This window comes from Stegostoma tigrinum, chromosome 25, assembly GCF_030684315.1.
Source record: "Stegostoma tigrinum isolate sSteTig4 chromosome 25, sSteTig4.hap1, whole genome shotgun sequence".
Taxonomy (NCBI): Eukaryota; Metazoa; Chordata; class Chondrichthyes; order Orectolobiformes; family Stegostomatidae; genus Stegostoma; species Stegostoma tigrinum.
In genome coordinates, this window is record NC_081378.1 from 53,063,888 (window position 1) to 53,531,038 (window position 467,151).

Consider the following 467,151-nt stretch of genomic DNA (forward strand, 5'->3'; position numbering starts at 1 on the left):
TGGAAAAGCTCAGCAGGTCTGGCAGCATCAGTGGAGGAGAAAACAGAGTTAATGTTTCGGGTCCGGGTGACCTTTCCTCAGAACTGCTTCTGTAGTTCTTCCTGATCCCAGGTTCAATGATCATCATATGTGCCAATCTCAATGCCAGCTTAACTGTGGGATTTAAGAATGTTTGTCCATGGCTGGCATTTCAAACCAGAAACAGCATTATGTGCTATAAGACTGACATCCACTGGCTTGAAATCTGTATGGTGAAACAGACCAAACCAGCACAAGTAACAATTTATGTACATCAAGGTTCCAAAACATATAACAGCATATGACAGAAAACATCAATGCACTGACAGCTCACTACTACTGCACTCCCTTCCTGCCCAGCTGTGAGAACCACTGCACCCCAAAAACTGAATTCATTGCTGTCACAAATCTCTAATCATTGCATCTATATGTGATCCTTCAAAGAGGCTCTCTAAGGAATTCCACTGGCAGCCTAAAGGCATTCAAAGACATTTTAAAAGCCTTTTATATTCCAAAAAAGACATAATTTACTACAAATAACAAGGAAAGCGCTTGTTTATTCCAAGGGGAATTGAACATACAAAGTAATGAGTTTATACTTCAGTTATTCAGGGTACTGGTAAGACCATATATGGAGTATTGTGTAAGTATTGGTCACTTTATCTAAGGAAAGGTGTTAATGCAATGGAAAAAACTAAGACAGACAAACAGGGTGCTGAAAGAACGCAGCAAGACAGGCAGCATCTGGAGAAAAGGAGAAATACCCTTCGGGTATTATCCTTCTTCAGAAGTGGATGTGGGGTTAGGGGGAGCTGCAGATAAAGGGAGAAGTGTAGGAGGGGAGGTAGCGGAATGTTGCAGATAAGTGGACACATAGTAGGTACAGGTGAATCCAGTTGGTGGCTAGAAGGGAGGGTCAGTAGCTGGGATGAAAGGGAGGATGTGCGCTGGGTGGGAAGGTTATTTGAAATTGGAGAACTCAATTTTGAGTCTTCCACGGTACCCAGCAGAAGATAAAATGTTGTTGCTCAAATTTGTGTTCTGAGTTACTTGTGACACTGGAGGAGGCTGAGGATGGAGAGTGGGAGGGGAATGAAATGAGCGGTGACCGGGAGGTTAGGTTGGCTGTTACAGGCCAGGCGTAGATGCTTGGTGAGACAGTCTACGTGTGGTCGCTAATCAAGTTTATACCACTGTGAAACCTCTTCAAAGGATGCCCACTTTGAAGGAGTTTTCTCCTTGCCTCAGACATGAACTCAGTGAGTCCCATTTCTCGCTGCCACACCACCACACCGTTAACCCCTCTCTTTATCTGCAGCTCCTCCTACCCCCACATCCAGTCCTGAAGAAGGGTAATACCCGAAAGGTTGCCTGCTCCTTTCCTTCATATGCTGCCTGTCTTGCTGTGCTCTTCCAGCCTCCTGTTTGTCCAGCTTAGATTCCATCATTTGCAGTTTTTTGTGTGTCTCTGATGGAAGAAGCTGAGAGAAGGTTTAGCGCAGACTGCTTTGAGGAAATGAGAAGCTGTCCTGCATCCTGTGGAGCTGTGAGGAAGACAATGTGGACCATGGCCAGGATCACCCTCCTTCTTCCCGCCTGACCCGTTACCCTGGGTTACAGCCCCACCCAGTTACTCCCTCTATCCAATTGGGGAACGTGTTAGTGCGGCCCCAGGGCCAATGACGGCCCGCGTTGTTGGTGGGTGGCAGAGCGGGAGTTGTGAGGCCTAGAGGGAGCTCGAGCCGCGATGCCCGAGTATCTGCAGGACCCGTCGGTGCTGACCAAAGAGCGGTTGAAGAGTGAGCTGATCGCCCACAGCGTGCAGCTGCCGCTCGGGGACCAGCGCAAAGATGTCTACGTCCAGCTTTACCTTCAGCACCTGACGGCGCGGAACAGCGGCCGCGGCACGGACTTCTCCAGCGATGAGGAGGCGGACAGCGGACTGGGGGCAACCCGAGGCCGGGGCCGAGCAGGCAAGGTGAGAAAGCCAGGGAGTGGGTGGCCTGGGACATTAGTAAGCCCTCCATCCCTTTCTCCCCAAGTCCCCGCTCAATGTTTATGAACGCTCCATCAGAATCAGAAAGTGGCGCCAATTTACTCAACTTCCGTTCATGTGTGAAAACCAAAAACCAACTCCACAGGCGAAACTCTTCAAACATAAACGGAAAGTGATGGTGAAACTCTGCGTAGAATTTTTGTTAGAATCCCTGCAGTGTGGAAGCAGGCTATTTGGCCCCTCAAGTCCACACCGACCCTCTGAAGAGCATCCCAGTCTATACCCTGTCCCTGTATTTCCCATCCTAGATACTGTGGGCAGTTTAACATAGCAAATCCACCGAACCTGCACATCTCCACATCGCGGAGAGAAATAATGTTAGCATTTGCTGTCCACTTCAGAACTGAATCTTTTGAAGGAATACATTGACTTCTTCAGAACTTGTGACAATGTTAACTCAGTTCCTCTGTCCATAGATACCACCAGACCTGCAACATTCTCCAACATTCTTTTTGCTCCACAATTCCAGTATCTTCGCTATTTTGCTTTTATTCACACAGGTTCAGTTAATCTTTTGTTTAACTTGCCTTTCCCATTTCACAGTTAGGAAGCATACATACCCACAGCATTCAGTCCCGCTTCTCATTGCGGCACATTGACTGCAAATATCACCAACCGTGACCCAATAACTGACCCAAGTGGTGAAATCCCAGATTTCACCCATCCATGGAAAACATGGACAATGGTTGTCAGCTTCAGGACAGCTAGGCGGAAATGTCGCCATTAGTTCCAGAAGTGGAATATGAGGAACTATCTGTCATTCAGCCTGACACCCGAACATTATTGAATGTCACTCGACTATTATTCAACTAGTTAGGACTCTCCTGGTTCCATTCATATTTTTTGCCATACCCAGAGCATATTTTTCAGTTGTTTCATTTCGTGTTCCCACGTGACTCTCATTTCCTGCTCATCCATCATTTTTGTGCTCATCTCTTGTAGGCTTCTGGCTTTCATATAACCATTATGATGTCAAAATTCTCATCCTGCATTCAAGTCCTCTATGGCCTCACTGTCACATTTTAGTTATGATTTCCTTGGAGACTGACAACTTTTTCAAAGAAGGATACCTACAGAAGGAAAACTGCTGGGCAACTTTCACTGGAGTACACTGACTAAAATTGACAGAATTTAAACATTAGCAAATGAAGACTATTTCAAGTTAAAGGATGAATTACACTTCTAATAGTTGATGCTTCAAAGATGTCACATTTAGTGTAAGCATTCATGACTTCTCACATTTGACAACTATGTCATCTTCATAAGATTTTTAGAGGTAAGAATAAAAGAAGACCATTCAACCAGCTGAGTTCGCTTCTCCATTTAGGGCAATCATGGCTGATCTCATAATTCTCAACTTCACTCTCCTGCCATTTTCCCCATTACACTTGATTCCCTTACTGAATAAAAATCCAATAATGTGAGCTTTTGAATATTAATAACACAGCCTCTGCAGCTTTCTGCGGTAAGGAATTCATGGCTAGAGTTCCCTTTGAGGAAACACCCTCCCTGTATTTGTCTTAAATGGCTGACATCTGACTCCGAGATTAAGCCCTCTGACTATAGACTGTCCTACATTGGGAAACAACTTCTCTGTACCTGCCCTGTCAAGCCCACTCGCTGCCCAGTCAATGGATTTGGCTATCAAGTCACTTTTATTGGCAGTTAGATTTTGTCTACGTACATGAGATATGGTTGACCCTGTCAGGTGCATGTCTAGAGAGCCTGTCTTTTTTTCTTGTGTTATGGCAATCCCAATCTTCTTTTTCTTTTAGACTGTTTATGACTATTTCAGTGCGTGTGATACACAATTACTGTGTTGTGTCTGTTTGTAAGGCGTCCACTCAAATCAATGCCCATCTCTAAAACTGTCTCCTTATCTATGCCTCCTATGTATATTTCTATTGACTAACACTAAGTTAAAGCCGGTTCTTAATAGGTGTTGTTATTCAGCTGCAATCCTAGTTTCACTATTTATCTCATTTCTTAATGGTAAACTTCAACTGAATTTGAATCTAACAGCTGTAACCAACTGGTAGAGCTGATGAATAGTATGCTGGAGTTTTGAGAATTTTAGTAGATAAGAAATAGGAGCAGGGATAAGCCATATAACCCTTTTCCATCATTCCATGAGATCAAAGCACAACATAAAGCTCAATTCTACTTTCCCACTTTTGTTTTTTAGCTGGATCACATTTAGAAATATGGTCACTTCAGATGCAGATTGTAACTCTTTCCAGGGGAATGGCTGGACTGTTGTTCGATGTACTCCACTGTGTCTCTGACAGAAGTTTCTGGTAAAAAGCTGCATGTGATGAACTGTTGCCCAAGACCAGATGTTGTCATAATGCAGCTGGTTTTGAAATGTTACTTCCTAGTTTGAAGTTTTGCTGTGACTTGCTAAAGTTTTTACAGTTGTTGATTCCGCTAAATTACCTTCAAACTGCATTGATAAATGTTACTAACAAATTCAGTGCAAGGATATTTTGCCTTGAAGCTGCTTTGAATAAAAATTATAACTTGCCAGTAGAAGCCAACACTCACTATCTTCCTGTTTGTAGATTGAAAATTGAATTTTTTTTTGCCAGTTATCTTTCAGTAATTTCCTATTCTTTGCAACAAATGTGTAACTCCTAATCTGGGGGCAGGGCAGTACTCAAAGGCTTCCAATTATTAAATTATTGTCCTCAGCCATAAACAGCTACATTTATCCCTTCGACCATCACCTGAGCAATAAACAATTATTCAGCTACCTCGTTTGTTTCTCTTGACTCAAATTATAAGTCTGACAGCAAAATCTGGGTTTTTGACTCTATTTTTCAAAGAAGTAGACCGTCAGATTTTCTAGAAATAAAGAATTGCAGTCATTTTAACACCTGTTTTATCTTTATTGCCTGCTGAAGGTGAAAAAAGGAAACACATTTGAGGGAGTTTTAAAATTCCGAGCTAAATGACTATTTTTCATTCACAAGACATAGGTTTTGCTGGCTTGCAAGCATTTCTTGCCCATCCCTAGTTGCCCTTGTGAAGGAGGTGATGTGCTGCCTTCTTAAACTGTTGTAGTTCACGAGCTGTAAGTAACCCCACAGTGCCCTGAGAGTGAGGGAATTCAGGATTTGACCAGCGACAGTGAAGGAACGACAATATATTTCCAAGTAAGGGTGGTGAATGGCTTGGAGAGGGACCTGCAGGTGGTGGTGTTCTCATGTATCTGCTGCCCTCGTGCTTCTAGATGGAAATACTGTCTATGGATCTTTTGGTGAATTTCTAGGAGCATCTTGTAGATAGTAACACTGCTGCTACTGAGTTTCGATGGTTGAGTGAATGGATGGTTGTGGATGTGGTGCCAATGAAGTGGGCTGTTTTTGTCCTAGATGGTGTCAAGCTTCTTAAGTGTTGATGGAACTGCACCCATCCATGCAAGTGCGGAGTATTAAAACGCACACTGACTTGTGCCTTGTAGATAATGGAGAGTCAGAAAGTAAGCTACTCGCTGCATTATCCCTAGCCTCTGACCTGCTTATGGACCCTCTCTGTTCATATAATGATCCCAAATTAGTTTCTGGTCACTGGTAACTCCCAGGATATCGATAGAGGGGATTGATGATGGTAACACCAATGAATATCAAGAGTCAGTGATTAGGTTGTCTCTTATTGCAGATGGGCATTGCCTAGCATTTATGTGGTGCAAATGTTACTTGCCATTTGTCAGCTCAAGCCTGAGTATTGTCCAGATCTTGTTACATTTGAAAATTGACTGAAGGGTCTGAAGAGTCAACGAATGGTTCTAAATAATGTGCAATCAACATGCATAACGCTACTCCCCACCTTTTGATGGAGGGAAGGTCGTTGGAACACTTGAAGGTGGCTGGGCCTAGGACACTACTCTGAAGAACTCCTGCAGAGATGACCTGGAGCTGAGACGACTTACCCCAACCGTCTTCCTGTCTACAAGGTATGACTCCAACGAGCAGATGTTTTGTCCACTGCCTATTGATTCCAGTTTTGCTAGGGTTCCTTGGTTAAATACAGCCTTGATGTCAAGAGATGTCATTCCTGCCTCATCTTTGGAATTCAGCATTTTTGTCCATGTTTGAACCAAGCTGAATCGAGGTCCGAAGCTTAGTGGCCCTGGTGTTACTCAAACTGGGTGTCAGTGAGCAGGTGCTGCTGGATAGCTGTGTTGGTGGCATCTTCCATAACTTTAGTTATGATCAAGAGTAGGCTGACGGGGGATGATTGACTGGGTTGGATTTGTCCTGTTTTCGTGCACAGGCCATACCTTGGTAATTTTCCATGTTGGGTAGGTGCCAGTGTTGTAACTATACTGGAACAGCTTGGCTAGGAGTGCAGCAAGTTATGGAACACAAATCTTCAGTACTATTGTCGGAATGTTATCAGGGCCCATTTGTAGTATCTAGTGCCTCTAATCTTTTCTTGACGTCACATGGAGTGAATCAAATTGGCTGAAGACTGGTATCTATGGTGTTGGGAACCGCTGGAGGGAGTAAAGATGAATCATCCACTTGGCACTTGTGGTTAAAGATTGTTGTGAGTGCTGCAGCCTTACCTTTTGCATCAATGTATTGGGCTCTTCCAGCAGTGAAGATGGGGATATTTATGGAGCTGCTGCTCTTCCAGTGATTTGATTAATAAAACACCACCATTCACGACTGGATGTGAATGGACTGCAGAGCTTAGACCTGATCTGTTGGTTAAGACCATAAGACATAGGAGTGGAAGTAGGGCCATTCGACCCATCAAGTCCACTCTGCCATTTAAATCATGGCTGATGGGCATTTCAACTCCGCTTCCCTGCACTCTCCCCATAGCCCTTGATTCCTTCTGAGATCAAGAATTTGTCGAACTCTGCCTTGAAGACATCCAACGTCCCAGCCTCCACTGCACTCCGTGGCAATGAATCCCACAAGCCCACCACTCTCTGGCTGAAGAAATGTCGTCTCATTTCAGATTTATGTTTACCCCCTCTAATTTTAAGGCTGTGCCCACGGGTCCTAGTCTCCCTGCCTAACGGAAACAACTTCCTAGCGTCCACCCCTTCTAACCCATACTGGTTGCGTATCATTTTGCTTTTTCTCTCACTTTCTGCTTATGCTGTTACACCTCATTTTGAGGTATGTCGGTACTGCTCTTGGCATGCCCTCCTGCATTCTCCATTGAACCACAGTTGTTCCTCTGGCTTAACACTAATGGTTGACTGGAGGAAATGCCAGGCCATGAGGTTACAGCTTCTGTTGGGATACAATTCTGCTGCAGTTGATAGCCCAAAGCACTTCATGGATGCCCATTCTTGAGTTGCTAGAACAGTTTGAAGGTTGTCCCATTTAGCAAGGTAATAGTGCTAAACAGCACCTTTGTAGATTATTCTCAATGTGAGGGTGGAACATCGTCTCTACAAGGACTGTGCAGTGATCGCTTTTACTGATACTGTCTTGGACGGATATCTCTGCAGCTGACAGATTGATAGTTTTCTTTCCCCTCTCGTTGGTTCCCTAGCCACCTGCCACAGACTCTGTCTACCAGCTGTGTCCTTTAGAACCCGATCAGCTTGATCACACGTGCTGCTGACAAATTGCTCTTGGTGTCGACGTTGAAACCCCCCACTCAGAGTACGTTTTGCACACATACCACCCTCAGTGCTTCTTCCAAGTAGTGTTCGACCTGGAAGTGAACTGATTCATCAACAGAGTGAATACAATACTGGTGATCAACATAAGGTTTCTTTTCCCATGTTTAACCTGAAGCTATGAGCCCTAATGGGTCTGGAGTCTTTGTTGAGGACTCTCAGGGCCTCCTTTCTGACGAAATACTTCTGTACCACCACCTCTGCCAGGTCTGTCCTGCTTGTGGGACAGGACATATCCAGGGATGGTAATTGTCTGTTATGTCTCCATGAGTATGACTGTCAGGCCGTTGCTTCAGAGATAATGGGAACTGCAGATGCTGGAGAATCCGAGACAACAAAGTGTGGAGCTGGATGAACACAGCAGGCCAAGCAGCACCTTAGGAGCACAATGCCAACGTTTCAGGCCTAGACCCTTCAGCAGAAAAAGGGTCTAGTCCCGAAACGTCAGCTTTTGTGCTCCGAAGATGCTGCTTGGCCTGCTGTGTTCATCCAGCTCCAAACTTTGTTACCTCAGGCTGTTGCTTGATTATTCTGTGATGGAAGTAAGGAGGACTTTGCAGGGTTCACAGGGCCATCGTTTAGGTCAATGTCAGGTCGTTCATATCTTTGTTGAGACTTCGTAACAATTGCTATGACTTGGTCGACTTGCTCGACAATTTCAGCGGGCACATAAGAGTCAACCACATTGCTGTGGGCTTGGAGTTACAGGTAGGCATGACCAAGTGAGGATGGTAGATTTCTTTCTCTGAAGGACTTTAATGAACTCGATGGGTTTTACTGACGTTCAACAATAGTTTCATGATTGTCAGTAGATTCTTAATTGCAGACTTTTTTATTGAATTCAAATTCCACTAAATTCAAGCCCAGGTCCCCAGACCATTAGCCAAGTTTCAGGATTAATAGTCTAGCAATAATCTTACTAGACCTTTGTCTCCCCATGCATAGAGTAAGGATCAAGTATTTCTCCCGGTGCTTGTTATTTGCACTTATGTTATTCTGTTATGCTCTTTGTTGAATTAATGCTGCTTATCCTCTCAGCCACTAATAATTTAACTACGCATTCATAACCATTACATGCACAGGTGTAGTGTCAGGGTTCTGTACTTCATGCTTCTGGAGTTGCATGCTTTGAAGGTATTTTGCTTTTATTAATTACCCATGAACAGCTCTAGCAATATTTCCTTTCAGAGTAGAACTATCCTTTAGAGGGATTGTCATGGAGAATGAGGAAATGACTTTGAACGATTGTTTTGTTTGTCTTCGCAATTCACACAGGTTAGATATCAGGAATCAAGTTTTGCCTTAACACTAACAAGTACAAATTTTGAGGTAATATGAGCAGATTTTAAAAAATCTCAAAGGCCTAAAATTAGACAAATCCCTAGAATCTGATGGTCCACAACCTGAAATTTTGAAAGTGATAGCTGAAGCAAAAATGCATACTCCTAGGTATTAAATTAGAAAATTCCCGTATTCTAGAAAAATCTGAGCAGATTGGAAGTTAACAAATGTAACACTGCTATTCAAGAAAGGAGGGAGAGAATAAATTGAACCACAGGCCAGTTATCTTGACTCACATGGGCAAAGTGCTGGAATCAATTATTAATGAATTCTTAGTTTACTTGATCTAATTATACTCTGAATTTCTAAGTCAACATGTTTTTGCAAAGTGTAATCCTGTTTGACAAATTTGAATTTTATTTTCGAGAGTGTAAATAGTAGGGTAGATAACAGGGAACTAGTAAATGTAGTATACTTGGATTTCCAAAAGGCACATCATAAGATGCTATAACAAAAGATTAATTTACAAGATGAAGATTCCTGGAGTTGAGAAATGATATAGTTAGAGAATTGGTTAAGTGACAGAAAGCGGAGGCAAGAGATAAATAGGACATTTTCAGCTTGTCGGGCTGTGGAATTTTGCAGGGATCTTTGCTGCGGCTTCATGTATTTACAAACTATTTTAATGACTTTGAGAAAACAGGGTAATGTAAACTTCTTGATGCAAAGCTAGGTGGGAATGTGAGCTGTTAGGAGTACTGAGGCTGCAGACAGAAATTGATAGGTAATCAATCATGTGACCCCCCGACCCTGCCCAGCTCCAGTCTCCTCTACTCCAAGGAAAACAGCCCCAGTCAATCCAATTTCTCTTCATAACTAAAACTGTCCAGCCCAGGCAACATCCTGGTAAATTTCCTCTGCACCCTCTCCAATGCAATCACATCCTTCCTATTAGGTGGATTCCAGAACTGTAAGCAATACTCTAGCTGTGGCCTGACTAGTGTTTTAGATCTTTTTTAATCAGTCTGTTCAGGAGTATTTTAACACATCTCTGAAGCAGGTGAAACTTTAACCCATGCAGTCTGACTCAGAGGTAGGGACACCACCACTGTGCCATTTTATACTGTTCCAGCATCATCATCCTGCTGTTAAATTCTACCTTCAGCTACTAAAGGCAAGTATCCCATCTGCCTTCTGAGCCGCTTTATCTCCCTGACCTGATACGTTTAGGGAACCGATGGGCAGGTAACACGCATTCCCAAGGTCTCAGTGTTCATCTTGAATTCCATTTGCCACTGATCAGCCCATCTATGGGACAGTGTAGGGGGGTGGGCTTAGATTAGTTCACAAGCCGGCGCAACATCGAGGGCCGAAGGGCCTGTTCTGCGCTGTATTGTTCTATGTTCTATATCCTGCAATTTACAACCTTGTCAAAAACTTTTCTGAAGCCCGAGTTGGATATGTCAAATGCATTACCCTCATCTACACCTGGTTTCCTCATCGAAAAATGCAATCAAGTTGGTTTAATATGAACTAAATGGTCCAATTTTAAAAGGAATGTAGAAACAGGCTTGTACGTGTATATCAAATTTCTGGAAATGACTGAGGGAAAATGGTGTTGCAAAAAATATAAAGCTGAAAGGAAAGACAGGAACTACGGGGGTACAATTTTATTGGGGGTCCAACAGCAGAGAGGTTTGGTTATATACAGATAGATCATTGAAAGTGGCAGAACAGGTAGAAAGCACAGTTTATGAAACATACAATGTCTTAAGCATTAATAGTTGTGACAGAGAGTACGGGAGCAGGGAAGTGATGTTGAACTTGTTAGACATCAGCTGGAATATTGTGTATGGTTTTGGGTGCCACATTACAGGAAAGATACAAATACATTGGAGGGAGTGCAGAAGAGCTTTACAAAATGGTTCTAGTGATGAGGAATTTCATTATGAGGATAGTTTGAAGAAGTTGGGACTGTTCACCTTGGAGAAGATCTGATAGATGCTTTCAAAACCATGAGTGGGCTGGATAGTGTAGGTGGGGAGAAATTTCCAACTTGTAAGAGGAACAAGAGGGTATAATTATATTTTAATGATTCTTTAAAACACCACAGAAATAGCATCATAGTCATACAGCCTACCATCTCACCAGCATCCACATCCAGGAGATCGTCAGGTGCCATTTCCGTCACCTCCAGCGGGATGCTGCCACCAGACACACATTCCCCTCTCCTCCCTTGCCTGCTGGGATCACTCCCTTCAGGACACCCTGGTCCGCATGTCTTTCACCGCCAACACCCACCCCAAGGCTGTAAGGCACCTTTCCTTATAACTGTTGAAGTTGTAACACCTGCCCATTTACTTCCTCCCTTCTCAGTATCCAAAGGCCCAAACATACCTTCCGGGTGAAGCAACACTTCACTTGCACTTCCCAGAATCTAGCTTACTGCATTTGCTGCTCACAATGTGGTCTCCACTGTGTTGGGGAAACGAAGCACAGACTGGGTGACCATTTTGCAGAACATCTAGGGTCTGCTTGCAAAAAAGGACCCTGAGCTACTTTTTGCCTGCCACTTGCAACACACCACCCTGCTCCCTAGGCAACATCTCTGTCTCTGGCTTGCTGAAGTGTTCCACTGAAGCTCAGTGCAAGCTGTAAGGACATAGAACAATACAGCGCAGAACAGGCCCTTCAGCCCTGGATGTTGCGCCAAGCTGTAAACTAATCTAAGACCATTCCCCTACACTATCCCATCATCATCCATATGCGTACCCAAGGACTGTTTAAATGTCCCTAATGTGGCTGAGTTAACTACATTGCCAGGCAGGGCGTTCCACGCCCTTACCACTCTGAGTAAGGAACCTGCCTCTGACATCTGTCTTAAATCTATCACCCCTCAATTTGCAGCTATGCCCCCTTGTACAAGCTGACGTCATCATCCTAGGAAAAAGGCTGTCACTGTCCACCCGATCTATTCCTCTGATCATCTTGTATGTCTCTATTAAATCCCCTCTTAGTCGCCTTCTCTCCAATGAGAACAGACCCAAGCCCCTCAGCCTTTCCTCATAAGACCTTCGCTCCAGACCAGGCAACATCCTGGTATATCTCCTCTGCACCTTTTCCAATGCTTCCACATCCTTCCTGTAATGGGGCGACCAGAACTGTACGCAATAAACAGCTCATTTTCCATTAGGGGACCCTGCAGCTCTCTGGACTCAATATGGTGTGCAATAATTTTAGGGCCTAAACTCTCCCATGTCCTAGCTCCCTACCCCACATACCTTGTTATCACATAGCCTGCCATTACATACCACCTGTTGTTAATCATTCCCAGTCCCCATTAAGAACTGTTTACCTTCCCAGCAGATCATTATCAACTCCTTTGTCTGTCCAACAGTTCTTCTCTGTCTTTAGGCTCTATCGTATAATTTACTCCCCCACCCCGCCCCCTCCCTATTTTCTGCATGTAAACTGGCATTTTCCCAGCTACCATCGGTTCTGAGGAAGGGTCACCAGACCAAAATCGTTAACTCTGATTTTTTTTTTCTTCACAGATGCTGCCAGACCTGCTGAGCGTTTCCAGCAACTTCTATTTTTTGGTCGAAATTGACTATTGCCTGAGAGCAGAAATTCCTCCTCATGTCTGTCTTAAATGAGCAGCCCCTTATACTGAGGTTTTTGTTAGAAATCTGCAGGTTGTGTGAGAAAGATTAGGCTGTCAGCTTTGTGAAGAAGTTCATATTGGCAGATTTGGAAAGGACTCATCAAACTCTCTCCATGGCACCACAGGAAAGAACCTGAAAGGAGGCAGTAAAGGAGAACCCTAAAGGGCTGAGACAGGGGGATAATTTCTCTAGACTTGAGTCTCTATGATAAATAATGTTGGGAATCTTGAGTAAAAGATGAAAGATGTATATGGTGTGAAGAGAAACAGAGTACACTATTAAAGTGATCTACAAAAGAAGCAAAGATGAAGTGATGAAAAAAAGCTTTCGCTCAGCAAGTATTTAGGATATGGAATGCACTGCCTAGAACTGTGATTTTATTATTTAGATAAAGGGTATGGGAAAAATCAGACTGACTGCAATGAGTCAGTGCAGAAACAATGGGCCACATGGCCTCCTTTTGTGCCATAACACTTCTGAGATATACAGCGGGTTGGTCAGGATCTGTGGCAAGAACAATTAAGCCTAGGTTTTGGAGTTTCAACAATGAACTTTTCCTGAAACGTTAATGTTTAAAGAGCACATCTTGTAATTTTATTCTCAAAGAAATAGTGTTAAATGGATGGGTGTTATATTAAACTTTGCCTTAGCAGGACTTCTGTGTTTAGTTCTGGTCGCCATGCTTTAGGAAGAATATAATGTGTTGGTGAGAATGCAGAAGAGGGATACAAAATTAACAGAATCGATGAAAGACTTCAGTTACGTGAAGTGTTGTTGCTGTCCAGTCCAAGGATGTATTTGAAGGATTCTGATAGAATGCATGTGAAGATGTTTCCGTGGACAGGAGGCTCATTACCACAGGGCAGAGATTTAAGTTAATTGACAAAATGGAGAGAAGAGAAATATTTTTAAAACATTGTGTTCCAAATCACAACAACTCATTGTCTCAGAGGCATGTGGAAGTAGGTTAATTTGTTTTCATCAGAAACACCATAAATACCTTTTTCCCATGGGGAAAAAGCAATATAGGATGTTGAATCTCTTAGAGACAGCATAGAAATGGTCAGGCCAAATGGCAGCCTTCTGGGTTGTGGTTCTGTGACTGTTCTTCACAACGAAGTTAACTGACAACAAAATTTTATATTGTGCCATCAGACCCAGTGTCACGGTGAGAGCAATGCAGTTTTTCTGTGATCTTCAGGTGCTGAGGTTTAATTCTCTACCACTCTGATCAAAATGGTTGAGGAGGACCGGGGTTGAAAAGAGACTAACAACTGTCGACATTTTAAAAAAAGATGCATGACCTGAATGCTTCCACGTATATCAGTGCTTTCTTTAATCATGTCTATCTTATGCAGAAAGCCACAAAAAAGACAGATAAAACCACTGTGGAAGAGAAAGAGTTCATCGAGGTGTCTGATTTGTCAGATGAAGATTTAAAAGAGCAACTTATAAAATATGGATTTTCTGCAGGTCCTATTGTGGGTGAGTATTAATGTCAAATTACACTGCTATTACACGATGAAAGGCCCATCTTTCCTATACTTATGAAGGGGTTAAAGATGAGAAAGCCGTCAATTAAACATTGTTCTTCAATCAGACAGTTGTTGGTAGCATCATCTAGGTTTTTAAAATTCTTCCAGAGCTTTCACTTCAGATACAATTAGAAGCCATTTCTCTATATAAAACGGAGATGGTGATTTTTGGTATTTATGTGGCATGAATGGTACTTGGCCATTAGGTTGATGCCAGGTATGGACTCTGTTACGAGGTTGGAGAGTTTGGAATTTAAAAGAATCAGAGGTGACTTTACAGAGCCATACAGAATTCTTGGGGGACCTGACAGGTTAGCTGCAAAAAGGTGCTTACTCTTCGTTCAAATGGCATAATTTCAGAACAATGGAAGCCCTTTTAAACCAGAGATGTATATTTCTTCTGTGTAGTGAGCTTGTGGAATTATTTCCTTTTAGAGGCTGGCTTGTTAAATATATTCAAGGCTGAGATACAGATTTTTAAACAGTAAGGGAATTAAGGATTATAGCAAAGAGACAGGAAAGTGAGGTTGAGGATTATCAGATCAGCCTCGATCTAATTGAATGGCAGGACAGATTTGATGGGCTGTTGGCTCTTCCTAGATGTTATGGATCTACCTCATCTCCAGTCACTGTCACCTTGTGGTGAGATTGGGAACACTTCCATCATGCAGTCCAAAACATTCTGCTGCTACCCAAGAATAGTGAATATGGAGGTAGTGCACACAACAAGTGATTGTAGTGTTTAATGGACATATTAGGAGTTACAGGTGTTCATTGGGTGAAATATGCCTAATGTGGAGATGCTAAAGTCTAATAATCTGAGCTGTCTAAAGGGGTAAAGAGCTCTAATTGGCATTCAGTTACACTGAATGTGTATTTTCATTCAAGCCTGTTTCCGAGCTGAAATGTAAACATACTTCTAGGTACTCTCTCTTCCAAATATGCTGATGGCTCGTACAAAACAGTACTCTTTTGTGAGTTTTGAGAAGATTTGTAGCTCAGGTTGAATTTCTGGCTGTGAGTTTGCTCGCTGAGCTGGAAGGTTAGTTTTCAGACGCTTCGTCACCATTTTAGGTAACATCATCAGTGAGCCTCCAATGAAGCGCTGGTGTTATGTCCCATTTTCTATTTTGTATTGGACACTTTACCTCTGTTGCTATCATGTTATTTTCGTATTTGAGGTATTGAATAGAAAAGCTGCATATAATATGAGTAATGTCTTAATTCTTTTCCTTACTGTTGTGCAGCCACCACAAGGAAGATTTACGAGAAAAAGCTGGAACAGCTGATGGACCAGGGCTCAGTAACTCAGGAAAACCAACCAAATGGGAGCACAGATTCTGATCAGTACAGTGACACAGAAGAAGGTGAATAAACCCAGCCTATTCAAAATTGCCTTCTGTGACTGCCAGTTTAAATGAAACAAGTTGCTATATGAATGTGCTCCAACTACTTCTGATTGATATCCACCACAAAAGAACAATTGTCTTTAAATCCTGAAACAAAGACAAATTTTTGGAGAAACTCGGCAGTTCTAGCAACATCTGTGGAGAGGAAACAAAGTCAATGTTTCGAGGCCAGTGACCCTTCTTCAGAACTCGCTGACCTCTGAACCTTAACTTTGCTTTCTGTCCATGGATCTTCAGCATCCACTGTTTTATTCTTAAAACCCATTTCTCCAGTTCTGTGTCCTACTGTTACTCCTGAGTTTGTAATTATCAAACTGAAACTAAATGGAGCTAAATCTTCATATTGGAGAATAAGTACGGACCACACTCAGTTGAGGTGTATTGACACTCTCCTGTTGGAATATACACTGGGATAGCTTATCCCGATGTAATAGGAAGGAGTCTTTCCATTAAAATCTGTTCTTTATGTGAATGTAAATTGTTAGAATATTTGAGATTTAGTTTTATTGAGACATCATTTCTAATGGAACTGATGAACAGTCAAACAGTAGCTAGTGTTTAGTTCAGGAGCTGTTTCAACAGTAACTGACACATTTACTTCAACTGCTTAGAATTTTGAATCCTTTGACATGCTGGTCAGAGTTAACACATTACAAACTTTCCATCCTGTCCCATTTTCCTACACTTGCCTTGCCATCCATTTTAATATTTTGCTCTCAAATATTTTCTCAATTTCCGTTTTTTCTTCAAAAAAGGTTTCTTTGTTCTACTTCCAATGAAGTTTCTTGACAATTTTTTTTGCAGAGAAACAGTCTGAGCCATTGTACTAGGACCTGAAGAAGCAGATTTGCAGGGAAATTACTGAATTGTTTGAGTCATGGGAGTTATGATAATGAGAGACTTTACTTCACTAGTGAACAATACAGTCATTAAGGGCTAAATGGGTATATGCATATCTCTCATTATTGTAAAGAATGCAAGTTTCTTTAATCTCTCCTCAGCAGAAGAGTTTGACTCCTTATTGTCTCCAGCACCCTCCTTTCCGAAAACAAAGTGCCAATAATCAAACACAGTATCCTAACTACAACCTAACTAATGTGATTAAATGCCATAACAAATAAAGACACAAATGTTGGAAATACTGTAGTCTCGGTGAGGTCTCATCTCTGTGGAGAAAGAGAAGCAGTGTTAACATTTCAACTTTATGCAATTAACTAAATGTTAATTGTATAGATGTTGGTGTAGTAACCTATTTGCAAATATTCCCATTGGCTGAGCTTGCATATGCACTGTTGTGTTCAACATCATTTTTTAAATTCTTCCTGTTTAATTACCCAATTTAGTTCTGTTCTTTGTAACTGCTATCTAAGGCTTAGCTTGTATTATTTCTGAGATAGTGAGCCCCAGCAAATTGTACGTTGCATTGGCTCTGTGATCAAAGAGCAAGACTTGATGAATAACACATACTTGTCTTTTGATTATTCAGAGATTGTAATGGAAAAGAAGGAGCTGTTTACAAGCAAGACCAAAACTCCTGTAGTAACCAGGCAGAGAAAAACTGAATATAGTTGGGTAAGTGATATAGGTGGATTATTTCATAACTTTTCACAGTCAGAAATTCAAACTGTATATTTTAAACGTTTGACAATGTAAAAAAAAGTACAGCAAACTTTGTTTTAACCAGTGCTATATGAACTAGCACTCCCAATAAACCAGCAAAATTATACACTTGAAGTACCAGAGGTTTACTGTATCATCCCAATATTTACAATGTCTGAATAGTCAGTAGAGGGTGTGAGTGAGAAAGCTGTCTGCCAGTAAGATTTATTTATGGCAAAATTGCATTATTAAGTAGTTTATGCTGTAAATAAAGTATAACAATGATGTGTATACCTTGTGCATTATATTTCTATTACTTAGTGTATGTTTTTACATTATTATGTTGATCAACTGATACACTACTGGTCCCATTGGTGCTGGTTAATAAAACATTTGCAGTATTTTGAATTGAGCATCATAAACAACAGGAATTTGAGCTGAAAAACATTGCAAATTCGTTAGTGTTTTCTAATCAAACAGTTCAGGTGTGTTGTGACACAACTGTAGAGAAATGTATGGTGACATACCTCTGGAGCAGGTGAGACCTGAACCCAGGCCTCCTAGCTAAGAGGTATGAATATTACCACTCTGCCAAAAGATCCATCTGCATTCAGGTTTGTATGGTGAGTTTGTAAAATGTTGTGCACGTCCATTGTTATTTGAGAGCATAAAGAAGCTTGCAGCAGTTTGTTGATGTTTTAATGAAGTACTGTGTTATTTGAACCAGTAATTGAACTGTTTGTTGTAACAACTCGCGTGTTCTTTAAAGTATAGTTCACTAATATTATAGGGGAGCTTTTGCAGAATTTAATACACTTAGGATTTGACTGCCACAGTGTACAAATATAAATATTCCTGATATTATGTCATCAGGATCTAGATATAAATTACTGTAGGTGATCTAAATGAAAGTACTCGGGTGCACATTCAATTTTTTTAAAATTCATTGATGGGACGTGGACGTTGCCAGCTGGCCTGCATTTATTGCACATCCTTATTTGCCTTGAGAAGACACTGGTGCACTACCTTCTCAACGGTGCAGTCCACATGCTGTAAGTAAACTCAATACCATTAGGAAGGGAATTTGCAGGTGGTATTTGCTGAAATAGCATCTATAAGTCAAGAATAATATTAAAGTACCAAAGAACATTCATTTAGTAATCTGAGCCATTTAACAGAATATTCATGCTCAACATGCTTGCACCAATCCTCCTTAACACTCTGTACGCTCTTCTCCTTGGTTCCTTTTGCACTAACCTAACTACGCTTGAAACACATACAGCACATTACTCAGTGACAAGTAGACTAATTATTTGTGAATATGTTAAAATGTGGAGCATAATTTTGTTGGTGTATGCAGCAAAAAGATCAGATTTCGACGAGTAATATATCTAAAATGTTACCTTTCTGACTTCCTGATGCCCCAAAGTGCTTTACAACTACTTTTGAAAAATTGCCACGACTGTAACTATAAGCAATGTGGCAGTCAGTTTGAATGCAACACATTTGCACAAACAGGAATGTAATGTATGATCAGATGTTATTTTCAGTTTTGGGTTTTGACTGACTGGTAGCTATGGATCTGCGCCAGTATTTGGTTTGCAAGTAGTTTAAAGGGGCTACTTATATTTTCTAAAATAAATGTGGAAAATGAAAGCAGAAATGCTTAGAAAGTCAAACATTGCAAAGTAAAAACACAGGTTATGCTTTATATGTACACCATTTCAAAATATAGGCACCTTACCCATTAACCTATCAGAACAACTTCAGCATTTACAGGTTTTTCTCTTTATTATAATCAAAGAGGATGCGATGGCCTAGTGGTGATGTTACTGAACTACTAATCCAAAATCTCAGGCTAATGCAATTTGGTTGACTCTTTAATTGTCCTTCGAGCAGTTAGGGATAGGAATAAGTGGCAGCCTTGCCAACAACATCCACGTCGCATGAACAAATTTTAAAAACAGGATATTTAAATGAATAACTCATAAAAGGATGAAACATTGAAGAGATTAAAAAAAATCCAAATTGCAGAAGCCACGATTTAGTGTGTTAGTGAAATATTGGCTTGCTTAAGCCAATCAATGTTCTTATCTTTAAAAATATAACTGGGTATGAAAATCACCCACTAACCAGTTTAGGGATGTTTGAATTGTTGTCATCTTGTAGCTGACAGAGCCTAAACACTTTGGAATTTATGTGATAGTTACTTTTATCTAGGTAAGAGCATAGCTACCAGCAAAAATTTCTTGTGTTTCTAATTTGTCCATATTACAGTACAGTGCCAGCTTTGATAATTAAAAATCAAAACATTAATTAAAAAGTTGGCTAAAGCATTTATAATTCTGGTTTCTATTGTTATACTTTAAGATTCCTTCTTTATTGTGTTATATCTGATATGGAGAAGTAACCACTGCTAATCAGCTAGAGGACTTCTGGCTTCTAATCATTGTCAATGTTGAAATCTGTTACCCCATGTAACTGTGAAAGAACTTTGAACACATTAATTTTAAGAATGTACCTATACCATGCTTGTGATGTGTGAATCTGATGAAGGATGAATTGAGTCTCATCCTCCAAGTAAACTGAACTAGATAACTGCACCTTTAAAATATCATTCAGTGTTTTTCTCTAGAACTCCAAATTCTACATCTGTTAATTAGTCCTGACATAAATTGGTATATCAAAAAATCTTGCACATAAGTTTTTGAAAATGAGATCATAAAGACAGAGTAAGTTGTCATTTTTAAAATTTGCTTTATCTCTTCCTGTCTCCTTATTTTGCCTACTATAAAATATTGATGATATCTATTTTGTTCGCACTGTATGTTATTTGTTGCTGGTTTTGGCATTGCAAAACTTCGCAATTTATCTTTGTATTTGATAGGCTGTGAAATCTGAAGGTTATCCATGAACACACACTCAAATGTAGGAACTTAAATATTTGACTATGATTGACAGGTATAACAAGTAGGGAGGCAGACAGGAGGCTGGAAGAACATTGCAAGCTAGGCAGTATTCAGAGGAAAGGAGCAGTCAACCCGAAATGTTGTCTGCTTCTTCCCTTTATATGCTGCCTGGCTTGCTATGTTCTTCCAGCCTCCTGATTGTCTACCTTGGATTTCAGCACCTGCAGTTTTTTTTTGCTTCATAACATGTAGAGAAACTTGACAATGATTCCAGTTTCAGGATCACTTAGTAACCTTGAAATCATTTTCTTTGTATGCACACTTTTTAATTCTTTGTCAGCTCAAAATTAGGTGTTGAAAAATTAACTGCATGCAATCATTGTATTCATTATCCATTCTTTTAACTGTGGATTGGTTTATTTTAATTTCTCTAACCTCATTTGGTTACATTTTTGTTATTTAACTTTTTGTTGTGAATACAGTACTGTATAAAATTGTCTCATCTTTCATTGTGATTAGAGATAAAATATGTGTAACATCTGGAACTGAAATAAAAAGAAACACCCTCTGTGTGTGGTTTGGTGCATTGGTGCTCAAGGAAAGTAGTCCTTGACAACGCATTGGTCATGACTTAACTAAGACTTCTGTGAAGTTTATTTCTTTCAGAAATGTTGATAACAAGTTTGTTCAGGGCTTAAAAAGCATATCAGATTTCTTTAAAAAATAGATTTTGCAGAAAAATAGAAGAGCTCCAATCTCTGTCTTAGCTGCAGTTGTTATGATAAATACTAAACCTGTATAAACACACTTGTTGAAAACTGCCTTGTTAGAGGGAAAACTAATTTAATTTTGGATTCCTTGGAGTAACTTCTGTAAATCTTAACAATTATTTTCTTCAGGAGAAACAGAGAGCAGGGGAGCTGCTGAACTAAATATCAGATAATCAACTATCCTAACAAAGCAAAAACCAGGGAAGTTAGCAACTCCTGTACCACAACTGGGCGGCACGGTTGCTCAGTGGTTAGCACTGCAGCCTCACAGCGCCAGGGACCCACGTTCGATTCCAGCCTCTGGCAACTGTTTGTGCGAAGTTTGCACATTCTCCCCGTGTCTGCGTGGGTTTCCTCCGACTGCTCCGGTTTCCTCCCACAGTCCAAAGATATGTGGGCTAGGTGGATTGGCCATGCTAAATTGCCTGTAGTGTTCAGGGGTGTGTGGGGTATAAGGGAACGGGTCTGGGTGGGATGCTCCAAAGGGTGGTGTGGACTTGTTGGGCCGAAGGGCCTGTTTCCACACTGTGGGGAATCTAGTCTAAGTCTCCCCCCCCCCCCCCCCCCCCCTCCCTCTCCGTGCTCGGTCTCTCTCTCTGTCTGTCTCTGTCTCTCTCTCTCTCTCTCTCTCTCTCTCTCTCCCCCCCTCTTTTCTGCACCCCCCCCCCCCCCCAAAAAAACGAGCCCCTGCAGTGTGGAAACATGCCATTTGATCCAACGGGTCCACACCAACCAAGCCTCCAAAGAACATCCCACTCAGACCAACCCCCCTACCCTATAACTCTGCATTTCCCATGGCTAAACCACCTATCCTGCACATCCATGAACAATATGGGCAATTTACATGGCCAATTCATCTAATTTGTGCATGTTTGGACAGTGGAAGGAAACTGGAGCACCCAGCAGAAACCCACTCAGACATGGGGAAAAGGTGCCAACTCCACACAGACAGTTGCCCAAGGTTGGAATTTTACCCGGGTCCCTGGCACTGAGAGGCAGCAGTGCTAACCACTGAGCCACTATGCCACCCAAAATTGAATTCATATTCCATCCCTTACCATGCTCGTATTTGAACCCAAGTGTCTGTAAGACCGTAAGACAAAGGAGTGGAAGTAAGGCCATTTGGCCCATTGAGTCCACTCGCCATTTAATCATGGCTGATGGGCATTTCAACTCCACTTCCCTGCGCTCTCCCCGTAGCCTTTGATTCCTTGTGAGATTAAGTATTTATCAATCTCTGCCTTGAAGGCATTTAATGTCCCGGCCTCCACTGCGCTCCATGGCAGTGAATTCCACAGGCCCATCACTCACTCGCTGGCTGAAGAAATGTCTCCTCATTTCTGTTTTAAATTTACCCCCTCTAATTCTAAGGCTGTGCCCACGGGGCCTAGTCACCCCACCTAACGGAAACAACTTCCCAGCGTCCATCCTTTCTAAGCCATACATTATCTTGTAAGCTTCTATTAGATCTCCCCTCAACCTTCTAAACTCTCATGAATAAAGCCCCAGGATCCTAGCCGCTCATCGTATGTTAAACCTACCCTTCCAGGGATCATCCATGTGAATCTCCGCTGGACACGCTCCAGTGCCAGTATGCCCCTCCTGAGGTGTGGGGCCCAAAATTGGACACAGAACATTACCTGCATCTCTGGATTAATAATCTAGCAGTAACACCACAAGGCTATCGCTTGTCATCCAGTCGAGTTCTCGGGTCTTTTAGTTTTTATCATTCTCAAGCCAATTACTACAACTGGACCTTGAAAGATTTATACTTTTTTTTAATACTTTATAGGTGGAACAGAAGGAAGTAGTGAAAGACAATTTGCGAGAAGAAATACTCCCCGATGAGGCACCAACACCTACAGGGATCAGGTATGATGGGGGCTGCTGTTCTTTTTATATCCTTCAGTAACATTTTGGAAGTTGGTGGCTGTGATACCTACTCAGCCACATCACAAAAATCCCAAAGCCTACTGTACCTAAAATAGTATGTCTTTACAGGCATTTCATTTCACAGAATCTTAGAGAATCTGAAGCTTGCTAAAGCACCCCTCCACCCAAGAAGGATTTGAAATTTTTGACCAGCTCTACACTTTTCACACTTACTTCATGCAGCATTCTTGGTTACATTCAATTTGGTCTGGATCAATCTTGAACATAGAATTCATGATGCATCTTTAACACTTTGGGAGAAGTAATAAGACAAGGGAAAACTCTCAGGTGAATGGTGGGACACTAGGAAGCTCAGTGGAACAGGAGGATCCTGGAGTGCATGTCCACAGATCTCTTGAAAAGTCACTGGACTTAAAATGTTAACTCCTTTTTCTCTCCACAGGTGCTGCCAGACCTGACTTTCTCCAGCAATTTCTGTTTTTGGATGTTTCAGATTTCAAGCATCTGTGTAGTTTTGTTTTATTTTACCCGATTGAGGTGCATGAACAGGGTTGAAGGAAACAGCTGTTCCTCTTAGTTGAAGTATTAATTGTGAGCAAGAATAATTTTAAGGTGACTAGCAAAAGGTTTAAAGGGTATTTGAGGAAAAAAGCATTTTTACCCAAAGAATCTGGAATGCACTGCCAGCGGGAATAGCAGAGCCAGGAAACCACACACCTTTTAAAATGTATTTGGGTGAGCACTTGAAATGTCATATCATTCAAGGCTATGGACCAAGAGCTGGAAAATGGAATTAGTATAAGTAGGTTGATGCAGATGCGTTGGGCTGAAGGGCATCTAATATACTTGAAATTTTTGAGAAGATTTGTAGCTCGGGTTGTGGATGAGATTGTAAACTTGCTCACTGAGCTGATGTGTTTTGATTGCAGATGTTTCATCATCCTGCTAGGTAACACTGTCCTTGGTGTTCTGTCCGCTTGTTATTTATATGCCTCAGTTTGCTGGGATGATTGGCATCACTTCCAGTTCTGTTTTTCAGTGGTTTGTACATCAGTTCCAGTTCAATGTGTTTGTTGATGAAGTTCTGTTTGTTATGCCAGGCCTCCAGGAATTCCCTGGCATGTCTGTGTTTGGCTTGTGCTATTATGGATGAGTTGTCCCAGTCAAATTCATGTCCTTTATCCGTGTGTATTGAGACCAGTGAGAATTGGTTGTGTTCATGTATCCTTACTGTCAATTTTCTTCCAGTTTGGCCTTTGTGATATTTTTCACACTCCTTGCATGGTATTTTGTATATTATATTAGGTTTATTGGGTGTGGAAATGGGATTCTTTACATTCGTCAGTACTCAATACGCAGGAACAAAAAAGGACATAAATTCGACTGGGAACGACACATCCAGAACAGCACAAGCCAAATAGAGTCATGCCAGGGAATTCCTGGTGGCCCACAATTCCAAATGGAATTCTATCAATAAACACATTGAACTGGACCCAATATACAAACCACTGAAAAACAGAACCGGAAGTGATGCCAACCACCCCAGCAAACTGAGGCATATAAATAATAAGCAGGACAGAACACCAGTGCTTCGCCGGAGGCGCACTGACAATGTTACCTAGCAGGGTGATGAAACGTCTGCAATCGAACACACATCAGAGAACATAGTCTGAGTTAAAAGTAACCCATTTAAGACATACAAGAAGTATTTTCTTCTCCAAAGGTGGTCAATCTGTGGACTTCTTTACAGTTGTGAGTTGTCATAGTTAGGCTTCTAAATATATTCATGGGAATAATAGATTTTTAGTCAAAAAGAGTATCAAGGATTAAGGGGAAAATGCAGGAAAGTGGAGTTGAGAATGATCGGATCAGCAGTCTTCTCAGATGGATTGAATGGCCGACTTCTAGTGTAACATCTGATGCTTGTAATTCATGGGGTACTGACAGGAGGAAAAGGGAGAAGCCTTCAGTTAGGTTGGATGCTACATATTTTTGGTAGAGACCAGGATCCTGGCAAATTGAGTAACTAGACTCAGATAAAACTTTAAACTACTGAGGAGTGAGGAGGGTTCAGATAAGGTTCAGATTTATGAATCTAAAGAAGGGATTTCAATCAATGAATAAAGAGGGATTTGGAGAAAATCAGATCGTGTCAGAAGGGGCGCACAGAAATAGGGCACTTGCATTTAAGGCTACAGTGGAAAACGTAAAAAGTTAAAATTCAAGTTTGTTTTTTTAATTGATTTTTGTAACATAAATTCGGTACCTCAAATAGAGAGGAATGGGTTTGATCTCTTAGCCATTGCTGAGACCTGGTCATATGGTAAGTTGGGAATCGAGTATTCCAAAGTGCTCCACATCTCAAACAAAAGGCGAGATGAGAAAGGAGATGGCGTGCCCATGGCAATAAAAGATTGAGTAAAGGTAGTAGAGAGGAACAGTCAGTTCTGATAAAACATGATAGTGCCATTCTCATGTGATCTCACATTATAAGAAAATTGCACAACAGCCACACTGTTTAATGGGGTTAGAATCACATTATAGCCAATGCAGGTAAGGAAAGTTCACATTCTACAAATAGCAGTCTAAATTCTTCAAAGTCAATACACATTGAAGAAACATATGTTCCAGCAGAACCAACTGTATCTGGAAAATCAGAATGTCAATTCAGTGTAGAATCATGGAATCCCTACAGTGTGGAAACAGACCCTTTGGCCCAACAAGTCCACACCAAACCACAAAGCATCCCACGCAGACCCATCCCCCGTAACCCACCTAATCTACACATCCCTGAACACTGACGGCAATTTACCATGGCCAATCCGCCTAACTTGCACATCTTTGGAATGTGGGAGGAAACCCACGTAGACACTGGGAGAATGTGAAAACTCCACACAGTCGCCCGAGGGTGGAATTGAACCCGGGTCCTTGGTGGTGTGAGGCAGCAGTGCTAACCACCAAGCCACTGTGCCACCTGAAATGGCTGAAGCTATGAAATAAAAGGCTAGAAGATCTACTGATGAGAGAATGCTATAACTCCACTGCACACCTTTCATGCAGTAATAGGTGAGTATCAGTCAGAAAGTTGGAGGATAACAATGAGAATGTAATACTCATGGGGGATTTGACCTTTCCCAGAGTGAGTAAACCAAATTGACCAAAGGAGCTTATGGGACGAGGTAATGGAATGCTTTGTGGGCAGTTTTCTTGAACATGATTTTGAGGTATCATCTAGGGAGAATGGGTACAGAGGTTCAGTTGTGCATGAGAGAGGAGAGTGTGCGCACATGGGTGGGGGTTGTACAGTTTGCTTTAGTCCAGAAGGTGTCAGGTTTTTCCTCCTTCATTCATTTGAAAAGGGTGACATCACAAACACCCAAAGCCATTCTGCCAATCCATTACATAATCACCGATCTGTATCTTGACTCCATCCACTCACTGTGTTTCTGTAACCCTATACCCTTGCCTAACCACAACCTTTATCCTGAGTCTGAAATGTCTGGTGACCTGAGGACTGAACCACTTTCTGAGGAGAGTACCAGATTATAAAGGGTGACCTTATGGAGGTATTTAGAGTTTAGGATCGGGTGAATAGCCAAGGTCTTTTCCCCAGGTTGTGGGAGACCGAACTAGAGGCGACAGATTTAAAAGGGACCTAAGGGGTAACTTTTTCACACAGGGTGGTGCATGTATGGAATGAGTTGCCGTAGGAAGTGGTGGAGGTGGGTACAATTACAACATTTGAAAGGCGTCTGGATGGGTATCTGAAGAGGAAGGGTTTGGAGGGATATGAGCCAAATTCTGGCAAATGGGACTAGATTAATTTAGGATATCTGGTTGGCATGGACAAGTTAGACTAAAGGGTCTCTTTCCATGCTGTGACTCAAAATCATGCTTCACATGAAAAAGTGCTTCCTGGAATTACCATTGAATGGCCTGGCTCAAATTTTAAGTTCAATCCCCTTATTCCAAACTTTCTTGCTGTACCTCTACACAGGAAAAAGTCATCCTGCAGTAGCTGTTAGGATAGATTATCATCTAGTCACCTAAAATGAATCCCCCTTGAATCCTCTGTATTCAAGCAAAGGAATGTAGGAATAAGGAGCTGGAGCAGGCAATTCAGCCTTCGAGCCCGCTCTGACATATAATATGATCCTTGCTGATATTACCCTAGTCTCAACTCCACTTCCCTGCGTGCTCCCCATGACCTGTTTTGCCACTTTCCATCTGAAACATATCTATGTCTTTTTTGAATCTGTTGATTGATTCTGCCTGCACTGCACTGCAGGGCTTATCTGCTGTCACTCTATATCTGTGACCTCTTGTTCAAGACTGTCCTATATACAAGCATAGTCAAAGCAAAATGTATTCCTAACCTCCTTAGCCTGACTTTATTCTGATGAATTTGTTCTGTGCCCTTTCCAAGGCCTGTATGTTTATCCAGAGGTGTGTTGCTCTTCAAAACGCAAAGTGCAGCTGCAATAAGCTTTATAATGTATTAATGTTTTTATTCATTTCATTCTTCCTGACTCTTCATTAGTGCCACATGTCGTAAACCAATCAGAGGAGCAGCTGGGAGACCAATTGAGTTCACGTACAAGGACGCACTTCCAAGGAGGCCTTTACCCAAAATCCAGCCAGTGACACAGGGCCAATCGGAAAAGAATAAAAGTCAGCATTCTGTCTCCATCTGGATACAGATTGTGGTGCTTCTCATCGTGGCATTATTCTTGCTGTTGGTTTATCAAGCCATGGAAACAAACAAAGGGAATCCATTCCCTGTCATTCCTGAAGCTTCCTCAAAATCAGCAGCTGGCAGTCACCAATGAGCAAGGTGGTACAGGAACTTTAACTGTTGGTACATCCTGGAGTTCAAGCGTGAATGAACAGTTCTGTTTTATTAATATTGGAACGGAGATTGAGGGTTCAAGGGTCAGCAGGTGGAACTGGACATCTGACTTTTAAAGGTGGACTATATCAGGTTTCTGTGCCATATAAGGGAAAGGAAAATTCATTTAAAAATTACAGCTTCAAATTTTTTTTGTAAAATATTTTTCTAAATTCAAAATTTCTTCACCCTTTTTAAAAACTACCACAATACAATTGGCACAGTGAGGATAATGAAGATCTGATGAGCACTGCGATGTGTTTTAAGTCATCCTCCATAAGGATTGTATATAAAGTCAGTAGTAATGTTCAATCTTTTGTACCTGTGGACGCTTGGTTAAGACTGTTTTTGAGGCATGAGGTCAAAAGTCTGAGTTCTAAAAATAATGCTGTGATCCAAGTAATGTTAGTTGAATTGTGGTGGTCAAGTAAAATGAGGATTAAAATAGAATGAAAGTTTTCTGCATTAATGCTTAAAGCAGAAAATACATTTACTTGTAGCAGAATATGTTTGAAAATAATGGCATCTTTCAGTAAGTAATTTAATTAAATAGAATTACAAATCCCATCATGAGCCTAGGCACATACATATCAGGTTTTCTTCACTGTTCATTGCTTTTTTCAGTGTGGCATTTTCAAATAGTCATTTAGGGACATGCATGTACAGTCATAACATAGACTTGTGTGTTTTAATTGTTGGAACTGTCTTTTTAGAGGACGTATTTATTAGCAATACTAATGTTCATATTAAAATAAAATGACTAAAATAATGACTGAGGATCGTATATATCTTGCGAACAACGTTTTATTTCTTGCCAGTGAGCCAGTCATCAGATTTTGTACAGTCAACTTGTTTCAGTTCTCCTGGGGGTTCTACTCATTGGCTGCCATATCTTTGCAAACGGATGGTCTCATATCCTTGTGTTTAAGTCAGGCTTACAGTGGCTCATCAGGAGAACTTTAGTGAGATTGTTTTGAGCTGTGTGCTTTGTTTCATTGGGCAGTATCTGATGTTACAAACATGACTTTAACGTACTTGTTGGTTCCTAAACACAAGGCAGTCAGATCTTGGAACCTAACTGGTTTCATTCTATGTAAAATAAGCAACTTATTTGATAGTGTAAAGAAAGAACAACTGCAAAGAAGTTTCCAGTGCAGGTGGAATGGGGTGATTCCTCCTACTGCAAGGCATGAAGTGTTAATACAGCAGAAAGATCTATTGAAAGGAGACATAAATAGAAATCACAGAATCTTTACCGACTGCTGTTGTCCAGCAAAAAGGCAACATTAATTATGATGGGGAATTGTTGATCTCAGCGTTGAACAGCCTTGATTCTGAAAGCTGTTAAGTGGTCAATTGAACAACAAATGTTGAATTTCATTAGAACAGTGTAGGTAACAAGGAAGCCCAAGTAGGAAAGTAGTGAGGACTTCAAATGACAGGCAAGAGAAAACTCCAGACTGAACAGAGATGTTCCAAAATCATAGAATCCCTACAGTATGGAAGCAGGCCATTTGACCCATTGAGACTCCACTGCCCTCCAAAGAGCATCCCACTCAGATCCACCCCCACCCTATCCCTATAACCCAGCATTTCCCATGGTTAATCCACCTAGCCTGCATGTCCCTGGATACAATGGGCGATTTGGCATGACCAAACCTTACACATCTTTTACCTGCATTTAGTTACCTCCTTTCAGGGGAACACATAGTGATCACAAACAACTGTATGCTGCATCGACAAGTAAAGTGAGTGGCCAGATGATAGTGAAATGTGGATAAAGATGAGGTTATCCACTTTGGCAAAAACAAGAAGGTAGGTTATTATTTGAATGATGCTGGATTGGGAATGGGGAGATGTATTGAGATCTGATGGTCCTTGTACTCCAGTAACTGAAAGTTTAGATGCAGGTGCAGCAAGTGGTGAAGAAGACAAGTGGTACATTAGCCTTCGCAGCAAAAGGATTTGAGTCCAGGAGTAGGGATATCTTGCTGCAATTGTACAGTGTCTTGGCGAGACCACACTTGGAGTATTGTGTGCAGTTTTGGTTTCCTTATCTGACGAAGGATGTCCTGGCTACGTAGTGAGTGTAACAAGGGTTTACCAAACTGATATCTGGGGTGACGGGACTGATGCATAAAGAGACAATGGATTAGTTAGGACTATGTTCCCTGGAATTTAGAAGAATGGGGTGTTGGATTTCGTAGAAACCTGTAAAGCTCTACAGAATGAGAGAGGAGAGAAAATTAGGCAGATAGAAAGAAGTCAACTCTGGAGTAAGAATCAATTAAATAATGCATCTGTCAGGCAGTCCTCTGACCATTGATCCATTTACTATAGACATTGAGATAGTAGCTGTTCAGGTCAGGTAGTGACTATAGTTCAGTAGCTAAAAATAAGCTATCCTTTGATTCCAATTTGCTGTCAGCAGAAAGTAGTAAATTGATGTAGCAGAGAGGGAGAGCTGGAATTTAGATGGAAGAAATAAATTTACATAGCCATGGGAATAGAGTGAGGTAATGATTTGTATCTCTCAACAGAGACTTTAAAACAGTTCTGAAGAAGGGTTTCTGTTTTTGTGTGTTTCATATATCTGGCATCCACAGTTCTTTGATTCCATACCAGCGTAATATAAAATAAAGGGCAACTGGCTTAAAATATTTTATGTAGTCGTTAATCAATAGATTTGGACTTTGCTGTCATCCTTTTGCAAACAGTATTTGGTTTCATTATTCTGCCAGAACCCTCAGCATCACTCTTTATTAGTTTAAAGTCCTTTCTACAACTCAGTTTATCTTTTCAGATATGAACCTTGGTCCCAATTCATTCAGATGCATGAATAGCACAAAAGCAAAATATTACAGATTCTGGAACGTCTGTTCCAAGAATATCCAATGGTTAAGTAGTTCTGCTCTTTCCTCCAGTAAGAGTTCAGTTTTTGTCTCTCACTTTGTTCATCTTCATTGCAATTTCCCATCTCGTGTTTGATGTGCTATCTAGGAAAGCTCAGTTTGGCAGTGTGCCTCTTTCAGTTGGACTGCCTGAGATCAATGCTCAGTGCCATGTCCTGCTGCATGCACACTCTCAACCTTTCTTCAGCACAGGAAGACAAGAAATGTTATTGCAGCTCATTGAGCGCATCCACCAATCAACATAATCATATCTGATCTTGAGCTTCAGGTTCATTTTCCTGCCTACCCTCCCATATCCCTCAACTCATTGATCAAAAATCTGTCCATCATCTCTAATCCCCAGTGTGGAGGGATTATCTTATGATCAAAGGCTAAAGAGGTTGGGACTGAATTTACTGGAATTTAGAAAAAGAGGTAATCTCATTAGGACATGTAGGATTCGTAAGGGGCTTAATAAGGTAAAGACTCAAAGAATGTTGCTCTGTTTTGAAAGTCTGGGACCAGAGGGCATAGTCTCAGAATAAAGGGATGCAGATTTAAGACGGCAATGAGGAGAATTTCTTCTTAAGTTTGAGTGTCTTTGGAATACCTTGCCACAGAGAGGTGTGGAGACAAAGTTCTTGTGTATGTTCAGGCTGAAATAAGACATATTCATGAGTCAAGAGTTATGGGGAATTGGATATTGGGCCAGCCATGATCCTATTGAATGGTGGAGCAGGCTCAAGAGGCTGAATGGCAATGACCTGTTCTTATTTCTTGTGTTCTGTGCCTCTATGTTCTATTTTCCCCAGCTGGGAAAGCAAACACTGTCTTCTCTGCCTCGCCTCCATAAAGGTGTGTCCAAAAAACAAGCTGGAAGAGTGGGAAAAATCCCATGCTTGAAGGTAATCCTCACTCTTGTAAGGATTCTGCTGTTGTCAGCTCAGATTGTATGTAATCAGAGGCAGAAACAAGATTTGTTTTAATTAAACTCAAGTTCCTAGTTTGGCCTTGATCTTTTCTACCAAAAAGGCCTATCTACCAACCTCTTCCCGCCCCCTTGACCTGTCCGTCCTCCCTGGACTGACCTATCCCCTCCCTACCTTCCCACCTGTACTCTCCACCTATCTTCTCCTCTATCCATCTTCAGTCCGCCTCCCCTTGTCTCCCTATTTATTTCAGAATCCTCTCCCCATCCCTCTTTTCTGATGAAGGGTCTAGGCCCGAAACATCAGCTTTTGTACTCCTAAGATGCTGCTTGGCCTGCTGTGTTCATCCAGCTCCACACTTTGCTATCTCGGATTCTCCAGCATCTGCAGTTCCCATTATCTCTGATCACAATTTTAATCTCACTGCAAAGCCACTTCCAGGATGCCTAACCTGAAGAAGTTAACCCTCCCCCCTCCGGACCAACCTCAGGGGATCTCTCTCCCACTGCAACTCTCTTGTCGTCTCTTTGGCCTTGAAACCTATCCCCTCCCCATCCATACTCTCCTCTCCACCTGTCTTCTCTATCCATCTTCGGTCTGCCTCCCTCTCTCTCCCTATTTATTTCAGAATCCTGTCCCCATCCCCCTTTCCTGATGAAGAGTCTAGGCCTGAAATGTCAGCTATTGTAGTCCTAAGATGCTGCTTGGCCTGCTGTGTTCATCCAGCTCCACACTTTGTATTAGTTGACACTTTATACTTTGACACTGTTACTTACTGACTTATTCCTTTGCAATTTTCTGCTGCTAAATTTGTTTACTGGTGTGCCAACCTCATCTTGAAATTTGTTCACCATTCTTGAGTGAGAAAAGAGATTAAATGAACTCCCTCCATGTGAAAAGGTGAGGTGACAATGAGCTAGAAGTGCAGTGGCAGCAGATACAAGGAAACACCACTCTAACTGCAAATTCCCCTCCCAAGTCAGTTGCCATTTTGATCTAAAAATCAACCACCATTCTGGGAATTGGGTTCATCCTGGAACTCCCTCTCTATTGACATTGTCGGTCTATCTGTAGAACATTGACTGTAGTTTAAGGACGCAGCTTCACTGCTGCCAACACCTTGAGGGAAATAGGGACCAGGCAGTCCCTAAGCCTGTCCCTAATATAGGAACGATGTTGCTGAAGTTAAAAGGGTTCATAAAAGATTTACGAGCATGTTGTCTGTTTTAGAGGGTTTGAGCTACAGGGAGAGGCTGTATAGGCTGTAGCTTTTCTTTCCCCTGGTACGTCAGAGACTGAGGGGTGACCTTATATAAGTTTGTAAAATCACGAGGGGCATAGATTAGGTCAACAGCCAAGGTCTTTTTCCCCAGAGTAGGGAAGACCAAAACTAGAGGGGAAAGATTTAAAAGGACCTAAGGGGCAACTTTTTCATGCAGAGAGTGGGGGGGTGCGTGTATGGAGGGAACTGCCAGAGGAGGTGACGGCTGGTAGAACATTTAAAAGGCATCTGGATCGTACATGAATAAGAAGGGTTTAGAGGGATATTGGTAAATTTGACTAGATCAGACTAAGATACGTGGCTGACTCGGACAGAAGGGTCTATTTCCACGCCGTGTAACTCTGGCAGTAAACACCGGCCAACCGGGCAGGGAAGTCCGTCAGCCGCCCACGAACAACAAGCGGAGTGCGGCTGCGCCAAGGGTCAAGACGGCCTCTGATCACATGCTCCGTCCATGAGCCAATGAAGAGTTGAGCTGCGCCTAGCGTCACGGTGACGTGTGAAGGACGCCTTAAGCGGGAGGTCGGGGTCTCGAGCTGCCGCCACCGCCATTTTATAGAGAATCAGCTCGTAACGGCCATGTACCCGAGCTCGCTGCTCGCCCTATCCGGGGGAAACCCCTTCAATGCTCCCCGCTTCCAGCTCCTCACAGAACCCGCCTCCCCACATCCACACGCCGCTAGCAAAACCTCGCTGCCCAGTGAACGCGTCGCCCCTCGCCGGCGCCTGGCTGCCGCCGCTGTCAAAGGTAATGCCGGCGGTTGGGGGCAGAGTTGGGGTCAGACTGAGACCCCAGGCTGAAGGGAGAGGCCGGGGAATGGTGGGGAGGAAGAAGAGAGCGGGGCAGAGTGAGGAGCCCGGTGCTGTGGTTGCTTCCTCTAGGACCTGAGGCCTAGTGTGCCCTTGGCCGGGTGTACCGCTGACCTCGGCGGGTCAATGCCAGTTACCCTTCCCACCCCCCGCCCGCCGGGGCCTGGTTTCGCTCTCACCTCTCTCTCTCTCTCTCTCTGTCCCTCTCTCTCTCCTTTTCCCCCTCCTACACAGAGCAGGAGCAGTATAGCTGCGAGTACGGCTCGGCTCGCTTCTACGCCCTGTGCGGCCTGGGCGGTATCCTGAGCTGCGGGACGACCCACACTGCCGTGGTGCCCTTGGACCTGGTGAAGTGTCGGATTCAGGTTGGAGCATGACTTCTCCCCCTCACCTCCTGGGAGGGCTGGGCGCACAGCCCAGCTCCGAGAGTGAGGGCGAGGGGATGGTAGGGGCAGCTGGTGGACCCGGGAACCCACCTCGCCCTTTCGGCGCTGCATGAACTAACCGCATGGTGTGTCTTTGTGTCTCACTGACTGCAGAGGAGTACAGCTGCGAGTATGGTTCCGCCAAGTTTTATGCTTTATGTGGATTTGGAGGTGTCTTGAGCTGTGGGCTAACACACACTGCTGTAGTGCCCTTGGATCTGGTGAAGTGTCGCATTCAGGTGTGTATCCGCCTCTTTAACACGAGCTGTACCTGAGTTTTACTGCAGTTCGCAATCAGTTCAAACCGAGCAGCCTATCTGTCCAGTGAGTAGTGTGAGAGGCTGTTGCTGGATTAAACCTACCCCAAAAAAACTTGTGCCGGTAGTGGTAATATTTTTAGTTAAATAGGATTTAATGGCGGTATGCCAGTTTGTGGGGAATTGTAGTGAGGTTGTCACCTTCACTTTTTGGGTACTCATAAAATGTAGCATTTTTTCAAAAAAACGAAAGCAGGAAATTGAAATGGAATCTTCAGTGTCATAGGCTGTATATGAGAGTCTGGTACTAACGGCACAGAAGTCTGACTTGCATTGGTTTGATGGTTATGATGCATGACCACTCTTAATTTGCTTATCAAACTTCCTAGTTCTATAGGATCAAGTGGTGATTGTGATATCTTGTGTAAAATTAGTTTAACTGCAAATGTGCTCAAAAATGAGTTGTTCCTAGTTCTTGTGCCTGCTACCCAGTTCTGTTTGCCCTGTGCAACTTTTATTAGCTACAGTATTAAAAAGAGAGGTAATGCAGTTGATTCATAGCTGACATTTGATTAGTAGACAAGTTTTGCTGGATTGCGTTTGTTGTGATGTACAGGGAATCTGAATCCCCTTCAGCATGAGAGCTTTCTTTTGCCATTTAAATGTTGATTCTCCATTCTTGGGTGAAAAGTTTTGTAACTTAGCCTGTATCTAAATGATCTTTTTTGCATTCTTGTGATTAGGTGGATCCTGGAAAATACCAGAGCATCTTCAAAGGATTTTCTGTCACTCTGAAAGAAGATGGTGTTCGTGGTCTGGGAAAAGGATGGGCTCCAACATTTATTGGCTATTCAATGCAAGGGCTATGTAAATTTGGTTTCTATGAAGTTTTCAAGAACATATATGGTGAAATACTGGGTGAAGTAAGTATTTTCTTAGTGTTCTGTTTCACTGCTAGTGTCGCTTTTTTGTCCGAGATTTCTTTCCTCCAGTGAGTTGTAGTTTGTGCTCCATGGGTGAAAATATGTTTTTTGTTCACAAGGTTCAGCAATCAGATAAAAATATTTTTGTGGAGGTGGTGCTTTTGGGCCTCTTTAATAGTAGAGAGATTCATGTGTTCTTTTGCATTGGTGCTGTTAGTAATCACAGTAAGTAATGCTGAATAGCAAAGGAACAATCCTATAGAGAGTTTGTCAGCACAGATGAACTCTTGGTGGGGATCTTTGAGACTGAAGATGTTGTTAAAGGGCTGTGAATTTAAGCAGTAGAGTTGAGCTGAACTGTCATGAAGGAGACTTGGAATTCTAGCAGTTCATGTGAATTTATTGCTGTTTTGAGTTCCTCCTGAAGTTAGATTCTAACTGGCATATTTTGTCTTCTGTAATCTATTGTTGAATTTACTGGTTACATAGAGCATCGATGTCCCCTCCTTTTTGATTGACATTGGAGCAGTTTAGTTTGTAAATGTTGTTGTTCTAGCCCATCCCTTGCAATCTTTAACCAAGTGATATTGAAGGTGTTGTTCTGAATTTATGATCCTTGTATTGGGCTTATTATAAGACATCAAATTTTTAATTCTGCATTTCAGTACCTGAGGTATTTTGATTTGAAGTTTTAGTTGGGTGTAGAACATGATATATCCAAATAATGCAGTTTAAACAGGGTAAACTGGCCAGTTAAGGTGATTTTTGAAGGTCAGATTCCTTGACCAAGATTTCTGCATTGATTTTGCATGAAAACCTAGATCAGTCTGGAGCTGCAGTAAGAGGTGGAGCTATTCCAACTTGTCAAATGCTGCCCCCATCTGTATGGTGAAGCAGGTGTTGAAAGTTCTGGTGATCTGTACAGAATTGTTACAATGAGAGTAAAGACATCATCACATTGCAGGTCAACAGACTTTTGGATTTGTAGTTAGGAGTAGTACAGTGACTATCGAATAGAGAAGGGCAGGTTAGTTACAGTACTCAACATATTGCACCATCTGAGGATGAGAGGAATTTCCTTTTGACTGCTATGAACCAATGATTGTATATTCAGTCAGACAGATTTAATCTTCCTGTTTCACTCCAGGAAAATGCTTATCTCTGGCGTACATCTTTATATCTTGCTGCATCTGCCAGTGCTGAGTTCTTTGCTGATATCGCACTTGCTCCAATGGAGGCTTGTAAGGTCCGTATTCAGACCCAGCCTGGTTATGCCAACACTCTGAGAGAAGCTCTTCCTAAAATGTATGCTGAAGAAGGCCTGTGGGCGTAAGTATGGATTGCATTTATTTAATAAAAGTAGAACAACACATTTCCTTAGATCCATCTTTGGGGCATATCTGTTTTGCTCTACTGGCAGAACTCACTGCATGCAGTGAGTTTTTCAGTTTAGTTATCAGATAGTCCACAACTTGTATGGTTGTACAGTCAAAGGTGCTTGAGTCATTGGTGTGTGAGAATAATATACCTGCACATTAGCCACATCTGTTCCAATGTGAACAGCCTGTGTTTGGCAAGCTGTTTTCTGCCATTGGAACTTGGCTGGTTTGCGGACATCAAAACAAATTGATTTGTGTTTCCAAGTATTTTGTCTTGTGATCAATGTCTACCAATATAGAAGTCAGAATTTTCATCATTACAGTAGATGTCACAAAATTGAAATGAGTCTAGTGTATGCAGGAGTATTGGTGTTCCAACGGTCAATTACCAGATGCCTCTTTGCTAGAGGCATCATGTTTCCAATGATGGCTTTCAGAATTCAGCTGCTTTTGCTTTGAATATTGAAGGACTGCTTCCAATCTCTCAAAACACGTGACCCTCTGAAAGAAAAATTTCCCTCCCCTGTCTTAAACGGGTAATCCTTTTTTCTTGTAGTGACCCCTTAGTTCTATCTTCAAAGTCGAGATCTCTCATCTGACAAACTGGAGATGGAAGACAAAACTGACAGTTCAAATGGATATGTTGTATCTCTGTGTACTGTAGACAAGGATGGCATCAATGAACTTGGGTGCTGTGATATATTTGCTTAAAAAGCATGTAGCAAGGAGGTATTAGTGGTTTTACAGTGCTAGAGAGTGGATAAATTGGGCGATGTATCCCAGGCTGCTGTGGGAAGCTTGGAAACATTTGTAGGGTCAAATGTTCTATCCACTTGGGGTGTGGGAGGATAGCTAATGTGGTGCCACTCATAAATAATGTTGAGGAATAAATCAGGAAATCGCTGACCAATGTGTCTAAATTTAAGGTAGGAAAACCATTGGAAGAAGTTCTGAGGAACAGAATTAACCCTATTTGGAAAGGCAAAGGATAATCAAAGATAGTCAGCATGTCTTTGTGTTAGCGAGTTTTGAGAAGATTTGTAGCTCAGGTTGAGGTTCTGGATGTGAGTTTGCTCGCTGAGCTGGAAGGTTAGTTTTCAGACATTTCGTCACCATTCTAGGTAACATCATCAGTGAGCCTCCGACGAAGCGCTGGTGTTGTGTCCGGCTTTCGATTTATCTGGTTAGGTTTCCTTGGGTTGGTGATGTCATTTCCTGCGTTTGGTGATGTCATTTCCTGTTCTTTTTCTCAGGGGATGGTAGATTGGCCCCAAATCAATGTGTTTGTTGATGGAGTTCCTGTTGGAATGCCATGCTTCTAGGAATTCTCTTGCGTGTCTCTGTTTGGCTTGTCCTAGGATGGATGTGTTGTCTCAATCAAAGTGGCGTCCTTCCACATCTGTATGTAAGGATACGAGTGATAGTGGGTCCTAACCCTAACCGTAACCCCACTATCGCTCGTATCCTTACATACAGATGAGGAAGGACGCCACTTTGATTGAGACAACACATCCATCCTAGGACAAGCCAAACAGAGACACGCACGAGAATTCCTAGAAGCATGGCATTCCAACCGGAACTCCATCAACAAACACATTGATTTGGAGCCAATCTACCATCCCCTGAGAAAAAGAACAGGAAATGACATCACCAACCCAAGGAAACCTAACCAGATAAATCGAAAGCGGGACATAACAACACCAGCGCTTCGGAGGTTCACTGATGTTACCTAGAATGATGAAACGTCTGAAAACTAACCTTCCAGCTCAGCGACCAAACTCACATCATGTCTTTGTGTTAAACAAATTGAATATTTCCAGGAGTTAACTTCTGTGAGGTTAGTGTGTTTACATGGACTTAACAAGGCTTTTGACAAGGTTCCATGGCAGACTGGTTAAGAACTTAATAGCCCATGGGATCCAAGACATTTTGACAGATTCCTTCCAAAAATTGGTTTAGTGGAGGAAAGCATAGGGTGATGGTTGAAGGGTTTGGTTTTTTGTGATTGGAAGCCGGAGTCCTTTGGCTTACTTAAGGGTTCAGTACTGGCTCCTTTTTACTGTTGCGTATATTAATAGTCTAGATGCGAATGAGAAGGTATGACTAAAGTCTGGTGACCTGAGATTTTGGAGGTGTAGTAAATGTTAAGGGGGGACAACCTTAGGCTACAGGATGATAGGTTGGTTAGATGGGCTCTGGCAAAAGGAATTTAATCCTGAAAAGTGAGAGGTTTTGCATTTTAGGAGGGCTAAAAAGTCAAGAATACATGTGTACTGTTAGGACCCTCAAATGCAGCAGATCAGAACAGCCTTGGTGTCAGTGGGATCCTTGAAAGCAACAGGAATGCTTTTTTAAATAAAAAGCATGTTTTTCAACTAATAAAGGCAAGCATCCAACAAGAGCAAGGAGCTCCTTGTGATGGAGCTAGATCTATCTCTACTTTAGCCATGTCTGGGTGTTGTGTGCAGTTCTTGACATCACAGGAGAGGAAGGATGTGGTTTCACAGAAGAGATTCACATGTTTCTAGCATCATCGATTTTTGGATGTAGAAGTAAAGTTAGGATTTAAATTGCAGTGTCTTAGTGAATTTTGTAATAAAACACATTTTATGTGCATTTGATTTCATTGTGGTGACATCTACTCCTTTTGGAGAAAGTATACTGAATATGCAGGATAATTGGAAAACCAATAATTGTCAAATTCAAGTTCTGTTTAGCTGCATTATATATAGATGTTAACCAAGCATCCATAAGATGCACCGAAAAGATGGGGTTTTTTATTTAGTAGAATGTGGAATTCATTTATTCCAATTGCATTATTCTGTGTTGGATGGCATGAGACCTTCTGAGTTTCAACAGTCTTATCACTCTCAACAGATTTTACAAAGGTGTTTCCCCTCTGTGGATGAGACAGATTCCCTACACAATGATGAAGTTTGCTTGCTTTGAGCGCACAGTTGAAGCACTATATAAATATGTGGTGCCTAAACCTCGTGACAGTTGTACAAAAGCTGAGCAGCTGGTGGTGACATTTATTGCTGGCTATATTGGTAAGAAAATTATTGTCTGGTATAAATATTCTGGCTGTCCTGTTGGTACATCAGCTAATAGAATGCAACCTTGTTTCTAAATACCTTCAGACATTTAGAGTCTCCTCCACATTTATCGTTGTAACAATAACAGTTCACCAGCACCACTTCATGTTGGAGGCTAGATAACAACTTTCAGTCTTAGCTTTGAAATGTCTGTGTTTTAACTCCATTCATCTGTTTTGAATCTGTATTTCTTAAAAAAAACTTTTGCAAATTTCAATTAAACTTCATCCTTGGCAGTCTTTTGTGGATAGAGTATGGGAAGGTCATTCTTCTATGGTGTCAAATTAACTACTATCTGTTTCTTTCAGCTGGTGTTTTCTGTGCTATTGTGTCTCACCCTGCTGACTCTGTGGTGTCAGTTTTGAACAAGGAAAAAGGTAGCAGTGCATTCCAGGTTCTGAAAAGGCTTGGACCCGTAGGTAAGCCATTGCTCTACATATCAGAAAGTGTGGCATTTCCAAGTTGAACGTGTGTAGTCCATTGATTCCATTCAATGTCTTTGTTTTACAGGAGTGTGGAAAGGACTCATTGCTCGTATTATCATGATTGGCACGCTGACGGCTCTGCAGTGGTTTATCTATGACTCTGTTAAGGTCTACTTCAGACTTCCTCGTCCACCTCCCCCTGAGATGCCAGCATCACTGAAAAAGAAACTTGGGTTGCAGTAAAAATGGGTGGACTTAATTTGTTGTCCTGGCTAAGCCAGATATGTCGCATCATAAGACATGTAAAAGAGCTATTTAATACTGAAAATATCATGTCTGTAATGTCATGTTGATGAAGCACAGCAGTGAGTGCAGCGTATACATCAACTCCAATTCTGAATAAAGAACAGTGACCCATGTTTTTAGATGTGTAACTTATAATTGGTTTATTTAAGCATGGTTGTGATTTAAAACAAATCATTTCATTCTGGAAATTCAGTATTGATAAGCAGCTAAACCCACCTGTTTTTTGCATTGCACCTCTTCAATCAAGTACAAAATGTTTCAAGCCTGTAGATATTTTAGTGTTGCCTAATTTATCTGAATTTGTAAATTTCAGTGCCACTTGTTATAGGTTTTGTTGGGACAGTTATTTAAACACTCCTTAGATGCACCTCCTTTGGGATTATCTGTGTTCTGTTTTGCTGGTGGTTCTCTTCACCCTGGTGTTGGATTCTGCAATGTGCTGACAGCTTACACTCATCAACTTTGAGGTTGCTCAGTTGAAGGTGCTTGAGTCATTGGTGTGTGGGAGTAATACCCCTGCATTGCAGCCCATCTGTTCTGATGTCAATGAGCAGGCTGTTATGTACCACTTTGCTGCTGTGTGAACATGTTCATCAAAATTTGATCTTGTTTAAATGTTGCAATAAAATGAGAAGTTCGCAAGTTATTCTAGCTGCTTAATGACCCCATGACACTATTGCTGGTTGTGCAGAATCACCTTTTTGATACAGCAGTGGCTACATCAAGAAGTGACTGAGATTTTGACAGTAAAATAGCTGTGACATTTGGGGAATTGCAATATTTTTACATTTTGCCATTTCAAAGTGTTAAATGTTTAATAATCTGTCTTCCACTAAAATGGAACCAAGACTCATTTTGTACATGTTATTTACTGTAGGTTCCACTCTGGTCTTTTGGTTATTTGGGTCAATAAGCATTAAAGAATATTTGCAACAGTCAGGTTTTTTCTCTCATTTTACTCTTGAATGTGTTCACTTTTGGTTCTGCTTGAGGATTGGTTAACAGTAAGTCTGTCTTAAAGGGTTTTCCCCCAGGCTGGGAATCTGTTAACTGTTGGGAGTTGTGCAAAGTAAGACTTACTGTATATTAACTTCAACAGTGGTCATGTACCAAAATTTACTGACCTTGGATGTGATTTAGGGGTTTAAGGAATCTGAGTGGATATAGCTTGAATGGGTGGCCAAAAGGTTGACATAACTTCAAAACTTTCCTACATTTTAAAATTTTTGTGCTTTACAACAACTGTGTTGGTGCTAGCAGATCTTGTATCAAGAGCACAGGGACCTAGGCAGTTGAAGTAGGATTTTTTTTGTTTGAAGACTGTAATCTCAGGATTACCCCTTAGTGTCATATGCAAATGAGATACAAAAAAAGGCAGATGAAGGTGTGGCTCTAGAGTTGGTGCTGGAGAGGGGATTTTAGATGCCTGAATTGTCAAAAGTGGTTCCTGTCCAGCAGGACAGTTTAAGTAGTGTTTAAACTGGTTTGACAGGGTCACAGCATGGTAGTTAGTGACAAAGCGTAACTTTAGAGAAGAATCCGAGACGGTAGGTTCAGCCATGTGATAAGTAAATAAAAGGTGAAACTGAATAGTCTCTGCTGGCTTGTAGTATTGCTATCACAGACATGGTTTGAGAGGGATGAGACTAGTAACAACATTCTAGAGGCATATTTTCAGGCAGGAGAGGGGAGAGTGCAATGGTGAAAGTGTTGAATTGAGTTTAGGGAGTCCATTGCTGCAGTAAAGAGGGATGATAGCTTGGGATAGTTGCAGTGGCAGGGAACCTAACAGCAGGCAATTGAGGAACAGGTATATAGTAACTTCACTAAAGTTTGTAAATATGGAATAAGTATATTAGGGGACTTCCACTACTATGATGTTAACTGGGATAATCAGTATAAAGGATTTAGGGGGAAGATTCTGTGACGTGTACATATGAAAGCTTAATATATCAACATATAGATGGTCTTACAAGGGTTGGTGAGCTGTTGGACCAAGTTCTGAATGCTAGAGTCAAATACCTCAGGTGATAGAGAAACATTTTAGTAATAGATTATCCAAAATAGATTGGGAGCAGTTATTTGAGGTGTCAATCATGGTCAAGTCCATAAAGATACAGTGGGGGAATATTGCTTAGGTGAAATGTGGGAGCAACAAGCCCAGAAAACCTGGATACGTAGGAATTATTCCAAACTGGAATAAAAGGAAGAGAGACTTCATAGAATTCCCTACAGGTCTGGGGAATAGGCCATTCAGCCCAACACCAACCCTCTGAAGACCATCATACAGAGACCAGTTCCCCCTAACCATTACATTTCCCATGACTAACCCACATAGCCTGCTCATCCCTAAACGCTATGCATAAGTTAGCAATCCATCTAACTTGCACATCTTTGGACTGCAGGAGGAAACCACAGCACCCAGCAAAAACAGGGACAATGTGCAAATTCAAAGACAGTTGCTCCCAAGGGTGAAATCGAAACCAGATCCCTGGCACCATGGGGTTGCAGTGCTAACCACTATGCCACTACAGACATGCTACAGGTACAAAGGGAGCAAATCAACAGACAAGATTAGGGAGAACACCAAAATTATCAACAAATATATCAAGAGGAAGAGAATAAAAAGAAAAGGAGGTGGGCCTACTGGGGTCTAAGGGAGCAAAACAATGTCTAGGCCCGAAACGTCAGCTTTTGTGCTCCTGAGATGCTGCTTGGCCTGCTGTGTTCATCCAGCTCCACACTTTGTTATCTTGGATTCTCCAGCATCTGCAGTTCCCATTATCACTGAAGCCTGAAGACATCGGTAGAGTGTTAAATGAATACATCACATCTGTCTCTACTTGGAAGGAGGAGGATTGAGGTACAGAAGATAGATGAAATTCTTGAGCAGACTGATGTAAGGAGTGTGGGGGATTCATAGGATTAAAAAGGGGACAAATCGCCAATACAAATGGGTTGTATCCCAGACTGCTATGGGAGATGAGGGGGGATATGACATGGACCCTGACACAAATTTCCAAGTCTCACATCAGTGGCAAGGAAGCTATTGAAGAAAAAAGTGGATGTAATGGACAGCAAAGGTCACCTCAGAGTTAGAATGAACAAATGAAAAAGTACTGCACAGGAATAGGCCATTCAGCCCTCCAACCAGTGCCGACCATCATGCCCTAATTAATCTAAAAACAAAACCTGTGATTTTTCAATCCGTATCCTTGTATTCCTTCCCTTTTCATGTACCCATCTAGGTGCCTCTTAAATGTCTTCAATGTGCCCGTTTCCACCACCTCTTCTGGTAGTGCATTCCAGGCTGCTACCACTCTGTGAAAAACTTACCTCACACATCTCCCTTAAACTTCCCCCCTCTGACCTTGAACCTGTGCCCCCTTGTAATTGAAACTTCAACCCTAGGAAAAAGCCTCTTACTATCCACCCTATCTATGCCTCTCAGTTTTTGTCGATCTCTATCAGGTCTCCTCTCAGCCGTTGTCTCTCCAGTGAAAACAATCGTAGTCTTTTTAACCTTTCCTCATAGTCAATGCTCTCGAGACCAGGCAACATCCTGGTGAACCTTCTCTATACTCTCTCCAAAGCTTCCACGTCCTTCTGATAAAGTAGTGACCAAAATTGCACACAATACTCCAAACGTGGCCTAACAAGGGGTTTATATAGAGATAGTAGGACTGCCGATGCTGGAGTCTGAGTAAACAAGGTGTGGAGCTAGATGAATACAGCAGACAGGCCAGGCAGCATCGGAGGAGCAGGAAAGCTGACATTTTGGGTCTGGACCCTTCTTCAGAAATGGGGGAGGGGAAGGGAGCTCAAATTAGTAGAGATGGGGGAGGCAGTGATAGAAGGTGGATAGTGGAGCAGATAGATGGAGAGAAAACAGACAGGTCAAGGAGGCAGGGATGAAGCTAGTGAACATGAGTGTAGGTAGAGAGTTGGGATGGGGGTTGGTCAGGGAGGAGGGAGGGGCAGACAGGTGGGAGGGAAGATGGATAGATCAAGGAGGTGGGGATGAAGCTAGTAGAGGTGAGTGCAGATAGGAAATGGGGGTGGGGATGGGGCAGTCAGGTGGGAAGAGTGGACAGGTGGGAGAGAAGATGGACAAGTCAGGGAGGTGGGGATGAGAGGGCTGGTCTTGGGATGAGGTTGGGAGTGGTCCACATTGAGATCATTGGGTTGTAGGGTTCCAAGGTGAAATATGAGGTGCTGTTCCTCCAGTTTTCGCATGGCATCATTGTTACACTGGAGGAGGCCCAGGACAGACATGTCATCCAGAGAGTGGGAGAGGGAGTTGAAGTGGTTTGCGACTGGGAGGTGTCATTTGTCATGAACCAAACGTAGGTGTTCCACAAAGCGGTCTCCGAGCCTCTGCTTGGTCTCCCCAATGTAGAGGAGGCCACATCGTGAACAGCAGACACAATAGACCACATTAGCAGATGTGCAGGTATTGCAGATGGCATTTGATCTAGATAAACACGAAATGCTGCATTTCTGGAAAGACAAATCAGAACAGGACTTATACACTTAATGGTAAGGTCCTGGAGAATGTTGCTGAATAAAGAGACCTTGGGGTGCAAGTTCATAGTTCCTTGAAAGCAGAATCACAGGTCGGCAGGATAGAGAAGGCAGTGTATGGTATACTTGCCTTTATTAGTCAGTGCATTGAGTATAGGAGTTGTGAGGTCATGTTGTAGATGTATAGGACATTGGTTAAGCCACTTTTGAAATACTGCTTGCAATTCTGGTCTCCCTCCATAGGAAGGATGTTGTGAAACTTGCAAGGGTTCAGAAAATATTTACAAGGATATTGCCAGGGTTGGAGGGTTTGAGCTTTGAGGAGAGGCTGAATAGGCTGGGGCTATTTTCCCTGGAGCGTCAGAAGGTGAGAGGTGACCTTATTGAGATTTATGAAAATCATGACGAGCATGGATACTGTGAATAGACAAGGTTTTTTTCCCTCATGTGGGCGAGTCCAAAACTGGAGAGCATAGGCTTAAATTGAGAGGGGAAAGATTTAAAAGGGACCTAATGAACAACTTTTTCACACAGAGGGTGGCAAATCCTTAGAAATCTTTTCTGAACCCTTTCAAGTTTCATAACATCCTTCCTATGGAAGGGAGACCAAAATTGCACACAGTGCTTCAAAAGTGGTCGAACCAATATACCTATACATCCATAACATGACCTCCCAACTCCTATATTCAATGCACTGGCCAATAAAGGTGAGCACACCCAAATACCATCTTCACTATCCTATTTACTTGAGACTCCAATATACCCTCATGATATTATAAATGTCTTTAAGGCTACCTCTCAAACTCCTACACTCCAGTGAAAAGTCCCAGCCTAGCCAGCCATTATGACTCAAATTTTCCATATCTGACAAAATCCTGGTAAATTCCTTCCAAACCCCTTTTAGCCTAATAATATGCTTCCCAAAACTGGGCAACCAGAGCTGGATGTCGTACTCCAGAAATGACCTCACCAATATCCTTCAACCACAGCATGACTTCCCAAATCCTATACTCGAAGGACTGAGTAATGAAGATAAGCATGCTAAATGCCTCTTTAACCACCCTGTCTATATATGATGCAAACTTCGAAGAATTATGTACCTGAACCACTAGGTCCTACAACATTATCCAAGGCCCTACCATTAATTGAATCAGTCCTGCCCTTGTTTGTTCTACCAAAATGCAATACCTCACATTTATTCAGATTGAACTCCATCTGCCATTTTTCAGCCCATTAACCCATTTGATCAAGATCTATTTACTAAAGTCCAAGGAAACAACACTTACCAATCTGCCCTCCTATCTTTTTGGTAACTTCCTCAAAAAAAACTCAACAAAGTTTGTGAGACAATTCCCCTCACACAAAACCATGCTGACTATCCCATCATCAATTTCTGCCTCTCTAAATGTCTGAATCCTCTCTTTCAGAATCACCTCCAACAAATTTTTCCACAACTAAAGTCAGACTCATAGATAGACAGTTTCCCAGTGTCTCCTTACAACCCTTCTTAAACAAAGGCACAACATTACTCACCTATAGTTATCAGGCTTACAGATGATGCAAGTATTTCTGCATCACCTTATAATTTCCTCCCTTACTTGCCACAGCATTTTGGGGTACATTAGATCAGGTCCTGGAGATTTATCACAGCTTTATGTTCTCTAAGACTTCTAGAATTTCCTCTTCTGTAATATTTATTTCCCTGAGTTCCCAAGCCTCCATTTCTTTCTCCGCAGTAAGATCTAACATGAAATAGTCATTTAGTATCTCTCCCATGTCCTGGGGTTCAACACAAAGATGACCTCCTTGATCTTTAAGGGGACCTACGGTCTCTTTAGTTAACCCCTTACTCTTAGTGTACTTGTAGAGCCTCTTTGAATTATCCTTAATCTTATCTGCCAATGCTTTCTCATATTCTCTCTTTGCCTTCCTGATTTCTCTCTTAAGAAAGCCCGTAAGAACGCATTTGAACCCAGTTGTCTACATCTAAAATAAGATTCTCTTTTATTCTTGACTAGAATCTCAATATGATCCATGGTTCCTTAATCTTACCCTTCACTCTAACTGGAAAAAAATGCCTCTGAATTCTCGTCATCACACTCTTGAAAGCCTCTCACTTGTCAGATGTCCTTTTAGCTGCAAACAGTCTATTCCAATCAACTTTTGAAAGTTCTTGTCTCATACCATTTAAAATTGCGTTACTCCAATTAAAAATCTTTAATGGAAGGCTTATTCATTTCCATAACCATTTTGAAACTGAAAAAATTATGATCACTAGACCCAAAGTGTTTCCCCCACTTTTACTTCAGCCACCTGCCCTGCCTTGTTACTCAAAAGAAGATCTACTTTTGCTCCACGTCTAGTATGGGCATCCACATATTGATAAATAAAATTTTCTTGAGCACATTTGACAAATTCTTCACCATACAAACCTTTAATACCATGGTAGCTCAAGTCAATGTTTGGAATATTAAAATCCCCCATTATTACAATCTTATTGATCTTACATATATCTGAGATCTCCCTACACACTTGTTTCTCAATTTCTGACTATTGGGCTCCTATAGTACAATCCCATCAAAGCGATCGTTCCTTTCTTATTTCTAATCTCTAAATGTAAGTTTAGATCAGAGGTAGTCAGCATACTTTGTCAAAGGGAGGTCACGTATCACAAATATGGTTGAATTTTTCAAGGAAGTGACAGAGTGTTTGTAGATTATGTAGATTACATGGATTTCAGCAAGGCTCTTGACAAGGTTCCACATGGGAATGAGCATAGAATAGTATAGCACAGAAACAGGGCCTTCTTCCCGCCATGTCAGTGCCGAACATGATGCTGTTGTAAATTAATCCCATCTGTCTAAAGAAGATCCACATCCCCCATGCCCTACATGTTCACATGTCTGTCTAAATGTCTCTTAATCATTGCTATTTTCTTTGCTTCTCCAACATCCCTTCGCAGCGTGTTCCAGGCACCTACAGCCTCTGTGTAAAAACTTTAACCCATACATTTCATTTAAGCTTTTTCTTTCTCACATTAAATCTATGCTTCCTAGTATTTGACATTTCCACCCTGGGAAGAAGACTCCCAATTGTTCGCCCCATCTATGCCTAATTTTATATACTTCTGTAAGGTCACCCCTCAGGTTCTGATCATGTAGCAAAAACAATCCAAGTTTGTCAAACCTCGTCTTTTAACTAATACACTCCAATCCAGGCAATATCCTGGTAAACCAGAATCTCAGGAGCACAAAAGCTGACGTTTCGGGCCTAGGCCCGAAACGTCAGCTTTTGTGCTCCTGAGATGCTGCTTGGCCTGCTGTGTTCATCCAGCTCCACACTTTGTTATCTTGGATTCTCCAGCAACTGCAGTTCCCATTATCACTGATACAATATCCTGGTAAACTTCTTTTGCAGCCTCTCCAAAACCTCCACATCCTCCTAACAGTATGGTGACCAGAACAGCACACAATACTCCAAATGTGATTTCACTAAATTCTTATACAGCTACAACATGACTTGCCAATTTTTATAGTCAATGCCTTGATTGATGAAGGCAAGCATGCCACTGTTTTTTAAGACCTTATCCACTTGTGTTGCCACTTTCAGGGAGCTGTAGACTTGCACCCCAAGATCTCTTTGTACATCAATGATCCTAAGGATTCTGCTATTTACTATATACCATCCTCATGCATTTGTCCTCCTAAAATACATTACTTCACACTTGTCCGGATTAACCTCCATCTGCCATTTCTCCATCCAACTTTCCAACAGGTCTAATCCTGCTGTATCCTTTTTCAACTTTACTTGCTATCCACAACTCCACCAATTTACATGTTGTTTGCAAGCTTACTAATCAGACCACCTATGGTTTTAGTCAATGATTTATATAACAGTCAACAGAGGATCCAGCACTGATCCTTGCAGAACACCACTCATCACAAACCTCCAATCAGAAAACACCCTTCCACAAACTGCCCTGTGTCTCCTATGAACAAGACAAATTCATATGCAATTTGCCAACTAACCATGCCACGTAACTTGGGGAGACAATGACCTCGTGGTATAATTGCTAGACTATTAATCAAAAGACCCAGGTAATGTTCTGGGTATCTGGCAGATGTTGGAATTTTAATTCAATAAAAATCTGGAATAAAGAGTTTAGTGATGACCACGAAACTGTTGCTGAATGACAGAAAAACTGATCTGGTTCATTAATGTCCCTGAGGTAAAGAATCTGCAGTCCTTTTTCTGAACTGGCCTATATTTTACTACATACCCACAGTTATGTGATTGATCTTAACTGCCCTCTGGGCAATTGGAGATGGGCTGCAAATGTTGGCCTAGCCAACATCCAGTGAATGAATTTAAAAAAGCAACCTTCTGGGCCAGTCTACATGAGGAACCTCAAATGCTTCAGTAAAGTCCATGTAAAAATATCCTCTACCCCACCTTCATCAATCATCATCATTGATTCCTTAGAAAACTCAATCAAACTTGTGTGCCAAGGGCTTCCCCTACATAAAGTCATGCTGACTATTCCTGATAAGTTCATTCTTCTCCAAATACAAGTAAATTCTGTACCTATGACTCTTCTCCAATAATTTCCCTACCATGGATATAAATGGTAGGGCTGATGATTTCCTGGATCATCCTTGTTGCTATTCTAGAACAAAGGAACAACAATGGTTATTCACCAGTCTTCTGGGACTTCACCTGTGGCTAAAGAGGTACGCAAGATCTCTGTCATGGTCTCAGCAATTTCTTCCCTTACCTCAGTACAGAGTGGAGCTGAGGAACGCAGCAGGTCAGGCAGCATCAGAGGAGTAGAAGAGTCAACGTTTGAGGCGTAGACCCTTCATCATGACTGGGGAAGGGGAATGGAGCTGGGAAGGCTGGGATCGGTGGGGAAGGAGATGGACAGGTAGTGTCAGGTCAAGGAGGTAGGGATGAGAGGGAGGGAAGGACATGGGATGAGGCCAGAAGTGGGGAGATTTTGAAACTGGTGAATTCTATGTTCAGGAATTGGGAGTAAGGGATCGCATTCTTGCAGGAAGCTGGGTGAGACGAGTTGTAGTCTAAGTACCTGAGGGAGTTGGTGGGCTTGAAATAGAAATCAGTGCTGAGACGATTACTGGAGATGGAGACAGTGAGGTCCAGGATGGGGACAGAGGTATCGGAGATGGTCCATGTGAATTTGAGGTTGGGGTGAAAGGTGGAAATCCTGTCCGTATACGCATGTATCCCCCATGCAGATGGCCTAAAAGGCCTCCATTTCTTCCTCTCCCATAGGACCAACCAGTCCCCCTCCATTAATCCATTTACCCTCACAACTTTTCCTTTAACTCTTCCCACTTCCTACAATCCAAAGAGGCGGCTATGGGCATCCATATGTGTCCGAGCTATGGCTGCCACTTTGTAGGATACGTGGAACAGTTCTTCTTCCACTGTTACACCGGCGCAATCCCTCACCTCTTCCTCCACTACAATGACGACTGTATCGACGCTGCCTCATGCTACTGTGAGGGAGTTCATCAACTTTACCAGACCCCTCACCCCAACCTCAAATTCACATGGCCCATCTCCGATCCTCCCTCCCTGGACCTCTTTGTCTCCATCTTTGGTAACCATCTCAGCACTGACATCTATTTCAAACCCAACAATTCCCACAGTTACCTTGATCACACCTCCTTTCATCCACCCTCCCGCAAGAATGCGATCCCCTACTCCCAATTCCTCTACCTTTGCCGCATCTGCTTCCAAGATGAAGCATTCCACTCCCGGTCATCCCAGATGTCCTCCTACTTCAAGGACGACAATTTCCTCCCTCTGTTGATTGAAAATGCCCTCAACCACATCTTTTGCATTTTCTGCACTTCTGCCCTCAAATCTCCTCTCCCAAATAAAAATAAAGACAGAATCCCCCTGGTCCTCACATACTGCCCCATCAACTTCCACATCCAGCATATCATCGTCCACCATTTCCACCACCTACAATCGACCCCAAAGCCAAAGAGATATTTCTGTCTCCACCACATCTGCCTTTTGTGGGGACCACTCATTCTGTGACTCCCTCGTACACTCCACTCCCCACTAACCCCACCACACCCAGCACCTTTCCCCACAACCACAGGAGGTGCTACATCTGCTCCTACACCTCCCCTCTCACCTCCCTCCAACGCCCTAGACAATCTTTTCATATCCAACAGGGGTTCACCTGTACATCCTCCAACCTGGTCCCTATGTGGCTTCCTCTACAGTGAGACCAAATGTAAACTCGGAGACAGATTTACGGAGCATCTGTGCTCTGTCCATGATAATCGAAAACACATTCTGGTTGCTCACCATTTTAACTCCCCCTCCCATTCCCTGGGTGACGTGTCCATCCTGGGCCTCCTCCAGGGTCACACTGATGCCATGCGCAAACTGGAGGAACAACACCTCATATCCTGTCTTGGGAACCCACAGCCCGATGGCCTAAACATAGAATGCACCAGTTTCAAAATCCAACAATCCCTCTCACCTCTGTCTCCTTGACCTGACACTACCTGTCCCTCTCCTTCCCCACCTATCAGTGCCACCCTACCACTGACCAATCTCCACTACCCCTACCTGCATCCACGTACCACTATCCCACATACCATTCCCCAGCCCCACACCTCTTCCCTCTATTTATTTCCCATCTCCCTTCCCATTCCCAGTCCTAATGAAGGGTCTAGGTCCAAAACATTGACTTTCCAGTTCGTCTGATGCTGTCTGATCTGCTGTGTTCCTCTAGCTCTACACTGTATCGAATCTGACTCCAGCATCTGGAATGCTTGCTATCTCTTCCCTTGCCTCCTTCAGTATCCTGGAACAGATTCCATCAGGCTTCCGTCTGGGGACATAGCTACCTTCAGGTTTTTTAAGACACCCAAAACTTCCTCCTTCTTAATACTGACTGCCTTACTGTATTGACATACCGCTCCATAATATGACCATTATCCATGTCCTTCTAAGTGAATTCCCTCCTTTATCCTTGAGTGGACCTACTCTTTCCCTAGCTACCCCTTTGCTCCTAATACACATATAAAATGCCTTGAGAATCTCCTTAATCCAACTTGTCAATGAAATCTTATGGCTCTTCTATCCTTCCAAGTTTGTTGTTTAAGTCCTTTTCTGCTTCCCTTATATTTCTCAAGTGCTTTGTTTGATTTCAATTTCTTACGCTTCCTTTCTCTTTTCACTAACCTTTCAATATCTCATGTCATCCAGGTTTCCCAAATATTGCCATCTTCATTTCTCATCCTCACAGAAACATGTGGGAAACTGATAAAGAAAGTAAAAGCTCATGGGATAATGGGAAACTATAGGGTAGTGATAAGGTTGATTTTGTGACTGAAAGCCTGTGTCCATTGGTGTACCCAAGGGGTTAGTGCAGGGAGCCTAACTACTTGTGATACATATAAACAATGTAGGTGAGGATGTTGTGGAGAGAGGTGGGGGTGATTGATAAATAAGTTTTGCAGATGGCGCAAAGGATTGGTCAGGAAGTTGACAGTGAGAAGGATTCTGGGGATCACCAGGCTGAGTCAGGGGATGGCAGCAGGAGAGATCGATTCGGTTGGGATTGTTTTTGCTAGAATTCAGACGAATGAGGGGCGATCTCAAAAAGACTTTAAAAATTCTAACAAGACTGGACTGGGTAGATGCAGGGAAGATGTTGCCGATGCTGGGTGTGTTCAGAAGCTGGGATCACAGGATGAGGATTCAGGGTAGACTATTTAGGATGGAGATGAGGAGACATTTCTTCACCGAAACAGCCTGTGGGATTCACTACCACTGGAAGTAGTTGATGCCAGAACATTGAATGTATTCAAGAAGGAATGTGATTTAGCACTTGGGGTGAATAAGATCAAAGGCTACGGGGAGAAAGTAGGATTAGGTTGTTGTGTTGGATGATCAGCTGTGATCGTGATGAATGGCAGAGCAGACTTGAAGGGCCGAATGGCCTCTTGCTGCTCCTATGTGTCTATGTGTTAGCTTACAGTAGAATAAAAGTAGATTGATCAAATGGCATTTAACTTTGATAAATGTGAGGTGATACGAAGGAATTTCTTCTCTGAGGACAGTGAATGTCTGGAATGCTCTCTGTTGGAGAGTTGTGGATGCCAGATCACTGAAAGGAGGTAGGTTTTTGAAATATTGAAGAATTGTGGTCTACAATGAACTGGCACAGTAGCAGTTGATGTCTCGGGCAGATCAGCTGTGATCTCATTGAATGGCAGGGCAGGCTTGATGGCGATGTGCTATCTTTATTAAGTAACTGAATTTTAGTATGTGCCAAGGCAGCTGAATGGATACTGGGAGTGGAGACAGCAATTCAGCTTGTGATTTGTTTTGTTTTGTTTCCCTGGTCCATCCTTATCCTAAGACAGTAAGAGTATCTGAATCTCCCTAGGCACCCTGCTTGTCAGGATTTTGACAAACTGCAGGACAGAGCACCAGCTGTGTAAAATCATGGTATGAACTGTGAACTGAATTACATTAAACAGCTGTCAGTCTCACCAGGCCCATACTAAAGACTTCTAACTTAATACCCATTAGCCTTCTGAACCAACATAACACCCAGTCATGGTTTCTAATACTTCTAGCCTCCAGACTGACAATGCTTTACAATTTGTTTTTAAAATGGGAGCCAGCACTCTACACTCTGACAAAATATGTCCATTACTAGTTTTATTATTTTTCTATTCATTTGTGGGACATGGGTCTGACTGGCTGGCTCCCATTTCTTGTCCATCCCTAGTTGCCCCTTGAGAAGGTGGTGGTGAGACGCCTTCTTCAACCGCTGCAGGCCACCAATACCATTAGGGAGAGAATTCCAATTTTGACCCAGTGGCAGTGAAGGAACGGCAATATATTTCCAAGTCAAGATGGTGAGTGTCTTGGAGAGGATTTTGCAGCTGGTGGAGTTCCCATGTACCTACTGCCCCTGTCCTTCCAGATGGAAGTCATTGTGGGTTTGGAAGGTGCCAACTAAGGATCTTTGGTGAACTTCTGCTGTGCATCTTGCAGGTAGCGCACACTGCTGCTACTGAGCGTTGATGGTGGAGGGACTGATGTTTGTAGATGTGGTGCCAATCAATAACATAGGAACTGAGCCTATGCCACCACTCAATTATATTATGGCTGATCTGGTTGTGATCTCATCTCCACTTTTCTGCCCTGGTGGTAGGTAATGTAATTAAAATTCAAGAGGGCAAGTTAACAGAATTAAGTCAAAATATTGGGATAATGACGCACCCCAGCTACTTTCCTGTATGCCAGTCTCTCTGCTCCACCCCCACTCCTCCCACCCATCCCTCATTCACTTATTCATCAAAAAAACTAACTCAGTCTTAAATAAGAAAGTTCTAACCTACTCCACCTCGTGGGGAAGACTATTTCACATCGAATGACCCTTCAATAAAACATTTTCTCCTCATTGTTCTTAAAATAGAGACCTTTAAGTTTTAATCTGTCCTGTAGTTTTAATCTGCCCCCACGAGAGGAAGCATTCTCCTGGCAACCAGCCTGTCCAGTCCCCTCAAGATCTCGTTTCAATAAGATTACCCCTCACTCCACTCCTGTCTATGTTGGGAAGGCAATGGCTTAGTAGCATTATCACTGGGCTGTTAAATCCAGAGACTCAGCTAAAGTTCTGGAGATCTGGGTTCAAATCCCACCATGGTTGAATTTAAAGGAGAAAAGAATCTGGAATTATGGGTCTAATGATAATCATGAACCCATTTTAGATTGTCAGAAAAACCCATTTGGTTCACTAATGTCTTTTAGAGAACAATGCAAGTACATGGCAAGCTATTCGTCGAGATATGAGACATTTATTGAGATATGGGATTTCCATTAAGATATGTCACGAAGGACAGGAAATTTACAGGGATCACTGGGGAAGTTTAGCCATGTTAAGGCCCTACATAAATGTAAAGTGTTGATTGCATAATAAAGCCTGCTTCTTTTTAATTTCCTGATGTTTAATGGTTTGCTGAATCAGCATACAAATTGTAGCTACAACAGCAAAGGGCAAAGTGTGAGAAATTCATCCAGAGCACTCAAATCAAAAACATACAGGAATGATTACTCACCTGGCTGATTAAATAATTCAAGGAGGTCAGTCTCCACAATCTTTTTAGGGAATTGAGGACTGGTACTTAAAGGTTAGCCTTGCCAATAATATTGACATCACAAGAATGAATGTAATGGTGGAACAGCAGCATATTACATAGCTCTGACTGCAATGGTAAATGAAGAAGTTAAAATCAAGTAAAAAGTCTTAAATTAAAAGCAAGCCTAACAGTGATGATGGAACTGTTGTCTATCATCAGAAATAACCATCTAGGTCACTAATGTCCTTTAGGGAAGGAAATCCACCATCCTTACCCAGTCTGGCCTATATGTGACTCCAGGCCCACAGCAATGTGGTTGACTCTGAACTACCCTCTGAAGTGGCCTACAGCTGATCACTTCCAAGGACAACCAGGAAAGACCAACAAATGGTGGTCTTCTCAGCAGCACCCAGGTCCCACATGCCTGGGGGCAGGCATGCAGCCTTTGTCATCAATAAGGGCAAGTGACTGAAGTGTTAGTAAAACGTGGGGTGCAGAGATTATAATTCTATTAGTTTTAAAATAGTTATGGAAAAGGATAAGCCTTTGATTAAAGTTAATGTGCTTGATTGGAGTAGGGCAAATTTTAATGATTTGAGGCAGGAATTTTCAAAAGTTGATTGGAGTGGGCTGTTCGCAGGTAATGGGACGATCAGCAAGTGGAAGGCTTTCAAAAGTGTAATAATGAGCATTATGTTCTTGTTAGAGTGAAGAGCAAGGTGGGTAAGAATAGGGAACAGCTGATGAATAAAGATATGAGGGTCTAGTCAAGAATAAGCGTCATAAATTAGATGTAGACAACTGGGATCAAGTGAATCTTTTGAAGAGTGTAGGGGTGTTCTTAGGAGGGAAATCAGGAAGGCTAAAAGGGGGATATGAGATAGTCTTGGTAGGTTAAGGTTAAGGACAATCAAAAGAGATTCTGTAAGTACATTAAGAGTAAAAACAGCAACCAAGGAGAGAATAAGGCTCCTTAAAGATCAATGACATTGTTTAAGAACATCACGGGATGGGAGGCATGCTAGTTGAATGTTTCTGCTCAGTTTTTACTGTGAGAAAGAAATAGAGGCTGGAGAACTTGAAGAAATAAATATTGATGTTTTGAAAGCAGTTCACATTACAGAACAGGAAGTGCCGGAGGTCTTAGAAAATATAAAAGTGGATAGCTCTCTGGGACCTGATCAAGTGTATCCCAGGACATTGTGGGAACTTAGAACATAGAACTGTACAGCACAGTACAGGCCCTTCAGCCCACGATGTTGGGTCGAACTTTTACCCTAAACCTAAGGTCTATCTAACCTCCACCCCTACCTTATACTATCATCCACATGCCTGTCTAATAGCTGCTTAAATGCCCCTAATGAGGCTGACTTTACTACCCTCTCCGGCCCTTGTGGAAGAAATTGTGGGGCCCTTAGCAAAGATATTTGTATCATCTGCAGCCACGGGTGAGATGCCTGAGGACTGGAGCGTGACTAATGTTGTGGCTTTATATAAGAAAGGCTGTAAGGAGAAGTCTGGGAACTACAGACCTGTGAGTCTGACATCGGTGGTGGGTAAGTTGTTGGAGGTGACTCTGAAAGATAGTATTTACATGCATTTGGAGAGAAAAGGACTGATTAAGAACAATCAGCATGGCTTTGTATGAGGAAAATTGTGTCTCACAAATTTGGTTGAGTTTTTTTGAGGAAGTAACCAAAAAGATTGATGAGGGCAGATAAGTAGATGTTGTTTACATAGACTTTAGTAAAGCTGTTGACAAGGTTCCATCCTACACAATAGGCTAATTAGTAAGGTTATATCACCGGGGATTCAGAGAGATCTTGCCAGTTGGATACTAAATTGGCTTGACGGTAGGAGAGAGAGGGTGGTGGTGGAGGGTTGTTTTTAGGACTGGAGGCCTGTGATCCACAGCATTCCACAGGGATTGATACAGGATCCACTTTTGTTTGTCACTTATATAGACAATTTGGATGAGAATTTAGCAGGCATGGTTTCTAATTTGCAGATGACACCAAAAGTGATGTCACGGCAGACAGTGAAGAAGTTTATCTAAAATTACAAAGAGATCTTTATCAATTGTGTCAACAGGCTGAGGAGTTATAGATAGAGTTTAATTTGGATATGTGAGATTTTGCATTTTGATAAAACAGACAAGAGCAGGATTTGTACAATTAATGGTAGGGCCTTGGGTAGTGCTGTAGAACAGAGAGACCTAGGGGTTCAGGTATATAATTCTTTGAAATTTGCATCACAGGTAGACAGAGCAGTTAAGAAGGCATTTAGCACACTTACCTTCATTGCTCAGGTCTTTGAGTTTAGGAGTTGGGACGTTGTGTTGAAGTTGTACAGGACATTGGTAGGGTCTCTTCAAGATTATTGTGTACAATTCTCGTCGTCCTGCTTTAGGAAGGATGTTATTAAATTGGAGAGGGCTTAGAATAGATTTACCAGAATATTGCTGGAAGTCAAAGGTTTGAGTTACAAAATAGACAGGGACTTTTTTTGCTGGAGCGTAGCAATTGAGGGGTGACCTTATAGCGGTTTATAAAATCATGAGAGGCAGAGATAAGGTGAACAGCAAGTGTCTTTTCCCAAGGGTGGGGGAGCTTAAAACACGGGTCATATTTTTAACAACATCAACAAAAACAAAGTTGCTGGAAAAGCTCAGCAGGTCCGGCAGCAGTTCTGAGGAAGGGTCACCGGACCTGAAACGTTAACTCTGTTTTCTCCTTCACAGATGCTGCCAGATCTGCTGAGCTTTTCTAGCACTTTGTTTTTGTTCCTGATTTACAGCATCTGCAGTTCTTTTGGTTTTTATTGGGCATATTTTTAAGGTGAGAGGAGAAATATTTAAAAAGGACATGAGGGGCAACTTCTCTAACAGAGAGTGGTTCATGTGTGGAATGAATTGCCAGAAGAGGTGGTAGATGCAGGTACAGTTACACCATTTAAAAGACATTTTGATAAGTACATGAATAGGAAAGGCTTGGAAGGATATGGGTCAAATGCAGGCAAGTGAGACTAGTTTTGTTTGGGAACACCACCAGCATGGACTAGTTGGACTGAAGGGTCTGTTTCCATGCTTATGACTCTGTGACTCTACCACTACCCTCTGTCTTCTACAACTGAGGCAATTTTGTATCCAATAGGGCAGCGCTCCTTGGATTCCATGTGATCTAACCTTACTGACCAGTCTACCATGGAGAAACTTGTCAAAGACCTTGTCCATGTAGACAACATCTACCACTCTGCCTTCATCAATCTTCTTCAAAAAACTTAAGCAAGTTTGTGAAACACGATTTCCCACACACAAAGCAATGCTAACTATCCCTAATCAGTCCTCGCCTTCCCAAATGCACGTAGATCCTGTCTCTCAGAATCCAATACAACAATCCACCTACCACGGTCATTAGGGCATGTTAAGGCCTCCAGCATCTCCTCTTCTGTAATGTGGACCCTTTTCAAAATATCATTATTTATTCCCCAAGTTCCCTCGCTTCCATGACTTTCTCCACAGTAAATACTGACGCAAAATATTTGTTTAGGATCTCACCCATTTCTTGTGGCTTCACATGTAGAGGGCCTTGTGAATTTTAAGAGGCCTGTTCTCCCTTGTTACTCTTTTGCACTTAATATATGTTGTAGAATCTCTGGATATCATAGAGTCATCGAGATCCACTGCACGGAAACAGGGTCTTCAGCCTAACTTGTCCATGCTGCCCAGTTTTCATTATCCAGCTCTACACCTTGTTATCCTATTTGCAATATGATTTGGTACATGTCCCTCTATTCCCATCCCATCCAATGTACCTGTCTAAATGTTTCTAAAGTGATAAATCTGTGCTTGTATCCATCACTAACTACTGCTGGCAGCCTGTTCCACACACTCAGCAAAAAAAAATGCACGCTTTTGTATCTCTCCCCTCTCACTTTAAACCCATGCCATCCAGTTTTAGTTTCCCCTACCATGTGGGAAAAACTGTTGGAATAAAATCCATCTATGCATGGGAGGTTTACTCCACATTATACCTCAGTTCAAGTTCTCCTCATAACTCCTTTAACTCACTTTTCTCACCCCCAACTGTTATTCCCCCGCCTTCTTCTCACTCTTCATTGTCCCTCCACATTTCATTTTTTTTACGTCTCCTCACTCCTTTCTCCACTCCATCCTCACCCCTTCCACATTTATTCCTCTCCTCCTCCTGCTGTCCCTCCCTCGCTCGCTCGGGGGATGAGCCGGAGTCTCCGCCCCGCTTTGCCGTCAGGGCTGGGGCTGGGGCTGGGGCTGGGGCTGGTCGAGTGCCGAGCGCCGAGCTCGAGCTGAGGTAAGCTTGGCGCCGGTCTGAGGGTCCCCTCTCACCGATATGGAGCCTCCGCCGCAGGCAGTGCGGAGACATCAGCATCAACACAACCTGAAACACCGGTACGTGCTGGGGCGGACCCTGGGCAGGGGCACGTACGGCCGGGTCAAGGCGGCTACCGAGCGGCTTACCGGCAGGACGGTAAGGAAATACCGAAAGCTGGGAATAACACAGGGAATGGAGAGACCGGGAATAATGCAGGGAGTGGGAGACTGAGAATAATACACTAAATGGAGAGGCTGGGAATAATAGTGTGTGGGAGCCTGGGAATAATACAGGAAATGGAGAGACTGAGAATAATAGTGTGAGAGCCTGGGAATAATACAGGGAATGGAGATACCGGGAATAATACAGGGAGTGGGAGACTGGGAATAATACACTGAATGGAGAGGCCGGGAACAACGTAGGGAGTAGAGAGACTGGGAATAATAGTGTGTAGGAGACTGGGAATAATACAGGGAGTAGAGAGACTGGGAATAGTAGTGTGTGGGAGACTAGGAATAATACAGGGAATGGAGAGACTGGGGATAATACAGGGAGTAGAGGGACAAGGGATAATACAGAGAGTGGGAAACTGGGAATAATACAGGGAATAGAGAGACTGGGAATAGTAGTGTGTGGGAGACTAGGAATAATACAGGGAATGGAGAGACTGGGGATAATACAGGGAATGGAGAGACTGGGGATAATACAGAGCATAGGAGACTGGGATTAATACAGGGAATGGAGAGACTAGAGATAATACAGAGTGGGAGACTGGGAATAATATAAGGAATACAGAGACTGGGAATAATATAGAGAAACTGGGAATAATAGTGTTTGGGAGATTGGGAATAGTACAGGGAATGGAGAGACCGGGAATAATACAGGGAATGGAGAGACTAGGGATAATACAGAGTGTGGGAGACTGGGAATAATAAAGGAATAGAGAGACTGGGGATAATGCAGAGAAAAAAGAGATCAGGAATAACACAAGGAATGGAGAGACTAGGAATAATACAGGGAATGGAAAGATCAGGAATAACACAGGGTGTGTGAAACTGGGAATTAGACGGGGAATACAGAAACTGGGAATAATTTCAAAGAATAGAGAGATTGTGGATAACTCAGGGAGTGAGAGACTGGGAATAATAAGGGAACGGAATACTGAATAATACAAGCAATGTAGAGATTGGGAATAACACAGGGTATGGGAGACTGGGATTAATCATGGGGAGCGGAGACCAGGAATAACACAAGTAATGGGAGACAGGGAATAACAAGGAATGGAAGAGACTGGGAATAGCACAGAAAATGGGAGATACTGGGAATTGCATGGGGAATGTGGAGACTGGGATTAGTTTAGGGAATGAAGAGATAATAGCAATCAGACTGGGTCTCACTCACAGGGAGACTGGAAGAAACAAGGAGAATGAGAATGATACAGGAAATGGAGAGTCTGTGAGTATCACAAGGACCTAGAAACTGGGAACATCACAGAGAATGAGACACTGAAAATTATACACAGGATTTGTAAACTGGGTATATTACAGGGAATGAGAGTGGTTGAGAACAACCCTAGGAATGGAAGATCTAAATTATAGAGCATGGGATAGATTGGGAATATCAAAGGGACTGGGAAGCTAGGAATATTAATCGTACAGGGAATATTACGAACACTATGACTAGGAATAGCACAGGGGATGGGAGAGATTGAAAATATTTCAGGAAATGGGAGAAACTGGGAATGTTGCAGTATCCAGGACCCTTAGAATGATGTATGGAATAGGAGAGACTGGGAATATCACATGTAAAAGCTGAGACTGAGAATAATATAGGGGCAGGGAGAAGCCAAGAATTTTGGAGAGTTTGAGAAACTGGGAATATTATAGGGACTGAGAATATCACAGAGAATGTGAGAGATTTCGGCAAACCAGTAAACTGGAATTAAACAGGGAACCAGAAATTGAGAAAGTCAATGAACAAAAGACAAAGATTTCCGAAGCCCTCTGAGGAAGTAAAGGCAATGGTGTGCCTTCTAGACTTTTTGGATGGACCAGGACGGATTGTTGGTGATATTTACACCTAGGAGCTTGAAACTCTTGACCACCTCCACCTCAGCGCCATTGATGGAGATAGGGGTATGCCCTCCACTCCACTCCCTGAAGTCAATGACTAGCTCCTTCATTTTTCTGACACTGAGGAAGAGATTGTTGTCTGTAGTCCATGCCATTAAGCTGTCGGTCTCTTTCCTGTACTCTGTCTGGTTGTTGTTTGAGATCTGACCCTCTACATGGTGTCATGAGCAAATTTGTTAATGGGAGTTGGAGCTGAATTTGGCCACACAGTCATGAGTGTATAAGGAGTACAGTAAGGGGCTGGGTACATAGCCTTGCTATGTTGAGGATTATTGTGTAGACAGTGTTATCACCTATTCTTATTGATTGCGGTCTGAGGGTCAGGAGGTTAATGATCTAGTGCAGAGCGGGGAACATAGAGGTTTCGGAGTTTGGAGATAGGTTTTGTTGGAATTGTGGTGTTGAAGGCAGAACTAACGTCAATAAATAGGAGATTGATGTAGGCGTCCTTGTTATCCAGATGTTCATAGAATCCCTAGAGCGTGGAAGCATGCCATTTGGCCCATCGAGTCAACAACAATCCTATCAAAAGCATCCCACCCAGATGCAACCCCCTACCATATAGCCCTGCATTTCCCGTGGGTAATCCACCACATTAAGGGCAATTTAGCATGGCCAATCCACCTAACCTGCACATCTTTGGACTGTGGGAGCAAATCAGAGCAGCTGGAGGAGAGCCACACAGCATGGGGAGAATGTGCAAACTCTACACAGACAGTCACCTGAGGATGGAATTTAACCCAGGTACCTAGCACTGTGAGGCAACAGTGCTAACCACTGAACCACTGTGCTGCCCTGTTCCAGGGAAGAGTGCAGGGTGAGGGAAATGGCATCTGCTGTGGACATATTGTGACAATAGGTGAGTTGTAGCAAGTCAAGGCAATCTGGGAGGCTGCAGTCAATCTGTGCCATTACTAACCTTTTGAAGTTCTTCGTTATGATGGATGTCAGAGCTACCAGGTTACCAGCTGAGCCTTCTGAGGAAGTAGAGACATTGTTGTGCTTTCTTCACTGGAGCATCAAGGTAGATAGACCAGGGCAAATTGTTGGTGATATTTACTCCACAGAACTTGAAGCTTTCAATCATCTTCACCTCAGCACCATTGGTACAGACAGGGGCGTGCCCTTCACTCTGCTTCCTGAAGTTAATGACCAACTCCCTTGTTTTTCTGATGTTGAGGAAGAGATGCTTCCCCATTGTCTTTATACTATACCATTGAGGAAGAGATTGTTGTTTTTACGTCATACATTGAGGAAGAGAGTGTTGTCTTTACACTGTACCATTAAGCTCTCAGTCTCTTTCCAATACTGGTGTCATTAGCAAATTTATAACTGGAGTTAGAGCTGAATTTGACCGCATGGTTGTTAGTGTATAAGGAGTATAGTAAGGGGATGAGTATGCAGCTTCACAGGGCACAATGTTGAGGATTATTGTTGAAGAAGGTGTTGTTGCCTGTCCTTGCTGATTGTGGTCTAAAGATCAGGAAGTCAGGAATTCAGTTACAGAGCAGGGAGCAGCGTCCTAGGTCTTGGAGTTTGGAGATGAGTTTTGCAGGAGTTATGGTGTTGAAGGCAGAGCTAGTCAATAAATAGGAGTCTGACGCTGGTGTCCTTGTCCAGATGTCCCCGGGTTGGGTGTAGGGCCAGGGAGATGGCATCTGCCGTGGACATATTGTGATGGTAGGCAAATTGTAATGGTTCAAGGCAGTCTGGGAGGCTGGAATTGTTGTGTTCCATTACTGGCCTCTCAAAGCACTTCATTATGATGGATGTCAGAGCTACCGGGCAGTAGCCATTAAGGCACACTGCCTGATTTTTCTTTGACACTAGGATGATAGTGGTTTTCTTGAAGCAGGTGGGTACCTCACATCATAGTAAGGTGAGGTTAAGGATGTGTGCAAACTCTCCCACTAGCTGGTCAATGCAGGATCTGAGTGCACAGCCTGGGACTCCATCTGGGCCAGTCGCATTCTGTGGGCACACCCTCAAGTAGGATCTGATGGCTGGGTTGGTGACTGTAGGTGTAGGTGCACCCGAGTCTGTCGGAGAAGGTGACATCATTTCACTGACCTACAGTTCAAAATGAGCATAAAATGCATCGAGCTCATTGAGGTGGGATGCTGATGAGTGAGTGCGTATAACTGAATTAAAACAGCAAGTTTTGAGAAGATTTGTAGCTCAGGTTGAGGTTCTGGATGTGAGTTTGCTCGCTGAGCTGGAAGGTTAGTTTTCAGACGTTTCGTCACCATTCTAGGTAACATCATCAGTGAGCCTCCGATGAAGCGCTGGTGTTACGTCCCGCTTTCTATTTATCTGGTTAGGTTTCCTTTCCTTTCCATCACCAACCCAAGGAAACCTAACCAGATAAATAGAAAGCGGGACATAACACCAGTGCTTCGTCGGGGGCTCACTGATGATGCTACCTAGAATGGTGACGAAACGTCTGAAAACTAACCTTCCAGCTCAGCGAGCAAACTCACATCCTGAATTAAAACAATTTGAAATGGCTACACAAATGACATTTGAAAGTGTCATCAAATGAGGAATGTGCATAGGAGGAGGTGGAGAATCTCCTCCCCCTTAAACATTTTACATTAATGCATTCTCATGCCCTCCACCTCCTGCTGATAACTGCCCTTCCCATTTCCTACAGTTATTCTGTACTCCTAATAATTACAGTTACTTCACCATCCTGCTTCCCCTATACGTTTTTTCTAAGTGTATTATGTTTTGCAACTTGTAATTATCAGTCCTCTTCCCCTGTAACCATGCCAGTTGTCAAGCCAACTATGATTGATTCCTCCCATCACAACTTCCTTTAGACTCTCCTGTTTAATTACAGATATTGTTGTACAGATACTTTTCATTTACTTTTCCCAGCATTTCATCGCAGTTTCTGTTCAAGCATCTTTTTAGCCTTGTTCTATAACTATTTATTTGCTTGCCAGAAATGCCCTCTTTTACTTTTGTCATCGATAACTTATGAATTTTAAAACACATCTCTCCCTTCATTTACCAGCTGTCCAGAAGCAGATTGCTACTTAAAAGTTTGTTATTGTGTAAACAGTTTGCCCTGTTCCCTATAGTGAATGGGCTGCACCACATTGTGGGTAAGTTAAACCAGGAGGAGCATTTATTTCTCTCGCACTGAGATCGGGGTGTACTGAATAACTCAGGCACACTTGCAAACATATTATAGAAGAGGTCAAATTGAAATGGCAAAGAGATTATTCAATCAGAAAAAATCTTAAGTGCAAATAACTGAAACTCTGTTTATCAATGTCCTTGCTTTTAAAATAAGCCAAAAGTTGGAGTTATTCTGGAATTTCTTTGAGCTGATGCCGTTTCTTCTGTTTAAAAATCTCTTCGAAGGTTTTCCAAAGAAGCTTTTTGAAAAATTAAATTCTGCTTCAGTGTTTTGGCAAACAAAAATTGATGACTTATGCAGAGCATAAACACAGGTTGGTGACTGCTTTTTATAAGTCAGAGGCTTTTGTTTTGTCACCCAGAGTTTTGATTTCATCAGTAGAGGTTGTATGGATTTAACTGCCTGCTATTTCAGAGTGGTACAAGCATTTAGCACTGTGGAGTCATGTGACTACATCATGTGACTAATGTCCTTTAGAGAAAGGATCTGCCACCCTTACCTGGTCTGGCCCATATGTGACACCACACCCATAGCAATGTTTTTGACTCTTAACTGCCCTCTGGGTAATTAGGGATGGGAAATAAATGCTGCCTAGCCAATGATGCCCTCATCCTGTGAATGAATTTTTTACAAAATGTCTCCCTGGAGGAATGGGTTGAGGAAAACAGTTACTGTCAAGACCACAGTATTGTATTGCAGATAACCAGCTGCATATAGCTCACCTCAGAGGAGCAGTGGAAAGTTATTCACACATCTCCAGTTATGACTTACAATTCTGTTGGGTAGTTTTTTTTTTAAATTTCTGGGTTTTGTGGCAGTTTCTAACATGACAGTTTGCATTTCAGACCCATCAGGTGGTGCTTAAAGTGTTGGTCATTTGACTGATTTTGGCTTTTGGAAGGCTGCTGCTCAGCCCAGTCACATGATTACAACAGCCATCTTTATAGATTAGTTTTTAAAGCAGTGACTGTATATATGGACATGTATTAAAGTTGATTTTTAAAATTAGTTCATAACACTTTCTCCTTCCTATGTCCCACTTAGACTGGTTTTGTTTCTTGATAATTCATCTGTTCCATCTTCGTATTTTAAAGTCTTTCTGTTACCTGCTACCTTCCTATTTACCCTTTCCATGAGGACACAGATCCCACCTCTGATGGGTTACCTTGAGTTATATTAACTTTGGTAACCTGATCACTGAAACTGGGATCTTGCTGAGAACAAGTATCAGAAGACTGATTGATAGAGCAGCTGGATGAATCTCAGACATTGGGATGGTCTGGCCTCGAGTGGCTTGACTAACTGACTTTCTAAATGGATTATAAAGTACAGCAGCTGCCTTTCAAGGAGAAGCTGCCACATTGCATGTGGTGCAGATTCACACTAATGTCATCAACAACCCCAGTTCAGGAAAGCCTATCCTATTAGTACTCTCTGATTTCAGAACTGGTGCTAGTCTCCCATGGATAGGAACTTCTCTCCTATGATTCGATCCTCCCGATCTCTCTGCTCCGCTGCTAATTCACGTGGAGCCCAGAAATTGTTACCCTCCAGGTACTGCTCTTCAATTGAGGGCCCCACTGCTGCTACTCTCTCAGCAGGACCTACTCCCTGTCTCTGCCGTTTTGTTCCAACATGACCACAATAGCTGGATTTACCCTCAACCTTTCCTAACTCCTCTCCCTTACAGTCCAACACTCCTGTTCCTGAATCAGTATTGGGTTTGAGTACATTCCGGATAAAAACGCCCAGAAACCTTCTCCCTCCCCATGTCAGTGTCATTATCCGCTATTCCCAACCTTAGAATAGATTAATTGATAGATGTAAAGATTTTATTAAATTACCATTTATAGTTATAGCATGTAGTTTCACTGGAGGGAAGGTGATGGTCAAGTGCTATTCTCACTGGGCTAGCAATCCAGAGACTCGGGTAATGTGGCCCAGTGGCCTAAGGTGTTGGATTTAAAGGCACATGGTTGCTCAGTGGTTAGCACTGCTGCCTCGCTGCGCCAGGGACCTGGATTCAAATCCAGCCTCGGGCAGCTGTCTGTGTGGAGTTTGCGCATTCTCCCTGTGTCTGCCTGGGTTTCCTCCCACAGTCCAAAGATGTGCAGGTTAGGTGGATTGGCCATGCTAAATTGCCCATAGTATTCAGGGATGTGCAGGCTAGGTGGGTTAGACATGGTAAATGCAGGGCTACAGGGATAGAGTTGGGCAGGGGGGGCGTTGCGTCTGGACGTGATGCTCTTGGGAGGGTTGGTGCAGACTTGATGGGCCAAATGGCCTCTATTTGCACTGTAGAGATTTGATAATTCTATGTAATGATCTGGGGACCTGGGTTTGAATCCCACCGTGGCTGATGGTAGATTTTAAATTCAATAAATATTTGGAATCGAAACATTAAACACTTGTTGTTTTTCTTAAGAGCCCTTAAGGTTTACTGTCATTCTTACCTGCTCTGGCCTGCCATGTGACTCCTGAACCACTTCCATGTGGTTGACAGCTAACTGCATTTGGAAATGGCTCAGCCAGCCACTTAGCTGTAGCAATCACTAAAAAGCCTCAAAAACAAAGGAATGAAACCAGACAGAGGAGTTGGCATCAACAAAGATGCCAGAAAATACAACTGCAAATACTTTAACTAGAGAGGAGGTCAACGTCTAATGGTAATGTCACTGGCCTGTGGGTTTCCATAAGGGATTAAATGAAGGAATTTTGATGTATTTGACTGTTTTGTTCCTGTTATCAATTAGTGGTCTTTCTGATAGTGATAACATCAATAGACACTGTGAGCATGGCTTCTGAGGGTTAGCAATGGTGAACACCAGGTGAGTTGGCATCGAGAAGGTAGGGCAGAGGGTGATGGGTACAGGATATAAGTTTGAATGGGGATTACAGAGATATATGGGGATATAGGATGGCACAGACTGTCTAAGGGATATGTGGATATAGATTGGCAAGCGTCTGTGAGGGGTCCAGTGGCAGGGCAATGGCTCAGGGAGGCTCAGATGGGACAGAGAAGGTGCCTGGAAGTGAGGGAGTGGGATCACGATGGTTGTTTCCTGTTTTAACCTTTATTTTTAAGCTTTGAATTGGCACTGGAGTCTCTAGCAGACATTTTGTCAAGCCAAGCTCAGGGACTAGGCAGCTTCCGTTGGGTTGCCTACTCAATCTCCCAGATCCTTCTGCTGAGCAGTCTACTGCAGCAGAGAGCAGTGTTAAAGACATCGACCACCCCTACCGCCACTACCACCACCAACTGCTATGATCGGTTAGCTCAGGGGGCTGCACAGATTTTGTGCGTGGCCCTTTTCGATCCAAGTGGGAAAATTATTAACTACAGGCCCCATGGCCAAAAATGGAACAAACTAATTCCTCATCCACTGTTTTTGGAGGCCACACAGCCTTCTCTTAGTTGGGGAAATGTAAGTGTCTTGGAGAAAATGGCGTAAATATGTCACAAATATTGACAGAAAGGTAACACTTGCGGAGGGAGGGAGAGGGAAGGATACAGACAAGGTGTAGGAAGCAGACAGGGAGGTAGGCAAACTGGAACAGCAATAGACAGACAGAGGGAGGAAGACAAGTTCCTTTGGCAGCTCATTCTATGCAGAGAAAGACATAGACTCGCCTTATTAGGAGCCATTCCATGCTCCTCAGCCAACAGGATGATGGGCTGAATGTCCCCAGTATTTTGCGATTTTATTTTTGGATGGGAGAGAGTGGATCCCCTGTCTGAGATCCATCGAAACTCCACGGCTCTTCTCTTCAGCTCATTAGTAATGATTGCAGGATCTCATTGTCTGTCCTGGTGGGACGGGCTGCAAATATTCAACGCTGCTAGGACTTTGCGATGTAGATGCCACTGATGCTATACTTAAACTCTCACTCAGCAACAACTCAAATGCTGCAGGACTCTAACCTTAACAGTAACCCTAACCCAGGATGTGGCCCTGACAATGTGCCCCTGCACCACTAGGACCCAGTAAACCACACCAAAAGGGGAATGCATCTGCATCGTGCTATTAGTAATGGTACTCCTGATTGATCACAATGAAACAACATGTTGTGGCCTCACATAGTGTGGCAGGGAAGCTTCACCTTGCTGAGGAGTTCTGAACTCCAACTTTATAGCAGTATTTTACAGAATCAAAATACAAATGCTACCCTGGAGTATTACATGCAGGTATCCTCCACTGCAGTGTGACATTATGTCAACTGAAATACAGTGTCCCAATGTCTAGTGTGAAAAGTGATGGTGAAATGGCATACCTAAGTGTGTGTTTGCATAACTCTGTGAATCAGATGCGACATGGGGTGAATTATATACAAAGTGTACAGTGGTCATGATAACATTGATCCAAAATTTGTAGGGTTCACTGTTGCCAAAAGAATGACCTCTTGATAGAATCTAACTTAATAACCAATAGGTGACATGACATAATTAATGGTTACACTAGCTGGGCCTCACCTGCGAATCATACCTCTAAAGAGAAAAGCAGAAACCTACCTGACCCACTCTGTGTGTGGTGGCAACCAGTTTGTCCTGATATTGTCCAGTGTAGTTTAGTGCCAAGATGACGAGGTTTCAGCTCCGAGTCCTCACGACTGACCTGGAGCAAACAATGTTGCTGCCCAATCCTACATGTTTCCAATCTGTGTCCCTGATTGCCTTACAGCCTCCCCACTTACTGCTCAGCTCTCTAGTCTTAGGATTAATGTTCCCCACTTACAAGGATAGGATGGTACAGCATGGAAACAGACCTTTTGGTCCAACCTGTCCATGCTGACCAGATATCCTAAATAAATCTCATTCCATTTACCAGCATTTGGCTCATATCCCTCTAAATCCTTCCTATTCGTATAGCCATCCTTTTAAATGTTGTAATTATACTGATCTCTACCACTTTCTCTGGCAGCTCACATACCACCATCTGTCTGAAAAGGTTGCCACTTAGGTTCCTTTTAAATCTTTCCCCACTCACCTTAAACCTACGACCTCTGGTCTTGGACTCCCCTACCAAGAGGAAAAGACGTTGACCATTCATCCTATCCATGCCCCTCATGATTTTATCAACCCCTGTAAGGTCACCCTTCAGCCTCTGATGCTCCAGTGAAAATAGTCTCAGCCTATTCCCTGTAGCTCGAACCCTCCAACCGTGGCAACATTCTTGTAAATCTTTTTCTGAACCCTTTCAAGTTTCACAACATCTTTCCTATAGCAGGGAGACCTGAACTGAATGCAGTATTCCAACAGTGGCCTAACCAATGTACTGTACAGCCACATCATGACCTCCAAACTCCTGTACTCGATGCACTGACCAATAAAGGCAAGCCTACCAAATGCTGTCTTCACTATCCTGTCTACCTGCCACTCCACTCTGGTGTTGGACTCAGGTGAACAAGGTCAGAAATCACACAACACCAGATTATTGCCCAACATGTTTATTTGAAAACACAATCTTTTGGAGCGCTCCACACCCCCCCCCCCCCCCCCCCCCACACACACACACACACACACACACACACACTCTCCTACAGGGTGAATCTGTATTTGCAGATACATTGTATTTTGCTCAAAAGGCACACAATTTATAGACAGTAAGTCAATGTGGCGTTTTATACATTCCTACTTTACAAATAAAACCCGTATGACTCCAAAACACAAACAGATTCTAAACAAGGCCTCGCACCTGACATACATTGTCAGACCCAGAATGTCACCTCTTCTTTACAATGATAAAACCTTTAGTTCTCTCAGGACAGTGACTTGAAACAAATTCGGGGATTTACATATACATATTAATCAATTAAAATTGAGCCTTACTTCGGTTGTGGGTATATTGTTTGAGTGGATTATAAGAGATAGGATTTATAATCATCTAGAAAGGAACAATTTGATTAGGGATAGTCAACACAGTTTTGTGAGGGGTAGGTCGTGCCTCACAAACCTTATTGAGTTCTTTCAGAAGGTGATGAAACAGGTGGATGAGGGTAAAGTGGTTGATGTGGTGTATATGGATTTCAGTAAAGCGTTTGATAAGGTCCCCCATGGTAGGCTATTGCAGAAAATACGGAGGCATGAGATTGAGATGGTTTAGTGGTTTGGATCAGAAATTGGCTAGCTGTCAGAAAACAGAGGGTGGTGGTTGATGGGAAATGTTCATCCTCGAGTTCAGTTACTAGTGGTGTACCGCAAGGATCTATTTTGGGGCCACTGCTGTTTGTCATTTTTATAGATGACCTGGATGAGAGCGTAGAAGGATGGGTTAGTAAATTTGCAGATGACACTAAAGTTATATATAGTGTGGAAGAATGGAGTCTAATGTGGAAATGTGTGAGGTGATTCACTTTGGAAGGAGTAACAGGAATAAAGAGTACTGTGCTAACGGTAAGATTCTTGGTAGTGTGGATGAGCAGAGAGATCTTGGTGTCCATGTGCATAGATCCCTGAAAATTGCCACTCAGGTTGATAGAGTTGTTAAGAAGGCGTAGGGTATGTTAGGTTTAATGGTAGAGGGATTGAGTTTCGGAGCCATGAGGTCATGTTGCAGCTGTACAAAACTCTGGTGCGGCCACACTTGGAGTATTGCGTACAGTTCCGGTTGCCGCATCATAGGAAGGATGTGGAAGCATTGGAAAGGGTGCAGAGGAGAGTAGTAAGGGTGTGGAATGTCCCTGCTCGACAACTTTAAGGGCATTTAAATGGTCATTGGATAAACACATGGATGATAATGGAATAGTGTAGGTTAGATGGGCTTCAGACAGGTCGGCGCAACATTGAGGGCCGAAGGGCCTGTACTGCGCTGTAATGTTCCATGTTCTGTGTTCTAAAACCTTCTAACTGATTAAAGATTTAGCAGATCTTAGGTTTGTTTAATACACCCTCATCGGTGGTATGGCCCTTCGACCTTTTACTTATAAAGTCTGTGTCTTATACTACCTCTCTCGTGAACAATGGAAGAAGGAGCGAGGCTCTGCAAGCTTGTGTTTACAAATGAACCTTTTAGACTATAACCTGGCATTATGTGATTTATGACTTTCAAGGAAATGTAAACAAGCACTCCAAGGTCTCTTTGTTTGGCAACACTCCCCAGGACCTTACCATTAAGCGTATAGATCCTGCTGTGATTTGGCCGACCAAAATGTGGCACCTCACATTTTTCTAGATTAAACTCCATCAGCCAAACCTCAGCCTATTGGTCTGTCTGATGAAGGTCCTGTTGTATTCTAAGATAACCCAGGCCTCCAGCCTGAAAAGCAGCCCTCCACCACCACCCTCTGACCCCTACCTTCTAGCCAATTTAATATTCAAATGGCTAGTTCTTCCTGTGTTCCACATGATCTAATCTTGGTGATGAGTCGACTATGCCCTCACTCCTTGAACCCATGGCTTTGCAAATTGCCTTGTCCTTGTTGACCATTAACTCCCCTCACAATGTGGCTAAGCTGATTGTAAATTGTGAAGAGCCGTGCATCTTATTTAGGGGCATGAGATGTGTCCTTGTGTGCAAAGCAGCCTGGGAGCACATGCAAGACATTGTGTTCCTCAGCTCCAGTGTGAAGTTGTGAACAGGTGAACTGGTATATGAGATCTTCTGAAAGTAGCCCCTGGGATGTGGTGAGGCTGGTCATCTGGTGATGCTATTTGTTTGGACATCCAGTGATGTCAGTTGGTCAGTGTCCATGGAGCACACAAAGAGATGGTGGTATCATGGAGCTGGATGAAAGCTCAGAGAAGCAAGGAGTGAGTTGTGTTGAGAGATCAACGTTTCATGACTAGGTTTGGCATCTTCTAGTTTGTCAGGGATGTGGGGAAGCTGCAGTGAAATAAAGCAAGTTTAACTGTTAGGGAGATTCCAAGCTCGCTGTGTAACCAAAAAGAGAAAACCAGGAATCTTTCTCTCGACGTTGGGAATCCGATTTTGTTTTATTCTCACAGTATTTTCCCAACGTCCTCCCTGTTGTCCATGTTGCTCTGGGCATCAGAAAATTCCACCCAGCATTACACCTAATGTCCACTGAAGAGCAGTTGCACCTGCCCAGCACCTTAGGCTTTCCTGAATGTGTGCCTTTTAAAATCTTCTCATGTTGCCACAAACACTGTGACATTGTCAGGGACTGACTTGAAATTTGAGACACTGACGAAGTTTGGAGACAACCCTCATTGGTCCTAATCAACAACAATATGATGTTGTTTCCTGGGCTGTGTTGACATAGAAACATAGAGGATAGGAACAGGAGGAGGCCATTTGGCTCTTTGAGCCTGCTCCACCATTCATCATGATCGTGGCTGATTGTCCACTCAGTTCCCTAATCCTGCTTTCTTCCCATAACCTTTTGATCCCATTCACCCCAAGTGCTATATCTAGCCTCCCTTGAATGCATTCAATGTTTTAGCATCAGCTGCTTCCTGTGGTAATGAATTCCTCAGGCTGACCGCTCTTTTGAGTGCAGAAATGTCTCCTCCTCTTCATCCTGAATGTTCAACCCCGAATCTTCAGACTGTGACCCATGGTTCTGGACATACAAACCATCAGGAACATCCTCCCGGCATCTACCTTGTCTAATCCAGTTAGAATTTTGAGTCTTTATGAGATTCCTCCTTCATTCATTTGAATTCCAGGGAAGACAATCCTAACCTAGTCAATCCTTCCTCATATATCAGTTCCGCCATTCCCGGAATCAGCTTGGTAAATCTTTGCTGCACTCCCTCAAGAGCAGGCTGTCTTAGTGGAAGAATTCTTGAGCAAGTTGACCTTAGTTCAGGAAACCATTAATGTGGGAGCAAGCAAGAAGTAATGCGACAGTAGTGGGAGGGAAGTCTAGAGCAATGTAAATTAATACCATTCCGTGTAGCAAGGAATGTCTGTCCAGAGGGTTGTGTTGCCTGCCTGGTGCCATGTTTTGAAACATCGACTCTGAGCTAGAGAGGAACCTTCAGTGAACGGGGTAGGATCCATTGTCACGGACCACGTAGGTACCAACAATATAGGCCAAACTAGCCAAGAGGTTCTGTGGAGTAAGAATGAGGAGCAAGGCACTAAATTAAAGCGTGGGTCATCAATGACTATGATCTCTAGATTACGACCTGAGCTGCATGCAAATTGGCATAAAGTATATAAATTAGAGAGATATATGCGTGGCTGACAGATTGGTGTCAGAGAAATTGGTTCATGAGCCACTGCCACCAATTTTGTGGAAAGTGGGTGCTGCACCATTGGCCCACAGCTGGCCTTTGCTGGCTGCATAGCCAAGGAAAGTACACAGGGTTTTAGACTAAATAATTGGGGTCTGTGTTCAAATGTGGAAAGGTATGGTACATCAAAGATAAGAGGAAAATAATAATATAGGAAATGAGGCTCAGAAAATGGCAGGAAGGCACAGCGGGGAAAAAAGATTTAGGAGTACAGCAACAGTCAAAATTAGACACTGTAAAGATTAGAAAAAGACAAAACTAAAGGCTTGGTATTTCCATGTACATAGCATTCAGGACAAAGTCAACAAATTGATATTGTCTTGTGAGGAAAGGTTGAGGGACCTAGGGCTTTCTTCATTGGAGCGAAGAAGAGTGAGAGGTGGCTCGACAGAGGTGTACAAGATGATGAGAGGCATAGATAGAGGGGATAGCCAGAGACTTTTTCCCAGGGTGGAAGTGACTAATTCAAGGGGGCATAATTTTAAGGTGATTGGAGGAAAGTAGAGAGGAAATGTCAGAGGTCGGTTCTTTGCGCAGAGAGTGGTGGGAATGTGGAATGTGCTGCAAGCAGTGGTAGTGGAGTGAGATACTTTATAGACTTTTAAGCGACTCTTGGATAGGCAGATGGTTGATAGTAAAATGTAGGGTGTGCAGGGTAGTTTGATCTTAGTAGGATAATAGGTCGGCACAACATCGTGGGTCAAAGTGTGTGTACTGTTCTATGTTCTCTATCATACCTTTGAAGTAAATCGATAGCCATTACAGAGACAAGACTGCAACAAGACAAGAATTATACCCTGAATACTGAGGGGTATGTGACATTCAAGAAGATTAGGAGGTTCAGTAAAGGTGGAGGGGTAGCATTCTCAATAAAGGATGACACTTTGACAACAGTTAGAGATGACCTTGGTTGACTGGAGCAGGATGAAGAATTGGTTTGGATGGAGGTGGGAAATAATAGGAGAAAGAAGTCACTCAGTGAAAGGAGTCTACAGGCTCCTGAACAGTAGTCATGATGTAAAACGAAGTATTCAATAAGAAATATTGGATGCATGTGATAAAAGGATGGCAATATTCAGGGGTGACTTTAAACTACATGGAAACTAGTAACATCAGATTGGCAATAGTAGCCTGAAAGAAGAGTTCAAGGGGTACTTTAAGGTAGATTTTCAGAGCAGTGCATTCTGGAACTGACCAGAGAGCAGATTGGACACTACCAAGTCTAATACAATGTGCCAGAGCTAATTAATGATATCGCAGTTAAGGTATTCTTAGGAGCAGTGCCCATAATCATTGAAGCATATAATCCCTACATTGTAAAAAGAGGCCATTTGGCCCATTGAATTCATACTGACCCTCAGTCTCACCTCCCAATCTTAAATCCTTCACCCTGCATTTACCATGGCTAACCCACCAAGCCTACATATCCCAGGATACTGTGGGACAATTTAGCACAGCCAGTCCACCTAAACTGCATATTTTTGGACTGAGGGAGGAAACCAGAGCACCACCAGAAACCAATGCAGACGTGTGGAGAACTTGTAGACTCCACACAGTCACCCAAGGCTGGAATCGAACCCAGGTCACTGGCACAGTGAGACAGCATTGCTGACAACTGTGCCACCCCACCATAATATGCTTGAATTTCACAGCCAGCTTGAAAGGAAGAAGATTGGGTATAAGACTAGAATTGTAAACCTAAATAAGGGAAACCATGAGGACATGAAAGCTGCTCTAGCTAGGAAGCTGGTGTTCTAAGCCAGGAGATAGATCAACAGAGTGGAAGTGGCAGACATTTATGGAGATATTTCAGAATACACAGGATAAGTGAGTTCCAAAGAACCCACCACCAGTCATTAACTGAAGAAGTTAGGGAAAGCATTACATGTGAAGGTAAAAGTGGCAAATCAGATCTTAAAAAATAGCAAAGAATGATTCAAAGATTAATCTGCAGGAAAACATTAGTATATGTGAGGCTAGCTAGGAATGTGAAAAATGCTAGCAGTTTATTCAGGTATTCAAAGGGAAAAAGGGTGTGGTCTTCCGGAAAGTGAGAGTGGGATGTTAATAGCAGGCAATAAGGAAATGGTGGATAAAATAATGAAATGTTTTCTTTTGTTCCCACTATAGAGGATGCAAAAAAATTATTGCAGTAATTGCTATAAGTTGGGAGGAGGAAGGGAGGGAGGGAGGAACTTAGTGACATTATACCCATGAGGGATGTGATACTGAACAAACTGAAGGAGCTGGAGAATGATGCATCTGGATGTGAGTTTGCTCGCTAAGCTGGAAGGTTAGTTTTCAGATGTTTTGTCACCATTCTAGGTAACATCAAGAGTGAGCATCCGGTGAAGCTCTGGTGTTATGTCCCGGAGCGCTTCACCGGAGGCTCACTGATGATGTTACCTAGAATGGTGACGAAACGTCTGAAAACTAAACTTCCAGCTCAGTGAACAAACTCACATCCAGAACCTCAACCTGAGCTACAAATCTTCTCAAAACCCGCTAGAATGATACATCTCTGGTGCGGATGGACTTCAACTTTGGATCTTTAGAAGAGGTGGCTGATGAGGTAGTAGATGTATCGTATTTATTTTCCAAAATTCTCTCAATCCAGGAAAGGTTCCATCAGAATAGAATGTAGCCTATAGGTAGTAAGAATGGAGGGAGGCAGAAAATAGGACAATATAGACCAGTTAGCTTGATGGGTCTTGGAGGGAAGGCATTAAAATTAATAATTAAAGAGATTATAATGACACACATAGAAATGTTAAATGAGAAACTGCACACAAGGTGAATCAGGAAAAGTCAGCAAGATTTTATCAAAGGAAAATCATATTTAACCAAGTTACTGGTTTCTTTGAAAGGGAAACATGCACTGTGGATAAAGGGCAGTTAATAAAGTATCATATTAAAGGTTATTGCGGAAAATAGAAGCTCATAATGCAGGGGGCTGGCCTATCAGCATGGTAGAAGATTGGCTGGCAGAAAACAATGTGCATAAATGGGTCTTTGCCTGATTGGTAGGATGTGATGAGTGGAGTTCTGTGACTTCTGACTCTGTTCACCTCAGTCCAGTGCTGGCACTTCCATATCAAATATTTATTAGATTTATACCTGGAATGAGTGTGTTTTCTTATGAGGATAGGTTAGGCTTATTTTCACTGGAGTTTAGAAGAGAGAGAGACAAGGTGTTTGATTTGTATAAGATTCTGGATGGGGTTGGCACAGTGGAAGTGGAAAATGTTGCCTCTTACGGGTCAGTGCAGAACTAGTGGGCACTGTTTTGAAATTGGGAGTCACCCAATTAGGATACAGATGAGGAAGGGTCACCAGACCCAAAACATTAAACCTGATTTTTTCTTCACAGATGCTGCTGAGCTTTTCCAACAATTTCTGTTTTTGTTCAGGATACAGATGAGAATTGTTTTTCTGACACTATGAGCCAAGTGCTGGAAAATCGGCTTAGAATAGTTAGTTGATAGTTTTCTTTTTTTGTAGTACAGCACAGTACAGGCCCTTCAGCCCACAATGTTGTGCTGTGGAATAATCCTAATCCAAAAATAAAATAACCTAACCTACATTCCCCTCAATTCACTGCTGTCCATGTGCATGTCCAGCAGTTGCTTAAATGTCACTAATGACTCTGCTTCCACGACTTCCACTGGCAAAGCATTCCATGCGCTCACAACTCTCTGGGTGAAGAACCTCCCTCCTGATGTCTGTTTTCGACTGGTGTGAATGTATTGTGCTGAAGGGGCCCTTTCTGTGCTGTGCATCTATATTACTCTATGAAAGTATTTCTCTCCGAATTTGGTACTGTCTGTCTCAGAAGGTGGTTGGATGTTTTTAAGGTGACAGTAGATAACATCTTGTTAAGCAGGAAATCTAAGGTTATTGGGTATAAATGGGAATTTGGAATTCAAAACAGAAACAGATCAGCCTTGAGGGAGCAGAAGGGTAGATTAGACACAAGGAGCCAAATTTTCTGTATTTGGCCCTATTGTATATAGTCTTATGTTTGTATCTGTATTTCAGTAATGGGGGAGCTGGATATTTCAGTGAGATTGTGTTGTAGTTTCTTTTCTCTCTTTTCATTTTTGTCACCTAACCAGTAGCAGATGGGGATGACTTCCTCTGATGTTAGATTTTGCGGGTTGCTATTTGTAATCTTGCTTTCCCCATTCAAATCAACAATGCACAAAAGCTGTGAATTCACCTTGTGTGAATGATTTCAGTGGAGGCTGCTGCATTTCCCCTGTTACCTTCTGCTCAATGGATAACTCAGTGTACAGCAGTAGCAATGGTATAGACAACCTGCTTTTCTTATTCCACGCTGCCTCATCAAGGAATGTTGCACAGAAAAATTACGACAACGTAAAATGTTGGAAACTGCACGGAATAGACACTATTGTGAGCGAAGCAATGTTGGAAGTGTTAGTGGTGTAGTTGAGCAGAAGGTGAGATACCAGCGTCCCCCAGAGTCACCCTCTGATGGAGCAGCTGACCAGGGTGATAAACCTGAGGACCATGAGGCAGTTCTAGGAGGAAGGGTGATAACCTCTCCCAAGTGGTGAAGGTCAATGAATGCAGCTGCCACCCACCATTCCACCAGCCACACTCTCATCCTCATGTGAGTGAGAACAAGGTAAGGCAAAGCCATAACTCAAGATGTCAAGGGAGGGAATTCCAGATTTTAGGACTGAAGCCAATAGGGAATGTGAACTGCATCCTGATAGGGCTGAAAGTGATCAAAGTCACCTGGAAATGGTCATTGAATGAACTCCAAATTTCCTCCTTTCTGACTGATCTTTGTGAGGATAAAGTACAATGACCCTGACGGATTTTCTGTGGAAGTTGAAAAGGAGCATGTAATGGTCCCAGATTGTGACCAGTGAGTGACAGTATGTTTGGTTTCAGTACTTGCTGATAAAGTGTTATATTTGCATATGGTGTATTGTTCAACAGGTTGCGATAAAATCAATCCGGAAAGATCGAATCAAAGATGAACAGGATATGGCACACATCCGACGAGAGATTGAAATCATGTCATCCCTAAACCACCCCCACATTATAAGCATCTATGAAGGTTTGTGCCTTTGTCCTACTTACAGCTTCCTCTGTGACAGATGATGCAGGTCCCACAGTGTGAGTTACAGAAACAAGGCTCCTGATAGTTAACATGAAACATTTGGGAGGTTTGATGATTGTGGAACCTTGGGGAAAAAAACCTTGTGGTGATCCCCAGCAGAAGACACCAAATGGAGGTGGGAGTAGGGGGTCAGACTGGACCATTAAGATGTAGAGGAGATTGGGAAAAAATAAGATGCATTGAGGGAATAGGGACAGTTCAGTGATGCTAAATGGGGCATGGGGAGAGGTTAGGTACAATGGAGGGGGCATTGGGAGTGATAGGGTGTGCATGAATTGGCATCAACACAGATAAGATTATCCTCAACTTCTGCCTTTTCCTTGTGGCTCTTAACTCCCTTACTAATTAAAATCTATGTCAGCCTAAATGACCCAGCCTCAACAGTCCTCAATGAAGAATTCCACAGATTCAGTGCCCTCCAAGGGAAGAAACTCCTCTTCATCTCTGTATTCTCAATAGGCAACCCCTTATTCTGAGATTATGCCTAGACTCTCCAACAAGGGGGACCAACTTTTTCATGTCTACCCTTTCAAGCCTCTCCCCCCCCACCATGAATCTTTTATGTTTCATTAAGAGCGTCTTTCCTGTAAATTCTAATGAGTACAGCCCCAACCTACTCAACCTTTCCTCTTAAAACAGTCTCTCCGTAACCAGGATCAGCCCAGTGAACCTTCCCAGCTCTGCCTCCAATGCCAGTATATCTTTCCTTAGATAAAAGCCCTTAAACAGTTCATAGTATTCCAGCTGGGTGTGGTAGAGGTGGCATGGTAGATGTTGACAGGTCGAAGGTTTGGCAGATCTTACAATCAAACAAGTTAGAAACAGATGTGGGCTACTCAGCCCCTCGAGTCTGTTCTGCCATTCGATCATCACTGATCTGACTGCAGCCCTTTTCCCACATTCCACTGCAGAGCAGTTATATGTACGGAGAGGAGGAAGCTCTGGTGTTTCTTTCTCTGCAGGCAGTGTTGGAAACTCAACCAACTCACCAGTTTGCTCCACCTCCTGCATTTCAATGACAGGATTCTCCACCCAGTGAATCCTATCGATTCTCAAGCCAACTACACAGTAAGATTGGAATTGAACTATTATAATAAGGGCTCCCCATTTGAGAGTGGCACTCAGGCACAGCTTACAATTTGCCATTGTTCAACCATCAGCAGGTAGGTCTGCAACAAATTGAGTTCACCATATACAATATTTCGTTCTTAATATCTTATCCCCGGTCATGCTAGTCATAATAAAATTAAAATTTGGTCTAAGAAGCTGCTGCTTCATTGGCCACATTCTCAACATTCCCTAACCTGCAATGTCATGCATTTCCTGCAGTGACAATCCTGCAATAACCCTGAGATATCCCTGTGATTTTTAAACCTAAGATTCCCATTCATTAGCTGGTCCAGCATTTACTGCTTGCCCCAGTTGCCCTAGAGAAAGTAGTGATGAACTGCTTTCTTAAACTGCTGCAGTCTGTATTGTGTAGGTAGACCCACAATACCCTTTGGGAGGAATTTCCAGGATTTTGAGCCAGCCACAGTGAAGGAATGGTGATATATTTCCACGCCAGGATAGTGAGTAGCTTGGAGAGAAACTTGCAAGTTGGTGGTGTTCCAATGTATCTACTGCCGTTGTCTTTTAGGATGTTAGAGGTCAAGTGTTGTCTATAGACCTCCAAGCAGTAGTGCTGAGGTAGGAGAAGACATTAAACAGAAAATTAGAGATGCATGTAACAAAGATTATGAAGTGACTTTAATCTACATACAGACTGTGCAAACCACATCAGCAATAATACTATGGTGGTTGAATTCTTGGAGCGTGTATATTTTTTTATAGCAGTATATTGAGAAACCAACTCAGTGACACACTGTCCTAGATTTGGTTTGGAACAAGGAGAAGGGGTTAGTTAATAATCTTTCTGTGCGAGGTCCTTTGGGAAAGAGTGATCATAACATGATGGACTTCTTCATTGGGATAGAAAGTGAAAAGGTCCAATCCAAGACTTGGATTCTAAGTTAATCAAATGGAACTATAAAATTATTAGAGATGAATTGGCTGTGATAGACTGGGTAACTTCACTAAATGGTATGATAGTGGGCAGGTAAGGGTTAATATTGAAGGGACAAAAGCAGACTTTTCAACAGTTAGATGCTGCTTTCGGACCAAAGAAATTAACAGAAACAGTGGCCCAATCATGGTTTAAAAAGTACTGAGGAAAGTCAACCCAAAGAGGAATTATATAAAAGTTAGAAAAAGTAATAATACTGAGCATATGAAGCAGTTTAAAATTCAACAATGGAGGGCCAGAAGATTGATTGAGGGAAAATCTACAGTATGAGTAAACTTGCAAGGAACATAAAGGTAGACTGCAAAAGCTTCTATAAGTAGTAACAAGAAAACAATTAGTGAAGGCAAACACAGGCCACCAATGATCTAAAACAGGAGAATCGATAATGGAGAACAAGGAAATGGCAGAGCAATTAACCAACTACTTTTTCTCTATCTTCATAGACTTCTGGAAGCAAGGGTATTTTGGGAAGGTGGAACTGAATAGCGTCATGGAGCTGTACTGCATGGAAACAGACCCTTCAGTCCAACTCGTCCATGCTGACCAGATAGCCTAAATTAATCTAGTCCCATCCACAGCATTTGGCCCATATCCCTCTAAACCTTTCCTATTCATATACCCGTCCAGATGCCTTTTAAATGTTGTAACTGTACCAGCCTCCACCATTTCCTCTGGCAGTTCATTCCATACACACACACCCTCTGCAGTACTTGGGTCTTATGCCCCTTTTATATCTTTCCTCTCTCACCTTAAACCCATGCCCTCTAGTTTTGGAGTCTGTTACCTTGGGGAAAAAGGCCTTGCCTATTAACCCTATCTGTGCCCATTATGATTTTATAAACTTCTACAGGGGTTCCCCTCAGCCTCCAGTACTCCAGGGAAAATATTCAGCTTCTTCCTACAGCTTATACCATCTAACTCTGGTAACATGAAATTAGTATTTGTTAAAGAAGAGAGCGTGGATTGGATCATAAGGTGGCACACAGCAGAGGTTGTGTTGGCAGGGTGGAGAGTGGCACAGGCTGGCTTGAGGAGAACAAGTCAATGTATAGATCAGTGTGGATGGGACCGCAGAGCGAAGGCCAGCACAGATTTTGTTGAGAGTGGGTCAGGATATATTTTAGGACGGATTGGAAAAGGATGGGTAGGGACAAGTTTGGAGTTGGGGGAGAGGGAGGAGGTTTAGTGGAAATTTGAGAGGAAGTGAGAGGAATGTTTTCACTCAGAGGGTGGTGGGGACTGATGGTGAGTGGGTTTCTGTGCCTGACAGGATGGTACAGGCAAAAACTGTTGTTGTTATTTAAAAGTGCTTGGATACGTGCTTGAAGTATCGTCACCTGCACCAACAAGACAGAAGACTGGACAGTGAGATTGGACTGCATTACATCAGTTAGCTGGCCTCAGTAGAATGGTTCGAATGACCTCCTTCTGTATTGTAAATTGTTATGATTCTATAACCCTATACTTAATCCTAATCTTAACTGCAACCCTAGTATAACCTACCACTTTCATGGCACAAATATGTTCTAACTCCTTGTGTCAGACCTTTTGCAGATGTTGCCATCAGCCTTTGACTCAATGTTGCATGTTTTTAAAGAACAGTCTGTATTTGTCTAAAATTGACCGGGACCAACAAAACTGGTTCAACCTTGTTCTGATTATTCCAACAGTTTTCGAGAACAAGGATAAAATGGTGATAGTGATGGAGTGTGCAAGCAAAGGCGAATTATATGATTACATCAGTGAGAGGCACAAGTTAAGTGAGAGGGAGACCAGAACGTTCTTCAGACAGATCGTAGCTGCAGTTCACTACTGTCATAAGGTAAGAACACCAGCAGATTATAGCTGTTTCTATGACGGAAATAGCAACAAGAGAAATCTGTTCCAATACTGCATTTACCCAACTTTTGCCCTTCAACCATTTCATTAATCTCTGCTTTTAGGTTAACAATTGAATCAGGACCAATTACTATTTGTGGAATGAGTTTTTAAACTCTCATTACCCACTGTGTAGAGAAAGTTTTGTTAATTTCACTTCTGTAAATGCTGACCAGCATTTATTGCCTGTCCCTAGTTGCCCCTTGAGAAGGTGGTGGTGAGCTGCCTTCTTGAATTACCCGCTGTCCACATGCTATAAGTTGACCCACAATGCCCTTAAAGAGAGAATTCCAGGATTTTGACCTAGTAACAGTGAAGGAACGGTGGTATATTTCTAAGTCAGGATGGCAAGTGGCTTGGAGGGTGACTTGCTGGTGATTTTGTTCCCATTTATTCCTTCTTGATGGCAGGAGCCATGGCTTTGGAAAATGCTGCCTAGAGATCTTTAGTGAATTTTTACAGTGCATCTTTAGATGGTACACACTACTGCTATTGAGCTTTGGCAGTGGAGAGAGTGGATGTTTTTGAATGTGGTGCCAATCAAGCGGGTTGCTTTGTCCTGGATGGTGTCAAGTTTCTTGAGTGTTGTTGGAGCTGCACTCATCCTGGCAAGTGGGGAGTGTTCCATCACACTCCTGACTTGCATCTTGTAGTTGGTGGACAGACTTTGAGGAGTTAGGAGCTGAGTTACTCACTACAGTATTCCCAGCTTCTGACCTGCTCTTGTGGCCAGCTTCACAGCAATGCTGGTCTCCTTCAGTGATGCCAGTCTCCCTCAGTGATGCTAATCTCCTTCACCGTGATTGTAGCCTGCTTCACAGTAATCCCAGTTGCTTCACTGCGATCTCAGTCATCTTCACAGAGATCCCAGTCTGCTTTTTTGTGATCCCGGTCTGTTTCACAATATTTCTGATCTGTTTCACAAATGCTGGCAGTCTACATTTCAATCTTTTCTCAGAATAAACTCTCTTTGGAATTATAAGAATTGTAGATCTCTTGTTTAAGGACTGTTGAGATCATTCTTATCTGTGGATCATTTCTACACTGGAGGATTCTTTCTTTCTTAGACATCTACTGTAGATTTTGTTGGTCCGTTACCTCAACTGGAGGACCTTAAATTCCTGAATTTCCTTTCTGAAAACAGCAGCTCTGTTGCAATATATACTCTATGCCTTACAGCAGCCTGGATCTCTAGATCAAGCGCTTATACTCTAATTCGAGATTTCTGGGGCTGGAAGGACAGTGACGATTAGGTCGCCTCCTGACTCCCCAAAAACCTGTCCACCACCTACAAGGCACAAGTCTGGAGTGTGATGGTGTACTCTCCACTTGATTAGTTGGGCACAGTTCCAACATCACGCAAGAAAATTGACACCATCCAGTTCAAAGCAGCCCACTTGAGTGGTGCCATTTCCACAAGCATTCAACATTCTATCACCAATGCTCAGTAATAACAGTGTGCACCATTTGCAAGATGCACTCCTCCATCACTGTGAACACTTCCTGCTTCCTCAGCAGCCCACTTCTCCAAGGCAGCTTTCCGTGCAATCGTAGAAGTTGTAACACTTGCCCATTCCTTCTCTTCATTGGCCAAGACTCCAAACACTCCTTCTAGGTGAAGCTTCTTTCGGTGTCATCTACTACACTTGCTGCTCACCATGCAGCCTCCACTACTTTGGCAAAACCAAACGCAGACTGGATGCTACCTTTGCAGAATATCTTGTGCTGTCCAAAGGAATGACATGTGATAGGCCATCTTGCACTCATGTTTACATGGCTGTTATGGGCCTGCTGCAATGTTCTGATAAAACACAGCACAAGCTCAAGGAGCAACACCTCATTTTCCAATTAGACACCTTACAGCCTAGTGGTCCGACCATTGAGTTCATCAACTTTTGAGGATTTCCTCTGCCTCTGTGTTGATTACAAACTCCCAATCTCCAACGCTGTCTTGTGGCCTTTCTCTTAACAAAGCAGACCTATTCTCTCCTTTTCTCATCTATCATTTACACTCATTTCAGATCTCTACCACTCTTTTATCAATGTTAGCATTCTTTGCTCTGGGCTCCACAATGTCTGTTCTACTTATGTCTCCCCCTCTGTCAAAAAGTATCAAGCACACCATTTTCTCCTCCTAACGTTTCTGAAAAAGTTGTATCAGACTTGAAATAGAAACTCTGTTTCTCTACAGATGCTGCCAGACCTGCTGAGTTTTTCCAGCACTTTCTGTTCTTATTTCAGATTTTCAGCATCCACAGCATTTTCCTGTTATTTACAGATATTCAAACCTCAATGAAATGTCAGCCTGACTCCACTTTAATATTTCTTGTCAAGGGGATTGGCCGTACACTGCTCCTTTATATGTTCAATTGATTATGTACTTTTACTGAATGTGTCTTCATGCAATCATTAAACAAAGTGCTAACATCCTCTGATACATGAAAGCCTTTTATTTCTGGAGCCTCTCCCTTACTGACTTCTACTGCCACCCAATACTTTTTTTTGTTCTTTCTGGCTGTTCTGGAGACTGCTAAACTGGACTTTAAAACTGCAGGCCTTTTCTCTCTGAATTACTTGCTTCTCATTGTAAGAAATCCGTCCACTCATTGACCACCTGCAAAGTTATGTATTCTGCCCTGATGTGTTCTCTGTCTCCCTGTGTCATAAGATTGTTAGGCAATAAACCGATATTTTCTCTCTCTGATCTATTTTCTACATTACTGAACTATTCAGTTATTTAAGCATATGTAAACTAATATTCAGCCATACCTTACTACCAGACTCAGAAGCCAAAGATTGTTGGTGAAGGACAGTCATCATTTTACATTCAATGTAGAAATCCTACTCAAACTTAAAAGCTATACATGGTTTTACCCACTTTAGAACCCAAATTTCCAAATAATAATTACATAGCCTTCATTACAGTCAGCTGTGTTACTGAAGATACCTGCTAACTCAGCACTATCTCTGCCCCGGTACTGATGTTTCTAATTTAGAAGACAGAGAATTAAAGCTTTCTTTTGCAACCCCGATCAAAATTTATTTTCTGTCCCTTTTACTGTTCATTGCAGCTGCACCTCATGGAGCTCAATCTCACTGGTGGTGATACTCGTTGTGAGAGGTGAGTACTCACTTTACACTTTATTGCTTAGGTCTCAGGTCTCTGCATCAATTTTCACAGGTTAGTCTCCTACCTTCTAAGGCTGTCTAGCATCACATCCTGGAGCTTTTGGTTGCTCCTACTAGAACGTTCTTCTTGAAGACTTATGTAATTTCTAAGTATAGCTAACTCTTCTTTTTATCTGGTGCACAGTATTGCCCCACCATTTCTTACTAACATCCAAATAAAGTTTTGCTTTCAAAGTGGTGTTTCATGGCTCCTGTGGTTTCTCTCTGTCAATAATCATGTTTCACTAACTGTATACTCTTGAAGCGGCAATACTCTTAAAGTGGAAATCTCCCTTGGAACATAAGAACATTGAGATTAGGAGTGGGGAGTAGGCAATTCTGTCCTTTCTGCCCGTTTAACATGATCATGACTGATCTTATCTTCCTCTCAACTCCACTGTCCTGTCTGCTCCCTGTAGCCCTTTTTCTCATCAGAAACATATCTATTTCTTTCATGCATCTGTTGATTGATTCTACCTTCACCGCACTCTGGAAAGTGTCTTCCACAGATTCATAACCCTCTGAATAAAGCAGTTTCCCCTCATCTCAGTTTTGAACCTACCTCCTCACTGTATATAAATGACCTCTTATTCGAGGCTGTCCCACAAGGGGGATCAGGTATTCCATGTCCATCTTATCAATCCTTTTTAGTATTTTATTTACCTCAATCAGAACCCCTCCCCATTTTCTGAGCTCCAGCAAGCACAAGCCCAAGCTATTTAACTGTTCCTCATACAGCAGCTCTCTAATTGCTCAAATCAACCTGGTGAACCTTCTCTGAACTGACTCCGGTGCCACCGCATCCTTCCTCAAGTAAGGAGGTGAAAACTGGACACAATACCCCAGTTGCTCAGTACTTATTTGAATGTCTTTCTCTGGTCTTCGAGGTTTCCCTGCCTCATGGTGAGGGTCAAATCTGCACTGCTGCAACAAAGTGATATTTTCCCAGATGACCACTGCTGGCCCCTTGTGGTGTTTGCCACCCCTACCTGTCTGTGGAGCTAGGGAAGGGTTGTTTGAGGTGGTTCTGCATCCCCAAATTCTCCTTTATTGTTTCTTTGTCTGTGGCCTGTCTAGTGACTTATAGCTGATACACCATTGTAGATTATCTACAGAAAACGTACTGTCTTTGGGAAACAAGAAGATAAATTGGATTATAGCAATTAATGCAACTACATTTGGTTGGGCATAATTACTAGAACTTAATGAAGCTGGTACAGACCCGTCTGCTGTGTCCGAAAGCTAAAGTAGAACTCCTTGTCTCCACCGACAGACTGTGTGACATCAGTAGAATGAGTGGAGCTGCTACTTGAAAATTAACCCCTTCAGAACCATTACCCTATGCAACATCTCATATGAAACCTTTTGGAGAGAGGAGGATTCTGAGACAATCACCAGCATTTAATAGTACATGGGAGAGGGGAGGAAACCAGATAAAACAGTGAAGGAGAGGAGAAAAAGCTCAAAAAGTGATACTCAGGGAAATCGTCAATTGATTGGTGGTTGTGTAGCTGCTGTTGGGGATTGTGTTTCAACTTGAGTAATTCTGAAAACTTAAATGTCTAAACTAGCACAGGGAAAGAAAGATTTTGTACAAACAGGAGAGGGAACTGGTTTGTGAATAAGGGCAAATGATTTCTATTTCTTTGCTAATCTCCAGTTTTGTTGATATTTAAGGTTAAAGTAATTAGTGTTACAGTGACTTCAAAGAATAAACTGAGGTATGGTAGGGCACCTCAGTCAGGTGGACTGCATGCCCTGTGGTACGTGGGGATTCTGAAACATTTCTTGTGACCTGGACGAGTTACACAAGCTTAACGGCCAGGTTTCAGAGCTCAAGCAGCAGCTGGAGACACACGGTGAGATGCCTCCATGACTCATAGATCTGAGCACAAAGTAAGTACATAGGGAGGTGCTCACGCCATAAGTTAGGCCAACGGGGAATGAGTGATCACCAGGCATTCTGATAGAAACAGTCAGGCATTGTGGGAGTCTCCGGAGATCCTGCTCACTAACTAGTTTTCCGTTCTGAATGTCAATGTGGGTGATGGATCTTTGGAGGAGTGCAGTAATATGTGACCCATAGCACTGTGGATGTTCCAGCTGTAGAGCAGGGGAGGACAAAGAGAGGAAGGCAGTGCGAATAGGGGATTCTTCTTTTCCTGAACAGACAGGCTTTTCTACATACTTCAGTGAAACACCAGCAGGGCACCAAATGGCTTGTGAGGGAGATCAAACAGTCCAAAGCCATAGTCCACTGTGGTATGTACAGCACATGTAGCAAGTGGGTTGTGGTCCTGCAATTGATAGGAAAATGGTCGTGTCACTGGGCTAGTAATCCAAAACCCCAGGTTAATGGTGTAGTGGCAGAGACGAAATTTGAATTCAGCAAAAAACTAGCATAATGAGCTGGGCAAAGGAGAATCACCAGTATTCGCAATATATTTTAATAATTTAGTTGAGGGAACTAAACATAAGATCTCCAAATTTGCAGTTGACACAAAGCTGGGTAGGAGCATGAGCTGTGAGAGGATATAGAGAAAGTAAATTGTATGTTGACTTTCATAGTGAGAGGATTTGAGTACAGGAACAAGGATATTTTGCTGCAATTATGTAGGGAAATGCTGAGGCTAAACGTAGAACATAGAACAGTACAGGCTCTTCGGCCCACAATGTTGTGCCAACCTATTGTCCTACTAAGATCAATCTACCCTGCATACCCTACATTTTACTATCCTCCATCTACTATCCAAGAGTCGCTTAAAAGTCTCTAAAGTATCTCACTCCACACGCCCACCACTCTCTGTCTAAAGAATCGACCTCTGACATCTCCCCTATACCTTCCTCCAATGACCTTAAAATTATACCCCCTCATAATAGTCATTTCCACCCTAGGAAAAAGTCTCTGACTATCCACTCAATCTATGCCTCTCATCACCTTGTACACCTCTATCAAGCCACCTCTCATCCGTCTTCGCTCCAATGAGAAAAATCCGAGCTCTCTTAACCTTTCCTCATAAGACCTGCCCTCTAGTCCAGGTAGCATCCTGGTAACTCTCCTCTGTACCCTCTCTAAAGCTTCCACATCTTTCCTATTATGAGGTGACCAGAACTGAACACAATATTCCAAGTGTGGTCTAACCAGAGTTTTATAGAGCTGCAGCATAACTTTGCCGCTCTTAAACTCAATTCCACTGCCAATGAATGTCAACACACCATATAGCTTCTTTACAACCCTGTCAACTTGGGTGGCAACTTCGAGGGATCTATGGACATGGACCCCAAGATCCCTCTATTCCTCTGCACTGCCAAGAATCCTGCCATTAACCCCTTTAATCTGCATTCAAATTTGACCTTCCAAAATGAATCACTTCACACTTTTAACCTGGGATAGTGTGTGTCTTCTGGTTTCCTTATCTGATGAAAGAAGTTCTTGCTATCGAGGGAGTGCAGCAAATGTTTACCAAATTAATTCCTGGGATGACAGCACTGATGTATGAGGAGGGGTTGATTCACTTAGGATTATATTCACTGGGAGTTCAGAGGAATAAGGGGTGAAAAGAAACCTGTAAAATTTGAACAGGAGTAGACAAGATGCAAGTAAGATAGATGCAAGACGGATTTTCCTGGTGATGGGGTAGTTTAGAACCAGGGACCACAGTTTAAGGATATAGGTAGACCATTTAAGACTGATATGAAAAGAAATGTCTACACTCAAAGAATGATGAGCCATTGGAATTCACTCCCACAGAATGCTGACAAGACCAAAACATGTATGATTTCAAGAAGGAGTTGGATACAGCACTTGGAGCCAAAGGAATCAGAAGATATATGGGAAAAAAAGAGCAGGAACAGGCTATTGAGTTGGACGATAATAAATAGTGGAGCAGATTTGAAGGATGAAATGGCTTAGCCCTGCTTCTATTTTCTATGTTACACAAGGAAGGATAATGAGAAAAGACTGGCAGCTAACATAGAACGAGATCTTAAAATCTTATATAAACACATCAGCAGTAAAAAGGTGGTAAAAGAGAAGTTAGGTTGAGTAAGCACCAAAAAGGGAGGCGGAGGCGTGGCTGTTGTGTTAAATCAATACTTTGTATTTGTCTTTACCAAAGAGAAATTCACTACTCATGATGATCGACGAGGAAACTCTGACTCTAGAAGGGTTCAGAGTTGGTAAGGCAGAAGTAGTGGGTAGATTGTTGGTGTTTAAAGTCAACAACACTGGAACTGGATGAGATACGTCCAAGGAATTTGAAGGAAGCGAGGGTTCAGATTGTGGGAGTTCTGGCCACAGTCAACTTTGGACTTGGGAGAGTTGCCAGCAGTTTGGAGAGTTGCAGACATTGTATTTCCCCCTTCAAAAAAACGTTGTGAAGACTGGCTCGGCACACCAGTGAGTTTTGGAGGAAACGGCCAGAAGCATTTATTCAGGATAGAATTAGTGGTCACATGGAAAAATGTGGATTGATTCACAGATATGGATTGTTTTTATTTATTCATTTGTGGGATGTGTGCATCACTGGCTGAGCCAGCATTTATTGCCCATCCCTAATTGCCCTTGACAAGGTGGTGGTGAGCTGCCTTCTTGAACTGCTGTGGGTTGACCCACAATGCCCTTAGGGAGGGAATTCAAGGATTTTGACCCAGCAATAGTGAAGGAGCAGCGATATATTTCCAAGTCAGGATGGTGAATGGTTTGGAAGGGAACTTGAAGGTGGTGATATTTCCATTTATCTATTGCCCTTATACTTCTAGATGGAAGTGGTCACAAGTTTGGAAGGTGCTATCTCAGGATCTTTGGTGAACTTCTGCAATGCCAATCAAGCGAGGGCTGCTTTGAGCTGGATGGTGTCAAGCTTCTTGAGTGTTGTTAGAGCTGCACTCATCCAGGCAAGTAGGGAGTATTCCATCACATTTCTGACTTGTGCCTTGTAGATGATGGATAGTCTTTGGGGAGTCAGGAGGTGAATTACTTGCTGCGGTATTCCTAGCCTCTGATCTGTTCTTGAGGCCACTGTGTTTATGTGATGAGTCTAGTGAGTTTCTGGTCAATGACAATTCCTGGGATGTTGCTAGTAGGGGGTTCAGTGACAATAACACTATTGAATGTCAAGGAGCTGTGGTTAGATTTTTTTCCTACCTGGCATTTGTGTGGAATGACTGATATTTGCCACTTGTCAGCCCAAGCCTGGATATTGTCCAGATCTTGTTGCATGTGAACATGGACTGCTTCAGTATCTGAGGAGTCACAACTGGTGCTGAATGTTGTGCCATTATCAGTGGACACCCCCACTTCTGACCTTATGATGGAGGGAAGGTCATTGATGAAGCAGCTAAAGATATTTGGGCCGAGGACACTACCCCGAGGAACTCCTGCAGAGATGTCCAGGAGCTGAGATGACTGACCTCCAACAACCACAACTACCTTCCTATGTGTCAGGTATGACTCCAACCATCAGACAGTTTGCCCCACATACCCATTGATTCCAGTTTTGTGAGGGATCCTTGATGCCACACTCGGTTGAATGCAGCTTTGATGTCAAGGGCTTGTTAAGAAAATACTGTGAGCAACTTGCTCGAGTTATGTGAAGCAGGAACAGAAAGGCTCAATGGGGTAACAGTGTTGATGTGGTCTACATGGATTTCCAGAAGGCAGATACAGTGGCACACACAGACTCGAGGAAAGTTATAGGTCATGGAATAAAAGGAGAGTAGCAATGTCAAAACAAAATTGGCTGAGGATAGGAACCAGAGATTAATGATCAAAGATAATGGGAACTGCAGATGCTGGAGATTCCAAGATAATAAAATGTGAGGCTGGATGAACACAGCAGGCCAAGCAGCATCTCAGGAGCACAAAAGCTGACGTTTCGGGCCTAGACCCTTCATCAGAGAGGGGGATGGGGGGAGGGAACTGGAATAAATAGGGAGAGAGGGGGAGGCGGACCGAAGATGGAGAGTAAAGAAGATAGGTGGAGAGGGTGTAGGTGGGGAGGTAGGGAGGGGATAGGTCAGTCCAGGGAAGACGGACAGGTCAAGGAGGTGGGATGAGGTTAGTAGGTAGCTGGGGGTGCGGCTTGGGGTGGGAGGAAGGGATGGGTGAGAGGAAGAACCGGTTAGGGAGGCAGAGACAGGTTGGACTGGTTTTGGGATGCAGTGGGTGGGGGGGAAGAGCTGGGCTGGTTGTGTGGTGCAGTGCGGGGAGGGGATGAACTGGGCTGGTTTAGGGATGCAGTGGGGGAAGGGGAGATTTTGAAACTGGTGAAGTCCACATTGATACCATATGGCTTCTCCCCTTCCCCCACTGCATCCCTAAACCAGCCCAGTTCATCCCCTCCCCGCACTGCACCACACAACCAGCCCAGCTCTTCCCCCCCACCCACTGCATCCCAAAACCAGTCCAACCTGTCTCTGCCTCCCTAACCGGTTCTTCCTCTCACCCATCCCTTCCTCCCACCCCAAGCCGCACCCCCAGCTACCTACTAACCTCATCCCACCTCCTTGACCTGTCCGTCTTCCCTGGACTGACCTATCCCCTCCCTACCTCCCCACCTACACCCTCTCCACCTATCTTCTTTACTCTCCATCTTCGGTCCGCCTCCCCCTCTCTCCCTATTTATTCCAGTTCCCTCCCCCCATCCCCCTCTCTGATGAAGGGTCTAGGCCCGAAACGTCAGCTTTTGTGCTCCTGAGATGCTGCTTGGCCTGCTGTGTTCATCCAGCCTCACATTTTATTATCTTATTAATGATCAAAGGATGTTTTTTGGCTGGAAGAACAATTGTAGTGAGTTCCCCAAGGATCAGATTTAAGACCCTCATTTTTTTCTGATGCGTGTAAATGCTTCAGTTCTTGATGTGAAAGGTACAACTTTGATGCAGATGACACAAAAATTTGTAAGAACAGGAAACTCTGAGGAGTACAGTGTGAAATTCCAAAAGGATGTTGAGTAAGTTGGTGGAGCGGGTAGGGACGGTTTTGGGTGAGTGGCAGATGAAGTTCAATGCAGCCAACAGAGTTAATAAACCTTGGTATAAAAGGTATATGACACAATATAAAAGAAAATATATTATTTTCAAGCATGTGCAGGAGCAGAGAGACCTGGGTGAATATGTACATGAATCAATAGGTGGCAGGACAACCTAGCCTTAACCTTAACCTTAACCTTAACCCAATCCCAGGTAACTTTCCACATTCAGCTTTTGTGCTCCTGAGCTGCTGCTTGGCCTGCTGTGTTCATCCAGCCTCACATTTTATTAACTTTCCACATTGTCGGGTGGATGCCAGCATTGTAATTGTACTGAACCAGTTTGATAGGGGTGCAGCCAGGCTCTGGAGCAAAGTCTTCAATACCATTGCCGGAATGTTGTCATAGCCTTCAAGGTATCCAGTGCTTCCAAATATTTTGTGACATCATGTGGAGTAAATCGAATTGGCAGAAGATTGTTGATGCTGGGGACTATTGGAGGAGGTTGAGATAGATCATCCACTCGGCATTTCTGGCTGAAGATTGAAGCGAATGCTTCAGCTTTATCTTTTGCACTGATGTGCTGAACTTTTCCATAACTGAAGATGGTGATATTTCTGGAGCCTTCTCCTCCAGTGTTTAATTGTCGACCACCATTCACAACTAGATGTAGCAAAACTACAAATCTTAGATCTGATCCGTTGGTTTTAGGATTACTTAGCTCAGCCTGCTTGTGTTGGTTGGTGCACAAGTAGTTCTGTTTGGTGGTTTCACCAGGTTGATACCTCATCTTCAGGTAAGCTTGATGCTGCTCCTGGCATGCCCTCTTACACTCTCCATTGAACCAGGGTTGATCCTCTGCCTTGATGGTAATGGTTGAGCGGAGGATATGCCGGGCCATGAGTATAATTCTGCTGCTGTTGATGGCTCATAGCTCCTCATCGATGCCCAGTTTTGAGTTGCTAGATCTGTTTGAAGTCTGTTCCATTTGGCACTATGATAGCACCACGCAACATGATGGAGGTTGTTCTTGGTGTGAAGTCGGGACTTAGTCTCCAGAGGCACTGTGCGGTGGTCACTCTTACCATTACAGCAGATTGGTAAGGATGAGATTAAATATGTTTTTCCCTCTTATCGGTTCCCTCACCACCTGATGCAGACCCAGTCTAGCAGCTATATCCTTTAGGACCCGACCAGCTCAATCAGTAGTACTGCTGCCGAGCCACTGTTGGTGCTGGACATTGAAATTCCCCAGCCAGAGTACACTTGGTGCCCTTTCCACCCTCTGCGCTTTCTCCAAATGTTGTTCAGCATTGAGGAGTACTGACTAATCAGCCAGTGGAGGATTGTACGTAAGTAATCAGGAGGCTTCCTTGCCCATGTTTAACCCAAAACCATGAGATTGAATGGCATTAAAGTTAATGTTGAGGACACCCAGGCAACTCCCTTCCAACTGAAACCACTGTGCTACCATTCTGATGATCCTGTTGATTATTTGGTCAAGAACTATTAGTTACAGTTGAACCTTGACTTTGCCAAGTGAGAAATCACATGAAAACAAGAGATCATCATGTTTATACAAAGACCACAGAGAATATCAACTTGGTAGAGTGTTGTCAATATTTATTAAAATTCTAATCCAGCTCCTAGACCAATAGAAGTGGGGGGGATCAAAGCCATGTTTGGTTATTAGGGGTTAGAGGGTAAACACTAGGGTAATATCATTATTTGTAATTAAATAGCAGTCGAGGATCAGAACAATAACACTAGTTACAGTCAGAGTTTATCTGTACAGAAACCACAAGTTGCAAAATGTAATCACCACTGCCCCACCATAAGTGTGACAAAACTTGTTTTTGCAATTTACGTTATATGTAATGACATATTGATTAGGAAGCAAAATTGACTCTGGAAATAAAGCTTTGTTGACAGGAAACACACGCTAACATAGATTCTAAATAAATGGGGTGTCATTGCTGTTGGTTTCCCTGTGCTATTGAAGATGATTTTGTTTTGTGTGTGCACCTGCCTGGCTTTTCACAGTGTGGGTTAACTGAGGATGACCTGTCTGAATTTATTGCCACTGCTAAGTCTTTCCAGCTTCCCGTTTACAAAGAACAAAAACAAAGAAAATTACAGCACACGAACAGGCCCTTCGGCCCTCCAAGCCTGCCCCGATCCAGGTCCTCTGTCTAAACCTGTTACCTATTTTCCAAAGATCTATATCCCTCTGCTCCCTGCCCATTCATGTATCTGTCTAGATACATCTTAAATGACGCTATCGTGCCCGCTTCTACCACCTCCACTGGCAACGTGTTCCAGGTACCCACCACCTTCTGCGTAAAGAACTTTCCAAGGATAGATCCCGTCAATTTTTCCCCTCTCACCGTGAAATCATAACCCTTCCCCCCTCCGAGTAACCGAGTCCCCCACTCTGGGAAAAATCATCTTGCTATCCACCGTGACTATACCTCTCATGATTTTGTAGACCTCAATCAGGTCCCCCCCTCAAACTCTGTCTTTCTAATGTAAATAACCCTAATCTACTCAACCTGTCTTCAAAGCTAGTGCCCTCCATACCAGGCAGCATCCTGGTGAACCTCCTCTGCAACCTCTCCAAAGCATCCGCATCCTTTTGGTAATGTAGTCATACCAAAGTCTTATACAACTGTGACATGACCTGCCAACTCTTGTACTCAATACTCTTGTCCGATGAAGGAAAGCATGCCATATGCCTTCTTGACCACTCTATCGACCTGCATTGCCACCTTCAGGGCACAATGGACCTGAACACCCACATCTCTCTGTGCATCAATTTCTCCCAGGGCTTTTCCATTTATCGTATAGTTTGCTCTTGAATTGGATCTTCCAAAATGCATCATCTCGCATTTGCCTGGATTGAGCTCCACCTGCCATTTCTCCGCCAAACTCTCCAATCTATCTATATTCTGCTGCATTCTCCGACGGTCTCCTTCACTATCTGCTACTCCACCAGTTTTAGTGCAAACTTGCTAATCAGACTATCTATACTTTCCTCCAGATCGTTTATGTATATCACAAACAACAGTGGTCCCAACACGGATTCCTCTGGAATACCACTGGTCACAGTTCTCCACTTGGAGAAACTCCCTTCCGTGGCTACTGTCTGTCTCCTGTTGCCTAGCCAGTTCTCTATCCATCTGGCTCGTACACCCTGGACCCCATGCGACTTCACTTTCTCCATTAGCCTACCATGGGGAACCTTATCCATCAGTATCTTCTCCAGCAGCTTCCCTACCACTGACGGTCTATAATTACCTGGATTATCCTTGCTATCCTTCTTAAACAAGGGAACAACATTAGCAATTCTCCAGTCCTCGGGACCTCACCCCTGCTCAAGGATAGTGCAAAAATATCTATTAAGGCCCCAGCTATTTCCTCGCTTGCTTCCCTCGTAACCTGGGATAGATTCCATCCGGACCTGGGGACTTGTCCACCCTAATGCCTTTTAGGATACCCAACACCACCTCCCTCCTGATGCCAACTTGACCTAGAGTAATTAAACATCTATCCCTAACCTCAACATCTGTCATGTCCCTCTCGGTGAATACCGACGCAAAGTATTGATTAAGAATCTCATTCATTTTCTCTGACTCCTCGCATAACTTCCCTCCTTTGTCCTTGAGTTGGCCAACCCTTTCTCTAGTTACCCTCTTGCTCCTTATGTATGAATAAAAAGCTTTGGGATTTTCCTTAACTCTAAGTACTAAAGATATTTCATGACCCTTTTTAGCCCTCTTAATTATTCATTTCAGATTGGTCCTATTTTCCCGATTATTCTTCCAAAGCTACATCTGTTTTCAGTCGCCTAGACCTTATGTATACTTCCTTTTTCCTCTTTGCGAGTCCCACAATTTCACCTATCATCCATGGTTCCCTATCTTGCGCTTTTCACAGGGACACGTCTGTCCTGAACTCTAATCAACCTCTCTTTAAAAGCCTCCCACATATCAAATATGAATTTACCCTCCAACAGCTGCTCCCAGTCCACATTCCCCAGCTGCTGAATTTTGCTATAGTTGGCCTTCCCCCAGTTCAGCACTCTTCCTTTAGGACTACTCTCATCTTTGTCCATCAATGTGAAATTATGAAACTTACGGAATTGTGATCACTATTTCCAAAGTAATCCCCTACTGAAACTTCAACCACCCAGCCGGGCTCATTCCCCAACACTAGATTCGGTAAGGGCCGCTTCCCAAGTTGGACTATTTGCAAACTGCACTCCAAAAGCCTCCTGGATGCTCCTTACAAATTCTGCTCCATCTTGACCCCTAACACTAAGTGAATCCCAGTCAATGTTGGGAAAATTAAATCTCCCATCACCACCACCCTGTTGCTCCTACACCTTTCCATAATCTGTCTACATATTTGTACCTCCATCTCATGCCTGCTGTTGGGAGGCCTGTAGTACAGCCCCAGCATTGTTACTGCATCCTTCTTATTTCTGAGTTCTACCCATACTGCCTCACTGCTCGAGTCCTCCATGAGGCCCTCCTTCAGTGCGGCTGTGATATCGTCTTTGACCATTACTACAACTCCTCCACCCCTTTTACCTCCCTCTCTATCCCACCTGAAGCATCTATATCCTGGGATATTTAGTTGCCAATCTTACCCTTCCCTCAACCAAGTCTCAGTAATAGCAATAACATCATACTCCCAGGTACTAATCCAAGCCCTAAGTTCATCTGCCTTACCAACTACATTTCTTGCATTAAAACAAATGCACCTCAAACCATCTGTCCCTTTGCGTTCATCATCTGCTCTCTGCCTACTCTTCCCCTTAGTCACACTGACTTCATTATCTAGTTCCTTATAGCTTTCGTTACTACCTCCTTACTATCCACTAACCTCCTCATTTGGTTCCCATCCCCCTTCCACATTAGTTTAAACCCTCTCCAACAGCATTAGCAAAAGCAGCCCCTAGCACATTGGTTCTTGTCCTTCCCAGGTGTAGACCATCAGATTTGCAATAGTCCCACCTCCCCAGAACCTGTCCAATGTCCCAAAAATCTGAACCCCTCCCTCCTGCACCATCTCTCAAGGCATTTATCCTGCCTATTCTTTCATTTCTACTCTGACTGACTAGTACGTGGTACTGATAGCAATCCTGAGATTACTACCTCTGAGGTCCTACTTTTTGACTTGGCTCTAACTCCCTAAATTCTGCTTGTAAGACCTCATCCCATTTTTTACCCATATCATTGGTGCCTATATGCACCACGTCAGCTGGCTGTTCACAATCCACCTTCAGAATGTCCTGCAGCCAGTCTGAGACATCCCTGACCCATGCACCTGGGAGGCAACATACCATTCGGGAGTCTTGTTTTGACCACAGACCAGCCTATCTACTCTCCTTACAATTGAATCCCCTGTGACTATAGCCCTTCCAATCTTTTTCCCGCCCTTCTGTACAGCAGAGCCAGCCACGGTGCCATGTACCTGGCTCCTGCTGCCTTCCCCTGGTGAGCCATCTCCCCCAACAGTATCCAAAACGGTATGCCTGCTTTGGAGGGAGAAGACCGCAGGCGACACCTGCACTGCCTTCCTGCTTTTTTCTGCCTTTTGGTCACCCATTCCCTTTCTCCCTGAGCAATCCTAATCTGCGGATGCTCCAAAATGAGTCCATCCACAGCTCCAGAGCCGTCATGTGGTCTAATGAGGGCTGCAGCTGGACACACTTCCTGCATGTGTAGGAGTCAGGGACATCGGCCGCGCCCCTGAGCTCCCACATTGAGCAAAAGAAGCATAACACGCGTCTGGGATCTCCTGCCGTTTTTACTCCTAAGCTTAACTTACTATAATATCAAATACTAGATAAATGAAATGGAAACCAAAATGTACCAAGTCACTCTACTTACCAAAACACGATTTAAAAAAAAGAAAAAGAAAAACACTTACCTTGTCAAGACACCAGAATGTATTTTTTTGGGTCAGAGGAGGAGGGTGGGTGGGAGACACTTCACATGTAGTGTCTTGGGTTTAGCCACTGCCCAAATATATCAGTCCAGTCACCTTCTGAGAGTGCAATATGACCCTCCCAGTCAGCCCTGCTGTCGAAATGAAGAACTTACCTTCCCAGCAGGCCCCTGGTCCTCGCTTTCACTGCTCCCGAGTTTGTCCTTAGCTGTCTGCGTTCTTTGCTGTTTGAGATCCATTCCTCGATGGTACTTTTTTATGCACTTCCTCCTAGTCAATGCTGTAGATGCCATTTTTCCTGAGGTTGGCCTACAAGGAGTTCTGAAGCTGTGAAGTATGTGGGCAGTTTCTCAGAAGTCAGCATTTCAGACCAATCCTTGGATCTTATTGAATTGTTATTGGGTGCTGATATTAAACACCAAAGTGTTCACACAAATGACATGCAATCATTAAGGACCAACAACTGTTTTCACTACACATGTGCAAACCACATCAACTCAAAGTTTTGAAGTTATGACCAGAAATACATATAAATTATGTTAATATTCCAAAGACATATTGTAACACTACACTGTGATCTCACAATACTGTCATAATTCCACACCCAAGGTTTGATAGATAGTAGAATCTCTATAGTGTGGAGGCATGCCACTTGGCCCATCAAGTCCATAGTGACCGTCCAAAGAGCACCCCACACAGACCTACGCCCTCACCTACCCTGTCCCTATAACCCTGCACTTTCCATGGCTAATCCAACTAACCTACACTTCCCTGGACACAATGCCCAATTTAGCACAGCCAATCCATCTAACAACACATCTTTGGACTGTGGGAGGAAACCGGAGCACCCAGAGGTAACCCACACAGAGTCTCGGAGAATGTGCAAACTCCACACAGGCAGTTGCCTAAGGGTGGAATTGAACTTAGGTCTCTAACCAATGAGCCACCGTGCCACCCCAAGTGTTTGGAATTCTCTTCCGCTAATAGTGGTGGATAATGGATTTGCTAATTTTAAATCTGAGATCGATAAATTGTTGTCGAGCAAAGTTATAAATGGATATCGGTAAAATACAGGCATATGGAGATCACATTATCAGCCATGATCTTATTGAATGGCAGAACAGGCACAAGGGGCCTGCTCCTGTTCCTATGTTTCAGGGAGTTCAGTGTTTTTGAAAAGAGTTGAGACTTCCCCTTTCTATATAGAGCAATGTAGACCTGCACAGTGGCTCAGTGGTTAGCACTGCAGCTTCACAGCGCCAGGGACCTGGATTCGATTCCACCCTCGGGTGACTGTCTCTGTGGAGTTTGCACTTTCTCCCTGTGTCTGCGTGGGTTTCCTACAGTTTCTCCAGTTTCCTCCCACAGTCCAAAGATGTACAGGTTAGGTGGATTGGCCATGGAAAATTGTCTGTGGTGTTCAGGGATGTGTAGACTAAGTGTTTTACAGAGGGATGGGTCTAGGTGGGATGCTCTGAGGGTCAGTGTGGACTTGTTGGGCCAAAGGGCCTGTTTCTACACTGTAGGGATTCTATGAGCTATGAGTCACTGCCTGCGATCTAATCTGCTTTCAGATTCTTTAGACTGAATAAGATTGTCCTGACGCAATGCTGTAAATTCAGAATATAGTTTGTTCTGGTTCATCTAGTCTGCTCTCTCACTGACCTGCTGTAAACAGAGCCTTACAGCCTGAGCAGCAGGTCTGACTGACTGCAGACACATTGAGTGGAAACTCACAGGGACCTGAGTGACATGGACTGTGCCAAGATTTGTGCCAGAATCAGGCAATTGGGGTAAGACCCAGCTCAACGTGGAAGTGACTTGCTGCATCTTTTATACATCTGTTGAGTGGCTTGAGGAGTTTCTCACCATACAGCGGTGAGTTGCCGGTTATGGGGAAATTATAACTGGTTAATCGTCTCAGGGGCTCAGTGGTTAGCACGGCAGCCTCGCAGCACCAGGGACTTAGGTTCGATTCCACCCTCGGGCAACGGTCTGTGTGGAGTTTGCACATTCTCCCCGTGTCTGCGTGGGTTTCCTCCGGGTGCTCCGGTTTCCTCGCCCAGCCCAAAGATGTGCAGGCTAGGTGGATCGGCCATGCTAAATTGCCCATAGTGTTCAGGGATGAGTGGGTTACAGGGGGATGGGTCTGGGTAGGATGCTTCAAGGGTCGGTGTGGACTTGTTGGACCGAAGGCCCTGTTCCCCCACTGTAGGGAATCCATTCCAATCTAATCTAATATTCAACTTCCTACCTTACCAAATATGTCACTCAAGCTGACTGAAGGCATCTGGATGGGTATATGAATAGGAAGGGTTGAGAGCGAAGTGGGCCAAATGCTGATAAATGGGACTAGATTTATCTAGGATATCTGGTCAGCATGGACGAGTTTGATTAAAGGGTCTGTTTCCTCGCTGTACATCTCTGTATCTATGATTCTTAATCTTGACATGGAAATCAGAATAGGTGCCTGGGCACTTCAACTGAAAGTTTGTTCCAAATGACCTCCATGTTGTAATCCAGGCAACAACATCTCAGGACATGCTCCATGGGCACTAGTCACACATACCCCACATCCAGACATTGGCATCTGACAGCCTCTTAAAAACCCTCATGACACATCTCCAGTTCACTTACAGGGCAGTTCTGCCCTTCCAAACAGCATCTCAGGCTGCACCAGCAATTACCATGGTAACTCTACAGAAAGGACTCTGTGCTCAAGGGGACACATCCAGCTCGTGGACTCATTCTTCAGTCACTCTCAGCGCTCGCTCACTCTGAACCTGACTGGTACTCACCGTGTCCCTGCCTTGCCTCACCATTTTGTACTTGCCCCCCACAGCCAGAGATACACATTCCCACTGGTTATACCAGCTGGTTAGTGCAGGCATGAAGCCAAGGAACTTGTCACAGTTGGAAGCAAGCCTCAGAATGTCAAGGCCATTGGCAATGACTGAGTGGGCCCTGGCACAGTAATTCAGGACCAGTCAGGGACATGCCCAAGGAGGTCAGAGTCAGGATCCTTTCCTCATGAGGAATAAGGAGGAGAATGACCAGCAGCACATCTCCCATCTTGACTCCATCTGCCTCATGGTGGTCTGTTTCCTTCCTTGAAGGAGCGAGAGAGGCAGGGATTATGGGAAATGAAAGTTGGTGGCACAGATATTACTGACAGTGCGGGTGCGGGGATGTCCTCATTGAGTAAGTAAGCAGCACACAGGGCGTCAGGGTTTGTGGTGTCAGGGGATGGGCTAGGTGACAGCGAGTGAAGGAAGATATTGCAGGTAGTCATGAGATTTAGAGCATGAGCATTGGTGAGTGATGGGTGCAATCACAGACTGAGGGTAAGTTATTGGTGAGAAGGTGGTGGCACTCAGACTGGTGGGGTGGACTATGTCATTGACCTTCTTCCATGGAATGCTGGGCATTCCTCCAGATGGCTGAGATTGCACTGACTAGGGTGGTAACCTCAGACCAATAGACAATAGGTGCAGGAGTAGGCTATTCGGCCCTTCGAGCCAGCACCACCATTCATTATGATCATGGCTGATCATCCACAATCAGTGTCCTGTTCCTGCCTTATCCCCAAAACCCTTGATTCCACTATCTTTAAGAGCTCTATCCATCTCTTTCTTGAAAGTATCCAGAGAGTTGGCCTCCACTGCCTTCTGGGGAAGAGCATTCCATATATCCGCCATTCTCTGGATGAAGAAGTTTTTCCTCAACTCTGTTCTAAATGGCCTACCCCTTATTTTTAAACTGTGTTCTCTGGTTCTGGACTCACCCATCAGCGGAAACATGCTTCCTGCCTCCAGAGTGTCCAATCCCTTAATAATCTTATACGTCTCAATTAGATCCCCTCTCATCCTTCTAAACTCAAGTGTATACAAGCCCAGTCGCTCCAATCTTTCAACATATGATAGTCCCGCCATTCCGGGAATTGACCTTGTGAACCTACGCTGCACTTCCTCAATAGCAAGAATGTCCTTCCTCAAATCTGGAGACCAAAACTGCACCGAATACTCCAGGTGTGGTCTCACCAGGGCACTGTACAGCTGCAGAAGGACCTCTTTGCTCCTATACCCAATTCCTGGTCATTCCCAGCCAATGACCAGGCTGGGCATTGGTCTCAAAAACTGAAGTTGCTGGAAAAGCTCAGTAGGTCTGGCTGCACCTGTGAAGAGAAAATCAGAGTTAATGTTTCAAGTCCAGTGACCCTTCCTCAGAACTGGTCTAATGATCAGTCTAGCATTGAACTAGAGGTTGTGGGCTGTGTTGCTGGTCCTGACCAAAGGGGAAAGCCTTTTTAATGGCACCATCCAGTCCAGCAGAAGCTCTGAGACCCTGTCCACGAAGCAGGGCACCAAATTATGCCATGACTGGGGCAAATGGCAGGAAATATGTCTGGCAGTGCATGTCTGGGTAGACCACAGAGTTTAAAGATGAAGCAGGTGCAAGGGATGCCAATATTTTGGCAGAAATCTGGTGAGTGTCGAGTTGTTCTGGGATTGGCACATGGCAAGGTGGGGCTGGAACCAGACCTGAGGGACATCATGTGGGTGGGGGTAGGTAGTTAATGAGGCAACAACGCACTTCTGAGGAAAGGTCACTGGACCCAGAACTGATTTCTCTCCACAGATACTGCCAGACCTGCTGAGCTGTTCCAGCAATTTCTGTTTTTGATTCTGATTTACAGTTCTTTCATTTGCTTTCAGTTAATGAAGTGAGTTTGGTAAAATACAATGAAAACTCTTGCTAGGCCTCACTGTGAGTACACTTAGCTAAAAAGATTCAGCCCTTTGCCTAAATTTAACACATTAATATTCTTCTTAAGTATTGCAAAATGTAGCAGTTCTGTGCTATCGTCATTATTTAATAGTACTGGATTTAAGCCACTGTACCGTTTCATTTTCACACAATCATGTTTAATATTTAATATAATATCAAGGTGCGGAAGTTTAAAGGAAACTCATCAAGTCACAGGCAGATAGTTCAGGACATCTCATTCTGAACAGAATGCAACATTTTTGACCAATTTGGGATGGGAGTATCCTGAGTGGTCGGGCTGAATTCAAAACATTGTATATTTTTAATCAAGCAGATCTTAATATATGGTTATGATTTCCTGATATGATTTCCTGTGGTGGAACATGAATCCAGACCTCCTGGCCCAGAGGGAGAGGCACTGCCATTTCACAACGAGATCCAAAGTTGGACAAGCTTTTTATAACAATTTTGAGAAAACAATTTTGTTAAATCAAGAACAACACAGATTGTACAGGAATTTTAATAAAACATAGAGTTGGAATGAGTCCATTTAGTAAAACGGTCCAATTTACCCCACTTCCCTTACTCATTCTGCTTAATCCTGCAATTTCCCTTTGCTAAATGGAAATATAGAAAACAGGAGCAGGAGTCGGCTATTCAACCCTTTAAGACTCTTCTACCATCCAATATGGTTATCCAACTCAGTCCCCCAATCCCACTTTCTCCCCATACACATTAATCCCTTTAGCCCTAAGAACTATATCTAACCCCTTCACAAGAGCATTCACTGTTTTGGCCTCTACCACTTTCTGCGGCAGAAAGAGAGGCTCCCACAGGCTCCCCAGCCTCTGGGTGAAGACATCTTTCCTCATCTCAACCTGAAGTGGCCTACTCCATATCGTTAAGTTAGATTTACCTAATTCCCTACAGAAAGTTGTGGCTGAGTCTGCTTCCACAGCCTATTCAGGCAGCGTGTTCCACTTCATTAGAACTCACTGCTTTTACCTTAACAACAAAAAGAATTGCACCTGCCCTGTGAATAAATGTGTGTTTATATGGCACACTGACAGTGGGGTGTTGTGTATGTCACAAAGGCAGTGAGGGGCAGCAGATGGCACATGGCCACTGATGGCTGGTCTGTATATCTCTCTCTTACAGAATGGAGTTGTTCACCGAGATCTGAAGTTAGAAAACATCTTGCTGGATGAAAATTATAACATTAAGGTATGATTCATTCTGTAGACAAGTAGAAAAGACAATGCCTTTTTCCTGGTACTGTAATTCTACAGAAGAAATTTTGAAATCACAGATATGTTCTCAGTGTGAAGCTGGGAGTTATATTAACTGAACTATTGAACATAATGTGTGGAACAAAAACAAAACTGCTGGAGAGGCTCAGCAGGTCTGGCAGTATCTGTGAAGGGAAAAACAGAGTTAACGTTTTGGGTCTGGTGACCCTTCTTCTGAGGAAGGGTCAGACCTGCTGAGCCTCTCCAGCAATTTTGTTTTTGTTTCTGATTTACAGCATCCACAGTTCTTTTGGTTTTTATAAGGTGTGCAATGTTGATTTGTGTTTCCTTTCTAACATCCAGACACCACGGGCTGGAACAGTACTTCACAAACCATTTCCCACAGTGGCTCCAGTTCAAGGTTTGAAAATTGACACAACCGGTCATTGTGAATGGAGATTGTGGGAGATTGGTGGTATAGTTGCTGAAACTCAGTCCGACTTCCATTCACAACTTTCAGCTCAAGACCCCACTTTTTCAAAATCTGCCTGGGGGATGTCATCACTGGCTAGGCCAGCATTTGTTGCGCATTCGTATTTGCTGCTTGAAGGGAGTGGCTTTCTACGCCTATTCCAAAATGCAGTTAAGAATCAATCACATTGTGGACTGGACTCCCATGTAGATCTTCCCTAAAGGACATTAGTGAGCCTGATGGGTTTTAGAATTTTGAGATGCCCTGGTCTGAAGTGTAGGAAATGCATATGTTTATATCAAGAAGCATTCATTGATGCCGGTTCTTAGAAATAATATAGTATTGAAGTCTGCGGGATGATCTAAGCCCGCTTTGTTTCCTGCTCAGAGTTGGATTTCAGCCAGTTCTACACAGATAGTCCCGTCACACTCAGCTGGTCGCTGTGTGCTTGCTCCAGTGAGTCCTGCTGACTGTGAGCTTGTGGACTGACCTCTGACATCATAAAATGGTCTGGCGGTGGTCAGTCTCCAGGCTCCCAAGAATTTATGTGGGACAAGACCTGTATCCAAGCAAGTTCGTAACCCAAGGAGGGGAAACAGGAAAGGAGGAAAATTAACAGCTACAAAAAAAATGTTGATTTATTGTCACAAAAGAGAAATACTTGTTATTTTGGGGCTATTGCTTTACAAAGTTTTCATCAAATGGCCCACTATCTCTTAGAGATATGTCGCTGCAGTGCCCAGTATCATTCATTTATTAATGTGATATTCAATTTGTGCAGAGAAAGCTCCCAAAAGGAACAATGAGGTAAGGTCCAGTTTATCTGCTTCAGTGCCGTTGGTTGAGAGATATGGTGAAATCAGCAAAGATAAGACCCTACTTTTCTCTAAAAAATGCTCAGGGATCTTCCTATCTGATAGGATAAGTGGGACTGTGGTTAACATCTCACATGATGGATGATGCCTGTGGCATTGCAATGCTGCTCTGCACTGTACTAGAATATCAGCCTGCTTCTTGGTGAAAAATGAAATGTTGCAAAAAGGACCCCTGAGAAGTGTTTAATTCCACTGGAGCTTGTGTTGAAATGCCTAGAATTGAATTCATGTGATTTGCCATGAATTAATCTGATGAGTTTGATGGTTTTTGTGATAAGCACCATGCTCTGGGGACTGAAGGGAAAGTCAATGAGAACATTCAATTCCTCTGCATTGATGAAAGAATTCTGTTGCTTTATGTAAAGGACATTGTGATGGTTATTAACATTCGGCGTGCCTGACACCTCATTTACTGAACTTTATCTCAATGTGCAGTGTCGTCCTGTGACAATGACTTCAGGTAGCAGTGCAGGATTGGACACAAGTGGTGCCAAGTTCCTCCATCAACTCACAGCCCAGGTCTTCAGCTATTACCACCTTATTTGTTAACCCCTGTGAGCAGGATTGTGCATCCTTTAATATTGTTCAAATGCGAACATAAGAAATAGGAGCATGATTAGGCCATTTGGCCCCTCAAACTTGTTCCGCCATGCACTGAGATCATGGCTGACCTGACATGGTCAGAATCCCTCTCTCCAGTGTGCCCCCCGCTTCCCCCGCCCCCTCAATCCCTGACTCCCTTGTAGATTCAAAAGCCGTTGTCTGTTGTGCATTGGACTAAGATTAGCACTTGCTCAAATGAAGGCATCCTTTATATTGAAAACTTTATTTGAACCTTCCCAACAGAGAGGGCTGTACACTACATACCCTCTCTATCAATGAAATCAACATATTCATCTAAATGTAAACTGCCGCATGCACCTCACTTATCAGAATACAATATCAAAAATACTGAAACATTCCAATGAGATGATTGTATTTTATTTTCTAATAATCACAACCAAAGCATATATAACCAATGCTGCCAGAGTGATTTACATATTAAAAACAAGTTTTTTTTTAATGCCAACGTGTGGAGCTGGAAGGGTCTTCAGAAGAGTCCCAACCTGAAATGTCAGCTTTCCTGCTCCTCTGAAGCTACCTGGCCTGCTGTGTTCCTCCAGCTCCACACCTTGTTGTCTCAGACTCCAGCATTGACAGTTCTTGCTATCTCTTTCTTTAATGCCAGTATGTCTTTGATAAAAAAATATCATTACACGAATAATTAAATTTATTTCATCTTTATACTTTATATTAAGTCTCTTTCTATCAGTTTATCTCCTGTTACGGTGACTCCGCTCCCTGAAATGAGTGTCTGATTTTATCAGCCCTGGACTTTGACCAACCAACTTGACGCAATGTTTGGGATCTGAGATGGCCAGGAGTTCAGGCAGCATCAGAGGCATAGGAGAGTCAATATTTCGGGCCTGGATTCTTCATGAGGACCGCAGAAGAGGAAGGGAGCTGGGAAATAAATATTAGAAAGAGGGATGGAACTGGGAGAAGGTGGGTGGGATGGTGCAGGTCGGTATATTGGGAATGGTCAGTGGGAAGGGTGGGACTGATATGTGGGGAAGAAGATAGACAGGTGGTGTCAGATCAAGGAGATGGGGATGAGAGGGAGGGTTGGACATGGGATGAGGCCAGGGCTGGGGAGATTTTAAAACTAGTGAATTCTGTGTTCAGGCTATTGAACTGTAGGCTTGGGGGAGCAGAATATGAGGTATTGTTCCTCCAGTTTGCGCGTGGCATCATTGTGGTACTGGAGAAAGGCCCAGGATGGATATGTCACCCAGGGAGTTGGGGGGGGGGGAGTTAAAATGGTCAGCAACTGGAAGGTGTGGTTGATTATATCGAACAGAGTGCAGGAGCTCTGTGAATCGGTCACAGAGTCTCCCCGATATAATGGAGCCCATATTGGGAGCAATGGAAACAGTAGACCAGGTTGGAGGGTGTACAATTGAACCCCTGTCGGATATGGAAAGTTTGTCTTGGGTCTTGGATGGGGGTGAGAGGGGAGATGTAGGGGCAGGCGTAGCACCTCCTGTGGTTGCAGGGAAAGGTGCCAGGTGTCTTGGGGCTGGAGGGGAGTGTGGAGCGAGAAGTTAGTATTATGGTTACCTTGATTTTAATGACACCAACCCTCTCTGTTAGTGTTGAATTCCCACTGTCCTTGAGATTAGTGAAATGCTATTTTTAATAGTGTACTGTACTGGCTTACTGTAGGCCTGAACATGACGTGCAGATGGAACAGCCTTTCAAACCAATTCAAAATCAACTTTACAAGTTTCAACAAGTTGGCAGGGAGTGGGGAACAGACATTGAGGGATGAGGGCTGATGAGGCAGCCCTGATCCTCTCTCAGCTTCCCCACCACCCCTCTGCCCACCCAACCCAGTGCAGCCTCTTGGCTTTGGACAGGGCCTATCCCCACTTGGCGGGTGTGGTGAAGGAGCCGTGGCCAAAGAAACCAACATCAGGTCCACCGCCACAGGAGAAAATCTACTTTGTCAAGTGCAGCCCCAAACCTCGCCTACAACCCCTAGCCCCAAACTCACCTCCAGTCTCCCACCTCAGCCTCCGCTCCCCCGTCACCCCCACTTCTCCCACCTCAGCCTCCGCTCCCCCCTCGCCCCCACTTCTCCCACCTCAGCCCCCACTTCTCCCACCTCAGCCTCCACTCCCCCCTTGCCCCCACTTCTCCCACCTCAGCCTCCACTCCCCCGTCGCTCCCACCTCAGCCTCCACTCCCCCCTCGCCCCCATTTCTTCCTCACCCCCAGTCTCCCCTATCAGCTGCCATTTCCCCCTCACTCCCAGCCTTCCCTTTTCTCTTACTCCCAGCCTTCCCCTCCCCCTTGCCTCCTGTGTCCCCTGCTTCAGCCGCCTCACCCCCCAGCCCCTCACACCCTGTTTCCTGCCTCCCCACCTCCCCGATGGTTGAGAGCCCATGGCCTGTTACAGTCAGCTGATATCATGGGCTTGGGTCTGTGTGGTTGGTCATCTGGTCATTATAGATAATCACTCTACATGTAAAAAAAAGTCATCCAATCCTCATTGCCACCTCTCTGATTTGTATTTCATTGAGTTAAGACCAGCTGAAGGTAGCCATTGTCGAGAATTCTGTTTCCATCTCCACCACAGAGAGGGCTACACAGAGACACTGTGCTGTTGAACCCAGTGTTGAATATATCCAATGATCCAGCCTGCAGTGTTCTCTGACATAGTGAATGGTCCTCTGGAAAATAAATTTCTCCCCAAAAACATGCCCCCGAGTTCTCCATTTCCACAAAGGAGCAGAATTCACTCTGTCAAGGGCCCCCATAATCTTGTATATTTCTATCAGATCAACCCTCATTCTTCTAAACTCCAGCCAGAATAAACCAACCCATATAAACCTTCCTTGTAATCATTTTATCCAGGAATCAATCTGGTGAGCCATCCCGGAGCTGCCTCAATATTCTTCTCTAAGGAGACCCAAACCAGGACTCCATCTGTGGTCTCACCAGTGCAAGCCTCTCCTATCTTTGCACTTCACCTCTCCACCAATGAAAGCTAATATTCCAGATGCCTTCCTAATTGCTTGCAGTGACTGCAATGCTGTCTTTTATTCACACTCAAGCACACCCAGATAACATTACTTCCGAGCTTCGCGCACAACACGCGTATTGCAGCATTGATGCCCTGTTTTGGAATCTCTGCCACCCATGGAGATTCATGCAGAAGAGAAAAGTTGAAGAAATACTGTACCCAGGTTCCTCTGTACTACAGCATTCTGCAGTCTCTCTCATGTTAAAATAATATCCTGCCTTTATATTATTGCTGCCAAAGAGAAATGTCTCTCATTTTCCCACATTGTGCTTCACCTGTGACATTTTTGCCCACCTAAGTTAACCACACAGGCTTTATGCTCTCTCCACAGCTTGCTTTCGTACTTGGAATTTTCAGCAACTTTGGCTACAATACACTTTGTTTTTTCATCCAAGTTATCAACTTGGATTGTAAATAATTGAGGCCCTAACACAGATCTCCATGGTGTTCACCTAGCTACAGTTTGTCAACCTGAAAATGACCTATTTATCTTGACTTTGTTTTCTTTGAGTTAGCCAACTTGCTGTTCATGTTACTATAATACTCCCAACACTATGTCTAATGTTGAAACCTTTTATCGTCAAATCATACAGTACAGAAAGGTCACCAAGCCCACCGAGTCTGTACCACCAAAGTTACACTAAATCTACACTAGTTCAACCTTCCAGCACTAAGACTCGAATTTTATGACACTTAAAGTGCTTGTTCAAGTATTTTTGTAAATTTTGTGAGGATTGAGCCTCTGGGTAAAAGTCTTTTCCCTCAACTCACCTCTAAACCTCCTGCCTTTCACTTCAAAATTATACCCCCTTGTTATTGACCCTTTGACCAAAGGTAACAGCTGCCTTCTATCCATCCTGTCCATGCCCCTCATAATCTTTGAACCTTTATAATATTACCCCCTCAAACTTTTATTCTCTAAAGAAAACAACCTGAGCTCATCCAGCATCTCTTGATAGCTGAATACTCCATCTCAGGCAACATCCTAGTGAAGCTCTTTCACATCCTTTCCTGTGCAATCACATCTGTCCGACAGTGTAATGACCATAGTTACACATAGTTTTCCAATTGTGGTTTCACCAAAGTCCTGTACAGCTTCAATGAAGCCTCCCAGGTCTCAACTGATAAAGGCCAGTGTCCCATATGCTGCCTTAACCATCCTATTAACTTACCCTGCCATTTGACAAGCACTCCAAGATTGCTCGCTTTCTTTCTCTCACAACACCATACTGACTGTCCCTGATGAAACTTTGCTTCTCTGAATGGAGATTAATTTTTCCTTCAACATTTTCTCCTTGACACTGATGAGAGACACTCTGGGCTGTAGTTCCCTGGTTAATCTTTACCACCCTTGAAAAGTGGAATCACATTTGCTGTTCTCCAGTCCTCTAGCAGCCTCTCTGTGGAATTAAAAACTAGGGTCAGGGCCCCTGCAATCTCCTCCCCTATACCTCACAGGAGCCTGGGACACAATTCATCCAGAGCTTTGGATTTGTCCACTTTTAAACCCACCAATACCTCTTCACGCTCTCTATCAACCTGATGAAGAATTTCATGGTCCCTCTTCCCAAATTTTGCATCCACGTTCTCCTCCTCCTGAGTGAAAACAGTTGTGAAGTATTCATTTAACCTCTACCAATGTCCTCTGGCTCCACACATGCATTTCCACTTGGTCCCTAATGGGCCCTACTGTTTACCTGGTTATTCTCTTCCCCTTGATATACTTATAGAACATCATGGGATTCTCCTTAATACTACCCACCAGTGTTTGTTCAAGTCTTTCTTTGCTATCCTTTATGCTTTCTTAAGTTGCTGTCTGCACTTCCCTAACTCTAAGAGGTCCTCTGTGGATTTGTTCCCTTTGTACCTGTTACACATCTTTCCTTCTTATGCAGTCTTGAATATTCCTAGATATCCAGGGTTCACTGGGCTTATTGTACCTACATTTCACCCTAAAGGTCTTTGAATCAAACTTGTGGCATTGGGTCAATATTCCCATTTTCTAACTTTTCCACTTGTCACTTCTCTGTATTAAATTCAAGTTGTCAAAAGTCTGCCGTTTCTGCTAGTCCATGCCATGTCCTGTTCTATTTGATTGGCGTTATCTTCATTGTTTATTTGAAAGGAGGGTCTAGGTCAAGTCGGCATATGGAGGGAGGAAGTTTTGAAGTTTTGCCCAGATTGAACTCCATCTGCCATTTATCTGCCCAACTCTCCAATCTATCTATATTCTGCTGTAATCTCTGACAGTCCCCTTCACTATCTGCTCCTCCACCGATCTTTGTGTCATTGGCAAATTTGCTAATCAGAAAATTTGAAAATAATCCTAATCTACTCAACCTTTCTTCATAGCGAGCACCCTCCATACCAGGCAACATCCTGGTGAACATCCTCTGTCATCCTTTATGAGGGAAATGGGAGTGGAGATAATGGAGGGGTTTCTCCTAATCTTTCAAACCTTCCCAGATAGAGGGGTGAGAGCTTAGATAAGTCCCTCGGTCCAGATGGGATCCATCCCAGGTTACTGAGAGAAGCGAGAGAGGAAATAGCCAGGGCCTTAACAGGTCTCCTTGCAGCATCCTTAAACACGGGTGAGGTCCCGGAGGACTGGAGATTTGCTAATGTTGTACCCTTGTTTAAGAACGGTAGCAAGGATAATCAAGGTAATTATTGACTGACGAATCTGGCATCAGTGGTAGGGAAGCTGCTGGAGAAGATACTGAGGGATAGGATCTATTCCCATTTGGAAGAAAATGGTCTTATCAGTGATAGACAGCATGGTTTTGTGCAGGGAAGGTCATGTCTTACCAACTTAATAGAATTCTTTGAGGACATGACAAAGCTGATTGATGAGGGAAAGGCTGTAGATGTCATATAAATGGACTTCAGTAAGGCATTTGATAAGGTTCCCCATGGCAGACTTCGGTAAGGCGTTTGATAAGGTTCCCCATGGCAGGCTGATGGAGAAAGTGAAGTCACATGGGGTCCAGAATGTGCTAGCTGGATGGATTGAAAAACTGGCTGGACAACAGGAGACAGAGGGTAGTAGTGGAAGGGGGTTTCTGAAATTGGAGATCTGTGACCAGTGGTATTCCGCAGGGATCTGTGCTGGGACCACTGTTGTTTGTGATATACGTAAATGATTTGGTGGAAGGTATAGGTAGTCTGATTAGCAAATTTGCCAATGACACGAAGATCGGTGGAGGAGCAGATAGTGAAGGGGACTGTCAGAGATTACAGCAGAATATAGATAGATTGGAGAGTTGGGCAGATAAATGGCAGATGGAGTTCAATCTGGGCAAATGCAAGGTGATGCATTTTGGAAGATCTAATTCAAGAGCAGACTATTACAGTAAATGGAAAAGTCCTGGGGAAAATTGATGTTCAGTGAGATGTGGGTGTTCAGGTCCATTGTTCCCTGAAGGTGGCAATGCAGGTCAATAGAGTGGTCAAGCAGGCATACGGCATGCTTTCCTTCATCGGATGAGATATTGAGTACAAGAGTTGGCAGATCACGTTACAGTTCTATAGGACTTTGGTTCGGCCACATTAGAGTACTGCGTACAGTTCTGGTCGCCACATTACCAAAAGGATGTGGATGCTTTGGAAAGGGTGCAGAGGATGTTCACCAGGATGTTGCCTGGTATGGAGGGTGCTCGCTATGAAGAAAGGTTGAGTAGATTAGGATTATTTTCATTAGAAAGATGGAGATTGAGGAAGTCCTATGTGAGGTCTACAAAATCCATGAGGGGTATAGACAAAGTGGATAGCAAGAAGCTTTTTCCCAGAGTGGGGGACTCGATTACTAGGGGTCATGAGTTCAAAGTGAGAGGAGGAACGTTTATGGGAGACATGTGTAGAAAGTATTTTACGCAGAGGGTGGTGGGTGCCTGGAATGCATTGCCAGCAGAGGTGGTAGATGCAGACATGATAGTGTCTTTTAAGATGTATCTGGACAGGTACATGGATGTGCAGGGAGCAAAGGGATACAGACCGTTAGAAAATAGGTAACAGGCTTTGACTGAGAATCTGGATCGGTGGAGGCTTGGAGGGCTGACGGGCCTGTTCCTGTACTGTAGTTTTCTTTGTTCTTTGTTCTTTGATTACTGGTCCCACCACTGCCCTTTGCTGTCTCCCATCCAGCAGTATGAAACTCATTTTCTCTGCCACCTTGTGTACTGGCCTCAAGCCAATGTTTTATCCAATTAGACACTAACCTCCTATTACATCAGTGGTACTTTGTCAAATCCTTTCCTCAAATCTATATTGACAACATCCATTGAAATCCCTTCATCAGTCTTCTCTGTAACCTCATCAAAATATTTCACCAAGTTAGCCAAGGACAATCTACCCTTTACAAATCCACGCTGACCCTCCTTCATTAACTCCAACCTTTCTAACTGCCTGTCCATATTTATTTCTAAAGCCTTATACATTACTAATGCTAAACTAGCTGACCTGTACTTAGACAAGGAATGTTCTTTTCCCTTTCTTGCATAAGGGTGTCACATTTGTCATTCTCCAAATCTTTATCAGCTCTCACCCCTCTATCTGGGAAGGTTTGAAAGATTAGGAGAAACCCCTCCATTATCTCCACTCCCATTTCCCATAGTAATCTGGGAAGGAAGCCTTCTGGACCAGGTGACTTAACAGATTTTAAATAATCGGCAAAAGAAGCAAAAGCAACATGAGAGAGAGTCTTTTTCTCACATTGTGAGTGGGTAGGATGTGGAATGCACTACCCAAGAGTGTGGTGGAGGCAGATTCAACTGAGGCTTTCAAAAGGGAATTAGACTGTTATCCAAAAAGAATGTACAGAAATATGGGGGAAAGCCGTTAGGTGAGATGCTTGGTGAAGAGCCACGCAGACACAATGGGTCAAATAACCACTCTTTGCACTCTAATATTTCTGCAATTCTGTGATTTGTCCAGTGTATGTGCAGACACCCTTTCCAGTGCATCATGTCTGTCCATTTACATCCCATTGATCACCTCAGTTATTTCCTCTTCTGTTGATATTGTATCAGCATCCGCTTTGTCAGTAAACCCTGATACAGAGTGCTTAAGTTTTCGAGCGTACCCTATTGCCTCTATCACGTTACCCTCTTTACCCCAAATAAAGTCCACCCAGTGTTACTAGTTGCTTGTTATTTACATATTGGGAGAAGATTTGTACATTCCTTTATATTTGTCAAACACATTCCATTCTCATCTTCTGTCCTCCTCAGGTTGTGGATTCCTTATTTTTTTCAATCCTCAATTGGTCTCATTTATAGAGTCATTCAGCACAGAAACCAACCCTTCAGCCTACCATAATCCCAAACTAAACTAGTCCCACCTGTGTTTTTATTTGGCCAATATCGCTCTAAATATTTCTTATTCACATACTTATTGAAATATCTTTTAAATGTTGTAACTGTACCTGTATCCACCACTTCCTCAGAAAGTTCATTCCACGCATGAACCACTACCCATGTAAGAAAAAAAATTGCCTCTCATATCTTTTTTAAATCCCTCTCTCACCTTAAAAATGTGCCCCTAGTCTTGGAAACCCCACCCTAGGGAAAAGACACCTACTATTCACCTCGTCTATACCCCTCTTGATTTTATAAACCTCTAAAAGGTTACGTCTCAACCTCCTAGGCTCCAGTTGGAAAACAGATCCCAGCCTGTCTTTATAACTCAAAAATCTTCTCTGAACTCATTCTAGCTTAATAATATCCTTCCTATAACAGGGTGACTAGAACTGGGCACGGTACTCCAGAAGAGGCTTCTTCAACGTCCTGTACATCCTTGACATAACATCCCAACTCCCACATAGAACAATACAGCGCAGAACAGGCCCTTTGGCCCTCGATGTTGCGCTGACCTGTGAACTAATCTAAGCCCAGCCCCCGACACTATCCTATCATCATCCATCAGCTTATCCAAGGACTGTTTAAATGTCCCTAATGTGGCTGAGTTAACTACATTGGCAGGCAGGGCGTTCCACGCCTTTACCACTCTCTGAGTAAAGAACCTGCCTCTGACATCTGTCTTATATCCATCACCCCTCAATTTGTAGCTATGCCCCCTTGTACAAACTGACATCATCATCCTCGTAAAAAGACTCTCATTGTCCACCATATCTAATCCTCTAATCATGTTGTATGTCTCTATTAAATCCCCTCTTTGCCGCCTTCTCTCCAACGAGAACAAACCCAAGTCCATCAGCCTTTCTTCATAAGACCTTTGCTCCAGACCAGGCAACATCCTCGTAAACTTCATCTGCATCTTTTCCAATGCTTCCACTTCCTTCCTGTAATGGAGCGACCAGAACTGCACACAATATTCCAAATGAGGCCGCACACGCGTTTTTTACAGTTACAGCATGACATCACGGCTCCGGAACTCAATCCCTCTACCAATAAAAACCTAACACACCGTAAGCCTCCTTAACAGCACTATCAACCTAGGTGGCAACTTTCAGGGATCTATGTACATGGACACCAAGATCCCTCTGCACATCCACACTACCAAGAATCTTTCCATTGACCCAGTATTCTGCCCTCCTATTATTCTTCCCAAAGTGAATCACCTCACATTTATCCACATTGAACTCCATTTGATACCTTACAGTCCAATTCTGCAGTTTATCCAAGTCTCCCTGTAATCTGCAACATTCTTCCACACTGTCCACCATTCCACCGACTTTAGTGTCATCTGCAAACTTACTAACCCATCCACCAATGCCTGCGTCCAAGTCATTTATATAAAATGACAAACAGCAGTGGTCCCAAAACGGATCCTTGAAGCACACCACTGGTAACTGGATTCCAGGCTGAATATTTTCCATCAACCACCACTGGTTGCCTTCTTACAGAAAGCCAGTTTCTAATCCAAAGTGCTAAATCTCCCTCAATCCCATGCCTCCATATTTTCTCCAATAGCCTACCATGTGGAACCTTATCAAAGGCTTTACTGAAGTCCATGTACACCACGTCAACTGCCCTACCTTCATCCATATGCTTAGTCACCTTCTCAAAAAACTCCATGAGGTTTGTGAGACGCCACCTGCCCTACATTCAAATGTCTGAAAAATGAAGGCAAGCATGCTAAATGCCTTCTTAACCACCTTATCTATATGTGACGCAAACTTCAAAGAGTTATGTACCAGAACCACTAGGTCTCCCTATTCTACAACACTGTGCAATGCTCTACTTTTAATTGTCTTTGTTTTTCCAAATCTATCCAAATTAAACTCCATCTGCCACTCTTCAGCCCATTGACCCATTTGATCAAGATCTCTTTGTAATCTTAGATAACCTTCTCATAGCATTCTCACTTGAAAAACTGACTTGACATTATTTAATAGTTCCTTGCTCTTCTCCATCACCAGTCTAAACTTTGTTACACAATGACCACTCTTAACTAAATGCTCTCAAAAGACACTTAGCCCACTCAGCACAGTCATTCCCCAGCACCAGATCCAAAAATACCTCCTTTCTGGTAGGCTGAGGATATCCTAGTCAATGAAGCTCTTGTGAACACATTTCTAGACAGTATTTCCCTCTTCCCCTTTACGTAGAGCATTATCCCAACAGAAATTGCTGGAGAAGTTCAGCAGGTCTGGCAGCATCGGTGGAGAGAGAAACAGAGTTAATGTCTTGAGTCTGATAACTATACTTTGGTTCTGAGGAGCATGGAAAATGTTAGTTTTTATGCTATTTAAAAGGGAAATTGAAACAGATGGTGAATGCTAAGCGTGATAGGGGAGACATTAAGATGTAAAATAGGTGTCAACGGTGAGTTTGAATAGGAGAAAATAAGTCAGGTTTTACTAAGAACAAAGCCAGCAAGATACACACAAGATAGAGTTAGGAACAGAGAATCAAAATGAAGGTCTGAATTTAGTTCTTTGAGGAGGTCACGAGACAGGTTGACAAGGGCTGAGCAGTGGATGTGGTATACATGACTTCAGCAAGGCATTTGATAAGGTTCCCCACGGCAGGCTCATTCATAAAGTCAGGAGGTATGGGATACAGGGTGATTTGGCTGTCTGGATTCAGAATTGGTTGGCTGACAGGAGGCAGAGAGTGGTTGTAGATGGTAAGTATTCTGCCTGGAGTTCAGTACTGCGTGGTGTCCCGCAGGTCTGTGTTCTTGGGCCTCTGCTCTTTGTAGTTTTTATAAATGACTTGGATGAGGAGGTTGAGGGGTGGGTTAGTATGTTTGCTGATGACACAAAGGTTGGAGGTGCCGTTGATAGTATCGAGGGCTATTGCAGGCTTCAGCAAGACAATGACAGTATGCAGGGCTGGGCTGAGAAATGGCAGATGGAGTTCAACCTGGATAAATGCGAAGTGATGCATTTTGGAAGGTCGAACTTAAAATGCTGAGTGTAGGATTAAAGGCAGGGTTCTCGGCAGTGTGGAGGAACAACGGGATCTTGGTGTTCAAGTGCATAGCTCCCTCAAAGTTCCCACCCAAGTGGATAAAGGTTATTAAGAAAGCATATGGTGTTTTGGCTTTCATTAACAGGGGGATCGAGTTTAAGAGCCGTGAGGTTATGCTGCAGCTCTACAAAACCCGAGCTGCAGCACTTGGAATATTGTGTCCAGTTCTGGTCGCCCTATTATAGGAAAGATGTGGAGGCTTTGGAGAGGGTGCAAAGGAGGTTTACCAGGATGCTGCCTGGACTGGAGCGCTTGTCTTACGAGGAGAGGTTGACTGAGCTCAGACTCTTCTCTCTGGAGAGAAGGAGGAAGAGAGGTGACCTGATGGAGGTGTACAAGGTAATGAGAGGCATGGATAGAGTCGATAGCCTGAGACTTTCCCCCAGGGCAGGATTGACTGCCACGAGGGATCATAGTTTTAAGGTGTTAGGAGGAAGGTATAGAGGAGACGTCAGAGGGAAGTTCTTCACCCAGAGAGTTGTGAGCGCATGGAATAGTTAGCCAGTGGTAGCCGTGGAAGCAGAGTCATTCGTGACATTTAAGCGACTGCTGGACATGCACATGGACAGCAGTGAATTGAGGGGAATGTAGGTTAGGTTATTTTATTTTTGGATTAGGATTATTCCACAGCACAACATCATGGGCCAAAGGGCCTGTGCTGTGCTGTACTTTTCTATGTTCTGTGTTCTATGTTCTAAGTTGTTGAAATCAATGTTGAGTTCTAATGGCTGTGAAGTATTGAAGTGGAAAATGAGGTGTTGTTGGCTAGAACCCTTTCTGACACCCTCACTACCTGTTCTGCTTGCTCCTCACTTCATAAAATATTCCCCAGAACAAGGCCCATCATTTTCCAGTCCCAATCGGTTCTGAAAAAAGGTCACTGGACTCAAAACATTACTCTGTTTCTTTCTCCGAAGATACTACCAGGCCTGATTTCCAGCATTAAAGATTTTTAATTTAATTCTGTTCTAAATAATTCTTTTACAGATTGCAGACTTTGGACTGTCAAATCTGTACCAGAAGGACAAATTTTTGCAAACCTTCTGCGGGAGCCCACTTTATGCTTCACCGGAAATTGTCAATGGCCACCCATATCATGGACCAGAGGTTAGTGTTCCAGGCTGGTCAATAAACCAGCGCTAAACCAGGTTGGTGTTCCAGGCTGGCTGGGTTAGTTTGCCAAGCAGATGATTGTACCATCGCTTAACTAAAATGGTGTTCCAAGCTGATGAATAAACCAGACCTTAACCCAAGTTAGTGTTCCAGGCTGGTGATGGACTAGCGCTTAACCATGTTAGTATTCCAGGCCAGGGCAATTCACCTGCAAATAACTGGATTATTTTACCAATCTGGAGAATTAGCAAGGGTATTGTTAGAAGTTGGTGAATAAACCCCATTTTACCCCATTATGCTGGTTTCTCCTGATGGGGGATTTACTGAGGAAGCATATGACATTTTTAATTTATTGGGAGCTGCTTGTCAGATCATTGAAGAGTCAATTAATGATGAAGTTGGAATTAAGAGGGCTAAAAGGAGTCATGAAATAAATTTAGCAAACAGGGCTAAGGAAAATCCCAAAGCCTTTTATTCAAACGTAAAGAGCAAGGTAACTAGACAAAGGGTTGGCCAACTCAAGGACAAAGGAGGGAAGTTATGCGAGGAATCAGAGAAAATGAGTGAGATTCTTAATGAGTACTTTGCGTCGGTATTCACTGAGGAGAGGGACATGACAGATGTTGAGGTTAGGTATAGATGTTTGATTACTCTAGGTCAAGTCGGCATCAGGAGGGGCCAAGTATTGGTTATTCTAAAAGGCAGTAGGATGGACAAGTCCCCACGTCTGGATGGGATCTATCCCAGGTTACTGAGGGAAGCAAGAGAGGAAATAGTTGGGGACTTAACAGATATCTTTGCAGCATCCTTGAGCATTGGTGAGGTCCTAGAGGACTGGAGAATTGCTTATGTTGTCCCTTGTTTAAGAAGGGTAGCAAGCATAATCCAGGTAATTATAGACTGAGCCTGACATCAGTGGTGGGGAAGCTGCTGGAGAAGATACTGAGGGATAGGATCTATTTACATTTGGAACAAAATGGGCTTATTAGTGATAGACAGCATGGTTTTGTGCAGGGAAGGTCATGTCTTACCAACCTGACAGAATTCTTTGAGGAAGTGACAAAGTTGATAGATGAGGGAAGCACTGTAGATGTCATATACATGGGCTTCAGTAAGATGTTTGATAAGGTTCCCCATTGTAGGCTGATGGAGAAAGTGAAGTTGCATGGGGTCCAGGGTGTACTAGCTAGATGGATAGAGATAATGGGAACTGCATATGCTGGAGAATCTGAGATAACAAAGTGTGGAGCTAGATGAACGCAGCAGGCCAAGCAGCATCTTAGGAGCACAAAAGCTGACGTTTCGGGCCTAGACCCTTCATCAGAGAGGGGGATGGGGAGAGGGTTCTGAAATAAATAGGGGGAGGGGGAAGGCAGATTGAAGGTGGATAGAGGAGAAGATAGGTGGAGAGGAGGCGAAGGCAGCGGAAAAACTGCTCGATGTCCAAACGCGACTGGCCTGGTTTGCTTCAGGACATGGTTGAGCAGTTTCAAGGCCGAAGAGATTACAAGAAAGTTGCAGTGGGAGAGAGATCCCTGAGGTTTGTCAGGAGGGAGGAAACCCTCTTCCCAACCCCCTTTTCTGATGAAGGGCCTCGGCCTGAAACTTCAGTTTTTGTGCTCTTAAGATGCTGCTTGGCCTGCTGTGTTCATCCAGCTCCAAACTTTGTTATCTTAGATGGATAGAGAACTAGCAAGGCAACCAGAGATAGAGACTCGTAGTGGAAGTGAGTTTCTCAAAATGGAGAACTATGACCAGTAGTGTTCCACAGGGATCTGTGTTGCGACCACTGCTGTTTGTGATATACAGAAATTATCTGGAGGAAGTACAAATAGTCTGATAAGCAAGTTTGCAGTAAGATTGGTGGAGTAGCAGATAGTGAAGGGGACTGTCGGAGAACGCAGCAGAAGATAGATTGGAGAGTTGGGCGGAGAAATGGCAGATGGCGTTCAATCCAGACAAATGCCTGAATGGCACGGTGGCTCAGTGGTTAGCACTGCAGCCTCACAGTGCCAGGGACTCGGGTTCGATTCCACCCTCGGGTGACTGTCTGTGCGGAGGTTGCACATTCTCCATGTGTCTGCATGGGTTTCCTCCGGTGCTCCAGTTTCCTCCCACAGTCCGAAGATGTGCAGGCTAGGTGGATTGGCTATGCTAAATTGCCTGTAGCATTCAGGGGTGTGTGGGTTATAGGGGGATGGGTCTGGGTGGGATGCTCCAAGGGGCGGTGTGGACCTGTTGGACCGAAGGGCCTGTTTCCACGCTCTAGGGAATCTAATCTAATCTAATGCGAGGTGATGCATTTTGGAAGATTCAGTTCACGGGTAAACTATACGATAAATGGAAAAGCCCTGGCGAAAATTGATGCACAGAGAGATCTGGGTGTTCAGGTCCATTGTACCCTGAAGGTGGCGACACAGGTCGATAGGGTGGTCAAGAAGGCTTACGGCATGCTTTCCTTCATCGGACGGGGTATTGAGTACAAGTTGGCAGGTCATGTTACAGTTGTATAAGACTTTGGTTTCGACCACATTTAAAGTACTGCGCACAGTTCTGGCCGCCACATTACCAAATGGATGTGGATGCTTTGGAGAGGGTGCAGAGGAGGTTCACCAGGATGTTGCCTGGTATGGAGGGTGCTAGCTATGAAGAGAGGTTGAGTAGATTAGGGTTATTTTCATTAGAAAGACGGAGGTTGAGGGGAGACCTAATTGGGGTCTACAAAATCATGAAAGCTATAGACAAGGTGGATAGAAAGAAGCTTTTTCCCAGAGTGTGGGACTCAGTTACCAGGGGTCACAATTTCAAAGTGAGAGGGGAAAAGTTTAAGGGAGATATGTGTGGAAAGTTCTTTACACAGAGGGTGGTGGGTGCCTGGAACACATTGCCAGCTGAGGTGGTAGAGGTGGGCATGATAGCATCCTTTAAGATATGTCTAGACATGTACATGAATGGGCAGGGAGCAAAGGGATACAGTTCCTTGGAAATAGGTGACAGGTTTAGATAGAGGATCTGGATTGGTGCAGACTTGGAGGACTGAAGGACCTGTTCATGTGCTGTAATTTTCTTTGTTCTTTTGTTCTTTGTTCTTTGCAATTACATTATAATAACTGTTAACCAACCTATTTTAATCAAGAAGTATTGTCCATTTGAATGGGGAATTAACCAATTGCCCAGGCTCAGTCAGTCCAAGTAATTTGAGGGAGAAATGGTCAGAAAGTCAGTAAGAGAGTGAGTAAGGGATAGTAGGAACTGCTGAAGAATCTGAGATAACAAGGTGTGGAGCTGGATGAACACAGCAGGCCAAGCCGCATCAGAGGAACAGAAGAGCTGATGTTTCGGGCCTAGACCCTTATTCAGGAATGGGGGAGGCGAATGGGAATCTGGTCAAACAGGCGGGGATGGAGCCGGCAAAGGTGAGTGTAGGTAGGGAGGAGATAGATCAGTCCAGGGAGGACGGACAGGTCAAGGGAGCAGGATGAGTTTAGTAAGTAGGAGATGGGGGTGGGACTTGAGGTTGGAGGAGGGGATAGGTGGGGGCAAGGACAGGTCAGGGAGGCGGGGACGAGCTGGGCTGGTTTTGGGATGCAGTGGGGGAAAGGGGAGATTTTGAAGCTTGTGAAATCCACATTGATACCATTGGACTGCAGGCCATTCCTTAGACAACATATCCATCCTGGGCCTCCTGCAGGATGCTACTCGAGGGTTGCAGGAACAGCAACTCATATTTCGCTTGGAAACCCTGCAGCCTAAGGGTAACAATGTGGATTTCACAAGCTTCTAAATCTCCCTTCCCTCTACCGCATCCCAAAACCAGCCCAGCTTGTCCCCACCTCCTTAACCTGTTCTTCCTCCCACCTATTCCCTCCTCCCACCTCAAGCCCCACCCCCATCTCCTATCTACTAACCTCATCCCGCCCCCATGACCTGTCCGTCCACCCTGGACTGACCTATCTCCTCCCTAACTCCCCACCTACAACTCACCTTTACTGGCTCCATCCCCGCCTCTTTGACCGGTCTGTCTCCTCTCCACCTATCTTATTCTCTATCCACCTCCTATCCACATCCCCCTCTCTCCCTACTTATTTCAGAACCCCCTTCATCTCCCATTTCTGAAGAAGGCTCTAGGCCTGAAACGTCAGCCTTCCTGCTCCTCTGATGCTGCTTGGCCTGCTGTGTTCATCCAGCTCTACACCTCGTTATCTCAGAGTAAGTAAGGCAGTTCCTGTCTCCTTCCCTGTTACAAACCCAGCAAGAAATTGAGCAACCAGGGTGAAACGGATGGAAATCTCGAATTTTCAGCAGGAAACGCATTGTTTGAAGTTGTCACAATCACTGTAACACCACCAAATTATCCTGAAACTGCTTTTCAGAATCCTTTTGCAATCACTTCAGTATGGGAGATTAATGGAAGAATTTTTCTTTGTGTTTAAATAAATGTGTATAAGCCCTGCTCAGAAAGTCCTAGATTGTGAGGTTGTTTGTTAAGGGCATTAATGCTTGTCATCAAACTCAGATGGATAGATGCCAGGAGAGCTGCAGTTTTGTGGGATATCTTTGCTGTCAGTACTGTTTGTACGCAAAGGCAACACTAAGCCGGTCTCAAAGCATTAATACTATGACCCAGACAAACAAACTCTAGTCATTGTGTGCTCACATAACCGATCACAAGCTCCCATACAGCGAAGTGAGTTTGTGTATCTGTTGAACCTATCACTATCTGCTATCTGCAACTGATTGGGTATTCTCATTTGGCACTGACAGGTAGACAGCTGGGCTCTGGGTGTGCTACTGTATGCTCTGGTTTACGGGACTATGCCATTTGATGGTTGCGACCACAGAAACCTCGTCAGGCAGATAAGCAGTGGGGATTATCAGGAACCCACCCCACCATCAGGTAGGTGATAGTTGGTCAGAAGATACTGATGAACTGAAAATGCTGGGCCTAATGCCAATAATAGGTAAGCATTTAGAATCTAAAAGTTGAGCATACCTTAATCCAAAGCAGCGAAAATAATGGATTGAGTTTGGCAGATTTACGCAGCCACACGCCAATGTGATTTAAAAGGGGCTAAATCTGATGATAACGTTAGAATGTTCTTTGAGATTACATTTGAATAATTGTTAACCGATCTATTTTAGTCAATGTGTATTATCAATGAGAAATTAACTGAGTGCAAATATTTGATTTAATTTACCTTTGAGGGTGCTGAGTGGCCCTCGCAGAACTCAAACTGTGATTTTTTTTAGCTGTCCTAGTGCTGCTTGGTAGCGCAGCCAATGACACATGTACTGATGATCACGAGTGGACTGATGCGGCATTAACAGTTGTCTGGCTTGGATTTTTTTTTTGCTTTTTGTCGACATGACAAATTATCCACATTGTCCAATAGATGACAGTACTGTGGCTGTTGTGGAAAAACTTGACTAGTTCTGGAGCATAAATCTTCAGTATTCTGACCAACTCTTGCCATGCTGTTTAGGATGGCTTTAAAGAGGGCACGGAAGAAATTTGATTGGATATTTCGGGGTGATGAATAACAATTATGTGGAGAGTCACCCGCTGTTACAGAACCAGCTCAAAGTTGATGGGCCTTAAGACTTCCTGCTATTCTGTAGCAAACTTTGATTCAATGCAACCTTGAAAAGTCTAATGAAAACCCTTTATTAAATTAAGCAATAAGACAACAAAATATAATCTCATGGTGTGTATCAGATGCAAGTACAGATGATAACTTGTGAACTCACATTTAGCAAAGCCTTCTGGAGGAGTTTGAAAGTGTTGTTTAAACCAGTCCCCGGTGCTCCATTTTCTTTCATAATTCTTTCATGGATTATAGTTGTTGTTGGCAAGGCCAGCATATGTTGAATGAGAACTTGTATTTTAAAAGTTTCCTGAGCTATTTACTCTTGTGCATCTCTACTCCGAGATAGGAGAGGTGTTTTTGAAAAATTAAGGGGAGAAGGTGACCAAAGTTGATCTGATTTGCTTCGAAACCCAAGACTGGGTCATACACAGTGAATGATAAACAGACAGGGGTTGGTGGTGTACTAATATTGTCACTTCCCTAATAATTCAGAACCCAAGGCTAATCAGAGCAGATGGTGAAACTTGAATTCATTTCATAAATTTGCAACTGTCATTAAAAGCAAACTAGTTCACTAATGTCCTTCAGGGAAGGAAATCTGTGGTCCTCATCTAGTCTGGTCTACATGTGACTCCAGGTCCATAGTGAAGTGGTTGACTCTTAACTGCCCTCAGAAATGGCCTAGCAAGCCACTCTGTTCAAAGGCAGCTAGGGATGGGCAATAAATTTTGGCATTGTCAGAGCTGCCCTTGTGTTGTGAAAGAATAAAACAGAACACTAAGGTTAGTCAAGTAAAGAGCGAACCTCTTGAACCGGGAATTGCAATGTGACTGTCTGTTGCTGCTCCCTGACAGATGCCCGTGGCCTTATCAGGTGGATGTTGATGGTGAATCCTGAGCGGCGAGCCACAATTGAGGACATCGCTAACCACTGGTGGGTGAACTGGGGTTACCAAGTGAGTGTGTGTGACTGTGATCCAGCTGGAAGCTCAGATGCTCACTTTATTGGTTGGCAACATCACTCACGCTGTTTACTCTCAGAGGGGGAGCTGAAGTTAAAATGCCCAATCAAGCAGTTCCAATCCCAGGGGGTGCTAGCAGCCCAGACATCTGTGAAGAAATCCAAGAAAGAGACTGACATTACTCACAGTCTGCATGAAGGAACACCCAGTACCAAGTATAATCTGAAAAGACCCAAAGGAATTTTAAAACAGAGGTTGGCCGATGACTGTCACACTCAAAGCACAGAGGTTGTTAAAGGAATATCAGAGCATGAACTTGGCATTAATGGTCCCTCTGTTGGAGCCGTTGGGGGAGTAGAAGCAGCTCCTGTGTGCACACAAGCTGCTGAACACTCCATTACAATGCCAAAGAAGGGAATCCTGAAAAAAACACAGCAGAGAGAATCTGGTTATTATTCCTCCCCAGAACACAGTCAATCATCGGAGCTCCTGGATCGGGACTGCACAACTAGTACCAACTCTATCTGCTTTCCTAAGCATGGCACAGGCTTGAACCACGCTGGCATAATTGCCCAGGGAAGGAAAGGAATACTGAAGCACACTGGCAAGTTGTCAGATTCTGCCATGAACTGTGAATCACCATCAGGGATTACAGAATTGGCTCAACAGCTGATGGAGGCTAAAGGCTGCAGCCTCCCACCCACAATTAATGACAGGGGCAGCCTCCTCGCCGAAGAGTCATTCAAGCTGCACCATTTACCAGAAGACAGGCCAATTCGCAGCTGTGTCTCTGCGGGAAACCTGTTGCATCTCGAAGACTTTGAAGAGCTGAGGATCCATCCACCCATTCGCCACATGAAAGCTTTCTGCCAACAGCTGGGTGACAGCAGCTCCTCTCTGCTCACGGACATGGACAATTTCACTCAGATCTACAAGAAAGCTCTGGAGATAAGCAGCAATTTGAACTGAGGGGTTTGTGTGTGTGACAGCTGAATGCATGGGTAACTATCAGATCCATTGCATGGACTGGTTTGTCAGTGTTCAATGGGAATATCTGAGGCAGGGCAAAAATCCTTTGCAATAGCACAGAATCAGTCTATATGAATGACAAGGGACAAGGGTTGGAAGGTCAATAGTAATGACGAGGTGAAGTGATTATAAGGAAGTGTTCTGAATGTCCTGGGGTTATTGAGGCACCTGAGGAGCAAGGGGAATCGCATTGAGGTTTGGATATCTACTGAATTGACAGAGTTACGCTTTTGAGACTGGCTCCCAGCATTGTTATGAGGTGTGTTCTCTCCTGTTTTGAAAGGAACTCCACTATTAGAATTGAAAGAGCTGAAAGCTCAATCTATTGGACAGTCATTTATAAGTTTCAGCTGTAATAAGGTTTGCAAAGGGTGAAACCCCTAAGTTGAGATGTCTTAATTTATGAATAATTGTGGTGTCTTTATTCATAAACAGAAGCCAATGACTGCATCAAGCAGCAACTAGCATGTGTAACATTACTTAGATAACTTATTATTCCTGTGAAACTTGACTGGATAATATTTCCGTAATGTATATTGTATTTAGTTTGAACATTGTTATTTATGTCAGTGTGCTCTTATTGGTGACCCAGCCATTTGTAAATTCTAATATATTTGCATGAAATGATAAAATTGTGCTAACGTTTTAATTTAAAAGCAGAGCTGATAGCGGATAATCTGTTTGGCAAGATGCCATGAGGAAAAAAGCCACTCTCTACAGTAGTCATTGATTCAAGATAAATCAGCAACATCAGGACAGTTGTTGCTGATGTCAGTGCATTAAACTGGTTATGCATGAATGTCAATGCTTATTTCCTTTGCAAAAGACATGGTGTGGAGCCTTGTAAGGGTCAAAGTGACATGGGCTATGGTGAAACATGTGGATGAAGTGCAGCAATACCCATCTTGAAATCTCACTCCATCTTTTATGCTTTTCACAAGCAGCATGGCAAAATTCTCTCTGGGTAGTGGCGAGATGCCAATCAACTCATTATTGTTTGTCAAATGCCTAGTTAACACCACAGTTTATCTCATCCTCCAAATAAGTTAGATATCAGAAAACTCAACAATAAAACCAGAGTGAGCCCCTGGTAGATTTAGCTCATCACTTGCTTTAAGCGACCTCTACGTTGGACGTCGGGCTTCAGTGTCTCAGGGCACATTCCATGTCCACCGACACAGACACCCTGCAGCCACAGACCTTAGCATCTGACATGTGCAAACCTCTAAGAACCACCAAGGGAAATCTCCAATCCACATAAAGATTAATTGTGACCTTCAGAGCTGCACCTTGGGTTACAGCAGCAATTACACAGAATATAGAACATAGAACAATATAGCGCAGAACAGGCCATTTGGCCCCCGATGTTGCGCCGACCCGTGAACTAATCTAAGCCCATCCCCCACACTAGCCCATTATCATCCATCTGCTTATCCAAAGACTGTTTAAATGCCCCTAATGTGGTCGAGTTAACTACATTGGCAGGCAGGGCGTTCCATGCCGTTACCACTCCCTGAGTAAAGAACCTGCCTTTGAAATCTGTCTTAAATCTATCACCCCTCAATTTGTAGCTATGCCCCCTTGTACTAGCTGACGTCATCATCCTCAGAAAAAGACTCTCACTGTCCACCTGATCTATTCCTCTGATCATCTTGTATGTCTCTATTAAATCCCGTCTTAGCCTTCTCTCCACTGAGAACAGACCCAAGTCCCTCAGCCTTTCTTCATAAGACCTTTGCTCCAGGCCAGGCAACATCCTGGTAAATCTCCTCTGCACCTTTTCCAATGCTTCCACATCCTTCCTGTAATGGAGCGACCAGAAGTGCACGCAATGTTCCAAGTGAGGCCACACTAGCGTTTTGTACGGTTACAGCATGACATCACGGCTCCAGAACTCAATTCCTCTACCAATGAAACCTAACACACCGTAAGCCTTCTTAACAGCACTATCAACCTGGGTGGCAACTTTCAGGGATTTATGTACATGGACACCAAGGTCCCTCTGCACATCCACACTACCAAGAATCTTTCCATTGACCCAGTATTCTGTCTTCCTATTATTCTTCCCAAAGTGAATCACCTCACATTTATCCGCATTGAAGTCCATTTGCCACCTTTCAGTCCAATTCTGCAGTTTATCCAAGTCTCCCTGTAACCTGCAACATTCTTCCACACTGTCCACCACTCCACCGACTTTAGTGTCATCTGCAAACTTACTAACCCATCCACCTATGCCTGCGTGCAAGTCATTTATGAAAATTCTCACTGTCATGCTGCAGCAAGTATAGTGTGTGTTCAGGAACATGTACCCAGCTCATAGACTAGACCAGGATGTATCTCCAGGCTCTTTGCTCACTGTCATACTGCTCACTCACTCTGAGCTTGTCTGAATGCAGTTGTACCTTGCCTCACCTTTTTCAACTTTGCACCTAGCAAATAATACGAGGTTTATATTACTGCCTTCAGGTTGAATGATTCCGATGAGCTAGAAGCAAATGTGCATTTTGAATGTGGGAAAATAGCTCTTTGATGTAAACCTGATTAAACATTCACATTTGCTCAGCAGATCCAAATCTGAACAAAGGTATTTGACTTGCTTTTAGTGGATGCCTTACTGACCGCTGATTGCAGGTGTCCTTGACACACTCTGAGCACCAGCTTTCTCACAGGACATCAATGGCAGTGGGAGTAAGAGTTTGGGTCTTTCGCTCTGATGGCCTGCAGCTTATTCAAATTCACCATCTTAGCTGTTATTCAAAGCCGAAACATCCAATCACTGGTTCGTATTTTTGCTGGGACATTCACAACTCAGAAATGTCTTTGATTAACCCTCGCAATTCATTAGCGCACAGTCTGGTTCAGTATCGTGATCACTGCTCATCTTGATCTAGATGAACGATTTAGACTTGGGTAAGCATGGTACAATTTGAAAATTTGCAGGTTACTCAAAACCTGGAAGCGTTATGAAGTTGTTTCAGAGATAGTAGGAACTGCAGATACTGGAGAATCTGAGGTAACAATGTGTAGAGCTGGATGAACACAGCGGGCCAAGCAGCATCAAAGGAGCAGGAAGGCTGACATTTCGGGTTGATACCCTTCTTCAGAAAAAATCTATAAGATTCGCAACGCTGCCTATGTAGGGAGCCACAGGAGACAGGCGAGATACTAAACAAGTTTACCGTGGAGACGGATATGGAGGATGGACACCTGCGGGAAATAGTGATATTTGAAAAATGTCCATATTACAAGAGGTGGTGGTGCTGTGTGTGTTAAAATGCATAAAGTTGCATAAATCCTCAGGACCTGATCAGGTGTACATCTGTGGGAAGCTAATGAAGTGATTGCTTGGCCCTTTGCTGAGATATTTGTATCGTCGATAACCATGGGTGAGGTGCTGGAAGACTGGAGGTTCACTAATAAGGTGTTATTGTCTAAGAAAAGTGGTAAGGAAAAACCGGGGAACTATAGACCGGCAAGCCTGATGTCAGCATGGGCAAGTCATTGGAGATGGCTCTGGGGGAGAGATTTAAATGCATTTGGAAAGGCAAGGACTAATTAGAGATAGTCAGCATGGCTTTGTGCATGGGAAATCACATCTCATGAACTTGATTGAGGTTTTTGAAGCAGTGACAAGGAAGATTGATGAAGGCAGAGCAGTGGACCTTGTTTATATGGACTTCAGTAAGGCATTCAACAAGGTTGACTTTAGATTGGTAGACTTTAGCAAGGTTAGATTGCATGGAATACAGGGAGAGCTAGCCATTTAGATACAAAATTGGCTCGAAGGTAGGAGACAGGGTAGTGGTGGAGGGTTGCTTTTCGGATCGGAGGCCTGTGGTCAGTGATGTGCCAAAGGACCGGTGCTGGGCCCACTGCTGTTTGTCATTTATATAAAATAATTTGGATGTAAATATAGGAGGTATGGTTCGTAAGTTTGCAGACACCAAAATGGCAGGTGTGGTGGACAGCAAAGAAGATTCACTCAGAGTACATTCAGATCTTGACCAGATGGGCCAGTGGGCCAAGGAGTTATAGATGGAGTTTAATCTAGATAAATGTGAGATGCTACATTTTGAAAGGCAAATCAGAGCAGGACATATACACATAAGGTCCGGGGGAGTGCTGCTGAACAGAGAGGCCTTGAAGTGCAGGCTTATATTTCCTTAAAAGTGGAGTTACAGGTAGATAGGATAGTGAAGGCAGCAGTGGTGTGCTTGCCTTTACTGGTCAGTGCATTTAATATAGGAGTTGGGATGTCATGTTGCGGCTGTACAGGATATTGGTTAGACCACTTTTGGAATACTGCATTCGATTCTCGTCTCTGTGCCATAGGAATGATGTTGTGAAGCTTGAAAGGGTTCAGAAATGATTTACAAGGATGTTGCGAGGGTTGGAGGGTTTGAGCTACAGAAAGAGGCTGAAGATGCTGGGGCGAATTTCCCTGAAGCATCAGAGGCTGAGGGGTATCTTAGAGAGGTTTATAAAATCATGAGGGGCATGGGTAGGGTGAATAGCCAAGATCTTTTCCCCAGGATAGGGGAGACCAAAACTGGAGTGCATAGGTTTTAGATGAAAAGGGAAAGATTTAAAATGGTCCTAAGGGGCAACTTCTTTATGCAGAGGGTGTTGCATGTATAGAATGAGCTGCCAATGGAGATTAGTACAATTACAACATTTAAAAGACATCTGGGTGGGCATACGAATAGGAGGGGTTTAGAGGGATATGGGCCACATGCTGGTAAATGGGACTAAATAAATTTAAGCTATCTGGTCAGCCTGTACAGGTTAGATTGAAGTTAACGAAGTGTGGAGCTGGATGAACACAGCAGGCCAAGCAGCATCTGAGAAGCACAAAAGCTGACGTTTCAGGCCTAGACCCTTCATCAGAAAAGGGGGATGGGGAGAGGATTCAGAAATAAATAGGGAGAGAGGGGGAGGCGGACTGAAGATGGATAGAGGAGAAGATAGGTGGAGAGGAGACTATGGGTGGGGAGGTAGGGAGGGGATAGGTCATGGATGTGAGTTTGCTCGTTGAGCTGGAAGATTAGTTTTCAGACGTTTCGTCACCATTCTAGGTAACATCATCAGTGAGCCTCGGGTGAAGCGCTGGTGTTATGTCCCGCTTTCTATTTATCTGTTTAGGTTTCCTTGGGTTGGTGGTGTCATTTCCTGCATTGGTGATGTCATTTCCTGTTCTTTTTCTCAGGGGATGGTAGATGGGCTCCAAATCAATGTGTTTGTTGATGGAGTTCCGGTTGGAATGCCATGCTTCTAGGAATTCTCGTGCGTGTCTCTGTTTGGCTTGTCCTAGGATGGATGTGTTGTCCCAATCAAAGTGGTGTCCTTCCTCATCTGTATGTAAGGATACGAGTGATAGTGGGTCATGTCTTTTTGTGCCTAGTTGATGTTCATGTATCCTGGTGGCTAGCTTTCTGCCTGTTTGTCCAATGTAGTGTTTGTCACAGTTCTTGCAAGGTATTTTGTAGATGATGTTCGTTTTGCTTGTTGTCTGTATAGGGTCTTTTAAGTTCATTAGTTGCTGTTTTAGTGTGTTGGTGGGTTTGTGGGCTACCCTGATGCCAAGAGGTCCGAGTAGTCTGGCAGTCATTTCGGAAATGTCTTTGTAGGGGAGAGTGGTTGTGGTTTCTGGGCCCGTTTTGTCTGTTTGGGTTTGTTGCTGAGAATTCGGCGGACTGTGTTCATAGGGTACCCATTCTTTTTCAATACGCTGTATAGGTGATTTTCTTCTGCTCTTCGTAGTTCCGCTGTGCTGCAGTGTGTGGTGGCTCGTTGAAATACTGTTCTAATGCTGCTTCGTTTTGGTTGTTGGGATGGTTGCTTCTGTAGTTCAGTATTTGGCACCAACCCAAGGAAACCTACAGATAAATAGAAAGCGGGACATAACACCAGCGCTTCACCGGAGGCTCACTGATGATGTTACCTAGAATGGTGATGAAACGTCTGAAAACTAACTTTCCAGCTCAGCGAGCAAACTCACATCCAGAACCTCAACCTGAGCTACAAATCTTCTCAAAACTTGCTAGGGGATAGGTCAGTCTGGGAAGGACGGACAGATCAAGGGGGTGGGATGAGGTTACTGGGTAGGAAATGGAGGTGTAGCTTGAGGTGGGAGGAGGGGATAGGTGAGAGGGAGAACAGGTTAGGCAGGCGGGGACAAGCTGGGCTGGTTTTGGGATGCAGTGGCGGGAGGGGAGATTTTGAGGCTGGTGAAATCCACATTGATACCATGGGCTGCAGGTTTCCCAAGCGGAATATGAGTTGCTGTTCCTGCAACCTATGGGTGGCATCATTGTGGCACTGCAGGAGGCCCAGGATGGACATGTCGTCTAAGGAATGGGAGGGGGTGTTGAAATGGCTCGCGACTGGGAGGTGCAGTTGTTTACTGCGAACCGAGCATAGGTGTTCTGCAAAATGGTCCCCAAGCCTCCGCTTGGTTCCCTAATGTATAGGGAGCCACACCATGTACAGTGGATGCAGTATACCACATTGGCAGATGTGCACGTGAACATCTGCTTGATGTGGAAAGTTATCTTGGGGCCTGGGATGGGGGTGAGGGAGGAGGTGTGGGGGCAGGTGTAGCATTTCCTGCGGTTGCAGGGGAAACTGCTGGGTGTGGTGAGGTTGGAGGGGAGTGTGGAACGGACAAGGGAGTCGCAGAGAGAGTGGTCTCTCCGGAAGGCAGACAAGGGTGGGGAGGGAAAAATGTCTTTGGTGGTGGGGTCGGATTGTAGCTGGCGGAAGTGTCGGAAGAGTCGGAAGATGAGGCATTGTATCTGGAGGTTGGTGGGGTTGTATGTGAGGACTAGGGGGATTCTGTTGTGGTGGTTATTGCGGGGGCAGGGTGTGAGGGATGTGGCACGGGAAATGCGGGAGACACAGCCGAGGGCATTCTTGACCACTGCGGGGGGGAAGTTGCTGCTCTTGAAGAACAAGGACATCTGGGATGTGCGGGAGTGGAATGCCTCATCCTGGGAGCAGATGCGGCAGAGGCGAAGGAATTGGGAATAGGGGATGGAATTTTTGCAGGAAGGTGGGTCACATCTGGACATCAAGCAGTTTTTCTGCCGCCTCCGCCTCCATGCTTACTTCTTTAACCGTGAGCCTAACCCTCCCTCCACTGACCCCTTCTCCCGCCTTCAACACAAGTCCTCCTCCTGGACACCACCACCTGGCCTTCTACCCTCCCTCAACCTCTTCATCTCCAACTGCCATTGAGACATTAATCGCATCAACCTCTCCACCCCTCTCACCCACTCCAACCTCTCCTGTGCAGAATGGGCTGCCCTCCGCTCCCTCTACTTCAATCCCAACCTCACCATCAAACCCACAGACAAGGGACGTGCAGTTGTAGTATGGCACACTGACCTCTACATCGCTGAGGCCAGACGCTAACTCTCCGACACCACCTCCTACCACCCCCTTGATCATGACCCCACCCCCGAGCACCAAACCATCCATGACCTCATCACCTCAGGTGACCTCCCACCCACAGCCTCTAACTTCATTGTTCCCCAACCCCGCACCACCTGCTTCTATCTCCTTCCCAAAATCCACAATCCCACCTGCCCTGGTTGACCCATTGTCTACACCTGCTCCTGCCCCACCGAACTCATCCCCACCTATCTGGACTCCATTATCTCCCCCCGGTCCAGGAACTCCCTGCCTATGTCCCTGACACCAGGCATGCCCTCTGCCTCCTCCAGAACTTCCAATTCCCTGGTTCCCAACACCTCATTTTCACCATGGATGTTCAGTCCCTTTACACCTGCATTCCCCACGCAGAAGGCCTTAAGGCACTCCGCTTCTTCCTGTCCCGCAGACCCGACCAGTCCCCCTCCACCGACACCCTCTTCCACCTAGCCGAACTCTTCCTTACCCTCAACAACTTCTCTTTCGATTTCCCCACTTCCTACAGACTAAGGGGGTGGCCATGGGTACCCGCATGGGCCCAAGCTATGCCTGCCTATTTGTAGGTTATGTGGAAAAGTCCCTGTTTCATACCTACGCTGGCCCAAAACCCCACCTCTTCCTCCGTTACATTGATGACTGTATCGGCGCCGCCTCATGCTCCTAAGAGGAGCTCGGACACTTCATCCATTTCACCAACACCTTCCAACCCAACCTCAAGTTCACCTGGACAATCTCCAACATATCCCTCACCTTCCTGGACCTCCCTGTCTCCATCTCAGGCAACCAGCTAGAAACTGATATCCATTTCAAGCCCACTGACTCCCACAGCTACCTGGAATACGCCTCCTCCCACCCACTTCCCTGCAAAAATTCCATCCCCTATTGGCAATTCCTTTGCCTCTGCTGCATCTGCTCCCAGGATGAGGCATTCGACTCCTGCACATCCCAGATGTCCTTGTTCTTCAAGGGCCACAACATCCCCCCCGCAGTGGTTGAGAACGCCCTCGATCGTGTCTTCCGCGCCACATCCCACACACCCCGCCCCCGCAATAACCACCACAACAGAATCCCCCTAGTCCTCACATACCACCCCACCAACCTCTGGATACAATGCATCATTCTCCGACACTTCCGCCATCTACAATCCGACCCCACCACTAAAGAAATTTTTCCCACCTCACCCTTGTCTGCCTTCTGGAGAGACCACTCTCTCCACGACTCCCTTGTCCACTCCACACTCCCTCCAACCCCACCACACCCGGCACCTTCCCCTGCAACCGCAGGAAATGCTACACCTGCGCCCACACCTCCTCCCTCACCCCCATCCCAGGCCCCAAGATGACTTACCACATCATGCAGCTGTTCACCTGCACATCTGCCAATGTGGTATACTGCATCCACTGTACACGGTGTGGCTTCCTCTACATTGGGGAAACCAAGCGGCGGCTTGGGGACCGCTTTGTGGAACACCTATGCTCGGTTTGCAGTAAACAACTGCACCTCCCAGTCGCGAGCCATTTCAACTCTCCCTCCCATTCCTTAGATGACATGTCCATCATGGGCCTCCTGCAGTGCCGTAATGATGCCACCCATAGGTTGCAGGAACAGCAACTCATATTCCGCTTGGGAAACCTGCAGCCCATTGATACCAATGTGGATTTCACCAGCTTCAAAATCTCCCCTCCCCCCACTGCATCCCAAACCATCCCAGCTCGTCCCCGCCTGCCTAACCTGTTCTTCCTCTCACCTATCCCCTCCTCCCACCTCAAGCTACACCTCCATTTCCTACCTACTAACCTCATCCCGCCCCCTTGACCTGACCGTCCTCCCCAGACTGACCTATCCCCTCCTTATCTCCCCACCCATATTCTCCTCTCCACCTATTTTCTCCTCTATCCATCTTCAGTCCACCTCCCCCTCTCTCCCTATTTATTTCTGAATCCTCTCCCCATCCCCCTTTTCTCATGAAGGGACTAGGCCCGAAACGTCAGCTTTTGTGCTCCTAAGATGCTGCTTGGCCTGCTGTGTTCATCCAGCCCCACACTTTGTTATCTTGGATTCTCCAGCATCTGCAGTTCCCTTTATGTCTGATGACAGGTTAGATTGAAGTGTCTGTTTTTGTGCAGTACATCTCTATAACTCCGAGGAACTTGTTCACTGAGAGTTTTGAAGCTTTGGAATTCTGTATCCTATAGGGTCATGGATTCCCCATTTTTCAGGGCTGGAATAGAAACATTTTGGCATTTGGAAATTCAAGGGATATGGGAAGGTGGAGTTAGGGCCCAAGATCAAACATCACCATATTGAATAGGCAAGCAGGCTCCAGGGGGCGAATGGTCTATTCTTGTTCCAATCTCTTGTGTGATTATGATAGTGATATACTTCAGGAGGACACAAATGGGCTACTGGATTAGGTGGAAACAACAAATGGTATTGAATGCAGAAATGTAACAACGTGTTTCATCTTCATACAAAGAACAAGGAAAGACAATGGGTCAGATGGCCTAATTTCTGCTCCAATGTCTTATGATCTACAATATCAACTAAAAGGTATAATTCTACAGTATCCAAGGAAGCAGAAATTGCACAAATCACAATGTGGGAAGAGCAGGTTGAGGAAATGGTCGGAAAGGCATTTGAAAACCTTGGTATTTATAAAGAGGCAGAGGGAACAAAAACACGGCAGTCGTGAGAAACCTGTACGACGGACTTGTGAAGTATAGTGTCCAGTTCAGGGCACTGGATTTAGTGAATGATCCAAAAGCTTTATAGATGGGGCCAAAAAGATTAATGAGAATGGTTCCAGGGAATGAAGGATTTCAGTGAAGTGAATAACTGTTGTAGGTCTAGATTTTCTCCTTAGAAAATGTCAAGGAGACTCCATAGAATCCCTACAGTATGGAAACAGACCCTTCAGCCCAACAAGTCTACACTGGCCCTCAGAGCATCCCACCCAGACCCATCCCCCTATAACCCACCTAATCTACACATCCCTGAACTCTGCAAGCATATTAGCATGGCCAAGCCTCCTAGCCTGCACATCTTTGGACTGTAGGAGGAAACTGGAACAAACCCACACAGACACAGGGAGAAAGTGCAAACAGTTGCCCGAGGATAGAATCGAATCGAACCTGGGTCCCCGGCACTGTGAAGCAGCAGTGCTAACCACTGAGCCGCCCTGCCACCCTAAAGTCAAAACACCTCAGGTGAGATTTTAATTCCTAGTCACAAATGACATGATGCCCTCAGAAGTCAAGGTCAAAAATACTGAAGTTCAAAGCAATGCGTGTACTATATTGCAGTGTGTTCAAAATAGCAAGATACCACCAAATGTTTGGATAGCAAAAACCTACTCTTTATATTCACATTCTACAGGATTGTTCATGTTCAACAGATTGCGAGGGCAACTAACATGCTTAATGCATCATCTAAATAATGGCCAGATTTTTATGGCTGAGTAGGTTGCGCTTGAGCTTATTGAGGTTTAGAAGAATGCGAGGCAACCTTATGGAAACAAAGTCTCTTAGGAACTTCATGGTGTAGATATTGAGAGGTTGTTTGCTCTTGTGACAAATTCTAGAACCAGAAGACAAAGTCACAAATTAGGGGTCACCCATTTAAGAAATAAATGAGGAATCTTCTCCCTCAAGGTAGTCAAACTGTGGCATTCTTTACAACAGAGGGCAGTCAAGGCTGGGTCACAAATGCTGGGATAATCAGATACTTGATCAGCAAGGAATTCAAGGGTATGGGGATAAGGCAGGAAAAAGTGGAGTTCAGAATCAGCCATAATCTCAAGGAATGGCAAAGCAGATTTGATGTGCCAAATAGCCTACATCTTATGGTCTTAAATCCAAGCCAGCATATTTAAATTTCTAAGATTTCTTAGAAATTTAAATATGCTCATAGATGTGTTCAAAATCATGACAAGTCTAGATAGATTCAATTGAAATTGATCTAGTGGAGACATACTGAAGGTGACTGGCAAAAGAACCCTAAGAAAAACTTTTTTAAGCAGTAATGGGTTAGGATTTAGAATAAATAATGAGTGTGTGGAAGACTATTCAAACTGAAGAAGCAGCTGAAAAGTGTAATTTCGGGAGTCAAGTCTGACTGTGTGATTTGCTAATAAAACTGTATGACAGGAAGTGATACAATGTCACTGCTTGCTTTCTCTTGCATCCTTTTAGCAAGTTACACAGTAAGATGTTTTTGAATAACAGTCTATTGAGAACGTTACCACCAGCAATGAGCACACAACACCATGATCCTGCAAGAAAGCTACATGTTGGTATTTATGTTTTATGCTTATCTGTCAAGCAGCAGTTTATGGTTTCAGCGCATGTCTTTTGTTCTAATTAGGCAGTCATGCTCATCCTTTTGGAGTATAACAATCCAAAATAATCAATTGACTCAGCATTTTAGCCCCTCACTGGCCCAATATGTGCATGTACCGTATTCTATTCTAGCTTTCAGAGGACTCATTTTTAAAAATAATTTTAAATATTTTCCTTACTGCAACACATTCTATACATGGAATAAAAACAAAGTTGCTGGAAAAGCTCAGCAGGTTTGGCAGCATCCATGAAAGGAAAAACAGAGTTAACGTTTTGGGTCTGAGGAAGGGTCACTGGACCCGAAATGTTAACTCTTTTTTTCACCTCCACAGATACTGCCAGACTTGCTGAGCTTTTCCAGCAACTTTGTTTTTGTTTCTGATTTACAGCATCCACACTTCTTTTGGTTTTTATTACACTCTGGCTTACATTTGTACCTCTTTACTAGTCATGAGAAAGATGCAAATTATTCATTTTACAGTCTTCCACTGCCGTATTGTTGATGACAGTATCATATGTATATATTCTTCAGTGAATTGCATTCTTGTTTAGACTCTCAAGAAAGAGAGAGTTCTGTTAACTTAGAAATCATATGAGAGAGAGAGAGAAAAGAGTTTGAACAGGATATAAAGTCAGTTAGAAGTAAACTGAGAAAGGAGAAGCAGAATTAGAATTGGAAAAATAGGAAGGGGTGCTTAGTAACAGCCGTGTGCTCCATCTTGAAGATGCACTGCAGAAATACCCCAAGGCGCCTAACACAGTACCTTCCAAACCCATGTCCACCATAATCTTGAAAGACAATGGCAGCAGATGCATTGGCACACCACCACCTGCAAGTTTGTTTCCAATCCTATGCACCGTCCTGACTTGGAAATAAATAGCCATTCCTTTTGTGTCGCTGGGTCAAAATCCCCGAAGTCCCTATTGTATCCCTACACTAATGGTTGCAAAGATTCAATGAGGAACTCACTAACCCCACTATTTCAAAGGCAACTAGGGGTGGGCTAAAATTAGCCCAGCCAATGACACCTATATCCCCAAACTCGGCATGTTCCCATGCATCTGATGCCCTTAACCTTCTAGCTGGTAGAGTTGGAAGCTGCTGCCTGAGATGGCTTTGAGTTTCCTGCAGGCAAGATGACAGATATTTACACTGACAAGTTGGAGACAGTCCCCAATGACCATGACTTCTGGAGGCTGACTACCTGGAGGGAAATTGAAAGAGATGAGAAGACTTTTCCCCAGGGCAGGATTGACTGCCACGAGGGATCATAGTTTTAAGGTGTTAGGAGGAAGCTATAGAGGAGACGTCAGAGGGAGGTTCTTCACCCAGAGAGTTGTGAGCGCGTGGAATAGTTTACCAGTGGTAGTCATGGAAGCAGAGTCATTAGTGACATTTAAGCGACTGCTGGACATGCACATGGACAGCAGTGAATTGAGGGGAATGTAGGTTGGGTTATTTTATTTTTGGATTAGGATTATTCCACAGCACAACATCGTGGGCCGAAGGGCCTGTACTGTGCTGTACTTTTCTATGTTCTATGAATCTGAAAGTTCAGCTGGATGAGAGACAGCAGTGAATCATGACCTGTCAGCCCACTGTCGTCTTGGGGAGCAACTGCGGCAGCCATTACCATGCTAGATGACCACAGGAGACTCCTACACTACCTGCTCATTCTCACTGGGTTTTTCCGCTTATCTAGCCCTTACTTGTGATGTGACCAGCTTGTTAAACATGCTATCCAAAATTTCTCAGCTTCACAGATGCTCCACAGCGAGTCCATCCACAGCTCCAGGTTTTCAATCAGGAGTTGTGGCTGAACTCATTTCCTGTGTAGGCAATCCGGTAGAGGCTGGAAGTATCCCTGATTTCCCACATATTGTAGGAGGAGCATTCCACAAGGCTGAGTTCTCCTGCCATTGTGATTCTTACCAACTACAAACAATACATTGGAAACAAATTACTCAACCTTACCCATTACTCACCAAATCCGATTTCTCTTTCACTCATTCTCTATTCCTAACAAACTACAAACCACAAAAATAAGAACTTTACACACTGTCTCCCTCTGGTATTGCTCAGTCTCTCAAGCTGGTTCCTAAGCAGCCAGTCCTCTTGCCTATCACCATTCCACCTCCCTTTCCCAGCCCCACCCCTCCTCTCTCTATTTATCTCAGAGCCTCCTTCTCCCTCCCCCGAAGAAGAGTCCTGACCCAAAACTTCAGCCTTCCTGCTCCTCTGACGCTGCTTGGCCTGTTGTGTTACCTCTTGCTCTATGTCATTTTTGAACCGTGATGTCACTGCCAGGGTTTCTCTTCCAGTTTCAGCTCTGCTCTGCTCCCATTGTGGCTCTAACTGAGCTTGATTCTTATTAAATACTTGCCTTGACTTCCTTAGTAAGTCATGAATGAATCTTCCTTGCTGAGTGTTTGTTTTTCAATGAAATTTGAACATTTTGGTTTCTTTAGTATTAGTATATTTTATTGTCATACCTTTCAGTATTTTTACTTGAGCCAGCTGTCCTGCATTCAGTTAGCTTTACTTCAGTTCAAGATTCTTCCAAGTGACTGGAGTATGTTGCTTTCATGGTATGATCACTTTTTTCACCAGGTCTTCGACTTTTATATTACTAATTAACTCTGCCTGACTGCAAAATACTAGATCTGAAATAGTTTTATTTCCTAGTCAGTTCCACAATGTACTATTCCAAAAAACTGTCATAAAATATTCTTCTAAACAGTTTGGTTCCTTATACAGAAGATGTTGGAGTACCGGCAATGTCATTAGACTATAGGTCACTAGACTATAATTTAGAAACCCAGGCTAATGATCTGGAGACAGATTCGATCCAGATGGTAGATGGTGAAATCTAAACTCAATAGAAAGTGTGGAATAAAAGCGCTGTCCTAAAGGCAACCACTACTGATTGTTGAAATAGCCTGTCTGGTTCACTACTGTCCTTTAGGGTAGAAAATCAGCAGCCCTAACCCAGTCTGGCCTGCATGCGACTTCAGACCTACAGCAATATGACTGACTCTTAACTGTCCTCTGGGCAACTATGGATTGACAAGAAATGTTGGCCCAGTTAGTGATGCCCATATCTCATGAACAAAAATTTTAATAATTATTTAGTAAACATTATCAATACAGACACATCACATTTACATTTAAAACCTTGAAAAACACGCAACATTTTGCAAGTAAAACAAATTTCAGAATTAATAATTCAACATAAGTGGGTTTAAGGATGATGAATTTAATTTTATGAATGGAGCAATAACTCCATATCCCTTTAAAAAAGTTATTTTGTAGTTATTGATAGAGTTTTTTTTGGTTCTGTACACAACTGCTATTATATCTAATAACAGTCAATGTTACACACATATAGAATCAGTTTACATACAGACAAATGAAAGAAAATAAGAGCAAATTTTAAAGAAAAAAATCGTGTTTCTAACACGCAAAGATCTGTCATTCAAACATCTCCTGGCAAAAAAATTTTATAACAATTTTTCATTATACAAAGCATTGCATGTGAATTTTTATTTCAGCTCATTAGTGTGTTGGCTTAACTTCTCAAACAACAATCTGTCAGAGTCAAGCAGTACATAGTAAGAACAAAACATTATCGGATCAACTTCAGCTTAGTTAAAACCATTATTACCTCCTAAAATAATTCACATTGCATCTTTCTTCAATACATCAGAAGGGAATATTTATAACAGAACATTAATATGGAGTATTAAAGCACCATTATCTTCACTCTAAAATTGATAGGGCCAAATCATCTGAACGCTATGCACTCCCCACCCTTTGGTACCTGGCCCCAGGAGCTCTGTGAATCTTCCATCGCAGTGCAGGATCATTGTCAGAAGCCAACACACACTTCCTTTTTACAGCACTAACTGCCAGTATTACAGGTTCCAAGGTCCTGAAGACACTTTGACAAGACTTGGAGAGAAAGCGAGTGTGTAACATTGATGGGTGGGTGGTTGAAGAGTGAAGAGTGGCAGGTGGGTGAGGGGGTAGGGTAGCAGGTGGGTCGTTGAGGGACTAGGCTATCGGGTGGATGAGGGGATAGAGTGGTGGGGGTGGGGGGGAGTGTGTAGGGAGTATGGGTCAAGAGAAAAGTCAGGTTAGATCAGCAGTCGGGTGATGTGGATATTGAATGGGGTCAAGCTGAATGTCATGAGGGGTCAGGTCAGAGGTGAGTCGGGTGTAGGCTCACAGCAGGTTTAAATCCCTTTAATATTTTCTGGGTAACATCCTGGTATAAGAATCAGAACCCTCTGTCATACCTGACACTAACAGAACTTAAACTTCCTAGGTAAATCTCTCATAGTCAATGCATTCAGACTTCTGAGGGGCCCTGTACAGAATCTGTCAAGATACTAAACTGCAATGATCATCTTCCAATTGGAAGATCTAGGCCACAGTTTTAGCTTCAAAACTGACAGAAAAATTGACAAAATGACTGATACTAAACCCTTGCTCCAATCAACCCTCTCCAGTCTTGGAAGTAGTAGAGTTTCAATCCTGGGGCTTAAAGCTTATTTGTACCTGACATAAACTATGTTTCTGAATTTCTGAAAGAGAGAGATTGTGGATGTACAGATATTAATAATACAGATTTAGGTAACCAACTATTGATCCAGAAAGGATCAAATATGACAGGCACAAGGTTGGTTGACAAATCTATTATATACTGCCTGATGTTTCTAGCGAGCCTCTGTGCCACATTTTTTTCTACAAACATATAAAAGAAATCTGGTATAAAACTAAAGCCAATTTTCTGTTCACATCAATTTTAAGATTGCACCGTCATTATCATGCATATCTATTACCTACTATACTGTACTGTTTTAAAATTTGTTTCGACTTTACATATAACAGGACGGAGCAACTTTACAGAACCTTACAACTCGTACACAAGTAATGATGTTTGACCCTTGCAGTGACATCTGTCATTATGTATACAATAGTTGGTAACATTTCCTTTCCCCGATGGAACCCCTCCTTGAATATATTTGTAAACCGATTACCTTGTTTTCAATGCATTTTTACATCTTTATTGTTTTATATATAGCCCTTTTAGTGAAAGGGTTATGATTTAAAAACTTTTTCTAAAACAAAGTATCAAAATCTACCAAGGGTTTTTCTAGTTTTATGTTCTGTACAGTAACAAAGTAACTCTAATCTAGAAAGCTCACAAATCACATCCCAAGTGCATGCCAAATGACCTTGCTGAAAGCGGCTATATCAGCATTGTCTCTCATTAGTCCTAGGTTATGGAAGAATAAGTAACTAGTAATAAGTAATCCTGTCTTGGGCATATATCACTTCTTTTTTCAGCAGAGTCAATGCCTTGGCATTCTGTCCCTGTCAAGTCTATGAACTGTAGTGCTTCAAGAAGACAACCCACTTCTCTGGGCTAGGCATAAAGCATGCTAGCCTTGCTGGTGAAACCCAAAATGCTGATAACAGAATAAAGTCTCATTGTTGCTGCCTGTTGGTGCAGAAATTTCTTCACCCATAGAGTGGTGAACCTGTAGAATTCTCTGCCACAGAAATTGGTTAGAGTGAATTTTCACGAAAGGATTAGATTAGTTCTTAGGGCTAAAGGGATCAAAGAGTAAGGAGAAAAAGTGGGAACAAGGTACTGAATTTGATAATCAACCATGACCATATTGAACTACGGAGCAGGCCCAAAGGCCAAATTACCTACTCCTGTTCCTGTTTTCTATGAGTTAGAAGCTTTTGGAGTTGCATCACATCTCAGAGACTGGAGTACAAAATCCTAGCCTGGCACATCAAGTGACTGTGGTGCTGGGGAAAGCTTTTTGAAACAATAATTAATAATGAAACTGATAGTCACTTGGGCAAATGTAGGTTAACAACAGAAAGGCAGCTAAGATTGATTAAGTGTAAAGTGATAATGGTAAATACGGACTTCTAGAAGGCATTTGGAAAGGTGCCACATTAGAGGCCAGTTAGCTAAGTTGCAGCCCATGGATTGAGGGGCACCGTCACCACATGGATATAAAATAGGATGAGGCAGAAAAGAAAGCAGTGTTGAAAAGTTGATTTTCATGCTGGAGATAGGTATACACTGGAGTTCCTATGGAGTTAGGGCCTCTGCTTGTCCTAATAATAAATTCATGATTTAGACTTGGGTGGATGGGGCACAATGCTAAAATTTGTGAATGACACAAAAATTGCTAATGTGAACCGTGTGAAAGATAGTGATATGCCTGTAGGACAGCCAGGTGAAATGTGAAGAGGTACATTTTGATATGACAAGCAAGGAGGGGCAATGTAAAATAAAGTGTACATTCTTAAAGAGGGCATAGGTGCACAAGAATCTTAGAGGCACAAATCATTCAAGGTAGCAACGAAGATCGAGAAAGCAGTTGATATTGCACTTGGGATGCAGGCCATCATAAATACAGGCATCGAGTACAAAAACAAGGAAGTTATGATAAACCTGTAAAGATCGGTGCATCTCAATGCTGAAACATTGTGTCTAGTTCTGAGTACTACACTTTAGGAAGAATATGAAGGTGCCGAATAGATTCACGAGAATAGTTCCAGGGATGAGGAAATTCAGTTCCATGGATTGGATGAGTTGGGGATCTTTTCGTAGAGTCATAGAATTATACAACAGGGAAACGGATCTTTCAGTCCAACTTGAACTCGCTGACCGGATATCCTAAACTGATCTAGTCAGGAACTGATTTGCTAGTACTTGGCCAATATTCGCCCACACCCTTCTTGTTCGTGTACCCATCCAGATGTCTTTTAAATATTGTAATTGTACTTACCTCCGCTATGTCTTCTGGCAGCACATTCCATACACTCACCACCATCTGCATGAAAAGGTTGTCCTGTTGGTCCCCTTTAAATCTGTCCCCTCTCGCCTTAACCCTATGCCAGAGAGTAGGGGAATCCAAAACTAGAGAGTTTAGGATTCCCCTACCCTGGGAAAAAGACTTTGGCCATTCATCCTGTCCATGCCACTTGTAATTTCATAAACCTCTATAAGTTCACCCTTCACACTCCAATGCTGCAGGAAAATAGCCCCAGCCTATTCAGCCTCTCCCTAAAGCTCAAATTCTCCAATCCTGACAATTTCATTATAAATCTTTTCTGAATCCTTTCGAGTTTAACATCTTTCCTATCCTTGGAGAAGATTAGGAGAGATCTAATAGAGGTATTCAAAACCCAGAAGAACATGGACAGGACAGATAGGGAAAATTGTTGCCACTGGTGGAAAGATCAAGAATTATGGGATGCTGATTTAAGCTTAGTGGTAAAAGAAGCAGCAGTTATATGAGGAATTGCAGTACTGAATGTTACTGAAAATAACAGTGTGGAGCTGGAGGAACACAGCACGCCAGGCAGCATCAGAGGAGCAGGAAAGTTGACTTTTCGGTTCAGGAAGGGTCCCGACCCAAAACGTTAACTTTCCTGCTCCTCTGATGCTGCATTCCTCCAGCTCCACACTGTATTATCTCTGACTCCAGCATTGACAGTTCTTGTTATCTCTGAGATGTTACTGGAAATGCTATCTTTCACAACCTCAGGTGGGTGCAAAAGATCCCATGTCACTATTTCAAAGAAAAGCAGGGAGTTAAACCTGACATCCTGTCAAACTTCTATCTCTCATTCAACATGATTGTCATCTCACTGCTGCTTGTGGGAGCTTGCTGTGTGAAAATTGGCTGCTGCATTTCCTACATTTTAATAGTGTACACTACAAAAGTACTTCATTAGCTCTATAACAAGGGTGGAGTTCATAGGTTATGAAAGGCACCATCAAAAGTCTTTTATTCCTGCCCTCGATATAAAATCATAAACAATGGTTTCTTGAATGATGGCAGCATGGAACCCCAGTGAAAATCTAACATGTTTAAGAAAGGAGAAATAAAGAAATCATTGGAGAAATGAAAGGGGAAAGGAGAGGGAGCTGCTGACTTTGTAATCTCCTCCTTTGAAAGCGCATTGTACAGCGTACATTCCCATTCAGAGATATGGCAACATGTTCTATAAGTTCCATAAACCTGACCTGTTCCATAATATATTCAGTTTCTGAGGTCTCAGAGATATAGCTGAACTGGAGACCACTGCTCAGTTTCATTTGAAGGACACTTTACCAAACTTGAATGTAGAAAGAAAACCTGATTGAGGTCTTTTATTAAATGAAGACAGGGTCAATATGGAAAGAGTATTGTGGGGAGAGCAAAACTGAGGTCCACACATATAAGAGAGTCACTAATAAACCAAACAGAGACTTAGGGAAAAGTTACTTAGTGATGAGAATTCTGAGCTCATTACCACAGTGAGTAGATGAGGTGAAGGAATAAATGCACTTAAGAGGTAGGAGGGAGAGGATGATAATGCTCCTGTTGTGAAAAGGATTTCGTGCCATTAAACACTGTATTCTGTAAGGCCAGGTAAAACACACCCACTGTAAGGTGCTGAGTTAGGGGTTTTATTGAGGTCTGAGCTGTGGGGTTGAGAGGTATTTATAGCCAGGAGGCTGCTGGGCTCCCAGGTCGATGAGTTCACCAACTAAATGGCATTATGGAATCTGAGCAAAAATGGTTCAAGACTTATCAAATAAACTCTCCACAAACTCCAGACGCTCTGCAAATGCAATCAGGCCACAACAGCAAGGTGCGAATAAGAACCTCCAAGCCTGGGAGAGTGCTAATCCGCAGAACTGTTACCTAGTATCAGAGGAAACCAAGGGGATATTTACATTTGAAACCTTCCCTGCGACAGAGCAGCACCTGGATTGTTACCCCGGAAAGGAACATCAAAACTATCTCCAAGGGTTAAAGTTCCAGTTTGCCTGTTTGTTGGCTGTGATGCTACAAGGTACCTTGTCAACAGGAAATAAATAAACTCAAAAATGTACATAGGTCAAAGTGTTTGTACATGTGTGTTTTGCCAATGTCTACATTTGGCATCCCTGTGTGGTCTTCGATTAGAAGTGTTTGTATAACCCCCAAAGTTGAACCCCACCTACCTAGAACTGTCAGACATCTAGCCTGAGCCTGGATTAAGAGGGCAGCTGCCCGACTTGAGTTCCAGGATTCAAGTGGAAGAAACAGGCGGAAGGTTTCCAACCAGTGTTTGGGCCATGGACTAGGTGTCTTGAGATCGCGATGAACAAAAGCACAGGCCATAGCTAGGATAATGGGGATAAAGGGGAACTCTGAGTCAGTCTAGAGGACTGTTTACTTCTTGCATGGAGACCTCAAAGGATTGGAAAAGGATTGTTGCCCAGACCATTCTCCATATCTACATATGAGCACTCGAAAAAGAGGAATAAAGACACAGGGTATGATTTTGGAAGAGAACCTAAATAACAGTTTTGTAGCAAGCCAGTATCCAATCTAGAATCTAAGGCACAGGAGTGCTGGTTAGAAGCACATCAGGAGCTAGGGAAACAAGGTCCGAGATTAAGCACGGCTATAGTGGTAGCCAGTAGCCTTGATCACTCACATTGCAAAGACACCAAAATTAGACTGCTCAGAGAACGTTGAGAGGAGACAACAGAGAAGTTGGAAAAGATGAAGCTAAAGGCAAAGAAACAGGAAGAAAGGATCCAGGAAAATTTAATTCATTTGGGGCAATTCCACTCACAATGCAAGAGAGCACATTCTGGAGAGCAAAAGACAATTTGGGACTGAGATGCAGTCCAATCTGGTGCAGAGAAATTACAGCAGAGTGTAAGGACCTATTGGCAGCAATAAGCATTTAAGGGTTTTACTCCAGGTAGCCCATGAGAAAGGAACTAGCTAGCAGTCCATTCCCCTTGTCAACAGGAAATAAATAAATTCGGCTGTCTGTACAAAAAGGAGTAATACTAGCCCAAGAAATTTTAGGTAGGAAAGAGACTGATATCAGCTCTGATTGGGAAAAGGAAACTCTATTTACACACACTGACAGAACGTACTAATAGCGACACCCACCTCCAAACCCAGAGAAAGCTACTGTACAATCCCGAACAACCTCTCTCAAAACAACTCCAGCTCCAATGCACCCCATGATTACCAGCCTCTGATCCCAAAATCATTCATGTCAAGCCATTCTCAGCAACTCAATTGGCTGGCATTGCAAAGAAAATTCCAGTCTTTGAACCCACATTTGGCCCCTGTGCTTTCTTTGACAACACAAGAGTGTTGCACGGGTTGGATGATGGTGAGGAAACCAAATTAATCATCACGAACCTAAATCCTCCAGTACATTCAGCCTTGCCCGAACCCCCAGAACACAGGTAATGGAATGTTAGAACGGATGGAAACAGTCATCCCGACTGCTTTTGCAATGGTGAGGGAGGGAAACTCAGTGGAAGGCCTGAATAAATGCAGACAAAAGGAAGGGAGGTTTTGTGTTCTCGTTTGGCCGATGGCTCTGGATCCAATTCGCCCAGGTGTAGGGGAGTTAGACCTGTCTAGGTTAGAACAAAAACAAGGTGAAATCGGTGACAATCATAAATATCACATGCCATGAGCAATGGGGCTGCGGTATGCAAGAACTTTAACTCCACCAATGACAGTCATAGCAGTGCCTGGAAAAAAGTTCAATGCAATCTGTCCTGCTCAAAGCCTGGTCTCAGTCTGGACAAATGATGGTGCAGAATAGAAATAAATCCAACAGAAACTGGGTTGCCCCAAACACCCTATGAATTCCATTTACCCTTGAATGAGGGAACAATCTTTGGGAGCCCGTAGGTAGGATCAATGTTACAACTATGACCAAACTGGACATTTATCATGGAAATAACAAACTCCTTAACAATCTAGGTGGCCCTGCGGGCTAGATAAAGAGGGATCGGGATACAGACAATGATATGCTGCTCGAAGGACCTGCCTGAAGAGCTGTGGTAACTCGAATGGGGGAGGTTGGACAGTCAGCCTTCTCGCTGTATCTCCAGATGCCTGGGGTTTAATAAAACTGCATGATGGTATACAGCTGTGCCAGTTTAGATGGGCAATACCTAGCGAGATCATGTTGGGAGATGCCTGGTGACTGCCAAAACAGAAACCCATTCCCTAGAATTTCTTTGGGAATACCAGGAGGTTGAAAACAACTTTAAACACAGTGGTGCGCATGGCCAACAAGGGACAAAATTGTCCAAAGTGGTTTCATGGGGATATGTCATAGGGACATGAAATCCACACCTTATAATTCAAAGTAAGAAACTCGACACCCTGTTACCCTTCTGACACTTTGTTATTTTAATGAATCTAAAATCAGATTTTGAGCATATCATGGGTTCTGACTTTGTGTGCGAATGCCACATCCCCTTTGATCTGGCCAACCAGTGCATTTGGCAAATGAATCCCAAGGCTGTTTCCCCAGCAGAAATTCCTGCAGGGGAATATCAACAGAGAATCTGTACCAATGGGAGAACTAAGTCAAGCCATAGAAATGACAGGTAAATCAAATGCTCAAGATGTATTTGCCAAGTGTGAATGCTTTCACTCAACACAAACATGATTGTGGCCACATGGAAGGAGCTGTGGTAACACATTGGCCCCAATCCAAAACCTCAGAAACAATGTGGGTTCCCTAAATAGGCAGAAAGTGAGGTAACTAAGATTGTTAGCTTATTAGAACAGGGAGTCCTTCACCCAATTGCATCCACTATTAACTCAGATTTGGCCAATTCAGAAGCCTTGGAGGCTAATAATTGATTCTCAGGAGTTAAACAAACAATCCCAATTACTGCACCATCTGTGGCCACCAGTCCTGAGACCATGATGAAACAAACCCCAAAGGCACAGTATTTGACATCTGCAATGGATTTTGGTCCATTTCCCTAGGAACATCAGCAGAATTTCACATTCACTTTTCAAGGGCAATAGTTCACATGGACCTCCATATCCCATGGCTACCACAATTTCCCATCTGTCTTTCATCATAGACTAGCAAAGGGTTATAAACTTACTGGAAGACCAGACTGACTAGTCCAATACATAGATGACATCCTGCTGCAAGCAAACACCAAGGAGAAACTCTCAAGGGTTGGGATGGAACAGCCACTAAAAGGTTTTTGTTGATGGATCATTGATGATAGAAAATGGAATATAAATAAAACTGAGTGTGGCATAAACATGGACAAGCTCCAAGGAAACTAGCCACACACAGACATACACTCTGGATAGTATGCATGTCTGAAACAGCTTCACTTGGGAAATGAGTGATAATGGGAACTGCAGATGCTGGAGAATCCAAGATAACAAATTGTGAAGCTGGATGAAGGGTCTAGGCCCGAAACGTCAGCTTTTGTGCTCCTGAGATGCTGCTTGGCCTGCTGTGTTCGTCCAGCTTCACACTTTGTTCACTTAGGAAATGAGACTTTGTTTTTGCTGACAGGAAACCATTATCATCAGCATCTCTGCTAAAACATACATTCCAACAAGTCCAAGGGCAAGAATATGGGGTGGTAAAGGTTAAAGCACATCACAAAACCTCCCCAGCTGGAAACATCAGGTGGATGAGCCGGCCAAGCAAGGACCCCAGGAAGGTGAGCCATGGCAACCACCAGTCCCAGAACAGAAAGCAGCAGTAGCAGTCACGCAAACCAACATAATGGATCTTGAAGGCGGCCAGGGCACTGATAATGAAGTAAAACAATTATCACAGGGAAAACATACGCTGACTGTTACAAGAAATGGAGGGACCAAATTGCTACAGAGGATAGATTAGTCCTGAAGGAAGCCAATCGAAGATCATAACCAAATAATTTACCAATGCCACGACATTCAAGGATACCAGGGAATAGAAGATACAGGAGAGAGAATCAAAGTTCTATGCGAAGGCCAGCCTTGACAAAGTTAAACAGTAGATCAACAACTGCCCAATCTGTGCACTAAGTAACTCATCTAAATATGCCCATAGGGGAGAACTCAGGCATCCCCATAGATCCCTGAAAGCTGCCACCCAAGTTGACAGGGTTGTTAAGAAAGCGTACGGTGTGTTAGGTTTTATTGGTAGAGGGATTGCGTTTCAGAGCCATGAGGTCATGTTGCAGCTGTACAAAACACTGGTGTGGCCGCAACTGGAGTATTGCGTACAGTTCTGGTCGCCGCATTAGAGGAAGGATGTAGAAGCATTGGAAAGGGTGCAGAGGAGATTTACCAGGATGTTGCCTGGTCTGGAGGGTAGGTCTTATGAGGAAAGGCTGAGGGACTTGAGACTGTTTTTGTTAGAGAGATGAAGGTTAAGAGGCGACTTAATAGAGACATACAAGATGATCAGAGGATTAGACAGGGTGGACAGTGACAGCCTTTTTCCTCGATGGTGATGGCTAGCAGGAGGGGACATAGCTTTAAATTGAGGGGTGATAGATATAGGACAGATGTCAGAGATAGGTTCTTTCCTCAGAGAGTAGTAAGGGCGCGGAATGCCCTGCCTGCAACAATAGTAGACTCGCCAACTTTAAGGGCATTTAAGTGGTCATTGGATAAACATACGGATGATAATGGAATAGTGTAGGTTAGATGGGCTTCAGATTGGCTTCACAGGTCGGCGCAACATCAAGCTCCGAAGGGCCTGTACTGCGCTGTAGTGTTCTATGTTCTAATGGAAGGCCTGGGGATGAAGCTCCAAACCGATGACATTGGGCCTTGCCCACCTGCCTAGGGATTCAGATACAGATTAGACATCACAGATATTTACAATAAACATGTGAAAGCTCCGCTCACCCAAACAAACATTGCCAAAATCACTGTAAAAGGTTTTAGTACAGAAGATCTTCAGTAGATGGCGTCCTCCCCGTAGTATTGTGTCAGATCAAAACAACCACTTCATGGGTCTAGTAGTTTAGGAAGATACGAAACTATTCAGCATACCAAGCTCAATCCAGCAGCATTGTTGAGCGGATTAACTGTATTCTGAAGGGAATGCTCAGGAAAATGGTGCAGCAACACAGCTCAACCTGGGACCTGGTATTGCCCTCCATTTAAATCCTGGTACTAACTTCTGTTTCAAGTCTACAGGCTTTACCCACGCATCTCCTAATGACTGGGTACCCCATGAAAGGCACAGAACCTTCCTTAGGCTTGGATTTATCACATCAGAAGTTGAGGTCCTCAATCATGCATGTTACTGGTTTCAACAGCAAGGCCAACTTCACTGAATATAGAATAAGAAAATAAGTCATGCTGCACATCTTCAGCCTGACTCTTTCCTAGCTCTGAGATTCTGAGGTCCCCATTCCACAGTTGATAAAATCAGCCCCTAAGTATACAAGCTCTCACTACACAGGGAAAGGTGGATGGTACCATGTCAACCAAATAAATAGAAACGCTTCAGAATACCTCCCACCAATTTCCCTTCTTTTCCAGGGATTTCAAATCCAATAGGGATCTCAAACCTGAATCCGTTCCCTTTCTGCCTTGCCCAGACATAGACCAGGACTGTGTCCTGCACACACATCTACATGGTCCTGGTCCCACACCCCAACTCGTAAATAGCCCACACAGAGAGAGACAGTCAACACAAAATAGATGGCCACATTTTAGCTGGGCCTGATGCTGACAAATGTACAATTTACAGAGGTGCCTTATCTCCAAAATGATGCTGTCAAAATGGAGGAGGACTTACCTTCAGACAGTCAAGACTCCCAACTCCTCCAACGGTAACCTCCATATTCAACTAACACCTGGAATACTTGGATATTCCCATACCTGGTCCCATTTTAGGGTAGCCTTCTACCCTTGATTGTTTTTAGGTGGCATGCCTGAGGGAAAAAACTCTATGAAGCCAGTATGGACTCTATTCATTGCTTCTCATTGTATTTGTGCATTAGCACTTTCGTTTTGTGTTGATGTGGTGTATGTATAACTTGCAGTTTAACCCATCCAATCCAGCAATTTGAGAGGATTTTTGGCTGCAGTAACTAACTTACAGCATTGCAAAAGCCTAATGGAAGTTTGGGATCAGGGTTGATTAATGGGGATTCTCTACAAACTGGTGCACCATGTTTGGATGCCTAACCTAGCCAGAGAAAGGGTTAGAAATAGGCTGATTGGACAGCTGAGCCAGGGAGAATTCTTAGAATACAAACTTAAAAATGGACCAAAACTGGCAGCGAAATACCCACTCCAGCTAATCCTAAAGTTACACCTGATCCACAAAATCTGGTGTTAAAACCTACAGGCAAAATTCTGTTTGACAACATCCATCATGAATTGGTAACTGTGACGGCAGATACAAAAGTGATCTAATTACCAGAGTGGGCCCTCCCCAACTGAGAAAATTATATATGAATCTTACTTGTCGAGTAATGGCTCGGGAACAGAAAAGTATAAAGCCTGGACCAGCTTGGAAAGGTCACAGGAAGAGAGACCTGCTGTATGACCTAGCCACAGCTTACAGGGTAACAATATGTCCTATTAATATCCTTGATTTGGCCAGTCTGGATAGCAAGCTTAAAGTCTTAATGCAGCCAGTTAAGGGAGCTTTGTAAGAAATGGATGAGGAAAACAGGCAGGATGCCACAAGATAAGTAACCAGGAACCAAGCAAGCGTGTTCAAATGGTCATACCAAGGGAAAATCATATATGACAGTAGGCAGCAAAAATGCATCTTGTGTGGTATCTGTCAGAACTGGATGATTCAGCAGCTGAGGCAAAACCTCAGACAGGTCAGCCAGGTGAAAACCTTGTCCTGGATCAGTGACAAACAGCTGGAACATCTGTTACTAGAAAAGAAACACACTAACACGTCCAGCTACCAACTGAGGCAGTTAACCAGGGTTCCGCTTAATGAAAGCCTCAAGGGCTCCCTAGGTGAGGCCCTAGGCTTGGTGCTAGAGACTCCAGTAATCCCCAGTAATGTAGAGAACTTTTGAGATCGAGAACATGGGCATCAGACAGAAAGGAATTTGGATGGAGTATCACGGCACTCTCCTGTATGCAGTTGAGAAGAAGGGGAAGCTGTTAGGGACCACTCTGAACAAATGTGTTCAAACAGATCAAGTCAGTGCTGTGTCCATACACTGTGAGGAATAATGGAAACACAACATTATGCTCCAGTTCATAACAACGCTAGGGCAGATATCTTGATCCTTAATGCACGTATCAACTGCATTATTTCCACAGCATTAAAACAGAGCAATAATGAAAGAGAAATTGAAACAGAGACTCACTGTAAAACAATAGCAATTCCAAAGCAGAAAATTGCAAATGCAACATACTGTAGATGCTGGAAAATCTGTAACAAAAACAAAAGGTGGTAGAAATACTGAGCAGATCAAACAGCATCTGTGGACAGAATTGATGTTTATGCTGCGAAACATTAACTATGTTTCTCTCTCTCTCTCTACAAAAGGTGCTGTCAGAGTTCTTCCAGAATTTTTGGTTTTTAATAGATTTTAATCTATTAATTTTAATCTATTTTAATGGATTTCTAGCATGCAATAAACATTTAATTCTGTCTTTTTACCATTTTTGCTCAATTTGATCTCATTTGCTGATATTTCGCTTCCTGTTACATTGTGTTTGTGGTATCCAGATCCTTACCTTGTACTGTTTTCTTTTCCTTTCTCTTTAACTGTACAAACTTCCCCATGTGAAGCTTTCCCCTGCATTGTTTAGGAAAGCTGTCTGCATTCCCACTTATAACATTGGCTAGGACACTAGTTCTTGTGCAGTTCAGGTGAAGTACAGTACAATTCGCCCGCTGCCTTATGAGACTAATGATTCAGAAACATGAGTTCAAACCCCAACATGGCAAATGGAGAATTCAAATTTAGTTATTTAAATAAATCTAATTTTCAAAAAGCTGGAATTAGTCAGGGTGCTCGAAAGTAAAATCTAACTTTCTGTATATGATCTGGACTGCAGATCCTCCACAAGGCTGACTTTTAATGGTTCTCAGAAATGGCGTGGCAAGCCACCCAATTATATAGGAATGCTCGAGAATCTTCGCCACCAGTGATGGTGACATTGTGCATAGAAATAAAATGGCTTGATTTTTCAAGACAGAGATTAAAGGAAATGTGAAAAAACATTTGTTTTAGTGTACTAGCCATTTAATGCTATCACATACAAACAATATATTGGTATGTACACACACTTATTCTGTTTACTCCAAAAAACAAGCAATAATCATTGGGGCCCCCTTTAATTCTTATATAGTTTGGATAAATCAAACTGTTGAAAGCTATGTCGATATAGTGAGCCACCGCTTTGAACCACTGGGAGCAGTGCTGCAGCTTACTGAATTATAATCTTCACAGGAGAAAGGTTCTCTTACAGCTGTGATGCTGTTTTAAAATTATTAAATGCCCACTCTAAAGTGTACCCTACAATATAATTTAACAGAGCAGTTCACCCAACACCTCAGAGTACAGATTTTGACATGGATAAAAGTAAAATTCACAAAAAAAACATATTCATTCATTTCTGAAATGTTCAACATTGAAAATTAATGTAAAATTGCTGTTATTAGTTTAGAAAGGTATTCAACACTACGTAAATATATTGAAAATCTAAAAAGCAGAACCTTAGGAATACTTAGCAGATCTGTTGCATCCATGGAGAGACAGAGAGTTGATGTTTCAGGTTAAAAGCTCATTATAAAACTGGTCTCACCTACAATGTGCTCTAAATCTCAAGTGAAGAAGCACAGGTAGATGGCAGCAGTAACTATGAATCTTTTTGCGGTGGGGTACCTCTAGTGAGTCATGCCTGCATAGTTACCATTGTGGGATTTTTACTGCTCTTTTGTCTGTCACAACAAAAGGTCAAACCTAAACAACACGTTTCAGCCATTGGCTAGCCAAGAGACCTCAGAAAAATTGCGAGATGGCTGTTTGATCCATATGGATCACGACATTGCATTCTTGCAGCACTGCCCCCCAAAAATCAGCGATACGATGGAAGGTTCAGTGGATCTACTTAAGTCCAGCTGGGCCACGTCCCAAGAAAAGCCACCACGTAGGTTCATTTGTGGTGGTGACCTATGAAAACTGCTGTAGCCACTTAGATTCAACTCGTCCAGCGACCCTGGAAAGGTTTCTATCTCAACACATACCGACGAGATAGGTTTGAGACCAGTGAGACAGATATTCAGGGCCTATCTTAACCTGCTACCTAGATGTGGGCTAGAGGGTACAGTAATTTCGATAGATAATGATAAATCCCTTAGAGAAGACCCCAATAGGGCTGCAATAACAAGGTGTAGAGCTGGATGAACACATCAGGCCAAGCAGCATCAGAGGAGCAGGAAGGCTGATGTTTCAGGTCTTGACACTTCAGAAAATAGGGCTGCCCTTCTTTTGGACACTTAAACTATTATTAGAACTCAAATCTTCTATTAAAGTAGTTAGAAAGTTTCAACTAATATTATCCACAAACAATACGCCACACAACCAGCCCAGCTCTTCCCCTCCCCCCACTGCATCCCAAAACCAGCCCAGCCTGTCTCTGCCTCCCTAAACTGTTCTTCCTCTCACCCATCCCTTCCGCCCACCCCAAGCCGCATTTCCATTTCCTACCTACTAACCTCATCCCATCTCCTTGACCTGTCTGTCTTCCCTGGACTGACCTATCCCCTCCCTACCTCCCCAACTATACTCTCCTCTCCACCTATCTTCTTTACTCTCCATCTTCGGTCTGCCTCCCCCTCTCTCCCTATTTATTCCAGAACCCTCACCCCATCCCCCTCTCTGATGAAGGGTCTAGGCCCGAAACGTCAGCTTTTGTGTTCCTGAGATACTGCTTGGCCTGCTGTGTTCATCCAGCTTCACACTTTATTATCTTGGATTCTCCAGCATCTGCAGTTCCCATTATCACAGGAAACCCCAGATAAGGTATCCATTTCAGAATCCAGAATTATCTCCACAATATTCAATAAAAATTCTGTTAATGAGGTAATAATACAATATCCTGTAGATGGGTTTTTATGTACCAGATTTAACTCTCTTCTTCCCACAATGGGTACTTCTTGTACTCATTTAGCTGAACAACATGGCATTAAAAATATTTGCACTAGATGGCCCAATTGTGGCTAGAGTGGTATGTACCAAGGAAGAACAAAGAACAATGAAAATTACAGCACAGGAACAAGCCCTTTGGCCCTCCAACCCTGCACTGACGTGCTGCCCATCACAACTAAAATCCCCTCCCCTTCTGGCAACCATATCCATCTATTTCCATCCTATTCATATATTTATCAAGATCCCCTTTAAAAATCACTATCGTATCTACCATGCTATCTATTGTCATGATGCCAATGTAATAAAGATCTGAATGACATATAATTAGAAGCTTTCGCCAATTTCAACTTGGACTTAACTGTCACATCCTAAGTACGTCCTGGCCAGCACAAAAGGCATAAACATAGAACGTAGAACATTACAGCACAGTACAGACCCTTCGGCCCTCGATGTTGTGCTGACCTGTCATACCGATCTCAAGCCCATCTAACCTGCACTATTCCATGTACGTCCATATGCTTATCCAATCCAACGACTTAAATGTACCCAAAGGTGGCGAATCTACTACCGTTGCAGGCAAAGCGTTCCATTCCCTTACTACTCTCTGAGGAAAGAAACGACCTCTGACATCTGTCCTATATCTTTCATCCCTCAATTTAAAGCTATGCCCCCTCGTGCTCGCCGTCACCATCCTAGGAAAAAGGCTCTCCCTATCCACCCTATCTAACCCTCTGATTATTTTATATGTTTCAATTAAGTCACCTCTCAACCTTCTTCTCTCTAATGAAAACAGCCTCAAGTCCCTCAGCCTTTCCTCGTAAGACCTTCCCTCCATACCAGGCAACATCCTAGTAAATTTCCTCTGCACCCTTTCCAAAGCTTCCACATCCTTCTTATAATGCGGTGAGCAGAACTGTACGCAATACTCCAAGTGCGGCCGCACCAGAGTCTTGTACAGCTTCACCATAACCTCTTGGTTCCGTAACTTGATCCCTCTATTAATAAAAGCTAAAGCACTGTATGTCTTCTTAACAGCCCTGTCAACCTGGGTGGCAACTTTCAAGGATCTGTGTACATGGACACTGAGATCTCTCTGCTCATCTACACTACTAAGAATTTTACCATTAGCCCTGTACTTTGCCTTCTGGTTACTCCTACCAAAGTGCATCACCTCACACTTGTCTGCATTAAACTCCACTTGCCACCTCTCAGCCCAGCTCTGCAGCTTATCTATGTCTCTCTGCAACCTATAGCATCCTTTATCAGTATCCACAACTCCACTGACCTTAGTGTGGTCTGCAAATTTACTAACCCATCCTTCTATGCCCTCATCCAGGTCATTTATAAAAATGACAAATAGCAGTGGACCCAACACCGACCCTTGCGGTACACCACTAGTAAGTGGTCTCCAGGATGAACATTTCCCATCAACTACCACCCTCTGTCTTCTTTCAGGAAGCCAATTTCTGATCCAAACTGCTATGTCTCCCACAATCCCATTCCTCCGCATTTTGTACAATAGCCTATTGTGGGGAACCTTATTGAACACCTTGCTGAAATCCATATACACCACATCAACCAGTTTACTCTCATCTACCTGTTTGGTCACCTTCTCAAAGAACTCAATAAGGTTTGTGAGGCACGACCTTCCCTTCACAAAACCATGCTGACTATCCCTAATCAATTTATTCTTTTCTAGTTGATTATAAATCTGATCCCTTATAACCTTTTCCAACACTTTACCAACAACTGAAGTAAGGCTCACTGGTCTATAATTAACAGGGTTGTCTCTACTCCCCTTCTTGAACAGGATAACCACATTTGCTATCCTCCAGTCATCTGGCACTATTCCTGTAGACGAGTTAAAGATCAATGCCAAAGGCTCGGCAATCTCCTCCCTGGCTTCCCAGAGGATCCGAGGATAAATCCCATCCGGCCCAGGGGACTTACCTATCTTCACACACTGTAGAATTTCTAATACCTCTTCCTTGTGAACCTCAATCCCACCTAGTCTAGTAGCCTGTATCTCAGTATTCTCCTTGACAACACTGTCGTTTTCTAGAGTGAATACTGTTGAAAAATATTCATTTAGCGCTTCCCCTATCTCATCTGACTCCACACACAACTTACCACTACTATCCTTGATTGGCCCTAATCTTACTTTCGTCATTCTTTCATTCCTTAAATACCTATAGAAAGCCTTAGGGTTTACCCTGATCCTATCTGCCAACAACTTTTTATGTCTCCTCCTGGCTCTTCTGAGCTCTCTCTTTAGGTCTTTCCTGGCTACCTCGTAGCCCTCAAGTGCCCTAAACATGCTGACTTTAGAAATCAAAAATGTTTAGATGCACTAGACACCTATTCAAAACCAGGCAGAAAAGATTACAAATGATCAGAGGAAGAAACCAGGCTCCTTCGTAAACTTGAGCAACAAGTTTAAAGGGAGCTCTAGTATTAATAATAAAATTGCTAGTAGAATGCCCAAGCAATTTTCACATAAGAGGAGAACTTTACAAAAGATGGATACTAAGACTCTAAACCCAGCTCCCAATATGCCTTTAGAGAAGATTGGTAAAGAAGAAACTGATGGGGAAGTACAACATCAGATTGAGATCCCTCTAATTACGAGTAATTCAAGCATCTGCCTATACCCGCAAACATTCGGACAGAGATGATCAGCTCCTACAGGCAGAACAGCTAATTGAGAGAGAGAGAGATCAGGAGGTGCGAAGGCTAGGATTAGTGCTTATTCAATGTATTCAGATCTGTACAGCTAATTAATTAATGGGAAAGTGACATCAAGAAATGATTGTAATAGCAAAAAAATGACAAAACAGGCGAATATATTGGAAGGAGAAGAAGTGTGATCAGAATAATGGAGCTAGAAGATGATGAGCAGTTAGGAAGGCTTGATTTATGGAAACCCAAAAATTATATAAAACCAACAAAAGACAGCTTCCCCATCAAATTATGGGGGTTCCTGTAATTACCCTCTGTCCTCAATCAAAAGAAGAGTTTGAAAGGTAATTTCAGACAAAGTTATCAACAAGTATTAGCAAATTCAAATCACAAACCGGCTGGAGGGACATGAACCACCTGATGCAACTCGTAGAGAGACGGAGGAGGTCAACACATCAAGAGAAGGGACTGACCCAACAACAGCTTCTGGTCCCGATGACATGAAGCAAAGAGATATCCTAACAATTCCTGGAAGGGATGTCATGCATCTCCTGAGCATTATTCTCTATGGCTAAAATCAGCTGTGATTTTGGACCCTTAAAAACGGTCTTAATCCTAAAAACTGAGACAAAGACAGCTTAAGAGATATTGACAGCTGCGGTCCAATCACAATTGGACCAATTTTACTTCACCTTTTTACCTAAATCATGGCCAAGAGGCTTAGTGAGGCAGTAGAAACAAATTTTAGACAAAAGGGATGCCTAGCAACAACATATAGGTGCAATGTGAATATTACTATTTTCGACAGTATCATTAAAGGAGCAAAGATGATCAGGAAGGATCTTTCCTTTTTTTTAATCAATTTGGCTAAAGTCTTTGATTCAGTGGGATACAAGCTACTTTTTAAAATGCTTTAAAGTATTGTTGTGCTGAAGTATTTTATACAATTAGTCACAAGTTTATAAGCAAACAGTTATTGAGGGAAATCACTGCAAAACAGACTTAATTAAAATCAAGACAGGAGTCAAGCAAGGTGACTCCTTATCTCGTACCTTATTTAATATAGCATTAGACGCATTTTTATGTGCTCTTGGGGATGCAAAATTGGCCGTTTTCATGCATTTTACCGAAGATCAATTGTTCCACTCTTGCCTTTGCTGAGGATATTGCACTTGTTAGTGATTCACATCAGGGATGGCTAGGAATTTAAAAATTGTCCAGTGATTCTATGACTGTACTGTACTCAATATTAACATCAAGAAGACCAAGTGTTTCCACTTTTCTCATAAGGGTAGAATCTGGATGCTGGGTGGTTGTGAAAGTCAGTACATTCCCCCTGCCCGGAAATACAGGAAGAGACTTGGGAGTCCAAGTTGATCTATGGGTGGGTGTGGAGAAATCTAAATGGGAAACCAAATTAAGACTTGGGCAAAGAACCTCGATTCAGCCGCCCTTCGCCTGATGCAGAAAATTGATATTTTTAAAACTTTTATCATACCCAGATTGTTTTATCATTTGGTTTTAACAGAAACATCATAAATATTTTGCAAAAACTGGACCAAATCATCTTGGGTTTCACAAAGGAGACCGTTCATCTCCCACGACTGATGGTGTTCTTCATGCTAAGAACAGGGATGGAGTCCTTGGAATGCTCAAGCTAGAAGTACAAATTCCAGCAGCTATCATTAGGAAATTCAAGGCCTTCAAATCCATGACAGATTGGGTGATTTGGGCTTCTTTACAGTTTTGTAGGGAAGAAAATCTGGAGACAACAGAATCACCGTCTTGACTGAAGATCTTGTGAGAGATAGAGATGTTTGTGGAGAAGTACCAGTATAGGTCTGTAATGGAAGTTGAGAAGATGCAGGATCCCTGGAGTTTAGCATGTGGTAAAACAGAAATATCGAGGATCAACCACAGTGCTTGGACAGAATAGGAGCTACCTAAATGGATTAAGCTCCAGCATCAGGATCTTGGTGTAAGATGTTATAGAAATGACAAAAATCAAACTGAAGGATAAGATCAGCTTATACTATCAAATCATCTGAATTGATAAATAGCTTGTTACTTCAATGCAACTTGCACCCTACTAAAACAGCTTTAACCTGAGGCAGACCTCTTCCGAACAAGGGATGCTGTTGGTGTAAGACAGCATTAAAGACCCTGCCACATATTTCTGAGAAGTGTTCTTTTGTTAATAACATAAGGATCAAGCAACATAACCAAATAGTAGCAAAGTTGAAGGAGTACACTGGGAAGTATGGATAGACTATCCTTTTGGAATCACATTTAAGGGATAAGGATGGAACTCTGATTTAATTTTTAAGGAAGATCGAAAAACCATTGTCATTGATGTCATAATTTGCTTTGAAATGGTTGATAAATCATTGAAAGAAGCCGGAGCCAAAAAAGCAGAAAAATACAAACACCTTTGTCAAGAGATTATTGCATTGACAGGTGGCTCAGGCCTTGACTTTTTTGGCTTCGTGATGGATGCCAGGATAAATGGACTGAACTGAATAAGAGTCTTATGAAACATATGGGCATTTAAAGGTATCAATCATTTGCCCAAGACACCTTGAGATTAATAATTTCCTTAATGCTGGAACTGTTGCAGGTTTTTAGTGACAACTAAATTACTTTATCTGCCAGGCGAAGACATGAATTTTATAACTGTTCGTGGATATTAATATCATTATTTTGGAGATCGTGGGAACTGCCAATGCTGGAGAATCTGTGATAATAAGGTGTAGAGCTGGATGAACACAGCAGGCCAAGCAGCATCAGAAGAGCAGGAAAGCTGACGTTTCAGGTCTAGACCCTTTTGCAGAAATGGGGGAGGGGAAGGGGATTCTGAATTAAACAGGGAGAGAGGGGGAGACAGATAGAAGATGGATAAAGGAGAAGATAGGTGGAGAGGAGACAGATAGGTCAAAGAGACAGGGATGGAGCCAGTAAAGGTGAGTGTAGGTGGGGAGCTGGGAGGACAGACAGGTTAAGGAGGCGGGATGAGGCTGGTAGGTAGGAGATGGGGGTGGAGCAAGTTGATTTATACAAATAATACAATAAGTGGCAGAACCCTTAGGAGAACTGACATACAGAGGGATCTGGGCGTATAGGTCCTCAGATCCCTGAAGTGACATGGATGAATAAGGATATCAAGAAGGCATATAACATGCTTGCCTTCATTGGTCAGGCCATCGAATATAGAAGTTGGCAAGTTATGTTACAGTTGTATAAAACTTTAGTTAGGTCATATTTAGAATATTGTATGCAGTCACCACACTACCAGAAGGATGTGGATGTTTTGGAAAGGATACAGAGAAGGTTTTCCAGGACGTTGCCTGGCCTAGACGGTTTAAGGTATGAGGAGAAGTTGGATAAACTCAGATTGTTTTCATTGGAAAGACGGAGGCTGAGGGGTGACCTGATAGAGGTCTAGGACATTATAAAAGGTATAGATAGGGTAGATAGTTAGAAGCTTTTTACCAGGGTGGAAAGGTCAATTACAAGAGGGTATAAGTTCAAGGCGAGAGGGGGAAGAAGTTTAGGCAAGAAGTGTTGAGAAACGTTTTCACACAGAGGCTGGTAGATGCCTGGAACACACTGCCAGTGGAGGTGGTGGAAGGAGTATCCATGTTAGCAACATTTAAAGCATATCTTGACAGACTCACGTACAGAAGGCAAACAGAGGGATAAAAATTGGATATGGGCAATAAGCAGCAGGCCTAAATAAGGATTGGAATTGACACAGGCTTGGTGGGCAGAAGGGCCTGTTCCTGTGCTGAGGTTCTTTGAAATCCTAACTGTCCCTATCATCGTTCACGAACATTACCTGATCTGTTATGTGATTCAGCATCTTCTATTTTGATGTTGTAAAATCTGTCAGCCAATTAATTTACTGTAAAACACATTATTCTTCCCATAAGAATTATATTGAGATCACATTTAAATGGAAGACACAATACTGCATTATCATCATTTCAATAAACGGAAGATAATTCCTCAGTTTTAACAACTGAACTGCTAAGTATACCAGTTAGAGATGAAAAATAATTATGAATTTAAAAATGGGCCTCCGTTGGCATTTGGTTCAAAAATGGACTGGAATATTTGCCAGGTTAAACCTAGCCACTCTCCTTCTAAAACATAAAATAGAAAAAATTAAAAAATTTCTCCACCAAAACCTAAAACAAGAGCCAAAGAAATTCTCAATGTTCAAAACAACACAAGAGATCAGGTTTAGCTATAATTACAGCTAGTGATATGGAATGAGAAATTAAGCCAAATTCCAGGTAGAATCAGGAAAAGTTATGAATGCTGTTACAGAAATATACCCCAGCAATAAAACGCTGCACTAAAATTTCAGGATTTAAGAAAATGATCTTATTAAATAAAATACTCTGGCATTTGTGTCTTAACCTTAATACCAGAATCAGATTGAGTGTTACAGACACATTCGATAAATACATCAGATGTTCTAAACTATTGCACCTCACATCAGACTCAGATTAAGTTTTTGACACAACAGTTTGTTTCTGGTGGCAATAATCTAACTCTGAGGCAGACATTTAGGCTTTCAGCTCATGCCACAAACTGCAATACTGCACGTTTGCTGCATTTTTCATTGTTTTTCAGAAATACTTTAAATTGAGGCCTGATTCTGCTTGTAGAAGTGCATGTAAAAGTTCCAACAGGAATAAATTCAGGATGTTCTCTGCTTCTTCGTTTTTAAAAACTATGGGATCTTGCTGAGCAAAACATGACTTCTGTAATTTGCTCACCCAACTATGGGGACTGCATTTCAAACCTAACGTGTTAGCTCACATGTTTCCAATGGTTCTAATAATCAGATGCTTTATGATTTTGTTTTTGCTTTCTAAGAGGCAAGTAAAGAAATTTAACTTTCTGGAAAACAATTTAAAAATGTGGTTAAAATCATGTCCCGTTCATCCCCAACCACGAGCCTTACATTTAGACACTAAACAGGCTTATTTCTTCTTCCAATCACATCACGAGGTGATTTCCCGATGATAACAGGCATTGTTGAGATATACACAGTGAGAACACAGCATCATTGGAGTGTTGCTGGAGCTGTAGTCAAATCTCAAGGATACACAATACGACAATTCTTACAGTTTATGTCTCCACACACCAGGTATCTTCACTTGCTTGCATTCAAAAGCTGCCAATTTGTTAATCTAATAGGAAACATTTGGCAACCATTAACTACAAAGGCAGTACCATTCTTTAAGGTTACCTGATTTCATCTAATTTTTTTTCTAAAAAATGCATTCAAAATGAATGCCATTCAGCCAAAACTATTGTAGAGAGTAAAGACAGGCACTGCCCTGGACGAGGCTTCAACTTGTATACACTGTAAAGGAAATACATCAATGTTACTGGATTGTGAGTTAAAATCTGAGATGAGTTACATCTCATGCTGACTGCATTACAAACACGGGTGACAACATGCTATGCAACATCATTTTAAAATATTTAAAGAATATGAACTCAATTTTATGGTAGTCAAATAGCCTTGCACTTATGTGGCATTTTTCACAACTAATACATATCTCAAAGCACTCTAGAGCCAATTAAGTAATTTTGGAAGGAAAGGGGACACTTAGGTTTTGTGCTCGATCTGTAGCTCGGGTTGTAGGTGTTGAGGTTGGTTGGCTTGCCGAGCTGGTTTGTTGTTCCGCAATTCCTCAAAGGAGACAACTGTAAGAAACAATTCAGCTAACTTGCATTCAGCAAACTCCTGCACACTTCAATGTGATAATCTAGGCAATCTAGTTAAACAAAGAACAACGAACAATACAGCACAGGAACAGGCCCTTCAGCCCTCCAAACCTGCTCTGACACATTTTCTGGTTCTCACAGTATTGGATTGAGAGATGAATATTGGCCAGGCCACTGGGAATAACTTCTCTACTCTTCCATGGGATCTTTTATATCCATGAAAAATTAATGGAACCATTAATTAATGTCTCATCCAAAGAACAGAACCCCTAACTGTCTGATGTTCCCTTGGTACTGCATTGTCGCATCAGTTTTGATTCTTATCTTCAAGTTCTGGAGTGTGAAACTTGAACCCAGAATCTTGTGATTCAGTAGCTACTAACTGTTGAAGCAATGTTAATTTTACAAAATCAAGGCCAATTGCCATGCTGTAAATATCTTATTGAACCAATGAGGTAGACTTAGAGCAATGAAACAGTGATCAAAGTGATCCAAAAAGTTTCATTGTCCATTTTAAAATTCACAAATTGAGGCCAAACAGCATACATATTTTTGAAGTAATGGTGAGCATCCTGTACGGAGGAAACTACTAAGTACGGCAATTAGGGTGCAATGTGGCAAACCACAATTGGGAGAAACTGTGATTAGGCGACATATGTTGACCACCAAATGTATCGGCATACCATGAACTTGAGTTATGAGAGTAGTTGTATTTAAACAAATTCTTATTTTATTCACAATAAACTCTTCCAGGAGCTGGTCGTCTTACATTAAGACCTAATTTTAAAAATCAAGGATTATTATCAATGGCTTTGCTCTGTGAAGCACTGAGATATGCTTCTCCAGGTAAATCACATAGCTGGTATTACAATTCATTAACATTTTCCACGCAAACTAGAAGGTGAGAGGTAATCTTAACATTGGGCGAAAAAACAGCAAGTACAATTAAATCAGCCACCATTCTACATCTCCTCCAACCTACTCTACATCGATTTCAATTCTTTTTCTTTCTTCATTCATGGGATGAGGGCATCGCTGGAATAACTGCCCATCCCTAATTGCCCTATGGGCAGTTAAGAGTCAACCACAATACTTGGGTCTGGAGTCACACGTAGGCCAGACAAGATAAGGATGGCAGTTTCCTTCCCTAAGGGAGATTTGTGAACCAGATGGGTTTTTCCAACAATCAACAATGGATTCATGGTCGTTATTAGATTCGATGGAAGTTAAAGAGCAAGTGGCCAGTTTGTAAAAGTTAGTTTACAGGTACAGCAGGTAATTAGGAAGGCAAATATAACATTGGCCTTAAGTGCAAGTGAAAATCCGCGATCGGTCAATGAGCACTCGCAATTGGTCAGGCTGTTTAAGACTTTATTTCTTCGTACGGTCAATTACAGATCATCCAGAATCTCAGAAGTTGAGCACTTCCGTATTCCTCAGAGGAGCTGCACACCACAGGTTAATACAAAGACATTTTTATACTTTTCTTAAAGCAGGGTACATGGCGCGATCGCATAGTGTATTCAAACAATTACCAATTAATACATGATATTGCTTCATTGACAGTTACATAATCCAATAGTATTAACTGGTAAACAACTTATGTCACAATGCTTAGGTTACTTTTTGTCTCGCCATATAGCGCCACAACATTTGCAATCGAAGGTCAGCTAGAATGGTTAGTACTGTATTATCTTATCATTACTGAGTTATTTATGCAGCTCTAGCAGAATTCAGAATTCCCAGGCTAAAAGAGCAGCTCTAGCAGAATTTACAGTCCCCAGACTGGAAGCCATTTTGTGCTAACTTGCATCAGCAGCCATCTTGTGCCTGTATCCAAATCTCAGATTCTCACAAAGGGACAGCGCATAAAAGGATTGATATGCTTGCCTTTATGGGTCAGTGCATTGAAATCATGTTGCAGCTGTACAGGACACTGGTTAGGCCGCTTTTTGAATACTGCATGCAATTCTGGTCTGCCTGCTATAGGAAGGCTGTTGTGAAACTTGAAAGGTTTCAGAAAAGATTTATAAGGATGTTGCCAGAGTTGGAGGGTATGACCTATAGGTTAGAGGCTGAATATACAGGGGCTATTTTCCCAGGAGCATCAGAGACTGACAGGTGAGCTTAGAGAGGTTTTTAAAATCATGAAGGGCATGGACAAGGTAAATAGACAAGGTCTTTTCCTCAGGGTGGGGAAGTCCAAACCTGGAGGATGTAGGTTTAAGATGAGAGGAGAAAGATTTAAAAGGGACCTTAAGGGGCAGCTTTTTCACACAGAGGGTGGTGCATGTATGGAATGAGCTGCCAGAGGAAGTGGTGGAGGCTGATGCAATTACAATATTTAAACCGCATCTGGATGGATATATGAATAGAAAAGGTTTAGTGGGATATGGGTCAAATGCTGGCAAATGGGACTAGATTTATTTAGGCTGTCTTGTGTCATGGACAAGTTATTCCAAAGGGTCTGTTTCCAGGCTGTACATCTCTGTGACTCGATGATTAAAAAATGCTGGAGAACCTTAACAGGTCTGGCAGCATCTATGAAGACTGGAATAAACTTAATGATTCGAATTCAATTTGATTATTCCAAAGAAGAATCTGCAAGGTTGTGGGGAGTAGGCAGGGAAGTGGAGCTTAGGCCAAAATAAGATTAGCCATAATGTTACTAAACAGTAGAGCAATTTGGAGAGACGGATTAGAAGGGTTAAATGACGAACTCCTGCTCCTATTTCTTGTTATTTTCTTAGCATTCAAAATTAAACATACACTACCAGTGGCAATTCTACACAGTCCATGTGGAGTCCAGGTTTGAATGCAGCAGTACTGATTCTCTCTCACATCATGTGTTCACACCCTGCACTTCAGAAATGAAACGTATATCCTAGAAAGTCACAGAATATTCCTCCTGATCACATTAATGTTTGTATAAATTATGCAAATTTCAATCTTACTTTTCATCTCATTGGTGTTTCCACAATCCATACATATTTTTCAGATCCACAGATTAAGAAAAACACCTTCTAATTAAGATCCCTTGGTCTGCATGTCAGCTTCTAGACTTTTTAAGAAAAGAAAAAAAACAGAATGATGAAGCATGCTTAGTTATTGTACATTAGGTTCAATGAGTAATTGGTTATTGTGTAATCTATGACTGTCCAAAGAAACGCAAATTGATTTCATAGAATAGAATCATAGAATCCCCTACAATATGGGAACAGACCCTTCGGCCCAACAAGTCCACAGTGACCTTCGGAGCAGCCACCCAGACCCATCCACCTATAATCCACCTAATCTACACATCCCCGAACACGATAGGCAATTTAGCATGGTCAATCCACCTAACCTGCACATCTTTGGACTCTGGGAGGAAACTGGAGCAACCAGAGGAAACTCATGCAGACACGGGGCAAATGTGCAAACTCCACACAGACAGTCGCCTGAGGCTGGAATCAAACCCGGGTCCCTGGCAGCAGTGCTAACTACCGAGCCACCCTTTAAATTATTTAAATTATCTGGCTCAAGAAAGACCACAAAATCTTGAAACACAACAAATCACTGCTTGTACAGGTCTTGAGTATTGCTGACAAAACAGGCAACAAAAATCTTCATCTTGCATTGATCAGGGTAGATGCAAGAATGATATAAAAGTCCAAATGATATAACTCAAACCACACGTGAAATGAGGTGGTGATTGATTGGTATGCCAACTTCTGTTGATCAAAGGGTAGCCAAGGAGAATGCACCAGGGAACAGTATCCTGCAAGCTTTTCTTTAAAAATACTAATGCCTGGACAGATTCCTTTCCTGCAGAGGAATGTATGTAGTTTCTAGCAAGCCTTATAGTGAGAAACATTGTGCTATTGATTCATTGCTCATGTTAATACTCTGGAGATGCAGTTTCAAATCTCCTCATGACAATTATGGAATTTATATTTAATTAACATAATCAGGAATTGAAAACTACTCTTAGAAATGATGACCATGAAACTATCATTGTGTGTTGTAAAAACATTCAGTTTAGGGAAGCAAATTAGCTACCCTTACTTGGTCTGGTTTGCATGTGGTTCCATACCCATAAACGATGTAGCTGACTTTTAATTGCACTTGAAATTGGCTGCAGCGATTCAAGAAGGTAGTTCACCACCATCTTCTCAAGGGTAATTAGGATGAGCAATACATTCTAGCCCATCCAGGAATGTTCACATCCCGTGAAAATACACAAAAATAAAATGGGGAAAGATACGATGTGGACTCCTGACTCACCCATTTAACGACATAGCACAAAGTGAAAAATGAGTCTGAGGATGCTACGAGGTTAAATGAGAAACAAAAACAGAAAAGCTCAGCAGGTCTGGCAACATCTGTGGAGAAAAATCAGAGTTAACATTTCAGCTCCTCAGAACTCGACCCGAAATGTTAACTCTCCACAGATGCTGCCAGACCTGCTGAGCTATTCCAGCAATTTCTGTTTTTGTTTCTGATTTACAGCATCTACATTCTTTTGGTTTATATTTAGAGGTTGAAAGAGTATTGACTTGGTTCTTAATGCACAGAACTGGCTTAATACATACTGTGTTGATAATTTGTTTCTGAAATAATACTAAAATTCTTGTAATTACTTTTTAATTTGGGAGAGAAGAATGCCACACCATATTCTACTTGCTACCACGTGGTCTCTGTTACAAAGTACAAGTGTACGTTACTGGTGAGAACTTTGATCCCCACACTCAATACATCGGAGTGTTGGTGATAACCTAATCACACATTAGGCTGTTTGGACAACACTGATAAATTTTACAGCAAACTGAAGTGATTTACATCATGTGTAACATGAAGGACACTGGCAGATGTGACCTGTTCTGGTGGACGATCACACCTGAAATGTTAACTTTGCTTTTTCTGCAAAGATACTGAGTATTTCCAACATTTTCTGTTCTTATGGCTTGTTACTGTATATATTGATTGTTAAATAGTTAGAAGATGTAAGGAGAGAGTGTGACAGGGGAGTGGAGAGCGTGAGAGGGGTTTAAGGGGACAGGGAGAAAGCAGAGTGAAGAAAGTGTTAGAGGGCAGTGTGGGGGAATGGGAGAGAGTAGGTGCAGGAAGAGGGGAAGGATTGGGAGATGGGAGAGCGCAGATGGCAGGGAGTGGGAGATCAAAGGGAGTTGCAGAGTGGAAACAACACAAGCAGGGAGAGCACCGAGAAGGGAGAAAGTAGGAGACTCAGAGAGGGTGAGGGGAAAGGTGGAAGGTTTCTTATTATTCAGTCGTGGGACGTGGACATCACTGACAGGCCAGCATTTATGGCCTGTTTCTAGTTGCTCATCAGTTGGTGGTGGTGAGCTGCCTTCTTAAATTGCTGCAGTCCATGTGCTGTAAGTTGACCCCAATGCTCTTATGGAGGGAATTCCAGGATTCTAACCCAAAATACTGAAGAAACAGAAATACATTTCGAAGTCAGGATGATGAATGACTTGGAGGGGAACTTGCAGGCAGTTATGTCCCTAGGTGTTTATTGACCATAGACGGAACTAGTCGCGGGTTTGGAAGGTGCTGGCTAATGACTTTTTGGTGAATTTCTGCAGTGCATCTTGTCGATAATATACACAGCTGCTACTGAGTGTCAGTGGAGGGGGGATTGGATGCTTGTGGATGTCTGGCATTTGTTGTGCAAACAATTCCTTTCTATTTGTCAGCCCAAGCTTGAATTTTGTCCAGATTTTGTTGCATTTGAACACGGACTGCTTCAGTATTAAGAAGTCACAAATGGCCTGCACGTTGTGTAATCATCAGCAAATCACCTCACTTCTGACCTTATGATGGAGGGAAAGTCATTAATGAAGCAGCTGAAGATCTTTGGGCCTCAGACACTACACTGAGGAACTGCTGCAGAAATGTCCTGGAGCTGAGATGACTGACCTCAATCAATCTCAATCAACCTCCTATGCACCAGACATGACTTTAACCAGCAGAGAATTTGTCCCCGATACCCATTGCTTCCAGATTTGCTGGGGTTCCTTGATGGCACACTGTTAAAAGCAGCATTTATATCATGGATTGTAACTCTCACCTCACCTCTGGAATTCCGCTCTTTTGTCCATGCTTGTAACATGGTTGTATTGAAGGAACTGAGTGGTTCTGGCAGAACGCAAACTGGATGTGAATGATCGGGTTATTGTTGAGCGTGTGCTGCTTGATAGCACCGTTGATGGTACCTTCCATCACTTTACCGATGGTCAACAGTAGACTGAGGGGACGGTAATTGGCCAAGTTGGGTTTGTCCTGCTTTTTATGTACAAGACAAGCCTGGGCAATTTTTCACATTATTGGCACAGCTTGGCTAGAAGAGCAGCAAATTCTGGAGCACAAGGCTTTAGTACTGTAGCGAGAATCTCATAGGGGCCAAAAGACTTTGCAGTATCCAGTACCTCCAACCATTTCTTGTTATCACATGGAGTAAATTGAATTGGCTGAAAACTGACACCTGCGATGCTGGGTACCACTGGAGGAGGCCAAGATGATACTCTGGTTAAAAATTGCAGTGAATGCTCCAGCCTTGCCTTTTTCACTTACGTGCTGGGCATCACTGAGGATGTTTATGAAACCCCTTCCTCCAGTCAGCTGTGTAATTGTCCACCACCATTCATGTCTTGATGTGGAGGCTGGGAGAGTGAGAGAGGAGAGGGCGCGACAGAGCAGAGGGCACAGGATAGTGTGAACAATGGAGAGGTGGGGAAGAGTGGAGTTTGGAGGGAATGGGTAATGAGAGATTGCGAGGAGTGGAGTACAGGGTGCAGAGAGTGAGAGAGGGGAAAGGGGGCATGAAGTGGAGTGTGGGGAGCAGGGAGTGAAAGAGGGTAAGTGTGCTTGGGACGCAGGAAGCAGAGGCTGTGCAAGGGAACAGCAGGTGGGTGGGGAAGGGAAGTTGAAAGAGTGGGGAAGGAGAAGGTTGAGACAGCAGGGATGGGGGAGGCGGAGGGAGGGGGAGTGAGTGCAGCGAGAGGGACCGCATGCGCGCGGCGGGAGAGGGACGAGAGCGCAGTCAGAGGGGGAGGGCGCAGCAAGCAGGGGTTGAGACTGTGTGAGGGGTTCAAGAGCACAGGGAAGGGCAGACGTTGAGAGAGCACGAATTGTAAGAGGTGGAACGGAGAGAGCTGGAGGGAGGAGAGTATGGGTAAGGGTATGAGAGAATGGGAGTGGGATATGAGAGAGAGCAGCGGGGAAAGATTGTTGCGGGGTTGGGGTGTGGGAGGGAAGAAGCTGGAGGGTGGTGAGAGAGTGGGAGGGGTAAGAGAACCAGGCGGATGAGGGAACGCACAGCATGAGGAAGCAGGAGGGGGAAGGGATGGGAGGGAGAGCATCTTGGGTCCTGTGCCCTCAGCCTCTCCGCTCCTGCTCCCCTGAATTCCCATCTTCATTCTCTACTGTTGACTCCTGCATCAAAAGTGTGGGTGCTTCTCTGTGCACGTGCTGTGTACTCTTCCTGCATAGGTCTTACATTTATTCCACATGGTGTCATTTTGTGTCAGCAATCATGCACATGATTAGCGGCACGCTGGTGGCCCACAGGTGTGGGTGTCAGCAAACACTGCCAATCATATTTCTAAATATTTTATCTAATTGGAAGTACACATTAAAGAGCCTTCAGTACCTTTGCCAGTTGTAGCTGTGAGACTGGGAACCTTGGTGGCAGTATCTGCAGGCAAACCAACGTAGACACCTCCGTAATTCCTTAATTATTGAAAGAAAATAATTATTATCCTTTGTAAAAACCCCAGAATATATACAGTCAGTTCTGCCACAACACGTGTTCCATCAACAGAGATTGGCTGTAACGCTACTGATGAATAGGGGAACGCTATTTCTAAAACGTGAACGTGTGTTGGCTATAATGTGATTCCATCAGTGCACAGAGAGTGCGAGTCGACATCACATGATCATTTCATGGGTTTTGTTGTGAATACGTACAATGTTAGCACTGAACGAGTCTCATGTGATCATTTCAAAGGGTTTGTTGTGAAGTGCTTTCCGTGAGAGGTACAGTACAACCTCCTCCCCCATCAAGTCATCTTGTCATTTTTAAAATAAAATGTTACTTTTATATCATTATTAGATATGAATTAAACATTTATTCAAATTGTGCTACCACTTGAATTAAGCTTTTGAGTGATTTTTTTGGTAGTCAGCCCCTAACCCTACTTTTCCCATAAACCGTGCTATTTCTATCGTGCACCGCAGGAATGCAACTATTGTGTTATAGCAGAACCGACTGTACCTTACTAAAACACTAGTAAGTTTACGCTCACTACTTCAGTACAACTTCCGTCCTTAGTTTTAGACGCACGCCAGGTGATATAACCGAAATGTATACCTCACAAATACACACTCCCAGCAGCAAGCCTACCAGCTGATACAGCATATTGAGAAAAGCCACAGACAAGAAAACTACCATTTTGGTTACAAAGGCAGCAAACATTCAAGCTGCACACTTTAACGGAACTGTATGTTCCTTTCACCTACCTTCCCCAGGATACCACACCCTCTTCCATTAACAATACTCCCTATCTCTGTGTAATGTTTCTGAGAGGTGGAGGGGATTTTCAGACAGAAAGCTGTTCCATAGGTGACTGACAATTATAATTAACTCTGAGGCCTCTATGCAGAAAAAGAAAGCTCACCATTACAAGTCACACTACAAAGGCAACCATTTAATACAACAGTTTAACTATTTCTGATAAATCAGCAATCAATCAAGTTAACAAAACTAGCTTTCATTTATATAGCCCCGTTAACACCGTAAAACATCTCAAGGTACTTCAGGAGAGCTTTAATAAACAATCCTTGATACAGGCCATAAACATACTGGGGCACAAACTGAGTTTTAAGGAATGACCCATGAGAAGAACGAAGTGTAAAGAGAAGTTTAGGAAGGAAAATTTTAGACCCACCTTTCAGCCAATGCTTAACAAGAATTTATCCACATCTGCCTTCAAAAATATTCAAGGACTTGGTATTATCCACCGTTTCAGGAAGAGCATTTCAAAGACCTATGACTCTCTGGAAGAATAAATTTCACCCCTTATCTGTTTTGAAAAATGGACGACTCCTGATTATTAACAGCCGCCTCTTGTTATAATTGTCTTTCAAGAGGAAATATCCACTCCATATCTACCCTGTCAAGATCCATCAGGATCCTGTATATTTCAATCAGGTCGTCTCTCGCTCTTAGAAACTCCAGAGGATACAAGTCTACACTTTTTGATAACCCACTCATTCTGGGTCAATAGGTGTGAAGTTGGAGAAGCACAGCAGTCCTGATGAAGGGTTTCAGCCCAAAATGTTGACTTTCCTGCACCTCAGACACTGTCTGACCTAGTGTGCTTTTCCAGCTTCACACTCTGGCTTCCAGCATCTGCAGTCCTTACTGTCTCCAAGTCACTCATTCTGGGGTTTCTGAAGAAGGATCACTGGACTTGAAGTGTTAGCTCTGCTTCTCTCTCCACAGATGCTCCCAGACCTAAGTTTTTGTTTCAGATTTCCAGTCTTTTGTTTTATTACATTCGGTATTAGTCTAGTAACACTTTTCTGAACTGTTTCCAAAGTCATCTTTCCTTAAGTGACGAGACCCAACAATGCATGCAGTACTCTAGATGTGTTCTCAACATTGTCCTTATATGTAAAGCATAACCTCTGTACTTTTGTGTCAAATTCCCCTTGTAGAAAATTACAACATTTTATTAATTTTCTGAACTACTTGCTGTGCATATTAACCTTTTATGATTCGTACACTTAGACTCTCAGACCTCTGCGCATTTCTTGGAACTCTGCAACCTCTTACCATTTAAATAATCTGCTTTTTTATTCTTCTTGCTGAAATAGGCAAGGTCACATTTGTCAGATTTTTATACACTCATTGAGCCTATCTATCTTTCCGTAGATTCCTTTTGTTCCCTTCAAAATTTACTATCCTTCCTATTGTGTCGTCAGCAAATTTAGGTCACCATACCTTCTCTGCCATGCCTACTCTCCGTCCTGTTGACCAGCCAACATCTACCCATACCAATGCACTACATGATGCCAAAAATCTTTTATTTTTACTTTCCACAATACAACAGAAATCAGTAACATTTCATTGGTTAGTATTTTGTCAAGCTAAGCAGCAGTATATGAAAAACAACACATTGTAATTTATAAAAACCAAAAGAACTGCAGATGCTGCAAATCAGGAAAAAGAACAAAGTTGCTGGAAAAGCTCAGCAGGTCTGGCAGCATCTGTGGAGGAGAAAGCAGAGATAATGTTTCGGGACTGGTGGTCATTTCTCAGTCCTGACATTACACCAGACCTGAAACCTTAGCTCGGTTTTTTTCCTTCATAGATCTGCCAGATCTGCTGAGCTTTTCCAGCAACTTTGTTTTACATTGTAAATTATGTTTACATTGAAGATTCACCATTTTCTAGGAAGAGTTATACTCACTTTAGGTTCAGTGTCCCTTAAGAAGATTATTCTAGTGAGTAGGATGAGAGATAAAGTGAGAACACGCAGCCACAGTCCACAGAGAACACTTTGTCTCTTCACATTAATGTTACTGCCAATATCCTGATTTCAAGTGTGCTGATAAATTGAGCATAACAAAGTGGGGAGCTGGATGGATGCAGCAGGCTGAGCAGCATCTTAGGAGCACAAAAGCTGACGTTTCGGGCCTAGACCATTCATCAGAAAGCTTTCTAATGAAGGGTCTAGTCCCAAAACGTCAGCTTTTGTGCTCCTAAGATGCTACTCGGCCTGCTGCGTTCAGATCTCAGATTCTCCAGCATCTGCAGTTCCCATTATCTCAGTTGACTGAGCATGCTGCTTTGGAGCAGAGTGACTACGTGTGCAGATCAGAACAGGGATTTACATCCAGCTAAATAAGCTGTGGGTTGAGAAAGGGAGGGAGCAGAGAGAGATGCTCTTGAAGATAGCAATGCAATAATATAAATTGATGAATGGTTGCAAATATTTTGCAAGAGGCCCATGGTAAGTTTATATTGATATACGAGAATTGAACGTACAAAGAATCACAGCCCTATTAAATCTCATAACCATTACCTTGAAAATTACACCAAAGTTTGCAATTTTAATCATGCTGCAATTATTCCTGTTAGATAACCTTATGCTGTATTAGGTTGAAAGAGAAGAAAAGTGTAATACATACCTCCTTTTCTCATCTTCTGACGTTGACTCCTCTGACCTTTCCATCACAATAGCAAACAACATGAACAGAAAATAACAAATTACTGAGTTTACAATTTCTTTTCTAAACATTGAAATGTATATTTTAAATGGGCAGTGATACAGACATGGCGATTACCACAATAATGAGACAATGGCTATGGAGGAGCCACACAAAAGGAATAGAAAACACCAGTTGTAATGTCTAAAGTTTTCAGTTCCAAACGTATTGATAAATTCTTGATCTTGCAAGGAATTAAGGGCTACGGGGAGAGTGTGGGTAAGTGGAGTTGAAATGCCCATCTGCCATGATTAAATGTCAGTCGACTTGTTGGGCTGAATGGCCTTCTTTCCACTCCGATGTCTTATGGTATTCAGAACAAAAGCATGATGTAGCAAACAGATCCACGGTATTTTCTGGGATTTGCCTAACATTAATTTTATGATGCGCTGCTGGCATTTAGAGTTCCTGATTGAAGGTTAGTTTTTTGTGAAGCAGCCCTTGGAAATAAATGTCCTACAGAACATCAGTGAGGCATGGAAAAACCTGTAGGAGGGCAGAGAACTTCAAAATATAAGCTGTAGAAGGATTTCTGCACAAGGTTTTGTGCTCAAGTGTCTGAAATAGAACTGAGGCCTGCTACAATCTCTGAGGCCTTCCGTCCACTGATGAATTATGGCTGAAAATTGTTCAGATTTTTGCATTATCCAATGTTGGCACCCACCTTTACACAACAGTGAGCAATAAGAGTCAAATTCCAAAAGTAAAGGCGGTCAAATAACTTACAGGAGCTGAATCAGAGGAGTTATCTTTATAAGTTTAAAGTTTAGAAAAGCATCTTGTCTTTTGACCCTACAATTCTGAACTCAACACTGAGTTTAACAATTTAGATCTCCCTTTTCTTTCACAGAGAGTAAGAACTGCTGATGCTTAAGTTAGAGATAACACAGTGTGGAGCTGGAGGAACACAGCAGGCCAGGCAGCAGCAGAGGAGCAGGAAAGTTGACATTGGTACCGACCCGAAATGTCAACTTTCCTGCTCCTGTGATGTTGCCTGGCCTGCTGTGTTCCTCCAGCTCCACACTGTGTTATCCCTTTTATTTCATATTTTTTCACTGATTTGGTTTTGGCTTGTATCTTTTCTTTCCTTCACACTGCATTCAGCCAGCTGCTAAGCAGCCGATCATACCTCAAATGGACACATGTCTTTGTTTCTTTCCCACTTCCTTCAATATTTGTTCCTTGAAACCTTTTGTCATTCAATCTCTCCTGCCCTCCTCTATTACAGACCTTCCCACAGACTTCAGAGGGTCCGTCTCTACCCTATACTACAGAAATCACTCTTACAATTCCAACATTCCTCGGATGTTCTATGATTGATGAAGGGTCATCTGAACATGCAATATCAGCTTTGTTCTTCTTTACAGATGCTGTCTAAACTGGAATTTTCTTTCCCATGTTTTGTTATTTATTGAAATTTGATAGTTTATACAAATGATTTAGACTTGAATAAAGGAGGATTGATCAGTAAGTTCATAGATGATACAAAACATTGGTGGGCTGATAAATAGTGAGGAGAATGGCCTCACATTATAGGAAGACAAAGACAAGCTGGTCACATGGGCTGATCAATGGAAAATGGAATTCAATCAAAATAGGTGTGAAGTGATGCACTTGGGAAGACAAGGGAATACATGATGAGAAGTAGGGACCTACAAATTACCGGGGATCAGAGGGACCTTGGTGTGTGCACACACACAGGTCCCTTAAGGTATCAAGGCAGATGGATAAAGTAGTTAAAAAGGCATGAGGGATATTTGCTTTTATTAGCTGAGGCATAAAGTTTAACAGTAGGGAAATTGCGCTGGAACTGTATAAAATTCTGATTAGACAATAGCTAGAGTATTGTATGCAGTTCTGGAGACCACAATATAGGAGGCATGTGACAGGACTGGAGAGGGTGCAGAGTTTCGGTAGTGCAGAGGGATTGGATAGATTGGGTTATTGTCCTCAGAGCAAAGGAGATTGACAGGAGTTGGACTGAAATGTATAACATCATGAGGAGCTAGATTGGGTAGACAAGAAAATACTTATCCTCTTACTGGAGAGATCAATGACCAGAGGGCATAGATGTAAGGTGAGAGGCAGAAAGTTTAAAGGAGCTGTGAGGAAGACTTTATCACCCAGAGAATAGTGGGAATCAGGAACTCACTGCCTGGTACAGTGATGGAGGCAGAAACCCTCATGACATTTAAGAAGTATGGGTCAAGTGCTGGAAAATGGGTTAGAATTGTTAGGTGGTTGTTTTTGACCAGCATGGACACAATGGGCTGAAGGGCCTTTTTCTGTGCTGCAGGTCTCTGACTCTATGGTTCTGGTGCATTGCCTTCTAAGATGGGAGTACATTTGGAGGCAATTGGGTGCAAAGCTCTGATTTCCTAGCTATGTTACAGTCACCAAAATAAAAGCAAAATACTGCAGATGCTTGAAATCTAAAGCAAAAGTATTGAAGACAACTTATACTGGACCTGAAATGGTAATTCTGTTTTTCCCTCCATTGAAGCTGCCAGACCTGCTACATTTCTCCATTACTTGCTGTTTCTATTAGAGTTCTAGCCCACTGATGCATGTAGATGAACTGTAGGCATATGCAACTATCACAAGATATTTCGCAATGGAAAATCTACTTCAGAAAATGTACTGTAATTTTGGGACTGTATTCTCAAAATTTTGCTGCAAGATGCAGTACAGCTTAAACACACACAAATGAACTTCATCATCCAAACACCACAATTCAGCATCAGACAGTTGAAATGAACTTTGTAAAATCTGTACTGCTATATGAAGGAAACAACACTAATCTGTAAACAAAGTAAATAGCATTAAGATAATTTCCCATTATTTTATAAAATATGTTTTAATCTACCTGCTTCAGCCAATTTTCCTGAAGCACAAACTGAAAGTCCCATCCAGACAAAGATGAAGAGAACTACAAAACAGATACTTAAAGCAAAATGCAATGCAAATTTATTTCCAACAAAGCTAATTTTGCACTGAAGCCCTTATTCTGAAGAGTCAAAATAAATCAGTTTACCTCATGAAAATGCATAATCCCATTATTCCTTGAATTCATGCCAATCTATACCACTTCTGGTACAGGTAAAGTGCCTCAATTAAGAGACTGAATGAATAAGGCCTTGCATCAGCCATGAATACTTCTAGAGGTGTAGGACAGGTTACCCAGCAACATGCTGGTTGAGCAGATGCTGAGAAAATTATTTGGGGAAATAATCATTTACTGCACATTTGTACATTATAAACAGCTTCCTAAAATGTTTATCAAATAATACCCAAAATAAAGGAGATTCCATAACAAAATGCATGTATAATTCATTAGCTACTCATCACTGTGTCCTGGATGAGATGCAATAAAATAGTCAGCTGTCATGTGCGAGATGGACATTGTCAATAGCAATTTTTAAAGTTTTTCTAAACTAAATGTTCCTGTTTGAATCTTCAAGTTCAATACTTTTTTTAAAAAAATCATTTTTTCACTAGAGAGGTATGTTACTGACATCACCCATCCCTACTTGCCTGAGGTGGTGCTGGCAAGCTGCCTGCCGGAACTGTTGCAGGTCTATTTGGTACAGTGCTGTACAGAAATAAATGATCTTGCTTCTTTGGTTGATCACAATCCATGATGAACAGACAGGTAGGAAGCAGGGGCATAACCAGCAGCTGGCTTTTGAGACAACTGGCCTTCTTCAGTGTGATAAGTCACCACAGCAGCGAGAATACCATGTTTATCGGCACATCTACAGTGCAAATCAATTACTGGTTCTCTAGCTTAGGGTTTCCTAAACTGTTGGACCCACAACAAGATTTTGGGTCATCATCTCCAAGACAGCAAGGGCTGGCGTGGAGCTCAAAGTGAATGCTAATAGCAAGACCTCTTTAAATCTACCCTCTTTTCAATTAGCGGGCATGGCCTAACAAACACCTCAGGCCTGATTGCTGCTGCAAAAAAACCCTGGGAAAAGGTGATTTTCTTTTCAAAAAACTCTCCCATTTAAACAATTCCCAACTGCCTGAATCTCTTACTGTAAGACCATAAGACGTAGGATCAGAAGTAGAGAATTCAGCCCATTGGGTTTGCTTCGCCATTCAGTGAGATCATGGGTGATCTGATAATGCCCAACTTCACTTCCCTGTCTTTTCTCTAAACTCTTTAAAATCTATCTTGACTTGAATATACTAAATAAACTGACCTTGGCAGCCCTCTGTGGTAAAGAATTCCATTGACACGCCAACTTATGAAAGAGGAAATTTCACCTGATGTCTGCCTTAAAAGGGTGACCCCTTATTCTCAGATTATGCCCTCTGTCCCTAAACTTTTCCATAATGGGGAAAAACCTTTCTACATTAACTCTGTGAAGACTCCAAATAATCTTGTACATTTCAACAAGGTCAATATTTCTTCTAAATTCCAATAAGTACAGGCCCAAACTATTCAACATATGCTCATAAGAAAATAATTCTACGACTAGGACCAACCTAGTGACCAGTATCTCGACTGCCTCAATGCCAGTATATCTTTCCGTAGATGAAAGAACCCAAAACTTCACGTTATATTCCATCTGTCATGTTTTTGCCCACTCATTTAACCTGTCTATATTCCTGTGTAGTGTCTTTGTGACATTCTCACCACTTGCCTTTCAACCTATTTTTGTGAAATTCGCAAAATTTGGTTATAGTACGTGGTTTTCTCATCCAATATTCCACTAATACCTACTGGAAATTATTACCGACCTTATGGAACTCCATTTGTTACAAGTTGCCATCCTGAAAATGCTGGTCATCTGTCCATGCTAACATACCAACCCTACAATATGGACTATTTTCTTATTAAGTAGCCGAATTTTTAGCATCTTATCAAACATCTCATTGCTTCTCCTTGCTGTTTGTTACCTCCCCAGAAGTTCTATTTGTCAATATTTATCAGGCATGATTACCCCTTTGTGAAACCATGCTGACTTTGCTTAATCATTGTATGCATTTCTAAATGTTCTGCCATTACATTGTTTATACCGGACTCTGATGTTTCACCAATAACAGATGTTAAGCTAACTAGCCGATAGTTACTTGTTTTTGTCTCCTCCCCTTTCTAAATAAAGGTGTTACATGCCCCCTACCCTCCCCCCCCCCCCCCCCACCCCCCAACTCCTGGGTTACACAAAGACTAAGGTATTAAAACAAGGTCGCACTGGGAAAATTAAGAAACACTCCTCTGACTTCTCCAAGGGGTACTAAACTAACTACCTGGGGAGAATAAAACAAATGTCTTTTGTATTCAAAGCCTGTTCTGTTTTAAGCAGTTAATAATTAACAGCAGTATTTACAGCAGGGAGTTGCGTGAATCATCCATGTGGCAGGTAATGCTTAGGAGCCTCTAATTATTTGCCCTTTGTTCCAGCTGACAGCACTGTCCACAAATCAAGTATATCTGTTCCATCTGAAAATGACACTCACTTGACAGCGTGCAATAATGTGTTGTTTCTAATTGTAACTGATGTATTTTGCTCAATGTCACACTTATAGCACTACAAACATAGAAAATAGAAGTAGGAATAGGCCATTTGGCCCTTTAAACCTGCTCTGCCATTCAATATGATCATGGCCGATCATTCAACTCAGTCCTCTGTTCCCACTTTCTCCCAATACCCTTTAATCCCTTTAGCCCTAAGAACAATCTCAAACTCCTTGAAAATGTTAAATATTTTTGCCTCAACTGCCTTCTGTGGAAGAAGGTTCTATAGGCTCACCACTCTTGTTGGATGAAGTAATTTCTCATGTCAGCCCTAAATGGGCAGCATGTTGGCTCAGTAGTTAGCACTGCTTCCTCACAGCACCAGGTACTCGGGTTAGATTCCAGCCTCAGGTGACTACGTAGAGTTTGCACATTGGACTGTGGGAGGAAACCAGAGGACCTGGATTAAATCCACGCAAAGATGTGCAGGTTAGGTGGACTGGCCGTGTAAAATGCAGCGTTAAAGGGATCTTCCATGCTGCAGGGCCTCTAAGGTTCCATAAATGGCCTAAACTGTAACCCTGTCCTTAATCTCCAGTCATCAAGAACATCCTTCCAGCATTTACCCTATGTAGTTCTTTTAGAGTTTAGTATGTTTCTATGAGATTCTCTCCTCATTCTTCTCAACTCCAGTGAACACAGTCCTAACAGATCCAGTCTCTCTTTGTACATCAGTCCTGCCATCCCAGGAATCGATCTGGTAAGTCTTTGTTGCACTCTTTCTGCACAACCAGAAAAAATATTCCTCGGATAAGGAGACCAAATTTTTCACAATACTCCAGGTGTGTTCTCACCAAGTCCCTGTGCAATTGCTGCATGACATCCCTGCTCCTGTACTCAAATCCTCTTGCTATGAAGGTCAACCTGTCATTTCTTTCCTACACCACTTGCTACACTTGCGCATTTGCCTTCAATTGCTGATGTACTAGGACACTCAGGTCTCGTTGCACTAAACACAGCCATCAATCTTTCTTTTACAGAAATTTCCTAGAATTCTCACATTCCCAAATCTATTGCCATTCAGGTAATAATCTAATTTCCTATCTATGCTACCAAAGTATATAACTTCACATTTATCTGCATAATACTTCATCTCCCATGCATGTGTCCATTCACTCAACTTGTCAAATCATATTGAAACATCTCTGCATCCTCCTCACAGCTCAACTTCCCACCTTGGTTTGTGTTGTCTTCAAATTTGGAGATATTACAGTTAATTCCCTCATCTAAATCATTTATATATATTGTGAATAGCTGGGATCCAAGCACTGATAAGTGCAGTAAACCACTAGTCACTGCCGACCACTTGGGAAAAAGATTCTTTTATTCATACTATAAGAGATAACACGGTATGAAGCTGGATGAACACAGCAGGCCAAGCAGCATCAGAGGACCAGAAAAGCTTGACGACCGACCTGAAACGTCAAGTTTTCCTGCTCCTCTTATGCTGCTTGGCTTGCTGTGTTCAACCTGCTTCACACTGTGTTATCTCAGATTCTCCAGCATCGGCAGTTCCTACTATCTCTGTAACATTTATTCCTATTCTTTGTTTCCTGCATACAAGCCAATTCTCTATTCACGTCAGTACACTAATCCCAACCCTATTAACTTCATATACTAATCTCATATGTGGGACCTTATTGAAAGCCTTCCGAAAGTCCAAGGAAACCACACAGACTTGGCTCCCCTCATCAACTCTACTAGTTACATCCTTGAAAAACTCCAGTAGATATGTCAAGCATGATTTCTCTTTCATAAATCCATGTTGACCATGTCCAATCCTGCCATTGTTTCCCAAGTGCTCTGCTATTAAGTTCTCTAGCATTTTGCCTAATTCCGATGTCAGGCTAATTAGTCTATAACTCCGTTTTCTCTTTACCTCCTTTTTTAAATAGAGGGGTTACATTAAGATACATTACTTCAATCCATAAGAACCGTTCCAGAGTGTAGTGAACCTGCAAAGATGACTATCAATGCATCCGCAATTTCTATGGTCGCTTCCTTTATTTCTCTGGGATGTAGATTATTGAGCTTTGGTGATTTATTGGCTTTTAATCACTTTAATTTCTCCAACACCATTTTCTAACTATTTATGATTTCCTTCAGTTCCTCCTTCACACTAGGTCTTGTGTTCCCCAACATTTCTGCGAAGTTATCTGTGTTCTCCTTTGTGAAGACAACCAAAGTCTATTTCTAAAACAAAACAAAAAGCTTTGGATTTGAGAAATCTGAAACAAAAACAGAAATGGCTGGAAAAACTCAGCAGTGCTATGCACAGAAAGCAGAATTTCTGAGTTCTGAAAAAGGGCCATTGGACCTGAAATGTTAGCTCTGCTTTCTCTCCAATATGCTGCTAGATCTGCTGAGTTTCTCCAGCAATTTCTGTTTTTGTTTCAAAGTATATATCTAATTGGTCTGCCATTCCTTTGTTCTCGATGATAACTTCCCATTTCCAAATGTACTCTTATTTTCACTTATCTTTTTCTCTTTACGTAGCTATGGAAGCTTTCATAATCAGTTTGTTCACTGTAAGTTTAGTCTTGTACTCTATATTGCCCCTCTTAATTAAATCTCTTTGTTCTCCTTTGCTGACTTCTAACCTGTTCTCAATTTTCAGGTCTGCTGCTTTTTTTTTGGCCATAGGGTATGGCTGTTCCTTGGAGTTAATACTACCCCTAATTTCCCCTGTTAGCTGTGGTCAGGCCACATTTCCTATTTTATTTTTGCATCAGACAGGAATGATTAGTTGCTGTAGTTCATCCATGTACCCTTTAAGTGTTTTCCATTGCCTATCCACTGTTATCTTTAAGTAATGCTCCCCAATTTGTTCTGCAATTACCAAAGCACAGCATATATCCAGCGGTAACATTATGGCACAGTTTAGCACGTCAAAAATCAAAACAAATTGCTCACTTGAGAATGAAATCTGCAGGTATTACTGAGTAGTTGCTCATTTCTGAAGTGATCTTCATTGCTAGATGAATTTTCAAAAAAATCTCAAAATAATTGTATAATAAGAATAAATACATTCTATGGTGTGGACCTCTGAATGTCACAGTTGTTAGGAATTTTAAGAAAAATAAAATTGCTCTCACATGAAAGGTAACATATTTATCAACAATTTGTAGGACAACAGATGGGAACTGAGATTGAATGAACTCTTCAACAGAGAGCCAGCATGGACTTGATGGGCCAAACAGCCTTTTCTGATGCTGTAATAATGCCTCCAGTGATGCTGGGCAAATGGTAAAGTCTGTCATTTTAGTTAATAGTCACAAGTTCTAAAAGGATTTATAGTACTGTGTACAATTCTGGTCGCCCTGCTGATAGGAAGGATATTATTAAGGGTGTTGATTTGTCTGCAGAAGTGGTAGGTTGGTTTGCAGACATTTTGTCACTATATTGGGTAACATCATCAATGTGCCTCCAATGAGGCGTTGTTGGTCTATCCTGCTTATTATTTGTGTGGTCTGGTCTGATGTAGTGGTTGTCTTCATTTTTGGTTCTGCTTCGTAGTGGTTGGTTTATGGGGTTTATTTCCACATTCGTCGATGGAGTTCTGGGTTGAGTACCATGCCTCTAGGAAATCCCATGCGTGTCTTTGGTCAGCTTGTCCTAGAATGGTTACGTTGTCCCAGTCAAATTAGTGGCCTTCTTTTTCCAAATGTATGGAAACGAGTGATGGTCGGTCGTGTCTCTTGGTAGCTAATTGGCATTCATATACCTTTATAGTTAGTTTTCTCCCTGCCTGTCTGATATAGTATATGTGGCAATCCTTACATTGAATTTTATACATAACATTGGTTCTGTTATTTGTTGGTACGGAATCTTTTGTTCTTCGAGTCATAGAGTCCTACAGCATGGAGACAGGTCCTTTGGCCCAAACTGGTCCGTGCTGGCCAAAATGTCCATCCACACTAAGTCCATTTCCCTGCACTTGGCCTATATCCTTCTATAGCTTTCCTATTCATGTACTTGTCCAAATGCCTTTTAAATGTTATTTATGTATCTGCCTCAGCCACTTCCGCTGGCCGCTCATTCCACATGCGTACCACCCTCTTTTTAAAAAAAAGTTGCCCCTCAGGGCCCCATGTATTATTTCCCCTCTTACCTTAAACTGATGTCCTCTAGTCCTCGATTCTGCAACTCTGGGAAAAAGACTGAGTACATTCACCCTATCCATGCCTCTCATGATCTTATAGAAGTATATACTTCTATAAGATCCACCCCTCAGTCACCTACGTTCTAAAGAAAAAAGTCCCAGTTTGCCCAACCTCTCTCTTATAACTAAGTCACTTGAGTCCTGGCATCTACTTGTAAATTTCTTTTTCACTCTTTCCAGTTCAATAACATCCTTCCTATAGCAATGTGGCCAAACTGAACACAATACTCCAACTGCAGCCTCACCAACGTCATGTACAACTGCATCATAATTTCCCAACTTCTATACTCAATACCCTGACTGATTAAGGACAATGTGCCAAAAGCCTTCTTCACTGCCCTGTCTACCTGTGAACCGTGCACCTGAACTCCAAGGTCCCTTTCTTGCACTGCATTTCTTAAGGCCCTACCATTCACCATGAAACTCTTACCTGGATTTGACTTTCCAAAATGCAACACCTCACAAATGCTATTTGCCATTTCTCGGCCCACTTCCCCAGCTGATCAAGATCCAGCTGCAATTTCTGATTACATTCCTCACTGTCCACAATACAGCCTATTTTAGTGTCATCTGCAAAACTTACCAATCATGCTTTGTACATTCTTATCCAAATCATAGATATAGGTAACAACAATCGGCCCAGCACTGACCCGAGGCACACGAGTCACAGGCCTCCAGGCAGACAAGCATCCTTCCAGTATCACCCTCTGCTTCCTACCACCAAGCCAAATTGTGTATCCAATTTGCCAGCTCTCCCTGGATTCCATGTGATCTAACCTTCCAGAGCAGCCTACCATGTGAAACCTTATGAAAGGCCTTACTGAAATCCATATAGACTACTTCTACTGCCCTCATCAACCTTCCTGGTCACTTCAAAGAACTCCAATAAATTCGTGAGGTATGATCTCCCATGCACAAAGCCATGCTGACTACTCCTAATCAAACCCTGTCTTTCCAAATGCAGGTATATCTTATCCCTCTGAATCTTCTCAAGTAATTTACCTACCACAGCTGTTAAGCTTACTGGTCTATAATCCCCAGGTTTTTTTTGCAGCCGTTCTTGAATAAGGGCACAACATTTGCTACCCTCCAGTCTTCAGGGACTTCACCCGTGGCCAATGATGATGCAAATATATCAGCCAAGGCCCCCGTAATTTCTTCCCTAGCCTCTTGCAGGGCTCTTGGATATATCTGGTCAGAACCACCTTCATACATTCTAATACTTCCAACACCACCTGTACTGTGATATGGATTGTTCCCAAGATATCCCACTAACTTCCCCAACTTCCCAAGTCTTCATGTCTTTTTCCATGGTAAACACAGTGGAGAAATATTCATTGAGGACCTTGCCTGTGTCTTGCAGTTCCACACATACATGTCCACTTTGGTCCTTGAGGGGTCCTATACTCTCTCTAGTTATTATTTCTCCTTTAACATACTTAAAAGAATCTCTTTGGATTCACCCTGATCTTCTCAACCAAAGCTATTTCATGCCCCATTTTCACTCTCTTGATTTCCTTCTTCAATAAACTCCTGCATCCCCTGTAAATCTTGATCCTAGCTGCTTGCTCCTGAGCCATGCCTCCTCCTCTTTTCTGGTCAAGGCTTCAATGTCTCTTGTTATCCAGGATTCCCTATGTCTGCCAACCTTGCCCTTTACCCTCACAGGAACATAAAGATCTTGAACTCTTGCTATCGTATTATTGAAGGCCTCCCACTTGCCAGAGGTCCCTTTGCCTGCAAACAAACTACTCCAAGCAACCCCTCCAAGTTCCTGTCTACTTCCATCAAAATTCATGTTGCTCCAATTTAAAACTTGAACCCGTGGACCAGTTTCATCTTTTTCCATAACTATTTTAAAATTAATAGAACTACAAATCACTGGTCCCAAAGTGCTCCCCTGCTGTCACCTCAGTCACCTGTCCTACCCTATTTCTCAAGAGTAGGTCAAGTTTTGCTCCTTCTTGAGTTGGACCCTCTATATGCTGCTCAAGGAAACTTTCCTGAACACATTTTAAAAAATTCACCCCCTGAACAGTACTGTGGTCCCAGTCTATGTTAGGAAAATTAAAATCCCCTACCATGACAACCCTATTGCTCCTGCGAGTCTCCCCAGTCTCCCTGCATATGTGTTCCTCTAGTTCATGTTGACTGTTCAGAGGCCCAAAGTACAACCCCAATAACGTCACCATCCCCTGATTTCTTAGCTCCACCTACAAAGCCTCGCTGGATGGTTCCTCAGGTATTTCATCTCTGACTATTGCTGTAATACTCCCCTTAATCAAAAAGGCCCCTTCCCCCCTTTCCTCCACCTCTGTCTTGCCTAAAGCACTTGTACCCTGGCACATTAAGCTGCCAGTCCTGTCCATTCCTTAGCTATGTTTCTGTAATGGCTATCATATCCCAGTCCCATGTACCTATCCACACCCTGAGTTCTTCGGCCTTACCTGTCAGCCCTCTTGCATTGAAATAGATGCAACTTAATCTAACAGGCATTCCTTGCTGCTTGTCCTGTTCCATCCTGACCTCTCTCTTCAACTTGCTATTTCTGATTACTGTACCTCCTCCAGCCTCGCACTTGCCTCCCTTCTGTTGAGGATCCCACCCCCTGCCAACCTAGTTTAAACCCTCCCTTGCAGCACTAGCAAATTTGCACACCAGGATATTGTTTCCCCTTCAGTTCAGTAATTGGTGCAGTGTAGCTATGGGTTTGTGTGCTACCACGATTCCGAGTGATCGTAGTAGTCTGGTGGTTATCTCTGATAAGTTCTTGATGTATGGCAGGTGACTAGCGTACCCGGGTGTGCTGTGTCTTCCTGTTGTTGTCTGTGGAGTATGTACCAGTGGATTATGCTTTTTGTATACAGGATCACCCATATCAGGACTTGCAGCTGAAGTAGTAATGCAAAGACTAAATGGCAGCCTTTTCCACTACCCAGCCAAAACTATGAGTGCACTATTATGCATACAAAACTGGAGGAAACACACCACCTCATCCTCACCTGCATAAAATTTACCAGGGAAGAGGAGAACAACAACCGACTCCCATTTCTGGCCGTGATGGTCAAACGAAGGACCAAGGCTGAGCTCAAGACCAGCGTATAGAGGAAGGCTACCCATACAGACCAATACTTAACTTCAACAGCAACCACCCAACACCTACAGACAGAGCTGCTTCAGAACTCTGTTCAAAAAGAGCCATAACACACTGCAGCACCCTGGACCACGCAAAGCCAAAGAAGAACACCTCTACAGCATCTTTAGAAACAACAGCTACCCAAAAAGCGTGGTCCGCTGGTACTTACTCAACAGATAACAACAGGAAGACACAGCACACCCGAACACACTAGTTACCCTGCCGTACATCAAGAACGTATCAGAAATGACCACCAGTCTACTTTGACCACGAGGAATCATGGTACCACACAAACCCACAGCTACACTAAGACAGCTACCGATGAGGACAAAGGACCCCATACCACAACTAACAGGACCAACGTTTATTATAAAATCCTATGTAAGGACTGTCACAAACACTACATTGGACAGACTGGGAGAAAATTAGCTCTCAGGGTACATGAACACCAACTAGCTACCAAGGGATATGACCAACTATCACTCGTTTCCATACACTCGGTCGAAGAAGGCCACCAATTCAAATGGGACAAAGTAACCATTCTAAGACAAACTAACCAAAGACACACACGGGATTTCCTCAAGGCGTTGTACTCAATCCAGAATGCCATCAACAAACAACATAGGCCCCATAAACCAAACACTACGAAGCAGAACTGGAAATGAGGCCAACTATTCATCAGACTGGACCACATAAATAACAAGCGGGACAGACCAACAATGCTTCATCGGAGGCGCACTGACGATGTTACCCAGTATAGTGATGAAACGTCTGCAAACCAATGTTCCAGTTCAAAGAACTAATCAACAAACTCAAACCGAGCTACAAGTCTCCTCAAGAAGGATCTTATTAAGTTGGGGAGGGTGCATTAAAGATTTACATAAACCATCCAGTCCCAATAAAAATTAAGTTGTACGTAGAGGCTGGATAGGCTGGGACCCTTTTTTCACTGGAGCAACAAAGGTCTTTTCCCTAGGATACGGGAGTTCAAAACTAGAGGGCATAATTTTAAGGTGAGAGGAGAAAGATTTAAAAGGGACTTGAGGGGCGATTTTTTTCATGTTTTGTATGTGGGTGAATTACCAGAGGAAGTGGCAGATGCAGGTACAGTTACAACCTTTAAAAGACATTTGGACAGATACATGAATAAGTAAGGCTTAGAGCGATGGGGGCCCAATGCAGACAACTGGGACTAGTTTAGTTTGGGAAATTTGGTGGCATGGACAAGTTGGACCAAAGGGTCTGTTTCAATGTTATATGACTATACAATGCTATAAAAGACTACTGTTACGTTGAGAGTTTTTTGTGGTTGGGATTCAGAGAGAAACTTCAGTTTAAATCTGTTTTCCATTGTATAGTGGCATTGACATGAAATGAGGAAGGAAGTGGTTTTGGTGGTGATTGTCACAGACTGTTTTGAAATAGAATCATATTAAGGTGACGATATTTCCTGTAATTAAACCACAACCACTTCCCTCCATCCTGGGCATACAATGAGGAAGCAGGAATCCTGTTCAAATCCAGCTTGCAGCACTCCATATACCTTTGTGATACAACCTCGATCTTACTGCACAAAGTTGGTACATCTACATGCCATACTAGAGCAAAGGTTTATAAATTACTCAAGGAGAATTGTGCATTTGAGGTTCTGGCTTCATCTTGAATAAGTTGATTGACAACCTGGGCCCAAGCAGGTTTGCTGAATCTATCTGCTGCTGAAGGCATTCTACACTAGAGTAACCATTTTATAAGTATGATGGGAGGAATGCACTGGTAATCAAGCCTCCTAATTCCATCAGTTGTGCAATTAGTGATCATGTGCTATTAGAACTTAGAACATAGAACATAGAAAAGTACAGCACAGTACAGGCCCTTCAGCCCACGATGTTGTACCATGGAATAATCCTAATCCAAAAATAAAATAACCTAACCTACATTCCCCTCAATTCACTGCTGCCCATGTGCATGTCCAGCAGTCGCTTAAATGTCACTAATGACTCCGCTTCCACGACTTCCACTGACAAACTATTCCATGCACTCAACTCTCTGGGTGAAGAACCTCCCTCTGACGTCTCCTCTATACCTTCCTCCTAACACCTTAAAACTATGACTCCTCGTGGCAGTCAATCCTGCCCTGGGGAAAAGTCTCAGGCTATCGACTCTATCCATGCCTCTCATTACCTTGTACACCTCCATCAGGTCACCTCTCTTCCTCCTTCTCTCCAGAGAGAAAAGTCCGAGCTCAGTCAACCTCTCCTTGTAAGTCCAGACAGCATCCTGGTAAACCTCCCTTGCACCCTCTCCAAAGCCTCCACATCTTTCCTATAATGGGGCAACCAGAACTGGGCACAATATTCCAAATGTGGTCTCACCAGGGTTTTGTAGAGCTGCAGCACAACCTCGCAGCTCTTAAACTTGATCCCCGAAATAATGAAAGCCAAAACACCATATGCTTTCTTAACAACCTTATCCACCTAGGTGGCAACTTTGAGGGAGCTATGCACTTGAACACCAAGATCCCGCTGTTCCTCCACACTGCTGGGAATCCTGCCTTTAATCCTATATTCAGCATTTTAAGTTTGATCTTCCAAAATGCATCACTTCGCATTTATCCAGGTTGAACTCCATCTGCCATTTCTCAGCGCAGCCCTGCATACTGTTAATGTCTTGCTGAAGCCTGCAATAGCTCTCGATAGTATCAACGGCACCTCCAACCTTTGTGTCATTAGCAAACATACTAACCCATCCCTCAACCTCCTCATCCAAGTCATTTATAAAAACTACAAAGAGCAGAGGCCCAAGAACAGAGCCCTGCGGGTCACCACTCAGCACTGACCTCCAGGCAGAATACTTACCATCTACAACCACTCTCTGCCTCCTGTCAGCCAACCAATTCTGAATCCAGACAGCCAAATCACCCTGTATCCCATACCTCCTGACTTTATGAATCAGCCTGCCATGGGGAACCTTATCAAATGCCTTGCTGAAGTCACTAAACTGGCCAACTGATTCCCTTGTATATTAACTACTATGCAGGTTAGACAACATTTTCACCAGGTTTCATTAAGAGCCATAGACCAAAGGAGAATCTTTTATACCAAGCTTCAGTTCGAGCTGAAATCAAGTTTACACCTACATCTTGGAAAAGAGGCCACAGTGTTGGCAAAGGTAGTCCAAGTATTGAATTGAGGAGCTTTATAAAAATCAATCCCACAGACAAGGGAAGAAAGAAAGAGATAAGACAGAGAGATTTGGAATTCTCTACATCTACAGTTCAGACTCTCAGTTTTGAACACTTTTATGAAACCTCTGCTCAAGCTTCACTTCTCAATCTATTTGTAATTATTTCTATTTCTAATCTATTCATTTTACAAATTATATTCAAATCCCCAGAACATTCTTGTAAAACTTGTCTGCACCTTCTCCAAAGCCATCACATCCTTCCTAAAGCCCTGGTGTCGAGAATTGGACAAAATACACTTGCTGGGACCAAATTAGGTTAATTATAACTAACTCTCATACTCTATGCTGATAATTATAAAGCCAACAATTCAGTGTGTCATTCTAACCACTTCCTCAATCTACCTTGTTACTTCCAATAATTTAGGCACATATGTCCAAAGATTTATCTACTCCTCTATCCTTTTTAGAAGTCATGCCCTTTTTTTTATACTTCGTCCACATGTTCTTCCTACCAAATGAATTATTTTATACTCCAGTGAAGGAGAAAATTAATCTCCATTTAGAGAGGCAAGGTTTGATCAGGAATACTAGGCATGGCTTAGAGATAGCATGTCAAACAAATCTGGTGGAACTTCTCGATGAGATGACCAAGTGTTTTGATGAGGGTAGGCAGTTGATACATTGTATGTAGATTTCAGTCTTTGACATGGTTCCACATTGATAAAGGACGTGGCCAGGGTAACGTGGCAAGTTGGATCCAAAATTGGCTTACTGACAGGAGACAGAGGGTGATGGTAGAAGACTGTGTGACCTGAGTCCAGTGTGCAGTGGTGTACCATGGGAATCAGTGCTGGGTCACTTATTGTTGGCGATATTCACAAATTATCTAAATATCTGTGCCAGGAGGGGGTGATGATAAGCAAGTTTACGGATGCCACAAAGATTGGTTGGGGTTGTTGAGTGAGGAGGAAGATGTTAAGTTACAAGAGAATATAGACAAATTAGTCAGATGGGCAAATGGTATTTAACCCTGAACAAATGCGAGATGATACTCTTTGGAAGGAAGAGCAAGACAACGAAGTACCTGACAACTGACAAGACTCTAAGGAGCTCAGAGGAGCAAAGGGATCTTGAGGTACTTGTACAGGTCGGCATGGTGGCTCAGTGATTAGCACCGCTGCCTCTCAGTGCCAGGTACCTGAATGCGATTCCACCCTCGGGCAACTGACTGTGTGGAGTTTGCACATTCTCCCTGTGTCCGCGTGAGTTTCTGCTGGGTCCTCTGGTTTCCTCCTACAGTCCAAAGATGTGAAAATTAGGTGGATCGGCCATGCTAAATTTCCCATAGTGTTCAGGGATGTGTAGGTTCGGTCTATAGCCATGGGAAGTGCAGGATTACAGGGACTGGGTAAGATGATGGGTCTGGGTGGGATGCTCTTCAAAGGGTTGGTGCTGGCTTGTTAGGCCAAATGGCCTGCTTCCACACTGTAAGGATTCTTATTCTAACTGTCCTTGATGGTGGCAGGACCAATTAATGAGAGTATAGAATCTTGCAAAAAGCACGTAAACAGACCCTTCGGTTCAACCAGTTCATGCTGAATATAAATCCCAAACTAAACTAGTCCTACTTGCCTGCTTCTGGCCCATATCCCTCCAACCTTTCCTATTCATATACTTACCAAAGGTCATTTAAACAATGTAATTGTACCCAGATGTACTTGGAGCCAGATGTAATTGTACCACTTCCTCAGCAAGTTCATTCAGCACGCAAACCACCTTCTGTGCAAAAAGTCATGTCTTTTTCAAATCTCTCACCTTAAAAGTGTGCCCCCTAGTCTTGAAATCCCTCATCCTAGGGAAAAGACAGCTCCCATTAATTCTATCTATACCTGTCGTTATTTTATAAACTTCTATGAGGTCGCCTCTCAACCTCCTGCACTCCAGTGAAAAAAGTCACAGCCTATCCATCCTCTCTTTATAACACAAACCTTCCACGCATGGCAATATCCTGGTAAATTACTTCTGAACCCTTTCCAGCTTAATAATATCCTTCCTATAACTGGGAGATCAGGACTGGACATACTATTCCAAAAGAAGACTCACTAATGTCTTGGTCAACCTCAACATGGTTTCCCAACTCCTAAACTCAAAGGACTGAGCAATCAAGGCAAGTGTGTGATGTCAAGAGCAGCGAGGTCATGCTGCAGCTGCACAAAACCTTGGTTAGACCACGGCTGGAGTACTTGCACAATTCCGGTCACCACGCTATAGGAAGGATGTGATCGCACGAGAGAGTGCAAAGGAGATTCATCAGGATATTGCCTGTGATAGAGATTTCAGCTTTGAAAAGAAGCTGGTTAAGCTCAGGTTGTTTCATTTGGAGTACAGAAGGTTGAGGGAAGACCTGATAGACATGTACAAGGTTATGAGGAGCATAGGCAAGTTAGATAGATGGCAGCTGTTCTCCTTAGTCTAAGGGTCAATAACAAGAGGTGTAATTTTAAAAGTGAAAGGCAGGAGTTAAAGAGGGGACTTGAGGAAAAACATTTTCACCCAGACCCCCTCCAGTGCATTCACATCCTTCCTGTAGTGTGGTGCCCAGAACTGCACACAGTACTCCAGCTGTGGCCCAATCAAAGTGCTATACAGCTCCAAATGACTCACTGCTTTTATAACCTATGCCACAATTGAGAAAGGCAAGTGTCCTTTATGCCTTTTGTACCCTATTAACCTGCCTGCCATAGTGCATTTACTCAAATTTTCCCACATTATATTCTGTTAAGATTTTGTCCACTTACTTAATCTGTCAATATCCTTCTGTGGGAACAAAAATAGAAGTTTCTGGAAAAGTTCAGCGGGTCTGACAGCATGTGAAGAAAAAAAGTTAACGGTTCCAGTCCGGTGACCTTTCCTCAGAACAGAGAAAGTTCTGTTCTGAGGAAGGGTAACCACACCTGAAACTTTAACTCTGATTTTTTTCTTCACAGATGCTTCCAGACCAGCTGAGCTTTTCCAGAAACTTCTAAGCTTTTCCACCAAATTCTGTTTTTGTTCCTGATTTACAGCATCTGCAGTTCTTTTATTCATATCCCTCCACAGATGCGTCATCCTCACCACTTGCTTTTCAATCTATTTTTTGTGACATCCGCAAAATTGGCTATGATATATTAACTTTCTTCATCCAATGTCATTCATGTTGATTGTAAATAACTGTGGCCCCAGCACTGTTTCTGTGGCACTCCATTAGTCACAGGTTACCATCCCGAAAATGCCCCCTTATCCCAACTCTCGGTCTTCTATTAGTTAGCCAATCCCCTATCCATAAGCATTCATTACCTCCAAAACCACAGGCTATTATCTTATTAAGTAGTCTAATAACTGGTACCTTATCAAATGCCTTCTGAAAGCCCAAATATGTTACACCCACTGCTTTCTCATTATTTGTCAGGCTCAATTTCCCCTTCATTAAACCATGCTGGCTCTGCTTGAACATCTTGCGTATTTCTAAATGTTCTATTATTACATTCTTTACAATATATTCTAACATTTCCAATAAAAGACATTAAGGCAACTAGTGTATATGCACTTGATTTTTGTCTCCTTCTCTTCTAATAAAGATATTACAGTTTCTCTTTTTCAATTCTCTAGGATTTTTCCAGAATCTAATGATTCCAGAAAGATTATTACCAGTACATCCACTAACGCTGTAGTTACTTCCTTTATATCCTAGGATGCATCCCATCAGTCCACAGGTCTTATCGGCCTACTAGTTTCCCTCGCATATTTTTCTCAACTGATTGTTATTCTACTTATTTCCTCTCCTCCTTTTGCCCCTATTTATTTGGGAATGTTATCTGTGTCTTCTACTGTGAAGACTGATGCAACGGATTTATTCAATCCCTCCCCATTTCCCAGTTTCCCATTTTTATTTCCACAGCATCACTCTCTTGGGGGCTATGTTCACTCTGGCTTCTCTCTTCCTTTTTATATATTTAAAGAAGCTCATTATCCTTCTTGCTATTACTTGCAAGCTCACTCTTAAGGTTATTTACTCTTTTTTTGGAGAGTTGCTGGTTTTTAAAACTTTCCCAAAATCTTAAAAATATGCCCCCTAGTCTTGAAATCCCCACCCTAGGAAAAAGGCACTTGCCATTCACCTTATCACTCTTCATCATTTTATAAACTCTTATAAAGGTCACCACTTAGGCTCAGACCTTTCTCACTGGAGCATATCATTAAGTTGAATTCAGGAATTCCTACATATATTCGTTGATTCACTTCCTCTCCACACTCCTCTATTCATATATAGTTCCCACAATTGCAGTGGCTTGGAGACCGTAATTACCATCAGCTCCCCTTACTTAAAATGAGATTGTTACCTCCATTGACCTTCTCAACAAATTTATTGCTTTGCTTTCTACACCTCTATTGGGTCCCTAGTAAAATTCTCACCAAGTACTTGGCTTTTTTTGTAGAACATCTACATTCATAAATGTATGATTGAGTGAATACAGCTTAAATCCACCTATGTCAAAATCTGTTCATGAGGTTGAAGCTTAAACAAAAGATGTCTCTCCTTCTCCACTGTCAAAACACCATATTATTATAAGATGTTTATGAAGCAAAAACGAAATCATGAGCCACTCCTCAGTACAAACTACTTCTTGTGAGCTTCATCTCCAACACCACAACTGAGGTCTCTTACAGACAACACATCAATTCCTGTTCACAAAACTGTGGCTTTGAGCTCATTTTCCTCTACGTGCACTTCCACAAATCTCCACAATGTGATCCAGCTCCTAGATCCCAGGACTCCTGCTTTACTCTATTTTTTAAAATCAACTCCATTCATCATTAGCATTACTCATTAACATCAACTGTCCCTTCTTTGGCATTGCTCCATTTCCTCCTTTCAAACATGATTGGTCAGCCTGGAGTGATTGTAAAATGAATGATGACAAATAGAACACAGAAGTTAGGAATCTAGTGCATGTAGGAATTTGGTGCAGAGGGAGCTGAAAAAGTTGCATTTTGGTTCCAATTCCAGTACCTTCCTCACTCTCCTTCATTCTTGTAGATCTAGCCTTGAAGCTCCCTCAAAAGCAACTGTGTCACAATTGCTTCAACTACCCATTCCTGGTAAGTCAATCTCTTTCCCAGAGATTGCAATCTCTTGAATTATCATGAGTGCAGTCTAGCAGCTGTAAGTGAACAGGAATCCAGGTCTTTACTAAGCTGACTCTCATCCCTAGAGCTTTTCCAAACTCCAAGAACTCTCAGCTGCACTGAGTAAATACTGCTTATTGGGTTTGTTCATCCCTAATCTTAGCTGCACCGAGCAATCAATAGCTTCCAGGATCTTCTCCTGCCCTAACTCCCTTATCTGCAAAAAGTAGCATTTTCCGCCTTAAGCACTTTGCTTCAGCACTGTCCCAGCTTCACTAGGAAGGGTTTTAGAGGGATATGGGCCAAATGCTGGCATAAGGGACTAGATTTATCTAGGAGATCTGGTTGGCACAGATGAGCTGGACTGAAGGGTCTGTTTCTGTGCTGTGCATTTCTATGGTGCTATGGTTATGGAATATGAATAGGGGAGTAGCTCATTCAAAGCGCCAGAACAAGCTTTATGCCTAATGGACTTTAATTCTATACTGCATCTTTTTGAAATCAACTTAAAAATAACATCAATGTTCACTGTCTTACATTCAGCTTGTTTTACTATTTTTATCTCACTATTTTGTGTAATTGTGATTTTTGTCTTTGGTATGTCTGTAATTCATCTAACTAATGGCAGGTATACTCGGGCACAGTGTCCCTCAGGGGTACAGGCTGGTAGGTGGGAAGAGGGGCCCACATGGGTAGGGGGTGAATAGTCGGGCAGAGTGAATCTGACAGGTTAGGGAGGTAGTTGGAGAGAAAAATTCCCCATTGTTGGGATTGGAGGAATATTGAGAATATAAAATCTGGGACACAATTCATCAAATTTACTAACCTTTTCTATGTGGATCAATCAATCAATGAAACTGACGCAAACCAGCATTTCAGTTATAGGATTTCAGAAACTGCAATTGTTTTCCTTCCAATGGAGAAGATTAGGAGGAGACTTAATAGAAATGCTTAAATGTATGAAAAGTTTTGGTAGAGTAAGCAGTGAGAAACTGTTGTCAATGATAGGAAGATCATTAACGAGAGAAGCAATTTAAGGCAGTTGGCAAAATATCCAGATATATATAAAAGGACACAAAAGTACAGAGTGAGGTGTTGTGATCTTGAATGGAAGTCTGAAAGAATAGTAGAAGACAACTTTTTGAAGAAAACTGAAAAGCAAAATATTAAGCTACAGAAAGAGAGCAGGCACGTGGGACCAATTAGTCTTTTAAAGAATCAATACAGGCTCAATGAGCCAAACAGTCATGCTCCAGGGTTGCACAATTTTTAATTCCACCCAGTAACTGCTGTGACAGTAAAACTGATTATGATGTAGTGGCACTGAAATAAGAAGACCTGGCTTAGCAGGATAAGGTTACGACACAGAAAGATGCTGTCAATTTACAATTATTTGGTTTCATTGCAAGCAGTGAAACAGATCAACAAACAATGCAATTATTTCCCAAATCAAGGTAAACAGAGCAAAAATTATGGTTTATTTGAAGTAATCATGAAGGAGAACAAACTCCAGAAATCATGAGAAAAAAACTTACACCACAGAATAGGATCATTCCTGACGTTTTCAAATAACAGTCATTCTTAGTCCCACATTTCTCCTGTTTGTCCATAACCCTCTATCTAAGTTAAGGAAAGATGGTAGAGGTGTCAACTCTCACTATCTATGCTGTCCTGCCAGCACAACACATTGATCTGTTGATACTCATACTTGAGAAAACACTAAATAAATGGCAATTTGCCCACTATATTTGCATTAACTAACTTACTGGAATGATCCATGCTTCACAGCTATGAACATCCACAGAATTTATTCACTGCTTCTTTGAAAAGAAGTCATGTCCTTTGATGCCATGCCATTTTCATATCTTTGCTCACTGACAATTTTTCAACTCCTTCAAAACTTCTAAACTTCTAGTTTATTTTGGGAACATGGTCGGCATAGACTAGTTGGACTGAAGAGTCTGTTTACGTGCTGTGTGGCTGTATAATTGACTACTAGTCCATAGACCATTCAGCTACTTGTTGCTTGCTGAAGCTCCACCATAAAGGGTTCATTGGCCCAGCTCATCTGCAACCAAACCTTCCTCCACTACTTGCACAAACAACTCTGTAAACAGTTTACAATAAGGTAAGACTTGTATTTCTTTAAGTTTATATTTTATTTCATATTTGAATACCTGTTTGTCAGACTCAATCTTCTTCAATGAAGAAATAAATATCCCTTCTAATAAAACCCAAATGCACATCAAAAATGACAATGACTGACCAGATACCAAGCAATATCTTAACAACCCACTGTCCTTCAAGACTAAAACTTTGTACTTTTTAAAAATACTTTGTACCCATTGCTTATTTTCTATTCCCAACATTTGTGCCAGTTTTGCTTCACGAAGTTTCGTAAAAACTTGAGCTGGAAATTTATTTTAAATTTAGTAAATACAGACATTACAAATGATTGACTGTATTTTAGAAGTCAAAATCTTCCCCTGCATCCTCAACACAGAAGACAATAACACTGTAGTGAGTTATCACCAAACAAGAATTTGTTAGCTTCGCCGTGTAAAATAATTAATTGGTCCTTGTAATGAACATCATCTAATAAATTTGTTCATATCTGATCCATGAAGATCTAGGACCAATTCCAGTAATTCTAAAAATCAGTCGAAGGAACTATGAAGTCTGTATCTTTTCATTTTCCTATACTTTTGATTGTTGACTGAAAAGGGAAAAGGGAATAGGACTGGCTTAAAAGCCAAATATTGCTGTACTTTTTAAAAGCACGTTTCATGAACCTTATTGTAAACTGTTTACAGAGTTGTTTGTGCAAGTAGTGGAGGAAGGTTTGGTTGCAGATGAGCTGGGCCAATGAACCCTTTATGGTGGAGCTTCAGCAAGCAACAAGTAGCTGAATGGTCTATGGACTAGTAGTCAATTATACAGCCATACAGCACGTAAACAGACTCTTCAGTCCAACTAGTCTACGCCGACCATGTTCCCAAAATAAACTAGTTCCACTTGCCTGCTTTGGGCCCACTCAGATTCATTACACGTTTCTAAAATCTGTTCATGAAATGTGAATATCGCTGGCTGAGCTGGCATTTACCGCCCATCCCCAGTTGTCCTGGAGAAAGTGGTGGTGAGCTATCTCCTTGAACTGCTGGAGCCCTTGGGGTGTAGAGAAAACCAGTGCTGTTAGGAAGGCAGTTCCAGCGTTTCCAGAAATGCAGCAGTGCAATAAGAGTGAGTCAAGGAGTTAATGACTGCTGTCAGTCCCTCTCCAACCTGCTATACACTGATTGCTAGTCTTCCCCAACTTGTTGTCATTCTCTGTCTTTCCATTACTGACCTTCCTATCAGCCCCTTCCCCCATACACCCAGCCTGCTGGTCACACTGACCTTATATACCAGGACATGCTCTGTAAATAAAAAATTGGAGGTGATGGTTGCTGGAGCAGATACTTAGGGGCTCCAGTAAGGAAAGTTGATTGGGAAGGTGATCGGGAAGGTGAGAGAGCAGATCGGAGTTTGTATTGATCTGTGAAAAGCAAATAAGTAGTTATGGAGGACAGACAAATTTCTTCATTGATAAATGGATGAGTAGCAACAATGCATTTCTCCTTTACTTGACAAAGTTTTTTTTAGAAAAAGCAAAGGCTGTTTTAGCATCAAAAGATCACGAGCATCACACCTTTTTCTCAAGAGCAGCGAGAATGAGATTTTAGCACCTAAAAACACAGCAAAAAAACTGAAACTTTGCAAATGATTGAAAACATTATATGAACATTAAAATGTAAATAATTCCATTGCTGTGTGGTATCTACAATTTGTTTACACAAGATGTTCTTCAACTTTACACTGAGGTGTCATTAACAACATCTCAGCTCTGCCATTTCTTGCTGTAATTCCCTTTTAGACCAGGGTGTTCTCAGTATAATTCTTCATCTTTCAAACAGAATTTTCAAGATGGCAGCTCAAATGCTGGAGAGAAAAGGGTAGATGGAATACTTGTCGAGAGAACATCAATATGGATGAGTGATTGGGTGGGGCTGTGGGTGAGAATCTTTAATGTTATTCAACACAATCATTAACTATACGATGGTGATATTGCTGAAATAAAAATGATACTGCTTCAAATCACGTATTATCCTGTTGATATAATTCTGAAATTTATAAATAATGGTATATCGTTTGATTTATCAGAATGTTACAGACTACTATTAGACATTTAAATTTAGGAAACTGAAAGGGGTCATCCAACATGCCTTACAACAAAGCTGATTTGCTGAGGTCAGACTTCAGGCTTCGCATATAGGAATATCACAGACATAAGGGGTTGTATTTGGTCTTGTGGAGTCTGCAGCCAGCTGGGAGGAGAAGAAAAGAGTGTCTGTCGAACTACCATTTGCAAGGAGACAATTCTGACCACAATATTTACCAAACAGAATACGGGTAGGAGTTTGTACTCAGTTTGAAGAGCAAGTTTGCAAGGAGTAAAACAAGGCTGGAGGGTTCATCTACTTGGAACAAGAGGGAGAAATGTCCAAGAAAATGCATAATGTGGAAAACCATACTGGGGAAAGTCCTTAGGAATGTTAAATCACTTTGAATTTGCTGCAGGATAACTAAAATTTTAAGAAATTGGTATCCTATTTAGAAGTCTTGTCTGGTATGGCTGTCTTAGGAAAGCAGACTTTTTATGGGTACAGAGAACATTAGGAATGGCCTAGTGGTATCATAGTTGGATTGTTAATCCAGGAATAAAGGAAATATTCTGGGGAGAGATAATGAGAACTGCAGATGCTATTGAATCCAAGATAACAAAGTGTGGAACTGGATGAACACAGCAGGCCAAGCAGCATCTTAGGAGCACAAAAGCTGATATCTTGGGCCTAGACCCTTCATCAGAAAAGGGGGATGGGGACAGGATTCTGAAATAAATAGGGAGAGAAGGGGAGGCGGACTGAAGATGGACAGAGAAGCAGATAGGTGGAGAGAAGTGTATGGCTGGGGAGGTAAGGAGAGGATAGGTCAGTCCGGGGAGGACGGACAGGTCAAAGGGGCGGGATGAGGTTAGTAGGTAGGAAATGCAGGTGCAGCTTGGAGGTGGGGGGGGATAGGTGAGAGGAAGAACAGGTTAGGGAGACGGGGACGAACTGGGCTGGTTTTGGGATGCAGTGGGGGGAGGGGAGATAATGATGCCACCCTAGGTTGCAGGAACAGCAATTCATATTCCGCTTGGGAACCCTACAGCCCAATGGTATCAATGTGGATTTCACAAGCTTCAAAAATCTCCCCAGTGGTCTGGCCTACATGTGACTCCAGATCCACAGCAACGTGTCTGACTGCTAATTGCCCACTGGGCTATTAGAAATGGGCAATAAATGCTGGCTAATGACACTGTCATCCCATGAATGAATGGAAAAGAAAATTAAATCAGACAGAAAACCGATTTTCCCAGAGCATCATCACAAATGAACAAGCTTGTGTCAAGTTTACTGTTGGAAAAGGCTACAATTCTTCAGCTGCTGGCTATGTCAGATCTTGAACTTATTTGTGTCCTTTTCAGTAAGAACATTTAACAGAAGCTGATGCATGGATGAGTGTACGTATGCAGGTTGGACTCACTGATTAGTCTAAGTACACTGGGATTGTTTTAGTAACTATTTTAATTAAAAATTAGATTTTGAGATACAATAACATTTTTGTATTTCTTGCACATAACCTTATATAAATGACTTTTTTCAAACAAACAAACAACGCCTATGAAATAAATGTTTGTATGGAATTTTCAGAATGGGCAAGAAAGTGAAAGTATTGCAACAAAACTGAAGTTTTTAATTCTCTTTGCTAGTTTAAAGCATGAGCTACCTCCGAAAAGTGTTTAGTTAATCCATTTTTTTTGTATTTGTCACAGTAAAAGTTCTAAAACATAAAATCACATTGTATGTTTTTTCAGCAAACAACTGTCAGCTTAAATTTCCCTTGAGAAGTTATCAGGCTCAGTGGAGATCCTCATAACAGTTACAGTAAAAATTCTCTCTTGTATCAAATAGATCAGCTGAGGGTTGAGTGTGAATTTCATATCATTACCTGTATGTAAAGTGTGTGTTTCAAAACTGAATTGGGCATCTCCTGTGGAGAATTAAAACTCTGTTTATCAACTGTTGCTTATTTTGTGTGTTACTTTAGAAAGGAAAAACGTTAATTTGCAATATCACCCATTTATGGTCAAATAATATCTGTACACCAGGGGTCCTACGATAATTCAAGATTAATAGTAAAATTAGTACTTACGTATCTTTTGCTGTTCCAGCAGGGCCTGCAATATATTAAAAAATGTAGTCAGAATTGCAGAAAGAAATATAATTCAAAACCATCCTTGGCCCTAGAGTTTTATCCCCAATGCCGACTATAGGAATAGAGAGACCATTCAGCCCTCAAATCTGTTCCACCAACAAATGCAAATATCGCTGACGCTTACTAAGCTTTACCATGTTAAATGAACTGAAGAAATGCAGGTTTTGCATACTTAATTTACAAAAATCAAATCACTTGTTGTTGCAGTTTTGAACTCATCTCCAGCTTTCAGAGTGACAGATCAGAACATAAGAAATAGCAGGACGAAGCCAAATGGCCACTCAAATATCTTCAATCATTCAATAATGTCATGGTTAATGTACAACCACAGTTACATCTGTCTGCATGACTGCCAACTAGCTACCAAGAGACATGGCCAACTAACACTCATTCCCATACACTCGGAAAAAGAAGGCTACAAATTCAACTGGGACAACACAACCATCCTAGGCCAAGCCGACCAAAGACACATATGGGAGTTCCTCATGGCCTGGTACTAAACCCAGAACTTCATCAACAAACATGTGGAAATGGACCCCATATACCAAACACTACAAAGCAGAACCGGAAATGAGGCCAACCACTACATCAAACTGGACTACCTAAACAACAAGCAGGACAGACCAACAACGCTTCGGCAAAGTGCACTGATGATGTTACCCGGTATGGTGAAAAACGTCTGCAAACCAACCTACCAGCTCGGAAAACAAATCAACAACCTCATCCACAACCTGACTACAAGTCTTCTCAAAAACTTTAAACTTTACTCTTCTATTCCAAACCCTGTTTAAAGTTAACATGCCATTTATTTCCTATTTGTTTGCCATATTTGCATCTTAACTTTGTGATTCTTACACAAGGTACATACAATCCCACCCCAACCCCTGAACGTGAACACCTCTCAGTCTCTTAACATTTAAAAATATGCTCTGCTTTTAATTTTTCCTACCAAAGTGGTTAACTTCACATTTCTCTACAGTGTACTCTATCTGCCACTTTACGCATTTGTTTAACCTGTCTAAATCCTTCTGCAGCCTCTTTGCATCCTCCGGTTGTTTTTTCTAATCAACTTTGTATGATCAGAAAATTGGATACAGTCTGCCCATCTCAGTCACTGATGTAGACTATAAATAGCTGAGGCCCCAGGAGTTACTGCCTGCCAACCTAAAATGTTCCATTTAGTAACAAACTCTTGTGCAGCTCCTTATCCATAGAGCTGTACAGCATGGAAACAGACCCTTTGGTCCAACTCGTCCATGCTAACCAGATACCCTAAGCTGATCTAGTCCCATTTGCCAGCATTTGGCCTATATCCTTCCAAATCCTTCCTATTCAGGTACCCATCCAGATCCATTTTAATTATAATTGTACCAGCCTTCACCACTTCCACTGGCAGCTCATTCCATACGTACACCACCCTCTGTGTGAACAAGTTGCCCTTCAGGTCGTTTTTATATCTTTCCCCTCTCACCTTAAACCTATGCGCTCTAGTGTTGGGCACCCCCATCCCAGGGAAAGGACATTGCCAATTTAATGTATTCACAGCCCTCATGATTTTATAAACCTCTACAGGGTAATCCCTTAGCTCTGATACACCAGGGAAAATAGCCCCAACTTATTCAGCCTCTCCCCATACCTCAAACTCTTCAACCCTGGTAACATCCTTGTAAATCTTTTGTGAACCCTTTCAAGTTTCACAACATCCTTCCTATTGCAGGGAAACCAGAATCGCACGCAGAGTTCCAAAAATGGCCTAACCAATGTCCTGTACAGCCGCAACATGACCTCCCAACTCCTATACTCGATGCACTGACCAATAGAGGCAAGCACATCAAACGCCTTCTTCACTATCCTATCTACCTGCCACTCCACTTTCAAGCAACTATGAACCTACTATCCGAGGTTCCTCCAGTCAGCAACACTCCCCAGGATCTTACCATCAAGTGTATGAGTCCTGCCCTTGTTTGTTTTACCAAAATGCGATATCTCACATTTATCCAAATTTAACTCCATCTGCCACTCTTCAACCCATTGACCTAATTGATCAAGACCTCTTTTGTAATCTTAGATGACTTTCTTCGCTGTCTGCTACATTTCCAATATTGATGTCATCTGCAAGCTTACTAACCATATGTCCTACATTTGCATCCAATATAAAATGACAAAAAGCAACGGACCCAGCACCGATCTGTGTGGCTGGTCACAAGCCTCAAATCTGAAAAGCAACTCTCCACCACCACCATCTGTCTTCTACCTTCAAGCCACTTCAGTATCTAAATGGCTAGATCTCCCTGTATTCCACGTGATGTAACTGTGCTAACCAGTCTATCATGAGGAACCTTGTCGAATGCCACCCTGAAGTCTTTATAGATCACATCCACTGCTCTGCCCTCATCAATCCTCTTTTGTTACTTCTTCAAAAAAACTCAATTAGTGAGACACAATTTCCCATGCACTAAGCCATGTTGACTATCCCTAATCAGTCCTTGCCTTTCCAAATACATTTAAATCCTGTTCCTTAAGATTCCCTCCGGCAATTTGCCCACCACTAATGCCATCCTTGATCCTGGTACGAGAAGGTAACACATTATCCTGGAATCACATCGTATTGCAGAAATGCCTGTCTGATTCCCTGATTATGTAATTCACTGTCACTATTGCCTTTCAATTCTTCTTTTTCCTTCCCTACACAACTGAGTTGCCCTTGGTGCCACAGACATGTCTCGAAGTACACTCCCCTGAAGAACCACCTCCTTTTCCAGTTTTCAAAGTAAATTACTGATGTACAAGTACTACTTGCTTGGTTTCATAGAATGCCTGGTAGTCACCAATTCCTTCTGCTTGTACACTTCTAACCTTCCATATGTGCTTTCTACATAATCCTCTTTTTTGTGGATGCAAAGCAGTGATTCTACTTGCTGCTCAACTTCCACAGGCGAGAGCTCAAGCTTGTGTAGCTGGTGACACTTACTGCAGATGTGTTTCTCTGGGATGCATGAAATGTCCATGACTTCATACATATCTCAGAATGTACACTGCCTTGTCCAACTGACTTGTGATCCAGTAACTCAGAAAGCTATTTGTTATCCTTAGAATAAAAATAAACTTACTACAAAATCTTACTAGTAACTTATTTTCCTCTGGGTATACTTGATTTTACTTTGACTTGAATTAATTTTACTTCACTTTTGTTTGTGTTCCTTCCTTACAGCTGCAATTAGCTGTTGCTTTGTCATAAATGATACCACCTTCAGTTTTAAACCAATTACACATACTTCCTAACACCAGCTTTTCACCTGTTAATTACCTTTGATTTTCTGTGACATTAATCTTGAATTTCACACTCAGTGTGTCTTGGCACAGTGTTCAGAATGAAGCCACTTTCTGTGTTCTTTTTTAAATTGTTGCCACTCAATTCTCTGTTGAGAACGTTAATCTGTTATGTACAAACCTTAATGATATTGTTCCTTTCCTGCTGTATTGTTTTTGCTTGGGCATGTTGTTAGTGTGGACTTCATCTTGTATTATACTTCCTAACTTGATTGACTGTTGAAACACTGAGGTTATGTTGGTGATTTTATGCAAAACATTGATTCATAGTCTGGGCAATAAGAGAAGGTAAACAAAGGAAATACCGGTGTTACTACCTAGTCAAAGTTCAATCATTCCACCCATTTTAAATGGTGAAAGAAGTATTTGCATTTCACCGCAAATCATAAGAATAACACAATTTCTTATTTAAAAAAGAAATGTAAGACCCATTTGCTTTTGGTCAGTCTCATCCCATGCTTTCTAGGGTTTTATATTGTGCTTCTTAACTCCAGTACATCAAAACCAACATCTGGGCGCATGTTGTTGCCCAACTAGCTCAATCTCCACAATAAGTCTGTCTCATCTTTAGATATAACATTATCTTTCTGTAAGGACCTAATCTGATTAAACAGAATGGAAATAGCACTGTCGTTATTGGATTGTCAATAAAGTTATGCCAGAACTTACTGCTTAATAAACAATGTACTCAAAAGCCTGACTCCCAATTTCAAATTCTACTCTGATCTTTTCCATAACACAGTTCTCAAATTCCACAACAGTCAGTCGGCATCATGAAGGAGCTTGAGGGTCTTCTCTTCTGATACAAATAAAATATTGTGGGATCTATGGCATGTGAATTCGGGATATCGTTCCATCAGATTGGGATCACCAAGATGTTGTGGCTCAATATTGGGACCAATGACATGTGAGAAGACATGACTTCCTGAAAGCACAATTCAGGCACTTAGGAAGGAAATTAAAAAGCAGTAATCTCAGGATTACTCCTGGTGCCACATGCTAGTGAGTATAAGAATACATGGCTGGAGGAATAGTTTTAGGCAGGAAGGTATCTAATTTCTGAAGACCAGTTTTAGGGCAAATGAGACCTGCACCAGCTGAAGAGGTTACATCTTAACAGGATTGGGACTGATAACCTCACAGGGAAATTTACTAGTGCTGTTGAGTTTGTATTAAATAAGTTTGTGAATCTTAGTGGTAGTCCAAATTGAGAGGGAGTTAAGTGGAAAAGCTGCAAGGGAGACAAAAGGAGGAAAAGAATTTGAGTATTGAATATGCCTCAAATATAAAACCATGTCAAATAGACAAAATTAAGGGTACTCTACCTGAATGCACACTGCATTCACAACAAGATAGATGATCTAAAGGTACAAATGGAGATATATGATTATGGTATATTTGCCAACATTGAGAAAGGCTGCATGGTGACCAAGGTTGGGAACAGAATATTCAATGATATTTCACATTTAGCAATGATTCATTCATTGATTTATTATCACGTGTACTTAAATACAGTAAAAAGCTTTGTTTATGAGCGGTACAGGCAGATTTCAGCTAGCAAAGGGTGTATAGATCAAAGAAAAACAGGCATACAGGTAACATTATTTGGGGCTCGAGTCCATTCACAACAGTCTGATAACACTGGAAAGAAGCTGCTCCATAGCATACTATGCCCTCGCGTTTTATGTGCTCATCCAGATGCTTCTTAAACATTGTGAGAGAACCCATCTCCACATCACTCTCAGGCAGCATGTTCCATATTTTTACCACCCTCCAGGTTAAAGACATCCTTCTTCAGGTCTCCTCTGAACCTCTGACTCCTCACCCTAAAATTATATCCCCGGTCTTATAAGTTCTGTCATAATTTATAAAGGTCACAATTTAAATAGACAACTTGAATAGAGAGACGCAGGTTATAAACTATTCATGTTTAACAATACTGTACTTCTCATTTTGCAGACTTCAATTGGCAACCTGTTCAAAGAAAACACAATAAACCCATCTTGTACATAGGTTAAAAATGACACTCATGTTGACCTTCCATATCTCTCACTATTTTGTGGTAAATGTCTGACAGACATCACATGCTGATTTCTCTGTTTGTGTTCCAAAACTGACTGCCACAAGGTACATGTGAGGTAAGCTCTCAAGATGATTTTCACTTTAACCTCAATAACAGAATTGGCATCTCTTCCTCATAACCAGGCTAAGATCAACAATCAGCTATAAAGAAAAGCTACACATTCTGCAGCCAGTTAAATGGCTCTAGGGATTATTTCTCTCCTGACTGCCCAACGAGTGCTTCAAATTGCATGGCAATACGGCAGAAAGTTGAGTCCAATTCATGAGATTATTGTTGGTTATTACAGCAAACTTTTGTAGATAATTCTTTCCCTTCTCTCCAAATATTTCAAAGTGAATTTCCAGATAAGGAAATAATTTGATTTATCATCACGTGTATTTTGTTACAAAATAAAGTGCAAAGTATTGTGTAGTGTCACCACTCTCCAGTGCCATCTTAAAACACAGAAAAATAAACCAAAACATAAAATATAAAGGCAAAAGAATAAAGAATTTTTTTAAAAAGTGGTCAACTTTTATAGTCCTTCTTGTTAAGTGCTTTGCCTTGGGCCTAGTGGCCAGGCTCAAGTCCCTTAACCAAGCTGCCGCTGCTGGAACGAAAGTCGCACTCCTCGACCCCATTTCACCTCCACCGATGCCCTCAGCAGACATCACCAATGCAAATAGAAATGCTGCCTGGTCCCACACCAGTCCAACCTCAACTCCGCAAACACCATAAGTCCATTACAAGAATACCTCGCTGATGAAGCTGCTGCTGCAGGATCTCGTACTGTGCCCAAATTCGCCTCCACGAATCTGCGCTGGATGCAGACGCTGCTAGGAGCCCAAGCTTGCTTCTGCCACAGCAGCCATGAGTCAGCGCTAGGACAGTCTCATTGATGCAGAAGCTGCCAGGAATCCAAGCTCTCTCCTGCCACAGGTCCACACTGGGCCCACTCGTCAACTATCACGAGTCCAGACTGGGCCCGCATGGCAACTACCATGAGTCCGCACTCACCAAGAGGCAAATAAAGTATGACAGCCAAAAAATGAAAAAAAAGAGAGAAAACCAAAGTAAGAACAAACGAAAAAAAAACAGACAGAATGGATATGCCCCAAGCTCAGAAGCTCTTCTCTAATGCCATCTTAGCATAAATTTGGATATTTGACAGATTCATTGACCTGCATTCAGACTAAGCTAAGAAGAAGCTTTATCCACTGGTTTACCAACTGGTAGATTCACTACTTCCTCGTCATCTCCCCGTGCTTGATATCATTTGTGTACAGTTATCTCTTCGTGTTGATCACTGCCTCTTGAAATTCAATGCATTGAAGTCGTGCTAAATGATGCTAACTGCATATTTGGATCTAATTTCCTTGTCCAGTATTTCAATATTAAATATTTATTACTCTCTTTCGGGCACAGAATGTCTTCAAATTCTATTACCAACTTGTTCTTATACCTCTAAGAACTAGAGGGTGTGCAGACATTTCACCCTCCTTACCTCATTCCATCCCACTATTTGTCAAACTGGTGGCAGATTCAACAGACGGAAGCTGAGAGACAGTTTTCAAGACCAGGGAAAGGTGAAAATTGAAAAGAATCGTGAGCAGTATCATCTTACTAATCCCCCAGGTCTCACACTTTGGCTTAAAGGTAAAAATTATTGGCCCTAGCCAGATTACAACAAAGGTGCCAGTCTGTTCCAGGATCATGAAAACAACTTGCATTCTGAGCTAAGATACTCCCTATATCATCTTTACCCACTCTATTTGTCCAGATGACCTTCATTCTTCTTCATTTTAAATCACTGTCAGGTCAAGTGTCCCAGAATAATCAATTCCCAATCTTGGTTGACCTGCAGCAAAATTTCTATCTTATGTCAAGTTCATCAATTTCTAACTAAGCTATTAACTTATCTATTTTGTTCCAGTACTTCATGAATTTAAATATAGCGCCTTTAGATTTTATGTTTTTCTTTGAGATTACTTTTGTCGCTATACATTGTGCAGATCTTTGATCCTTCCTGACTTTTGACTTTTCCTAAATTACTGCTCCACAGCCTTGACAGTTTTCTTACAGCCTTTGAATTTACCCTTTCCAAAACCTTCCCTTGCCTTCATTAAAGCGTAATCAACTACCCGGATATTCAATTCACCAAGACCCCAGCTCTGTTTTTGCCCAATAAGACAAAGAACTGAAGATGCTGGAGGTCTGAAAAATTGAAAACAGAAATTGCTGGAGAAATTCAGTCGATCTGGCAGCATCTGTGGAGAGAAAACAGTTAACAGTTCAAGTCGAGTTTAACTCTGTTCTGAACAAGGGTCACTGGTCTCAAAATGCTGTTTTCTGTTCGCATTTGCCACTAGAACCTGCTAAGTTTCTCTAGCAATTTCAATTTTTACCTGTTTCAACAGTGCCCACTTCAAGAAGCAACTCCCTCTTTCCCTAGTACTGGTGGCAATGTCCTGTAAACCAAATACCCCATAACTCTCATCGCTCATTCAACCACAACTTTAAGATTGTGATTTGGTTATCCCAAAACCAATTGACATATGCCACAATAACAATCTCGAGATGAACTTTGAGATTCTGCATTTTAATTTGGTCCCCTAACTCCTCAAACTGTCTTATCAGGGTTCGACCTACGTCATTGGTTTTTACATGAACCACAGCTGGATCCCCCCCATCTTACTCTTAAATTGTCTGGCTGTGAAACATTCTTAACTCTTGCACAAGTCAAGCAACAACTTTCAGAACTCCTTGTACAGAGAAAAGTATTTACCCTCTTGAAATACTGCTTCCCATGACAACCATGTTTCACGTCCCTGTTCACTTTCTCCACCATCTGTTCCCACAGCGCCTGTTGACTTACCTTATTCACACAGGTAGCAAGAACTTGGATCTGCTGGATAAGGACAATCGTCTTACCGTTCTTTCTGAAATAAAATCCTAATCAATATTATCTCCATTGAATTTGATAAAAGTAAAAATAAAGTTCATTTCTTCCCTTAATTTATAACATTTCCCCCCTTATTTCTTGTACTTTAGTATTTCTTAACAATTTCTTTTGCTATTTTTGAAAACTTCTGGTATTGTCTTCAATATCCTTAAAAGGCCTTTTCCTTGCAACTCATCGCTTTCCTTATAGCTCAGATTTTTATAACACAGGCATCAGCCATTCAGCCCATCATGCTTACGGACCAGTCAAAGATCTATCTGACCACACTGATCCCATTTGCCAGCTCATGGCCTGCAACAGAAGTAAAATACTGTTCAAATATTATAAGAACTTCTGACACAAATACCCTTTTAGGCAGTCAATTCCTTCTGGGTGAAAAAAAATCTCAACTTTCCTCTTAGATAAAATCCATTCCCCTTGTTCTTGACCCATCTATTAATGGAAAAGGTGCCTTTCTATCCACCCTATGTATGCTTCTCAATCTTATACATCCATATGAGGTCCACTCTCATCTTTTGCAATTCCAAGGAAACTAACCCCAACTAATGGTCACTGAACCCAAAACGTTAACTTTGCTTTCTGTCCACAAATGCTGCCAGACCTGCTGAGCTTTTTCAGCACTTTCTGTTTTTGTCCCAGCCCATCCAATCCTTCCTCATAGTTCAGTGCATACAACCCAGGCAGCATCCTGATAAATCTCTAATGCAATCACAGCCTTCCTCTTGTGTGGCAACCAGAACTGCATATGGTACTTCAGTTATGGCTTAACCAGTATTTTAAACTGTTCCACTATAGCTGACCTGCTCATATGCTGGATGCCTTGGTCAATAAAGGCAAGTATCCTGGATGTCTTAACAACATTATCCACATGCCCTACTACCTACACAAATGTGCAGAGTGCTATCTGATCTTCAGTACTTTCCAGGGTTCTACCATTCATAGTGTAATGCCTTGCCTTGTTAGCCTTGCCCAAGTGTATTATTCACACTTTTCAAGGTTGAATTTCACTTGCCACTGCTCTGTCCACATAACCAGTTCATCTGCAAACTGTGTCATGTGCAAACTCCTTGATCACACTCCCAACATTCAGATCAAAATCATCAATGTACATCATAAATAGCACAAGTCCCAGTACCAAATCCTGCAAAACCCTACCAGAATCTATTGTTATTCTTCATATCTTCTGAGTCTGTGATCTCAATTTTTTATAAGCTTGTCTCTCATTTTATATCATGTCATTTTCCTTGTTGATTAGTGCTGTTAAATTACACATCTACATACTAACTTGTTGTGCATTTCTAACATTTTGTAAAATCTTTATGGCAGATTTCTTGCATTCTTCAGTATTTTTGCTTTAGTAGCAGTGGATGTAACATCATTTCATTGCAAGGTCTTGTATTCGAACAGATACTTTTTTTGTTTCAAAAATTTACTTTATTTATAAAAGTTAACTGTACGCACATAAAGGTTCTAAATCATATCTGTACAGTCTTCACAGAGAGAAAAAGATATTGGAATTTTGATATTTTTCAGAGCTTCTCGACAGTTGCAAAAATAAAAAGGCATTTTCTACTTAGGTAGGAAATTATTTCTGTTCACTTTGAGGCACTGAGACGGTCTGACAACTGATCAGATCTTTGTTACCATTTGGTAGGAGTAGCTTAGATGGTGGTCTTTCCCTATTGTGCCTCGTCAGCAGATGCTGCAAACTTTAGCATTTACCTCAGCATGTAAGCCTGGACCTTGGAAAATGCCAGTCTGCAACACTGTCAATATCGACTCTTTACACTTGATTACTTTCCACTGTTCATTGACTGTTTTATTCATTATGTTGCTATCTGTTATGCCTAATCTATCATTCCAAAGTCAGTATGATGTAAAGTTAAAATTCTGGTTTATGACTTGACTTTCTTCCTCTCAAACCTATTTCAATCACACTATTTTCCCTGTTACAAAAGCAAAATTACTGCAGATGAGTGAAATCTGAAAATAACTCAAGTCAGACAGCATCTGTGGAAGTAGCGTTCATGTTTTATGTCAACAATGACACATCATCAGAACTGAAGATATCATGGCCGGGACAACGGTTGTTTCTCTACACAAACACCATCTGACCTGATTATTCTAACATTTATTGGTTTTACTTAACAGTAGCTGTTGTTATCTTGCTGCAAATGTTTTCGCTAAGTGTCACCACTCACCACTAGATGACAAACGACTTAATTTATTTTTAGTTGAACCATAAAACTGTTCTTAGAACATTCAAAATTTGATGCTTCAGGGAGTCTTTCAGGTTCCGCAAAAATTAAGACTCAATTTTATCCAAGCGATCACATAAACTTAGCTTATAAAGATAACACAGTGTGGAGCTGGAGGAGCATAGCAGGCCAGGCAGCATCAGAGGAGCAGGAAAGTCGACCATTTCTGAAGGATCCCGACCTGAAAAGTCAACTTTCCTGCTCCTCCGATACTGCTTGGCCTGTTGTGCTGCTCCAGGTCTACACTGTGTTATCCCTGACTCCAGCATCGACAGTTCTCATTATCTGAGTGAGACACAAACTTGGCTTACTGTCCGACAGCATGGCAACGAGGGCCAAGTTGAACCTCACAGATAACCAGCTCCATGGAGTCACCACATTGGATTTCTACTCCACTGAACTCCCATGATCCTCCAAAGAAACATCCTCCCGAAGATGGGAATCCGGCCAGTGGGCATGTCGGATCGCACGCTTGATTCCCCAGCCCTAAACCTGTGGCTGGCAGCTCGCTTCTCTCACAATTCCCGCACCTAAACCCATGCATCTCTGCCTGCCCCATTCCGATTCCAGTCCGCCTGTCAGGCCCCCTCTCTTTGACATACACACACAACTGAGTCCCTACTCCACCGCTGCAAGGCCATCCTCACATACTCTTCCCCCATCACCTCGGGAGCCCCTCACTCCCTAACCCTTCCAAGCTCTTTTCAGGTTCCGCACTCTCTTGCCTTCTCGACCCGGTCACCTCTCACTCTCCCGCCACCACTCCCTCCCCATTCTCTGCCATCCCCTCCCTCACCCCTACCGCGAATCCTTCTGCTTCTCTCTCCCCCACCCCATTCACTCGCACATTAACCCCTTCCTCTTGAGCCCTGAGCTCACACTCTCTCCCATTCGCCCGCCGCTAATAGAGACCTATTTGAGTAAAAACAGCGCGCAAGTGTGTTGAATAGAAGCAGGAGATTGTTTAGTGCCAATGATGCTCATCGCATGACTGAATCGAATGGCCTCCACCACACCTGTGATTCCCTCACTTCTTTCAAGCCTGAGTCCTCAGCCTCACCTCCGACAATACTCTCACCATCCCCCCCCACCCCCCGCCGCTGGTCATACCTCCGCTTTCGGTGGCAGTCGCTGTTGAGTTGCTGCAGCCCATACTAACTCCACCGCACTCCAAGCCCTGCCCTCGTCACCACGGCAACGGAGTAGGCCAATCACCAGCGCGCAGGATCTTCGGCGAGAAGGCCCGGCCATGATCTGTCAATCAACGGCGAGGGGACAGAGCCAGATTCGGCTGACCGCCAGAGACGATCACATGGACAAGCGGAGGGTGGCCGTCAATCACGGTAGTGGGCGGTGCTGGTCCCTGACGATCGCATGGGACTTGTCGGGGTTGGGGGAGCAGCTGTCAATCACGAGGATGGGGCGAATGATGATGCCGAAGAGGCTACTATCAGAGTGGATTCGTGTGCCATTTTCAGGCTGCTACAACATTCTGGAGTCTGCTGTAGGTTTAGGCTACAAAGCTTTATGAAAGCAGACATGTTGTCTTTGTATCTGCCGAAGCAGGTTATTCTCCCATCGAGTCCAACCCGACCCTCTGAAAAACATCTCACCCAGAGGCGCGCCATCCCAGTAATCCTGTATTTTTCACGGCTTATCCACCTAGTCTGCACATCTCTGGACACTATGGACAATTTAGCATTGGCACTCCACCTAACCTGCAAGTTTTTGGACTGTGGGAGGAAATTAGAGCACACGCAGACACTGGGAGAATATTCAAAGCCCACACAATAGTCAATAGTCACCCAAGGCTGGAATTGTAGCTAGGTTACTGGTGCTGTGAGGTAGCAATGCTGGCCACCATGCTGCTTCTTGCAGATGCAAGCCTGCAGTTCCTCAACTAAAATATTTTCAGTCATTCCTACACATTGTTCCGAAGGTTCACAACTTTTGTATCACATATACTCTGAAGTAATGCTGTCACCTACAGAAGGACTGTTTACTTTTTATTTCAAAATTAAAGCTTCATTCACAAAATATCATATATATATATGTGTAATCCCTGTAGTAATTTGGTTCCAAACAGTAGCATATAAAGAAACAAACAAATATTGGAAACAAAAATAAAAATTGCTGGTAAAGCTCAGCTGGTCTGGCAGCATCTGTGTGGAGACAAATTAGAGTTAATGTTTCAGGCCGATTGACCTTTCCTGAGAACAAACGTTGAAGTTTGACTCCATCCAGCAAACCAATGGCATCTCTTACTTGTACAAGAGTATATTTACATACATTTGAGGCACTGGGAGGGTCTGACAACTGAATAGACCCCCATTTAACTTCACCAGAAAGTGCTTAGACAACGGTCTTCCTCCAAAGTGCCTTGACAGCAGCTTCCCCAAGCTTCAGTGTGTCCCTCAGCCATGGACCTTGGAATGTACCAGTTAGAGTCAACTCCTTCTGGAAGATCAACAAGTTTGGGCAGACTAAAGGTTCACCAGGTTGATGGTCCTGCAGGCAAATTCATTATTTGTTTAATGTATTTCCCAAGGAACAGACCTTAGGGCACAGATACATTCCAGTCTGCAACACTCAGTCCTTGCTGTGGAAGACCAGCAAGTTTTGGGCAGACTAGAGTGTCTTTCACCAGGTTGATGATCCTCCAGGCACATTCGATGTTTGCCTTGGTGTGTGTCTCGGGGAACAGACTGCAGAGCACAGAGTTCTGCGTCACGGAACTCCTCAGGATGAACCTCAACAAAGTCCACTGCATCTTTCGCTAGACGTCCCTTGTAAAGGCGCACTCCAGCAGGAGATTTCTGACAGTATCTACACTTCGCAGTTGTTTCAAGCGCAGCATACGATGGTGCAGACAGACCAGGCATACAAGAAGAATCTCATAGGAAGTGCTCTTCCCGCCACCAGCTAAATAATGTCTTAGTGATTGTTGGAAAGTTCTGGGCATGAGGCATTCTGCCAAATGACTATGACAGTATGTTCAGGCTTCACCCCCTCCTTCTCCTGCAGGGTTTTGAGGACTCTATGTGCTGAATGCTTCCTGATGAACTTCTGGTCAAAGGTGTTTTTCTTTGCAAATTTCCTCATGAAGGACCAGTGATAAAGAACAGTCCAACTACTTGGTGGATTCCACAATAACGAGGCCAGATCCATCCTTCACAAAACCAGGATCAGATAGAACCTCAGAACCTAGTGACACTTGGTGATTTTGTACCGAGGGTCTACTCACAGCTAGTTGTAGCCAAAAGTGGCCATCAGGATGAGGTCAGCATTGGGTACATTCTTACTCCCTTAGAACATAGAACACAGAACAGTACAGCATAGTACAGGCCCTCGGCCCACGATGTTGTGGCAAACTTTTATCCTAAACCTAAGGTCAATCTAACCTCCACCCCCACCTTATCCTATCATCCACATGGCTATCTAATCGCCGCTTAAATGCCCCTAATGAGGCTGACTCCACTACCCTCCCCAGCAATGCATTCCAAGCCCTTACCACTCCCTCAGTAAAGAACCTACGTCTGACATCTCCCCTCTATCGACCTGCACTCACTTTAAAAATATGCCCTCTATTAATAGCTACCTCCACCCTAGGAAAAAGTCACTGGCTGTCCACTGTATCTATACCGCTGATCATTTTGTACACCTCTATCAAGTCACCTCTCATCCTTCATCGCTCAAAAAAGAAAAGCCCTTGCTGTCTCAACTTTCCATGTAAGATCTTCCCTCCGTTCCAGGCAACATCCTGGTAAATCTCCTCTGTACCGTTTCCAACGCTTCCACATCTTTCCTGTAATGAGGCAACCAGAACTAGACACAATACTCCAGGTATGGCCGAACAGGAGTGTTGTATAACTGGAGCACAACTTCACGCCTCTTGAACTCAATCTTTCTACTCATGAAAGCTAACATACCGTACACCTTCTTAACAACTCTATCCATCTGGGTGGCAGCTTTTATGGAACTGTGGACATGAATCCCAAGATCCCTCTGCTCCTTCACAATGCCAAGAATCTTTCAATTTACCCTGTATTCTGCTTTCAAATTTATCTTTCCAAACTGAATCACCTCACACTTTTCAGGGTTAAACTCCACCTGCCACATCTCAGCCCAGCTCTGCATCCTTTCAATGTCCCCAGTAACCTAGAACAACCCTCCACTCTATCCACAACTCAACCCACTTTTGTATCATCTGCAAACTTACTAATCTAGCCTTCCACTCCTATATCCAAATCATTTACAAAAATCACAAATAGAAGAGGACCCAGAACAGATCCTTCCGGTACGCCACTCGTAACTGTTGAATGTTGAATATTTTCCGTCCTCTACCACCCTTTCTCTTCTAAGGGTCAGACAATTCTGAATCCCAATCTGCCACTTTTCCCCCTATTCCATGCCTCCTTACTTTCTGCATGAGCCTACCATGGAGAACCTTATCAAACGCCTTGCTTAAGTCCATATATACTACATCCACTGCCCTACCTTCATTCACACCTTTGGTCACCTCTTCAAAGAATTGAAGTCCAGAATTTTGTATGTGGTGTCCCTACGGACATGGTCCATCTTAGACCTCCAGACGAAATGGACTGCAACCATTTACACGACAGAACTAGCAAAAAGCTGTTCAACGTTGTTTACCTGAGATTAAGATAAAAGTGCACCAAACCCTTATCAGGGAATTATTTTACATTGGTGGTGAGACCCAGAGAAAATAATTGGAGGGAGAAAAGTCTGAACAGTTTCTACCATTAATATATCTTCAGCATCTTCTGTTGGGACAAGATTGGCAAGACAGAGGTCTTGGAATATGTTAAGTCCATCAGCATTCTTTGCTAAACCAATGAGGTCTGCAAATGGCTCAGCAATATCATTGGATGGATTGACATTTGTTCATCCAAAGACCATTTGTACAGTGAACTGGCTACTGGGCCACAATCTCCTCACCATCGATACTTGCACTAATGGGGGCCAACAGTAAGTGAAAGCAATCCATGTCATGATAGGATCTGGGGTGTGAGGAGTGAGTAAACAACATGGAAGATGGTAGTCAAGTTCTAAAATTATTAAACTTGACATTAGGTCCTGAAGTCTGCAGGGTTCCCAGGTGGAAAATGATATGCTGGTGGTACAGCTTGTGCTGAGCCTTGCTGGAGTACTACAGCAGGCCCAAGAATAGAAGTGGCAGGCAACTAGAACCCTGGGGTCATATTTGCAGACAGGACCTAGGTGTTGTGCAAAGCAGTCTTCCAATTTGCATTTCGTTTCTCCAGTGCAAAGGAGACCACATTGTGAACAGTGAATAGAGTAAAACTAGATTGAGTGAAATACAGGCAAATCACTGTTTCATCTGGAAGGTGTGACTGGCACCTTGGATAGTGTGCAGGGATGACAAAAATCGGCAGGTTTTGTGCCTTCTGCAATTGCATGGGAAGATGCTGGGAGTGGAAGACAGATGGTTCAGGGTTTCAGAGGAAGCAGTCCCTGTGAAATGCTTACAAAGGAGGGGAATATGTGTTTGGTGGCGGCATTTCAAGGGAGGTGATGGAAATGGTAGTTTATGATCCTTTGGATGCAAATGCTAGTGGGGAGGACGAGGGGGACCCAATCTTAGTTGTGGGAGGGACAAGAAGGGGTGACATGAAAGTGCAGGAAATGGGTTGGACACAGTTAAGAGCTCTGTCATCCATAGTGGTAGGGAATGCTTAGTTGAGCAAAAAGGTGGACATTTCTGAGGTCTCACTGTGGAAGGTGGCATTATCAGAACAGATGCAACAGAGATAGAGAAATTGGTAGAATGGAATAGAGTTTTTACAGGGTGCCGGCTGCAAGGATATATTGTCCAGGTACTCTGGAGGTCAATGGGTTTTGTAGTGGATATCAGTTGCCAGTTTATCCCCAGAAATGGAAACATAGATATTGAGGAAGGGAAGGGAACAGTTAGAGGTGCACTAGGTGAAGATGAGAGCAGAGTGCAAACTGGAAGCAAAATTGAAAAATGTTTCCAATTCCAAAGCAGCGAGGGAAGCAACAGCAGTGATGTCATCAATGTACCAGAGACATCTTGATGAATTTTTTTACCCCCTCCAATGTAATCACATTCTTCCTAAGGTGTGGTAACCAGAACTGCAACAGTACTCCAGCTGTAGCCTAACCAAAGTTCTGTACTGCTCCAACATGACTTCCCTGTTCTTATAATCTATGCCATAACTGATAAGGGCAAGCTTACCCTCTTAACTGTCCTGCCACCCTCAGAGAACTGTGGACAAACATCCCAAGATCGCTCTAAGTTTCGTAGTGTCTTGCCATTCATTGAGTACTCTCTTGTCTGTTCTTTCTACCAAAGTTTAAATGCCATCTGCCTCAGAGCTGGCCATCTGATCAATCTTTTTACACTCTCCTGTAACCTAAGACCTTATTCCTCACTGTCATCCGCAAACTTATTTATCAACCCCCTCACGCTCCCACCTACATCATTTATGAATATGACAATAAGGAGCCCAACACTGATATTGACATGAACAACTGGAGGCAGTCACTAAAAGCTGTTATCTCAGGATGCTAAAATTGTACCAGAGATAACGGGAACTGGAAGCTGGAGAATCCGAGATAACAAAGTGTAGAGCTGGATGAACACAGCAGGCCAATCTTCGGAGCACAAAAGCTGACGTTTCGGGCCTAGAAAAGGGGGAGGGGGAGAGCGTTCTGAAATAAATAGGGATAGAGGGGGAGGCGGATCAAAGGTGGATAAAGGAGAAGATAGGCAGAGAGGAGAGTATAGATGGGGAAGTAGGGAGGGGATAGGTCAGTCCGGGGAGGACGGACAGGTCAAGGGGGCGGGATGAGGTTAGTAGGAAGGAAATGGGGATGCAGCTTGAGGTGGGAGGAGGGGATAGGTGAGAGAAAAAACAGGTTAGGGAGGTGGGGACAAGCTGGGCTGGTTTTGGGATGCAGTAGCGGGAGGGGGAGATTTTGAAGCTTGTGAAATCCACATTGATACCATTGGCCTGCAGGGTTCTCAAGCGGAATGTGAGTTGCTGTTCCTGCAACCTTCAGGTGGCATTGTTGTGGCACTGCAGGAGGCTCAGGATGAACATGTTGTCTAAGGAATTGGAGGGGGAGTTGAAATGGTTCGCGACTGGGAGGTGCAGATGTTTGTTGTGAACCGAGCGGAGGTGTTCTGCAAAGCAGTCCCCAAGCTTCCACTTAGTTTCTCCCATGTACAGGAGGCCACAACGGGTACAGTGGATGCAGTATACCACATTGGCAGATGTGCAGGTGAACATCTGCTTGATGTGGGAAGTCTTCATGGAGCCTGGGATGGGGGTGAGGGAGGAGGTATGGCGGCAGGTGTAGCACTTCCTGCAGTTGCAGGGGAAAGTTCCGGGTGTGGTGGGGTTGGAGGGGAGTGTGGAGCGGACAAAGGAGTCCCGGAGAGAGTGGTCCCTCCGGAAAGCAGACAAGGGTGGGGAGGGAAAAATGCCTTTGGTGGTGGGGTTGGATTGCAGATGGCGGAAGTGTCAGAGGATGATGCGTTGGATCCAGAGGTTGGTGGGGTGGTACGTGAGGATGAGGGGGGTTCTCTTTTGGTAGTTATTGCGGGGACGGGGTGTGAGGGATGAGTTGCAAGAAATCTGGAGACATGGTCGAGGGCGTTTTCGACCACTGTGGGAGGGAGGTTGACGTTCTTGAAAAACGAGGACATCTGAGATGTACGGGAGTGGAATGCCTCATCCTGGGAGCAGATACGAAGGAGGCAAAGGAATTGGGAACAGGGGCTGGCATTTTTGCAGGAAGGTGGGTGGGAGAAGGTGTTTTCTAGGTAGCTGTGGCAGTCGGTGGGCTTGAAATGGATATCGGTTTCTAGGTGGCTGCTGGAGATGAAGACATATCCATTGGGGAAATCAAGCGGAGGCTTGGGGACCACTTTGCAGAACACCTATGCTCGGTTCGGAATAAACAATTGCACCTCCCAGTCACGAATCATTTCAACTCCCCCTCCTGTTCCTTAGACGACATGTCCATCCTGGGCCTCCTGTAGTGCCACAATAATGCCACCTGAAGGTTGCAGGAACAGCAACTCATATTCTGCTTGGGAGCCCTGTAGCCCAATGGTATCAATGTGGATTTCACAAGCTTCAAAATCTCCCCTCCCCTTACTGCTTCCCAAAACCAGGACAGCTCGTCTCCGCTTCCCTAACCTGTTCTTTCTCTCACCCATCCCCTCCTCCCACCTCAACCCGCACCCCCATTTCCTTCCTACTAACTTCATCCCACCCCCTTGACCTGTCCGTCCTCCCCGGACTGACTCTCTCTACTTCCCCACCTACACTCACCTCTACTGGTTCGATCCCCGCCTCTTTAACTTGTCTGTCTCCTCTCCCCCTAATTTCTCCTCTATCCATCTTCAATCCGCCTCCCCCTCTCTCCCCATTTATTTCGGAACCTTCTCCCCCTTCCCCTTTTCTGATGAAAGGTCTAGGCCTGAAATGTCAGCTTTTGTACTCTTAAGATGTTGCTTGACCTGCTGTGTTCATCCAGCTCTACACTTTGTTATCTCAGGAGGCCGAGGTGTTTGGAAGATTACTGGAAAAATGAGAGCAGAAATGGGAAACCAGCTGACTGAGAAAAATACTAAGACAAAACAGAGATCATGCACTTTATTTCCTCACTGTCTTCCTCTGCAGCAAATGCAATAGTGACTGCCATATCAGAATAAGACTCCTCACGCAGATTGATACTGTAACATCAAACCATCATCTAGTAAAATGGTCAAGTGCAATTTGATGACAAAATGAAGGAAGGTATGTTAAACCTGCATGAAATACTGGTTCTATTTAACTGGTGAATAATCCTCAATTGAAACATTCTCTTCTTAAGTTAGCTGAAACAGATTCTCTTCCTGACTCATCTGGGACATCCTTTCAGTTCAACACTAATATTCTACTCAATCTATACTGAAATTCCTCCTCCTTTTTGACTTTCTCTATCTTTACTAAATACCATGCATCCAGGAATGTTTATTATTTCAAAGATGTGATGGCAATAGAAAGAGTGCAGAAAAAAATCACACAGATGCTTCCATGGATGAGAATGTTGTTATCTTGATGTACTGTAGAAGCTGTGGATCTCCTTACAGGTGAAGGTTGAGTGATTTGTCAGAGATATTAAAAATGATGAGGGGCCTAGACTAAGTGGATAAGCTGAAAATGCCATTTGCGGTAGGAACTACAGGGTACGTTTGTGCAGCACTGCTGTTTCTTCATTCCCATGATAATTTTTCCTGTCTATGGTCCCTCTCTTAAGCCGATATTTAACAATAAAATATTGGATAAGGTAAGTGGAAAATTGGAGAACCAGAAATTCCTTTTGCAGGGGCAGGTATTCTAGCATCACTGAATCTAACAAGACAAATAAAACATTGCAGCCTTCTTTGAAAACAAATGCATATTACTGGTTGAGACAAAAGTTCAAGGTTAGGAAATCCTAAGTCAGTAACTCATCCAAAACTCAATTGCCTCTGGTAAGGAATTCTACTGATTCACTCCCCTCTGAGAGAAGGAATTCCTCCTTAGCTCTGTCTTAAATGTGCATCCACTTATTCTGAGACACTGGCCTGTGGTCCTGGACTGTCGTACATTTTTACATTTACGCTTTCAAGTCCCCTTCAAAAGCAAAACCAGAAACTTGATTTCAGATTTCCAGCTTCCACATTTGTTTGATTTTTCTCCCCCTACAAATCTTGTAATTTCAATAAGGTCACCTTTCATTCTTCTATATTCTAATGAGTACAGGTCCAATCTACTCTAAAGAGTAGAAAGGCCCAAAAGACATTCTCCTGTAAGCTTTGTATCAGTCTAGTGAGCCTTTTCTGGACAGCTTCCAATGTCAGTTTGTCTTTCTTTTGATAAAAGGCCCAAAACTATTCACAGTATTCCAACTGTGGTCTGAACAGTGCCTTATATAGTTTTGTTAAAACCTCTCAAAACCATTCCTTTGGAAATAAAGACCAACATTCTACTTGCCTGTTCTGAAGAACAGTCACTTGACCCAGAAAGTTGACGGCTTTCTCTCCACAGATGCTGCCAGACATGCTGAGTTCTCCCAGCAATTTGTTTTTGATTAACATGGGAATTTCTAGAGACCTGGTTCTCCATCAATAAGGTCATCAATAAACACGTAGAATTAGACCCGATATATACACTACTGTGAAGAAAAGCCGTTTATGAGGTAATCAACTCCAATGGACCCCAGAGTTTAAATAGCAGGCATGAAAACACAATAGCGCTTTATCAGAGGCAGCACTGATGCAGCAGGGTAATGAAACATTTGTGAATGAACAAACCAGCTTGGTGAGTGAACCAACCACTATATCCACAACCTGAGCTACAAAGCTACACAAGAACCTGCTGCAGCATATCTCACATCATAAGGTTGTTACTGGGATTGCAGGGTGTAAACTATAGGGAAGAGGCTGAATAGGCTGGGGCTTTTTTTCTGGGGTGTCAGAGGCTGACTGATGACCTTAGAGAAGTTTATAAAATCATGAGGTGCATGGATAGGGTGGATAGTCAAGGTCTTTTAAGGTTTTTGCAAAGATTTGTAGCTTGGGTTGTGGGTGAGGTTGTTGACTTGCTCACCAAGCTGGCTCGTTTTCATTCAGATGTTTCGTCACCATCACTGACATTATCAGTGAGGCTTCCGATGAAGGGATGTTGTTCTAGTCTACGCTTGGAATTTATACTGTCCAGTCTGTTATGGCGAGTTGTGTCATTTCTGATTCAGTTCTGTATGACTTTGTATATGGGGTCCAATTCTATGTTTGTTGATTGAGAACCATACCTCTAGGAAGTCCCATGCGTGTCAATGTTTGGCTTGGGCTATTCCGCTTATGTTGTTCCCAGTTAAACTGTTGGCCTTCTTTGTCCGAGTATACCGATATTAGGGAAAGTTTGTTGCATCGTTTTGCTGTTAGCTGATGTTCATGAATTATAATAGCTAGTTTCCTTCCTATCTATCCAGGGTCTGACCATCAGAATACATGAACATCACTGCAAAGCTGCTGTCCTCCTCCAGCTCCACACTGTGTCATCTGTCTCCAGAATCAGCAGTTCTTACAATCTCTGAGTTTTAACCCCACTGTGAAGCCGATGTCGCCTGGCCTGCTGTGCTCCTCCAGCTCCACACTGTGTAACCTTAGATAAGGTCTTTCCCCCAGGGTGGAGGAAAACTAGAGTACATAGGTTTAAGGTGAGAATGCAAAGTTTTAAAAGTGACCGAAGGTGCAACTTTGCGGGAATGGAATGAGCTGCCAGAGCAAGTGGTGGAGGCAGACCTGCTTCAGCGATATATAACTTTCTAATCCATTGTATCCCACCCTGTGGCCCCTGCAACCCCCTACACCCCAGTCCAAATCCATTTATATGCTCGTCTGTAATCTCTGATGCCCCACACCATAACTTCATGTCCCACATTGTAATATCCTATGCCTCACACTGCATGCCACCCTTTCAACTCCTATATTCGAACCATAATTTCCTATACCTCAGCTTCAATCTATTCTAATCTTCCACAGTCCTCATTGAGCTCTGCTTCTACATTATGCCGGTTTCCATGACAAACTGTAGACCCTTCCAGTCGGTGAGCGGGTGAGGGGCCGCAGCCCTTGGTCAGTCCGCGCGACGGAGACTTGGAGGCGCGTGCTAGGGCGGGGTTTGGGCGTACGGCTGGGTTGGAGGCGGGGCCAGTCTCGGGGCCGCGCGCTGGGGTTGGAGGCGGGGCCAGTCTCGGGGCCGCGCGCTGTTGCTGAGCTGACCGTCGTTGTGTTGGTCGGTCTGTCGGTTTGTGGCCTGTCTGAGCTGCGAGTTTCTGTTTGCCCTGGTCTCTGGTGAAGATGCCGCCTGTGGATAAACTACTGCTAGAGGAGGCGCTGCAGGACAGCCCACAGGTACTGACCGGCTCCGAATCAAACTCGGTCATTCCCGGTGCAGCGGATCAGTGACTGGGATCACCCATCATAGGGAGCTCTCATTCCCGGCCTGGTGGGGACAGGAGGCCGGAAAACAGGCAACTCCCTCCTGGCCCAAGCGAAGACCCCACAAACCCCCTCCCCTGAAAACCCCTTCCCTTGAAAATCCCGAAAGCTCCCTTCGAATTCACAGAAGCTCTGCAGTGCGGAAAGAAGCTATTCGGCCTGTCAAGTCCGTGCCGACCCTCCGCAGAGCATCCCACCCAGACTGAGACCCACCCCAGCCTATATCTCTATAACCCCGTATTTTAGCATGACTAATCCGCCAAGTGTGAACATGCTTGGACTAAGTCAGATGTCGCTCAAAACCAGGCTATAGTCCAACAGGTTTATTTAGAAACATAACGTTTCAAAGCGCTGGTTCCTTCGTCAGGTGAAGTGTTCACCTGTTGGACCTGGTATTGTGTGACTTCTGACTGTGTCCACCCCGCGTGACACGTCTTTGGACTATGGAAGGAAGCTGGAGCACCCAGCAAACTCCACACTGTCACCCAACACTGGAAATGAACACAGGCCCCCGGCACTGTGATGCCCACAGTGGAAATACTCCCCTTGGAAATACCACAAATGCCTCTCCCCAAAATCCTGCAAATTTCCCTTGAAAATCCCATAAACTCCACTCAAATGCCTTCCAAAAGCCCACCAAACCGCAGAAGGTCTGTCCTGAAGTATATTGGCATTACTTCACTGCCATGGGTCAAAATCTTGAGACTCCGTTACAGCATGATGTTTTAGGGACATCCTCGAAGTGGGATCACCATGACCTACTGGACAATTAGGCATAAGCAATAAATTATGTCTTGCTAGTGACACATCCTAGAAAGAATTACAAAGAAAGGAAAGACTCTTCCTTCCAGGTTCTGTGCCTGCCCATTGTGCAGTGGTTATGTGACCAAATTAGGAATGATATGGCCTGGATGAACAATCCACACAGCACATTGCAAATTGCATCCTGACTTTTTGAGAATTAGGTATCAGTTTGAATTTAGTCAGGTCAGAAGCAATGCTGGGTAGCAAAATAATGATTGCAATGCTGTTGGGTCATCAAAAAGAAGCCAACTGCTTCTCTAAAGATCTTGAGGGAAGTAAACGACCCAGACTGAATGCAGCCTTCCTGTGATGTCAGCTCCATTTTTAAAAAAATTTGTTCACAGGATGTGGGCACTGCTGGCCAATTGTCCACCCCTAATTACCTTTAAGAAGACAGTTGTGAAATGCTTTCTTGAAATACAAGTTCAACATTCACAATGCTGTTAGGAAAAGAATTCCATGTTTTGACCCAGTGACAAGGAAAGAGTGGCAATATAATTCCAAGTCAAGATGGGGTGTGTGATTTCTAGATGGTATGAGTATGGAAGCTGATGTCTATGCTGATTTTGTGAACTACTGCAATGCTCGGAGGTGGTATACACTGCTGCCGTTGTCAGAAGTGAAGGAATGAATTTTAAAGCCTTTCGATGGGGACCACTCAAATGAGTTACCACGTCCTGGATGTGTTGAGCTTTCTGAGCAGCGTTGGAACTGTACTCATCCATCACACTAACTTGTGCATTGTAGTTGGTGGACAAGCTTTCAGGAGTAAGGTGATGAGCGTTATCCACTGCAGAATGCTCAGCCTCTGACCTGCTCTTGTTGCCACTATTTATATGATTCAGTTTTTGGTCATTGTAGGCCTCAGTATGCTGTTGAGGGCGATTCAGTGTTTATAATGCCATTGATGTCAAGGAGAGATGGTTAGATTCTTTCTCATTGCCTGCCCCTTCTGTGGTATGAATGTTACTTGAAAACTGTGCAATCATCAGTGAACGCCCCCACTTCTGACCTTACAATCAAATAAGTGTCATTGATGTTACAGCTGAATGTGCTTGGACCTAGCGTACTACTCTGAGGAGCTCCTACAGAGATGTCATGGGGCGAGATGATTGACCTCCAGCAACTTGCATCTTCCTTTGTGCAATGTATGACTCCAATCTGACAAAAAATGTCTCTACTGGTTACAGAAAAACCTAAAAAATAGCAGCAGGAGTAGGCCATCTGGCATGTTGATCATGGCTGATCTTTCCTTGGATTCGGATCCACTTAACTGCTTGTTCACATAATGCTTAATTCCTTCACTGAACATAGAACATAGAACATTACAGCACAGTACAGGCCCTTCAGCCCTCGATGTTGTGCCGACCTGTCATACCGATCTGAAGCCCAACTAACCTACACTATTCCATGTATGTCCATATGCTAATCCAATGACGACTTAAATGTACCAAAAGTTGCCGAATCTACAACCGTTGCAGGCAAAGCGTTCCATTCCCTTACTACTCTGAGTAAAGAAACTACCTCTGACATCTGTCCTATATCTTTCACCCCTCAATTTAAAGCTATGCCCCCTCGTGCTCGCCGTCACCATCCTAGGAAAAAGGCTCTCCCTATCCACCCTATCTAACCCTCTGATTATTTTATATGTTTCAATTAAGTCACCTCTCAACCTTCTTCTCTCTAATGAAAACAGCCTCAAGTCCCTCAGCCTTTCCTCGTAAGACCTTCCGTCCAGACCAGGCAACATCCTAGTAAATCTTCTCTGCACCCTTTCCAAAGCTTCCACATCCTTCTCATAATGCGGTGACCAGAACTGTACACAATACTCCAAGTGCGGCCGCACCAGAGTTTTGTACAGCTTCACCATAACCTCTTGGTTCCGGAACTCGATCCCTCTTAATAAAAGCTAAAACACTGTATGCCTTCTTAACAGCCCTGTCAACCTGGATGGCAACTTTCAAGGATCTGTGTACATGGACACCAAGATCTCCCTGCTCATCTACACTACGAAGAATCTTACCGTTAGCCCAGTACTTTGCCTTCCGGTTACTCCTACCAAAGTGCATCACCTCACACTTGTCTGCATTAAACTCCATTTGCCACCTCTCAGCCTAACTCTGCAGCTTATCTGTGTTTCTCTGCAACCTACTGCATCCTTCGTCACTATCCACAACTCCACTGACCTTAGTGTCGTCTGCAAATTTACTAACCCATCCCTCTACGCCCTCATCCAGGTCATTTATGAAAATGACAAACAGCAGTGGAACCAACACCGACCCTTGCGGTACACCACTTGTAACTGGTCTCCAGGATGAATATTTCCCATCAACTACCACCCTCTGTCTTCTTTCAGCAAGCCAATTTCCGATCCAAACTGCTATATCTCGCACAATCCCATTCCTCCGCATTTTGTAGAATAGCTTATTGTGGGGAACCTTATTGAACACCTTGCTGAAATCCATATACACCACATCAACCGGTTTACTCATCTACCTGTTTGGTCACCTTCTCAAAGAACTCAGTAAGGTTTGTGAGGCATGACCTTCCCTTCACAAAACCGTGCTGACTATCCCTAATCAATTTATTCTTTTCTAGATGATTATAAATCCTATCCCTTAACCTTTTCCAACACTTTACCAACAACTGAGGTAAGGCTCACTGGTCTATAATTACTAGGGTTGTCTCTACTCCCCTTCTTGAACAGGGGAACCACATTTGCTATCCTCCAGTCGTATAGCACTATTCCTGTAGACAATGACGAGTTAAAGATCAATGCCAAAGGCTCGGCATCTCCTCCCTGGCTTCCCAGAGGATCCTAGGATAAATTACATCCGGCCCAGGGGACTTATTTTTACCCTCTGTAGAAGTTCTAATACCTCTTCCTTGTGAACCTCAATCCCACCTAGGCTGTATCTCCGTATTCCCCTCGACAACATTGTCGTTTTCTAGAGTGAATACTGTTGAAAAATATTCATTTAGTGCTTCCCCTATCTCATCTGACACCACACAGAACTTACCACTACTATCCTTGATTGGCCCTAATCTTACTCTCGTCATTCTTTTATTCCTTAAATACCTATAGAAAGCCTTAGGGTTTACCTTGATCCTATCCGCCAACAACTTCTCATGTCTCCTCCTGGCTCTTCTGAGCTCTCTCTTTAGGTCTTTCCTGGCTACCTCGTAGCCCTCAAGTGTCCTAACTGAACCTTCACATCTCATCCTAACATAAACCTTCTTCTTCCTCTTGACCAGAGATTCCACTTCCTTCGTAAACCACAGCTCCTGCGCTCGATAGCTTCCTCCCTGCCTGACAGGTACATACTTATCTAGGGGACACAGGAGCTTTTCCTTGAATAAGCTCCACATTTCTAATGTGCCCATCCCCTGCAGTTTCCTTCCCCATCCTATGCTCCCTAAATCTTGCCTAATCTCATCATAATTGCCTTTCCCCCAGCTATAACTCTTGTCCAGTGGTATGTACCTATCCCTTTCCATCACTAAAGTAAACATAACAGAATTGTGATCGCTATCACCTAAGTGCTCACCTACATCGAAATCTAACACCTGGCCAGGCTCATTACCCTGTACCAAATCTAATGTGGCTTCGCCCCTTGTTGGCCTATCTACATACTGTGTCAGAAAGCCCTCCTGCACACACTGGACAAAAACTGACCCATCTATAGTACTCGGAACTATAGTGTTCCCAGTCAATATTTGGAAAGTTGAAGTCCCCCATGACAACTACCCTGTCACTCTCGCTCCTATCGAGAATCATCTTTGCTATCCTTTCCTATCCATCTCTGGAACTATTCGGAGGCCTATCGAAAACACCCAACAGGGTGACCTCTCCTTTCCTGTTTCTAACCTCAGCCCATACTACCTCAGTTGACGAGTCCCCAAACATCCTTTCTGCAACTGTAATACTGTCCTTGACCAACAATGCCACACCTTCCCCCCTCCTTTTACCATCTTCTCTGTTCTTACTGAAACATCTAAATCCCGGAACCTGCAACAAACATTCCTGTCCCTGCTCTATCCATGTCTCCGAAATGGCCTCAACATCGAAGTCCCAGGTACTAACCCATGTTGCAAGTTCACCCACCTTATTCCAGACGCTCCTGGCATTGAAGTAGACACACTTCAAACCAACTTCTTGCTTGCCGGTGCCATCTTGCGTCCCTGAAACTTTATTTCAGACCACCCTACTCTCAACCTTTTCTATACTGTAACTACAATTTTGGTTCCCATCCCCCTACTGTTTAAATATCTATCCATGTTTGCCTTAAAAACATTGAACGAGGCAGCTTCAACTGCTTCATTGGGCAGGTAATTCCACAGATTGACAACCCTTTGGGTGAAGAAGTTCTTCCTCAGCTCAGTCCTGAATATATTCCCCCTTATTTTGAGGCTATGTCCTGTAGTTCTAGTTTCACCGAGCAGTGTAAACAGCCTCCTTGCTTCTATCTTATCTATTCCCTTCGTAATTCTAAATGTTTTTATATGATCTGCTCTCATTCTTCCAGTGATTATTGTCCCAGTCTCCTCATATGCCCAACCTTCTCAATTCTGGAACCAACCTCATGAACCTCCCATGCCAGTACATCCTTTTTCAACTCTCAGGTCCACGGTACTCTAGGTGTGGCCTCATCAGCACCCTATAGGGTTGCAGCATAATGTCCCTATTTTTAAACTGCATCTGTGTAGTAATGAGGAAAATACTTCATTTGCCTTCTTAATTACAAGCAGCATCTGCAAGCCCACCCTTTGTGATTCATGCACGTGGATACCCAGGGCCCTCTGCCCAGCAGTATGCTGCAATTATTTGCCATTTAAATAATCCATTTTGTTGTTATCCCTATCAAAATGGATGACGTCGCATATACTGTTGACTTCAGTTTTTCTTGACTCCTTGAGGACCCATTTGGACAAATGCTACATTGGTGTCAAAGACTTTCACTTCCTCTCATAATGTTCAGCATTTTATACACATTTAGACCAGCCCGAAATGAGGTCAAGGGTGGGCCTGGCGGAACCCAAACCTAATGTAGTGAAGCAGGTTATTATTGAGTAAGCACCACTTGGTTGAACTATAGATATCCCCTTCCATCCCTTGGCTGATGATTATGAGTCATTTAATGGGGCTGCATTTGGCTGGGTTTTAACTGTACTTTTTTCATGAAAACAGGACAAACGTGGACAATTTTCCATGTTGCTAGTGTTTTAGCTGTGCTGAAACAACTTGGCTACAGGCACCACTTTTTCTGGACATAGATCTTCAGCACTATTTCTGTCATGTCAGTGTCTCATAGTCTTTGCAATGACTGGTGCCATCAGCCATTTCTTGATACAATGTGGAGTGAATCAGATTGGCTGAAGGCTGGCATCCAAGGTGCTGGGACCTCAGAAGGAGGCTGAGATGCATCATCTAATTGACATTTCTGGCTAAAGATGTTTGCATTTTGTTCATCTTTTTGCACGTGGGGTGTTTTGTGCCTTAGTTGGATTCTTTGTCTTTGTGAGATTTCATTTCTTTATAGCTGATGTTATAGCAGTTAGATACAACTGAGTGGATTGCTAGGCTATTTTATAGGGCAATAAGAATCAACCACATTGTTTCACCTGTTCAGAGAAGCTATAGCCCCAAACCATGGGGTTTACAGAATTCAGTGCAGAATGCCAAAGTGGAGATGTAAAGGTGAATTTGTATATACATCCACTCAGGGCACTTTGGGAGTACTGTGTGCAGTATTGGAGTTCTATTGGAAGGATGTAGAAGATGTGTGCAGTTCCATTTGAATGCTTTCTGGTGTGAAGAAACACAAACATAAAAACCTGAAAATCTGACAGTTTCACCAGAACAGAGGCAATTGTCTCAGCTAACTTCAATGAAGTGACGGGACAGCATGCAGAAACAGATTGTTTACTGCGATTAACTCGTTTGGCCGGATGGGGTGTGGTCTGAAGATTTATGGCAGAGCTGCTGAGACTATTTTTGCACTGGAAATATTAGCTTCCTTTTAATTCCTTCTTAGGATACGGTGTCTCTGGAAAAAACAATGTATTGCCCATCCCTACCAACTCTTAAGGTGCGGCTAAGCCACCACCTTGAACTCTGGTAGTGTAGTACACCCATATTCCTTTGTTTTTAAAGCAGTTTGATAAACTGAGTGGCCTTTTATGTCCTTTTGGAGGGCAGTTAATAGTTAACTCGAGATCCACAGCTCTACAGTTTCAAAGCTTCAGAGTGGATAAATATGGCAGACTTCCACCCTTGAAGGATCTGTGTGAACCAGATGGGTTTTTACTACAATTTGGTGATCTTTATTAATGAGACAAGCTTTGCATTGCACACTTATTAGTTAACTCAGTTTAAATTCCCCTACCTGGCATAATGGAATTTGAACTCAAATCTCCGGAGTATTTCTTCAGACTTGTGAATTACTCATCCAGCAGCATGACTGCCTGCTGTTAAAGCAGCGACCATGTCAACATTTAAAAATAAGTGATTACAAAGGCTGTTGAAGGAAATGGTCTATTGCTCATCTGGTGGATAAACAATAACACAGAGAATTGACCTGACTTCTGTTTCTGTGTTCAGTTTTACATATTTTATTGTATGTGTTAGCTCAATCATATGACATCTTCTCAACTGGAACCATGTTTGCAGAATGTTAAGTGCCGCTAGTTGTTCTTTGCGAAGAATGGTTTGAATATTTCTGTTGCCAGTCAGACAAGCAAAACCTGTTACGAATTGTATATGAACTGTTGTCACTGAAGTAATCAAATATGGCATTATGTGACATTTTATTTTACCATTACCCAATGGAAAGAACCCATGACCTAAGTAACAAATTAGTTTCAAATTTAAAGGAAGACTTTATGCCTCACTTTGTGATCTTAAATGCATGATTTGAATTTCCCTCAATAATTTTCATTGGAGGAGATTAATTTCTCCAAACGCTTCTACTTTATTCTACACTACTACTAATGTATTTGTGTTGTAATACCATAGATTAAATGGGCATTTAGTTTTGACACTGAGGCAACGAACAGGTGTAGATGTGGTTCCTCAATTCCACGTAGCAAGTATACAATTCTTGTCCCAACAATGTCTTAAAAAAATGATTTTAAAGAATATATTAATGTTTCTCTGCATGCTTTTTTGAAAACTGGATCTGAATCTTATGAGCAGCAGCAATGTTGAGTGGATTGTTGCTGCATGCAAAAATTCTCCTGACCTGACGCCGCTGCACATTTCATCTGGCATCTTCTGATTCTGGTGTCAAAGAAATGTTCAGTCCCTCGAAATCAGAACAAAGTAGAGTTGGGGGAAGAAGAACACATCCTCTTTTTACAGCACAAGCTGTATGATATTAAAGTGTTATGAATCCTGATAAGTTGGCTAGATCTGTTATGATGTGGCTTGAGATCTGGAACCTTATATTCAAGTTGAAGTTTGAGATCTCAGGTACTTGTAAAGAAAGTAGAGTTACAAGATTCCACTGTTAAAGCAAAAGAAATACAAAGGTAGAAATGTAAAAAAAATCTACAATGTATGTACAAGTACTCTAACGTACAAAACTGTGTTAACATAAAAACTGATTGAACAAATCGCAGAGCACATCAAATAGTAGACAGGTAAAGAAAGATCCCATGGATATTTTAGCAACCAGCCAGGGGACCTGTGTCTACTTTTGTATTATTGACATAATACTTTGACTGCAACCCATTGTTTTAGCCAGACTATAGTCCAATGTCTAAATAAAGACACAATCCAAGCTCTTCTACCATAGTGGTGCCAACAATGCTCGCTGCCCAACAACTCAATCTCTTAACCTGAGACTGCATCCCATTGGACCCTCCAGCATCTAATCACTGGCATGGTTTTCGGTTCTCTAACTGCTCTGAACAAGCTGTTCTGGTCATAGGTCAACCTTTTCCTCAACTGCACCATTTTATCAACATAGTCACCTTTTCTGACACCCTCTCTCACTGACTATTGACTTTGTATAAAGGAACAGATTCATAAATTCCATGAATACTGCATTAATACTTTCTCTTTCAACAGACTCCATCTTGCCCCAGTGTGTGTCTCCATCTTCGTTTGTTTTCTTGTTTTATCAGAGAAGTAACACAATACTTCTCTTTTTGAAACAAAATCCCTCCACCCTACTGTAACCCGACTTAGTTTACTAGTTTTCGAGGAAGAAGCCCCTTGATTATCCTGATACATAGCTTCCATTTTAGTAGCATCTGAGGAAACACTTTTCAATTATGCCGTTGTTACTGTATTTCCAGCAATTTGCTTTTACACTTCCAGTCTTGTCGCACTAAAACATTCTGGTCTCTTTATCGTCATAGTCATAGTCACATAGCTTAGAAACAGGCCCCTTTGCCCATCATGTTTATGACAACCACGAACACTAAACTCCACTAATTTCATTTACCTGCACTTGATCTGTAGTGTACTATACCCTGGAATTTTAAGTGCCGTTTGAGATGCTTCTTAAATTTTGCGAGAATATTTATGTGCACCATCCTTTCAGGAAGTATATTCCATATATGTACCACCCTCTGGGTGGAAAAAATATTCCTCAGATGCTCTCTAAACCACTTAACTCCTCACCTTACATATATTCCCTCTGGTCCTAGACATCTCTCCCATCAGGAACAGATTCTCACAGTCTACTTTGGCTGTGCCTCATTAAAATTTATGTACCTGGATGTAAGTTTGCTCGCTGAGCTGGAAGGTTAGTTTTCAGACGTTTCGTCACCATTCTAGGTAACATCATCAGTGAGCCTCCGACGAAGCACTGGAGTTATGTCCCGCTTTCTATTTATATACCTCAGCAAATCTCCCCTTAGCCGCCTCAGCTCATATGAAAATAAACCCAGCTTGCCCAGTCTGTCCTTATAACTGAGACGTTTTGTCCCAGCATCATCCTCGTGAATCTCCTCTGCACCCTCTTCAGTGCAATCTTCCACGAATGTGGCGATCAGAACTGCGTGCAGTATTCCATCTGTGGCCTAACTAGTGTTTTGTATAAAGTTGTATCAAAGATTTCTTTGGTCCTATATTCAAAGCCCTGACTAATGAAGACAAGTAGCTGCCTTCTTTGCGACTCAAATCCATCTGTGGTGGCACCTTCAGGCGTCTGTGGAATTGTGCACCAAGGTCCTTTTGTTCCTCAGTACTCCCTATTACAATTATGTTAATCCCTACAACATGATAGCAGATAGGTCATGTTTTGGCTGTACTGGCATCAGTCAGCTATGTGTGAAGCTATGATCTAAATGGCTTGTTCATAGATGTGAGAGCTGCCAAGTCATTAAACAGTTGCAAGGCCAGTGTAGTTTTAGCCAAGGCTTATGCATAGTTTGTATATCCTGACACTAAGCATTTAAGTCATCATTGGACAAGCATATGGACCTACATGGAATAGTGTAGGTTAGATGGGCTTCAGATCGGTATGGCAGGTCGGCACAACATGGAGGGCCGAAGGGCCTGTACTGTGCTGCAATGTTCTATATGTTCTATGTGCTTTTATCTTCTGCAGCAACCTATGGCACCTTGCTTTTGTGCTCCTGAGATGCTGCTTGGCCTGCTGTGTTCATCCAGCCTCACATTTTGTTATATGGCACCTTGTCAAATGCTTTTTAGATAACCTAGTCCACCAGATCACTGCGTCCCCTGTATCCATCATGTATGTTACAATATCAATAAATTCTTTCACAAAGCAACATTGTCTGTGCCTAATCACATTATGATTTTCTAAGTGTTCAGCTGTGATCTCCTTAATAATAGATTCTAAATCTGTTATCTGTAATATTGTTTCTGTTGACGAAAACGGATTCTGCATTCTCTCTAAAGCCAGAACCTCTTTCCTGTTCATCATCCATCTTGTTAGTTTACAAATGTAGCCCTAGCTATCTATATGTCCCTGACTTCAGTCAGAAGGCCAGGTTTTAAGTCCTATTTGTACCATGGATGTGTAATAACAACTCTGAACAGGTGGATTTGAAAATATCTGTCATACCTATCAGCCTGAACTGCTGCTGCCCATATAATAGAAACCTTTTATGTATGATGTTATGGGTATGGTCAAAAGTCACAAAACATTAGGTTTTAGTCCAACAGGTTTATTTGAAATCTCATGCTTTCAGAGCACAGCGTTTTCATCAGGTGAAGTGAGAGGGAAGCATGCAGAATTTATAAGCAGAGATAAAAAGATCATACAAATGGTGTGAGTGGCGTGTTGAATAATAAATCTCTGCAGGTGATCACGTGTCAAGATGGTGTGAGTAAAGTGTCAACAGCTGAATAACAAATGAAGTGATGATCAATAATCCGATAAAATGAGGCAGAAAGATAATTACGAAAAAATTAAAAGGTGGTGCTGGCGGATAAACAAAATGATTTGAATAACATGATAGGCCCAAGAATTGCAAGCTGAAGGTCTAACCAAAGTAATAAGTAATCCAAAACTGGGTGAGGTAAAGGGATCATAACAATTTGTCAAGGTGGTAGTGTCAAAACAGGAAAGTAAGGAGGATTTTATCGATACAGAGCAGTTTGACATGAACCCAAGATCACAGTTGATTGTTATTGGAAACTCTCACAACCACTAACGTTGTCCATGAAGTTGTTGGTGAACTGAATTAATATAACTTGTTTAGTCCCCTTTCTGAATTTGCAATGAATTAAGATAAATTAGACCAGCAATCAAGCTTTTGTTTTAGCATTTACATTTGTTTCGTACAAGCTGTTAAGGATAAAGAGAGATTGTCATGATCTAAACATTAGTTAGCAGGACTAAATCAAGCACAAAATGCTTATAAGAAAAAAAGCCCCAATGTGTCTCTGTGATACATTGTTAAGGTGCTTTGCCTGAGTTCCTTATTGCTGAAACAAAGAGATTAAAGTCAGATCCAACAACTGCAATGGCTTTTCTAATTTCATTGTGTTTTCTTGTCCAACTGAACATAGCAGGGCAGCGCGTTTTGCAGGGGTTGTGGTGAGGGGTGACGAAGATTCATTCTTCTTCATTAGTTCTGTGGTATCAGCACTTTCACATTGTCTAACTTTCTTTCATGTAATGTCTCTTTGCCTTCCCTCGGTCAAAACTGTGATTCTCAGACTTTTTGGAATTCTGCCTATAAATGCACAACTGTCTGTACAGTTTTTATGTAGTTTTATCTTCAGAAGTGTCTGCCGCAGTCTATTGAGTTACCTTTCCTACAGTGAGAGCTAATTAGCCTAGCTTCTGGAGCTGGGGCCTAGGCGTTGGTGAATTCTAAACATCCCCCTTTTGTGATTTGGGACTGAAACACACAGCTGAATAGTCTTTGGTATAAATCACTGTTACAGACGTGGCCTGCTGTGGCCTCCATTTTGAAGTATTTTTTCTTAACTTAATAATATTATACAGGCATATCATAAAGCAGAAACGACTTTTTAATTTTTTTTGAACACTTGCAATATCATAATTACATTGTTGGAATTCTAGATGTGAGTTTGCTCGCTGAGCTGGAAGGTTAGTTTTCAGACGTTTCGTCACCATTCTAGGTAACATCATCAGTGAGCCTCCGACGATGCGCTGGTGTTATGTCCCACTTTCTATTTATCTGGTTAGGTTTCCTTGGGTTGGTGATGTCATTTCCTGTTCTTTTTCTCAGGGGATGGTAGATTGGCTCCAAATCAATGTGTTTGTTGATGGAGTTCCAGTTGGAATGCCACGCTTCTAGGAATTCTCGTGCATGTATCTGTTTGGCTTGTCCTAGGATGGATGTGTTGTCCCAATCAAAGTGGTGCCCTTCCTTATCTGTATGTAAGGATACGAGTGATAGTGGGTCATGTTGTTTTGTGCCTAGTTGATGTTCATGTATCCTGGTGGCTAGCTTCCTGCCAGTTTGTCCAATGTAGTGTTTGTCACAGTTCTTGCAAGGTATTTTGTAGATGACGTTCGTTTTATTTGTTGTCTGTATAGGGTCTTTTAAGTTCATTAGCTGCTGTTTTAGTGTGTTGGTGGGTTTGTGGGCTACCCTGATGCCAAGGGGTCCGAGTAGTCTGGCAGTCATTTCGGAAATGTCGTTGATGTAGGGGAGAGTGGTTATGGTTTCTGAGCCCGTTTTGTCTGTTTGTTTGGGTTTGTTGCTGTTGTCAGCATGTTATGATCACTTGCCTAGATGTTCATTTTGCAATGAGATGAGCAGAAAATTCTATATCATCAGACATTACTGAATCCAGTATCATCTGGTCTTTGTTTGGTTCCAAACTGTATTGTTCTAAGAAACACCATTCAAATTACATGGTGGTGGCGTAGGGCTTCTGAGCCCTGGGCTCATCTGCTCCATCCACTTTTCTCTTAGTTTCTTTTCTTTTCTCCCCCCTCTCTCTTTCACCATTTTTTTTCTCTTTTATTTACCTTTTGGGAAGAACTTGAACGTGGTGATGGCATCCTTCGGTGGTGATGGGTAGGCCTAGCAGCTCGGACTTGTGGTGGCCGCATTGGAGCCAGCTTTGGGTTCTTGGCAGCTTCTAAAGAGGTGGACCTGGCATTGACTTGTGGCTGCTGTGGCAGATGTGTGTCTGGGTTCCCAGTGGAATCTGCATCCAGTGCAAATTCATGGAAACAGTGACAGAAGTGGGTTTGGGCCCAGTATGACACCCAGTGGCATAAGATCAGCTCTGGCGGCAAAGTGGGCTGAAAGTGAATTTGTGATGCCAGTGGTGTTGAGTTTGGGCCAATGCAGTACCTCGCAGCATTAGTGCCATTGGCGAGGCTCATCAAGGACTCATAGAGGTGAGGGTGTCAGTGAATGTGAATTAGCACCGAAGAGTGCTGGCGGTGTGGTGAAGGGAATTTGAGCTGGCCAACAGGCCCATGGTGGAGCACTTGACAAGAAAGACTATGAAGTCGAACACTATTTCTTCTTTTATCTGCCTTAATGTCCTATGTATTGGTTTATTTTGCTGTGCTTTAAGATGGTACCAGAGAATGGTGACTGTATGCAACACTTTACATCGTATTTTTAAACAAAGTGATGTAACAATAAATGAATCAAATCAGTCAGAGAAAAACCATTCTCCATGCACGGATGATAAAGAATTGGTGTGGAACAACTCCTCCAATCACAGGCTGTTTCTCTCCTATGCTTGCTGTTGATAGCTGAGTATTTACTAATTAGAACTAACTCACAACAAAAGCAAGTCAGAGGCTGTGTATTCTGTGGTGAATAACCTACCTCCTGACTCTCAAGTCTGCCATTTTACAAGGCATAAGTCAGGAGTGTGATGCAACACTACAGTTGTCTGGATGAGTGTAACTCACATGTATTGATCCAGGCTTTAAGCTCATCTTAAATGCATTACCACGCAGGACAAAGCAGCCTGCTTTATTGGCACCCCATCCATCACTTTGAACATTCACTGTGTACCACCAACGTGTGATGACAACAGTGACTACTAACTCCATGATGCACTACAGCAATTCACCCTTTGGTTGGGGAATCTAAAACAGCCTTTAGGAAAGAAGCTAATTATTTAGCACTGAGATGACGTGGAATTACTTTACTCAAATGGTTGTGAATCTGTGGAATTCTCTGTCTCACTGCGCAGTGGATATGTCATTGTACGTGTTTGAATATATGGACTTTTGGTGTATCAGGTAGTTAACAGATTTAGAAAGCAAGCAAAAGGATGGAGTTAAAGCCCAAGGTAAGCCATAAGTAGCAACACATACACACAAACTCATCGAGACCCCTTTAAAATTACCTTCCAAACCTAACTCTATCAACTGGAGAGTTTTGAGAAGATTTGTAGCTCAGGTTGACGTTCTGGATGTGAGTTTGCTCACTGAGCTGGAAGGTTAGTTTTCAGATGTTTCTTCACCATTCTAGGTAACATCATCAGTGAACCTCCGACGAAGCGCTGGTGTTATGTCCCGCTTTCTATTTATCTGGTTAGGTTTCCTTAGGTTAGGATAGAAAGCTGGACATAACACCAGCGTTTCATCGGAGGATCACTGATGACGTTACCTAGAATGGTGACGAAATGTCTGAAAACTAACCTTGCAGCTCAGCGAGCAAACTCACATCCAGAATCTATCAACTAGAAGAATGAAAGGTAATACGAGCGTTTGAAATTTTCCTCCCAGCCACACACTATCCGGAATTGTTTACTGTTATTTCTTCGCAATCAGTGAAAAGACAAAATCCTGGAGTTCCGTTCATTCCTAACAGCGCAGTGGATGTGCCAATCCTTCATGGACTGGAGCGGTTCAGGAAGTGGCTTACCATCACCTCCTGCAGAGCAATCGGGACAGATGGTAGTTGCTTGCTGAGCAAAGTGATGCCCAAAATCCATGGACACATTTTTTAAAATTTGTACAATGACTGGACATTTCTGTAGTCAGAACAGTGTCTGTATTGCAGAATCTTGTACTCGTGATTAGCCAGTTTCTGTGGTACAAGACTTAGCATCGCGATAGAATCATATCTGCAGTCCGAGATCTTTTACTATCAGAGCAGTGACTATTGTGCAATTGCTTGTGGGTAAAGAGTAATTACTGTTGAATGCATATTAGATTAATACGATAATTATTAGTACTCAACTGATTCTCAGTGAAGACTGCGCACATTTAGGAAAAGAGATAATGGGAACTGCAGATGCTGGAGAATCTGAGATAACAAAGTGTGAAGCTGGATGAACACAGCAGGCCAAGCAGCATCTTAGGAGCACAAAAGCTTTTGTGCTCCTAAGATGCTGCTTGGCCTGCTGTGTTCACCCAGCTTCACACTTTGTTAACACACATTTAGGAAAGTTAGTTTTGTTTCTCAGGCAGAGACAAGTAAATGAATATGATGGGATTGATGGGCTGGTGTGTGTAAGAAATATTATGGGTAAGGCAGATGAACTTAAAGATCTTAAAGGATCTTACATAGAACTGTGATAGTGTGGCCACAGAGACTTAGTTGAGAGAGGGACAAGACTGGCTGCACAACGTGTTTTAGATGAGTTAGAGAGGGAAGTAAAAGAGGTGGAGGAGTTGCATTACCAATCAGGGAGAATGTCAAATCTGCACTCAAAGAGGACGTACTGGAGGGCTCATCCAGTGAGACAATATGTGTAGAGCTCAAAAATAAGAAGGATGCAGTCGCTTTCAGAGGATTATACTGTAGGCCCCCAACAGCTGCTGAGACATTGAGGAACAAATATTTAGGCAGATTATGGAAAGTTGCAATAACAACAGGGTTGTTATAGTGAGCAAATTTAACTTCCCCAATATTGACTGGGACTTTTTTAGAGCAAGAGGTTTAGATGGGTTTTTTTTAGGTGCATCCAGGAGGGTTTCTTGAAACCTATGTGGATGATCCAATGAAAATAGGGACCGTGCTGGACATTGTATTGCCAAATGAGTTTGGCCAGGTGACTGACCTTTCAGTGGGAGTGCATTTTGGAAACAGTGGTGATCATAACTCCTTAACTTTTAAGATAGCCATCAATAAGGGTATGTCAGGACTTTTGAAAAGGGACTAAATTGGGGGAGGGCAAATTATGCAGGAGTGAGAGAGAATTAATTTGGACGAGTTCTTATTGGGCAAGCCCACACTTTGACATGTGGGAGTTGTTTAAAAACCTTCTGACCAGAATTTGAGATTTGTATGTTCCAGTAAGGAGGAAAGACAAGGATGGCAAGGTGAGGGACCCTTGGGTAGTGAGGGAGGTTGTGTATTTAGTCAAAATGGAAAAAGAACCATATGTAAGGTTTAGGAAGCTACAATTGAACTGGGCCCATGAGGTGTATAAAGAAAGCAAGAAAGAACTCAAGCAGACATTTAGAAGAACAAAGAGAGGCCATGAAATGGGCAAATAGGGTCAAAGAAAATCCCAAGGCATTCTATACATTATTTAAAATCAAAAGGATAACTACGGAGAGGGTAGGATTACTCCAGGATAAAGGACGGAACTTGTGCTTGGAGACAGGGGCTGATGGTGAGATCGTAGACGAGCACTTTGCATCGGTATTCACCCAGGAGAAGGGTATGGAGTATAGTGACATTAATGTAGAGCATGCTAATAAGCTAGAGCATTTTGAGATCAAGAAGGAAGTGCTGTTGGGTCTCCTTCAAGAGCATTAAGGCAGGTAATGTCCCAGGGCCCCAGATTATTGAGAGTCAAAGCAGGAGATTACTGGGGCCTTGACCAAGATCTTTGTATCCTTGCTAACCACTGGACAGGTCCCTGAGGACTGGCAAGTAGCTAATGTTGTTTTCTCTGTTCAAGAAGGGAAATAGGGATAATCCTGGAAACCACACACGAGTGAGTCTCATATTGGTGGTTGGGAGGTATTGGAGAGAATTCTTAAGGATAGGATTTACGTGCATATGGAATAGCATGGCTTAATTAGTGACAGCCAGCATGGCTTTGTGCAGGGCAGGTCATATCTTACTAACTTGATTGAATTTTTTGAGCAATTGACAAAGGTGATCGATAAGGGTAGAGCGGTGGATGTTATCTACATGGATTTTAGTAAGGCTTTGACAAGATCCCTCATGGTAGGCTCATCGAGAAGATTAAGAAGCATGGGATCCACAGTGACTTGGTCGCTTGGATTCAGAATTGGCTTGTTGATAGAAGGCTGAGGGTGTTGGTAGAAAAGTGTTTTTCTGGCTTGGGGGTCTGTGATATGTAGTATTGCACAAGAATCTGTATTGGGACTTCTGGTTGTGATATATATAAATGACATGGATGAAAACTTAGACAGGTGGGTGAGTAAGTTTGCAGACAACACAAAAATTGGTGGAGGAGTGGATAGTGTAGGAGGTTGTCAAAGGATATGATGGGATTTGATCAGTTGCAGATATGGGCAGAGAAATGGCAGATGGAGTTTAGATTAGATTAGATTACCTACAGTGTGGAAACAGGCCCTTCGGCCCAGCATGCCCACACCGTCCCTTGAAGCATCCCACCCAGACCCATTCCCCCCTATAACCCACACACCCCTGAACACTACAGGAAATTTAGCATGGTCAATCCACCTAGCCTACACATCTTTGGACTGTGGGAGGAAACCGGAGTACCTGGAGGAAACCCATGCAGACACGGGGAGAACGTGCAAACTCCACACAGACAGTCGCCCGAGGCTGGAATTGAAGCCGGGTTCCTGGCGCTGTGAGGCTTCAGTGCTAACCACTGAGCCACCGTGCTGCCCTTTAATCTAGGTAAGTGTGAGGTGCTGTTCTTGGGGAGGTCAGGTGTTCAGAAAAAGTATGCTGAACGTACAAAGGAATCTTGGGGTTCAAGCCCTTAGCGAAAGTGCCCATGCAGGTCGACAGGGTGATAATGCACGTGGCATGCTTGTCTTTATTGATCGGTGCATTGAGAACAAGAGTCAAGATGTTATGTTGCAGTTTTATAAAACTTTGGTTAGGCCACATAGAGTACTGTGTTCATTTCTGGTCACCACATTACAGGAAGGGTGTGAAGGCTTTGGAGAGGGTGCAGAAAAGGTTTCTTAGGATGCTGCCTGGATTAGAGGATATCAGCTAGAAGGAGCGACCAGAAAACTTGCATTGTTTTCTCTGGAGTGGCAGAGGCTGAGGGGAGACTTGATAGAAATCTTTAAAATGATGAGATGCATAGATAGGGTTGACCTTCAGAATCTTTTTTTCCCCCACAATTGAAATGTCTAATGCTGGGAGGCTTGCTTTTAAGATGAGGGATGGAAAGTTCAAAGGGAAAGTGAGGATAAGTTTTTGTTTTACACAGAGTGGTAGGTGTATGGAGTGCATTGCCAGAGGTGCTAAAGGAGGCAGATATGGGAGGGACATTTAAGGGGCTTTTAGATAAGCACATGAATATGCAAGAAATGGAGGGATATGGACCAAGGGCACATAGAAGGGATTAGTTTAATTTGGCATCATGTTTGGCACAATATTGTGGCCAAAGGCCCCGTTTCTGTACTGTACTGTTCTAATTTCTGTTGTTTTTCAATGTTATAAAAGCTGTTAAATCCATAATTTATGCATTTGCAAAATGTAAAATTGCGTTGTATTTCCCATTTAGACACGATCCCTGCTAAGTGTATTTGAGGAAGATGCAGGTACACTAACAGAATATACAAACCAGCTGTTGCAGGCCATGCAGCGGGTGTATGGTGCTCAGGTAGGTACATTCTCATGACTCTTTATCTTGTTGATTGATACTGCTTTAGAGTGAATGAGTATTTTGCATCTGTAATTTAGAATTCTGTATGTATTATTTTCATGGATCAACTCCATTGCATCCTTCTTAATAAGGAGGAGATACCATTGCTAACATGACCTTTTTCTCCAAATATAGATTAACTGTTGTAAAGCACACAGGAAGTATGTGGGTTAAACCTTTATCCAGCCACTCCCTTTAGCAGCAGATAACAGTGGATCATATACTGCTTAAACCAATCTGAGCTAAATGGACAATGAAAAATGAGAATAGATGTTTATACGTTTCCAATAATAATGGAAGATCAGAAAAAATGTCTCTTCGTCTGACTTAGTTACACATTCTTGCAAATCATTGTAAAACAGAGTACAGATTGGAACTGGATGTAAATGTGAAAAGGAAGAATTTCAAGATCGAAGCAGAAACAACCTGCCCTAACTGTATTTTTCGACTCTCACAATGATTTTTGTTTCTGAGATAAAAAGCTTCCTTTTATTTTATTCCAGTGCTCAGCACTGGAAGTGCTCTTTTTCTCTCATGGTAGCTGATTTTAGCCCAAATTGTTGATTAATGAATCGTGCTATTCAAAACTTATCAAGTGCTTCCTCTCTTAAAATGACACATCCCCAAGAGTTAATTTTCTAAATATTTTAAAGCCCGTATGTGAAATTTGCATGCTTTCTTCCTCTATAGTCTCACATCTGATCATTTTATTTTCATTCAGCAGCTTCATATATGCTAAGTTCATGTGTCACAGCACTCAAGATAGGGTTCCTTTCTTGAATGATATTATGAACTGCTTTTGTACTGTCCCTGTGTGTAAAACCTCACGATATGACTGTATATTCCCATTGTGACCTCTTGTCCACACTAGCAAGCAACCTGCATTTTTCAAATTAAAATGAGAGATCTTTTTGTAATATCTATAATTCTTAGGGAGCTTGATAGTGTAGATGCTGGGAGGTTATTTCCCTTTGTGGGACAATCTAGGAACCAGAGGAAATGATCTCAGAATAAAGGGTTGCCCTGTTAGGACAGAGAAAAGGGGGATTTCTTTTTTCCTGAGTAGTGAGGAGAGGTGATGGCCTAGTGATATTACTTGCAACAGTATTAGTCCAGAGACCCAGGTAATATTCTGGGGATAACGAAGTGTGAGGCTGGATGAACATAGCACGCCAAGCAGCTTCTCAGGAGCACAAAAGCTGACGTTTCGGGCCTAGCCCCTTCTTCAGAGAGGGGGGGTGGGGAGAGGGAACTGGAATAAATGGGAGGGGGAGGCGAGGCGGATCGAAGTTGGATAGAGGAGAAGATACGTGGAAAGGAGAGTATAGGTGGGGAGGGGATAGGTCAGTCCAGGGAGGACGGACAGGTCAAGGAAGCGGGATGAGGTTAGTAAGTGGGAAATGGAGGTGCGGTTTGAGGTGGTGTGGGGGGTTAGGTGAGAGGAAGAACAGGTTAGGCAGGCAGGGATGAGCTGGACTGGTTTTGTGATGCAGTGCGGGGAGGGGATGAGCTTGGCTGGTTTTGGGATGCAGTGGGGGAGGGGGAGATTTTGAAACTTGTGAAGCCCACATTGATACAATTGGGCTGCAGGGTTCCCAAGCGGAATATGAGTTGCTGTTCCTGCAACCTTCGGGTGGCATTGTGGCACTGCAGCAGGCCCATGATGGACATGTCGTCTAAGGAATGGAAGGGTGGGTTAAAATGGTTCGCGACTGGAAGGTGCAGTTGTTTAGGTGCAGTTGAACCGAGCAGAGGTGTTCTGCAAAGCGGTCCCCAAGCCTCCGCTTGGTTTCCCCAATGTAGAGGAAGCCACACAGGGTACAGTGGATACAGTATACCACATTGGCAGATGTGCAGGTGAACCTCTGCTTAATATGGAAAGTCATCTTGGGGCCTGGGATAGGGGTGAGGGAGGAGATGTGGGGGCAAGTGTAGCACTTCCTGCAGTTGCAGGGGAAGGGGCCGGGTGTGGTGGGGTTGGAGGGGAGTGTGGGGCGGACAAGGGAGTCGTGGAGAGAGTGGTCACTCCGGAAGGCAGACAAGGGTGGGGATGGAAAAATGTCTTTGGTGTGGGGTCGGTTTGTAGATGGTGGAAGTGTCGGAGGATGATGTGTTGTATCTGGAGGTTGCTGGGGTGGTATGTGAGGACGAGGGGGATTCTCTTAGGGCGGTTATTGCGGGGGCGGGGTGTGAGGGATGTGTTGCAGGAAATGTGGGAGACACGGTCAAGAGCATTCTCGACCACTTCTGGGGTGAAGTTGCAGTCCTTGAAGAACATGGCCATCTGAGATGTGCGGAAGTGGAATGCCTCATCCTGGGAGCAGATGCGGCGGAGGCGAAGAAATTGGGAATGGGGGATGGAATTTTTGCAGGGGGGTGGTTGGGAGGAGGTGTAGTCTAGATCCTGGGGACTTGGGTTCAAAACCTGCTCGGTAGAATGGGTAGAATAGGTATTCAGTAAAATTCAGGTACGAAGAGTAGAATGACAACCGTTGGTGATTGTTTGGGAAAACAAATCTAGTTTGCTAGTGTTCTTTAGGGAAGGAACCCTTATCTGGTCTGGCCTAAATGTGACTCCAGATCCACAGCAATGTAATTAGCTCTTAACTGTCTTTGAACAATCAATGCTGGCCTCGCCAGTGAAGCCCAAATCCCACGATTGAACAAAAAGCTGTGGAATTATCACAGAAGGATGTAGAGACTGGGTCATTAAGTGCATTCAAAGCTGAGACAGATAAGTCAGTAGAGAAATCAAGAGTTATGGGGAAAAGGCGAGAAAGTGGAGCTGAGGATTATTGGATTAGCCACCATCTCATTGAAAAGCAGAGTGGACCTGATAGGCCGATTGGCCTACTACTGTTCCTAAATCTTGTGGTCTTAAAATATTTAAAACTTTTGAAATAATATTTATTAAGAAGTTTGCCATTATGAAGAGCAAAGATCTAGGTGGTCGGAGACTTTCCTTTGTACGTTTCCCCAGTCTTTCTATTATTAGCATATTGATACCTGGGTTTTGAATTCTCTTCGTCACCTTGACCTTGGCATTGATTTATTTGGCACACTGGGTCATAACAAGGACAAAATATCACACCTACCTTGGCTACAAACACCCAGTTCCTGATTCTAATTAAAAACCGAAAGGACTGCGAATGCTGTAAAGCAGTTCTGAGGAAGGGTCACTGGACCTGAAAGGTTAACTCTTTTTTTTCCTTCACAGATGCTACCTGACCTGCTGAGCTTTTCCAGCAACTTTGTTTCAGTTCCTGATTCTGTTGACTGCAGCTTTCAATACCAATGTTTGTCTCAGTGTATGATTCTTTGAGTATAGAACTCTGAAGTTACTTAATATTTTATTGGAACTCATTTTTGAAATTTGAGCACCACTGGAAAGAATTATTGTCAGTCCTTAATTGCCTTCGAGAAGGTGGTTAGTCCATCTGTAATTTGTTTGGTGAATGATCCCATGTAGTGTGTAAGTTGCAGGATTTTAACTAGGCGATTGAGAAAGAATAATATTTTGAAATTAGAATGGATTGTGTTAGATGTATGCAGTTACTGATCTTAGATACATTCTTAGATGGTTCAGGTTACGTGTATCACAGTTGCTGTAGTGCATCTTGTAGACAGCATGAATGGCAACTGTGGTGTACTGGTGCTGGGCGAGTGAAAGTTTTAGGTAGTGAGTACGTTTCCAGTCTAGTGGGCTGGATGGTGTTGAGCTGCACTCATCCAGGCAACTAGTGAATATTCAATTGTATTCTTGTGTTATGTTTCAGGAGGCCAGTTGGTGGAGAATGGAATTGGAGCCGATTTTTGCGCACAGTATAAGAACTTTCTTTTTTAACATGCATACATCACCTAACCCAACTACCACAGTTTGGTTGTGTCTATTGTCCATTGCCTCCATACAATTGATAACAATTATTATGGAATTATCATTACTTGGTGAAGGGACTTGTGTCTAGCCCATGGCAGAGCTCTTATCAAGAAAGACTGTAAAGTTGAACAACTTTTCTTTATTTCTTCATTCTTCTGCCTTAATATTTTATGTTTTAGTTTATTTATCAGTGTTTTATGGTGACACTGTGCAACACTTTTCACTGTATTTTGTAACTAAATACAAGTGATAATATATAAATCAAATCAAATACTTCTACAGTGTAGGTAATTACCAGATTCTGGAAAGCCAGGAAATGAGTTACCCACTGCTGAAACCCCAGGCCCTGATCTGCCGTTGTAGTTATAGCATCTCCAATGCCAGCTCAGTTCGGTTTCTGGTCATTGGTAAACCCTGTATGTTGATGTGGAGTGTCAACTATGCTATTGACACTGATTATCTAGGAGAGCTGGTGAGTGCCTCTCTGGTCATTGCCAGACACTCGTGTGAGTGTTGCTTATAAAGGTCATTTTCCTTACGGACACGTTGTCTCAGTAATTGAGGAGTTGTGAGTGCTACTGAATATTGTGCAGGTATCAGCCCACCGCTGTCCTTATGATGGAAGGAAGGTCTTTGATGAATAAACTGAAATGGTTGGGCCTCAGACAGCACCCTGAGGAGCACCTGCAGTGAGGCTGACATGATTAATCCACTGACAACCACAATCATCTTTTGCATTTAGTATGACTCCAATCAATAGAGGAGTTTCTCTGATTCCAATTGATTTCAATTTTATTTGGCTCCTATGCTGCACTTGATCAAAAGCTGCTTTGATGTCATAGTCAGTCTCACCTCATATCTGGAGCTCAATTCTTTTGTTCAAGTTTGCTCCAACACACTGTTGAGGTCTAATAATGTGTAGTCCAGGTCCGATTCAGACTAAGCATCATTGAGTGAGATATTGGTGAGTAAAGTCACATGATAGCACTATTGATGACATCTTTATTTGGCCTACTGACGAGTAAGTGTAGACTGAACAGTGTGAATTCCCTGATTTGAATTCTTCCAGCTATTTTGGACGTGATGATCCTTGGGACCGTTTCACACTTGGATTTCCCAATTTGTTGGGTAGATACCAGTGCTGGAATTGTACTAGAACAATTTGTTTAGGGGAACAGCCAATTCTGAATATTCTTGCTTTCTAGAACAGGGATGTTGAAGGGGTTATATCTGCTGAACTCTTGATATTCATATGTGGACTAAATGGATTTGGCTACTGTATGGTAGTGGGGATCTCAGGTGAGGTTGGGAAGAATCATCAACTTGGCTTTTATGACTGAAATTAACTGGCTCTGTTGGTGGCATAGACTCCCCACATTCAACATTGTGATCGACTACATCAAGTTAGTATGTAGCAAAATGTAACTTACTGTGTACTCCTCAACTGATAACACCTTGAAGGTCTTGGACTAATGTTTGCGATCTCTTGGTCAGTATGTGGATGCCTTTTTCTAATGTTAGAGCACTAGCTTCTGTGTTTTCTTGGTCCATTATCCATTCCTGAGAGCCATCACTATTGGCAGTTCAGCAATATGGTTCACCAAACTAGGGCATTGTTAGGAACAAGGCACTGGAAGATCATAGCAATTTCAGAGCTGAGGCTTAGGGATGGACTAGGGATGGCAGTGTAGTGTCCCAGAGTACAGATGCCAAAGGAAGGGTCGAAAGGAGGGCAAGAGAGAGAGGAAGTGGCGTTTTTAATTAGGGATAACATTACAGCTATATTTAGGGAGGATATTCCTGAGAATACATCCAGGGACGTAATTTAGTGGAACTGAGAAATAAGGAAGCGATGATCACCTCACTGGGATTATACTATAGTGCCTCCAGTAGTCAGTGGGAAATTGAGAAACAAATTTGTAAGAAGATCTGAGTTATCTATAAGAATAATAGGGTGGTTATGGTAGGAGATTTTAACTTGCAGATACAGACTGGGACTGCCGTAGTGTTAAGGGCTTGCAGAGAGAGGAATTTGTTAAGAGTGCACAAGAAAATTTTCTGATTCAGTATGTGAATATACCGACTAGGGAAGGTGCAAAACTCAACCTACTCTTTGGAAATAAGGCAGGGCAGGTGACTGAGGTGTCAGTGGGGGCACACTTTGGGGCCAGTGACCATAATTCTATTAGTTTGAAAATAGTGATGAGAAAAGATCAACCTGATCAAAAAGTTAAAGTTCTAAATTGGAAGGAGGTCAATTTTGACAGTATTAGGTGATTGGGGGCGAATGTTCACAGGTAAATGAATGGCTGGAATGTGGGAAGCCTTCAAAAATGAGACGCGAATCCAGAAACAGTATGTTCCTGTTAGGGTGTAGGGCAAGGCTGGTAGGTGTACGGAATGCTGGATAACTAGAGAAATTGAGGTTTTGGTCAAGAATAAGAAGGAAGCATATATCAGGTATAGATAGCAGAGATTGAGTGAATCCCTTGAACAGTACAAAGGCAGTAGGAGTAGACTTGAGAAGGAAATCAGAAAGGCACAAAGGGGACATGAGAGAGCTTTGGTGAATCGGGTTAAGGAGAATCCAAGCAAATTCTACAAGTACATTAAGGACAAAAGAGTAACTAGGGAGAGAATAGGGCCCCTGAACAATCAGTAAGGTCACCTATGTGTGGAACTGCAGGAGACAGGGGAGATACTAAACAAGTATTTTGCATCAGTGTTTACTGTGGAGAAGGATATGGCAAATAAGTGGTGACTTCTTGAAAAATTTCTGTATTACAGAGGAAGTGGTGCTAGCTGTCTTAAAGTGCATTAAGTTGGATCAATCTTTGGGACCTGATCAAGTGAACTCTAGAACTCTGTAGCAAGCGAGGAAAGACATTACTGCATCACAGGTGAGGTGCAGGAAGACTGGAGGTTGTCTAAAGTGCTGTCACTATTTAAGAAAGGTGTAAGGAAAAGCCAGGGAACTGTAGACCGGTAAGCTTGATGTCGGTGGTGGGAAAGTTCTTCGAGGGAATCCTGACGGACAGGATTTACATGTATTTTGAAAGGCAGGGACTGATGACGGATAGTCAACATGGCTTTGTGTGCGGAAAATTCTGTCTCATGAACTTGTTTGAAGAAGTAACAGAGGAGTGATGAGGCCAGAGTGGTGGATGTGATCTATATGGACTTCAGTAAGGTGTTCGACAAGGTTCCTTACGGTAAATGGCTAACTAGGTTAGAACACATAGAATAGAGAGATAAATAGCTACTTGGATACAGAACTAGCTGAAAGGTAGAAGGCAGAGGCTGGTGGTGATGGGTTGCTTTTCAGACTGGAGGCCTGTGACCAATGGTGTGCCACAAGGATCATTCCTGGGTCCGAGATAACAAAAGTGTAGAGCTGGATGAACACAGGCCAGGCAGCATCAGAGGAGCAGGAAATCTGACTTTGAGTCTGGACCTTTCTTCAGAAATGGGGGCCACTGAGGCCTTTGCAAAGGGAGGAGGGTAACTTCAAGGTGGGCATCCTTAGAAGAGGCTTGCAGTGGGGTTAAAACTGATTCAGAGATAGTAGGAACTGCCGATGCTGGAGAATCTGCGATAACAAGGTGTAGAGCTGGATGAACACAGCAGGCCGAGCAGGAAAGCTGATTTTTCGGGTCTGGACCCGAAGAAAGGCCTAGACCTGAAATGTCAGCTTTCCTGCTTGACTGATGCTGCTTGGCCTGCTGTGTTCATCCAGCTCTACACCTTGTTACCTCAGATTCTCCAGTATTGGCAGTTCCTACTATCTCTGAATCAGCGCTGGGTCCACTGCGTTTCATCATTTATATAAATGATTTGAATGTGCGCATGGGAGGTATGGTTAGTAAGTTTTCAGATAATAGCAAAATTGGAGGCATAGTGGATAGCCAAGAAGGTTACCTCAGAGTGCAGTGGGATCATGATGAGATGGGCCAATAGGCGAAGAAGTGGCAGAAGGAGTTTAATTTAGATAAATGTGAGGTGCTGCATTTTGGAAAGGTAAATCAGCGCAGGACTTATATACTTAATGGTAAGGTCCTAGGGACTGTTGCTGAACAAAAAACCCTCGTAGTGCAGATTCATAGTTCCTTGAAAGTAAAGTCGCAGGTAGATAGGATAGTTTTGTTTTGTTCTTTGAAGATGATGTTTGGTATGCTTGCTTTTATTGTTAAGTGCATTGAATGTCGGAGTGAGAAGCAAAAACACAAGTTGCTGGAAAAGCTCAGCAGGTCTGGCAGCGTCTGTGAAGAAAACATATCAGTTAATGTTTAGTCTTTATCATTGTTGTTTAGATAGTTATGGGCAGAAAAATTTTAAATGGATGCACATAAAATTAAATATGCAAATATCATTGCAATTTTATTGCAACTAGAATAAAGTCTGTTTTGAAGAGCTTCATTTGATGAATTATATTTGCAGCTGCCAGACATGCAGAGCTTTTAAATGTGATCCAATAACCACAACATGGATTTTTTTGGTGGGTTTTGATGATACAGGCAGTCACGAATAGTAAACTGAGTAATCTTTGATCCTGATTGGGTAGGATTGGGGAGTTGAAAATGGGAAATGAGGAAAAATCAAGAGGCGAAAGAGATTGAGGAATTTAGAACAATTACGACCACTAGAGGAAAGGTGATAGGACTTGAGGCCAGCAAGTACCTTGGACCTGATGGCCCGCATCCTAGGGTCTTTAAAGAAGTGGATGTAGAGGTAATGTATGCATTGCTTGCAATCTTCTAAATTTTTTTAGAGTTTGGAAAATACCCAGCAGGTTGAAATACCCAAAAATGTAAAACCTCTATCACAAAAAGGGGGGAGACAGAAAACAAGAAACTACGTGTCAATTAGCCTAACATCTGTCATTGAGGAAAATACAAAAATCCATTCTGAAACTGCTAGTTATTAGACAGAGTCAACATTGTTCTATGAAGGAAAAATTGTGCTCAACAAGTTTGAGAGAGTTTTCTGAGGAAGGGTGAAATATTACAACTGTAGGACCTTTATGGTGCAGAAGGGTGGTATTTGGTCCATTGAGTCCACACTGACATGTTCAAAATGGCAAACTATTATGTAATGGCACTGTTGTCTGCATTAGGACTTCGTCTATTCACAATCACCACTAATGACTTGGACTAATGGATCAAGTGTATTGAAGCCAAACTTGCTGACCTTAAGCAGGAAAGTTGTGAAGGGAATACAAAAAGCTGGCAAAGGAATGTAGATAGATTGAGTGCAAAAGCAAAAAAAAATAGCAAATGGAGTACAATATACGAAGATGTGGAGTTCTCCATTTAGTAGGAAGAAAATAAATGCAGAATTTAATGCAAATGGAATGATGTTCTGGTGCAGAGGAATCTGGTTATCCTTGTGTATGATTCTAAACGTTAGAGTGCAGGTACAGCAATTAATTAGGAATGTTAGTCATTATTATAAGATGATTGCAATATAAAAGTAGAGAAGTTTTGCTGTAACTGTACAAGGCATTGTTGAGATCACACCTTAAATACTGTTTAAGGTTTGGCTCTCCTTATCCAACGATGGACATAGTTGTATCGAATGTAGCTTAGAGAAGATTCACTGCATTATTTACTAGGATGAAGCGTTTGTCCATTGTGGAAAGATTGAACCTGTTGGAGTTTAGAAGAATGAGAGGTGAAATTATTGAAATGGTTAAGATTCTGAGAGGCTTTGACAGAGTAGGTGCTGAGAGGATGCTTCCTTATCAGGGAGATCTAGAACTTGGGTGTACAGTTTAAAAATTGGAGGTGTCCCATTTGATACGAAAAGGAATTTCTTCTATGGAAGCTTGGTAATCTTTGGAAATATCTCCCCCAAAGAGCAATGGAGTGAGGATCACAAGGCTTAGTGAAACAGATTTTTGATAGATGGGGTTAAGTTTTATGAGGAACAGGCAGGAAAGTGGAGTTCACACCTCAATCTGATCATCCATGATATTATTTGAGAGACAGAGCAGGTTTACCGGGTAAGTAGCCTTCTCATTCTGTTTCCTATGTTCTAAACAAAGAACAAAGAACTTGAATTAATGAATGCAAAATCATTAAGCAAACTGACTCCTAATTCTTCCAATCAAGGATTAACATTTTTTGTGTGTGAAATTGTGTATTAATGGCAAGGAAAGATATTTGTCCGTTTCAGTCAAGGATTCCTCTTGGCGAGGTACACAGTACTTGGGGCTATCGAAGTTCTTTGGCATGAACATGCGAATGCAATTCACATCAGGCTGTGAGATTCCAACAGTGTAAAGCTTATAAAGTATAGAATACTAGAGTTTTCCCTGCAAGATTATGCTATTTCATATATGTGGAGTTGCATTATGTTCACAAAATAAAGAAGACCAGATGCAGATGTGTTGTCAATTGTAACAATGTTTTGATCAGTTAGAACAAATGCATAGATGCTTACTGACGTTTTGATGTTACTGTTTCGGACACTCTAGTTGGATTTGCATTCTGCATCAGCACAATTAAAGGGTTGCAGATTATGGGTCCTGCAGACTTCACAGAGCTCCTGAGAATATTCTATTGTGCTATTTTACTAGGTGTAGACAGTTCCTAATGTGTTGGCTTTTTGTCTTTGCAGAATGAAATGAGCATAGCAACACAGCAGCTGTCCAAACAGCTTCTTGCATATGAGAAACAGGTGAGAACATTGAAGAGATTTTTATTTTACTATTTTGTCCATGCTTACTTTCTAAACCAACTTGAATTGTGCCAGATAATGAGGTAAATTAGTGTAACAGGAGAGAGATTCAGATTAAGAATCTAGGAATTAAAAATACTTATAAATTTGATGGATCAATGTATGAATGGAATAGTCATGGAATGGGATAGGTACACACAGCAGGGTAAGGTTTATAATTGGGGGAAGGTAATTATAACTCTGTTAGGCAAGAACTGGGTAACATAAATGGGGAACAGATGCTGTCAGGGAAGAGCACCGTAGAAATCTGGAGATTGTTTAAGGAATGCATAGTGTGTGTGTGCCTGCTATGTTTGACCCTTGCAGGCACGGAAGATGCGGTCAAGTGAGGGAGCCTTGGTTCTCAAGAGAAGTCGAAAGACTAGTTAAGAGGAAGAAGGATGCTGATATAAAGTTTAGGAAACAAGGATCGGAAAAGGCTCCAGAAGGATACAAGTTAGCCAGGAAGGAGCTGAAGAAAGGGCTTAGGAGGCATGAGAAAACCTTGGAAGAAAGGATTAAGGAAATCCCCAAGGCTTTTTACACGTTCGTGAGGAATAAGAAAATGACCAGAGAAAGGGTAGGGCCAGTCAAGGATTGTAAAGAGAATTTGTTCACAGAGCCTAAAGAGATAGGAGAGTTCCCTAATGAATACTTTTCTTCGGTGTTCACAACTGAGAGGGACCTAGTTGTAGGGGAGGACATTATGAAACAGGCTGGTAGGCTAGAGGAGGTCGATGTTAGTAAGGAAGATGTACAAGGAATTTTGAGGAAGTTGAATATAGATAAGTCCCCCGGCCTGATGAGATTTATCCAAGGATTCTATGGGATGCGAAGTAAGAGATCGCAGGGCCTTTGGTGATGATCTTTTAGTCCTCACTGTCCACCAGTATAAGTGCTGGAAGATTGGAGAGTGGCAAACATCATTCCCTTGTTCATAAAAGGGAATAGGGATAACCCCAGAAATTATAGGCCACTTAGTCTTACTTCAGTGGTTCGCAAATTATTGGAAAGGGCTCTGAGAAACAGGATTCATGATCAAAATAAAAATCAAAAGAACTGCGCATGGTGTAAATCAGGAACAAAAACAAAGTTGCTGGAAAAGCTCAGAGATAATGGGAACTGCAGTTGCTGGAGAATCCAGGATAACAAAGTGTGGGGCTGGATGAACACAGCAGGCCAAGCAGCGTCTTAGGAGCACAAAAGCTGACGTTTCGGGCCTGGACCTTTCATCAGAAAAGCCCAAAACGTCAGCTTTTGTGCTCCTAAAATGCTGCTTGGCCTGCTGTGCTCATCCAGCCCCACACTTAGTTGAAAGCTCAGCAGGTCTGGCAGCATCTGCGTAGGAGAAAACAGATAACGTTTTGGGTCCAGTGACCCTTCCTCAGAACTCAGTAATGTAAACACACAGGATCTTGCAGAATCTCATTTTCAGTCTTCAGAGTTTAAATCAAGCTGTTATGAACCAGGATGGAATGCTTCCTGTGGTGCATCTGTAAAAGTTGGCGCTAGTCCATGTGGACATGCCATATTTCCTAAGCCACTTGAGGAAGAAGAGACATTGTTGTGCATTCTTAACTTTGGCAGCCACGTGTAACAGGGCAGAAATGTACAGGTAAGGATAGAGATCATGCTGATGTAGACTGCTGATAAGACAATGTTTCCCATCTGCCAGGTCAATGAGAATACCAAGCGAGGAACAACCTCATATATCTCAGATAGCAAAGCGTGGGGCTGGATGAATACAGCAGGCCAAGCAGCATCTTAGAAGCATACAGGCTGGTGTTTCGGGCCTAGACCCTTCATCAGAAAAGGAGGATGGGGAGAGGATTCTGAACTAAATAGGGAAAGGGGGGAGGCGGACTGAAGATGGGTAGAGGAGAAGATAGGTGGAGAGGAGAGTATGGGTGGGGAGGTAGGGAGGGGATAGATCAATGGGGGGAAGACGGACAGGTCAGGTGAGTGGGATGAGGTTAGTAGGTAGGAAATGGAGGTGCGACTTGAGGTGGGAGGAGGGGATAGGTGAGAGGAAGAAAAGGTTAGGCAGGCGGGGACAAGCTGGGATGCTGTGGGAGGAGGGGAGATTTTGAAGCTGGTGAAATCCACATTGATACCATTAGGCTGCAGGGTTCCCAAGCGGAATATGAGTTGCTGTTCCTGCAACCTACAGGTGGCATTATTATGGCACTGCAGGAAGCCCAGGATTGACATGTCTAAGGAATCGGAGGGGGCGTTGAAATGATTCGCGACTGGGAGGTGCAGTTATTTATTGCGAACCGAGCGTAGGTGTTCTGCAAAGCAGTCCCCAAGCCTCTGCTTGGTTTCCCCAATGTAGAGGAAACCTCATTGGGTACAGCGGATGCAGTATACCACATTGGCGGATGTGCAGGTGAACATCTGCTTGTGTGGAAGGTCATCTTGGGGCCTGGGATGGGGCTGAGGGAGGAGATGTGGGGACAGGTGTAGCACTTCTTGCGGTGGCAGGAGAAAGTGCTGGGTGTGGTGGGGTTGGAGGGGAGTTTGGAGCGGACAAGGGAGTCGCGGAGAGACTGGTCTCTCCGGAAGGCTCCTAAGATGCTGCTTGGCCTGCTGTGTTCATCCAGCCCCACACTTTGTCTTGGATTCTCCAGCATATGCAGTTCTTATTATCTCTGAACCTCATATATCGCCGCCTGTTTATGCACTAAAATTAGTTCTAGAGACAAAAATATCTCCATTAGTGTGGAATAGCCAAATGGGCAAAATACTGGAAGACACATCTGGAACCGGGCTCAAGCTATTGATACTTTGGATGAAGGAGAAAAGGCAGAAATCTCAAAATTATCCAAATAGCTGTGTATCTAATTCTGAAATCTTTGTCACTTTTTAGAATTTCGCTTTGAGCAAAGGGGACGATGAAGTTATTTCTACTCTCCAACGTTTTGCCAGGGTTGTAAATGAGGTAATACATTGTAATTGATATAATCTGTCAAGTACAGTAGTGAAATAATAGACCTACCATCTCAAGTGAGGAGTTCAAATTGTGCCATTGTGAGGTGTGTAATTAAGGTAATGAAAGTCACCAAATTATGAGTAAGAATCCAACTGTTTATCAAGTGGTCAACAGGGTAAGGAACTTGCCACCGATATGTGGCCAGTATTTATCTTGAATCCTGTCCAGATTACATGGCTACCCACTAGAGTGGTCTAAGAAGTTATTAATATTTAGAATAACTAGAGATAGGGTAAGAATGGCATCATTGGGAGCTGATATAGAAGCAATTCAAGTTTGTGTATTTTGGGTAAACACAGAACATTGAACAGTACAGCGTAGGAATAGGCCCTCTGGCTTAGCATGTCTGTGCTGACCATGATGTCATTCTAAACTAATCCCATCTGCTTGCACATAGTCCATATCCCTGTATGCTCTGCCAGATGTCTGTTCAAATGCCTCTTAAACTTTGCTATTGTATCTGCTTCTATCACCTCCCCTGGTAGTGCCTTGCGGCACCTACCACTTTCTACATAAAAACGTGTCTCACACATCTCCTGTAAACTTGCCCTCTCTCACTTGAAAGCAATGATCTTTAGCATTTGACATTTCCACTCTGGGGAAAAGGATTCCTACTATTCACCGATCCATGCTGCTCGTAATTTCATGCACTTCTAGCAGGTGACCCTTCAGCTCCAACATGCTCTCAAAAAGTGACACATATTTCAGAACAAGTAACTTAGCTAGAAAGTTTACTTTTCTGTTGCTCATCCCTGTTAGGAATACACATTTATTTTATGTTATTTCATGTTGAGTTCATGCCTGCAATTTAATTGTTAATTTCACTGATTTGAGTTTCGCTTCTGGTTATTTTTGCATGTATATTGTAATTTTATGGCTTTTTGTGAGAATTTTGAGAGCATGTGAAACTGTAGCACTGAGCTTACTCATGAGAAGCTGAAGTTATAAGTGAAGTAACTTAATGCCATAATAAGTATTTATAGAGTTATACAGCATGGAAACAGACCCTTCATTCCAACTCGTCTGCCCTGACAAGGTATCCTAAACTGATCCTAGTCCCATTTTCCAGCATTTGGCCCATATCCCTCTAAACCCTTCTTGTTCATCCAGATGCTTTTTAAATGTTGTAATTGTATCCGCCTCCATCAACACCTCTGGCAGCTTGTTTCGTACATACACCATCCTCTGCATGACAAAGTTGCCCCTCAGGTTCCTTTCCAGTCGTTACCCTCCCACTTTAAACCTCTGCCCTCTAGTTTTGGATTCCCTTACCCTGGGAAAAAGACTTTGTCTATTCTCCGTATTCATGTCCCTCATGATTTTATAAACCTCTGAGGTCATTCCTCAGCCTCCAATGCTGCAGAGACAATAGCCCCAGCCTATTCAGCCTCTCCCTACAGCTCAAACCCTCCAATCCGGGCAACATCCTTGCAAATCTTTTCTGAATCCTTTCAAGCTTTACAACATCCTTCCTATACCAGGGAGACCAGAGTTGAACTCTCTATTCTAAAAGTGGCCTTGCCATTGTCCTGCACAGCCACAGCATGACCTCCCAAGTCCAGTACTCAATGCACTGATGAATGAGGGCAAGCATGCCGAATGCCGCCTTCACCACTGTCTACCTGTGATCCCATTTTCAAGGAACTATGAACCTGCAGTCCAAGAGTGCTTTATTTAGCAACACTCCCCAGGGCGCTACCATTAAGTATATAAGTCCTACCTTGGTTTGCCTTACCAAAACGCAATAACTTATGTTTATCTAAATTAAACTTCATCTGACCCTCCCTGGCCCATTGGACCATTTGATCAAGGTTGTACTCAGGTATCCTTCTTCATTGTCCATTGCGCCACCAGTTTTGGTGTCATCTGAAAATTTATTAAGCATTTAATTACAATTTGGAGGTGTGAGCAAAGCTAGTTCCTTTTATTGACATTTCAGAATAATTAAGAATGTGATAAATGCAATCATAAAAGAAACTGAAGGTATTAAAATGTCCCAACATGAGGGATATCATTTTGGATAAGTAATGGGATAGAGAATCTGAGGTGGCTTGACAGAGGTATATAAGTTTATGAAGAGTTCAATATAGTAGATTTATTTATTTTTCTTAATTCGAGGGTACTGTCTCTGGTAAGGCCAGCATTTATTGTTCATCCCTAATTATCTTTTGAAAGACCTTCTTGCTTGGATACAAGCCAGTGACTTGATGGGCCATTCCTGAGTACAATTGAGAGTCGGCTATGTTGTGATTAATCTAGAGTCACAAATAAGGATGACAAGCTTGCTTCCTGTTCATAGCAATTTAGTTATTTTGTGATCACCATTACCAATTTGCTAAAAAAAATTCAAAATTATTCAACTATTTTAATTAAATATGTTTAACTTACCCAGCTGTCATGGTAGGCTTTGAACTCATGTTTCTGAATCATTAGTCCAACTTGTGAGTAGCAAGTCTATTTTAGCCACCTTTCTATGGAACGTGAAGAGGCTTTTGGGGTGCAAAAGCCAAGCATGTAAATGTAGAATGACCATTGACTGATCAAACAGAGAGATTGGCTTACTATTTTTTGGTGAGCTGTTCACCTGGTGGTACGTGTGTGGAACTAGATGCCAGATAGAAAGGTTGAAGCAAACATCATTGATGTATTTAAGCGATGCCTTGTATGCATGAAGGAAGGTTAATAGAGAGATTTAGGGCAGTGTTGAAACGTAGAAAATTCATGGCTCAGAAGAAGGCCATTTGGTTTTGTTTGTGCCCATACTCATTCATAGCTCTGTGGTTTGCAGTGCCTCAATTACCTATCCATTTTTTTAAACTGTGATGGAGGCTTTCTGTCCTCCGAGTTCCAAATCCCTGGTGGATGAAAATAATTCTACTTGACTGTCTCCTTATCTTTCTACCAATTACTTCAAATTTCTGTTGCCTGATTATTTATCCTTCCATGAAGAGAAATAGATCCTTCCTACCCACTCCGTATGGATTCCAAATAATTTGCTAAATTTCCCTTCTGCCTCCTCTGTTGCAAAGAAATGAGGCCCAGTCAATTTAATCTTCCCTCCTAACTCACATATCCATTCCCAGTACATTGTTTGTCAATCGCTTCTGTGTTCTCTCCATTGTGATCGCATATAATGTGAAAAGATTTATGTACAGCTCTCTAATTGTGGCTTATCTAGTGTTTTATACAGTTCCAGCATAACTTTTTGCTCTCTTTTCCTTCTTAGCTAATGCATAGACTATATATCCTTTTAACCAGTTTATTTACCTATACAGTTATTTCTAGGTATCTGTGAATATACACACCAATATCCCTCTGTTACTGTACACTTCTCAATATTTCCTCATTTATTATGTATTAGAACCTCTACAATGTGGAAACAGGCCCTTTGGCCCAACAAGCCCACACCAAACCTCAGAGCATCCCATGCAGATCCCAACCCCCCTAATCTACACATCCCTGAACACTATGGGCAATTTAGCATCGCCGATCCACCTAGCCTGCACGTCATTGGACTGTGGGAGAAAACTGGAGCACTTGGAGGAAACCCATGCAGACACGGGGAGAAAGTGCAAACTCCACACAGACAGTCTCCTGTGGGGGGGTATCGATCCCGGTTCCCTGGTGCTGTGAGGCAGCCGTGCTAATCACTGAACCACCATTCTGCCCCTTTGCCTTGTTTCCCCTTCCCATTCCATCCTTCTTTGATATTCATTTACCACTTTCTTGACGTTGAACTCTTTCCATTGTTTTCTACATCAGTATCAACCAGAATACCAATTCTTGTGTCATCTACACAGCCTTAATCATACTTTCTGTGTTTAAGACTAGAATAGAATAGCCATTTATTGTTACTTATATTTATGAAAATGCAGTGAAATGTGTATAGGTTGCCACAATTCACTACTGTTTTAATTTCATGAATTATAAAAAGAAATAATTGAGATAAAGTTAGGGCAAAGTTCATCCTTTGTTGCCTCCAAGGCTCCTGGGTTTCTGGAGTGCCTATAGGACGCCACTGCTGATGTTGCCCCTTAAGCTGTCCAAGCAAGTCTAATTCATTAACATTAACCAAAAAATAACAAAGAATGTTTTACTGAGCGCTGTAGAGCTCTCAGTGGGCATGCTGTTCAGTCACACAAATGCTCTTTTCTCCAAAGAAGTCATACTGGAATTGAAACATTAACTCTGTGTTTCTCTCTTCACAGATGCTGCCAGACCTGCTGAATTTTTCAAACATTCTTTGTATTTGTTTCAGATTCCCAGCATCTGTACTGTATTTTGCTTTTATTAGCTTTTGTTTCCTGCCATCGAGTCAATTTTGGACCTAATTTGCCACTTGTCCTTGGCTTCTGTGGTCTCTTACTTCTCTGAATAGTCCATCGACAGAGTTAGAACATAGAACATTACAGCACAGTACAGGCCCTTTGGCCCTCAAATGTTGTGCCGACCTGTGAAACCAATCTGAGGCCCATCTAACCTCCACTATTCCATTATGATCCGTATGTTTATCCAATGACCATTTAAATGCCCTTAAAGTTGCAGGCAGGGCATTCCACGCCCTTAGTACTCTCTGAGGAAAGAATATACCTCTGACATCTGTCCTATATCTATCCCTCAATTTGAAGCTATGTCTCCTCATGCTAGCCATCACCATCCAAGGAAAAAGGCTCTCACTGTCCACCCTATCTAATCCTCTGATCATCTTGTATGTCTCTATTAAGTCAGCTCTTAACCTTCTTCTCTCTAACGAAAACAGCCTCAAGTCCCTCAGCGATAATGGGAACTGCAGATGCTGGAGAATCCAAGATAACAAAATGTGAAGCTGGATGAACACAGCAGGCCAAGCAGCAGCTCAGGAGCACAAAAGCTGACGTTTCGGGCCTAGAACTTGAGGTTGGGATGGAAGGTGTTGGTGAAGTGGATGAACTGTTCAAGCTCCTCTTGGGAGCAAGAGGCGGCGTCGTACAGTCATCAATGTACCGGAGGAAGAGGTGGGGTTTGGGGCCTGTGTAGGTGCGGAAGAGGGACTGTCCCACGTAACCTACAAAGAGGCAGTCATAGCTTGGTCCCATGTGGGTACCCATGGCCATCCCCTTTGTCTGTCGGAAGTGGGAGGAATTGAAAGAGAAGTTGTTGAGAGTGAGGACGAGTTCGGCTAGACGGATGAGGGTATCAGTGGAGGGGGACTGGACGGGCCTGCGGGATAGGAAGAAACGGAGGGCCTTAAGGCCAGCTTCATGAGGAATGCAGGTGTATTCCTCAAGTTCACCTGAGCCATCTCCAACACATCCCTCACCTTCCTGGACCACACTGTCTCCATCTCAGGCAACCAGCTAGAAACTGATGTCCACTTCAAGCCCACCGACTCCCACAGCTACCTAGAATACACCTCCTCCCACCCACTCCCCTGCAAAAATTCCATCCCCCATTCCCAATTCCTTCGCCTCCGCCGTGTCTGCTCCCAGGATGAGGCATTCCACTGCCGCACATCCCAGATGTCTGCGTTCTTCAGGGACCACAACTTTCCCCCCCCCCTGCAGTTGTCGAGAATGCCCTTGACCATGTCTCCCGCATTTCCCGCAACACATCCCTCACACCTCGCCCCCGCAATAACCGCCCTAAGAGAATCCCCCTCATCCTCACATACCACCCCACCAACCTCCGGATACAACGCATCATCCTCCGACACTTCCGCCATCTACAATCCGACCCCACCACCCAAGACATTTTTCCATCCTCACCCTTGCCTGCCTTCCGGAGTGACCACTCTCTCCGCGACTCCCTTGTCCGCTCCACACTCCCCTCCAACCCCACCACACCCGGCACCTTCCCCTGCAACCGCAGGAAGTGCCACACTTGCCCCCACACCTCCTCCCTCACCCCCATCCCAGGCCTCAAGATGACTTTCCACGTTAAGCAGATGTTCACCTGCACATCTGCCAATGTGGTATACTGTATCCACTGTATCCGGTGTGGCTCCCTCTACATCGGGGAAACCAAGCGGAGGCTTGGGGACCGCTTTGCAGAACACCTCCGCTTGGTTCGCAATAAACAACTGCACCTCCCAGTCGCGAACCATTTTAACTTCCCCTCCCATTCCTCAGACGACATGTCCATCCTGGGCCTCCTGCACTGCCACAATGATGCCACCTGAAGGTTGCAGGAACAGCACCTCATATTCTGCTTGGGAACCCTGCAGCCCAATGGTATCAATGTGGACTTCACAAGCTTCAAAATCTCTCCCCCTCCCCCACTGCATCCCAAAACCAGCCCAGCTCGTCCCCTCCCCCCACTGCATCACAAAACCAGTCCAGCTCGTCCCCGCCTCCCTAACCTGTTCTTTCTCTCACCTATTCCCTCCTCCCACCTCAAGCTGCACCTCCATTTCCCACCTACCAACCTCATCCCACCTCCTTGACCTGTCTGTCCTCCCCGGACTGACCTATCCCCTCCCCACCTATACTCTTCTCTTCACCTATCTTCTCCTCTATCCATCTTCAGTCCGCCTCCCCCTCTCTTCCCATTTATTTCTTAACCCTGTCCGCATCCCTGTCTCTGATGAAGGATCTAAGCCCGAAACGTCAGCTTTTGTGCTCCTGAGATGCTCCTTGGCCTACTGTGTTCATCCAGCTTCACACTTTGTTGTCAAGTCCCTCAGCCTTTCCTTAAAAGACCTTCCCTCCATACCAGGCAACATCCTGGTAAATCTTCTCCGCACCCTTTCCAATGCGTATCCATTTATCAAAAGTGTTACTAAAAATCCATGTAAGTCAAATCCAATCTGCACAACAATGCAGTTCTGTTGCTTCTTTTGGCAACTAGGATACATGTCATACAGACCTGGTGATTTGTCTTGTTTCAAAGATGCTCAACTGCTCCATTGTATTATGTTTGTCTCTGTTTCACACTGCTGCTCCGTAACCAGTGTCCGTATCATCCCTCTCTTGTGACAAATACAAAGTATCTATTAAGAAAAACACTCACGTTTTCTTGCTGTGCACAGAAGGCCCTGTTATTCCTCATATGCCTTACTCTTTCTTCAGTTATGCAGTTAGTGTATTTGTAAAACTTCTTTTTGGTTTTATTTGCCCATGTGCAGGTATGCAGCACAAAGAAACAACTTTGCTCAAGACTTCTTGCTCACAAGCTCCTATTAAATTCCATGTTGTCTGGACCAGTATAGTGGCAATTGGATACTGTTGGTTTATTTTAGTTGGACACAGACTTAGTGATAATTATGACAAAAAATGTCTCAGTTTTGGTATCCTGTCGTCTGGTAATTTATTTGACCTGTCTTAATGCTTCACGTTTATCTTCACTGTTGATGCTGTATGTAATATATCAAAAGGAGTTTAATTTTTGTCAAAAAACCTAGTAAATGTTATCCAGTAACCATCAGTAAAGTTATTATAATTTTAATGTACTTTATCTAGTAATGGTTCTTGCTTCAGGGGAGCAAATGTTCACATCAATTTGTGTGGCTTTATACTCGCAAATTAGCCCATATAAGATGAACTGACATGGTGGTAATCATGTGCATTTACTTGGTGCATAAAGAACATAAAAATTCTTTCTCATAAGTTTTCAATCAAATTAAACTCAAATGACTCAGCTGTGACAAAACCCAGCATGGAGTGAAGGGAGTATTTACTGAATCAGGGAATGACAATGCACAGGAATCCATTCTGTTTTTCGTAGCTATAATGACTTTGAAAGAACTCTTATCCCATAGCCCTACAAATGTTTTCCCTTACTGTATTTATCCAGTTGTCTTTTGACAGTTATTATAACATCTGCTTTCAACATTCTTTCTGTCAGTGCATTCTAGATCAGAACAGCAAACTGATGTGCAGAAAAATATTTCCTCCGGTCACTGTTGTCAATCACTTGCACTCTTGTGTTCTCTGGTCATAGACCACCTGACACTTGAAGTCGTTTCTCTGTATTTGCTTGATCAAAAGTTAGCTTTCTGAATTTATTGCTCACTGATACAGTCACAGTTTGCCCAGAGAATAAGAGCATAGCGTAAGGTCAAGGCAAGTAAGGCCAAAGAATCCTATCTCTTAGACATTCTGATTCAACTGTATTTTCATTGTTTTAATGTGTTTGGCTATACTGTGTACTTGATAGATTATTCTAAATGTTATTTTAGTTTTTGATAGTTTTTCTTTCCATTGCCTAGGCAATGTTAATTTTCTTTATTATAAATTTGTTTCCTTTGACCATTCTGCTAATGTTACCTTAAATGTTGTATTCGTTTACCTTGGATGTGGTATCCCATATTTTTTTTAGCTTGATAATATTTCATGTTCTTTACTTGTAAGTAATTTCTTGCATTTCCTTATGACAATTCCCTTTTGCAATGACACTTATAACTGTGCCAGATCATGGCCTAAGATGGTGTTTCTATAATGCATTCTTGAATGACTTCCAATTTGATATAAGAGAGAGTGGAATTTCTGGATTGCCCTGTATGTGGCCTGTAAGTCCTGTCCTGGGGTGCCTTTGTCCTCAGTTTCAGGGTTATTGTTTAGAAACCTCCAAGGAGTCTGCTGTTGCCATTTTGCTCTGTCCACTGTGCTGTGCGCTGTGTTCATCACCGCCAAGAGGAGTGGCACCTCACATAGAGATACTCCTTGCTGCTCAAAATGCCCACCCCTCTTTCTTCCTGCGCCTGCAGTCCACCCTCTCTACCAATGTCTCCCTGCATCATCTCAGTCCCCAACACCCACTCAGCCCAAAATCCTTCAAATCTCCCCCCACCACGCACATCCCCCATGTGCAATCATCCAGCTCCCCCTACACCTACACGCACCCAACAAACATACCCTACTGCATTTACACACCATGATACACATCCCACTCCACACAATCTCCTCCCCATCCTGCATCCCTACAGTTCTTTTCCCCATCTCCTCATGATCATCCGCACCTTCCTGTCCAGTTGACCCCACATTTCTTTCCCCATTCCAGGCCCCTACACCCTCAATAAAGTGATGATAAAGAGAGACGTTGAATTTATTCTAGATTTCCTTCTGTCAGTTTCTCTGCTGTCTGGTGTTGGAACCAGTCAGCACTTTAGGTGACGCTTATCTTCCAGTCTCCATTCATGTGTAGCCTATGGATTCTATATTTTCTCTTTTTCTCAATTCACCTGCAAAATTCAGGGCATAAGTGACTCAATTATGCTCAATTCCTCAATCCACTGATTTTTCAGAAATTCCTGGGTCCTTTGTGGAAGCTAAATGTAGAAGAGATGAAAATCGGAAGATTAGCAAACTTGTTTTGCAGATTGTGTGATTTCTATGTAATTTATGTAATTTTACTTACTCAATCGCAAGATAGGTTACTAATGAAATCACTTCTTTTTATAGCTAAATTCTCTTCATACAGAACTGGCTAAACAAGTTGCTGACACAATGATATTCCCAATGATACAGTTCAGGGAAAGGGATCTCACAGGTAATGTTGTCCAATGCTATTTATTGCACTGTTGGATTCACCTTGGGGAATGCATGATATTTAATACCTTGAAATTCTTGACTTGACCCATATTTGATACTGGAACAGGACTTGTAAAGAGCTTTATTCACCTGTTGAATTATTGTCGTTTCCATACCAGTTTATTTATTACTTGTGCAACTTATCATGCCATTCTAAAAAATGAACATTTAACATAATTCAGCCCTTTGTTGACTTCAGTCTCAATTAATACCTTCACTATTTGTATTCTTGGTATGACTGTTGCCTGTTGATCTGTTGCATATAATGCTGGTTTTCTGATTGGTTGTGCTATGTGAGGGTTCTGTAATAATAAAAATCTACTGGTTATGTTCTCTGGATGCAGAAGTACTTTGTTCCTTTGTTAACCTACTGATGAAATTGTATGAATGGACTGGGAAAGCTGTGTTTCCTGAGGATGCAATTTTGTTAGAAATGGTTAAATTTAACAACGTAATCGTAATTAAACTATAAGGATAGCTTTTTAAGCCAACCAATGAATATGCCACTTGGAAAGTTAGTTAATCTAGTTGTACAGTGTTTCTGATGAAGGCTTCAGGACAGTTATGAGAATCTTGCTGAAATGTGAAATCTCCAGTGATATTATTGCACAGATAATCAAATTAATTTTCAGCCCAAAATAATTACCAGCTCAAGTAATAAATTATATTTGTGAGTGAGCCAGTGGCTCAGTGTTGAGCACTGTTCCCTCACAGTGCCAGGGACCTGGGTTCGATTCCAGCCTTGAAAGAGTGCCTGTGTGGAGTTTATATGCTCTCCCCTTGTCCACGTGGGATTCCTCTGGGTGCTCTGGTTTCCTCTGGGTGCTCTGGTTTCCTCCCACAGTTCAGGGATGTGCACGTTTGGTGCATTGGCCATGCTAAATTGTCCATAGTGTCCAGAGCTGTGTAGGCTAGGTTCATTGACCGTGGAAAATGCAGGCTTACAAGAATAGGTTACCATGCTGGGGTCTAGGTGTGATGCTGTTTGGAAGAGTGATGCAGACTTGATGGGCTGAAAAGCCTCTTTCCATACTGTAGGGATCCTGTGTGAATTAAAAACATGTTTAGCCCCACAAATTAAGTGCCACTTCTTAAACAGAATGCCGTTAACTCTGCAGCAATTGTCAAAATCAAACCTTTGACTTTTATTTGCTAATTGAGTCAGGCACTTTGAAAAAAAATTGTGTAGTATATGTTGAATAGAAGCTGGTTAATTCAAATTACTGTAATTGAAAAATAGTTCTGTTCTTATAACATTGTTTAATTTGAATTCCTGCACAATTTGAATTTTGTTTCTGTGGGAAGAAAGAAATGTTTTGTATTATCAGGGATACTTTACATAGTTTACATTTTTCTGAAGAAGGGTCTAGACCCGAAATGTCAGCTTTCCTGCTCCTCTGATGCTGCTTGGTCTGCTGTGTTCATCCAGCTCTACACTTTGTTGTCTCAGATTCTCCAGCATTGGCAGTTCCTACTATCTCTAGTTTGCATAGTACCCTGTTTTATTCTGATAAGGTTTTAGATGTCGGTGTGTTTGCCGAGTCCGGATGTTTGATAGCAAACGTCTGGTCCCCTTACTAAGTGATGTTCTCAGTGTTGTGGAGCCTCCTGTGAAGTGCTGTTGTTTTGCACTGGTTTGAATTTATATGGTCTGGTTTTTGCTGCTTCCGGTAGATGCCAGTTCTGGTTTTGCATTGTGATGGTCGGTATATTGGGTCTAATTCAACGTGTTTGTCGATAGAGTCTGTGGATGAATGCCAAGCCTCCAAGAATTCCCTGGCTGTCCTCTGTTTGGCTTGTCTTACGATAGTAGTGTTGTTCCAGTTGAAAGTGTGGTTTTTCTTGTCTGTATGTCCTGAAACCAAGGGCATCTGGTCATGTCGTTTAGTTGCTAGGGGATCCATAAACGACACGATCAGATGTCACTACTATCAAAGGACAAGCCAAACACAAGACAGTCAGGGAATTCTTGGAGGCTTGGCATTCATCCACAGACTCCATCGACAAACACGTTGAATTAGACCTGATATACTGCCCATTACAATGCCCAACTGGAAGTGACAAAAACCAGACCACATAAATTCAACCCAGCTCAAGATAACAGCACTTCACAGGAAGCTCCACAGCACTGAGGATGTCATCTAGTAAGGGGGTGAAACGTCTGCTTTCAGACCTCCCAGCTCGATGAAAACACCAACATCTACAACCAGCACCCAAGCTACAAATCTTCACCCAAAACCTGAATCTGTTAAGGTTTGTTATGCACTTTGTGTAGTTTTAATTGTTTATTCTGTCAACCTGGTCAAACTGCTATATGTTACTGAATAAGAGTTTAGGTGTTGGGCAATTTGAAACAACCTGGTATAAAAGATAAATGTCAGTAAACGTGCAGCTAGGATTTAATGCATTAAATAGCATGAATGATTTGGACTTCAGAACCAGAAATCCATTTTTAAAATTACAGATGAGGCCAAACTGCTGGATGCTCAATATCTGCCACAAGTTACAGGAAGATATTAATAAACTTGCAGAATGTGTATTTAATTGGCAAATGAAGAATAATGTAGATATGTGAGGTATTACATTTTGGTAGGAAGTTCACCAATTTGGAAGTACAAGTCGAGGTGGAATAGAGAATCAAAGGGACCTTGGACAAAAAAAAATTACCAATTATTAAAAGTTGTGCCACAATTTAACAAGGCTTTCAGGAAGCAAACAAAGCACAAGGTCATATTTCTAGAGTAATGCAATTGAAAAGTAAACCAGTTATCTTAAATCAGATTTAGATCTTGATTAAATCCATGTCATTTATGGATCCTAGCAACTAAATGACATGACCAGATAGCTTTGGTTTATTGATTACTGGCAGCAAGGTGGCTCAGTGGATAACACTGCAGCCTCACAGCGCCAGGGAACTGGGTTCATTTCCACCCTCGGGTGACTGTCTGTGTGGAGTTTACACATTCTCCTCGTGTCTGCGTGGGTTTCCTCCAGGTGCTCCGGTTTCCTCTCACAGTCCAAAGATGTGCATGCTAGGTGGATTGGCAATGCTAGGTGAATTGGCAACACAAAATTGCCCCATGTGTAGATTAGGTGGGTTATAGCTGGGTGGGATGCTTTGAGGTTTGGTGGCCAAAGGACCTGTTTCTATACTGTAAGGATTCTATGATTCTAAATTACAACAGGGCACCAGAACTAAAAGCAGCATTTGAAGGATATAGAGGCCCTAGAGAGAGAACATGGAAGACATCCATTTATGATACCAGAAATGTGTGGGTAGGCATGTTAAGAAAGTATGGACAGGCTTGTTTTCCTTTTCAATAAAGGTAGCTCAAGGGTGATCTGAGAGATTTTTTGAAATGATGAAATATTTTGTGGATATAGAGAGAATATTTCTCTTTGTGAGAAGACCATAAAGTAGACACCACCAATAAATCCAACAGGGAATTCAGAAGGAAATTTATTCCCCAAAGAGTGATGAGAACGTGGAATATGCTATTTAACGAAGGGGTTGAAACCAGTGGTGTTGATGCATTCAAGAGGAAATTAGACAAGCATGTGACAGAGATGGCATTAAATGGTTGTGACAGATTTAGATGAAGAAAGATGGTAGGGAGGAAGCTGAGTGGAGTAAGGTTGATTAGTTGAGCTGAGTGATCTGTTTCTGTGCCACATATCCCAATTATTTGTTCATCTTTATTTGATCCCAAAACTCTTCCATGCTTTAAAAAAGCACTCAATTTTAGCAGGTTTTGCCTTCTAATTGGTTTATTGTCTCATAACTTGTTATATGTGTACAGTGTGCTATCTAATGTTAATGTCAGAAGGCTGACCGTATCTGATGTGCTCAGTGTGACATAGTCAGCAGTTCACTCCATTCTCTCTAGCTATGGGATACTTGGAAACTCATCCATGTGCAAGAGTTATAGATGGGGGAAGGGCAATTATAATGCGATTAGGCAAGACTTAGGAAGCATAGAATGGGGTAGCAAAATGCAGGGGATGGGGACAATCGATATGTGGAGCTGGTTAAAGGAACAGATATTGTGCGTCCTTGATAGGTGTGTCCCTGTCAGGCAGGGTGGAAGTGATAAGGTAAGGGAACCGTGGTTTACTGAAGAAATTGTATCTCTTGTTAAGCGGAAGAGGGAGGCTTACGTGACGATGAGACGAGGTGGTTCAGATGAGGCGATGGAGAGTTACAGATTAGCTAGAAAGGATTTAAAGAGAGACTTCAGAAGAGCAAGGAGGGGACATGAGCTGACATTAGCAGGTAGAATAAAGGAGAACCCTAAAGCTTTCTATAGGTATGTGAGGAATAACAGGATGACTAGGGTAGGAATAGGGCCAGTCAAAGACAGAAGTGAGGAGTTGTGTGTTGACCCTGTGGAGATCGGAGAGGTGCTAAATGAATATTTCTCATCTGTTTTCACGCAGAAAAAGGATAATATTGTAGAGAAGACGACTGAGATACGGGCTACTAGAATTGAAAGGATTGAGGTTAATAAGGAGGAGGTGTTATCAATTCTAGAAGGTGTGAAGTTAGATAAATCCCCTGGGCTGGATGGGATTTTTCAGAGGATTCTCTGGGAAGCTAGGGAGGAGGTGGCAGAGCCTTTGGTCTTGATCTTTCAGTCCTCATTGTCTACAGGTTTAACCAAATTACTGGAGAATTGCAAATGTTGTGCCCTTGTTCAAGAAGAGCGGTAGAGATGACCCAGGTAATTATAGACCAGTGAGCCTTACCTCTGTTGTAGGAAAAGTTTTGGAAAGGATTATAAGAGATAGGATTTATAATCATCTAGCAAACAACAATTTGATTGGAGATAGTCAACATGGATTCGTCAAGGGCAGGTTGTGTCTCACAAACCTCATTGAGTTTTTTGAGAAGGTGACCAAGCATATGGATGAGGGTAGGGCAATTGACATGGTGTACATGGACTTCAGTAAAGCCTTTGATAAGGTTCCACATGGTAGGCTATTGGAGAAAATACTGAGGCATGGAATTGCGGGAGATTTAGCAGTTTGGATTAGAAGCTGGCTTTCTGTAAGAAGGCAACAAGTGGTGGTTGATGGAAAATATTCAGCCTGGAATCCAGTTACTAATGGTGTGCCTCAAGGATCTGTTTTGGGACCACTGCTGTTTGTCATTTTTATAAGTGACTTGGACGCAGGCATAGGTGGATGGGTATGTAAGTTTGCAGGTGACACTAAAGTCGGTGGAGTGGTGGACAGAATGTTGCAGGTTGCAGGGAGACTTGGATAAACTGCAGAATTGGGCTGAAAGGTGACAAATGGAGTTCAATGCGGATAAATGTGAGGTGATTCACTTTGGGAAGAATAATAGGAAGGCAGAATACCGAGTCAATGGAAAGATTCTTGGTAGTGTGGATGTGCAGAGGGATCTTGGTGTCCATTACATAGATCCCTGAAAGTTGCCACCCAGGTTGATAGTGCTTTTAAGAAGGCTTACGGTGTGTTAGGTTTTATTGGTAGAGGGATTGAGTTCCGGAGCCATGATGTCATGCTGCAACTGTACAAAACGTTAGTGTGGCCTCAATTGGAATATTGTGTGCACTTCTGGTCCCCCCATTACAGGAAGGAAGTAGAAGCATTGGAAAAGGTGCACAGGGGATTTACCAGGATATTGCCTGGTCTGGAGCGCACGGCCTATGAAGAAAGGCTGAGGGACTTGGGTCTGTTCTCCTTGGAGAGAAGAAGGCTAAGAGGGTATTTAATAGAGACATACAAGATGATCAGAGGATTAGATAGGGTGGACAGTGAGAGTCTTTTTCCGAGGATGATGACGTCAGCTTGTATGAGGGGGCATAGCTACAGATTGAGGGGTGAGAGATTTAAGACAGATGTGAGAGGCAGGTTCTTTACTCAGAGAGTGGTAAGGGCGTGGAACGCCCTGCCTGCCAATGTAGTTAACTCAGCCACATTAGGGGCATTTAAATAGTCCTTGAATAAGTATATGGATGATGATGGGATAGTGTAGGGGGATGGGCTTAGATTAGTTCACAGGTCGGCACAACATCGAGGGCTGAAGGCCTGCTCTGCGCTGTATTGTTCCATGTTCTATGATCTGATATGGCGCAGAAGGCAAATGAAGTAAGTGTACGTTACAGAAAATTTGCCTATGACGCTAATCTAGTTTCAGAAAATTGTACCTCTTTAGTTCAATGCTACACCACTGCTAAGTCATTGGTATTTTTTACCACAGCTTATATTTCTAGTCTTAGATGAACAAAGTGAGATGTCCCATTGGGACATTTTTTAATTATTTAATTTCAGCCCTTTTATGTGTGTGTAAACTGAACCTTTGATGTTGGGACGGATTACCGTACTCAATACAGCATGTGAAGAATTGACATACAGAACTGAAATGCACAAAATCATGAAAGCATCCTGGGTTACTGATACTAAATTTGTTCCCCTCTTTCAGAGCAATTGTCAATTGACGTTTGATCAGCATTTCGCTACAAAAGGATGAAAAGTGGAATGCAGTTAAAATATTTATTTCAGACAATGTTTGCATAATTAGAAAAAGCAACTTCAAAGAATGATCTTTAACCTTTAAAAGGCTTTGAATGCTAAATTGACAGTTCCTTGTTTTAATTTGTATTTCCCTGCTCCTTTACACGTACTGTTACAGTTGATTATAGAGTCAGAGTGATACAGAATGGAAACAGGCCCTTTGGCTCAACTTGTCCATACTGACCAGGTTTCCTGATCTGAACTAGTCCCATTTGCCTATCCAAATGTCTTTTAATATCTTTTAGGGGCGGCACAGTGGCTCAGTGGTTAGCACTGCTCACAGTGCCAGGGAACTGGGTTCAATTCCAGCCTCGGGCGACTGTCTGTGTGGAGTTTGCACATTCTCCCCGTGTCTGCGTGGGTTTCCTCCGGGTGCTCCAGTTTCCTCCCACAGTCCAAAGATGTGCAGGTTAGGTGGATCAGCCATGCTAAATTGCCCGTAGTGTTCAGGCGTGTGTGGGTTATGGGGATGGGTCTGGGTGGGATCCTCCAAGGGGCGGTGTGGACTTGTTGGGCCGAAGGGCCTGTTTCCACACTAGGGAATTTAATCTAATCTAATTGTATCTGCCTCTACCGCTTCCTCTGGCAGATCTTTCCATATACACACCATTATATACGTGAAAAAGTTACCCCTCAGGTCCGTTTTAAATGTTTTCCCTCTCATCTTACATGTCTTACTTCTAGTTTTGGACTCCCTTACCTTGGAGAAAAGATCTTGGCTAGTCATCTTAAATATTCCCCTCATGATTTTATAAACCTCTATAAGGTCACCTCTCAGCCTCCTATGCTCCAGGGAAGAAAGTCCTGGCCTTTCCAGGCTCTCCTTATAACTCAAATCTTCCAGTCCCAGTAACATCCTTGTAGATCTTTTTTGCACTCTTTCCAATTTAATAATATCCTTCATCTTGCAGGGTGACCAGAACTATACGCAATACTCCAAATGTGCCTTACCAATGTCTTGTATAGCCATAACATGATCTCCCAACTCCTATTCTCAGTGCTTTGACTGATGAATGCAAACATGCTAAATGCCTTCTTCATCACCCTGTATACCTTTCACGTCAGATTCAAGGAACTATATGCTTGCGCCCCAAGGCCTCTCCATTCGACAGCACTCCCCTTTTGCCGTTCCTCAGCCCACTGGCTCAGTTGATCAAGATCCCGTTGTATTCTTAGATAACCTTCTGTTCATGTCCGTTACCATCACGTTTGGTGTCATCTGCAAACTTACTAACCACCTACATTCTCATCCAAATTGTTTGTATAAGTGACAGTAGTGAACACAGCACTGATTCATGTGGCTCATCGCTGGTCACAGGCCTCTAGTCTGAACAACGACTTCCTACCACCACCCTCTGTCTCCTACCACAAGCCTTTGTGTGTCCAATTGGCTGGCTGATCCTGGATTCCATGTGATCCAACCTTACTAACCAGTATACCATGCAGATCTGGGACAGACTTCGGTACATTCATTTTCTTCCAATTTTGGTTCAGACCCTAAGCTTTTAAAAGCAAAATTATTTTTATTTTCCTCTTTTTTCTTTTTTTCTCCCCAAAAAAGAAAATTCCTTTTTTTTTAATGAACAATGGGAAGAACTGAAGGACCAGGATTCACACTTTAAGGATTTTATTGCAAATTAACTGATAACAATCACAAAATCAGGACTGAGTAAAAGACATGTGTACATTATGAATATATCTTGCAAATCCCTTTTATAATGTGCTGTAATTCTGATCAATACGTGGTCACTCCTTGCCATGCCATTTTGAAACTTCCAGTCCTTGGACAAGTCCGTAGCTCCTCGAAGGTGGCCACACAGGTAGATAGGGTGATAAAGAAGGCATATGGCATGCTTGCCTTTATTGGTAGGGAAATTGAATACAAGAGTCAGGATACCATGTTGCAGCTTTATAAGAATTTGGTATTGCATTCAGTGATCATTGCCACATTACAGGAAGGAAGTGGAGGCTTTGGAGAGAATGCAGAAAAGGTTTACCAGGAGGCTGCCTGGATTAGAGGGTATGAGCCATGAGGGGAGGCTAGAAAAAGTCAGTTTGTTTTCTGTGCAGCAGTGGAGGCTGACTGGAGACTTGATATAAATCTATATGATTATGGGATGCATAGATAGGATTGATGGTCAAGATGTTTTTCCCCAGAGTTGAAAAGTCTAATACTAGGGGGAATGCATTTAGGTGAAAGGTGGAAAGTTCAGAGGAGATCTGAGAGGCAAGTTTTCTTTTTACAGAGAGCGGTAGGAGTCTGCAATGTGCTGCCCGGGTGGTAGCGGAGGCAGATACGATAGGGGCGTTTAAGAGGAAGCACATAAATATGCAAGGAATGGAAGGATATGGACCAAGGGCAGGCAGAGGGGTTAGTTTAATTTGGCTCAATGACATGGGCCGAGGGGCCCATTCCTGTGCTGTACTACTATGTTCTACTTTCTACATTCTTAAATAATACACTCCCCCACTGAGTTTTCTGAACGACCAGAAACATACAGATTTGTGACTCCCATTCTGTTAGCCTATGAACAGAGTTCAAACTCTCAAGTTAGCATAAAACAGTCCATTTGGTTCCCTACTGCAGGAGCTTTTTTGTCTGTCTCACAAAAGATAAAAGTTCTTTTTCTGTAGAAATACTGTGAAGAAGTGTTTAAAAAGCCACCTGACCTGGTTTTTGTTCAAGATTCTGTCCCCATGGCACTGGATTACATGGGCATGCTTCCAAATGGGGATACTTATCCAGAATCCTCTGCTTTGCGTTTAGCTAAAGATACATTTCAAAACGTAACCATCATGTAATGTTCAGCAGCGACATTGATATGTGCAAAGCTATTTTATTTGTACTAACTCATAAAAGGGAAGTGTTTTATTGATTGCAGGAGATCAGTCAAAAGCTGGTTAATGCATCATAGCATCTCTGTCAGTAAAGGACTTAGAGTTACTTATTATTTAATGTCTGTTTCTGACCATTTTTATTTTGGTTACTTTTAAGTATCTTACACTGAACATTGCTATTTTTATCATTTGCAGAAGTAAGCACTTTAAAAGATTTGTTTCTTCTTGCTAGTAATGGTATGTATATTTTTATTTCAAGTTTTATTAATTTTTAGTTATTTACATATTCAGTTGTGGTTTCAGTTTGAAAAGGCATCTCTCACTTACATACATGTGCACAGAGTGCATCATTTAACCTGTCAAGCTTTGTGACTAATTATTGTGCCATCCCTCATGCAAAATCCTATTACGTAAGATCCTGCACAGCCACTAGGAACCAGAGATTTTCATTTTGGGTTTAATTCACACTGCCAACTGGTAATGAAACAGTGATTGCCATTTGAAATGTCCATAAGACTGACCAGGACTGGCAGGTGGCATGAATGCCAGATACTGCACATGTTGGAAATGTGAAATAATAATAGGAAGTGCTGGAGAAGTTGTGTGGGTTTTTCAGTATCTGCAGAAAGAGAAACAAACTCAATGTTTCAAGTCCACTATGACTCCTCTTCAGAACCTTAGGGTTCCAATGAAAAGTTGTACCATATTCTTTCCAAAATCACTGCTAGATCTGCTGAATTTCTCAAACACTTTCAATTTTTATTTCTAGCTGATGTCATGTTTGATGATATTGTCTGTGCTGTGTTGGCACTCGTACTGTATACCATCTCATGACTATGAAATTGAATCTTATTAAAGTTCTGAAGGTTTTTAACGTGCCTCTTTTCTGTGTCAATTCAGTTCCTACAAGTCCAAAATTCATAATATAAATTTATATTTTTTGCCACAAGGCTATAAGATATCAAAAAGAAAGGAATATCACACTGGCCTGGTTAACTGAGTGTAGAATAATTTAGGTTGAGCTTTGTGCATTATTTCTCTTTTATCTGATGTTCAGTACTGTCCTGACACTGGGGCAATGTTCCATTGAGTTATTCTACCTATTGTGTAGATCTCCATGATCTGTGTGAGCTAATGGCTTGGGAAACTGGAAGTCAATGTTGGGAACAGCGTGGCTTGCTGATTGGCATGCACTGAATGTATGTACGCATGCCATCACTTCTGAGAGGGAATGTTCGTTGGGGGTATCACTTCCATTTTGTTGAAGGCACTAGCATTATTTCCTGCACAAATCTGGATCTACAGGCAGTCACTTTCTGACTTGGTATCTGCTATGCACCAATCAATTCTTTTGGTCCTTGTGCCACATTCACCAACAGCAGTATTCTCTTGATATGGTTAACACAGACAAGGTGCCCATCTAGGAAGTACTTGGGATACAATAACCTTTTCGACACAGAATCCACAGATTAGTTCTGGTTTCATTTGATTTATTATTGAGATATAGTGAAAAGTATTGTTTTGGGTACCAGACGGACAAATCATACCTAATGTAAATGCATCAGAGTAATATAACAGAATGCAGAATGTAGTGTTACAGTTGCAGAGAACGTGTAGAGAAAGATCAACTCTGATATGAGAGGTCAGTCTGATAATAGCAGGCAAGAAACCATTCTTAAATCTGTTGATATGTGTTTTCAAACTTCTCTCTTCTTTCTGATGGACATTCTGAATTTCCTTAGCCTCCTGAGGAAGGAGAGCAATTGATGTGCTTTCTTGACTGGATAGACTAGGACAGATTGTTGATTATATTTACACCTGGGAGCTTGAAGCTCTTGACCATCTCCACCTCAGCACCTTTGATACAGATAGGGGCATCTTCCCCTTCACTTCCTTTTTCAATGACCAGTTCCTTCACTTTACTGACATTGAGGGAGAGATTGTTGTTTTTACACCATGCCACTAAGCTATCTGTTTCTTTCCTGTCCTCTGTCTGATTGTTGCCTGAGATCCGACCTGTTACAGTGATGTCATAAGCAAATTTGAAAATGGAGTCAGAGCTGAATTTGGCCACACAGTTGTGAGTGTATAAAGAGTATAGAAATGGGCTGGGTACACAGCCTTGCCGGTGTTGAGGATTACTATGGAGATGGTGTTGCGGCTTGTCATTACTGATTGAAGTTTGTGGGTCTGGAAATCTAGGATCCAGTTGCAGAGGCAGGAACAGAGTCCAAAGAATCGAAGCTTGGAGATGAGTTCTATTGGAATTATGGTGTCAAAGGCAGATCTAAAGTCAATAAATTCAAGTCTGACGTAGAATGAGTGTAGGGCCTGTTGTGATGGCAGGCAAATTATAGTCATTCAAGGCAAATAAGAGACTGGAGTAGATGTGTGCCATTACTAGCCTCTCGGAGCACTTCATAATGATGGATGTCAGAGCTACTTGGTGATAGTTGTAAAGGCACATTACCTGATTTTGCTTTGGTACCAGGATGATATTGGTCATCTTGAAACAGTTGATAACCTCACATTGTAGTAAGGAGAGATTAAAGATGTCTGCGTGCACACCTGGAAACTCCATCCAGGCCATTTGTTTTCCAGTGATTCTGTGTCAGCATAGGTGGGAAAATACCAGAAACAGCAGCACCATATGAGCAGTCGAAAGGAAAATTTTATGCATTCAGAGATAGCAAGAACTGCAGATGCTGGAGTCAGAGACAATACGGTGTGGAGCTGGGAGAACACAGCAGGTCAGGCAGCATTAGAGGAGCAGGAAAGTTGACGTTTCAGGTTTGGACTCTTCTTCAGAAATGGGGAGGGGGAAGGGAGCTAGGAAATAAATACAGAGAGAAGGGGTGAGGCTGGGGAAGTTAGGTGGGATGGTGATAGGTGAGGGCAGGTGGGCATTGGTCAGTGGGAGAGAAGATGGACAAGTTTTGTCAGGTCAAAGAGGTGGGAATGACAAGGCCACTTGGACGTGGGATGAGGCCGAGGCTGGGGAGATTTTAAAACTGGTGAGTTCTATGTTCGGGCCATCAGGCTGTAGGTTCCTGAGGCACAATATGAGGCGCTGCTTCTCCACTTTGCATGGGGTGTCATTGTGACATTGGAGGAGGCCCAGGATGGACATGTCACCCAGGGAGTGGGAGAGGGTGTTAAAATGTTGGTGACTGAAAGGTGTTTTTGTTTGTCGTGTACAGAGCGCAGATGCTGTACAAAATAGTCTCTGAGTCTACACTTGGCCTCACTGATGTAGAGGAGGCCACATCAGATGCGGCAGATAAAGTAGACCAAGTTGGCGGATGTACAGCTGAACCCCTGTCTGATACAAAAGGTTTCCTTTAGGCCCTGAATGGAGGTGAGAGGGGAGGTGTAGGGGCAGATGTAGCACCTCCTGCGACCGCATGTAGTGGGGTTTGTGAGGAGTGTGGAGCGGACGAGGGAGTTGCAGAGTGAGCGGTCCCTACGAAAGGCAGGTAGGGGTGGGGAGGGAAATATCTCTTTGCTCGTAGAGTCAAATTGTAGGTGGTGGAGAATGATGCCCTGGATGTGGAGGTAGTGGAATAATATGTGAGGACAAGAGGGATTCTGTCTTTATTTTTGTTGGGGGGAGGGAGTTTGAGGATGGAAGTGTGGTAAATGAAAGGGATGCAGTTGAGGGCATTTTTGATCACCGGAGGAGGGATGTTGTGGTCATTAAAATAGGAGGACATCTGAGATGTCCAGGAGTGGAACACTCCGTCTTGGGAGCAGATGTGGCAGAGGTGGAGCAGTTGGGAGTAGGGGATCACATTCTTGCAGGAGGGTGGGTAAGAGGAGGTGTAGTACAGGTAGTTGTGAGAGTTGGTGAGCTTTAAATAGATGCCAGTTTCGAGGCGGTTACCAGAGATGGAGAAAGAGGTGTCCCTGAAGGGGACGGAGGTATCTGGAGATGGTCTAGGTGACTTTGAAGTTCGGGTGAAAAGTGTTAGTAAAGTTGATGAACTGTTCAAACTCCTCAGGGGATCATGAACCAGCGCCGATACAGTCATCAATATCGCAGAAAAAGAGGTGAGGGATAGTGCCTGTGTAACATAGTCAGTAAGAGAGATTGAGAAAGAGACTTTGGTGGTAACCTCAGTTGGAGTGCAAATTGAACTCATGTTGTTGGTGTCGCTCTGCATCATAGCCATCCAGGCAACGAAACTAAGCAACTTCCTTCCCCACAATACATTATCACCGTTGAGTCGACATTTTTTAGCCGTGACCTTTTATTGAAGTAATCGATATGGATTGATTATATTTGTGATATGTCCAAAAAGATACATTCCTTCTGTGTCAATACAGTGTGGAACTGGAGGACACAGCAGGCCAGGCAGCATCAGTGGAGCAGGAAAGCTGATTTTTCAGGCTAGGATCCTTCTTTAGAAGTGGGGAGGGGGAAGGAAGATGGGAAATAAACAGTGAGGAGGAATGAAGCTGGCGAAGGTAGGTGGGATAGAGTTGGTGGATGCAGATAGGGAGTGGTGGGGATAGGTCAGTGGGATAGGTGGGGTGGATAGGTGGTGTCTCAGCTTTAAAATAGGAACCGGTATAATTTGAGTATTTTACCTTGCATTGATTTATTTTGCTGAAAGAGCTGCTACTAAGATTGTAGCTTTAACGAGAGCAAAAGTTGGAAACTAAGCCTCGTGATCCACACTTGTTCATAAATCTTATTTTTTAATTTTGTTTTGTTTTTATCAACCTGTGCTGGGAACAAGAGGCTGGTTAATCTGTGGAACTCATTGTTGCATAAGGCTGTGGAGGCCAAGTCATTGAGTGTAGTTCAGACAGGAAGAGATTCTTGATTGATAAGGGGATCAAGGGTTATGGGATGAAGGAGGGAGAACGGAATTGAGAAACATATCAGCCATGATTGAATGTCAGAACAGATTTGATGGGCGGAATGGCCTAATTCTGTTCCTATGTTTTATGCAAATGTATGTCCACTAAAACATCCAATGCCTCCTCCTATATTGTTCCTATTTTTTATATGAACGCAAACTGTTATCCTGCCGAGTGATAATAGACATTGTGAATATTTGGGCAACCTCTATTATACAATAGATCAGAAGTAGGCCATTTGGCCCATTGAGCCTGCTCCACCATCCAGTGCAATCAGGGCTGATCTGATAATATTCAACACCATTTTTTTGTCTTTTTCCCTCAATCCTTGATTCCCTATTTGTTCAAAATCTGTCTGCTTCAGATTTGAATGTAATTAGCAGCCAAGCTTTGTTAAGGAGTTTTACATTTTCATTATCCTTTGAAGAGAAAAACATTCTCTTTTTGTAATGGGTGACCCTTTACCTGTAAATTGTACCCTCTGGTTCTAGATCCTTTCACAAAGGGAAGCAACCACTCGGCATTTACCGTGTCAAGCCCCCTAAGAACCTCCTATGTTGCAATAATGTTACCTCTCGTTCTTCTAAACTTCAGTGAGTTCAGACACTACCTAATCAACCTGTCCTCATAACTGTGATCCACATGGCGAACCTGAGCTGGACTGCTCCCAACGTCAGTATCCCTTTCCTTAAATAATTGTTCATAGTACTCTAGGTGTTGTCTAACTAATGCCTTGTACAGTTTTAATGAGACTTCCTTATGTTTATACTCAATTCCCTTTGAAATAAATCCCACATTCCATTTGCTTTCCCTATTTCTTGCTGAATTTGAATGCCAGCTTTTTATGATTTATCTATGAAGTCCCCAAATATTTCTGTGCTGCTGCTTTCTACAGTCCTTCTCCATTTAAATAGCATTCAGATCCTCTGTGCTTTCTGCCAAAGAACATAACCTCACATTTTCCTACATTATGTTCCATCCGCCAAATTTTTGCCCACTCACTTAACTTACCCGTTTCATAGGAGCGGAATCATTCAGCACAGAAACAGACCCTTCGGTCCAACTTGCCCATGCCAAACAAGTTTCCCAAACTAAATTAGTCCCACATTCCTGCATTTGACCCTATATCCCTCTAAACCTTTCCCATTCATGTACCTGTCCAATGTCTTTTAAATGTTGCAACTGTTCCTGGATTTACCACTTAGCCTTGCAATGAGAAATACCACCATTCCATATAAAAACCACCCTCTGCATGAAAAAGTTGCCCCTCCAGTCGCTTTTACATCATTCTCCTCTCACCTTAAAAATAAGTGCGTAGCTTGAACTCTGCCATCTTAGGGAAAAGACCTTTGCTGTTCACCTTATCCATCGACTTCATGATTTTCTAAACCTCTAATGTCATCCCGTAACCTCCGACACACCAGTCAAAAAAGTCTCAGCCAATCCAGCGTCTCCTCATAACGCAAACCCTCTAATCCCCAAAAAGCCCCTTGTAAATCTTTTCTGAACCCCCTCCAAATTAATAATGTCCTTCATATGGCAGGGCAACAAGAACTGTACACAGTAGTCCAAAAGTGGCCTCACCAGTGTCCTTTTCATCTTCACCACTTTCCACTATTTGCAATGTGCAATAGTACATTCTTTTACCCCATTCAAGGCATAAATATATATAAACAGTTGTGGCCCAGAACTGATTTGCTTGGCACTTCACTAATTACACGTTGCCACCCTAAAATGCCACTAAAATGCTTTATCCCAAATCTGTCTTCTATTAATTAACTAACCCTCTGTCTATGCATATATGTTACCCTAATACCATGCCTCATATTAAGTAATACGTGCTATATCTTGTCTAACATTCTTTGCACATTCAAATATATTACGTCTACTTTCCCATTAATCTCTCCTGTTTTTGCCGTATCGAGTCACAGCGTAATAGAGCATGGAAACAGGTCCTTTGGCCTAAACTGGTCCATGATGCCTGTTGTGCCCAGTCATCTAGTTCTAATTGCCTGCATTCAGTCCATATCCCTTTAAATCCTTCCCATCCATGTACCTAACCAAATTTTTTTTAAGTGTTGCTATTATACCTGCCTTGACCACTTTCTCCGACAGCCCATTCCATATACATACCACTCTATGCATGAAGAAATTGCTCTTGACGTCCTTCTTAAATCTTTGCCCTCTCACCTTCAACTTATGTCGTCTAGTTTTCAATTTCCCATCCCTGGGAAAAAGACTCTATGCTTTCATTCTGTGTATGCCCCTCATAATTTTTTACACCTGAATAAGTAATGATAGCCCTCAATTTCCTATGCCCCAAGGAATAAAGTCCTATCCTAGCCAACCTCTGCCTATAACTCAGGCCTACTAGTCCTGGCAACATTGTAAATCTTCTTTGCACGCTTTCCAATTTAACTATGTCTTTCCTTTAAAACTGTACACAAGACTCCATGTGCGGCCTCACCAATGACTTACACACTGTAACATAACGTCCCACTACCTTGACCGGTAAAGGCCAGCATGCTAAATGCCTTCTTTACCACCCTGTCCGCCTGTGACGCCACTTCCAATGAAATATGTACTTGTACTCCTAAGCCCCTCTGTTCCACAGCACTCCTCAGGACCTTACTGTTTATTATGTAAGCCCTACCTCAGTTTGACTTTCTAAAGTGCAACACCTCACACTTATTTGTACTAAACTGCATTTGCCAATCCTCAGCCCACTTCCGCATCTGATTGAGATCCCTCTGTAATTTTTGATAACCGTCCTCACTATCAATGATATCTCCTAGTGTTGTATCGTACACAAACTTACTAAGGCATTTACTGGGCAGCATGGTGGCTCAGTGGTTAGCACTGCTGCCTCACTGTGCCAGGAATCCACGTTCGTTTCCACCCACAGGCGTGGAATTTGCACATCTCCCCATGTCTGCGTGGGTTTCCTCTGGGTGCTCTGGTTACCTCCCATAGTCCAAAGATGTGCAGTGTAGATAGATTGGCCATGTTAAATTGTCCATATTGTCCAAAATGTTTAAGTTAGGTGGGTTAGACATGGGGAAATGCAGGGGTAGGGGAATGAGTTGGGATGGGATGCTGTTCGGAGAGGTTGTGTGGACTTGTTGGGCTGAATGGCTTGCTTCCACACTGTAGGGATTCTATGATAGTCATGCTTTGTTCATTCACATCCAGACCGTTTATGTAAATAACAAATGTTCTAGCACGAACCCCTGTGGCACACCACTAATCACAGACCTCCAGTCTGAGAAATAGCCTTCAACCATCTGCCTCTGCTTCCACCATTGAGCCAATTTTTAATCCAATTAGCTAGCTCTCCCTGGATCCCATGTGACGTAACCTTCATAACTAGCCTGTGTGGGACCTTGTCAAAGACCTTACTAAAGTCCATGTTGACAACATCCACTGTCCTACCCTCATCTATTCTCTTGGTTACTTCTTCGAAAAACTCTAAAAGATTCGTCAGACCTGACTTCCCGCACATAAATCCAATTCCCTGATAGGACCTTGACTATCCAAATGTTGGTTGATCCTGTCCCTCGGTATCCTCTCCAATAACTTGCCTACCACTGATGTGTGGCTCACTGGCCTGTAGCTTCCAGGCTTGTCTTTGCTACTGTCCTTAACCAATGGAACAACATTAGCCACCCTCCGGTCTTCCGGAACTTCACCAGTGGCTAAAGATGAAGCAAAGATCGCTGCAAGAGCATCTGCAATTCCTTCCCTCGTCTCCCACAATGTCCGATGATGGACATGATGAATACTCAGGGGATTTATCCACCTTAATGCAATCTAAGGCTACAAACGCCTCCTCAATGTCAACGTGTATATTGTCTAAAACATCCCCACTTGTTTCTCTTATTTCCGTAGCATCCATAATTCAGGAGAAATATTCATTAAAAATCTCTCAGTCTCCTGTGGCTCTGCACACAGATGATCTTTGAGGAGACTTATTCTCTCCCTAGCCACCCTTTTACTCTTAATATAGCTAACTTAATATAGCTTTCTCCTTGAATAATGCAAAAAAGAAAATAGTCAGACATGATTTCTCCTTCTTGAAGCCATGCTGACTGCTTGATTATATTCTGTATTTGTAAATTCTCTATAATTACATTTTTCCCAATGGCGGATGTTTGGCTAACTGGTCTATAATGATGTGCTATCTGACTCTTTCCCTTTTTGAGTAAGTGTCCACTATTCATTAATTGCATTACAGCCAATTTAATGTTAATGAAACACGTGTTACAGCAGAACTACTGTCATGTCATCTATTATGAAAAGTCATGCAGAGTACTTAGTCAATTCTACTGCTATTTCCAGGTTTCCCTAATATTATTTGCCCAACCTCATCCTCAAAGAGGCCTTTGTTAGTTTTTAAACCTTGCTGTTTCTTTTTATATACTTTCAGGGTTAATTGCCCATTTTTATCTTTCTTGCTTATTTGCTCATTTGCCCATGGTGTTTATTTGCTGCCTCTTTTTCTGGTCAAATTTTGTTTGTTTTTAAAACTTTCCCAGTCCTCTTACTTACCACTGATCTTTGCCTCATTCTATGTTGATTATCTCATTTTCATAATGTCCTTAACTACTTGGTTAACCATGGTTGGTTTATCCCCTTCCTAGAATCCTCCTTCCCTGCTGGAATATATCTTTGTTGTGAGTTATGAATTATTTTCTTCAACACCTACCATTGGTCAACTAGAGCCTTTTTTGCTAAACTCCTTTACCAGTCCACCCCAGATAATTCTGCCTGCATTCATTTGTGATTACTGTCAATTAGACTTTGTTACTGACTCAAATTTGTCATTCTCCAACTAAGTGCTAAATTCCAGAACTTTATGATCACTGGTTCCGAGGGGATCTTTTACTCAGACCCTATATTAAATGAGCTGGATAACATTTCTTTATTTACAGTAAACAGATGCAGGCAAATTGAGTCTGATTGTTTTTTAATTAATTTATCTAAAAGATTTTGGTTTTCATTGGTTTTCAAGACCCATTGGTTTTCACGTTCCAGAATGAATGAATGAATGATTTTAAATAAAACCCAGGATAAAGTTACCATTGGAATAAGCATTCGCCTTTACTTGATATAAGGTGGGGTAACAGAAATTATGTTCAGTGGTTCTTTCACAGAGGTTCTGAATATATTTTATACGCAAAGTGCTGAATGACCTTACTTGAATTCAGTTACTTTGAGCGTGACACTCCCTTTATTGCACCAGTTAGTTAAATTCATTTTTATTCTAGCCCCTCAATACCTTGGCAGCACAAGGAAGAATTACAATAATGTATATTTTTAATCTAGGAAAGCTTGGAAAAATAACGTTCACAAGAAAAAGGAATTTACAACATAAGCTAGAAATCTAAAATAAACAAAAGATGCTGATATCATTGGGTCAGTCAGCATGTGGGGAGACAGTAGGATGTCAACTTTACAAATTTGTGTTCTGATGCCTGAAACATTGATTCTGAAATCTTTTTATTTCCGATTTGAAATGACCTACTTACCTACTTCCTGCTTTATCTGTGTTTGTGACTAAAATCATGTTTAAGTAGTTTTTAATGTAAGGTTTCAAAATAAATCTGATTATTATTTAATCTGAATATTCTGTCCTCAGAATGATTTTGTTTTAAATAATTCAATGCCTGAAATAAACTGTTATTCCTGTTTTCGTAGAACATGATGCAGCAATGGCAAAATACAGCAAACTGCCCAAGAAAAGAGAAAATGAGAAGGTATTGCGTATTTTACTCACCATAGACCTACAAGATGACTTTAGTAGTGATATTACAGGGACATTATTGAAGGATTCATCTATATTTTGTATTGTAGTCAGTGGGAACTTAATATCAGGCACAAAGTCTGTGCAGGAGAATCAAAATGACCTTGTTACTCAAGATTTATTTCTAGCCCTCCGTCTTTAGATTAGATTAGGTTAGATTCCCTACAGTGTGGAAACAGGCCCTTCGGCCCAACAAGTCCACACCGCCACTTGAAGCATCCCACCCAGACCCATCCCCCTGTAACCCACACACCCCTGAACGCTACGGGCAATTTAGCATGGCTGATCCACTTAGCCTGCGCATCTTTGGACTGTGGGAGGAAACCGGAGCACCCGGAGGAAACCCACGCAGACACGGGGAGGATGTGCAAACTCCACACAGACAGTCACCCGAGGCTGAAATTGAACCTGGGTCCCTGGCGCTGTGAGGCTGCAGTGCTAACCACTGAGCCACGTTGCTGCCCCGAACTTTAGGTAACTTTTTGAACAGATGTTATATATCTTGATTAATATTTTAATGCACTTGAGTCTATCACCTCTGGATCTCCTTTATTCTCACTTCTTTTTCCTTTTCTCTTTACCTCTCTTAGATTTTCCTCTCCTAACAGCATGCCTTCTTTAATTTTGGGTACGTCACCCTCCCAAATCCTTACTTTAAACCCATCAGAGGAGCAGGAAAGTTGATGTTTTGGGACAGGACCCTTCTTTTGAACTGGGGAGGGGAAAGGGAGCTGGGAAATAAATATGAGTGAGAGAGGAGGGATGGGGCTAAGGAAGGTAGGTGGGATAGTGATAGGTGGATTCAGGTAGGAAGTGGGGATTGAGCAGTTGGATGATAGGGCAGATAGGCCGGTGTCAGGTCAAGGAGGCGGGAGGGAGGATGGGTAGGGCTGGAGAAAGGTTGGTAGGGGGTGTTGATGGGTTAGATGCAGGTAGGGGGATTGGTCAGCAGGAAGGGTAGGGCAGATAGGTGCGGATGAAGATGGACAAATTGTGTCGGGTCAAGGAGGCGGGACCACTCCGTAGCTTCCTACCATCCCTTGATGACTTCATTTCCAGCTGCCGTCACGACATCGATCTCAATCTCTCAACCCGTCTCACTCACTCCAACCTCTTCCCCCATGAAATGTGCAGTCCTCCGCTCCAACCTTCAAACCCACAGATAAGGTAGGGAGTGCAGTAGTGGTGTGGCGTACTGACCACTACTTTATTGAGGGCTAAGCTCCAACTCTCTGACACCTCCTCCTACCGCCCCCTTGATTATGACCCCAATCCTGACTACCAAACCATCATCTCTCAGACCATTCGTAATCTCATCACTTCAGGTGACCTCCCACCCACAGCCTCCAACCTTATCATTCCCCAACCCCATACCACCTGGCTCTATCTCCTTCCCAAAAGCCACAAGAGGGACGGAGGGAGAGAGGAGGAGACAGATCTAAGATGGATAGAGGAGAAGATACGTGGAGAGGAGACAGACAGGTTAGAAGGGCGGGGATGGAGCCTGTAGAGGTGAGTATAGGTAGAGAGGTAGGCAGCGGATAGGTCAGTCCGGGGAGGACGGACAGGTCAAGCGGGCGGGATGAGGTTAGTAGGTAGGAAATGGAGGTGTGGCTTGAGGTGGGAGGAGGGGATAGGTGAGAGGAAGAACAGGTTAGGGAGGCAGGGATGAGCTGGGCTAGTTTTGGGATGCACTGGTGGGAGGGGAGATTTTGAAGCTTTCACCGTATTCTTCACCTCTTCCTCCGCTACGTTGATGACTGTATCAGGGTTGCCTCATGCTTCCATGAGGAGCTTGAACAGTTCATCAACTTTACTAACACCTTTCACCCCATCCTCAAATTCCCCTAGACATCTCCGATTCTCCCTCCTCTTCCTGGACCTCTGTCTCCATCTCTGGTAACCGCTTCAACACCGACATCTATTTCAAGCCCACAGACTCTCACAGCTACCCAGAATACACCACCTCGTACCCGCCTTGCTGCAAGAATGCGATCCCTTACCCCCAATTCCTCTGCTGCCAAGATGGAGCATTCCACTCCCGGCCATCCCAGATGTCCTCCTATTTCAAGGATTGTAACTTCCCCCCCCCACCCCTCAGGTGATCAAAAATGCCCTCAACTGCATCTCTTGCATATCCTGCACTTCTGCCCTCAAACCCCCCCTCTCCCAACATAAATAAAGACAGAATATTCCAACCCTCTCGTATCATCCCACAACCTCTGCATCTGGCATATCATTCTCCGCCAGTTCTGCCATGTACAGTATGACCCCACAACCAAAAAGGTATTTCCCTCCCACCCCATCTGCCTTTAGTAGGGACTGCTGAATCCGCAACTCCCTCACCCACTCCACGCTCCCCTTAAGCCCACCACACCAGGCACCTTTCCCTGCACCGCAGGAAGTGCAACACCTGCCTCTCCACCTCCCCATCAAGGCCCAAAGCAAACTTTTCATATTTGACAGGGGTTCACCTGTTCATCCTCCAAACTGGTCTACTATATCTGCTGCTCCCGATATGGCCTCCTCTACATCAGTGAGACCAAGCACAGACTTGGGAACCATTTCGATGAGCATCTGCACTCTTTACACAACAAACAACAACATCTTATGGTTGCAAACCACTTTAAACCATCCCCCCCCCCCAACTCCTTTTGATGACATATCTGTCCTGGGCCTCCAATGCGACAAAGATGCAACACACAACACTTCATATTCCACCTTGGGAGCCTGCAGCCTGATGACTTTGACATAGAATTCACCAGTTTTAAAATCTCCCCATCCCTGGCTTCATCCCATGTCCAAACCTCCCTGACATCCCTACCTCCTTGACAGACACAGCCTGCCCATCATCTTCCCCGTATATCTGCCCTACTCTTCCCCTTGACCAATCTCCTGTACCCCCTACCTGCATCCAAACTGTCACCACCCCCCCCATCTTTCCCTATTCCCATCCATCATTCCTCCTGCCTCCTTGACTCAACACATGTCCATCTTCTGCCCTACCTATCAGTCCCACCCATCCCCCTGACCAATCCCTACCACTCATTACCTGCATCCAACTTATCACCATCTCATCTACCTTTCCCTAGCCCCATCCATCCTCTTTCTTTATTTCCCAGCTCCCTCCCCCCTCCCCATTTCTGAAGGATGGTCCCAACCTGAAAAGTCAACTTCCCCGTTCCTCTGATGCTGCCTGGCCTGCTGTGTTCCTCCAGTTTCACATTGTGTTGACTCTGACTGCAGCATCTGCAGTATTTCCTATCTCTGAGTGATTAAAACCCCCACTCAGCTTCTGTATCTTTTCTATTCTCCTGCCTCTGTCCAGGCCAGACTCCCTCTGAGGTAAGGCTGGAGAATCTCTCTGTGTGTCTCTTGGCATCACCTGAAGAATCTGTGAAAACTATCTAAAATCAACTATGCTGCCTTGCAAGCAGCAATCCCAATTTCCCAGCCTACATTCTGGCCAAGCTTCCTGCAATGTTTCCACTCGAAGAACTAACCTTTCGCATCTCCTTACTATCCCAGTTGCCCCTACCATAGCTGATCCTATCGATTGTCTCAGCATTGGAAAAATACTTGTTAAAGGTTGAGGAGAGACTTGTGCAACAACTCTATCAGCAAGGTGGTGCACTGGGGGCTGAGCTGATTTTTGTGACACTATGTTCTGATTCCATGATTTGTGTATCTTGACGCAGTATGGGAAATGTGGTCTTGTGCATGTACTCTCTTTTCAAAAACTTACAAAAGGTCAACATTTTCCTGAATACAATCTAGAATGCTGAATTCATTAAGTGAAAACGGTTGGGGCTTGAACAGAATGATTGAAAATCCATTGTTACGATGGAATGCAGATACCACTGTGAAATATCTTCATGACTAGAAATAGGTTTGGGAATGTAAAGAACAGTCTTGATTCAGTACAGAAACTGTTTGGTTCTGTGACTGATTTGAATTTCATTCTTGAAAGTTTTCTGGTGATTGATTTATTTTCCTGAATAATTTGACCAGTCTGGAGAAATTTCCAAGAAGTATTTGCCTCTAAAACCTGTAAATAATGTATACTGGTCTAATTCATCTTGTATACTTGAAAATGGAGCGTCAACACAATCAATGCCATTTCCAACTATTACTATTTCTTCTGTCTGGTTTAAACCTACAGACTGTGGCTTCCCTTTCAACTTTCTATAAAATTTCTATCCCATTTTCTTCCTGCAACATTTACTTCACTGCATTTCAATGAGCAAGGAACATTCTGTAGTAATGATGCTACTGATAATGATTTTTGAGTAGTTGCATACAGTTTAGTACACTGGAGCTTGCAGGATGGATATGGGGTTGAGTAGGCAAGTGCCAACACAATCCCTGACTTGAGCATGGACTGGCTGATCTCTCAGCAGATTGTAGAACTAATTTTGCCTCTCTTGCGTCACATATTAGACTGTAATTTGCTGCCTTACAATTCCTAAATGTATCTGTAATTTGTTAATTTCAGGTTACCATAATGAGGGTGTATTCTTTGTTTAACAAATGGCAAAACATGGTATCTAAAACGGCACAGTGAGGGAAACAGGCCGTCTCTATTGTGTATGAACAGGGGAAGTTGCTGTCGAAGTTCGGGATATAAACATCACAGTGACTGAGGAGGGTGAATTAGGGTTGTTGAATTCCATGCCCAATTATGTACAGAAAAACATAAGAAGGACAAGGCAGTCGATGCATAAGAACACCACCAGTTGCAAATTTGTCTCCAAACTCCAGACCATCCTGACTTGGAACCAGCATTCTGACTGCACAGCCACTGAGAAGTTCCACACATACCGATTATGCCAATGCACAGCTTCCACTAGTTGAAGACAAACTAATGAGAACATTTATTGGAACTACTTCACAATTCCATCAGTGTCACTGTTATAAAGACCTGGAAATGCCTTTACTAATACCTTTGTTAGTGTCCCTACACCCTATGGACTACTGTCTAAAGAAGTAGCCCCCACCATCTTCACCAGGGTGTTTGGGGATAGACAATAAATATGCACCTAATTAGCGATGCCCACATCCTGTGAATGAAAGAAAGAGTAGTAGAGCAAGCTTAATGGTTCATATGATCAACTTCTATTGATATTTCTTGTATGATTGTTGTGTTCAATTCCTTATTGTTTGTGTGTCAGAATTGTTTATCACCTTATGATTGAAGCATCTAATGCAGGATTGGAATGGGTGTCCACAGAGCTGAAAGTTCATTTCGGAGATGTTCAATTTAGATTGAGTTTTTATTTGTTTGTTTTCCCTTTCTGTCCTCATTAATTAAAGAGGGAGTGTCATTAAAGGAACAGACATCATTCCTTCCTTACCCTGGCAAACCAACTGTATCTGTAAGATAAGTTAAAAATCAGACATACACAATAGATAATTGGTGTTATGTCACTTCATAATTACAAGGAAATCAGTTCTTAAGAAAATCCTCATTCACAGACAGCTTCTGTTTTTCAGTTGAAGGCGGAGGCAGTAGCAGAAGTAGCGACTGCAAGAAAAAGGCAGCATCAGTCTTCCTTGCAATACTTTTGTGCCTTAAACGCTCTACAATATAGGAAGCGCGTGGCAATGTTGGATCCATTGCTTGGCTTCACACAGGGTCAGGTTAGTAAATGTGTCCGTAAAAAATGTCTGTCACTGCCCTGACATTCCTCATTGCCCTCACGCCAGTTACTGCTCTGATGTCCCTCACTGCCTTAAATTCTGTCAATATCCTACTGTCCATCCTCATCCCAAGGCCTATCCTGAGCCTCTCGTCCATCATGGTCCAAATGTCAGTTGTTATCCTGCAGACTTTCTTCTCTGTCACTCACACTTGTTGACTTGCCTGCGCACTCACTGACTCACTCAGCTTTGTACTTGAGCATGCATTCAGATGCTCACTTGCTCAATCACTCACATGCACTCTCATTGACTCATGCATTCCGTGTCTTTCATGTAGGCACACAGCCTTGTGTGCATGAATTCCTACAGGCACGCGCTTCCACATGCGCTATTGTGCCCACTCCCACACTCAAATGCACACACTCATGGTACTTAGCCACATGTTCCATCGCGCTCACTTATGAGCTAACATACTATTCGGAGATCTAGGGAATACTCTCAAGAGTGTTCTTCTCTTGCTTTTCAACTCTAACCAAGTGGTTTCCGTCCTAGGACCCTCAAGGACATCCATCCTTTCCTCTACAAAGGCTTCCCTAATTATTATTGTTACCCAACTTTCATTTCTCCTACCATATTTTCTGGACATATTCCTGGAATATTAAGCATCCAAATCTCACTATTTTTATTCATGTTTCTATCATTGACACAAGACATAAACTCATAGGATCTAGGAACGGGAGTAGGCAATTCAGCCCTTCGAGCCTCCTCTGCTATTTTATCCTATAATGACTAACCATATTCTGACTCAGCTATTTGTGCTTGTAAGTCACAAATCTTATTTATCACACGTGGTGCACTTATATGCATTCCAAACCCCTCTTTGTACCCACCATACTTTTTAGTCTTTGGTCTGGTCCTGTCCTGCCTAATCTAATCCTCCTTTCTTCCATACAACACACTTATTACTTTACGAATATTATTCAAAGAACAAAGAAAATTACAGCACAGGAACAGGCCCTTCGGCCCTCCAAGCCTGCACCGATCGAGATCTTCTGTCTAAACATGTCATCTATTTTCTAAGGGTTTGTATCCCTTTGCTACCTGCCCATCCGTGTACCTGTCAGATACATCTTAAAAGACATTATCGTGTCTGCGTCTACCACCTCCGCTGGCAATGCGTTCCAGGCACCCACCACCCTCTGCGTAAAGAACTTTCCACGCCCATCTCCCATAAACTTGCCTCCTCTCACTTTGAACTTATGACCCCTAGTAATTGAGTCCCCCGCTCTGGGAAAAAGCTTCTTGCTATCCTCCTTGTCTATACCCCTCATGATTCTGTAGACCTCAACCAGGTCCCCCCTCAATCTCTGTCTTTCTAATGAAAATAATCCTAGTCTACTCAACCTTTCTTCATAGTTAACGTCCTCCATACCAGGCAACATCTGGTGAACCTCCTCTGCACCCTCTCCAAAGCATCCACATCCTTTTGGTAATGTGGTGACCAGAACTGTACGCAGTGCTCGAAATGTGGCCGAACCAAAGTCTTATACAACTGTAACATGACCTGCCAACTCTTGTACTCAATACTCCGTCCGATGAAGGAAAGCATGCCGTATGCCTTCTTGACCACTCAATTGACCTGCGTTGCCCCCTTCAGGGAATAATGGACCTGAACACCCAGATCTCTCTGTACATCAATTTTTTCCAGGACTTTTTGACACCATACTATTCCTCTTTTTAAACTTCTATTGCTGATACTTGTCAATTTAGTAAACTGAACACACTCAACCACATTAATAAGCATCCCCGTAAGAACAAAGAATCCTTTTTTGAATGGGTACTTATGGACCTGTTTATTGATGTCAGGTGTGAATGTAGCCAGAGAATATTTAACAGCTATGTGGTTCCAATTTTTAAGTACAGAGCATTTGAAACTTGTGAGAATACATTTGATTGATCATCTTATGTCTTACAGATCAACTTTTTCAAGATGGGAGTGGAAATGTTTTCAAAGAAACTGGAAGAATTTTTGTCTTCTGTTGCAACCATGGTTCAAAGGTTGTAAATAATTATTTTTGACTTTCCTGATTCCAGAGGTTGATCATTTGGTTGTTTTATAGCTTTCAGAAGAGGAGATACTCAATGTCTCCTTTATTCAATGTGAAAAGCATCAGTTTTCCATATTGACGACTTCCTTTTGATTGTTAGTCAAATATTTAACATGATATGTTGACACTCACCGCTGCACTAAATGTGTTTTATATGTTATCCAATCATCAGTATCCAAGGGCAACTGGATGCAGAGGCTGAAAGCATGAGATTGGCCCAACAGGAGCTACTGTTAGCCAATGAGTCCATCTATATTCCCGATAACAACACTACCACATCAAAACCAGCTAACAGGAACCTTCTTCAAAAGGCTGGCTACCTGAATATTCGAAAGTAAGAGCGTTACAGTTTCATTTTATTCAATCTGAGACTTCTAATACTGAAATTTTGGACTCAAGGCTACGTATTTTGTATCGCTTATAGTTCTGGCCACTACACCACCAGAAGGATGTGCATGCTTTGGACACGGTACAGACAAGGTTTACCAGGCTGTTGCCTGGTCTGGGGTATTTTAGCTATGAAGAAAGGTTGGATAGACTAGGTTTGTTTTCACTGGAATTCAAGAGGTTAAGGGGAAACCTGATATAAGTTTACAAGGTTATGAATGGCATAGATAGAGTGGAAAGTATGAGGCTTTTTCCCCAGGGTGGAGGGGCCAATTGCTAGGTGCCACAGGTTCAAGGCTCGGGGATAGATTTAAAAGAGATGTGAGAGACAGGTCTTTCACACAAAGGGTGGTGATTGCCTGGAATATGCTGCCAGAGGAAGTGATGGAAGCAGACACAATAGCAGCATTTGAGCAGCACTCAGACGAATACGTGAATAGGAAGGGAATAGAGAGATATAGACTGTGTAAGTGAATACAGTTTTAATACGGAAGGGCAAATAATGTCAGTGCAGACTTGGAGGGTCGAAGGGTTGGAGGGTGTTCCTATACTTATTGTTCTTTGTTCTGTGCTCAACCTACCTAACATAGACATAGAACATTACAGCACAGTACAGGCCCTTTGGCCATCGATGTTGTGCCGACCTGTCATACCGATCTGAAGCCCATCTAACCTACACTATTCCATGTACGTCCATATGCTTATCCAATGACGACTTAAATGTACCTAAAGTTGGCAAATCTACTACCTGCCTGTCAATATTTCTCCTGATCTCGCAGCTCCCGAGCTGGTTGAGGCCTTGGCTGGGAAATTGTTTAAACAGCCTTGTTCGAGCCCATGTTCGAGCCTGCCATCCTTTGACTGTACCTCTAAGCACCCAATGTGATGAGAACATAGAATATCATCAAGATCAGAATGGTTCGTTGGACCTGGACTGTGTGTTTAAATGAGACCCTTGCTTAGACAGTGTGTGAATCTCACTGGCTGCTCAAGATGCCTGTAAATATGGTGAGAGAATTGAGTAAGTAGGTTTCTTCGAGCATTTTATCTCTCACCAATCGGATCATTGATGAAGACTGAGATGTTCAGTATTTTGGCTAAAATATTTTGCAGCTAACTGGAGCATCCTTCAAGAGTCTGGCTACCTTAATATTTGAAAGTAGGGTGTTACAATTTTATTGGGAGTGATAAGGCCAAAATGGCCACCACAGATGCAGCCCATGTTCTCAGCTGACCATGACAAGACAGTCTACAAGAAGCAGCTGTGCATTCACTGATGGTCACCCTGTCTGTGGCACTGTAAGTGTGAGTGCTGTGTTGCAATCCAGGGGCTGGTAGGCCATGCTGTTCCCCAGAGGTCAGTACTAGGAAATGGTGCTTTGTTTGCTGTATGACTTAAATATTGAAAGAGATTAACATTTCACAATTTGGTGATGATACTAAACTTGGAAATGAGTCACAGTGTGGCTGATAACACTTAACTGCAAGTGAAGATAACTAGACTAACAGAACAGATAGACTGTTGCTGATGACATTTAGTACAAGGAGGTAGTACATTTTGGCAGAAGGAATAGAGAGATCCAGTGTAGACTTACGGGCATAGTTCTAAAGAATGCGTGGGAACAGAAGTGCTTAGAACTGCATGTGCATTGATCTTTAAAGGTTGCAAGATGTTTTGAGAGACTACTTGTTGGATCTGTGCCTTCATAGGTACTGCATAATTTATATCGAGAATAGCATTTTTGTTACATTTAGCATATAAACAAAGAGCGCTGATAGGAAACATAGATGACAAAGAATCCTCACAGTGTTCGGCGTTTTGCATCAAAGTGGATTATCAAGTAGCATTCTTTCTAAGCTGAGCAGTCATTCACCTGCTTAGAGCTCCTGCGTATACTGAATGTTGTCCAAAGCATTGATTTCCACATGTGGAAGTTGATGTTGTGCACAGATCCTCAGATGTCTACGCAGTGCAATAAACATAGAAGAAATGTAGGTATTGGGTGTTATGATGGAAGGGAATGTTATGCAGACTTTGTAAGGGTCTGTGTTTTTGTTTCCATTCATTGTAAGCATTGTCTCTGTTAAGGTAACTTGGTATAATTACATCTCTTTGCCTTTTTATTCCCTTAGTAAAACAGGCCTGGTGTCTACTTCCTGGGAGAGGTTATATTTCTTTACGCAAGGAGGTAACCTGATGTGTCAGCCACGAGGGGCAGTAGCTGGAGGACTGATCATGGATTTGGACAATTGCTCAGTTATGGCAGTAGATTGTGAGGACAGAAGATACTGTTTCCAGATCACTTCACCTTCAGGAAAAATGTATGTCACAACCACAACATAACATTCTTCAACCAGGTTCACAGCTTTTGCTAAAGTTATCATTTTACTTGCTGTAATATATCTCCAGTTCTGTTATTTATACTTAGGTGTAGTCTTATGGCTGAAGCAAATTTTTAATGTTGAGCTGCCAGTCTGGATATTCATAATTGAAGTATGGAAATCTGAGTAATTTTATTCATAAACTGTGGTCATTTATATGGTAGTTGAAATCATTCATAAATATTAGGCTTCCTTTAGTGACAAAAATAGAAATTTCTGGAAAAGCTTAGCATAGCTGGCTGCATCTATGAAGAGAAATCAGAACTGATGGTAGCTAGGAAAATGTTAGTTTTTATGCAGGCATTAGGGTAGGCGGAGGAGGTAAGGAGTAAATGATGGGTGGGATAGAGCCCAAAAAGAGAGAAACAGCCAGACAAAGGAATGGATAATGATCTGGCTAGGAGCGTGAATAGCTGTTAATGGAGACTGTTAGTGGTTAACAATAGGTTGTGCGTAATAGCAGACTGTGTTAGTGAAAATTTGTAGCTGGGATTGTGGATGGAGTTGTTTGTTAGCTCGCCGAGCCGATTGTTCTGTGGCGTGCAGATGTTTCATTACCACTCCAGGCAACATCATCAGTGTGACCTCTAATTGAAGCGTTGGTCATGTGTCCGTTACAAATTTATATGATCCTCTGGTGTGGTGGGACTTGTCATTTCCAGTTCTGTTTCTCAGGAGCAGTCTGTACACAGGATCTATTTCTGTGCATTTATTAATGGAGTTTATACACACTTATCTCAATACACACAGACAATTAGGGCCATCAGTTTGACTGGGACAAAGTGACTCTACTGGGACAAGTGAACAGTAGACATGCAAGGGAATTTCTGGAGGCCTGGTTCTCAACACAGGACTCCATTAACAAACACATAGAAGTTGACCTCATATACAGACCATTCCTAAAAAAAAAGGACCCTGAAGAAACAAGACCCACTACCATTATTTTATAGCTTCTATCCCAGTACCCAAGTCATTCATAAATGCAGTGAAAAGTTGAGACCCAGGTCCAGATCTTTGCCGATTAGAATTCTTATTATGAACAAAACCAAAGTTGCTGGAAAAGCTCAACAGGTCTGGCAGCATCTGTGGAGGAGAAAACAGAGATAACGTTTCGGGTCTGAAGACCCTTCCTCGGGATTCTTGTTATCCTTGCTTTCTATCTCCTACCACTCAGCCAATTTCCTAACCAGAACAATAATTTACCTTAATTCATGAGTTTCACCTTTAGCTCTCAATCACTTATGAGGGAGTTAGCAATTGCTTTCTGGGAGTATGTGTAAATAATGTTCATGAAAATTCCCATATGCCAATTCCATCATTTCTTCAAAAACTTCAATCAGGTTTGCCAGACATGACATATCTTCTACAAATTCACACTGGCTCTCTCTGGTCAGGTCAATTTTCAAGGTGTCTTTAATTATGTAATTAGGAAGTGTTCTAAAAAAGGATCACTGGACTTGAAACATTAACTCTGCTTTCTCTTCACAGATGTTGCTAGGCCTTTTGAGTTTCTCCAACAGTTTCTGTTTTTGTTCCTGTCTCTTTCTTCTCTTAAATATTGGAATAGGTCCATAGAATTTTCCATCCTAGACTTAATCTCTGCAATAGCAATTGTGCCTGATAGACACCTCTTCCCCAGCTTTAAATACTTACTTTCTCTGCCACCACAGTAGCAGCAGTTTACAAGGTGCACTCCAACTCATTAAGCCATCTTCGACATCATCTTATAAATCCAAGACTTCTAAGAACCGGACGAATGGGAATGCTATCATCATCTGCAGATTCCCTTCTGTGCCACACTCCATTCTGACTTGGATTTATATCACTGTTCCTTCACTGTTACTAGGTCAGAAATAAACTGGAGCTCCCTTCTTGGCGTAGATAACAAAGTGTGAAGCTGGATGAACACAGCAGGCCAAGCAGCATCTTAGGAGCACAAAAGCTGACGTTTCCGGCCGAGACCCTTCATCAGAGAGGGGGATGGGGAGAAGGTTCTGAAATAAATAGGGAGAGAGGGGGAGGCGGACCGAAGATGGATAGAGGAGAAGATAGGTGAAGAGGAGAGTATAGGTGAGGAGGTAGAGAGGGGATAGGTCAGTCCGGGGAGGACGGACAGGTCAAGGAGGCGGGATGAGGTTAGTAGATAGAAAATGGAGGTGCAGCTTGAGGTGGGAGGAGGGGATAGGTGAGAGGAAGAACAGGTTAGGGAGGTGGGGATGAGCTGTGCTGGTTTTGGGATGCAGTGGGGGGTGGGGACGAGCTGTGCTGGTTTTGGGATGCAATGGGGGGTGGGGACAAGCTGGGCTGGTTTTGGGATGCAATGGGGGAAGGGGAGATTTTGAAGCTTGTGAAGTCCGCATTGATTATCTCCTCTCCCTTCTTGGCAACACTATGGGTATACCTAAAGTTCATGGACTGCAACAGTTCAAGAACAGGGCGACACAGTGCTCGGTGGTTAGCACTGCAGCCTCACAGCACCAGCGACTGGGTTCGATTCCAGCCTCAGGCAACTGTCTGTGTGGAGTTTGCACATTCTCCCCATGTCTGCATGGGTTTCCTCCGGGTGCTCCGGTTTACACCCACAGCCCAAAGATGTGCAGGCTCCGTGGATTGGCCATGCTAAATTGCCCGTAGTGTTCAGGGGTGTGTGAGTTTATAGGGGGATGGGTCTGGGTGGGATGCCACAAGGGGCGGTGTGGACTTGTTGGGCCGAAGGGCCTGTTTGCACACTGTAAGGAATCTAATCTAATCAAACTTGGCACACCACCACTTTCTTGAGTGCAGTTCTCATGGGCAATAAATGCTGGCCATTGTCCAGATTCTCTGCTACCATATGGAAAACTCTGGTAACTTGTTTAAACATTATTGCCCTTAACAAATCCAACCTGGCTTTTGTTGCATAAGCAGTTGGTCAAGCAACTGTTTTGTCCTGAATTATCGTGTCTAAAAGCTCCCCCACCATTGAGTTAAAACTGGTTGGACTGTAGGTTTTGCATTTTATTACTGCCAAGTTTTTTGACCAAGGTGTCCTGTGTCAGTGCTGCGAATCAAAGCAAGATTGGAAAATTATGGCCTGTGCCTCTCCAAATCCTACATTCTGACTTCACCAACCTTGGACGTGTCACATCAGTCCAAATGCCTTGTCAGTTTTATACAGGCGGTATGTCTAAAATCTTCCCCTTATCAATTTTAAACTCTTCGCATATGCAAATTACTACGCCTTTCACCACCGTGTAGGCAGCATCTTATAGTAAAGATAGATTTCATATTTCAGTTGTTCTCCTGTCTTCATACATAAATACCTTTTTTGGTTACTAATTGACTCCAGTTCTCTTTGTCACTTACATGTTACCTGTACTTACTCTGTTGCCATCCAGTATTCTCACTATCACTGCTGTGTTACTGCTGTCAACCCACTGTGTTCCTGCTGTTTACAGTCACCACTGCCAGTTACTGGTCTTTGCATCGTCACTGTTCTGTGTTCCTGCTCTTGTTGTCACCACTCTGCATTCTTAACTGTACGGTACTGCTGCTGTCTGTTCTTGCTCTTTACTCTGTGACCATTCCTTACCCCTTAGTCTTTGCACTGTCATCGCTCTGCGTCCCTGTTCATTAAGCTGTTCAGCTCCTCAGGCTTTGTCCGCTATTCAGTGAGATCATGGCCGATCTGTGTCCTAACTCCATACGCCTGTGACCCACGTCCCTTTAACACCTTTGCTTAAAATAAACTTTGATTTAAAATTAAGAACTAATCCAGCATCCACTGCTATTTGTGAAAGAGATTTCCAAACCGCTACCATCCATTGTGTGTATAAATGCTTCCTAACATCTCCACTGGACACTCAGCTGATTCTCAGACTGTGCCCCCGGTTCTGGACTCCTCAACCAGTCGAAATAGTTTATCTTTATCTACCCTATCTCCTGCTAATATCTTGAAGCTTTTGATCAGATTATCTCTCAACCTTCCGAATTCTACAGAAAGCAGGCTTAATTTGTACAATCTCTCCTCACAACCTAACCTCTGAAATCCAGGTAAGATTCTTGTGAAGATAATAAAATGTGAGGCTGGATGAACACAGCAGGCCAAGCAGCATCTCAGGAGCTCAAAAGCTGACGTTTCAGGCCTAGACCCTTCTTCAGAGAGGGGGATGGGGAGAGGGAACTGGAATAAATAGGGAGAGAGGGGGAGGCGGACCGAAGATGGAGAGTAAAGAAGATAGGTGGAGAGAGTATAGGTGGGGAGGTAGGGAGGGGATAGGTCAGTCCAGGGAAGACGGACAGGTCAAGGAGGTGGGATGAGGTTAGTAGGTAGATGGGGGTGCGGCTTGGGGCGGGAGGAAGGGATAGGTGAGAGGAAGAACCGGTTAGGGAGACAGAGACAGGTTGGACTGGTTTTGGGATGCAGTGGGTGGGGGGGAAGAGCTGGGCTGGTTGTGTGGTGCAGTGGGGGGAGGGGACGAACTGGGCTGGTTTAGGGATGCAGTAGGGGAAGGGGAGATTTTGAAACTGGTGAAGTCCACATTGATACCCTATGGCTGCAGGGTTCCCAGGCGGAATATGAGTTGCTGTTCCTGCAACCTTCGGGTGGCATCATTATCTAAGATTCTTGTGAACTAATGTCCAACTCCCTCCCAGGCCAGTATATCCTTCCTAAAGTATGGCCTGCTCACAGTGCACCCAAGTGGGGCCTGTCCAGAGTTTTATATCACTGCAGTGTAACCTCTGCAGTCTTGAGCTCCAGTTGTCCTTACATTGTCACTGTTTTGTATGCCCACTCTTTACACTCTACTTGCATTGATTCTTCTCCTGCAATTGGTCAATGGTGAAAAATAACGCTCGGCCTCTTGGATGCACTGAATCATATTATGTCAAGTGAATACGTCTGGAAAAGAAACAGAAGTAAATTGAGTTAAATTTCCCATATGTGTCTGGCTCAGTGGAAGCAAAAAAGACTGAGATTGTGAAGGACAAACTCATGTTGCTGTGGATCAGTATCATCCTCAATTTTGTCTTAAGATGTGTACATTGTTGACAAATCTAGCATTTGTAACTCATCCTTAGAGTCAACGCCATTTGCACCATAGTTTTGAGAAATAATTGCATCCCTGTCATTCTTGATCTTTTTCATACACTGACATACACAAGCATCAAATTACTCTTCTCCATTGCTGCTGAACATCTATTTAGAATACAGAACGTAGAAGAGTACAGCAAAATTCAGGCCCTTCGGCTCACGATGTTGTGCCAATCTTTTACCCGAAACCTAAGGTCTATCTAACCTCCACTGCTACCATATACTATCGTCCATGTGCCTATCTAATAGCTGCTTAAATGCCCCTAATGAGGCCGACTCTACTACCCTCTCCGGCAATTCATTGCATGCCCCTACCACTCTGAGTAAAGAACCCACCTCTGACGTCTCCCCGATATCTACCTCCTTTCACTTTAAAACTATGACCCCTCGTAAAAGCTACTTCCACCCTACGAAAAAGTCTCTGGCTCTCTACTTTATCTATGCGTCTGATCACTTTGTACACCTATATCAAGTCACCTCTCATCTTTTGTCGTTCTAGAGAGAAAAATCCTAGCTCTTTCAACCTTTCCTTGTAAGACCTTCCCTCCATTCCAGGCAACATCCTGGTAAATCTCCTCTGCACCTTTTCTAACGCTTCCACACCTTTTCTGTAACGAGGTGACCAGAACTGGCACAATACTCCAGATGTGGCTGAAACAGGCTTTTGATGCAAATATATAATGGTGCTCTTGTGATGCAGTGGTAGTGGACCAGCAGGCCTGAATTCAAATCCCACCTGCTCCAGGCATGTGCCATAACATGTCTGAGCAGGTTGATTAAAAATATTTACCATGGTATTAAATGAAACTGCAACATCCTCCAGTTAGTCAGCTTTGTGAATGAAGTAAAATTTGGTTTGGTTTAGCAGTGGAAGCAGGCAAATTACTTTTTATAAGCAGACAGAAGAAGGAATAAACCTGTTGCTTGGGATCTTGATGATTACCTTTGAACTGTTCAATAATGTGTAGAGCTGGAGGAACACAGCAGGTCAAATAGCATCAGAGGACCAGGAGAGTCAGCGTTTCAGGCCTAGATCCTTTGTCAGGGCTGCCAGTCCTGCTGTGTTCCTCCAGCTCCACACTGTAATGACTCTGACGCCAATATCTGCAATGCTGGCTTTCTCTGACTGTTCGGTAATGGACTGAAATGCTATTCATGTATTAATGGTTCTGTTCTAGGGGTATTGTCCTTCAAGCAGAAGGCAAGCAGGAGTATGAAGAGGTATTGAAATAATTATACTGAGAAATTTTTCTTTACTTTGTTAATTTTCTGTAAGAATTTTGACATAACTTCTTTGTTTCTGTTTCTAACTTTCAGTGGATTTGCACCATTAATAACATTTCCAGGCAGATCTACCTGACTGACAACCCTGAGGTAACTTCTGTTATTGTTACGTTGATGTTGCTATATTTTTGGTTAAAATTTCAGTTTGTCCAAGTTGTTTTATCAACATTCTATTCTCTTTTGTACTAGGCTATTGCAATCAGGCTGAACCAGACAGCAGTGGAAGCAGTAACACCTATGTCCACATTTCAGAAAAAACATGAAAGTCTACGCCCCGAGATGTAAGATCTGAAGTGCAATGATTTGTTTTGGAACTAATTGTTTGTGATAATGCACTGTTACCTTCTACAGCCAAATACAATGCCATGCTCATTCAAATCTCCACATCAGCATTATTAGTTAGAATTAATTATTTGGTGCATTTCTGGAGATAACATTAAAATTTCTTTATGCACTGTAAGATTTTACAAGCTACGTGAAACAGCATTTACAAGCCAAGGTTAGCAATCTTTTCCCTCAGAAAAAAAACTTGTATGGCAGGGATTTGAAGAGCTACGCTTGGTTGTAAATTGTGAACTATGCATATTATTTCAGATGTCTTGTAACAGGTTGAAAAATTGTTTTATTTGGCATATATTTGTTATCACAGATCCTCAGCACATCCAATTGTCATAAAAATCAATTTCACACATTTGTTTAATTCATGTATATTTTGTTTGTATATTCCCCTATGGGGCAGCGTTGTTGTTGAGTTAGCGCTGCCACTTCACAATTCCAGCCTTGAGTGACTGTTGGTATGGAGTTTGCACATTATCCCTGTGTCTGCTTTGGTTTCCTGTAGGTACTCTGGTTTCCTCTGGGTACTCTGGTTTCCTCCCACAGTCCAAAAATATACAGGTTAGGTGGCTTGTCCATGCTAAATTTCCCTGTAGTGTCCGGGGATGTGCAGATTATGTTGTTTAGCCATTGGGAAAAACTCTATGGAGGATTGTGGAGGTGGGATGGGGGTGGGGTGGGGTGGCGGGTCTGGATGGATTTTCTTCAGAGGGCCATTGCAGACTCGATGGACCTAAATAAACTCTTCTGCACTGTAGGAATTGTATGGTTGTATGGATTCTCAGAATCTTGTATACAAATCTTTATTAGATTAATTTCAAAATCATGTATTTACAGAATAGATAAATTGAGGTTGAGATATTTTAGTTGGTTGCCTGTAAGGGGGAAAAATTATGCCATTAACTCGCATCCACTGTTCTTATTGGGCAGATTCTGTTTATTGCCTACTCAAAATTTTCTTCCATGGTTTATGTTACTCCTCTGTGTGTCTGATGTAGCTCTATTGAGCTATTTAGGAAAGTTAATTTGGACTGGCAGCTCTTGTTGATCTCTTCCTCTGTAGGCTAATCACAGTCAAACAGATATATTAGGTTGAACATAGTATGGCAGTGAGCATGCATGTTATTTACTGACCCATCAAACTAGCATTTTATTTGAATACACAATGGTTATTCCGAGTTTTCACTTTTTGTGCTTAAACATCTCTCAGCTATGGTGCTGTCAGTACTGCTGCAGAACAACCAGGAAATTCTCTTCCGGCATTCTGTCTGCTGCCTCAAACAAATTTTGCTGGACGTAGCTGAGAACGCTGACATTTCTTCCAAGTTTAACGGAGTACTGTGATTCCTTTTGCCAAGTGAAGTGCTGTATTTTCGCAGGTTGTTCACTGTTGCTTTATGTACTTCACAGAGCTGAACGTGGATCTAAAGAAGCTGTGAGCAATGAGCAGTGTTTGACAGATGCCCCAGAATCTGCAGATCAACTAGTAGTCCCTGGAACCCCGATTCAGTTTGACCTCTGTTCAACAAGTGAGGATTTTGATTACAACAAATCTGTCAGCAGGTTTGTATATACAATAACTTCAAATAAATTCAAACCACTTTATGAATCCCAGAAAATATATCTGTGTATTTTAATTAGTTAAATATCTTTCAGACGTGTAAACCCGTTTGGAGAATCAGACCATGACAAAGCTGCAGCTTCGGAGGGTAAGCAATCCTTTGGATTTAAAGATATTTATTTGTATCAGTGAATAATTCCACAAAAGATACATTTATTTTTGTAAGTATAGAAACAGTAAACTGTTAATGAAGGAAAGAATCTGGCCAATTAAGAGATCAAAAATGCAATTTAGTGTGGAGATGCTACATGTTAGCATGTTGATGATCTCTTTGTCTTGCTTTTCACAAAAGACAGGATGAAACAGATATGGTAGTTGAGGAGCATGTGATCTTAGATGGAATAAGTATTATGAGAGAGCAAATATTAATGATTGTCATCCATTAAAGTGGATAAATTGTATTTTCTTTGTTCATAGGATGTGGATTAGACTAACATTTATTGCCCAGCTCTAATTGCTGTGCAGTAGGTAGTGTTGAACTAGCTTCTTAAACACAGCAGTCCTCAGAATACCCCAACATGCTGTTACCGAGGGAGTTCTAGGATTTTGACCCAGTGACAGTGAAGGAACAGCAATGTAGTTCAAAGTCAGGATGGTCTGTGAGTTGAAGGGAAACTTGCAAGTGGTGGTGTTCCTGTGCATCTGCTGCCCTTGTCCTCCTCAGTGGTACTGGTCACAGGTTTGGAAGGTGCTGTTGAAGGAATCTTGGTGTGTAACTGCATGTAGATTGTACACACTGCTGCCACTGTGGTGAAGAGATTGAATGTTGAAGGTGGTAATGTTTTGCTAATCAAAGGGAGGAAGGAATAGAGTGAGTAATTCCAGACCAATCAACCTAAATTCAATGGTGGGCGAATTATGGAGAAAAATTTGAGTGGTTGATTCTCACTGGACAGACTAATCAATAGACAGTGTAGAGTTGTTAAGGGAAGTCACTTGATATGTTTTGAGTAAGTGACAAAGTTTATTGCTCAGGGTGTCATTTTTGATGTGATTTTAGCAAGGCTTTTAACACAGTCCCACATAGCAAACTGTTCAGAATATTTCAAGGTTGTGTGGTCCAAGGGAAAATGACAAATTGAATCTAATATTAGCAATATGATGGGAAACAAAGTCACAGTCAGTGGGTGTGTTTTGTGATTGGGAGGAAGTTTCAGTGGGATTCTTCATGGCTCAATATTAAAATTGTTGCAGTTTATGGTATATGTCAACAACGTACTTAAACGTGGAGGGCATAATCAAGAAATTTGCAAATGATACAAAAATTGGTCATGTATTGATGGCGAGGAAGAAGGCTGTAGATAACAGTGGACTGGTTAGATTGCTGGACAAGTGATTGTGATTCAGTCTGGAAATACGAGAATGAATGCATTTGGTGAGGAAAAACATCAAAAACAATATATGATTGTGAGAAATTACAACAATAAAGCAAATACATTAGTGATCAAGAGGTATTTGGCATTCATTAGTGGCTGATTCTCAATATTACAGCAATACAATTAGGCCAAATGAGCATTACTTAGACCACAGCTAGGTGTCCCATATAGTCTTTTTAGTCACGTTCGATGGAGATGTTATCTTACAAAAAGGATTGTAGAGTGTAGCATATAGAACAGTGCAGCACAGGAACAGGCCAGGTGGCTCACCATGTCCATTGCTGACCATGATGACATTATAAACTTGTCCTAACGACCTGCATGTGGTTGACGTACCCCTATTTGCTGCTTCTTCAAATGTTTGTCTAAATGCCTCTTAAACTTTTCTAACGTACCTGTTTCTACCACCTCCCTTGGCTGTGTTCCCAGCACCCACCAATTCTTTGTTTAGAAAAAAAAACTTAATCACACATCTCCGTTAAGTTGTTCCTCTCTTAAACATATGCTCCCTAGTATTTAACATTTCCACCATGAGGAAAAAAATGTCCTACTATCCACCATATCCACGCCTCACATAGTTTTATGTATATCTGTCAGATCATCCTCAGCTTCTGATGCTGTAACAAAAACAATCCAAGTTTGCCCAACCTCTCCTTATAGCTAATACAGTCCAAAACAGGCAACATCCTGATAAGGCAGCATCAGACCAGCAGGAAAGTCAGTGTTTCAGGATGGGGCCCTTCTTCAGTCATGATGAAGGGACCCGAGCTGAAACATTGAAATTCCTGCTCCTCTGATGCTGCCTGACCTGCTGTGTTCCTCCAGCTCCAGACTGTATTGACTGTGAGTCCAGCATCTGCAGTTCTTGCTATCTCCAACATCCTGTTAAAATTCTTTTGCACCTTTCCAAAGCCTTCACATCCTTTCTATAATGTCAGGAACAGAACCACGCACAACGCTCCAAATGTGGCCTTACGGAAGTTTTATGTAGGTGCGGTATGGCTAGTCAAAGTGAGAGGAGGTAAGTTTAAGGGAGATATGTGTGGAAAGTTCTTTACGCAGACGGTGGTGGGTGTCTGGAACGTGTTGCCCGCTGAGGTGTCTTTTAAGATGTATCTGGTCAGGCACATGGATGGTTAGGTAGCAAAGGGATACAGACCCTTAGAAAATAGATGACAGGTTTAGACAGAGGATCTCGATCGGCGCAGGCTTGGAGAGCCGAAGGGCCTGTTCCTGTGCTGTAATTCTCTTTGTTCTTTGTTCACCTTGTATGTTGAATGCCCTGACTGAAGGAAGCTACCATGCACTATGCCCTTTTTAAGTCATTTGTGTTACATTTTCAGGGAGCTACGGACTTACACCCCAAGATCCCTCTGTATTTCAGTGTTCCTAAGGGTCCTGCCATTTACAGTATATTTTCATCTTGCATTTGACTTCCCAAAAGGCATCACCTCACATTTGTCCAGATTATACTCCGTCTTCCATTTCACTGCCCAATTTTCCAACTAATCTGTGTTCTGCTGTACTCTTTGACAACCTTCCGCACTATTCACAACTCCACTCATTTTCATGTTGTCTGCAAATTTACTAATCAGGCCACCTATACTTTCATCCAAGTAATTATATGTATTCAAATTGACAGAGGCCCCAGCACTGTTCCTTGTGGAACATCACACGTCACACAGCTCCAGTCAGGAAAACATCCCTCCACAGCTACTGTGTCTTCTATGACCAAGACAATGTTGTATCCAGGAACAAAAAGTTGCTGGAAAAGCTCAGCAGGTCTGACAGCATCCATGAAGGATAAAACAGAGTTATCGTTCTGGGTCTGGTGACCCTTCCTCGAGAGGAAGAACTCAGTTCTGAGGAAGGGTCACCGGATCCAGAACGGTAACTCTGTCTTTTTCTTCACAGATGCTGTCAGACCTGCTGGACTTTGCCCAGCAACTTTGTTTTTGATGAAGGGTCTAGGCCCGAAACGTCAGCTTTTGTGCTCCTGAGATGCTGCTTGGCCTGCTGTGTTCATCCAGCCTCACGTTTTATTATCTTGGATTCTCCAGCATCTGCAGTTCCCATTATCTCTGATAGAACTTTGTTTTTGTTCCTGATTTACAGCATCTGCAGTTCTTTTGGTTTCAATTTTGTATTCAACTTATCAACTCACTGTGGATCCCATGTGACTTAACCAACTCATTGTGGATTCATAAAGATGTTGGCAGGCATGAAGAATTTTAGCTGTGCAGCAAGTTTGAATTGGCTGAAGTTGTTCTTTTTAAATGAAAATGCTAAGCTAGCTTTGGTAGCGGGCAACTGTTCTGTTAGCAAGGAGCTAAGTAATGAAATTATAGATTAATTGTAACTGGTGAAAGAATTTGCAAAAAGCTGACAAATAAGGATGAGAGATGTGGAGCTCACTGCCCAAAAAGTGCAAGACATAAAAACCTTTCATGTTTTAAATTTTAGAAAAAAAGCTTGGATATGCACTTGAATAATAGTAACTTGCAGACTAATGGTTGGAAGGTGAAATTAAGTGATATTACCTTTTCAGCCAGATAGGCCAAATGGTTTCTTCCTGTGCCATGTACTTTTCTGTTTATAAGTTTCATGTCACAATTAAACATTTAGAAAAGGAGAGAAACGAAAACAGAAACTGCTGGAGAAACTTAGCAGGGCTGGCAACATCTGTGGAAAGAAAACAAAGTTAATGTTTCAAGTCCACTAACCTCCTTCAGAACTTGTTTAACTGTACAAGACATTAGTGAGCCTGCACATGGAGTATTGCATATGATTTTGGTCCCCTCACTTGAGGAGAGATGGAAGTTCAGTAGATTGATTTAAGAAATGAGGGATTTGTCTTCTGAAGACAGATTGAACAGTTTAAAGATAACAAAGTGTGGAGCTGGATGAACACAGCAGACCAAGCAGCATCTTAGGAGCACAAAAGCTGACGTTGTGGGCCTATGAAGGGCCTAGGCCCGAAACGTCAGCTTTTGTGCTCCTAAGATGCTGCTTGCCCTGCTTCGTTCATCCAGCCCCACACTTTGTTATCTCGGATTCTGCAGCATCTAGAGTCCCCATTATCTTTGAACAGTTTAGACTTGCACTCTCTGAAATTTAGAAGTATGAGAAGAAATCTAATTGAGGTAGGTGAGATGCGAAAGGAGTTGACAAAGTTCACAAACGGTATTTCCTCTTGGGACAATTTAAAATGAGAAGTCATAGTTTTAGGAAAGGGGGTAGCAGATTTGAAGTGGTGATGAGGAGAAACTACTTCTCTCAAAGGGCCATGGATCTGTGGAATACAGAGACTGAGTAAATTTAAGGAGGGAATAGGTTTTTAATTAGTAAAGGGTCGAAGGCAATGGAAAGCAGGCAGGAAAGTGTTGTTGAGACCAATTTGGGGAGGTGATGGCTTAGTGGTATTATTGCTGGACTATTAATCCAGAGACCCAAGTAATGTTCTGGGGCCTGGGATTTGAATCCTGCCCATGACAGATATTGGAATTTGAATACAATAAAAGGAAGGTCTAAAGTCAAGAGTCTGATGATGATAATAAATCTGTTATTGATTGTTGGAAAAACCTATTGAGTTCCCTAATGTCCTTTAAGAAAGGAAACCGTATCCTTACCTGGTCTGGCCTACATGTGACTCCAGACCCATAGCAATGTGGTAGACTCTTAACTGCCCACTATGCAATGAGGGATGGCCAATAAACACCCTCATCTTGGGGGGGTAAAAAAAAATCAAAAAGATGAGATCAGCTGTGATTATATTAAACATGATCAGGCTCAAGGGGCTGAATTGCCTATTCCTCTCCTTGTTCTTAAATTCTTATGTATGTTCATAGGATCCTATAGGGAAGAGTGATCGTTACGTGCTAAAAGTTCAAATTGAGTTTGAGGTCAAAAACCTGAGCCCCACACTAGTGTTCTAATGTTAAGCTAAGACAAATAAGGACAGATTTGGTCCTAATGGACTGAGCAGAAAGACTTTTTGTATGACAAATGATGAACTGTGTTATACAATTAAAGATATATTCAATTCCTCCAAACTAAAATATATTGCAGAGAAGAAAGATTGTAAAATTGCTATCAATTGTTCATGGCTAAGCAAGGAAATTAAAGACAAAGGCAAAAACTAAGGCATACAATATTGCAAAGTTAAGCGTTTGGCTGGAGGGTTGGGAAACTTCTAAAGATCAACAAAGGGTTACTAAAAATGTAACAAAAGCAACAAAGGTAAATTATGAAAGCAAACCAGCACAGAATTTAAAAGCAGCAGAAACTTCTATGAGAAAAAGAAAAGAGTATCTAAAGGGAATGTTGGTCCCTTAGGGGATGAGACTGGAGAGCTAGTAATGGGGAACACAAATGGCGGAAACACTAAGTCAATATTTGTCTCAGTTTTCACAGTGGAAGACACTGAAATCATCCAGATAGTAACATAATGTTGAGGTTAAAGAAAAGGAGGAACTTAAAGCAACTGCCATCACTGCAGAAAATGCATTGAGTAAACTATTGGGATGAAAGATACACAAGTCCCAGGGTTTGATGGCCTACATCCTAGGGTCTTAAAGGAAATGGCAGCAGAGATAGTGGCTGCATTGATCATAATACTCCAAAATTCCCTAGTTTCTGGAAAGGTTCCGATGGTTTAGAAATATATTCCTGTTTTCGAGCATTTGGCCCATATCCCTGTAAACTCTTCCTATTCACATACTCAACCAGATGCCTTTTAAATATAATTGTACTAGCCTCTACTATTTCCTCTGGCAGCTCATTCCATACATGCAACATCCCCTGCAAGAAAAGATTATGCCTTAGCTCCCTTTTAAATCTTCCCTTCTCAGTTGTTTCTGTGGCTAAAGATGATGATTCCAGAATGATATTTTGCCTCCCTGGTGCCAGGATCAAGGAGGTCACAGTGTGGCTACAGGACATATTTCTGGGAGAGGTTTGGGAGAGCCCAAGGTAGTGGTCCATGCTAGTACCAGTGACTTCGGTAGGAAGGAGGATGTGGTCCCACAATCAGAATTTAGGGAACTAGGTAGAAAGTTAGCAAGGAAGACTTCAAATGTAAGTCTCTGGCTTACTCGCAGAGCCACGTCCATGTGAATATAGAAGTAGATAGGTAGAACAAAGAACAAAGAAAATTACAGCACAGGAACAGGCCCTTCGGCTCTCCAAGCCTGCACCGACATGCTGTCCATCACAACTAAATTCTCCTGACCCTTTAGGGAACCATAACCCTCTATTCCCATCCTATTATGTATTTGTCAAGACACCCTTCAAAAGTCGCTCTGGTATCTGCTTCCACTACCTTCCTCAGCAGTAGGTTCCAGGCACCTACCCACCTCTGTGTAAAAAAAAACTTGCCTCATACGCCGTCTTTAAACCTTGCCCCTCGTACCTTAAATCCATGGCCCCTGGTAACTGACTCTTCCACCCTGGGGCAAAAGCTTCTGACAATCCAATGTGTCCATGTCCTTCATAATATTGTAGACCTCTAACAGGTCACCCCAGGTCTTGTAATTAGGCCAGAGAGCAGTTTAAAGCTTTACAGTTATTACTAAACTATTAATCACAGATTTTTGTCAAATTCCACGTACCATGGCAGGATTTGAACCCAGGTCCTCAAAACATTACTAAGCTCACCTGGTGAGTCATCCAGCAACAATATCACTAGGCCATCACCCCCATTGCAGAACTTCCATTCCCTGACCAGGAATCAAACCCAGGCTGCAGCAGTGAAAGTGCCGAATCCTAACCACTAGACCAGCAAGAAAAGGTATATGAATGCATGGAGTACAGTAAATAAGGTTGGGGACTTATAGCCACACAATTTGGAAATGTGATATTCTGTTGACAACAGACACATGGCTAACTAAAGGGCAAGACTGGGTGTTAAATATTCCTGAGTACAAGAAGTTCAGACAAATTACAATTGGAAGTAAAGGAGAGCTGGCAATATTAGTTAAAGCAAGCATTGCATTTCCACAGAAAAATGTTTTCCAGGGTGTTTGAAGATAGAATCAAATTGGCTGGGGCTAAGTAACAAATGTACTGCAACTACATTGTTCAGTGTAGTCAATAGACTAGCAACTAGTCAGAAGGAAGCAAAAGGACAAATCAGCAGGGAAATTACAGAGAAACATTGTAGAATACTTCTAATGAGAGACTTTGATTACCCAAATATGAACTGGAATACTAGTAACATAATAGAACATTACAGCACAGTACAGGCCCTTCGGCCCTCAATGTTGTGTCAACCTGCCATTCCAATCTGAAGCTCATCTAACCTACACTATTCCACGTACGTCCATATGCTTGTCCAATGACGACTTAAATGTACCTAAAGTTGGCGAATCTACTACCATTGTAGGCAAAGCATTCCGTACCCTTACTACTCTCTGAGTAAAGAAACTACCTCTGACATCTGTCCTATACCTTTCACCCCTCAATTTAAAGCTATGCCCCCTCGTGCTCGCCGTCACCATCCTTGGAAAAAGGCTCTCCCTATCCACCCTATCTAACCCTCTGATTATTTTATATGTCTCAATGAAGCCACCTCTCAACCTTCTTCTCTCTAACGAAAACAGCCTCAAGTCCCTCAGCCTTTCCTCATAAGACCTTCCCTCCATACCAGGCAACTTCCTAGTAAATCTCCTCTGCACCCTTTCCAAAGCTTCCACATCCTTCTTATAATGCGGTGACCAGAACTGTACACGATACTCTAAGTGCAGCCGCACCAGAGTTTTGTACAGCTGCAGCATAACCTCTTGGTTCCAGAACTCGATCCCTCTTTTTAATAAAAGCTAAAACACTATGCCTTCTTAACAGCCCCTGTCAACCTGGGTGGCAACTTTCAAGGATCTATGTACATGGACACCAAGATCTCTCCGCTCACCTACACTACCAAGAATCTTACCATTAGCCCAGTACTTTGCATTCCGGTTACTCCTACCAAAGTGCATCACCTCACACTTGTCCACATTAAACTCCATTTGCCACCTCTGAGCCCAGCTCTGCAGCTTATCTATGTCTCTCTGTAACCTACAACACCCTTTGTCATTATCCACAACTCCACCGACCTTAGTGTCGTCTGCAAATTTACTAACCCATCCTTCTATGCCCTCATCCAGGTCGTTTATAAAAATGACAAACAACAGTGGACCCAACACTGACCCTTGCAGTATACCACTAGTAACTGGACTCTAGGATGAACATTTCCCATCAACCACCACCCTCTGTCTTCTTTCAGCAAGCCAATTTCTGATCCAAACTGCTATACCTCCCACAATCCCATTCCTCCGCATTTTGTACAATAGCCTACTGTGGGGAACCTTATCGAACGCCGTGCTAAAATCCATATACACCACATCAACCGGTTTACTCTCATCTACCTGTTTGGCCACCTTCTAAAGCACACAGTAAGGCTTGTGAGGCAGACCTACCCTTCACAAAACCGTGCTGACTATCCCTAATCAAATTATTCTTTTCTAGATGATTATAAATCCTATCTCTTATAACCTTTTCCAACACTTTACCAACAACTGAGGTAAGGCTCACTGGTCTATAATTACCAGGGTTGTCTCTACTCCCCTTCTTGAACAGGGGAACCACATTTGCTATCCTCCAGTCTTCTGGCACTATTCCTGTAGACAATGACGAGTTAAAGATCAATGCCAAAGGCTCGGCAGTCTCCTCCCTGGCTTCCCAGAGGATCCAAGGATAAATCCCATCCGGCCCAGGGGACTTATCTATCTACACACTCTGTAGGATTTCTAATACCTCTTCCTTGTGAACCTCAATCCCACCTAGTCTAGTAGCCTTTATCTCAGTATTCTCCTTGACAATATTGTCATTTTCTAGAGTGAATACTGTTGAAAAATATTCATTTAGTGCTTCCCCTATCTCCTCTGACTCCAGACAGAACCTCCCACTACTATCCTTGATTGGCCCTAATCTTACTCTCGTCATTCTTTTATTCCTTAAATACCTATGGGAAGCCTTAGGGTTTACCCTGATCCTACCCGCCAACAACTTCTCATGTCTCCTCCTGGCTCTTCTGAGCTCTCTCTTTAGGTCTTTCCTGGCTACCTTGTAACCCTCAAGCACCCTAATTGAGCCTTCACATCTCATCCTAACATAAGCCTCCTTCCTCCTCTTGACCAGAGATTCCACCTCCTTCACTAACCACGGCTCCTGCGCTCTACAGCTTCCTCCCTGCCTGACAGGTCCATACTTATCTGGGACACACAGGAGCTTTTCCTTGAATAAGCTCCACATTTCTAATGTGCCCATCCCCTGCAGTTTCCTTCCCCATCCTATGCTCCCTAAATCTTGCCTAATCTCATCGTAATTGTCTTTCCCCCAGCTGTAACTCTTGCCCAGTGGTATACACCTATCCCTTTCCATCACTAAAGTAAACATAACAGAATTGTGATCACTATCACCAAAGTGCTCACCTACTTCCAAATCTAACACCTGGCCGGGCTCATTACCCTGTACCAAATCTAATGTGGCTTCGCCCCTTATTGACCTATCTACATACTGTGTCAGAAAGCCCTCCTGCACACACTGGACAAAAACTGACCCATCTATAGCACTCGAACTATGGTGCTCCCTGTCAATATTTGGAAAGTTGAAGTCCCCCATGACAACTACCCTGTCTCTCTCGCTCCTATCGAGAATCGTCTTTGCTATCCTTTCCTCTACATCTCTGGAACTGTTCGGAGGCCTATAGATAACTTCCAACAGGGTGACCTCTCCTTTCCTGTTTCTGCCCTCAGCCCATACTACCTCAGTTGACGAGTCCCCAAACATCCTTTCTGCAACTGTAATACTGTCCTTGACCAACAATGCCACCTCCCCCTCTTTTACCATCTTCTCTGTTCTTACTGAAACATATAAATCCCGGAACCTGCAACAATAAGGGGCAGCAGTTGTGTTCTGGAGAATTTCCTGCGGCAGTATGTGTCCAGTCTAAGAAGAATTAATGCACTGTCAGGCATGATTCTTGAAAATGAGGTGTGTCAAGCGGATCATTCCTGGGAATGTGACATTTTGACTCACTTAGTAACTTGTACTGACTTTCCTGAAAGAGCTTCTAAGAATGATCTCAGACCTATAACTAATACTTGGAAACATAGCACCAATCATAAGGAAGAAGATACTTCACTGGAAGGGTAGAGTTTCGCATAAGCTGGGAAGCCTGCTGGATCATGTTTTACTAACTTAATTGAATTTTTTGAAGAAGCAATGAAGAAGATTGATGAGGGAAGATTAGTGGATGTGATCTAAATGGACTTCAGTAAGGCGTTTGACAAGGTTCCTCATGGTAGACTTGTTAGTGAGGTTTGATCACATGGAATACAAGGAGAACTGGCCATCTGGATACAGAACTGGCTCCAAGGTAGAAGACAGGTTGCTGGTGACGGGTCGCTTTTCAGACTGGAGGCCTGAGACCACCAGTATGCCATAAGGTTTGGCACTGGGTCCGCTGCATTTTGTTATTTATGTAAATGATTTGGAAGTGAATGTAGGAAGTATTGTTAGTAAGTTCGCAAATGGCACCAAAATTAGTGGTGTAGTGGACAGCCAAGAAGGTTACCCCAGAGTACAACAGGATCTTGATCAGATGGTCCAATGGGCTGAGAAGTGACAGATGGAGTTAACTTAGATAAATGTGAGGTCCTACATTTTGGAAAAGCAAATCAGGGAAGGACTTATATTCTTAAGGGTAAGGTCCTGGGGACTGTTGCTGAACGAAGACACTTTGGAGTGTAGGTTCATAGTTTGTTCAAAGTGAAATTGCAGGTAGACAAGATAGCGAAGGTGGTGTTTGGTATGCTTGCCTTTATTGGTCTGTGCATTGAGTATAGGAGCTGGGAGGTCATGTTGTGGCTGTACAGAACATTAATTTGCCACTTTTGGAGTATTGCGTACAATTCTGGTGTCCCTCCTATTGGAAAGATGTTGTGAAACTAGAAAGGGTTCAGCAAAGGTTTGCGAGGATGTTGCCAGGGTTGGAGGGTTTGGAGTAAGGCTGAATAGTCTGGGGCTATTTTTCCTGGAGCATCGGGAGCTGAGGGTGCCCCTTATAGAAGTTTATTAAACCATGAAGGGCATGGATAGGGTAAATAGCCAAGGTCTCTTCCCAGGGTAGAGGAGCTCAAAACTAGAGGATGTAGGTTTAAAGTGAGAGGGGAAAGGTTTAAAAATGACCTGAGTGGCAACTTTTTCACACAGAGGGTAGTGCGTGTAGGGAATGAGCTGCCAGAGAAGGTGGTGAAGATTGGTATGATTACAGCATTTAAAAGGCATCTGGATGGATATATGAATGAAGGGGGTTGAGAGGGATATGGGCCAAATGCTGGTAAATGGTTCCAGATTTATACAGGATATCTGGTCCACATGGATGAGTTGGATCAAAGGGTCTGTATCTACACTGTATACCTCTATGACTTTAGAATCCGAGTGCCTTAAAGTAATATTTAGTGGGCTACTCTGCTATTTTACTGACAGTGAGGCCAGTAACGCTGTTCTGAGGTCAGATGGACTTCACTTTGGAACAGTGAATTGTAGTACAGATCATTGAAGGAAGTAACTCTGGGGAGCCCATACTCAAATGGGTAACAAATTGTTTCTCAGGTTTAATGGTGTATTTTTGATTCAGTGTTGTAATCATAATTGTGAAGTCATTAATTTAAATTTCCTTCTAAATGCAAAGATGTACAGATGTTGTGGTATTCGATTGTTACTAAGTTTTATAACAGCAACATTCCAACACATGAACTGTGATTATATTATAGATTTGCTTCTCCACCAAGAGTTTACAGTGAGGTTTTTAGGCTCCATAGAAGCAAGAACCGACCAGAATGACGAGTTAATCTATGAGACAATGAGACAGGTGTTGGCTGCTCGAGCAATCCACAATGTCTTCCGTATGACAGAGTTTAAGATGATAGTCAGCTCCAGGGAGCTGAGGTAAGTAGGGCCCCTAATTACTAATGCCGTTATGATATTTTTCATTATAATTTTCACTTCTCAATCCAGGAATTTTCAGTTCCGTTACTTTCTATCACACTGGATATAACATGAGGATTATTTAATTGAACACTAGATTCAGCTTTCTTTTTAAGGATAACTGGAATACCAAAGGCCTGTAAGCAGACAACCCAACTCTGTTCTCATTTTTGGAGTGTTTATTGAGACTTCAAAAGTTAATTTACAAGCCAACATCTATGGTAGTTTCAATAAAATATTACATGCTTTCAGTATTTGGTCTTTTAGTATTTACTGACACTTTTTCAAACATTATACAAATTGTGTAATAAAGAAAAAGTTGGAAACTGAGGTTATGCAGTGATTAGAAACACTGCTGACCCTTCCTCAAGAGTTCTGAAGCTTCATGGAAAGTAGCCCAAGATATAAATTAATTTCTGATTAATAAGGCATATACAGTTTTATAGGACATACATTCCACTCTGGCAAGGAAACCTACAGCTAGTTGTAATGAATTGATCACAATTTCTGGGGATGCTGAAAAAGTCCCACATGCACACCAAAACCTGGGGCTGTGATGAAGAGGGAAGAGAGAGGCAGCATCTCTCCCATTATAATGAAAGTTCAGTGCAGCAATTTAACAGAGAAACATCCCTCTAGAATCACATTCAGCTCCATCACTTCAGTGATGCCCCACTCAATTGATGAAATTTTAGGGGTGTTTTAGGGAAGGTAAAATAAGTACTGTGATTATGGAGGAGGGCCAACTTAGGGCAAAAACAGGATGGGGAAAATCTTAGTCAGCTAACGTATATTTCAGTGAGTTTGGGTGTTTGTTATGGCAGGGGAATGGATGTAGGGTCACAAATGTGGCATCTCGCTCAGAGAGCAGGAACATTCTCCTCCCCACTCCCATTACTAGGTACTGGCTTGCAAGTATACAGCAACTTCCATAATTTCAGGATGTCCCAATGCGCTTTACAGACAAGTAGATACTTTTGTAGTGCAGTCACCTCTACTGTGCAATAGATATTTTGTGCACAGCAAGGTCCCAGAAACATGATTGGTATGATTACAGCATTTAAAAGGCATCTGGATGGATATATGAATGAAGGGGGTTGAGAGGGATATGGGCCAAATGTTGGTAAATGGTTCCAGATTTATACAGGATATCTGGTCCACATGGATGAGTTGGATCAAAGGGTCTGTATCTACACTGTATACCTCTATGACTTTAGAATCCGAGTGCCTTAAAGTAATATTTAGTGGGCTACTCTGCTATTTTACTGACAGTGAGGCCAGTAACGCTGTTCTGAGGTCAGATGGACATACCAATGTGAAACATGACCCAGTAGACTATTTTAGTGATGTTCGAGGAATAAATATTGATGAAGTATTCCCTGGCTTTTCAAGTAGTGCAATGGGATCTAATACATCCATTTAAATTGATGCTTTATGCATCATCATAACTTTTCATCCAAAATCTGGCACCTCCGACTGACTCATTGGAGAGTGTGCTACCAACAGAGAGTTGCTGACAGAAGTAATGGAGCCAGGTCATCAGTGAAGTGCTGCCATTTCTCAGCCATGTACTTTGACCTTTATTTATCGTTTCATGGAATGCATCCATCTCTGGCTGGGTCATCATTTACTTCCCATCTGTAATTGTGCTGGAGAAGCTGGTGGTGGGCTACCTCCTTGAATCATTGCAATTCAAATGGTGTAAGTACACCTACAATACTGTTAAGAAGGGAGTTAATGAATTTACAAGTCAGGATGATGTGTGTATGGAGGTAATGCTCCCATATATCTACTGCCCTTGTCCTTCTAGGTGGTAGAGGTTGCGGGCTTGGAAGGTGCTATTGAAGGAAGCTTGGTGAGTTGCTGCAGTGCTGTAAATGGTACATATTGCTGCCCTGTGTGGGAGGGATTCAATGTTGAAAATCGTGAATGAAGTCTCCGTTAAGCGAGGTAGAAAGACATTTAACAAAAAAAAGTGCAGGCTATTAATCTTGCCATCTGTCAGAGGAAAAATGCTGCAATCTTTTATTAGGGAGGATATAGCAAGGCACATGGTCACCATGGTTTTGTGAAAGAAAATTCATGTTGAACTACTTGCTGAAGTTGTTCTAGGAAGTCACAAGGGGAACCTATGGATACACTATACCTGGATTTCTTGAAAGCATTTGACAAGGTCCTTCAACAGAGTTTACAACACATGATAAGAGTTTATGATGTACTGCTTACCATATTAGAATTTTTTATGTCAAAGGGAACAGGGAGTTGGCATAAATGGGTCATTTTTGGATTAGCAGAATGAGAGAAGTAGGCTTCCATAGGGATCAGTTTTGGGGCCTTTAACAATTTACAATTTATAGAAATGATTTGAATGAAGAAACTCAATGTATGATGGTTACATTTACCATGATATATTGATAACCAGGAATGTCATTGTGAGAGTACATAGGTAGTCTGAAAACCTATAAATAGGTAAAGTGTGTGGATAGAAAATTGTCAGATGGAATATAATGTACACAAATGTGAACTTGCACACTTCAGGCAGAATAGAAAAGCAGCATATAATTTGAGTAGAGAATAATTGCAGAATTCTGAGGCTCCAAGGGATCTGGATGTCCTAGCACATGGATCACATCAAGTTAGTATGGAGCTGCTGCAACTGATTAGGAAGGCAACTAGAATGTTGTTTCTTGGAAGGAGACCAGATTATAATAGTAAAACAAATTGCTATAGTTGTATTGGGTATTGATACAATCCCATCTATAGTACTGCATACCGTCCTAGTTTCATAAGAACATAAGAACTAGGAGCAGGAGTAGGCTGTTTGGCCCTTCGAGCCCGCTCCACCATTCAGTAAGTTCATGGCCGATCTTTTTTTGGACTCAGATTCACTTACCTGCATTCTCACCATATCCCTCAATTCCTTATTAGAGCTATCTCTGCTCTGAAGAAAACAACCTGAGCCAATCCAGCCTCTCTTCTTAGCTAAAATGTTTCAACCAAGGTCACGTCCTTGTGAATCCTCGTTACAACACCCTCCTATGCAGTCATATCCTTCCCATAGTGTGGTGACCAGAACTTACACATTAGTCTAGCTGTGGAATAACCAAAGTGTTTTACAGCTCCAACATAACCTCCCTGGTTTTATAATCCACATCACAATTGAAAAAGGCAAGTGTCCCAGGTGTCAGCTTAACCATGCTATTAAACTGAGCTTTCTTATGTTCTGCCATTCATTGAGGATTTCCTCATCTTGTTATTTCTTTTGAAGTATATCACTGGAATTCTAATCAGTAAAGATTTTGAATTCCAAGTGCTTTTACCTTTTTTATCAGTCATCCATGTGGGATCTTTTCAAAGGCTTGCTGAAACCCAGATAAACTACATCAACTGCACTACCCTCAATTACATACCTGATTACCACCTCAAAATATATGCCTAACGAAGCATTTGTTAGGCATGACCGCCCTCTGACAAAACTATGTGATTATTCCTGATCAAACCTTGCCTCTTTCCTTAATCTCTCCTTCAGAATTTTCTCCAGTTATTCTCTTACCACTGATATGAGAATCACTGGCCTATTATTTAATGATTTATGGCTACCACCCTTCCTGAAAAGTAGAACTATGTTAATTGTCCTCCAGTTCCTTGATGCCTGTCCCTTGGTCAGGGAGGCATTAAAAATTTGGGTTGTAGCCCTTGTAATTTCCTCCCTTGCCTCTCGCAGTAACCTGGATACAATTCAACTGAACCTGGAGGTTTGTCCACTTTTAAGTCCATCAAAATCTCCTATACTTCCTCTATCCTTATGTCAATCTCCTGAAGGACCTCACAGTCTCTTTCCCCAAATGCTGTACTTGCGTCATCCTCCTTACAGATGTGAAGCACTTGTTTAACACCCAACCAGTATTATCCATCTCTATGATAACAAGGTGTAGAGCTGGATGAACACAGTAGGCCAAGCAGCATCAGAGAAGCAGGAAAGCTTTCCTGCTTCTCTGATGCTGCTTGGCCTGTTGTGTTCACCCAGCTGTACACTTTGTTATCTCAGGAACTGCAGATGCTGGAGAATCTACTATCTCTTATCCAGCTCAATGCTCACATTGCCCCACTCAGTCCCTCATGGACCCTGTACCCTGGTTATTCAATTACCTTTGATATACTTGGAAAATATCTTGGGATTCTCCCTAATCTTATTTGCCAGTGTTTTCTCATGCATCCTGTTTGCCCTCCTGTTTGCTTCTTTAAGTTACCCCAGCACTTTCTGTATTGCATTAAGGTCCTCTGCTCCATTGTGCCTGCTAAAAGCTTTTTTTCTGAAACAGTTCTGAATATTCTGAGACATCCAGAGTTCTCTGGGTCAATGCTTCTACATTTCACCCGAAATGGAACATCTGATTTCCTTTTTGAACATACCCCTTCCTCCTGGCCAGGTCACAGGAGATAATCCCACCACTTTTTTTCAAAATAGTGTTTGAAGGGGCCAGTGAAGCCTCAGTTAAAAGTCTCATCTGAAAGACAGCACCTCCCATTTAACGCACTGAAGTGTTGGTCTTGATTTTTGTCTCCAAGACTGTGGAGTAGGACCTGATCTCGAAGCACTTTGTGACATCTTAACGGCATACTTGGTTAAGTTCTGCTTTCACGTCAAGGACGCCTCTCCCATAATTCATCTCTGGAATTCAGTGCTTTTGTCTATATTTGGACCAAGGCTGTAATGTGATTAGGAACTGAGTGCTCCTGGTGAAATCCAAACTGACTACAAGTGAATGGGTTGTTGCTGTGTGAGCAGCTTGGTAGCACTGTCAATGATCTATCATATCTCTTTGCTGGTGATAAAGAGTAGATTGATGGGGCAGTAATGCACTGGATTTTATTTCTCTGGATTTAGTGGCCATCTGGACAATTTTTCACTTTATCAGATAGATGCCAGTGTTGTACTTATACTGTAACAGTTTGACTAGGGGACGGCAAGTTCTGGGGTATGAAGTGTCAATACTATTATAGGAATGTTGTCAGGACCTGTAGCCTTTGCAACAGTCACTGCCTTTAGATTAGATTCCCTACAGTGTGGAAACAGGCCCTTTGGCCCAACAAGTCCACACCTCCCCTTGAAGCATCCCACCCAGACCCATTCCCCCAATAACCCACCCACCCCTGAACACTACAGCAATTTAGCGTGGCCGACTCACCTAGCCTGCACATCTTTGGACTGTGGGAGAAAACCGGAGCACCCGGAGGAAACCCACACGGGGAGAATGCACAAACTCCACACAGACAGTCACCAAGGTCTAATCGAACCCGGGTCCCTAGCGCTGTGAGGCTGTAGTGCTGTAGTGCTAACCACTGAGCTTCCATGCCGCCCTTTACCTGTTTCTTGATGTAAGACCAGAAGATGAAGCAGCTGAAATAGGGCCTTCAACTTGAGCCCACTTCACCATTCATGACTGATCTGATAATTAACTCCAATTTCCTCCCTTTCCCTATAATCCTTCGTTCCCTTCCTGATTAAAACATCTGTCTATCTAAACCTTGAATATGCTTCGCAACCCAGCCTCAACAGCTGTCTACGGCGAAGAACTCCACAAATTCACTACCTTTGGAGAAAATAAATTCTTCCTCATCTCTGAGTTAAATATGCAACATTTTATCCTGAGATGATGCCCCTGGTCATAGACTCTCCACATCTACCTCACCAAGACTCCTAGGAATATTGTAATCTTCAATACGGTCCCTTTCATTCTTCTAAATTCCAATAAATACAGGCCCAACTTACTCAATCTCTTCTCATTAGAGAGTCCCTCCATACCTAGTATTAGTCCAGGACTGCTTCCACCATCAGTATACGTTTCCTTGAAAAAGGGGCCCAAAACTGTTCACAGTTTTCCAGCTGTGGTCTGACTAATGTCTTGTGTAGTTTCAGTAAAATCTTGCTACTTTGAAATAAGGGCCAACATTCCACTTAACTTCTGTGTTATCCTCTGAACTTGGATGGTAGATTTTTGTGATTCAGCCTCCCAAATCTCTGTTCTATTCTGCAGTCTTTCACCATTTAAATAATAATCAGCTCCTCTCTTCTTTTTAGTAAAATGCAAAATGTCACATTTGCCAATGTTATATTCCATTTGATCAGACAAAATGGGAACTGCAGATGCTGGAGAATCCAAGATAACAGAGTGTGGAGCTGGATGAACACAGCGGGCCAAGCAGCATCTTAGGAGCACAAAAGCGGACATTTTGGACCTAGACCCTTCATCAGAAAAGTGGGATGGGGAGAGGATTCTGAAATAAATAGGGAGAGAGGGGGAGGCAGACCGAAGATGGATAGAGGAGAAGATAGGTGGAGAGGAGAGTGTAGGTGGGGAGGGAGGGAGGGGATAGGTAAGTCCGGGGAGGATGGACAGGTCAAGGGGGCGGGATGAGGTTAGTAGGTAGGAAATGGAGGTGCGGCTTGAGGTGGGAGGAGGGGATGAACAGGTTAGGGAGGCAGGGATGATCTGGGCTGGTTTTGGAATGCAGCAGGGGGAGGGGAGATTTTGAAGCTGGTGAAATCCACATTGATACCATTGCCAAGTTTTTGCCCACACACGTAACCTGTCTATATCCCTCTGCAGATTCTGTGTCATCATCAACGCTTGCCGCCTTACCCAGGCTAGCTGGGAACATGCATGTCTTATTTGAGTATTTCATATATCCTTGAGATGTGTGTAAAATTAAGAACATACAACCAAGTTAATGACTGTCATTGACAGTTCACTGACAGTTAAATAATTATATTTGATTACAGATTCGTTGATCCACAAACACAGGTCACAAAAGCAAGTGTGAGTAACAATATCTTTTCCTGTTGTACTTTCATTCAAGTGTTCTCACTATTGTGTATTCAACTGTAATCGATTGTTTCTGTATGCAGTCCTGCTTCAGAAAATGCTGTAGAACTTCCCCATCTTTTTTCTCGCAAGGATTTTATTGCTTTTGGATGTAATCAAGAAATGAGAACTAAGCTGGGTTGGGAAAAACTAACACTTCCAACTCAGAGTGAGGATGATGTGTAATATCAGTATTTCATTGTATTTGTTTTCCAGTTTCCTCTCAGCAATGTGACACTGTACACGACTCATCAAGATAATAAGAGGTTAATTGGGTTTGTGGCACGAGCTTCTGATTTGCAAGCAGAGCGCAAAACTTTGCTGAACTGCTGCATCTTTGAGACAAATGATGATGGAGTAAAGGTAATTCTGTCTCTGTACCATTACATCACATAAGGAACGACATAGAACATTACAGCACAGTACAGGCCCTTCGGCCCATGATGTTGTGCTGACCTGTCATACCGATCTGAAGCCTGTCTAACCTACACTATTCCATGTACGTCCATATGCTTGTCCAATGGAAGCACAGAATCTTAGTCACTCCCTTCACTTTGTCTGTTAGACATATTTCAAACTACATTGATTCTGACTTCTCACTCTTCACTCCACATTTATCATGAAGGTAAAGCTGGTGTTTGTTACAGCCTGCTAAAAGGGAGTCAGACACGATGACACTGCTCTGGCTGTGGGAGCAGTGTGGAGTGGGCACCCTGAACAAACAGCTATCCCAACTGTTAATTCCATTCGCCATAGCAACAAATACAATTCTTCCCATATCATGTTAACCAACTTCATGCAGCCTTATCATGCATTTTCTAAACGTGTTCAATTTTCAACAAGTACATTTGAGCTATTTAATTTCAGTGGAGTACCAATGACAAAAATTGTTCTGTTTTTGTTTATGGTTCACTTCTATTATGACTAATTTATTAAAAATTTTACATTGTCTCATGTCTCTTGTTTTGCAGATTTGTGCTTTTATTGATCTTGCAAGAAAGATTAATCAGGCAGAAAAGGTGAGCATTAAAAACAGTTTTAATGACAGAAGAAGTGCCTGTTGCAGGCTGTAAGAACTGGAAGATATTTAAAGTTCCACATTTTTACAAGCAGTATTTTCAGGCTAGATTGCAGTGCAGATTTAGATCATGTTTGAATCATCATAATTCCTAGCTAATTGAAAAGTACCGCATCATGCTAAGTATGTATTTGCTCTGAAATACAAAAATGTGTGAAGTGATTATACCAGCAGTTGATTTGCTTCAAGTAGCACACTAATTACATGGGATGTGCAGATGAGAAGCTGACTATTCAGCCCAAGGACATGCTGGTATTCTTACTGTAGACCTGCTCTCATTACTCATTTAATCCTAGCAACATCACCCTTTCTGTGTGTTTCTCTCTCAGTTACTTAGCTAGCTTCCTATTTGGTAGAAGCTAGTTGTACATTCTAATTGTTTTCTAGGTAAAGATGTTTTTGAATTTCTTATTAAACTGATTAGTGGCTATCTTATACTTATGGTTTTAGATTCTTGCACATTAGGAATTTCTTCACATCTACCCTCTCAAACCCCATTTGTTGCTCTATTTTTATTATGTCACCCCCTCAAACAGTTTCAGGAGAAAGGACCCCAACCTTTTTACTCTGTTCTCATTGTTATAACCACTCAGTTTTGGTATCACCAATATAAATATTTCTTTCACCTTCTCCACTGTTTCTATATGCTTTTTATAATTTGGAGTTCAGAATTGTATGTAGTATTCCACATCCTCAGATCTTAAGAAATAGGATTAGATATTCAATCCCTTGAGAGTGTTCCAATGTTCTATCGGATTATGGCTGATTTAACTGCAGTTTTTGCTTTGCTGCCAGATCCATATAGTGTTTCATAACTGTGTCCTGAGATTTAAACTGAGAGAGGAAACATTTGCAAAATCTGCAAAACCCTGTCAGAATTTTAAATATTGCAAAATCATCTCCCGTTCTTTTGAACTCCAATGAAAATAGGCCCAACCTGCTCAATCTTTTCTCACGTTACAAACCCCTTCATCCCAGGAATTAAATATGTGAACCTTCTCTGAACTCCTTAGGTAAGGAGGCCAGAACGATACACAGTACCCAAAGCGTGGTTTCACCAATGTCATAGCAAAACCAGCTTTATACTCTTGACACCCTTGTAATAAAGGCCAATGTTCAATTTGACTTCCTAACTTCATAGTGTCACCTATATGCTAACATTGTGATTCACGTCAACGGCACCCAGATTCCTCTCCATTGCAGCATTCTATAGTGTCGTCATTTAAATAATAATCTGTTTTTCTATTGTGACTGCAAATGAGGCAGATAAGGGGATATAGAAAGTAGGAGTGTCACCCTCTGCAATTAGGGTCCAGTAGATTTGCGGTGTTCTCAGCCTGTTTCTATGAGAGTAGGGTCTGCAGACTGAATGTGCAAACTGGCCATGGCAGTGCAGTACAAGAAGCCACTGCAGTAAAGATAGAGATTCCAGATGGTTGTGTTGCCTGCTTGGTGATAAAGTTTGGGACACTTCTTTGTGCTGGAGAGAAACTTGCAGTGGGCAGGTAAGGATCCAGTAGTCAACACCTGAATTGTACTAAAGCCAATGTTCTTAAAAAATGTGTAACTTGGGAAGTAGAGATGGTTATAAACTAAATAATGGTGACAAGGAATTAAATATAGAAAGATGGAATATATCAAAGTCTGGAGACAGGGTAGGAGAGGAAAATAGCAATATTGAAAATGACCATCAAAGAATGACAGGAAAGCTCAGAGAAACTACCTACAAATATACCAACAATCAGGACAAGATGCTACAAAGGTAACACAGAAGACAGAACTATAAGTAAAGTTGGCATAGTTGACCATGGGGCCTCTTTCTCAGTCGCAAGAGATGATTGATGGTGGTTTAACCTAAAGGTCACCATGCCCCAGGCAAGGGAAGAGATTGGGAAGAGTCATGGTAACCCCAGCCAGAGCAGGAATTGAATCCAGTCTATAGGCGTTACTGAGCATCGCAAGCTAGCCAAACAGCCAACTGAGCTAAATGACCCTGCCAATCATCTGTCTCTAATGAGGAGCAGCTGTATGATCCAGAAAGACTATAGCAACTTTACTTAGAGTTAGTTAGCTCCTGAATATAAAAGAATATGTGAAATTCAAGAAGAATAGCAAACTGGGCAAATGTTAATCAGGGTGGCATTTGTGCAGTAGTTGGAGATGGCCTTGTTTCAGGAGATCAGGGTTTAGAATCTGTTAAGGTGAAGTAGTAGGAGAAAGAAGTGATGAGTGACTTCATTAAAGAGAAATCTTATTTCACAAAGTATTGGGGTTCTTTTGAAGAAATAATGTCTGTGGATAAAGGGGAGTCTGCATTGGATGTTTGTATTTCCAAAAGCATTTAATAAAGTGCAAAATCAAAAGTTACTGCAGAAAACAGTAGTGTGGGTAATAACACATTAGCATGGTAGCAGATTGCCTGGCTGGCAGAAAACAAGGGACTGTGCTTAATTGACAGCATTGACCAGTGGAATCCCACAGGGTCTGTACGGGGGCCTCAAATGTTTACAAATTACATTGATGACTTGGATGAAGGGAGCAAAGACGCGGTGGATAAATCAAAGATGACACCAAGATAGGGTAGGAGAATTTAGTATGAAGAAGACATAAACTTTGCGTTGAATATCGATAGGTTGAGTGAATGGATGAAAATCTGTCAGATAGTGTAGTGCTATTGGGAAAATGTGGAGTTGTTAAATTTGCAGGAAGAATGAAAATGCAGAAGTTTCACTTAAACAGTGAATAGGACTTGGGCATTGCTGCCTGGCCAGCGTTTATGCCCATCCCTAGTTGCCCTTGAGCTATCTTCTTGAAGCACTGCAGTCTGTGTGCCTGCAGGTAGACCCACAATGTACCAAAAGAAGGGAATTCTGGGATTTTGACCTAGCAACAGTGAAGGAACAGTGATATATTACCAAGTCAGGCTGGTGAGTGGCTTGGAGGGGAATGTGCATGGAAGTGGTGCTCCCCAGGTACCTGCTGCCTTTGTCCTTTGAGATGGAAGTGGTCATGGGTTTGAAAAGTGCTGTCTTGGTGAATTTCTGCAGTGTGTCTTGTAGTTAGTAGCAGCAGTGAATATTGTGTGTTGGTGGCAGAGGTAGTGGATGCTTGAGGATGTGGTGCCAATCAAGTGGGCTGCTTTGTGGTTTCAAACTTAGTGTTGTTGGAGCTGCATCCAACCTTTTAAGTGGTAAAGTGTTCCATCATGACTTGTGCCTTGTTACAGTGGACAGGTTTGGTCATCTTATTTAAGGAACGGTGAAGGGATAATAAGCATGCTGAATAAAGGGGAACCAGTAAATGTAATAAGCTTGGATTTCCAAAAGGCATTCAAAAAGGTACTGCTCCTTAGGATACTTAATTAGACCCCATGATGTGGGGTAGTTTACTGTCACGGATAGAGGATTGGATAATTAAGAGAAGACAGTGTCCGAGGGATCACTGTTGGGGCCACAATTATTTACAAGGTACATTAATAACTAATATTGCCACCTTATGGATAACATAAAAAGTAGGTGTGTGGGTCAGTGGTGAGGGTGACATCAGAAATCTACAAGGGGATATGGGCAGATTAGGAGAACAGCCAAAAATTTGGCAAATGTAATGAAATGCAGAAAGATTCAAGGATACACATTTTAGCAGGAAGAACTTAAGACCTGACCATATTTAAATGGAGAAATTCTATAGAAGGTTACAGTACAGAAAGATTTAGGGAAACATCATGCATGAATTAGAAAAAGCTAGCATTCACTTATGGTTAATAAGGAAGGAAAATGGATCATTGATCTTTATTTCAAAAGAGAATGGGATATAAAAATAAGGAGGTATTACTAAAACAGTACAAGGCACCAGGCTGTTTTGTTTCCCCTTAACTTGAGGAAAGGTATTCTGACGATGCAGACAGTCTAGAGTACATTCACAAGGTTGATCCCAGCTGCAGAGGGTTTCCTTCTGAGAAGTTGAGTAGGTTGGGTCTCTGCACATAGAGTTTGGGAAAATGAGAGCAAAGATTGTTGAAACAGATAAGATTCTTAGGGATAACAAAGTGTGGGGCTGGATGAACACAGCAGGACAAGCAGCAACTTAGGAGCACAAAAGCTGACGTTTTGGGCCTCGACCCTTCTTCAAAGGGGCATGGGGAGAGGGTTCAGAAATAAGTAGGGAGAGAGGGGGAGGAGGACTGAAGATGGATAGAGGAGAAGATAGGTGGAGAGTATAGGTGGGGAGGTAGGGAGGGATAGGTCAGTTCAGGGAGGATGGACAGGTCAAGGGGGCAGGATGAGGTTAGTAGGTAGGAAATGGAGGTGCAGCTTGAGGTGGGAGGAGGGGATAGGTGAGAGGAAGAACAGGTTAGGCAGGCGGAGACGAGCTGGGCTGGTTTTGGGGTGCAGTGGGGGGGAAGGGAGATTTTGAAGCTTGCGAAATCCACATTGATACCATTGGGCTGCAGGGTTCCCAAGCAGAATATGAGTTACTGTTCCTGCAACCTACAGGTGGCATCATTATGGCACTGCAGGAGCCCCAGGATGGACATGTCGTCTAAGGAATGGGAGGGGGTGTTGAAATGGTTCGCGACTGGGAGGTGTAGTTGTTTATTGCGAACCGAGCGTAGGTGTTCTGCAAAGCGGTCCCAAAGCCTCTGCTTGGTTTCCCCAATATAGAGGAAGCCACACCAGATGCAGTATACCACATTGGCGGATGTGGAGGTGAACAGCTGCTTGATGTGTAAAGTCATCTTGGGTCCTGAGATGGGGGTGAGGGAGGAGGTGTGGGGACAGGTGTAGCACTTCCTGCGGTTGCAGTGGAAAGTGCCAGGTGTGCTGGGGTAGAGGGAAGTCGTGGAGCGGACAAGGGAGTCGCGGAGAGAGTGGTCTCTCTGGAAGGCAGACAAGGGTGGGGTTGGCAAAATGTCTTCGGTGGTGGGGTCGGATTGCAGATGGCAGAAGTGTCAGAGGATGATGCGTTGGATCCGGAGGTTGGTGGGGTGGTATGTGAGGACTAGGGGGATTCTCTTTTGGCGGTTATTGCGGGGGCGGGGTGTGAGGGATGAGGTGCGGGAAATGTGGCAGAAACGGTTGAGGGCGTGTTCGACCACTGCAGGGGGGGGGGGAAGTTGCAGTCCTTGAAGAATGAGGATATCTGGGATGTGCAGGAGTGGAATGCCTCATCCTGGGAGCAGATGTGGTGGAGGCGAAGGAATTTTTGCAGGAAGGTGGGTGGGAGGAGGTGTATTCCAGCTAACTGTGGGGGGCGGTGGGCTTGAAATGGACATAGGTTTGTAGGTGGTTGCCTGAGATGGAGACAGAAAGGTCCAGGAAGGTGAGGGATGTGTTGGAGATGGTTCAGGTGAACTGAAGGTTGGAGTGGAAGGTCTTGGTGAAGTGGATGAACTGTTCAAGCTCCTTGTGGCAATATGAGATGACACCGATACAGTCAATGAAACAAAGGAAGAGATGGGGTTTAGGGCCAGTGTAGGTGTGAAAGAGGGACTGTTCCACATAACCTACAAAGAGGCAGGCATAGCTTGGGTCCATGTGGGTACCCATGGCCACCCCCTTTGTCTGTCGGAAGTGGGAGGAATCGAAAGAAGTTCTTGAGGATGAGGATGAGTTTGGCTTGGCGGGTGAGGGTGTCGGTGGAGGGGGACTGGCCGGGTCTGTGGGACAGGAAGAAGCAGAGGGCCTGTAGGGCATCTGCGTGGGGAATGCAGGTGCATAGGGACTGGATGTCCATGGTGAAAATGAGGTGTTGGGGGCCGGAGAATTGTAAGTTCTGGAGGAGGTGGAGGGCGTGGGTGGTGTTGCAGACGTAGGTAGGGAGTTCCTGGACCAAGGGGGAGAAAATGGAGTCCAGATAGGTGGAGATGAGTTCGGTGGGGCAGGAGCAGGCGGAGACAATAGGTCGACCAGGGCAGGCGAGTTTGTGGATTTTGGGAAGGAGATAGAAGTGGGCCATGTGGGTTTGGGGAACAATGAGGTTGGAGGCTGTGGGTGGGCGGTCACCTGAGGTGATGAGGTTGTGCATGGTTTTGGAGATCGGGGATGGGGTTATGATCCAGGGAGCAGTAGGAGGTGGTGTCGGAGAATTGGCGTTTGGCCTCTGATGTAGAGGTCAGTGCATCATACTACAACTGCGCCTCCCTTGTCTGTGGGTTAATGGTGAGGTTGGGATTGGAGCGGAGGGTTGCCCATGTTGGAGTGGGTGAGAGGGGTGGAGAGGTTGAGGCAGTTGATGTCTCAACGGCAGTTGGAGATGAAGAGGTCAAGGGCGGGTAGGAGGCCTGGGGGTGTCCAGGAGAAGGACTAGTGTTGGAGGTGGGTGAAGGGGTCCGTAGAGGGAGGGTTAGGCTTGGGAGCCTGAAAAGGTCAATGCGGAGGTAATTTCCCCTTTGTGGGTGTGTCTCAGAACAGAGGGCACAACCTCAAAGTAAGGTCACTCTTTTAAGATAGAGATGAACGTATTTCCTCTGAGGGTAGTGAATCTGTGGAGTTCTCTGCCACAGAGGACTATTGTGGCTGGGTCATTAAGATTGTTCGAGGCTGCGATTAAAGACTTTTTGGCCTAGAATGCACAAACTGGAGAAGTGTCCGCTGTGACATCTGAGTGGAACAGAAAGAATAGAATCATAGAATCCCTACAGCGTGGAAATAAGCCCTTCGGCCCAACAAATCCACACTGACCTTTGGAGCACCCACCCAGACCCATCCCCATCCCCATCCCCATCCCCCTATAATCTACGTAATCTACACACCCCTGAACACTACAGGCGATTTAGCATGGCCAATCCATCTAACCTACACATCTTTGGACTGAGAGAGGAAACCGGAGCACCCAGAGGAAACCCTGGAGGCCAAGCACAAGTAGTAGGAAACAAACATGCAGAGCATCCTGCCTACCCACTTCCACCCTCACTTGACCCCTTGTGGCAGAGTCTACAGCTCCAGGAATGGAGGATTCAGCTACTACAGAACCTATGCCCTGAGAGAAGCAAGTCATCTTTGACCCTGGGGAACCACCAAAGAGCGAATCAATATGATAAGAAAATGGAGTTGAAATTTCAGATTGGTCATAATCTCGTTGAACAGTGGAGCAGGCTTGATAGGCTGAATAACTGACTTCTTGCTCCTAGGTCTGCTGATAACTGGAATGAGTGGGTTGCCTGCTGAGAATAGGTTGGACAGGCTTGTTTAGAAAAGCAAAAGGTGACTTGACTGAAGTGAATACAATTCAGAATGGCCTTGACACTGTGGATGTGGAAAAGATGTTTGCTGTTTGTGGGTACTTTTAACAGATCCCCACTCACGTGCACACTCATTTGCTGCTTTATAAGGATCCAGGTTCACTTGCTCTTTCTCTCTCCCATCCCACTTCACTGCCTTTATAAGCCTCTGGGTTCTCCAGCCACCTTTTAAGGTGCTAAATGCCTTTATAGTTTAGATTTTTAGTTTGACTTTCAAAAGCCCTATTAACTTATGTGCATTATCATCCTTATTTTCTCTTTGTTACTACATCAATGAATTAATACGCTTGACTAAGGGTAATCCTTTTTGGGATCTGCTGAGTACTCTGATCAAATCCTGAGATTCTTTGAGTGAAAATTTCATTATCAGCCCTGCCACTAATATTTAACCAATAACTTTATAGTCCCCTGGACGACTTGTTTCCTGTATTTTAAGAAAGGAGATAGAACATATCCTCTGGTGAGCAGGTTTTTTATTCCTGAAGCTAAACAGTCAGTGCAGCTTGTATGATTACCCAGAGGACTGGTGATGTGCCGTAATTGATAACTGCACTAAGTTGATTTAGCTGTAAGCTGAGCAGTTGAGATCAAACAGGAATTGGAACTATATTTGAAGAAAAGTGTCAACTGAATTTTTTAATACCTCAATAATTCTTTGTTTCAGGACCCAGAAACTTTAGCCTTACTCATGAAGTCAGTAAAACTCAGTGCTGATGGGAAGTTCCTTTTACTTAGTCAGCAGACGGACGAAGAGGAAACTGAACAGGATTTTGAATCAGAAGCATAACAGCTGCTCAGAATATTGAAGCAATTACAACACAAAGATTTGTAATCTCCAACAATTTATTTGATTTTCAGTGGTCTTTTCATTACGTAAATTTACATCTTTGTTGAGTTTTTAGACCAGTAACGCAGTGGGTGAATTTAGTACTGGATGAAGGTTATACTTACATTGGGAATGAAGGATCAGTGTTCATTATTGTCCTAGTAAATCAGGGCTGGTTTATAGAATCAAATGTATAAGCATAAAACTATCAATTACTCCAACTGACTTATTAATAACTTCATTTTAAACTGATATTTACTAAACAGATTGAAGTGCCTGTATTTTTTAAAATCTTATTCACAACAGAATGCTTTGAGGAATTCTGCTCTTTTTCTTTATGAAGAGAAATAAAGATTATGTAAGTGTTATAAAGATGAGGGTAGAGATTACTACCTTTCATGACTTCAGGATGTCACAAATTGCTTTAGGTTCAATGTCTGATCAGAAATAGATGTAAAGGCTAGAGGTGGACACAACGGTTCGATGTTGTTCATCTAAAGATTATATTTGCTGAGTTATGTTCACTAAGTATTATTGCACTACTATCCATTGTGCACTTCACTTGATTAAAGCTGTATTTGGACAGATACTGACATCATTGAAGTATTGGTATTGTAAAGCTGGAATACTGCCCTGTAGTATTAACGTGTTCAGTCGACATTCAAACATGTTACAACATTGCCACACGGAGTTAGAGAATCAGAACACTTTACCTGTCTCATTTGCTTCCCCATCATTTAGCTAAAACAATTGGAAACCATGTTCCATCCACAACTGCTGGAGGGTTTTTGCCCATATTTATCCCATTGATCAATTGTCATACTGATTTTCCCGTACTATAGTTTATCAGGTGGACTGCAGAGGTTCAAAAATGTCTCTCACTATCCATCAGCTTCTCAAGCTTCTCATTTATGATGCTGGCCTTGCTAAGAATTATTTAAACAATTAGAGTCAAAGAATCATACAGCATGGAAATAGACCCTTCAGTCCAACTAGTCCCACCTGCCTGCATTTGACCCTGCAAACCTTTCCTATTAATGTACTTATCCAAATTTCTTTTAAACATTGTAACTATATCTGAAGCCACCATTTCCTCTTGCAGTTCATTCCACACATTAAAAAAAGTTGCTCCTCATGCACTTCTTAAACCTTTCTCTTTTCACCTTAAAATTTGGCCCTAGTTTTGAACTCCCCCACCTTAGGGAAAAGACCTTTGCTATGCCCCTCAAGTTTGTAAACCTCTATAAACCTTAAACTCCGATGGTCTAGTGAAAAACATCCCAGCTTACATCCATTCCTAGCAACATTCTGGTAAATCTTTTCTGAACCTTTTCCAGTTTAATAATATCCTTCCTGTAACAGGGTGACCAGAACTGTGCATACCGCTCCAGAAGAGGCCTCAACAATGTTCTGTACAACTTTAACATGACATCTCAACTCCTGTATTCAAAGGTCTGAACAATAAAGGCAGGTGTGCTAAACACCTTCTTAACCATCCTACCTGAGACACAGAATTTTGTACTGCCGTTCCTCAGCTCATTGACAATTGATAAAGATCTCTTTGTAATCTTAGATAACTTTCTTCACTGGAGAATTAAGGAATTAGAGCTTCAGTGCAATTGGAACTTTTAAAACTGGACAATACCAGTCTATAACTTTAATTACCGTACTTCATTCCGACACACAATAACCGATGTGTTCTTTGTAAATATCTGCTATAAATTGACTATTGTGTCGATCCCTGCTGGTAAGGAAGTTGATTCAAACTCTGGGAATTGCTACATCATACTTGAGTGCTGGTTCTAGTTCATGTAGGCTGAATCAAATCCTAAATAACAAGTTGTTTAATCCTAAATCTTGTTTCAGCACTAGAGGAGGAGAATCCCAGCAGCAGGAATTGTTACTATGCTTAACCAGCTAGTTGTGCTCCTCTGCAGTAAGTGTTCCTTCATAGAGAAACAAGGTGAGAAAGAACTGACCTCACTTAAACAGTTACACTTAAAATGACAGTGATACTCAATCATCATAAGATGGAAGGAAATTTACTGTAAGAAACAAGGTTCAAGAAGCTCAGAAATTACAGTACCTCTGCTGTTTCTCCAGATTGAACTGTCTAGCCCTCTGTAAGAGCTATCCAGTCCCTAGTAAATGTTACATTCACTGTCTGAGTATGCGTTCATGCTCAATATTCTATCTTCAAATAAGTCCCTACCAGTCTCACCAATTTCACCAGGAGATATCTATCTTTTGACTAAAATGTATTATTCCTCATTTTCTGTAGTAAGTTGCAACTTACTCTTTCACAATATAGTCAAGTCCATTAAAGAAAATGTTATCTTTCTCCATATCTTAATCACTTAAAGTAATTATAAGGTTTAAGTGAAAATTCTTTGCACTGCCCACCACCCACCACCCAGTTTACTAATATTCTTGCATTCTTTGGCTTCGCTCCTGTTCCACACGAGGCACAGTTTGCCTGTAAGCTTCATTCTGTGTACAATCCAAAGGTTGCCCACAAGTAAAGATTGGTCAATGTTGTTTTTATAGTATCCCTCCCATTTTCCTTTGCAGTCTTTGGTGCAATTCACAGTTCCCATGGGAATTTTTCATTAGTGTTACTGCATTCCCCTTAATAGACCATTATTTGAAAATGCATCCCATTTGGTTTAGGTACTGTTTGTCTTCATACTATTATGTTTTAATTAAATGTATATTAATCGCTACCTCTTTTTTTAACATTCTCAACCTGATTTTCAAATTCTTCCATGGCTTTGCCTGTCTTGATCAATGTACCTCCGATCCAAAAGTCCTGAGAAATCTGCACATAATTCAGGTATGTCCAATTTTATTCAGCTGTCTGTTGGTGACTCTGCCTTTAGCTGCTAAAGCCGATCAGGGTCCATTCCCCAACACCCTCTTGAAAGGTAACCTTCAATCCTGTCGCAGTGTCAAACACGTACTTTCTAATATCTTAGTGATAAGCTGTAGTATCTCCTCTCTCCTTCCTACTGCAGCATTCCTGTATTTCCTTGTACTTTGGAAAAAGGAAATGAGACTGATTTCTTTAATTAGCTCTCCATGTGGTTTAGACAGTTACAAGCTCTTGCCTGAAACTGTACAAGTTATCTGTTGGTGCCACATCCTGGATTCAGATTCTCATCCAATTTAAAACATGTAATCTAGATTGATACGTAGTATTGAAGTGTGCTGCATGCTCAAAGGTGCCATGTTGTAGATGAGGCCCTGTCACAGGTAGATGCAACAGGCCTAACTGCTGTAAGTAAAACATCTTGTTATTTGTTTGACTGTTGTTGGGATACATACTGGCTACCAGTACAGCTACGAAAGTACTTTTGAAGTGTAGTATTAAAGTGTTTAGGGCATCCTGATGTGATGAAAGACACTATAAAATGTAAAAGTGGTTTTAAACAATTTATATTAAATGTACAAATACTTACTGCTGTGATGAAAACAGCTTGTCTCTAACATTTTTATCAATGGTTGTTCATAAGATAGGGATTTAAAGAGCATTATCACCTGCATGTGTTACACTCTAGTTGATGGAAAACCTTACCACTACTTAGTTACATTAATTTTATGTTCATATTCTATTCTACAAGTCAGGAGTACATTTAGTTTGTAAAATGTCTTGTCTAGGTAACTCCCATTTCCTTTTCCATTAGGTGAAAGCAAATTGGTATCATTGATTATTTTTGACCTAGTTTACATCAGTATCTCTCTAGGTGATCCAGTCTAAGCCTATCTTCAGCCTTCATTTTGTATCCCTCCTTAGATAACTTGTTTTTCAAATTAAAATTTCCACTAGCAGCAAATAAAGACTGAAGAAATAGCTTTAACATCTCCCCATCAACCAGTTGTCACAGGAATCATTTTGATGGTGGTGGAGTTGAAGGAATTTCTAAGTTATTGATTCACAGGACATGGACATAACTAGTATTTTTACCCATCCCGAACTGCTGTTGGTGGTGGTGAGCTACCTTTGAAGTCTGGTCCATGTGGTGTAGATACACCCAGCCCACAGTCCTGGTGCAAAGTTCCAAGACTTAGACTGTGACACTGAGAAATGTGGGCTTGGAGGTGGTGGTGTTCTCGTGTATCTGCCAACTTTATCCTGAGAGTTGGAAGGTTTGGAAGAGCCTGTTAAAAGAGTTTTGTGAGTTGCCGCAGGATTTAATAGATGGTACACACAGTTGCTCATGAAGTTCCCCGGGGTCTGTTTTTGTGGTGGTGGTGGGTGGGGCTGCTAATTAAGTGAGCTGCTTTGTGCTGGATGGTATGAAGCTTCTTAATCAAAGGTCAATATATTGAGACCCAATATTCTATTTGAGTGATGGTACTAGTGGGATGAAGAATTATCAAATAACACTATGTACTTTTAGTTTTATGAATCCACTTGGTAGTTTGAGGCTGTTGTTGCACATTATAAAATGACAAATAAATTCTATATTTCCTGGTTATTTGTTAGGTACCATAAACATCATCTTGTAAAAAAAACTGTAGCATTTAAATGGTTGAGTTTTTTTTTGGACGTTGTGAATTTTAAAAAACCTTTAGTTAATAACTCAGAATTCCCTTACAACAGTTCAACAAAGCCAGGAATTTAACACTTTCCTCTCAAAGACACACTATTCTAATTTTATTCCCACAAGGAGAGCCCAATACTTTACAGGTCCTGAGGGTGCCTAGGGCCAAAAACAAGGTCTGCCATGGTCCTCAGGAATTCATTGATTGTGCTGGGTTCCTGGTAATCTTTGATGTGTTGAGATTTCTTAGAGTCCTTCAGCAGATTACAATTTAGCAACATTCCAACTGTTTAATCACAACTGTTGTGGACACTTCAGCTTCCATGACACCAAAATCAGAAAGCAACCGTCACAGAATTGTTACAATGCATCAGGGAGCCATTTGGCCTCGCGTTTGCACCAGGTCGCTGAATGAGCATCTTAATGTTATTCGCTGATCCTTTACCTGTAATCGTGCACATTATTTAATCATCCACTATCCTCTTGAACATCTCAAATGAACCCACCTCAAAGTTTTCAGGAAATGCATTCCAAACCCAAACCTTTTATCATATGAAAATGTTTTATCTCATCACATAGAATGTTACAGGACAGTACAGGCCCTTCGGCCCTCGGGGCTGCACGGACCTGTGAAACAAATCGAAAGCCCATCTAACCTACACTATTCCATTATCATCCATGCGTTATCCAGTGACTATAAGGGCATTGAAGTTGGCAGGGCCTACCACACACTTCTTACTCTGAGTAAGAACCTATCATCCATCATTTTAAAAGCTATGCCCCCTCATGCTAGCCATCACCATTCGAGGATAAAGGCTCTCACTGTTCACCCTATCTGATCATCTTGTATGTCTGTTCACCCTATCTAATCATCTTGTATGTCTCTATTAAGTCATCTCTTAACCTTCTAACAAAAACAGCCTCAAGTCCCTCAGCTTTTCCTCATAAGACCTTCCCTCAATACCAGACAACATCCTGGTAAATCTCTTCTGTACCCTTTCCAATGCTTCCACATCCTTCCTATAATGTGGTGACCAGAACTGGACGCAATACTCCAAGTGCGGCCACACCAGAGTTTTGTACAGCTGTAACATAACTGCATGGCTCCGAAACTCAATCCCTCTAACAATAAAACCTAATATACTGTACACCTTAACAACCCTATCAACCTGGGTGGCAACTTTCAGGGATCTATGCACATGGACACCAAGAATCTCACCATTAGCCCAGTACGCTGTATTTCTGTTACTCCTTCCAAAGTGAATCACCTCTCAACTTCTCCGCATTAAAATCCATTTGCCACCTCTCAGCCCAGCTCTGCAGCTTTATCTATGTCCCTCTGTAACCTGCAACATCCATCCACAACTCCACTGACTTTAGTGTCATCTGCAAATTTACTAACCCATCCTTCCACACCCTCATCCGGGTCATTTATAAAAATGATAAACAGCAGTGGCCCCAAAACAGACCCTTGCAGTACACCACTAGGAACTGAACTAGAGGATGAACATTTCCCATCAACCACCACCCACCGTCTTCTTACAGCTAGGCAATTTCTGATCCAAACCGCTAAATCACCCTCAATCCCATGCCTCCATATTTTCTGCAATAGCCTACCGTGGGGAACCTTATCAAACGCTTTACTGAAATCCATATACCCCTCATCCACCTGTTTTGTCACCTTCTCAAAGAACTCAATAAGGTTTGTGAGGCATGACCTACCCTTCAAAAAACCATGTTTACTATCCCAAATCAAATTATTCCTTTCAAGATGATTATACATCCTCTGTCATAATCCTTTACAACACTTTACCCACAACCGAAGTAAGGCTCACTGGTCTAAAATTACCAGGGTTGTCTCTACTCCCCTTCTTGAACAAGGGGACGTTTACTATCCTCCAGTCTTCTGGCACTATTCCCGTAGACAATGACGACATAAAGATCAAAGCCAAAGGCTCTCCAATCTCCTCCCTCGCTTCCCAGAGAATCCTAGAATAAATCCCATCCAGCCCAAGGGACTTAGCAATTTTGGAAAGTGTGAAAATAGATAACACCAGCTCCTTATGAACCTCAATCCTATTAGCCTGTATCTCAGTATTCTCCTTGACAGCACTGTCTTTTTCCTGTGTAAATACTGATGAAAAATATTCATTTAGCGCCTCTCCTATCTCTTCGGACTTAATGCAGAACTCCTTGACTGGCCCTAATCTTACTCTAGTCATTCTTTTATTCCTGACATATCTATAGAAAGCTTTAGGGTTTTCCTTGATCCCGCCTGCCAAAGACTTCTCATGTCCCCTCCTGGCTAACTTGTAACTCTCAAACACCCTAACTAAGCCTTCACGCCTCATCTTTACATAAGCACATATCCTTATTTTGTAAATCACTAAATTTATGTCCTCTTGTTCTAAATTTCTCTAGTCTGTCTTCATCAGTTCAGTTTCCCATTGTTCAACGTTCACAAACATTTTCTGCACTCCCTTCTTCCAGGTATTCAACCCCTTCCGAAAGCATGGCTTCAGAACAAGTACACAGTACGTCAGCTGAGATCTAAACGGTGCTTTATACAGATCCTCTGTTCTTGCAGTACTTCCACATTTTGTATCATTCATGAACTCTGAAATTATCCCCTGTCCACCCAGGTCTAGACTGTGAAGATATATCACAAGAGTTCCAATACTGTCCCCTTCCTCCAGGCTGGAAAATACTGATTAACAATTACTGTTTCCTTGGCCAATTTTCTATCAATATTTCTACTGTCCTCTTTATTTCATGAACTGCAACTTTTCTCAATCTGTTACAGCAGTACTATTTTGGAAGTCTTTGTGCAATGCATCAATGCTGTTCTCTCTTCAAAGAGCCTCGAAGCCGTTAAACAAGTTTCCCTTAAAGCCATGGTGGTGCCCTCTAATTAGTCCATGTGGCTATTAATTCTTTTCCAGATCATTGTTGTTTCTAGTTTTCTTAAATTCAGCAATTATTGGTAAAGTCAACAGGGCTGGCACCATCTTCAGAACATGTCTTGTGAACCTGAAATGTTAACTCTTTTCTCTCTACAGATGCTGTCAGACGTGCTGAGTTTCTCCACCAATTTTTGTTTTTGTTTCACATTTCCAGTATCCACAGTTGTGCGTTTTATTTTGCCAAAACTGACTGGTCTTTAATTTCTGGGCCTGTCCTTACAACCTTTCTTCAACAATGATACAATGTTTTCAATTCTCCAGTTCTCTGGTACCACCCAAGTGCAAAGAAGACAACTATTATGACCAGTACCACTACAACTTCTTCTCACTTCCTTCAATATCCCAGGCTGCATCTTATCCATAAACTAGACCCCACATATACTCTATTGCGAAGGAAAACCGGAAGTGAGGTAATCCAGCTGAACGGACACTAAAGTGTAAATGACAGGCAGGAAACACAACAGCGCTTCATCAGAGGCTACACTGATGATGCTACCCAGCAGGATAATGAAACATCTGCAGAGCAATGAACCAGCTCGACAAGCCAAACAACCACATCATCTAAAAGCAAAATATTGCAGATGGAGGAAGCTGGGGAAACTCAGCTGGCCTGGCAGCATTTGAAGACAGAAACAGAGTTAACGTTTCAGTCTTGTGTGATTCTTCTTACACGTTAACTCTATTCTGCTACACAGATGCTGCCAGACCTTCTGTGTTTCTCATTTTTGCATTTATCTAGGCCAGCCACCTTATCAACTCTAAATACCCACACAGCCTGTAAGATCAGCTTCCTTGGTGAAACAAGTAAAATATTAATAGCATAGCCATGCACCTTTCATCAGTAAATCTCTTTTTTGGTCCCTTATCAGCCCTAGTTTGGTTTCTGATAGCCCTTTGTTACAGATCCAACCTGAAATCCATCCTCATAGTAACGTGTCATACCTGGGTTGTCCTGCATAAAAATGTAAATAATTATCTGATTTCCAAACTATCCTTTGCTCTGGAAAATAATAATTTACCCTATTTACTAGTTGTGTTCCAATCTTTCGTGATATTTCTACTTACCTTAGTCTTAACTGGCTGACAGCTCTTTGACTATTTGGACAGGTAAAGCATCCTTTCAAAAATGCTCGACAGCATAGTTGCCAATAACTTTAAATTTCACCTTTTAAGCTGGAGAGAATAAAAGCTCAGTCTGCATACAATGGGTCACAGAAAGGGAGTTGAATGTGCAGAAAAATTCACAATATTAAAATCACATTTTGATACTCTTTTATTGTTTTGAAGTAGCAAACCATATTTGAAACAACAAACATTTGTTGGTCCAACATTCCTGAGTATTATAAACTGGCAAAGATCACAAAGTTACATTTTGTACCTGGTAGTTTGTGATTAAAAACTACTTAAAGTTTTGACAAAACCTGCTGTAAGTGCAACTTAAGAGATACTTTATCAAACTCATCTTTTTTAAATGAGCTATGATTAATTCAAATAAGAATTCCTATTAGCACTGTTTAGTATTTCTAAAATACATAAATATTTACATTTGCACATTTGTAGAATTAGATGCTTTTAAAGGGAAGATTTCATCTGTGTTAGAGTGGCAGGGGGCATTGCTGCTGTTACATCATCAGAGCAATAGCTTGAATGAAACTGTTTAGGTGCCAATGGAGTTAAGACAAACACTGGGGCAGCACAATACTGCAGAAAGACGACAGATCAGTTTTGCTCAGCAAAGCTTTATAATCATTCTGAAACCAGATCCCATGTCTAATAGAAAGTGAGTTTAACCATCCTTTTGTCCCTGTCCCCTAGCCACTGGATCACGGACTGCAGGAATTACGATTTGTACAATTGTGAAATACCACTGCCCTAAAACCATACTATAATTTGGAGCATTCGCTTCCCTTTCTGCAAAAACATATTTTTGGTCAAAGCAATTAGAGTGAGCTTTGATATGCCACTGCATGAGCATAATGCCATTCAATTAAATTTGGACCCTAGTATTTTGTTGCATTAAACCAAAATCAAAAATGAATCAGCCAGAGAATCTGCTTTCTCTTGTAAAGGGGCATGTAGTGAGCACTTTCCAGTTCTGTGACTGGATAAGAAAACAAAAGCAACTCTAAAACAAACTGCAAGCAAGTGTGTGAAAGGGAACATGGATCAGATGGAGAGAAATATGCCTTTGGATAAGTTTCATTGAATGTGGCACCATGACAACTTTTTTCAGGAGTCATCACTGTTTGATTTGGCTGTTTCATCTGGAAAAAGAAAAATATTATAGGCTCTGTCAGAATCAGAAATAAAACACATTCCAACCCAACATTGTGACTATATGACATTAAAATTACTGTGAACCCTAACAATACTGAATTAGAAATAGTATGTAAAATAAAACAAAGGACTGCAGATGCTGGAGACCTGAAACAAAGGAAAACAGAAATTGCCAGAGAAAGACAGCAGGCTCTAAAGGAGGTTCACCAGGACTCAATCTTTTTTAAAATTATTCATTCATGGGGTATGGCGTCATTGACTAGGCAAGCATTGATTACCCATCCTTAAGTGGCCATGGGGCAGTCAATCACATTGGTGTGGGGCTGGAGGCAAAGTTAGGCCAGACCAGATCAGGATGGCAGTTTCCTTCCCTAAAGGAGTGAACCAGATGGGTTGTTCCAACAATCGACAATGGTTTTTCCATGGTCACCATTACACTCCTAATTCCAGATTCCACCATCTTCCATGGCCCCTGGATTAACAGTCTAGCAATAATATCACTCAGCCATTGTCTAATTAAAACGTTATCCATACTTTCTCTCCAAAGATGCTGCCCGACCTGCTGAATTTCTTCAGCAATTTCTGTTCTTATTTGTTAGAAATTGCATACATCCCTAGTGTGAGCATCCTTCAGCTGTTAGTAATAGTTGCAACCTCGGCTGAGAAGGGCAGGGAACAATAAAATATTTACATAGCTTCAGAGCAGCATTTTCAAACAAAAACATGGCCATTCAAAAGGCTGGTCAAAAAGGTAAGAACTTTTTTAAAGAACATTTCTGGAAGAAAGAAGTGGCAAGCTTTAGGAAGGGAATTTCATAAGAGCTTGGAGCCAAGGCCCCAGCACCAAATTTGTCAAACATTAATTTTTTTTACACGCTGAACACCTTTTTTCATTTCTGGGCTTCCCAGTCCTGGCTGTTACTGGGAGATGGTATCGAAGCAAGTCAGGAAGTCTTGTGACCATGCAGAACTGCAGCAAAGCTCCTTTCTCATTATGAACTGAATTATGCCCTCTAACGTGTTTTCTGTTCATTGTATGTGTTTTTTTAAATGGTCCTGACATTGTTACATTCAAACCCCTCCAAGTTTCAGCCCTGGCACAACTGACCAAATCCTACTGTCCAATACTGCTCAGAACCAAACCCCTGCCCTGACAGCAGTCACTACTCAGCCCTCATTGCCCAATGCACTAACATCTGCCTCAATGAGAAGCTGGGAGGGTCCTGCTTTGCAGAGTGATGTTTGCATCATTAAGGTTTGACAAGAGGACAATGGCATATTTTCAGGGTTACAGGCTGTCGGCATTAACAGCGGCATCGTCAGAGATACAAGGTGTGAATACTGTTGAGGAGGGGTAGGAGTTACTTGTTTAAAACTAGTTAAAGTTCCAGGATATAGCTCCCACCGTCAACACCTGTACCAGTGATTAACACAGTGGGAAAACCAGAGATAAATTATCCAGCTCAATACAAGGCAGCATGCTTGAGTTCAAGCATGTTAGTGTGGAAGACATAGAGAAGGCCCCAGAGGCAGCATTATTTGGTCCATCAGAGGTTTCAACTTCTCAAGTAAATACATCACACATATACAGGTCAAAGCTTTGTCAGAATATCTCTGGTATTAAAACAAAAGTAGCCACACAGCTAGAAACAGGGTCAGCACCACATGCACTTGCTTGCCCTGCTGCCACTGGAAAATCGGACAACAATCTTTTAATCAGAATGCTAATGTTCTGATTTTTTAAACTTAGACTGTGGCTTCAAACTTTAAAAATAAAGATCACAAAGATAATATCCCTAATTTATGTAATCACAGCCCAGTTATCACTGACAGTATTACACTGCACTTCTATTAAGGTGACATGAACAACATCTGGCTAATCATATTGTTAAATTTGTAAACATTTATATGTCTGTATTTAGACAATTAAAGAGGGGCCCTTGTGGCATTGTAGTAGTGTCTCTATGTCTGAACTAGGAGGTTTGGGTTGAAGTCCGAAAGGTTATCATAACATCTCTGAACAGAATGATTCAAAAATATTCATGCACATGGGGAGTATCTCTAACATTGTAGGTGAAAAGAGCTACATGATTGAATGGTCAATAAACTCTTTGTACAAAGGAATGCATCTTGGTTTTCTGCCTCACCAACTTGTCAGTCTGGATCCAAACATATACAATTCATGGCAATGTACGACTGCTCAAATATTTAATACTGAAAGCCTGCCTTCTCTCTCTTTTCTGTCTTGAGTTTCTTCTGCTGCAGACTGGTCTCCTCGGAAGAAAATCCTGGCACTGCTCAGTGAGAAATACAGCAGCTCAAACTCCTGAATACAAAGAAAACAATACATCAATAAGGGAAAAACCAACAAAATGTTCTCTTTTCCCATTAATGGATCAGGCCAGTGCATGCCTACCAATCTGGACCAAAGATTAAAATGTTTTTATTGAAACATCATGAGAGTAAATCGGTTGATGGATTTCAGCAAGGCGTTCGATAAGGTTCCCCACAGTAGGCTATTGTACAAAATGTGGAGGAATGGAATTGTGGGAGATAGAGCAGTTTGGATCGGAAACTGGCTTGCTGAAAGAAGACAGAGGGTGGTAGTTGATGGGAAATGTTCATCCTGGAGACCAGTTACTACTGGTGAACCGCAAGGGTCAGTGTTGGGTCAACTGCTGTTTGTCATTTTTATAAGTGACCTGGATGAGGGCGTAGAAGGATGGGTTAGTAAATTTGCAGACGACACTAAGGTCGGTGGAGTTGTGGATAGTGACAAAGGATGCTGTAGGTTGCAGAGAGACATAGATAAGCTGCAGAGCTGGGCTGAGAGGTGGCAAATGGAGTTTAATGCAGACAAGTGTGAGGTGATGCACTTTGTTAGGAGTAACTGGAAGGCAAAGTACTGGGCTGATGCTAAGATTCTTAGTAGTGTAGATGAGCAGAGAGATCTCGGTGTCCACGTACACAGATCATTGAAAGTTGCCACCCAGGTTGACAGGGCTGTTAAGAAGGCAGAGTGTTTTAGCCTTTATTAAGAGAGGGATCGAGTTCCGGAACCAAGAGGTTATGCTGCAGCTGTACAAAACTCTGGTGCGGCTGCACTTGGAGTATTGCGTACAGTTCTGGTCACCGCATTACAAGAAGGACGTGGAAGCTTTGGAAAGGGTGCAGAGGAGATTTACTAGGATGTTGCCTGGTATGGAGGGAAGGTCTTACGAGGAAAGGCTGAGGGACTTGAGGCTGTTTTCATCAGAGAGAAGGTTGAGAGGTGACTTAATTGAAACATATAAAATAATCAGAGGGTTAGATAGGGTGGATAGGGAGAGCCTTTTTCCTAGGATGTTGACAGCAAGCACGAGGGGGCATAGCTTTAAATTGAGGGGTGAAAGATATGGGACAGATGTCAGAGGTAGTTTCTTTACTTAGAGTAGGAAGGGAATGGAACGCTTTGCCTGCAACGGTAGTAGATTTGCCAACTTTAGGTACATTTAAGTCGTCATTGGATAAGCATATGGACGTACATGGAATAGTGTAGGTTAGATGGGCTTCAGATCGGTATGACAGGTCGGCACAACATGGAGGGCCGAAGGGCCTGTACTGTACTGTACTGTAATGTTGATGTTCTATTATTAAAATCTTTCCCCACTTGCGTAGCAAAGGTTAATAGAATTCCAGAATTAGTTGATCCATAGATATTAAGGATTTTATTTGTACCTTCAAGGTGATTAGAAGATAACAGTAAAAAGTCTGTTCTCATTCAGCAGATAGAATATAGTTAGAACTCAGCTAGTTAAACTAATTTCAAATTCTACTCTTAAGTTTATTAATTAATCCATGAACCAGTTTTAATAATTCTGCCTGTTCTGGTAACTTTAGCTTAGTTTCTATCACAGTTGAAGAAATCAAGAGATTAAGAGAGTTGCAATTCACATTCAAGCAGAGAGACATTATAAAGCAACCTGCTCAGTCAGGCAGATGAGTCTGAACCCAAAACTTTTGGCCAATGGGGGTGGAGGTGGGGAGGTGCTGCAGTGTGAGCGATCATTATCACTGCACTTCAAGAGGGCCTTGTATACATGCGTACAATTTGGGCAGATATTTCACAGCGATGTTTTAAAAAGCATCCGAGTGAGAACGTCAAATGTCAGGGCACAATAAACAATGGACCAAGTGCAGGTAAATGGCATTAATATAGTTTGGTGTTTGTTGGTCAGCATAGACATGGTGGGCCAAAGGGTCTGTTTCTCTGTTATACAATCTTATAACTCTAGCAACACCAACAAAATGCTAATGCTTAGGTGAGATGTTAAAACAGCCTATCCAGCTAGATGTAAAGGAATTATAGACACAGGGGCTTCCTGCTTTTAAGTAACATTCATCTATTTGCTGTTTTAGAATCCTGTAAAACACTACATGTAAAACTTCAATTAATCCATTCTGGAAGTCCTGAGGACAAAGTCTTATAATTTAATAACAATACCTTTCTAAAAGCACTACCACAAAAGTAGTAAAAGTTCAATTATCTTTTTACAATAGTAGTACGCAAGGCTGGATTACACTAAAAGCATTTTGGTATTTTTGATCAAACATGCAGGAACAGAATGACCACATTCATGCCCAGGTCTGAACCATGAACATACTGAGCTTGAAATACATAGTCACTTCAAATTGGTCTCAGATGTTGCTGTAGTATATATCAAAAGTGAGGTGATGGCACAGAATATCAGACCACTGAACTTTAAATAGGAAACAGAACTGTACCTGTAAATAGATGTCCAATCTTTTCTGGGTTAAATTCATTGTTTGCATGAGCTTTTCATCCTGATTAGTTGATTGGACATTTTGCTGTTTGACAACGGCATTCTTTTCTTTAAGATATTTTTCTCTCACTGACTGAAACCAGTGTAAGGAGTCAAATTCCTGATACTGATCCAACAGTTTCAGAATGTAGGCTACACCTGCAATAATTGAAGAACCATCAGTAAGACACATACAAAATGAAGCCAGAATAAATGCTAATGGGAAATGTGTGACCTTTAACCAGGAGATGTTTCAAATACAAGCTTACATACAACATTCCAACAGCAGCAGGAAATAAGGGAATTGAAAAAGGGGCTCCTTGGATGATGAACTATAGAGAAATTAAGAGAAACCAAAAATAAATAAAGCTTAAGCTGTATTGCAAGTGAATTCTTAAGTGAGATCCAAATCAAATACAACAGGTTATAAGGACAGGCAAGAAATGAGTATGAAATAAGACATAGTCGAAACAGAACAAAACTTAGAGAGAGGCAACAGACTTAACAGTAAAGTGCTAAAGAGTGTTCAAGGGCAGAGGGACAGGGATAGGCCATGTGCAACAACTGCTGGTGGTGGCAGGACACAATAAGAGAATCATTAACAAGACATAGGGCATTTTGGTCATCATAAATAGATGTATGAAAACAAAGGCTGGGAAGTTATGCAGAACATTTCTAAAAACTCTGGTTGGGTCCCAATTGCAGTAGTGTTTCCTGTTTTGACAGGTACACTTTAGGAAGGATGTCGGGGTCCTTGACAGGGTGCAGGTAAGATTTACAAGAGCAGTTGCAGGACGTGGGCTTTAGTGACAGAGTAAACATAGAACATAGAACATAGAACAGTACAGCACAGAACAGGCCCTTCAGCCCACAATGTTGTGCCGACCATTGATCCTCATGGATGCACCCTCAAATTTCTGTGACCATATGCATGTCCAGCAGTCTCTTAAATGACCCCAATGACCTTGCTTCCACAACTGCTGCTGGCAACGCATTCCATGCTCTCACAACTCTCTGCGTAAAGAACCTGCCTCTGACATCCCCTCTATACTTTCCACCAACCAGCTTAAAACTATGACCCCTCGTGCTAGCCATTTCTGCCCTGGGAAATAGTCTCTGGCTATCGACTCTATCTATGCCTCTCATTATCTTGTATACCTCAATTAGGTCCCCTCTCCTCCTCCTTTTCTCCAATGAAAAGAGACCGAGCTCAGTCAACCTCTCTTCATAAGATAAGCCCTCCAGTCCAGGCAGCATCCTGGTAAACCTCCTCTGAACCCTCTCCAAAGCATCCACATCTTTCCTATAATAGGGCGCCCAGAACTGGACGCAGTATTCCAAGTGCGGTCTAACCAAAGTTTTATAGAGCTGCAACAAGATCTCACGACTCTTAAACTCAATCCCCCTGTTAATGAAAGCCAAAACACCATATGCTTTCTTAACAACCCTGTCCACTTGGGTGGCCATTTTAAGGGATCTATGTATCTGCACACCAAGATCCCTCTGTTCCTCCACGCTGCCAAGAATCCTATCCTTAATCCTGTACTCAGCTTTCAAATTCGACCTTCCAAAATGCATCACCTCGCATTTATCCAGGTTGAACTCCATCTGCCACCTCTCAGCCCATCAAAGTTGGAGAAGTTTGGCCTGTTTTACTTAAAACAAAGAAGAATTAACAGAGATTTGGAGGAGATGTTTAAGACTCTGTTAGGTTTAGATCAGGTGGACAAGGAACAACTCTTACCAATAACTAAAAGGACAATGACTAGATGACAGAGATTTAATGCTTTTGGGTAGGATATGTGGAGGTGTAACACAGCAAGTGCTCATGAACTGGGACTCTTTGCCCATGAGGGCGGTGAAAGTGTAAATGATCAATGATTGCAGAAGGAAATAAACTTGCAGGGCAAGGAGATCAAATGAGAAAGGAGGCCAGATTCGGTTGCTCCATAGTGTGTTAGCATGGACTCGATGGCCTGTACAGGTCATCATCTTTGCTGTAAATGATTCTATGACTAAGACAACGGATCAACAATCAATTTGGTTGCTTCACCGATTGAAACATTTAGATTTTGGATATCAGACCTCTGAACTCAACTGTTCTAGCTGGGCAAGATCCTGGGAGAAGGGGGCAGAAAGAGAGAATTCTGAGGAACTCACCGATATTGGATGCCTTTATATTCAACAGTGTCTAAGCACAACCAGTCAGAGTGGACCGACAAAGTGTGTCTCTGGCTCAGGCTGACTGAAACACAATCTTTTGCCTGATTCCTGTTACTGCTCAATCGAATATTTCTTCGAATCCCTGATTGCATTTATGAGGTGTACTATTTGGAACAGGAGGGGAAAGAGAACAAGAGGGGCACGGCAACTCTCCTTATAATGAGATTAGTTAGAGCACACGAGGCACATATTTTGCCCATGCTATCCCCTTTCAAGAGCAACCCAGTCAGCCTGTTTTGTTTGTTCTTGACCTGTGCTGCAAATATTTTCCCTTCAGGTAACTGTTCAATTCTATTTTGAAAATCCTGACAGTACCTGGCTCAACCACATGGTCAGGCAGTGCATTCTAGGGCCTTAAAAGTGTGTTCATCTTCATGTTGCCTTTTTTTTGTGAATCATCTTAAATGAACGTGCCCTAGTTCTTATATCCTTCATCTAATTCAGTGCAGACCACTCATCATTTTAAACACCCCTATCAAATTTTGTTTCTAAGCAGGACAGCCCAATTTCTCCAATCCAATCACATAACTGAAGTCTATCATTACTAGAATCATTCTTGTAAATCCTTTCACAGCCTCTCAAAAACCTTCACAGCCTTCCTAAAGTGTGGTGCTGAACTGGACATTTTATAATAGTAAAGGATTCAGCTCCAAAACAAATCCATTCAAATTCTTCATTCCAGTGCATTAACATGTGCTGTTCGTTTGACAATAAATCTGGGTATTGCTAGAAATGTGAAGCTCTGCACTCTGTTTGGAATAAATGTGAAAAGAACATTTTATTTGCAACACAATTTAAAGAGGTGAATTAAGCTAAAATTAATTTTCCATTCAATTACCTGCTTGGCTCTCAACCATCATGATGTGCAATCTATTACCTAGTGGTATTATTGCTGAACTGTTAATCCCAAGACCCAGGTTTGAATGCTGCTATGAAAGATAGTAGAATTTGAATTCAATAAATGTCTGGAATTAAGAGTATAACAAGGAAAATGAAACTATTGCCAATGGTTGGAAAATCCCATCTGGTTCAGAAATATCCTTTAGAAAAAGGAACTGCCATCCTTATCCGGACTGGTCTACATGTGACTCCAGAGCCAAAGTAATTTGGTTGACTCTTAATTGTCCTCTGAGCAATTAGGGATGGGCATTAATGCTGGCCTAGCTAGCAATTCCTTCATTCCATGAACGAATAGAGAAACTAGAATTCATTGAAACTGACACCAGGCTACACTGTGCTCCCGGACTCTGAGCTATTCTTCACTTGTTGATAATTTGTGTTAATCACTGGCCGAACCTTTTATGATTTAGCACAGGAAATTCCTGAAAATTCTGATGGATTTCAACTAACCCATTGCAAAGCCATCATCGGTAAAGGCAGCTCCAACTTTATTCTTCTTATTCAACTTCTCCTTACAACTTATTGAATGGTCAACAAAGTTTAATGTCTGAAAGGAACCAGTCACATCAATTAGTAAGTTGAAAAAAATCAAAGTTAATAAGCTGTTACAGATAGTTATTTGGCTACAATTAGAAAAAGTTTAGGTCAGCTTGGTCTTCATACATATCAATCTACAAGTTAATTATCTAATCAAGCAATTCTGTATATAAAATATTTCTAAATAAATTTCCTGGTACTATTATCATTATAAATTCTTGCAACCACATTTCCAATGGTAACTCACTACATAAACATGTCACCAATTATACCAGCCTACCTCATTTTCACACCATTTTGCACAATCATAGCTGATCATCTGCATTCACACCATTTTGCGACTAGTTCCCCATACCCCTTGTCTGTGAGACACTAAATATCATTCAATTATGGGACATCTGCAGTAGAGAATTCCAAAAATTTTCAAGCCTTTGAATGAAGAAATTTCTTTTCATCTCAGTCCAAAACCACTGACCCTTTGTCTCGAAACTGTGCTTGTGTGCTCTGGATTTCCCTGCCAGGGAAATAACTTCTCTCATTCAGTCGAGCTCCTTCTGGACCTTACATATTTGAATAGATCGCTCTTGTTCTCCTAAACTCCAGGAATTATGGATCCAAGTTACTTAGTCCCTTATAGTAAGGACTCTCTCATCACAGGAACAAACTAGTTAACCTTCTGTGGTACCTCATCCTCCATTGTTAATGTAGCTTTTCATAGGATAGGGTAGAGACCGAACTGCACACAGTATTTTTCTGACAGTTAATGTCAGGTTAAGCGGTCCAGAGTTTTCTTGTCTTCTAATTTTCTCCTTCTTTGAATAGTGGTGTTACATTGGGCAACTGCCAATTTGCAGGGGCTATTCCAGAATTTGTGCAATTTTGGAAATTCATAGCATATCCATTATCTCTTTTGGAACACAGACTGGAGGCCAACAGGTCTTGAGGATTTGTTAGTCATTAGTTCCACGTTTTTCCAATATTTTTTCCTCTGTTTTAATTACCCTAATGTGCTCACTTATTGACTCCTTGGTGAGTGTCCGTTTCTGGTAAGAAACTTGTGTTTACTTGTAATCAATGATACAAATCTCAATTTTCACACTCCTGATGTGAATTTCTCCCACCAGTGCCTCAGTGACAGCTTTCAATTTAGCTACTCTTCTTTTTTAATGAGTTTTGACAAAACAATCTGTTTGTATATTGCTGGTCAGATTACTCTCATATGCTATTTTTGTTTGTTTCTGATTGTCCTTTAATAGTTTTTACAGCATTCCCAAGTCTCAAGCTTACCTGACTAATCTTTGCAGCATTCTACGCTTCTTAATCTCATACCACCATGAACTGCCTTGGAAAGCCAAGGATGGATTTTTTTTTTGGTTGAGAGTTTGTTTTTTGATGGAATGTATCTTATTAAAATCCTACCCTCTAAACTGGCTTATTCTGAAAATTAATGCTCAGTCATGAATCCCTCTGTATGATGTCAAGGGTGTCGACTAGTATATCAGGGAATCCGTAAGTAATACAGAAATAGACAGGTATACTGACCAGTGGTGGCACAATGATGTAGAAGTTTCGCAGGTGCATATTCTTAGAACTGCGGAATTCAGGAGAAAAAACTTCTACCAGCATCTTGAAGTATTCAGTCCCCTCGGCAGAGTTTCGAGTGAGATCAGTAAGGACAGAATCTAGCTGTCTAATATTTAAGAACAAACATAGCGAAAATAAAAATCACTGCAAACACCATAATCTATTTAATGTGAGGAATTATGAAATACATGGCAGTAATATCCCCAGCCACACAAGGCAGGTAGTTTGTAAAAGCAGAGAAATCAGGTAGGAATGCGGTTTGTTTTTTTTTGCCAGGTATAAATATTTAATCAAAATCAGCTCTGGTCCTTTCATAAATGATATATTCTGGATTGGTGGTCTCTGCCCATTGGGAATAGCTGCCCTTATTTAAAGCCAGGTATCTCAGACTGTGGGCTGCAACCTGAAGTAAGGCTGGTGAGTCCCATGAGCTTTTAGGTAACGTCTTCAACACACAGTGTTCCCTGGCCAACATTTCTGTCTTGGGCCTACTGTAATATTCCAGCAAGCGTCAGTGCAAACTGGAAGAAAGGCATCTCACTTTCAGCTTGGGGACCCTGCAACCTTCACACCTTCTTCCACATCCTTTACCAATTCCCTCACCTTTGACCTTCCATGACATGGGTTGCTTTTAGATCAGCCAACCCAATCATACCCATATATGGTTACAAATATCAGCTTTCCTTTCTCCCCAGCTTATGACTACCCATCTCTTTTTCTGCCCAACTGTCTTTATCTCCCTCTGTGCTTCATCGCCATCTATCGCTTATTCCTTTATTGCATCCACGACACTCCACCCTGTCCTCAGCATACATAACCACCTTTTCCTAACTACCATCAGTTCTAAAGGTCACTGGACCCAAAATATCAACTATGCTTTCTCTTCAAATATGCTGCCACATCCTACTGAGTTTCTCTCATGCTTTCTGTTTTTGAGAGAATGGTTGTTTTGGAGCTTCGACTTAATTTCCCAGCATTTTTCAAAAGGTAGTTGTGGACTCAACGGCCAACCTTTTAGGCCCGATTCTTGTTGAGAAACCCAATGAAAAGGTAGGTATTTCTTAATTGAAAAACACTACAGTCCACAGCACCATCTCTACTCTCTCAGTTCTCCACCCCAGCCTGCTCTCTCAGCTTTCCGATTCCGCTATTCTCTGCGTCCATGGGTGGTAATGGTGACGGTGTGTGCACGCGGGTGTGCACGCTGGGGGTGTGGTGGTGGATCTTCAATCCTCAAAATGGGGTCAGTTTGGGAAATATGGATCTAAACTCTCCATGACATTTGAAGATTTTCTTCAAATCTCCTCCTTGCTCTGTCTGCCCCAAAGAGAACAACTCCAGTATCTCTACTCGATCCACATAATTGTGCCCTCACATCCCTGAAACCAATCTAACCTCAGAAATTTTCCACATCCTTATTCCAGTGGGGATAATTACAAGGCAAAGGAAAGGTGTGATGTGGATAACTTCATTTATATTCAATGTACTTGGCTTGACAGGGTTCTCTCCAAGGTTTAATATTTAGTTTTAGTTGCAGCCAATCCTTGGTTATGTTACCTGGCAGCTGTTTGAGTTTCCTCTGAAAGTCCTTCTTCTTTTACAAGTTCCTCAAAGTTCACAATATCTTCCAAGTCTGGAACAAATCTGAAGCAGGAGTGAATCAATATCAACTCAAGCTGACCGTGTCACATTTGAAATAATTATATGAACTTTTGTAATTAAACAATACCTTATCGCATTACTGCAGCAATGTAGTCCACCGGATCGAATCATCCGAACGTACCCCATTGCATTTCCTAAAAGAAAAACCATTAAGTAGAAAACAAAGTTATCTATTGTACAAAGTTATGTGCCGTCATAAGGACGGGTCAATGCTCCATGGCCCATGTTCTCATTCCAACTCAGGCATTTTTTAGTATGACTAAACAAACAGTTTACTACTCCATACGTTGGCATGCCAATTCCCTACAAGGCATATTAAATATACAGAGTAACATGTTCAACAGATACAAGGCATGTGAACTAATTATACGTATTGATATCCATCTTTTAGGCCAGCTTTTATTTCCTCAATATCAAATGACTTCAAGAAATTGATTTATCCTCCACACAAGCGTCATCCCATTCTATCTCATTTTACCAAACCATATCCTTCTATCTCTTTCTCCCTTATGCATAATCTAATTATCCTTACTATTCGTTGTGATAATAACTTCCACATTCTCAACATTTTCTGGGCAAAGAAGCTTTTTGAAAGTACATTCACGGGATATCCTCATCACTGGATAGGCCAGCGTTTGTCTCTCATCCAGGGATGGGCAATAAGAGAGCTGAGTGCACCATAAAAAGCATTCTGTCCAGGTGCATTACAGCCTTGTACGGCAATTGCTCTTCTCAGGGCTGTAGAGACTGCAGCAAGTTGTGTGCACAGCCCAGACCATCACGGAAGACAATACCCCATCCATGGACTCCATTTACACACCTCATTGCTGCTGAGAGTCTACCAAAGACCCATTCCACCCCAGTATTGCTCTCTTCCAACCTCTTCTGTCAGGCGGAAGATACAGAAGCTTGAACACACACGAACGGATTCAAGAACAGCTTTTCCCCTGCTGCGATTAAACTGCTGAATAGACCTCTCCAGTTTTCAAATAAAGTTGATCTTGCTAACGTTGATTTTGCTTTGCGCAACCCCTGTGCAGCCATAACCTTGTAGGCCTCGCTCTGTCTAAGCACCATGATTTGCATATGAGATAACAAGGTGTAGAGAGGAATGAATACAGCAGGCCAAGCAGCAGAGGTGCAGGAAGGCTGAGGTTTCGGGCCTAGACCCTTCTTCAGAAAATGGGGGTGGGGGAGGGGAAGGGGGTTCTTAAATAAATAGGGAGAGAGGGGGAGGCGGATTGAAAATGGATAGAGAAGATAGGTGGAGAGGAGACAGACAGCTCAAAGAAGCAGGGATGGAGCCAGTAAAGGTGCATGTAGGTGGGGAGTTAGGGAGGGGATAGGTCAGTCCACGGAGGTGGGATGAGGCTAGTAAGTAGAAGATTGGAGTAGGGCTTCGGGGGGAGGAAGGGATAGGTAGGAGGAAGAGCAGCTTAAGGAGGCAGGGACAAGCTGGGCTGGTTTTGTGATGCGGTAGGGGAAGGGGAGATTTTGAAGCTTGTCAAGTCCACATTAATACCTTTGGGCTGCAGCGTGCCCAAACAAAATATATTGCTATGATCTGCCTGTACTGCTCAGAAAACAAAGCTTTTCACTGTGTTTAAGTACATGTGACTACAATAAATCAAAATCAATACTTTAACTGGCTTATAAATGAAGAAAACCCAAGGACAAAAAATAGAAGAGGTAGTTGAAAATCAAGAAATGACAACTAGCATCAATCTGGAAACAATCAGAATTGCACCAAAAGGAATGAAAATAGTAAAGTGGTGGGACTGGACAAGACAACATAAGTATGGACCTGCTGTGACAGAAATCACAGGGCGAGTGGGAGAGTATGCAACAGCTGATGCCTGAACTGGTGACCTGGCAAATGCTCTGTTGAATGCACTGACCCAGGCTTTAAAATCAGTACTTCTTTTTTTCAGTAAAATCCTGACTAGAAGAGAAGCTGAACTTTTGGGTTTCTAAGGAAACTGAAACCATTTGAAACCAGACAAAAAATGCAGTGGCATTAAAGCTCAGATCATCCATGATGCAATGCAAGCATTTGAAAAAAAACTGAACACAAGGACGCTCTGAGAAAAAGGAAAGTAAGGTGAAGGAGGGTCAAGGTCAAAATTGTTGATTCTCCTGCACCTCTGATGCTGCCTGACCCGCTGTGTTCCTTCAGCTCCACACTATCAATTGATTCCAACATGTGCAGTTCTTGCAATCTCCGAGGTGACTGCAGCTGCCTCAGTTGTTCTAAAGAAACAGATTGACCAGCAGCAGCTTCATGACACAGTACGCAGTTAATAAGATAATAAAATGTGAGGCTGGATGAACACAGCAGGCCAAGCAGCATCTCAGGAGCACAAAAGCTGACGTTTCGGGCCTAGACCCTTCATCAGAGAGGGGGATGGGGGGAGGGAACTGGAAAAAAAGAAGTACTGATTTTAAAGCCTGGGTCAGCGCTTTCAACAGAGCATTTGCCAGGTCACCAGTTCAGGCATCAGCTGTTGCATACTCTCCCACTCGCCCTGTGATTTCTGTCACAGCAGGTCCATACTTATGTTGTCTTGTCCAGTCCCACCACTTTACTATTTTCATTCCTTTTGGTGCAATTCTGATTGTTTCCAGATTGATGCTAGTTGTCATTTCTTGATTTTCAACTACCTCTTCTATTTTTTGTCCTTGGGTTTTCTTCATTTATAAGCCAGTTAAAGTATTGATTTTGATTTATTGTAGTCACATGTACTTAAACACAGTGAAAAGCTTTGTTTTCTGAGCAGTACAGGCAGATCATAGCAATATATTTTGTTTGGGCACGCTGCAGCCCAAAGGTATTAATGTGGACTTGACAAGCTTCAAAATCTCCCCTTCCCCTACCGCATCACAAAACCAGCCCAGCTTGTCCCTGCCTCCTTAAGCTGCTCTTCCTCCTACCTATCCCTTCCTCCCCCCGAAGCCCTACTCCAATCTTCTACTTACTAGCCTCATCCCACCTCCGTGGACTGACCTATCCCCTCCCTAACTCCCCACCTACATGCACCTTTACTGGCTCCATCCCTGCTTCTTTGAGCTGTCTGTCTCCTCTCCACCTATCTTCTCTATCCATTTTCAATCCGCCTCCCCCTCTCTCCCTATTTATTTAAGAACCCCCTTCCCCTCCCCCACCCCCATTTTCTGAAGAAGGGTCTAGGCCCGAAACCTCAGCCTTCCTGCACCTCTGCTGCTTGGCCTGCTGTATTCATTCCTCTCTACACCTTGTTATCTCATATGCAAATCATGGTGCTTAGACAGAGCGAGGCCTACAAGGTTATGGCTGCACAGGGGTTGCGCAAAGCAAAATCAACGTTAGCAAGATCAACTTTATTTGAAAACTGGAGAGGTCTATTCAGCAGTTTAATCGCAGCAGGGGAAAAGCTGTTCTTGAATCCGTTCGTGTGTGTTCAAGCTTCTGTATCTTCCGCCTGACAGAAGAGGTTGGAAGAGAGCAATACTGGGGTGGAATGGGTCTTTGGTAGACTCTCAGCAGCAATGAGGTGTGTAAATGGAGTCCATGGATGGGGTATTGTCTTCCGTGATGGTCTGGGCTGTGCACACAACTTGCTGCAGTCTCTACAGCCCTGAGAAGAGCAATTGCCGTACAAGGCTGTAATGGACCTGGACAGAATGCTTTTTATGGTGCACTCAGCTCTCTTATTGCTCCCTATTTATTCCAGTTCCCTCCCCCCATCCCCCTCTCTGATGAAGGGTCTAGGCCCGAAACGTCAGCTTTTGTGCTCCTGAGATGCTGCTTGGCCTGCTGTGTTCATCCAGCCTCACATTTTATTATCTTGGAATCTCCAGCATCTGCAGTTCCCATTATCTCTGACGCAGTTAATAAAGTGTTTCTTGCCCCTATTAATAAAACCAAGGACAAAGAGTACTAGAGCAAGGAGGTAATATTGAACTTTTACAAGACACTTGTTAGACCTCAGCTGAAGCATTGTGTACTGTTCTAGGCACCATATTATCGGAATGATGAGGATGTATTGGCGATGATGCAGAAGTGATTTACAAGGATCAGTGATAAGCATATACAGAAGAAGTTGGGACTGTTTTACTTGCAGGGAAGAAGTCCGAAAGGAGATCTGATACAGGTTTTCAAATTCATGAGCAGGGTGGGCAGCATAGGTAGAGAGTAGGGGGGGGGAAAAAGTACAAGAGAGAATCATGTGTAAACGGAACAAGAGTGGTGTGGGCAACATCATTTTCACACAATTACTACTTAGGATCTGGAATGCACTGCCTGGAAACTTGGTGGAGACCGATTCAACTGAAGCATTAAAGAATTATCGAATGATCAATGGTGTGCCTTTTCCTCATATCCCAGCACAAGATTGGCACTACGCAATGGAACTAGTGTGGACTGGAAGGGCCAAATGGTCTCCTTCTGTACCATAACAATTCTGCGATTGCATGATGCATTGCACAGGGTTGTTACCGAAGGTTGAGATAAAGGTATTTCTGTTTCAGCCATGCCACAAAGATTGTTGTGAGCTGAGAAGAGTCTGAAACACACTATTTTAGTGAAGAACATGACTTTGGAACTCAGGGTCAGTTGGAAGCTATTGTCAGAAGAGGATTGGTGGCTAGATCCTCAGTGACAGAGTTGAAATTTGACCTGAACAAGTTCCTAACTTCCAAGGTCTTTCTGGTGAAATTAGGACCATGTATGCTAAATGGCCTGCCCAGTACACTCACGAGATCGAATATTGTATCTTCCACTTATTGTGTAATTTATAGTCTATACTCTGCACAAATTGTTTGCTAATTCATGCTCAAGTTGACATGAAGAAAGTAAATGGTACAAAACTCAACTCAAGGGGAAGAGAGAAACAGTTAACATGTCAGCTCACTGACCTTTCATCAGTACAGTGAAAAGTTGGAGACGTAATAGATTTTGAACAAAACATTGAGAGGGGAACAGGATCAGAATCAGAGTGTCACAGTTCTGGATGAAGACATGGAGGAAGTAAGTGACTTCATGAACCTATAGTTGGTGCTGACAGAAGATTTTTATGGAACTGAAAACTGAATTAGCTTTGGTTGGTGTAATTAGAAATTCAAGTCGTGCAGAAACTGAAGGAAGGAATCTACAAGTCAGCTGTGAAACTGGCCTTGTTGTGCAGAAACCTAGGCAACATCAAGAACAGGGCACCAATGATTGGACACCGAAGAGATGGATGTATGGTGTAACAAGAAAGGGAAAAGGTCAGGAACCAACATATCAAGTCAGTGAAGAAGGTGGGAACAAAGAAAGTATCTAATTAGAGACTGAAATGATCCAGTCATCTTATTGGGTTGGGGGATGATGGCGGTCAGATTCAATTTTCATCTCTCTGGTCACTGTGGGTCAAAACATAAAATATGGTGCAGAGGTACACACACCAGCAGGAAGTAGGTTCAAATTGTGGTTTATGCAAAGTTGTTGCCATGTAAATACCATGCCAAATGGCATAAGTGGCCGCAGTGTTCCAAATTTTCTAAATTCTGTTCAAAGTTCTAGGTAGTATCGAGCACTCCAAGCCTTCTTCGTAGATAACATGTCTAAAGAACCTAATCTGTTGTCTTTTAGGCCACTGTGACACCTTTTTCATGTTTCACTTCATTCAAGGAATACTTTTAGTGTTAGCTTTTCTTCTCAAGTTTATTCCATAGAATTCTGACAGTTACACAGCATCACTGTAATAAACAGGGCCCACCTACAGGTCCTGGATATCCATACCAAGACAGATCTTAATAGGAGCGATGTCAACTGCATTTGCATTCTTGATAAGAATTGTTTGCATTAACCATTTTTTAACCAGGGACAAAGGAAGCATGAGGTGCTTTCCCACTATCTTCCTCAGATACGGCTTAAGAAAAAGAAAGCCCTCTTCCCTGAGGATCCAGAGGTCCTCTGAAGTCGAAGCTCCACTGCCTTCACCATGGTAGAATCTTGTGGAGTCACCACTGCTTATCAATTATGAGGGGACCTGGTCACAAAATACCAGCTGGGTCCAGCTGGGCTTAGGGCTTGCAAAAGGCAGAAGTGACCACATCCTGGAAATCATTCAGTTACCCTTTACCGAAGTAGCTAGTTTCAAATGGGTTTGCATTATGAATATCACCCTTCACTTGACACTTGTGTAACTTTAAAATTTTAGTTTCCAAATTCAGTATGACCTTTGTTTCCATTAATTATCTAACAGTGTCATCCCATTCACCAGGCCCTTTCACAAAATAGTCAATTTACGGACCACCGTCTACCTTTGCATAGGTGCAATTAAATAAGTATTTTATGGCAATACCAGAAAAATCTCAATCTGGAACTAGAAAGACAAAAACATGTTGAAGTATGTTACTGTGTGACATGCATGCAAAGATCTCGTTCAGTCACTTACCTATTTGGCTAATAAGCTGCCTGAACTGGTCAAGATAACTCTGTCCCTCTGGAGTTAGTCCAAGTTTTCTGATGCCGCGATTAAACTTGTCTGCACGGTCAAAAGGATACTGTGAACGAGAATTAGTTGGTTTATACAAACAAAAATTTGCTACGCAAGAGATCATACAGCTCGTCGTATCGTGTTAGCAAAAGTAGACCTATCCAAGCGACCTCCAACTTTCAGCTTCGTCTGGAGCTCTGGAGGTCACTAAGTACTTTTTTTTAATACTGCATTAAGTTTCTGCCTATGCCACCCTTTTTCAGGCCCAAGTTCAAAACTTCATCATCTACGTGAAAAAATTACTCAACTCCACTTTAATCCTCTAACTAATTGCTTGAAATCACTTGACTAACCCATGACTAAATTGAGGAGCAAAACTAACATTGCAGTGAACAATGACACAGCAGTTCTTGGGTTTATTATATGCCATGATTCCTTCAATTTTCCTGGGCCAAGTGGTCACACTGTTATATAATTTCTTGCTTTATATTTTACCCTTCTACTTATTGCTATTCTGAGAGGAAAGGAACTTATTTTAATAAATCATTAAGAATGTACAAAATCACATCAAAACTGATATACACTCATCATAGGTCATTGTAAGAACATAAACTGCATTTCAATACTTTAACAAGTCCATTGATACCTTTTGATCATTTTGGTCTTTTGTCTCCTTAAAGAACCGAATGTCTTTGATTAGGCGAGACTTAATGTGTTCATCATACATGAACTGGCTGAAAATATAAAACTTCTTCCTCAGAAACTGGTAGGTGAAATTGACCTAAGAACAAAAAAAACACAAGGATCCAGTTCAAATATTCAGCACTAAAACTATCAAGTTTAAGTCACTCAGACATTTCAGCGAGGCAGTGGGACACCAACAGAAAGGAACACTAAACGCATTCTCTCAAGATTCAACTGTGATATGGTTATACCAGGGTAAGTGAGGCTGAAGATTAAATGTCATAATTTTTCAAACGCAGAATCATGAAATTAAGTGCTGATGCTTCAGCCATTGCAAATGAATGGAGCTATGAACCTAGAGAGTAGAAACATAGTGTTCCTTTAGTTTGACTGTTAACACCAAGACTGTGCATCAAAGCCTTGCATCAAGTTACCAAACTAACTTCAGCATTTCAGCACTCCATTAAGTTAGAGCATACTTTACAGGATGAAATCCATACCAGCTACAAAACATCACCTTGCTGGATGATGTAGGCGCAAAGCTTCAAGCTATTTTCCCAATGGGATTCCATTTTAACACATCACCATATTCTCTAGAAAACAAGGGATGGACAGCAAAGATAATGGGAACTGTTTTCTCGGATTCTCCAGCATCTGCAAAGTGTGGGGCTGGATGAACACAGCAGGTCAAGCAGCATCCTATGAGCACAAAAGCTGATGTTTCAGGCCAAGACCTTTCATCAGAAAGGGTCTAGGTCCGAAACGTCAGCTTTTGTGCTCCTAAGATGCTGCTTGGCCTCGTGCGTTCATCCAGCTCAACACTTGGTTATCATGGACAGCAAAGGCTGGCCTTGTCAATAGATATCCACATTGAATGAGCAAGTTTAAAGTTGAACATTAATGTAACATTAACATCAACAAAAACAAAAAGCAATAATTCAGCAAAGGAACATTTCATATTCAAGTTCACACGCTGCAGCATCTCAGAATGGGCCAACATTCTCACAGGTAGGTTCACTGGTGTTGTCTGGAGTAGTTTAAACTTGTTCAGCAGGAGAAGGCAGCACAGAGTGTCAGTAAAATACAGCAGATTTTAAGAAAGGAACTCAAGGGAGTTTTGCGAGGCTGGATGGCCTCAAAGACAGGCGTTAAGGGCGTGGACTGACATGGAGATCCCTCTTTGACCTGTCTGTCTCCTCTCCACCTATCTTCTCCTCTATCCATCTTCTATCCACACCCCCCATCTCCCTGTTTATTTCAGAACCCCCTTCCCCTCCCCCATTTCTGAAGAAGGGTCTAGGCCCGAAACCTCAGCCTTCCTACTCCTCTGATGCTGCTTGACCTGTGTTCATCCAGCTCTACACCTTGTTATCTCTGATGGCATTGCATTACTCATTAAGAAATCAGTCACTACAGTAGGAGGGATGATATCTTGGAAGGGCCTCCCAATTAAATTTTATGGGTGGAGCTTAGGAATAAAAAGGTGGCAGTCACATTGCTGGTAGTGTATTAACAGCTACCAAGCAGTCAGTCAGTAGGCAATTCACTGAGATGTGTAAAAATAATATTAGGGCAATGTATGGAAGGTCCAACGAGGGAAGGTGCAACGCTGGACCCAATTCTGGGGAATGAAGCCTGACAGATGTTTGAGGTGGCAGTGTGGAAGCACTTCAGAGAGAGCACCCACAAAACCGTATACTTAATTTATTAGAAAAAAGGAAACTGAAAGTCTGCAAAAAAAGAAAAAAATTGGACTGGGGTAATGCAGATTTTTATTAAAACAAGACAGGAGCTGGCCAAAATAGCCTGTGAGCACAGTTATTTGTGGGGAAATCTACAGCAGAACAGTGGCAGGCATTCAAAAAGGAACCGGGGAGTGGATAGGCTTAACATGCTCACTTTAGGGGAAATGTAGGAGCAACAAGCTCAAGGGCCTGGATGCTTCAGAATACTCATGACTGTATAAGAAGGTAAGAGTGATGTTTAACAGGTACAAAGGGAATGAGACCCTAGTGGAGAACAAAAACTGCAGGGGGCAACTTAAAGCGAACAGGAGAGCAAAGAGAGGCGTGAAAAAATACTGACAGAGCAAGTTTAAGGAGAATCCCAAGACTTACTTGTAGAATATCGAGGGGAAGACAAAAACAAGGGAAACAGTAGAGCCTATTAAGAACAAAGGGGAAATCTGTGCATAAAGACGGAGGACACTGGTAGCGTGTTAAGCAAGTACTTCACATGTCTTCACCTGGGAGGAGGAAGTACATATAAAATTCAGGAAGAGGGACCGAGAGGTTCTCGAGCAGATTGACAGTGAAAGTGGAGGCGGCACTGGATGTTTTGGCAGACTTAAAAGTCAACAAACCTCCAGATACAGATGGGTTGAATCCAGGCTACTGAGAGACATAAGGGAAAATAAAATCACAGCAGCTCTGACATAAATTTTTAATTCATCTCTGGCCATAGGGAGGTGTTAGAGAACTGGAGGACAGCTAATGTGATTCCACTTTTCAAGAAGGGTGGTAGAGATAAACCAAAGAATTACAGACCAGGTGTCTCATACCAGTGATACGAAAAACATTAGAGAAATCTCTGACAGAGAGAATTAAACTCCATTTAGAAAAGACAGACTTGGTTAGGGATGATCAGTCTGGCTTTATTAGAGGAAGTCAGGCCTAAAAACTCTGCCTGAATTTTTGAAGGAGGTGGCCGGGTGTGTAGATGAGGGTAGTGCAGCTGATGTACTTTATATTGTTTTCAGCAAAGCCTGAACTACTCCAAGGAAGACTGATAAAGAAGGCAAAAGCACAGGGCAACTTGACAAGTTGGTTCCAAAATTGGCTTTGTGGCAAGCAACAATCTTTTTGAGTATAGGAATTGGAAAGTCATGTTGAGGTTGTACAGGACATCGGTCAGACCTCTTCTGAAGTACTATGTCCAGTTCTGGTTGCCTAATTATAGGAAGGATGTTATTAAAGTAGAGAGTGGTCAAAAGAGATTTACCAGGATGTTGCCAGGTATGGAAGGTTTGAGTAATAAAGAAAGGCTGGATAGGCTGGGACTTTTTCCACTAGACCATAGGAGGTTGAGAGGTGACCTTACACAGAGATTTATAAAATCGTGATGGGGCATAAATGGGGATAATGGTAGGTGTCTTTTCCAGTGGATGGGGGATTTCAAGGCACATTTTTAAGATAACAGGAGAGAGATCTGTAAAAAAAAGGGCAATATTTTCCCCCCCCCACACAGAGGGTGGTTTGTGTGTGGAATGAACTTGCTGAGTTGGTGGATGTGGACACAGTTAGAAAGACACTTAGGTGAGTAGGGAAGGTTGTAGGGATATGGGCCAAGAGCAGGCAGGTTGGACTAGTTTAGTTTGGGATTATGTTCGGCATGGACTGGTTGGACTGAAGCTTCCATGCTGTATGACTTTGAGAGGGGGCTAATAAAAGGCTGTTTGTCTGACTGGAAGCAAGTGTCCAGTGGCATGCCACAGGGTTCAGTGCAGATCCCTTATTGTTCATGATATATAGGGGATAAATAAGGTTGCAGATGACAGACTGGCTGGGTGGCTGACAGCGAGGACGAAGGTCTTAGACTATAGCGTGTTTTGAGAAGATTTGTAGCTCAGGTTGAGGTTCTGGATGTGAGTTTGCTCGCTGAACTGGAAGGTTAGTTTTCAGACGTTTCGTCCCCATTCTAGATAACATCATCAGTGAGCCTCCGACGAAGCGCTGGTGTTATGTCCCGCTTTCTATTTATCTGGTTAGGTTTCCTTGGGTTGGTGATGTCATTTCCTGTTGTTTTTCTCAGAGGATGGTAGATGGGCTCCAAATCAATGTGTTTGGTGATGGAGTTCCGGTTGGAATGCCACGCTTCTAGGAATTCTCATGCGTGTCTCTGTTTGGCTTGTCCTAGGATGGATGTGTTGTCCCAATCAAAGTGGTGTCCTTCCTCATCTGTAAGTAAGGATACGAGTGATAGTGGGTCATGTCGTTTTGTGGCTGGTTGATGTTCATGTATCCTGGTGGCTAGCTTTCTGCCTGTTTGTCCAATGTAGTGTTTGTCACAGTTCTTGCAAAGTAGTTTGTAGATGACGTTTGTTTTGCTTGTTGTCTGTATTGGGTCTTTTAAGTTCATTAGTTGCTGTTTTAGTGTGTTGGTGGGTTTGTGGGCTACCCTGATGCCAAGAGGTCCGAGTAGTCTGGCAGTCATTTCGGAAATGTCTTTGATGTAGGGGAGAGTGGTTATGATTTTGAGCCCGTTTTGTCTGTTTGTTTGGGTTTATTACTGAGGAATTGGCAGACTGTGTTCATTGGGTACCCGTTCTTTTTGAATACACTGTGTAGGTGATTTTCTTCTGCTCTTCGTAGTTCCTCTGTGCTACAGTGTGTGGTGGCTCGTTGGAATAATGTTCTAATGCAGCTTCGTTTGTGGGTGTTGGGATGGTTGCTCCTGTAGTTCAGTATTTGGTCCGTGTGTGTTGTTTTCCTGTAGACGCTGGTTTGAAGTTCCCCATTGGCTGTTCACTCTACTGTGACATCTAGGAATGGCAGTTTATTGTTGTTTTCCTCCTCTTTTGTGAATGTTATGCCAGTAAAGGGTATTATTGATGGTCTTGAAGGTTTCCTCTAATTTGTTTTGTTTAGTAATGACAAAGGTGTCATCCACGTAGCGGACCCAAAGTTTGGGTTGTATGATTGGCAGAGCTGTTTGTTCGAGTCTCTGCATTACTGCCTCTAAGAACCCTGATATCGGAGATCCCATGGGTGTACCGTTGGTTTATCTGTAGGTTTTGTTATTGAAAGTGAAGTGGGTGGTAAGGCATAGGTCCACTAGCTACACTAGTGATGGTGACTACACTATTAGAAGAACCGAAGACACATACACCAGACACCACCAACTGCATCAGCGAGGACAACATCATCATTTCTGCCTCAGCACCGGGACCTGGGTTTGATTCTGGCCTTGGGTGACTGTTCGCATGAGTTTCTGTGGTTTCCTTCCACAATCCAAAAAGATGTGCAGTTTCGGTGGATTGTGTGATAACATTGAGGCTTTAAGAGCTATTTTGTCCCAGTTTTTTTTTGAAGAACAGTTTAAGGCAGAGGCATCAAGCAAATAGAAATTAGGGGCTCATCCAGGATCAATTTGTTATGGACCAGACCAAACCCACTCAATATATTTTAAGGTGATAGTTTCGGCCCTAACTTTTTCTTATTTTTAAGGCAAATGTAAAGTACTGTGTTCCAGACGCAATGCAACTGGTCAAACTCTCTCATTAAGCAAACCACAATTTATTTAAACATTATAGTTAAAAATACAACCAAAGTGAAATTTAGAGTAACTTAACTCAACTGGGAAACTTAACACAACAGATACAGTAACAATTAGTAATTTATAGAATATAGTAATATCCCACAAATACACCCTTTGGCAAAAAGGCCAATTTAGAAAAAGAGATTTTTCTCGCAGGTAACCCAGCAGCAAAGTGACACTCCAGCTTTTAGCTGTAACCAAGAGAGGGATAAGAAAGCTTTTTTTTTAAGCCCACTGGAATCTAAACCTAAAACTGTAGAAAAAATGACCGCTCTTCAAACAAAAAAAACCAGGACACAATAATCTTTTAAAGCCACAGGAGCATCAGAATTAGGCATGCTAAATTTCCCAGTAGTAGCCAGGGATCAGTAGGCTAGGTGGATTACCCAAAGTAAACATGGGATTATGGGGACCAGGCTTGGTGGTGGTGGTTGCAGTTATGAGTAGGATGCAGCCTCAATGGGGCAGCATGGTGGCTCAGCAGTTAGCACTGCTGCCTCAGTGCCAGGAATCTGGGTTTCATTTCACCCTTGGGTGACTGTCTGTGTGGAGTTTGCACATTCTCCCCGTTTCCTCTCACAGTCCAAAGATGTGCAAGGTAGGTGGACTGACCATGCTAAATTGCCCATAGCATTCAGGGATGTGTAGATTAGGTGGGTTACGGGGGGATGGGTCTGGGTGGGACGCTGAGAGTCAGTGTGGATTTGTTGGGCTGAAGGGCCTGTTTCCACACTGTAGGGATTCTATGATAAATAGCCTCTATCTGCACTGTAGGGATTCTATGGATTAACTGGAAGAATTCAGTGTAAATAAATGTCATGACATATTTTAGCAAAAAATATACCAGTACTAATTGCATTGAGTGGAAGTAGTATAGATCCTGTGAAGGAGCAGGGACACTTGGAGATAAGGTTCATGCAAGATTTTAAAAGTACCTTAGATTGATAAGACGGTCAAAAATGCAATTAGAATCTTAGGTTTTAGTACTATTTCATTAACAATTCATCCAGCTAAGTACAAGTGCACTTACTGTTGTGTTCATAATGCCAGTTCCATGTGTACGGATTGAGTTTGCGACATGCCTAATGTTGATCGTATTCAAATGCTTATTGTTGCTTGTTCGTTCAATGAAGATCTATAATATGCAATGAAATTAAATTCAAAATCTGATTCTGGCAACTAAATTTTCTCTATGCATTTCAAATATCTTTGTCATCAATTCTTAAAAATGTACCTGATTGTTGAGATTGTATAGATACTTTGAGACAAACACGTGAATGTTTCGCATAATTTCCAGAACATCTAATCCCTGAAAACAACATGAAGTCATGTTAGGAAAATTATGCAATTCTTTTGCAATTCCTTTAACTTGATAATAAATAATCACATTGTAAAATATTAAAATCCAAAAATTAAAAAAAATTTTCGTTATGTAAGAGTAGTACTGTTACAAACCAATACTAGGTATCACTCATGCCAAAGTTCAGTCATTCATCTCATTCACCAATACAAAGCAATCTGTAAGTGTTCCACAAGGAACGCCTCAGTACTTACCTGCTCCAAGGTCTGACTCGGAAGATGTGCCTCTGTCATTGAGAGGCTGTAGCGCTGGGTTGCAAGATTTCTCATTTCACTATAGGTAGCCCAGTCGTGAATAGCCACTGTTGTCAAGTTATAGAAGGTCTTGTCCAGATAGTGAGTTACATATGCTGTTAAATATTTATGCAGATTTTTTTAAAAATTGACATGTCTGTGGTTAACTATATAAAATAAATGTTTAACGAACAGCCACAATTTGAACAGGAGCTAACCTTTGACGTCAATGAATCGGTTAAAGAAACGGATTGGTTTGATAGAGAAGAAATCTGTCAAGTCTTTGATGCCAACATTGAATGGATTCCGATCATCCAATTTTAAATGTGTGTGCACAGACAGTCTCAGATCCTTCTCAATCTCTTTACAAAGCTTATCCAAAAGATGCTGTTGGAGAGAAGGAAAGATAAGGGACCCAGAGGAGATAAGCAATTTGAACAGCTAATATAGGAAACTTTCCAGCCACAAACACAAATCCTCTGCCTGTACTAGGAACCATCCATGAAACATACCGATCAGACATTCCCCTTAAATTGAACAAACAAAAAGTCCAGACAGACAAAACATGGTATTATTATCAGAGGTAACTTTCTTAAAGGATGCTAAAACAAGTCAAATTATTTTTCAGGATGAAAGTAGCTAGTAGAACCAGCTTTAAAACCTGCTACTACACATATCCATCTATAAACATCTCTCTAAATCCATAAAATACTGACAGGCATGACAGGTCAATTTCTGATTCACCTGTCATGAAACATCTGCATGTAACTGAATGAAAATGGGTTGCCTTCAGATGGCTATCATGAAAATGTTACAGCTGGAACATGCTAATACCTTAAATTAACAAGCGATAGATACAAAATATATTTGAAAATTTGGACAGTGAATACAGAATACATTTTTTAAAACTGCCTCAATATCAAACTGGGAAATGAGGCAAACAGTGAGAAAGACACAAACAATCTGCAACAGTACAAAGGTGAGCATGCAGAATTGGCAGATAAGTGACAAACAGAACTTAGAATAATGAAGTGTGAGGTGATGGATTTTGGAAGATGGAAGAGAGGTAACAAAGACTTAACAGCACAAAGTACATAAAAGAATAAAGATATCCAAGAACTCACGTTCATGAAGGTGGCAGGATTTATTGAAGGAGTGATTAAAAAATCATTTGGGACTCAAGAGATATTGAGCGCAAGTTTGAGCAAGTTATGCTGAAATCGTTTCACGAGACTTTACGAAGGAAGTGAGGGTCCTTGAGAGATGCATCAGAAGATTATCAGAACTGTGCCAGGTAGATGATTTGAGTAGCTCGGGTTGATCTCCAAAGATTGGTACAGGTGTAGAAGATTATGTCAGGTTTCAGTAAGGTAGAGAGAAAATAAACCTATTTCCACTAACTGGTGCTACAAGGTCTAAAATACATATATTTAAAGTTTTTGGCATGAGGCTCATGGCACTTGAGAGGAATGGCATTTCTTCTTCATTAATTGTTAATAACGTGGAACTCGCTGTCTACAAAGGTGGCGGAATCAAGAGATGATGGATAGTTTCATAAGGAAACTGGTTATGCATTTGAAGCAGATAATCTTGTTGGATTATGAGATACAGTGGGGAATGGTCCTACAGAGATAATACAAAGAATTGGCCAAATGGTCTTTTCTTAATAAATTACTATGTTTTTGTTTTAAACGCACATTTATACTCCATCAATGACTCCTCAAACTCAATCCAACTTCCTAAAGAATTGTTAGGATGATCACATTCTTACATGCACATGGACTGCTTTACAGAATTCAAGTCTTATTTGGCAAAAGCTAAACACAACTTAGAAGCCCTTCACTTCATAGTTTCCTGAGACAAACCTGGGATTTTGCATTTAAATACACAAAGATCTGGACTGACTAAAACTTTAAAGGGATAATAATTCATTCTAAATACATCCCTATACCAATGTAAACAAGGATGTCTTTTCTTTGCTTTGATACCAGTTACCTCATTCAGCACATCCATGATTTCTTTATCAAAGGATTCCAGCAATACTTGGGTGGACTCCAGATGTCTTGCATGCATCATAGGTGGGACACAATCCCTCAGAGCGCTGAACATGTACTGGAAAAGTGGAATAGCAGATTATACCAAAACAAACATATCTTAATTATCATTTTACAACATATATTTTTAGTCTTATACAGTCCAAGTAGCATCACATACTTGTCTGGCATTTAATACATTTAATCCCGGTCATAGATAAGATCCAGTCCATTTAAAAAGCAGGTTTTCAAGTCAATAGCGATAGTGGGGACTGCCGACGCTGGAGAATCTGAGATAACAAGGTGTAGAGCTGGATCAACACAGCAGGCCAAACAGCATCAGAGGAACAGGAATGCTGATGTTTCGGGTCTAGACCTTCTTCAGTAGTCAATAACCTTCACCTTAATCATTAGTCTTCATTCGATTTACCTGGAAGGTGTTGGTCCAAGAAATACTAATTCTGGCTTCTACTACTTTGAAAATATAAGCTTTGGAGGTGCCAGTGTTGGACTGGGGAGGACAAAGTCACACGATACCAGGTTATAGTCCATCAAGTTAACCTGTTGGATTATAACCTGGTGTCATGTGACTTCTGACTGAAAACACAGGGCACAGCATCCTCAACTGGTCTGGCCTACATGTGCCTACAGACCCCACAGCAATGTGGTTAATTCTTAATTGCTGTATGAAATGACAGAGTAAGCTACTCAGTTGTAACAACTGCAAGTCTCAAAAGCTAAAATGAAACTGAACGGTCCTGGCATCAATCAATGGCAGCGGAAATGACGGTAGCTAAAACAATCCTATTGACTCTGCAGTCCTCCTAATTAACATCTGAGGGCTAGTGCCAAACATGAGAGAGCTGTCTGACAGATGTGCAATAGCCTGAGTTAGGTGGATTGGCCATGCTAAATTGCCGTGTTCAGGGGTGTGTGGGTTATAGGGGGAGGGGTCTGGGTGGGATGTTTCAAGGGGCGGTGTGGACTTGTTGGGCCGAAGGGCCTGTTTCCACACTATAGGGAACCTAATCTAATCTTAAGCTGAAAAGTGGCAAGTAACATTGGAGCTACAAAAATGCCAGGCATTGACTACCTCCAGTAAGAGAGAATCTAACCATCATCATTCAATAGTATTCCCAACACATCCCCCAATACCAATATCAAGAGGATTACCACTGACCAAAAATAGGTGGCTACTGGGCAGAGGTAGGAATCCTGCCGTGAGTAACTCATCTCCTGATTTAAATAGTCATTCCCCAAAGCTTCCACATGACACAAAGAATGTAACAGATCACTCCCCACTTCCCTGGCCAAGTGCAGCTCTTCAACAAGCTTGACACCGCTCAGTACAAAGCAGGCTGCTTGACTGGCAACATATCCACAAATATCAATTCCCCTTACCACCAAGTAGCAGCAGTGTACCATCTACAACATGCACTGTAGAAATTCACAAAAGCTCCTTTAGAAAGCACCTTCGTAATCTATGACCATTTCCATCCAGAAAGACAAGGGCAACAGATACATGAGAACACTACCCCCTGTAAGTTCCTCTGCAAGGCACTCACCATCCTGACTTGGAAATAAATTGCCAGTTCCTTAGTATCGTTGGGTCAAAATCTTTGACTCTCCCTCCAACAACATTGTGGATCTACCTACAGCTCAAGGACTGGAACAGTCCAAGGAGGCAGCTCACCACCACTTTCTCAAGGAGAACTAGGGACAGGAAACGAATCGTGGCTTAGCTGCAATACCACATAACATGAGTGAATATAAAACAAAAGGCTTTTATTTTGGACTGAAGTAGCAACCCTCATTATTAATGGTGTCCCCGGTTCAAGACTCCTGACTCAGCAGAAACATCTTAACCACATCTACCATGTTTATCACTAAGTATATTGTAAGTTTCACCTCCCATTCTTCAAAAGCATACAGAATATATCTCTAGTTTCCTTAATTTTTTTGCCCAGTTATAGGAAGGAGATTATGCTGGAGAGGGTTCAGAAGAGATTTACCAGGACGTTGCTGAGTACGGAAGGTCCAAGTTATAAAGAAAGGCTAGATAGGTTGGGACTGGTGCACAGCAGGTTTAGAAGTAGATGGAAGTTTATAAAATAATGAGGAAAATAGGTAGAGTTAATGGCAGTTGTCTTTCCTCTAGGATGGGGGAATTTCAAGTCTGGGAGCACATTTAAGGTTAGAGGATACAGATTTAATAAAAAGATGAGGGGCAATTTCTTTTACATACAGGGTTCGTGTGTGAAATGAAATGAATGAGTAAGTGGTGGATGTGGGTACAGTTACAACATTTAAAAGACATTTGGAGGGATACAGGCCAGAAGCAGGCAGGTGGGAGTAGTTTAGTTTGGGATTATGTTCAACATGGACTGATTCGCCAAAGGGTATGTTTCCATGCTCTATGACACTATGACAGTTCTGCAGTCCCTGGAATAGTACTTTTACATTATTACATCTCACAGGAAGAATTTTGTACTAAAATAGGTTTCAAGATAGATTATTACATCACATTGCTGCACTTGTATATTGTATTTCAACATGACTGCATGAGATATAATAAATTGACACAAATTCATTGAAAATACCTGGCACTTCAAATAATCACCCTGTACAACAATTTACACAGCTTTCAACATACTTGTTTGGCCTCTTCATTTTTGACAGGTGAGGACTGCAGCAATTCCAGCATGTATTGTCAATCCTATTCATTTTGGAGATGACAATTATCTGTGTTCTTATTCTTTGTTACAGTTTGATACATCCGAGTGCTTGCAGATCACTTCAAAGGGCACTCTGGAGCTAAGAGTCTTGTGGGATTGAAGTCATGTACATACCAAGCGGAGAAAGGAAGGCAAATTTCCTTTCCGTAAGAACATCAGTGGGCCTGATATCGGTCTGATACATCGATCTGAGAGTTTAATGGTCATATTTATTTTAACTATAAGCTTATTGTAAATGGTCAAAATGTTATGGTGAGATGTGAACTTATTCTTTGGAATGTCTAATTCACTAACATAATCACTACACTGCTGTATCATAGTCTCTACTTTTGGATGATATCCATTAGGTATGTTTATTGGATGTTTTATAGTAGATTAACATTAATCTGGCAACACATTCTTGACCTGCCCAGTTATGCAATTATCAACATTAATTTGCAGCTCTTACATGTACTCTCGCAGAATCTACAGCGTTGTCATAAACATCATCCAAATAGATGGGGAAAATAGTTCGATGCCAGTACAAGAAGTTACAGTTGCACAGAATTTGAATCCTGCAAAAAAGCATTAAAAGGTTATAATTTGGTGCTTTGCCCTAAGTGTCTTGGTTACTTGATTGTATTCTCTTTGCTTTACTCACCTCTCTCTGAGCTCACTGATCAAGTCCAACTTCTTCAGCACCACTTGCAACACCAGCAATTCTTCATCACGGAACGTTTTCTTCAAGAGTCAAAATGAGTAAAACAGGATTTGTCAGATACAGAAAAAGTGAACATCTACCTCCTTTGCAGGAATTGGAACGGTTATGGCATTTAAGAATTTAAACAAGTACTGCAGAACCTTGTTATTTTCAGCACATAGTGCAGGCAGTGCTTGGTGACACCAGATGGCCCAACTGACTGCATATTTGCAAGCCTCAAGAGCCGAATACATGCAGAGGTTTGACACCGGCATGGAGGCTGAACACAGTATATCGACAACACACATGTGGACAAGAAAGGACCAAGTATTGAGTGAAGATCTCATACCATTTCCAGTATGGCAACATCTGCAGGGAATTAAAAGATGCATGCACAGAAAATAGACACGCGATTTAACACGGTTGATAAAATTTTTCAGTTCATGGAAGCTCATAGAATCCCTACAGTGTGGAAACAGGCCCTTCGGCTCAACAAGTCCACACCAACCCTCAGGGCATCCCTCCCAGACTCATCCCTCTAACCTACAGGCAACTTAGCATGGCCAATCCTCCTACCCTGCATATCTTTGGATTGTGGGAGGAACCGGAACACCCGGAGAAAACCCATGCACACACGGGGAGAATGTGCAAACTCCACACAGGCAGTCGCCCACGGGTGGAATCAAATCTGGGTCCCTGGTGCTGTGAGGCAGCGTGGAATTTATACTGAATATCATGTGAAGTTAACTTAATTTTTTTAATAATAATTTTCGGTTCGTAAAGTGAATTATAATCCTCCAATAATAATCATGCAACAATTAGATTTTTTTAAAATGGCATTTCTGGGCCTGCCTAGAGCCAACTTTGTACAGATCTTAAAGTGAATATCTTTTGTATTTTTAAATTTTGATTTGATTAGATAAAAACTGCAGAAATACCCGAAATGAACAAAGCTACCATTATTTAACTGTGATTTTGAATGAATATAAAAAGCAGATTAGGACCAAGTTCTGGAGATGGCTCACTGGACCCAAAACATTTGCCCTGCTTTCTCCCTGTAGATGCTGCCTGACCTGCTGAGTTTTTGCAGCAATTTGTTTTTGTTGGTGTAGGTGGTAGAGCACATTAAAATTTAAAGCATTGGATTATAAAAGGAGTGTCACAAAACAGCAACACAAATACTGAAAGCTAGTGGACATCTTCAGGAGGCTTCATCACTCTTTAGCTACTTTCATCAAAGGTTAGAGGGGTAGAAATGAAGCACAAAGAGAGGTAAAGGGAAGAACAGAAAGCTGCTTGCATGACATGGGCCTGTAGGCTTGGCCAGTGTTTGTCGACACCAGACATCCTGAAAATGTCACGGGATGTCTTAAATGTGAGAAATTATGACATCTTTATTCTGAGTGGAGAGGGAGATCAGCACCAATTCCAAATTGATATGGGATTAAAGGCATTCATTGCCACTCATAGCATGCTGGGCCTGCCACTTAATTCAAAAACATCAGATACTTACAGGAACACAATTTTTCATATTGGCAGCCAGACCAACGATCAAAATGCGCACATGGACATTTTTCAATAACTGCCATTCACATGTACTCCCTAGAGCATACTGTGCATACTCATCAATGTCTGCAAATGCAGCCTATTAAGTCTCATATCATAATGTAAATGCAATAATTTTCACAGTGTAAATGCCTCACACGCAATACAAGGGAATAATAACCTTATGTTTCTTATGTAAAATATAGGACATTGGCTTACCATTTGTGTTCCCACACTTAACGCAAGTGCGACTACGAGTTTACGCTCTTTAGTGCTGGGACCATTGAGAGCATTTTCAGCCAGGACTAGGGCTGACAGCACATCCAGGCGTCGCTCACTGTACTTCTTGTCAGATATTACTCTTTTCTGAAGGAACAATATGATCAAAAATTTTCCAAATGATCAATCCTGTTCCTGAAATTTAAATCTGCAATGACAGCAAGCTAGCACTGTCAGCAAAATACCCCTATAATTCAGCAAGGAAACTAATGTGGAGTTAAATCTCTCTTCCTCTCACACACACACACCCCAAGTCCAAGCATTTGTTAACTTCTACAACAATTTTAGTGGTAAAATGTAAAGCTCTAAATTAAAGTTTTAGTTTGCTTAGTCAAAGCTGTGGCTGTTGTGTCTTACCACAATAGCTACAATTACATTTCTTAAAACTCTATGCTGGGGAGGTACTGCTGGAAGTGACTCTAAAGTCTTCTCCCTAGTTTCCTTTCTCCTACCACTCAAAAAAAACAAAAGTGATGCCGAGTCTTTAATTACAACATATAAAAGGCACCCAAATGAATATATGAACTGGAAGGGTTTAGAGGGGTATGAGCCAAATGCGAGTAAATGGTCAGTTTGGAATATCCGGTTAGCATTGACAAGGTGGGCTGAGAGGGGCTATTTCCAGGCTGTATAGCTCTATGGCTACAATCATCAAAACCAATATAAATTACAACTTTATTCACACAGCAGGAGCTATTATTGTCACCTGTACCTAGAAAACAGATACAATCAAGAAAAATTGATCTCAACATCTACTCATTGCATAGTCCTCACAATTATAGAACCCATAAACACACCAAATGCAGATACAGAAACTGAGAAACTGAATGTACAAACCTTAGCAACACAGATTGAATTCAGGGCCTGATGTTGAAGGTATTGAGCAATATGACACACAGAATCCGCTATTACCATCGTCCTCCTGTGGACTGTGTGTTCAATTGCCTAGAAAAGAACGTTCAATGGTTTATTGTAACAACCATGTTCTAAACACATCATAAATGCTTTTATTAGTGAAGAATTGGCATACTGAGAAAAAAAAACTTATATCAAAGACATTTTGTAAAATATGTAGTTAGCTCGTGGAAGACTTCAGGCTGGTCAGATGGGTGAATCAGTGATAAATGGAATTCAATCCATACAAATGTGAGGTGATGCAGTTGGGTGAGACAAACAAGACAATGGAATACATGATGAATTCAGAGGCACTGAGGATCAGCGGCATCTTAGTATCCACGTGCATTGGCCCTCAAGATAGACAGGCGGATGAAGTGGTTACGGCAGCAAAATGGAACATTTGCCTTTCGTAGCTGAAGCATAGCGTTTAAGAACAGGGAGGGTATGTTGGAACTGTATAAAACATTGTTTAGACATCAGCTACAGTACTGCATCTAGTTCTGGAATCCACATGTCAGGAAGGATGTGATTGCACCGAAGAGAGTGAAGAGAAGATTTACTAAGATGTTGCCTGAGCTGGAGAGTTTGTTATGAAGAGATTGCAGAGACTGGAATTGGTTTCCTCAAAGCAGAAAGACTGAGGAGGGAAATGTGATTGAGATGTATAAAATTATGTGGCACACAGACAGGGTAGGGCAGACACAGAATGTTTCTGTTTGGAGGAATCAATGACTAGGAGAATGGACTTAAGGTTAAGGTAAGTGGGAATGAGAAGAGAACTTTTTTTCACCCAAAGGCTGATGAGAATCTGAAACCCACCGCTTGTAAGAGTGTGAGAGGCACAAGCCCTCATAACATTTAAGGAGTGCTTAGATGTATGTCTTAAAATCGCAAGAGTACATGACTATGGGCCAACAGTTAGAAAATGGAATTAGAATAGTTAGATACTTATTTTTGACCAGTGAAGACTCAATGGGCCTTTTCCTGTGTGGGACACGTCTTTGACTCTATTCAGGGCACAACTTCAAGGTGGTGCCCATCCATTTATACAGCTATTAAATTAGTCCCACTTGCCTTCATTTGGCCCATATCCATCAAAATCTTTCCTATTCATGTACCTGCCCAAATGTATTTTAAATGCCTTAACTATACCAACATCTAGCACTTCCTCTGGCATTCGTTCCACATACAAACCACCCTGTGTGACTAAGAGATAACAAGGTGTAGAGCTGGATGAGCACAGCAGGCCAAGCAGCAGAGGAGTAAGAAGGCTGGCTTTTCAGGCCTAGACCGTTCTTAAAAATTTTTCTAAAAAAGGGTCTAGGCCTGAAACATCAGCCTTCCGGCTCCTCTGATACTGCTTGGCCTGTTATGTTCATGCAGCTCTACACCTTGTTATCAGCAGGAACTGCAGATGCTGGAGAAACTATCTCTGTGTGAACAAGCTGCCCTTCAGGTCCATTTTAGACCTTTCTCCTCTCACCTTAAAAATATGCCCCCTGTTTTCAAATCCCTCACCATAGGGAAAATACCTTGGCTAGTCACCTTATCTGTACTCCTCATGATTTTATAGATCACTATAAAGGTGTCCCCTCAAACTCTTACACTCTAGTGAAAAAGGTCCCAGCCTATCCTGCCTCTCTTCATACTCAACCCCTCCTAGTCCAGCAACATTCTGGTAAATCTTTTCCAAATCCTCTCCAATTTAATAATATCCTTCCTACAGCAGAGTGTCCAGAACTGTTCACAGTACCCCTCCTCCTTTTCAATGGATCTACATTCTTTGCTGAAGGCCCTAATTCCTTTTTGATCCCACACGTGGCCCTAGCATTCAAAAAACAAATATCACCAAGATATTCTGGAATAGTTGTTACCAATAGTCCCTGGTGGACCAAAAAAACCACAACACATAGAAGCAGAATTAGGCCATTCTGCCGACTAAGTCTGCTCCATCGTTCCATTACAATTGATACATTTCTCAACTGCATTCTCTTGCCTTCTCCTCAAAACCTTTGATCTCCTTAACAATCATGAACTTATTTCTGTCCTAGACTCATGGACTCGGCTTCCTCAGTCCTCAGAGGCAATGCGTTCCACAGATTAATCACCCTCCGGCTGAAGAAATTCCTTCTCATCTCAGTTCTAAAGGGTCATCTCTTCACTGAGGCTGTGGCCTCCCATCCTAGTCTCTCCTACTAGTGGAAGCATCTTCTCCATGTCCATTCAATCTAAGCCTCTCAGTATTCAGTAAGCTTCAATCAGATTCCCCTCATCTTTCTCAACTCCATCTTGTACAGACCCAGAGTCCTCAACTCCTCCTCCTGAGATGACCCAGCATAAGGTTGAACTTCATTTCAGGCAGCCCTTGGTGCGTTCAGATCTCTCTTGTACTTAAGTGTGGATTGTACAGCTTTAATTATAGACTCCACCATCGTGATTAGTCTTGAAACAATGAGTATTTCTCATTCTTGCTTCTTATATGTTGAGTGAGATACCGTAAGCCAAACGAAACACAATTTGAGACACCATTTTGCAATAACTCAGGAGATTGAGATACTTGAGAGTGAAGAAACATTGCTTCATTGAAGTGAGGACTGTAAGAAAGTGATAAATTTGTTCAGAAGTTTGGCAATGACTCTAAGTAGCTATTTCATACAGAACAGCATGGTCAGCAAACAGCATCCTGTTTCTCAAACCAAAATAAATCTCAGTTACAAAGCAAACTCACAAAACATGATTGGAAACAAGGAATGGAAGTATGCCACCTGCTAATGGATTAAGCAGTGTAGTTCCATCTTCTGGTATGTAAACAGCAGCTCAGGCTCTGTTGTGTGGAAACGTATGGAGATGAGTGGTGAAATGAAGCATTCAGGAATCTTCCAGGTCAGACAGGATGATTTTTTTTGTATTGGTTTGTAAAATTATTGCTCATTTATTATAATATATTAAGTAATTTCAACTATCATGTGCATTCAAATTTACACAGTTTCTCTACACCCGCTTAAAAAATGGAAAATCAAAAATGGTGTTCTAAACTAAACTTTCAAATGTTCCAAATCAACTGAGGTTAGATTGTTCAACCAGTTTTCCTGTCTGAGTCTGTCTATTTCTCAGTTTTGCACCTTTTTACACTGTTCCAACCAAAGCCAGGACTTGTGAAAATTGCAAACTAACAGCCTAATTGAAAAAAAAGAGCATATCTTCACAATTGAATCAGTAAGAAAAAAAAACTTGTGTTCATCTTGCACTTTTCATCACTTCATTCCAAAGCTTTTCAAATGTTTGACAAACTTTTGAGTACAGCCAAATGTGACAACTCCTTGGAGAGAAGGCAGATAAGAGGAGATCTGATACATGCTTTCAAAATCACAAGAGGTCTGGATACAGTAGATAGGGAGAAACTGGTCCTGCTTCCAAAAAGGGTCAGGAACAAGAGAAAACAGATTTAAAGTAATCTGCAAACATATAAACACGAGAGAAAAACCTTTCTCAGACGAGAGCTTTGAGTTGGGGAATGCATGCCTGGAACTGCAGTGGAGGCATTCAAGCGAGCGTTGTATGATCTTTTCTCAAACTAGAAAAGAAATACCAGGGTACAGAAAAAAGATATGGTAAATGGCAGACAGTCATAATGCCTTGGACAGCCAGTGAAGACATGGGCTGAATGGCTTTCCTCCTGTGTCTTAACAATTCTGAGATTGGCAATGACCAATTAACTTTAAGCTAATTGCTTTATGAGGTCATTTCAGAGGACAATTAATATGCTCAGTCGCCAAAAGAGACAATACAGAATTCAAAAGAAAAATACTTCATCCGAAGAGTGGTGAGAATATGGAACTCACTTCCACAGGGATGATTTGAAGTGAACATTTAAAGGGAAATGAGATATGAAGAAGGGAATAGGAGATTTTGAATGAAAATTTGAAAGAAGAAAAACAGGTGCAGTCTCTAGTGGAACAGCAAACCAGCAGGGCTCGGTTTCTGTGCTGTATCTCAGAATACTGTGTACAATTCTGGTTGTCCTTCTATTTGTTAACCTTGGGAAGGTGCAGAAAAGATTTACAGAATGTTGCTGGGACTAAAACATTTATGCTATAGGGAAAGGCTGAAGAGGCTGGGGCTATCTTCCCTGGAGCATCAGAGGCTGAGGGGTGACCTTATAGAAGTTTATAAAATTATGAAGGGTATAGATACGATGAACATCCAAGGTCTTTTCCTTAGGGTGTGTGTGGGGGGTGCGGGGGAGATCCAACATTACACAGCATGGTTTTAAAGGTGACAGGGGAAAGATTTGAAAAGGACCTGAGGGTAACTTTTCATGCAGAGGGTGATGTGTATATGAAATGAGCTGCCAGAGGAAGTGGAGGAGGCTGGTACAGTTACAACATTTAAAAGGCATCTGGAATGGTATATGAATAGGAAGGATGGAGGGACATGAGAATAGTTCAGTTTAGGAAACTTGGTTGGCACAGATGAGTTGGACCGAAGGTTCTGGTTTCATAAACTTTATGAGTCTATGTAATCGTACGAATCCAAGAAGCAGCTATTTAAATGGAATGAGGCAGAACTGCATCATTTTTCACCCTAAGCTATTTCATAAATGCACGCGGCTTTTCCTGAACCATTCAGATTCATGGATTTGTCCCTGTCAGAGTATTAGCTGTATGATTATTAGGTGTCGAGTACATAGATAAAAATCTTACATTCGTGGAAATTCGCAATTGCGAATTTAAGGGGAGGCAATGGCTTAGTAGTATTATTGCCGGAATATTCATCCAGAGACCTAGGTAAAGTTCTGGGGACCTGGGTTCAAATCCCACCATGGCAGACGGTGGAATGTGAATTCAATAAAAATCTGGAATTAAGTGTCTAATGACAACCAAGAAACCATTGTCAATTACTGGAAAAACTCGGATAGTTCACAACTCTCCTTTGGGGAAGGAAGCTGCCACCCTTACCTGGTCTGGCCTACATGTGACTCCAGACCCACAGCAACATAGTTGACTCTTAACTGCCCTCTAAGCAATAAATGCTGGTGTATCCAGTGATGTATTCTCGTATTAAGAGAATCAGGCAGCGAATATGTAGAAAGTGCAATAGTACCTCAGTAAAATTAGTTCTATAGTCACACAGGAAAACAAAAAATCATGAAAAGAAGTAAATCTCAATTCAATTTATGTAGCACTACAGAAAAACAAACTAAGAGACCCATAGTCCCAAAATCTTACCTTTAAAAGCTCCACAAGTCTGCATAAAGCCTTCACTGATGTTTTAGTCATGGGTTTCTGCATTGACATGTAAAGATTCATTGTGGTTCGGATAATATTACTGAGGCTGTTTGCATATAGAATACCCTAAAAATTATTAAAATACGTTAATTAAAAGTTGGTCTTTTACAAATGTTTTGTGTGAATTAATTTATAATCAACTGCATGCTATGTCCATCAAAATCCACAAGCAAAACAGGCCCAAAATCTGTTGGAGTGGGGCATCTCGTGGCATGCCTAGTAGGACAGAGATGTTTCTGCTATCTTGAGCATAAAATATTTTGCTCTCTGTTGTTAGAAATGCAAATAATCTTGCGTATCTGGAACTCTAGTATTTACAGGGGTTCCCAATTTACAAACGTCCAACTTACAACCCTAACAAGGGTTACGAACTTAAAAACTTATGAACACAATCTCATACAGGGCTGTAAATTTAAAAACATGAAGATTAAAAATATATACATTTCCTGTACTTATGAACAGTTTTTTTATGCTGTCCTGCACTGTGTTCCAATTCGTGTACAACTTAATTTGTGAACAGATTCCAGGACGGAGTCCATTTGCAGCGCAGGGAATGCCTGTAACTGAACCAATGGGACATAACCTTGACCTTTGAGAACTCAGAACTGAAGAATCAAGACAAAGTACTGAGAGTTAGCAAATTCAATACTAAATTAAGTGCACAGAAATACAGACATAAAGGAAAAGCACTAACTAAAAATTTAATATTTAAAAAAATGCTCTTTCTTGCGGTGTTGCAACACCTTTGTGAATATCACTTCCTAGGTCAGCTAAGTTGGTCGGCAACCATCTATAGCATGCTGTTAAAAACAGTATTGCTAATAATTACTACTTAACCTCATATGTTGAGCTCAAGGAACAGTGAATGAGCAAATGCAGCACCTTCATGAAACTCCTGGATGGTTAAGAATCAGCAGCTACTGTGACATGAAAAACATTTACACCACACAAGTGGCAAGCAATGACCATCTCCAAGATGACAGAACCTTGCTATCTCCCCCCAATATTCAACGGCTTTACCATCACTGAAATTCTCCACCAACAACATTCTGGAGGCTAACCAGTGACCTGAGACTGAACTGGATCAGCCATATAGTGTGGCTACAGTAAATCAAACTGGCAATTCTCAAAAGAAACCAAATTTGTTCATGATTTCCAAGGCTTGACAGGAGAATGGTGGAATACTTTCAACTTGCCCGAGTGAATATAGTCCTAACACTCAAGTAGTATGGCATATCCAGGAAAAAGCAGTTTGCTTGATTAGCATCCTATCCATCAATGTAAGCATGCAATCTCTCCACCACTGACGCAGTGACAGCTGTGTGCACCATCTATAAGAACCACTGCAGCAACAGACCAAGGTTCCTCCATGAGCACCTTCCAAATTCATGATCTCTACCACCTATAAAAGATTAAGGGCAGCAGGGGCTGTCATTTGTAAATGCCTTCCAAGTCACACAGCATCTTGACCTGGAGCTCTATCCCCATTACCTCACTGTCACTGGGTTAAAATTCTGGTACGCCCTTCTGAATAGCACTGTGGGTGTACATACACAAAGTGACTGGAGTGGTTCAAGAAAGCAGCTCACATGGCCTCCTAAAAGGCAATTTCTGATGATGTGCAACATATGCAAGCCTTGCCACATTCCATGAAAGAATAACTGGTGGAATGACATAAATTGTCTAAACTTTAACTATTAGTAACTCTCAGGTTATTTCTCCCCTCACAATTTGCTTAAGAATGTGCACATTAAAAATGGCAGTGTCATTCAGACACCATTATTACATCAGCAAATTCTGGGCCTTTATGCAGCTTTAAGCGATCCAACCATAAGCTTTCTATCCTTGTACAAAATCTAGGATCCAGAACTTCATTCACAAACAAAAATTTTAAAGTGCTAGGTATTTTGAATCAAGAAAACTTGTTATCTTGTGTTTTGAGCATTAGAGAAACAAGCAATCTTTCAAATATTACCTGTATAAAAATATTGCATCGGTTGGAAAGGTGTTCAGCAAACTTCTCTACACTCTGTACCTTGGAGAAGATGGATTCCATTTTCATCATCCATGAGCTTACAAACAAATAATATGACTGCACATCTCTATAAGAAAACATTTACTTTAATTAGAAAGATTGGAAAGATTAAAGCTACAGAAATAAAAAACGTATTCTCACTTAAAAGGCTTTTTTGTTCAACAAAGTAATTATTCTCTTATAAACAATCTCAATTAATGGTTCTTAATTTAACTTCCTAATTTATTTAGCTATTTTCCTTTCACAGAGAAACAGAAGGCCATTCAGCCCCTATGGACAGAAAAACAGGACAGGGCCATTTAGCCCCTCAAATTCCATTTAATTAGATCATGACTGATTGCTACCTTAACTCCAGAGCTATATTGTTTCATATCCCTTAAGATCAATTCATAACTAAGGAAAATCCAAGTATCAGCATTAATACTTGACCTCTATTCCCAGCAGTTTTTTTTGAGGTGAGGGCTTAAGATTGCTACTGTTCTTTGCGTGAAGTGCTTTTTGACGCTGCCCCTGGACAACCTCACTCTAATCTGAATTTGTATCTCCTTGTTCTAGCCTCCTGAAGGAGACTTTGATCCTGTAATAATGATAATCTAGTGAATAGGAACATAGAAACTTAGAAAATAGGTGTAGGGGTAGGCCAATTGGCCCTTCGAGGCTGCACCACCATTCAATATGCTTATGGCTGATTATGCTATTTCAGTATCCCACTCCCACTTTCCCTCCATACCCTTTGACCCCTATAGCCGCAAGGGCCACGTCCAGCTCCCTCAAATATATCTAACAAACTGACCCCATGTGGTACAGAATTCCACAGGCTTACATCAAGTGAAAAAAATACTTCCTCATCTCAGTCTGCCTAACCAGCAACACCCGGATCCCATGAATGAATAAAGAATAAAGTCCTGAATGGCTTACGCCTTATTCTTAGACTGTGCTCTGCAGAACCTGCAGTCCCCATTCCCAAAGTCCACTGATCTTTTGTCAGACGCTGTGTAACTGGAGTATTATTTAAGTATTCACTTCCATCCTTTTGCATTCCAATCCTCTCATAATAAAAGCCAACATTACATTAGTGTAGATAATAAAGTGTGAAGCTGGATGAACACAGCAGGCCAAGCAGCATCTCAGGAGCACAAAACCTAACGTTTCGGGCACGAAACGTCAGCTTTTGTGCTCCTGAGATGCTGCTTGGCCTGCTGTGTTCATCCAGCTTCACACTTTATTATCTTGGATTCTCCAGCATTTGCAGTTCCCATTATCTGATTAGTGTTTTATTTTTCTTTGCACCTGCCCATTGTTTAAATTACATAACTTGCTAACTGGCGTAGTTGGGCCCCTGAATCTTTTTACTTCATAAGAAACGCTCAAAGCAGATCCAGTTTGCTGCCAGGCAATAGGAATCCCAGTGGCAGGCCCCCTACATGTGAGTCCTCTCATTTTCCATAAAGGGCCTGGGGTGGAGGGTGTGCCTTTGTAATGCAAATTGCAGTGGTTCATAGGCTCCTAATTCAACAGTTTATTCAGTGGAGTTGTTGTGTCCATGTCCCATGTAGAGGCGATTGCAACCCCTTTTTGGTTAAGTGAAACACCTTTTACTGTGTTTTTGGTTGTGCTTCAGCCCTATATTACTGATCTTTGGGTATTTGGTGCGGAGGTGAGACAGCAGATCAGAGAATCTCCTCGTTGGTCTGCTCCTGGTCCTGGCCAGGTTGGCTACTAACAGGTCCAGGCAGCAAGCTATGGAAGTGGTCTTATCTGCCAACTGTCTGCCCCTCTTCTGCAATTAAGTTCAAGCCTAGGTGAGTCTAGGGAGGTAGCATGCAATGTCCATAATGCTTTCAATAACTTTACAGAGAAGTGGTCACTGTGGAGGATATAGTGCTTTATTTTCCACTCTAACTCCATTTTGAGTTAACCCCTTCCCTCTCTCCCTACCTTCCCCTCACATTTGATGGTTTGCAATGCCCATAATAGGAATTTCTTGTAAATATTTAATTGGTTACATTGGATTTGATTTCTTATAGTCACATGTACCTAAATACAGTGAAATACTTCCTTTTGAAAGCAGTACAGGCAAATCATAGCAAACAAGGACACACAGGTCATAGGGTTCTTAGAGTAATTTTTACAATTTAGGTTTAAAAGTGTGAAAGGGTAAGAAGAAATGTGACAATAAGATCTGCTGTAGACAGCTCACTAAGTGTCATTCAATGTCAGCCACATCTTGTTTCATTTTGGTGATTACTGGTGGTCATTAGAGGTTAAGAAAAGATTCAGCAGTGCTTTATTTCCCCCTCCAATTCTATTTTGATTTAGCCCCGTCCCACACTCTCTCCACGTCTCCTGCACTTTTGGTGGTTCATATCGCCCATAATGGGCTTTACACATGAATATTTAATTGGCTACAGGAGTGATTACTGGTGGAAGTCAGTGGAATCTAAAAAAAGTCACAATGATTTGGTGGTGGGAAAGATGCTTAGTGGTGTGTGATAGCAAGTCCGGTTTTAAGAAAAGATAAAGCAGACGGAGGGGCTGTTGTGATCCAGTGGTAGTGATCCTTCTGTGGACCAGAAGGTCCAGGTTTAAGTCCTACATGCCTCGGGGATGTGTTATAACACGTCTGAACAGATTGACTTAAAAAATATAAAGCTGACCTGGAAGGATTCTTGAGGTGCAGGGGTAGTGTTTCTACCTCTAACAGATCGATTAAAAAACAAACCAAAAAAAAAAGCAGAGCCACAATACTCTTAAATGCGTAGTGGTAGTGCCCTACCTTTTCACGAGCAAGCCTGGATTCAAGTTCCACTGTCAAGAGGTGCGCAATAATATCTGAATATTTGACAATATATAAAGCAGGCCCATGATGTTAGCTGAAACAGCTCAGCTGGGAAAGTATTAAGATGAAGATCTTTAGGTCCCTAGTGCAATCCTGCATTTAAGGGGTCTTATGGCACTGTGACAGTGTCCCTCTCTCTCAGCCAGGAAGCCGGAGTTCAAATTCCACCTGCTCCAGAGGTGCATCATAAAATCTTTGAACAGGCTGATGAGAAAATATAAATAAAGCAGAACCAGGGACATTATTTGTTCCAGGCTGGGACTACCTATACATGCCACGAGTTGTGGCTCTATTTTGGTGTTCAACAATAAATGATGCTCACTTCCAGCTGGCCTTCCTAAGTTGTTATACAAATCCATGGAAAATTATTCCTAAATTCAGTTTTTTTTTAAACTGACGATAGATTATGGACGGCACAGTGGTTAGCACTGCTGCCTCACAGCACCAGAGATTCCAGTTCAATTCCAGCCTCAGGCAACTGCCTGTGTGGAGTTTGCACATTCTCCCTGTGTCTGAGATAATAAAATGTGAGGCTGGATGAACACAGCAGGCCAAGCAGCATCTCAGGAGCACAAAAGCTGACGTTTCGGGCCTAGACCCTTCATCAGAGAGGGGGATGGGGAGAGGGAACTGGAATAAATAGGGAGAGAGGGGGAGGCGGACCGAAGATGGAGAGTAAAGAAGATAGGTGGAGAGAGTATAGGTGGGGAGGTAGGGAGGGGATAGGTCAGTCCAGGGAAGACGGACAGGTCAAGGAGGTGGGATGAGGTTAGTAGGTAGATGGGGGTGCGGCTTGGGGTGGGAGGAAGGGATGGGAGAGAGGAAGAACCGGTTAGGGAGGCAGAGACAGGTTGGACTGGTATTGGGATGCAGTGGGTGGGGGGGAGGAAAGAGCTGGGCTGGTTGTGTGGTGCAGTGGGGGGAGGGGACGAACTGGGCTGGTTTAGGGATGCAGTAGGGGAAGGGGAGATTTTGAAACTGGTGGTCCACATTGATACCATATGGCTGCAGGGTTCCCAGGCGGAATATGAGTTGCTGTTCCTGCAACCTTCGGGTGGCATCATTGTGGCAGTTTCAAAATCTCCCCTTCCCCTACTGCATCCCTAAACCAGCCCAGTTCGTCCCCTCCCCCCACTGCACCACACAACCAGCCCAGCTCTTCCCCCCCCACCCACTGCATCCCAAAACCAGTCCAACCTGTCTCTGCCTCCCTAACCGGTTCTTCCTCTCACCCATCCCTTCCTCCCACCCCAAGCCGCACCCCCAGCTACCTACTAACCTCATCCCACCTCCTTGACCTGTCCGTCTTCCCTGGACTGACCTATCCCCTTCCTACCTCCCCACCTATTACTCTCTCCACCTACCTTCTTTACTCTCCATCTTCGGTCCGCCTCCCCCTCTCTCCCTATTTATTCCAGTTCCCTCTCCCCATCCCCCTCTCTGATGAAGGGTCGAGGCCCGAAACGTCAGCTTTTGTGCTCCTGAGATGCTGCTTGGCCTGCTGTGTTCATCCAGCCTCACATTTTATTATCTTGGAATTCTCCAGCATCTGCAGTTCCCATTATCTCTCCTTGTGTCTGTGTGGGTTTCTGCCAGGTGCTCCAGTTTCCACCCAGAGTCCAAAGATACGCAAATTAGGTGGATTGGTCATGTTAAATTGTCCATAGTGATCAGGGGTGTGTAGGTTAGGTGCGTTAGCCATGGGAAATGAGGGGTTACAGGGTTGAATATTCCTTCTTACAGCGTAAGAAACAAGTTTTTTTTAGGAGTAAGAAGTGAAATGGAAGTTGAGTTGTTTTACAAATATCAAGGGTTTTGCAACTTGGAAAAATAAGGAATTCCATATTTTTAGCTGCACTAGGTGATACTTTGAGGAGTTGGGGGAGACAACTTGCAACTGAGTAGCATGCAGTTTTCAACCAAGGAAATTCTGCCTGAGAACAGCCCTGATTGTCACATACTGTAATTCAAAAAAAGCTATAACTGCAAGGACAGCAGAAACATGTATAACCTGCAAAATGAAAGCACCCCTCTCTCTTCTCATATCAGGGGAAAATGAGAGACAAAAATCAAAAAAAGTGTACAGGAAAAAATTCTAATAACAGGCTTAGGTTCACTAGATCAACTATCAAAGTGAAAGAATACCATTGCTTTACAGTCAACAGCATGTCATTATGTCTAAAAATCAACAGGAATTGTGTGAAACAATTTAATCCACCCTTGAGATCAAGACATTTGATCTTCACAACTTTGTTTACCTTATCCACATCCTCTTTCTACCCAAAACATGTCAAATTTCCTCTCTTCTGTCTTAATTATGTGCGCGCGCTTGTGTTTGTGGATTTGGGGTTAAAAATTACAGGACCCAAGGTTTATAGGAATACAAGCTGTGGAAAGTGTTAATCAGACAACTTTAAGTCCTAAAAAAACAATGCAGAGTCAAAGTTCTTCTGGTTGAAGCAATTGGTTAGTCTTGCAGCTTGATCTGTGAATAACTGAATTTTCTAAGTGTGTTTATGTAACTTTTATTTGAATAGCAATGCAAGTGCGGTAAAACGGGCTAACATGATGCTGAAAGATCTTTGATTAGAATGCATTTGGCAGCATTTGCCAGATGACTGAAAGTCACTTACCTTCATTTTTTTGCCTTATAAAAAGTGGGTGACTATGGAGATTAGATATCTCATGTCAAGTTGCAAGTCAAAATCAGTTTTATACAACCATAGACATTTACTCCTTGACGGATGTCTCATCACTTTCTCCTTACTCACTATACTGACTCCATCAGAGCCCTTTTAATTTTCTTAAATAACCATTATATTTTCTCATTCAATGGAAATAAGCTCTGCCTCTTTTCCTGATCACATCTTACGTCCTTGGAATTATCCTGGTGAACTCTAAGCAAAACGTTCTCACCAAAAGAGCATCTGAAACAAATCTTATACAAAAAGCAGTATTCCACAAATAGAAACTTACTTAGATAGAGTTTGGGCCTTTTGTTGTAGAAATGTTTCTCTCTGACTTTTAATAGATTGTAAATTCTTTTTCTCTACAATCTTCGCAGCTGGTGCCATTTTATCCAGCAAAAACTGATCAGCAAACCAAATAATATTGGCAGTGAGGGTGATGGCAGGTACCTGCAATGAGTTTAATAAGTCAACCAATACCCAGGATTCAACACTAGTGGATCAAAAAATGTTAATGAAATATCCCACAGGCAAACATTACTTACCTTCTTGCAAACATCCATTAAAGATTTGTACAGTTTTTTATCTAACGTTCTGAAAATCTGGAAGTGCAACACGAATAGTGTACAAACCCCAACATATTTATCTCGCTGGTCAATTTCAGAAGGCTCCCCTGTGCAAAAATGAAGGGCAATTATAAGTTTCAGGGAATGATACAATCATTCCAGGATGCAATCTTGGAAAAGTGTCAGTAACCCAAGATTAAACGGATGTTAAATTTAATTCTTCAACAAACAATATTCTGGATGAAATTTGTTCAGTTTGAAGTCAAATTGTGAATTTCACTCCAGGAATGCATATTAAACACTGCAAGGTTGCATGATTCAACAAACGTAATATCACATGATCTTAAGCAATCGTCACAGTCAGAGGCATAAATATTTAGGCTCGCTAGACCTTTCAGTAACACCAGTCAGATAAAATTGCAGAGATTTTCTTTTTAAAAGTCAAATTCAGCCACTTACAGTGTCAAAGCGAAACAACAGCATACATTTACAAAGTACCCTGAATATAGCAAGATGCCCCAAGGCATTTCACATGAATAATGTAAAAGAAAATTACGATAGCCAGCCACATATTAAAATAGGTGGCCAACAGCATGTATTTTAAGCAAGATTTGAAAGGAGAAGCCATTGCAAGCTTTGAAAACAAGGTAAGAGTTTTATAACTGAGTTGGTTTCAATGTTCACAGACAGCAAGGAATATGCCTGGTCAGTGCAGCATCAGAATTGTTAAGCCCAAGCGGCAACCAGACCTCACTGCAGAGCATCAGGGAGGTTGACAAGTTTTCAAATCATACATTTCAAGATATAGCTGCACCACAAGCAGACAGAATTCAGGGCAGAAGATGGATTGCAGCATTTTGAAGAATAGGAAGTGGAATGAATCACAGCAGTCCTGAAGCTAAGTTCCACCTGCAAACTGATTTTCATCTTTGAAGACTGCTAGAGTGAGAAATACATTGAAGGGGAGCAACACAGAACATGGTACAAATGCATAAGGCAAAGAACAACAAATTGTAAAACTTTAGTCATTACAGAATATTGAACAGTTGGGGACAGGCAAGTATTTCTTTAATGTCAACACAAGATGTTGCACATGCATTATTGTCCTGGCACCTACACAGCATTATAGGAGGGTGAAAAATATTCTGCAGAAGTAGTAAACCTGACATTACGGTACCAACTTTTTACAGCTTGTGAGAAAGTTAATTAGAAGGACCTCAAAGGTGACAATCTCTGGTGCATGCAGGCTAGATTAGTAAAAAAAAGATAGGAGGTCATTAGCTGGCTGGCTGACGGTATGGTGCAGGAAGAAGGACGGCAGATTCTTGGAGCACTGGGACCAATACATGGACAGGAGGCATCAACTTAAATCAAACAGGTTACAACTCAGGAGGATAGGGAGTAAAGTCCTCACAGGGAAATTCACTTCTTTGCTTGCACAAAGCTAAACTGAACTAGTAGGTGGTGGAAACCAGCATAAAGGCAGAAATGTGGAATAACATGGATTTAAAAAAAGGGGGTTTCTGGAAAAGATAGCAGTTCAATATTAGATAGTAGGGCTTAAGGAGGACTACATGGTACAGAGGATTAGAATCCATGTATGTGATGCACAAAGTTAGGTAAATGAAACATTTAAAAACAAAGAACTGTGAATGCTGTATATTAGAAACAAAAACAAAGTTGCTGAAAAAGCTCAGCAGGTCTGACAGCATCCGTGAAGGGAAAAGAAAAGTGTTAGCATTTCAGGACCCGAAACATCAACTCTGTCTTTTTTCTCCTTCACAGATGCTGCCAGATTGCCAAAACATTTACATTCTGTCAGAAACAAGGTTACCAACACTGTGCACACCTCCCAATTTAGTATTCAATTCCCCTCAATAAAGAACATTGTTAGCTTTCTTAATTACTTGCTGTACCTCTTAACTAATCTATTGCTATTAATGCATGAGGACATAGAGATCCCCTTACATCACCTAACCATTTCGATATGCTTTTCTATTCTTCCCGTCAACACAGATAATTTCACATTTTCCTTCAATCTACTCCATTTGCCACATCTTTGCATGCACACTTCACCTGTGTCTTTCGTGTCCCACAGATCTGTCTTATCAGCAAATTTGACAACCATACTTTGCCCCCTCATCTTCAGTCATTTACATAAATTGTAACAGTTGAGGTCCCAGCACTGATCACAGTGTGTAGACCAAGTATTACATCTTGCCAACCTGAAAAAGATCCATTTATGTCTATTCAGCTTTCTGTTAGTCAATCAGTCTTCTATCTGTGCCACTATGCTACCTCCTTGCATCTCTCATTCTTCTAAACCGTAGAGAATATGGACTCAATCTATTCACGGTCACCATCCCAAAAATTAGTCTGGTGAACCTCCGCTGCACTCCCTATTTGATAAGTATATCGTTCCTTGACTAAGGAGTCCAAAACTGTACACAATACTCCAGTGCCATCTGATGAAAGGTGTAGATAAAAGACATCTTTATTCTGTACTCGAAGTTCCTTGCAATAAAAGCCAATGTACGATTTGCCTTCCTAATAACTTGCTATAGCTGCATGCTAACTTTCACTGATTCATGAACAAGGAACATCTACTTCCCTTTGGATATCAACTTTCCAACCTCTCACTATTTAAGAAATGCTATATATTATTTCGGTTATTATTACTAAAGTGGAAACTGCACATTTCACAGTTCCTCCATAATATACTCAATGTGCCATGCTCTTCCTCACTCACTTAATTTATTCAAAACCACTTGAATCTCTTTTGCATCGTCCTCACATTATAGCTGTATCACAGTTCTGAACAATCATTTTAGACCTGAAACATCAAACCTGTGCCTCTCTCCACAGTTATTGCCTGACCTGTTGACTTTCTCAAGCACTTTGTTTGATCCCAGATCTAAATTATTAATATGCAAATTATGTTTGCATATAGCTAGAACTTAAGAACTAGTCCTTGCTCACCCCATTAGTCATAGCCTGCCAGACCATGAATGACATTTATTCCTGCTCATTTTTCTTTAACTACTGAGTGGTTTGCTAGACTACTTCAAAAGACAGTTAAGAGTCAACCACAGCACTGTCGTTCTAGAGTAACATGTATGCCACACCAGTTAAAGATGATAAATTTCATTCCCTAAAGGATACTGTTGCACAAGCACACTATTTCATGATTTGTTCTGTGCGTTACATTACAAAAAACCGTTCAGCATCCTATAACCAGAACCCAATGTTTGCCGCTCCTTGTTGTTTCTTAGTTCCATCAAAACTGATTCAACATGTTGATGGCCCAATCCAAAATCATCTCTTATTTGTACCAAACGCATCCATTATTAACAGCGCTATCCCATCTCCTTTTCACCTTTGCCTGACCTCACTAAATGTCAAATACCCTTGAATGATCAGTTGATTTCTACTTGTACCACCAACTCACCTGCCACATTGTGAATACTATACTTCGATACGGAGTACCTTTGAAACAGTACTCCATATTTTGAGTCTATTTGATACTGGCATTTGTTTGCGCTGCCTTCCAAGTTCTGTTACTACTTTTCTTCCTACTTTAATCAATTTTGTTCCTATTTGAAATGTCCCTCAGTTTCTGATTCACCTGGCAAGATAATCAAACCTTGAGGAACTCCCCAGCTGCCCTAGAATTGTGCCAATGCCTCAGAAACCTAAAGCTATTCCTCCTGCACCACCTCTTCAGCCACATGTTCATTTCTATTACTTCCCCCTAAATCTGTGCTTACTCGCACATAATACGGAAAAGCCGGACTTCAAAGGCAATCAAATTTTTAGCACTTTAAAATCTGCTAATTGGACTCCAGCTACTTACTATTCACCCTCTCTTCACTCCCTCATCCACCCCCAAAGAGAATGCTATGCAACTACTTAGTGAAATCCAAGACCCTGACACCAAGGAGGCACACATCCTGGAGTCATATCCAGCACGACAGAAACACTCATCTGTTCCCTTCACGTTGCATCCATAACCAATATCACTCATGCATTATTTTTTCCCATGAGAAATAGCAGTTAACCTGCTTAGAGCAATGACGGTTGAAGGAGAGTCGTAAAATATGTTAGGTTTGTACAAGGTGGATAAGAAAAACTTCTAGCAACTGATGATACAAAAACTAGAGAATAAAGACTTAAGGTTCAGGCAAGCTTTATGGGGGAAGAGAAAGAGATCCTTTGAGCGAAATGGCGATTAAAGATCTCAAGAAATGGAAAGGTTACTCAGAGCTATGGGGACGGAACAGGGAATGGGACCAACTTCTTCACAAAAAATTAGCTATGGCTCAATAAGCTGAACAAACTCTTTCTGTACCATAATGACTGACTAAGCAGTTCAGCAGTTGCACTGAATTTAGAACATAGAACAATACAGCGCAGAACAGGCCCTTCAGCCCTCGATGTTGCGCTGACCTGTGAACTAATCTAAGCTCATCCCCCTACACTATCCCATCATCATACATATGCTTATGCAAGAACTGTTTAAATGCCCCTAATGTGGCTGAGTTAACTACATTGGCAGGCAGGGCATTCCACGCCCTTACCACTCTCTAAGTAAAGAACCTGCCTCTGACATCTGTCTTAAATCTATCACCCCTCAATTTGTAGCTATGCCCCCTCGTACAAGCTGACGTCATCATTCTCGGAAAAAGACTCTCACTGTCCACCCTATCTAATCCTAGTTCTAAGACAACTGATGTTATGGAGATGAAAGTAGGCAATCTTAGTGGTGAATGAAGTGATGTTAGAACATGTGCTCACGGTCAAATGGGACACCATGGTCATGAATGGTCTGGTTCAGCTTCAGACTGTGAGCAACAGAGGAACAGAATTGGTGGCTGAGTTTTATTTTCAAGAAAACCAAAAGTACATCCAAATCTTACCAAGCTTGGATTCTGCATTGGTGAAAATAGTGCGAATATTGTGGGCAAACTCTTCTGCAAAAGTGCTATTCTTTGAGACAGAGGTTGGTTCATTCCTTGTGTCAAACTGCTGCTCAACGCAGGCCTATGAAATAAACAAAGTTAATATCTCCTCTTCTTAAGCCAATGAGTTAATACCATGTGGCTATGAGGACATTATTATACAGACAAAAGCTACAACATACTGCTTTAGAATATTAAGTTAAAGACTATGACTGCATACAGGCAATTTAATTAGCAGTAAACTGAAATTGATTTTTGTTAGTAAAGTACTTCAGTGATTTTGCCATGGCAACCAGTTAGATATAAAGATGCCCTAACCTGAAAAATCATTCCATCGAGTAACTGCCCCTCCAGCTTCAACAACAATTTCTCAAACGGCTTCAACTTTTCCTCAGCAATTCCGAATTTTGATGGATTGTGGTGGACAGATTTCAATAACCTAAAAATCAAAAATGAAGCTCTAAGTGTTGTAAAATGAAACGTTGCAAATAACCTACACACCATCCCTCTCACCACCTCCCTCTCCTGAACCATCACTGTTAGCAGAGGAACCAAGTGAGGGAACAAGAGGGCCGGGGCAGGGTTGAGGGGGGGTTGCGGTGGTGGTGGAGAGCAGGAGGAAGACCACAAGCAGGCACAAGAGAAACAAATGCTTTGGGATCTAGGAATTGTCATGAACAAATTTCAGCTGTTAGTTCCACCTGATGGTCTTATTAGAATGGGTGGCGTCGAGTAAATTAACGTGATGAGGAAATCAATCAGTTGCTTGCTCATGGGCTAGAGTAGCAGTAAACCTCTTAACAATCAAGATTGTGCAAATGTAAAAATTAAGCGCACTTGATGCACTATTACGCAATTGTACAAGCACACAACTCAGAGGAAACACTGCTTCCCAGCTATGACAGGAGGAAGACAGTACCACGCAACTATAAAGGAAGTGAAATAAAAACAAAGTGCTAGAGAAAAATTAAGCCTGGCAGTACCTGTAAAGAGACAAATAGTTAACATTTCAAGTGCAGTGACCTTTGGAGCATTAATACTGTTTTTCTCTTCATGGTTACTGCCAGACCTGCTGAGTTTCTCAAGCACTTTCAGTTTCTGTTTCAGATTTCCAACAACCACAGTTCTTCGTTTTATTGTTATAACGTCTCGTCTGACTTGTCTTCACATTTTTTCCACCTTGTGGAAACATTCTGCATGCTCTGCAGGACCTCCTCAAAAGGCTGTTCAAGATGAAAATTACAACATGCATAGGGTCAGATCCAGGCTATGTCCTTTTACGAGGCATGCTAAATTGATACAGCAATATAATCCGTCACTGAGCCACATGGATTATAAACTAGTAAAATAATTTGTATCTTGTTTCATCCTCCACATTGCTAACCTTTTGTACATGATCCAGTGGTCCTTCAAGGTAACATGATTCCCGATTATTTCATCCAAAATGAGGAGAACAGACAGCAGTTCTCCAAGATGCTCATATACAATCTGTAACGGTGTGAATTTACATAGTTTACAGCACTGATGCACGAACATCTCTGCATTTAAATAAACAGCTAAAAACTTAAATCTTTCATACAACTTTCAAAGTTACCTCCCAGTCAAGCGCTTTCAGTATAGCTACAACACTGCTATCCACCTGACAATATGACAATGTCTAGCCATGTCTTCCTCATGAAAGCATAAATTCATTCCAGCCAAATATCACCTCTTCAGCCTACATGCAATCATTGTGAAAGTGATGGAAGGTGTCATTTACAACACTGTGAATCTGCTCACCAAAGTTTGGTTAGGCCTCTATCAGAACTATCCAGCTCCAGATTTCATTGGCACCTTGATTCAAACATGGAGAAAACAAGTGAATTCTAGAGGTCTGGTAGGAGTGACTGCTCTTAACATCAAGGGAGAATTTGATTGAAAGGGGCACCAAAGAACTTGAGATAAAAAATGGAAGTCAATGGTAATCAATGGAAAAACTCTCTCTTAGTTGGGGTCATACATACCATTAAGATAAACCACAAATTTTGGAAGCCAGCTGGCTCGACCCTGATGGAGTTCCTCAAGGCAGATATTTTCTAATTAACTTCTTCAGAGATGTTATTACACAACTATGGAGCAGAAGAGACTTGAACTCCAGGCTTCCAGGCTCAGAAGTAGGAATACAAGAACTGAGCCACACGAGCCCTAGTGTCTCAGGGTAGTGTCCTGGGCCCAAACATCTTCAGCTGCTTCAATGGCCTTCTTTTCAACATGAAATCGAAAGTGGGGACATTCACTAATGACTGAATAGTGCTGAATATCATTTATTACTCAGATACTCTAGCCCACATACAACAAAACCGGGGCAATTCTCAGGCTTGGACTGATAAATAGTAAGTAACATTCAACCAAATAAGACTAAGGCATCTATCATTTCCAATGAGTGAGTGAATGAATGATTGAATGCTTTTATTGTCACACATATCAAGGGAGATACAGTGAAAAGTGTTTTATCACCATAATCAAGTGCTATTTTGAACTACAAAAAGAATAAAAACTATTTAAAAAGAGTTCATCCTCTGTTCAAGAAGAGTCTCAAGGTCAGCTCCAGGGCCTCTAAGATTTCTGCAAAGTATTCTGAGCTGTTTAGGTTAGCAATAGCTTTAATTATAGTTTAATTCAACTCACCTGGAAATGAACTCCAGTTGTTTCCATGACCTTTGGTGCATTCCTAAAAGGGGGAAAAAACTTTAGTGACATGTGAGACTCAAATCCGTGTGAATGTAAACACCATAACGAACAATTCTATCCAAAAGTAATATTGTGAAAAACAGGACTTAAACTAGCATATATAAAACAAAAAGGCAAAGCTCACAGACTGAATGTACTGACGGCTGCAAGGAGCTGCTCCTTAATGATAGCAGAACACCACATAGGCCAAACACATAGATGACAACACAAGGTCAGAGTTATATGGCATGAAAACAAGCCCTTCAGCCCAAAATGATCCATGTTGACCATGGTGCCCACTCAGCTAGTTCCAACTGCCCGCGTTTGGTCCATATCCCTCCGAACCCTTCTCATCCATGTACCTATCCAAATGTTTTTTTAAATGTTGCATTTGTACAGGAGTGTAAGATAATGCTTGAAACGATGAGAAACAAGGAGCTCATGACCACGCTTGCAGATTGGGCAAACGTATTCCTCAGCAAAGGTCTCTACATTTGGGATCAGCAAATAAAGCAAACTAAACTGAAACAGGTACAATTAAATTTAAGCTTCACTTGGAGCGAGAGCTTGGGTAGGAGTTAAAAAGTCAGGGTTGCATTTTCTGAGAGTGCTTCACAAGGTGTCCTGAGAAGGCAACAGGGCATTGGGGATGGTGGTGTACTGGACAAGGGTATTATGGAAGGAAATGTTGCTTTGGGGTTCTCAAAGAGTAGAAAAGGAGGAGGAACAAGTATTTGGATGTTGCATCATACGGCGTGAGGCAGAAGACACCTTTTGAATGTGGAGGTTGGAGACATGATATGTAAGATCAAAAGAAACTCAGTCATGGTCCTGGGAGGAAGAAGGGGTGAAAGTAGAAGTGTAGAAAATGGACCAAATACTGTTGAGAGCCCTGCCAAACTGAGTGCTGGGTTCAATCCTTGTTTGAGGGAAAAGAAAGACACATCAGAAGCAATGTTAAGGAAAGCAGCATCAGAACAAGTGTGACAGAAAAACTGGGAGAAGCAGCGTGTTCAGGTGTAGCTGAGGTAGAGTGTTGATGATCTTACAATGAATATTACCAGGCAGCCCAGAAGTTGAGGAAGGGAAGGCCTGGAGATGTAACATGTGAAACAGAGAGAAGGATGAAAATTAGAAAGAAAGTTAAAGTAGTTTTCCAGCCCCAGGAGAGCAGGAAACAGCACCAGCATAGTCACCAATGTACCAGAACAAAGTTATGGCAGGGGAATCTCCTCACACCAAGTAGCACAGGAACAAGGTATGATCCATATGTCTTTCCATATGCCCAACACGAAGACAGGCATAATCAGGACCCAGCCTCCACATTCAAAAGATAATATTTTGCCTCTCCTGAGCATGATGCAACGTCCAAATGCTTACTCCTCCTTCCCTGTCCTTTGAGACTTCCAAAACAATAGTTCCTTCCATTATTAGTGAATAGGTTCAGCCAGGCATAAGAGGGTGGTGAAGAATCAGGTCATGTCTGCTTTGACGTACCACAGGAATCAGTGGTGGATTCCTTATTGTTTCTGATATTCATAAATGATGTAAGTGAGAATGTTAGGGCGGGGAGGGATATGAATAAGCCTGTGGATGACACCAGGTGTGGTCAGGGGTTGACAATGAGGAGGAAGATGCTATGTTGGAAGACTATATAAGTAATTGGTCAGATGGGAGGATCAGTGGCAGATGGAATTTAATTCTGATTGTTGTGAAGTAATGCAGTTTGGAAGAAACAACAAGACAAGGGAGTATTCAATGAATGGCAAGACGCAAGGAAGCTTAGAAGAACAGAGGGGTCTTGGGTGCTTACCAACAGATTCCTGAACGTGGCAGAAAAAAAGTTAGTAGTGTAGTTAAGGCAGCACATATACTTGCATTTGTCAGTTGTGGCACAGATTATAAGAGCAGGGAGTCACGCTGGAGCTGTACAGAATTTTGATTAGGCCACAGCTGCCATATAGAGGGCAGTTGTGGTCAGCACACTGTAGGAAAGATGAGATTGCACTGGAGGGGATACAGAGGAAACTTACCAGGATGCTGCCCGAGATGCAGCATTTCAGCTATGCAGAGGCGAGGTAAGCTTAGGTTATTTCCTTTGAAGCTAAGAAGGTTAAGGTGGGACCTGTTAGAGGCATATTAGATTACAATGTGGCAGATGGAGTTTCATTTAGATAAATGTGAGGTTTTTGCATTTTGGTAAGGCAAATCAGGGCAGGACTTATATAGTAAATGGTAAAATGCTGAGAATTGTTGTTGGACAAAGAGGCCTTGGAGTGCAGGCTCATAGTTCTTTGAAGGTGGAGTCACCAGTAGGCAGGATAGTAAAGATAACATTGGTACACCTGCCTTTTTTTTGATCAGTGCATTGATTACAGGAATTGGGATGTCATGTACAAGACATGGAATAGGCCACTGTTGGAATACTGGATTCAAACTGGTCTCTCTGCTATAGGAAAGATGTCATTAGACTTGAAATGCTGCAAAAAACACTAACAAGGATGTTGCCAGAGTTGGAGGATTTGAGCTGTAGGGAGAGGTTGAACAGGCTGCAGCTATTTGGAGCATCAACAGCTAATACAGTAGTTTATAAAATCAGATGGGGCATTGATAGGGTGAAAAGCTAAGGTCTTTTCCCAAGGCAAGGGTGACCAAAATAAGACAGCACAGGTTTAAGGTGAGTGGGCAAAGATTTAAAAGGACCCAAGAGGAAACTTTTACACATAGAGGGTGGTGTGTGTATGGAATTAGCTGCCAGAGGTGGTGGTGGAGCCTGCTCCAATAACAACATTTAAAAGTCAGAAGTTACTAAAAACCAGGTAATAGTCCAACAGGTTTACCTAAAATTACAAACTTTCAGAGCAGTGCTCCTTCATCAGGTGAAGTGGAGGGACCACACAGGCACAGAATATGTAGGCACAGAGATAATGGCAAGATAATTCCAAGTAATTAAAAGTGTCAACAGATAAGCACAAATAGTCTGTGAATGTAATGTCAACAAGCTGAATAACAAGGCTTTGCAGGTGGTCAAAAGTGCCAAATAGTGCAAGTAACAGCTGAATAGCAAGGGAAGGGATGAACTACAAACTGACTAATTAAGGCAGAGAGATAATTACAAAAACAACTTGGTGCTAGAGACAAACCACATGGCTGGAATAACACAACAGGTAACAGAATCATGTGATGAGGATCTAACCGAAGTAATAAGTAATAAGTAATCCAAAACTATACAAACTAATTAAGGTAGAGAAATAATAAGTTATCAAAGGGATGGTGTCAAAACTGTATGACGGGGTTACATGTAGTATGACGGTTGAGGCTGTCCTCACAGGTACGGAGCTTGGCTCAGTTTTTGCTTGGCAAATCTGCTTTGTTCTGTATCTTGAAGGCCACCTTACAGGATGCTTATCTGAAGATCAGAGGCTGAATGTCCTTGATCATTGAAGTGTTCCCTGACTGGGAGGGAACAGTCCTGCTTGGCAATTGTTACATAGCTTCCTGTTATTCCTTCTCTTGCTATTCAGCAGTTTATTCACACTGTTTAACACTTCTGATCACCCGCAAAAACTTGTTCTTCAGTCCCCAAACTCCACTCACACTATTTGTACTTATTTGTTGACACTCTTGATTATCTGGAATTATCTTCCAATATCTCTCTACCTGTATATTCTGTGGTAGCTGTGATGTGGAGTGCCAGTGTTGCACTATATTAGACAAGATCAGAAGTCACACAACACCAGGTTATGGCCAACAGGTTTATTAGAAATCACAAGCTTTCTCAGTGCTACACCTTTGTCAGGTGGAGCGCTTCAAGTGAAACGGGCAGAACAAACACAGACACCTCTTGAAGATTTAAAAGGCATCCGGATGGGTACACGAATAGGAAGGCTTTAAGAGGGATATCAGCTGAAGATCTGATCGGCATGGACATGTTGGGCCAAAGGGTCTACTTCCATGCTGCACAGTTCTATAGGTACTGCCAAAATGACCTTAAACAGACAGGCATTAATATAGGTGGAAAAAGACCAGACAAAGGCAGAAAAATAGGAGTTCAGATATGAAGAAATAAGTACATTGAGACTGCAGCAGGATGAATTGATATGTTTACCAAGTCTGTTCCATTTGAGGATTTTGGGAAGGAGGCAGAAATGGGCTAAACAGGATTGCAAAGTGGGGTTTGGAGTAAACTCCATAGCGGAGGGGAGGCCAGTAACAATCCTGAAAATGATGGTTTGATATTTGGTGGTGGGGTCGTAAGTCCGGTTCAACTTCATTACAAAGAGTGGGAAACATATTTAAAACACAAAGTGTATCCAACTTCCTTCACTCATTGAGTTTAAGTGCATTATGCAATTGAAAGAGAGTGAGTTTACTTACTTATTACTAGTGTAGAGTGAAGCGAGCTGTTGAACAATATTCATTACAACTTCATAACATCTTGTAACAAAACAAGATAACTCCTAAAAGCAAAAACAACTGCATTCAGACATTTCTTCAAACTGTCTTGCTCAAAATTTGAGGCAATTTTTGGAAAGCAAAATTACTCAGGGCAATAAATTATCTGAAGCCCCACAAGAGCCCCCCCAGGCCAATCCGACTGCTATGAGTTCATCAGTGCAAAGAACTACAGCAGCTTTCCTCTCAATTATCATATTGTGACTTGGTGCAACATTTCATGCTCTGCTCGGATATTGAGCAGCTGAAAAAACAATGATAAAAATTGGTGCAAAAGATACTTTGGCTGAATTGTTCTGTGTGAGTTTCCATTCAGCCAATCAAGCCAGTACCACACTTTGGAAAAGCTGGCCAACTCATTTAATTCCCTCTTTACTACAATCCTGCAAATTTTGTAGGTGAAATATACTATTCAAAAGATGACACTAGAAATGCTGAATTTCTATAGTTTTGGCTTTGTTACTATTTCCTGATTTGACTGATAAGTTTTATGATGAACTAATACCTATTTCAACTTCGTTCTATTGTACTAAGACGAACCAGCATCAATTGTTTAATAAAAAAGTTTTAATTTATTCCCAAACTGGTTTAATGTTAAATTCACAGCAATTTCATTGCTAGCACAAACAACATCCAGGTATTATGCTATAGCCCTTTGCTGGAATAGCCTCTAACGTGTTCTGTCCCAACTCAGCGTTATACACAGAGCTTGCAGTTGTCCCAAAATGTAAGTTTTCATTGAGGTAAGCCAGAGACACCAGAAGTCTCAATCTTTTTCTATTTCAGCAGTCCCTTGATGACTTTCTTGGAACTCATGTCAGACATGCAGACTGTGTAGGTCCCCTGATGTTACCAATTGCCTGCAACTCATGCTTTGATGAGGGCCATGTTGTTCTGTGAGAGGTGACATATCAGAGCACCTATTCTGCTACTGGATTTGTACGACTTTGAAGAGGTGTTGCTGGTGATATTTCTAAAGGGGTTTGCGAAGCTGGTTGTACATTTCCTATGTACAGAAATAACAATCAGAATGAATTAATATTCTAACATTAGAATAATGAATGGCCCATCAGGAGATGGTGGCGAGTTGCCTTTTTGAACTACTACTGCCCATTTGTTGTAGGCAGACTCACAATTCATTTAAAAAGTGTTCCAGGATTTTAACCCAATAACATTGAAAGGACAGTGGTATACTTCCAAGTCTGAATGGTGAGTGGACTGGAACAGAACTTACAAGTAGTGGTGTTCCCATATATCGGCTTGGCTTAACCTTCTAAATGGTAGTGGTTGTGGATTTGGATGGTGCTACTTAAAGACTCTTGTTGAATTTCTGCAGTGCATCTTGTAGATGATTAACACTGCTGCTACTGAGGGAATTTAGGAAGGGAGTGAATTTAGTGCCAATTAAGTGGGCTGCTTTGTCCTGGATGGTGTCAGGCATCTTCAGTGTTGTTGGAGCTGCATTCCTTCAGGCAAGTAGGAGGTATTCCAATACACTTTTGACTTGTGCCTTGTAGATTTGTGGACAGGCTTTGGGGAGTCAGGAGAGTATGGTAATCTAATGACAATTACAAGTCTGGATTACTCTAAATTTGGCGGTTCAAATACTATCAGACTACTGTTTGGAAACTGAATTTAATAAATATTATAGGCTGAAATCTTCCAGTATCTGGGTCATTGAAGCTGGGAAATAAAGCATAAATTGACAGACACGCATCAGTACTCTAAAATTTCTGGTGCACATACATGAGCTCTAATAATTCCACAAAGTTTAACCTATTGAAGGGCTGTTGTCCCCTCCGTGGGATTCTCTATGAATTAAGCCACTGGTGTTGAGCTCTGTAGTGGGGAAACAAAAACGTAGATTTGGCTATCACTTTACAGGACACAGTTGTGTAGCCTTTGACCCTGTGATTCTGTTGTTTGCAATTTTATTTTTCTACCCTGCTCTACCTATGACTTTGCTGTTTTTAAGCCTTCTGTTATGTTCTACTGAAACACAATTTAGCTGCTTGAGAACCAACAGTTCCTTTCTCTTTGAAACACTATAACTTTCCTGACATGATGCTCAATGCCTCTAGCTCCTTATTTGTTGCTGGTTCTGGTCTTACCCTTTTGTTTACTAGTTGAGTAAAGATTTCCTACAATTAAAGTTTGGGAAGACTTAAGTCAATATAGTGTGAAGCTGGAGGGACACAGGTCAGGCAGCATCAGAGGAGCAAGAAAGTCAACATTTCAGGTCAGGACCATTCTTCAGAACTGGGGAGGGAGAAAGGAATTCAGAAATAAATAGAGGGAGGATGGGTGGGGCTGGGGAAAGGTAGGTGGGATGATAAGTGGATGTAGGTGGGGTAGTGGGGATTGGTCAGTGGAAAGGGTTAGGCAGATAGGTGCGAAAGAAGATGGACAAGGTTGTGTCAGGTCAAGGAGGTTGGGATGACAGGGAGGGTTGAACATGGAATGAGGCTGGGGGTGGGGAGATTTTGAAACGGCGAATTCTACGTTTAGGCCATCCAGTTTTAGGCTCCCAAGGCATAATATGAGGTGTTGTTCCTCCAGTTTGCATGTGGCATAATTGTGGCACTGGAGGAGGTCCAGGATGGACACATCACCAAGGGAACAGGAGAGGGAGTTAAAATAATTGGCAACCAGAAGATGTTGTTGGTTATACTGTAGACTGTAAAATGGTCTGTGAATTGGTCACCGAGTCTGCGCTTGGTCTCAGCAATGTGGCCGCCTCTACATGGATACACTGTATTTAGAGGAACAGTATCTCCGCAAACTGAAGGAGCAACACCTCATATTCCTCCTTGGGGGCCTGCAGCCTAATGGCCTAAAACATAAAATTCACCAGTTTCAAAATCTTCCCACCCCCAGCCTCATCCCATGTCCAACCCTCCCTGTCATTTCTGTCTCCTTGAGCTGACACAATCTGTCCATCTTCTTTCCCATCTATCTGCCCCACCCTTCCCACTGACCATTCCCCATTAAACCACCTATATCCACATACTGCCATCCCACGTACCTTCCCCCAGCCCCAGTCCTCCACCCTCTATTTAATTCCCAGCTCCCCTTCGCCTCAGAGTGCTGATGAATGGTCCCAACCAGAAACATCAACTTTCCTGCTCTGATGCTGCCTGACCTGCTGCATTCCTCCAGCTCCACAGTGGGTTATCTCTCACTCCAGCATCTGCAGATCTTGCTATCTCTTTGGGAAGACTGAAGCTTTCCTGAACGGTCACGGCTCACAACGTGTGCTGGCTGCAATGAAATATTTGCCTTCAAGGTGAGCTGTGGTCACTGCGCAATGACTAAGAACATCCTGAGCAAGGGCTCATCTGCCACTAGTAGGCAACAATAGATGGGTATGTTTGTAATGACCTTTCCTGCTGTAGACAGCAGGGACACCCTTTTGTCATAATCGCAATCAGTCTCATCTCCTTTCTTGAAGATTGTGACAATCAAAACTTCGCAGATCTGCTGGCATGCTCACCCCCTTCCAGACGAAAGAGAAAAGGTGATGTCACTGTTAGCTTGGAGTTTTTAAAAGTAATCAAGAGGTGATCAATTCCTCGTCAATGAAAATCTATGATTAGTTTAAAAAGTAGCTCATCATTTAGTGATGAAGACATGACAACAGAAATCAAAGGTATTTAAGTCAAAAGGTAAAAAAGCTAGGCTTAAAGACATAATTTCAATATAAATCCCAAAAGCGCTAAAAAAATGCAGATCTGGCCACATCTGTGGATGAAGAAGAGAGTTAACGAAGAATCACTGTACGTAAAACGTTATATTTCTCTCTCTATGCCAGACCTGTTGAGTATCACTAGCAATTACAACTTCTATTTCAGATCACCAGCATTTTGCTTTTAAATCAATACAAATTATTTTCATAATGGATCGCAAAATCAGTTCTTTCCCCCAAGAGGTATATCTGAAATCAGCTCGTGAACTCAAGCTGTACGCTGAGGAAATATAATCTTGTTAAACCCCTAACATGAGCACTGAAACAACCATGAACCTAAAAGAGACAGCATACCTGTAGAAAAGAAATAAACCTGCCCATCTGGATCTGTGACTCCCCTTCCACCATACACGAATCTGTAACTAAAAGAGAAACAAGTTCAGTGTACCACTACCTCAACAGCAATTACAGATGGAAAATGTGGGTCCAGCTGGTGAAGTTCACACTCCCATATTCCCTGGATGAATGGAAAAAACCGATGCTTATAGACTAGGTTTCTTTAAAAATAAAAATGTTATTATGCCCTTCCATGATCAACAAATTCTGAAGTTGAACCTGAACCTCTGTTACATCTGGGCCATTTGTAACAGAGGACACAATCACTGTTCCATACTGTTAAGAGGTATTAATTGGACATGTCTTAGTTACTGCAATAAGTTTCAGATTCTCAGAGATCCTCCTGGTTCAGGTACCAGCAGAAGAGAACTTCAATTACTTTACCTGGGCTTAATTACATCATTAACCTAGCTGGAATTGTACCTCCTCCTTGATCTTGGGCTAGTTCCTGCGTTTGGGTCAGTGGGAGTCCTGCATAATTAGGGTAGATTCTCCTGCCTCCACCTTACACAACAGAGGTATGATCAGGCCCATCTACACTCATACTCATGCACTCTATCCTTTTCATAGAACAGGTTTCCTAACCTTATACCCATCGGTTAATTCAACAGGATTGAACCCTGGTTGATTCATTTGATGTCTCCCTTGTGGCAAACAAGAACACCACCATTTCTGGGTGTCTTGGGGACACTCACAGCAACTGGCTTTAATCATATTTTTTAAAATTTGGGAATATACCCCCAAAGACCCTTGGAGGCACAGGTGATAATCTGAGTTGAATCGCTCTATTACTAAAGTACACATGAGCTCCTGAAATGTGATAAGTAATTTGATACCAGTAGGGCAATTTCTTTTGGAAACCCAAACCTGGTCATAAACAAATTAATTCCTGAATCACAACTTTTGTTGTCATTTTTCTCAAGGATTCTGTCTCTGAAAAAGTCCCTCACGATTAACAAACACCTATGCTCCAATTCCATTTTCCAGGGATTCAAGATAATTAACATGAATCCTGCTAAATGACTCAGAAATAGTTATTGGTTAACTGGACCTAGTTGATTGAAGGCTGGGGTCTCCCAACAATTTGACATATCCTGATAGTTAACTCTATTCCTGTGTAGTCAATACCAATACACATTATTCTTGCTCGAATGTCCCAAATATCTACATAACCTACAACTGGAATCTCAAATTCATTACAGTAACAGGGAAGGACAACTTTTTAAGTCACCAGTGAGGAGCTGCAGGAACCCAGCAGGTCAGGCAGCATCAGAGAAAAAGGAAAGTTGATGTTTTGGGTCAGGGCCCTTTTTAGAAAATAGATGACAGGTTAGACAGAGGATCTTGATCGGCACAGGCTTGGAGGGCCAAAGGGCCTGTTCCTGTGCTGTAGATTTCTTTGTTTTTGTCATTTGCCAAAACAACATCAACTGCCTGTGGGAAGTTTTCCACCTCCTCATCAAGACGTCATTTTTTACATAATGCCACGTGGGATCTTTCTCAGCTTCAGATAACGCTGCCTGATGCAAGCTCCTCCTTTCTGGATCTACTGGTTGTGCTTCAAACAGAAAAGACCTGTTAAAACCACCTCCTTCCTCATTCAAATCCCTATAAATACTCTCTGATAATAACCTTCAAATTGTCTCCCACTACAAATTTATCTGGCTAGTCTGATCAGCTTGGGATCGATAGATGCAACACAATCCAGCAGTGTTTTTTTATTTAAGATAATAAAATGTGAGGTTGGATGAACACAGCAGGCCAAGCAGCATCTCAGGAGCACAAAAGCTGACGTTTCGGGCCTAGACCCTTCATCAGAGAGGGGGATGGGGTGAGGGTTCTGGAATAAATAGGGAGAGAGGGGGAGGCGGACCGAAGATGGAGAAAAGAAGATAGGTGGGGAGATAGGGAGGGGATAGGTCAGTCCAGGGAAGATGGACAGGTCAAGGAGATGGGATGAGGTTAGTAGGTAGATGGGGGTGCGGCTTGGGGTGGGAGGAAGGGATGGGTGAGAGGAAGAACAGGTTAGGGAGGCAGAGACAGGTTGGACTGGTTTTGGGATGCAGTGGGTGGAGGGGAAGAGCTGGGCTGGTTGTGTGGTGCAGTGGGGGGAGGGGACGAACTGGGCTGGTTTAGGGATGCGGTGGGGGAAGGGGAGATTTTGAAACTGGCGAAGTCAACATTGATACCATTAGGCTGAAGGGTTCCCAGGCGGAATATGAGTTGCTGTTCCTGCAACCTTCGGGTGGCATCATTGTGGCACTGCAGGAGGCCCATGATGGACATGTCATCTAAAGAATGGGAGGGGGAGTGGAAATGGTTTGCGACTGGGAGGTGCAGTTGTTTGTTGCGAACTGAGCGGAGATTTAATTTGTTTGTGGTCTGTGGGCATTGCTGCCAGGCTGGCCAGCACTACCGGCCATCCCTGTTGCCCTTGAGGAGGTAGTGGTGGTGAGCTGTGTTCTTCAACTATTGCAGTCCACCTGCTGTGGCTTGCCCCATTAGGGAGGGAGTTCCAGGATTTTGACCCAGCAGTGAAGGAATGGCAATATATTTCCAAGTCAGGATGACAAGTGGCTTGGAGGGGAACTCGCAGAGGGTGATGTTCCCATACATCTTCTGCCCTTGTCTTTCTAGATGGAAGTGGTCATGGATCTGGATGGTGCTGTCTGAAGATCTTTGGTGAATTTCTGCAGTGTATCTTGTAGATGGTACCCAGTGCTGTCTAAATGTCAGCAGTGGAGGGAGTGGATGCTTGTGGATTAGTGCCAATCAAGCAGGCTGTTTGTCCTGGATAGTGTCAAGCTTCTTGAGTGTTGTTGGGGCTGCACTTATCATGCTAAGTGGGGGAGCATTCCATTACACTCCTGACTTGTGCCTTGCAAATGGTGGACAGACTTTGAGAAGTCAGGAGGTGAGTGATTTGCCGCTTCTCACTATTACTATCACTAGCTTCTGACTTGTTCTTGTGGCCACTGTGTTAATGTGGTGAGTCCAGTTGAGGTTCTGGTCAATGATAACCCTCAGGATATTGACTGTGGGGGGATTCAGTGATGTTAACAACATTGAATGCCAAGGGGTGGTGGTTAGATTGTCTGTTATTTGTGATGGTCACAGCCAGACATTTTTGTAGTGCCAATGTTACTTGCTACTCATCAGCCCAAGCCTGCATATTGTCCAAATCTTGTTTCATTTGAACATAGACTGAAGTAATCCAAGAAATTCATCCCACAGCAATGTAGTCACCTCAACCCTAGCATGTCCTCCAGAATCCACTAGAAATTCCCGAGGCAAGTAATTTCTCCAAAAAAGAAATCCAGTCCTCCAATGGGCAAATTAGGAATGACTCCTACAGTAACAAAACTACTAATGTTGTCACACTTTAAATTAATACTACAGAATAAAATGGGTAACCAATTCTAATGATATTTCCTTATTCTGCAATCTTTTTGAAGAGAGCTTCTCATGACCCAACAACATGAGTAACTAAGATAACAAAGTGTAGAGCTGGATAAACACAGCAAGCCAAGCAGCATCTTAGGAGCATAAACCCACACTTTGTTATCTCAGATTCTCCAGCATCTGCAGTTCCCATTATCTCTAACATCAGTAACTAGATTGCCCTTACACCTCTCAGGTTAAGGGTCTTGTCTTATAAAATTAGGAACACTTCACACTTCCTACACCATGATCATTAAGAAAAGGCAAAACTATTGGCTTGTCCCATAAAGACCGTATGTTCTGCAGGGACACTAACTATTCCATTTGCTTTTCCACTTCCAATATTCACCCTTTACATGTACTACTTCTAAGAAGAAAATCTCAAATTGTTTGCCTGAAATCAAACTTACCCCCCAGACCTTCACTTTTACTGATATTTTACCATCTTCCTCACCGCAACTTCTTTTTTCCCCCATATCAAACTCTCCATTTCTCCAGATTCACTGGGAGATTCCAAACTAGGGCCTGTTACTAATATGCTGGTGACTCAATCTATAATCATCCACAACAGTTGCAGCATCCTTTATTTTATACTCATGTCTTTTTTATTCATTCTGGTGGAGCGTTTTGCCAGAGACAACATTGTTAAATTCTTACTTCAGAATTATTTCCCCAAACTTCTCAAAGTCTTGACAACCTTCACTGATGTGGTTTTCTTTTCAACGTTCTAAATTGCTGTATCTAGGCTTCTGGTACTAACTCACAGGCAACAAGAATGGCATTCTTTCTGCAGTCACAGTTTCTGTTCTTCTGAAAGAAATGAATACACCTTCAAAGCTTTTGCCACAAAAACAGTCATATCTTCTTTTATCCATTTCAGTTTTGCAGCAACTTTCTCAAATACACTACCTCACCTACCTCCTCTTCGTTTAAATTCAGGTCCCAAGCAAATATTCTTTGCCAAATCAAAAAATCTCAGGCAATCCTCATAATTCTCTTCCAAAGTTTTAAGACTTTTTCCAACTAATTCAAGTTTTGTATTTCTATTTTACTTATTAATCTCCTTTGAATTCAAGATTTTCCAGTTCTCTCTTTACAATTCTGTTTTTTCTAATCAAATTTTACAAATCTAACCTGAATGAGTTGATCGGTAAGCTTTGAGTGCTGCACCATGAAATTCAAAAATGTATTTTTCTAAATTCCGATCCTACATTCCTTTGCCACAGCCTTAACATTAAGATTTGTAATTGTTCAAAGGCACCAAGAGATAAATCCATTCTTTCCAAAATTGTTTGTCTATCAGAAGACGTCCAAACCAACTGCCACTGAACACTGCAAAACTAAAACTGAAATCTTGTTTGTTTAACTTTTGGAAAATTCTAATGTAGATACCAGACAACCCCCGATCTGTTAAAATTCCCCTAGAAAGGAACAGACATGAAACAATGGGAAGAAAACCAATATATAGGATTTCATCAGTTTTTACAGTAACAACTAAAAGAAAATCAAAATAGTTCAAATGGGAAGAAAATTTCAAATAAGGTAAATTGCACCTTAAATATTCAATGCAAAGATTACTTTATATAGTTATAAGCATACATTACTTCCTGCACAAATGGGGTTGATTTTCTTACTCTTCTTCCAATGCGTCCTTAACTACATGAAATTTCTCATATTCCACTCCATTTCAGACCTTCAACTGCTTTCACTTGAAGCCACATCCCATCCAAAGTCCTTGGATAATGTCAGCACGAAAAAAGGTGGACAAATCTTCTCTCACTTGAGTTATAATCATCTGATGGTACAGAACTCAAGACACTCCCTTCTCCAAACTCTCAGCCTTTCTTGGCGGGCTCTGGCCATGCCAAAAGAGCAGCAATGGGTTTTCTCAAACCCACAATCCCTTTCCCCTCTGGTCTTCAGCTCTGCTTTTTTCAACTGTATAATACAATCGAGTAACACAGTCTTTATATTATTTTCAGAACCTACTTCAACACCAGAGAGGACCTTGCTTGTTTTCTCTGTACGCGGATTCTATACTTCCATGAACTGCAAACAGGAAAAAAGAACGGGTCACCCAAACTAACTACAGTTAGTTTTTTTTAATCCTTTCCTTCATTATTGTTCATCCCCATGGCAACCTCAAATAATCAAGGCATTTCTTGGATCAACACAGTCATTATCAGAAAAGTAATTAAGAATACTTAATTAAGAAATAAGCGTATTCATTTCTTTCAGAATACTTCCCAGTCCACTTTGGTCTTAAGGGTCATTACACAGAAGACGACAGGTTTATCCCAAAGCACATGCACCCTCACACCATCCCTTCACCTCCATAATTCATCACCTCAATCTCTGTGTTAAATTGCATCTGTTACTTATCCACACCATTTGTTGCGATCAAATGGCATCATTTTCAATGCAGGCCACAATTTAAAGTTTGGTAACGTCATCAAGCTTTGACATTTTGCTCTATATTCCAACATCCAAGTCACAGGATAATGCAATGACTGTAGCAGTGATCTTTAGGCAATAATACTGCCTCTGATGGCCCAGTTTGTAAAACAACTATTTCCCACAACTCACTGTTTTCTGTCCTTTGCCAATTTTTTTTCTCCAAAGTTGACTGTTATCCTCCTATTCCATTAACCTCAATTTTTTTAAAACCAGCCTTGTATGGCACTTTGTCAAACATTAATTCCATAACAGACAACATCCATTGCTTCTCCTTTTTCAAGCTGTTACTTAGCAACAAATCAGTCGATCACAATGTGTCTTTTACAAAAGATGTTGACTCTCCGTAATTAACCAAACATATTCCAAGTGCCTGTTATTTTCTTTCCTTGATTATTTCTGAGACACTGATGCTGAGTTGACTGCCCAGCAGTTATTAGGACTGTCCTTACATTCTTTCTTGAAAAAAGGTATCACACTTGCCACAATCCAAACCCCAAGAACTCTCTCTGTATCAGAGAAATGTTGCAAGATTATGGGTAAATTCTTCCGTTACCTTTATTTCTATCACTTGCAACCTCCAGACCTTCGAATCAACAGAATCATATCAAATTCAACATGCATCTTCCATTTTTGTTTAATCATATTCTCTGTTTCCCTGGACAAACCGGGAGGCCTGGTTTTAGTTCCCCAATCTTGTTGGAACAAAGCCAGACTGAAAAGATATCATCTCCTAATACAGCAATCTTTATAAAACGTGTTCCTTAAAGACACTTAAGCTATTTGGCCCATGCCATTCCACAGAAAAAGATTCAACAATGGCTCCTTCCCAACTGGAATGAGAAGACACTGGCTAAGCAAGTCATCCTGAACAAATTTGAGGACGGCCTCTCCTGTCTTTACCCTTTACTCTTGCATTATTCAAATCGATGTTTGGGTGAAATACCCAAAGATCTCCAATGTACATTTCTTGCACATCTGTAATTTCTGTAGTTTTGCTCCTCTTGCTCTCTGAATTTGAAAATCTACAAATACCCCAAAAGCACATTCAAATGCTCCTCAATTCTCTACTCAGTGAGAATAAATTCTGTCCTTGGCCCATCAAGGCATCCTCTCTTTCCAACACTAATAACTCTAATCTGTACTGCTACCCCGCCTCCCATTTCTCCTTCCTATCATTCCTGAACATTTGACTTCCTTGAATATTAAACATCCAACACCTCACCTGCTTTAAGCCAAGCTTTTCTTACTGCAACTACTTTATATTCCTACACCGTTACTTGTGCTCACAGCTCAGCTTTTATTCAAGTTATGTTTACACATGCATTCTAAACTTGCCTTTGTTCACTTCGTATTTATTCTTACTCCACTGTCTACATCGTTCTCAAATACTAGCCTACACTCTCCCTCCTTCTACTTCAAAATGTTGGTTCCCATCCCTCTGCAAATTTAAAGTAAACTCTCCCCGACTACATTGGTGCACCGCCCCACAAGGGGTGTACTTCCAGTATGGTTATGGTACAACCCATTCCTTTTGATTAATTACCACCTGCTGTAAAATTACCACCTGGCTGGTCCCAGTGTTGTTACTGGTAATGCACCACAACTTTTGGCTCACTCCTTTTTCCCTGCAGAATATTTTGCACCCTCCCTACAAAGATGTAAAATGTAAATATTCAAGTAGAGTACAAAACTAACCTCCTTCTCCATAGAACAGAAGCCCATTGTAAAATTTAGTTTCAGCCTGAAAAGAGAAAAATCATTTGTAAACTTTAAAAAAAAAGTAGTAAGGCCTTTTTAGCTGAGCTAAATTATACGTTTTTCCCCTGAAACACAAGGTATCTTTAAGAACATTTAAACAATGCTGCTTTTCTTACCACATAGGAAACAAAAGGTGTAAAGTTCTTACCTCATATTTCAACTTCTTCACTTCACAACAAAGAGCAGCATACACCGTAATCACTTTATTCAGAACCTACAACAGACATTTTCACTTAATTAGCAAACAGTCAAATTACAGCATTATCCACTAGCAACATAATTCCACATTTTAGACCTTCTACATTTACTTACTTTGATAGCAAAACTTTCATTTATTCTTACATTTAAATCCAACACAAAAATGCACGTGTAACTTCAACTTTGTTGTACGGAAATTTCCCGTCGTAGCCCTTCATACAAATGCAGTGATCACTAACATATTTAGCTAACCTGGGCTGTCAATTCAAACAAAGTGATATGCTATCACTGCCTCAATACCACATCTGCAACCAGATAAAGATAGAAAACTTATCTTTTTGACAAATTAGTTCTATAACTATAGTTAACTGGCAAAGCAAATTATGTAACTGAGATAGTAGGATCTGCAGATGCTGGAGAATCTGAGATAACAAGGTGTAGAGCTGGATGAACACAGCAGGCCAAGCAGCATCAGAGAAGCAGGAAGGTTGATGTTTCGAACTTAGACACTTCTTCAGAAAAATGGAGGGGGGTCTGGGCCCAAAACGTCAACACGGCCTGCTGTGTTCATCCAGCTCTACACCTTGTTATCTCGTATTATGTGAGTAGTGTCTTTATTGCACAAGTATGTTTTTAAAATCCCTAACTCATCTTGAAAATACCCCTTTATACTGCCCCCCCCCTCAGAGTTTACATTTCCCAGCCCATTCCTCCCTCTTTGCTACCACGCTGTATGCTCCTCCTCTTCACAAACCACACTGTCCATCCCTGGCTGTTGATCCTTCCAACACTACCTGTCTCTTCTTCCAATGTTGTCTCTGACTTGCACGCGCGTGCACACACACTCATTTCCCATGGTACACGCTCTGAATTACAGTGGGCCATTTCCCTCTCTCCCCATATACCCAGTTATCAAACCCAGTAGGCAAGGTCAGAAGTCAATAAGTAGACACAGTAGAGGCAAACGTCAGGGGCTCGAGTCCAGTAACCAAAGCCAAACTTCATCTTAATCTTGCTCAGGGATCATTACAGGTTCCCCTTAATGTATCATTTTATGCTTTCAATGACTGTGGTTCACCTGTTCAGCTTTCCTCTTAACAGCATCAATCCAACAACAGATCATGGAAAATGGCAAGAGCCATGTCAGAAACCACTATCAGAATGGCAAACTCCACCCACAAAACCAAACCACCAACTAAAAATACAGACAGAAAATATATTAATATTCTAGATTCATTAAAATGTATTGACAATATAGAAACATAACTGATATAATATTTAAATGTGATTGACAAATTTATACTGGATATTAACTTACTTTATTTTCAGTTTTAATAAGCTCCAGCAACGAAGATTGTTCATATGGTAAAAGCTAAAACAAAAATTACAATGTGTTTAATCACAATTCTGCGTGACCCCCCCACTCAAATAATTCAATCATGTTGTAATACTACAACACTGTATAACACTAAAACTGTACTCTCCCCTCTTATCACTTTCTCCTTCCAAGTCAATGCAACAAATCCCTTACTGGCAAGCAGTTACATGGCGTCAGACATCTGTTGCTGTCTCTAACAGTTTCAGTTATTTACATCAGCCACTGTCAAAACATGACCACAAGTACCACAATGAGCCTGATCTCCTTACCCAATAGCCACATAGACAAGGAGACAGAGAGTGGCATTCTTGAAGCAATGAAGTGGATGGTGAAATGTACCTCCTCTACAAAGTAGAGTCTGACTCTCAATTGAGCTGGCAAGCCAGTCAGTCACAAGTTGAGTCAGTCAACCCAGTCACAGGGCGTGGTACAAAAAAGACAGACCTAGTAAAGAGGGAACATTTACTTCCCTCTAACTCATTAGTGAACCAATTCAGTTTTTAATGACAATTCACCAGTTCCATGGCCAGTTTAACCAAAGTTAGCTTATTTTTTTAAAAATTCAAATTTAAATTAAATTGCCATATTCTCAGGATTGTAGCCCTACATTCTGTGTGCATGCCAGATCAGAAAGGTGCCCTATCTGATTCATGATCAATTTTCCCTCAGGCTGATGGGGATACTATATGGCAGGACAACTTTCAACTTGATCAGAAATACTGCTTAAACATCCTAATAGGACCTCAGTGCTGCCTCAGTTTGTTACAGACTGCACTTATCCAGAATGAAACCTTCAACATCACATTTAGCTTTCGCAAAAAGCTGCTACAAATCCACCTGAAAGTGGACATCACTTTCAGGCTTTTGACACTTCTTTCATGTAAGCCTCATTGAAACAGTAGGTGACCAAAACAGTTCAGCAGGTTGCTTAGTTTCTAAGTAATTATACTATTAATGATAGAGTCGAGTCACATAGCACAGAAATAGACCCACCAGTCCACGCCAACCATAATTCCAAACTAAACTAGTCCCACCTGTCTGCACTTAACCCATATTCCTCCAAACATTTTGTATTTACATACTTATCCAAATGTCTTTTAAACACTGTGCCTGTAGCCCTATCTACCACTTTCAGAAGTTCATTCCACATATAAACTGTGCTCTGCGTGAAAAGTTTGCCCCTCATATCTTTTTAAGAGCTTTCTCCTCTGACCTTAAAAATAAACCCTTTAGTCTTGAAATCTCCCACCACAGGGAAATGACACCTGCCATTCACCTTCTCAATTCTCCTCATGATTCTATAAGCCTCTATTAGGTCACCCGTCTACCTCCTACAATCCACTGAAAAAAGTCACAGCCTTTTCTTATAACTCAAATCCTCCAATCCTGGCAAATCTTTTCTAAACCCTCTCCAGTTTAATAATATCCTACCCATAACAGGGTAATCAGCATGGACATAGCACTTGACATGAGGTCTCACCAATGTAGTGTACAACTCATCATAATGTCCCAAATCCTATACTCAAAATACTGAACAATGACAGTAATCATGCTAATTGCCTTCTTAACCACCCCATCTATATGATGCAAACTTCAAAAGAATTTTGTACCTGAACTCCTGGCTCTCTGTTCTACAATACTACCCAACGTCCTAGCTTTAATTCCATAAACAACTGAAGTTTCTCCTTCCAAAAGGAGACATTTTATCTTGTTAGAAACCATTAGTATTTAAAGAGAAGCCCAAGCACTCAACGATTAACTGGATTCACAGTGTCATACAGCATGGAAACAGACCCTTTGAGTTATAAGAATAGGCTGTGACTTTTTTCGGTGGATTGTAGGAGATAGACGGGTGACCTAACAGAGGCTTGGAGAATCATGAGGAGAATTGAGTAAGTGAATAGCAGGTGTCATTTCCCCATGGTGGGAGATTTCAAGACTAAAAGGGTTTTTTTTTAAGGTGAGAGGAGAAAGCTTTTAAAAAAGACATGAGGGGCAAACTTTTCATGCAGAGTACAGTTTATATGTGGAATGAACTTCTGAAAATGGTAGATAGGGGTACAGATACAGCGTTTAAAAGACATTTGGATAATTATGTGCCAAACACAATACCAAACTGAAATAGTCCCACCTGCCTGCACTTGGCTCATATTCTTCCAAATATTTCTTATTCACATACTTAGCCAAATGTCTTTTAAAAGTTGTAACCGTATCCAAATCCACATCCTCTGGCATTTATTGCACAAATGAACTACAGTGTAAAATAAAAACTGCCCCCCATGTCTTCCCTAAATCTTTGTCCTAAAAAGAAACATGGCACTAGATTTCATATTTTACACAAAAAAATGGGCTGGCTTCTATAATGAATAGAAAAATTAATTAAACAAATAAAGCACCATTAACACGATGGTTTCTAACTATGTGTGCTATAAACCAGTTCTACCTTTTTCAACCTCAACCCAAAGGATTCACTTAGAAGTTATAAGAATGTTGGAAATTCACCAATATCTCCTGAATCTAATCTACTGAAACGCTGCAGCTGTCTAGGATTCACTTCAGTTTTCCAGCTATTTTCCAAGATAAGATTGGATGGAATCTTTCATTAGATGTTTGGCTCAACAACGTTTCAATTCTTCATTAAAACCATGCCTGTGGATATAGCAAATATGTAACTGCCTTCTAAACTAATTATGCTGACTGCTTTCTGACACAAGGTATCATAAGGACCACTGCTTTTCCTCTAGTTTATTTCCCCCACACAAATTTCAAACAAAGCTCATGCCCCATTTGCATTTTGCATGGCAATCAATCGAAATCTATAACCACAGCAGAAATAAACTGAGAAATTGCTGCAGAAGCTCATTAGTCTGGCAGCTTGGATGTGCTAAGGAAGGTTCACTGGACCTAAAATGTTAACTCTGATTTCTCTCCACAGACACTGCCAGACCTGAACTTTTCCAGCAATGTCTGCTTTTGTTTCTGATTTCCAGCATCCGCAGTTCTCTTGAGTTTTTATTGTGAACTACAGCAACCCGTGTTCAAATGCTGAAAACCGTGGCTGACAAGCATCAAGTAACATTCACACCACATACGTTCTAAATGATGACCGCCTCAAAGAGACAATCTAATCATTTTTCCTTCACAGGACAATCTATTAGTCATTCATACCTCAGTGTAAATTAATGGTTCGTTCATTGTCTCAGTTACCTAACAGTTTAGAAACATCCTTGAACTCTATATTGGCCTGCAGCAGGCAGGTGGGACTAGTTTAGCTTGGGATTATGTTCGGCAAGGGCTGGCTGGACCGAAGGGTCTGTTTCTGTGCTATATGACTTTATGACTATGCTTCCATCTACAGGTACAAGAAAATACTTGAAAAACTCTCAAAGTCAGGTCAGGTGTTTCCAAAATGATTAAAGCAATTCCAGATTCTGGTTTCACATCACTGGAATGTAAGATTCAATCACAGTTCTGAAATCAATTTGATAAACAACATTTATTTAAAATATGTATCCCTTCCAACATTCTCAACTCAGTTCTTTGCTTCTGTCACTGTTGGTTGGTTCCCCATGTGGGTTAGTTTAGGATATTAATTAGGTATAAAGTGGTCTTCGAAAAAGGAAAAGTGATTAATTATTCAACCAGAGGATGGTTAATTTTACTTAACAAAAATTATCTGGCCCAAACAGGCTAGATCAAAGGTCGGCAATTAAACCATAAATACGCAATGCAAGACCTTCGAAGAAGAATAGTTTAGGAACAGACTGGATATATTCGCATGGGATGAAAAGTAGCAGCATTCAATCTATATCACCCTGGGTGACAAAAGTATAGACTTGAAAAAGAAAGCTTGCAATAAGGTTCATTATAGAAAATAAAAACTGAAAGAACTGTGGATGCTGTAACTGGACCCGAAATGTTAACTCTGCTTTATCCTTCACTGATGCTGCCAGACCTGCTGAGCTTTTCCAGCAACTTTGTTTTTGTTCGTTTTAGAGAACGCTGCTGAACGTAAAGGAGAGTGAATTGAGAAATGAATAGCGTGACAAAGACAACGCACTGAAAATAGATTCAGCGATGGCAGCCACCTCTCAAAATCGATTTGGCTTTGGTCAACTCGGCATTAAGCATCACCTTGTGAGACTCAGGAGTCCTACTATGAAATGGCAGGGTCTCTGCTGCATTTAGTACAGGAAAAGATAGCAGGCTGAGAAGGTGCATGATTCAGTGGCCTCTGTTTTCTTTAAATCCTGTTAGGTGAGTTTTTTCAATTCTGCTCACTTCATCCAATGTCTTTTCAAACAATCAGCCTTTCAGTATCCTGCCCATCCGCACTGTCTCCCTGAAGTTAGTGTCAACAGTCATACTTCACTTGCAGATGTCCCTTTTATAGAGGTATGAATGCCCAAGAGGTCTTGAGTCAATGATAAGTTCACCATACAGGATTGTGGTTAATTTTGCAGTTTTGCCTGAACGTTTATTGAGTCTGCCTCAAAAAGGGCTACAGTCCCATGCAGCCACTTCCTACATCGACAACCAGGGAGAAGCAGTCTTCCTTTGCCTGTTCTGCCATGGAGGATTTTCTTGGAATGCACTTCACAGAATCACACAATTGTTGCAGCACAGAAGGAGGCCATTTGGCCAATCATACCTGCACTAGGTCTATTACCAAGTGCATAGGATATCCTACCTTTGCCCAATATCCGTGCATGCTATTTCTATCCAAATAGCCATCCAATGCCCTCTTGGATGCCTCAATTGAACCTGTCTGCACATTTCCAGGCGGTACATTCAAGACTATTCTCTGCTTGAAGAAGTTTTTTCTTCTGTCACCCTTGCTTCATGTGCACATCATTTAATGAGCCATTTTGTTCTTTTGTCTTTAACAATCAGGAATGGTTTCACCCACCTACTCTGTCCAGTCCGTTCATGATTTTGAAAGCTTCTATCAAACTTTCCCTCTAAGCAGAACAGTCCCAACTTCTTCATTCTATCCTTCTAACTCCAGCTTTTCATTCCTGGAACCATTCTTGTACATTGCTTCTGAACTCTCTAATGCGTCTTTCCTATAATGTGGCACCCACAAATGTACACAGTACTGCAGCTGAGGTCTAACAAGCATCTTAAACAAGTACACCATCATTACGTGGCTCTTACACTCTCTGCCCTTTATTAACATAGTCAAGAACATAATAATTAATCATTACTCTCTCTACTTCTCTTGCCACCTTCAAAGATCTGTACATATATACAGCCAGGTACTCCTGCTCCTGCACCCTCCTTTGAATTGCACCCAAACTTCGTGTAGTCTTTCAATGTTCTTTTGACAAAAGTGCATCACCTCACACTTCTTTGCATTTTAACTTCATCTACCTCCTGTCCAAACACTCCAACTTGTCAACTTTGAAGTTCTGCATGGTCTTCCTCACAGTTTACAATTTTTCCAGGTTGAGTGTTAACTGCAAACTTTTAAATTGTACTGTTCACACTAGAATATTTTACCAGGAAAAGCAAGGATCCCAATACCAACCTCAGGGAACTCTACCACAAAACCATCTTCCAGCCCAAAAGATATCCATTGGCCATTACTCTGTTTAACACCACATAGCCTATTTTGCATCCACATTTATACTGTCACTTTTTTATTATGACCTGCAACTTTCCTCAACAATTGTGTATGGAACTGCATCAAACACCTTCTGGAAATTCATGTTAACCACATCACTCCATTCTTAAACCTCTTGGAAAAACAGTACCAATTAATCAAACAATTCCTTCTTCAGAAATTGATGCTGATTCTACCTAACCAGTGCGCCTTTCTCCACAAGGTTACTAATTCCATTGCAAATAATTGTTTTTAAGTGTCCCACCACCTAAGTTAAACTAACTAGTCTGTAATTGCAAGGACATTCTTTACAACCTTTCTTGAACAAGGCCGTAACATTTGCAATTCTCCAGTCTTCTTGCACTTCCAGGTAAAACTATCTAGGTAAAACTGAAAGATCATGGCCAGTGCTCCAGAAATTTCTCCCCCTCACTTCCTTCAAAACCCTTGGATGCATCTCATGCAGTCTCAAAGCCTTGTCAACTTTAAGTGCCAATCTATCCTAGACTTCTTCCCATATTAATCTTGAACATTTCTAGTGAGTTTCTTTCTGTCACTTTGGTTTAGGCAGCAGCCTCCCCTTCTGCAATAAAAAGAGAGTTGCAAAGTACTCATTCAGCCAGGCCTATTTCTCCATATGTAAATCCCCTTTTTGATCTCTGATCGGTCCCACTCCTCCTTTAACTACCCTTACTTTATCTAATATCTCCACCCGATGGTGCTTCTGGGAAGGCCAACCATGGTGGTAAGGAGCTTCTGGCATGAACACTCAAGGGTGCATCAGAGCATGGAAGGCTCCTGACAACGTCAAGGAGAAGCTGAAAGCAATTAAATTTCTGCTAAATCTTATGAACATTGCTTTGGCCCCATCATTGTGGACAATTCTGGATAAATGTTAGGGAGGATGTTGAAGTCTTTGAGGGGACACCAAGCAATTTTACAGCAATCATACTAGAAATACAGCACTTGCAAAGAGGCTGGGAAGCTGTGGTTGTACTTAGATTAGAGAAGATTAAGAGGATTCTGATTTCAGTAGAATGCAAACCAGAATTAATTATGCACAATGTTGTGAGGGATGAATCTACTTCAGAAAACACGTTAAGTTTTAACATACCATGCAGCATTTTTACATTTCGTTTCTCCATGTAACAAGTATCTGTGAAAACTATGAAAAGTTGTTTAACTGAAAAATATTTAATTAACACAACTGCCAAGATTTTGCATTGCTTACTGCATAACAGATAGGCTAACAGCATACACTGTTATTACAAAGTAAACACATATACAATTAGATGGGAAAATGCAGTACTTTGTACATTCACTCTTCTACTTTCAAACATATCTTTCTATCTCAAGCTCTATCATGATTTCTGCATGTCATTAACATAATAAAAAGCTTCTGGTTTAGATTCAGTTGGTTCAAAGATGATTTATTAAATCGACTAGTTTAAACGTCTCATTCACATTTTCAGCAATTTCCTGAGTAGAGGGCACGAGATTGGTTCACATCCTAATGACAGCAAGTCAAAACTCAAAAGTCCAGAAAAATTCAACACTACCAAAGTTCCAGATCGTTTAGATTAGACTTTCTTAAAGATACCTTAAGAGCTACTGGATCCAGAGTGAAATCCCAGACATCCCCAACTGAGTCATCCAATGCATCTTCAATTCCTTTCAACTGATTGGTGTATTCCTCAAGAAATCTTCCATAATTCTTAAGCTGAACTTCAGCATGGATTCCTAAGCAGAAAGCCAGAGGTTTGGAGACACGCATTAATTTGCTTCAAGAGATAGTAGGAACTGCAGATGGTGGAGAATTTGCGATAACAAGGCGTAGAGTTGGATGAACACAGCAGGCCAAGCTGCATCAGAGGAGCAGGAAGGCCGACAATTCGGGCCTAGTCCCTTCTAGGCACGAAATATCAGCCTTCCTGACCTCTAATGCTACTTGGCCTGCTGTCTTCATCCAGCTATATATCTTATTATCTGAATTAATTTGTACCTACATTTTGCTATTTCAGCTTTAAAAGAAATTGGCTATGCCTCACTAACCCATTCCAAATTAGACCAAAGTGAACACAGTCAAAATCAGCAGAACTCTCAATATCTTCACTCCTCAGGGAATTCTTGGTTTTAGCATTTACAAATTCTCAGACTACAAATTTCCCAGCTGAGACTGGGCAGATAGCTTTTCATCATCAGCTTGTCAACATTAAGCGAAAAGCAATAAGTGGGATTCACTCATCAATTTTCCATGTTATCTTTGGCTGAATGCTTGGACTTTATTTAACTCAATTCCTTGAAGGTAGAGTTGGAAATAACAGGCAAAATTCTGCATTTTGGAGAGGGGCAAGTATGACAACATCATTCAAGAAATACTGCAAGGACATTCCTAGTAACTAAAAGCTGGTCAGTTTAATATTAGAGGTAGGTAAAATTTAGAAAAAATGAAAGCAATTAGAATGGGGACTTGAAGAGGTGCAAATTAATTTAGAAGAACCCACTTGGATTTTAAAAGGCAGGATGTAGTTGACTAATAGGCCTTCTTACCCTGAAGTCATGAGACAGGATGAAGGGAAAGCAAAGAACATTGCCAAAGTGATGTTTAGAAAAGTTTGACATCATACTACGTTAAACAGGCTGGGTAATAAAACTGAGGTTCATAAAATGAGGATCAGTGTCAGGGTAGATTAAAAAAACGGGTGCTATGGTTAAGTTGTTTATAGACTGGAAAGTCAGTACTACAGCCAATTTTTGTTTGATATATAGATATAATACAGTATTAATGCCACAGTTATTAAGGGCATGCAGAAACAGAGGGAACTGGCAACTCATCTGCATAGATCCTTGAAGATGACAGTACAAACAGCAATTAGGAAAGTATACATCATGAGCTTTAGGAAGTAGACAAATTGGGTACAAAAGCAGGGAACTTGTAGTAAATCCTTATAAATCTTTATAAACCGCTGGGCTATATGCTAGTGTGGAAATATGAATTCTGAAAATGCTGAGAAACAAGTGGAAGGTGGATGTCAAACTGTTGTAAAAGCTCAGATCAGGGTTTGGCTAATTGCAAGCTGAGAGAAATATCAAGTTTTGAGAAGATTTGTAGCTCAGGTTGAGGTTCTGGATGTGAGTTTGCTCGCTGAGCTGGAAGGTTAGTTTTCAGACGTTTCATCACCAAACATCACCAGTGAGCCTCCGACGAAGCGCTGGTGTTATGTAAATAGAAAGCGGGACATAACACCAGCGCTTCGTCGGAGGCTCACTGATGATGTTTGGTGATGAAACGTCTGAAAACTAACCTTCCAGCTCAGCGAGCAAACTCACATTTAGAGAAATATTTTTGTTTGTCGATCTCCATAACAAGACATCAAAGATAAGAACTACTACGTTGTGTTGACTACGTTAAAAAAAATCTCCTACGCAATAAACAAATGGCAGTGTGCAAGCAACATGTAACTTAATGAAATACTAATGGGTATTGAGGTTGGTTGTATCGCTGAGCTGGTTAGTTGTTCCTCAGATGTTTCGTTACCCTGCTGGGTAATATCATCCATGGTCATGGACAGGACCAATGTCATCTAGAAGATCCCCTGCAGAGACTGTGAGAAACACTATATTGGACAAACAGGAAGGAAACTAACAACAAGAGTATACGAACACCAAGTGGCTACTAAAAGACATGACAAATACTCACTCATCTCAATCCACTTTCAACTGGAAGAACATCAAAATCCTGGGACAAACTAAGCAGAGACAGGTGTGGGAATTCCTAGAAGCCTGGTACTCCACGAAGAAAGCCATCAATTAACACACAGAACTTGACCCCATATATACTCCACTACAAAGGAAAACCTGAAGTAAGGCAATCCAGCTCAATGGACTCCAGAGTTTAAAAACCAGGCGGGAAAACACACCAACACTTCATCGGAGGTTGCACTGACGATGTTACCCAGTAGGGTAATGAAACGTCTACGGAGCAACAAACCAGCTCAGCGAGCCAACCAACCGCAACACCCACAACCCGAGCTGCAAATCTACTCCAAAACCTTGGAGATACTAATGGGTAATAATGAAATTATCATAAAGTAATCAGGTTGGTGAAGTCAATGGTAAAATCATCAGAAACTTAATGTAGCACCAGGCTAGACATAAAAGGGTACAAGAAGTGTCCTGATCCTCAACACAATTAAGAGAAGATAATAGTCAACAGACACACAGGGCAAGAAGAATATAGCAAACGCCAACCAACAAGTCCAAAGAAGATGTCAATAGGAACAGATGGTAACAACTAAGTAAACACCATTTTGTCATGTTACTTATATTTCTACCAAACATACATACTACTGCTTATGCCAAATACCTCTGACATGCAGTGTTCATATTTATTATAATAAAAAGGTTCCAAACATTATTTTGAACTCAAAAGACCTAAACTGGAGCACTACATCTAATTTTGGTCACAGTGCCTGCAGAAGAACATGAGGGCCCACAGAAGGGTGCAGTAAAGATTTAACAGAATCAATCACTGGATCTTTAATCCTAGCTGGAGAATCTGGTGGTTTGCCTCGTTGAAGCAAAAGAGATCATGGGATGTCTAACAGATGTAGAATGCCAGGTTTAGATAAAACTCAGGTATTTCCATTATTTGATTGCACAAGGACAACAGTGCACAGATTGAAGATTTTGCATAGGAGATTCAAAGGGCAAGAAACTCTACTAATGAGGGTATTGGAAACTGATACAGTTAATGATTTCAAAAGACAAATGGAAACTCTGTTAAAGGGAAATAGATTTGTGGGGTTACAAGGATAAAACAAGAAAATAGAACTGACAGGTTTGCTCTAAGAGAGCTATGAAGAACTCATTATACCAAATGATCTCTATTATGATGCACCCATCAATTAACAGACCGAGGAAGGGCAATATCCGAAACGTTGACTGTTCCTTTCCTCCAAATGCTGCCTGGCCTGCTGTGTTCTTCCAGACTCCCGCTTGTCTAACCACTTAACAGACTGCACTGAGACACAGTAGACCACAGATTACATTCCAGCGTTAGGAACTGCTGCAAACAATGTTCACTGTACCGAATCGGATCAATGGTTAAGATCATTAGATGCTGATGATTTAGGGGAAACTGACAGCCCAAGGCTTGGGGGGAAGAGAATAGTGGAAAGAAGAAGAGTCCCTTCTATGGTGGGAGGGGGCAGATTGGCCGGGGGGCGGGGATAGATGAGAAATGGAAATTAGAAGAGAGTATTTCTCTGGGAAAGAAGGCTTTTCTTTCCCCATAGCAAAGCCCGGGCCTGAAGCACAGCTCGAAACTCACTCTGGGATCCTTCATCGAAGCGGTCAAACTCCCAGTCCCGGGCCTGAACATCCAACGCCATCTTTACATCCCGTGACCAGACCCAGGCAAGTCCCGCAACTGCACGCACTGCGCCAGCGCTCAGCCCCAATGCCCTCTGGGAGATGTAGTTTTCAGGTGAAAGGTAACAGGCTTAATTTTCTGAGATAATGGGAACTGCAGATGCTGGAGATTCCAAGATAATAAAATGTGAGGCTGGATGAACACAGCAGGCCAAGCAGCATCTCAGGAGCACAAAAGCTGACGTTTCGGGCCTAGACCCTTCATCAGAGAGGGGGATGGGGGGAGGGAACTGGAATAAATAGGGAGAGAGGGGGAGGCGGACCGAAGATGGAGAGCAAAGAAGATAGGTGGAGAGGGTGTAGGTGGGGAGGTAGGGAGGGGATAGGTCAGTCCAGGGAAGACGGACAGGTCAAGGAGGTGGGATGAGGTTAGTAGGTAGCTGGGGGTGGGAGGAAGGGATGGGTGAGAGGAAGAACCGGTTAGGGAGGCAGAGACAGGTTGGACTGGTTTTGGGATGCAGTGGGTGGGGGGGGAGAGCTGGGCTGGTTGTGTGGTGCAGTGGGGGGAGGGGATGAACTGGGCTGGTTTAGGGATGCAGTGGGGGAAGGGGAGATTTTGAAACTGGTGAAGTCCACATTGATACCATATGGCTGCAGGGTTCCCAGGCGGAATATGAGTTGCTGTTCCTGCAACCTTCGGGTGGCATCATTGTGGCAGTGCAGGAGGCCCATGATGGACATGTCATCAAGAGAATGGGAGGGGGAGTGGAAATGGTTTGCGACTGGGAGGTGCAGTTGTTTGTTGCGAACTGAGCGGAGGTGTTCTGCAAAGCGGTCCCCAAGCCTCCGCTTGGTTTCCCCAATTAATTTTCTGGCCTGTGAACTTAAATCAAAACTAACTTGAAACCTGAACTGTGTTTCTCCCTCCACAGATACTTTAGGATCTGCTCAATTTCTTTTTAGCACTTTCTGCTTTTATCTCTGTGTGAATGTGTTGGGGCAGGAGGCCGGATTCGGTTAGGAATTAAAAACCTGATTATAAAACTGCTTCATTTGCTGTTTGAGATGTCCAGTATTTCTGAGAGGTACTATATAAATGCAATGTTCAATCATGCTTTAAACGTAGTTAAAGACCCTTTGGGCCATGATGCCTGTGCTGACTCTAAGCTTATTCCACCATTTGCGAATACTAGTGAATATGATTGGTGAACTATAAGCACGTACAGCATTTTGAAATCTGAAAATTATCCTGCAATGAAGAATCTACTGATGACCATGAAGCCATTGTCGATTGTCAGAAAAAACTATTTGGCTCACTAATGTCCGTCAGGGAAGGAAATCTGCCATTCTCACCTGGTGTCACCGACATGTGACCCCAGAACCACAGCAATGTGGTTCACTCTCAACTGCTCTCTGAAATGGCCGAGCAAGCCACTCTGTTGTATCAGTCACTGCAAAGTCTCAACAAAGAAATGAAACTGGCTGGACCACATGGCATTGACTGAGGCACTGGAATAGACAACAACAGAAACAGCCCTGTAAACCCGGCAAAGTTCTCCTTACTAACATTTTAGCCTAATGCCAAAATTGGGAGTGTTGTCTCACAGCCTAGTCAAGCAGCAGCCTGACCTAATCATACTCATTGAATCATATATCATAAGACAATATCCTGGACATCAACATCATGAACAAAATAAAAACAGAAAATGCTAGAAACACTCCGTAGGCCTGGCATCATCTGTGGAGAGAGAGCAGAGTTAATGTTTCACATCCAGTGACCCTTAGAAGACGTCACTGTCTTCTTAGAACAATCCCATCACCATCTTTGGACGTGTCCTGTCCCACTGGTAGGACAGGTGGTGGCACAGTGGCATGCAATAGGGAAGGAGTTTTTCTGGGTCCCCTCAACATTGACTGCAGACCCCATGAAATCTCTTGGCTTCAGGTTAAACATTAGCAAGGAAACCTCCTGTTGGTTACCAGGTACTGTCCTCCCTCAGCTGATGAATCAGTACTCCTCATTGTTGAACAACACTTGGAGGAAGCACTGAGGCTAGCATGGGCGCAAAATATGGGTGATTTCAACGTACACCCCCAAGGGTGGCTTGGCACCTGCACTCTGGTTAAGCTTGTTTTTTATTCATTTGTGGGATGGGGGCATCACTGGCTTATGAGCATTTATTGCCCTTCCTAGTTGCTCTTGAAAAGATGACGTCTTCTCGTACTGCTGCAGTCCATGTGCTGCAGATAGAGTCCACAATGCTGCTTGGGTTCTAAAGGATACAGCTGTTATACTGGGTCTGCAGAAAGTGGTGAGAGAACCAAAAAGAGCAAAAAACTTACTGTAAAATTAGGGAGGCAACAGCCTAGTGGTATTATAGCTGGACTGTTAATCCAGAGACCCAAGTAATGCTCTGGGGACTCAGGTTTTGAATTCTGCCCTGGCCAATCTGGAATTAAGCATCTAATGAATTTATGAATCCTTGCTGATTGTTGGAAAAAAAACTATGTTTTAGGGAAGGAAACTGCAATCCTTACCTGCTCTGGTCTACACGTGACTCTAGACAGACAGCAATATGGCTGCCCTCTGGGATGGCCAATAAATGATGGCCTGGCCAGCAATGCTCTCACCCCTTAAATAAACAAACAAAAATATATTTAAACTCATCCTTACCAATCTACTCGCTGCAGATGCATTTGTCCATAGCAGTATTAGTAAGAGTGTCCACTGAACATTCATTGTGGAGACAAAGTCCTTACTTCACAATGAGAAAAATCTCCTTCGTGTTGTGTCGCACTATCATTGTGCTAAATGAGACAGACTTTGAACAGATTTATCAGTTCAAAACTGGGCAATTGAAGAGGTGCTGTGAGCCATCGACAGCAACAGAAATTGTACTTCAGCATAATCTGCAACCTCCTGGCCCAGCATATTCCCCACTCAACCAATACTATCAGGCCAGGTGACCAAGCCTCAGGGCCTTGATTGGGTTTTTTGAAGAGGTGACCAAGAAGATAGATGAAGGCAGAGTGGTAGATGTGGTTTATGTGGACCTTAGCAAGACCTTTGACCTGGTTTCACATCATAGACTGGTTAAGAAGGTTATATCACAAAAGATTCAGGCGAGAGTTAACCAATTGGATACAAAACTGGCTCAACAGAAAGAGGTAGAGGTTGGTGGCAGAGGGCTGTTGTTCAGACTGGAGGCCTGTGAACACTGGTGTGCCGCAAAGAGCAGCGCTGGGTGCACTGTTGTTCATCATTTATATACACATTTTGGATGAGAATGTAGGAGGCATAGTTAGTAACTTTGCAGATAATGCCAAAATTGGTGGTATAGTGGACAGTGAAGAAGATGATCAAACAGAACAATGGGATCTTGCTTAACTCAGCCAGTGGGCCAAAGAATGGCAGATGGAGTTTAATTTAGATAAATGTGAGATGTTATATTCTGGTAAGACAAACCAGGCAGGACCTACACAGTTAATAGAAAGGCTCTGGGCAGTGTTGTTAAACAGGGAGACCTTGGGGTGCAGAGACATAGTTCCTTGAAAATGGCATCACAGGTAGACAGGGTGTGAAGAAGGCATTTGGCACGCTTGCCTTCATTGGTCAGAGCATTGAGTGCAAGAATTGGGATGTCATACTACAGTTGTACAAGGCATTAATGTGGCCACACTTTGAGTACTGCATACAATTTTGATCACCTTGCTATAGAAAGGATGTCATAAAAATGGAAAGAGTGTGAAGAAGATTTCTGAAAATGTTACTGAAACTGCAAGGTTTGAGTTATAAGGAAAGGTTGGATAAGCTGGCACTTTTTCGTGGAGCATTGAAGGCTGAGCCATTATCTTATAGAAGTTTATAAAATCATGAGGGGCATAGACAAGATGAATAACAAAGGTTGTTTTTCCCCCAGACTGGGGGAGTTCAAAACCAGAGGGCGTAGGTTTAAGGTAAGAAAGATTTAAAACCGATCGAGAGGCAACCTTTTCACATGGAGAGTGGTGTGTATATGGAAGAAGCTGCCAGAGGAAGTGGTAGAGGCAAGTACAATTATAGTATTTTAAAGACATTTGGACAGTGACATGAATAGGAAAGATTTAGAGGTATATGGGATATGTGGGGGCACATGGAATTAGTTTAGTTTAGGAAATCTGGGCATCATGGACATGTTGAGCTGTGTGACTATGAATCTAACCCTGGTTCAATGGAGAGTGCAAGACGGCATGCCAGGAGCAGCACCAGGCATACCTGAAGATGAGGTGCCAAACTGGTGAAGCTACCAAGCAGGACACTTGTATGCCAAGCTGCATAAACAGCAAGTGATGAACAGAGCTAATTAATCACACAATCAAGGGACCAGATTTAAACTCTGCAGTTCCGCCACATCCAGTTGTGAATGATGGTGAACAATTAACAACTCACTAGAACATCAGCCTTCCCAAATATCCCTATCCTCAATGATGGTACAGCCCAAAACATCAGTGCAAAAGTTAAGGCTGAAGCATTTGCAGCAGTCTTCAGCCAGAAATGCTAAGTGGATGATCCTCCAATGGTCCTCAGGACTTTAGATGCCAGTCTTCAGCCAATTTGATTCACTCCATGTGATTTCAAGAAATGGTTGGAGGCACTGGATACTGCAAAGACTATGGGCCCTGACAACATCCTAGCAATAGTCCTGAACATTTGTGCTTCAGCAATTGCTGTTCCCCTAGCCAGGCTCTTCCAGTGCAGTTACAACACCGGCATCTACACAAAATTGCCCAGACACATCCTATGCACAAAAAAAGGACAAATCTAACTTGTCCAATCACTCATCACTCTACCTCTCGATAATCAGCAAAGTGATGGAAGGTGTCATCAACCGTGCTATCAAGCAGCACCAGCTCATCAACAACATCCTTATTGTTGCCCAGTTTGGGTTCCGCCAGTGCCACTCAACTCCTGACCTTATTGCAGTCTTGGTTCAAACATAGACACAAGAGCTGAATTCCAAAGATGAGCTAAGAGTGATAACTCAAATCAAGACTGCATTCAATCCAGTGTGGCTTCAAGGAGCCCTAGCAAAATTGGAATCAATGGGTATTGGGGGCAAACATTTTGCTGGTTGGAGTCATTGCAGGTCAGTCAATCTGTAGCTCATTTCTGCAGATATTCTTCAGTGTCGTGTCTAGGTCCAAACACCTTCAGCTGCTTCATCAATGACCTTCCGTTCATCATAAGGTCAAAAGCGGGGATGTTCGTCAATGATGGCACAATGTTCAGTACCATTGCGACTGTTCAGATTCTGATGCAGTCCATGTTCAAATGCAACAAGATCTAGACAATATCCAGGCTTGGGCCAACAAGTGACAAGTAACACTTAGAGTCATAGACTCCTACAGCATGAAGACGGGCCCTTTGGCCCAAACTGGTCCATGCCAACCAAAATGTCCATCCATGCATTTCCAAAGAAGGGTCTAGGCTCGAAACATCAGCCTTCCTGCTCCTATGATGCTGCTTGGCCTGCTGTGTTTATCCAGCTCTACACCTTGTTATCTCTAACCCCATTGCCCACACTTGGCCCATATCCTTCTAAATCTTTCCTATCCATGTATTTGTCCAAATGCCTTTTAAATGTTGTTAATGTACTCGCCTCAAACACTTCCGCTGGCATCTCATTCCTATGCATACTACCCTCTGTAGTATGGTAGGTTCCCATGAATTCTTTCTCCTCATACCTTAAACTGATACCCTCTCGTCCTTGATTCCCCAACGCTGGGAAAAAGACTTACACGCTTCAATAAGATCCCCCAGCAGTCTCCTACATTCTAAAGAAAAATGTCCTAGCTTGTCCAGCCTCTCCCTATAACTCAGTTCCTTGAGCCCTGACAACATTCTTGTAAATTTCTGCTGCACTCTTTCCAGTTTAATAACATCGCTCCTATAGCAAGGTAACCAAGATTAAACACAATACTCCAAGTGTGGTCTCACCAATGTCCTGTAAAACTGTAACATAACTTCTCAACTTCGATACTTAATACTTTGACAGATCAAGGCCAGTTTACCAAAAGCCTTCTTCACTGCCCTGTCTACTTGTGACTCTACTTTCAGAGAGCCATGCACCTGAACTCTAAAGTCTCTCTATTCCACAACACTCCTTAAGGCCCTACTATTCACCATGAATGATTTGACTTTCCAAAATGCAACACCTTATACTTGTGTACATATTAAACTCCATTTGCTGTTTCATGGCCCACTTCCCCAGCTGATCAAGATCCAGCTGCAATTTCTGATAATCTTCGTCACTGTCCATGATAACACCTATTTTAGTGTCATTCACAAACTCATGAATCATGCCTCGTGCGTTCTCATCCACATCATCGATATAGATAACAAAAAGCATCGGGCCTACCACTGACCTCTGAGGCACACCACTAGTTACAAGCCTCCAGTTTGACAAGTGTCCTTCCACTATTACTCTCTGCTTCCTACCGTCAAGCCAATTGTGTATCCAATTCAGTGATAATGGGAACTGCAGATGCTGGAGAATCCAAGATATTAAAATGTGAGGCTGGATGAACATAGCAGGCCAAGCAGCATCTCAGGAGCACAAAAGCTGACGTTTCGGGCCTAGACCCTTCATCAGAGAGGGGGATGGGGTGAGGGAACTGGAATAAATAGGGAGAGAGGGGGAGGCGGACTGAAGATGGAGAGAAAAGAAGATAGGTGGGGAGGAGAGTATAGGTGGGGAGGTAGGGAGGGGATAGGTCAGTCCAGGGAAGACGGACAGGTCAAGGAGGTGGGATGAGGTTAGTAAGTAAGAGATGGAGGTGCGGCTTGGGGTGGGAGGAAGGGATGGGTGAGGAAGAACAGGTTAGGGAGGCAGAGGCAGGTTGGACTGGTTTTGGGATGCAGTGGGTGGAGGGGAAGAGCTGGGCTGGTTGTGTGGTGCAGTGGGGGGAGGGGACGAACTGGGCTGGTTTAGGGATGCGGTGGGGGAAGGGGAGATTTTGAAGCTGGTGAAGTCCACATTGATACTATTGGGCTGCAGGGTTCCCAAGCAGAATATGAGTTGCTGTTCCTGCAACCTTCGGGTGGCATCATTGTGGCACTGCAGGAGGCCCATGATGGACATGTCATCTAAAGAATGGGAGGGGGAGTGGAAATGGTTTGCGACTGGGAGGTGCAGTTGTTTATTGCAAACCGAGCGGAGGTGTTCTGCAAAGCGGTCCCCAAGCCTCCGCTTGATTTACCCAATGTAGAAGAAGCCACACCGGGTACAGTGGATGCAGTATACCACATTGGCAGATGTGCAGGTGAACCTCTGCTTAATGTGGAAAGTCATCTTGGGGCCTGGGATAGGGGTGAGGGAGGAGGTGTGGGGGCAAGTGTAGCAAGTGGAAATCCCTATTTATTCCAGAACCCTCACCCCATCCCCCTCTCTGATGAAGGGTCTAGGCCCGAAATGTCAACTTTTGTGCTCCTGAGATGCTGCTGGGCCTGCTGTGCTCATCCAGCCTCACACTTTATTATCCTGTGTATCCAATTTACCAGTTCTCCCTGGATTCCACGCGACCTAACCTTCCAGAGCAGCCTACTATGTGGAACTTTATCAAAGGCCTTGCTGAAATTCACATAGACTACATCTACCAACCTTCCCTCAGCAATTTTCCTGGTCACTTCATCAAAGAACTCTAACAAATTTGTGGGGCATGATTTCTCACGCATTAAGCCATGCTAACTGTACCTAATATAGCCCAGTCTTTCCAAATACATGTATATGTTATCCATCAGAATCTTCTCAAGTTACTTACCTACTGCAGACTTATAGAACATAGAAAAATACAGCGCAGAACAGGCCCTTCAGCCCTCGATGTTGTGCTGACCTGTGAACAAATTTAAGCCCCTCCCCCTACACTATCCCATCATTATCCGTATGCTTATCCAAGGACTGTTTAAATGCCCGTAATGTGCCTGAGTTAACTATCATTCCCAGGTTTTTTTTTGCAGCCCCTCTTGAGTAAGGGCACAGCATTCACTACTCTCCAGTCTTCCGAGACCTCATCCATGGCTAACAATAATGCAAATATATCCACCAGGGTCCCCACAATTTCTTCTCTCGCTTCTCGCAGAGTTTTTGGATATATCTGGTCAGGACCAGGAGATTTATCGACCTTCATACATTCTAATACTTCCAACATCTCTGCCACTTTGATATGGACTGTCCTCAAGATATCACCACTAACTTCCCCAAGTTCCCAAGTCTTCACGTCTTTCTTCACACAAATGCCAGGCATTTACCATCAACAATAACAGACAGTGTAACAACTGCCCTTCAGCATTCAATAGTGTTACCATCACTGAATCCCTCACTATTAATATCCTTCGGGTTACCATTGATCACCAACTCAACTGGGATCACCACATAACAATAGAGGCTAGGAATACTGTGACAAGAAATCCAACTCCTGACTCCCCACAACCTTTCCATCATCTATAAGGCACAAGTCAGGAGTGTTATATAATATTCTCCACTTGTCTGGACGGGTGCAGCTCCAACAACATTCAAGAAGCCTGATACCAACCATGACAAAGTTGAACACTCGATTGGGACAACATCCACAAACATCCACTCACATCACCACCAATGATCATTGTGCAGTTCCTATAAGAAGTACTACAGAATTTCACCAAGGTCTTCGACAGTACCTTTCCAACCCACAACCACTTCCATCTAGAAGGACATGGGCAGCAGATACATGGGAACACCACCAACTCCAAGTTCCCCTCCAAGCCACTCATCATCCCGACTTGGAAACATTGCCATTCTTTTACTGCCATTGGGATAAAATCCTGGAATTCCCTCTCTAACAGCATGTGGGCCTAAAATTCAATGAAGACACTATTTTATTTTTCTTGCCAGAATATGATGGCATCATTAAACCCATCAAGTGCTTCTTTATAATATGTGTCATTGTTCCATCTGCACTTGTTGTATGTATGTGAGAGAGGTTTCATTCAGTTTTCCCAAAAATCAGCAATAATCCCACTGTTTAGGTTTAACTTTCTCAATGTTGATTGGAACTCAATTAGTGCCAGTGGCTTAGATGAGCATGCAGGGGGATTTCTTTAAATAATGTGTAGATATTCCAACTAGAAAACAAAACGTACTTGACCTTTGTTGGGAAATGAAACTGGGCAGCTTATCAAGTTTCTGAGGGGGAGGCATTTTGTGAACACTGATCATAATTTTGTTACATTTTAAGATAATTATGGATAGGGGTATGTCTGGTCTTGAGGTGAAAGTGAAAAATTGAGGAAGGCTAATTACAACAGTGTTAGGCAGGAAGCAGAGGTTAGAGGTGGCTGTTTGTGGGTAAAACCACATCTGACATTTGGGAGCCTTTTAACGGCCAGTTGACAGGAATTCAGGACCAGCACATTCCAGTGAGGATGGCAAGATTTGGGAACCCTAGGTGACAAGAGATATTGAAAATTTAGTCAAAAACCAAAAGGAAGCATTTGTGAGCTTCAGGAGACCGAAATCAGGCAAGGCCCTTGAGGAAAATAAAGGATACAAAAAATAAATTAAACAAGGAATTGAGGAAAGCTAAAAGGGGCCATAAAATGTCCTTGGCAAGTAGGAATAAGGAGAATCCCGAGGCATTTTATATGTATATTAGGAGTAAGAGGGTAGCTAGAGAAAGGGTATGTCCGCAGAAAGGTGGGAATTATTGTGTGAAGCTAAAGAAAGTGGGTGAGGTCCGAAATGATGTTTCACATCCATGTTCACAAAGGACCTGAATGATAGTAAGATTAGGAGGAGTATATTGTTATTCTAGGGCAAGTAGATATTAAGAAGGAGTTGTTGGGTGTCTTGACAAAAGATGAAGTTAGATAAGACCCCAGGGGCTGAATGGATCTATCCCAGGATACTGAGGATGGCAAGGGAGGAAATTGCTGGGGCCTTGACAGACATCTTTGTATGCTCTTTAGCCACAGGTGAGGTACCAGAAGACTGGAGATTAGCCATTGTTGCTCCTTTGTTCAAGAAGGGTAACAGGGATGCCACGGAGCGCAGTGGAGGCCAGGACGTTAAATGTCTTCAAGACAGAGATGGATAAATTCTTGATCTCGCAAGGAATTAAGGGGAGAGTGCAGGGAAGTGGAGTTGAAATGCCTATCAGCCATGATTAAATGGTGGAGTGGACTCAATGGGCCAAATGGCCTTACTTCCACTCCTCTGTCTTATGGTTTTATGGATAATCCAGGAAATTCATCAGTGATAAGGAAATTATTGGAGAAGATTCTTTACTTGCATTTTTAAAATATGGCCTAATTAGGGATAGTTAGCATGGCCTTGTGCGAGGGTGGTCTTGTCTCACAAATTTTATTGACTTTTTTGAGGAAGTGACAAAGATGATTGATGAGTATTGGGCAGTGGAGATTGTCTACACAGACCTTACGAAAGCATTTGACAAGGTAGACTGATCGACAAGATTGAATCACATGGGATCCATAGTGAGTTGGTAAGTTGGATAGAAAATTGGCTTGGTCATAAATGATAGAGGGCAGTTGAGGATGGGTGTTCTTCTGACCGGAGGTCTGTCATCAATGCTGTTTCACAAGGATCAGTGCTGGGGCTCTGTAATGCGTAATATATATAAATAAATGTGGATGAAAATGTCAGCGGTCTGATTAGTAAGTTTGCAGATAACATGAAAATTGATGGGAGTTCTGGATAGTGACGAAGGTTGTCAAAGAATGCAGCAGCAAATAGATCAGTTGGAAAGTTCGGCAGGGAAAAGTTGGGGCAGCACCATGGCTCAGTGGTTAGCACTGCTACCTCATAGTGACAGGAACCCAGGTTCAATCCCAACTTTGGGTGACTGTCTATATCAAGTGTACTCATTCCCTCTGTGTCTGTGATAACAAGGTGTGTAGCTGAATTAACACAGCAGGCCAAGCAGTGTCTTAGGAGCAGGAAAACTGATGTTTCGGGCCTAGACCCTTCATCAGTGTTGGTTTCTCCCACAGTGCAAAGATGTGTGAGTTTGGTGAATTGGCCATGCTAAATTACCCTGTAGTGTCCAGGGATGTGCAGGTCAGATAGTCAGCATGGGCTTAATGGGCCTGTTTCCATACTGATCATACAATAAGTACAGAAGGAATTTAATCTTGACAAGTGTGAGGTGATGCATTTTGGGAGGTCAAATACAAGAGGAAAGTATACAGTATACATCCTTGGGAACATTGGTATACAGAGGGAACTTGGGGTGCAAGTCCATAGCACTTTGAAAGTGGCAACACAAGTGGATAAGGTGGTAAAGAAGGGGTACAACATGAAAGCCTTCATTGGTTGGGGCACTGAGTAGAAAAGTTGGCAAGTAATGTTGTAGCTTTATAAAATTTTAGCTTGGGCACATTTGGTGCATTGTATGCATTTCTGGTCGCCACATTAAATAAAGGATGTGGGGGCTTTGGAGAGGATGCAAAGGAGATTTACCAGATAGAAGTATGACCTGATAGAAGTATGTAAAATTATGAGAAACAATGGACAGGATGAATAGTCAGAGTCTTTTTCCTCAGTTGTAAATGTTAAGTATGAGGGGGCATAGACTTTGAGGTGAGAAGGGGATACTTCAATGATGTGTGAGCCAAGGTTTTTACACAGTGGGTGGTAGATACCTGGAACGTGCCGCCAGAGAAGGTAGTAGAAACAGATATGATAGCATTTAGACATATAAAAAGGCAGGGAACAGAGGGATATAGACCATGTGCAGGCAGATGGGATTAATTTAGTCTCCACGACGAATGTTGAGCATTGCTGAGGACACCTTGGAGTGCAGATTCATAGTTTGTTGAAAGTGAAGCCACCGGTAAACAGGATAGTAAAGAATTTTGATCCTTTTGCCTCTATTGGTCAGTGCATTGAGTTTAGGAGTTGGGAGGTTATGTTGTGACAATACAGGACAGTGGTTAGGCAACATTTGGAATTCTGCATTCAATTCTGGTCTCTTTGCTATAGGAAGGATAAAATGAAACTTGAAAGGATTCAGAAAAGGTTTATAAGGATGTTGCCAGGGTTGGAGGGTTTGAGCTACAGAGGGAGGCTGAATAGGCTGGGGCTATTTTCCCTGGAAAGTTGAAGGCTGAGGTGTGATCTTATAGAGTTTATAAAATCATGAAGGACATGAATAGGCTGAATAGCCAAGATCTTGCCCCTGGGGTGAAAGAGTCCAAAACAAGGAGGCAAAGGTTTAAGGTGAGATGGGAAGGATTTAAAAAAAACCTGAAGGGCAACTTCTTCACTCACAGGGTGGTACATGTATGGAATGAGCTGCCAGCGGAAGTGGTGGAGGCTGGTACAATTACAACACTTAAAAAGGATCTGACTGGATATATGAATAGGAAGGGTTTAGTGGGATATGGGCCAAATGCTGGTAACTGGGACTAGATTAATTTAGGATATCTGGTTGGCATGGATGAATTGGACCAAAGGGTCTGTTTCTATGGCCCTATGCCTCTAAAATGAAAGCAATATTTGAAGAAGGACATTTTAATTAAAAGTCCTTTCTGATTTCATGGAAGAGGTGGAGATTGTGAAAGAAGTGTCAATTTTGAAAACTCAAATCCTTTACCTCAAATACAGAATAATTATGTGGAAGAACATGCTACAGCATTGCAATCAGAATGTACCTGGAATGCTCCACTAAAAACTCAATCTGATATCTCAAACCCATGAAGTAATCTGAGAAACATTCACAGCCCATGCAATTGCTAAAGCCTGCCTTTCAATACTTGCATAAAATACTCTCTTTCAGTCAGCACTTCGGAAACAATACAGGTTTCTGCTCTAGTCATTCTGAACTTGAATGAGCACCACACCAAATCCTGTGAAGGATATATCCACAGATAATTCTGTGGGTAAACTGGGATTGTAGTCAGCCAGAATATCTGAAGACAGGAATTTACCTTCGCCTTGCAAAAGCCCTTGTTGACCTTACGTCGAGAGCACTCTTAGAGGTCATAAAGTCATAGAGATGTACAGGATGGAAACACTCTTCGGTCCAACATGTCCACACTAACCAGATATCCTAAATTAATCTAGTCCCAGCATTTGCCAGCATTTGGCCCTTATTCCTCTATATCTTTCCTATTCGTAAATTCATCCAGACACCTTTTAAATGTTGTAATTGCACCAACCTCCACCACTTCCTCTGGCAGTTCATTTCGTGCATGCACCACTCTCTGTGTGAAAAAACTGTTTCTTACATCCCTCTTAAATCTTAATCCTCTCACCTTAAACCCTATGCCCTCTAGTTTTGGACTCATCTACCTGGGAAAAAGACCTTGTCTATTCACCCTCATCATGCTCCTCGTGATTTTATAAACTTCTGTAAGGTCACACTTTAGTCTTTGAAACTCCAGGGAAAATAGCCCCAGCCTATTCAGCCTCTCCCTGTAGCTCAAACCCTCCAACCCTGGCAACATTCTTGTAAATCTTTTCTGAATCCTTTCAAGTTTCACAATGTCTTTCCTATAGCAGGAGACCAGGATTGAATGCAGCATTCTAAACTGGCCTAATCAATGTCCTGTACAGCCACAACATGACGTCCCATCTCCTATACTCAATGCACTGACCAATAAAGTCAAGCATACCAAATGCTGTCTTCACTATCCTGTCTACCTGCAATTCCATTCCCAAAGAACTATGAGCCTGCACTCCAAGGTCTCTTTGTTCAACAACACTCCCCCTGACCTTACGATTCAGTGTCTAAGTCCTGCCCTGATTTGCCCTACCAAAATGCGGCACCTCACCTTTATCTAAATTACACTCTGTATGTATCTCCTCAGCCTATTAGCCCATTTGATCAAGGTCCTGTTATACTCGGAGATAACCTTCTTTGCTGTCCACTCGACCACCAATTTTGGTGTCTTCTGCAAACTTACTAACCATATCTCCCAGATTCACATCCAGATTGTGTGATAGTATCCAGATTTAGAATAAAACTTCTCCACCTGGCTGACCATTCTTAAAAAATGTTGACACTCTTTGGCTGTGGGATCAACCATGGTTACTTGCTCTTATATAATGTGACCTCAGAAAATGGTTTTCATCTTTGCGTTTTGGCCTGCATGCACTCTGCCATGCTTTCAAAATTTCTCAGACCCACTGATCATTCTCCTTTATAATTGCACCATTTTCCAGTACATCAACTGTTCAGCAAGTTATACCATGCTTGCTTCTCAGGACTTGAGACTTTGAATGCCATAAGATTTCTGGTGCTGATGAAATTCCAAATGGTAGACAATTGAAACAAAAATGGTAAGAATGGTTGATGACCTTGACTCAGTCTTGAAGTATTTGCTTAGTTTTGTGAAGAATCCACATTGGTCTAGTTTTCCTAGACTGTTGCTGACTGACAATACTGTGTGGAGTTCTCTGCAAACTGCCTTATACATTTGTGTGAGGTATACACATAATCTGAGCTCTCAGTTGGATTTGGGAACTGGTAACAGCCCTGAAAACCATCTTGTTGACAGCTGATTTTACTCCTCTGTGTAACATGCTCTCAAGCTGTGCCTTCACTTTCTCCAGCAACTGGTGTGGTACCTTCAAGGGGTATATAAATATATAGGCTTAGCATCCTTCTATTATGTAAAGCAAACTTATCTGGATCTTTAAAAAGTTGTGGGAATTCTGGATAAATTTCCTTACCATTTTCATCTTGTAACACTCAGTCCACTCCTTATAGAAGGCCTACTTATACACATGCATTTCTGCTTTAAGAGCTATAAACTTTGGTTCATCAAGGCACATAGATTCTTAGTGAAGTCTTACCTCTTTCGGCTGAGTATGGTAGTGAACTGACCTTGTGACTGAAGATCTATATCCCCAGACCTAACATTATGAAGACTGCAGATTGAGCATTCTTTGATTTGAGCTCCCAGGCGAAACTGAAACAGCTGCTCCCATTTCTAATTTACATTCTATACTGAAGTCTTTCATTTCCAATGTGACAGTCCAGAGCCTCTGCTACAGTGGAAAATGTCAGTTTGCCTTATTGATATTCATCTTTATTTGCTTGAAATTTCTCTTATCTATTTTATACTTTTTTTGTGAACTCCCCATTCATTGGGCCTTTCTTTTGCTTGTGTGATATGCAGTATTTCTAAGTCAGCAATACTGCTTAAAAGTGTCCAATTCTTCCGTATTCATATTATTCAGCTTGCATTCATAGCGATAATGGTACATCCTTGCTCCACAATGTAAATAATCTAAAATGAATGTATATACCCTTTATCCCAACTCCAATACACCCCATCCTCCTGGACACCACCTCAAGGCCTCCTACCCTCCCTCGACCTCTTCATCTCCAACTGCAGGCATGACATTGATCGCCTCAACCTCTCCACCTCTCTCACTCACTCCAACCTCTGCCTCACAGAACATGCAGCCCTCCACTCCCTCCCTAACCTTACTATCAAACCTACATATAAGGGAAGCGCTGTTGTGGTATGGTGCACTGACCTTTATATAGCCGAGGACCAGGTGCCAACTCTCTGACACTTCCTCCTACCGCCCCCTTGATCATGACTCCACCCCAGACCACCAAAACATCATCTCCCCAACCATACATAACCTCATCACCGCAGGTGATTTCCCAGCCACAGTCTCCAATCTCATCATTCCCCAACCCCACACTGCCTGTTTCTATCTCCTTCCCAAGATCCACAAACCTGACTGTCCAAGCTGACCCATGGCCTCTGCCTGTTCCTGCCCCACTGAACTTATCTCCGCTTACCTTGACTCTGTTTTCTCCCCTCCCTGGTTCAGAAACTTCCCACCTGTGTCCGGGACACCACCCACGCCCTCCACCTCCTCCAAGACTTCCAATTCCCTGCTCCCCAACACCTCATCTTCACCGTGGACATTCACTCCCTGTATACTTGCATTCCCCATGTGGATGGCCTAAAAGCCCTCCACTTCTTCCTCTCCCGCAGGTCCAACCAGTCCCCCTCCACTGCTTAACCAAACTTGTGCTTACCTCTACTTTAACTCCTCTTACTTGCTACGGACAAAGGGAGTGGCCATAGAAACCCTCATGGGCCCAAGCTATGCCTGCCTCTTCATAGGATACATGGAACAGTCCCTCTTCCACTGCTACTTTGCTAAATCGTTGACGTATTGGTGCTGCCTTGTGCTCCCATGAGGAGCCTGAACAGTTCATCAACTTTACTACCACCTTTCAACCCAACCTCAAGTTCATTTGGACCACCTCTCTCTCCTTCCTGGACCTCTCTGTCTCCATCTCTGGTGGCTGCTTCAAAACCGTTATCTATTTCAAGCCCGCTGACTCCCATAGCTACCTAAGACCATACCTCCTCTCACCCACCTTCCTGCAAGAATGCGATCCCATCCTCCCAATTCCTCCACCTCCACTGCATCTGTTCCCAAAATGGAACATTCCACTCCCGAACATCCCAGATGTCCTCTTATTTCAAGGACCGCAACTTCCCCCCTTCAGTGGTTGAAAATGCTCTCGAAAATATCTCTTGCATTTCCCACATCACTGCCTTCACATCCCCTCCCCCCCAACAAAAACAGAATCTCCTGGTCCTCACATGTCACCCCACTAACCTCTGTGTCAACTTATCATTCTCTGCCGCTTCCGCCACCTGCAATTTGATCCCACAACCAAAGATGTATTTCCCTCCCCATCCCTATCTGCCTTTCATACGGACCATTGTCTCCACGACTCCCTTGTCCACTCCACAATCCCTACTAGCTCCACCACCCGAGCACCTTTTCATGCAAGTGCAGGAAGAGCTACACCTGCACCTACACCTCGCTCCACACTTCCATTCAAGGCACCAAACAAACTTTCCACATCAGACAGAGGTTCACCTGCACATCTGACAATGTGGTCTATTGCATCCTCTGCTGCCAATGTGGCCTCCTCTACGTCGATGAGAGTGAAGGCTTGGAGACCACTTTGCACAGCACCTGCACTCTGTTCATGACAAATGACAACATTTTCCAGTCCCAAATCATTTCAACTGCCCCTCCCAGTCCCCAGGAGACATGTCCATCCTGGGCCTCCTCCAGTGTCACAATGATGCCACTCAGAAACTGGAGGAGCAGCACCTCATATTCCACCTTGGCAGCCTACAGCCCAATGGCCTAAATGTGGATTTTACCAGTTTCAAAATCTCCCCACCCCAGCCTCATTCCATGACCAACACTCCCTCTCATCCCCACCTCCTTGACCTGACACACAACCTGTCCATCTTCTCTCCCACCGATCCACTTTTCCCACCTCACTGACCAATCCCCACCACTCCCTAACTGCACTCAACTATCACTCAACTACATTCCCTCAGCCTCACCCCTCCTCTCTCTATTTATTTCTGAGCTCCCTTCCCCTTCCCCCATTTCTGAAGAACGGTCCCGACCCGAAACGTCAACTTTCCTCCTCCTCCTCTGATTATGCCTGGCCTGCTGTGTTCCTCTGGCTCCACACAGTGTTATCTTTGACTCCAGCATCTGCAGTTCTTACTATCTCCCTCGAGATTGCTTCTCCTCTTTTAGCCATTTTAGTGGGATTATTGGGAGGGATGCAATGCCTACTCGCCTGACTAACTGAAACAAAGTCTTGTTGTCTCCTTGAATGACTTCCCAAGTTTTAGACACTTACTTTATCTTCAACAAAGCAATGAGAGAGTAAGCAACAAGGGAATACAGAGGGATACAGCCCAGCATGCCAGCTTCAACATGGCAGTGAGAGAGGTGGCAGTGAGAAAGGTGGCATAGTTTTGCAGCTGATTGGGCATCACAGGGAAATGGTGGATTGACTGGTTTGTAACTTTAGAAGTGCATGTTTTAGGAAGAAGGGAATAAGTGAAAGCCAGGGCCAATATAGTAGAGTCACACAGGTAAGCAAAACAGGGTAAGGAAGCAAGTTGAAGACTAAGTAAGTAAGAAGAGGTATGTTGAAGACTTCGCAACATAGATTGGTCAATTGGAATGTGTGGCCTGTAATATGTGGCACGTCAGGGACATACCGGGGTCCAACATCAACAATCCCTCTCATTATTATTTGTTCAGTTCATACTTTGAAGTCCGTGCTTAGCACAATCATCTGCAATTCGTGCCAGCACATTCATCGCCAGACAAGGAACGTATTTGCTCCTGGGACAGCAGGACTGACATATGAAAACAGATTGGATCGGTTAGGATTACAAAGTGTGGGGCTGGATGAACACAGCAGGCCAAGCAGCATCTCAGGAGCACAAAAGCTGACGTTTTGGGCCTAGACCCTTCATCAGAAAAGAGGGATGGGGAGAGGATTCTGAAATAAATAGGGAGAGAGGGGGAGGCGGACTGAAGATGGACAGAGGAGAAGATAGGAGGAGAGGAGAGTATGGGTGGGGAGGTAGGGAGGGGATAGGTCAGTCCGGGGAGGACAGACAGGTCAAGGGGGCGGGATGAGGTTAGTAGGTAGGAAATGGAGGTGTGGCTTGAGATGGGAGGAGGGGATAGGTGAGAGGAAGAACAGGTTAGGGAGGCGGGGATGAGCGGAGCTGGTTTTGGGATGCAGTTGGGGGGGGAGGGGAGATTTTGAAGCTGGTGAAATACACATTGATACCATTGGGCTGCAGGGTTCCCAAGCGGAATATGAGTTGCTGTTCCTACAACCTCCGGGTGGCATCATTATGGCACTGCAGCAGGCCCAGGATGGACATGTAGTCGAAGGAATGGGAGGGGGAGTTGAAATGGTTCGCAACTGGGAGGTGCAGTTGTTTACTGCGAACCGAGGGGAGGTGTTCTGCAAAGCGGTCCCCAAGCCTCCGCTAGATTTCCCCAATGTAGAGGATACCACACCGTGTACAGCGGATGCAGTATACCACATTGGCGGATGTGCAGGTGAACATCTGCTTGATGTGGAAAGTCATCTTGGGGCCTGCGATGGGGGTGAGGGAGGAGGTGTAGGGGCAAGTGAGCACTTCCTGCGGTTGCAGGGGAAAGTGCCAGGTGTGGTGGGGTTGGAGAGGAGTGTGGAGTGGACAAAGGAGTCGCGGAGAGAGTGGTCTCTCCGGAAGGCAGACAAGGGTGGGGATGGAAAAATGTCTTGGGTGGTGGGGTTGGATTGTAGATGACAGAAGTGTCCTCCCACTTCCTACAGACTAAGGGGGTGGCCTGGGTACCTGCATGGTCCCAAGCTATGCCTGCATCTTTGTAGGTTATGTGGAACAGTCCCTCTTTCGCACTTACCCTGACCCAAAACCCCACCTCTTCCTCTGTTATATTGATGACTGTATCGGCGCCGCCTCATGCTCCCAAAAGAAGCTCAAACAGTTCATCCATTTCACCAACACCTTCCACCCCAACCTCAAGTTCACCTGGACCATCTCCAACACATCCCTTACCTTCCTGGACCTTTCTATCTCCATCTCAGGCAACCACCTGAAAACCGATGTCCATTTTAAGCCCACCGACTTAGGGAGAGAGAGCAGGAGCATGGAGTCGAAATAGAGAATCAGTCAGCCACCATTCACGCTGAATGGTGGATGGGGTTGAATGGCCTACACTTGCTGCTCCTTTCACTTCTAAGTTCTCTGTATATGACTCGCCAAGTTTAAGGGCATTTAAATGGTCATTGGATAAAGATATGGATAATAATGGAATAGTGTTTGGTTTCACAGGTCAGTGCAACGCCAAGGGCCGAAGGCTCTGTACTGCGCTGTAATGTTCTATGTTCTATGACTCCCACAGCTACCTAGAATACACCTCCTCCCACCCACCTTCCTACAAAAATTCCATCCCCTATTCCCAATTCCTTCACCTCCACCGCATCTCCTCCCAGGATGAGGCATTCCACTCCCACACATCCCAGATGTCCTCGTTCTTCAGGGGTCGCAACTTCCCACCCGCCGTGGTCGAGAACGCCCTCGCCCATGTCTCCCACATTTCCCCCACCTCATCCCTCACACCCCCTCCCTTGCAATAACCGCCAAAAGAGAATCCCCCTAGTCCTCACATACTACCCCACCAACCTCTGGATACAATGCATCATCCTCCGACACTTCCGTGTTCATCCAGCCCCACACTTTATTATCTTGGATTCTCATTATCTCTGGATCGGTTAGGATGATATTCATGGGAGTTTAGAAGAATTAGGGTGAATCTCGTAGAGACCTATAAAATTCTAACAGGACTAGATAGCGTAAACACTGAAAGGATGTTCCTGGTGTTGGAGGAGTCCAGAACCAGGGGTCACAGTTTAAGGAAATGGTCATTTAGGACTGAAATAAGGAGAACTTTCTGCAGCAACAGAGTGCTAAGCCTGTGGAATTCTCTGCCACAGGAAGTGGTCAAGGCCAAAATATTGAATATTTTCAAGAAGGAGTCAGATATAGTTCTCAGGGACAAAATGTATGGGGAGAAAGTGGCAATAGGTACTGAGTCAGATGATCAACCATCATCACACTGAAGTGCAGGGCAGGCTGCAAGGGCTGAATGGCCTATTCTTGCTCCTATTTTCTATGTTTCTAACATAAGCTTCTACTACATGAGGTAGATCTAGGTAAACCATAGGTTGTCCAGACTATGAAGGATTGTAGTCGTCCCAGACTGCCCAAAGCTTTCAACCGCAGAAGCTCTAATTTTCCATACAAACACTGACGAACACCCAATCCCTAACATCCTCATTTTTAATTCTTTGTATCGACAGCAATTAACTAACTAGCTAAGAGGTAATAAGAAATGACTCCCTTGACTACAGCCTCTGGAACTAGGATCAACTGCCTCCAGCTGGTACTCACCAACTAGCCAGCAATCAATGTTTCCTACCGTTTTCCACAGGAGGTTTCAATTCCCAGTCCCTTATGCTCAGATGTAAAGGGACAGAATGGTACCATACAACTCCCTGTGAAATGAGTGCTTCTGGCTGCAGTCCAGCCTTCCATGATTCCCAGTTCCCAGACAAAGCATTGTATCAGAATCCTACACTCTCCAAATTTAAATCTGTGTCTATTTTGTGACTATTTTACTGAAAGTAGCAAGAATATGAATGAAACAGGACTAAATTTCTTTATGTCTATATTGCATTCAAACTTATTGTTGACAAAGGTCAAAGTTCAGGCTGTTATTCTCTGTCCCTCCACTTTATTTGGCTCCCTCAGTTGCTGGACTTCAGTAAACATTTGTTTAATCAAGAACACCTTTAAAACAAAAGCAAATATTTCGAAGTTTAGGTGCGTCATCCTGCAGGATGGTTAGTTCCCAGAAGGTTAGCAAAAGCCCAGTTCCACAAGGTGATATCAGAGATAATGGGAACTGCAGATGCTGGAGATTCCAAGATAATAAAATGTGAGGCTGGATGAACACAGCAGGCCAAGCAGCATCTCAGGAGCACAAAAGCTGACGTTTCGGGCCTAGACCCTTCATCAGAGAGGGGGATGGGGGGAGGGAACTGGAATAAATAGGGAGAGAGGGGGAGGCGGACCGAAGATGGAGAGTAAAGAAGATAGGTGGAGAGAGTGTAGGTGGGGAGGTAGGGAGGGGATAGGTCAGTCCAGGGAAGACGGACAGGTCAAGGAGGTGGGATGAGGTTAGTAGGTAGCGGGGGGTGCGGCTTGGGGTGGGAGGAAGGGATGGGTGAGAGGAAGAACCGGTTAGGGAGGCAGAGACAGGTTGGACTGGTTTTGGGATGCAGTGGGTGGGGGGGAAGAGCTGGGCTGGTTGTGTGGTGCAGTGAGGGGAGGGGACGAACTGGGCTGGTTGAGGGATGCAGTAGGGGAAGGGGAGATTTTGAAACTGGTGAAGTCCACATTGATACCATATGGCTGCAGGGTTCCCAGGCGGAATATGAGTTGCTGTTCCTGCAACCTTCGGGTGGCATCATTGTGGCAGTGCAGGAGGCCCATGATGGACATGTCATCAAGAGAATGGGAGGGGGAGTGGAAATGGTTTGCGACTGGGAGGTGCAGTTGTTTTTTGCGAACTGAGCGGAGGTGTTCTGCAAAGCGGTCCCCAAGCCTCCGCTTGGTTTCCCCAATGTAGAGGAAGCCGCACCGGGTACAGTGGATGCAGTATACCACATTGGCAGATGTGCAGGTGAACCTCTGCTTGATGTGGAATGTCATCTTGGGGCCTGGGATGGGGGTGAGGGAGGAGGTGTGGGGACAAGTGTAGCATTTCCTGCGGTTGCAGGGGAAGGTGCCGGGTGTGGTGGGGTTGGAGGGCAGTGTGGAGCGAACAAGGGAGTCACGGAGAGAGTGGTCTCTCCGGAAAGCAGACAGGGGAGGGGATGGAAAAATGTCTTGGGTGGTGGGGTCGGATTGTAAATGGCGGAAGTGTCGGAGGATAATGCGTTGTATCCGGAGGTTGGTAGGGTGGTGTGTGAGAACGAGGGGGATCCTCTTGGGGCGGTTGTGGCGGGGGCGGGGTGTGAGGGATGTGTCGCGGGAAATGCGGGAGACGCGGTCAAGGGCGTTCTCGATCACCGTGGGGGGAAAGTTGCGGTCCTTAAAGAACTTGGACATCTGGGATGTGCGGGAGTGGAATGTCTTGTCGTGGGAGCAGATGCGGCGGAGGCGGAGGAATTGGGAATAGGGGATGGAATTTTTGCAGGAGGGTGGGTGGGAGGAGGTGTATTCTAGGTAGCTGTGGGAGTCGGTGGGCTTGAAATGGACATCAGTTACAAGCTGGTTGCCTGAGATGGAGACTGAGAGGTCCAGGAAGGTGAGGGATGTGCTGGAGATTGCCCAGGTGAACTGAAGGTTGGGGTGGAAGGTGTTGGTGAAGTGGATGAACTGTTCGAGCTCCTCTGGGGAGCAAGAGGCGGCGCCGATACAGTCATCAATGTACCGGAGGAAGAAGTGGGGTTTGGGGCCTGTGTAGGTGCGGAAGAGGGACTGTTCCACGTAACCTACAAAGAGGCAGGCATAGCTGGGGCCCATGCGGGTGCCCATGGCCACCCCCTTAGTCTGTAGGAAGTGGGAGGAGTCAAAAGAGAAGTTGTTGAGTGTGAGGACGAGTTCAGCTAGGCGGATGAGAGTGTCGGTGGAGGGGGACTGGTCGGGCCTGCGGGACAGGAAGAAGCGGAGGGCCTTGAGGCCATCTCCATGCGGAATGCAGGTGTACAGGGACTGGACGTCCATGGTGAATATGAGGTGTTGGGGGCCAGGGAATTGGAAGTCCTGGAGGAGGTGGAGGGCGTGGGTGGTGTCACGGACGTAGGTGGGGAGTTCCTGGACCAAAGGGGAGAAAATGGAGTCCAGATAGGTGGAGATGAGTTCGGTGGGGCAGGAGCAGGCTGAGACGATGGGTCGACCAGGGCAGGCAGGTTTGTGGATTTTGGGAAGGAGATAGAAACGGGCCGTGCGGGGTTGGGGAACAATGAGGTTGGAGGCTGTGGGTGGGAGGGCCCCTGAGGTGATGAGGTCGTGAATGGTGTTGGAGATGATGGTTTGGTGCTCGGGTGTGGGGTCATGATCGAGGAGGCGGTAGGAGGTGGTGTCGGAGAGTTGGCGTCTGGCCTCGGCGATGTAGAGGTCAGTGCGCCATACTACCACTGCGCCACCCTTGTCTGCGGGTTTGATGGTGAGGTTGGGGTTGGAGCGGAGGGCTGCCCGTTCTGCGGGGGAGAGGTTGGAGTGGGTGAGAGGGGTGGAGAGGTTGAGGCGGTTGATGTCTCGACGGCAGTTGGAGATGAAGAGGTCGAGGGAGGGTAGGAGGCCTGGGGGTGGTGTCCAGGAGGAGGACTTGTGTTGGAAGCGGGTGAAGGGGTCAGTGGAAGGAGGGTTGGGTTCCCGGTTGAAGAAGTAGGCATGGAGGCGAAGACGGCGGAAAAACTGCTCTCTGTCCGACCGTGACTGGTATTCGTTGATGTGTGGTTGTAGGGGGACAAAGGTGAGCCCCTTGCTAAGGACTGACCGTTCGTCCTCAGTCAGTGGGAGGTCTGGGGGGATGGTGAAGATGCGGCAGGGCTCAGTGTGGCACCCGCTTCAAACACAAGTCCTCCTCCTGGACACCACCCCCAGGCCTCCTACCCTCCCTCGACCTCTTCATCTCCAACTGCCGTCGAGACATCAACCGCCTCAACCTCTCCACCCCTCTCACCCACTCCAACCTCTCCCCCGCAGAACGGGCAGCCCTCCGCTCCCTCCGCTCCAACCCCAACCTCACCATCAAACCCGCAGACAAGGGTGGCGCAGTGGTAGTATGGCGCACTGACCTCTACATCGCCGAGGCCAGACGCCAACTCTCCGACACCACCTCCTACCGCCTTCTCGATCATGACCCCACACCCGAGCACCAAACCATCATCTCCAACACCATTCACGACCTCATCACCTCAGGGGACCTCCCACCCACAGCCTCCAACCTCATTGTTCCCCAACCCCGCACGGCCCGTTTCTATCTCCTTCCCAAAATCCACAAACCTGCCTGCCCTGGTCGACCCATCGTCTCAGCCTGCTCCTGCCCCACCGAACTCACCTCCACCTATCTGGACTCCATTTTCTCCCCTTTGGTCCAGGAACTCCCCACCTATGTCCGTGACACCACCCACGCCCTCCACCTCCTCCAGGACTTCCAATTCCCTGGCCCCCAACACCTCATATTCACCATGGACGTCCAGTCCCTGTACACCTGCATTCCGCATGGAGATGGCCTCAAGGCCCTCCGCTTCTTCCTGTCCCGCAGGCCCGACCAGTCTCCCTCCACCGACACTCTCATCCGCCTAGCTGAACTCGTCCTCACACTCAACAACTTCTCTTTTGACTCCTCCCACTTCCTACAGACTAAGGGGGTGGCCATGGGCACCCGCATGGGCCCCAGCTATGCCTGCCTCTTTGTAGGTTACGTGGAACAGTCCCTCTTCCGCACCTACACAGGCCCCAAACCCCACTTCTTCCTCCGGTACATTGATGACTGTATCGGCGCCGCCTCTTGCTCCCCAGAGGAGCTCGAACAGTTCATTCACTTCACCAACACCTTCCACCCCAACCTTCAGTTCACCTGGGCCATCTCCAGCACATCCCTCACCTTCCTGGACCTCTCAGTCTCCATCTCAGGCAACCAGCTTGTAACTGATGTCCATTTCAAGCCCACCGACTCCCACAGCTACCTAGAATACACCTCCTCCCACCCACCCTCCTGCAAAAATTCCATCCCCTATTCCCAATTCCTCCGCCTCCGCCGCATCTGCTCCCACGACAAGACATTCCACTCCCGCACATCCCAGATGTCCAAGTTCTTTAAGGACCGCAACTTTCCCCCCACGGTGATCGAGAACGCCCTTGACCGCGTCTCCCGCATTTCCCGCGACACATCCCTCACACCCCGCCCCCGCCACCACCGCCCCAAGAGGATCCCCCTCGTTCTCACACACCACCCTACCAACCTCCGGATACAACGCATTATCCTCCGACACTTCCGCCATTTACAATCCGACCCCACTACCCAAGACATTTTTCCATCCCCTCCCCTGTCTGCTTTCCGGAGAGACCACTCTCTCCGTGACTCCCTTGTTCGCTCCATACTGCCCTCCAACCCCACCACACCCGGCACCTTCCCCTGCAACCGCAGGAAATGCTACACTTGTCCCCACACCTCCTCCCTCACCCCCATCCCAGGCCCCAAGATGACATTCCACATCAAGCAGAGGTTCACCTGCACATCTGCCAATGCGGTATACTGCATCCACTGTACCCGGTGCGGCTTCCTCTACATTGGGGAAACCAAGCGGAGGCTTGGGGACCGCTTTGCAGAACACCTCCGCTCAGTTCGCAAAAAACAACTGCACCTCCCAGTCGCAAACCATTTCCACTCCCCCTCCCATTCTCTTGATGACATGTCCATCATGGGCCTCCTGCACTGCCACAATGATGTCACCCGAAGGTTGCAGGAACAGCAACTCATATTCCGCCTGGGAACCCTGCAGCCATATGGTATCAATGTGGACTTCACCAGTTTCAAAATCTCCCCTTCCCCTACTGCATCCCTCAACCAGCCCAGTTCGTCCTCTCCCCCCACTGCACCACACAACCAGCCCAGCTCTTCCCCCCCACCCACTGCATCCCAAAACCAGTCCAACCTGTCTCTGCCTCCCTAACCGGTTCTTCCTCTCACCCATCCCTTCCTCCCACCCCAAGCCGCACCCCCCGCTACCTACTAACCTCATCCCACCTCCTTGACCTGTCCGTCTTCCCTGGACTGACCTATCCCCTCCCTACCTCCCCACCTACACTCTCTCCACCTATCTTCTTTACTCTCCATCTTCGGTCCGCCTCCCCCTCTCTCCCTATTTATTCCAGTTCCCTCCCCCCATCCCCCTCTCTGATGAAGGGTCTAGGCCCGAAACGTCAGCTTTTGTGCTCCTGAGATGCTGCTTGGCCTGCTGTGTTCATCCAGCCTCACATTTTATTATCCACAAGGTGATATGTTTGTTTTTCAGCAATAGACTATTGAGCTCAGAACATGTTGTACCTGATCTTGTGACAAATGACATGCAAATTAGGTCTGCAGTGGAAAGGGGTGACACAGTAATTTGTACTGGGAGCCTGTAGGAGAAGGTTGACACAGAAAAGAAACTCAACTTGACAGTGGTTTTACTCAAAGTAAGGATTTGGTTTTGTGGACACAATGAAGAAGCTTGAAATTAGCGCTCAGCAGAATGAATATGATACACCAACCAGAAATCAACCACCAAGGAAGATCAGGAAATTTTCATAGAATCAAAGAGGCCATTCAACCCATTGTGTCTCTGCTGGTGCAATGGTAAATCCAATTTGTTCCACTCCCCTATTCTTTTCCCACAGTCCTGAAACTGTTTCCACTTTACATTTATCCAGTAATGTTACTATTCAATCTGTTTCTGTCAACTGATACGTAGCATATTCCAGTTTACAAATGCAAAGTAAAACCCTCATGTTACATCACCCTCTTTTCCTTGTCTGCTGAAATTCATGTCCAGGGTTATCAACGTTTGTGCCACCAGGAATAATTTTTCCTTAATTGCTCAGTCAAAAGATTCATATGATTATTATAGGGAGGTGATAGCCTTGTGGTATTATTACTACACTATTAATCCAGCAAATGTTCTGTATACCCAGGTTTGCATCCTGCCATGGCAGATAGCGGATTCTGAATTCAATAAATACTTTGGAATTAAGAATCGATCTATCACTGTGAAACTATTGTCGATCGTTGGGAAAACCCATCTGGCTCACTAATTTCCTTCAGGCAGGGAAATATCCCATCCTTACCTGATCTAGCCAACATGTGACTCCAGATGGATGGCAATATGGTTGATTCTCAACTACTGTCTGAAATGGCCTATCAAACTACTCAGTTATATCAAATGCAATAAAGTCTCAATAAAGCAATGAAATTGGGCAGATCAGCTGGCATAATCGAGAATACCAGAGACAACCCTGTCAACCTGACAAAGACCTCCTTACTTACATCTGGGGGCTAATGCCAAAATTGGGAGAGCTGCCTCACAATCATTCTCGTGGAATCATTCCTTATAAGCAATGTTCCAGACACCACCATCATCATCCCTGGATATGTCCTGTCCCAAAGCCAGGAGAGACCCAATAGAGGGTATACAGTTGGGAGGGATAGTCCTTGGTGTCCTCAACATTGACTTTGGATTCCATGAAGTCTTATAGCTTCAGGTTAAACATGGGCAAGGAAGCCTCCTACTCAATACCATATATCATCATCCCTCATCTGATGAATCAGTACATGTTGAACAACACTTTGAGGAAGCATTGAAGGTGGCAAGGGCATTAGAAATACTCTGAGTGGGGTGTTCTAATGTCCAACACCAAGAGTGGCTTGACAGTGGCTTGACTGAACTGGTTGGGTCCTAGAGAAAATAGCTGCTAGACTGGATATGTAGAAGGTGATGAGGGAACCACTGGAGGGAAAAACATGCTTGGCGTTATCTTTACTAATCTGCTGGCTGCAGATGCCCATGACAGTATCAATAAGAGTGACCACTGCACAGTCCTTGTGGAGACAAAGTCCAGCCTTCACATTGAGAATACCCTCAATTATGTTGTATGGCACCATCACCGTGCTAAATAGCTTCAAACAGATCTAGCAACTCAAGACCCATGAAGCACTGTGGGCCATCAACAACAGCAGAATTGTACTCCAGCATAATCTGCAATGTCATAGCCTGACTTTTCCTCTACTCAAGCATTATTGTCAAGCCAGAGGGCTCAAACCAGGTTGGGTGCAGCGGGCCGGAGGAGCATCTTTGAGAGTCAAAAATGAAGTGAAACTACCAAATAGGTCACCTGCGTACCCAACAACATGGGCAACAAGGGCCAGACAGAGCTAAACGATCTCACAAACAATAGATTAGATCTAAGCTCTGCAGACCTGCCACACCCAGATGATGGACAATTAAACAAATCACTGGAGAAGAAAGCTTCTCCAATATCCCAATCCTTAATGATGGAAGAGCAAAACGCATCAGCACAGGAGATAAGGCTGAAAGCATTTGCAGCAATCTTTAGCTAGAAATGCCAAATGACTGATCTATCTTCACCTCCTTCAGAGGTCCCCCACATTACAGATGCCAGTCTGCAGCCAATTCCATGCATTCCACATGATAACAAAAAATGGTTGGAGGCACTGTATACTGTAAAGGCCCTGACAACATTCGGGCAATACTGCTGAAGATTTGTGCTCCAGAACTTTCTGCTACTCTAGTCAAGCTGTTCCAGTACATAATTGTAACACTGGCATTTACCCGACAATGTGGAAAATTGCCCAGCTACGTCCTGTACACAAAAAGCAGGACAAATCCAACCAGTCCAATTACCGTCCCTTAAGTCTACTTTTGATCATCAGCAAAGTATGGAAGATGTCATAATCAGTGCTATCAACCAATCATCTGTTCCGCAATAACGATGCCCAGTTTGGGTTCTGCCAGGGCCACTCAGCTCCTGACTTTATTACAGCCTTGGTTCAAACAAGAGCTGATTTCCACAGGTGAGGCAACAGTGACAGCCTTTGGCATTTAGGCCACATTCACCTGACTGTGGCATCATGGAACCCTAGAAAAACTGAGTTCAATGGGTACCAGGGGAAAACTCTCTGCTGGTTAGAGTTTAGTTGGCAATTAGGAAGATAGTTGTGTTTGTTCCAGGTCAGTTATCTCAGCTCCAGGACATCTACACAGTAGTTTCTGTGGGTAGCGTCTGAGACCCAACTATCTTCAGCTGCTTCATCATTGACCTTCACTCCATCGTAAGGTCAGAAGTGGGGATGTTTGTTGATGATTGCATAATGTTCAGCACAACTCATGACTCCTCAGATTCTGAGGCAGTCCATGTGCAAATGCAAATAGATCTGGACAATAGCCAGGCTTGGGCTGATAAGTGGCAGGTAACATTCGTACCACACAAATGTCAGGCAATAACCATCTCTAATAAGAGATAATCTAAACACCATCCCATGACACTGAATGTTGTTACTGTCACTGAATTCTCCACCATCAACATCCTTGGGGTTATCATTGACCAGAAGCTTAACTGGACTCACCACATAAATACAGTGGCTACAAAAGTAGGTAGGAGGCTAGGTGTATTGCAATAACAAATTCAACTCCTGATTCACAAAGGTCTGCTGAAAAGCTAGAGGGCACAGGTCAGGAGTGTGAGGGAATACTTCCCACTTGCCTGGATGGATGCAATTCCATCAATACTTAAGAAGCTTGACACCATCCAGGACAAAGCAGTCGCTTGATTGGCATCATATCCACAAGCGTGCTCAGTCACTCCACCACCAACACTTAGTGCAGTAGTATGCAGAAACTACAAGATGCTCTGTAGAAATTCACCAAAGATCCTTGGAAAGCACTTTACAAACCCACAACCGCTTCCATCTAGAAGGACAAGGACAGCAGATACATTGGAACACCTCTACCTGCAAGTTCCCGTTCAAATCATTCATCATCCTGCGTTGGAAATATATCATCTTTACTTCAGTGTTGCTGGAATCCCTCCCTAAGAGCATTGGGGTCAACCTACATCATGTGGTCAGCAGCAGTTCAAGACACCTCACCACCTTCTCAAGTACAACTAGGGACAGGCAATAAATGTTGGCCAACTAGAGATTCCCATGTCCCATGAGAGAATAAACAGTAGACCAATATACTCTTGCCTTCCAGGTCTGAAGAACAACCACGACAGCTTCACTACTCTGTCTGCATAGATGTTCCTGATCCACGGTGCCATTCAAATTAAATCTCTTCTGCACCTTTTCCGGGACTTAGTCATTGTTCTTAAAATATGGCACTTAGAAATTAATGCAACAGTCCAATGAGGCCATAACTGCTGCCACCCGAAAGCTGAATATTCATTGTCTTGTACACAATGCTCCTATTAACGGCTTTCTCTGCTATCTTCAAAGGTTTGACTCCATGCACCCAAGGCTCCTTTAAAGTCTCTTTTAAAGTTGCACCATTAAGTATATACTGCTACCCTTATCCTACCAAAATGAATCTCCACACACTTGTCTGTGAGAAATGTAGTCTGTCACCATCCGCCACACTGTTTTCTGCATTTCTGAGTGTCATGTTAGTTGCAAACATTATAATGATTCCCAACATTCATCCAGGTCATTAACAGATATTTAAAAGAGCAACTGTACAAAACTAAAATACTAAAGATACCAGAAATCTGAAATAAAACTGAAAATACCCAAATATTATAATAATATTCAACAGGTCTGACAGCAACCATGGAGGGAGAAACAGGGTAAATGTTTCAGATCTGCAACCTTCATCAAGTCTGCTACATGGTCATTCATGGTGGCCATTTTTGAAAGTTCATAAACACATCAGTTACAGTACCTCAATCAGCCAAAAAAAGCACAACACAGGAAAAGGCCCTTTGGCCTACCAAGCCTATGTCGACACATAATGCCTTTCTAAACCAAAAACATTTAGCCTCTGTATTCCTCTATTCTCTACCTATTCATGTGTCTGTCAAAACACCCCTGGTATGGTACTTTTGTACCTGCTTCTCCCACCTTCTCTGGCAGCACATTCTAGGCACTTACCACCTTCTATGTAAAAAAAGTTGCCACTCATTTCCTTACACTTTCCCCCATTTACCTTAAAACTATGCCTGCCTAGTAAATGACATTGTCTGGATTAAATTCCACCTGCCATTTCTCTGCCTAGATCTCCAGCCTATCTAGATCTAGCTGTATCCTCTGGCAATCCTCCTCACTATCTGCAGCTCCCCCAATCTTTGTGTCACTTGCAAACTTACTAATCAGACCACCTGCATGTCATTTATAGACATTACAAGCAACAGAGGTGCCAGCAATTATTCCTGATCGTAGATATCTAGTCAAAAAAACACCCTTCTACTGTTACTCTCTAGCTTCTATGACAAAGCCACTTCTGCATCAATGTTACCAGCTCACTGCAGATCCCATGTGATTTCACCTTTTGTATCAGCCAGCCATGAGGACTTTCTCAAAGGCCTTGTTAAAATTCATGTACACAAAGGCAACTGCCCTGACGTCATCAATTATCTTTGCCACTTACTCAAAAACCTCAATCACATTTGTGAGACATGACCTTGTGAGACACAATGCCATGGCTACTTGTCACTAATAAGTCCTTATTTTTCCGAATGTGAGTAAATTCTGTCCCTAAGAATCTTCTCCAATAATTTCACTACCACTAACATAAAGCTCATTAGGCTGTGGTATGCTGATTACACCTGTTGCCCTTCTTAATCAAAGGATCAATGTTGCGTATTCCCCTGTTCTGTGGAACCTCTCCTATGACTAAAGAAGGTACGAAGATTTCATACAAGGCCCTGCAATTTCATTCCTCACCTCCTGCAGTGGTCTGGGATAGGTACCATCAAGTCCTGGGGACTTGTTAATGTCAATGCTTTTCAAAACAGCCAACACCTTCTCCCTTTTTATATCAATGTGCCCTAGAGTATCTACATACTCCTCTCTAGACTCACCATCCATTGTGTCCTTCATCAATGAACTCAGTCAAGTTAATCAAGCACAATTTACCTTAAATGTACGCTTGCTTTCATTTACTAACCCACAGCTGTTTAAATATCAATTCATTTTGTCCCACATTATTGAATATATAATTTTTCCCACTACAGTCATTACGCTGAATGGTCTGTGGTTGGTTGTCCCCTGAGGGTCTAGGCCCAAAACGTCAGCTTTTCTGCTCCTAAGATGCTGCTTGGCCTGCTGTGTTCATCCAGCACCACACTTTGTTATCTCGGATTCCCCAGCATCTGCAGTTCCTATTACTTCTGTTCCCTCTCTCTTTTTTTTTAAACAGTTTGTAAAATTTGTAGCCCTCTGATATCTCATCCTTAGCTAAATAATATCAAAATCTTATAACCTGGAATACATCCCATCCAGGGGCTTGAAAATTAAATTGCAAGCAAATGGAAATATAGCCTTTACGGTCTGGATGCTCTTCCTGTTCCAGTAAATCTGTTCACATGTTATTAGCTGTTCTTCAGAATTCAATTTTCCAGCATATTTGTGGTACCTGTTTAATTCAGTGGTAGCCTTCTCAGCGCTGAGATTGAGGTTCAAGTTCCAAAATTTGAGCAAATAACATGCACAGAATCACAACACAGGAGACACATTCAGCCCGTCCCGTCTGCACCAGCTCTCCAAGGAAATAATTCACCCAGTGCCACTCCCTGGTGTCACCCTGTACATTCTTGCCTTCCAAACTTGAATGCTTTGATTGAGCCTAATTGCATCACTGTGTCAGGCAGTACTTTTCAGAAACAAACCACTTGCTGCTTTAAAAAGTCTTTCCTCATGTCATTGTTGCTTCCTTTGTCAATTACCTCTCATTCTTTCCATCATTGCAAATAGTTTATCGCCTGTCCAGTCTATCTAGAAATCTCACATCTTGAATACCTCTATGAAATCCCAAGTGAACCACCTTACACAAGAAGCCCCAATTTTTTTCAATTTATATACAAAACAAAGATTCCTCATTCCTGAAATCATTCTCATGAATTTTTCCCATACACTCACTTTTTTCACATCCTTCCTAAAGTATGGCACCCAGAATTGGATTACAAGTTTGGTTGAGACTGTAGCAATGTTCTAAACAGGTTAGCATAACTCCTTCGTTTTCATTTTCGATATCCCTGTCAATGAAGTCAATTAATTCAGGGGATGTGGGCTTCACTGGCTGGGCCAGTATTTATTGTCCATTCCTAATTTTCTTTCAGAAGGTGATCATGAGCTGCCTTTTAAACCTCACCACAACTGGTGTAGGTATACCAATGTGTTGGTACACCAATGTATAGTGCTGTTTGGGAGGAAGTTTCAGAAATTTGACCCAATGACAATGAAGGAACAATGATTATAGAATCCTTAAAGTGCGGAAGCAGATCATTTGGCCCATTGAGTCCACACCAACCCTCCAAACAGCATCCCAACCAGACCCAACCCCCTACCCTATCCCTGTAACTCTACATTTCCCATGTTTAATCCACATTGCCTGCACATCCCTGGACAACATGGGAAATTTACCAAGGCCAATCCACTGAACCTGCACATCTTTGGACTGTGGGAAGAAACCGTACCACCTGGAAGAAACCCACACAGACACTGGGAGAATGTGCAAATTCTACACGGCCAGTTGCGCAAGGGTGGAATTGAATCTGGTGCCTGGCACTGTGAGGCAGCAGTGCTAACTACTGCTGGATATATTTCTAGTTCAGGATGGTGATTGGCTTTAAGGGAACTTGCAAGTAGTGGCATTTGTGTACTTGCTACTCTTGTCTTTCTAGATGGTAGCAGTTGCAGTTTTGGAAGGTGCCTTGGCAAATTTCTGTCATGCATCCTGTACATGGTACCTGCTGCTGCTACTGTGCATTGTTGGTTGAGGGAATAAATGCTCATAGGTATGGTGACACTGATGTGCTTTGCCCTGTATGGAGTCAAGCTTCATTTGTGTGGTTAGAGCTCCACTAATCCATTCCATTACACTCCTCACTTGTGCCTTGTACAGACTGTGGGGAGTCAGAAGATGAGTTACTCATTGCAGCATTCCTAACTATTCCTATGGCTAACCTAGTTCATCACACAGGTTTGGTAATGCCTCTTACTGTTATGAGGTGATGATTAAATTCTCTGGCTGGAAATGGTCATTGCCTGGCCTTTGCAATGACAAGAATGTTACTTGCCACTTGTCAGTCTATAACTGAACATTACCCAGGTCTCATGGATTTGTACATGGACTGTTTCAGTAATCTTTGGAGTTGTGAATGGAGCTGAACATTGCATAATTATCAGCAAACATGTCAATTTCTGACCTTATGATAGAGGGAAGATCACTGATGCAGCAGCTGATGATGGTTAGGCCTAGGTCCTTACCCTGAAGAATTCCTACAGAGATGTCTGATAGCTGAAATGGCTGATCTCCAATGACAACAAATATCTTTGTGTTATGTATGACTCCCATCAGTGAGATTTTTCCCATGGTTGCCATTGATACAAGTCTTGCTCACAGTCCTAATATCACACTTGGTCAATAGCTACTTTGATGTGAAAGGGAATCAATTTAATCTCACCTGTGGAATTTAGTACTTTTGCCCAATTTTGAACCAACATTCTAATGAGGTCAGCAGTAGAGCAGCCCTGGTGGAACTCAAAGTCAATGTCAGTGAGGAGCTTTTGTGCTCTAAGATACTGCTTGGCCTGCTGTGTCCATCCAGCTCCACACTTTGTAATCTCAAAGTCAGTGACGCTCAATTTATTAACCTCCCTCTCAAGCTTCAAAGATCTGAGTGTATAAAACACAGATTTGCAGCGGGACATTGACAGGATGCAGAGATGGGCTGAGAGGTGGCAGATGGAGTTCAACCTGGATAAATGCGAGGTGATGCATTTTGGAAGGTCAAATTTGAAAGCTGAGTACAGGATTAAGGATAGGATTCTTGGCAGTGTGGAGGAACAGAGGGATTTTGGTGTGCAGATACATAGATCCCTTAAAATGGCCACCCAAGTGGACAGGGTTGTTAAGAAAGCATATGGTGTTTCGGCTTTCATTAACAGGGGGATTGAGTTTGAGTCGTGAGATCTTGTTGCAGCTCTATAAAACTTTGGTTAGACCACACTTGGAATACTGCATCCAGTTCTGGTCGCCCTATTATAGGAAAGATGTGGATGCTTTGGAGAGGGTTCAGAGGAGGTTTACCAGGATGCTGCCTGGAGTGGAGCGCTTATCTTATGAAGAGAGGTTGACTGAGCTCAGACTTTTTTCATTGGAGAAAAGGAGGAGGAGAGGGGACCTAATTGAGGTATACAAGATAATGAGAGGCATAGATAGAGTTGATAGCCAGAGACTATTTCCCAGGGCAGAAAATGCTAACACGAGGGGTCATAGTTTTAAGCTGGTTGGAGGAAAGTATAGAGGGGATGTCAGAGGCGGGTTCTTTACACAGAGAGTTGTGAGAGCTTGGAATGCGTTGCCAGCAGCAGTTTTGGAAGCAAGGTCATTGGGGACATTTAAGAGACTGCTGGACATGCATATGGTCACAGAAATTTGAGGGTGCATACATGAGGTTCAATGGTCGGCACAACATCGTGGGCTGAAGGGCCTGTTCTGTGCTGTACTGTTCTATGTTCTATTTCCGAGCTTCTGTACTCCCTTTAGAGTTTTACCACTTGTTTTGTTGCCTTGATGCCAGCCTTTTAGCAGAATTAACCACTTCACAATTCACCACGTTAAATGTAATCCACCGTTTTGCCTGTTCATTCCCCTGCTGCACAGAAGGGTCACTCGACCTGAAACGTTAACGCTGCTTTCCCGCTACAGACACTGCCAAGCCTGCTGATTTTTTACTTGCTGCAATTTGTTTTTGTTTCTGTCTCTGTCGTTTTGAAGCTTTGCATCTTCCGCTCAACAGTTTATAAAGCTTCTAAGTTGTCTTTCATTTGCAAATGTTGAAATTGTACCCTAACACTCCAAGACCTAGGAAGGATATGCACCCTTGGAGACACTATCGTTCCCTGAGCAAAAACGCAATGATTGATGAGTGATCAGCTGGTGTCACTAGGACAACTCCGCCTGCTTCTGCTCTGTGATAACAAAGTGTGAAGCTGGATGAACACAGCAGTCTAAGCAGCATCTCAGGAGCACAAAAGCTGATGTTTCGGTACTAGACCCTTCATCAGAGAGGGGGATGGGGTGAGGGTTCTGAAATAAATAGGGAGAGAGGGAGAGGCGAACCGCACATGGATAGGGGAGAAGATAGGTGGAAAGGAGAGTATAGGTGGGCAGGTAGGGAGGGGATAGGTCAAGGAGGCGTGTTGACCTGCTGTGTTCATCCAGCTCCACACTTTGTTATCTCGGATTCTCCAGCATCGGCAG

At 42.6% G+C, this 467,151-nt stretch overlaps 6 protein-coding genes and 2 non-coding genes across 23 annotated transcripts; 6 read left to right on the forward strand and 2 right to left on the reverse strand.

The window, feature by feature from the left end:
• Positions 1-1,697: 1,697 nt before the first annotated feature.
• On the forward strand, positions 1,698-28,563 carry LOC125463254 (lamina-associated polypeptide 2, isoforms beta/delta/epsilon/gamma-like). The gene is made up of 6 exons (XM_048554287.2): positions 1,698-1,996; positions 14,026-14,152; positions 15,450-15,569; positions 17,098-17,183; positions 22,682-22,761; positions 27,323-28,563. The coding sequence occupies exons 1-6, from the start codon at positions 1,766-1,768 to the stop codon at positions 27,609-27,611; spliced, it is 933 nt and encodes a 310-aa protein (XP_048410244.1). The 5' UTR covers positions 1,698-1,765; the 3' UTR covers positions 27,612-28,563.
• Positions 28,564-33,259: 4,696 nt separating this feature from the next.
• On the forward strand, positions 33,260-41,331 carry LOC125463307 (solute carrier family 25 member 3-like). Of its 2 annotated transcripts, none has more exons than XM_048554433.2 (7): positions 33,260-33,520; positions 33,817-33,947; positions 35,008-35,187; positions 36,335-36,516; positions 39,444-39,616; positions 39,970-40,080; positions 40,172-41,331. In XM_048554433.2, the coding sequence occupies exons 1-7, from the start codon at positions 33,352-33,354 to the stop codon at positions 40,327-40,329; spliced, it is 1,104 nt and encodes a 367-aa protein (XP_048410390.1). In that variant the 5' UTR covers positions 33,260-33,351; the 3' UTR covers positions 40,330-41,331. The 2 variants fall into 2 exon arrangements, with proteins under 2 accessions (XP_048410390.1, XP_048410391.1); XM_048554434.2 differs by lacking the exon at positions 33,817-33,947 and adding an exon at positions 34,122-34,246 and having other exon boundaries at positions 33,261-33,520.
• Positions 36,554-36,805, forward strand: LOC125463450 (small nucleolar RNA SNORA53). Its single transcript, XR_007249824.1, has one exon. It is a non-coding gene; the product is annotated as a small nucleolar RNA SNORA53 (small nucleolar RNA).
• Positions 40,741-40,981, forward strand: LOC125463451 (small nucleolar RNA SNORA53). Its single transcript, XR_007249825.1, has one exon. It is a non-coding gene; the product is annotated as a small nucleolar RNA SNORA53 (small nucleolar RNA).
• An 18,015-nt stretch (positions 41,332-59,346) lies between the features above and the next one.
• On the forward strand, positions 59,347-127,879 carry nuak1b (NUAK family, SNF1-like kinase, 1b). 3 transcript variants are annotated; one of them, XM_048553870.2, is made up of 7 exons: positions 59,347-59,566; positions 78,858-78,978; positions 82,777-82,928; positions 105,004-105,069; positions 119,472-119,591; positions 124,362-124,494; positions 126,040-127,879. In XM_048553870.2, the coding sequence occupies exons 1-7, from the start codon at positions 59,429-59,431 to the stop codon at positions 127,113-127,115; spliced, it is 1,806 nt and encodes a 601-aa protein (XP_048409827.1). In that variant the 5' UTR covers positions 59,347-59,428; the 3' UTR covers positions 127,116-127,879. The 3 variants fall into 3 exon arrangements, with proteins under 3 accessions (XP_048409827.1, XP_059510737.1, XP_059510738.1); XM_059654755.1 differs by having other exon boundaries at positions 59,372-59,487; XM_059654754.1 differs by lacking the exon at positions 105,004-105,069.
• A 36,736-nt stretch (positions 127,880-164,615) lies between these two features.
• Positions 164,616-217,077, reverse strand: LOC125463117 (uncharacterized). 11 transcript variants are annotated; one of them, XM_059654756.1, is made up of 7 exons: positions 216,061-216,172; positions 205,075-205,099; positions 203,048-203,144; positions 177,529-177,564; positions 176,808-176,838; positions 173,984-174,063; positions 164,616-165,961 (listed from the first exon to the last, which is right to left on the reverse strand). In XM_059654756.1, exons 3-7 carry the CDS (start codon positions 203,086-203,088, stop codon positions 165,880-165,882), a joined length of 270 nt encoding a protein of 89 aa, XP_059510739.1. In that variant the 5' UTR covers positions 203,089-203,144; positions 205,075-205,099; positions 216,061-216,172; the 3' UTR covers positions 164,616-165,879. The 11 variants fall into 11 exon arrangements, 7 of the variants coding, with proteins under 7 accessions (XP_059510739.1, XP_048409830.1, XP_048409834.1 ...); XR_007249760.2 differs by lacking the exons at positions 164,616-165,961; positions 176,808-176,838; positions 216,061-216,172 and adding exons at positions 167,684-169,390; positions 213,405-213,468; positions 216,860-217,077; XM_048553873.1 differs by lacking the exons at positions 203,048-203,144; positions 216,061-216,172 and adding an exon at positions 216,860-217,077.
• Positions 217,078-227,550: 10,473 nt separating this feature from the next.
• appl2 (adaptor protein, phosphotyrosine interaction, PH domain and leucine zipper containing 2) lies at positions 227,551-340,667 on the forward strand. 2 transcript variants are annotated; one of them, XM_048554506.2, is made up of 21 exons: positions 227,551-227,708; positions 246,670-246,768; positions 257,306-257,365; positions 260,274-260,345; positions 269,774-269,861; positions 279,476-279,517; positions 289,844-289,902; positions 295,443-295,589; positions 297,565-297,647; positions 297,870-298,031; positions 300,218-300,406; positions 306,719-306,761; positions 306,858-306,914; positions 307,014-307,105; positions 308,571-308,723; positions 308,817-308,869; positions 320,972-321,146; positions 327,970-328,006; positions 328,268-328,414; positions 329,023-329,070; positions 337,034-340,667. In XM_048554506.2, the coding sequence occupies exons 1-21, from the start codon at positions 227,655-227,657 to the stop codon at positions 337,154-337,156; spliced, it is 1,983 nt and encodes a 660-aa protein (XP_048410463.1). In that variant the 5' UTR covers positions 227,551-227,654; the 3' UTR covers positions 337,157-340,667. The 2 variants fall into 2 exon arrangements, with proteins under 2 accessions (XP_048410463.1, XP_048410464.1); XM_048554507.2 differs by lacking the exon at positions 279,476-279,517.
• Positions 340,668-345,957: 5,290 nt separating this feature from the next.
• Positions 345,958-430,781, reverse strand: washc4 (WASH complex subunit 4). Of its 2 annotated transcripts, XM_048554049.1 has the most exons (33): positions 430,694-430,781; positions 426,962-427,101; positions 419,697-419,750; positions 418,329-418,394; positions 418,118-418,163; positions 410,483-410,550; positions 406,366-406,448; positions 401,947-401,989; positions 400,664-400,767; positions 399,598-399,718; positions 399,238-399,361; positions 394,301-394,428; positions 394,045-394,205; positions 388,170-388,296; positions 386,135-386,260; positions 380,847-380,954; positions 379,950-380,096; positions 378,147-378,226; positions 377,955-378,060; positions 374,734-374,850; positions 372,957-373,125; positions 372,700-372,854; positions 372,380-372,454; positions 372,176-372,280; positions 365,792-365,926; positions 365,104-365,212; positions 358,755-358,821; positions 358,583-358,669; positions 356,984-357,131; positions 355,355-355,451; positions 351,744-351,940; positions 349,206-349,305; positions 345,958-346,966 (listed from the first exon to the last, which is right to left on the reverse strand). In XM_048554049.1, exons 1-33 carry the CDS (start codon positions 430,752-430,754, stop codon positions 346,932-346,934), a joined length of 3,489 nt encoding a protein of 1,162 aa, XP_048410006.1. In that variant the 5' UTR covers positions 430,755-430,781; the 3' UTR covers positions 345,958-346,931. The 2 variants fall into 2 exon arrangements, with proteins under 2 accessions (XP_048410006.1, XP_059510740.1); XM_059654757.1 differs by lacking the exon at positions 419,697-419,750.
• Between the last annotated feature and the right edge of the window lie 36,370 nt (positions 430,782-467,151).

Coding starts and splice junctions, on each gene's coding strand:
- LOC125463254 (XM_048554287.2), top strand. CDS start 1,766: ATGCCCGAGTATCTGCAGGACCCGTCGGTGCTGACCAAAGAGCGGTTG. Junction 1,997..14,025: donor GCCGGGGCCGAGCAGGCAAG/GTGAGAAAGCCA, acceptor TATCTTATGCAG/AAAGCCACAAAAAAGACAGA. Junction 14,153..15,449: donor TTCTGCAGGTCCTATTGTGG/GTGAGTATTAAT, acceptor ACTGTTGTGCAG/CCACCACAAGGAAGATTTAC.
- LOC125463307 (XM_048554433.2), top strand. CDS start 33,352: ATGTACCCGAGCTCGCTGCTCGCCCTATCCGGGGGAAACCCCTTCAAT. Junction 33,948..35,007: donor TGGTGAAGTGTCGGATTCAG/GTTGGAGCATGA, acceptor TCTTGTGATTAG/GTGGATCCTGGAAAATACCA. Junction 39,617..39,969: donor ATTTATTGCTGGCTATATTG/GTAAGAAAATTA, acceptor TGTTTCTTTCAG/CTGGTGTTTTCTGTGCTATT.
- nuak1b (XM_048553870.2), top strand. CDS start 59,429: ATGGAGCCTCCGCCGCAGGCAGTGCGGAGACATCAGCATCAACACAAC. Junction 59,567..78,857: donor AGCGGCTTACCGGCAGGACG/GTAAGGAAATAC, acceptor ATTGTTCAACAG/GTTGCGATAAAATCAATCCG. Junction 105,070..119,471: donor ATGAAAATTATAACATTAAG/GTATGATTCATT, acceptor ATTCTTTTACAG/ATTGCAGACTTTGGACTGTC.
- LOC125463117 (XM_048553871.2), bottom strand. CDS start 217,000: ATGGCCGGGCCTTCTCGCCGAAGATCCTGCGCGCTGGTGATTGGCCTA. Junction 177,565..205,074: donor GCTGGAACAGCAAAAGATAC/GTAAGTACTAAT, acceptor TGTGATGGAAAG/GTCAGAGGAGTCAACGTCAG. Junction 174,064..177,528: donor TCAGAAGATGAGAAAAGGAG/GTATGTATTACA, acceptor TCAATAATTAAG/GAATTACGGAGGTGTCTACG.
- appl2 (XM_048554506.2), top strand. CDS start 227,655: ATGCCGCCTGTGGATAAACTACTGCTAGAGGAGGCGCTGCAGGACAGC. Junction 279,518..289,843: donor GTTTCTTCTTGCTAGTAATG/GTATGTATATTT, acceptor CTGTTTTCGTAG/AACATGATGCAGCAATGGCA. Junction 306,762..306,857: donor GCAAGCAGGAGTATGAAGAG/GTATTGAAATAA, acceptor TCTAACTTTCAG/TGGATTTGCACCATTAATAA.
- washc4 (XM_048554049.1), bottom strand. CDS start 430,754: ATGGCGTTGGATGTTCAGGCCCGGGACTGGGAGTTTGACCGCTTCGAT. Junction 418,164..418,328: donor TGAAGAAGTTGAAATATGAG/GTAAGAACTTTA, acceptor TTCTCTTTTCAG/GCTGAAACTAAATTTTACAA. Junction 386,261..388,169: donor GATGCAATATTTTTATACAG/GTAATATTTGAA, acceptor AATAATTTTTAG/GGTATTCTATATGCAAACAG.